The sequence below is a fragment of the Poromitra crassiceps genome (assembly GCF_964638095.1).
Source record: "Poromitra crassiceps genome assembly, chromosome: 2".
NCBI lineage: Eukaryota > Metazoa > Chordata > Actinopteri > Beryciformes > Melamphaidae > Poromitra > Poromitra crassiceps.
The window spans coordinates 109,021,943-109,598,658 of NC_139624.1; the positions used below are offsets into that span (position 1 = coordinate 109,021,943).

At 44.9% G+C, this 576,716-nt stretch overlaps 3 protein-coding genes and 1 pseudogene across 5 annotated transcripts; 1 reads left to right on the forward strand and 3 right to left on the reverse strand.

The window, feature by feature from the left end:
* Positions 1 to 44,210: 44,210 nt before the first annotated feature.
* LOC310795342 (cadherin-6-like) lies at positions 44,211 to 113,463 on the forward strand (the record flags this gene model as incomplete). The annotated part of the gene is made up of 11 exons (XM_083657385.1): positions 44,211 to 44,450; positions 62,000 to 62,294; positions 70,938 to 71,057; positions 76,034 to 76,201; positions 81,529 to 81,716; positions 92,768 to 93,021; positions 106,270 to 106,406; positions 107,065 to 107,186; positions 108,342 to 108,459; positions 109,189 to 109,440; positions 112,958 to 113,463. The coding sequence occupies 11 exons, from the start codon at positions 44,211 to 44,213 to the stop codon at positions 113,461 to 113,463; spliced, it is 2,400 nt and encodes a 799-aa protein (XP_083513511.1).
* A 5,596-nt stretch (positions 113,464 to 119,059) lies between these two features.
* drosha (drosha ribonuclease III) lies at positions 119,060 to 334,096 on the reverse strand. 2 transcript variants are annotated; one of them, XM_083652258.1, is made up of 32 exons: positions 333,963 to 334,096; positions 331,884 to 332,736; positions 331,707 to 331,775; positions 328,764 to 329,067; positions 326,389 to 326,530; positions 316,131 to 316,291; positions 312,581 to 312,661; positions 309,798 to 309,884; positions 308,891 to 308,977; positions 303,482 to 303,553; positions 301,572 to 301,653; positions 297,806 to 297,880; positions 290,913 to 291,082; positions 288,660 to 288,784; positions 279,432 to 279,531; positions 264,417 to 264,524; positions 231,605 to 231,712; positions 215,722 to 215,860; positions 214,848 to 214,908; positions 211,063 to 211,122; positions 197,096 to 197,195; positions 195,197 to 195,299; positions 182,605 to 182,675; positions 171,597 to 171,641; positions 165,089 to 165,246; positions 149,946 to 150,051; positions 147,499 to 147,640; positions 141,657 to 141,739; positions 136,312 to 136,415; positions 132,728 to 132,820; positions 129,377 to 129,423; positions 119,060 to 120,669 (listed from the first exon to the last, which is right to left on the reverse strand). In XM_083652258.1, exons 2-32 carry the CDS (start codon positions 332,732 to 332,734, stop codon positions 120,539 to 120,541), a joined length of 4,065 nt encoding a protein of 1,354 aa, XP_083508384.1. In that variant the 5' UTR covers positions 332,735 to 332,736; positions 333,963 to 334,096; the 3' UTR covers positions 119,060 to 120,538. The 2 variants fall into 2 exon arrangements, with proteins under 2 accessions (XP_083508384.1, XP_083508383.1); XM_083652257.1 differs by having other exon boundaries at positions 316,131 to 316,318.
* LOC310795636 (proteasomal ubiquitin receptor ADRM1 pseudogene) lies at positions 244,296 to 245,528 on the reverse strand (annotated as a pseudogene). Its single transcript has one exon. The product of its transcript is annotated as a proteasomal ubiquitin receptor ADRM1 pseudogene (transcript).
* Positions 334,097 to 460,796: 126,700 nt separating the features above from the next.
* On the reverse strand, positions 460,797 to 461,807 carry mc4r (melanocortin 4 receptor; the record flags this gene model as incomplete). The annotated part of the gene is made up of 1 exon (XM_083631896.1): positions 460,797 to 461,807. The coding sequence occupies exon 1, from the start codon at positions 461,799 to 461,801 to the stop codon at positions 460,797 to 460,799; it is 1,005 nt and encodes a 334-aa protein (XP_083488022.1). The 5' UTR covers positions 461,802 to 461,807.
* Positions 461,808 to 576,716: the final 114,909 nt, after the last annotated feature.

Sequence of the window (576,716 nt, forward strand, 5' to 3'; positions counted from 1 at the left end):
AGTGAAAGAAGAAGTAGCTCAAGAGTCTAATGTATAAATATGCATACTGTGTTAAAGTTGTGTGAACTGTCACCGTTTTTAAAATGAAGTGAAGTTAGTAAACAGCACAGCCGGCTACAGTGAGTGGGACACAAGGCTGGCTCCATAGAGTCCCATTATAAAGTTACCTGTTTCCACCCAGTGACACTGTTTGTTTACCAAAATTCTGATCGGCTGATCTCATATTGATGTGACCGCTGTGCTGCATACTTGCACTAAGTCAAATTCATCGTTTGTAAACTGATTACTGTACATAATGTGGCTATTAAAATTAATCTTGAATTTAATTTAGGCCTATTTTTTTTTACATGGTGCAACTATCCCCAGGGTTGGGGTAATTTGCAACATCTGACTTCTTCCATTCAAATAAATAAAATGTAGCTACAAGGAGTCTCTTGCGCTTCAGCCTCTCCACAGAGGGATGTCGGTGCTCTCAGAACAGGACAGTAGGCTATACCAAAAACAGTAAATGGGTGAACCCAAAGATGATACTGCTACTGGAGCACATGATTCACTGGAAACAATAAGGTGACTTTGACGCACAGCGTCTTCATCGGAGTCAAAACGAAATAAAATGTGTCATAATCATCTTTGGTATATAATTAGCAGACAGATGTAGGTCTATGTTTAAAAAATGGTTGGTCTAGTCTCAATAGTCTGCATGAGAGAAATGCAAAGTTGCAACCGTCCCCAGTCTCCCCTACTTCATACAGAGCGCAACCACAATTTAATTAGATGGTAGGCTATTTTATGATCTATGCTTACAGTGGCCACACCAGAGTTTAGTAATAAATTGAGCATAAATAGGCTACAGGCTTTCACAACAATTGCCAACATCGATTGATTCAAGCCCTCACTCAACCTCCGACTTCAATGTTAATCACGGATTATGAAAGGCGCACAAAACATGCTTATTATACACTTAGTTGAAACGCATGCAGCCCCCCTGGAGCTGTAATCTAACATTTTCCTGTTATTTCTTCTACCGGTCAGGTCGTGTGCGTTTTTGTGTGTCCTCTCTGTCACTGTGGTAACGTTAGTAGGGACCATAGGTAGGGACTTGTGAATTGCAGCCAATGGGAGGGTTGAGTCCCCTCACAGCCTCTCGCAGCCTCCCTGACATCCACAGCGAGGAGTGATGCAGCGCGACTGAGCCACAGCGCAGTGAGGACCGAGAGAGCGACGCACGGGCAGCCAACACAAGCTGCACCCCACACAGGATACACCGCTCCTCCGTGCGCCCTGGGAGATCTCCTCACTGAAGAAACTCCACATTAGCAGGTGAGCAGCGGGAAATCGCTTACTAACTTCCATCCGCGGTGTTTGAAATTGTCTGGTTTATTACGGCATCACCGGTCGAGCGGGATCAGTGACTTATTCCGCAGCCTATCGAGCCGATTTTGAAATGTCCGAGCCGGGTTATCCTGGGTCTGCTCATCCAATTGACCACCGCGGAGCTGTTGTGTCGCTTAAATAAGGGCTTGGTGCCATCTTGTATTCGAGTTAGAATAAATAAATCACTGGGCGCACAATGCTTATCGGTGTTAGACCAACTTCGGGCTTTGAATTTAGCTTGATTGAATTGAAGTTGTGCGTAATTTTTTTACGTTACATCCGCGTATTTATTCGACTTCTATGGGGTGAATGGATGGCCAGCTGTCTCATCAACTTTTGCATTTTGTGTAACAGCTCTGTGCGTAATTCTCATATCTTTGCCTGCAAGTCTATGGAGAAATTAGTCCATCTGGTAGGGAGTTGCTATGCGTCGCGCCCCTACAGTACTACATTTATTGGTGTATTATTGTAGGACGCATGGATGGAACTTCAGGCCTTTTTCCAAAGCCATATGTTTTCACTTGGCAGCTTATTGCCTTTTTGAACCATGTGTTTTTGTGTCCACTGGTGGTCTCGCTGCAGCCAGCAGCAAATCCACGGGATGTGAATCGATGCAGGTGGGACAGTACGCTCTGATAACTGTCTGTCTATCTGGGGCTTCCTGCCTGCCTCAGCGCTGTGATGCTGGGCAGCTTATTTACTGCTGTAGACCACCTGAAAGGCCCCACTGATGAGAAAAAACACTCCTGGAGTTTACCCAAGTTTTCAAACACAGCATGTCCTGGGGCATTATTGACAGCTAGAATGATAGCAGTGATGTGGCTCTGAATATTTAATGGCCCTGTTGAATAATGCATGGATAATGGCTATCAGAGAATTAATTTGGCTCCTTTGCAAACCTAAAGTTATTGTTTGAGAGAGAGAGAGATAGAGATACAGATAGAGATGGGGGCACATACAATGTGATGATTGTATATGGCTATTTAATATGCAGTTTGCTTCATTTTATTTTACTTTGTTTCTAGCTCATGTCTGTGTCTATGCGTTGGCAACATGTGCACATGTAGTTAAAAGCTAATTGAATTGAGAGAGAGAGAGAGAGAGAGAGAGAGAGAGAGAGAGAGAGAGAGAGAGAGAGAGAGAGAGAGAGATGAATCCAGGCAACTGGAATCATGAAAATTGAATGTAGCACTTGGGAAAGTCTCCCTGTCCTTCCTGTAGCCTGTAGATTGCTCCATGTTAGTTATTGCTCTGGCTCAGTGTAAGCCTGAGGTAATCTGCCTGAAGGCGGCCAAGAAGTTGTTTGGGGGAGTTGTCAAACTACCAGGGGAATATTCTGCAATAATCACTCCTCCGCACACACACTTTTCAAATGACAAACAGGGACTTGTGCTGATCTGGGGAGATCATGCGATGATGTTGGCTTTGGAGAAGAAATTACTGGTTTACATTTGTAAAGAGGGGGCTAGGCTTAACGTTACGTTTCATTTTCCTGTCTTTTTTCTGCAAACAACTTACTGCCATGTGTTTGTGTAAGGTAGATAGCGGCTTGGTGAAAGGAGGATTGCCTTGTTGCCGGCGTCAGAGGGGTTTCACACTAGGTTTTTTGTGGCCCGTGGTTTTACATACATTGGTTTGAAGTTCAGAGATGAAAGGGACAGAGTTGAATCTCTGGCTGATCAAAGTCACACAGAAAACACGGCAGGTACTGAATATTTAAAGCCTCTGCAAATAGAGTCCCTCTATGTGTGTGTGTGTGTGTGTGTGTGTGTGTGTGTGTGTGTGTGTGTGTGTGTGTGTGTGTGTGTGTGTGTGTGTGTGTGTGTGTTGTGTGTGTGGGTGGGTGGGTGGACAGGCCCCTGTTTGGAGGGTGCATAGCTGCTTATGAAGATGTTAAAAGCAATATGGTGGAATTGATTTGACAGGCAGGGGAATAGACGGATCACAGCCATCTGCATTTCTCAACGAGAGCTGGAACTACAATAGACAAGCCCACACAACCCGACAATCATCGGGTTGTGTGCAGCATCTTAGGGGATATTCCCAAAAAGCTGGAGTCTCAATCTGCCCAGTTTACCCCACGGCCAGACTGCCCGGTTTACCCCACGGCCAGACTGCCCGGTTTACCCCACGGCCAGACTGCCCGGTTTACCCCACGGCCAGACTGCCCAGTTTACCCCACGGCCAGACTGCGGTGGCCGGTGACCCGAGCTGATTACATTATGTGTGCTCCAGATGGGCAAAATCATTTTGATGTGTCCTGCTCATAATGCACAGCGTTTCTCATCCTCGGCTCTCTCTGCGGCATCTGGACCTAATCAAATCATATTCCGATGGCCGCTGTCTGTACCAAAGCACACTCCAATCCCCTATGGGAATTCCTTATACAAACGGGGGGCCTTCTTCCTTCTGCTGTGTGTGTGTGTGTGTGTGTGTGTGTGTGTGTGTGTGTGTGTGTGTTTGTGTGTGTGTTTGTGTAGAGCTGCAATGATTATGTGTGTGTGTGTAGAGCTGCAATGATTAGTCGATCAACAGAAAATCAATCGCCAACTGTTTTTATAATTGATTAATGGTTTAGACAATTTTTTAGGAAAAATACTAAAATTCTGTCGTTCCAGCTTCTTATGTGAATAGTTTCTGGTTTCTTTAGTCTTCTAGTCTTCGAGAAACGGAAACTCCTGTGTCATAATATCAAACTTCTGTGTAAGGATGTCAAACTCCTGCGTCATGATTCAAACTCCTGCGTCATGATTCAAACTCCTGCGTCATGATGTCAAACTCTGCGTCATGATGTCAAACTGCATCATGATGTCAAAATCCTGCGTCATGATGTCAAACTCCTGCGTCATGATTCAAACTCCTGCGTCATGATTCAAACTCCTGCGTCATGATTCAAACTCCTGCGTCATGATGTCAAACTCTGCGTCATGATGTCAAACTCCTGCGTCATGATGTCAAACTCCTGCGTCATGATGTCAAACTCCTGCGTCATGATGTCAAACTCCTGCGTCATGATGTCAAACTCCTGCGTCATGATGTCAAACTCCTGCGTCATGATGTCAAATTCTGCGTCATGATTCAAACTCCTGCGTCATGATGTGAAATTCTGCGTCATGATGTCAAACTCCTGCGTCATGATGTCAAATTCTGCGTCATGATGTCAAACTCCTGCGTCATGATGTCAAATTCTGCGTCATGATGTCAAATTCTGCGTCATGATGTCAAATTCTGCGTCATGATGTCAAATTCTGCGTCATGATGTCAAATTCTGCGTCATGATGTCAAATTCTGCGTCATGATGTCAAACTCCTGCGTCATGATGTCAAATTCTGCGTCATGATGTCAAACTCCTGCGTCATGATGTCAAATTCTGCGTCATGATGTCAAATTCTGCGTCATGATGTCAAATTCTGCGTCATGATGTCAAATTCTGCGTCATGATGTCAAACTCCTGCGTCATGATGTCAAATTCTGCGTCATGATGTCAAACTCCTGCGTCATGATGTCAAATTCTGCGTCATGATGTCAAACTCCTGCGTCATGATGTCAAATTCTGCGTCATGATGTCAAACTCCTGCGTCATGATGTCAAACTCCTGCGTCATGATGTCAAACTCCTGCGTCATGATGTCAAATTCTGCGTCATGATGTCAAATTCTGCGTCATGATGTCAAATTCTGCGTCATGATGTCAAACTCCTGCGTCATGATGTCAAATTCTGCGTCATGATGTCAAACTCCTGCGTCATGATGTCAAATTCTGCGTCATGATGTCAAATTCTGCGTCATGATGTCAAACTCCTGCGTCATGATGTCAAATTCTGCGTCATGATGTCAAATTCTGCGTCATGATGTCAAACTCCTGCGTCATGATGTCAAATTCTGCGTCATGATGTCAAATTCTGCGTCATGATGTCAAATTCTGCGTCATGATGTCAAATTCTGCGTCATGATGTCAAACTCTGCAGCGACGCAGCTGGAAACATGGAAGGATTCATGGTGGAGAGGAGGAAATGGACCCGAGTGGCTTCATGAAGAAAGATGACTGTAAATGATCATTTTGAGGGTGGAAACACCAGCAATATGTTGAAACATGTTAGTGTGTATCCTTTTCATAAAAGGAGCACTGATTTCAACTTGTTCGCTGAAAACTTGTTTCTCCACACAGAAAATTAATCAGAAATCAATAAGGGGAATCGTTACAGTAATGAATCGGACCAATAAGCAGAATCGTATCAGCTCCCATATATGGCCTGTTTGTCAGGACAAAAAAAGACATGGCCTGTTTGCCAGGACAAAAGAAGACATTTGAGGATGTCAGCTTCGTCAACATTTTTCACAATTTTTGTGTGACCTTTTATACCAAAAGACTAGTCGGTTAGTCAAGAATATAATCACCAGATTCATCGATAATGAAAATAATTGTTAGTTGCAGCCCTATGTGTGTGCTCCCTTGTGCATCGCATAGAATATGCACACCGTGTGGCTCTGTCTGTGTGCGCATGCGTGTGTGTGTGTGTGTGTGCGTGCGTGCGTGCGTGTGTGTGTGTGTGTGTGTGCGTGTGTGTGTGTGTGTGTGTGCGTGCATGCATGTGTGTTTGTGTGTGTGCGTGCGTGCGTGCATGTGTACGTACGTGTGTTTGTTGTACATTGGTGTGTCCACACACACGCTTGTGCCTGTTTGAAGTGAGCAGCAGAGGAGCCTCAGGGCCTTGTATTTCACTAGATGCACCTTGATTGTTTGACTGCATTAGTCACGGTCTGTAAGATGGGATAATAAATGATGACATTGTTTGTATTGAGAGCGCTCGGGGACACGAACACCTTCTTGTGCCAAATATTCTTCTGGAGTTCGGTTTCTCTTTTTTCTTTTCTTCTTCACGCTGTGTTTCTCCCTCCAGAACAGCGCCCCCTGGCACACAGGACAGCAGTGGTTCTCAAAGTGGGGTCCGGGGACCCCCAGGGGTCCTTGAGGGAGTTCCAGGGGGTCCCCAGCAAAAAGGGGAATCATTTATTTTTGCTATAATTCCATCCATAAGTAACACAATGACAGAATGTATGGCTATACTGGTCATGGGTTCCATACACTTTCTGTAATGAAACATCTAAAAGTAAAAATCATATCAGATGGGGACCCTGGGACAACATCTTATCAAATGGGGCTCTGTGGTCTAATTTGTGTCAGTTTAGGGGTCCTTGAGAACCACTGACTTAGCCTACTTCATGAAAGATGGCAGTTTGGACTTTCATCTCACGTCACAATACTGTTTTCCTCAAGTTTCCAGCGACCATTAGTGCCAATTTCATTCAAACACAATGGCAACTTTATAGCCGGGGCTTACTAATGAGACAGATTCCCTTCAGAGTTGCCTACTGTATTTCCAGAGCAGTCAATATGCTAATTGCACAGAATAAAAAATAACAGGAAAGAAACATGCATTTCTCCCCCACACACTGACACACGGAAGCAGGAACGGTGAAGTCTGTTTCTTGTTAATTCAACTATAGGGGGGCAGCGTTACCTACCTACCTTCCCTCTGAAGGTCAACCAGAGTCCCACATCTCATTTGCTATGAGTAAGAAAGACGTTCGAATTAGCCAAGCCGTGGCACGGCTGTTTCTCCATGGCTTTCAGCAAAAGGGATTTGAGAGCTGGATGCTGGCCAGAATCGGCCCACACCGTAGAGACCCCCCCCCCCCCCCGCACACGCACACACACACACACACACACACACACACACACACACACACACACACACACACACACACAAAGGCCTATATTACTCTCTGTATGCTGAGCAGATAAGTACACAGTGGATCAGACAATCTACACCTCACTTAACAATGGATAATTATCTCTCCATGCTTTGTACAGGAGAACGGCAATTACACAGACATATACTCATAAATCTATTTTCAAAGCGTCTGGACACAGATGTGGCATGTGGGTGTTGTGCTGAATGGAGCTGATAGTATACAGTGCGTGGCTTAGGAAGCGCCGATAAGAGAGGAGGCCAGCTTCATACAGTATGGCGCACCACGGGCGACGTGACTATGAAATCACTTAGATTCATGTCTTTGGGGTTGGAGACAGAGTCAATTCGCTGCCAATGTTGAATAATGCAGTCGTGCCAACAGCTTGCTTTTTCTTATCCCCTTCCCTCTTGAACTGTGGCTTGGCTCCACAGCTTTCCTAATTATGCACTGGCTGAGAGATGGCTTCACACCACTCCGATACCGAGCGGAGCTGCTGGCCCAATGAATGGCAATCTAACTGAATGACCCACAAAGGCTCAAAGAGCTGTGTGAGTTTACAAAAACCAACATCCCCGCCTATACCTACCTGCTCACTCCCCAACATGTAGACACAGATGCATGCGTAGACACACACAGACAGACACACACACACGCACACAAACACAGACAGACACACGCACAGACAGAGAAAAACACACGCACACGCACAAACAGACACACACAGGCACACACACACACACACACACACACACACACACACACACACACACACACACACACACACACAGAAAGAGAAAAACACACACACACACACACACACACACACACAGAAACACACACACACACACACACACACACACACACAAGCACAAATACAAGCAAACGGTACAAAGAGGGAAGGTGTACAGTTCTCCGCACGCTTCTCAGCACAATTTAACAAGATATATTAGTCACCCAGGAGGCCAGGCAGCCACAGTGTGCAGCAGACTTCAGGCTGACAGTGGGAGATAGTGATTTACAACAAAGCCCTGTAGACCATGGCACCATTTCAGAGTTGTAGAAATGACACTGGTAAAGCGCGGGCATGGAAGTCGATCATTTCTTACACCATTTGCCCCGGGGAGGGGAGGGTGCTGGGGGGGAAGGGGCAGCGTTGTAGCTATACCACACAATGCAGACTTGAGCCTGGCGCTTGAATTCTTTGGAGATCGAGAAGACACCCAGAGAGTGCAAAGCCCTGCCACCCCGCTGAGCTAATCTCCACTAGCTACACCAGTAGCATCTGGAATCAAATATCTCTGTTTCTTTGTTATGTTCATAGACCGTTACAAATATGGACATAGCCGCTGTGATGTCACCCATTGGTTTGTGGACCACCCATTTTAAAGCCTCCAGCTTGGCATTTTGACCGTCGCCATCTGATTATTTGAAGCCAGAAGCAGTTTCTCACAGAGCCTTTAGGGGGGGCATATGAAACATGTTTTATTTTATTATTATTATTATTATTATTATTATTATTATTATTATTATTATTATTATTATTATTATTATTTTTACAAATTCCGTTTTTGTGAGGTGACGTAAAGGGTCTCATGCAAGACCAACTCACCCCAATCCAAAACGTTATTTCTCTATAGGCCTATCATTTAGTCCAATCATTTAGGTTACTACAAGAATTCCCCCCCCCCAGATTTGTTATCCCATTTTTATCCCCCGTTAGTGCAAACTTTAATTTATTTATCCTGGTTGCTGCTCCACTCCACTCTTCTTTTCACCTGACAGGGGAAGCTTCACCGGTAGGACATAGCACGTGGGAGGATCACGCTATTCCAACGAGTTCCCCTTCCTCCGAACAGGCGCCCCTAACAACCAGAGGAGGCACCACATCAGCAACCAGGATATTGCATGTTTTTGGTGAAGGGGTTCCTATGTGAAGGAAACCCCCAGGGGGCATGGGGAGAACATGCAAACTCCACACAGAAAGGCCCTTTTGACGACCCCACCCGGGCGGCGGGCACTCGAGGACATGCGGACGGGCACGCACTCCTTCAGCGCCCACAGCGTCCCAGGTGGGAATCGAACCCAGGACCTTCTAGCTGTGAGGCGACAGCGCTTACCACTGCACCACCATGCCCCCTCAATAATTTGGTCTTGATAATTAGGATTATACTTTTATCAATTTCAGCCAAATTATAGAAAATTCTGCAATATCCTTTCTTTTACTATCACCTCTGTTACAATTTAACAGTTATTTCCATTGCTAATTTTAAGTTTGTATTTTATTTTATGTAATTTCAGTGTATTGTCTTTCACAGTATTGTCCTTTACTCATGTATATCTGTCCTAATAGGTTTGTTGTGACTGACGGTAACAGTTGTCTTGTTGTATTTGGTAACTAATGTTTAACCTTGATTGTTATTGTATTGATATTTTAAAATGGACCCCAGGAAGACTAGTCTGTCGATTGTGCGTCGACTAATGGGGATCCACAATGAACAATATCCAATGTTTAGTTGATTCCATTTTTTTTATTTCCAAATGTTTTCCGTTTTGCGGAAATCAAATCATATGGCCCTAACAGAGCCACTGCACCTCCTGCTATTGGTCCCTGATCGGCGAGCTGCGTGATCACTGGACAGGCAAGCTTTCAATCACGCCCCAAATCATAGTCTGCTTTATTGTCTATTTTACTCTAAATGGGACCATAATTTACTAAATGAACATCATGCTGTATTGAAGAAGATTTGAAACTAGAGATTGAGACCAACTCATTAGGAAAGTGTTTACTGAGATCATAATTCAAATGAGAAGTCAGTAGGGTCATTTTCCCATTGACTTCCATACAATCAAACTTATTTTTGGAGCCAGCTGAGTTGCCACCTGCAGGCCATTAGAAATAATACAGGTTTAAGGCACTCCTGCATTGGCACCTTCATTTTTTGGTTGCCCCTTGGTTATGCTTAAAAACTATGGTCATTGAATGGTGAAATTCCCAATTGTCGCTTGGCCCAATGGCCATCTGTCCACAAAATTTCATGGAAATTTGTTAATAGGGTTTTGAGATGTCCTGCTGACAGACAGAAAACAGAAGGTCCTTGGTGGAGGTTAAAATGTGTTTACTCATGACTCATCTACATTTTTGACATTCAGTTGACTTGACACTGTCATCCAGCAGCTTACAGTGAGTGAGCAGATGGGACTTCACTGTCTGGATGTTAGGGATCATTCAAAAGTGGTAGACGGTTTAAACCAGTTTTATATCTTGGGAGGGGCCGTATCGTTTTCCAGGATTTTATTGTAAATTATGTGGCATGTTTTATTATGACAGTGGTTCTCAGCATGAGGTCCGGGGACCACCAGGGGTCCACGAAGGCGGTTCCAGGGGGTCACTCACCGCTATTTAATTTATAAAAAGTTCATTAACACAATTAGAGAATGTAGAAGAATGACTGTTTTGATCATACTGTAATTTCACAGTTATACCTACAATACAGATAGTCATGGATTTCTGGACAAAATCATTCATTTAACAATACAAATATTCTCAGATTTGGGTTTGCGCGTCAAAATCTCATCAAATGGGAGTCTGTAGCTCTAATGTGGACTACATTGGGGGGGGGGTCCTTGATATGAAAACGGTTGATAATCACTGTATTATGATTTAAAAAATCAGCTAACAAAGTGGAAAAAGTCATCTTTTATGTCATTGTGGCTGTGAATGACAAACTATTTGACCATCCTGCCACCCCACAACCTTCAAGTCTCACTTTGTTTTACTTCTGGCCATCCGCTCCTTTGCCAGACCGTAAAATCAAATGCAGTAGAGCTGCTGTTTGTGCGGTACAGTCTAGTGTGCGTGCTCCAGCCATGCTTTGAGGTATAGAGAGTGAGTGAGTGCAACGGACAGATCATGTCCACAGGTCCCCCTCCTTCCCCCCATAGTTGGATTCCTGTCTGCAAAGCCCAGAGGCTTAACTCTGGCTGCAGTAAGTGGACTGCGGAACGCTAAACACTGTCTGGGGGGAAGGCTGCTGAACATGACAGCCAGTTAATAAGTGTTGAGAAGACGAACAAGTGCATTGAGGAATGTGGAGGAGGAGGTAGGAGGTGGGGGTAACATTGTCCATCCGACTTTTGAGACTTTTGTTAGAGGAGAGGAGAGGTGAGGGTTGGTTGTGGAAGGGGGTGATATTGGCTGTCGGATGACGAGAGGGTAATAGGGACCAGCCGCGGACAAGGAGCATTAGCGGCTGACTGGCCCACAATGCAGACGGAGCAGGGAGAGGAGGAGAGGGGGCCGGGGCCGATATGGACCAAAAATCATATCTTTGTATTTTTAGGCTGAATGGTGATACACAATATATAGTCATGAGTCACAAGTCAAAGCCACATGTGAGATGTCACAAGCACTTTTATTAAAACAAGGGCTGGGGATATGGATAACATCAATGATCACTTTTTTCTTAAACCAAATAGATGGGGATAGATACTGTGTAATGACTAAGTGGGTAAAGGCAAATAGAAGAGCTAGAACAGTCTGGTAAGTTTAGAAACGTACTGTACATCACTTTACTGTAATGCAGCCTTTAAAACTAGGAAAAGACAACACTTATGCCATAATATTAGTCCGTCCAGGAAATAATAATTATTACTGCAAATTCTACCAATTTCCTGCGGGGGCTTGCGATTTTTCAAAATTCCAGCAATCTCTGCTGAAAAAAACAAAAACAAAAAGAAACTTTCCTCGACTTGTAATTTGTACCAGTTCACAACAAACCCCCCCCCCCCCCCAAATCAAAAACATAAAACTTTGCAAATTGCATTTTCTTTTTTTTTGAAAAGCTGCTGCAAAATCAATCGATTATACTGGTAATATCGTTATAATGCCAAAAGAAGGGAGTACGGAGCCGCGTTCTGCCCGTCGGAGGTAGAGTGAGGTGCAGCACGGGCTGGAAGGCGATAATGATGCCTGCTTTACTCTACTCAGCCTCGGTGAGAGCTGTCAGCTGCTCCGTGGTTGTTTGGATGCCGCGTGGTACTGTACTTTGACCCCTCCTCCTAATACCGGCTGACAGTGTGTGATAGATAGCGTGTGTGTGTGTAGCTACATGTGTGCGAAAGACAGCGAGAAGAGCGTGTGTGTCTTTGTGTGACTTTTAGCACGTCAGTTTTTCTTGGCGGCTGTGATGTCTAGTGTGAGTGATGTGATTTTCGCCCTCTCTAACAGCCTCCAGGAGTAATGATCCAGGTTATTGCGGATGACGTGTAACACTCCGACCCGGCCGCCAAAAGCTGTCCTCATAGGTTAGGCTTCAGGGGGGAGGCTTGTCTTGGTGGCAGCGGCGTAGACACACACACACAATTTCTCCCTCTTGCCAAAGCTGTCACCTTCAGATGGGCCCCTCCCTCTGTGGATAATGGTCTCCCGTCTCCGGTGTGAATGATATCTGGACTCCATTGTGTGGCGCTTTTCTGCGCCATGCCATTGTCCTGCAGAATGCCTTTGTGATTGTCTTTTTCCATATACAGAGGACAATGTGCCACGCTGTATTCTGAGGTGCTGTAAATGAAAAGGGACACACATCAGCTAAGGTCCTATTTACTTTCTGAGATTTCTGCCATTGTTCTCCTAGCTCTCAAAGCATTAGGGTGGCTTATTTTGTGAAAGAGAGAAATGGAAAGACGTACGCACAAGTTACCTGCCGAATCAAAGCCGGCGTATTAGCCAGGGAGCGTATATTCCTTAGAGAGGACACAATGCAGGCTTTCTGCAACATGGGACATGCTAATAACTGTATCAAGCTGAATAATACCCAGGGCGGCTCTCATACCAGCGCACTCGCCAGAATAAAATTGACGGCATTGTATGTACATTCCTTGAATCCACGGAAATGCAATATGAACATTTTTGAACGAAAATACGTTGCATATCACATTCCTAGATATGTGAATATCAACGTGATAGCTACACGTCAAAGAGTCTAATGACATATAATATTCACGTTAATGACGGTCTTAAGTTAAGTACGTTGCGGGCGCCTAATTGATTGGTGTAGCATTACTGGCCTAAACCTAACCAAAGTTGTTTTACTTACATACACCGTTGGAAAGGCATCGAGGTTTTGAAATTAACTAGCATTTTGTTTCAAATTTCAGTTGAGAATGTAGACGTAAAATGTCGACATTCTCGAAACGTATTTTGCAGACGTTTTGTTTTAAACTTATGTTGATATTGTACATAATCCCTGGTTTTGAGACACGTAAAATACAAACGTTTTATTCTGGCGATTGGGTTGCTCTTATGGAGAAGCCTGTCCCCTCCGAGAAAAGGCCTCTGGTCAGGTTGTCTGAGACCCCCAACAGCTTTGACATGAATAGCAGACAAAAGGACGTGTGGAGGGTCTCAAAGGCCGCCAATTACTGTTTGACACTGCTGTCCATCAAAGGTGGTCTGTCCACCTTTACACGAGACGAGTTGCAGCGCTTTCAATAATAATAGAGTATGATCTAATGAAGGGGATGCCAAACCCGGGTTAGCATTTGCCTCGGGACAACGCGCGGTCGAGTTGAATTTCACGCAAGATGCCGAGGGAATTTCTTTGAAATGGAAAAATTGCATTAAACATTCCATTTGTATTAATTATTTTATGCTTCTTATTAACATTGCCGCTCTTAGCAGCAGCAGGTGCCGCTGGTGTTGCCTCTTGCAGCGGCACTCCAAGCAGTAATATGAGAGGCAACCATCCATGCCTCAGGCACATTTGAAGCCGTCTGTGATGTGACTGAATGAATGAATATGGCTTTATTTCGAGGCAGATTGGGAAGCATTGTGTCTAGCCCTTTGGTCCTACGAGACATCAGTCACTCAAGTTACTCACCACTAGATTCAATTAATCCTAGCCTTAATTCAATCAGATGGTCGGGCCTCCCAGCTGTAAGCCTCTAAGTGGGTTTTAAGAGAGAGGCAGTTTGCTGGGTTTTGCGGCGGGAACTGAAGGGCCGTCTGTCTGGCAGAGAGGCAGAGACACTCTAGAGGTCAGAGAGGGCAGACTCACAGAGACAGGTGGAGTGGTTACTCAAGTCTGACCTACACTAGAACACCGCCAAGGCAACCTGCGCACACAAATACATACACACACACACACACCTACACACACACACACCTACACACACACACACACACACACACACACACACACACACACACACACACACTCACACACACGCACTGTCCACTTCCCTTTTGAAGTCTTGAGTTTGGCATTTTGTCCATCACCATCTTGGTTATTTGCAGCCAAAAGCAGCTAGCGTGAGACCAGGGGTTTCCCACAGAAGCGCAGCACCGCCTGCTATTGGCCCGTGACCGACAATCTGTGCCTACAACTGGACAGGTGACCTGCCTACTTTGGGTGACCCCAAAGTATAGGCTGCCTTATCGTGTATTTTCCTTTACATTTGACCATCATTTACTAATGAACATCATGCTGTATTGAAGAAGACTTGAAACTAGCGATTGAGACCATAAACTCATTAGGAAAGTGTTTACTGAGGACTGGGCCCGGGGCCACGAGGGGGCGCCAGGGGGCTTTGCACCCTCAGTTAAATTTTCTGCCCCCCTCACTTTAATTTTTTTTTTTTTTTTTTTTTTTTTTAGAATAGGCTACCGGTAGTTCATCTATAAAGGCCAGTTAGGCAATGTTTGTACCTGACATGTTTCGGCTGCTGTTTCTGCAGTCTTCATCAAATTTGATCAGTTTAAGTTAATGTAGGCTACCCCCTATAAACATAGCTCTGTTGTTTCAGAATTGGCAGGGAAGCGCTATTTGCTGTGCTTTGGTTGTCACAAGGTGTCAGAGATGTAGCTATTTATTAAATTTGAACCTTACTGCATGTTGTAGTGATCATGACGTGATTAAAACACACACACAGAGAGAGAGAGAGAGAGAGAGAGAGAAATCAGCTGCACCCAAGCACACAGCATGCCATGAGCAGAAAGACGGAGACAACGCATCTGATCACTTTATTTCTTTAATTTAATGAACCTGGCACTGACTGGCTATTATTTTGTTTAGTTTTTGTTGATTTTTGCAGCAATTGTTTATTCTATGACTTTTCATAGACATATATTCAGAGTGCTCCAGACAGGTCCCGCATTTGACGTTATGCAAAGCTCAGCTCTATTAATGCCTTAATCTGCTGCTGTGAAATAAATGTTTTATTTGATTTTGAATAGTAGTCTTTATTGTGTTGTTATTGCGCTTTTCAGAGGTTATTATGGTTAAAAAGTCCAGAAATAGGCATAGCGGGTATATAACCTATGTTTTACGATATAAAAATATCAGCCCCCTCCCCAGTTATAACCGCCCCCTAAGTCATTTCATCCTGGCGCCGGCCCTGCTGAGGACATACATCAAGCAGTGTTTCCTCTAGGATTTTTTCCAGCAGCAGCGCTGGGGTCCGGGCAGGATCTGTAATGTTAACATTATTTGTTTTTATTAGTTGTTTTTTCCAGCGAGGCATTGTCTTTATCCTACACTGTGGTGCGCTGCTGCAAAATGGACATAGAGGAAACAGTGCAACAAGTGAGAAGTAGGGTCATTTTCCCATTGACTTCTATACAATCTGACTTCTTTTTGCAGCCATAGACTGTATAAACAAGTGATTTATATAAAAATTCACAGTACAGTTGTCATGAATTTGGAAATTAGCTATAGAGACAAAAACAGTTTTTTGTACCAGGGTGTAAATATTCGGGCTGTCAGCGTTAACGCGTTAATCGCGATGCGTTAAGGGCCGACCATAACGCGTTCTTTTTTTTTAATCGCGTTAATCGCATGCCGCTATTTTGTCCCTACGTCGCACCCGTACTTGTAGTCAAGCCGTTCGGTGTCCTGTCTCCTGCCTGTGTGCAGACATGGAAGAGAACGACAGCAATTACGCTTCTAAATGGCTCGTTTTACTTTAAAAAACTCCCCAAATGGCACAGTGGACAAGTCGAGAGCAGTAGTTTGCGCCTTGTGTAAAACGGAATTAAAATATCACCGAAGTACATCGAGTTTGAGGCGAGCGATCACCTAAAAGTAGCTAGCGGCCAGCTAGCTAGCGCGAGACTCATCACTCATTCTTCCTTCAGAATCTCGGATGCGTGGGTCCTCTAACCACTGGGAGGTCGGCTCCAATGGCTTCACGCGATATACCAACACGTTCTCACTCCGAGCACGTAGCATATTGACGCTTTGTCCCGTCCCTTATGCGCCACTTGTTACTAACATGGTACCCTTGAGCGACCCATGAAACGACTTGGGCTTTCTGACTAAACTCAATGCAAACCCATAGAAGTAATCTTTGATGCTTATGGCAACTGCTCCCCCATTAGCCAACTGCTCCCTCATTAGCGTCTGGGGGGAGGTTAGGTTTAGGCGTGGGGGGTGGGAGAGGTTAGGTTTAGGGTCTGGGGGAGCAGTTAGGCTAATGGGGGAGCAGTTAGGCTAATGGGGGAGCAGTTGCCATAAGCGTCAAAGATTACTTCCATGGGTTTGCATTGAGTTTAGTCGGACAGCCCAAGTCGTTTCATGTGTCGCTCAAGGGTACCATGTTAGTAACAAGCGACGCACAAGGGACGGGACAAAGCGTCAATATGCTACGCGCTCGGAGTGAGAACGGCTTGGATATACACGTTATCAATACACAGTTTTCATACCGAGCCATTATTCACATGGAAGTGCCAAAGTTTTTAGCTCAGACACAGCCTTCTTCGGCTGTGTCATTTCGTGTTTCGTTTCGACTGCTCCACAGCGCCGCCGCCGGAAGTATCGGTTCTAGATATATTTTGTAAACGTGTTACCTCCTGTCTACATTCCACTTCTATTGAATTGAAAATAAATCTAAAATTCAAGATCACAAAGTACATTTATTTGCATTAATTTAATTCCCAATCACGACACACTGGTAAGAATGATTAATATCTAATTAAAAATGCTTTGAAATGCAAAATAATGGCATTTTAAACATGCAATACAAAGATGCGATTAATCGCGATTAACTATAGTTAATCGCAAGATTAATCGCGATTAATAAAATTAATCGTTTGACAGCCCTACTAAATATATTAATTTCTGTTGTAAAGTTGGGCATTTTAACATGGGGGTCTATGGGGATTGACTCGCTTTTGGAGCCAGTCTCAAGTGGCCATTCGAGGAACTACAGCTTTTATCACAAGGAGGTTGCCGCTTGGTACCTGCACATTCAGGCGGCCGGCCAGCCAGCCAGCGAGCCACGCGCGCACGCACACACGCACACACACACACACACACACACACACACACACACACACACACACACCAGCCTCCCATACACACGCACATACCCAAGGAAGCAAGTAAGCAATAGTGTGAGAAAGCAGACACTCCCACTAAGGAAAGAAACAATGAGAGAAGCCGACCTGCGGTAACAGAAGCGGGCACTTGTGAGATGCGGTGTGGATCCCCCACGTCTCATAAATAATGGACGCCGGCGAGGCATCTGTCAACTTTTCTGTCAACCCGCTTCCAGATGGGAGTGAGACAGGCCAGGCCGCGGGGCAGCGTGTTACACACACATCATAACAAAGCACTATCCAGCGTGTCTCGGTGCACCCGCGCCCTGTTTACATCAACATGGGCACATCCTATCCCCTGATTTAGTCGACCACCTCGACCGCCACTCCTTATAATACACACACCCGCTTTTAAAAAGGGCATGGCTGCAACCTCCCCTTGCTTCAATAAATACCAGTAAAAAATACATTCCACTCTCCATCTCCATCTAAACACACATATTCCCCAGCAGCCTCTGCTCCTCGAGTAAACGCATCAGTAGCGCTCCCTCGGTCGGCGGCGGCAAGGGAGCAGCCAGACGGCGATAGTAAACACACGCCTCCAGTGCCCCGCGTGCTTGTTGACTTAAATATGGCTGCAGCTCAGGCACACATTTCACATTAAACACTCACTGTGAATTCCTGCGCGAGCTTCCTCAGCGTATGGCTCAGAGAGAGAGAGAGAGAGACAGAGAGAGAGAGAGAGAGAGAGGGTGTGTTGGCCACGGGCAGCGGGCCAAAAAACAGGCTCAGGAAGCGAGTGAGGATGCAAGGTTTTAGGGGGAGGCTCGTTGTCTCCGCTCTGGCAGCGAGTCGGGCGGGGCACAGGCAGGAAGAGTGGGTTGTGGCGGTTACTGTACGCTTGCTTTATGGACTGCAGCACTGTCTCTCCCGGCCCGGCCGGCCCGCTCGTAATGGAGGATTCAGCTCATAAAGCAGCGTCATGATTTGCAATAAGCAGAGTTAGAGGAGAGTAATGAAGGCGTAAATCAACTCAGCCATTCTCTTTTCTTATTCTTCTTTTAATCTCATGTGGACTCCCCCCTCTCTCTCTCCATCTCTCTCCCCTCTCTCTCTCTCCATCTCTCCCCTTCTCTCCTCTCTCTCCCCCTCTCTCTCTCGCTATCCCCCTCTCTCCCCCCTCTCCCCCTCTCTCTCCCTCCCCCTTCTCTCTCTCTCTGTGTCCACTCGCTCCTCTTCTCCTTCATCCCTCTCTCTCTCTCTCTAATGGAAAGCCTGGCACTCCTTAATAAAGCAAAGTGAACGGCAGTATTAGTAAACAGTCTCTGCAATCACTCAGCCAAGTCCAGCTCCTATGCTGTGTGTGTGTGTGTGTGTGTGTGTGTGTGTGTGTGTGTGTGTGTGTGTGTGTGTGCGTGCGTGTGTGTGTGTACGAGTGTGTGCTTCTCTGTGTGTATGGTATGGTGTTATGGGTGGAGGTGCGGGGGCTAATGAATGAGGATGGAATGAGGAGCATTTAATTCCAGTCCGGCCGGGGGAGAGGGAGAGGCAGGGGGAGAGGCAGAGGGAGAGGCAGAGGCAGAGGCCGGGGGAGAGGCAGAGGGAGAGGCAGAGGCCGGGGGAGAGGGAGAGGCCGGGGGAGAGGGAGAGGCAGAGGGAGAGGCAGAGGGAGAGGCAGAGGCAGAGGCCGGGGGAGAGGGAGAGGCAGAGGCAGAGGCAGAGGCAGAGGGAGAGGCAGAGGGAGAGGCAGAGGCCGGGGGAGAGGGAGAGGCCGGGGGAGAGGGAGAGGCAGAGGCAGAGGGAGAGGCAGAGGGAGAGGCAGAGGGAGAGGCAGAGGCAGAGGGAGAGGCAGAGGGAGAGGCAGAGGCCGGGGGAGAGGGAGAGGCAGAGGGAGAGGCAGAGGCCGGGGGAGAGGCCGGGGGAGAGGGAGAGGCAGAGGGAGAGGCAGAGGCAGAGGCCGGGGGAGAGGCAGAGGGAGAGGCAGAGAGAGAGGCAGAGGCAGAGGCAGGGGGAGTGGGAGAGGCAGAGGGAGAGGGAGAGGCCGGGGGAGAGGGAGAGGCCGGGGGAGAGGGAGAGGCAGAGGGAGAGGCAGAGGCAGGGGGAGTGGGAGAGGCAGAGGCAGAGAGGGAGAGGGTAAGGCAGAGGGAGAGGGAGAGGCAGGGGGAGAGGGAGAGGCCGGGGGAGAGGCAGGGGGAGAGGGAGAGGGAGAGGGAGAGGGAGAGGGAGAGGGAGAGGGAGAGGCTGGGGGAGAGGGAGAGGCTGGGGGAGAGGGAGAGGCCGGGGGAGAGGCTGGGGGAGAGGGAGAGGGAGAGGCAGGGAGAGAGGGAGAGTTTGAGTATTTGTCGGGCCTCATAAGAACGCCTTTGTTTTCATTTTGTCACTGGCAATGTGGGGAATACAGATGCGAATTCACTACCACACAAGCTGGAACATGGAGCACACAGTTGGACCTGCCTCAGCTAAGGCTGGGCGATCAAATATCACAATATGTTGTGTACCTCGAGATTGATATTGTGACAATGGGGTTTGATAATTAATCATCAGTAATTTGGGTAAAGGCAAATAATAGAACAGCTAGAACAGTCTGGTAAGTTCAGAAAATGACATCACTTTAATGCAGCCTTTAAAACCAGGAAAAGAACAGTTACTGTATGCCATATCAGAATATTACCGGTACAACAATATCCAAATCTGAGGAGGTACTACAGGGGGTACTTGAGAGAAAGAGGAAAATTGTAAAATGTAAGAATTAGGGATGGGCATTTGAATAAATTTCCATAATCGAAATTCGGGAAAATTAACGATCAATTATCAATAATATATATATATATATATATATATATATATATATATATATATATATATATATAACAACAAAGTGGTAATTACACCTGGTAATGGTGCTTCGTGAGGGGATGTTATACGCTGGCTCAGGTTTTGAAAACTGTTGCCCTCGACAATACATAGGGCAGCATATCCGTCTTGACGAGGTAACAGATCGCCTGGGTCATCTTTTCTGCGTGCCGGCCATCACATCTCCTCGCTGCTAACACTGAAGTGATGGTAGGCTGAGAGTTAACCAGGCTGCTAACACTGAAGTGATGGTAGGCTGAGAGTTAACCAGGCTCGGATGTACGCTGTTCAAGTGGTGGATCATTACCGCTGTTGTACTTATACACGGCATCGCAGTGCTTGTAGTGAGCAAAGTCATCTTTGGTCCCAAACAAAACTCTGCTTTGCTCTCTTAATTTCCACTTCAGTGGCTGGCTGCTGAGTGCTGATCTATGGTGCTGATTCACCAGCCTCCGCAGGCCCACCGCCATAGCCCCACCCCCGGAAGTGTTGTTTCCTAAAACTAGTTAGATTCTGCCCTCACCTGGCTGCGACCACGTAGTGAAATCCATTCTTTCAGCACATTATCGATTTTCGATTATTGATGCCCATCCCTAGTAAGAATAAATCATGACACAATAAGTTTTTTTTTTATATATTTTTAGGTAATAATAAGATTTAAAACGTGAACTATAAAAAATATTTCACACAGCACACACAGCAGGCATAATGGGAAATGAGGGCTGCTGCATGATCAAGCGCGCATTTGCACCTTGAAGCGAAATTGTAGTCGGGTAAAGGGGCTACTTGGATGCAGAAATCAGGGGAAGGGGGTACTGAAGCCAAACAAGTTTGAGAAGCACTGGTGTAGGGAATACAGAATAGATGCTAACTGGCTACCACACAAGCTTCGCAAAGACCCAAAATGGAGCCTCAGCCTCACTCACTAGACGGCCCTTTCCCTAAATAAAGTATGGAGCCTCAGCCTCACTCACTAGACGGCCCTTTCCCTAAATAAAGTATGGAGCCTCAGCCTCACTCACTAGACGGCCCTTTCCCTAAATAAAGTATGGAGCCGCCCTCAGCCTCACTCACTAGACGGCCCTTTCTCTAAATAAAGTATTGAGCCTCAGCCTCACTCACTAGACGGCCCTTTCCCTAAATAAAGTATGGAGCCTCAGCCTCACTCACTAGACGGCCCTTTCCCTAAATAAAGTATGGAGCCGCCCTCAGCCTCACTCACTAGACGGCCCTTTCTCTAAATAAAGTATTGAGCCTCAGCCTCACTCACTAGACGGCCCTTTCCCTAAATAAAGTATGGAGCCTCAGCCTCACTCACTAGACGGCCCTTTCCCTAAATAAAGTATGGAGCCGCCCTCAGCCTCACTCACTAGACGGCCCTTTCCCTAAATAAAGTATGGAGCCACCCTCAGCCTCACTCACTAGACTGCCCTTTCCCTAAATAAAGTCGTCATCAGAATGTTTGAAATGGAGTAGTAAGTTGCGTGGATTGGAAGCAATCATCAAGAGAGAGGGTCCAATACTCCTCTGAGTTAAAACGCCTGGCTGGGAATCATGTTAAAATCTCCATTCCTCGCTCCACATCGATCGTATGGGTCCCTGCTCTCCAATATCCATGGTCACCTTTGCTATAAAGTAGGGGATTACTTTTTTTAATGCAGTGGGCTTTCATGACGTGACCAGTGAGGAGAGGAAGGAAAATAAATGTATCTGGTGACCTCAAACACAGAGAAATGATGACTGGGGATAATGAAAGAAAAGTGGCCTACATTTCCAATATATATATTATATATATCGGTTTTCTAGTTCATGTGCAAGATTAGTTGCTTGAAGTCCGCCCATGACATTGGCTTGAATTATTTCCCCCGTCTGCCTGTTTAACTCCAGGTAGCCTTGGTGGACAGCGTTAATGCAGTATTGATTGTTGATCTGTAATAACAGCATGCTGTTGCTGCACGCGGGTGGCAGCAGGAGAGGCACCGTCGCGGCAGGAAAGGGTTGCGTCGACGCGCGCGCGCGCGGGGGGGGCGGGTGGTAAGGTGGTGATAGATAACGCATTATAGTCTCCTTTGACTGGTGCCTGGCGATTGCGAATCTGGGGGTAAAACGAGGCGGCTGAACACATCCTATCTGGCAATAGCCCAGGTGTGAAATGGGAAATAGAAACTGGGGCGAGAACGTTCGATAAGGCCCGTCTCCTACGCATCCAAAATAATTCAATCTTCTGCTCGGACCATTCTGGTGACTTTCCCATGCCAACGCCGGCGTCCACCCACTCGCTGCCCCCGGGCCCTGGAGCCCATATGGCCAGCTACAGTGTCTCTCCGTGACCTCTGGTCCGGGCCTGTTGTTCAGCCAACCCCCCCGAGGAGCTTGGTAATTACAAATACGCTGGAAGTCACACCAGCCACGAGGAGAGGTGAGTGTGATTAAAGATGTGTGTACAGGAGAGTTCAAGGGGCGCTCCCCTGGCATGCTGCGTATATTCCTACCAGTAGACTGTGCGCCGCGAGGCACCGCGGGCAGCGCTCAGCAATCAACTGCTAACCTGGATCAATCAGACTGCTTTGTTCATTAAGGTCGCCTTTTCCCAAGAGTGCCAATAAAAAAGCAAGCCATCACAGGCCTCATTTCAGCGATGAGGCCGTGAGCCCTCAGGGATAACTAGCTGAGGTAAATAAACATGAGTCACAGTTAGGGTCAATGGAGATCATGGCAGCCTCCCGTTCATCACAGAGGAAGCCTGAATCCTATTTCGCTTGATTGGATTGGAAGCTGCATGAAAAGACCCTTATTTTGATCAGGCTACGCTCCTGGGTGCATCGAAAACCAGAATGCACGGCATCAAATGGAAAGCCCCACTTTCATTTCTACATTACATTACAAAAGCAATGTGTATTTTTAAACGTCTTCGTTGTCTTATTCCCTGTAGGCTCCTAAGTGGAGCATATAGGGCTGCAACCACACTATGCCAAGACTGCCATTGCTGTAGCAAGTGGGTTTTTACGGAGTGGGGTTGCTACCCCCACGGCCCCCATTAACCCTAACATACATGTCTTGACAGGAGTATTAACCCTAACATACATGTCTTTGATGGTGGGAGGAAACCCACACGAACACGGGGAGAACGTGCAAACTCCACACAGAAAGTGCTGAGACGGAACGGGTTCGAACCCACGACCTTCTTCCTGTGAGGCGACAGTGCTAACCACTGAGCCACCGTGCCGACTGAAAGCTGCATGAAAAGACCCTTATTTTACCAGCTACGCTCCTGCATGCATTGAAAATCAGAATGCACGGCATCAAATGGAAAGCCGGCAAAAATCCCCGCTTTCATTTCGACATTGCATTACAAAAGCAATGTGTATTTAAATATGGGACATTTGAATCCAGATGCCATCACAAATTGTGTGGCCTAGTTTTGAATTGTATTCATACCAATTCGACTTTCATTTGTTTTGACAAAAGAATATAGGCCGCTCTCCTGGCAAAAGTCCTGCCTGTGACAAATGGCTTTCTTAACACTCCAACGCCTCGCTTCGTTTAGTCCGCCGCATTATGAGAAGAGTTTTGTCCAATTTAGAAAGAGTCAAGAGCCGGCACGTCTCGGCTCTGAGTGTGTGTGAGGCCTCGGCCATTAATAATGTAAAAACAGGTGCTCCTAACCATCGCCCTGTTATTTTATGGTGGGCTTCTTGGAAAGGCCATTACTCTTAGTCGAGGGGGAAACACATTTTCTCTGTGCAGCCTTTTATTAGGGCCATATTTTAGAGGTGCGATGTCTTTGTTTTAGCTCCATGTATTATTTAGTGTTTTGTGACAATTGTGTTTGTAGCTGTTCCACTGCTGACCTGCTGTTCCACTCCATATACGCTCGCGCTCATGTAATTGTCGCACAAACGTGGGGACGCGACTCCTTGGCTGATTTTCAATTCAGCGCGCCGAGGCTGACCTTTGTGTAGCCAATCAATGCGTCCGCCTTCGGAGCCACGCTATTCATTTAAAAAGGGCCGATTGCGACGTGATCTAATATCCCGGTGGGGCAACATCATTAAGGGGTAAACAATGTTATCGATGTGAGAAATGACAGCTTTTAATTACAGAAATTTGTGTGCGTTATTCCTGCGCTGGTGCATTTCTGGCCTTTTGCTCCAGACGGTGCAGAGAACAGACTCGTGCGCTTGACTGCCTGTGGCACACACACAGTCGGGACACAAACCCTGCTTTGCATAGAGACGGAGGCTCCCGTAACCGCTGGTGCCGTACCACAAAAGCCACGGTGGGCCAAGCAGGAAGCGAATAAGCCGTTGACCCCTCCCCCCCTGTGCCATTGTGAGTCCCTTAGAGGAGCGCTGTGTTCGACCACACTGCTGCTGGTGACAAAGCCTGCTCTCTGAAGAAACACACAGGCCAGCAAACAACCGAGGATGTCTCATCTCATGAATGCTATTAAGCTCCCATTTCTTTGCTTTTTATTCGCAAAGACATCTTGTGCCCGTTCTGCCCGTCCCATCCTGGGACAATGATGACCGCATCTGTCTGCGGCCGGGGCACTAGACGGCATGAATCTTTTTTGCGAGAGGATGTTTAGCTAAATCAAACTTCCATTTATTAGCCCCTAGCGCAGGATGACATAATGACTTTAAGCTCCTGTTTAGTCAGTTAATTCAGAGAAGTGCAATCAGAAACTGTTTGCTAAGAAAAAGTGCGAGTCTCTCTTGTTTAAGATGACACGGTTAAAAGAATCATATTTCACAGTTATGTCGAGTCAAGTTTGTTTATTTATAAATCACAAGCATGTCTTAGAGGACTTTACATCCACCTTATTTTTGAATCCCCCACTGTAAAATGATTATGGGTGCAAGGTCCGGTCTAGAACGTGAGTGATTGTTGCAGCTGGTTGTTAACGTTACTTGTTGGCAGAGGGTCTGCGACGCTCGTACATAACACATTTCCTCGTCAAACTGAAAAAAAAGTTGCTTGTCACAAAGAAATACTAATTTGACTAATTTGATAATGTTATCTATCACATCCGCTAACCTGTTGCTCTTTGAACAAGTCTGGATATTTATGGGCCAAGCTGGACGTAATTGGCTCCCTTTGCCTGCAGCTTTGAAACATCGTTTACAGACGGGCTATGTTGTGTCCATGTCAGCAATGTAACGGGGGGAGGAGGCTGGGAGGATTACACTGGAAGAAGCTCCCATATGTCACGTAAGGCATCATGGCAGCTAGAAATAAGGTGGATATAAGACAAGCATAGTAAACAACAAGAACAACAACAGGCTAGGCAAGAGCAGATTACAGTAGCTACTCTACAGCCTAGCCCCAACCCACCCCTGCACCCCAGTGGCACAGCCTTAGACCCTAATGCACATGAGCCCCCCCAGCAGTCGTAGTTCAGCATCCAGGTGGGAACAGCAGCAGGTAAGAGCACAGCCAGCACTGGTTGAAAGTCATTATTTGGCAACACCCAAGCTGCACTTAACACATCCACATGGACTTTTGGCGAGCAAGGCCCCTTTAACATGACGACTGGGCGCTCCTCTTCAACCTCCGTGCCACTCAGCGGTAAACACAGGCCCAAGCTCACATCGGCCCCCCACTTTGTTTTTGTAGTGACAACAGGGAGAGAGGAAAGCGAGCAAGTTCAAACAGAGCAGCGTGTGTGGAGACTAGAGAGAGAGAGAGCAGCGTGTGTGGAGACTGGAGAGAGAGAGCAGTGTGTGTGGAGACTGGAGAGAGAGAGCAGCGTGTGTGGAGACTGGAGAGAGAGAGCAGCGTGTGTGGAGACTGGAGAGAGAGAGCAGTGTGTGTGGAGACTGGAGAGAGAGAGCAGTGTGTGTGGAGACTGGAGAGAGAGAGCAGTGTGTGTGGAGACTAGAGAGAGAGAGCAGCGTGTGTGGAGACTGGAGAGAGAGAGCAGTGTGTGTGGAGACTAGAGAGAGAGAGCAGTGTGTGTGTGGAGACTGGAGAGAGAGAGCAGTGTGTGTGTGGAGACTAGAGAGAGATAGAGCAGTGTGTGTGGAGACTGGAGAGAGAGAGCAGTGTGTGTGGAGACTGGAGAGAGAGAGCAGTGTGTGTGGAGACTGGAGAGAGAGAGCAGTGTGTGTGGAGACTGGAGAGAGAGAGCAGTGTGTGTGGAGACTAGAGAGAGAGAGCAGCGTGTGTGGAGACTGGAGAGAGAGAGCAGTGTGTGTGGAGACTAGAGAGAGAGAGCAGTGTGTGTGTGGAGACTGGAGAGAGAGAGCAGTGTGTGTGTGGAGACTAGAGAGAGAGAGAGCAGTGTGTGTGGAGACTGGAGAGAGAGAGCAGTGTGTGTGGAGACTGGAGAGAGAGAGCAGTGTGTGTGGAGACTAGAGAGAGAGAGCAGCGTGTGTGGAGACTGGAGAGAGAGAGCAGTGTGTGTGGAGACTGGAGAGAGAGAGCAGTGTGTGTGGAGACTAGAGAGAGAGCAGCGTGTGTGGAGACTAGAGAGAGAGAGCAGTGTGTGTGGAGACTAGAGAGAGAGAGCAGCGTGTGTGGAGACTAGAGAGAGAGAGCAGCGTGTGTGGAGACTAGAGAGAGAGAGCAGCGTGTGTGGAGACTGGAGAGAGAGAGCAGTGTGTGTGGAGACTAGAGAGAGAGAGCAGCGTGTGTGGAGACTGGAGAGAGAGAGCAGTGTGTGTGGAGACTGGAGAGAGAGAGCAGTGTGTGTGGAGACTGGAGAGAGAGAGCAGTGTGTGTGGAGACTAGAGAGAGAGAGCAGTGTGTGTGGAGACTAGAGAGAGAGAGCAGTGTGTGTGGAGACTAGAGAGAGAGAGCAGTCCAGACTGTGGAGAGACGTATGAAATCAAGTGCACTAAAGGAAGGGTTACCCAGGAGGCCCCTCTGCAGGTTCCAAACTGGGCCACGCCGACGCGGGCCGCCACAGCTCGGACTGAGTGATGGGAGCTCCGCTGGATGACGGCACGGTGGAAATAACTAGAAACAGAGAAAAGGGGGGGGGGTCTCATTGACTTGGCCCAGATTGTATGATTTATACGGGCTATTTGGTATGCATTTGGGCAGCGAGGCAAGGTAATGGTGTTTGCAATAAGCTCTGGAGCGCTACGCTGGGACGGATGCTGTGGACACGCCCCCCACCCGCAGCCCGCCTCTGACAGGGACAGTATGAGCTAATTTGTTTGTATTATCCTTCTTCAGTAAGGGCACAGCAGTCTCTCACACCCGGCAAGCACATGTATGATCGGGAAATTGATTAGCCCATCTGAAGGGTTTCATTCGGGAGCCGTGTGTGAAAAAAGCTGTCGGCTGAAATTCAAGCCTTCATATTTCAAAAGCATTAGCAGTCGACGAAGATCTTAAGATAGTGAGTGAAAATGCGATTCCGTAATGATTCATTTTCCTGTCAGGAGTGATTTGGGCAGAGTAGATGTCACTTGGTTGGCATCATATTTTGGAGTGAAAGCATAGAAATAAATAAAAAACTTTGTGCCATTCCAATGTTGTAGGCAGAATCCTCATTTTGAGGCGAAGACTGTGGTGTTTTGCAGCATGTTGTAATATCCTCCATCTGTCTGAAATCTCCCTTTCCTGATCAATTTGCTTGCCTTAATCTGTGAGGCGTGCACTGGCAAATCAGATTGGAGTGGGGTGAAGTTATTTTCAAGACAATGCGGCAGTGTGTCTAGACGGTGTTTTTCAGCTAAACAAAAGATCAATATATATTGACATGTTTCTGGGCGATTTTTTTTTTTTTTTTTGGTCGCATCTGTATCCAGTTTGCAGGAAGGGCAAAGGGACAAGCAATCTGTAAACAGCTGTTTTTTTCTTTTACTATTACTGTATTCCATTTTACCAGCCGCGACAGCGTTGGCTGGTATTGTTTTCATATTGTGAGTCTGTGTGTGTGTCAGTCATCAATATGTGGTCATCTAGACATCTATTGTCTATACAATCACAAGATGTTACAGCTACTGTATGTAGTTGACATCAAAATGAAGGCCGGGTTATTGGCCCCCCCACTTTACGCCCGTGGCTCATATTGGTTTTAAGTCATGAGCTGGTGTGTAGTTTAAAGAGCCAAAAGTTCATCAAGCTACCCGGCTTTTGGTATATTGCAATTGAGAGAGTGGTTGTGCAGCGTAACCCACATGGACAATAAGAAGGGGAAAAGAGGAGGAGAGAAAAGAAGAAAGAATAAGCTGTAGTTTTGGGTTGACGGCACCATTTCCCAATTCACACATGGGACTTAGTTGTAAATGTAGGCGGTGAGCAGGGTAGCGTGGATAGTCTCTGTCCTTCTAACTAACTGAAAGTGAGTCAGAGACAAGCTGCTGCCGACACCTCACACGTTACATACAGGCTGAAAGGCCTCAGCAAGGAGTGGAACATGACCGTGTACCTGTAGCACCCTCCCTCTCTCTCCCCCCTCTGTGTCTCCCCCCTCTCTCCCCCTCCCTCTCTCTCTCCTTCCCTCCCTCTCTCTCTCTCTCTCTCCCTCTTGTCTTCCCCGCTCGCCCCCTTGGCTGACATTCTCCTCTCTCACTTTTAATTGCACCCGCGGGGCTCTTTCTGGGTTGCTGTGGAAGTCTTGGGCTCAATGGGCTGATAGGGTGCTTTGCCGTGTCGCTCATATCCCTCGTTAGGGGGAATAAAAAAGGGGGGGAGAGGATGAGGGAGAAGAAGGTATGTAAGAAGGACAGAGGAGGTCTGCTGGTAAGAGGTTATTCTGACTGGAGACGGGCCTAAAATGTCACCCGCGCTCACAGTATGTAACGGCACATGTGCACTGGAAAGGCCATTAGCTTGCGAGATCCAATATGTATTGACGAATGCATTTGCGTGACTCGCTGTGTCCCCGTCTCTATCCTTATGGTCCTGCTGCGATCAATAAAGCCAATAGATACATTTAATAGCTAATTGTTCTGATTCAGAATGTTATCCCAGGCAATTCTTTGAGCGTAGACTCACAGGCCATTCGAAAATTGGCAGCAGACACATTAATCTTGCTTACCCGGCGCACCACACAATGCACAGGTCTTATTGCTCTATGGCAACTCAAGACAATCTGTGACAGGCAATTTAAAGCAATTTACTTTTTCATTTTTTCATCAAACGCTTTTTTTTAAATGCAATTAAATGCCACATGATATGAAGCAAAGACAGAGTGTGTGTGTGTGTGTGTGTGTGTGTGTGTGTGTGTGTGTGTGTGTGTGTGTGTGTGTGTGTGTGTGTGTGTGTGTGTGTGTGTGTGTGTGTGTGTGTGTGTGTGTGTGTGTGTGTGAGAGAGAGACACAGAGAGAGAGGGAGGGAGAGCGAGAGTGTAAGGAGGGAGAAATAAAGCTGGCCTTGTGCTTGTTGTAAACACTGCCTCTTAACTGGGAGAATATAATTATGGTATCATGTTCTATTACACACCTTCATTATGACAGTGGTGCTCCCAGAGAGAGCCAACAGACCTGCACCTCCTTTTCAAAGTTCACCTACAGGGAGGTGCGCTGCCTGGTGAAATGGCTGTATAATGTTACATGCTCTCTCTCTCTCTCTCTCTCTCTCTCTCTCTCTCTCTCTCTCTCTCTCTCTCTCTCTCTCTCTCAATCTGTCTCTGTCTGTCTGTCCCTCTCCATCCTCCTGAATATGACTATTTCTCCCTCTGCCTCTCTCTCTCATCTCTCACCCCCATGCTCACTCTCTCTTCCTGTATGTGTGTGTGTGTGTGTGTGTGTGTGTGTGTGTGTGTGTGTGTGTGTGTGTGTGTGTGTGTGTGTGTGTGTGTGTGTGTGTGTGTGTGTGTGTGTGTGTGTGTGTCTCTCTCTCTCTCTCTCTCTCTCCCTACCCCTGTCTGGCTCACTTTCTCTTCCCGTCTGTCTCTCTGCCTCTCTCTGTCTTTGCTCTCTCTCTCACACCATATTTTTTCTCAAAAATCAAATTCTAATTCAAATCAGCTTTATTGGAATGACAGGAAAGAGACCTAGGTTGCCAATGCAATACAATGCTTCCATTGTAACACTATTGCAAACATTAACCATTAACCAATTTCAATACAGAGCCAACTACTCGGTAAAGTGCATACCTCTGCCAACCTTTCTACAATGTTTTGTGGCGGTACGTGAATCCGTTTGGAAGTTAGGCACCTTTTTGTGATTGGGCACGCCCATTGCCACGCCCCCTTTTGGCAAGCGGCTGTGGAAAGTTGATCAGCTCAAAGTTGGCCCATGAACCACTGTTCTACAAAGTTTTGTGCAAATACGTTTGTAACTTTTTGAGATATCCTGCCAACAAACAAACAGACGGGCGGATGGAAAAACGGGGGCGAAAACATGACCTCCTGGCCAACTCTGTTGGCGTTGGCAGAGGTAATAATATATCAATATCAACAACAGTATAATCAAAAGCCATTTCACAGCAGTTCAATTCAATTCAGCCGTTTACACACGGGAACAAAGTCTCACAACAGAGATTCATATCTACAGCAGCTCTTCTCACTCTCTCTCTCTCACACACACACACACACACACACACACACACACACCACCTACCTGCCTACACAAGTCTCCCTATTTTTACCCCTTTTCCTGTTGTGCTACCGATTGGTAATTGATCTCGTTAATTTCATTCAAGCTGCAGCGGGCTCGGTTCTAAAGCGAGAAGTGAAGCTACTAGTATCATTATGAAACAAGCTGCAGCGGGCTCGGTTCTAAAGCGAGAAGTGAAGCTACTAGTATCATTATGAAACAAGCTGCAGCGGGCTCGGTTCTAAAGAGAGAAGTGAAGCTACTAGTATCATTATGAAACAAGCTGCAGCGGGCTCTGTTCTAAAGAGAGAAGTGAAGCTACTAGTATCATTATGAAACAAGCTGCAGTGGGCTCGGTTCTAAAGAGAGAAGTGAAGCTACTAGTATCATTATGAAACAAGCTGCAGCGGGCTCGGTTCTAAAGCGAGAAGTGAAGCTACTAGTATCATTATGAAACAAGCTGCAGTGGGCTCGGTTCTAAAGAGAGAAGTGAAGCTACTAGTATCATTATGAAACAAGCTGCAGTGGGCCCGGTTCTAAAGAGAGAAGTGAAGCTACTAGTAGCATTATGAAACAAGCTGCAGTGGGCTCGGTTCTAAAGCGAGAAGTGAAGCTACTAGTATCATTATGAAACAAGCTGCAGCGGGCTCGGTTCTAAAGAGAGAAGTGAAGCTACTAGTATCATTATGAAACAAGCTGCAGCGGGCTCGGTTCTAAAGAGAGAAGTGAAACTACTAGTATCATTATGAAACAAGCTGCAGTGGGCTCGGTTCTAAAGAGAGAAGTGAAGCTACTAGTATCATTATGAAACAAGCTGCAGTGGGCCCGGTTCTAAAGAGAGAAGTGAAGCTACTAGTATCATTATGAAACAAGCTGCAGTGGGCTCGGTTCTAAAGCGAGAAGTGAAGCTACTAGTATCATTATGAAACAAGCTGCAGCGGGCTCGGTTCTAAAGAGAGAAGTGAAGCTACTAGTATCATTATGAAACAAGCTGCAGTGGGCTCGGTTCTAAAGAGAGAAGTGAAACTACTAGTATCATTATGAAACAAGCTGCAGCGGGCTCGGTTCTAAAGAGAGAAGTGAAGCTACTAGTATCATTATGAAACAAGCTGCAGTGGGCCCGGTTCTAAAGAGAGAAGTGAAGCTACTAGTATCATTATGAAACAAGCTGCAGTGGGCTCGGTTCTAAAGCGAGAAGTGAAGCTACTAGTATCATTATGAAACAAGCTGCAGCGGGCTCGGTTCTAAAGAGAGAAGTGAAGCTACTAGTATCATTATGAAACAAGCTGCAGCGGGCTCGGTTCTAAAGAGAGAAGTGAAACTACTAGTATCATTATGAAACAAGCTGCAGTGGGCTCGGTTCTAAAGCGAGAAGTGAAGCTACTAGTATCATTATGAAACAAGCTGCAGCGGGCTCGGTTCTAAAGAGAGAAGTGAAGCTACTAGTATCATTATGAAACAAGCTGCACCGGGCTCGGTTCTAAAGCGAGAAGTGAAGCTACTAGTATCATTATGAAACAAGCTGCAGTGGGCTCGGTTCTAAAGCGAGAAGTGAAGCTACTAGTATCATTATGAAACAAGCTGCAGTGGGCTCGGTTCTAAAGCGAGAAGTGAAGCTACTAGTATCATTATGAAACAAGCTGCAGTGGGCTCGGTTCTAAAGCGAGAAGTGAAGCTACTAGTATCATTATGAAACAAGCTGCAGCGGGCTCGGTTCTAAAGCGAGAAGTGAAGCTACTAGTATCATTATGAAACAAGCTGCAGCGGGCTCGGTTCTAAAGAGAGAAGTGAAGCTACTAGTATCATTATGAAACAAGCTGCAGCGGGCTCGGTTCTAAAGAGAGAAGTGAAACTACTAGTATCATTATGAAACAAGCTGCAGTGGGCTCGGTTCTAAAGCGAGAAGTGAAGCTACTAGTATCATTATGAAACAAGCTGCAGCGGGCTCGGTTCTAAAGAGAGAAGTGAAGCTACTAGTATCATTATGAAACAAGCTGCACCGGGCCCGGTTCTATAGCGAGAAGTGAAGCTACTACTATCATTATGAAACAAGCTGCAGCGGGCTCGGTTCTATAGCGAGAAGTGAAGCTACTAGTATCATTATGAAACAAGCTGCAGTGGGCTCGGTTCTATAGCGAGAAGTGAAGCTACTAGTATCATTATGAAACAAGCTGCAGTGGGCCCGGTTCTATAGCGAGAAGTGAAGCTACTAGTATCATTATGAAACAAGCTGCAGCGGGCTCGGTTCTAAAGAGAGAAGTGAAGCTACTAGTATCATTATGAAACAAGCTGCAGCGGGCTCGGTTCTAAAGAGAGAAGTGAAGCTACTAGTATCATTATGAAACAAGCTGCAGCGGGCCCGGTTCTATAGAGAGAAGTGAAGCTACTAGTATCATTATGAAACAAGCTGCAGTGGGCCCGGTTCTATAGCGAGAAGTGAAGCTACTAGTATCATTATGAAACAAGCTGCAGCGGGCTCGGTTCTATAGCGAGAAGTGAAGCTACTAGTATCATTATGAAACAAGCTGCAGTGGGCTCGGTTCTAAAGAGAGAAGTGAAGCTACTAGTATCATTATGAAACAAGCTGCAGCGGGCTCGGTTCTAAAGCGAGAAGTGAAGCTACTAGTATCATTATGAAACAAGCTGCAGCAGGCTCTGTTCTAAAGAGAGAAGTGAAGCTACTAGTATCATTATGAAACAAGCTGCAGCGGGCTCGGTTCTAAAGAGAGAAGTGAAGCTACTAGTATCATTATGAAACAAGCTGCAGCGGGCTCGGTTCTAAAGAGAGAAGTGAAGCTACTAGTATCATTATGAAACAAGCTGCAGCGGGCTCGGTTCTAAAGAGAGAAGTGAAGCTACTAGTATCATTATGAAACAAGCTGCAGTGGGCTCGGTTCTATAGCGAGAAGTGAAGCTACTAGTATCATTATGAAACAAGCTGCAGTGGGCTCGGTTCTAAAGCGAGAAGTGAAGCTACTAGTATCATTATGAAACAAGCTGCAGCGGGCTCGGTTCTAAAGCGAGAAGTGAAGCTACTAGTATCATTATGAAACAAGCTGCAGCGGGCTCGGTTCTAAAGCGAGAAGTGAAGCTACTAGTATCATTATAAAACAAGCTGCAGCGGGCTCGGTTCTAAAGAGAGAAGTGAAGCTACTAGTATCATTATGAAACAAGCTGCACCGGGCCCGGTTCTATAGCGAGTAGTGAAGCTACTAGTATCATTATGAAACAAGCTGCAGCGGGCTCGGTTCTATAGCGAGAAGTGAAACTACTAGTATCATTATGAAACAAGCTGCAGCGGGCTCGGTTCTAAAGCGAGAAGTGAAGCTACTAGTATCATTATGAAACAAGCTGCAGCGGGCTCGGTTCTAAAGCGAGAAGTGAAGCTACTAGTATCATTATGAAACAAGCTGCAGCGGGCTCGGTTCTAAAGAGAGAAGTGAAGCTACTAGTAGCATTATGAAACAAGCTGCACCGGGCCCGGTTCTATAGCGAGAAGTGAAGCTACTAGTATCATTATGAAACAAGCTGCAGCGGGCCCGGTTCTATAGCGAGAAGTGAAGCTACTAGTATCATTATGAAACAAGCTGCAGCGGGCCCGGTTCTATAGCGAGAAGTGAAGCTACTAGTATCATTATGAAACAAGCTGCAGCGGTCTCGGTTCTAAAGCGAGAAGTGAAGCTACTAGTATCATTATGAAACAAGCTGCAGCGGGCCCGGTTCTAAAGAGAGAAGTGAAGCTACTAGTATCATTATGAAACAAGCTGCAGTGGGCCCGGTTCTATAGCGAGAAGTGAAGCTACTAGTATCATTATGAAACAAGCTGCAGCGGGCCCGGTTCTATAGCGAGAAGTGAAGCTACTAGTATCATTATGAAACAAGCTGCAGCGGGCCCGGTTCTAAAGCGAGAAGTGAAGCTACTAGTATCATTATGAAACAAGCTGCAGCGGGCTCTGTTCTAAAGAGAGAAGTGAAGCTACTAGTATCATTATGAAACAAGCTGCAGCGGGCTCGGTTCTAAAGAGAGAAGTGAAGCTACTAGTATCATTATGAAACAAGCTGCAGCGGGCTCGGTTCTAAAGCGAGAAGTGAAGCTACTAGTATCATTATGAAACAAGCTGCAGTGGGCCCGCTGCAGCTTGTTTCATAATGATACTAGTAGCTTCACTTCTCTCTTTAGAACCGAGCCCGCTGCAGCTTGTTTCATAATGATACTAGTAGCTTCACTTCTCTCTTTAGAACCGAGCCCGCTGCAGCTTGTTTCATAATGATACTAGTAGCTTCACTTCTCGCTATAGAACCGGGCCCACTGCAGCTTGTTTCATAATGATACTAGTAGCTTCACTTCTCGCTATAGAACCGAGCCCACTGCAGCTTGTTTCATAATGATACTAGTAGCTTCACTTCTCGCTATAGAACCGAGCCCGCTGCAGCTTGTTTCATAATGATAGTAGTAGCTTCACTTCTCGCTATAGAACCGGGCCCGGTGCAGCTTGTTTCATAATGATACTAGTAGCTTCACTTCTCTCTTTAGAACCGAGCCCGCTGCAGCTTGTTTCATAATGATACTAGTAGCTTCACTTCTCGCTTTAGAACCGAGCCCACTGCAGCTTGTTTCATAATGATACTAGTAGTTTCACTTCTCTCTTTAGAACCGAGCCCGCTGCAGCTTGTTTCATAATGATACTAGTAGCTTCACTTCTCTCTTTAGAACCGAGCCCGCTGCAGCTTGTTTCATAATGATACTAGTAGCTTCACTTCTCGCTTTAGAACCGAGCCCGCTGCAGCTTGTTTCATAATGATACTAGTAGCTTCACTTCTCGCTTTAGAACCGAGCCCACTGCAGCTTGTTTCATAATGATACTAGTAGCTTCACTTCTCGCTTTAGAACCGAGCCCACTGCAGCTTGTTTCATAATGATACTAGTAGCTTCACTTCTCGCTTTAGAACCGAGCCCACTGCAGCTTGTTTCATAATGATACTAGTAGCTTCACTTCTCGCTTTAGAACCGAGCCCGGTGCAGCTTGTTTCATAATGATACTAGTAGCTTCACTTCTCTCTTTAGAACCGAGCCCGCTGCAGCTTGTTTCATAATGATACTAGTAGCTTCACTTCTCGCTTTAGAACCGAGCCCACTGCAGCTTGTTTCATAATGATACTAGTAGTTTCACTTCTCTCTTTAGAACCGAGCCCGCTGCAGCTTGTTTCATAATGATACTAGTAGCTTCACTTCTCTCTTTAGAACCGAGCCCGCTGCAGCTTGTTTCATAATGATACTAGTAGCTTCACTTCTCGCTTTAGAACCGAGCCCACTGCAGCTTGTTTCATAATGATACTAGTAGCTTCACTTCTCTCTTTAGAACCGGGCCCACTGCAGCTTGTTTCATAATGATACTAGTAGCTTCACTTCTCTCTTTAGAACCGAGCCCGCTGCAGCTTGTTTCATAATGATACTAGTAGTTTCACTTCTCTCTTTAGAACCGAGCCCACTGCAGCTTGTTTCATAATGATACTAGTAGCTTCACTTCTCTCTTTAGAACCGAGCCCGCTGCAGCTTGTTTCATAATGATACTAGTAGCTTCACTTCTCGCTTTAGAACCGAGCCCACTGCAGCTTGTTTCATAATGATACTAGTAGCTTCACTTCTCTCTTTAGAACCGGGCCCACTGCAGCTTGTTTCATAATGATACTAGTAGCTTCACTTCTCTCTTTAGAACCGAGCCCACTGCACTCGGTTCTAAAGAGAGAAGTGAAGCTACTAGTATCATTATGAAACAAGCTGCAGCGGGCTCGGTTCTAAAGCGAGAAGTGAAGCTACTAGTATCATTATGAAACAAGCTGCAGTGGGCCCGGTTCTAAAGAGAGAAGTGAAGCTACTAGTATCATTATGAAACAAGCTGCAGTGGGCCCGGTTCTAAAGCGAGAAGTGAAGCTACTAGTATCATTATGAAACTAGATGACCCAAGGCAGTGGTTCTCAAATGGGGGTCCGGGGACCCCCAGGGGTCCCTGGCACTTTTCAGGCAAAAAGTTTTCAGGAAAATAAAAAATAAAAATTTTATTTATCAAAAGCTTCATAGTTCAACGAAAATATTTGATGCTTTAAATCTAAAATGGTTCATGGATTACATTCTAATATAACAAACCTATCAATTTAAAAGTCAAGCACGTTACCGTGGAAACAATTAAGCTTAGCCCAAAATCACAAATCTGAATGAGGGGGTCCCCGGTATATTTTCCATCTTGTAAGGGGTCCTTGGCTGAAAAACATTTGAGAACCTCTGACCTAAGGCATCCATTGGCACCAACCATGTCATGCTAGCTTTTCGGGAAGGGGTCTGAATAACTTAAGCTACATTTTGGCCAGGAGAAAACAATATTCAAAGGGGTCCCTTGACCTCACCTCAAGATATCTGACTGAAAATGGGTTATATGAGTAGGGTACCCACGAGACTCCCCTTTACAGGGGTAGTATGAGCATTTTTCCACATGTCAGCATAAATCTATAGAACAATGGATCACATCACTGACAGGTTTTCGACGGACCTGATTCTTGGGGTGGGTGGGGAGGGTGCATTTGCTGATACCTCAGAAAACCTCCCTCTAATTCACAGCCTAATGTTGGAAGGTATCACACACACACACACACACACACACACACACACACACACACACACACACACACAAACACACACACACACACACACACACACACACACGAGCCAAATATAAAGAAGGAGGCGTTTTGTCCCAGCCATAGGGTGACATGTGGCGCTGCAGTATTTGACGAGGCAAAATCAAGCTTCAGATGCAGCCGGCTTACTCCTGCTATTGGTCCCTTGTCAGGAGAATTATCAGGGCGGGGAGCGGTTTCAATATGGCTTCCAGGGTATGACAAATGTGGTCAAGGGGTGAGCGCCCCGGAGGGAGCGTGGGGCCCTCCATACGGCGGGGAGCATTAGCTTTCCACAGTGACATTATGAAGAAATCCATTGAAAAGGCCGGCCTTCCCAGTGCTGGGGGACCGGAGGTAGAAAGCTTCACGAGTCGACCCCAGAGACCGCCTGGTATTTCCAACCATGCTGAAAGCCTACAGCAAATCAATAGCTCAAAGTCCCACACGCTCCTCACCAGTGTCAATTAAGTAAATTCATAAAGTCGAGTGCGCTGGGAGTTGAGGGCGTGGGGGTGCGGCAATGAAAAAGGGAAATACTAGAAAGAGACAGAGAGAAAGTGGTAAGAGAACATGCAGTCATCTAGCAAGAAAATGTGGATTGGAAACAGAGCCAGAGCCGTGAGAGCTGCAGCGGCGTGGAGACACTGCAGATCGAGCGCCGCGGTCCAAGAGGCCATTTCTCCACGGGCGTTATTATGAGTCCTGACAATACGCCTCACTCTCACCTGCCGCCATCAGCACGCGCACTGCCGCCATCAGCATGCGCGCTATTGACCCTCCCCTCCCCGTGCTGAGCCAGACAGAGGACACATGCAAAGTGACCGGCTCTCACAGCGCAAAAGCCCGGCGATAATGCATATCAGCTCCGGCGGCTTTGCAGGCAAAGTACTGCAGCTTTGACATGGAGGGAGGGGAGATGGGGGGGAAGGGGTAGGGGGTACGATAAACTGCAAGGCACGAGGGAAAAAGAAAGAGGGGACCTAACCCCCAGCGTTCCCGCATTTGCAATCTGCCTCATAAGGGGAACGCAGGGCATGCCTTGGCTGCCTCTGGAAGACAGGTAAGCGTAATGGATGGCCCAGACTCCCGCTTTGACTGCTGACGCTGCTCTGACAGGACGTTTCTACCTCTCCTTCACTCCCTCTCTCCATCTCGCTCTCTCCTCCACTCTCTTTGCCCCTATAGTGTTGTCACAAGAACTGCATTTGAAAACCGAAAAGAGATCTACCGAAAAGATTGAATATTGAGTTGTAGAAACGTTTCTATCCTTATGCCGGAATGTGTTCGGCGAGTTAAAGTGATGGTCCACTTAGTTTTAACATGGGGGTTATTCACCACTTGACCTCCATGAAAACCACAATATAAACTACTCATACTCAATGTGATGCAGCTGGAGCTTGAAGTGTTCACATTTTTACTTCCCATTCATTTGAATGAGCCACGAAAATAGACTGAAAACTGACATTTAACACATTAGTGAATAGATTCAACAACAGATCCTGGGTCCATCGTCATCTTTGGTTTAATAAAATTAGTATTTAGAGATAAACGCTGATCCAGTCTCTCAATCTATTTCTCCTAAATGGTCATGGTCACCCAGCTAGTGGGTAGTTACTAATTATTAATAACTCAGTTGGACAATTAACGTTAAATGACAGTGCTTGTTTGAGCAGACGTTAGCTTAGCATTACTGGGCCACAACTTCTTTTTTCCTATTCTTACCAGCGTCATCTGGTCCATTTCAGGAGCCTGCTGCTGAAAAGTTTGGCATAGTGATATTTATAAACCTGTTGATATCCAAGTCTTTCCTAATGGTTAAAAGTAGGCTAGGTTAGGCATGTTTCTCCTTCCGATCAGAAATGCAGGCTTTTCTTTTCGCATGCATCTCTGGCTAGCACACATCAGCTGACCGCAAACAGGCAAGATCTCTATGTGCATTGTGTCGCAAACTGTGGTAAAAACCCTGATTAAGACGCATAGTCCAAAGAATGCTCCTAAAACCCGAATAATATTGACATATCGCACATGTCTTAATCTGTAAATGCTAAATTCGGAAAAAGGCCAAATTCAGAAAATCCAACCGGAATATGCTGTTTACATGACCCATATCAAATTCAGAATATTGTCATTTTTGGAATAATAGTGGAATATTGTGTGCATGTAAACGGAAAACACATTCACTGATGAATATTTTTTCATCACGGTTACACAGTCAAAATTCATTAGTTAAGCCATTATCGTTCATTTTGGAGTTCAGTTGAACTTTCCGTCTGCATGGCGTTCCCGGCCAGCTCTCAAATGCCACACTCACTTCGCACTTCCTGCTGGAAATGACACCTGAGCGCTAGGTAGGCCCGCCCTCAAATCAGGCCCCCAGCCAATCAACACATGATAATGGAGCCTAACCAATTAGAACGTGACAGGATCCTTCCTAGCCTATGTTCTCTTCTATCAGTAAAACTCCTTTTTGTGAAATTATGTTCTAAAACGTTGGACCCATGTCATTTGAAAATATATATTTTTTAGGCCTATTAAATGTGAGTTTTCAGACTGTTTTTGTGGCTTCATTCAAATGTCCCATCTTGGTGAGTGGTTTATATTCTGGTTTTCATGGCAGTGTAGTACTGAATAACCCCCATGTTAAAACTAAGTGGAATATTGCTTTAAATTCCATTTCGGAGTCACCTCCAGAGGGGTAAACATACGGATTTGGATGGTTAAGAGAATTGGAATGGACAGAACCGCAGTCTGGCTCTTGGCAGCGGGCTGCAGCAGAGTCAACCAGCTGAAAACATTCAAACCGTTCGCCGTGTTTTGAAGCGAAGCCTGAACAGGTTGACAAACTGCTGCAGGAGCCAAATATGGAGCTATTTTCACTTCCCGAGCTGACAAAGACGGACACCCGACCGGCATCGAAACCTAAAAACTGCTACCAAGCTCTCTGACTCGGACTTTGCTGAAGCACAGTAGCTCTTTTGTCACACTGTTTGATGCTTTTTCGTATCGCAGCAGCACAAGCTTTCATTTATTAGACCAGTGGTTTTCAAAGTGTGGTCCGGGGACGCCCAGGGGTCCTTGAGGGGTTCCAGTGAGTGCCGAGCAAAAAGGGGAATAATTTCACTGTATCCATAACAACACATCCATAACAATACATAACAAACAATACATCCATAAAAACAGAACAGAATATGACTATTTTGGTGATGAGTTTCTAAAAGCAAAACTAGTCTTATCAAATGGAGATCGTGGTATGGGCTGCTAGTGATTGTTTTCATTGTCGATCAATCTGTCTATTATTTTCTTGATTTAATCGATTAGTTGTTTGGCCTTTATGAAAAATGTTGATCAGTGTTTCCCAAAGCCCAAGACGACGTCCTCAAGTATTTTTTCCCCTTACAACCCAAAAATATTCAGTTGACTGTTATAGAGGAGTAAAGAAACCAGAAAAAGATTCACATTTAAGAAGCTGGAATCAGAGTATCTGGACTATTTCCTAAAAAAAGAAAAGATTAGAGTAGATTGATTGATTAATCGCTGCAGCTCTTTCCATGCTCTAATTTGTGTCAGTTTAGAGGTCCTTGATGTGGAAAGTTTGAGAACCACTGTATTATAGACTAACTATTCATATCCAAGACCAAATCCTGCTATGGTGACGTCACTGTGCTCACCTCGACCTGCCCGTGCCTCCTTCCCGCTCCTAACTACAGTATCTTCACTGGCTCTCTCCTTCTCTCTTGCTCTCTCATTCACTTTCTTGCTCTATTTCTCTCACTCTCACTCTCCCTTCAGTCTGTCTGCCTCCACTCCTGCATGCAGGTCGGGCTACTTAATTCATGTCCATTTCCCAACATACCCGAGGAGGGAAGCCGACCATACATTTGGGGGGGCTAGACTGCACCCCCTCTCCCCCTAACCCCCCAATCTGAGAGACTGAGAGAGCAGACGTTCCCCAGCGGACCCACCTGATAACCCCCCTACCAAACCCCCAGGAACACTGGCGGCCTGGATATCGCCCAGCCGAGAAGGAATAATGAGAACAAAAGCAGAATACATGGCCTTCTTTCCCTCTTTCTACAAGCCCCCCTTCTCCCCCTATGTCTTCTGTTCCTCTTGTTCCGATTTCTCCACAATTTGCCAACAAATTCAACACGGCCCTTTGGAGGATGATGGAGAGAGAGACAGGGGGGCGGCCCAGTTGCCAGAATAAAATATTGGTGTTGTACGTTTCTGGAATCCACAGAAATTCATGGACATTTCTGAATATCTAATATAGTATAACGTTAATATTCACTTTCAAGACTGTCATGTTGAAGTACCTCACGGGCGCCTAGCATCTCCGTCTTACAAGTGAGAGCAAGTTCAATTCCTGAGCGAGGGCAGGACATGTATTTTGTTTCAGTTTGGACCCCACCAAAACCATAACCCTAACTTTAACCAAGTTGTTTTGTTGCCTAAACCTAGCCACGTTGTTTTACTTGCCTAAACATAGTCAAGTCAAGTCAAGTCAAGTTTATTTGTATAGCACATTTCATACACAGAGGCAATTCAAAGTGCTTCACATAAAATGGTTGACAGGAAAATAAAAGAAGAGAAGAGAGTAAAACGGACATTTAAAAGCATCACAACAAAACTTAAAAAAAAGAGTATAAAAAGTGCATTAAGCAACTTCATTAAGCACACAGGAAAATAAACGAAAAGAAGAAATAAAATGGACATTTAAAAGCATCACAACAAAACTTTAAAAAAAAAGAGTATAAAAAGTGCAATAAGCAACATAACCAAAGTTGTTTTATTTGCGTTTAACGTCGGAAAGGCAACAAGGTTTTCAAATTGACCATCAACCGTGTTTTGTTTGTAGATGTAAAATGCACATTTCCATGGATTCCAAAAACATACAATGCCGACATTTTATCCTGGCGATTGGGTTGGGGTGAGAGAGATGATTGAGCCAGGGAGAGCGGAGATATGCCAGTTCCCGCAGCGAGGCTCCTCTCGGTGCTTTTGCAAACAGCCATTTTGCTCGGTATCTTTACATTGATCTGAAGGTAATAAACTGGGGGTTGACATTGCCCAGGGTCTCCATTGGCATTCTGCTGGGTCCGATAACAAAGTGTGCCGAGGCAGATTGTTTCAAAAGATAGAACGGACCGCTCCACACAGAGGCTTGCACTCCATTAGATGTTGATTCAGGAGCTTAATGCTGATAAAGTAGCTCTACACATGCTGTACAAGCTGCAGGTCTGTACATTGATGTGTAAAATGTTCTAATCTGATATTTATCAGGTCGGCAAACATCCACGCTGTCAATCAAATTTCCTCTGGAAGAAGTATGGGAATCACTGATGCAGCTATAGTTATGCTGGATCGCATTCCACCTGTGTGTGTGAATATGAGTGAATGAGTGTATATGAGTATATGGGTGCTTGTGTGGATGTGAAGGCAGAGAGACAGTCAGAGACTGAGCTGCAGCTCATCACTCTGGTCTCGAGACATCTTCTCTAACGTCTTCGACTCGATTAGTGTTTAAATCTTTTTTATTGTCTGAGGAAGCGCTTGTAAAATACAGTCATTATTACAGATTTGCCCTCGCTTTATTGGACTCATCTTGGTCTCGGCCGTTAGTGGACGCGTCGACTCAACTTTTTCACGATTAGTAAAAAATTATATGCCTTGACCACAAAAAGTGTTGCCAAAAATCAGCAAGAAACACCTAAAATGAATCAGGAATAGCTCATTTGAGAGATGAGAAGAAGCTAGGGAATATGAATCCCTTGTCAGTGGGAGAGATGATGCACCCTCCTGGCCTTCATCCAGATTAAAACGTCAATTATGGCCCAAAGGTTGGTTGGTACGGTTATGGTTAGGCAAGTAAAATAACTGTGTTAAGGTCAGTTAGGGTTTGGTCATGGTTAAGGTTAAGGGTTTGGTTAAGGTTAGTTAGGGTTTGGCCATGGTTATCTAAGATTTTTTTTTTTTTTTTTTTAATGTAGCTGGGGAAAATGTAGACCAGGAGGGTGCATCTAGTCTCTCCCATTGTCAGTAAATCTATAACTATTACCATTCCAGAGTAAATAGAGATGGAACAAAGGAAAAATATAATTAAACGTGGTAGTAATCTAAATTTCAAAGCCAATATCACCTTTATCACCAAGATCCTATTGATAATGCAACTGAATGTGTTCTCCTTCTCCTTGACTACAACTGTAACTGTAAATTTGATGAAAATAAGTAAAAAGTAAAAGTACAAGTATAGCTGCTTAGTTGGCTGTTGAAGGCTATCGCACAGAGCTTGTGCAGACAGATTTCCACCTCTTTTGATCTTTAAGAAACTCCTCAATATCTATTTTTAGATTTGGAAAGAAGTGTATACACACCATTGCCTATTTTCTTCCTCTCTTCAGTGTTTTGATCTTATTTTGGATTGACTGGACTCAGGAAGCTGTTTTGGTCAAATTTTGAAATTGACTGGACTCAGGAAGCTGCTGTGACTGCAGCCCCAGTCAGAGGTTAAGAAGCAAGCGCTTGAACAATAACTAATTGCCGCTTGTCCTCCCAGTATTGACAGTTTGTTCTTGTGTGTATGTCCCAGGTGCTGGTGGCCGCCCTATGGGAGTCTGAGGAGCCTTTTCGGTAGATTACAGCATGAGGAGGGATCCGATACTCCGATACTGACCAAAGACCGCTGGACGGACACAGACCGACGGGGGAGAAGACAGAAGGTTGTGGTGGTATCCTGGCCATGGATAGAGGGAAAGCATGCCTATTGCTGGTGCTATGGGCCATGGCCCACCTCAGCTGTCCGGGGGCGGGGCTCAGGGCCCTGAGGAGGACTACAGGGGGGCATCGCGGGTCCACGGGGCTGAGCGGACAGGACGCCAACGGACTGCCGCTCAGGCGCTCCAAACGAGGCTGGATGTGGAACCAGTTCTTTTTGTTGGAGGAATACACCGGGGAAGATGGGGGGCAGTATGTCGGAAAGGTAATGTGTGAACGTTTATTTTAAAGTAATACTCTGCAATGTAAATACATGTCTGTTTTGCTACTCTCTGTGATTTTCAATCTTTTTCATATCAATGTCAGGACCCCTAATTTATTACCCAAGTAGGGTCAGAAACCCCCATTTGGTTTTGATAATTAGTCCTACTTTTATCCATTTCAGATAAATTACAGAAAATTCTGCACTATTCCATGTGTTACAGTTGATTCCATGTTTATTACCAAATTCCATGGTTCCGTCTGTTCTTTCTGCATTGCAGAAATCCTTATGACCCAGCCAGGCAGGCACCGGTCAAAGATAACTCTTTCCCCGAAGTCGAGTGTGTTTTCCCCGTTTTCCCCTGTTTCTCCTTCCCCTGGAGATGTGTGGCTCAGAGAACTAGGAGCGGGCAGCGCTGCATAACGAAGCCGGGATGCGAGCCACACATCTCCAGGGGAAGGAGAAACGGTGGAAACGGGGAAAACACACTTGACTTCGGGGAAAGAGTTCTCTTTGACCCATGCCTGCCTAGCTGTAAAGAGAGGGTTGGGGCGGAGTCGCCACTGCTGTTTACGATAGTTTGTCAGTGGTGGCAGCGGGCAGTGACGGGAATGAGGGGGAATTGGTATGTGTGTCTCCACCTCACTTCGGCGGATGAGTTCGGAGGAGTTACTTGCTTAGCAGAGCAGGAAGAAGCAGTTGCGGCGACCAATCAAATGAGTTCAGGGTGTGGTTTCATCTAAACTGGGTTGGCAAAAGTATACACGCGGCTGGAAGGGCTGCATCCAAAAAGATGCAGGGACTGCAGCCACCACCAGGGGGTGCTGCAGCACCCTCAGCACCTACCTTCCCGTGCCCAGTTAGCATAGGTTATTAGCATAACAACCTGAGAGAGATGCATAACAGTTAGAATATACTGTAGGTTATTAGCATAACATAGCAACTCAGGGCGGGTGGTGCCACACTGAAATTAACCCTTATTCGACCCTGGTCCAGCATGGGTCAGGCAGCCCGGGTTAACCCTTTCATACCCAAAATCAACCTGGGACCACGGCTGAACAGACAGGAAAAATAGCACCACTTACAGAAACTCAAACTTTATCAATAGAAAATCCAAGAAAAGGACACCACAGAGCACACACTGTTTGACTGACAGGTGATGTGTGGGAAGGGAAGTGCAGTGCAGAAACACAGCGGTTAGCACCAAAATCCAAAATCCTAGATCTGTCAGATTGTAACTTCGGTCTCGTAAGCTTAAGCTACTGTCTTAAGCCAGACACTTTCACTATGGGAACATCCAGCAGGGCCTTGGTGCATTAACTCTACAGCTTTTAGTCTCTCGTACTCTCTCTCTCTCTCTCTCTCTCTCTCTCTGTCTGTCTCTCTCTCTCACTCTCTCCCTCAAACTCTATTGTTTGTTTATTCTTCAGGGAAGCATTTATTTATTTATTTATTTTTGCAGTTCTACAGAGTCACATTCTACACAGCAAACTTAAACTTTTTCCATGCCGACATCAGAAAAGTTGCTAAAAGTTGTTGATTTAAAAATATCTCAATGTGTACTATCTTGTCAATACATATTTATGAAGTTAGAATTCTTCCATGTTTTTTTTGTCTTTCTTTCTAAATCCTCCCCATCCGTCAATCAAAATTAATGCAGATTTCACCAGATATCGCTTTATTTGCATATTTCAGTCACAGATAATAATAGTCACAGTTAATAATATGAATTTATAATACAAAAACGGTTTAAGGTTTAGGATTAAAGATTCATTATGATTGGAAGGAAGGAGAAGAGCTTTGCACCTTTGGCACATCTCCTTAACAGCATAATGCATTGCAAGTGATGTAATCTCAACTACATGTTGAAAAATAGCATTGTAGCATTCAATTATGTCTTGGCAATCATCTTATTAACATCCATATATTTTGACATGATCACACTGCGATAGGCTAATGCATATGGTAGTAGACATTTTCCTTTCATCCATGTATCCTCAGGCGTTGTTTGCTGTCGGCTGTCCAATATATTTAATGCATAACGTTACTGTCAGCTGTGGCAGCTTGGACGATGTCCATTCCGCTCACATCAAGGCATCCTAAAGAGGTTGCAGCGCCCTACAGCAAAATACGGTTTCCTCCGAGGCTATTATTTGTGTGACAGCGGTGACCCAGATAACATTGGGGAATGTACGTTGACAACACGGGCCAAATAATGCATGCTTTACATGCAGCGGAGCGGAAGTCAAGATATCAGTCTCCTCTTCCAACCTACTGTAATTGAGGAGATTGTGACGCATCCTGGCAAGGTCAGGACGACTCGGGAGGAAGAAAGGCTGTTTTGTGCGGGGGGTTGAATGGGGGCTGGTGCTTTGCATTCCTACGGTGTGTCCGCAGAGGATAGAGTCATCCAACCAAATGAGATTCTGCAACCAACATACGTCCTTCCCGACTGAGGCTTGACTTTCAGCCCCGGTCTAAAAGGATTACAACACTCGCTACCTTACGAGCGGAGTGAATACAAGAAGAAAAAAGTAGAAAAGAACAAAAAAAAAGAGAGAAGGAGATCAAAAGTAAGCAGCGAGTATGATCAAACCACTTTGTCTTCAGAGACCGTGGATTGATGTGCCACTCGTCCTCTTAGCTTGTAGAAGGACTAATAGCAAGAGAAGAATGGATTATCAGCGTGGTATGCACTTACTGAGAGCTGCCCCTTGAGCCAGGGCCACGGCCTGAGAGCCTTTCTTCTGAAGACTCCATTAAGGCATCAACCTTGGAGCACCACACTTCATCATGACTGTCTTCAGCGGTTGTTGCTTCCCCAAGTAGATGCAGCTGGGCTTTCCTTCATTGTCAGCTCACTAGCCAGTTGTCACATAGGCTTGCGGTACGTAATCTTATCTGATTGCAATTACTGTTTGTTAATTGCTTGATAAAGTACAAGTGATGAACGAGGCCCTGCAGGGACTGAATGGCTTTTGAGTGGAACACATGGCTCAACATAGAGCACCCATCTGCATCTGTATCCTCAGGTGGAGGCCATATTTGTCACACTGCATTGGGTTTGACGAAGAAAAAAAAGTGGAACACCAAAGGGAAGGCTTTTGTCATTGCAAGTGACATCCTGCCAAATAGAGAACACAGCATGGGACAATAAGAAATCTGTTCAGGAAGCAAGAATGAATTGGAAATAACACAATGGCTGCTTATTATAAACAAGGGAGCAGCCCTTGACACACCGTAAAAGATAGAATGATGAAACTGCACTTGAATTACAGCATCCCGTCTCTCCAGTTATTTGGTAAACTCAATCTCCCCTGGTTGCTTTTTTTTACGACAGCTTTAACGAGTTGTGAACAAGCGCTAACAAATGAAATTGCAATTTTTCCTGAACAAGGGAAACAAAAGCAGTTGAAACAGGAAGGCATTAGAGCAGTTGAGAAAAGGAAGTAGGGAGACACTTAGGCCTGGGTATCGTTTAAAAAATGACCATACCAGTACCAATACTGGTACCCTTAAAGTGATACCGATACCAATAGAGCACTCCATTCAATACCATTTTTATGCCTCCGCCGGCGATAGCCAGGCCAGAGGCATTATGGATTCGGGTTGTCAGTCCGTCCGTACGTCCGTCCGATGTTCGTTAACGCGATATCTGAGGAATATGCCTTGACATAATTTCATCAAATTTGCCTCAAACGTCGACTAGGACTCAAGGACGAACTGATTATATTTTGGTGGTAAAAGGTCAAAGTTCAAGGTCACTGTGACCGCACGAATGCCATTCCCAAGTTCGTTAACGTGATATCTCAGGAACGGCTTCATAGAATTTCTTCCAATTTCGCTCAAACATCGACTTGGACGCACGGATGAACCGATTAGATTTTGGTGATCAAAGGTCAAATGTCAAGGTCACTGTGACCTCTCGAATGCCATTTTCAAGCTCATTAACGTGATATCTCAGGAATGCCTTGATGGAATTTCTCTGAATTTGTCTCAAACGTCCACTTGGACTCAAGGATGAACTGATTCGATTTTGGTGCTCAAAGGTCAAAGTTCAAGGTCACTGTGACCTCACGATCGCTCGTTTCATGCTCGTTAACTCGATATCTCAAGAACGCCTTGGCAGAATTTCATCCACTTTTCCTCAAACTTCCACTTGGACTCACGGATGAACTGATTCGTTTTTGGTGGTTAAAGGTCAAAGTTCAAGGTCACTGTGACCTCACGAACCCCATTTCCAAGCTCTTAACGCGATATCTCAGGAACGCCTTCATTTCTTCCAATTTGGCTCAAACGTCGACTTGGACTCAATTATGAACTAATTCGATTTTGGTGGTCAAAGGATAAGGTCACTGTGACCTCACGAACCCCATTTTCAAGCTTGTTAATGTGATATCTCAAGAACGCCTTGATGGAATTTCTTCCAATTTGCCTCAAACGTCCACTTCAAGGATGAACTGATTAGATTTTGGTGGTCAAAGTTCAAGGTTATTGTGACATCACGACCACTCGTTTCATGCTCGTTAACGTGATATCTCAGGAACGCCTTTACGGAATTTCATCTAATTTGCCTCAAACGTCCACTTGGACTCAAGGATGAACTGATTACATTTTGGTGGTCAAAGGTCAAGGTCACTGTGACCTCACAAATGCCATTTTCAAGCTCGGTAATGCCATATCTCAGTAACACCTTGATGACATTTCTTCACATTTGGCTCAAATGTCAAAGTCTGGACAGACATGCATGTCGACTGCTCACTTGTTGGCGGAGGCATATATCCGCGGTGCGGTCGTTCTAGTTCTACTTAATTTATTTCATTCAACCAATCATGAATTTGTTCGTTTGTTCATTCATTCATGTTCTAATTCATTCATTCATCTCTGTCACATACACCACACTCGACTTCACCACCACAGAGCTGTACAGTATGGGTTGTAGCTGCTGCGGTAGTGGCCAGTCACACTTCACATTAAATTGAAGAATGCTTGTGGTGAGCAAAACCATACAAATATATTTCTTTCTCTAGATTTGTGTACAAAAAGGATTGAATGCAAGCATCATTTGATTGGAGACGTTTTGATACTTGATACTGGGTTATTTCGGTCCAAACCTTAGGGGTATTGAGTAAGGTTGTCAAAAGTATCAATAGTATCGATAATTATCAATAGTATCGATATAATACGGATATAATACTCATTTGAAACAGTATCGATACCAGCAGTGCTTTCTCTATATCTCTATAAAAACCATATCAAACATAATACTGATTTTCCCCTCCCTATCATTGGTGGGTATCTGTTGCTTCAAGCTAAAAGTGTTCTGATAGGCTGAAGTGTGAGTGCGTTCAGGATCGATGTGTTGTAACCCCCCCCCCCCCCCCCCCCCCATCGAAAATGGTATCGAGTGACGATATTTTTCTGGGTATCGATAGTAAGAAATTCTAGTCTAGTATTTAGTACCGATAGCCAGTCCCTAGAGACAATAGCAGAGTCTCTTGTTGCCTAGGCACTGGTTGGCTGCTAATCTTGGAGTATTGGCCGTTGATTTTCTATTTTTGATGGTGGAGGAGTGGAATCACACACTGCCTCTCATTAGGAGGCGAGCTGCTGGCAGGCCTCTCAGGGCCCTGGCTGTCACTGGGGAGACGAGGATGTTTGTTTATTTCATTATTTCTCGCTTTACCAAAGGGCACGTTTCCACGGAAAAGCCTTAATGCCCTGTGGTTGAGGAGTGTTTGGGCTGCACTATCATATCTCATAAAGTATTTACAGCCCCTGATAGGCCCCAGTGGTTCTCCTGGGCCCAGTGGGTAGACTCCTCAATGTAGTCCCGGGCAAGTGAGCAGTGTTCTCTACACAGATGTGACCAAACACGCCAACACACACACAAACGCACACACAACACACACACACACACACACACACACACACACACACACACACACACACACACACACACACACACACACACAAGTCCCTCCAGTGATGGGCTGGAAATCAAACAATTGGCAGGGGAAAGCGATTGAATGCAGACATAATATGGTTGCCAGTTATGTATGACTCAGCGATTGAAGCGGAAGCAGAGCGACCTGGGGGAAGGACTCAAACTTCTTACGGCAGGGGAGCGGGGATTTGTGTGTGTGTGTGTGTGTGTGTGTGTGTGTGTGTGTGTGTGTGTGTGTGTGTGTGTGTGTGTGTGTATGTTTTGTGGGGGTGGGGTGGTTTTGGTCTGTTTTCATGCTCCCCATTACCAGCTGCTCACCTTGGCAGAGAGGCAAGGAGTTTGCAATATGGCACCGGGCTGGCTGTACCCACGCCATGGCAACCCCCACGGTCTCCAGCGGCGACCTGGAGCACGCGTTGGCAGTGTTTGTTGATTAGCCGATAAGTCTCCACTTGTGCACCAGGAGGGGGCAACTTCAATTATGTTCTGCTCCTTTGTGGTGTGTGAGTGGAGGAGGAAGGCTGTGATGAGGTCATGTGGTGACAGGGTTGGCAAACAGCTGTCTGACAGCGTTACGGCGGTGGCGAGGAGATGTCTGAATAAGATACGCCAATATCGCCATGACACCTCGCAATCGCAGGCACGCTACCACCTACTACTTTTTAAAAAGACCTGTCGGCTCTGTCTGTGAGTTTAATTGCATTGCTATGATCAAATGTTAATGTCTTTTTTGTTCTTTTTCCCAATCACGAATATTCAAATGAGGGGCAAATAAATTTGACGGCAAAGTGAATACAAAGTGCGGAGAATTGCCTATAATTAAAAGATAACACGCTCAAAATTATGCATGGAATACAAAAAAATAAAAGAAATGCTATGGCAGATGCAAAAAAGAAATGTATGTTCAACTAGAAGTGCACTCGGAGAGCGCAGACCTCCGCCAAGGCCAATAGTCCAGGCTGCTATGATATGCAAATTTTGTGAGTCGGATCGGATCCGCTCCAAAATTTAATTGGTTCTTCCTTGGCCCATGCTACACCCTTCCACCAAGTTTGATGAAAATCAACCCAGTAGTTTTTCCATAATCCTGCTAACATGTAGACAAATGGCACCGAAAATATAACCTCCTTGATGGAGGTAAGTCTCAGAAGCTCTGACCGCATATCTCAAGTTTACACATCAACAGGCATTTGATCGGCTATTTTTGTGCTGTGTCTGAGGCCACCATCTGGCTGTATAAAAGACAGCCAGGTCTTGACAGGCCAGGACACAAGGCCTTAAAGGCTAACTGGCTAATTGCCTTAAGTGGCCCATTTGCCATGCCATCTTTTCAGCCTAACTCAAGTGAAAGCACAAACGAAAGCCGGTCTGCTGTGCCGCACTTGAAACTGATTAAATTCACAAACAAAGACGGCTTGGTCCTAAGTTCTCACGCACGGACGTCTGATGAGACCGCTTGGTCCTAAGTTCTCTGATGAGTCTGATGAGCGCTACTCCACTCCTCAGCCCACTTCAAGCTGTACGATGGAATGAGTGGGTATAAAAATAAATCTCTTCTCCGCCGAAATGGACCGTTTGAGATGTTGTGGTGTCAAACAGTCGGAAAGGTTAATTGAGTGGATGATTCCGAAATGTATTGAATGTCATTGATTATGTGATGCATAATTAAATGGTGTCACATATGATAATTATCTATAAGTACATAATAATAGATTGCAAGACGTGGCAATGGGTGGATGAAGTACCTGAAAGTCACGCTTGCTTACCAGAAAATTAAATTGGTAGAAGTTCAAGTAAAAAAGAGTGAAAGTATCAAAAGTAATTTCCAGATATTAAATGTACTTAATTCAAAGTAAAAGTACAAGTAAATGCTGTTAAAAAGCAAGCATCGTGTTTTTCTTCTTTGAATTTTATAGCAGTTGGCAAATATTATGGTGCACTACTACCACCAACTGGAATGGAGCGTGGATCGTGATTAACATAACTTGCAAGCTACAGTGTAGGGGCACTGATTCACCAAACCTGCTTGTGTGCAGGCTACCAAATTTATTCCAGTTTTATTTTGTAGTAACGAGTAATGAAGATGCTTAGAAGAAAACTATTGGAGTAAAAGTACATTTATTTAGGAAATGTAGTGGAGTAAACGTGAACGTTGACAGAAATATAAAACTCAAGTAAAGTAAATAGGTTTCGTCGATCCCTCCTCTCTTGCCTCTGAAAATTAGTCCCAGTGTTCATATGGCATGGTTCCGGTCTTATGATTTGGTAGCATAGGAGGACAGAGGATGAAAGCCTTATGATTTGGTAGCATAGGACAGAGGAGGAAAGCCTTATGATTTGGTAGCACAGGAGGGCAGAGGATGAAAGCCTTATGATTTGGTAGCATAGGAGGGCAGAGGATGAAAGCCTTATGATTTGGTAGCACAGGAGGGCAGAGGATGAAAGCCTTATGATTTGGTAGCATAGGAGGGCAGAGGATGAAAGCCTTATGATTTGGTAGCACAGGAGGGCAGAGGATGAAAGCCTTATGATTTGGTAGCATAGGAGGACAGAGGAGGAAAGCATTATGATTTGGAAGCATAGGAGGACAGAGGATGAAAGCCTTATGATTTGGTAGCATAGGAAGACAGAGGAGGAAAGCCTTATGATTTGGTAGCACAGGAGGACAGAGGATGAAAGCCTTATGATTTGGTAGCATAGGAGGACAGAGGATGAAAGCCTTATGATTTGGTAGCATAGGAGGGCAGAGGATGAAAGCCTTATGATTTGGTAGCATAGGAGGGCAGAGGATGAAAGCCTTATGATTTGGTAGCATAGGAGGACAGAGGAGGAAAGCCTTATGATTTGGTAGCATAGGAGGGCAGAGGATGAAAGCCTTATGATTTGGTAGCATAGGAGGGCAGAGGATGAAAGCCTTATGATTTGGTAGCATAGGAGGGCAGAGGATGAAAGCCTTATGATTTGGTAGCATAGGAGGGCAGAGGATGAAAGCCTTATGATTTGGTAGCATAGGAGGGCAGAGGATGAAAGCCTTATGATTTGGTAGCATAGGAGGGCAGAGGATGAAAGCCTTATGATTTGGTAGCATAGGAGGGCAGAGGATGAAAGCCTTATGATTTGGTAGCATAGGAGGGCAGAGGATGAAAGCCTTATGATTTGGTAGCATAGGAGGACAGAGGAGGAAAGCCTTATGATTTGGTAGCATAGGAGGACAGAGGAAAGCCTTATGATTTGGTAGCATAGGAGGACAGAGGAGGAAAGCCTTGTGATTTGGTAGCATAGGAGGCAGAGGATGAAAGCCTTATGATTTGGTAGCATAGGAGGGCAGAGGATGAAAGCCTTATGATTTGGTAGCATAGGAGGACAGAGGAGGAAAGCCTTGTGATTTGGTAGCATAGGAGGCAGAGGATGAAAGCCTTATGATTTGGTAGCATAGGAGGGCAGAGGATGAAAGCCTTATGATTTGGTAGCATAGGAGGACAGAGGAGGAAAGCATTATGATTTGGTAGCATAGGAGGACAGAGGAGGAAAGCATTATGATTTGGTAGCATAGGAGGACAGAGGATGAAAGCCTTATGATTTGGTAGCATAGGAGGACAGATGAGGAAAGCATTATGATTTGGTAGCGGACAGAGGAGGAAAACCTTATGATTTGGTAGCATAGGAGGGCAGAGGATGAAAGCCTTATGATTTGGTAGCATATGGGACAGATGAGGAAAGCATTATGATTTGGTAGCGGACAGAGGAGGAAAACCTTATGATTTGGTAGCATACAGAGGAGGAAAGCCTTATGATTTGGTAGCATAGGAGGACAGAGGAGCAAAGCCTTATGATTTGGTAGTGGACAGAGGAGGAAAACCTTATGATTTGGTAGCATAGGAGGGCAGAGGATGAAAGCCTTATGATTTGGTAGCATAGGAGAACAGAGGATGAAAGCCTTATGATTTGGTAGCATAGGAGGGCAGAGGATGAAAGCCTTATGATTTGGTAGCATAGGAAGACAGAGGAGGAAAGCCTTATGATTTGGTAGCATAGGAGGACAGAGGATGAAAGCCTTATGATTTGGTAGCATAGGAGGGCAGAGGATGAAAGCATTATGATTTGGTAGCATAGGAGGGCAGAGGATGAAAGCCTTGTGATTTGGTAGCACAGGAGGGCAGAGGATGAAAGCCTTATGATTTGGTAGCATAGGAGGGCAGAGGAGGAAAGCCTTATGATTTGGTAGCATAGGAAGACAGAGGAGGAAAGCCTTATGATTTGGTAGCACAGGAGGACAGAGGAGGAAAGCCTTATGATTTGGTAGCATAGGAGGGCAGAGGATGAAAGCCTTATGATTTGGTAGCATAGGAAGACAGAGGATGAAAGCCTTATGATTTGGTAGCATAGGAGGGCAGAGGATGAAAGCCTTATGATTTGGTAGCATAGGAGGACAGAGGAGGAAAGCCTTATGATTTGGTAGCACAGGAGGGCAGAGGATGAAAGCCTATTGATGCCGTAAATGCTTCTTGGTGGCCATGCTGAATGCACATGTGGCTGTGACACTTTAATTGTATTTTCGATAAAAATGGATCAGGAGGCCATTGTGAATGCACGTTGGGCTGCCAGATTGATTTCCGGGGGAGAGAGTTTTTTTTCTTCCTAATTTGAGCAGAAGGGCAGCAGTAAATTCTCTTCACCGGCAAGGTGGGCAAACGGAGGGGACAGGTTCACATCCCCGTAGCGGCGACCGGCGGGGACAGGTTTACGGTCCCCGTAGTGGCGAGCGGCGGGGACAGGTTTACGGTCCCCGTAGCGGCGAGCGGCGGCGACAGGTTCACGTCCACGTAGCGGTGAGCGGCGGGGACAGGTTTACGGTCCCCGTAGTGGCGAGTGGCCGGGGTTCGATACTCTGAGCCGCCTTGTCTCTCCTCCAGGGAGAAGAGAGGAAGGACTTCTCAAAACCACAAGATCATTCTGTTTCCATAGAAATGAGAGCCGCCACAGCACATGTCACACAGTCTATCTGGCATCTCAGCCCGAAAGGAGAGGACTCAACAGTTATTAACTGAATTGTAGTGCCAGCAGAGATAGGCAGCTTGATAGACAATCATAGAAAAGGACATTGCGGCTGTAACAGCGGGGGGAAGATAATAATGTTGAAATGGATTGTTTTCAGCACGGTTTGAAAGCACGCACTGTAACAGAAAACAAATACAATTCTGCAGTATACCCTCCTGGCTTGGTTAGACAGAGAAGACAACAGATATTTTGACCAGTATTCAAGCTGCTGAATGATATAGTGTCATAGATCCTAATCAAAAAAATGCTAGAAGGCTGCGGCACACTTGCCTGGAGAAAAGGAAATGAAAACAGTCATTTTTTACCAGTATTCAAACAGTGTTAAAGATGCTAATCCACAAAGATGTTCATTTCGCTTCTGCCAGCGTTGCCCCGATACAACAAAAGCTTCTGAGCACCTGGGCTAAAAAGCGTTTTAATATGAGATGAGGAAGGAGACTTTGCAATGTGCTCCCACGTGTCCCAGCTGCAACCACACAATATCCCCCCTCAGTCTGTCCACCGGCAGAGCCAAGCACGCTCGCAGATACAAACCACTCTCCATCGTCACGCTCGGAGGGAAACGTGCGCACTCAAACGGTCAAAAAGCACACGCAAATTAACGAGGTGTCAATAATTCATCTCATCATTACAGCCGCGCATATTGTCACCTCGTATGTGTACACATGCAGATGCTGTTTGCGTTGGTCGCCGTTTGTCCGTGTCGGCAAACATGTTCTTTGCCTTTGCCCTTTACCCAAAGCGACCCCCCCCCACTGCGAGTATCCCCATGTCCTTAGTTATTATGTAAAGCGGGTTGGAAGCATAGACCCTAAAATAAATATGGACACAGCTACTCTGATGTCACCCATTGGATTATGGATTCCTGTTTTGAAGCCCCAAGCTCGGCATTTGTCGCCATTTTGGTTATTTGAATTAAGTCAGAAGTGACGTGAATTTGGACGAGGAGAGCCGCAGCACCACCTGCTATTGGTCCACGATTGCCAAGCTCCACAATCACTGAACAGGCCACCTGTCAATCCCGCCCCCAAAGCATAGTCTGCTTTATCGTCTATTCCAGTGATTCCCAACCAGGGGTACGTGTACTCCTAGGGGTACTTGAGGAGCTTGCAAGGGGCACTTGGAAAGATTGGGGATTACAATGTATTTCCAAAATGATAAAATCAGTATTCCAAGTAGTATTTCATACTAGCTCCATCTTGATCAAACTGATGACTTTTCCCAATTGAAAACTGTCATTCAAATGATTTCCATTTAATAATCAGATGTGTTAGAGAGGCCTACTAAAAGTTTGATATGAGTTTAATAGAACAAATTTAGGAGAATCGTCGACATGCATGTGTGAGGTCAAGTTTATTTGTATAGCCCTAATTCACAAGCATGTCTCAGAGGGCTTTACAGAGAATATGTCTAGCTAAATCTAGCGGAGCACTAACAACAACAACAACAATAATAATAATAAACATGATTTAACAATCTTATTTTAGAGAGAGAGAGGGGGGAGGGGTGAAGTGGAGAGAGGGGGAGAGGGAGAGAGAGGGAAGAGGGGAGGCAATGGGAGGAGAGAGAGTGCGAGAGGGGAGGGGGGAGAATGGTGGAGGAGGGAGAGAGAGGGGGGAGAGAGAATGCGGGAGGGAGAGAGGGGAGACAATGGGGGAGAGAGAGTGCAAGAGGGGAGAGGATGGGGGAGGAGGGAGAGAGAGGGGGAAGAGGGGAGACAATGGGGGAGAGAGAGTGTGAGAGGGGATGGGGAGAGAATGGAGGAGGAGGGAGAGAGAGGGGAAGAGGGGAGACAATGGGGGAGAGAGAGTGTGAGAGGGGATGGGGAGAGAATGGAGGAGGAGGGAGAGAGAGGGGGAGAGGGGAGACAATGTGGGAGAGAGAGTGCGAGAGGGGGGAGGAGGGAGAGAGAGGGGGAAGAGGGGAGACAATGGGGGAGAGAGAGTGTGAGAGGGGATGGGGAGAGAATGGAGGAGGAGGGAGAGAGAGGGGAGACAATGGGGGAGAGAGAGTGCGAGAGGGGAAGGGGAGAGAATGGAGGAGGAGGGAGAGAGAGGGGGAGAGGGGAGACAATGTGGGGAGAGATTGTGAGAGGAGAGGGGGAGAGAATGGGGGAGGAGGGAGAGAGGGGGAAGAGGGGAGACAATGTGGGGAGAGTGAGTGTGAGAGGAGAGTGGGAGAGAATGGGGGAGGAGGGGCAAGAGCGGGGGGAGAGGGGAGAGTGCAGAACAGAGTATACTGGGGCTGGGCGATACGGTTGAAACCAATATCACGATAGTCACAGGGGTCAGTTTCGAAGCATACCAATGTCTATCACAATATGGTCCGTATGATGGGACCATAATTTACAAAATGAACATCATGCTGTATTGAACAAGACTTGAAACTAGCGACTGAGACCATAAACTCGTTAGGAAAGTGTTTACAAAGTCATTTACAAAGCTAAAAACAAATTACTCCCTAACAATATACAAAAATGGTTCAAAGAAAGAGAAAGTGGTTATAATTTAAGAAGGTGAGGGAATCTCTTGCAATCCAAGGTGCGCACCACACTCAAAAGCATGTGCATATCCGTCAACGGGGTGAGGCTGTGGAACAACTTACCTGAAGTGATCAAAGAAAGTTTACACATCGCTCAATTCAAAAAGCAGTTTAAAATGTTTACCCTAGAGAACTATAAAATATAAGAGGTCGTACTGAATCGTTTTTGCTTGTCTGTCTCATATATCCAGACATATATTTTGCTTCTTTTTTCCCCAGTATTTTCTTGTACTTATTTCTAGAATATTTTGTTTTTTATTTTCCAGAATTACTTCTTCCGATAAACTAAGTTTATTATTTGGAGAAATGACTGTACTTTTGATAAACAAATAGTAACCGTGTCAAAAAAATTAAGATGTATAAAAGGGGTAGGAAACTACAAGCATTAGCTTCTTCCTTCTCCTTTTTTGAACATACATGTAATTTATTTTCTTGGTATAACATGTGAAACCATGTGGAAAATGTTTGATTGTTTGATCTCATGTTCAAAAATAAAAATCTCATTCATTCATTCATTTACTGAGGTCATCAATCAAGTGAGAAGTAGGGTTATTGACTTCCATGCAATCTGACTTCTTTTTGCAGCCAGTGTAGTCGTCCTCTGCAGGCCATTAGATAGAATGCAGGTTTAAGGGATTCGTTTCATTTTGGTAGCCTCTTGGCTCAAACGTGCAACTTAACGAGGTGTCAATAATTCACCTTATTAGAGCCCAGTATAGGCTATTGTCGCATGTATAAACATTCAAACATTCGGATCCTGTTTGTGTCAGTCTGCATTTGATGCGTTTGCCCTTTACTCCCCACCCCCTGCAAGTACTCCCATGTCCTTGGTTTTTAAATGGGGTTGGAAGGGGAAAGCAGCGATGGAGCAGTGGGAGTGGAGAAAGAGAGCGACTGGACAAGCTTTTGATGAGTTCTTGGAGATAAATATGTTTTGGTTTGGGGGATTTGGTTGGTGGAATTAAAATGTCAAAGCTAAGCTGCTGTTTATGTGGGGAAATAAAAATTAAACAGGAGATAGAGAGAGAGAGGGACAGCAAATAATAACGAGAAGCTCGCCAGACAAGTGGGCTCTCCTGGTCCTCTGGCATGCTGGTGAAGTTGCTGATCTATGTGGGCTTCGCAGGCAGTGAAATCTGCATGCACTCAGCGCTGGTACTTCACAGACTTTGACCCACTGGCATTTCTGTTTTACAGCGCTGTGAAAATGCCACATTAGTAGCCCCGCTGTTAAAGCGCATGATAACATTCCCCGTGCAATAATACCAATGAAAGCAATATCTTTAGATGGTCGGTCTGTGTGTTTTGTTCCTGGCAGGATATGGACTTCATAAAAGATGAGGTGGTGCTTTGCTGAGGCTAAGATCACATGCATGGCTTATTATAGCAGAAGCTGTCAGTGTCAATGTTGCTTTGCCGAGGCTTAGATTGGTCAGATCATTGAAATGTGTTGCAGCGGATGGAAACGACTTACTTGTGTGTTCTTGTATTGGTGACATCTTTGATGCTAAGCATTCGCTGCTCTTCAGCACTGCACTTTCCAGATCACCTGTCAATCAAACAATGTGGTTGTATTTTCTGTAGATGCAGTTTGAGTTTCTCTTCTCTCTGTATGTTCATGCTGGCTGTCACTGCTCATGCTGACTACCTGGCTCTTCTTCTGTTTATAGCAAACAAACCTTAGAACAGTCATGTCAAAGCTTTCAGGAAGTGGATCTAGGTTGAATCATTACTGTGTTATATCAATCAGCAATAGAGTGGTGCAGGGACTTTTGTAGGCCAACACTGCCCTGGGTTCAGAAGTGATTCTAGCATCGCGCTGGGTCCAGAAGTGACTGTAGCATCGCCCTGGGTTTAGAAGTGACTGTAGCATCACCCTGGGTTTAGAAGTGACTGTAGCATTGCCCTGAGCATACTGTAGCATTGCCCTGGGTTCAGAAGTGAGCATGCCCTCACTGAGCATGCATCTCACTTCTGGGTCCAGAAGTGACTGTAGCATCGCCCTGGGTTTAGAAGTGACTGTAGCATCACCCTGGGTTTAGAAGTGACTGTAGCATCACCCTGAGTTTAGAAGTGACTGTAGCATCACCCTGGGTTTAGAAGTGACTGTAGCATCACCCTGGGTTTAGAAGTGACTGTAGCATCACCCTGGGTTTAGAAGTGACTGTAGCATCACCCTGGGTTTAGAAGTGACTGTAGCATCACCCGGGGTTTAGAAGTGACTGTAGCATCACCCTGGGTTTAGAAGTGATTGTAGCATCACCCTGGGTTTAGAAGTGACTGTAGCATCACCCTGGGTTCAGAAGTGATTCTAGCATCACCCTGGGTTTAGAAGTGATTCTAGCATCACCCTGGGTTCAGAAGTGACTGTAGCATCACCCTGGGTTTAGAAGTGACTGTAGCATCACCCTGGGTTTAGAAGTGACTGTAGCATCACCCTGGGTTTAGAAGTGACTGTAGCATCACCCTGGGTTTAGAAGTGACTGTAGCATTGCCCTGGGTTTAGAAGTGATTGTAGCATCACCCTTGGTTTAGAAGTGACTGTAGCATCACCCTGGGTTTAGAAGTGACTGTAGCATCACCCTGGGTTTAGAAGTGACTGTAGCACTGTAGTAACAAATGTGGTCATAAACCTTTTATTTTCCTTTTTTATTTTCCCTTTCTTAAAACCTTTTATTTTCCTTTTCTTATGTCCCCTGAATAGGCGGGGTTTTTAAATCCCTAGGTAGGTTCCTGTTTTTAGTATATGAGCTGGTCTCTATCTTATTATTTATTGATTGATGCATTTTTATTAGGTATCTAATTAACCATTCACTTAAGGTTTTAGAATTTTGATTTGAGTGGTAAATGTTATCATCTGTTTGTGTATGTTTTTTGTCCTGCGCACACACGCGCTCATACCTGCATACAGATTCACTCGTCTTGTCCCACACACAAGGACCACAATGGAAACAAGCCCTCGGGCTTTATTATGTTTTATTCCTTTTGAGCAATATGTTGATGTTGTGTTTGTCTTGTACTTACCTGCTATTATTGTTTCAATAAAGTTATCAATCAATCAATCAATCAAAGCATTGCCCTGGGTTCAGAAGTGATTGTAGCATCACCCTGGGTTCAGAAGTGACTGTAGCATCACCCTGGGTTCAGAAGTGACTGTAGCATCACCCTGGGTTTAGAAGTAGGGATGCACGATATATCGGCAATCATATCGGTATCGGCCGATGTTGGTCATTTTTTAACATATCGGTCATATCGGTATCGGTCAGATGTTGCAATGTTAATATCGGTTATCATTATCAGCCAAATTCTTCACATTGATATGAAATAATGCAGTAAATCTATGATTTACGGGCTTTTCCAAAGGCTTTGCAAATAAAGAAATGCATAACTTTTTCAAATTCAGTGTTAACATGTGTTTTTCAGTAAGTACAAAATGTGAAGATCATAAAAATGTGGTTTTATACAGATCATATCGACATCGGTAAATATCGGTTATCGGCCATAACAGCAATGTTAATATCGGTTATCGGCATCGGCCAAAATTTTCATATCGGTGCATCCCTATTTAGAAGTGACTGTAGCATCACCCTGGGTTTAGAAGTGATTGTAGCATCACCCTGGGTTTAGAAGTGACTGTAGCATCACCCTGGGTTTAGAAATGATTGTAGCATCACCCTGGGTTCAGAAGTGACTGTAGCATCGCCCTGGGTTTAGAAGTGACTGTAGCATCACCCTGGGTTTAGAAGTGACTGTAGCATCACCCTGAGTTTAGAAGTGACTGTAGCATCACCCTGGGTTTAGAAGTGATTGTAGCATCACCCTGAGTTTAGAAGTGACTGTAGCATCGCCCTGGGTTCAAAAACCCCATTGACTTCAAGACGAGGGAACCCATGCTAACTCATTTCCGGGTTTTAGGAGGTAAAACGTTACAGATTAGGAGGCTGTTGGTATGAGGTGCTGTTGAGAACAGAATTAGATTGTTTTCCTGGGTCTGTTTCTCACACAGCTTCACTCAGACGGGGACCGAGGCGATGGCAGCGTGCGGTACGTGCTCACCGGGGAGGGAGCGGGGTCCCTCTTCAAGATCGATGAGAACTCGGGGGACATTCACGCCACCAAGAGGCTGGACCGTGAGGAGAAGGCCTACTACATCCTCCGCGCCAAGGCCGTCAACCGCCTCACCAACGTGGCGCTGGAGGGCGATTCGGAGTTCATCATCAAGATCCACGACATCAATGACAACGAGCCTCGATTCACCAAGGACCCTTACATGGCCAGGGTCCCTGAGATGTCCGACATTGGTGTGTACCGCTATAAATACTCTCTCTCTCTCTCTCTCTCTCTCTCTCACACACACACACACACACACACACACACACACACACACACACTCTCTCTCTCTCTCTCTCTCTCTCTCTCTCTCTCATGGTGTTGTGTACCTACTGTGTCTCCATCTCCTACAGTACTCACCCTCATGCCAAATGAAACGCAGGTGAAATGTGTTAACATATAACACACAGGGAGGGTTCCAGCATATGGAGAGATATATGTGTCTTTATTCTGTGACTGAAAGTTTACATCCTGTAACCAAAGAGTGTATCTGTGAGAAAATAAATCCACTTTGTAATCAAAAAATAGATCCGTAAGCAAAAACATAGATTTGAAAACAAAACTATCAACAATCCAATCAAAGAAAAATTAAAAAATTAAATTAAAAAAATGTTTTTAGATTTTTCATTAATGTGAATTAAAAAAAGTTGCATGCAAACACAAACATTTTGTTCTCAACTCCAGACCATTTGTTTGCGAAACCATTACCTTTGCTTACAAAGCTCAACTTTTCTTTTGCGAAATGAAAAGTTTTGTTTGCAAAACCTGAGTTTTGCAAAACTTTTTCTGTTACAATAAGGGCGGGACCTACAGCAGAAAGAAGTAACGCACGTCCCTATTGGCCAGTGTCGATTGGAGTGATAGCTTGGCAACATCCAATCCAGTAAGAGACAAGGCGGAGGGCGGGCACTTGAACGGAAGTATTTCCTGAAGGAATCTCCATGCCATTTCAGCCCCAGTTATAACCACAGATTGAAGAGAGAAGCTGTGAGTATGTTCACACCAATGTTTTTATGTTTGGTCAGGTTACATGCACCGGTCCAAACATAAAAACATTGGTGTGAACATACTCACAGCTTCTCTCTTCAATCTGTGGTTATAACTGGCGCTGAAATGGCATGGAGATTCCTTCAGGAAATACTTCCGTTCAAGTGCCCGCCCTCCGCCTTGTCTCGTACTGGATTGGATGTTGCCAAGCTATCACTCCGATCGACACTGGCCAATAGGGACGTGCGTTACTTCTTTCTGCTGTAGGTCCCGCCCTTATTGTAACAGAAAAAGTTTTGCAAAACTCAGGTTTTGCAAACAAAACTTTTCGTTTCGCAAAAGAAAAGTTGAGCTTTGTAAGCAAACGTAATGGTTTTGCAAACAAATGTTTTGGAGTTGAGAACAAAATGTTTGTGTTTGCATGCAACTTTTTTTTAATTCACATTAATGAAAAATCTAAAAACATTTATTTTATTTTATTTTAAAATTTTTCTTTGATTGGATTGTTGATAGTTTTGTTTTCAAATCTATGTTTTTGCTTACAGATCTATTTTTTGATTACAAAGTGGATTTATTTTCTCACAGATACAGTCTTGGGTTACAGGATGTAAACTTTCAGTCACAGAATAAAGACACATATATCTCTCCATACCAGCACAACTTCATAGCAGCCTTCTCCAAAACAACGGAAGTCAATGGGGACAAAATCACACTGTGAATAGAAAGACCTAATATCCCATTATTTGTTGCAATCAGCATAGGTAAGATTTGCACTAAATGATGGTGCAAATAGAGGTCTTTTTGCAACTCTGAAGAACTGGTCCCTGCTGTCTTCAGTTGTGTTGGAGAAGGCTGCTATGGAGATGTAGGTACTGGCAACCTCCCTGTGTTATATGGACAAACTTCACCTGTGTTTCAGCTGGCATGAAGGTGAGTAGATGATGACAATTTCATTTTTGGGTGAACTATTTCTTTAACACACATTTTTGCAATCTACTATTAGTCTCTTTATTATTATTATTTTTGTTAGCACAAATTGAAAAGCAGCATCTTGTGCAGACATGCTGTTAATTGAAAAAAACAGTCTAAGTCTGTGTGGTATGAATGAGATAAGGGGTAATGTAAGGTAATGACGTAAGGGGTACGGTGGCGCAGTCGGTAGTGCTGTCGCCTCACAGCTAGAAGGTCCTGAGTTTGATTCTCGCCTGGGATGCTGTGGGCGCTGGAGTTGTGACCCCCCCATATCTTCAGTGCCTACTGCCCAGGTGGGCTATCTCGTCGAAAGGGCCTTTCTGTGTGGAGTTTGCATGTTCTCCCCGTACCCCCCAGGGGGTTCCTCTGTACATAACCCCCCACTAAAAACATGCAGAAGATCGTCATCCGACCAGTGACGACAACATCTGAAGTTTGTCACCGGGCGCTGGAAAGAAAAAGCGACCACTGCTCCTGGCCTGGAGGAAAGGACAAGCCTGGATGGGTCAAATGCAGAGGACATATTTCACCGGCCACCGTCAGCATGAGTGTGTGTTGTGGCTGCATGCATGTGTTGTAGTGTTCGTGTGACAATAAAGACGGGCGTGTTTTTTTTTTTTTAAGATAAGCTTACTGTTTTAAAAGCAGAGCATACATCTACATCTTGACAATGCAAAAGCACACCATAACAAATGACCTTTTTTTGTTTGTTTTTGTGTGTGGGCATTTTTGCCTTCATTGAACAGTTCACAGTACAGATATACAGAATTATTTGGGGAGAGAGGGGTATAACAAGTTTATTTTTAATGAGACTAGTTTCTTCTTATGGTAGTAACGAAGCAAAGTAACTAATTAACTAACGCTGACCTAGACACACAAAAACATTCCTCATAATGGCATGTCAAATCTGCCAGCTCATTTTTCATTTCCCCTGGCAGATGCGTCTGGCCCCTCCCATTCAAACAGATTTCCTGAAAACTGCCGGGCCAATCACGGCTTTGTTTAATACTCATCTGATTGGTCAATCACGGCATTCTACATCTGTTATAGAGAACCGCAGGAATGAATCTGGAAGTATACTTCCAGGTTCGTCAGCAAAAAAGTGAATGGGCCTAGAATGGGGATTTCACTTAAAGAGCGTGGTGCAGGTAAAATAAAAATAAAAATACAGTTAGGAGGACTCAAGATTCTAATGAAAATACCCCAAAAAAACAAGTTAAAACATGCCCCCAGGGTAGAAATATGGAGAAAAAGGTGGCATTATAATGCACATGTAAAAAAAAAAATCAATCTGTGGAGATAACACCTGTGATGACACTTGGGCTACTGTACCTACTGTAATAATAATAATATACAGTCAATGTGCACAGCAGAAAACTTTCCAAAACACCAGACGTACGATAATTATTGTATTTGTACGACAATTTACCACCAAAACCAATTGTATTTTGACCCTCTGGTACGATAATTCGACACTGCCCAGAATGCATTTTGGCATTGACGTGAGAAGAAGAAAACTCCGCTCCATTTCCCCCCCAAAGGCAACTGTTTAGTTTTTGTTTAGTTTGGGCTTCATCTATGGTTAATATGGCACTTTATAGTTTCAGTAGTCAAACGTATCTAAGTAGTAAAACTAGTTTACCCCCAATATGCAATCGGTTTTTCAAAATAACGCCTATTTGCAAATATAATTTTGGAGAGCCACTGCAAGGCACAGCGGACCGACCATCTCAGCTCGTGTAAACCGGCTGCACAATGGTATCAGGTGGATAACTTTATCATCGGAGATGGACGCAAGTGGCACTCTGGAGCTCAGGAGGAGAGCAGTTTTAGCTGCAGAGAGGAGGTACAGCTGCCGCGAGCGGCCTCTCGACGGACAAACAGACCGGGACAGACGCTGGGCGTACGGAGGTAATGATCCACATTAATTGTTTATTGAGTATTAAAATCGTCACAGGTGTTATTGCTAGATTTGCGGGTTTTTATGTGCGCGTGCCAAATGCTCCACAAAAACCAGTCTAGATGCAGCTATGTGTGGGGAAAAAACAAAAGACAAAGGAGAATCCTAATTGCTACATAAAAGTCCCACATATTAATGCCAAGTGGTGTCTAACCTGAATCATGCTCTTTAAATGCATAAAATAAGGTCTGTGGTTATCAAAAAATTATGGGAACACGGATTTGGGTTTAGCATGATAATCTTCACAATAGGACTGCTCAATCGTCCCTATTTTCATATTGTCCAATCGTGGCCATTCATCAGATTCAGATCGCCATAATTTATTAATTAGCCGTCATTTTAAGTATTATTATTATTATTTTTGATAAAGAGACCTATTCCTATTTAATGGCATTAATAATTTCGAGGGGAAAAAACAATCGATCATAATTGAATGCAGCATGTAGAAGAAGAAGAAACGTAGATTATGCATTTATATGAGAAAAATGCTTTCTGAAGCCGCCTCCCTCCATTGGCCTCACTCTTGCTGAACTCTGCAGTCTACTTTTCCATGTTAATTTTGCATGATTTAACACCGGCTGTAAGGTCAAGTCACTGTTGACCTAGTCTCGCTGGCCAGCCTCCTCTCCCTTCCGTCCGAGGAGTCTGGCGCCGCAGGTCTCCATAACTGGGATAAACACTCCCCTGCTCTACTCTGCTCTCCCATTGGAGGCGTCGGTTTCAGACGCTGCCGGATTTCCGCTCCCCGCTTAAGAAGCTCTGTCATTGGCTCCGACCATGTCAATCAGAGTGGCTTCCGCTCCCTCCTCCCTGTGTGTTGCTGTAAATAGTCCCTCAGGGAAAACAACAACGCTAACTAGCTAGCAAGCTAACGGCAGAAACCTACACGCTAGCTCGTTGCTACATGCTGAAAACGGCAAGTTGGATTGTTTGAAACAATTTTCCAAGGGCACTGGAGACCTGCGGCGCCAGACTCCTTGGACGGAAGGGAGAGGAGGCTGGCCAGCGAGACTACTGTTGACCTGTTGCACTCTGACTCTTCATCATAGAAAGTAACACAACACGGAGGCTGGAGTAAAGTTGGAACGAGATCGCCATGTTATGGACTGCTGCTGCTAACCTCGCGTCACCCAGAGCATGGCAAATAACACAACCACCGTTTTTAGCCTTAAAAATAAAAGCACACAGTGCAAAATAAACTTAAATAACTCATAGCCTTAACTATGAGGAACCTCCATAAAATAGCTTACACATCAACAATACTGTGTTATGATTAAATAATTATGGAGTGAAACTACTAGTCTAAAGGATTACTCAAAATTTATATTAACGTTAACGTGAAAGCCCGCGGCGGAAGACATACTTTTAACATTCTGTCTGACTTGACGGTGCTGCAAGGAAACTGGAGAGGGAGACGTAGAGAGCAGATGCTTTCCCCCTCACTCGTGCTGATTTTAACAGAGCTCTACCAGAAACATCTCGTGTACAGTAGGGCGCAGCTTCTAGAGATTATCTTTGTAACTCGAGTGCTGTAACGCTAAGGACGGCTTTCCCCCCTCACGCTGATTAACAGAGCTCTGCCAGAAACATAGATTAAGTGTAGCCTACAGTACGGTGCAGCTTCTAGAGATTTTTTTATACGAATAATAAAAACTAGTTCAAATCGCCTTAAATATCGCTGTAGACGACAATTCGCGATCACTCCCTTCAATCGGCAATTTACGATTTGATCGCAAATCGCAGCAGCCCTACTTCACAAACGTGAATAACTTTCATGACTTTTGGCACGTAGATGCTTTTTTTCTAAACGCGATTTTTAGAAAAGGCTTCAAAAGGAATACAAGTTATTCACGTTTGTGAAGAGTATCATGCTGAACCCAAATTCGCGTTCCCATAAACGTTTGTTAACCACCGACCTTATTTTATGCATTTAAGTGTAATCCCCATTCTAATTAAAACCCCATAGACTTTTCCACTGACGAACCAAATTGTGGCGATTTCTGGATAAAGCCTCATCCCTGCGGTACTCTATTTCTGTATAGCAAACCACTGCTACAGTTAGCAGACCGTTGCTAAACGCTGTTCTGACTCTGGAGGACCACATCCAGTCATATCAATCCACAGAAAGTAGTCCGGTAATAATGGTTGCTTCACGTCGGGGTCCTGCATCACCCAGTGATAATGAGCGTCTCGCTGTAACAGCTGATCTCATGGCGTTTTGGCAAAAAGCTGATAAGTAGCATTAGTGTGTTTACATCTTTGAGTCGCTCTGCGCTGCCTCACACCTTTTGTTGCTTGCTGGTTGGTTAAGGCATTTTGGACTGCCCCCCCCTGGAGATAGAAATTGAACGGAGAGATCCCAGACTCATTTGCATAAATTATGAATTGGTCTGGCGATGTGAGGCTAACTGTATGTATGAGCACGTATCTAATGTCATTAACCTGATTGAGTCCCTGTCCATGTATAATGTTGCTGATGATCGGTCCAAAGCCACTAAACCTTTTAACCCCTAACATAACGTTCAACCCGTTTCCCATTGCGTTTCACAAGACCCCAACGTATGATAGTAATCACTGCTGTATCTTGGGCAGCGTGAACATCCGGTCAAGATAATTGTAAGATGTGAGCCCATAAAACCACACTCATCAAGGATTCACATAATGGAAGGTGTGTGTGTATGTCATGACAAACTGGATTAAAGGGCTTATGATTCAAATAGGATAGAGACGTTACAAAATGCCCATCTTACTGGATCAATGGGACTTTATCAATCATAATAATGACCCTAGCTGAACGCGGAGGGCCTGACTAATTAAACAAGAACGACTAGAAGCTGTTTTATGACCGAAAAACAAACAAGGTAAATGGCCTCTATGATGGTTACAGCACTGTGGTGCAGATAATCTTTTAAATACACTGCTGTATCTTATTGAAACAGTATTTAATTTAATTACGAGCATTGTCAGCTCCATCATCACAGTGAATCATTTGTGTCTTCTATTTCTGCCGTGCCAATTTCTGAGACAGCGTCATTTGTTGTTTGTGCATTATCATTTGTTGTTGTCATTCAGCACTAAATTAAAGTTTAATTACCATGCACTTTCGCTCTTCGTCTTAGTCTTAAAGTACATAGGGTCCCCTTGAATATAGATAAACAATATAAATTGGCTACTTGCATGAATGTATGGAGTGCATTGTGGGCTTTGCTGCTGCTGTGCTTGCAGACATCAGACATGTGACAGAGTTGTCACTCGGTTCAGCAACCCCAAGAGAGAGAGGCCGGCACTTATCTAAGGGCAGCACGGGTGCCCATGGCAACAAGCGAGGTGTGATGTCACCGCTTGGCAGAGCATGTGTTCGCGAGTGACTGCGTCTAAACGCTGTCCCTTTAAACGTGACACACACACACACTGACTTTTATTATAGTCTCACAGCGTTGGCATCCTTCTCGACGAGTCTTAGTCGGCGGTGACTTTGATGTGTCCGTCTTTTGACAATTGAATGATTACAGTGGAGGTAATTTACTCCCACCGCACACAAAGAAATTCAGTAATTCCTGTCTTGTTTGTCAGGAAATTCTTTCTCCAAAGCTTAAAGTCAGCAATGAGATGTGGATCAGTGATATTTTCAAAAAGCTGCCATGTCAGAAAAGCCTCTTTGAGTCTAATTCCCTAGTTAAAGGTATTAGTGATCAAGGTTGGCTGAACTTGCTTGGGAATCCTCCCAAACTGTCAATTTGGCACAAAAGTAGACAGCTATGGTCTCTCTCTCCTCACACAGCAGACAGCTATGGTCTCTCTCTCCCCACACTGCAGAGAGCTATGGTCCCTCTCTCCCCACACAGCAGACAGCTATGGTATCTCTCTCCCCACACAGCAGGCAGCTATGGTCTCTCTCTCCCCACACAGCAGACAGCTATGGTATCTCTCTCCCCACACAGCAGGCAGCTATGGTCTCTCTCTCCCCACACAGCAGACAGCTATGGTCTCTCTCCCCCCACACAGCAGGCAGCTATGGTCTCTCTCTCCCCACACAGCAGACAGCTATGGTATCTCTCTCCCCACACAGCAGGCAGCTATGGTCTCTCTCTCCCCACACAGCAGACAGCTATGGTCTCTCTCCCCCCACACAGCAGAGTGCTATGGTCTCTCTCTCCTCACACACAGCTATGGTCTCTCTCTCCCCACACTGTATTCCTCACTCTCTTTTTCTACAACACAATAATCCCTCTTCCTTACAAATGACATTAATTTTTATGGGAAGGGGAACTCTAGTACTCTCACCCTTGCAGAATCTCGACTGACATCAAATTAGGGAAGTTTCATGGGGTCATTATCCCATTGTATTGCACAATTCTATATTTATACCACTTTGCCATTAAATATTTCTACTCAATTAATTTTCTTATGCATGTAATGAGGCAACACTTGGCCCCGCAAGGCACCATTTGGGAGGTAGCACTTGGCTAACCGCTTCCCTTTGTTCTGCTGAAATAGGACTTCAGCGTCCCTGGAAGGGAAAATGGATCACAGTCATTCCGCCTGCTATCAGATATTTGGCTTCTCAGACACTCACAGATCTGTGGATACACTAATAGGCTTCTTGGGGTTTGCAAAGAGCCTGTATCAGCGCCGCTTGTATGCGTAGTGAGATATACTTAGAAAAATGCATTAGGACTTATCGATCATCTGCGAAAAATCAATCAGGTATAAGGCTAAAAGTGGCCAAGGCATAAAGATTGGTTTGGGTAATGCAAGGGGACAGAAATGATCAGTCTCATTCCGCGTGAGCGTGATTAGAAGGGGATCCGACACCTCATCAGAAGGTGCATCGGCTTAACCAATTATCCAGCAGGCAATTTTCTGCGATATTGAAGAGTTGATCTAATTCATTGTCGTGTATCTTCTCCCCCAGGAACATCTGTGATCCAGGTGACAGCCACAGACGCAGACGACGCCACGTACGGCAACAGCGCCAGGGTGGTGTACAGCATCCTGGAGGGGCAGCCCTACTTCTCTGTGGATCCCGAAACGGGTCAGTGGCATTTCCTTGTTTTTTTGGTGGTGTGTTTTATCGCTGCGGATAACGGGCTGAACGTAGACAACATGAGGTCACCTTGAGATGTTTCCAAAAGCTACTATGGAGTTTGATGGCAGAAAATGTTTCAGGATGTAAAACATCAGCGATAAACGTCAGGTTTCGGTGTCAGAATCAAAAAGAGAGGGCTCCTTTCTAGAGCCACCATTTTGCACCGACAGACGTTCAACAATCACACAGGGAGAAATCCATCGTAGAAGAGGAGAGAGAGCAGTTTCTCCACCCACAGGAGCAGGAGAGAGAGCAGTTTCTCCACCCACAGGAGCAGGAGAGAGAGCAGAATACAATTTAGAGAAAAGGGACACAACTCTCACTTTCTGCGACCAGCAGCTCTATAGCTCGGTCTGTCGGTTGGTCCACAACAATTTCCCCATTTGCAATTTCCACTGTTTGCAGTGCCCGTTCACCCTGCTGCACAGAGCGCTCTTTGCAGTGCCTGTTCACCCTGCTCCACAGAGTGCTGTTTGCAGTGCCTGTTCACCCTGCTCCACAGAGTGCTGTTTGCAGTGCCCGTTCACCCTGCTCCACAGAGTGCTGTTTGCAGTGCCTGTTCACCCTGCTCCACAGAGTGCTGTTTGCAGTGCCTGTTCACCCTGCTCCACAGAGTGCTGTTTGCAGTGCCCGTTCACCCTGCTCCACAGAGTGCTGTTTGCAGTGCCTGTTCACCCTGCTACACAGAGTGCTGTTTGCAGTGCCTGTTCACCCTGCTGCACAGAGTGCTGTTTGCAGTGCCTGTTCACCCTGCTACACAGAGTGCTGTTTGCAGTGCCTGTTCACCCTGCTACACAGAGTGCTGTTTGCAGTGCCTGTTCACCCTGCTGCACAGAGTGCTGTTTGCAGTGCCTGTTCACCCTGCTACACAGAGTGCTGTTTGCAGTGCCTGTTCACCCTGCTGCACAGAGTGCTGTTTGCAGTGCCTGTTCACCCTGCTACACAGAGTGCTGTTTGCAGTGCCTGTTCACCCTGCTGCACAGAGTGCTGTTTGCAGTGCCTGTTCACCCTGCTCCACAGAGTGCTGTTTGCAGTGCCTGTTCACCCTGCTCCACAGAGCGCTGTTTGCAGTGCCTGTTCACCCTGCTCCACAGAGCGCTGTTTGCAGTGCCTGTTCACCCTGCTGCACAGAGTGCTGTTTGCAGTGCCTGTTCACCCTGCTACACAGAGTGCTGTTTGCAGTGCCTGTTCACCCTGCTACACAGAGTGCTGTTTGCAGTGCCTGTTCACCCTGCTGCACAGAGTGCTGTTTGCAGTGCCTGTTCACCCTGCTACACAGAGTGCTGTTTGCAGTGCCTGTTCACCCTGCTACACAGAGTGCTGTTTGCAGTGCCTGTTCACCCTGCTGCACAGAGTGCTGTTTGCAGTGCCTGTTCACCCTGCTACACAGAGTGCTGTTTGCAGTGCCTGTTCACCCTGCTGCACAGAGTGCTGTTTGCAGTGCCTGTTCACCCTGCTCCACAGAGTGCTGTTTGCAGTGCCTGTTCACCCTGCTCCACAGAGCGCTGTTTGCAGTGCCTGTTCACCCTGCTCCACAGAGTGCTGTTTGCAGTGCCTGTTCACCCTGCTACACAGAGTGCTGTTTGCAGTGCCTGTTCACCCTGCTGCACAGAGCGCTGTTTGCAGTGCCTGTTCACCCTGCTGCACAGAGCGCTGTTTGCAGTGCCTGTTCACCCTGCTACACAGAGTGCTGTTTGCAGTGCCTGTTCACCCTGCTCCACAGAGCGCTGTTTGCAGTGCCTGTTCACCCTGCTCCACAGAGTGCTGTTTGCAGTGCCTGTTCACCCTGCTGCACAGAGCGCTGTTTGCAGTGCCTGTTCACCCTGCTGCACAGAGCGCTGTTTGCAGTGCCTGTTCACCCTGCTGCACAGAGCGCTGTTTGCAGTGCCTGTTCACCCTGCTGCACAGAGTGCTGTTTGCAGTGCCTGTTCACCCTGCTGCACAGAGCGCTGTTTGCAGTGCCCATTTGAGCATCTGCTCTAGGAGGCTGAATGCCTAACTGGTCGCAGCTATTGCAAATTTTGCGCTTGTTAAAACTCTCTCCCTTTCTCTTACTATGCATTGTGGGAAATGTAGGAGTGACTCCCTTTCTCTTACATTGTGGGAAATGTAGGAGTGAAGTAGATTAGGCAGATTGGGGGAAAGTGGTTCACCAGCAAAACTGTGGAAGAAAAGACAACACATGTATTAACAGCTGAGTCACCTCAGGGAATGTAAGGTTTCATGACCTTCTATGGCAGAGGTCTTGTTGTCACAGTGGCTCCTAGATGTCTCCAAGATGTCCATGGATCTAACTTAAGACATAACATGTGTTGCTGATACTCTACTTTGGTGACCCGTTTTAACGTCAGCACATTCCGTACGTCCTTGGAAGATACATACAGGACTGGTTCAATCTGTTCCTCTTTGAAGAAGCGTACTGTACGTAGCCTCCTGCTGTGCGCATCTCTTCCTTTTGCAAGACTCTCCTTTCTTCAATAATATTCAAGTAAGGCGAACATCTGACTCCAGAACACTGCTTCAAAAACAACACTGTATCACATAATAACTCCTGGAAAGCCTCGAACATCACAGATTGATGATATATTTAACAGTAAACAGACTATCTTATTTAAAATTGTCCCCCATTAAACCCAGCTCAACTCCCTCTCTAGCGCTCTCGGACAGGAGACAAGGATTTGTCGTAGACAGAGCAAATCACTGACCCCACAATGTAGCCGCTCGCTAGTTTTAATCATTAATGTGGCTTTGGAACACATCCCACTTGTGTCTTTTTTATAAAAACAAAAAGGGGAAAAAAAAGCCATTTGCAGATTAGCGCAGGGATTAACGGTAATATGCTTTATCCTACATGTGGTATGTAAGCTGACATCCCCTCTTACACAAAGACATGCCTGGACATCACATTATAAGCAGGATTTGTGGGTGTGCATTGTAGTCATTAAGCAATAACAAAGGTAGACAGAGATATAGAGCAAGCGAGAGTTGCTGCTCTCTAAACCCACTGCCTGGTTGTTTCTGTGGTTTCATGGAACACTGCCTGAGCTGCTCATCGTCTTCTGGTTAGATTGCTTTGGTCTTCCGGTTAGATTGCTTTGTTGAGAGATTTCTTCATGTTGTGTGTCGGAGGGCTTTGTGAACACATGTCACATGGGAGCGTAGGTCATTGTGATCTGAGCCCGAGTGACGCGCCACATCAGTCGCCCTCACTCTCACTGTTTGATACGCAACAAATCATCTCTGCTCAGACTGAGAGCGCTGAACTTTGTCAAAGCAATTGATTTAGGATGAAATTCTTTATTTTATTATTTTATTCGTCTTTATTCTCCTACTCCACTATGTCTGTCAGTCTGTCTCTCTCTCTCTTTTATAAGGCTTCAAATTCAAACGTGTAGCCTACTGCAGTTGCAGGCAGGATTTAAGAGCATCTCTGACGGGAGATGGAGCGCACCTTTTGAATATGCTGCCAATTACCACTTCACTCACTCACATCCCTGTCCTGACTGCAAACCGCAGATCTAACATGTCAAAGCACAGAAATGAGGACACACGAAAGACTGAACAGTATGGAGTCTCGCAATGAATGTTGTTAAGTGCGTTTGGAATCAGATACCACACTATGAAAACTAAAGGAATGCTAAAGTGTTTGGTAGATTGACTCGTTGGTCAAATGATGAGAACATAGACACCTGGCTCCTTTAGCATACCAGCGATTCTAGCCAGCTTTATTTTTGGAACTATTTGAAGCGAGTTACTGTATCACATTCATCCATGCTCCCATTACCAACCACATTAACTTACTATGGAAACAGTTTAAAACAGTTCATTTTTATAACATATTTTGTTATGTATGTAGCCAGGTTTCTTTTTGGAACTACTGTATTTCAGGTGAGCAGCCAGCCAGCCACATACAGTATTCATCCACTTGAACTGCACATAGTCTTCCTTCATTCACTTCATTCGGTCTCCTGTTTCCAGGAGACCGACTTGAACACACAGGATTTAAAGTTATTTACCACTTTGCTTAAAAAATCAAACCTTGAACCTTGAACCTTGAACCTTGCATTAGAGCCGCTACAAGAATTCTCTGTTCTCATTTTCTCACTTTTGAGGCAATGCTAACACAGTGTATGCTAGTTAGCATGGTGTACTGGAGAGACTGACCTACCAAACACTTGGTGCACTCCTAAGTAATGTCTACATTCTCTATCACCAATATACTGCAGAAGTGATTGATGGGGCTGAAAAATCTGGTAACACTTTGTGTGAAGGTCATGTCTATAATGAATTATAATGACATTATAGACATTATAATGCATTTATAAGGCTTTATTACTCAAACTCTGTATTATAATCATGCATGACAACTTATAACAAGGTTGATAAAGTATTATAAGTGGTGGACATAATGTATTATAATGAACATCAACAATAAGCTATAGCAGGCTTTGTGAGCAAAGTGACAGCTCTAGAAGGTTATTAGCAATTGTATGATACTATAACAACACCCTTATGAGGACTTATGAGCAGTATTTGGTGGCTCTAAGTAAAGTGTGAAAATATATAAAGCATATGAATGCTAAACTTATACTACATTATGTCCACCACCACTTTATAATACTTTATAAACCTTGTTATAAGTTGTTATGCATGATTATAAAGAGTTTTATAAAGCCTTATAATGTCTTGTGAATGTGCTGATAATGCATTATAGACACGACCTTCATAGAAAGTGTTACCAAAAATCATTCTGTATGGATTATTCTCTTTGCATCTCATTAAATTGTATTTATTTATGTATTTATTTATGTATTTATGTATGTATTTATTTATTCATTCATTCATTTATTTATTTATTTATTTATTTATTTATTTATTTATTTATATATTTATTTATTTATTTATTTATTTATTCTACTCAGGCTTGATCAAGACAGCTCTGCCCGGCATGGACCGGGAGGTGAAGGAGAACTACCAGGTGGTGATCCAGGCCAAAGACATGGCCGGACAGATGGGCGGCCTTTCAGGAACCACCACGGTCCGCATCACGCTCTCCGACGTCAACGACAACCCTCCGCGCTTTGCCAAGAGTGAGTGTAGCAAAACACATACAAACACACACACAGAAACACACACACACACACACACACACGCATGCACGCACGCACGCACGCACGCTCAGACACACACACACACACACACACACACACACACAGAAACACGTGTGATGACCAATCCTCGGTCCGTTAAAAAACCTCTTGTCGGTGCGAAGCAGGCAGCCCCCATCTGGTGTCAATTTCAAAATGAATGTGGATGATTGCGGGGAGCTGTGGGTATTGTGCGACTCTTAAAGGCAGCGAATAATTAAATATAGAGCCATATGACAGAGCGAAGGGTCCTGCAAAGTGCATCAGATCAGCCCGGTAATCCCTATTAAATGAACAGAGTACATTCTCTGGCTTTTATCTCCACTCTTCCTCTCTCTTTCTATAGCTCCTGCTATTAAGTCTTTCTCCTGCTGTCTTTCACTCTATAAAACCAATGTTCTCAATTTCGTGCTGTAACTGCCCTTGGGTTTTTTTCCGTTTTTTTTTCTTTTCCCAGCCTGGCTCTCACTCATTCCCATTCTTTAATGTGTTTCTATCTCCATCAATCCTTCTTCTCCGTTCCCATCCCCTCCACAGCATACTACGTTCTTTCTTTCAGTCTTCACACATTGTATCGTGTCCCTCTGTCATTCTCGCCCCCCCCCCCCCTCACACCCCCTCCTCTCTCCATCACATCCTGTTATACATCTGGTGAATTGCATAGGCAGCCGGATCAGATTGACAGATCACTGGTGTCATTGTGCTTCCCCTCAATAACAGCCATGTGCGTGCGCACAGTGTGTGCGTGTGCGTGTGTATGTGTGTGTGTGCATACAGTGCGAACACATGTGTTTGCGCTGAACGGATGCGCGCCAAGGCAAACACACGCTCCTCACACGACCGCAACCCCCAACACCCCCCATTTATCACTCCCAGCGGTCGGGGAGACAAACGCCGTCACTTCAGCCCCTCTGCCCATGAACAGAGGGGAGGGAGATGGATCCAGGTGACAGGAGGGGGAGATAGAGAAAGGAAGAGCAAGAGTGAGCAGAAGACAGAAAGACAGCCAGTGAGTAGGGATGCACGGTGATTTCAGCACATCGTCGGCATCAGCCGATAAAGGCTTCAAAAAATATTGGCACCCAAAACGAACATGTCTGCCGACAGACCGATAAAATGACGCTTTGATTATGCCCAAATATGGCATGTTTTACATTAGATTAGATTAGATTAGATTTATTTCGAACATGGTGAAAACAAAAACAAAACAAAAATAAAAATAAAAATAAAAGAAATATAGGCAAGAAGTGCCAAACAATCATAGTCAATTGGAATTCACAGCATACAATAGACAGCAAATTCACAATCAATTTACATTTGTTTATCATGCCCGAAAAGGAGTAGGAAGAAGTTAATACTTATCAAGTCCTACCCCCTGTTTTACTGTATATCTATAGGCTTTACATGACAGTATTATACTGTAATAACATGTTATACTACTGTATTAATATATAAGAGATGTGTACATACTCACATTATATCCATAATAATATCACACATACTATAGAGTTGTTCCTCCTAGTACATTTGTAGCATACCATGTACACATATTAAAACACTTGCGTGCACACACACACACACACACACACACACACACACACACACACACACACACACACACACACACAGATACCCTCGCACGCACTCCCACATACACATTTACAAACATTCACAATTGAATCGTACATAGTTACGTTATAGAATCCATTCTGTATCTATTTAATATCAAGTTTTTAAACCTCCGTTTGAATTGATTAAGTGATCTACATAACATCAATTCCTCACTACAGTTGTTCCACAGATGAACTCCTTTAACGCTGATACAGTGATTTTTTGTATTTGTCCTGACTAGTTGTTTTTTGAACAAACAGGTTCCTCTTAAGTCATGATGACTTTCTCTCATTTGAAACAACTTTTGGATACTGTTAGGAAGTCATTGGTCATCACCTAAGTTGAAGTAGTTTTCTCATTTTGCCAAGTGACTGTGTAGATTTTGAAAAGCATGGTATTCATGTCTGTATCTGCCAGTGGGCCATCAGCATTAAGAGGCATAATAATGTGTCGATTTCACTACAGGAGAGACTTGATGCTCTCTGAAATTAGGCGCATATATATCGCTATCAGCATCAGCCGAAATAGTTGGAAAATATTAGATATCGGCAAAAGAAATCCAATATCATCCATCCCACCTTCTACCAGTGAGGGAGGAAAGGGGGATCAGCGGGTGGGTGACAGAAGAGGTAGATAGACGGAGGGAAAGAAGACAGAGGGAGGGAGGGAGCGAGCGGGTGCATATTGTAATGGGACACCCAGAGGAGGTAGAGTGTCAGGGAGCGATATCATTGTTGTCTGCTGGAGTGATGCCTCTTCTTTTCCGCCCAATGCTAAATACCTGTTAGCCTGGGGAAACCTTCTCATGGCGGGACGCAGGCGCATTGTGTGTGCGTCACTCCTGTGTGTGTGTGTGTGTGTGTGTGTGTGTGTGTGTGTGTGTGTGTGTGTGTGCGTGTGTGTGGGGAGGCAAGTGTCAGCGTCACTGAGGCCTGCCGAGTCAGGCGTTGCCAAAACACTGTCAGCATGTTTTATTAGCGTGTCAGTGGCGTTTGTCTCCGCAGGCTGTGTGTATATCACGCCCAGCCCGCTCCCCCTGCAGGCTGTGTGTATATCACGCCCAGCCCGCTTCCCCTGCAGTCCAGCTATTTATTTAAGCATACGAGATGCAACGGGGCTGCTCCGGCCGACGGGTGGCCATCAATTTATACGCCTCAAACCAGGAAATCATCTCATAAAAAACCAAGGAGCAATTAATTTATGTTGAGCAAACTGCGCGAGAATTTATGCCACATCCCGGAAATGTTGACTAGTGACTCAGCACAGAGAGAGATAGAGAGCCTTTCCCTTTCAGCAACTTCCAGACAGTGTTGCCAGATACAGCTAATGGTTTCCAGCACAAAAACTGTTCAAGAACCGGCAAAAGCACACAAATCAGCCCAAAGAAACACAGGTCTTTGGACACAGCGGCTCTGTAAACCCACCAAAGCCCACTTTTCCCCCACACAATCAGAATCAGAATCACTTTTATTGCCACAGTATGCAAGTTACATACGAGGAATTTGTCTTAGTGTCTGTATGCAGCGTAGCGGTCACAACAATATACAGAGATAAGAAGTAGGAAAGATAACTAAAGACAATCACAAAGTTGCAAGTGCAATCAAATCGAGTAAATATATTATACAAATATGTACATGAGTGGAGAAGTGTTCCGTGGATAATAAATATGAATTTACGTTGAATTTACATGAGATTTACAGACTGAGTTAAATAGGCGTTAAATAGGCAGTGGATTTACATGAATTTACAGTTGGAGTTCAATAAGAGTTTACATTGAATGTACATGAAATTTACAGTCTAAGTTAAATAGGCATTAAATGTGCAGGGAATTTACATGATTTTACAGTCCCAGTTAAACAGGCATTAAATTAGATATGAGTTACAGTTTTATGGGGGGGGGGGGGGGTTCAGCTGAGTTTAGGAGGAGGTAGTGAGTTTGTGTGTGGGGGGGGGGGGGGTTTGTTGGTGAGGTCCTTGGTGGAAGGGGTTTGGGGGCCTTGTTGGTGAGCCTGATGGCAGTTGGGAAGAAGCTGGTCTTGTGGCGAGTGGTTCTGGTCTTGGTAGACCTCAGTCTCTTGCCGTGGGGGAGTGTCTTAAAGAGTTTGTGGCCATGGTTGGAGGGGTCGGCCATGATCTTGCAAGACCGCTTCAGTCTCCTGGCTGCATGCAGGTCCTGGAGGGATGGCAGGTTGCATCCGATTATCTTCTCAGCGCAGCGGATGATGCGCTGAAGTCTGGTAATGTCTTTGAGAGTGGCAGCAGCATACCAGGCGGTGATGGAGGAGGTGAGGATGGACTCAACGATGGAGGTGTAGAAGTGCACCATCGTGGCCTTTGGCACTTTGAATTTCTTCAGCTGCCGCACAAAGTACATCCTCTGCTGTGCCTTCTTGGTGAGAGCTCTGACTGATGATCGTCCCCAGGAAACAGAAGGACTCCACAGTGTTGACTGGGGAGTCACCCAGGGTGATGGGGGAAGGTGGGGCTTTGTTCCTCCTGTAATCCACAATCATCTCCATTGTTTTTTGAGCATTTAACACCAGGTTGTTTTGATGCACTATATATATGCAATGGAACCCAAATCAGCACAATCTGCGGAAAACCACCTAATCTGGCAACACTGCATCCAGGGAAGGCAAAATGTATATTTTGGGTGTGAAGTAGGGGTGTAACGGTACAAAGTCACGGTTGGATTCACACCACACAGTTTGGACATCATGGTTCGGTACAATGGGAAAAAAGCAACAAAAACCCCCAAATGTATAAGGAGGTCTCATTGAACATGCAGATATAGTGCACGCTACAGTTTGTAAACAAAAGGCAATAGGTCACTTTTCTTTTCTTTTCTTTTTTAGCTCCGGTGATTGGCACATCTGGGTGATACCATTGAATATGAACATATATGTGGTTCTGCACACTATCCTACTGTATGACTGTCGAACAACACCGACATGCCATCCACATCTGATCCACTCGCTCTCCATTGCTGTTGTAGTTCACATGGCAAACCAAAATTTTCCCACACAGCTGATTTGAAAGAAGCTGTCAGGTTTTAGAACTAGCTCCTTTGCACTCGCCATAGGTGACTCAGTAGCTTCAGCTAAGGTTAGCATAGCATGTTGCTAACTGTTGTTGTCCTACAGTTACAGCTTATTCCGGGTGGAACTCGTGCTTGTGAAAGTTGGTTCTATACCCATCTATACTGTCACACTAAAATAACCTATTTTCAATACGGAGGAGGAGCCATACTATGGAACAAATATCAACATAGCCAAACACGCATCATCCATCAACTCATATAAATCCAATCTCAGAACCTCTCTGTTGAGTCACACAGTCCTCGCACATTTACACACGACACCTCACATTGCCTTTTAAACATATTGCCATCTTTTATGTATCATTTTGTTTGCTTTTATTTTTGTTTGTTCTTCTCCCTTGTTTTTGTTTATATATTGTATGTTTTGATGTAATTGTTGTTAATATTGGTTACATTTTTTAGGTAAGAGACCTCGCATAAGCCCATTAGGGTTTCTTGTCTGTTTCATCCTTTTGTATCCTTTGATTTGTTCTTGATTTTACTCTGTGCTAAATAAATAAATGAAACTAAACATACTCCTGCTCTCTGACTCACTCTCTTGCACTCGCTCTCTCTCCAGGCCTGTATGACTTCAAGGTGCCTGAGTCCACTGAGCTGGGCTCCGTGGTGGGGGTGATCCGGGCCATGGACGCCGACGTGGGCGAGAACGCGGAGATGGACTACAGGATCATCGGGAGCGACGGACCCGGCATGTTCGACATCTCCACCAATAAGAGCACACAGGACGGCCTCATCGTGCTGAGGAAGGTCAGAAGACCTCCATGCTTTTTGGTTGTAGGGTGTGAAGGTGCTGCACGCGGGCACTGCAGTATAATGTATTTATTATTTTTTTCAGATTTCATGCCAATTTTCTCCCTAATTGTACTTTGCCGATTCCCGGTCATAGCTCCACCCCCTCTGCCGATCTGGGGAGAGTTGTAGACTAGCACATTCCTCCAATACATATGCAGTCGCCAGCCTCTTCTTTTCACCTGACAGTGAGGAGGTTCACCAGCAGGACGAGGCGTTTGGGAGGATCACGCTATTCGCCCCAGTTCCCCTCCCCCCTGAACAGGCACCCCGACCGACCAGAGGAGGCGCTAGTGCAGCGACAAAGACACATACCCTTAATCCGATATCCCATCCGCAGACACGGCCAATTGTGCCTGTATGGATGCCCAACCAAGCCGGAGGCAACACAGGGCACGAACCTGTGACCTTTGTGTTGGCAAGCAGGGAATCTACCGCTGCACTACCCGGCATCACATTATTTATTATGCTAAGGAGTGGCGCTCGGACTTGGCAACCTTCGCCGAAGAGGGGCAAACAAAACGGATTTCATCAGACACAGGGATATTGAAACTTTATTTTCATGCGCCCTGAAAGCCAGAAGATACACCAGCGTTATTAGATTTCAACCTGCACTTGCCCAGACTCCCAGTGCATGTGTCTTGAATGAGATTCATTCTTCCTCACAGCTGAGGCCAAAGCAGAAATATTGATGCTCGCTATAGATCGCCAACATCCACCGTTGTGTGTGTGTGTGTGTGTGTGTGTGTGTGTGTGTGTGTGTGTGTGTGTGCCATGGTGTGTTTCTGATGTATTCAACAGAATCTGACAGTTGCCTTATCAAGCGCCCTCTCCACAGCTTCCGATCGATTCCTTCCATCATGCCGTCATTGAGTGGAAGATGACATAATTGCGTTGTGTAGCTGCGGTGGTGCTGTGTGGTGGATGTTGTGGTTGTGTAGCTGCGGTGGTGCTGTGTAGTGGATGTTGTGGTTGTGTAGCTGTGGTGGTGCTGTGTAGTGGATGCTGTGGTGGTGCTGTGTAGTGGATGTTGTGGTTGTGTAGCTGCGGTGGTGCTGTGTAGTGGATGTTGTGGTTGTGTAGCTGCGGTGGTGCTGTGTAGTGGATGTTGTGGTTGTGTAGCTGCGGTGGTGCTGTGTAGTGGATGTTGTGGTTGTGTAGCTGCGGTGGTGCTGTGTAGTGGATGTTGTGGTTGTGTAGCTGCGGTGGTGCTGTGTAGTGGATGTTGTGGTTGTGTAGCTGCGGTGGTGCTGTGTAGTGGATGTTGTGGTTGTGTAGCTGCGGCAGTGCTGTGTAGTGGATGTTGTGGTTGTGTAGCTGCGGTGGTGCTGTGTAGTGGATGTTGTGGTTGTGTAGCTGCGGTGGTGCTGTGTAGTGGATTTTGTGTAATTCTGAACTTACTAATTAAATGGGCGAGTCGAGTGAGAGCGCGGCCCCGTCTGCGCTCGCGCACATCTCTCAAAGCAACGTATTCTTCTGTTGCCGTGGTGCAATCCTCCCCTCCGCCTTAACACGAAACAGCAAAAATCAATGACTCATATCAAGTTAATATTGATGGCATCAGAAAACGGCTCCTTCCATATCCAAGCAACCTTTCTTGCTTTCAATGGCTGTTTGAACACCGTTCTGTCTATGCCGGCTGTGAAAATGCTTACTCAGATCCAGCTGCTCGTATCAATGCGTGGCACACATTCATTCGAAATGTACCCCTCCCCCATTCGCTTTCATCCGTGGGGGAATGCCTTCAGTGCATGCAACTCAAAAGGAAAATAACTCATTGGCACGTGAAGCCAAAACACAGAATGCATGGCAGAAAACATTATCAATCAGGCAGGAATCAGGCTACTATACATCAATACCACCACATCAATACCGATGTGGTGGCGTCATTCATGATATGCAATTGAGGAGCCATGCATCTAGAACTCCTTCCTCACAAGCAGCAGCCTATGAGAACCTGCTACACCAATAGTGCAACAATAATGCATGACTACTAGGGATGCACCGATCGATCGGCACGTGACCGGAAATGGCCGATTTTCACGTGATCGGCCTCGATCGGTGATCTGTTCCGGTCACTCTAAATAGCCGATTCTGTGAGCCGATTTTCACATGACGTGCGCGCACCCCAAAGCACCGAGACAGGCACCCAGCCACCACACCACACACGCCAGCATACCTTCCTCGTTGTGGATTTTTTTCACCGTCAGTGAAGTAGACAAAGCTCGCAGTTTGTCACACATGCAAGTCGAAAATAAGCCGTGGAGACAGAGATGCGGCCGAGTCCCGCTCGGCTGGAGTCCAGTCAGAGCGGCTCGCTTCACCTCACTGGCCCCTCTCTCTCTGCTCTCTCTCCCCGGGAAGCGGTGCTCCAGCAACCCGCCACCGCGCACAGCCGGCTTGGCGAGGTGAACGCGAGCATTGTGTCCAGTATGATAACCATTCCCCGACCTGCTTTTCCATTCCACATCAGCGCTGCTGCCTCAGCCTGTCAAGTCATGTTGTAACGTGACGTGGATACAGGAGAGACTATTTGTTTCGTAATGCAAATAGAACGACATGAGAACGACGGACATAATAATAAAAATGCATCGGACTCACAAGTGTGCAACGTTTTCTGTGCGTGACGATATTTTTTCGGATGGCAGATAAAAATACGCATACCAAACTTCGGACTGTGTGTAAACTCCGCCTGATATTCAGACTGAAGATCGTTACTGTAACTCATAAACTCATTTCCCCTCTACTCAAGAGGACTGGTCTGGAGCCAGTCTATAAACTCCTTGTCCATGGATCATTTTGATGTTCTGTTGCACCTGTTTTCTTTTGGAAAAGTAAATGCATGATAGCTGTGGGATATAGGCTATTGGATTTAATTGAATTTTTGTATTCATTGTATTTGCACAAAAAAGCTCTGTCCAGTAGCCTAACCTGGAACACTTTTATTTTGAGTGTTTGAGTGAGAAGGTCCTACTTCATGCAAATGATAATAATTGTTTATTTGTTTATTTGGATCCCCATTAGATGTAAGAATTGTTCTATGAATCTTAATTTTTAAACAAAGTTACAAAAACGTTTGTGTAAGCTGTCAATTGTTGTTTTTAGAAAAAAAAATCGGAATCGGCAAAAATCGGTATCGGCAAGTCAGACTATTCAAAAATCGGAAATCGGAATCGGCCAAGAAAATGGCAATCGGTGCATCCCTACTCACTGTGAAAAGCAATGCTTTTCTACCTTTTTCAAGTTTTGGAAACAGGTGAAACATTTGAAAATGTTTATGCAATACCTATACCTGTCAATAATTTCACTCATAAGTCGACCCAACATTATCCATTCTACACCTACTTACTCATCATTTCCATTCTGGATAAATGACAAAAATATAAATGTGAATGTAATTTTAAAACAGAAAACAAAAAAACAAAAACAAAATCCCTTCCATGTTAAGACTGACAAATCAGGATAGCTGTCACTCATAATTAAATTTTTATCTTCTGCTTTTTTTCCAGCACTAATGCAGGTGTGTCCAGACTTTGACTAGTGTAATATGCATCAGTGTATCTATAAGTCCAGCACTAACACAGGTGTGTCCAGACTTTGACTAGTGTAATATGCATCAGTGTATCTATAAGTCCAGCACTAACACAGGTGTGTCCAGACTTTGACTAGTGTAATATGCATCAGTGTATCTATAAGTCCAGCACTAACACAGGTGTGTCCAGACTTTGACTAGTGTAATATGCATCAGTGTATCTATAAGTCCAGCACTAACACAGGTGTGTCCAGTCTTTGACTAGTGTAATATGCATCAGTGTATCTATAAGTCCAGCACTAACACAGGTGTGTCCAGTCTTTGACTAGTGTAATATGCATCAGTGTATCTATAAGTCCAGCACTAACACAGGTGTGTCCAGACTTTGACTAGTGTAATATGCATCAGTGTATCTATAAGTCCAGCACTAACACAGGTGTGTCCAGACTTTGACTAGTGTAATATGCATCAGTGTATCTATAAGTCCAGCACTAACACAGGTGTGCCCAGACTTTGACTAGTGTAATATGCATCAGTGTATCTATAAGTCCAGCACTAACACAGGTGTGTCCAGTCTTTGACTAGTGTAATATGCATCAGTGTATCTATAAGTCCAGCACTAACACAGGTGTGTCCAGTCTTTGACTAGTGTAATATGCATCATTGCATCAGTGTATCTATAAGTCTAGCACTAACACAGGTGTGTCCAGTCTTTGACTAGTGTAATATGCATCAGTGTATCTATAAGTCCAGCACTAACACAGGTGTGTCCAGACTTTGACTAGTGTAATATGCATCAGTGTATCTATAAGTCCAGCACTAACACAGGTGTGTCCAGACTTTGACTGTAGTGTAATATGCATCAGTGTATCTATAAGTCCAGCACTAATGCAGGTGTGTCCAGACTTTGACTAGTGTAATATGCATCAGTGTATCTATAAGTCTAGCACTAACACAGGTGTGTCCAGACTTTGACTAGTGTAATATGCATCAGTGTATCTATAGGTCCAGCACTAACACAGGTGTGTCCAGACTTTGACTAGTGTAATATGCATCAGTGTATCTATAAGTCCAGCACTAATGCAGGTGTGTCCAGACTTTGACTAGTGTAATATGCATCATTGCATCAGTGTATCTATAAGTCCAGCACTAACACAGGTGTGTCCAGACTTTAGATTAGTATAATATGCATCAGTGTATCTATAAGTCTAGCACTAACACAGGTGTGTCCAGACTTTGACTAGTGTAATATGCAACAGTGTATCTATAAGTCCAGCACTAACACAGGTGTGTCCAGACTTTGACTAGTGTAATATGCATCAGTGTATCTATAAGTCCAGCACTAACACAGGTGTGTCCAGACTTTGACTAGTGTAATATGCATCAGTGTATCTATAAGTCCAGCACTAACACAGGTGTGTCCAGACTTTGACTAGTGTAATATGCATCAGTGTATCTATAAGTCCAGCACTAACACAGGTGTGTCCAGACTTTGACTAGTGTAATATGCATCAGTGTATCTATAAGTCCAGCACTAACACAGGTGTGTCCAGACTTTGACTAGTGTAATATGCATCAGTGTATCTATAAGTCTAGCACTAACACAGGTGTGTCCAGACTTTGACTAGTGTAATATGCATCAGTGTATCTATAAGTCCAGCACTAATCCAGCCAAGAATGTTGTAACGTGTGAGGAGCTTCTTCTTCTAAAGTGCCATATAGTTAATCATGCGGCAAATCAGGTTAGAGAGTGTCGCATAACTGAGAGATCATGTGATTTGCTCTGTGCATGTGTGTGTGTGTGTGTGTGTGTGTGTGTGTGTGTGTGTGTGTGTGTGTGTGTGTGTGTGTGTGTGTGTGTGTGTGTGTGTGTGTGTCCATCTACAGCCCTGTGCTTCTATTGTAAGTGTCCTTGAGTGAGACACTGAACCCCCTCCTACACACTCCTTATAAGAAGCTCTGGATGAGATTCTCAACTCAATGACTAAAATCTCAATCCATTTGCCAAAAGAATTGAATAAATATGTGGCAGGAACTGGCCTAGTGTTTTGTAGCCTGATATCAGACAGAGTTGTCACCTCGTTAGACTCATTTTCATCTTCTATTCTGAGATTGCCCTCTGTTTAATTTATTTCTGACAGGATCCCCCCAGGGGAATTCCATTCTCCCTAACCAATCACTACAGACCAATGTATCGTATCGGCCTGAATCTTACGTTAGTCCAGTCGGGAGAACGTAAAAAAAACATCGCCCCTTTGAATAAATGTCTTCCAAGCAGTGTGCTGTTTGGATTTCAAAGTAATTGGTACTTTGAATCAAAAACAGCCTCGATAGCAGGCAGCAGCCATTGTTGTTATAAACGTTACTCCTCGGTGCACTGGACAACCGCTTGATAACGGCTTAGTCCCACCCCATTGGGCTGTTTATTGATGCTGATTAGCCAATCATTAGTCCCCCTCTGTGCTGATTGGCGAATCGCTGGTAAAACCAAAGAAAAGGCATTTGCCTATGATGATGCCAGACCAGAAGCAGCTAAACTCAACTCCGTGGAGTGGTGGAGTCAAAAGTCTGGAGCCAAGCAAGGTGTTTTGGGTAACAAGTAGGCCATGGTCATTTTTCCGTTTTTTACAGATTATGAAAGTGTAAGCATTCAAATGATGTGTCATACATTGAAATCTGGAAGTAGTCGAAGAAGCTGTTTATTTGAATGTTTGTTCTCCTAAAAGCAACATTCAGAGAAAATCGCACTGAAAGCTGGTGAACAAGCTTAGTTTGCTAACATTATTACTATTATTTTGCTTACATTATAAGTATTTGGTGATTTGGTGATAAAACTGTCGTTTGTATCGAGTGTGTTAAATATGAAAGTGAATGAATGAATGAACGAACGAACGAATAAAAAAATAAACAACCTTTTATCTTGATTTGTGCGATTTCACAGTTGCCTACTTGTTACTCCTTTCAGCAGACTGTGTCACATTATGTACCTACTTGCTGGAGCTTCCTATTGCTTGTTTACTGATACAGTAAAGATGCTATCACAGAGATATAAACAGAAGCAATCAGCTGGAAAAGTAAAATGAAGATGCTTCCCCAGAAGTGAACACAGCCAATCAGGCGATGTGTTTGACATAGCCAATCAGGCGATGTGTTTGACCACTTGCAGGCGATCACACACTGTGGGCAAAGAGCTCCACTACAGTATTTCAGACAGCAGGCCTGTGCACACTGCAAAGGAAACAGAGTCACATTTAGCGAGTATTACTGCCAGCTTAAAGTACCCATGAAGGTAACTCCCATTGCTTTTACCCCCTGGAAAATGGTATTCACCTCATGCTGCACTAGTACAGTAGACATAGTACTGTAGTACTGTAGACGTACATATACATTTCTAACCAAAAAAACTAACAATCCCACCACTCCTTACCCCACCCTTTCTCACTCCCAACTCGTCAAATACTGACGTTTGGTCAAGACACCTTGGTGTCACTTTTTAACACACTTTTTCGTCATTCATCATGCAGTGTAGTCCAATCGAATTCTATAGAACTCCCACAACATTTGAAATAGACCCCACATGAGTGTGACAAAGGGCCTTTCTGTATGGAGTTTGCATGTTCTCCCTGTGCCCCCTGGGGGTTTCCTTCATATAGGAACCCCTCACCAAAAACATGCAATATCCTGGTAGCTGAAGTGGTGCCTCCTCTGGCCTGTTCGGAGAGAGGGGAACTCGTTGGAATAGCGTGATCCTCCCACGTGCTATGTCCTACCGGTGAAGCTTCCCCTGTCAGGTGAAAAGAAGCGGCTGGCTACTGCCCATGTCTCGGAGGAAGCATGGAGCCAGTTTCGGCTCTCCCCAGATCGACAGAGGGTGGAGCAGCAACCAGGATAAATACATTTAAAAAATTAGCACTAATGGGGGATAAAAAATACTTACTATTTTCTTTTGACCGAACTACTGTACACCCGCTAGCTGCTAGCTAGTTCGTACACGAGACTGCAAAATAAAATAGTTCCTACATGAAACTGCTCACAACAAAGTCTGTGAATTATCTTGAGTAACCGAGTCATGATACAATGCTGTCGAGTTTTTCAAATGTATTTTCTTCGTGCTTCGAGTAGTACAAGCAGAGTGCCATCCAGTTCCATTGTATCCAAGAGAAGGCAGACATCTCTGCGGCAGATATCTCCAAAACTCAGGCAACTATCCCAAAATGATATAGATGGATAAATAGCACTACTGACAGGTGAGAGGAAAAATATGAGCTGCTCAGTGGCCAACAGATCAGACTCTGGTTGTACTGGTCAGCTTCCAGGTGTGAATGTGTGTGTGAATGTGAACAGGGCGCTCCTGAAAAAGATAGCATTGTTTTCAGTGAGACTCCCCTGAATATTGTACAGTACGTGACAGCACAGTTGAGTTAAAGCACCATGTGTATAGAGTGCATATTGTACAGTATGTGACAGCACAGTTGAGTTAAAGCACCATGTGTGTGGAGTGCATATTGTACAGTACGTGACAGCACAGTTGGTTTAAAGCACCATGTGTGTGGAGTGCATATTGTACAGTACGTGACAGCACAGTTGAGTTAAAGCACCATGTGCATAGAGTGCATATTGTACAGTATGTGACAGCACAGTTGAGTTAAAGCACCATGTGCATACAGTGCATATTGTACAGTACGTGGCAGCACAGTTGAGTTAAAGCACCATGTGTATACAGTGCATATTGTACAGTACATGACAGCACAGTTGAGTTAAAGCACCATGTGTATACAGTGCATATTGTACAGTATGTGACAACACAGTTGAGTTAAAGCACCATGTGTATACAGTGCTTTATTGTACAGTACGTGACAGCACAGTTGAGTTAAAGCGCCATGTGTATTCATAATATTTTGATGATGTCACAAGCCTTTTTCCTACCAATATGGCACTACAATACATTACACACAGCTCATTGGCTGTACGTGTCACTTGATTGTAATCACCTGTTAATTGATCACAATCACCTGTTGTTTTCCTACCAAAATGGCCGTGTGATGATGTAACAGAATACTATCAATAGAGTGCATATTGTACAGTACGTGACAGCACAGTTGAGTTAAAGCACCATGTGTTTAGAGTGCATATTGTACAGTACATGACAGCACAGTTGAGTTAAAGCACCATGTGTATAGAGTGCATATTGTACAGTACATGACAGCACAGTTGAGTTAAAGCACCATGTGTGTGGAGTGCATATTGTACAGTACGTGACAGCACAGTTGAGTTAAAGCACCATGTGTATAGAGTGCATATTGTACAGTACGTGACAGCACAGTTGGGTTAAAGCACCATGTGTATAGAGTGCATATTGTACAGTACGTGACAGCACAGTTGAGTTAAAGCACCATGTGTGTGGAGTGCATATTGTACAGTACATGACAGCACAGTTGAGTTAAAGCACCATGTGTGTGGAGTGCATATTGTACAGTACGTGACAGCACAGTTGAGTTAAAGCACCATGTGTATAGAGTGCATATTGTACAGTACGTGACAGCACAGTTGAGTTAAAGCACCATGTGTGTGGAGTGCATATTGTACAGTACGTGACAGCACAGTTGAGTTAAAGCACCATGTGTGTGGAGTGCATATTGTACAGTACATGACAGCACAGTTGAGTTAAAGCACCATGTGTGTGGAGTGCATATTGTACAGTACGTGACAGCACAGTTGAGTTAAAGCACCATGTGTATAGAGTGCATATTGTACAGTACGTGACAGCACAGTTGAGTTAAAGCACCATGTGTGTGGAGTGCATATTGTACAGTACGTGACAGCACAGTTGAGTTAAAGCACCATGTGTGTGGAGTGCATATTGTACAGTACGTGACAGCACAGTTGAGTTAAAGCACCATGTGTATGGAGTGCATATTGTACAGTACGTGACAGCACAGTTGAGTTAAAGCACCATGTGTGTGGAGTGCATATTGTACAGTACGTGACAGCACAGTTGAGTTAAAGCACCATGTGTGTGGAGTGCATATTGTACAGTACATGACAGCACAGTTGAGTTAAAGCACCATGTGTGTGGAGTGCATATTGTACAGTACGTGACAGCACAGTTGAGTTAAAGCACCATGTGTATAGAGTGCATATTGTACAGTACGTGACAGCACAGTTGAGTTAAAGCACCATGTGTGTGGAGTGCATATTGTACAGTACGTGACAGCACAGTTGAGTTAAAGCACCATGTGTATAGAGTGCATATTGTACAGTACATGACAGCACAGTTGGGTTAAAGCACCATGTGTGTGGAGTGCATATTGTACAGTACGTGACAGCACAGTTGAGTTAAAGCACCATGTGTATAGAGTGCATATTGTACAGTACGTGACAGCACAGTTGAGTTAAAGCACCATGTGTGTGGAGTGCATATTGTACAGTACATGACAGCACAGTTGAGTTAAAGCACCATGTGTGTGGAGTGCATATTGTACAGTACGTGACAGCACAGTTGAGTTAAAGCACCATGTGTGTGGAGTGCATATTGTACAGTACGTGACAGCACAGTTGAGTTAAAGCACCATGTGTGTGGAGTGCATATTGTACAGTACGTGACAGCACAGTTGAGTTAAAGCACCATGTGTATAGAGTGCATATTGTACAGTACATGACAGCACAGTTGAGTTAAAGCACCATGTGTGTGGAGTGCATATTGTACAGTACGTGACAGCACAGTTGAGTTAAAGCACCATGTGTATAGAGTGCATATTGTACAGTACGTGACAGCACAGTTGAGTTAAAGCACCATGTGTGTGGAGTGCATATTGTACAGTACGTGACAGCACAGTTGAGTTAAAGCACCATGTGTATAGAGTGCATATTGTACAGTACGTGACAGCACAGTTGAGTTAAAGCACCATGTGTATAGAGTGCATATTGTACAGTACGTGACAGCACAGTTGAGTTAAAGCACCATGTGTATAGAGTGCATATTGTACAGTACGTGACAGCACAGTTGAGTTAAAGCACCATGTGTGTGGAGTGCATATTGTACAGTACGTGACAGCACAGTTGAGTTAAAGCACCATGTGTATAGAGTGCATATTGTACAGTACGTGACAGCACAGTTGAGTTAAAGCACCATGTGTGTGGAGTGCATATTGTACAGTACGTGACAGCACAGTTGAGTTAAAGCACCATGTGTATAGAGTGCATATTGTACAGTACGTGACAGCACAGTTGAGTTAAAGCACCATGTGTATAGAGTGCATATTGTACAGTACGTGACAGCACAGTTGAGTTAAAGCACCATGTGTATAGAGTGCATATTGTACAGTACGTGACAGCACAGTTGAGTTAAAGCACCATGTGTGTGGAGTGCATATTGTACAGTACGTGACAGCACAGTTGAGTTCAAGCACCATGTGTATACAGTGTGCAGGATAGCCATTAATCCTCATTCCTCTCCATCTCTCTCTCTGTCCTCTAGCCTCTGGACTTTGAGCGGAAGCGGCAGTACAGCCTGCGCGTTCAGGTGGACAACGTTCACGTCAACCCGCGCTTCTTCTCCATGGGTCCCTTCAGGGACGAGGCCACCATCAAGCTGCAGGTGGAGGACGTGGACGAGCCACCGGTGTTCGAGCGCAGCAGCTACATCATGGAGGTGAAAGAGGACGCAGCCAGGAACACGGTGATCGGCTCAGTCAGTGCCTCTGACCCCGATACCACCCGCAGCCCCGTCAGGTACTGAGCCCACGCACGCCGCCCCCCACCCCACAGCCCCATCAGATACTGAGCCCCTGCATGCCCCCCCCCCACAGCCCCATCAGATACTGAGCCCCCGCATGCCCCCCCCCCACAGCCCCAACAGGTACTGAGCCCCTGCATGCCCCCCCCCCCCACAGCCCCATCAGATACTGAGCCCCCGCATGCCCCCCCCCACAGCCCCATCAGATACTGAGCCCACGCACGCCGCCCCCCCCCCCCACAGCCCCAACAGGTACTGAGCCCCCGCACGCCCCCCCCCCACAGCCCCAACAGGTACTGAGCCCCCGCCCGCCCCCCCCCCCACAGCCCCATCAGATACTGAGCCCACGCACGCCGCCCCCCCCCCACAGCCCCAACAGGTACTGAGCCCCCGCACGCCCCCCCCCCCACAGCCCCAACAGGTACTGAGCCCCCGCACGCCCCCCCCCCACAGCCCCAACAGGTACTGAGCCCCCGCACGCCCCCCCCCCACAGCCCCAACAGGTACTGAGCCCCCGCACGCCCCCCCCCACAGCCCCAACAGGTACTGAGCCCCCGCATGCCCCCCACAGCCTCCTAACCCCCCAGCACACACACCCCCACAGCCCTGTTAGATACTGAGCCCCCCCCAGGTAATGAGCCCCTGCACGCCCCCCCACAGACCCCCATGGTACATGAGCCCCCCCGCACGCCGGGACAAGTGGCTGTCATTCTTTTCCGTTTGACCTGTCATAGGGGCCCCCTGCTCCGCAGGAGGCAAGGTGAAATCCTATATGTTTAGATCGTCTACAATGTGGGAACTGTCCGGATCGCTGGAATACATAGGCTCCATTGTAAGGCTGGCTTTACACAATGCAACCTTTGTGCAAAGACACACTTTACTGCTTTCCACATTTTAGAATAAGAGTAAAGGCATCAAAACTATGAAATAACACAAACAGAATTATGCAGTGACCAAAAAAGTGTTCCAAATTCAAACAATCTCATATCAGATTATTTAAAGTAGTCGCCCTTTGCCTTGATGGAAAGCAAAAGGCTTTGGAAATAAATTCATACAAGATCAACTTCACTATTTATATTTGTTTAAGAAAACAATCTTCAAATCTTAAAGCTGAAGCTTTAGATCAAAATTACTTATTCAGGCAGGTGTGTCCAGACTGGTAGTTTAGTTTCATAGGACTGCATTGGGAGAGGGATCCCGTGGGACCCAATGCAAATCTCGTGGGAGCGGGCGCTTTTAACTTTGCTACGGGTGGGAGTGTGCGGTCAAAAAATAAACTGCCAGTCCCGGGATTTCACTCTCTCCTCATTTACTATCAAGTGATTTATCTTCTCGGACATAAACGATCGTTGGGCAGTGTGTGCTCCGCTGTAGGTGGAGTCCAACAGACAGTCACAACAAGAGGAGGAAGAGGAAAAACGACAGCTCAGGGTCACGTTCAGGGTAAACATTCCTATTCACTATTTACATCCGGTCGCCGCGAGATCCCACAAATAGTGGGTGTGAGTGGGCGGTTTTAATGCAGCTGCAGGCAGTCAATAAAACACACATTGCGGGAGCGGGTGTAGGAATCCAGCAGGAGCGTGATTAAGAAAACAGTCCTGCGCAGGGCTCTGCAAATCAGAATCAGAAAAACTTTATTATATAATTGTATTTTGTATAAATGCAACTTTGACTGCTGCTATTAAAAACATTCCAACTGATGATACAAACCTAATTCATGTTTTTCATTGGGTGGTTTCCCCTTCAGAACTAAAGCACAACTAAGTTGACACAGAACTGAAGTTGCACTCATGTTGCACCATGTAAAGCCAGTCATAGAAGATTCAAGATTGATGTTATTTTCCCACAAAGTGGAACATTTGTCATGCGCTTACACCCATGCTGCAGCCATAAAAGACTATTCTGCATATTAAAAAACATACAAAGATGTTTGTTAAAAAAAAAAAAACATACTGCGAGGTTCCTAAAAGCACAAACAAGTGGATCAGTCCAGTGTCCTTCCACGCCTCGTCCTATTCTTATGTGCCGCTATTTAAAAGTTTAATTGCCACAGGAATAAATGAATTTTTAAATCTATTTAATCTGCAGCAAGGGACCCTAAACCTCCTCGAGGGCAGTAGCTGGTACTCAGTGTGTAGAACATGGGATGGCTCAGAAACTATCCTATATTGGCTTGCCTTAGAATAGCCTGTTCATAGATAGACTGCAAGGATGAATGCTGTCTTACCCCTATAATCTTCCATGCAGTCTGCATCAGTCAGACCAGTTGGACTTGAGTTGCATGGAGAGGTTGCTGAACCAAGCTGTGATGCCGTATCTGATAAGGCTCTGTAAGACTGCCTGATAAAAGATTAACATACATTTAGAAGAGCTCAAAGAGTCCTCCTGTGTGCCAGCCTCTAGAGCTGAAGTTTAGATGTAACACTGGCCAGCGGGTAGGGCTGTGCAGTAAGTAACCCTCGCTCACTCATGGCTTTTAGCCTCCTTGCCAGAGTGTCCACCTCCTATGCCGGAGATTCCGAGTTTGATTCCCAGCTGCGGGGAACTACACAACACAGGTTATATAGACAGGATTTCTACTGTGTCACTTACTATAGATAGGAATTCTGGGGTTCAAAGTAAACCAACGTGTTCCCTGTGTTTGGCTCATTTAGGTTATCTGCCCAATTATAAGTGAAGCAGGGCTTGTAATCAAAATCCACATGGATTCACAAGTAGTTTGTTTATAGAACAGTTTGTACGAAAATCAAGATTTGGCAGCGGCCAAAACGCCAAACTAGAGGCTTCAAAACACGAGCCCACAAAGCAATGGGTGACGTCATGGTGACTCCATCCATATGTTTTATATGCTCTATGGAGTGAGCCAAGGAAAAACAGCTTTTTATAAGCATTTTACAAAATGTCTATGGGAAAATAAATGGCGGATGAAAATCTCTGGTACAGTGCTGAAGCAGGAAGTGACGTTCCACTTTGGCTCCCTATAGCAACATGAGTCATGGCTAAAACACATTTGCAGGTGATTGTGTTTTAGCCATGAATGCCAACCGCTACTTAAAACTGAAAAATATGTCAGTACACTTACACAGCATAGTTCATGGAAATACATAATTATGCAAGTATTCAATTAAACTGGCATAATGTGAACTGGAGAGGTGCAAGGTTGTGCCTCTGGTCCGTCTCAAATACTTTTTCATTTTTATGACGCTCTGTGGGAGTTGATTCTCAAGGTTGAAGTCCCACCACTTTATTGCAGGAGTCAAATATGATATCATTCTCTTTTATCACCCATCATCAATGAGGTGCTACCCTGTGGCATTTAGAGAGAGGAGGGCTGCAAGCCTGGGGGCTGCCTGGCTGCTCTGAGGAGCTCCTGCACGCCCATATCTTTATTAGCTCGCATGCACACACACACACACACACACACACACACACACACACACACACACACACACACACACACGCACGCATGCACGTCGCACGCACATGCATGCACGCATGCATGCACACATACACACGCACACGCACACACACGCATGCACACGCACAAGTATTTATTTTTCTGACAACTTTTTACTTTTACTCCCTACAAATATCTGTACTTTCTACTCCTTACCTTTTCAAAACAGGCTAGTTTAGTTTTAATGCATGACAGACACATATGATGTAACGTTGTTTGTCTCTCTCGTCTCACACGCCCCCAGCTTTTACGAATTATGCACACCTTTTTTGTAGAAAAACCATGTCACACAAAATTATTATTCAAAGTATAGTCTTTTTACATCTTAATACATGTTTGGATGGGATCTTTTTAATAGTTTAATAGTCTTTGAATATGACATGAGTTTCTAGTATCTTTGCACAGAAACAGCCGGTAGAAATACTTTTTACTTTTATACTTTTGAGTACATTTCAGAGTCTGAACTTTTTTTACTCTTACTTGAGAAAACAAGCTGAATCAGTACTTCTTTTACACAAGTAACTGTTCTTCTACTAAGTAAAGAATGTGTGTACTTTTCCCATCTCTGACTATGATGATCAATGATCATACCCTCACGATTAAGGCGACAGAATAAATGTGAATTATTGGCCCACACACCCATGATCCACTCCCTGACTTGAGGAAACCTGTTTGGTGGGCTCACACAGATCAATCAGCATCCAGATCTACTGGATCTCAACTGATTTAGTACCTGGAAAGATCTTGTCCAGGTGACATACAGTATCAAAGACTGCAGGATACTTTACTGAAGATTTTCAGGCTCTAAAGTCTGGTAAATAACTTCCTAATTGTGAAGCACAACCTTTTTCAAATCACACGCTCATATTCCTCTCTTATCTCCTTCATGTCAGACCTACTTCAACAGTCACAGATCAAGGTTTAAAGCTACAATATGAAAACACTGCAAGCGGAAGTGGGCTATAGCTCACTCAGATAATAAACCTGTCGATGTGCTAATGTTGTTGGTTCAATGCTTGCCTCCGACAATGGCTTAAGAAGTGTTCAGACTGTAACATAGCAGCAGTCATCCTTCTTTATCATCATCAATAGTTTGAACACATAGAAATAAGCTGATGAAGGAGACTAGTCAGTCCCGGACCCTAGCTCAGTCAGATAAACAGCCGCTCACTGGTTCCCTGTGGTTTTCTCTCTCATAACCCTCTGCTCATATCTCTGCAGAGGTCAGTGGGGAGAACAGCCCCCCCCCCTAGCTCCAGGTAGTGGCAGTGGAGTGGGAATCAAACCATCCAAGCTCTGGCACCCGCATCACTTTGTGGTCGACTATTCCTTCACACCACCAGCTCCCGTTCACACTCACAGCTCTTCTCTGGGCACTTTTGTCTCTTTCCTCTGGCTGTCACTGAAGCCTCAATACTGCTGGGCAGCAAGCCAACTCTCTGTGCCACCTGGTCAGACTTCTTAAGACAGGTTTTCTCAGGGCTTTCCACTCTTCCCTCTGGCTGTCACCATTCAAAACTGACTGAGGCTCAAACCCACAACCTCAAAAGTGACTGAGCCCTCTGGACAGCAAGCCAAATCTCTGTGCCACCAGGTCAGACTTTTTAAGCAGGTTTTCTCAGGGCTTTTCACTCCTTCCTCTGGCTGTTGCCATTCAAAAGTGACTGAGGCTCAAACCCACAAACTGATGAAGAGCAATCCAACTAGCTGAGCCACTGGGCCATACTGCTTAAAACAGGTTTTCTCAGAGCTTTTCAGTTTTTCCTCTGGCTGTTGCTGTTCAAAGTTGACTTAGGCTTGAACCTAGGGGTGGGAATCACAAGTTTTATCACAATGCGATCCGATCTCGATTCATTTGACAACGATGCGATTTTTGCCGATATTACAAAGTCTGCCACGATTCGATTCAGGGGGCTGCGATCGATATTAGACGATATGCCCCACGATATTACAACAATCAGTTTTAAAAAAGCACCTAAAATATCATTTGACAATTTTATTATTGAGCTCTTAGACATTTAAATGAAAAACAATCTATTCATTTTAATAAGAATCAAAATAGACCTACACGGTAAAGTGCCACAATTTTGGTTATAGCTTTAAAATAAAAAATTTCACATCCTATCAAAGAAACGTGAAAGGACTACTTTAAGTTCCTTTTTTAGTGTGCTGCATCACACCTTAGGATATACATTTTTCTTAAACAAATACAAATTTCAGCTGTTGGATTCCAAAATAAAGGCATAATGTTTATTTATTTTATGGCGGGTCATACTGATTAATATCAATGTTTTCAATAGCATTGTAACTCTTTGAGCTACTGGGAAACACCTCTTAAGATAGGTTTTTGTCAGAGCTTTTCACTCTTTCCTCTGGCTGTCGCCATTTGAAACTGACTGTGGCTCGAACCCACAACCTCAAAACTGGCTGAGACTCAAACCTACCAGCTCCAAACTCTCCAATCCAATTCTCTGAGCCACTGGTCACACTTCTTAAGCTTTCTAATAGTTTTTCAGTCTTTCGTGTGGGTGTCCACTTCCAAAATTCTCTGACCGACTGAGGCTCGAGCCCTCAACCTCAAAACTGTCATGCAGCTGTCGAACTCTGTGAGCCACTGACTCTCACAAGGTCAAGTCATTTCTGTCAGAGCTTTTCAGTCTTCACTTGGGAAGTTCCTCAAAGTCCAAGCTTTCACTAAGGCGGCTCAAACCCAAGACCTCCAAACTGTGGTGTGGCCATAGGTGTAATTTACAATGGGGACATGTCCCCTCCCCACCACTTTTCAAGACAAAGTGTACTCAGAGGTCAAATATATGCTCTGAAAAATCTACAGAGAAGTCTGGAAAAGTATGGAATTTTGAAATGGAAAATCTGTAGGACCCCTGTGGCAAGAATAAAACAGGAGGAAGGAGGAAACACTGAATCTTTGCAATTGTGTGGCATTAAAATGAGAGGAAAAAAATATTGGCACAACATGTCTTAAAAGTTATCGGCAGGTTTAATCCAACAAACATTGGTATCAGCCTTCAAAACCCCTACACTGCAAAAAAACAAAAAACAAACATCCATGTGAATGAGTCATTTAGTCTCATATTCAGCCTTCAAATTGTATTAGTCCATACCCGGGGATGTGCATGCCACAACGCAGACTTGCCAAAAATGTTCATAAACAGCTTAAATTTGGGGAAATTAAAAATCAGCTTTGTCAGCCCATGCCCATGCCAATGCCCATGTGCAGTTTCAGATTGATTGGGCAACCCTTTGAGGAGAAAAATGGATGCAGACAGACAGGACAGTTTTCCTCATTTTATACTGTAGTAGGATTCTGCCAGTGACAGAAATAATCGATTGCATTTTTAAAGTGCTTTCCTAAGTACGCAAAGCACTTTGCATGGGGGGGTCAACTCATCCACCACCGATGTGTAGCACCCACCTGGGTGGTGCACAGCAGCCAGTTTGCACCAGAACGCTCACCACACATCAGCTATTATGGTGGAGAGTTGAGAACTGAAAGAGCCAATTAGATATGGAGGAATGATTAGGTGGGCCTGATGGAAGGAAGGCCTGTGTGGGAATTAAGCCAGAGCACCGGGGTCACACCCCCCAGGGCACCACGGTTATACCTACTCTTGCGAATAGTGCCGATGGGATCTTTAGATGACCACAGTCAGGACCTCGGTTTAACGTCTCATCTGAAGGATGGTGCTCATTCACAGGACAGAGTCCTTGGCTCTGACCTGGGGCATTGGGTATGGGGATATTATTCATGAGACCAGATAGAACAGCACCTCCTACTGGTGCGCCAACATCCCAAGGTCTCCCATCCAAGGACTAACCAGTGTCAGCCCTGGTTAGCTTCCTCCAGCAAACCAGCGATGTAACGCAGTACTGCATGGCAGAATTGAGCAGTATGTTGAAACAAATAGGGCAGATACTCCAAAACTATCAAGAAAATTACACTTGATTCTACGAAAGTCTTGAAACAAGTTTGAAAAAAAAATTCACATAAGAAAATGACAAATTTTAGGACTCAATAATAGACTAAATGACTTGTTAACACATTCACTGCCAGCCGTTTTTTTTTTTTTACTGTAGGTAGCTTCTGCCAGAGGGTTTTTTTGAGGATTCTGGCTCATTTTACAAGAGCCGAGGATTATTTTCTGCTTGGACTTTGTGAACACAAAGTTCACAAAAGTACTAATAGAATGTGTGCTTTCTCTGTCTAAAAGAGTTAGTTTGTAGAGTTAGTAGTTATGTAGATATTAGCCGTTGAGTACAGCATGGTTTCAGCGTCTGAGACTGAAAGCTGAGATAATCGCAGTTTTGTGAAATTCAATCAAACAGACAGAACAGTCACTAACCATTTATTTTTGGCATCAGTGAGAGATCAGACATCTAAACAATATAGTTCTGAACGCCCTCTCCTTCAAACTCCTCCCTCCGTGGGCGTGTCTGGTGGCTTTCAGCAGCGTTTGTCACAAGCGAGTTTCTACTGCCTGTCTGAGCAGTGAGCAGCCTCCCTCCCTGGCGGCCCCATCGTCGGCGAGTGTGGATGGGGCTCACTCGTTTCTTGGGTTTGAGAGCTTTGATGAAGCTTTGTGCGATTCTAGGCTTTATGCTGCGTGTTTCAAAGTGTGTTTTCCACCCAGTCTATTTTTGGAACCCCCCACCGTTGTGCGCCCGTGTGCACCAGCGTGAAAGCGTTTTCGCCTACAGTATGAGAATGAGGCTCGTTCGTTTCTGGGTTTTCGGTTGAGCTCAGCTGGAATGAAGCTGCGTGCGATTCTGCGCTTTCTGCTGGTGTTTCAAAGTGTGTTTCACCCATAATCTATTATGCAAATTTGCAATCCCCCACCGCCAGCTCCCAGCGCGATAATGCGCGAAAGCGAAAGCGTTTTCGCCAATCCATTTTACAGTATGAGAGAATGGTTTCCTCGCGCGTTCCCCTGCAGTTTTGGCTCGGCTTTTTCTAGTCTGGAGAGCACTGTCGCCACTTAGTGGGTCGGTGGAATGGGTTGTACACGTTCGGTGGCTCCAATATTTTTATAGGAGACGTGGGGGGCGTTGATCCACGTCCCACCGTCAATTTTTTTTTTTTTTTTAAGACGAGATATCTCGTCATTGGCAGTCAACCGTTGGATTTTGTAAGACGAGATATCTCGTCAATGGCAGTGAACGTGTTAAGATGGAGTTTTTGTGCAATGTAACACACATACACTTGTCCACGACCATCGTCGGTGTGTGATCCCCACAGCTCTTCAGGGAACTGTGAGGCCGGTCAGTTGGCCCTGTAGCTTGTGCAGTGTGGGAGGAGCCAGTTGGCCCTGTAGCTTGTGCAGTGTGGGAGGAGTCAGTTGGCCCTGTAGCTTGTGCAGTGTGGGAGGAGCCAGTTGGCCCTGTAGCTTGTGCAGTGTGGGAGGAGTCAGTTGGCCCTGTAGCTTGTGCAGTGTGGGAGGAGCCAGTTGGCCCTGTAGCTTGTGCAGTGTGGGAGGAGTCAGTTGGCCCTGTAGCTTGTGCAGTGTGGGAGGAGTCAGTTGGCCCTGTAGCTTGTGCAGTGTGGGAGGAGTCAGTTGGCCCTGTAGCTTGTGCAGTGTGGGAGGAGCCAGTTGGCCCTGTAGCTTGTGCAGTGTGGGAGGAGTCAGTTGGCCCTGTAGCTTGTGCAGTGTGGGAGGAGCCAGTTGGCCCTGTAGCTTGTGCAGTGTGGGAGGAGTCAGTTGGCCCTGTAGCTTGTGCAGTGTGGGAGGAGTCAGTTGGCCCTGTAGCTTGTGCAGTGTGGGAGGAGCCAGTTGGCCCTGTAGCTTGTGCAGTGTGGGAGGAGCCAGTTGGCCCTGTAGCTTGTGCAGTGTGGGAGGAGCCAGTTGGCCCTGTAGCTTGTGCAGTGTGGGAGGAGCCAGTTGGCCCTGTAGCTTGTGCAGTGTGGGAGGAGCCAGTTGGCCCTGTAGCTTGTGCAGTGTGGGAGGAGCCAGTTGGCCCTGTAGCTTGTGCAGTGTGGGAGGAGTCAGTTGGCCCTGTAGCTTGTGCAGTGTGGGAGGAGTCAGTTGGCCCTGTAGCTTGTGCAGTGTGGGAGGAGTCAGTTGGCCCTGTAGCTTGTGCAGTGTGGGAGGAGCCAGTTGGCCCTGTAGCTTGTGCAGTGTGGGAGGAGGAACTGTGTCGCTCGCTGCCTGCTGAACGCCAACCTTGCTGCACCCATTCTCACTCTTCTACCGACTCTCCTGGACCCCCTCCCACCAGCTGCCCGCCCTCCTGGACCCCCCTCCCACCAGCTGCCCGCCCTCCTGGCCTCCCCTCCCGCCAGCTGCCCGCCTGCTGAGAGCAGCACTTTGGATGGCCCGGTCAGGACGGGCCCCCGCGTTATCTCCCCGTCATTAATCAGAGGAGGAGCTAGGAGCCAGCCAACTGAATTATTGGGGATATTAGAAAAGCAATTAGCAAACCCGAGGCCCGACACAGGTTTAACGAGTTCAGAGTTACTGTCTGCGTGGCAGCGGTAGGAGGGAGTGTCTAGATCAAGACACTAAAACGGTGGATGCAGTAGAAGCAACAGGGAGGGAGGGGTCGGGGGGGAAGCAGAGAGAGAGGAGGAGTGTGGCGGTGCAGTGAGAGAGAGCCCCGCTTCATAGTCTCCCCCCGGGGGTCTCCTTCCTCGCGCGCTGCCCCTTCTGATGCCTGCTACTCCATTCATCACCCTGATGTATGGCACGAGTCCGGCAAGCAGAGAAAAACAACACCGCTGGATAACCTGTTGGCTTGGGTGTGTGCTTGGTTGTGTGCGTGTGCAAGCATGTGTTTGTGTGTGTGTGTTTTTGCGACTGCAAACAGTTATATGCTTTAAGTCCCTTTTCACCTGAGCGCCAGACTATTCTGGACTGTTGCTGGTGACAGGAATATGAAACTTTGGGAGTCCAAGGTGGACGAGGTCACAGCAAGTCTGTCTGGAGCGGTTCATTCAAACTCTGGATTGTTTCTCAGGGATCCCACACCTTCTTAAACATCAAGTACGACATCAAAGACTTTTTAAGGACTTTCCAGGTGCAATTCCCTCAAATTCAAGGACCCTACATGTAGTTTGAGACATGGATCTAGGTTAATTACAGTTACAACACTGATCATTTTTATAATGACAACTAGCAGGCTGTACAGAAGCTCACAGACAAAAAGATGGTTAAGCAGTGTGTGAAACAAGGACGCACAGATGGTGGGACACATGCAGACCACAGTCTATTTACTAATGTTAACGTAAAGAAAAATCTAAAGAATCAGTTTCTATAATAATTCAGTGGTTTATATTCTTGCACAAAATAATTAATATAAATTCAATCATTTTCAATGACCTATGTTTATTTGTCTATTGTCAAAAACTTCAATTCAAGACCTTGATTTCTTTCAAGGATTTCAAGAACCTGTGGGAACCCTGGTTTTTCCTTTAGTTTGGTTTACTTGGAAGGGTGAGAACAAATGCAATTCATACTCTGATGCCTCTGAGTCGCCTCAAAATGCGGCTCTCAGTCTCCCAAGCCAACTGCTGTTTGTTTGGAGTGACAATGTCATTTGAACCAAATACAGGGGGGAAACCCCAAATGAAAGAAAGGCTTGTTGGCTATAGACTCAGCCCTCAGTCTTAATCCGTTTCACTCCTGTAAGACTGAGAATATTACTATTTAAATCTTTGCATAACGTTAGGTGGTGCTGTTGGAAGCCTTGCATTGGAGAACCAATCATGAGTGTTGTGGGCGGGCCTGCTTTCTGGGGGCAGTGACGCTCATGCAGAACCAGTGTTTCGCAAAACATCGCCGCCTTTGCAGAGAAACATATTAATCACTTAGAAACAAACATAACCTGTTAATAGGATGTGTTTCATCCGGCCCCGGCGGCTAGAGGTCTTTCCCCCAGCGATAAGCCCGACTCCCGAGGCTAACGTTACAGAGCCTGCTGATGACTCACAGTAGCAAGCGGACCACTTCCGGGTAGGAAAAATTATTGTAAAATAAACAACAGGTATAAACTCTCTTTGCAGCACATCGGTGTCTTGCTCTATATTGGAACTATGATAAATGGCATTGCCGCTACCAAATAAAATTCTAATAATAAATGTAGGCGTGTCTGCTGCCGGCCGTTCTCGCCGGGCTCTGACAGACAGTTTCTGACAGTGAAATTCCCAGACGTTTGGTGGCGCAGCTCACCAAACGTCTGGGAGCCGAGACTATGTTGGCTATAATGAGATGGATGATGACATCTGATAGACAGCAGGTACTCATGCTCGCATAACTAGATTAAACTGCAGCCTGGTCTGATAGCCTGGGAACTCAGCCTCGACATGACCTCTATGTGACCTCTATGTACTATCAGTTACTGAAGAAACCTACACTACAGGCATAGTCTGTGACATCACGTTGAAAGCTGGGTTCACCCAGGCTACTGGTCTGATGCTCATATTCAGGTACTTCATGTGTCGTTAACTGCTCTGAGGAAGAACATTGTAGAAAATAGACTAGGCAAATCCATTGTGCTTAGCTCAAGTTTAAAGGGACTGGCATTGGATTTGTTTTGACAACCTCACAGGATATGACATGTTGCAAAAACTGCTTTGCCTGTACTGTAATTGGGCAATATAAATCCATGTGAAGCAAATACAACACAACAAAGATGAAAGAAAACAAACAGTAGGTGTGATCACACTCTACTCTAAATTCCTCACACAGGCTACAACGGCTGGGCGATATGGAGCAAAAATATTATCTCTGTATTTTTAGGCTGATCTGCGATAACATTACACAATATACAGTATCTTGGTATTTTCTATGAAGTGGGCTAAATGTTCAGTTGTAGGTCAAAGCCATGTGAGATGTCACAAGCACTATTATTAAAACGAGACCTTGATCAAAATGAAATGTAAAGACAGGTTTTCCTTTCCTGACTATTGGTGCTGTCGCAAAAATCTTTACACAATGAGATTTTTGATAAATAATCCTCAGTAATGTGGCTATATTGACTAAGTGGGTAAAGGCAAATAACAGTCTGATAAGTTCAGAAAATGACATCACTTTACTGTAATGCAGCCTCCCTTGGCAGTTAACATGTGCAATACAATGCAATTCATGTCCTGTGAATATAACCTGTTAACTCTTATCTGTGTATTTTTTGCTAAAATTGTCAACTCTGGCAACTGTAGTATTGCCAACTTTGTAGTTGTACCTGTCACTTTGCCTTAATGCTAACTTTGTACTCTGCCACACTTGGCTGTAAATACGCCATATCTTGTATACTAGAAATCTCGCGTGCATAGATTCCTAGGCTTGGCCACTGCGCGGCCTCGCTAGCTCGGTCAAGCCACAATGCCTATGACATCATCAGTGATGTCACTCGCTGATGACATCATCCAATGTGGGTCAAAAATTGAAACAAACACACTTACTCCCTTTTATGTATGCATATTTATTGTATTGTTTCTGTATGTATTGTGTTGTTTAAATCTCATGTAATGTGTGCACCTTCTACACCAAGACAATTTCCGTGTATGGGCAAACATACTATAGCCGAATAAAATAATTCTGATTCTGATTAAAACCAGGAAAAGACATGCCATAAATCGCGATATTGTAATATCCAAAATTCAAGAAGATAATCTAGTCTCATATCACGATATCGTTATAATATTGATATATTCCCCAGCCCTACAGGCTACATTAATCACTTAGTGAGCTTGCCAGTAGCACAACAGCTCAGAGACTCCCAGATGGCGGTAATGCACAGCCGAGTAGCCAATCACTCCCTTTGTGTTTTGCAGATACTCCATTGATCGGCGCACAGACATGGACCGAGTGTTCAACATCCATGCAGGCAACGGGTCAGTGTTCATCCTCAGGGAGCTGGACAGAGAGGAGAACGCCTGGCACAACATCTCAATCATCGCTACCGAGTTCAGTGAGTGTTACAAGCGCCGGGGCTTGAAACATTTTCTCGTGGATTCCAAATTCCACCAGCCACTTCCACTGTCTGACAAGCAAAATTTGATTTTTGGAGTTGATACTAACTGCTACAGTAAATGAAGTTTGGTGAATAGGTAGGTGGTGGAGTGGAGTAGGCCTACTTGCACCAGCCACGGTTTAGCTAGTATTTACCAAAATGTACCTATTTTGGCTGGTAGCATGGTTCAATTTTTCACCCTGTGCATAATATGCATACTGTATTTCTGGTTTTGCTACAACAGATCCACAAGATGCAATTTTATTGTCTATTAGTTACTAGACACCTTTCATCACCCATATTAATTTGATTCTCTACTATTGTATTACCCAGGCACCTTCCATCATCCATATTTTTTAACCCTTTTATGAATGGAAAGTTGTTGTAGATCAGGGATTCATTTACACAAAGGTCTTTCAGGAGGGCCCTGGGCCGAGATGAACCATGTCACATGTAAACAAGATTATCATGTCATAGAATCATATGATGAAATGAATCTCATTGTTGTCTTACTCAAGGGTCGTAATGGTCGTGCCCGACACAAAAGTATGAGGAAATTAAATGAAACTTCATTATCATTGTAAATACACCGTGTCAATCTCCATGTGTTTCCTAGACAACCCACGACAGATCAGCCGCGTGCCGGTGTACGTCAGAGTGCTGGACGTCAATGACAACGCTCCGACATTCGCCACCAATTACGAGACGTTTGTCTGTGAGAACGCCAAGGCTAATCAGGTCGGTATGACAACGCAGAGCTGTTGTCATGGTTTCATTTGGACTTCTCTCATTTATCTACAGGTACCTTCATTTCGGAGTGCAATTAGTAGACCTGGGACAGAAAGAATATGGTGGTCTAACATGGTTCTTTTAGCCTGGTAGTGTAGTAGATGGGTGGGTTATTATGCATGATTAGCAGTTGCATCACAAACAAATCTGCCATCAGCTGATGTCATCATGGACGTATATTGAATAACTGGCTGTGAGCAAATAATGACTAAAATATGTAACATCTGTGCTAGGAAAGTGAAAGATTGCTGTGGTGTGGGTGTAGATCCATTCAGTAATGTTCAAAGTAAATGTAGATAATGTGGATTTGTTTTCAGATTCAGCTTGCTGTGACACAGTGAACTGCACTGTCTACCTCTACTCCAAAGCACTGCAAGTTGTAGCTTGACAAGTCAGCTCAGACTAAAGAAACTGTTTTTGGCTTTGCTAAATAGCTAGCTAGCAGGCTGTTATCATGCAAGTACTGTCCAATAATGTCTTACATTAGCTAGTGTGCTGTCTTTACAAGACAGTGATAATTAGTTAACCATGATGGAGTGCTAGCTAATTATTTACATGTAGCCTATACAATGCACAAAATTCATCGGATATCAGTCAGAAGTTTGGACATGCACATTTCTTCCTCCTTTCTTTCTTTACCATTTTCCCCATTTTAGAATACTGTAATAAGTAGAGACATCAAAACTATGAAATAACACACATTATGTAGTGACAAAGTGTTAAACACATCAAAACTTACATTTTAGATTCTTTAAAGGCTTTGGAAAGAAATTCATAGGATCAACTTCACTAACACATTTCAAGCAATTAAGCCTTTAGATCAAAGTCACCGAGAAACATAGAAGCGTACATTCAGGCAGGTGGGTCCAAACCTTTTGACTGGTAGTGAGTGGTGAAATGATCAGTTCTCAGTCAAAAACAGCACCCGGAAGAAGGGACTATTCTGTTGTGTGTTTAGTTCACAATCAACCGTTGCCCAAAAACTGAGGACCTCCAATATGGCCGCCTGAAAGGCCCGCCTACATTGCCATGTGCTTGTTGTTAAGAGGATTGAGACAGTGAGCGCCACAGACCCTGACGAGCCCCATGTGCTTGTTGTTTCAGAGGATTGAGACAGTGAGCGCCACAGACCCTGACGAGCCCGTCGGGGGACAGCGCTTCTTCTTCAGCCTGGCACAGGAGGCGTCTGGGAAGGCCAACTTCTCCGTCCGCGACAACAAAGGTAAACACTCGTCATGGGCATCGATGAAATTACGATCTCCAGTATAAAGTTCCCATAAGCCATATTTACACATAGTTAAACTTGACCACTCCCGGTGATGTGAATTTTATGATTTACTGTATAGATACAGTATTCTGGAGCTTTACATCTCACAGCACTTAAAACACATGCATAAATGTAGTGAAATTTCAAGAAAGATTTGTCCAAGGTTATCAATGACAGTAAACTGCCTCTTAATATGCAGTGAAGCCTATGAGAATACCATGAGAAATTTGTAGATGCTGTGTAGTAGGGATGCCGATATCCGATACTCTTTTGGCCGATTGCCGGTATTTGCGCATATTTCCCCCCACCTAATTTCAGAGAACATCGAGTCTCTCCTGTAGTGGAATGAACACATTATGCCTACTCTTATTGTGATGGCCCACTGGCAGATGCAGATGCTCTATGACTCACTCAACCCAGTTGGTCGGTCGGTTGGTCCACAAAAAGTTCACCACCCTTTAGCAGGCACAGTTTTAGCCCTAGGAGGCTGAGATTTGGCATGGAGGTCAAGTGTGTGTGTGCGTGTGCGTGCGTGTTTGTCGGCCGATACCGATTACAGTGGCGATATCATCGTGCATCCCTACTGTGTACAGTAGTAAACAGTGCTGTGTGTGTGTGTGTGTGTGTGTGTGTGTGTGTGTGTGTGTGTGTGTGTGTGTGTGTGTGTGTGTGTGTGTGGGTCAGACAACACGGCGTGGATCCTGACGCGGAGGAACAGCTACAACAGTCTTGTGAGGAGTGTGTACCAGGTGCCCGTGGTCATCTCAGACGGAGAGTTCCCCATGCGGACCAGCACCAACACGCTGACTGTGAGGGTCTGCACCTGCGACCGCGACGGCAACATGAAGCTGTGCAACGCCGAGGCGCTGACGGGCCGCGCCGGCCTCAGCACCGGAGCCCTGGTCGCCATCTTGCTCTGCGTCATCATCCTGCTCAGTGAGTACTGGCTGCCCAGTGTCCTGCAGTAGCTCATTTCACTTTTCACCATCTTCTTCAGGTTCAAATTGGATGAGTCTTTTAGGCATGTTTGACGTTGTTAAAGGAATACAGTTGTTACGGTACTGCCTTAAAGGTCCCATTCCGTGCAAAAGCTGTTTTTACTTGTAAATGCATATATACTGCTGTCAGCCCTCCCTGTAATGAGTGGTCACACGCTCAGAACTGCCACAGTTGGATTTGTCCCTATCCAGCGTCCCTCTGCAGTCTCCTCCAAGCCACACCCCCAAACGCTTCGTTTGCCCAGAGGGGAATCTGGGGGAATCGGGACGTCACTAGCTTCCTCCTGCATACTGCGCGGGTCTCTCTCACACAAGCTACCTGCACCATTTAGTCTATAGCCACAAAATTAACACTTCTAGCTGGAGCGACGCCAACTGTACGTGATCCAGCAACTGCAGAGGTGCATTCGGTAAGTCTAGGCATTTTGAGATGTCCTCTTTAGCGTAGTACCGTTTAGTTAACGATAACTCGCAACCTAGCGTGCTGGTCCACAGACGCTAATCTGATTGGCCGCTGGGAGCCTGGGGCGGGCTCTCCCTCAGCGGCCAATGGGAACTGTTAGTTCTGAATATATTATAGAAACAGGCCGTTCTTGGGAACCAACCAGATGAGGAAGTGAGAACTCCGTCACAACAAACGGGTTTGCTATATTTTTGACAGATTAATCCAGAATCATGTTTTATGGACCAGAGACACACGTTTTTAAGAGGTTACAGCTGCACGAATTGGGACCTTTAATGCCATGGCAGCAGCGAGGGGGGCTTTTGTAAAGAACAAAGGAAACATTTAAATAAAGCCCCATGCACTTTCAGTGCTGTGGCAGTACCTGGGAAAGCCAGCAGGTGGCAGTACCTGGGAAAGCCAGCGGTGAAGTGGCTGAACCAAATGAGTAACAATGTATTTCACTCAAAAATGGACAATTTTGTCATCATCTGAGAGAGAGAGAGAGAGAGAGAGAGAGAGAGAGAGAGAGAGAGAGAACATGTCCCCATTGACTTCAGTTGTACTGAACTGAAGTCACTGGGGAGTTGTGCTGGATACCTCCCTGTGTGTTATATGGATAAACTTCACCTGTGTTTCAATTGGCCTGAGGGTGAGTATATGATGACACAATTTTCATTTTTGGGTGAATCGTTCCTTTAAAGCTGCACTAGGAAACTTTGCACTTTTCCAACCCTGAGGCGAGATGAAAGTTTCAAGGACTTCATTACCCCAAAATCATGAAACATGAGGTTTGTAACCTACTGGATGCACTCCTCAGACCTACATTTCTTCTTCTCAGTGGCCAGTATGGGAGGAGATGATATATACAGTATATATATATATGTGTGTGTGTGTGTGTGTACGTACGTACGTGTGTGTGTGTGTGTGTGTGTATGTATGTATGTGTATGTGTATGTATATAGTTAGAATTTAATTTGGGCATACCTGTGGAGTAGCTTTGTGATTTAGGCTCACGAGGTGGATTTTTACTTCCAAATCTTGCCTAGTACAGCTGAAGACCTTTCTTTGGTCGATAGAATTTTCCAAGTAAATTCATTGAATTGTCCCAAATGCCCAAACCCCTCCCAAGTGGTAGGACAGGCTTATGCAAAATGGTAAATTTTACGATATTTTATCTTATAATATATGCTATGATTTTATGTTAATTACTATATTTGAATAAACTTTGAGAAATGTGACCTATTCCAATTAGGCTAAAGGGGAGCATATTAAAGATTCAGCTTGATATGTATCACTTAAATGCCATAATAAAAGGACATTAATCTGACAGGATATTAGTGGCATTTCTAGCACAGCAGGTATCTGCGTTTGGCTGTGGTGTCTTCTAAAAGGATTCCTCTGCTGTTCAAAGTGATGGTGATGGAAGTTAGTTAGTAATTTTCTAGATTGGCCTCTCTCCCTGATGAAATTGTTGTTTTTTGTTAATGTTTACATGCCATTATCATACAATTAGCTACAATGAGACTGGGACATCCCATTCAATCCTCAGTGACACATCACACCCTCTCAATACTAAATAATGAGCGGTTACCAGGGGCGTCATGCAAGCCAACAATCTGAGGGGGCAATTGCCCCCTCAGTTACAATGCGCATGACGCTTCTGGCGGTTACCATCAGGATGGAGGTACAGGGTACCGCCCTTGCGGAACTCCCGTGCCCAGAGATCTTTCATATCATCCAGCATAGCTCTGCTAAACAAACTATAAAGATATAATGATAGTAATTTAATAATCTTTCACTAGTGTTGGTGTGAAGTAGCCTGGTAAACCAGCTGGTCACGTGAACTCACGTTTCATTTCGTTCTTCGTTTCCGTCTGGCCTGAAGCTTTCACTCAGTCTTTGCAGTGGGCGGAAGTTGGGCGGGTGTAATTCCCTTGACAGACAACTCCTTCAGCCAATCAGCATTGGATCCGGTCAAACCCAAATCCACTCGGGAGAACGGCAAAAACAAATGTTCTGCACAGAAACTCTGCTGTTGCATACTCCTGTACTTGTTTAATTGTTGTTATTGAGTCTATTTCTGCAATAACTGCACTTTATAGCTGTTTAAACTCGACGAACGTTGACATTACTCCTCGAGGTGGACAGGCAAGGAGGCGGCCATTACTGTTTTGCTAGTGACATTCCTGATTGGCCGGTTACTGGCGGGTCACTGATTGGCTCGTCCGCTTTGCAGTTTCTGCAGAAGCCCTCGCAGAGCTTGAGGCCAGACGGTCTGGTAGAACGAAATGAAATGTGAGTTCACGTGACCGGCTAGTTTGCCAGGCTAGGTGTGAAGCACTTTGGGAGCAAACATTTACAGTATGTCATAACCGTTCGTATTGTATTGTATTATATTGTACTGAACTGTTTTGTATTGTATATATTTTGTCAGACTGCCACAGATGCAAAAAGAATTTCAGAAAGGACAATAAACCAAACTAACTAACTTTATGATATCGCTCATAATTTATGATATAAAATCCAAACGTGATGTAGAGATAGTTCAAGCAACTCAGCAGTGAAAGAGTGTTTATCTTCCTGGAAATAATACATAATGGAATAAGTTAGCTTTATCATTCCACAATATGTCCCACAAATGAGTTGGAGCTGCCAATAACAAGCTAGTTTGGGCTCCACTACGACGCCCTATGCAAAAGTTAGGATAATTATCTAAAAAACAGGACATCTAAAATATGTAGAGAATAAGGCTAACTTCCACCAACACTGGAGGAATCCTTTAAATTGTGTTCCACTGTGATCTTAAGCAGCGCTAGCCCAGCAGATGGGGAAGCACATAGTGTAATGCATCCCTATGGTCAGACAACGTCCCTGAACATCAGTGAGCACTTCTGCACCATCAAAACAAATCCCCGCTGGACACTAAGTGGCCTTCAGAACAAGGAGAGGCAGCAAAGAAACGGCTGCGAAAGTCACCAAACGCTTTATTTTGTTTCTGTTCTCCTTGTAGTGATCGTAGTGCTGTTTGCTGCCCTGAGGAGGCAGAGGAAGAAGGAGCCTCTGATCATCTCCAAAGAGGATGTCAGAGACAACGTCGTCAGCTACAACGATGAAGGGGGCGGAGAGGAGGACACTCAGGCCTTTGATATCGGCACGCTGCGCAACCCGGAGGCCATCGAGGAGAGCAAGCAGCGGAGGGACATCGTCCCCGAGACCTTTTACCCTCCGGTCCGGCGGCCCGCTCTGCCCCCGGCCCGGGACAACAACAACGGGGATGTGAGGGATTTCATCAGCCAGAGGCTCCAGGACAACGACGGCGACCCCACAGCACCCCCTTACGACTCCCTGGCCACCTACGCCTACGAGGGCAACGGCTCGGTGGCGGAATCGCTCAGCTCGCTCGAGTCGGTCACCACCGAAGGCGACCAGGACTACAACTACTTGAGCGAGTGGGGGCCCAGGTTTAAGAAACTGGCGGACATGTACGGGGGTGATGACAGCGACAGGGATTCGTAACGAGAGAACTGACATACAGAAACAAGAAGAAAAAACACACACACACACACAGTACTGTGGACAATTCTGGTGCACGTGTGGCCAAGCGAGAGGACAAGGATGCCGGCACTGTTTGTACAAGTGCTCTTTTACCGCCATCGATCAGCGTTCAGTTGTCCCTCCGGTGACGAGACGTAGGCTTTGTGTGTCCTGTCAGTGTTAGTTGCGTCTCTGCGAGGGCAAAATGAAAAAAGACTTTTGTGTCGAGACGTTTTGTGTATATGGGTGTACGTGAGGCCCGAATATATCTATACCAACTTACCATTCTTTTCTTTTGTTTTTGTTTTCCAAAAGCTGCCTGTGATGGACACGTTCCACAAGCAGTTTTGTAAACCAACAGATATGCCTATGTATTTTTCAGTGTTTCTGGGACAAAAAAATGCTGCATATTGTGAGTTCTATCTTAGCTTGTGTCCGTACGGTAATATGATACAATACGCTGTACAGTCGTTTCGTTTTTCTAGGGATTTCTATCGTCTGGACAATTTCTCCCCCCACACTCCATCACCCCACTTGCCTCTTATCCACAGTTGTGCTCGAGCCATAAGTGCTAGATAAGTGCTAGGTGGAGCTGGTGCTTATAGCTGTTTATTGACATTTTTATCGTCATCGCCGATTAGAACAATTGCAAATACCTTGAGGCACATGGTGCAGTGGTGTGGCCATTCAGCCTTATGGCACTTTAGGCAAGGTGTAACTCAACAACACGGCTGATTGTTTTCAAGGTGGAAAATGTTCCTACCCCTAACCCTACACTAACCCACCCCTCGAATCTCGACTCTCTACATCCTTCCTATCCATAGCTATACTGTAAGCCCTTTTCCCCAGGCCCGCCCCCTTCCATGAACATCCGCCACCACCCACATCTCGCTAGCAACTCCCCCTACCCACCCGTTGAATCCGCGACTCTCTGAGTGACTGAGTGTCCTGACTTTGGGTCGTCTCACCCCGGCGGAAAAATGTGGGCTGGTACCTTGTCATAATTTGATGGGAGGTACGTGATGTCATCGGAAGGTTTGTTTTGGTCAGGGGCACGTGCTGTCGGTAAGCGGCTAATGTTCTTAAAAGCTTATATGAAGCTGTGCTGAAGGACTGCAGGGTTTAATGCCACAACACACACTTTTCGGGCTGTCATTTCTGTATGACAGTATGTCATTTCCATCTCCTCACAACTCCAATGCATTTGCTGTGAGGCGAGCTGAAATACCACAGTTACTTATCGAGCGGAATGTCATCAGAACCAATGCAAAACCAACTTTTTGGCTAGAAAATTAGGTGCAAATGTGTTGTTCTGTTTGCTACATTGATGCTAACCAAACGTGCACCAGGCCCAATTAGAGGGAAATATTGGTGTTGGAATTTCTTTTTTTGCTCATTTTGAGGATTTCTCTGCAACTCCAGAGTCACGTAAACTGCTCACCGTCTACAGCGAGTTGTCAGATACTTGATTCAAAGTCACATTACCGCCCACTGCATCCCAGAGGATGCCATTGAGCTCCAAACTCGATCAAATTAGATTAGATGAAATATCCCGTTGACAGATATCATTATAATTCATCAATACAAGCATAGCAGTGTTTACTTTCTTTATGGAAATGGCTCGCTTTTCCTCATCAGGTAATGAATCGGTGAACTCCCTCGATCGATAGCATTTGAATCAATGGGCTGAGAAAGAACAATATATAATTGCGGTTGAAATTCATGACCGAAAAGTTATTTTCCATGTGTGTATAAACCGGAAACCGCCAAGCTGGAGCACACTTCCTTGGATTTTAGACATCATGTGACAAACTTTCAGAGTATGTGAAAGAGACCTTCCCAAGGCCGGATTAACCATAGGGCAACCGGGGCAGGTGCCCCGGGGCCCTCGGGGTGAAGGGGCCCTCCAAAAAATTTTTTTTTTTTTTTTTTTTGTCTGGCTCATGTTGGGCTCCACAGAACTATGACACAAATCTAAGACCAATCAGGACAAAATAAAATGTGTTTCCAAGAAGATTAAGTCTGATGATTTAGTCTCATTGGATGCCTGTGGGCAAGTGGTGACCAGGGGCGCGGGAAGTGGGGGTGCTTGTGGTGCTGCGGCACCCTCTGCTGTTTTGTATTGGAAATGTAATGTCAATTATTTTTTCATCATTGTAAAGCCACAGCACAGTGAAGAGGATATTAATGTGAAGATTAGCCTCTTCCTTTTGCTCTCAGAGTGCATCAGATTCATGCATTTTACTTTAAAATGTACAAAATTTCTTTGTCCAGGGGGGGGACAGCCCCCCCTAGAAACCCCCCAGTCAGACTAATATCTTTATCCTGCTGGTGCTACCTCTTTGCAAAGCCTAGAATCGCCTATGAGTGAGTGAGAAACCGAATCTCAGAAACGGAGTAATAACATAACAGTATAATACTAATGTTAATTTAAAATGAGATATTCCTCTAAATATGGCGAAGAAAACATCCAAACATCCGGACGATGGGTAGGGGGGCCCCTGGGAGCTTCAGTGCCCCGGGGCCCCTGGGGGTGTTAATCTGGCTCTGGACCTTCCCTTAAATTATAAAACTTAACTAAACAACACACCAAAATGTATGTATACGATCTAGATCAGTGATTCTCAACCTTAACAACGTAAAATAGCAGGTCAGTCGTGAGAATGTGCCAAAAAAGCCAAGCACACCAGTATTTCCCTCTAAATACACACATTGTTGCACCATTCTCTGCCCCTCCTTCTTTACATGTACAGTATGAGTGTTCAACATGCAGCCGGTCCGAGTGTTCAGGCTTAACCCCACAGATTTCCTTTGGGAGGAGCAGGAGTGGAATTGCCTTTTCTATAAATATGCTTTAGTCAGGGGCACACGACCTTTAAGTTGTGTGGAATCCCATAGGTGTGTCCTCAGCTCAGACAGAAGGTCAAGACATTATACTGGAGGAAGAACATACGTCTGGGCGTAATTTTGTTGTTTTTTAATCTGACAAAATCCAGAAAAAAAAATATCCAAATGAATCTCCCAAAACATCAATATTGTCAGATGAGCTCCTGGTATGTAAGTGCGAACAGGCTTTGATATGGCTAAGCTGATAAGAGAGCTGGTTTGATATGGCTAAGCTGATAAGAGGGAGAGGAGGAGAAGGGCAGAAGCACAGCAGCAGAAAAAAAGGCCAGCTAAAACAAGCTGTGCCCTCTCTGCTGCAAAAGGCCAAAGCCCAGAAGAGGCTGACATTTATCAGACATTTGAAACCGTAATAACAAAACACAACGGCATAATTGCCACAGCCATCCCCCCCCCTCCCCTCCCCGTATGTATTAGCCATCCCCCCCCTCCCCTCCCCGTATGTATTACCAATCAGGCTTGACATCAAGGACTACAACGCGGCAGCACATTAGACAATCCAATTGATAACACAATTGTTAAAAAGTAAATTCTTTGCGCTCAGCTATTGTATACATGTTCTGTTTTTACCCCCTGGTTTTCTTTATTGGCTTGTTGCCAGAGCTCCCACTGTGTAAGTGGCTATTTGAGATTGTGGCAATGTTGCTATGATAAGCATTTAATGGGGTTCAAAAACCCTTCACTCTCGGAAAACCGCTTTACCGCCTCAAGGTACAATGTGAGGTCTCCAACAGAAATCAACATGACAGCACTCACCAAAAGCATTTTTTTCATCTAACCTCACTACCGGTATTTTCTCTCTTCATACAGTACAGGGTGTCAGCATATCGCCATTACAAAAATACATGCGTTTTCGTATGGACACTCTTGCCTCCAAGCGCTGGTGCCATGCTCGGCTAAGGATAACAGAAACTGTTTGCACATCAAACGTGTACATCATGATACCACAACGTCAACACTGTCGGGGGGGTTTCTAGTCCAGGCAACTAGATGTCCTCTTTCTCCAGATACAATAGGTCTGGTGTCCTCTTTCTCCAGATTCAATAGGTCTGTGGTTGTTGATGTGTAGACATGGTTAGCCTCGGGGCTTGCCACTACTACAGTATATTATGTTGGTGACAATGTGATTGAGCAGTCAAGTTTTGTCAATGTAGAAACAATATGAGAGGTTGTGGTAGTGTAAGGGGCCCTACGCCATTGGCCATTCATCAATCTGCTTTGTAAAATGTGATATTTTGTACTGAATATTTATATGACACGATTAAACATCTTTAAAATCAGGCTTACTTTAGCTTCTCTGTGTGGTGTTGGGATCTCTTTGAAATATTAAATGTGATGGTAAGAACAAGTGATTTGAGGATTAAATGCACTAGTGTGGGGGGCGTCTGGTATGCAGCAGTAGATGCACTAGTGTGGGGGGTGTCTGGGTAATGCAGCAGTAGATGCACTAGTGTGGGGGGTGTCTGGGTAATGCAGCAGTAGATGCACTAGTGTGGGGGGTGTCTGGGTAATGCAGCAGTAGATGCACTAGTGTGGGGGGTGTCTGGGTAATGCAGCAGTAGATGCACTAGTGTGGGGGGTGTCTGGGTAATGCAGCAGTAGATGCACTAGTGTGGGGGGTGTCTGGGTAATGCAGCAGTAGATGCACTAGTGTGGGGGGTGTCTGGGTAATGCAGCAGTAGATGCACTAGTGTGGGGGGTGTCTGGGTAATGCAGCAGTAGATGCACTAGTGTGGGGGGTGTCTGGGTAATGCAGCAGTAGATGCACTAGTGTGGGGGGGGTCTGGGTAATGCAGCAGTAGATGCACTAGTGTGGGGGGTGTCTGGGTAATGCAGCAGTAGATGCACTAGTGTGGGGGGTGTCTGGGTAATGCAGCAGTAGATGCACTATTGTGGGGGGTGTCTGGGTAATGCAGCAGTAGATTCCCTGCCTCCCAAAACGAGGGTCGTAAGTTCGAGCCCTCATGTTACCTCCGGCTTGGTCGGGCAGCTATACAGGCACAATTGGCCGTGTCTGCAGGTGGGAAGCCGGAATAAGGGTATGATCCTGGTCGCTACACTAGTGCCTCCTCTGGTCGGTTTGGGCACCTGTTTGGGGGGAGAGGAACTGGGGGGAATAGCGTGATCCTCCCATGCGCTACGTCCTGCCGGTGAAACGCCTCGCTGTTAGGTGAAAAGAAGCAGCTGGCGACAGCACATGTGGAGCAACGCCCGGGACAGGGAATTGATCAAGTACAACTGTGGAGAAAATGGGAGGAAATCCAGAGAGAGAAAAAAATTGCACTAGTTTGGTAGCTCTAGTTGACTGCCTCCCTCAAATCTTTTCCATTAGCCTCCTTCCCACCGCCCATTCAAATTCTGGTTGGGGAGGACAATTTAGCAATTTATCTCAACTGGGTAATACTAGCCACAGGGCTAGCAGGCTAGCAAATTGCCATCCTCATAGGTAAGTACATAAATCCCAAGTATAAAAGATTTAACTCTAGATGCAGGGTATTAATTCAAGGGAAGACCATTAAATGGCTGGATCCAGAGGCTATTGAACTGAGGAAATCATTAATTAGACAATCTATAATTAAGATCCGTTTGACAGCCAATCAGATTTAGAGAGGTGTATAAAAAAAAACATTTTATTATTAGAGGATGAGTGGCAGATGTGAGACAGATGGTGACAATCTCGAGATTGAATGTAATTGACTCAACCCCCTTTTTCTCATCCAGGCCTCTTACCACTTACCAGCACATACAGTAAGCAGTGAATCTGATATTCTACCGATTTACTGAATATGAAAATAACTTTATTTGCAGAATGACAACAGCCTTGACGATTCATTTAATATTTGACACTCCATTTAAAAACAATTATTTCGTTTTTCTCATGGGTGTTCTCAATAACATTGCAAACTCTGCTAAAGGTTCGACAGTGATTGAGTCCATTATGAAAATAAGACACAAAGCAGCACAGACAACAAACAAAAATAGGACAAAATGTGACAACTTAAAATACATGACAGTCCTACATCATTAAACAGTGTAGGACACATCAAGACATTGTTTTCTTCTTCCTTTTTTCACATTCATCTTCTTAACTCCATCAGCTTGCCTTCTGTCACATTTACAACAATAAAAACATGTTTGACCCTCAAACATATACTGTACCAATACAGACTGTCCTGTAAAACTGACGTTACAAGCAAACATCCTGGTAACACTATTTGTATTATGTGTTATGTAACGTCTGCCTACAGCGATTCTACAGATTATTTGTAACATTTCAACTTCTTCGCTTATGACATTCAACAATTCAACTGTTTGACTTTGTCTGTAGATTGTTTTAACAGGTTATTAGTTCAGATTCAATAGATTCTATTTGCTTCTCATTCCACACACCTGCACCTAATGTAATATGTAGGTATGTTCATGATCACATACAGTACACTGCATAGATCATCTGTTAAACAGTTGAATGTCAACTAATAAGTTGTTGCAATGTTACAAATATTCTGTAGATTCAGACTATCCAAATAACGTGTTTTCAATATCCTTTCTGACCTAGACTACGCAGGGATTTGTAGGCCAACCCAGAAGTTGGGTTCCCGCATCTAGAAGTCAATATGGTTTTTTGTATGGGGATTTTGGTTAGATGCCTGAAATAAGGTATGTGGTTAACAAAAGCTTAGGAAACTGAGATCTTTGTGTTCAGCAAGATAACCTTTTTATATAAGTACATGTAGATAAATACATGCAAGATAACCTTCATGAATGAACGAAATATGATCACCAAAAATCATTTTTCAGAAAATGCTTTAAAAAAAATCATAAAAGTGGTCCTCATTTGTGAAGATTATCTTGTTGAACACAAATGTTGCTGTTTCATAAACTTGTGTTAACCACAGACCTTATTTCAGGCATCTAACCTCAAATCCTCATACAAAAATTCCATTGACTTCCAGAAGAGGGAACCAGGCGATGCCAACTTCCGGGTTCCAGGAGCCATTCTTGCGGCACTCTGTGATGGCTCCACGGTCAACTAATGCCATCTTGTCTTTCCCTTCTGCTGCTTGGACAGGTGCCATATTTGCAGACAGGTCTTTAATGTGGATGTGGATCCTGATTGGCCAACACCCCCTCCCCCTAAAAAAGGGGGGCACTGTCACTTCCTGCATTCCTCCGGCTCGTCGGGCTCCTTCTCCTGCCGCTCCCGCTCTCGTCTCATCTCCTTCAGCTCCTGTCTGTATTTCCGCTCTATGAAGCGCTTCTGATGAGCCATCTGCGGGAAGTTATCTGGTACAGAGAGAGAGACCAAGGATAACACATAGAGAGAGAGAGAGAGACAGGGAGAGGCACCAAGGAGAACACAGAGAGAGAGAGAGAGACACACAGGGAGAGGCAGAGGGAAGTCGACCAAGGAGAACAGATAGAGAGAGAGACAGGGGTGTGAAGAGACAAGGTCAGTTTCCGACTGGGTGAGGACAGCAATTTAGGTTTCAAATTGCACTGACTAGAGTTTTCATACCATGTGTCATGCTGTCACTTTGGTCAAATGAGCGAAAATGTTGCAGGCAGTATTGCGATCAAATTGCCCTCATGTTGTTATTTTCATTAATAATGATGAAGTAACAAGAAATTAGACAGGCCTTGTTTGGTTGCAGCACAATGACTATGAGATCTGATAACATAATTACAAGAGAACATTTCTAAATGAGATCTGTAATAAGACAGCAAGGGGGGGAAAACAATAAATAGGAGGCAGCAGGACGTAACATATAGTGTAGGTCTCAATTTAAAGCGGCATGCATGAGAGGCGCCCGGTCTTTTGTGACAAATCATTCAAATCACAAATTTGATTGTGCAGATTATCCTGTCAAAGATGAACAAGCACATGGCAAGATGAACAAGTGGTGAGAGTGCCATGTTGTGCCACAGTCCTCAAGCAAATGACAGTCAGGCTTTCAATCCCTTTCCCATGTGTTTTAAAGGCAAGTCTATGATGGAAAACCCAGGGCCACCCAACAATCTTGGCCTCAATAGTGCTATTCATTGTCTAATGTTTCTCATTCCGGCCTTCCTGTCAATGACTATTTCAGACCTGAAACATGGAATTGTTTCTGGAACATAATTGGCCTCAATCTTTGGCAAAAAAAAAAGTCCTTCAATTGATTCTAAGGAGGAATTGGCCATGAACAACAACATGACATAATATAATACCTTGGTTGTTGGAGACATGGTTAAAGAACTGTGAATAGAAAGGAGTCGGTGTGTAAAAAAACCTAAAAACTAGAAATAACTGCCTCGCGGTTTAGGCCTCTGCCAACAAGTCAAGTTGCAGTTTACATCCATGTCTGCTCAGACTCATAAATGAATAGACTTTGTAATCAAAAGTATTTCCAGAAACGCTGTCTTCACTCAGAGACTATTTACAGAGGAGTACAGAGAGCTTTGTCACACGGTGCAATGACAATCACTTGAAGCTCAATATCAGCTAAACCAATGAGCTTGTGGTGGACTACCAGAGGAACAGGAGGCCACGCCTGGTTGTCATCCAGGGAGAGGAAGTGAGGAGGGTGGACTGATACAAGTATGTTGGGGTCCAAATCAATATAATGAATGTGATCATGAGGTCAACTTAAAAACCTTTGGTGTCTGCAAAAGTGACAGCACTTCCACCATGAGCCAAGATCGTTTCCCCAGCTACAGTGGTAAAGCTGTGTTCACACCGAGATATTTATTTTTCTCTCTGTCGCTTGATTCAACCCTTTGGAATCGCTCTGTCGCTCTGTTTAAATCGCTCGTTGTCAACAGGCACAATAATTGACGGACATCTGGGGGCTATAACGTTACGCAATGTCATGATATTTGTCCACTACGAGCCACCGTAGTTGTTTACAAGCTAAGCCTATCAGCGTGCTCCTAATGCGAGCTCTATACCGGTAGGACAGACTTCACTTCATGTCAGCTGTCAGCCTGTCAATGCGGTTTGTTGCCACACAATAAACCAGCGGTTTGTTCCAAGCCAGTGTGATCCTTGACTCACTCTCACATGGCAGCCAATCAGCGTTGAACAGCGAGCGACTGATGGCAGCGTAATTTCGCTCGATTTGGGATATTTCATCTCGGGCGACGAGCAAATTTTCTGTCGCTGTCGCTTTTATGTCTCTGTCGCTCGGACGCCCACCGATTTTTCTCCCGGGCGAATATACGCTCAATCGCTCGTTTGCATTGACTTTGTATGTAAACTCGATGCCAGCGAAAAACTTTAATAGGTCGGTGTGAACGCAGCTTTAGCAAAACATTATAACGCCACAATCACAGTAAAGTTGACCTTTGAAGTTATATATATATAAAATGTCATCACTTCATTTCACAATTCATTTATTAGACATTTGCGTCTAATTTTTTCATAATTAGCGTATTCATTCTTGAATTATCGCCAAAGATGTCTTTTGTGAGGTCACAGTGATCTTGACCTTTGACCACCAAAAGCTAATCAGTTCATCCTCGAGTCCAAATGGATGTTCATGAGAAATTTGAAGAAATTCCCTCAAGGCATTCCTGAGATATCATGTTAACCATAATGGGACGGACGGACATACGGACAACGCGAAAACACAATGCCTACAACCACGGCTGAGGCATAAAAAAAAAAAAAAATCCTGAAAAACACTTCTCTGGCAAATTTGAGGGACTCACGGATGCACGAGCACACACAAAAACACAGTCTATTTCAATATGCCTTCAGTGACTAAGCAGAACTTGGTGAGCCTCGGAGAAAAAACTACTGTATATTGCAGTTAATGGAAATAACCAGCAGTTTTCCCAGCGAGATGACTCGAGAGTAACCCACTCGAGGGGGGGGGGGGGGGGGGGGGGGGTTTTTGGCCATTTACATCGGTTAAGATGCGGCACAAGAGCAGGCATCAAAATAAGGGGGGGGGGGGGTTGCTAAAGAATACACAAGGCTTTTCATTTATTCCAAGTTTCCATTCGGGAAGGAGAACAGAGGAGTCTGTGTTGGGCGCTGCAAAGACATATTGAGAATTCTCCGTCGTCCAGCGTTCTGTAGAAAAAGCACCTTTGAGGAACCCCGCACTGTGCATACTGATTAGCTCTGGTCGAGGAGTTAGCACACTTAGCTCCACTACAGCCTTTTGTTGATCCACAATGCAGTCATTCCTTTGGAGGACCGGGGTCGCGCTCTTGGGATTCTGGGGTGTAGCTGGCTTTGGGGAGAGATGCTGGCCCGGGCACCCATTGGCAACACAAGGCTTGTTGTAGCCCAGGGCAACACAAGGCTTGTTGTAGCCCAGGGCAACACAAGGCTTGTTGTAGCCCAGGGCAACACAAGGCTTGTTGTAGCCCAGGGCAACACAAGGCTTGTTGTAGCCCAGGGCAACACAAGGCTTGTTGTAGCCCAGGGCAACACAAGGCTTGTTGCAGCCCAGGGCAACACAAGGCTTGTTGCAGCCCAGGGCAACACAAGGCTTGTTGCAGCCCAGGGCAACACAAGGCTTGTTGTAGCCCAGGGCAACACAAGGCTTGTTGTAGCCCAGGGCAACACAAGGCTTGTTGTAGCCCAGGGCAACACAAGGCTTGTTGTAGCCCAGGGCAACACAAGGCTTGTTGTAGCCCAGGGCAACACAAGGCTTGTTGTAGCCCAGGGCAACACAAGGCTTGTTGTAGCCCAGGGCAACACAAGGCTTGTTGTAGCCCAGGGCAACACAAGGCTTGTTGTAGCCCAGGGCAACACAAGGCTTGTTGTAGCCCAGGGCAACACAAGGCTTGTTGTAGCCCAGGGCAACACAAGGCTTGTTGTAGCCCAGGGCAACACAAGGCTTGTTGTAGCCCAGGGCAACACAAGGCTTGTTGTAGCCCAGGGCAACACAAGGCTTGTTGTAGCCCAGGGCAACGGAGAAGGGGGAAAATGTGCGCTCACACACGGCAGCTGGATGCAGAATCTGTGATGAGGGATCAGCTCTCCTTTTAAGGGCGTAAGAACATACAGTGTCCTTTCACTTAGGCGCTTACTATTCCTAAGCCCGAGCCCGGGCCGTGAAACATCCCACAATAGACTCCGCTGCTTGAGTCTATCAACCTGGAGTTCACCCACACCTCAGTCAGCAAACAGAGTGTCTCTCTATAGTGCTGTTGATGAAGGGATTTCCTCGCCCTGCCCAGGGGCAAACAAAAGAGCCAAGCCAGTGAATTGAGACCCTCCATACCGTACTTTGCTTTCCTTCTATCCTTCCAATGCTTTTATCCACAGATGAAGAGGTTTAGAGAAAGCTGAGGAGAGAGAATGGAGTCGCCTTCCAGCTACAAGCCAGATCGAGACTCTCTCTACTCCCCCACCTTCATTGTTTGGGAAACAAGCAACCATAAGGAAAGCAGAAAAAACAACCATAACAGACCTGGAGACAGATTGGGGGCGTAGAGACATAGGTGCTATCTGTGGTGTTCTAAAAGGATGACTGGTAAATGGGTTAAGCCTTTTCCATATATATTTGATGTGGCCTAACGGTGCGTGGTGCAGGAGCCTCAGAGCCTTGAGGAACTCTCCTGCAGCACCGACTCTTTCCTCTGCCGATGCCGCTCTCCTACCTGGACTGCTCTGGGCTCGATTTGTTTGCACTCGTGTTTCTCCCAGCCTGGGCCTTGGTTAACATTTAATTCTGCCTGGACAGATACAGGCAGGAGCCTGTCAAAAGCAGGGCCATCAAATAAAGGAAGGGGGATCAGGCGAGCCACCGGCAGGATCCGGCTCCAGACACACAGCAGATATTGGGCCGCTGTCTCTTTAATGAGCCCTGAGCTGTCTGAGCGAACAGAACACGCTCTGCTCTGCCTCTCACCTCTCCAGCACCAGCCGAGCAGCGCTTGCATCCTGTCAGCCAGGAAAGCTGTGCGCCAGAAACACAAAGTTCAACCCTGCTGAAAGCGCCGCCGATACATGAGAAGGCCTTAAATAAAACATGGGAATCAATCCTGACACATCGCAGGGAAGGTGTTTTCACATCCGTGAGTAACACAAGGTAGGGGCTGCTGTAACGAGACGAGTAACGCTGTAGCTGCAGCGAGGGCCAACAAGACAATCAATGAGGAATGACATGACACCAGCGCTAATGTCCTTGATTAGTCTTGCTGTGCGAACAAATGAAGCGAGGACCTTGACATCTCACGGGAGAGAACAGCGCTCCAGCAGGAGTTGGAGGCGGTCTGATTATATGAGCTGGTGGTCAGGACACGTACTGTACATCCTTCAAGGCATGTTTGAACCCTGATGATTGACCTTGCAGAAAACCAGCATTCATCTCCAGAAGAAAACATTCCACACAGGTACGTGTTCTTGTACATGGGGGTCCAGACTCTCTCTATGGGGGGCAAACCCCCACAAGCCCCCCCCCATAACTCGAACCCTGATTCCACAATGGGATCACAGAACATTGGAGCTGCTGTCAGATTAGTAGGGATGGGCTTTTTTGTGTGCAAAAACACTATTCAAAAATCGCTGGGATGATTATTATTCTAAAAAGAATTAAAGAAAAATAGGGAGAGGGGGTGACTTTGGCACTCTAATGACGTTAGGTAGCCAGACTACGTTAACATCGTTAGCATAGCTTCCTGACCATAGCCGAGATGGCCCAGGGAATAGTAGACAAAATCTCCGCTTTTTTTCATGCAGTAACGAGCCTTGAAACCTTGTGGCTTTGCCAAACTCTTAAAGAGAAAGGTGAGGGTAAAATCAAGGGAAAATGTAAAAAAAATAAAAAAGAAGAAGAAGAAAAGACAATTGTCACATAAAGGTATTGGATTTTAACAATATAAATACATTTTAACACATTGACTGCCAGACGTTTTTTTTTGCTGTAGGTAGCTTCTGCCAAGCCGTTTTTTGAGGATTATGGCTCATTTTATAAGAGCCGAGGATTCGTTTCAGCTTGGAGTTTGTGAACATACAATATCTCAAAAGTACTAATAGAATGTGTACTTTCTCTGTCTAAAAGAGTTAGTTTGTAGAGTTAGTAGTTATGTAAGCATTAGCAGTTGAATACAGCATGGTTTTAGCGTGAAAAAGAATATTCAGAGATAAACGGCTTTTTGTGAAATTGGATGGAACGGTCACTTTAACCATTCATTTTTGGCTCTCTCTCTCTCTCTCTCCCTCCCCCTCTCGCTCTCTCTCTCTCTCTCCCTCCCTCTCGCTCTCCCTCCCTCTCTCTCTCTCTCTCTCTCTCTCTCTCTCTCTCCCTCCCTCTCGAGTTGCTTCAACTCCGCCCTCCGTGGGCGGACAAGCTTGTCACCAGTCAGTGCTTTGCTGCTCTCCTGTGCCTGCATGTCTGGGCCGCTGTTTGAGGAAGTCGGGATGGACTCGCTCGTTTGGAGTTTTGGTTGAGAGAAGCTTTTGCGATTCTGGTCATATTTATGCTGCGTGTTTCAAAGTGTGTTCCTCCACCTGTAATCTATCACCCGATCATAGTAGATCGGCTGAATCTATTATGTAAATTTGCAATCCCGCATCGCCAGCAATCAGCGCGAAAAGGAGAATGGCTGGGCTGAGAATGGCTTGACAAGTTAAAAAAATGCTTTCCTTTCTCTAGCCAGGAGAGCACTGTTGCCACTTAGTGGGTCGGTGGAATGGGTTGTAAACGTTCGGTGGCTCCAATAATTATATAAGAGATGTAAAAGGCTTAGATGCACAACCCACCGTCAAAAAAAAAAAATCGATGCCAAAAACGTGTAAACACGTTGTTGGCAGGGAACAGCTGGATTCTGAAAACGTGTTCATACGTTGTTGGCAGTGAATGTGTTAAATAATAAAAACGACTATTCGAATATTCGAAAATCATTGCCCATCCCATAGATATTAGTCATGTCAAAATGATAAATCCAGGCCTGAAGACTACATGGCCAGGGCAGCAAACTAGATTTTTTAGAACAAGATAGGAAATCTTAGGGCTTGGCAATATTGTATAACATTGATATTGCAATAGATTAGATAGTGTCTGGTATAAACAAGCTTTTGCCACAGTATGGGTATTATTTAAAAATGAACGGTCTATTTGAAATTGACTGTCTGGTAATTAATCAAAATAATATAAGCTGGCAGCAAAGCTTGGTACTCGTTGGCTGAAAGGTACTTGAGGGTAAGTGTGGTCCAGAGGTGGGCATGTGTTGGGCGGGTTTAAAATAAGTGATAAGACAAAGTCAAACAAACGCCCTGGAACTGGAAGCATTTTGTGCTGAAGCAAGGGAGACTTTGCAGGAGATGATTTTAAATTAACTGACCTTTTAAAAGGCATCGCTAATCTAGTCACACCAAACAGCAATTTATGAGCGGGGAAATGTTCATTTACTAGCAATGAGCATCTATCAATCATGGTGACAGAGGTGTACACTGGGGATAGAAAATGGAGAGAATTAAGGGAGGGGAGGAAGACACAAGAGAGAGTCTGTGCACTGAACTACGCCCCCTGATAAGGGAGGAGAGAGAGTCAGAGAGACAGAGAGAGAGAAAGAGAGAGGGAGAGAGAGAGAGGGAGGGAGAGAGTCAGACAGAGAGAGAGAAAGAGAGAGGGAGAGAGAGAGTCAGAAACAGAGAGAGAGAGAGAGAGGCTTTAAATAATAACATCCTATCACTAATGTTTCATAAAAAGCTAAAGCTTGGGCAGACAAACAGTATCAATCACAAGTGGCTAGGGGCCTCATTTATGAGCCAAATGAAATCAAAGTTTGACCTGGCTGCTCTTTGGAAGTTCTACACGCCCGTTCCAGCAAAGCCATTTGTGTCCACCTCTGGCTAATTACGAGCTAAAGAACAAATCGCACTATTTGATTTATGCGGTGGTCAGAAGGGTAGCAAGGTGCAGCACAAAAATCACAGCAGAACACATGCACTACTCTCTTATGTGCTCAGTCTAATGGATTATAATATGCATACATGCATATGCATATCAACCAGCAAAACGGAGATGATGGCGACTGCTGGTGGACGTGCTTCTGAGAGCCTGATAATTGTATTTTTGCTTGGCAGTGAATGAGCCATTGTAAATGCCTAAAAACCACTACACATATCACTATATCTATTTTCTTGAAGGGCTGGCTGGCTGATGACAAGAGGGAAAACAGCCAAGGAGTGAAGCGGCACATAGGGGCTGTGTCAGCCGTCTGAAGAGTCCCTCAGAGTGTGAAGCCTCGCTCTCATGCTCCAGAAAAGCGCTTGAAAACAAAACAAACGCCACAAACTTTCTGTGGCTCTCAACACAAACTTTGGCTGGTCCCCCGGGACTACAGTATCGACATGGTCGAGGACGCTTAGCTTTGCCCGCCCTTTCCTTTGTTGTTCTCCAGTGCTGGCTAGACCCCCTGCCTGTGCTCTGGGCTAGCACATCAAACAGCCTAATATCCTATATGCTGCAGCCAACCGGCTGCTCAGGCCACAGCTCTCTGCCAGCCATCTTTTGCATATTGTACAGCCAGGGCTAATATTCAACACTGAGGCAAAGCATGTGACAGGCTTAAAGCCTGAAAGAGTGTGTGTTCAAAGTGCACACATGTGTATGTGTGCGAGAGACTGTCATGTTTGAGTGTGTGTGTGTGTGTGTGTGTGTACTGTATGTGTGTGAGTGACTGTCATGGTGTGTGTGTGTACGAGTGACTGTCATGTTTGAGTGTGTGTGTGACGTGTACGTGTGTGTGTGTGTGTGTGTGTGTGTGAGTGACTGTCATGTTTGAGTGTGTGTGTGACGTGTACGTGTGTGTGTGTGTGTGTGTGTGTGTGTGAGTGACTGTCATGTTTGAGTGTGTGTGTGACGTGTACGTGTGTGTGTGTGTGTGTGAGTGACTGTCATGTTTGAGTGTGTGTGTGTGTGTGTGTGTGACTGTCATGTTTGAGTGTGTGTATGTGTGTGTGTACTGTATGTGTGCGAGTGACTATCGTGTTTGTGTGTCTGTTTTGGGGGGGGGGGGATGGGGTCCATGTCGCCAAGCAACTTACATTTTTCAAGCGCATCCATCGCAGCTCCCATTTCCGCCTGTTGGATGCTGGATTAAAAAGATTGAAAATAGGAGAGACAGAGAGAGGGAGACAGAGAAGAGAGAGCGAGGGAGACAGAGAGGGAGAGGAGAGAGAGACAGAGAGAGGGAGAGAGACAGAGAGGGAGAGGGGAGAGAGAGGGAGAGAGACAGAGAGGGAGACAGAAAGGGAGAGGGGAGAGAGAAAAGGTCTTTAGCATACTGAAAATGTCCCTTTTTGGAAATGCTGTCAAAAACGGGCCCAATATTGAGGGGATTATCCAGAGCATTTTTTCTCTTTATAATTTGTTTTGAAAGAGCCCTTTTCCCCGACAAGCCCAGGTAACACGGCTCAGCCATCTCACAAAGGTAAAGGTAAGCCTATCGGTGGCTCTGTGTTTACGCCTGCATCTCAGCACCCCCTCTGTATACATTATGCATTACATGATCATAGACGAGGGGTGTGTGTGGGGGTGGGGGGGTGGGGCAAGTCAAGTAAATACAAAAACAGTAAGCTGTGAAAGATCCTATGGAAGGGACAAACTTATCGCCAGCTTAGAGCGAGAGGGAGCTCTTTCAAGTAGGGTGGGGGGTGGAGGGGATTTCCAGTTGGGGGGGTGGGGTGTTTGATGGTGTGCTGTCTTTAAATTTAAGTTGACTAACTTAAATAAGTTTTTAGTTATTAAGTTAAGTAAAGTGAGTAATTTGTAGTTCTGGGAAACTCTGACAGAGTGAGAGTTCTTCCGGTTGTGCAATCTTTGGTTTTGGATTCTGCGGCAGAGTGAGAGGTCTGTCGGCTCTCTGCTGCAGTGAGATCTTTGGCTGTTCTCTTCCCTCAGTCTAGTTGATCAGTCAATTAGTAGGCTTCAGCTGAGCAGATAGCAAGAAAGACGGTGCATTCCATGTTTCTACTGAATTTACATTGCTTCTGACACGCTTCTGCCTTGGAGACTATTAGTCTGTAAGTAACATGTGGAATTATTGTCAAAGGCTTGCATTTTAGCTAACAGTTGCAGCAGTAGCTAGCTCGTTAAAGATTGACTGGGGCTGTGTGGTAGCTAAACTGTGTTTTTATACATTACATTGCTGTTTTCTTTGTAGTAATTGTGCATTTATGTGATTGTGTGTACCTCTATACTTACCGTTTGTGTTATTTACATACTGAGTTATTTTCTTCTGTCATGTTTCAGTTTTACAATCAAGCAAAATCCAATTCAAGAGGAAACCAGTAAAATACAAGAAAAGTCTAGCCTTGTGTCTTTATTGTTGGATTTTAATGTAAACTGGCTGTCTAGCTTTGCAAGAGTACATGCTGCAAGGGCAGCACAGATGGATTTAGGTTTCATTTCTCCTTGGCTCAGCTTTGTCGTCACCCCCACCACCCTGAAAGACACACACACACACACACACACACACACACACACACACACACACACACACACACACACACACACACACACACACACACACACACACACACACACACACACACACACACACACACACACACACACACACACACACACACACACACACACACACAAGCCCCTCCCCCCTCCCCTTCAATTAATCCAATCTCAGGTAGAACGAGAACCAGACCAGGGTTCCCACACCTCCAGGGTATATGCAGGAATGCTGAAGTTAAATTGAATCCCTTTTAAGACCTTATTTTTTATAATATTCCCCCCCCCCCCCCCCCCCCCCCCCGGTATCCTGGTTGCTGCTCCACCCTCTGCTGAACTGGGGAGAGCCTCTGGCTCCATGCTTCCTCCGAGACATGGGCAGTAACCAGCCGCTTCTTTTCACCTGACAGGGGAAGCTTCACCGGTAGGACATAGAACGTGGGAGGATCACGCTATTCCAACGAGTCCCCCCCCCCCTCCGAACAAGCGCCCCAAACGACCAGAGGAGGCAGCACTTCAGCGCCCAGGATATTGCATGTTTTGGTGTGGGGTTCCTATATGAAGGAAACGCCCAGGGGGCACGGGAAGAACATGCAAACTCCACACGGAAAGGCCCTTTTGACGACCCCACCCGGGCGGTGGGCACTCGAGGACATGCGGACGGGCACGCACTCCTTCAGCGCTCACAGCATCCCAGGTGGGAATCGAATGCAGGACCTTCTAGCTGTGATGCGACAGCGCTACCACTGCGCCGCCGTGCCCCTAAGACGTTTTCAATGTATTTTAAGACCTCAATGCCATTTTCTATACACAGATTTTGAGAGTGCAAAACTAAACAGTCGTTTGCGATAACTTCTATGGACCACTGCAACAATACAACATAATTCAGATAGCCCAGGAGGGAACCAAAGCTCAGAAGAATAAATTGGTACTAGACCCTTCTTGCAATAGCAGAACCCAGAGAGGTGTAGAGGGAGGGGAGATTGTCCACTAGTTAATCGATCGCGGATGGCGTCGTTCTCTCAGATGGATTAAAATAATAATAATACAAAAGCTAAAATGGGTCACCAAATATACTTTGGCAGTCATTAATATAGCTGGGCGGCCCGCCTAAGTAAAGTCTAGGTACAGTGACTAACCCAAAGGCAAGGTTTATTAAAAGTAATAAAAGTAACACACTAAATAAAGGAAGGGCAAAATAGGGGCAAAAATAAATAAATTCACGCAAACTTTTAGCGAACCAAAATGTAATACTTCATAAAATGGTGATTACGACTTTGCATTTTAAGACCCCGTGGACACGATGACCTTCTTAAGCATCAAATTCAAGCACTTTAAGGACTTTCCAGGCCCAATTCCCTCAAATTCAAGGACCCAACGTGGCATAGTTTGAGACACGGATCAAGGTTAATTACTGTTACGACAGAATTTTTATAATGAGAACTAGCAGGCTTTACAGAAGCTCACAACAATTAAAAAGAGAGAGGCTTGAAAGTGTTTACAATTCTCAACTGTGCTGTTACACGTAAAAAATCAAAATAACTTACATTTCTATTCTTGCACAACACATATACATTCAAGCACTTCCAATGTCTATTTTCAAAAACTTTCAAGTCCTTGCTTTTCTTTTTCTCAAATTCCCAAACTTTCAAGGAGCCGTGAGAACCCTGCCAAATGCACCCCCCTCCCTCCAAACAGCACAGATGCACTCGTCACAGATTCCTCTCCTGTACAAAGTGATGTTTCCACGGCACAATTTACGTCAAATCGATAACGAATCGATTCATTTTCATTCCGCATAATGTCTCTCCCAATAGAATAGGCCAACGGGAGCTTAATTGCTATAATAAACACCATCAATAAAGCGCAGCCATTATTCTGGAGCCCATTAGCGGTGTGTTGAGGAGGAGAGCGCCTGTGGTCTCACTCACCTCGGGCCTTTGCCACAGCCTATCCGCTCCCCTTTGAAATACACAGCGACGGTGTAGGTCCGGGCATGAGACGGCCCCACTGTCTGCAGGGTCCTGCAAATTCAACCAGAGAAAAATATGGGATGAGGAGGAGGCGGAGGAGAGGAGAAAAGAGGTGGGTTGAGCAATGATAATACCCAGGAGAAGGCTCAAGGACACTCGGTGACATTGGCCTTTTGAGAAATAACAAGAGAAAGGAAGGGGGGAAAAAGTTTTCAATTGGAGCAAATAATTGTGGGCTGAGAGGAGGGCAGCAGTGCTTTGATTGACCGGCGTGCTTTGAGAGTATAGAGAAGCCATCTGAGGGACATATAAACAACAGGCAACAAATATGACATGTTGGGAGAGAAATCGAAATAAAAGAATTGACAATCTTCTTGGAGAGACCCCGGCTAGCTTTTGAAGTGCTGGGAGGGTAAACAATCAAGACAAGAGAGAAGGCCAGAGAAAAATAAGAGACAGGTGACAAGTTAATACGACTTTGCCGCTAACTTACACGTTTACTTCATATTAAACATTCAAAAAACCATTTCAAACCACTCATTTTGTTACATTTCAGCAGGGAGACGCATGCACAAGCCAGCAGACAAAACTTGGGCGATGTTTGAAATGTTAACATTAGCATGAACATCTCAGACCCCAGCTGTGTGTCACCTAAATTATTCACAGACAATTTACTTATTTCAGGAGGGCAATCCATTTTTAATGCAATGTGGTCACTTATGACACTTTATCAATAATTCAGCCCCCTTTCTCACTGACAAACGAGGAAGCGTGTGGCATGTGCGGAGGAAACGGAGGCTGTTGTGTGCGTCGCGTCGGCCAAGTCTCAACAGGGAAGGACACGTCACTTGAAATTATCACGCTGCTCAAATACAGAAGTTGTCAACTTCAAGGGGAACTCAAATGCAGATCCAGAGATGTTGTTTCTGCTCTCTCTCTCCCTCTGGCTCTGGTGGCTGTACAGTACATACACAGATGGACGTGTGTGAGGGGGAGAGAGGCAGCACGGTAGGGGGTCCATACTGCTCCCGGTAGCACAGCTCCAGCTGAACACTAAAAGCAACCATTTGCCATTCTCTGCACAATGACCATGTATGAGTGTGTGCGTGTGCATGTGTGCTCCCTGGTGTGTCAAGTGTAACGTGATGGAGGCGGGGTCTGGATCTGTCATCAGCCAGACACTTCCACCAGGAACACACCAACCCAACTTCAAAGAACTAGCGGCAATGAAGGCCGACTGTTGCATGGCCTCACGCCGCCTGTGTCACAGCCAAGAAGTTGCACTTGAACACACCACAAAGACTACAGCCGACGGTCAACTAGTCAAGTTTAGGCAGTGTGTTCGGAGGTACTTCAACAGCACAGCTAATCATTTTCAACATGGAAAATGGTCGTACCCCTAAACAACCCACATCCCCCTAGCCACCCCTCGGACCACGACTCTCTACGACCTTTGTATGCCTAGCTACGGCCCCTTTTCCCTAGCCCCACATTCTTGAGTCCAAGTGGACATTTGAGCCAAATTTGAAGAAATTCCGCCATGGCGTTCCTAAGATATTGCATTAACGAGCATGGAACGGGCGGTTGTGAGGTCACAGTGAACTTGACCTTTGACCAGCAAAACCAAATCAGTTCATCCTTGAGTCCAAGTGGGCGTTTGAGCCAAATTTGAAGAAACAAATTCCTTGTATGTAATCTTGCATATTGTGGCAAGAAAAGTGATTCTGACTCACCTTCTATTCCTGTCTTTTGTACTCTTGTAGACAGATTCAGACGGTAGCAGACAGTCAGAGACACTCTTTCGTAAACATCCAATTCAAGGACTTTTCAAGGATTTTTCAGGCCCAATTTCCTCAAATTCAAGGACCAAACGGTGTAGTTTGAGACATGGATCAAGGTTAATTACTGTAGCAACACCGAGTATTTGTTTAATGAGAACTAGCAGGCTTTACAGAGGCTCACAGACAACAATTAAAAAGAGTTAGGGGGAAACAGCGCGTGAAACAAGGACGCACAGACGGTGGGAGACACATGCAGACAGCAGAACGCAATCTATTTACCAACACCAAGTAATAAAATATATCAAAAGAATTTAGATTTCTATAAGAGTTGTTTCTACAGTATTCTTGCATACATATATATAACATATATATAACATATATATAACATATAAATACAAGCACTTTCAATAACCCACGTATCTGTATTTTCAAAAACGTTCAAGGCGTTGACCCCCTACCCCCTAAAAATCACAAAATGTCAAGGCCATGACCCCCTACCCCCTAAAGATCACAAACTTTCAAGGCCTTGAGACCCTACCCTACCCCCCCAGATTTCAAAGTCTGACATAATTTGAAAGCTGACAATCTGCACTTTCATAATCTGTAAAAAACTGAAAAATGACCTTGTTACTCAAACACCAGTCTCTGTCACATAATGTTCTATATTCTGAAATTTTTTAATTAAAATGTAAAACAAAAAAGAACAATACATTGCTTGCTTGAGTGAGTGAGTGAGTGAGTGAGTGAGTGAGTGAGTGAGTGAGTGTGTGTGTGTGTGTGTGTGTGCGTGCTGAAACGTTGAAATTCAAGTCACTCAAAAGCTCTATTTGTTCGGCGGTCACGTTCCTGTGGGCGATAAGAGTTGGAGGGAAGTGTTGATGGCAATGTCAGAGCCGTGCTGTGTCAAAACACCCGCATCCACCGGGCAGATAGACAGATTAATACATTGACAAAACAACTCTGTAAAGAGATTTGAATAAATACGACAGAGAGAGAGGGATGGAGGCTGGGAGAGACAGAGAGAGAGAAAAAGATAATCAATTAAACTCTGAATTGTACAGTATTGGTATAAAATGTTCCATCTACAAATGCCCTCTTGTGCCTCAACACGACTCCCCCCCCCTTTTCTCAGACACACTTGTTTGTCAGTTTCCATGGTGACAAACACACTGCTTTGAGGCAGCTCTCAAAAGCGTTCTGTCAAATGACACTTGCTCCTTGACCTTTTGTCAAATAAGAGGTCTCCTTGGACATGTTTATCGTAACATCAGAGACCTTTACACAGCCATTCCCAATGTTCAGAGAGCAGCGGCGAGGAGAAAAGCCCCGTCAATGATGTTTGTGCCATTTTTAGTTCTCTAAATGTTTACTGCGCCCGGCGTCATGTCGGCCTGAAGCCGTCTGAATAGAGGAGTTTGGGTCATGGTCATGGTGTACTCTGCAAACCTGTGTGTGTGTATGATCATGTGTTAGGGCTACAAAGACACATCAGGGCTCTATGGCTGCAACTAACCTTTGTTTTCATGTCGAATAATCTGCAGATTATTTTCATTGTCGATTAATCTGTCGATTATTTCTCGATTAAACGATAGTTGTTTGGTCTATAAAATGTCAGAAAATGGTGAAACATTTCAATCAGTGTTTCTCAAAGCCCAATATGACATCCTCAAATGTCTTGTTTTGGCCACAATCCAAATATAGAATTCCAGGTACTGGTAGCAGTTCAAATGTAAACGGTAGCTAACCCTTCAGGGACCTTACTTGTATAGTGGGATGTCAGGCTCCTTGCCCTCAGTTCTCAGGGTCAAACAGCACTGCTGCAGCTGAGACTTGGAGTCATTCCAGTCCTGGTTCAAAATGAACTCCTGCAACACACACACACGCGCGCACACACACACACACACACACACACACACACACACACACACACACAGTTATAAAAAAAATCAGCTGCAGTTACAAATTCTCCCGCTCTCTTATTTCATTCGAGCCATGGAGCACCCCCACACACACACTCCTCCACATGTTCCCGTGCACTCTCCCCTCCACATGTTCCCGTGCACTCTCTCCTCCCCGTGTTCCCGTGCACTCTCCCCTCCACATGTTCCCGTGCATTCTCCCCTCCACATGTTCCCGTGCACTCTCTCCTCCACATGTTCCCGTGCACTCTCCCCTCCACATGTTCCCGTGCACTCTCCCCTCCACATGTTCCCGTGCACACTCCCCTCCACATGTTCCCGTGCACTCTCCCCTCCACATGTTCCCGTGCACTCTCCCCTCCACATGTTCCCGTGCACTCTCCCCTCCACATGTTCCCGTGCACTCTCCCCTCCACATGTTCCCGTGCACTCTCCCCTCCACATGTTCCCGTGCACTCTCCCCTCCACATGTTCCCGTGCACTCTCCCCTCCACATGTTCCCGTGCACTCTCCCCTCCACATGTTCCCGTGCACTCTCCCCTCCACATGTTCCCGTGCACTCTCCCCTCCACATGTTCCCGTGCACTCTCTCCTCCACATGTTCCCGTGCACTCTCCCCTCCACATGTTCCCGTGCACACTCCCCTCCACATGTTCCCGTGCACTCTCCCCTCCACGCTTTCCCGTGCACACTCCCCTCCACATGTTCCCGTGCACTCTCCCCTCCACGCTTTCCCGTGCACTCTCCCCTCCACATGTTCCCGTGCACTCTCTCCTCCCCGTGTTCCCGTGCACTCTCCCCTCCACATGTTCCCGTGCACTCTCTCCTCCACATGTTCCCGTGCACTCTCCCCTCCACATGTTCCCGTGCACTCTCCCCTCCACATGTTCCCGTGCACTCTCTCCTCCACATGTTCCCGTGCACTCTCTCCTCCACATGTTCCCGTGCACTCTCCCCTCCACATGTTCCCGTGCACTCTCCCCTCCACATGTTCCCGTGCACTCTCTCCTCCACATGTTCCCGTGCACTCTCCCCTCCACATGTTCCCGTGCACTCTCCCCTCCACATGTTCCCGTGCACTCTCTCCTCCACATGTTCCCGTGCACTCTCTCCTCCACATGTTCCCGTGCACTCTCCCCTCCACATGTTCCCGTGCACTCTCCCCTCCACATGTTCCCGTGCACTCTCTCCTCCACATGTTCCCGTGCACACTCCCCTCCACTTGTTCCCGTGCACTCTCCCCTCCACATGTTCCCGTGCACACTCCCCTCCACTTGTTCCCGTGCACACTCCCCTCCACATGTTCCCGTGCACACTCCCCTCCACTTGTTCCCGTGCACACTCCCCTCCACATGTTCCCGTGCACTCTCCCCTCCACATGTTCCCGTGCACTCTCCCCTCCACTTGTTCCCGTGCACTCTCCCCTCCACATGTTCCCGTGCACTCTCCCCTCCACATGTTCCCGTGCACTCTCCCCTCCACATGTCCCCGTGCACTCTCCCCTCCACATGTTCCCGTGCACTCTCCCCTCCACATGTCCCCGTGCACTCTCTCCTCCACATGTTCCCGTGCACTCTCCCCTCCACATGTCCCCGTGCACTCTCCCCTCCACATGTTCCCGTGCACTCTCCCCTCCACATGTTCCCGTGCACTCTCCCCTCCACATGTTCCCGTGCACTCTCCCCTCCACTTGTTCCCGTGCACACTCCCCTCCACATGTTCCCGTGCACTCTCCCCTCCACTTGTTCCCGTGCACTCTCCCCTCCACATCTTCCCGTGCACTCTCCCCTCCACTTGTTCCCGTGCACTCTCCCCTCCACATCTTCCCGTGCACTCTCCCCTCCACATGTTCCCGTGCACTCTCCCCTCCACGCTTTCCCGTGCACTCTCCCCTCCACGCTTTCCCGTGCACTCTCCCCTCCACATGTTCCCGTGCACACTCCCCTCCACATGTTCCCGTGCACTCTCCCCTCCACGCTTTCCCGTGCACTCTCCCCTCCACTTGTTCCCGTGCACTCTCCCCTCCACTTGTTCCCGTGCACTCTCCCCTCCACATCTTCCCGTGCACTCTCCCCTCCACTTGTTCCCGTGCACTCTCCCCTCCACATCTTCCCGTGCACTCTCCCCTCCACTTGTTCCCGTGCACTCTCCCCTCCACATGTTCCCGTGCACTCTCCCCTCCACATGTTCCCGTGCACTCTCCCCTCCACATGTTCCCGTGCACTCTCCCCTCCACATGTTCCCGTGCACTCTCCCCTCCACATCTTCCCGTGCACTCTCCCCTCCACTTGTTCCCGTGCACTCTCCCCTCCACATGTTCCCGTGCACTCTCCCCTCCACATGTTCCCGTGCACTCTTCCCCCCACATGTTCCCGTGCACACTCCCCTCCACATGTTCCCGTGCACTCTCCCCTCCACATGTTCCCGTGCACTCTCCCCTCCACATGTTCCCGTGCACTCTCCCCTCCACATGTTCCCGTGCACTCTCCCCTCCACATGTTCCCGTGCACACTCCCCTCCACATGTTCCCGTGCACTCTCCCCTCCACGCTTTCCCGTGCACACTCCCCTCCACATGTTCCCGTGCACTCTCCCCTCCACGCTTTCCCGTGCACACTCCCCTCCACATGTTCCCGTGCACTCTCCCCTCCACGCTTTCCCGTGCACTCTCCCCTCCACATGTTCCCGTGCACTCTCTCCTCCCCGTGTTCCCGTGCACTCTCTCCTCCACATGTTCCCGTGCACACTCCCCTCCACATGTTCCCGTGCACTCTCCCCTCCACGCTTTCCCGTGCACTCTCCCCTCCACATGTTCCCGTGCACTCTCCCCTCCACATGTCCCCGTGCACTCTCCCCTCCACATGTCCCCGTGCACTCTCCCCTCCACATGTTCCCGTGCACTCTCCCCTCCACATGTTCCCGTGCACTCTCCCCTCCACATGTCCCCGTGCACTCTCCCCTCCACATGTTCCCGTGCACTCTCTCCTCCACATGTTCCCGTGCACTCTCCCCTCCACATGTTCCCGTGCACTCTCCCCTCCACATGTTCCCGTGCACTCTCCCCTCCACATGTCCCCGTGCACTCTCCCCTCCACATGTTCCCGTGCACTCTCTCCTCCACATGTTCCCGTGCACACTCCCCTCCACATGTTCCCGTACAGTCTCCCCTCCACGCTTTCCCGTGCACTCTCCCCTCCACATGTTCCCGTGCACTCTCCCCTCCACGTTTTCCCATGCACTCTCCCCTCCACGTTTTCCCGTGCACTCACTTATTTGCACACTCTCTCTGAGTGGCTCTCCATGCGTCTTGGCGGTGGGTACAAATCACAGGCTACTTAAGACAAAAGCCAATCCCGGGCCAGAAATAAAGAGCGTCTGGGAGTCTCCCAGGTGTGCAGTCCTGATACATTTCTCTTATCCAATGGGGACTTCTAAAAGCCCTTCCATTAACAGGGAAGCAGTCTGGTCATAAAAAGGGAGACTTTAAATCCAGAACTGTCTGCTCCTATTAATTTTCTACAAAGAGTGCTTTGCTTCTGTAGCCCACTGTAGCTCTCCTGCTCTCTCCCCCCGATCTCCACTGTTGATGTCTTTGCTTTTATTTTTCTCCATCCCACTTTTCCTCTCTCTGGGGGGCATCTACATTCCGTTAGGATTAAACGGAGAAATGTGGCTGTTTTGAAAGCAGCATATGGTATATTGTATAGCCCTGCCAGGGTTCCTACACATTTTCTATTTCAAAATTCCATACTTCTCAGTAGATTTTTCAGACCACATTTGACATCTCTCACTACATATAGCTAGATGTTTATTATGTAGATAAATCATTAAAATCGACTATCAAGCTCGCTCTGGCCCACCCTCACAGTGGTACATTTTTTTGCTCCAAACACCATGAAAACATTGTATGATTTTTTTTTTTTATTCTTTGAAATCCAGAATTTTATGTTAGAAAACTGAACAGGGGCAATAGTCTGGAAAAAATATTTTACCATACTCTCTTCATTTTTCCATAATTATCCAGACATGCAAATTTAAATTCCACACTTTTCCATACTGCGTACAGTAGGAACCCTTCTCTAGTAAAAGCCACTGCGACTACATAACGAAGATACAGTACACACACGCATAATCACACACGCAGTGCAGCAAAAAATGCGAACACAAGGAACTAGCGTTCATGTCCCTGCTTTTGCCTTTTTATTTCCCTCCAAATTGGATGAAGCAGCAATGTGCAGCGCTGTGGTTTTGCAGAAGGCATGTAAGGAGACGCGCTGGCTGTTTCATGTAAGGAGACGCGCAGGCTGTTTCATGTAAGGAGACGCGCTGGCTGTTTCACTACTTTTCTCTTGGAAGTGGAAATGAGGTGCTCTCTTGCAGCGACCATGACGCAAAGCTCAGCTCCTCCAGAGCTGGGAGTCTCCCCGGAGAGGCGCACCAAGACAGCAATTAGCATGGACATCAGACCACTGCACGGCTTCACAAGGAGACGGTCACGCGCTGCGGGTAACAGTGTGTGTGTGCACATGCCGTGTATGTGTGTGCGCGCGCGCGTACGCCCATTTACGTACAGTATGTGAGATAGTTTGAGTCTTTTTCTACAGCATCTGTGTTAATGGGGAAATAGCAGGCTTACTAAATTGCTGCCCCCTCAAGAGTCCCCTCTCTAATTCTTGTCAATCCAGTGGTGCTTGAGAGCAAAATGTCTCCCCTTCCTCACCTCTAGCCATGGGAGCCTCGAATGAAGCTCACGCCAGTGATCCAACTCCTAGACCACTCTAGAAATGGAGGGCATCTGCAGCACCCAAGCACTTCTTGGATCAATAGTAAAACACAGACAACTGACGCTAACAACCCAATAAACGCGGCCCGACACTGCAGCGATCCCCATTAAAGACGACCACAATAGGGATTCTGAACGATGTTGTGAGAGGCATTCAAAGAGCCAAGCACCACTTCAAGCATTGCGTCAATGCCGGCGCCATTAGGGCATAGCCATTAACTCTACCTCATTATCTCCCCGGCCCCTCCTCTCTGAGGTGCCAGGCACAGCCCCTCCTCTCTGAGGTGCCAGGCACAGCCCCTCCTCTCTGAGGTGCCAGGCACAGCCCCTCCTCTCTGAGGTGCCAGGCACAGCGCCTCATTGATCAGTCAGCGTGAGTGGCGAAGGCCATCAATAGGGGCTCACCTTCAGCCGGGGGAAGAAGCACACGTTCATGAAGGTGTGCACGTACTCCAGATCTTTATCAATGTAGAGGGCTGCGATGAAAGCTGCAGAGAGAAGGGGTGAGAGAAAGAGAGCACTTAAAAACATTGAAGTGGTGAAAAAGGCTGTGCAGTTGATGGGTTGGTCTTTCTTTTCTGCTCGGCGCAAAATGTGGCTTTGTTCACCCCAAAATCAAATGCAGTATACATATTGTCCCTCTATCCCCCCCCCCCCCCCCCCCAGCTAGCTACCGGCTGCTGCTGCTAGCTATATGCTAGCAGGTGTAGTTCGGTCGTAAGACAATAGTTCCAACATGAAACAGCTCACAACAAGGTCTGATCATTATCGTGAGTAGCCGGGTAATGATTTCTGGAAAGACACATTGCGGTTGAGTTTTTCAAATGTATTTTTTGGCGCTTTGAGCACCACAAGCCGAGCGCCATCCAGTTCCATTTAATTGTATTGGAGAGAAGGCAGACATCTCTACGGCCGATATCTCCAAAACTCGGCAACTCACACCAAAATGATCTAGATGGAGAAATATGTATTTTTGATATTGGTGTGCACTGTCTCTTTAAGTACAAATAATACATTAACAAAACCCGAGGATGAGCAGCCCAGGTCTTGGTCCACCCTGCAGTGTGGCTGAAGTGGCCAGATGATATTATAGACAAAGATTTGAATGAATAGTTGCATGGAATATGCATGTGCATCTACTTTTCAGTTTCAAATAATTGTCACATCTGACGGACTAGAATTGAGAGCAACTGCCCGCTTTAACCCTTCAAATGTACAGAAGCAGATTTGAATGTTAAGCGGGAGGTGCTGGGTTCCATCAGTCATCTCTTTGTTTTCCCCCTTCCATTAACTGCCAGTGCATTTCCTCGTCTCCGTGACTAAGAGAGTGGGACGGAATTAGAGAGGTAATGAGAGAGTGGGACGGAATTAGAGAGGTAATGAGAGAGTGGGACGGAATTAGAGAGGTAATGAGAGAGTGGGACGGAAGAGAGAGGTAATGAGAGAGTGGGACGGAATTAGAGAGGTAATGAGAGAGTGGGACGGAATTAGAGAGGTAATGAGAGAGTGGGACGGAAGAGAGAGGTAATGAGAGAGTGGGACGGAATTAGAGAGGTAATGAGAGAGTGGGACGGAATTAGAGAGGTAATGAGAGAGTGGGACGGAATTAGAGAGGTAATGAGAGAGTGGGACGGAATTAGAGAGGTAATGAGAGAGTGGGACGGAAGAGAGAGGTAATGAGAGAGTGGGACGGAATTAGAGAGGTAATGAGAGAGTGGGACGGAATTAGAGAGGTAATGAGAGAGTGGGACGGAAGAGAGAGGTAATGAGAGAGTGGGACGGAATTAGAGAGGTAATGAGAGAGTGGGACGGAATTAGAGAGGTAATGAGAGAGTGGGACGGAATTAGAGAGGTAATGAGAGAGTGGGACGGAATTAGAGAGGTAATGAGAGAGTGGGACGGAATTAGAGAGGTAATGAGAGAGTGGGACGGAATTAGAGAGGTAATGAGAGAGTGGGACGGAATTAGAGAGGTAATGAGAGAGTGGGACGGAATTAGAGAGGTAATGAGAGAGTGGGACGGAATTAGAGAGGTAATGAGAGAGTGGGACGGAAGAGAGAGGTAATGAGAGAGTGGGACGGAATTAGAGAGGTAATGAGAGAGTGGGACGGAATTAGAGAGGTAATGAGAGAGTGGGACGGAATTAGAGAGGTAATGAGAGAGTGGGACGGAATTAGAGAGGTAATGAGAGAGTGGGACGGAATTAGAGAGGTAATGAGAGAGTGGGACGGAATTAGAGAGGTAATGAGAGAGTGGGACGGAATTAGAGAGGTAATGAGAGAGTGGGACGGAAGAGAGAGGTAATGAGAGAGTGGGACGGAATTAGAGAGGTAATGAGAGAGTGGGACGGAATTAGAGAGGTAATGAGAGAGTGGGACGGAATTAGAGAGGTAATGAGAGAGTGGGATGGAATTAGAGAGGTAATGAGAGAGTGGGACGGAATTAGAGAGGTAATGAGAGAGTGGGACGGAATTAGAGAGGTAATGAGAGAGTGGGACGGAATTAGAGAGGTAATGAGAGAGTGGGACGGAATTAGAGAGGTAATGAGAGAGTGGGACGGAAGAGAGAGGCAATAGGTCAAATTTCAGCAGGCCAGGGAGGGCCTGGTGTAGCCCGAGGGCATGGTGTAGCCCGAGGGCATGGTGTAGCCCGAGGGCCTGGTGTAGCCCGAGGGCCTGGTGTAGCCCGAGGGCCTGGTGTAGCCCGAGGGCCTGGTTGTTCATATGCTGAAGAGCGGCACTCATTTCAGCGGTGACCTTCCTTCTCTCTGCGTGTCATCATCTCTGCACTGGCTTGGCCTTTGAAGGATATTTACAAAGGCAAATGATACAGAAGTCTTTTTGTCCTTATCCACGTGTGCGTCTGTGTGGGGGCGGGTGTATGCATGGCTGACTCTGCGTCAAGGCCTGCCTATTGAATACTGCTCTTGAAAGCGTCAGTGCGCTCCTGTACTGGATCTGTGCACGCCTGGCCATGTGTGGTGTGCATGGCCATGTGTGGTGTGCATGGCCATGCATGGAGGAACATCCAGTTGGGAAATATCCTTGTTGAACGGGCTGGCAGTGAGCGATATGGAGAAAATAATCTTATCTCTGTATTTTCTATGAAGTGGGCGAAATGTTCAGTTGTAAGTCAAAGCCACATGTGAGATGTCACAAGCACTCTTATTAAAACAAGACTGTATTTGACAAAATACCTCAATGTCAATATAGGGACAATATTGTAGGGATGACTGTTGACTCATATCACGATACCGATATACTGTAATATCTATTGCCCAGCTCTACTAGTTGCGTTTACTTGAGTTATCACTCCCATGCTGCCTTGGAGTGCATGTTTTGGCACTGGGCTAACCATAGTGACACAGGCTTTGTTCAGACTGCAGGCAAATCTGATTTGTTTTGCAACTGGTAACTCACGGCACGTTTTGTTCAAATATGGAACCAAAAGGAAAAGCTGCAAATGCAGAATGCAGAGATGTATCATGTTTGTCTTCATACCACTGGACTGTCCAGTGGCAGTGCAGCATTCCTCCATCGCAGCAAACATCAGCAACAGAGGAGATTTAGAAATGCACAATGTCTCCTTCTCCATTGTTTTTTGTGCCGTTCTGGATGTGACGCCCGCTATAATGTACATAAGGACAGTTTGAAAAGTGTTTTGTGCCCAGAGCGTCAGACTGATCTGTTCACACCTTGCATTAAAATGCGTCTCGTATCCAGATTGTATCTAGAAATGATTGAACCTGTTTATTACATTTACACCTGGTATTAATATGTCTCCAGTGTCCACATTGAGATCCGATCCAGCTCAAACTACTGAACATCACATCCTCCTCTCATTTGCACGCGTAAAAAAAAAAAAAAAAAAAAAAGGGGGGGGGGGGGGGGGGGGGGGCGATGTGAATATCCATCGCTTTCTTGCTAGTAGCTTAGCTCGCTAACTGGCTAATGGCTGCTACAGTACCTCGCTGGTTTGGAATAGTTGCACGCAATTATGTATTTCTACCCAGCTGGTGTATGTGGTTTGACAATGCATTTGTACTTGTGTTCAATGTGGCCACAATACGTCCCTGACCACCTCCGGAGGTGGTTTGGCTGATCGGATCACAATCCGTCCTCAATGTGTTTTGGGGGCATTTACACCTGTACTTTCATGTGGTCAAGCACTAACCGATTGCAATCTGATCACCCAAAACACATTTTAATGCCAGGGGGCCGCATCTGTAGAAATCCAATCTGAACCGCCTTTCAAACCACATACAAATGTGGCTTAAATCTGATGCAAATATTGGTGTCCATGTGTTTCTTTGCTGTTCAGACATGATAAAATCAATCTGACTCCAAGAACATAAGCCTTAGATTGGGTGATGGCTTTGTTATACTCCCGAGTGGAGGCGGACACAGACAGCTGCAGACACCGGCCAACCGGCCACTCTTAGTTATGGGAAGACCTCAAGCTGACATTTCTTCTGTAAATGCCACATTTTCTACCAGCCACTCAAGTAACCAAGCAACAGTTGGACAAGGCTACTGTTCTAAAAAAATGTTTTTAAGACGACTGAAAAAATGTCCTATATCCCAGGAAGGCACTTTTACCAAGCCAGCATAGAGAGCATCCTTGCCTTTACAGTTACTGCATGGAATGGCAACACTTCAGCACAGGACACAGTTGGATAGGGTGGTGCGTGCTGCATCCATAATCATTGGATGTGAGCTTACACCATTAGCTGAAAGCTACCAAAGCAGACTACAAATGAAGAGCCTTAAGATTCTCAAGGACCTCTCTCACCGGGCCAACCAGCTTTTTAAAATTCCTACTGTACCTTCTTTGAAAAGACTCGGCAGCATTGGGACCAGAACTTGCAGGTTCAGAAATAGCAGTTATCCAGAGGCTGTCCGCCCCCTTAACTTCTACTGAGGCACTACAGACGGTCAGGTCTAAGGAAGTCTGCAATATGACAGCTATAGTGGTTGTTTAATACAGTTTTTATCCTCATGGTACACATTTCTTAGTTTATTTTAGTTGTGGTATTTTATTTCGTTTCATGGCGATTTATTGCTTCTACGTTATGTCTTACATTGTGTTCTACTGTACGTTTTTTATGTCTTATGGTTGATTTTACTCATTCTTTGTTGCTCTCTGTGTATTTTAAAGACCCCATGAAATTACATATTACTTCCTGGATCTGATGCATTCCCTGTTCAAACAGGATGTTGGGGGCAGGACATAACGCGTTGAGGGATCTCTCAATAGAGAGCCCCAGGAATGACGTATTGTTGTAGTCGGAACGCGGAAGTCCCGGACTTCCTGGTTCTTCACTGTTTCTGCTTATGGGATTTTTGAATGAGTTTTTGCCGCGATGCTTCAAATAAGGTCTCTGGGCAACGCAAGCTTAATCAAACGTGAACCAGTGTTCAGCGGGATAATCTTCACACATGAGGACCACTTTCATGAGTTTTGAAGCGTAAATGCGAGCCCTAGAAGTAAAAAGCTTGTGGTAAACTAATCCAGAACTACACACAGTGTCGCATAGGCTTCCACGTCACGTCACTCAACTCAACCTGGACTGTTGGCGAAAACAGTGAAGAACCCGCAAGTGTTAGCATCGATGTTTTCCTGGGGCTCTCTATGGGGATATGAGACAGGGAGGGAAAGGCAGTTTTATTTGATGGGAGGGGTTGTGGAAGGGCAGGGCTGTTAAAAAATCAAGAGGGTTTTAAGGTTAGAAATGTATATTTAGACCTCCTAGTGCCATATAGGTCATCATGAAAGATATTGTGTGCTCGAGGAAGTCAAAGTAAAGGGAGTTAATTTAATGGGGACTTTACGTGAGCTTGTCAAAGCAAATCCCTATCAACCATTGAACTTAGAATAGTGCAATCTGATGCTGAACTGAAGGATATAGTAGCAACTGTGGCTGATGGACATAAATGAAGTTAGTCTGCCCTGGTCTTAGTCCTCTCCTAAGCACAGGGGAAGCTTGTTCCAATGTCGTCAGCACCAAAGTGACTGTGTTTGACATCTAACACAAGGGGAACAGAGAGATCGATAACAGCACTTCATGTTGGCATCTCAAACTGCACTTTCCAGAGGCACATACAAGAAAAGGTTGAGTAGGGGCGCGAGCAAGCAAAAATAATCTATAAAACTCACAGAAATATAAAATGAAATGGGAAAAAAGAGCTTTTTTTCATTTAATTTCATTTAATATTTCTGTGAGCCGATGGAAGAATGGTGAACGTACACTCCAGAAGGTCAGCCAGAGTCTTAGTGCGCAGGGCGACTGGCCTCTTGGTTTTGTCGTTGGTGATGGCAAACTCCTGCATGCCCAGCTCCTCCGCCACTTTGGCCTGCGTGCGGTTGTTCACCAGGGAGCTGCGCAGTAGCTGCGGACACACAAACACACACCAGGGTTCCCACACCTTCTTAAACATCAAATTCAAAGGACGTCTGGGTAGTGTAGCGGTATATTCCCTGCCTACCAACACGAGGGTCGCAGGTTCGCACCCCCGTGTTACCTCCGGGTTGGTCGGACATCCATACAGGCACGATTGGCTGGTATCTGCGGGTGGGAAGCCAGATTGGGGGTATGTGTCCTGGTCGCTGCGCTAGCGCCTCCTCTGGTCGGTCGGGGCGCCTGGTCAGGGTGGAAGGGAACTGGTGGGAATAGCATGATCCTCTCACGTGCTACATCCTACCGGTGAAGCTCCCCTCCGTCAGGTGAAAAGAAGCGGCTGGCAACTGCGCATGTGTCAGAGGAAGCATGGTGCTAGTCTCGGCTCTCCTCAGATCAGCAGAGGGTGGAGCAGCGACCGGGGCAACGGGGAAAACATTGGCCAAGTACATTTGGAGAGAAAATGGGGGGGGAAATCTGAAAAAAATAAATGAATAAATAAATAATCGAGGTTGATTACTGTTACAACACACGTTTTTATAATGAGAACTAGCAGCTTTACAGAAGCTCACAGACAACAATTAAAAAGAGAGAGGCTTGAATGTGTGAACACTTAGTTCTCACCTGTGCTGTGTTAGTGATGCCGGAGTATGGTCTCTTGCATTGCCTTTACAGTTAAGTAAAACAAATAAATCAAAATAACTTAAATTTCTATTCTTGCACAAAATATATAAATTCAAACACTTCTAATGACGCATGTCTATTGAAGTCCATTTTCAAAAACCTTCAAGGCCTTGATTCCCCCCCCTCAAATCCATAAACTTTCAAGGATTTCAAGGACCCGTGGGAACCTCAATACAGACACATTTACGCATCCAGCTGTCAAACACTCACTCAAAGATATAAGTATGCAGCCCCACACACACACACACACACGCACACGCACGCACACACACACGCGCACACACACACACACACACACGCACGCACACACACACACACGGAAACATCAAAAATAAACCTTGCACGGAATAATACATCAAAGACAGAAATGGTAATGTGAAGTAAACGTTTCGGGCAGATTGCACATTGCGCTGTTAAATATTACATTGTGACTCGGAGCTGAGCGGATGACAACATGTTCGACTGGGTAAGGTACACTTACTTCTCCAAGAGGAAAAACACCAACATGTTAAATTTAGCTATGAGACACAGAAAACAGGGAGGATGGAACGAGATACAGCATCCTGTCTTGCCATGTGTCCTCCTTACCACTCCAGTACACACACGCGCACGTTGAATGAGCACTTTTTCAATTTGAAATCCATTTCAGATGTGCCCTGCCTTTACTCCTGGGCACTGGCATCGGTGGGGCTCTCAGTCTCTTAACTACGGTCCGCTGGAAGCTTTTATACCAATGATGTCATATCCTCCATGATGTCATAGCCTCCCATCTATAAAGACTTTTCCACTAAAAAATATCTTCACTGCAGTGGTCTTAGCTTCAATCCACTTGCCTCAAGCAGTCAGTCTTCAGGAGAGAGAGTTTCTGATACTCGAACATCATGTTTTATATATATTTTATATACAGTGTGTATATATATATATATATATATATATATATATATATATATGCCGTTCAGTATCGTCTGACAAAAAAGAAAGAAAAAGGATGAGCATGTTTAAAGTGTAATCATGTTGAGTGTTTTGATTTGTTATGGCACACAAACACACACCCACACAGGTAACTTTCTTTGTCAGACAATCGACCGCTTTAGGAAAATGTGCTGACAAAGACCAGTTATTGAACATTTCCTCTGGTGACAATAGCCATTACCCATCATAAAGAAGTAGAGTAAACAGACAAGGATAAGAAGAGAGGAGGGGGAGGAGGACGAGTGGAGGAACGTTATTCTGTGGAAACAATAGTAATACACAAAATGAAGTGGGCGAATACCTGGCTGGCACTCAGAGATAGAGATAACGATAGGGGGGGGGGGATGACAGAGGGGAAAAAACAACCCAACACCCACACACTTCAACACACACACACACACACACACACACACACACACACACAGTAATTTAATGTCAGGTAAATGCATGTAGGAAGCGAATGGCAGCAGTTTTGAGTCAACTCCAGTTGTCAGACACAAAATAAAAAAAGAGAAAACAGAGCTGCAAAGACAGACAAATCTAGATGTAGGACGAACATGCCGGAGGACAGGGAAAAACAAAGCTCATGAAGAGTGTGTGATGACGGACCCCGGGGGCGCTTTCAGTTGATTTGATTTTACCGTTAAGTGTCCTTCATGGTGGTCGGGGAAGTGGATGAAGAGGTACTCTGTGGCCACGAGCTGCATGATGGAGTCTCCCAGGAACTCCATCCTCTGGTTATGCCCCCTGGAGGAGAGGGAAGGACGGGCAGAGGTAAATAGGGGTTATGGTAGAGAGGGAATGGGGCGAGAAACAAAAAGCACACAGAAGGATCCAGAGGAGATTAATTGGTGGAGAGAGGCCAGGGAGAGGAGAGCCAGAGAGGGAAGAGGTAAAAAGACCAGGGTGGGGGGTAGGGTTTAAAATGGGTTATTCAGGTACACTGCCCCCCCTGGGCACCAGCAGCATCACGCTCTCAGACAGTTGTAGCAGCCTTTTAGTCTTTTTTAAGCGAGTGCGGTGAAGTCGGCTGATGTGCATTTGGTGGGCGGCCTCTGGGAACAGGCTCGCTGACAGGCTGTGTGACAAGCTGCAGGCTGCCTCAGGTAGCAACCCTCGCAAAGAAAAGCATGGGCTTTGATTGCAATTCAAAAGAAAAAAAAGAATCTGCTTAAAAACCCTGATACACCTGCAGGAGTGCCTGTCAAACTCCTAAGCCCATAAAAGCACCCCATTTTCCAAACAAGCTTCAAAAACACGCCTTCAGACAAATCCTATGGAGGCGAATTGCAGCGCACATCATGTTTGTGTGAACAGCTGAAAGGCAGAGAGAGAGAGAGCGGCGTAACTGCCTCCACAGAGCTGGACAGGGCAGAGAGAGAGAGAGAGAGAGCTGCAACAGCCTGCACACAGCTGGAAAGGAGAGAGACAGACAGAGAGAGCTATAACAGCCTGCACAGAGCTGGCCAGGGCAGAGAGAGAGAGAGAGAGAGAGAGAGAGAGAGAGAGAGAGAGAGAGAGAGCTGTAACAGCCTGCACAGAGCTGGCCAGGGCAGAGAGAGAGAGAGAGAGAGAGAGAGAGAGCTGTAACAGCCTGCACAGAGCTGGCCAGGGCAGAGAGAGAGAGAGAGAGAGAGAGAGCTGTAACAGCCTGCACAGAGCTGGACAGGGCAGAGAGAGAGAGAGAGCTGTAACAGCCTGCACAGAGCTGGACAGGGCAGAGAGAGAGAGAGAGAGAGCTGTAACAGCCTGCACAGAGCTGGACAGGGCAGAGAGAGAGAGACAGACAGAGAGACCTATAACAGCCTGCACAGAGCTGGACAGGGCAGAGAGAGAGAGAGAGAGAGCTGTAACAGCCTCCACAGAGCTGGACAGGGCAGAGAGAGAGAGAGAGAGAGCTGCAACAGCCTGCACACAGCTGGAAAGGAGAGAGACAGACAGAGAGAGCTATAACAGCCTGCACAGAGCTGGCCAGGGCAGAGAGAGAGAGAGAGAGAGAGAGAGAGAGAGAGAGAGAGAGAGAGAGAGAGAGAGAGAGAGAGAGAGAGAGAGAGAGAGAGCTGTAACAGCCTGCACAGAGCTGGCCAGGGCAGAGAGAGAGAGAGAGAGAGAGAGAGAGAGAGAGCTGTAACAGCCTGCACAGAGCTGGCCAGGGCAGAGAGAGAGAGAGAGAGAGAGCTGTAACAGCCTGCACAGGACTGGACAGGGCAGGGAGAGAGAGAGAGAGAGCTGTAACAGCCTGCACAGAGCTGGACAGGGCAGAGAGAGAGAGAGAGCTGTAACAGCCTGCACAGAGCTGGACAGGGCAGAGAGAGAGAGAGAGAGAGAGAGAGAGAGCTGTAACAGCCTGCACAGAGCTGGACAGGGCATAGAGAGAGAGAGAGCTGTAACAGCCTGCACAGAGCTGGCCAGGGCAGAGAGAGAGAGAGAGCTGTAACAGCCTGCACAGAGCTGGACAGGGGAGAGACAGAGAGAGAGAGAGAGATGTAACAGCCTGCACAGAGCTGGACAAGGCAGAGACAGAGAGAGAGAGAGAGCTGTAACAGCCTGCACAGAGCTGGACAGGGCAGAGAGAGAGACAGACAGAGAGAGCTCTAACAGCCTGCACAGAGCTGGGCAGGGCAGATAGAGAGAGAGACCTATAACAGCCTGCACAGAGCTGGACAGGGCAGAGAGAGAGAGAGCTGTAACAGCCTGCACAGAGCTGGACAGGGCAGAGAGAGAGAGACAGACAGAGAGAGCTGTAACAGCCTGCACAGAGCTGGACAGGGCAGAGAGAGAGAGAGAGAGAGCTGTAACAGCCTGCACAGAGCTGGACAGGGCAGAGAGAGAGAGACAGACAGAGAGACCTATAACAGCCTGCACAGAGCTGGACAGGGCAGAGAGAGAGAGACAGACAGAGAGAGCTGTAACAGCCTGCACAGAGCTGGACAAGGCAGAGACAGAGAGGGAGAGAGCGAGAGAGAGAGAGCTGTAACAGCCTGCACAGAGCTGGACAGGGCAGAGAGAGAGAGACAGACAGAGAGAGCTGTAACAGCCTGCACAGAGCTGGACAGGGCAGAGAGAGAGACAGACAGAGAGAGCTGTAACAGCCTGCACAGAGCTGGACAGGGCAGAGAGAGAGACAGACAGAGAGAGCTGTAACAGCCTGCACAGAGCTGGACAGGGCAGAGAGAGAGAGACAGACAGAGAGAGCTGTAACAGCCTGCACAGAGCTGGACAGGGCAGAGAGAGAGAGACAGACAGAGAGAGCTGTAACAGCCTGCACAGAGCTGGACAGGACAGTGGGAGGGGATGGGAGGCGTGCAGCTACTGCCGCCCTAATGGCCATTAATTAAACAGAATTATAGATTAGCGTTGCAGATGTGGGCTGGTGCTATGCCAAGCAGGCAGGCAGAGTGAGTGTGTGTGTGTGTGTGTGGTGGGGGTGCAGTTTGAGGCCATGTGAGCGGGAAATGTACTGCAGCAGAGCACAGATCCATCCAGGGTCCCTATACATTTTCAATTAAAAAATCACATACTTTTGTTTTCCACACCTTGGTTTGTTTGGGAGATGTTGTCTGGTGTTCAATATGATTTACGCAGATAGACATCTTGCCCTTGCTAACTAGGTCATATCAAACTGTAGATTAATATTGTTCTTCACACCGACAAATATCAGAATACTGGTATGTGAGATGATTGGCAGGGTTCCTACATGCTTTCCATTTTAAAATTCCATATTTTTCCAGGCATACCCCATGTTGTTAACTGGATTTATTTTGGTGGGTATTTGATGTAATGCATGATGACAGTGGCTGGGTAATAAGAGCATCCATCTATCTGAACATTATCTTCACATCAACAAAAACGGTGGACTCAAAGTGGGTCTACAACAACATAGAAGCTAGAATTATGTGTGTATCGGAGCTGAACCACAACAACCTTTTGCATACAGTTCCAGACATTTGTTCAAATGCCCAAACTATTCAAGACCAGCTGGAAATGATCATATTCATGTGGTTAGGACAGACAGGGTGATGCAGAGGTAGGATCCTGTGGTTAGGACAGACAGAGTGATGCAGAGGTAGGATCATGTGGTTAGGACAGATAGGGTGATGCAGAGGTAGGATCCTGTGGTTAGGACAGACAGGGTGATGCAGAGGTAGGATCCTGTGGTTAGGACAGACAGGGTGATGCAGAGGTAGGATCCTGTGGTTAGGACAGACAGGGTGATGCAGAGGTAGGATCCTGTGGTTAGGACAGACAGGGTGATGCAGAGGTAGGATCCTGTGGTTAGGACAGATAGGGTGATGCAGAGGTAGGATCATGTGGTTAGGACAGATAGGGTGATGCAGAGGTAGGATCCTGTGGTTAGGACAGAGTGATGCAGAGGTAGGATCATGTGGTTAGGACAGACAGGGTGATGCAGAGGTAGGATCCTGTGGTTAGGAGAGACAGAGTGATGCAGAGGTAGGATCATGTGGTTAGGACAGACAGGGTGATGCAGAGGTAGGATCCTGTGGTTAGGACAGACAGGGTGATGCAGAGGTAGGATCATGTGGTTAGGACAGATAGGGTGATGCAGAGGTAGGATCATGTGGTTAGGACAGACAGGGTGATGCAGTGGTAGGATCATGTGGTTAGGACAGATAGGGTGATGCAGAGGTAGGATCATGTGGTTAGGACAGATAGGGTGATGCAGAGGTAGGATCCTGTGGTTAGGACAGACAGAGTGATGCAGAGGTAGGATCATGTGGTTAGGACAGATAGGGTGATGCAGAGGTAGGATCATGTGGTTAGGACAGACAGGGTGATGCAGAGGTAGGATCCTGTGGTTAGGACAGAGTGATGCAGAGGTAGGATCATGTGGTTAGGACAGATAGGGTGATGCAGAGGTAGGATCCTGTGGTTAGGACAGACAGAGTGATGCAGAGGTAGGATCCTGTGGTTAGGACAGACAGGGTGATGCAGAGGTAGGATCCTGTGGTTAGGACAGACAGAGTGATGCAGAGGTAGGATCCTGTGGTTAGGACAGACAGAGTGATGCAGAGGTAGGATCCTGTGGTTAGGACAGACAGGGTGATGCAGAGGTAGGATCCTGTGGTTAGGACAGACAGAGTGATGCAGAGGTAGGATCATGTGGTTAGGACAGATAGGGTGACGCAGAGGTAGGATCATGTGGTTAGGACAGACAGGGTGATGCAGAGGTAGGATCCTGTGGTTAGGACAGAGTGATGCAGAGGTAGGATCATGTGGTTAGGACAGATAGGGTGATGCAGAGGTAGGATCCTGTGGTTAGGACAGACAGAGTGATGCAGAGGTAGGATCCTGTGGTTAGGACAGACAGGGTGATGCAGAGGTAGGATCCTGTGGTTAGGACAGACAGAGTGATGCAGAGGTAGGATCCTGTGGTTAGGACAGACAGAGTGATGCAGAGGTAGGATCCTGTGGTTAGGACAGACAGGGTGATGCAGAGGTAGGATCCTGTGGTTAGGACAGACAGAGTGATGCAGAGGTAGGATCCTGTGGTTAGGACAGACAGAGTGATGCAGAGGTAGGATCCTGTGGTTAGGACAGACAGAGTGATGCAGAGGTAGGATCCTGTGGTTAGGACAGACAGGGTGATGCAGAGGTAGGATCCTGTGGTTAGGACAGACAGGGTGATGCAGAGGTAGGATCCTGTGGTTAGGACAGGTGATGCAGAGGTAGGATCCTGTGGTTAGGACAGACAGAGTGATACAGAGGTAGGATCATGTGGTTAGGACAGATAGGGTGATGCAGAGGTAGGATCCTGTGGTTAGGACAGAGTGATGCAGAGGTAGGATCATGTGGTTAGGACAGACAGGGTGATGCAGAGGTAGGATCCTGTGGTTAGGACAGATAGGGTGATGCAGAGGTAGGATCATGTGGTTAGGACAGATAGGGTGATGCAGAGGTAGGATCCTGTGGTTAGGACAGATAGGGTGATGCAGAGGTAGGATCCTGTGGTTAGGACAGACAGGGTGATGCAGAGGTAGGATCCTGTGGTTAGGACAGACAGGGTGATGCAGAGGTAGGATCCTGTGGTTAGGACAGACAGGGTGATGCAGAGGTAGGATCCTGTGGTTAGGACAGACAGAGTGATGCAGAGGTAGGATCCTGTGGTTAGGACAGGGTGATGCAGAGGTAGGATTTCTTTTTTTTTTACCTTTATTTATACAGGGGGAGTCTCACTGAGAGCAATGCTCTCTTTTTCAGGAGTGCCCTGTTCACATTCTCACACACATTCATACCTGGAAGCTGACCAGTACAACCACAGTCTGACCTGATGGCCACTGATCAGCTCCACTGGAGCAGTTGGGGTTAAGGGCCTTGCTCAAGGGCACCTCAGTGCTGGTAATGAGGGAGGGGCAAGCGCTGCCTTTTCACTTTCCCCACCCAGATTTATCCTGCCGGTCCCGGGGATTGAACTGACGACCTTCCGGTCACAAGCTCGCTTCTCTAACCATTGGGCCACCACTGCCCCAATCATGGATCATGTGGTTAGGACAGACAGGGTGATGCAGAGGTAGGATCCTGTGGTTAGGACAGACAGGGTGATGCAGAGGTAGGATCCTGTGGTTAGGACAGACAGGGTGATGCAGAGGTAGGATCCTGTGGTTAGGACAGACAGAGTGATGCAGAGGTAGGATCCTGTGGTTAGGACAGGGTGATGCAGAGGTAGGATCCTGTGGTTAGGACAGTCAGGGTGATGCAGAGGTAGGAACCTGTGGTTAGGAGCTTGAGGAATGGCTGACATGAAAAGAGTTTATGTGAGTTTATGGTCTAATTTCTTGCCCGCATGGCTTTTATGTTCTGTGGCAATATCCCAGCTGCGGCCCGGTGACGCCGCCTGACGCACACGCACTCGCTCGCACATTAAAAATACTCACAGAGCCGCTTAATGAGAAGGCACTGCAACAACACATGATGACCAACGAAAGAGGTGTGGGGGGAAAGAGGGGGAGAGGGGAGGGGGGTTGAGACGGCTTCCTGCACTTCACTCAAAATGTATCACACATATTACACTATCCCTTTTCTTTCATTTTCATGTTTTAATGAAAACAACAGTAAGACATCAGAACTATGAAATGACACAAAATGAATTATACAGTCATATCTATACAACTTCCTGACATCGGACGTGACTGGTATGTCCTCATCAGATATGACTTAAAATCATGTTTGTAACATTTTGAATATCCAGACAGCAGAAATCCATCATGTTCAAACTTCAAACATGTTTTCTGGTCATATCCAATATCCTGATAGGAGATTACTAGTGGATCTTCTGCAGATATTTCAGCTGTCCATTTGTGACTAGATACTGTATTTTCCAAATATGAGATGGCTTTATTGCATACTATCTGGCATGACATGAACTCTATTCTAGTGATTCTAGTGGTGTAAAGTGATCCCTTTCTGGAGTTGGAATGCTGAAATCTGTGACTCTCACGATCGGAGAGTATCCACCATGTATATCATCATATTTGGATCATATCTTTGAATATTCGGGCAATAATATCTGATTCGTATGGTTTTTGCAGAGTGGACAAAAAAAAGTGTGTAACAAATCCAAACTATCTCATTTTAGATTCTTTAAAGTAGCCGCCCTTTGCCTTGATGGAAAGGCTTTGGAAAGCAATTCATACACAGGATCAACTTCACTATTTAGATTTGTCTCAGAAACACATTTCAAGCTTTTAAACTGAAGCCTTTAGATCAAAATGGCTTTAAGAGACTGAAATGCATTCAATCAGGTGTGGCCAAGCTTATGATTGGTAGTGTATGAGAGTGGAAGAAGGTGCAGATGTTGTGAAAGGGGGGATTTCATGTCCAGGAGAGGCACAGGAGAGAGGAGAGGAGATAGCAGGGGGATGGAGAGATAGAGCTGATCAAACAAGAAAGAGAGAAGAGGAGAGGAGATAGCAGGGGGGGGTGGTAGAGAGATAGAGCTGGTCAAAAAGGAGAGAGAGAGAGAGGAGAAAATATACAGATCCTTTCCAAAAAATTTGAATATCATGGAAATATCATGGCATCGAGGCAGTAATTAAAGCGAAAGGATTCCTGACCAAGTATTGAGTGCAGGCATGAACATAATTTTTCAGAAGATCGACATTTCTGTTTTGAAAATACCAGTTTTTGATTGGTTTTATGTGATATTTAATTTCTTGAAATACTGTTTTGGGGTTTTTTATGAGCTGGAAGCCAGACTTATGCAAAGTTAAACAAATAAATACTTGACTTTACTTTGTGTGTAATGAATCTATAATCTATGAAGGTTTCACTTTTTCAAAGGAACTATGGAAAAAACTAACTTTTCCATGATATTCTAATTTTTTTGAAAGGATCTGTGGCTGCAGGATGGAGAGAGTGGATCAAAAAGGAAAGAGAGGAGGAGAGAAGATAGCGGGGGATGGAGAGATAGAGCTGGTCAAAAAGGAAAGATGAGGAGAGGAGATAGCGGGGGTAGAGAGATAGAGCTGGTCAAAAAGGAAAGAGAGAGGAGGAGAGGAGATAGCGGGGAGGATGGAGAGATAGAGCTGGTCAAAAAGGAAAGAGAGAGGAGGAGAGGAGATAGCAGGGAGGATGGAGAGATGGAGCTAGTCAAAAAGGAAAGAGGAGAGGAGATTGTGGGGGGATGGTAGAGAGGTAGAGCTGGTCAAAAAGGAAAGAGGAGGAGAGGAGATAGCGGGGAGGATGGTAGAGAGGTAGCGCTGGTCAAAAAGGAAAGAGACGAGGAGAGGAGATAGCGGGTAGGATGGTAGAGAGGTAGAGCTGGTAAAAAAGGAAAGAGATGAGGAGAGGAGATAGCGGGTAGGATGGTAGAGAGGTAGAGCTGGTAAAAAAGGAAAGAGACGAGGAGAGGAGATAGCGGGGGGATGGTAGAGAGGTAGAGCTGGTAAAAAAGGAAAGAGATGAGGAGAGGAGACAGCAGGGGGGATGGTAGAGAGGTAGGGCTGGTCAAAAAGGAAAGAGGAGGAGAGGAGATAGCGGGGAGGATGGAGAGATAGAGCTAGGCAAAAAGGAAAGAGAGGAGGAGAGGAGATAGCGGGGAGGATGGTAAAGAGATAGAGCTGGTCAAAAAGGAAAGAGACGAGGAGAGGAGATAGCGGGGGGATGGTAGAGAGGTAGAGCTGGTAAAAAAGGAAAGAGAGGAGGAGAGGAGATAGCGGGGAGGATGGAGAGGTAGTGCTGGTCAAAAAGGAAAGAGGAGGACAGGAGACAGCAGGGGGGATGGTAGAGAGGTAGGGCTGGTCAAAAAGGAAAGCGGATGAGGAGATAGCGGGGAGGGTGGAGAGATAGAGCTGGCAAAAAGGGAAGAGAGGAGGAGAGGAGATAGCAGGGAGGATGGAGAGATAGAGCTAGTCAAAAAGGGAAAGAGAGGTGGAGAGGAGATAGCAGGGAGGATGGAGAGATAGAGCTGGCCAAAAGGGAAAGAGAGAGGAGGAGAGGAGATAGCAGGGAGGATGGAGAGATAGAGCTGGCAAAAAGGGAAAGAGAGAGGAGGAGAGGAGATAGCAGGGAGGATGACGAGATAGAGCTGGCAAAAAAGGAAAGAGAGAGGAGGAGAGGAGATAGCAGGGAGGATGGCGAGATAGAGCTGGCAAAAAGGGAAAGAGAGGTGGAGAGGAGATAGCAGGGAGGATGGAGAGATAGAGCTGGCCAAAAGGGAAAGAGAGAGGAGGAGAGGAGATAGCAGGGAGGATGGAGAGATAGAGCTGGCAAAAAGGGAAAGAGAGAGGAGGAGAGGAGATAGCAGGGAGGATGGAGAGATAGAGCTGGCAAAAAGGAAAGAGAGAGGAGGAGAGGAGATAGCAGGGAGGATGGCGAGATAGAGCTGGCAAAAAGGAAAGAGAGAGGAGGAGAGGAGAGGAAATAGCGGGGGGGGATGGTGGGAGAGAGGAAAGCGTTCCTGTGTGAAGCCGCACAAAGAGCCATCCCTGATTCACTTCAACAGGAGAGGGACAATGCTGCGCTAAGGCGGGGGAAATTGGAGTAAAGTGCGAAGCCGAGGTCTTTATTCGCCTTTGACTTTGATCTAAAATACCTTTAACAGCCCCTCTGAAGAGGTGGCGATGGGCTGCCCCGACAGTTCCAGACAGGGATGCACTGAAAATGTCAAGCCCCTTTTCTTCGCGGTTCCCAAGGACCCTAAAAAGGAAGGATAAGACATCACTCACGTCACAGGCAGTGTTCAAAGTTTGCATTTGGGCCAGACTTTCGGGACCGTTCTATTGAAGTGAATGGTGTGGGCAGGGTAAGCCCCACTATAAACCATCATACAGTATCTGTCCTTTCACCTTGGATTGAAAAATGCTGCCACCAGATTAAAGAAAACACATCACATGATGTTGACTGATGCCCCTTTCGGTCATGTATGATGTAGTTACTGTAGCTAATCTAGCTCTATTTTGACCCAAACAGGGGCTTGAGTTGAGCTATATGCAGCTGCTGCACAGAGCCATGATCTATTTGGAGACCAATAATAAGGAAAACAATGTACGTACAATGTACATTTACATTAAAACAAACATCAGTCAACGTCACATAATGTATTTTTTTTTAATCTGGTGGAAACATTTTTCAATCAAAGGTGAAACATCACAGATATGATGGTATAGTAGGTTATAGTGGGACTTACCCTGCCCGCCCCATTTACGTCAATAGAACTGGCCCCAATGCAAAATTCGAACACTGTGATGTGAGTGATGTCTTATCCTTCTTTTTTAGGGTCCTTGCCGGTTCCGCACCCTGGGAGTTCTGTTTTGTAGGGAAAAAGCGCTGTTTTTTACATGCTTAGTGCGTACGTTTTGCGAGAGGTTAAAATGCATTCTGATCCGCCACTGCTGTGTAGGAAGTGTTACTAGGTGGGGCGAGTGGAGGAGCAGCTTGGTGTTTTTGGAGGCGTGACTAGAATTGGCGATTGCAGCGGAAATTCTGGTTATTTCGGGCATTAAAAAAATCAAACTAGGACAGCACCTTAGAATTTATGATACATGTATCAGAATCAAAATTTTGAGCATTGATGTTTCAAAGGTATCAAAATCCTCCAAAAAGTCGTTATCATAAAATAGCCAAAGGGCATTTCTGTTGAGAAATCGATTGATTGTTTTTTTTTTTACTACAGGTGAAAAATTTTGCATTGCTTCAAAGGGATAGCAAAGAAGAGCATATAAAAATCGTTCCTAACAAGCAACTTAATCTCATGTCTTAAAGTCTTATTTTTTCCTCCTAAAACCATCAAAAACTCAAATTGAGGCAAGACATTTTCACACATTGTAGTGCAAATCAGTTATGTCAGTTATGTTTTTGTTTAAGAAAGCTCCTTAAACAAGTGAAACTGCATTTAAAACAACTGGAATTGTCTCACCTCACTGGCATAGTGTTTTTTTTTTATATTATTTGCAATGAAGGTGTTCATTACTCTGACACTGCCAAATTGTTTTGCTTTCATCTGTCCTGATCGCATGATCTCGTGTGAATCCAGCTGCCTTGCAAGGTTAGGTGTTCATACTAAACGTATAAAAAAAGAAAAAAGAAGTGTCTGCACATTTTTTTTCTGATTCCCCCCCCATTTTCTCCCCAATTATACTTGGCCAAATTTCCCCCTGCTGCCACGGTCGCTGCTGCACCCTCTGCCGATCTGGGGAGAGCCGCAGACTAGCACCATGCTTCCTCCAAAACATGTGCAGTTGCCAGCCGTTTCTTTTCACCTGACAGCGGGGAGCTTCACTGGCAGGACGTAGCACGTGGGAGGATCACGCTATTCCCACCAGTTCCTTTCCACGAACAGCCGCCCCGACCGACCAGAGGAGGCGCTAGTGCAGCGACCAGGACACATACCCCAATCTGGCTTCCCACCCGCAGAGTCTGCAGCGCAGACAGGGCCAATCGTGCCTGTATGGACGCCCGACCAAGCCGGAGGTAACACGGGGCCGCGAACCTGCGACATTCATGGTGGTAGGCAAGGAATCTACCGCTACACTACCCGGACACGCCCGTGTCTGCAATTTTTTGTTTTGTTTGGCTTATTTTTCACTATGTTGTTATTAATAAGCCAAGAATGATTTTTTTTTTAATACTTCAAGAGTTGAGAGCCTCTGATTCATTGAAGACCTCACCTGAGGTCTAAAATCAATTTAGAAAAGCAAATGGCATGACGTAAAAATGTTACAAATCACTGACTCCTCTTGTAATTGTAGAGTCAAATGTGCTTTCATTCAACAAAGAACGGCATCAGAGAAAGCATCATCCTAGAATTGGTATTGAACTGGCTGCATCCTGCTGTGAGCAGAGATAGGAACCCAGAACCTCTGGGGGCAGAACAGAACTCTCCATTTCTTCTCTGTCTGGACTAGGTGGCCCCCGGGTCTCCACCAACTCTCCAAAGGGTCAACTCACATCCTGGCTTCTTGCGCAGTCTCCTTCTAGGTCAGTCCGTCCTCTACTTCCGCATAAAGTGATAGGCCTTGGGCCAGCCAGGGTCCCGTCTCCTCATCTACTACCTAGCTTATTGTTTGACCTTCCTCTTTCTTACCTGACCTGCTTCTTCTCTCCATTATGACAGCACGACCTACTTTGGTGTAACCTTTGGTCCTTATGGGCAATCAGTGCCCAGTTCCTTCCAGCTTTCAAGTCTGTCCGCTCGATTTAGGTCAACCTGCCTTTGGCCGCTAATGAATGACGAACATAAAATGATTCTGAAAATATAAGAAGTATCCCCCCCCCCACGCGAGAAAAAAGAACGATGCAATTCAGTGAAATAAGAAAAAAGATGCATAAGGTTAAAACATCGCCTTGTAGGCTATAACCCGGGTTCAGGGGATGCTACTGGAGTACAGTATGTGATGTTATGTGATGCTGGGAAGTCCGTGAAAATATCATAGAAACCAACCTTGAGGTGGAAAGCCCTCAAAGGAAACCTTGACAAGCTCACTGGGAGACAAACTTCTGGACCACTAATCGACTGCACTGACCATGAGTGGGGAGAGGCTTTGACATTTAAGTGATGGATTAGAACATACACAGCAGTGTGTGTGCATGTGTGTGTGTATATGAGAGACACACACACACACACACACACACACACACACGAGCGTGCGCAAACATACAAGTACAGTTGCATTATGTCCTTGTGGCAAACCTAAGCAAGCAATTACAGAGTGCAGCCTGCCAATAAGATATCAGAGGTGTGCTGCCAAGGCTAATTTGCTTTAGCTGTCAAACTCACTAGTGTGTTGTGTTGTAAAGCTCAGGAGTGAGTTAATAACCCTCTCACAGGCACAATCGGCAACACCTCAAATTTGAGTGCACAGTCTAATTAGTGAACGCATTTTTTTTGAATGAAAATAGTAATCTTTTGAAACTTGCATTCAATCAGTGAACGAACAAGGTTATAGCTACACACATATCGGTGACAAGTTTCTAACAAATAGGCCGAGGCATTCTCTCTCCAATCAATTTTAAGCTGTCTCCGTAGAAGTTGCCCACTTCTCTGGCTATTGAACAAATGTCATAGCAGAGGCAGAGAGAAAAACACTTCCAATGTCAGTCCTAAATCACCACAGCGTCACTGAGAAACTTTGAAACTAACATTGGAGAAAGAAAAAAGAACAACAACAAAAAGGCAAAAGGCAAAAGTACATTCTTAGAGTTACACCTTAACACCTTAAACATAAAATTCAAGGACATTCCAAGGACTTCCCGGGCCCACTTCCCTCAAATTCAAGGCGGCATAGTTTCAGACACGGATCAAGGTTATTTACTGTTACAACACTGAGAATGAGAACTAGCAGCTTTACAGAAGCTCATAGACACTTAAAAAGAGAGGCTTGAATGTGTCAACACTTCTCAACTGTGCTGTTACACGTGAGAAAATAGTTGAAATAACTAAATAGTTTAAATAACTTCAGTGTCTATTCTTGCCAGTGTTGGGCAAGTTACTTTCAAAATGTAATATACTACATATTACTAGTTACTTTCATTTGAAAGTAATAAGTTACTTTACAATATTACTTTCTGTGTAGAGTAACTCGTTACTTATTACACTACTTTTGCATTACTTTTACCAAAACAACAGCAGCAGCAGAATGACATTGCTGCCCCGGAACCATCCTGAAAAATGATTTCAACCGCCTTGAAATCAGTTTAAACCGTCCAAAATTCTAAATGTTACACACCTAATCAAACACACAGTTTGATTAGGAAATGATTGTATCTTTTTTAAATGTGTGCTTTGATTTAATCAAATGTAACTCAATTTGTAACTTGAGTTACTTGACAAAGTAACTGGTATAATATTACTGAAATCATATAAGTAATAAGTTATATTACTGAGTTACTGCTAAAAGTAATATATTACATGTAATATGTTACTTTTGTAATGAGTTACCCCCAACACTGATTCTTGCACACAACAGATAAATTCAAGCACTTTCAATGACCCATCTATTTGTGTCTATTTTCAAAAACGTTCAATGCCTTGATCCCCCCCCCCCTTCAAATTCACAAACTTTCAAGGATTTAAAGGATCCCTGGGAACACTGAAAAATCTCTCAAAAATGATTGAGAAAATGACTTGAAGCTAGAACAAATCTGAATAACAACAAATGAAGTCAAACTTCAGGGATTAACAGGGCGGAGAGAAGAATAACAATGAAGAAATAATAACTGAGTGAGAACATTCTGAGAGATGTGGCTGCAATGAATAAGATAACTGTATGTGAATTGCCTTGGACAACCCAGTGAATCAAAAGCCCATTTCCCAAAGGGGGGAGAGGTTCTGCTGCCCGCCCCCCCCCCCCCCCCTGCAGGGCAGAGGAAGTCTACAGACTGGAGGACCTCCCTCAGGCCTCTCTCTCCCTGCAGGATGTGAAAACCCTCGGATTAGGCAGCGAGCCAAAACAAGTTAAAGAGCCTATCTTTCACCAAGGCCCTTTGAACATGACATCCAAGACATCACATATTCTAAAAGCGCTTGTAGGGACTGAAAGAAAAGTGTGTAAGCTGGGAGCGATGGGGGCAAACACAAGGACGATGTGGGAGGAAAAACACCGCCACAATACAGTGCCGCAGGGACAACGTCCTTTTGTAGGCCAACCAGAAAGTTAATATCGCCCTGGGTCCCCTTGACAAAAAGCCAATGGGATTTTTTCCATTGGATTTTGGATTATTGCAGAATATAAGGTCTGTGGCTAACAAACATTTATGATACTTCCTTTTCCTGAGCAAGATAATCTTCGTGAATGAATACTTTTCTGATTTCTTAAGCAAAACTGTGATCGCCATAAAATCGTGATCACCAGAAAAGACTTCAAAAATCATAAAACTGGTTAATCCGCGATGATTATCTTGCTCAACAAAAGGGAACTAAGTATCATTGACGTTTGTTAATCCACAGACCAGATTTCAGGCATCTAACCAAAAACCCATTCAAAAAAGCCATTGACTTTGAGACAAGGGAACCAGGGCGATGCTAATTTACGGGTGTTAGGACTCATTCCTGTGACAACACTGTTACAACATTTTCAAATGTTGGAGGTATGATTCAAATCCCCGTACCTCAGATCATATCATATATTATAATGCATGATGCCTCATCACCTCACATGGGAACAGCTTGAGAAACTCAGTCTGCCCAGTTTGGCAATATCTCTGCAAATTACATCTGGCGAAGTACTAGCTCGCTTTGCATTTTAATCGCTTGTAACTGTATTATCAACAAAACACGCATACAGAGTAGACACACACACACACACACACACACACCAACTGTACTGACAGTGTGAGGTGGTTGAAGCCCACGGTCCTCAGGGTGAAGGCTCTGGCCAGGAGGCGGACGTGCGTGAACAAAACCCCGATGGCGTCCTCGAAGTCGGTGAGCTTCTGCAGCACTGGGGACGTCTCGATCAGCTGCCTGTCTGTCTGCGGCTCCTGGACCTGCACAAGCAGCAGAAAACAGCACAGAAATGAGGTCTGAAAGACATGACAAAAGATGCAATTGTGAAAATTTGACAGAAAATTGCGATTTAAACTGTGATTCATGTCATAACGAGGTTTTCTTGTCATTAGAGTATGATGAAAGGTTTTGACCAATACTGTACTCGATTGATGGACCAAAGATCACCTGCAGTTCTACAACACCTTGTTCAGACATCCATTTTGGATGTTCCTTGGACACTTAAGAAAGCAGCTTAGGTTCCCAGGTCCTTTCTGTGTGGAGTTTGCATGTTCTCCCTGTGTTTGTGTGGGTTTTCTCTGGGTCTCCGGTTTCCTCCCACCACCAAAAGACATGTATGTTAGGGTTTATACTCCTGTCAGTGCCCCTGACCAAGGCAATGGCAAAAGAACTGGAGTTGGTCCCCGGACGCTGCCCTGCGGCTGCCCACCGCTCCTAGTTCTAGGAAGGTTCCTACTAGAGGATGCGTCAAATGCAGAGGATGAATTCCCCCATGGGGATAAATAAAGGATAACTTTAAAAAAATCTCCAGTTTGGAGATGACAAACCCAGAGCTGCAGGGTGGCCTTGTGGTTTGACAGACATAACTGAAAGCTCACAGGTTTGCAAAGTGCTAAATATCCGTGGTGTGTGTGTGTGTCTATTAACAGCAAATGAAGTATCCTTGAGCCAGACACTGAACCCCCACTTGCTAACTCTCAGTCGCTCTGGATAAGAGTGTCAGCTAAATTCCTTAAATGAGATGAACCTGTATGAGAGTCGCTGGAGGGCCTGTTTAGGATGTGTGTTTTCTCTCTGCCTCTAAAAACAAACTCAGACGAGCTGCAGCAGATGGAACATTTTCACTCATTCAGATTCAAGGCAAACAACTTGCTTCTTTCTATCGCTCTAAAATTAGTGATTACCGTAATATCACTAGTGACTCAGTTGTGTTTCCTCAATAATAATAATTTATTGCATTTATATAGTGCTTTCAAGTACCCAAAATGCTTCACATTGGAGCGTGTGTGTGTGTGTGTGTGTGTGTGTGTGGGGGGGGGGGGGGCGCTCAATTCATCCATCACCAATGTGTAGCACCTAGGTGATGCACGGCAGCCATTTTGCGACAGAGCGCTCACCACACATCAGCTATCACGGTGGAGAGTTGAGGACTGATGAGTGATTAGATGGCCATGATGGAAGGAAGGCCTGTGTGGGAATTTAGCCAGGACACCGGGGTTACACCCCACAGGACACCGGGGTTACACCCCACAGGGCACCAGGGTTACACCCCACAGGACACCGGGGTTACACCCCACAGGGCACCAGGGTTACACCCCACAGGGCACCGGGGTTACACCCCACAGGGCACCAGGGTTACACCCCACAGGGCACCAGGGTTACACCCCACAGGACACCGGGGTTACACCCCACAGGACACCGGGGTTACACCCCACAGGGCACCGGGGTTACACCCCACAGGGCACCGGGGTTACACCCCACAGGGCACCGGGGTTACACCCCACAGGGCACCGGGGTTACACCTCACAGGACACCGGGGTTACACTCCACAGGGCACCGGGGTTACACCCCACAGGGCACCGGGGTTACACCTCACAGGACACCGGGGTTACACTCCACAGGGCACCGGGGTTACACCCCACAGGACACCGGGGTTACACCCCACAGGACACCGGGGTTACACCCCACAGGGCACCGGGGTTACACCTCACAGGACACCGGGGTTACACTCCACAGGGCACCGGGGTTACACCTCACAGGGCACCGGGGTTACACCCCTACTCTTACAAAGAATGCCGATGGGATCTTTGATGACCACAGAGAGTCAGGACTTCAGTTTAACATCTCATCCGAAGGACGGTGCTCACTCACAAGACAGAGTGTCTGTCTCTGCCCTGGGGCATTGGGGAGATTATTTAAGAGACCAGAGGGAAGAGCACCTCCTACACTACTTCCAGGAGAATGGTCTACCAGCCAGACCTGCTTAGCTTCCCCAAGCAAGCCAGCAATGTAATGTGGGAGCCACTCGCCAAACTACACCAGAAACTTAAGGAAGAGTTTTGAGTGTGAAAAATGGCTACAGACTGTGCTTTTAACATTGGCTGTAGGGTTTGGCAAATTCAGAGGTAGGAGGATTCTGCAAAAACAAGTGGCTTGCTTCCAAAGGACAGTATCTGCTCATGCCTAAGCTCATTAGAAAAAGAAATAATATGCACGCTTGTGTGTGTTGAATCAAGAGATATTCTTATGGGTGCATTAATTAGGCTGCTAGAAACATCTAATTGGTCTCTGCGTGCTACAACTGTATGCTTGACCAAGACGTCTTTCCCAAAGAAAACATTCAGCAACATCATTTACTGTGGACATTCAAGGGAAATAAAGTGCCCTCAATTGACCGTGTTAGCTGGCTGCATTTAGCCACATACTGTAAAGCCCCCACAAATAAGGATAAAGAAAACTACAATTAAGAGACTCTCTGTCTCTGTCGGCATTGAATGATGGCCACTATCTTCATTTTCCAGGATCTTCTTTGTCTGTGTTTTCATGAAGAAATGACAAGTAAACAGCTTTCTCAGAGTCTCCCATGTCAAACCACGCCGGTGCGAAGAGCAGAGATATATTTTTAAACTCAGTATTTTAATTGGAGCGCTGCCGGTAATGTCATGGTTGCGTCTTTCAACATGTCCTAAGAAACATTTCATTTCAGGCTTTTCCCCCCTCTCTTAATTAATGAAAGCCGTTTAAAATGTCATGCATCATGACTAATGACATCTGACGAATTCAGCACTCATAGGCGCTAGCTATCCTTCAGGGGGAATGGCCAGCAGTAAGGCTTCAAACAAAGTGAAGAGAGGGGAAAAAAGAACATACAGCAGTTAGGAAAAAATAAAAATATAAAACACTTTTGAAATGGCTTCAAACCATCACTTTCAATCAGCACAGTCCAGACAGAACGCAGAATCAGAGACGTGGTCTTTGAGGTCCAAAAGCTTGACACATCCATCTCCCCTCCAAACCAAAGGGGAAAATTTGAAATTCACACTCAACATAAATGACCCTCTGGTAAATGATTCTGGAGAGCTGGGGGTGATGATGCACTGGTGCGAATCGAGCGAACACGAAAGACATAAAGATGTGCCTGTCAACCAGGAAGCGTTTCCACCGCGCTCCGTAGGGCCGGGATCGACGCTGGCAAGGCTAATGTATGCATGTATGCCAAAGACGGGCGTACGCATAATTACCCATGCCATGGCGGGCTGCCATCGCCATCCGCACAAACCTCATTATGGCGGCTTCCTCTTTCACTCGATTGTTGTCATCGTCTACGCTCTGCCTCGGGCAAAAAAAAGAAGAAAAAAAGTAAAGGAAAAACACCTTGTAACCCTTCAGGCACGATACCGGCTCCCACCTCAAATCCTAGGGCCCTTCATCAATCATTAAAAATAATACCTAATAATTGGGTGGATAACATGATCCTGGGGGGAATAGCGTGATCCTCCCACACGGTATGTCCTGCCAGTGAAACTCCTCCAGGTGAGAAGAAGCGGCTGGCGAATGCACATGTATTGGAGGAAGCATGTGCTAGTCTATGGCTCTCCCCAGATTGGGGGTGGAGCAACGATCGAGACAGCAGGGGGAATAGGGGAGAAAATGGGAGAAAATCTGAAAAAACTTGATAGATAAATAAATAAAGAGAATACCTAATAATAAGAGAAATATGTTTTTGCTTAGATTATATCATCGTAGGCTTAAGGGCCATGATGACGCCATGAAGCCAACGAGAGGCTGGCAGAATTCAACAGGCGTTGCCCCCGCTGGCAAGAGGACCACCCAAAGGAAAGCTCAGTGTGTGGTAATGAGGCTGTGGCTCTGAACCAGCTAATGACTACTTATGCAGCAGACTGCAGAGGTCCCCCACCTCACCACAGAGGGGTTAGCAGGCCTGACCCCGGGCTCCACCCTGACCGCGGTGCCTGCCGCTGGGGCTTCTCCTACGCAGAAGAAGGGAGCGCTGGGTGGATACAATGGGTTTACTCTAAACACCCACACTCAAACGAGAAGCACCCAGGGCGCGCTGCACATCTCTGGCACCCGGGGTGTGCTGCACTGCAGATCTCAGGCATTTGGGGATCAGAAAAAACAAACAAACGGGAACATACATTGGAAGTAAACAAACGCACATAAAACGCACGCATGCATAAGCAGAAACACAAAGTTATTTCGAGCCAAACATGGATATGCAAAAATGTACATATGAGAACACAAGAGACAGACGTGTGAACTAGGGAGATGAAGAGAATAAACTGCTTAAAGACGAGTCTCGGCATATGCACAAAGAGACACTCTCTCCTCACAAACATCAGAGCGAAGCATGCCTGATGGTCCCTGGAGGCCCCCGTGTGATTCGGGGACTGTAATCCTGTTATGGCATCTTTGATCTCTTCTTCCAAATCTTAATTTTCAAACAAACACTGTTGACATGTTCAATGTTTCCGGGCAGATTCATGCAAAAAGGACGACAGAAAAGAGGGAGAGTGAAGAGAGAAAGAGTGCGAAAGCGGAGCGAGAGAAGGGGAGACAACAGCGCGGTGGAGAGAAAGAGTGACAGTGAAGAGTGACAAAGACCAGAGAGAGGAAATGAAAGAGCGGATTACCGTCTCAACCAAAGTGCGGAGCAGTCAGACACGGGAGCAGAACAATGGGGACTAGTGGAGGGCTACTGGGGGCCTTGTGACACACAACCGTAAAGAACCCAGTCAGCCTTGGGCAAAATGACTAATAGCTTGCTCTCCACTGTTAGCAACACACTGGAAAAAACATACATTCAGGTAGGAAAACTGAAAGAGGGGAGGCCAGTTAAAAACATACATTCAGGTAGGAAAATTGAAAGAGGGGAGGCCAGTTAAAAACATACATTCAGGTAGGAAAATTGAAAGAGGGGAAGCCAGTTAAAAACATACATTCAGGTAGGAAAATTGAAAGAGGGGAGGCCAGTTAAAAACATACATTCAGGTAGGAAAATTGAAAGAGGGGAGGCCAGTTAAAAACACATTCAGGTAGGAAAACTGAAAGAGGGGAGGCCAGTTAAAAACACATTTAGGTAGGAAAACTGAAAGAGGGGAGGCCAGTTAAAAACACATTCAGGTAGGAAAACTGAAAGAGGGGAGGCCAGTTAAAAACACATTTAGGTAGGAAAACTGAAAGAGGGGAGGCCAGTTAAAAACACATTCAGGTAGGAAAACTGAAAGAGGGGAGGCCAGTTAAAAACACATTTAGGTAGGAAAACTGAAAGAGGGGAGGTCAGTTAAAAACATACATTCAGGTAGGAAAACTGAAAGAGGGGAGGCCAGTTAAAAACACATTCAGGTAGGAAAACTGAAAGAGGGGAGGCCAGTTAAAAACACATTTAGGTAGGAAAACTGAAAGAGGGGAGGCCAGTTAAAAACACATTCAGGTAGGAAAACTGAAAGAGGGGAGGCCAGTTAAAAACATACATTCAGGTAGGAAAACTGAAAGAGGGGAGGTCAGTTAAAAACATACATTCAGGTAGGACAATTGAAAGAGGGGAGGCCAGTTAAAAACATACATTCAGGTAGGAAAACTGAAAGAGGGGAGGCCAGTTAAAAACATACATTCAGGTAGGAAAACTGAAAGAGGGGAGGCCAGTTAAAAACATACATTCAGGTAGGAAAACTGAAAGAGGGGAGGCCAGTTAAAAACATACATTCAGGTAGGAAAACTGAAAGAGGGGAGGCCAGTTAAAAACATACATTCAGGTAGGAAAACTGAAAGAGGGGAGGCCAGTTAAAAACATACATTCAGGTAGGAAAACTGAAAGAGGGGAGGCCAGTTAAAAACATACATTCAGGTAGGAAAACTGAAAGAGGGGAGGCCAGTTAAAAACACATTCAGCACGTTTCCTCCAATACATGTGCAGTCGCCAGCCACTTATTTTTACCTGCCATCGATGAGTTTCACCTGCAGGATGTAGCGCCTGGGAGGATCACGCTATTCCCCCCGTGTCCCCTCCCCCCAAAGAGGTGTATCGACCGACCAGAGGATGAGGCACTAGAGCAGCTACAGGGACACATGCCCCACCGGCTACCCACCTGCAGACACGGGCAATTGTATCTGCAGGAACGTCTGACTAAAGCCGGAAGTACCACTGCTGGGAATTGAACCCGGGTCTCCACGGTGGTAGGTGAGTGCTTTTACCTCTACACTACCTAGACGCCCCCAAGTGTGAGTGTGTGTTTTGAGGATAAGGTGGGCTTTAATGAGAGACTCCTTGCTAAAATAAACACCAATAATAAAACGTATCTCAACCAACCTGTAGGGGGTGATGGGGGTAGTCGAGCCAGACCTCCTGTAGGTCCTGCGAAGAGAGGAGAGAGAGAGTTTTTTAGAGGGAGGAGATTGAGCATCAGCAGCCCCATTGGGGGACGGTACTGTAAAATGAGCTGGCATCCCATTTGGGGACACAGGTCTGCTTATTGACCATCAGCGATCCAGCAGAGGGGGGTGGGTGGGGGGTTACTGGAGATACAGTGACAGCGCTGCCTCCCCTGCCTGTGGAGAAGAGAAATAACGCGGGAGATCCACATCGGTTTCCTCGAGGATGCCGCTGCTGTGCGTGGCAAAAACCGCACGGCATCGAATGGCAGAGAGATAAACAAACTGACCGACAGGCAGAGAGAGAGAGAGAGAGAGAGAGAGGGAGAGAGAGGGAGAGAGAGTGGAATAGAGAGTTAGAGAGAGAGAGCTGTGGCCAGCAAGTTGTTGCCAGGGACAACGCCGGTCACAGGCAGTTTTGGACCTGCGGTCTAACATGTTGGGTGAGTCATGCCCGTGCCGTGACAGAGACATGGTGAGGCTTCTAAAGTACAGTGGTGTTTAAGGGGTTCAAGCAGATAAACCTTTAAAATGCGGTGCTAGCCCAGGGGGAAGGGGGGGGGGGGGGGGGGGTGTTGTGTGTGTCGGCAGCATCCAGACAGACACCTCGCCTTCTCGCCCACCCCGGCTAGCAACCCTTCGCCTTGAGCAGCCGATGAAAAATTCATGAAAGTGGTCAATATGTTTGAGCAAATGCTTCCTTTTGGTTTTGTGTGTCTGAGCCCGGGAATGGGGGTGAAAAGCACTAAGTACAGAGCGGGTATCGAGTCAACACGGAGCCTTCTGCTGAAGACAACATCGCGCGGGTGGCTGCTCTTCACTGTCGAGGACGCCATTGCTCAAAGGGAAGTCAATAGCACTGACTAATGGATCGCTTGCTGCAACTGAGAGCTTCTGCAGTCACACAAATTGGCCTAAACTAATACTAGACATTGATGCATGTGAAAGGCACACACGCGTGCATACATGCATGTGGAAACAGAGAGAAAGCGAGAGAGAAACAAGAGAGAGACAGACAAGAGCAGTGGAATAGTGAATGAAGTGCACACAACTTTGCCTGTTTCGGATCGAGGCTTATGATTAAAATGTGTCCATGGGGCGCACACGATCCGCCCACATGCTGTATATAGACCCGAACTGCTAATGTTTCAATTACAGCCATTCCGAAGACAAGGCAGACAATGATTAAGCCAGCGTCGAGTGGGGATTTAAGAATAACAACAGGTTTTTTTTTCTCCCTCCTCTCTCTCCCAGCACGAGGAAGGTATAATTACACAGAGCACAAATCATTATGTGCAACAGCTGAATCACAGCCATTTGGAGGATGGGGCTCTTGTGCTACAAACAGAAAAAACAAACATATGCAAACATGTTTATTTGAGTGGCAACGCCTAGGGCTGAACAATGAATTGAAATATTATCGAAATCGCAATGTGGCCAAGTGCAATATCCACTTTTTTGACAAAGGTACAAATCTGTCACAACACAGCATTAAATGAAGCATTGTGGTGCTACAGAGATGCCCCGGCCTACAAATCATCATATATTCCAGACGTAAGGGAACATGCTGGTTTGGTACACCAGCAAGAATCACCTCATCATTTATTTATTTTTATTTATTTATTTATTTAGTGAAAATTAAATGAAAAAATTACTAAGGCTGCAACTAATGATTATTTTCATTATCGATTCATCTGTTTATTATTTTCTTGACTAATCGATTAGTTGTATGGTCTATAACATGTCAAAATGGTGACATCTTTATCACATTTATGAAGCTGGAATGAGATAATTTTAGTATGTTTCTTCGATTTTTTGTTGTTGAAAAAGCTGCAATAATCGATTATTTAAAAAATTGTTGCCGATTAATTTTCTGACGATCGACTAATCGGCTAATCATTGCAACTCAAAAGATGACCATTCCCACTAACCAAGTAACTAAAACTGTGATTCAGATGGCAATCGCAATGATTCTGTCAAAATTGCAATACAATTTCCCCCCCACATATCGTTCAGTGCGAGTTGAAATAAAACGCAAAGTCAAAGGCGAGAGAGTGAAAACAGCCTATGAGCTTAGTTTGGAGGTGGGTTTCAATCAGCGTTGCTCTTTCCCACAGGGATTCAAGACAGACCCAGCTCAGCTCTGAACAGGCAATACCACTATAACCCCCCCCCCCCCCCCCCCCCACACACACACACACACTTCCCCCTCGGGATTGTTGGCCATCCATGATTGGGACATAATGGTGCTCTTCTCTGACAAGGTCCAGCGCTCCCTGACAAATTGGTCTCTAGCTACGGGCTGCCAATCAATCCATCAAACCTAGTAGAGCAGCAGAGAAATCGATAAAAGAGATAGTGCCTCTGATCGATACCAACATAAAAGGTGGCCCCCAAGACCCGAACGGGAGGCTTCTGACAGCGAATGGTCAAGGTGATCTTCCAAATATGGAAAAACCAATGTGGAGTTGTTTGGTGAAGTCTATCATAGGATTTATGGCCGAGTTGAAGAGCACATATTTTACAGGACTTGTGAAAGTGGGCAGAAAGGGTACGTGCGTGGAGAATGGCCTGTCGGTGCGAGCCAGGTTGAGTGTGCGCGCATGCTTTCCTTCTCCGAGCTATTACTAAGCCAAGGACACTGCAAGAAAGAAAGAAAGACACACACACATACGCACACACACAGAGAAGAATTTCAGCCTTAGCTGTTAAGGGACAAAATATACTAACCACACACACACCACGCACAAAGAAGGGGGGGAAATAAAAGCATGTGAAACAGAAAGAGTGTGTGATTGTGGTGCATGTAATAATAATAAAAAATAATAAAAGAACATTCACTGGAAACTAGCCCCTCTCGTGCCACTGAATGTTCTTTCAAAATAAAATACACAAACAGCTGAACAATGTGTGATTATGTAGAGGAGGAGGAGGCGGAGGTGGTGAGTGTATGGAAGGAGTCACCCAGTCTTTCACCTGTGTGAGCATGTAAGCCTAGCACACTCTACTGGTGTACCAAGAGACCGAGGTAATGTCAGAGGAACACGTTAGGGCTGAGCGATGTGGGCAAAAACGCCAATTGCGATTATTTCACAGAATATTGCAGGTTGGGATTTGTTTTGTACGTTTTTAGAACTCCAAAATAATTTAAAGGAAAGACTTGAATAATTGCTCAGCTCTCTAGTCTCTACAGTAACACATGATTATCATCACATACAGCTAAAACACAAACTTTACATACTGAGAATTATAGGAATACCACTTGGCCTTTAGAACACAACAATTGGTGCGGTTAACAATATTGAAAAGAAAAAAAAGACTGTTTTTGTAGGACAACACAGTATTTGAAAGGCTTGGAGCCATCACTGTTTGAAGTCTGGAAGGCAAGCTGCTCTAAGACCTGGTACTTGGCTTTGTGGCTGTGCATCCACAGGGGTGAGATGGAGAGGAGAGGAGAGGAGAGGAGGCAGGCAGGAGAAAGCGCTGAGAGAAGAAGGCTGCCATGCCATACTATCACAAGCGACCAACACAGTGCCATGGCGACCATCTCAGTTGTCACAGCAACCCCCTGTCACGTTTTGGCGTTTGGGTGGGAACGCGCCGTGTGGCGGTGTTAATGAAAGCCAGCAGATTAGCCCATGGGCAGGCAGTGACATCATCATTATGGTGATTCTACTTCCCTCAGGACGACACAGACAGCATCTCTTCTGCTGTACCGTGCACACTGCTCTTCATCCCAGGCTGAGAGTGTTCCAGCAGCTCCCCCTAAAGAAGATGCTTCCTGCCTCTCTGCTGGTGCTTTAATAACCTCCACAGTAATGTCATTAGCAAATTAGCATCTATTGTTTCCTCTTGGCGTCTGTGTGCAATGGGGCTACATTCCATCTGCCGGAAAGAGCGCGGTTGTTTAGGAACCGATGCCGGCAAAGGTGACGCGGTAAAAGCAATACAAGGGGACAGAATGTTGCATTCTGGCCATGCATTACATACCAATTAGATAATCTAAATAAATAAGTTAAATCAAATGAAATAAAAATGCGGCAAATATCTGGGTAAGACTTTATTTGTAACATTTCAACAGCTTATTAAATTCAACTGTTGAACAGATGTTGAGTATGAGTATGAGTATGCACGGCAAGTATGGAACGTCAAGCAAACACAATCTGTTTGTTGAAGCTCAACTAATAAGCTGTTAAAACATCTACAGACAAAGCCAAACAGTTAAATTGTCGAATGTCAACTAATGTCAAACAATAAGCTGTTGAAATGTTACAAATAATCTGTAGACTCTCGGTAGTAGGGATGTAACGATAACAGTGATAAAATTCCTTACGATAACCGTACCGTTTCAAATTGTCATTATCATTAAAACCATGGTACTGTGATTACAGTGTTACCATGGTTACTGTGCTTTGAAAAACATTCTAAATACTGTACATCAACCAAAGTTGGCAACCGTCTCCCATGATGCAAACGCGCAGCCTTGGAGAAATGATTTCAGTGAGTGTATCAATCCTTTTTGGGTCTGTTTTCAATATAAAACTTGGTGAAATAATTTCTGTGAGTGTATTAGTACCTTTTGAACATTTTCAGCACATTTTAACAAACCGTGATAATACTGATGATAATTTTGGTCACTATAATCGTGATATGAAATGTTCATATCGTTCCATCTCTACTCGGTAAGCGCATTATCCAAATAAAGTGTTACCAATATCGGTATGTCTTGATTTGCAGTGAAAGTCAAGTCCCACACAGGATTTTCTCCCTGGTAGTCAATTCTCTATTTTACCTCCAGAAATGTAGAGCTGTTGTTTGTAAGAGGACCGGAGTGAAACTTCTGTGGCAGTAATGACATCCTGGAGTCGCAGAGAGGGGAAGGGAGGGAGGCAGTGGGGAAAAGGAAAGAGAGAGAGAGACAGAGACAGAGACAGAGAGAGGGGGAGAGAGAGAGAGAGAGAGAGAGGAAGATAGAGAGAGACAGAGACAGAGAGAGGGGGAGAGAGAGAGAGAGAGAGAGGAAGATAGAGAGAGACAGAGACAGAGAGAGGGGGAGAGAGAGAGAGAGAGAGAGGAAGATAGAGAGAGACAGAGACAGAGAGAGGGGGAGAGAGAGAGAGAGGAAGATAGAGAGAGACAGAGAGAGGGGGAGAGAGAGAGAGAGGAAGCGAGAGCGGAGGAGAGAGATGCGAGCCAGCATCCTGTGTTGTTACCGAGTGACAGGGAGAGTATGGGGCTGATCAGCCATGTGTGAATGGAACAGCGCACTGACAAATAGGAGCGGCGAAATGTTCCCGGGTGTGATGGAGAAAAATGTAGAGTCCTTGAGTTTTGCACCACATCTCATAACTTTGGTAATGTGGTGTGTAAAGAGCCATTTTGATGTGTTAAGCTAGAAATACCCACGGACTCAGTGCTCCTGCAGACCATAGAAACCCCCCTCTCTCTCTCTCTCTCTCTCACTGTGTGGTCTCTGCCTCTCTCTCTCTCTCTCACTGTCTGGTATCTGCCTCTCACTCTCTCGCTCTCTCTCACTGTGTGGTCTCTGCCTCTCTCTCTCTCTCACTGTGTGGTCTCTGCCTCTGTCTCTCTCTATCTCTCTCACTGTCTGGTCTCTGCCTCTCTCTCTCTCACTGTCTGGTCTCTGCCTCTCTCTTTCTCACTGTCTGGTCTCTGCCTCTCACTCTCTCTCTCTCTCTCTCTATCTCACTGTGTGGTCTCTGCCTCTCTCTCACTCACTGTCTGGTCTCTGCCTCTCTCTCTCTATCTCTCTCACTGTCTGGTCTCTGCCTCTCTCTCACTGTCTGGTCTCTGCCTCTCTCTTTCTCACTGTCTGGTCTCTGCCTCTCACTCTCTCTCTCTCTCTCTCTATCTCACTGTGTGGTCTCTGCCTCTCTCTCACTCACTGTCTGGTCTCTGCCTCTCACTCTCTCTCTCTCTCTCACTGTCTGGTCTCTGCCTCTCTCGGTCTCTGTCCATCGTGCCACCCGGCTGGTGTTTGGCTTGCTAAGCTAGGTTCATCTGTCTCCTCTCAGCTTTGTCATCAGGAGGATTCAGCGGGGGCGTGTCGACCCATACTACTCCAATGCCTGGCCCGCATGTCGGACAACTTTCAAGACTGCCACAGTTGAGAATCGCTCGACTCTGGCTCCTAAAACTTCTCAGACAATCGCAGCCAGAACCATTGTACTCTTCTCTGCATCCATCCATAGCCGAACATACAGTACTATAGGAATGGGATGATGTGCTTAACTGACAAAACAAATTTCTTTCACGATTCAATGAAACAATGATACGACATAAAACGTTCACTCACTGACAATAAAGTCTGACTGTGCAGAATTATGTCTATAATTGCTGAGCTACAAATCTTTCTAGCGACGGCTTTGTCTTGCTAGAATGCAAACAACAATTTAAAGATGTCATTACGAAGTGAAAATAATATGATTTGGATGGAGAGCTTGTGAAATTGTGACGGGCAATCTGTCTCATTTGTGATTACTGATATCATCATTAATATTTCTGCCCCACGTCAAGGATAGTCATATTTTTGTATTGCAATATATTGAATTTCGATATATCGCCTATCCCTACTGGCCCTATGCAGTGAACTGTGGTTTTACTTGACAGTACATGAGCGCATATTGATTGTATGTAATGGTTGGGATTTCCTTATCGATTGCATGACACTAAATGTTTTTATAGGGCAAATAGGATTGCACAGAATATTTGTGCGTACATTGTTTAGTTAACTGAACAAAAATAAACTCAGCACATTCTAGCAAGCAGTGCAGTTTTCCATGGAGACATTTTAATTTAAAATGACAAATAAATGTTTCACTCCCAAGAAAGGAGCCCACTATTTCCACCAATCCAGGGTTATTATTTAGAAGTCAATAATATGTATATATACTACTGTATATTGGTCTACTAACTAACTGTGTCCTACTCTAACTGTGGCAGCTATTTTTTCTCTGCCTGTCACTGTTGCAGGTAGCCAAGTCAGGACCTGGTTCTTTTCTAGTCCATAAAACTGGTAAGAGGTATGGTGGCTGGTGACTTGGTATATCCCACTTGTGAAAGAGGTATGGTGGCTGGTGACTTGGTATATCCCACTTGTGAAAGAGGTATGGTGGCTGGTGACTTGGTATATCCCAATAGTGAAAGAGGTGGCTGGTGAATTGTGGGACTGGGATCCATTATTCACTGTGGTCAGTTAATTAAAAGCGTTCCTCTTTTAGTTCACCTCACGCTGGGCTGGGCTGCTCTTCCGCCTGCTGTCACATACCTTCCACCACATAAGCTGGCATCCGCCCCATGTGCCTCTCCATATCTGCACATACAGACTTCAGTGGAAACCCTCACTTTACATTCACTTTGCATGTGCCTCTCTATATCTGCACATACAGACTTCAGTGGAAACCCTCACTTTACATTCACTTTGCATGTGCCTCTCTATATCTGCACATACAGACTTCAGTGGAAACCCTCACTTTACATTCACTTTGCATGTGCCTCTCTATATCTGCACATACAGACTTCAGTGGAAACCCTCACTTTACATTCACTTTGCATGTGCCTCTCTATATCTGCACATACAGACTTCAGTGGAAACCCTCACTTTACATTCACTTTGCATGTGCCTCTCTATATCTGCACATACAGACTTCAGTGGAAACCCTCACTTTACATTCACTTTGCATGTGCCTCTCTATATCTGCACATACAGACTTCAGTGGAAACCCTCACCTTACATTCACTTTGCATCATGAGGGATATGCATCGCTCCAAGTGCCTCTCCATATCTGCACATGCAGACTTCAGTGGAAACCCTCACTTTACATTCACTTTTCATGAGGAATATGCATCGCCAGCGCAGCATTTGCCACTTTTGATGAATAAGATTGCTAATCATACTCAAGCCAATTTGGTTTGTTAACTCAAGCCAGTATGGCAGATTGAGAATGGCGTTCTGCACTGTGCTTCCAATCAACACTATACGCTATTAAGCACAAGTCCAAAACTACTAACGGTTTATCAACGTACCATGGAAGACTGTCAGTTTTACAGTGTTATAGATGTACAAGAAAACAGATAGTTCGCAATTAGAGGATTGCTCATTTTAAGATGATGTGAGAAACCACAACGCACACCTGTGACCGCATAACTGTTAATTTAAATAATATGCAGTCAATGCAGACCTCTCTCTCTCTTGCCCTAGTGGCAAGAGAGACCATGTGATTAGCAAAATGCCACAGGTTTCAATCTGAACACAGCCACATGCCTTTTCCTCAACAATTTGCCTCAAATGTAAATATACTTTCTGTGGGCTGTGATCAGTGTGTAGGTCAGTGGTGAGCGTACTGTAGGGAACAGCATTCGACATGGTCTGCGATTCCCACTGTACCATCCATGCTAACAATGTATGGACTCACAGTGCAGCCTAGCACACAGCATCAATGTTTTATCAGCTTATGCATGTTCACCTCAGGGTTTCCTAATGTGCATGGGTGATCCTGAGAGAGAGAGAGAGAGCGGTGGAATGAGAAAGATACAGAGACACAGAGAGAGAGGGAGGGGGAGGGAGAGTAGCCTTATTGTAGATAGGCCTAAATAGATCTTGTATGTTGCAGGGTCGGGTGCAGTGCCTGATAAAGCCATCCTCATAACGTGATCTCACATCCTGTTTCGCTCTACGTATCAGTCTGGACTCGTAGCCATCCACATTGATTTTAGTGGGTGGGAGTACTTGCGTTGACAGACAACTCCTTCAGTCAATCAGCATCGCCAAATCCAATCCAAACCCAGGTTGGTAGAACGGTGAAAACTTTCTGAACTCTGCTGGTGCATACTCTGGTTCTTGTTTGATTGTTGTTATAGAGTCTACTTCTGCAATAACTGCACTTATGACTGTGCTTACTAACGTTAAAGACAAGCTGAACCCAAAAATGACTTTTTATTTTATTTTAGTTCAAATACCTGGGTAATCAGTGCATCTATTTAATAATGTATGCAAACAAAATCACAAAAATCAAATGTATTTAGTTTTTCACACTTTTTCACATCAAAAGTTAATTTTTCAAGATTTCATTCATAACAGTAATCTACAGTTTGCTGACGTCACATAGTACTATCAAATGTCTACCGAATTTCAACCAATCATATCACGACATGTCAATCAATCTTCATTTCAGGAGAATTTTCTCCTTGAAATGGAGAAAATGTGCCTGTAACCTGGCAGAATTTCTAGCCCATAAACTAACTAATAACCTGGCCAATTGTATGTAACATACAAAATAAAGCAAACTGTAATGTCTAAGAATGCAAAGACATGTAACTGGCTCGTTAAACTCGCATTCCTGGATAACGTTAACGTATGCGGGTCTTACCCCGGCCACTCGGAGATTCCAGCCTGGCAGGTTGCACTCATGCCTCAGATTCTCCGCTCCAGTCCACACGAAGGCAGCCGGCTGCCTGGTTGTCTGCGGCTCTCACTCGCATAGCGCCACAACACGCTGAATCCCACTCGATTTGGGGGCGGAACACGCCAGGATTAGCCAATGCCAAATCCAGTCCCCAGAATTGTCAAATCAAATCATCGACACGCTATTATGGCCCGCCTCTCAACCCTGTCATCTCAGACAAGATTTGCTTTCAGACTCTGAAACGTATCCGACCCTCGCGCTACTTGGGTTCCGTTGGGTTCAGCCTGTCTTTAATGTTACTGCTCGTTGCTTCAGGAGCCGCCATACTGTTTTGGCAGCGGCGTTCCTGATTGGCCGGTTACATTGTCAAGTTGTCAACTACGAGGCAGGTCCCTGATTGGCCTGTGAACTTTGTGTTTTGGAAATGGCTGTGGGGGGGGTCGAGTACGGTAGAACGAAACAGAAATGTGAGTCCATGTGATCAGGATGGTTTTACCAGGCTATGAACTTTCTGTGTCAGCAATAGAAATAGTACAGCACAGCTTATCCCACAAGTACACAATGTAACGGAGTGGATCCAGTCCCATTGCACATAAAATGCTATCTATTGTATTACATAGCTGCACAGCTTCGTCTCTGAGATACCCCGCAAATCCAGCCTGTGGGAAAGTATCCTGGGAAACCTGGTTATCTACTTAAATGAAGGAATTGCATCAGATTAACAGGTGACTCAATACAACTGAAATGACAAAAAAAGGCAAAATCTCTTAGAAGAGTCGCCATGGTAAACTATAACTTTCTATCTAACTTTCTGGAACTCAGTCCAAATCCTTCTTCACTGTTTGGGTAAAGGTAAAACAGGAGGCATATTTTCTTACAATAGCCATTGGAATGTTTACCGTTATATGCTCAGCTCTGTTGGTTTCATATTTGTAAGTACTCATGTTTTTCTGCGTGTTTCTCTCTGTCCGGCTATACACACATTTCTAAATCAGACAGAATCCTTAACCTAGCATGGCCCGTCTTCCCGCTGCTCCGATGGATGTGGTTTTGCCCATTGTTTGGTGTCTTTTTTGTTTTTTTTTGCTGACATTTTGTCAGCAATATGACTCCATACAACTGTGCCTACAGGCCATTCTTTAATCCGCCTCTGTTCATGTTTCTCTGTTCCACCTGTGGGAAACGTGCACCCTGCCTGGCCCACGGTCACCCATCTTTTTTCCATCTTCTGTAGAGAGACAGCAACAACACTGACATAAGGAACCTCTCGCACCATACAAACACAGACCCCTGCATCACGCTAACTCAATAGTCTGTTGTTTACTTTCATGGCCAGAGGGCAATCATAAAAAAGAACCAAGGACATTTCATCTATCCACACAGAAACAGGCCCTCCATCTCCCTCTCTAACACTGATGTGCACATGCACGAGGGTCCACACACACACACACACACACACAGAGGTGAGGGGCAGAAGAGCATTTTTTACAGTATAATTGGGTTACTATTTTAGTGAGTTACCTCTGTGTTGAAAAGCAGCCTCCCAAAGAGCAGCTTGGCCTCCTGTAAGCCTCCCTCCAAATACACAGCACCTGAGGAGAGAGAGAGAGAGAGAGAGAGAGAGAGAGAGAGAGAGAGAGAGAGAGAGAGAGAGAGAGAGAGAGAAATGATGATGAGAAAGTCAGGATAAAAGTGGACAAGATCGATAAAGCAAAGTTTAATCACAAGTGCTGGTGTAGACTGTGTGCAATATTTGCTGGAAACTGCGCCAGATCCTTTTTTTTTTAAACATGTGAAATGGCAAAACCGCTACCCAACACCCAACCCCCACACATTTGCGAGTGACTGTAAAAAAAGAATACAAAACAAAAAGCACCAAGATCCATCAGTACATTTGCTGCAAATTGCTGGTGTAAAAAATCCCAAGCAATTTTGAGGCAATTCCATACTTCTCTCCTAATGGGAAACTTAAAATGAATTGAACTCGGCAATGAGTTATAATTGCTTTATTAAGAGTAGGAGTGCATTTTTATTGCTTTTCGACGGCAAAATGACCTCAGGGTTTCCGGTGCAGATCCACCTCCCCCCTGTCGGAGGAGGAGTGTGGACGGCTTCATTGTCGCACTGACTATAGATGGAACTGGCCAAGGTCTCATAAACATCACAGCCACAGCCTCTCTCTCACACATGCATACTGTACTGTAGATATGAATCAGTCCACAAACACACATTCATATGCTTAAAGACAGACAAATGCAAGCGCACAAAGGCACAGTCTTAGCCGCTCACCTACACACAGCATATCTGTGCGAATGTGCAGAAAAACCATAGACCCTATAGAGAGCCAAAGTGGATGTAATTTCCTGCCTTTCTCCCTGTACCAGCGTCTGAACAAATATGATTGGTGAACGGAGAGAGAAGTTACTTTACTTTAACTATGCATGTCAAGAAAGTCACAGTTTGTCCTGCAACTGAAACATAAGGTTTAGTTTTGTCAGTCGACTACATCCTCGTATCGCACATTATACGTCACACCATCAACAACATGGACTGGCGGGAGAGACGTCACTTATGCGACTGGTTGTGCGTAGTCTTTCTGATTTAGAACTTATAGTGCCACAGTTTTACCACAAACTGACTTTCTTGACTTGCATACTTATCTTTTAAATTGACAAAATTTACCTTTGCACCCCGTGGCACAATTCAAACGAGATAAAAAAGTAACGTCTCCCTCCGTTCACCACCATTCATATTTTTTGAGATGCTGGTACAGGGAGAAAGGCAGGAAATGACATTCACTTTGGCTCTCTATATGGATGTAGCTACCGTGATTTCACCCAATGGCATGAGAACTCCCGTTTTGAAGCCTCGAGGTTGGCATTTTCACCATCGCCATCTTGGTTATTATTATTATTATTATGGTTATTATGCCTTGGGGCATCAGCCAAAATGATTCCGCGGCTAATTGTACTGTCTTTCAGAGGCTGTAGTCACCCTGGGGCATCACACAGTGTTAATCCGGCCCTGACTGTAGGGTCATTTTCTCCATGCAATCGGACTTCTTTTGGCAGCCAGTGGAGTCGCCCCCTGCAGGCTATTTGAAAGAATGCAGGTTTAAGGCACTTCCGCATTGGCTTCACCTTTCACGAATGGAGCTACCCCCTTGTGGAAAAACACAGCATGCACTGAATTCAATTTCAGTGAGGAAAAAATACACAACACACAGTCACACACACAAGGGACAAGGAAAGAAAATCGATAGAGGATCAGTCCCAAATTGCCACAGCGCACGGGGGACAACACAAGGATTCAAAATTTCACTCTCTATGGGAATGATATCTCTCCATCTCATTCTCTTCTACCTCTTCTCCTGCTAACATCAGTGGAACTATCTGGTGCCTTTAAGTTGCGCACAACTTGGAACCACATCACACTTACGGTGGCTCATTCAATTTAGAAAGCAATAACCACCTGGCAAATTGGGTATACAATTGTGCAATGGTTTTTATTGTGTGCATAAACGAGCCGTTGGAGATGGGGCGCGGCGTGGTTGTGGAGTCTAAACGCTCAGACTGCTTTCATGGACGACATCAAAAACAGATACTGTATGAGGGATTCATCATCGGGGGAAGAAAACTGCTTTCAGATGGCTAACAGGCCATTTGCACACGCACACCAACACACGCACAAACACTGAAGGCCTACATAAACACAACCATAAAGCAATACAAACAATCCAGGCAAACACGTGCGCACAAGACACACCACTCCATCTTCCTCTCACTGCCTTTTGACTTCCACACCGAGCGGGAAATGACTACCAGCCACTAGCCTAATGGTGGTAAAAGTTGATTGAGGCAAGTCTGTCTCCCCCAGCAGCCACTTGGCACATACCCAAGTGTCATTTGGAGGTCTTATTTCACCCTGAAATCCAAGTTACAGTAACTAGTAAAAAATATGCAGGTGGCTTGTGAATTTGGGGACAATAAAGTGAATTTCCTGCACTGCTTACAGTACGACTACCCAATAACAAAATAAGCCTATTAATCTAAATACATGCATCTAAACTGCTCTTTGAGTTCAGAGACACCGCACACCGCAAAAGCCCTTGCAGATGTGTACGGGCGCACGAGGCCTCTGTGATGTTGGCCTGATGGTGTGAGTGCCTGGCTGAGGCAGACCGCAGCGAGGCCCTGGAGAGGGGAGCAGCGGGCCCTGGAGAGGGGAGCGGCTCCTCACAGCACAGCGGGCCCTGGAGAGGGGAGCGGCTCCTCACAGGATGTCTTCCACTAAGCATCGCCCCTGACATTTGTGGTTTCTCCATTAATGTGGACCTCAGTTCTAAGATGCTCCTACACAGCACAGCAGATGTTTCCTCTGGAGACCAGCTGTGGGCGAATAGAACTCCCTCTTTGGACCGAGTTTTGACTGTCTTTCAACTATCAGTCATACCGCATTCATGTGTGTATGAACGCAGGGGAGGTGTGGGTGGGGTGCCCGGAGGCGGCTTTCATCACGTTTCGATGACAGTGCAGATTTGGAAAGTTCCGCCAAAGTGGAGGCCTCAAAGTCATTGAAACTCTGAGGGTTCTGCTTCTTATTGGATTTTCCAAACTTCTTCGAAGAGGAAGGAGAAGGCGACGAGTATGCAGGGAGCGAGGGAGGTGGGGAAGAGGGAGAGCCTCAAGGGAATGAAAAAGGTATTAAAAATCTCAAAGCAACACCTTTGGTGTCAATCAAAGGCCCCGTGGATGAAGAAACCAAGATATGCAGTTAATTCTAGCGAGAACGCTCTGACAAGGAGGCTGTCCGTGCAAAAAGTGTGCCCCAGAGCGCTCCAATCAATCGCACAACATGCCGCAATCATTAAACGGAGATCCAGGCTTTCGCAGTCCACCCCATCAGCTCGCAAAGTTGCAGCGGAGGCCCTGAATACGCAGCCCGCTAAGACGGCCCAGCCAACTCCACTGGCAATTATACGCAAGCATCTCTCTGCAGTTCATCTTGCAGTACCATCATGCCCAGCCAAATCACTCAGCAGTCTCAAAGCCCTGACCCATTCAAGCCACTGAGAAGCAGCCTCTGCCAGAGAGGCCAGCACAGAATGCAGGAGGCCTCCTCGCTCTGCAGTAGACCTGCTTAGAATATGCATATTAAGAATCACTGACACTGCAGCGGTCACGCTTCATTTGCGTTTGCACTGGATATGGCTTTGATACTTATGGGACCGTATAATTGATCCACTTGCTCCTGCCAAATTAAACGAAACTTACAAAATAGGTCTGATCCATTTGAAACTTCAGTCTAATCTAAACAAGTGCAAATTCGTAATAGCTGCGACCACGTATTGACTTACATCCACGCATTCTCTCTCACACACACACCCCACTGCAGGAAAAAACGAAAATATATATATTATAATAAATAAATGAATAAATAAATGCAGGATGGCAGGGCCCACCCTACTCTGCATCTGCCACCCTGTATTTGAACCCCCCCCCCCCTTAGCCGATCTGTGGCCACCAAAGGGTGGTGAACTTTTTGTGGAGCGAGCGAGTGACCTACTGTATAGACCTGCTGGTCGCTGCTAATCAATTGGACGCAGGTGAGAGAGAGCACAGTGAGTGGACAGTGAGTGGACACAGGTGTGAGAGAGCACAGTGAGTGGACACAGGTGTGAGAGCGCACAGTGAGTGGACACAGGTGAGAGAGCACAGTGAGTGGACACAGGTGTGAGAGAGCACAGTGAGTGGACACAGGTGAGAGAGCACAGTGAGTGGACACAGGTGTGAGAGAGCACAGTGAGTGGACACAGGTGAGAGAGCACAGTGAGTGGACACAGATGAGAGAGCACAGTGAGTGGACACAGGTGAGAGAGCACAGTGAGTGGACACAGATGAGAGAGCACAGTGAGTGGACACAGGTGAGAGAGCACAGTGAGTGGACACAGGTGTGAGAGAGCACAGTGAGTGGACACAGGTGTGAGAGAGCACAGTGAGTGGACGCAGGTGTGAGAGAGCACAGTGAGTGGACACAGGTGTGAGAGAGCACAGTGAGTGGACACAGGTGAGAGAGCACAGTGAGTGGACACAGGTGTGAGAGAGCACAGTGAGTGGACACAGGTGAGAGAGCACAGTGAGTGGACACAGGTGTGAGAGAGCACAGTGAGTGGACACAGGTGTGAGAGCACAGTGAGTGGACGAAGCAAAACCAAATGATGCAGCACTGTGCAGAGAAGGGCCGGTGCTGCTAATGAATCTCCACATCTGTCACACGTCACACTCACAGACAGCCAGGCCAACTGTGCACTGTTATGTTTAGGAATAGGATTCCCATATCTGTGGGCTTTCAGTGACCAATAAAAAGCCAGAGTCCAGGGCATATGAAACACCAGCGGCTGACAGTCACATTAATAACCTAGAATGAATTATTCAAAAACGCTCAGGGTCTAATCCATCAAATAATATATTAAGCCGCTCTCTCTCGGCTCGACAGGGGCTGAAGCGGCAGACGGATGCGGAAAGCAACATATTAACCACAAAATACACCAAACCAAAAACATGAAAATAGACATTTTGCTGCAGCGGCAACAAAGGCGGGCTGATTACATTGTGACATCAAACATCTTACTTTTCAAAAACGAAGGCTGGTGGGATGGGGGTGGGGTGTGACAAACAGAAACAAAACAAAAGATGGGCCCAACTCCGCCATTGGTACCGCTGCAGCAATTAACAAAGAGAGCGGCGCTCGCCCGATGAATACGCCGTCGGTATTGTGCGTGAATCTGATATTCAGCAAGTGAGAGATAATCCTTCCTCTCCATTCTTTTAATAGGAAGAGCTTAGAGGAGCGCCCTCACAAAGGTTCACCATCTGTATCCCCCACGGCTGCTGGCAGCGTATAATCCACACATCAACTGTACAAGGAAATTAGGGCCATAAAAACAGAAGTGGGGCCCGCTTTTCTTCTTCCCCTCAATGCCTTTCAAACGCTTCGATAGGAAGAAAGCGAGGTGGCTTATCAGGGAAGAGGACCTGAGACCAGGGAGAAGGGAGGGAAGAGGACCTGAGACCAGGGAGAAGGGAGGGAAGAGGACCTGAGACCAGGGAGAAGGGAGGGCAACAGGCGTGCAAGACTCTGCCGGAATGGGAAGAAGTGCTTTCTAAAAACCAAGAGGTAAAGTGGGTGCGGGGGGGGGGGGGGGGTTTACAGAATGGGAGGCCAAAAGAGCCCAAATGAGAATGGCCCACTCCGGCAGAAGTTAATGACAGCGGATCAGAAAAGCGAGATTTCCATTCAACACTTTGAATTATTCAGGGTTGCAGGGCACCCATTTGCATTGCAGATGCCTTCTCTTTCCATTCCTCCACTGCTCTCCCTCCATTCTTCCTCTCTATCTCTCTCTCTCTCTATCCTGCGCAAGAGAATGGCCCTGCCTCAGGGTTAGGAGATACAGAGACACATTCTCCGCTCCGCCAACAGGAGAGGAGATGCCTGGCCCAATGCAAAGCGGGAGATTATCTGCCATTTCCAACACAGTCCGGGTTCAACGGTCACTGTGGCAGAGAAACAAATAAAACAGAGGTCAGAAAACATGCATAGTAAGCTGTTAAAGCTATCGGCCAGGGCCTTGGAAATATTATGTGCATGTCATATTCCATCTCCACTTTCAAAAGGGGAATGTACAAAAAAAAGACTTTGAATTTGACGCATGTGGCACACTTTGATTCAGTGCTAGCATGTTAAAAAGAAAAAAAGAAAAACTGACGGTGAGTCAGACAACAAGGCAGCGGCACTTCTGCGGCGCCGGCTGCTTTGTGAACGTGTTGGGTTGACGGCTCTGTCAGAAGGAAAGCGTGCCCCCCATCCCCCCCCCCCCCCCACCGCACGTGTTTCAACGCTCCGAGTTTGTCTCATAAGGAGAAAACGCTGTGCACGGTGAGTTAGCGGGGTGGAGGGGGCTGGGAGTGGGGGAGACTGACAGAGTGACAGGATGACTCATCATCTCCATGACACATCTTTCACCTAATAACACCTACACAACAGCGGGGGGGGGAGGGGGGCTGGAGGGAAACAAAGGGACAATAAGACTATGTCACAGGGAGGAGAAAGACAGGCAGTTTTTTAGCCTTTGAGCTAAAAATCTGAAATGAAGATGACAGAGAACATCAAGACAGCAATCTCAACACCAGTGATTTTGCACGTCTTGAGAGAGTGTGCGTGTGCGTGTGTGTGTGTGTGTGTGTGTGTGTGTAGGTCTGCATACGTGTGTATGCATCAAGTGTTTCGCCCATCCTCGTGTGTGGCTGGCGTGGGAGGCTATTTTGAGTTACCGATCCAAAACCCATCACCACAGGATGCTCTCTGACAGCGGTTTTCTCGCAGGTTCTTTTTATACCAGCAGGTCCTGTATATTGGGTTTGGCTCAAATGAAATCTCAGATGGAACGGGACAGAGAGGGGAGAGGGCTGTTGCCTCGCTTCCAAGTACGCTGCAATGAAGCGGCGACAGCCACAGGACCGAATAGATTAGGACTCCGTCTCCAACTCTCCGCTGATAACGAACCCGTAACAAGTGCGGGGCCCCGGGGCCGAGCGGGAGGGAGGGGGTTTGTGCGATGCCAGTCAGCATTTTCCCGCCGCTCTTCACGCACAGCTGTTTTTTGGTGTCGGAGGCGGGGAAGATCTCTTTAAAGCCACCCACTTTCTGTATCTCCCATCGGCCGAGCGGAGGGATGGCTGGACCGGTTCAATCAAGATGGTGATAAGGCGAGGGAAGCTGCCGACTCTGCAGCTCTTCAGGACTGAGGCTTAGCTTAGCGCTGCCCGTGGGGTTAGATAAAGAGAGGGGGGAGAGGGAGATTGCCTCCACCGAGAGATTTGTGCGCCTGTGTGTGTGTTTTGTGTGTGTTTAGGGGCAGGGGGTCCTAATCACTGCACAAACGCCAATGTACTCCAGCAAACTGCTAGCGAGATGAATAGCTAGCTTGTGTGGGTGAGGGAGAACGGCGCTCTAGGGATTGCCTGTCCAGCCAGAGGTCAAACCACATCTCCTGAGATCAATAAAGCTGCATAATGTGTCTGGGCTAGCTACACAGCTAAACACACACACACACACACACACACACACACACACACACACACACACACACATAAAGCTAAATTAAAGCTATTACAATGATATTCAACACATGAATTAGACACATTTATGCATAAATAGTTACTGTACTAATATATATAGAGAGCCGCAGGAATGAGTCCTCTTCAGTTGAAAAGTCTATGGGATTTAACATGGGGGTTTCACTTAATTGCATAAAATAAGGTCTGTGGTTAACAAAAGTGTATGGGAACGCAAATCTGGGTTCTGCATGATAATCTTCACAAACATGAATAACTTTTAGAATGTAAATGCGTTTTTTTAACGTGATTTTTATAAAACGCTTCAAAAGGCATAAAAGTTATTCACATTTGTTAAGAGTATCATGCTGAACCAGAGATGCGCGGGCTGCAGTTATAACCACGCTGACCGCAGATATCCTGCCACGCGGGCGGGGCAGATCATAAAAATAAACATTCTGATTAATTAGCGGTTGGGTTGCGGGCGGGTGAAATGATATATCATTAATGAGGAACATTAATATGAATTACGTTATCTAGTCTATGAACGTATTTTAAGCTTTATTTTTCGTCAGGCATGTTAGCCATCTATATAGTTAGAAAGCAAGTACTCCCGAAGGCCCCAAAGCAGTGTAAACTAGAAAAGTGCACTCGGTGGAGTGCAGATCTCCGCCAGGACCGCGTTCTCCCCCAAGCTGACCCATAGACCATGTGTGACGAGACATCGTCTGAATGCAATGTGTTAGTGAGTGTTGTCATACTGAGATGCTATTGTAAATCATATATTGTTATTGTCTGCTTTTATTTTAGTGTTTTGTTTATGTATTCATGATGGGTTTATTGTATGTGTTGTCACCCACGTATTTATGTGTTTTTGTCAAGTTTTTTATTGAGCGTTTGTGTTAGAATAATTGTCATTTCGTTTTTTTTATTAGGGGATGCGGTTACGTGTAGAAGAGTGGGATTGGGGTCTCTCAAGGGCAGTCTGACTGAGTGTATGCCTGTGTATATGTTTTCATAACACTGGGCCAAATAACCAGTCTGTATTTATGTATTAGTAGTGCAGTGCCCGTTCCCCCCAAAGCACAACCCCGTGGGCACGCCAAGCCCCTGCACACACACTGCACTCCGTCAGGTCCCCCCTAAAGCGCACTCCCCAAGTTTGAAGTCGATCCAACAAACGGTTCTCGGTACGCGAAGGACAGACATAGTGAAAGTGCTGGAATTATTGTATAAAGACGATATATATAGTGCAGTGCCCCTTCCCCCCTTTCAACACCTTGTGGGCGCTGTGGGTGCTCCCCCCCCCCCCCACTGCCCTCCCGTCAGGTCCCCCTGAGTGCATTCCCAAAGTTTGAAGTCGATCCGACAAACGGTTCTCGAGATCCGCGAAGGACAGACATCCAGAAGTCGATCAGGCAGACAGTCCTGGAGGTATGTGAAAGCTGTGATGTTATACGTTGAATTGCACAAAGTTTACCACTGAAATATCTGGGGTTCCCAGTGACGCACCCGCCAAGTTTGAAGTCGATCGGATGAATGGTTCTCGAGATACAGTAAACCGCTTTTCGTGTTGCCAATAGGTGGCACTATGACTATGCATAAGTCCAAATTGCATGAAATGCGGCACCGCACTCCATCCGGGTCCGAGCAGCGCACTCCCCAAGTTTGAAGTCAATCGGACGAACGTTTCTCGAGATAAAGTGCTTTTTGTGTTGACAGTAGGTGGCGCTGTCAAATTGCAAGAAATTCAGTACTGCACTACGTCGAGTTTCCAGCAGCACACTCCTCAAGTTTGAAGTCAATCGGACGAGCAGTTGTCAAAGATAAACCACTTTTTGTGTTTCCAGTAGGTGGCGCTGTGCAGAATTGTACGCAATTCGGCACTGCACTGTGTCGAGTTCCCATCAGCGCACTCCCCAAATTTGAAACGGTTGTTGAGATAAGCATTTTTTGTAGGGATGCACGATAATTATCGGACTGATAAATTATCGGCCGATATGGCCATTTTGCGTTATTATTTAGTATTCCGATAATGGCCTTTTTCCGATAAATTATCAGCCGATAATCATGCTTTGTTTTTGCCTTGGAAGCGGAGCTATTATTGTCGCACGCTCGTGACATCACAGCTGCGATGCAAACATGGCTGCTGCCAGTTACCAGTATGTTTCTGTTTTTCAGTTCCAGATGATCAGAAAGCTACTGCAATTTGCAATCCATGTCCCACACAGGTTCTGAGAGGAGGGGAAACCTCTAAGCTGGCATTACGTTAAACCAAAGCTGGCGATGATGCAGCGGATATGTTTGTTGTTTTTGTTAGCGAGTGTTAGCGTTAGCATTAGCTCGTAGCGCGGCCTACACTTCAGGCTCGTCCGCTTGGCAGACAAACTGCTTGTGACATTTACAGTCTGTGGCTTGTGATAAAACAGCCCCGCAAAAGCACTTCATACTCACAGAGCTGGCGTAAACTTATAGAAACTAATGGAAACCCCTTTACCCGAAATGAAACATCCAGGGATTGTGTATTTAACTCCAAAAAACAACTCGCTAACGTTAAGCTAACCGCGCTAGCCGGGAGTCCCACTATAAGCCAAAGGGACTTTGGAGTTGAGCTGATGTTAGCTGCTGGACAGAGCCATCTAACAGAGCCAATAATAAGGAAAACAAAGGCGCAGTCGCGCACATTAGGCTACATAAAAAGCATCAGTCAACATCACATAGTGTCTTTTCTTTAATCTGGTGGCAGCATTTTTCAGTAAAAAGTGAAACGACACAGATGGTTTATAGTGCCTGCCCCATTCATTGGGCCCAGGATACAATTCACTGAGAACTGGAACCAATGCAAAATTTGAACAGATCAGTAACATGACAATAACAGTCTAAATTACTATGCCTTTTGTCATTGTGTTTTATCTGCAGACTAAGCAGTCATTGGCTTTTCGTTCTATAAAAGCCTTTATTTTTGTATTGACTATAATTGAGTGATACCCTTTATTAAAACAATCATATTATATCAGAAGTTTTCTTTGTTTTGCGTTCACAGTGATGTCAGTTAGATTTGGTTAGGTCAGAGCTATGCTCACTACATCTGCCTTTTTTTTTAACCCCAGGAGTGCATAAAATACAGGTTAAAAACAAAACAAAACAAAAATATATTTTTATTATAATAATTAATTATCGATTATCGTATTGGTTATCAGCCAGGAGAAGCAGATATTTATCGGTTTATCGTATCGGTCGAAAAGAATCCATATCGTGCATCCCAAATTTTTTGTTACCAGTAGGTGGCGCTATGCTGAATTGCCTGGAATTCAGCTCGCTGCACTCCGTTGGGTCCCCCTAAGTGCACTCCCCGAGTTTGAAGTTGATTGGACGAGCGGTTCTCAAGATAAACCACTTTTTGTGTTGCCAGTAGGTGGCGCTATGCCACGAAAACAGGTCACTGCACTCCATCACGTACTCCTTAGCACACTTCCAAAGTTTGAAGTCGATGAGAGTTGCGCGATCTTGACCACAGTCACCCTTTGACATCACCAATGCACGATGTAATCGCCCTCTTAACCCAACCCCCGCCCCCCTTCTTCCCCGTCATTTCAGCCATTGAGTCGGCAATATACGATCCGATCACCAATCGGCACAAGCACAACCCTAAAGTCGATCCGACCAACGGTTCTCGAGATACGCGAAGGCCAAGCTAGAGGAGAGGAGGAACACACAGACAGACGCGGCTGAAAACATGATCTCCTGGCGGAGATAATAAAAAACATGATCTCCTGGCGGAGGTAACAAACAGCCATGTGTCAAGGTTCCATGGGGATATACCTGCTCTTATACCTTATAAAGTAAAGTAAAGTCCCACTGATTGTCACACCTGTGTGCGAAATTTGTTCTCCGCATTTGACCCATCCCCTGGGGGAGCGGTGAGCGGCAGCAGTGCCGCGCTCGGGAATCATATGGTGATCTAACCCCCCAATTCCAACCCTTTGATGCTGAGTGCCAAGCAGGGAGGCAAATGGGTCCCATTTTTATAGTCTTTGGTATGACTCGGCCGGGGATCAAACTCACAACACCAGTCTCAGGACACTCAAACCACAAGGCCACTGAGCTGGTAAATGGTAAATATGGTCAATGATGTCACCAGAACGTCAAACAGGATTCTCCACTGAAGACACGTTGGAAGAGAAGACGTGCTCGTATTATTTTCCCATACAGGTCAATCCGGATTAGGGTGGCATAAAAGCTCATCTGCGCATCTCTATGCTGAACCCAAATTCGCATTCTCATAAACTTTTGTTAACCACAGACCTTATTTTATGCATTTAAAATGAAATTAAAGTGAACCCATTCTAAAACCTCATAGACATTTCCACTGAAGAACCAAATGGCGGCGATTTCTGGATAAAGCCTACAAAAATACATCATCCCTGCGGTACTCTATAAAAACGATGTGCTGTTTTAGAGTTTACATAGTTAACTAGGATAGTGGTTCTCAATTTGGGGTCCGGGGACCCCCAGGGGTCCTTGAGAGGGTTCCAGGGGGTCCCCAGAAAAAGGGGGATCATTTATTTTCACTATAATTCCATCTATAAGTTACACAATGACAGAATGTATGACTATTTTGGTCATGGGTTTCAGACACTTTCTGTAATAAAACATCTAAAAGCAAAAGTTCTTATCAGATGAGGGACCCTGGGACAAAATCTTATCAAATGGGGGTCCGTGGTCTAATTTGTGTCAGTTTAGGGGTCCTTGATGTGAAAAAGTTTCAGAATCACTGATGAAGTATGGTATAACATAAACCAATTTGTGTGCTTTCCTAATGTGAGCCGAGAGAGCGAGAGAGAGAGAGAGAGAGAGAATTTGTGTATTTGTTTTGGGTATATGTAAATCTATTCTTTTGGGAATAGATTTACATATTTAGTTTGCTCAAAATGCGCTCCCTCTTTGTTGCACCGCCATTATCGCCGATTCCATCTCTCATCTCGAGGGAATCTCACCGATGAGCGCCTCAAAGCAGTTGGCCATGGCGTGTCGCAGGTCCGACTCCCGGCACAGATCTGGTCCGTGGGCGTAGAGCATGAAGCGATCCAGCTCCAGTTTCTGCAAAAAAGACAAACACATTCAAATCGGTGCTAGCGCCGCTGTAATAGCCTCTTCAAAAGTAATAGCGTCTTTGTACGTTCCTATTGAAAATGAGCGAAAAGCTGGAAAAGGCCTAAAAACTCAAGGGAAATGAAAAAGATTGCCTGCCCTTGTTGGAAAAAAGGTTCTACTTCATGGCACTCACAGATGTGCCCATGTGTTGTCCATCTGTGGCACGACGCAGTGCAGCCGACACAAGGGGGGAAATGTGCACACGCGCGCAAATACATGCACACACAAAAATTTGCACACACGCGCAAATACAAGCACACACAAAAATAGACTGGCTCTGGCTCACTCACACCAGATAATCCCATGATAAACTGTAAAATATTCCAGCGATGACCTTCATTCTCTCTGAATGTAAAAGTAGTTGGCTGCATCACTGGCAAATAACTTTTCCCACAAAAACTACTAGTGCAAAAATGCCTTCCTTCGAGACCTAGACTGGAGTTCATCAACTATTTGCTGTTAGAGTAGTGTTTGTGACTTAAAACCACCAACCTGTTGGGAAAGGCTGGGGGGGGGGGGTGAATGCCAACGTCTGCCCCCATGCACCCAACAACCACCATCAAGAAACCCTTGAGCAAGGCATTGAACCCCCAACTGGCCCAGCTGCTAATAGGCCAACAGCTAATTTATCTGTTTGTGCTGGCCAGCAGCATGCAGGAGTGAATATATGCAGCTGTTTGAGTGTGAAGCACGACATTGTGGGAAAATGCATGCATTTTCAGTCGACTAATAAAGCTTTAAAAATAAAAACACAAACAGAACAAAACAGAAAAAACACCGTGCACGTGCCTAATCTGTTGCATTTTATGTAAATGAGTGTTCTGATGAGTTCACTGTGGGTCAGTCAAACTTTCTCCTATTGTTTTCCTGAGCCAAGTCAAAAGCAGCCAAACTTGACTTTATTGGCAGCGTACCACAGTAGAGAAACCGGCAAAAACAGTCAGGGAGCTATTTAATTATGGCTGCTAACTGTTGGTGGTATCCTACCCCCCATGCTTGCCCACGCAAATTAAATCACAAATCATAAATACTCCAACTCAGAGGAAACTCGCTCTGACTTTTAAGCCTTCCAAGTGAAGTGGCGGCTTGTGCCGTTGCTCGTGAAGATATTTTTGGAGAGATAATTGTGAGTGTTCTTGAGCAGACGGCTTTAGAGGAGCCTGGTAAACACTGTATCATACTCACTTTAGCGCCAGCGGCAAATTGAAACAAGCCAAACTGCTACACAGCACTAATGCAGATTCAGGCGGCTGCATCTTTGTATTCGGCGGGAAGCAACATGAAAGATTGAAGTTTTTAATTGCTTTCTCCACATCACAGGACGATTATTGTTGTGTTCTTTACAAGCGTGCCAGTGAGGGTGGCTGGGCTCTACACTGCTGCCAGGGAGAGGGGGAAGGGGGAGAGCAAGGGGGCCTGGTGATAAGGGGAACTGGAGGGTGTTTAAGGAAGACCTGTAGGGGCCTATAGGGACCCCAGCCGCTCCGGTGTAGACCTTCAAAACAACAACCTTTTACCTCCAATTACAAACCAGAGGTTTTGGGGGGGCAAAAAAGGAAAGAATCACAGCAACACAAAATGACCCTTTTCCCCAGTGCCCCCTTAGAAAGAAGCAACGTCATAACAGTCAGACAGGAAACAATAAGGCTGTCTCCAGCATGTTCTCCTGTCAGCTCGGAGACCTTTCACTGGTTGGACCTGTGGAGGGAAGACTTGTTAAGAGTTGGAGAAGGCGGGTGTACCTTGGCCAGCATTGCCAGGTGCTGGTTCTGTACAATGGCTGTTCTGTAGGTGGCCAGGCCGCCCTCCTCTAAGCTGGGAAACAGGTAATACAGGTGGACACTGTGGACACAGGGAAACAACACACAGATACCAATGACTCGGGACAAGCCGGTGGATCCAAGATGGCAAGATTCTGACACATCTTCCATTTGAATATTCCACACACTACCAGTCAAAAGTTTGGACACATGCATTTTCATTGTTCCTTCTTTATTTATTTATTTATTTACTATTTTACACATTTTAGAATAATAGTAAAGACATGAAAACTTAAAGCCCCAATCAGTAAGATTTTTGACATTCTTTACTGTAATATAACTGATTTTTAGTCACAGGACATGGTAGATTGACTTTTAATAGGGAGACCCTTGTCTTTATTTATCCCACACCACCCTCCATTGGCCAGCACTGGGACTAAGCAGTTTGTCTGTCACGTCCCGTAGCAAGAAAAAAGAAAAAAAGAAAAGCATGCGCGCATGCGCTGTACAGCGGAAGCGCTGTGTTCATGAAAACGAGGAAGTAACTCGATTCGGATTTGCTACGAAAATGATGTTTCACGGAACTATGGATTATTATTTCATCACGTGGTGAGTACCCGATGTCACAACATGTACATAGAGCTTCTGGCGCTGTGTTTTGTTGACTTTGAACGGCGATATCGTTATCGATACTAATGCACGCAGAGGGCGCAGTGGAAAACTTACTGAATGGGGCTTTAATCTTATATTTTAGATTTGTTAAAGTTTGCCTTATTGGAAATAAATTCATACTATCAACTTCATTTATATTTTTCTAAGAAACTCATTTCAAGCATTAAGCAGAAGCCTTTAGATAAACAATGTAGAACATAGGACATTCAATCAGGTGTGTCCTAACTTTTGACCTTATTTTTTATTTTCTGACTGGATGCAAATATTTGAATGATTCTGCAATATGAGCGATCGTGATAGTAAAATGGATAATCAGATAAGTGTCATTCTTGAACAACAGCTTTCCATTCATACTTCCTCATACTTTTCCAAGACCATCAAATTAATTTCCCGTAGAGCCCCAGCCTTTCCAGGGTTTGCGTTGGATCCCAGAAATAGCCACAGACGCTTCAGTAGGCACACAGCTGGGTTCCAGGCGAGCAGGTTCCATTTTCATTACGGTCCAGCGTCTCCCTAACCGCAGCGTGTCATTTGATTTCATTTGAATTAAAACAGGCCATTTAATTCAGTCATTTCTAATCAATGCAAAGAGAGGAAAGCAGGTGGCGTTCTGTTTTCCAAATTCACCAGAGGTCTATTTGTCTGGGCATTGTGGTCTTACTGCAAAAACAAAGCACTTGGAATTAATAAATACGACTTAGTGTAATGAAAAATAATGAGTGCAGGGAGACTTGGTGTTTTGGGGGAAGCGTCAGTCATGGAGACTGACTGCCTGGGTTGCACAACAACCAAAGCAAACTGTGTTGGGCGTCCCTGTGACCCTCGTGTTGTTGGGTTCCACCCGTCCGTGTTACCTCGGGCTTGGTCAGGTGTACAAACAGGCACAATTGGCTGTGTCTGCGGGTGGGAAGTCGGATTAAGGGTATGTGTCCTGGTCGCTGCACTAGCCCATCCTCTGGTCAGTCAGGGCGTTTGTTCGGAGGGAAGGGGGGGGGGGGGGGAAGGCGTGATCCTCCCATGCACTACGTCCCGCTGTCAGGTGAAAAGAAGTGGCGGGCGACTGCACATGTATCAGAGGAAGCATGTGCTAGTCTACAACTCTCCCCAGATCAGTAGACGGGGAGGAGCAACGACCGGGACACCCTAATAGAGGGAATTGGCCAAGTACAATTAGGAAAGAAATGTTGTCACAAATACTTAAAGGGGGACTTATCCCCCCAGATATGTGACAAAACGGCATGCTGCCTGATTAAAAAACAACGACCGCAGGGAAAGAACGACTGCAACGCGAACTTATGCCTCCGCGATTAGCTCATTCTTGAGTCCAAATCGCCATTTGAGGCAAATTGGAAGAAATTCCGTCAAGGCGCTCCTGAGATGTTGCATTACAGAGCTTGGAAATTGGGTGTGTGAGGTCACAGTGCCCTTGAACTTTGACCACCAAAATGTAATCAGTTCATCCTTGAGTCCAAGTGGACGTTTGAGGCAAATTCGAAGAAATTCCATCAAGACATTCCTGAGATATCGCGTTAAACAAGCTTGAAAATGGCATTCGAGAGGTCACAGTGACCTTGACCTTTGATATCCAAAATGGAATCAGTTCATCCTCGCGACCAAGTCGATGTTTGAGCCGAATCAGAAGAAATTCTAACATTGCGATTACTGATATTGCGTTAACAAACTTGGGAATGGCGTTCGTGAGGTCACAGTGACCTTGAAGTTTGACCACCAAAATGTAATCAGTTCATCCTTGAGGCCAAGTCGACGTTTGAGCCAAATTGGCAGAAATTCCATCAAGTCGTTCTTGAGATATCGCTTTAACGAACTTGGGAATGGCATTCGTGAGGTCACAGTGACCTTGACCTTTGACCACGAAAATCGAATCAGTTCATCCTTGAGTCCAAGTCGATGTTTGAGGCAAATTTGATGAAACTCTGTCAAGGCATTCCTGAGATATCGCGTTGACAAGCTTGAAAATGGCGTTTGAGTGGTCACAGTGACCTTGACCTTTGACCACCAAAATCTAATCAGTTCATGCTTGAGTCCAAGTCGATGTTTGAGGCAAATTTGATGAAATTCCGTCAAGGCATTCCTGATATGTTGCGCTAACAAGCTTGAAAATGGTGTTCGAGAGGTCACAGTGACCTTGGCCTTTGACCTTTGACCACCAAAATCTAATCAGTTCATCCTTGAGTCCAAGTCGATGTTTGAGGCACATTTGATGAAATTCCGTCAAGGCATTCGTGAGATATCGCGTTAACAAGCTGGAAAATGGCGTTTGAGAGGTCACAGTAACCTTGACCTTTGACCACCAAAATCTAATCAGTTCATCCTTGAGTCCAAGTCGATGTTTGAGACAAATTTGATGAAATTCCGTCAAGGCGTTCCTCAGATATCGCTTTAACGAACATCGTACGTACGTACGGACATACGGACGGACGGACAACCTGGATCCATAATGCCTCCGGCCTGGCTATCGCCGGTGGAGGCATAAAAAAAAAGAAAGAAAGAAAAGAAGCAGAAGAGTGTCTCCTCTTGTCTCACTACACTATTTGGCTGTGTTCAGACCACTGATTGGTTCAGACTGGAAAAATAAACCGGAAACGGCTGCCATGACACTTTTCCCCGCATAGAGAAAAATGTTATATCAGAGCGTATCAGAAATAGAGTACGTTATAAATATAGCCACGTTATAAACAACTAACCAACGCTGGTGGTCCGTATGGAAACAAAAGTTACTCGAAATGGTTAAAAGTTATATCAATTTGGTCATTCAGTGGCGTTTTACTGCCATGTAACATAACTAACTAGCCGCTAACATTAGCCACAGTAGCCAATTACCCACAATGCCTTGTGCTGTTAACTCATTCAGTGCCAGCCACTTTTGGAGAACGGATGCTCCCAGTGCCAGAGTTTTCAGAGCGTTTTCAGTGATTTCTCGAGGCCCACAGAATATTGTGTGATATTACTATGTAAACACCGAACACGCACAAGAACGAGCTGGCTCTATTGTATCATCAGCAAAAAAAAGTTTATTGATACCATTTTCCGTTCTTTAGTTATGAGCCGGAGAAGATAGGTTGTTTTCAGCGTTTTCAGGCTTTTCAAATTATTAGCTGAGATAATCCGCCTTTTGTGAAATGCAGCATTTCAAGCACATTCACTGAGTCTGAAGATAATATTTTCTGATGTAGTGACGTAGTTGTTGTGTGATGCCCTGCGTGCACCACCCCCCTCCCCCCCTCCCCCCGTAAACTCCTCCCCACACTGCACACAGCCTCACGCAACCATTATATTTTCGGAGTGCTGCGTTTGTGTGCTGCTGTCGGCTCTCAGCGCCACAGCAGGGAAGAGCCAACCCGGATTGCTGAATGGTTTGGCGTCAGGGGCTGCTTTCCTGGCTGCTAATCGGTTGGAGAAACTATACAGACAGACAGACAGACAGACAGGGACAGAGGGGCTCAGTTGTGAGCGCGGATTGACTCCTGTTCGGAGCCAATGTCAGCTCCCGCGACAGAGCAAATGGCTCTGGGAGCATGCATCGGGTTGTCTTTGATCCACGGCTTTTAGGCTGTTTCTCGGACCTGTCTCTAATCTGGACTGCACCGAGCAAGCACTGTCGCCACCTAATGAGTCCGTAAAATAGGTTATACACCTCCAATAGCTACTATAGTTGTACAGGAGCTGCGGAAGGCTTTGATCGACGTCCCACCGTCAAAAAACGCATTGGACGTCGAAGGACGTCCGTGGCATTCTACGTCACTATTTAATTGGACGTCGAAGGACGTCCATGGCATTCAATGAGTTAAAGGGCTCATGCTAAAAACGGGTCCATTGGAGCGAATGGAGATGTTGCAACTCTATTATGGCTCTGGCGTGAACTACAGTAATGATCACATGAAAAAAAAATCACATGAGTGGGAAAGGGGGAGTACACTGTCCGTGACGTAAAGTTGTACGACATTTTGCGCATTTTGGAGGGCAAAAAAAGCAGGTTTGAACCCATAGAGGGCACTTTGCTGCCTGAGAATGATACACTCTGTACAATTCTAAAAGTTTGGTCTCAAATGTAGTGATTTTGACCAGAATCCTTCACATACCACACCAAAAGCCATGTTGGTTAAAAGCTGAAAAAAGTGTTTTGGGGGTTAGTTACACTTTAAATCCTGGATATGGAAGTTGATATGTGATGCCTGGTCACACTTCGACGGGAACTACTAGTTCCCTTCGAAGTGGACTGCACAGGGTATTGAGCCATATTACTTAACATGGCTGAATACCCTGTGCAGTCTACTTCGAAGGGAAACTACTAGCAAATCGGAATGCAGCCTGTGTTTGTGTTCATACCCTACCAGTCAAAAGTTTGGAGACACCCGATTAAATGACCTACCGTATATGCCTTTACCATTATATTCTAAAATGTGAACAATAGAGTACTGCAAGAATGAGTCCGTAAGTAGCACTTCGGTTCATAAGGGGAAAAGTGAATGGGCTTTTAGTATGGGGATTTCGGTTAAATGCATGAAATAAGGTCTGTGGTTAACAAAAGTTTATGGGTGTGGAAATTTGTGTTCAGCAGGATCATCTTCACAAACGTGGACCCCTTTTATTACTTTTGAAGAGTAAATGCATTTTTTTAAACATGATTTTGAGAAAACATTTAAAAGAGAAAAAATTTAAAAAATCATAAAAGTGGTCGTGGTTTGGTAAGATTATCCTGCTGAACACAAATTTCCACTCCCATAAGCTTGTGTTAACCACAGACCTTATTTCATGCATTTAACCAAAATACCAATTCTAAAATTCCATAGCCTTTCCCCCGTAAGAAGCAACGATTTCTGGTTAAGCCTACAAAAATACATCATCCACTATCACTATCACATCACTATATAGTTCAAATAAAGAAAAATCCATGTGTCCAAACTTTTAAATGGCTACTGTATGTGTCAATGAGCTCATTAAACAGGAGTGGACTGGGACATGCCGTAAAGATGAATGGAATAGAGCAGCATTCTCTTCTGCATAATGTTGTTTGTACAGCAAAGCATCGTCGACTCGTCAACTCGTCTTGTATCACTCCCTCTTGTGCTTTTCCTTTCATGCTCTACAGCTGTGCTTCCCAAACTTGTCGTCTCTCAACTCAAGTCCAAAAAGTAAATGCCTTTTTGGAAATTGGCATAGGTGGGCGGCAGTAGCTCAGGAGGTAGAGCTGCCCCCCTGGGAATAGGAAGGTTCCCGGTTCGAGGCTCGCTCCTCCCGGCAGCGTGTCGAAGTGTTCTCTTTGAGCAGGATACTGGTTAGATAGCTGGTTAGAACCTTGCATGGGTGCGGCTGCCATTGGTGTGTGAATAGATGTTTGTAATTACTACTAAAAGCTGCAGGTCGGGGGGATGGTTCCGTAATACGGATATACTCACAAGAGGGTGAGGTGATGCGTCAGGAGGGACGCATCACGCGTAAGGGGAGCTTACTTGAGCCGTACTCATTTTAAGCAAGGTTTAGAGAAAAAAACGGCCTGTTTGTCGACGGGCAACAGATGGCGCAAGGTACAAGCTGGGGGATGCTTGGCGTCCAAACTGCAGTATAGAGGAAAAGAGGACACCGTACCCAGACCTGAGTTTTATGTGTGTGTAGTCATGTTTATAGTCATGATGTCGGGGGACTCAATATAGATAAATTGATTTATTCTATTATGCAAACCCAATGAGTCCTCTACAAGTTGTTAGCTCTTTTTGCAACTGCTGCGCCTGTTGCTTAACTCATTGAGTGCCAGCCACTTTTGGAAAACGGATGCTCCCAGTGCCAGCCCTTTCAGAGCGTTTTCAGTGATTTCTCGAGGCCCACAGAATATTGTGTGATATTACTATGTAAACACCGAACACGCCCAAAGAACGATGAGACTATCTTGTATCATCAGAAAAAAAAAGTTTATTGATATCATTTCCGTTCTAGTTATCAGCAGTAGAAGATAGGTTGGTTTCAGCAAAAACAGACGTTTCAAACTAGAAGCTGAGATAATGAGCCTTTTGTGAAATGAAGCATTTCAAGCACATCACTGACTCTGAAGCTAATATTTTCTGATGTAGTGACACCTCAAAAATAATTTCCTTCAATAAAAGAGTGAAAACAAAGGAATTTTGATGGCAAAATAATATTTTTTAGGTGCAACCAGCAGCGCTGGCCCCTGCGTGCGCAGACCCTACACTTTCTTGCTGGTCTTGATTTACTGCTGGTGGGCATCAGATATTCTAGCTTGTGTTTGCCAATCTGTCTGTCCATCGAGCCTGCTGTCTGGGTCGGTGTTGTATGGTGCCCTGCATGCCCGACCCCCCTCAACTGCACACTCCTCCTCCGTGGGAGTGTCTCTGGTGGCTCTCTGCTCTGAATTTTCCACTGCACGTTTCAAAGTGCGCTCGCTGCACCCAGCCTATTTTCACAGCACTCCGCCGTTTTTGTCGCCGGCTCCCAGCGCTTCCAGCTGAGAATAATTTATCTTTTCAGAAAGACGCTCGTGTCGGGTGCTCCTTTTCTGGCAACTAATCATGTGGAGGGGCTATCGCAACAGACAGAAAGGCTCAATTGTGGGAGCAGATTGGCTGCTGCACAGGCACAGCTAACATTACAGCATGCATAGGTTTCCGTGTGCCCACGCTTCTTCTCTGTTTTTTTCCTCACCTTTCTCTAATCTGGAGAGCACTGTCGCCACCTAATGGGTCCGTAAAATAGCTTATACACCTTCAAAATCCCCCATACTTTTACAGGAGATGCATCAGGCTTTGATCCACGTCCCACCGTCAAAAAACGCAATTGACGACTTTAGTCGTCATTGGCACTCTACGTTACTATTTGAATTGACGACTTTAGTCGTCATTGGCACTCAATGAGTTAATGCACTTTTTATACAATTTCTTTAAGTTCTGTTGTGATGCTTTTAAATGTCCATTTTATTCTCTTCTTTTATTATTTTATTTTCGTGTCAACCATTTTGTGAAGCACTTTGAATTGCCTCTGTGTATGAAACGTGCTATACAAATAAACTTGACTTGACTTGAATGTGTGTGAATTAGGGCATTCACGACTAGTCAACTAGTAAAACCACTAGTCGACACGATGCATATTAGTCGACTAGTCTCATTCTTGGTTTTCCCTGTTTCCACAGTGCAGTGTTAATAATGAAGTACAGCAGATATGCCACTGGGGGGGGGGGGGCGCTGTGGGCACCTTGCGACCCTTCCAATCAACGAAGAAGAATGAGTGCACCATCCTTCCCTAAATAACAAACATCACATGAATTTCTTTTCGTTTTTATTTTAGAATAGTCAATAGCATAAACCATTACCGGTACTTCATTTTAGTACGGCCAGTTGTTTGTACGGTGTCAGGAAAGTCACTTTTGATGGATACTAGGAAGCATCCTACCGGACTGTAATATGGACAGCAGCCCAGGCTAGGTTGCTAACTTGCTAACTAACATTAACGTTACTTCAGAAAACCCGCTCCTCACACCCCAAAGCAGGACTACACAGCCAGCAGGATAGCAGCATGGCAGACCTTCAAGTGTAAGTGGAGTTCGTTTTAACCATGCTTTATTAAATGATAAGCTGTCATTACTTGTAACGTTACCCATTTGTTTGTGAATAATGCAACGTTTTTTGTTAGTTTGTTTTTTATTTGAAGGCCGAAAAGGGAAATGGTGTGTTAATAGATTGAATCTGTCAATTCTATAATTTCACACGTACCATTTCCCTTTTTCGCCTTAAACCTGTCTGGATTATAAAAGTAAGTATAATGTTAGAGAAAATAGCTATCAGCCATGCCGTTTTATCCTAATTTATTGCCAAATGCTTTGGGAATCAACTTGATCAAGCTTGGTCAGAAAAGGTCGAGCAGCACTTCACGGAGATGATCAGACAAGCTGCTGGGTTTAGTCCAATCAGATCGTGGTTAATTTGTAAACAACCTCTCAGAGCCAATCGAGGGCTCTGCTTTTCACATACCCCTAGGCTGGTCCTGCCTAATACATTAGTTATGCCTGCATTTCAATAGCCCTGCTGCCTGGTTGTATTTGAGACCTTTTGACGTGAGTTGAGCGTTTTTATTGGGGGAAGAAAAAAACTCAGACTAGTCGACTACCTTTAGGGACGACTAGGGTTGTCACGATACCAAAATTATGACTTCGATACCGATACCTGCCTAAATATCGCGATACTCGATACTTAAACGATACCACGGCAAAAAGCTAAAACAACAGGAAAAGTCGTGTAATAATGGACGACAGAAGAACATGGGAGTTAAAATTCATGTTTTGAGTCTTCATCATACTTTATGTGGTGTTCAAAGATAGCTGGGGAAGGCTGCCTCAACTGATTCTGCTGGCATCTCATTTGACTCAATAGAAAATGAGGAAATGTGTTCAGTAGAGCGCAGAATAGAATAATGTCTGTTCAGTCTACTTTAGTGTAATCTGAGTTTGAGCTTCATCATTAAGTGCCAGATTTACAGTTAATCTCATGTATCTTTATTTATTTCCACAATAAAATGTATGTGGTAGCCTATGTGGTGTCAAGTGTTTTCTTGTTTGTTCATACATGTAGGCTAGGTGAGTTTTTGACAATTAGTATAACATTAATCATGGATTATTCTAAATAAATAAATAATTCTCAGTGTTATTAAAGCTTTTACATGGTAATATGCAGTAATCTGATGTTCCTTATACTTAGTGTATGTGATTTATTTGACAGTTAACGTTATACAGTTTGCAACCTCATATCACTCTTAAACACCGTCATATAGCCTACCCCCTTGGCAGAGGTTAGGCGCATTGCCTTTAATTGCCTCGTCAAACGAACTGAAAAACGTTTGCTTGTCACAAAATAAATCACACTCGCTTGACTTGACGTTATCACATTCGCTAAACTGTGACATTTTGTACTAGTCGGATCGTCTGTTGGAGAGATGCATTGGCAAGTCAAGTGGACGTTGCATGTGTAAACATCGTTTTACAGACGGACAGCTTTGATGTCCGTGCATGCTTCGGCATAGCCGTTGTAATCTGACTGTATGGTTGTAATATTAAGTGCTGACTCCGCCCGCAAAATCCGTAGAGATTCAACACATTAACGTTGCTTCCCATGGTCAGAAAAAGTCGCCAGATTTGTCGCTAGTTGCCTTTGAGAAATAAAGTCGCCACGTGGGTCTGAAAAGTAGCTAAATATATCGACAAAGTCGCCAAGTTGGCAACACTGCATGTCCACCCGATCGGCTGAACAGAGGACTGGAGAGTGGAGTGTCAGTGAGACAGGGGAGGGCGGACTTGGCACGCCCACAGGGAGTTGAAACAGACAGAGCAAAGCTGCAGCACACAGACTCCGGTGGAGAAACAGACGGTGGCACATGGATGCAACGCAACTCATGTCATTTTTAAAAGTACCGGTACTAAATTAACGTGGTATAGTATCCTTTTTAACGTCAGGGTATCGCGGTACTGTTGTAGTACCGGTATACCGTGCAACCCTAGGGACGACTAGTCGACTAGTAAAATTCACTAGTCGTGAATGCCCTAGTGTGAATGGATGAAGTGAGTATTCATGGTAAAGCGCTCTGAGTAGTTGATAGGACTAGAAAAGCTCTCTATAAATGCAGTCCATTTTATTTACCATATTTGCAACCCTATTGCAACGGTAAATATGCAGAATGGTTACCTTTAACGCAAACAATATTACTAGTTTCTCTTTTCAGGCATTTTTACTTTAAACTAGGCGATTCCTAGGTGTCGCTACTCGCCCACCCTGCAGCTCGCCAAGCTGGTCCTGCAGCTTGCATACACAGCTCAGCCGATGCGCGGCCTCGCCCACAGCTCGGCTGCTGCGTGGATTCACCTGCCCTATTAGCACATGCGCAATGTGCGCAATGTCTTCCTCTCTCTCTCCCTCAGGCTCTCTCCCCCTCTCTCTCACTCAGTCTCACTTGTGTGTGTGTCAATGATGACATCAGTGATGTCACAATGATGTCACAATGCCTATGTGTGACATCACTGATGACATCATCAGTGATGGTATGACATAATTGATGGCATCACTGATGACATCATCACATCATTAGGTAATTAGGGCAATCACCTAATTAAAAAATCCGGCTCCATCAGGTCACCCACACGGGTGCTCTTTATTTTTACTTTAAATGAACACATATGGACAAAAGAAGAAAAATCACAACGTAAATATTGAAAATGATAATTATGGATTTAGTCTATAATAAAAACCTGTGTTTTACATTGTCTTTTGACCCTGTCCAACAGTAGCTCCCTGGCTTGGGGTTATTGTGTTGGCTAAACAGCAGAGGCAGAGGCAGCCTCTGAGGACAGTCAGTGCTGGAGGTGTGCAGGGCAGTTGGCTCGATTTGCTGTACCCATTTAACTGGACAAGAGGCTGATAAATTATTCAGAGGGCCAGAGCGTGGGTCGAGCATGTACCATCAGACGCTAACAATCAAAGCAGGAACACACGGGAAGAGGGGGAACGAGGGACGGTAAGAGAGGCAACGAAGGATGGGAAGAGGGGGAACGAGGGACGGGAAGAGGGGGAACGAGGGACGAGAAGAGGGGGAACGAGAGGGAACGAGGGATGGGAAGAGAGGGAATGAGTGATGGGAAGAGGCGGGAAGAGGGGGAACGAGGGACGAGAAGAGAGGGAAGAAGGGACGGGAAGAGGGGAAGGAGGAATGAAAAGAGGGGGGAATGAGGGACGAGAAAAGGGGGAACGAGGGATGAGAAGAGAGGGAACGAGGGACGGGAAGAGAGGGAACGAGGGATGAGAAGAGAGGGAACGAGGGACGGGAAGAGAGGGAACGAGGGACGAGAAGAGGGGGAACGAGGGACAGGAAGAGGGGGAATGAGGGATGAGAAGAGGGAACCAGAGGGAACGAGGGACGAGAAGAGGGGGAACGAGGGACGGGAAGAGGGAACGAGGGACGGGAAGAGGGGGAATGAGTGATGGAAGAGGCGGGAAGAGACGGAACGAGGGACAAGAAGAGGGGGAACGAGGGACGGGAAGAAGAGGGAACAAGGGACGAGAATATGGGGAACGAGGGACGGGAAGAGGGGGAATGAGGGACGGGAAGAAGAGGGAACGAGGGACGAGCAGAGGGGGAACGAGGGACGGGAAGAACAAACTGCTCAAACCTATGGACACCACCAGCAACTCCTTCACCACCAGCACCTGCAATTCCTTCCTGTCATTTTTCAAGAAAAAAATCGATGACATCCACTCACTTCTAGCTGCCTCCGCCCCCTCCATTCCCCCCGGATTCCACCCCACCGACCCCCCCCCCAAACCACCCACTGTCTTCATTCAACCCCATCTCCGAATCCGACCTATCCTCCCTTGTCTCCAACATGAAACCCACAACCTGTGCCCTTGACCCCATCCCCTCCTCCCTCGTTAAGGACTGCCTCCCCTCACTTTCCCCACTCATCACCACCATCATCAACTCCTCCCTGTCCACAGGCTTCGTTCCCCCCTCACTCAAGCTTGCTCCCATCACCCCCCTTCTGAAAAAACCTGGCCTTGACCCCAGCATCCCCAACAACTTCCGCCCTATCTCCAACCTCCCCTTTCTATCAAAAATCATTGAACGTGTCACCGCATCCCAGATCAAATCCCACCTTGACATCAACAACCTGTATGAAATCTTCCAGTCCGGCTTCCGCACACAGCACAGCACTGAAACCGCCCTCCTCAAAATCACCAACGACATTCTCCTCTCCGCAGACTCCGGCTCCTTCACCATCCTCATCCTCATCGACCTCACTGCTGCTTTCGACACCATCAATCACTCCATCCTCCTCTCCCGCCTCCAGCACTCCATTGGCATCACGGGCATCGTCCTCTCCTGGCTCACCTCATACCTCTCCGACCGTCACCAATTCATCTCCACCAACAACTGCAAATCCTCCACTGCCCCAGTCACTCACGGTGTCCCTCAAGGTTCAGTACTCGGTCCCCTACTCTTCATCCTCTACATCCTTCCCCTCGGTCAGATCCTCCGCCATCACGGCCTCCGTTTCCATTGCTATGCCGATGACACTCAACTGTACCTCTCCTCCAAAACCATCACCCCAGCCACCCACTCCACCCTCTCTGCCTGCCTCAGTGACATAAAAACCTGGATGCAAAATAACTTTCTCAAACTCAACTGCATATATAAGATAAATGTATTATTATTATTATTATTATTATTATTATTATTATTAAGGGGGGAAATGCCCAGAGAAATGGAAGCTAGCCATTGTTGCACTCTTTCTGCTCCATAAGGACCTGAGGCTGTGTACACCAGTTTCACTTCCAATTCGAGGTCCAATCCCACTCTTCAGAGATTCAGTATTGGGGAGGTGTTGTCATCGAGGGTTAGAAGTGTTAGTTTGTGAAGTGATTGTATGCTAATAGATAGGGCTGTACCAAATAGTTTGAAGCTTCATTCATAATGATGACATTTTAATTTTAAATTAACATTTGAATGCTATAGCCACACTGATCTGATTTCTGTCCCTTGGGGGGTTTTGGAACACTAAAAACAAAAACAAACAGAACTCTGATTTGCGGTGCCGAATCCGTCCGTCCAGAAATGTTTGAATGGGTTAAACATTCTGTTTGTCAAAATAGACAGAAATCGATGACGTCATAAAATATGATGGCAGACATTTTAAGCTTAATTCGAAAATCGCAATAGAAGCATCGAATGTAAAAAGAAAAGAAAAAAGCATTCGATACAGCCCTACTAATAGGTGATACAAGTAATTTGGCATGTGCTTTACATCTGTGTGGCTAGAAAGCAGTCCGCCTTTTATTCCCCTGTTATAATATACACTCATGTGAAGAAGCAGCGGTAGGTAGCTGAGCAGCTAGCTAGGTAGGTAGTGTGTGAGATTAATAATAGCTACATATAATTAGCACTCTGCTTAGGCAAGTGCTGGGCAGCGCGGTCTACACTCACCTGGGAGTCAATAACAGAGTCAGCATTCCAGACAGCTAATTGTGAGTTGACATGGAGAATTTCAAGCCGTTAAAAAAAAGGGGGGGGGGGGATTACATCCTAGTTCCAATTACCAGTAAATCACTGTCTTGAATGGGTGTAAAGTGCGGCGAGGAGGTGGGGTTGTGACAGACATAGATAGACAATGAGAAGGAGAGAGGGAGATAAAGAGTGAGGGAAGAATGGTGTGTTGAAGCCGGCTTCAATTAGCCGTCGCGTCCATCAGAGACGCGAGAGTGCTTTCTCACCTGGTGAGGAACTCCAAGACAGCATCGCCCAGGAACTCCAGCCGCTCATTGTGATTGATCCTAGGGGAGGGGGAGGAGACAGGAAGTGGAGAAGGAGAGAGGAAAAAGGTGATGTGAGAAGAGTTGAGGAGTTAAGAGAAGGAAAGACTCTGAGCCAACACACACACACACCAGACCAATGTCCTGAGAGTAGGGATGCACCATGATAATGAAAGACTCTGAGCCAACACACACACACACACACACACACACACACACACACACACACACACACACCAGACCAATGTCCTGAGAGTATGGATGCACCATGATAATGAAAGACTCTGAGCCAACACACACACACACCAGACCAATGTCCTGAGTATGGATGCACCATGATAATGAAAGACTCATTCAATGAAAGCCAACACACTAGTGATGTGCGGGCCGCAGTTATAACCGCGCTGACCGCGGATATCCTGCCCCGCGGGCGGGCCGGATCATAAAAATAAACAGCGGATGATTAATAGCGGATGGGTTGCGGGCGGTTGAAATGATGTATCATTAATGAGGAAACATAATATGAATTACATTCTCTAGTCTATGAACGTATTTTAAGCTACATTTTTCGTCAGGCACATTCTTAGTCGCCTATTGTAGATCCTCCAAAGGACCCATGGCCGTAAACAAAACAATAGCCATGTGCTAGGTCGCTAGGCTCCACTTTTGGTCCATATAATGATGTCACCCTCAAAAAGGAGTCTCCGCTGAAGACGTGTTTGAAGAGAAGACGCGTTCGTATTTTCCCATACAATGAGCCAATCCAGTAAACTAAACTTAAAGCTATAGCGTTAGCCGAGTAAACTACATGAGGGCAAGTGGTGGACTGGACATAATACAGCATGGAAGTTTATTTGGAGTCTTGGACTGCAGCGATCGCATCAACGGCAGCAGAAACCGTAAGTTCGCTCCTTTTATAGCGTTTTATAGTGTTTATAGCGTCGGGTGCATGACGGCGCGGATCTATAAATAGTATGAAATAATTTGCGTGGATTTATGGCGGGCGGACGGTTCATGCATACACGTGGATTAGGGGGACATTCACACCAAAAGCGTTTTTTCCAGTCAGAACGCTATGAAAATCATGTCGAGAGCACTTCCATTGTGCACAAAACACAGCGCACGGAGCATTTCTTTTGCGCTCCGTTTTGTTTTCCCTTGTAGTCGCGTGCAGTACAGATCAGAACACAACGACCACACGGACGGTAGCCAGCTGGTTTTGTCTGTTTGATGTTGTTCACTGTCAACCTGAAAGCCAGATTATTGCCAATTCTGGCAGCAGCCAAGGTTGAAAATCCCTCGGGAGGAGAAAAGGTAGGAGGAGTGAAAAAGACGATCAGGGCGCCTTTCCTCTAATGTTCAACTTTTTTCAGCTTAAACCGCCCACAGCGCTCCTCCAAAAACAACAGACGCCACCAGCACTGAAACGCCAGGTGCGTTCATTAAAAGAGGAGCACGTCCTTACATAGAGAATGAATTGCAGAAAGACGCTGGCAGCTCCAAAAACGCTTTTGGTCTGAATGTCTCCTAGGATGGCATAAAAGCTCATCCGCTCATCTCTACAACACACACACCAGACCAATGTCCTGAGTATGGATGCACCATGATAATGAAAGACTTTGAGCCAACACACACACACACCAGACCAATGTTCTGAGTATGGATGCACCATGATAATGAAAGACTGAGCCAACACACACACACACCAGACCAATGTTCTGAGAGTATGGATGCACCATGATAACGAAAGACTTATCTCTATATATCGTAAAACTTCTAATAGGGGCCCTCTCCCCAATTGCCGCCGAGTCTCCAATAACCGCAGGGGGTCAAACTCAATTTTGCATATAAGCGCCGGTCTTCCCTTAACAGCCGGGAGCGGTTATTAGAATAAATATGTTTTTTCTCCCCCATTAGGCCTACGGTATGTTTTTGTGTTGGCTGAATTCAGTCACTTACGGTAATGACGTGTGTTTTGGAGGAAGTCAGGTGGAAGTCAGTCATGCTCTTTCTCCCCGTCAGACAGTTTTATATTTTATTCGGACATGTATTGGAAACTTGTCTTGGCGTCTACGTATTTGGTAAGTCTGCTTGTTTGTCTAGTAGTGCTGCAGTGCTGTTTCATTAGCGTTAGTTTGATAGCTAACGTTAGCGTGCGTTCTACAATGACGTTGCTATGACTTTCCAATAAAACACTAGTCTCGCTGGTCAGCGTCCCCTCCCTACTCACGGAAGGGAGAGGAGGCTGGCCATGGGCTGGCCAGCGAGACTAATGAAACAAAAACAACTGAATGTGTCAGCGGTAGGCTAATGTTACTTGTTTAAAATATGGTATGGCTGTTTGGCAGAGGGATTAAGAGGAGAGCAATGAACTGATACTGTAACGTACTGGTAGTTGGATGATGATGATGGTGATGAAGGCAATACTAGGCAGTACAATACTAGGCATGTTCAAAAATCAAAACTGCCTGTACCTACCCTCTTGTGTGTACTAAGTACTATCTCACTGGTTTAAATAAGCAATTTGATACTTTCCGTTTTTGCTGACCAGAAATAATAATCGTCTGGGTCAATTTCGTACAATAAAGAAATTGCCGCCTGGGGTCAGACTCGATTTAGCATAATAAACGCCCGGCCCTTATTGGCAGTTTTACGGTATATATATATATTTTTTTACAGATTTCTTTTATCCCCCATTAGTGCTACTTTTTAAATGTATTTATCCTGGTTGATGCTCCACCCTCTGCCGATCTGGGGAGAGCCGAAAGTGACTCCATCTTCCTCCGACATGGGCAGTAACCAGCCGCTTCTTTTCACCTGACAGGGGAAGCTTCACCAGTAGGACATAGCACGTGGGAGGATCACGCTATTCCAACGAGTTCCCCTCCCTCCGAACAAGCGCCCCTAACGACCAGAGGAGGCACCACTTCAGCGACCAGGATATTGCATGTTTTGGTGTGAGGTTCCTATATGAAGGAAAACCCCAGGGGGCACAGGGAGAACATGCAAATTCCACACAGAAAATAATAAAAAAGATAATACACACACCAGACCAATGTCCTGAGAGTAGGGATGCACCATGATATCAGCACGTCATCGGTATCGGCCGATAAAGGCTTTAAAATGACATTTCGGACTCAGCCCGAAACAAATATTTCTGCCAATATGACAGGCCGGTAAAATGCCGCTTTAATTATGCCCAAATGCTCGATGCTTGACTAAATGCTTGCATCATCCAAGCCTGTTCAAGTGTTACATAAATGGGGAAAAATATGGCATGTTTTTCATAACCTAAGTTGTTGAAGTAGTTTACTTATTTTGCCCATATTTTGTACATTTTAAAAGGCATTGTATTTACAGTATGTCTGCATCTGCCAGTGAGCCATCATGATAAGAGTAGGCATAATAATGTTAACTTAATTGCACTACAGGAGACACTTGATGTTCTCTGAAATTAGGTAGGTAAGAAATGCACGCATATCATTATTGGCAATCAGTCACAAGAGTTGGAAAATATCGGCATATCGGATACCGCAATGTCCTGAGTAACAGCAGCTCACATTCAATAATAAGTAGTCGTTGGCCTTAAAATGAGCTCATTTCATTTCCCCTGAGCTTCCTTTCACAGTTTAAGTTAATTTTCTTGTCAGCGGGCCCGCTGGGCATATTAATCACGACCAGCGTCCCTTTGATTGCGCCTGCGGTCAGTGAGAGCACGAACAGATATGAGCCCACGGGCGGCCTACCTGGAGGGGGAGGGGTCGTCCTGGCCCAGTCGAGACATGATGTTAATCAATGTGTTGATGCCTGGAAAACAGAGGGGGAGAGGTGAGCGGTCAAGATGGAGAGAGTGAGAAAAGAGAAAGAGGCTTCAGACCTGGTAACATGTGTCTGTTCACATCTACCATTAGAATGTGTCTCCACATGCATCTCGAGGGATCAGGGTTATAATAGGAATGACTGAATGATCATATAAACATTAGAATACAATTGAGAAACAAACATTTGTAGCATGGCTTGTCAAGATCTTACCAGGGCAGCCGGCCACAGTAGAATACATAACATAGTACCGTAATAGTATTTTATAGCCCTGTATATCAGCATCTTCTTATTGCCCATTATTACGCAGAGGATGTCAGTTGAGTAGGCTGTCCTTCAATGTTGTTCTTAACCTCATATCGCAGAGGACGTCTCTGCTGTCATACAAACACATTGATGTACAACCAGGTTTTTCCCTTCTACTGTGACAGGTTGCCACCATAAAATTGCGACCCGCCATGCTAAAAATACATTCTATAGTGGTGTATATAGTATTTGTATAGTAGCCTACTCAGTAGTGGCACTGCCACTATTATTATTATTATTATTATTATTATTATTAATTGCAGCCTATTTCTGCATGTAAGTTCAAGTGACACAAATGCTGAGGGCATCATTTGTGTAGGCGGTCCTTCAATTCGTCCCGAGGACAAATTGCATTCACACACAGATAAGAAGGGATCAGATCTCAATGTGTCTTCAATACGTCTTGGGTGCATTCACACCTGTACTTTACTGTCATGGGATGTGGAGAGGGCCAGAGAGAGAGAGACGGAGGGAGAGGAAAGAGTAGCGACCCACCCTTCTTCCTCATGTACATATGGTGCACCTTCCTGTCTCCGTATTTAGGCTGGCGGATGCCGCAGTTGGACAGGGAGTTGCGGGCGTGGTCGGGATTCATGCCGAAGTTGAGGTGGTGGCTGGGGTGAGTCATGGCCAGCTGGAGGACGAAGATGACAAGGAAGTTAGACAAAATAGTCTAGTGGAACAACAAAAACTTGCTTTCTGACTCAGATGCTTCAACAGCACAGTCTCCAGGCCTCGTGAAAACCCTCCACAGAGGCAGATCTCTTCCATTCCCTCTTTTGGCTAAATAACTTACAAATTGTAACACTCGTCCAGCAAAATTTTCTGATAATGTTGGAGCAGCAATAGCCCAAAGGGATAGAGGAGAGTGGGCTGTATAGCAAACCACAGAAAGAGAGAGAGAGAGAGAGACAGACAGAGCAAACCCCCATGCCTCGTTGTCTTTAGGTGTGAAAAGTGGTGGTTGTTTGTATATGAATGGAGTTAACCCATTAATGACTAACAATTATATTTAGTATGTTAAGGAAAAGCCCCACATAATTGTTTTCTGTCGGAGGTTGAAACACATTTGCTGTGGAAATTGTCAAGACGTGGCTATACATGACAGAATCAAAAGTTTTGGTTTCAGATATTTATCATGCCATAATTATTTGGTAGACAAAGTTGATATTATTTGAACTATAACGACCACACCGCGGATATATGCCTCCGCCAACAAGTGAGCACTCGACATGCATGTCTGTCCAGACTTTGACGTTTCAGCCAAATGTGAAGAGATTTCGTCAAGGTGTTACTGAGATATGGCGTTACCGAGCTTGAAAATGGCGTTCGTGAGGTCAGAGTGACCTTGACGTTTGACCACCAAAATGTAATCAGTTCATCCTGGAGTCCAAGTGGACGTTTAAGCCAAATTAGATGAGATTCCGTCAAGGCGTTCCTGAGATATCACATTAACGAGCATGAAACAAGCGGTCGTGATGCCACAGTAACCTTGACCTATGACCACCAAAATCTAATCAGTTCATCCTTGAGTCCAAGTCGACGTTTGAGCCAAATTGGAAGAAATTCCATCAAGGCGTTCCTGAGATATCGTGTAAAAGAGCTTGGAAATGTGGTTTGTGAGGTCACAGTGACCTTGAAGTTTGACCTTTAACTACCAAAATCTAATCAGTTCATCCTTGAGTCCAAGTGGACGTTAGAGGAACATTGGATGAAATTCTGTCAAGGCGTAACGCGCATGAAACGGGCAGTCGTGAGGTCAGTGACCTTGAACTTTGACCTTTGACCACTAAAATCTAATCAGTTCATCCTTGAGTCCAAGTGGATGTTTGGGGCAAATTCGGAGAAAATTCCATGAAGGCATTCCTGAGATATGGCGTTAAAAAATGTTGACATGAAGTTTAACATTCATTCATTACATTCGATCATTACAAATATTGAAATGGAAGTTGTTTTGAATCAATTGGTACAGAGCATTTGATATAACCCCTTGTAGTTTTTTGAGATAGACATTTCTGTATCATACTATAATTAAGCCCAAAAACCCACGAGAGGCCTTTTAGGAGGGCCATTCAAGCCGCAAGTGGAGACTGCAGTGCCACCAAGTACTGGTACTGCATGGTGTCCACTAAGATACCATCACCTCGGAATGAGATGTTTGGAGCGGGGGAGTCTGGTGCAGCGCACATGTCGTAGACCTGGTGAGACGAGGGAGGAACCCGGCCGGGTGGCAACCCACAGAGCCCGGTCCCTCTACGTACCAGAGGCCTCCCCCTCCCCCGGTCCCGGCAGAGTAGTTCCGGAGCATCGGATTGAGTGGCCCTGACCACATGACCACCTTCGACCCTCCCTATAGGGCTGACCGTGGGTAGCTACTGGGACGTAAGTTGGGGCTTGGCCAGCCCCGGCTGGGTCACCTGGGCGAGGGTGTATGATGTTGCGAGACCCGAAACATCCTATGACCCCAGGGTACATCACTGAGGATACGTCCCAGTTATGCATCCATGCGATGTTTTTCTTTCTTTATTAGTCATTAGTATGTATATGTGTATGTGTGTGTGTGTATGTGTGTATATATATATATATATTACTGGGCGCACTCGATTCCTAGCGCCTGCCATGCTGGCCCTGCAGCCCCCACAGCTCGGCCGCTGCGTGGCCTCGCCTGCTCTATTGATGACATCATCAGTGATGTCATCAGTGTGTGTGTCTGTCTCTTGTGTGTATGTCGTGTGTATGTGTGCCTCACTGATGATGTCAGAATGCCTGACATCACTGATGTCACGATTTATGACATCACTGATGATGTCATCAGTGGGACAGACAGAGAAACAAACCGATAAACAGATAGACAGAACCCTAGCTCCCATTTATATACTGATGATGATAGATGATAGATATAGATAGATACACATACAGTACATACAGTACACAGGCATACATACATACATACATACCCCCCCACACACTATTAAATACAGGTTACTATGAACGCCTTCTGACTAACGATTAAAAAGGGGATGTTAAGAAAAACGTGTGCTGTAGCCTCATACTTTGACCAATTTGAAACATTTCAATGGATTTGTGTGCTTGGCTCAGCTAGTACTTTAAGTGCCGTAAAGGAAATGATAAAATGCCACTGTGGACATATCTGAACATGAATGACATGAAACTTTCAAACCTGTAAAGAAGGCAAGTGGCAAAATAAGTAGAGCTTTTGCGGGGAGGGGGGGAAATGCTTTGTTTGAAAAAAAGAAAAACTGCTGTGCCTAGAGAGACTGTCTCTGCTGAACATCTGCAAGTCGCTGAGGGAAGAAAAAGGGAAAAGATAGGGCTCAGCAGGATGTGTCAAGCCTTTATCAATCTTACATTAGGAGAATGTTCATCTCAGCAGTACTGTTCTCCACTGTGCTTGCTTTCAAAATGCTTGTCTCCTTTCAGCCAACTTCAAATCAATTTCAAGCTCCAATGAGATATATGTAATATGTTAACAGAGAGGGTTCAATATTTATAGTCGCTCAAGAGGCCTTCAGCTTTGTCGCCTTGAACAGAGAGGCGACAAATTCAACAGCAATTCTATTTTTTCTGTGGTTAAGAGTTTTTTTAGTGGGCAAAAACTACATATTTGACATGACACAAGCAGAAACCTAGCAATTCTCAGCGCCGTGTTGACAGTTTGATAAAAAACAACAACTTCTACTTCCAATTCCAACTCCCCCATTGTGTTATGTCAGACACAAGTCAATGACTGCCTACTGCCTAGTACACAGCCTGAACTACAGAGCTGGCTATTCGAAAGGAAAGGTATCAAGCAAAATACATCAGTTATTCTGTAAGCGCTGCAGGTCCTACGTACGGTTAAGAACAGCAACCGACAGCAGCATTGGCTTTTAAGCCGAATGGTAGTGGAGGATTGACGTGTGTAACTGTCCTGTCAACATAATGACTGCATAACGTATTGGAAGGATTTGGATTTAGTGATCACTGCAGCTGCTGCTCCACAGCCTCTGGCTAAATGGGAATAAACATGATCGCTCAGAGGAGACTGGTAGACTTGACTGGAGAGCCTTCCTCCAGCAGCCGCGTGCCGTGCAGGGAACCTGACGGCCAAACTGCCTGCGCCCGCTCTCCAGTAATCAACAGTGTCATTACTGTGTACTGCGTCATTTCATATAGTACACATGTAAATCATTACTGTGTACTGCGTCATTTCATATAGTACACAGGTAAATCATTACTGTGTACTGCGTCATTTCATATAGTACACAGTTAAATCATTACTGTGTACTGCATCATTTCATATAGTACACAGTTAAATCATTACTGTGTACTGCATCATTTCATATAGTACACAGGTAAATCATTACTGTGTACTGCGTCATTTCATATAGTACACAGTTAAATCATTACTGTGTACTGCATCATTTCATATAGTACACAGTTAAATCATTACTGTGTACTGCATCATTTCATATAGTACACAGGTAAATCATTACTGTGTACTGTGTAATTTCATATAGTACACAGTTAAATCATTACTGTGTACTGCATCATTTCATATAGTACACAGTTAAATCATTACTGTGTACTGCATCATTTCATATAGTACACAGGTAAGTCATTATTGTACTGCATCATGTCATATAGTACACAGGTAAAACAATGTATCAATATTGGATATTTTTTTATCTCCAATATCGGTATGGGGCCCGAAAATCCAGTATCAGTCGGGCCCTAAACAAAAAAGTAGCCTTGCGCTCTGTACACTGAGTCACAGACAGACACACAGGCGCACAAACAAAAGTATGCGAGATCAGAGCAGCTGACTTGTACAGTTAAATTATTGAGGTCGTCTGTGATGCCTCTCATTCTGCCAGCGTGGGTCAAAAAGTGAAGCATGGGGGGAAGCGGCAGGGGGCGGATGGGATTAGGAGAGGTAATATGTTGGAAGTGGTGATGGTGGAGCATCCTGCCACCAGGAACGCATATATCCCAGAACCACCCCCCCGCCCCGCTTTTAAATCTTTAACAGACAGGCTCTCAGAAGAGGAGCTTCAAAGGGCTAGTGCTCCACCGGAGGCGGGTAGGGGGAAGTGCAGAGACTCTCGCTCTCCGGCTGGCTTTTGTCAGTCACCTCACACCCCAATTGCATTTAATCTAGGGCTGCAGCTATCGATTATTTTAGTAATCAAGTATTCTACCGATTAATTCATCAATTAATCGAGTAATCGGATAAGAACTACTTTTGCATTATTAAAGAGCAACAGTAATTATACAAGGGGAAATAAGCAGTGTTGGGGGTACCTCATTACAAAAGTAACATATTACATGTACCGTAATATATTACTTTTAGCAGTAACTCAGTAATATAACTTATTACTACTAGGATTTCAGTAATATTATACCAGTTACTTTGTCAAGTAACTCAAGTTACAAATTGAGTTACATTTGATTAAATCAAAGCACATACCGTATTTAAAAAGATACAATCATTTCCTAATCAAACTGTGTTTTTATGCAACTAACCACTATAGATGACAATAACAAAGGAAAAGAATAACATTTAGAATTTTGGATTGTTTACACTGATTTCAAGGCGGGTTGAAATTATTTTTCGGGATGGTTCCGGGATGGTTCCAATGTCATTCTGCTGCTCCTGTTGTTTTGGTAAAAAGTAATGCAAAAGTAGTGTAATAAGTAACGAGTTACTCTACACAGAAAGTAATATTGTAAAGTAACTTATTACTTTCAAACGAATGTAACTAGTAATATATGTAGTATATTACATTTTGAAAGTAACTTGCCCAACACTGGAAATAAGACATGTCTCTTAAAATAAACAACTACATTGGTTTCCTTTTTAGAAAAATCATTAGTTTTATTTCTTAAAGTGCATACAACTGTATACAATAATCAAGTGGCATGGTTGTCAGGCTGTTGGACTCAATTTCTGTTCCTCCCCAAGAAAGTCACAGATATCCCCCAGATACGCCTCTCTAGCCACGCTCATCCAAATGTCAATATTGAGTGCCATACTGTCAGTCTTCTTAAGCTTGTTCTTCAACTTGAATTTGATGTCTTCATACTTTTCCTCCGTCATGTTCATCAAGTCTTGATGGAAGCATGTACCTGGGATTGAAACTGGAAATCATTTTCTGGAAGCCTTCATCCTCCACCATGGACAGTGGGAGAATGACTGTAACAATCATGTTCCGAATGCTGTCTGTGAACTCATTGCACATTGCTTCTGCTTAGTTGAACATGATGGAGCTGTCCATACGATGCTGTGATTTACTGAAGAAGAAATAAAATAATGATTATTGATACTTATTACTAGGCCTAAAATCATACTGTAAGTTCATATACAACTGGCTAATGTACATTTATACATCCTAGACTGGCTGACTATTCTCACTGCAATCAAGCTGAAATCAAAATGAATGGATGCTATTACACCAACAACTATTATTTTGCTTTCCTCATCTATTTCTTAATGCATCACTGTGTGTGTGTGTGTGTGTGTGTGTGTGTGTGTGTGTGTGTGTGTGTGTGTGTGTGTGTGTGTGTGTTAACGGATTATACCGCGTCATGTAAAGTTATTGGAAATCATGCCTAGCCTTGCTTGTTGCACTAACATCAGCCGCTAACGTCAGGTGAGGTTGTGCTTTCTATTTCTCCTCACAAAAAGCCATTTAAAAAAAATGCTGCGTGAATGCAGCAACTAGCTGTCATATTGATCAACTAGCCAGCATTACAACTAGCCTTAATGTTGATTATCAATCATATTTGATTTACGTAATGTTAGTTACCTTGTCTCGGGTCCGCTCCAACGGCTCTGGTAGGCAAGTACGACTACGCTCTACAATAGACACACTCCACAGAGTTTTCGTTCTTTTCCAGCCTAAAAAGATCCCAAACCTTAGACAGATTCTGTCGTTTTCTCTGGCCTGTCTGGCCAGTTCCTTCACTATTATCTCTTTCTTTCTCCACTTTAATTGCAGCCATTCTTCCTTGTTGTGCCACACTAATAAGTGTCCATGCGAAACACAGTCTAAATATACAGTCTATGGTCTAAATGTCGTGTCGAGGCGAATATCTTTTGCCTCTGTCATATTTTATATTCCAATTATCTGAGTAACTCGAGGAATCGTTTCAGCCCTGATTTAATCTGGAATGTAATGAACAGTATGTTGCTGCAACCTATCGGACATACAGTATGGAATGAAACTGACGAGGCGTGGTCGGAGATGATACTATTGCAACATAGATTTCCACTGCAACTTTGACTCACTGATTCACTTTACAGAGAGCTAGTTAAAACCAAGCACCCTGCCAAGCAGCTGGCCGATAAATGTCAGACTAATCGTTTGTTGTCTATTCGTAGTGTTGGAGTTGAGACCACCTAACCCGAGACCAAGACCGAGGGGGGGCGAGACCGACACAAGACCAAGACCGAGGGGGGTCGAGACCGACACAAGACCAAGACCGAGGGGGGGTCGAGACCGACACAAGACCAAGACCGAGGGGGGGTCGAGACCGACACAAGACCAAGACTGAGGGGGGGCGAGACCGACACAAGACCAAGACCGAGGGGGGGTCGAGACCGACACAAGACCAAGACTGAGGGGGGGCGAGACCGACACAAGACCAAGACCGAGGGGGGGTCGAGACCGACACAAGACCAAGACCAAGGGGGGGTCGAGACCGACACAAGACCAAGACCAAGGGGGGGTCGAGACCGACACAAGACCAAGACTGAGGGGGGGCGAGACCGACACAAGACCAAGACCGAGGGGGGTCGAGACCGACACAAGACCAAGACCAAGGGGGGGTCGAGACCGACACAAGACCAAGACTGAGGGGGGGCGAGACCGACACAAGACCAAGACCGAGGGGGGGTCGAGACCGACACAAGACCAAGACCAAGGGGGGGTCGAGACCGACACAAGACCAAGACCGAGGGGGGTCGAGACCGACACAAGACCAAGACCGAGGGGGGCGAGACCAACACAAGACCAAGACCAAGGGGGGTCGAGACCGACACAAGACCAAGACCAAGGGGGGTCGAGACTAGGGATGGGGCCGCTCCGATCCAATATCGGTATCGGGTGCCGATATGGCACTAATTCACGGATCGGATCGGATTTTTTTTTTTTTTTTTTTTTTTTTTTTTTTTTTGCAATTCCAGCACACAGCTGGCCGTAATTTGTGTAATAATGTATAATAGTATCCTTCTTTGCCTTGTATATTTTCTTAATTTTGTCTGCTTTTTGCAAGGTATATTTAAAAAAAAAACTTTAATTGGCCAAATCTTTGCCTATACTGTATATTCAAGAAAAATATTGGTATCGGCATAATATCGGTATCGGCAGATATCCAAATTCAGGTATTGGAATCGGATCGGAAGTGAAAAAAGTGGATCGGTGCATCCCTAGTCGAGACCGACACAAGACCAAGACCGAGGGGGGCGAGACCAACACAAGACCAAGACCAAGGGGGGTCGAGACCGACACAAGACCAAGACCAAGGGGGGTCGAGACCGACACAAGACCAAGACCGAGGGGGGTCGAGACCGACACAAGACCAAGACCGAGGGGGGTCGAGACCGACACAAGACCAAGACCGAGGGGGGTCGAGACCGACACAAGACCAAGACCGAGGGGGGGTCGAGACCGACACAAGACCAAGACCGAGGGGGGGTCGAGACCGACACAAGACCAAGACCGAGGGGGGTCGAGACCGACACAAGACCAAGACCGAGGGGGGTCGAGACCGACACAAGACCAAGACCGAGGGGGGTCGAGACCGACACAAGACCAAGACCGAGGGGGGGCGAGACCGACACAAGACCAAGACCGAGGGGGGTCGAGACCGACACAAGACCAAGACCGAGGGGGGGCGAGACCGACACAAGACCAAGACCGAGGGGGGGCGAGACCGACACAAGACCAAGACCGAGGGGGGTCGAGACCGACACAAGACCAAGACAGAGGGGGGTCGAGACCGACACAAGATCAAGACCGAGGGGAGGCGAGACCGACACAAGACCAACACCGAGGGGGGTCGAGACCGACACAAGACCAAGACCGAGGGGGGGCGAGACCGACACAAGACCAACACCGAGGGGGGTCGAGACCGACACAAGACCAAGACCGAGGGGGGGCGAGACCGACACAAGACCAAGACCGAGGGGAGGCGAGACCGACACAAGACCAAGACCGAGGGGGGTCGAGACCGACACAAGACCAAGACCGAGGGGAGGCGAGACCGACACAAGACCAAGACCGAGGGGAGGCGAGACCGACACAAGACCAACACCGAGGGGGGTCGAGACCGACACAAGACCAAGACCGAGGGGAGGCGAGACCGACACAAGACCAACACCGAGGGGGGTCGAGACCGACACAAGACCAAGACCGAGGGGGGTCGAGACCGACACAAGACCAACACCGAGGGGGGTCGAGACCGACACAAGACCAAGACCGAGGGGGGGCGAGACCGACACAAGACCAAGACCGAGGGGGGTCGAGACCGACACAAGACCAAGACCGAGGGGGGTCGAGACCGACACAAGACCAAGACCGAGGGGGGTCGAGACCGACACAAGACCAAGACCGAGGGGGGTCGAGACCGACACAAGACCAAGACCGAGGGGGGTCGAGACCGACACAAGACCAAGACCGAGGGGGGGCGAGACCGACACAAGACCAAGACCGAGGGGAGGCGAGACCGACACAAGACCAAGACCGAGGGGGGTCGAGACCGACACAAGACCAAGACCGAGGGGAGGCGAGACCGACACAAGACCAAGACCGAGGGGGGTCGAGACCGACACAAGACCAAGACCAAGGGGGGTCGAGACCGACACAAGACCAAGACCGAGGGGAGGCGAGACCGACACAAGACCAAGACCGAGGGGGGTCGAGACCGACACAAGACCAAGACCGAGGGGAGGCGAGACCGACACAAGACCAAGACTGAGGGGGGTCGAGACCGACACAAGACCAAGACCAAGGGGGGTCGAGACCGACACAAGACCAAGACCGAGGGGGGGTCGAGACCAAGACCAAGAACAGACAAATGCGAGACCATTTTCAAGACCATTTACATGCGACCATTTAACCTTTAGCTCTGCTAACAATGAAATAAATCATTACATGTATTTAGGAATTCTAGTAAAATATAAATGGCTGTACAGTATAGACGCTTTTAACTTGACAACATAAACATTCTAAAATGCCCCCTAGCTTACTTCCTGTTGCAATGTTTGCTAATACAATAGCTGACAGGAAATAAGCTAGGGTTCAAACTGTTCCCATAGCAACCCAATTCTGTGAAAACCGTCTATATAGCGACAGAATGCAATCCTTTGATCTGAAACACTAATTCTATATCACTGACTTTCAGAAAGGCTCAACACAGTGGACAGAATGAAGCGTAAAAACACCTTACTGCTGCTAAATTATGACTCCTCCCCCCTTTGTGGTTTGTATCACCAAAATCATACGATGATTTGGACGACATCTCTCCAGCCACCTTGTTGACCTGTGTGTTATCTTCCTTTGTGTGTGAACGTGAGGGGAGTGGCTACAGCGTTAGAAACTTTCAAACTGCAAGGTTATTGGTTGCACTTGAAGGAGGGATTTTTACACCCAATCACAGTAAAAAAAATATATATATACACAGGCAAGTAATGATGTCACTGCAGTTGTGGTGGTCTTGAAATAAAATCCAGAGTCCGGCTTTCCCGAGACCGAGACAAGACCATGACCGATGGAGGGTGAGTCCGAGACGAGACCGAGACCATCAAACTGTGGTCTCTTGAGACCGGTCTCGAGTACTCCAACACTACTATTCAGTGGCATACAACAACAATACAATAATAATACAATGTATATCACAACAATATTGTGATATACATTAGTATGTTTCGAATCTGACCCCTGTGACTATTTGTGATATTGATCTAAACCGTATCGCCCAGTCCAAGTATACCCTGTCTGTTCTGCTCTCTCCACCTCCCTTCCCCTGCTCTCTTCCTACCTTTCTCCCCCTCCACCCTTTCCCTGCTCTCTCCTCCCCCAATTTGTCTCCCCTTCCCCCATTTCCCCCTCTCTCTGTCTCTCTCCAACATAAAATTGTTCAACCATGGTATTAATATTATTACTGTTATTGTTGTGTTTAGCTAGATTTAGCTAGACATTCTCTGTGAAGCTCTCAGACATGCTTGTGAATTAGGGCTATACAAATAAACTTGACTTGATTCTGTACAGACCCACAGTACTAGAGCCCGACCGATATGGGATTTTTGAAACCGATACCGATACCGATTTTAGGGAATAAAAAATTACCGATACCGATAATATCGGCCGATATTTTTATTTTATTTTATTTTTGTTTTTATCATCAAATGTTTATCCCCCATTAGTGCTAATCCCCCATTAGTGCTAATTTTTTTATTTATTTATCCTGGTTGCTGCTCCACCCTCTGCCGATCTGGGGAGAGCCGAAAACTGGCTCCATGCTTCCACATGGGCAGTCAGCCAGCCGCTTCTTTTCACCTGACAGGGGAAGCTTCACCGGTAGGACATAGCACGTGGGAGGATCACGATATTCCAACGAGTTCCCCTCCCTCCGAACAGGTGCCCTTAACGACCAGAGGAGGCACCACATCAGCAACCCTCAAATATCAAACACTTGACAAAGATATGATTGAGTTGACATGAATTGAAATATGTGATGTAGGCAGGATATTTTACAGCTTATTAATAAACTCAATGCAATGAAACAGTAAACTTAACTGGGAATTTAATAATTATAAATAACTAGAAATACAAAAACACAATAGAACAAATAGTTAAGAAAAAATATCAAATATACACAACATGCTGTCCATGCTGTCTATAACTTATATATACTGTATATATATTAAAAAAAAAAAAAAAAAAAAAAAAAAAAAAATCGGCCGATTTTTTTTTTTTTTTTTTACCGATACCGATTATATCAAAAATCGCCAATATCGGCCGATAATATCGGCGGGCCGATAATATCGGTCGGGCTCTACACAGTACATTTGTGCCGATGACACATCCACTTAACACATTGAGTGCCAAGGACGTCTGTGGACGTCCTAAAAAAAAGTAACGAGGAGTGCCAAGGACGTCTGTGGACGTCCTAAAATCATAATTCATATTATTCCATAATTCTGCTGTTTAAGGTCGTACCTAGCCAGTGAGCATGAATCCCTTCAAGGGATCACACGGCGCCACCTTAAACATCGTCATGGGAGCTGCTCCACCCACCTCAGATCCTTTACTTTGTACAGGAGACAGCGGAGAAAGCCGTGATCAAAGTGGAAACCGATGCATGCTTCAGCCAGAGCCGTATTGATTGCTCTGTCTACAGCGGAGAGTGGGCTCGGCTGCATCCGCGCTCACAACTGAGCTCTTATGCTTCTATCTATCTCCACACGATTTCCTGTCAGAAAGCCAGCATCCGAAGCCGAACGGCCAAGCCTTTTCGTTCAGTCGCGTTTGCCAGCGCGCATCATTTCCTTGATGGGCGCTGGGATCTGTCCGGGGCAAAAACGGAGTCGAGAAAACAAACTCTGTGCGTGTGGGAGGAGCCCGCAGCTCAGAGGTGGAGAGGGGGGGGGGGGGGGGGGGGGGGGAGGGGTGTGTGGCACACAGGCTGCACAGAAACCACACCACACGCCACCACATCAGAAAACACCAGCCAGAGTCAGTGAATGTGCTCGAAATTAGAGTGCAAAAGGTATTCATAAAAGGGACTATATCTTGGAAAGTAAAAAAAACGACAGAAAACCCTTGAAAGTGCACTTTTTTGAGAGGCTGTCATTTCATAATGGAACTGTCTAGAAACAAAATTTCTTCTTTGGAAGAAGCAGGAGTGTTCAATGTTTCATTAAAGTCCAGCCCCGTTAATATAGCCATAATAGAAAAAATTCTATAGCTGTTTTCAACTGAATGGAAGTGAATCTGGCACAGGCTGCAGACAATTTTACTGAAGCGCTGTGGCACTCAATGTGTTAATTACAATTACAAGCTGATAAGATTATGTTTACTTTGAAAATCCCTGGGGCTGGTTCCGCTACCTCTGCTTCACATTTATCGCATTTCATCCCCAAAGTGTGTAAAAGAAAAAATGAGTGAAGTGTTAACAGTTATCAATTATGTTCATTATTTAGGCTATTTGTTGATTTATTAATGGCTCATTTCCACCACATTTTACTGCCCTGCACAGCTCGTCACCAGTCGGCTCTACTCGTATCGGCCCGATGGACGTTTTGCTTCCACCGCGGATCATCTGCCTCCGCCCACCCCCGCCCACAGCTGGTCGTCATAGCGACCGCATATCTGTCCTTCGCCTAATAGCCGAAGTAGGCTATAACATAACGTTACAATTAAATCCATCCACAGAACTTTTAAACTGTTTATGAAATACTGGTGCCTCTAAATGACCTACAGTGTACATGGGTAAATGTGACAATCGGCCAGGAGAATGGATATCACTTTGTAGTTAGTCAAACTCACAGGCATACGCTGCGCTGCGCGGGGACGGGAGAGGCGCAACAGAGTGAAGCCTGTACCCCGCGGCCTCTCACCAGGCAAGACCGCGGCTTCACCAAAGACCCGCTGTGGCCTAGCGGAGCGCTGCAGCCTGCACTCAGCTACAGAGCTCCCTGAGCAGCGGACTTTTTTCTCTCTCAGACAATTGAACACCCGCCACGATTTTATTTCACCGGAGGCGAAGGCAGCGACACAAAAGACTGATGGAAATATACATAACAGAAGAGAAGGTAAGCCCACTAAACTGGTATGCAGCCGCCAGCATTGCATTGACAGTCAGTAGACAGAGTAAACACGATTGTGCCTGACCAATCAGTCGTCAACAATGTTTTCACGTCACCGTATGGTACCGGGTTCACAGAATAGAACCACGACGAGGCAGGTACGAAAAGTAGCACGACTCGACCCCAATACAACCCGGGCTGGGATAGTTTTTAGTGGTGGAATGAGACCATTTATCGAGTCGAGCGGAGCGGGATCGCGCTACTACCTGCGGTGGAAATGGGCCATTAGTTGCCCTCTCCTTAAATTAACCGCTGCAACCAACATGCTTCAAAACGTGCAACTTTTACTTTGAAGAGGAGCCATCTCTGTAACAGGTTTGTCCAATTTTCATTGTACAAGTTGGATAATGGAACAAGCGGGTGCATTGCACGTCTTCGGACAATGACATGAGGAAATACCCTGAAAATGGGACTTTTCAACTGTACAATATAAACAACTGCCGTTTTTGTGCACCAAACACATTTATTTACAATACTTCCTGGGCAATTCAAGACGATGATCTCAAACTATCTCACCTCAGTGTGCAATTGATTTAATTGAGTATTGCTTTCTCGTTTTCTATTGTATCTCGACATCATTGCAAATGAGGGAAACCTCAATTATTTTTTTAAAGATTCTAAATAAAGGTTTGAATGAATGGACCCGCTTTCTGGAATACCACCCAGAGCCACATCAGCTCTGTGATGCACAAACAACTCTCCAATCAACACATGTCAACTCCCAATACTGTCACAGCAAAAACAAGACTGGGACACTTTATGTGCATATATCATCAGCAGACATTACTTTACCACAAATGAATAGATGGAGAACACAGAAGTACATCACGTACCGTTATCTAAACTCATTTACATACAAGAATAGGATTATAAAACGCAGCTTAGAACATAATGATAGTTAGAGTTGCATTTTTACACGTCTACAACTTTTCCTTCCTTTTATTGCTTACATAATCTTCTATAAGGAACAGACATGATTTGTAGAAAATGTTGTTTTACCAAAGTATATTATCATCAAGATCGATAGCGTTCAGGTATGAACCAGTGTCGTGCATTATTTCGGCACTGGTAAATTAATTTCACAGATTTAAAACAACCCCCTTGTGCTGGAAAATGAATGGACGTTAGACTCGCAGACATCGCAGTGGAGGCTCTGATCGAGGATAAACTCGCACGTTCTCAGATCATCATCATAATTAAACAAGACGGGAAGCGATGATGGATCTGAAATCAGTTCAGACTCGGAGAGTGCTGCAACACTGTCCAAACAGATCCGGGGAGGAAGTGTGTACTGTGCGGACTCTTAACCACTGTCTGTGGGTGTGTAGGAGATGGGGGAAGGAGCTGTAAGCCTAGCAATGACGGCTCCCCACCTGGGCCATTTCAGCTCCTGTGGTGGTGAACTGCTGTCAACCCTGCTCTGTCCAGACACACACAAACGCGTGCGCGCGCGTGTGTGTGTGTGTGTGTACGTACGTACACACACACACACACACACACACACGTCAAGGTATTAACACCTCAGTGGCTGGCACATGATACGAAAAGACAGACAACACACACAGGCACCACAGGGGTCCGCATCTTTGAGCTGTCTAGTGTTATGATCAAACTGATTCTTTTCTATTGTATTCTGCTTTCTTTTTTGGAAGGAGAGAGGGAGGCAGGCAGGGCCAAATCCATCACACTCTTCCCAGGAGCTGTCAGATGGGAGTCACCTCAGTGAAAGGGCCGTCACTTGTCAGCAGCGGGGCGGCCTCACGCCAGGTCAAAGCGTTTCCTTTTTAGTTCTCATAATGACAGCTCGTTACCGCAAAATGGCCAATCCCTGATCGATAGGTGTGGATCCCCACACAGACGCACGCCCGCACGGGCGGACGCGGCGCACAGGCACACACAGCCTTGAGCGAATCTCAATGCATCCCTTCCCCTTTTTAACTATGTATAGCCCTACAACACATTGATTTCTAATGTATCAGGTTATGACAGCTCTTCAATATTGCTGGAGGCGGCCGCGGGGCTTATTCCGGGAGCAGGCGGCTCCAGGCTGCAGACCTGACAGGGGGAGAGCTGGCATTACAGAGAGAGGCTGTTGTTGTCCTGATTACTGTCACGGCAACTCACAGCAGAGCCGGGCAGGCTGCTGCAGAGATATGACTCAGGGCTGGTGCTTTTTGAGTTACCTTAGGTGACTCCTGAGCCCTCCTGTTTCCACCTCAACTATCCACAGAGAGGTAGAACGGGCACAGTAATGAGCCCGACACTCCCCTCCCCGGATCTCTGCGCCAAGCGAGAAGCCCAGAATGCACAAAAATGTTTACTTTTTCATCTGGGGCTATCTGACCGGGTGTAGCCTGTGCGCCCGCCTAAAAGAACCAGAGGGATTTGCCATTCCTTATCCACCCCTGCTCTTGTTATCAACTATGCCAGCCTTTAAATAATGCAGCTTGGGTCGGGGCGTGGAGACACATCGTTCCATAAGAAGCTGTCATGCCCGAGCCTTACCTGAAGGAGGCAGCGCTCCTTGAAGACGTAGCCGATGAGCTTATCCAGGTGCATCAGGCACTGGTGGTAGCGGATGTGGTGGGTGAGGACAGGCAGCATCATGGCATGCTGCGGAGGAAAGAGAGGAGGACAAAAGGGCAGGGTGAGGCAGGGGACACAGTAAGTAAGGAAGTAAATAAGTAAGGAAAGTTGATTTATAAAGCACCTATCTCAGAGGATAGTCTCAAAGTACATCACATGAGTCGAATACCGGTAGTTCAAACTAGAGATCATCTTGCGATGGGAGCATACCAGCTGTGACGCCCGTGACTTAAAACAAACGTGGGCCAGGAGTGTAAAGTGGGGGCGTGGGGGGCAATGTGGGTGTGGGGATGGGGCAATTTTGGGGAGCCTTGCTCGGATCAACTACACACCTGTAAAGTTTTGTGACTGCATCTTGCACGATTTTGATGCGTTCGCAAAATCTGTCCACAGACAGACATATAAAGCCCTGGCAAAGTACTCAAAACCGCTTCTGTGGTAGATCCTGCTACAATACACCTGTCTCCAGGACCACACACACAGAGGCTCACAAGGTGAAAACAATACCAGCCGCGGCTGGTAATAAGACCATCAAATAGTAAGAAACAAAAAATAAAACCAAGAACATAAAAACACACAGACTAGACGGAAGGCCAGTCTGAACAGATGCTGCTTTTGAAAAGTGTCAACAGAGACCACAGATCATTCTGAAGTCCAACTGAATCCTAAATTTGAGGGAAAGCCAATGTAAGGAAGCTAAGATGGGTGTGATGTGACATCTCCTGCTGGACATAGTCAACAGCCTTGCAGCCACGTTCTGGACCATAGAAAGGCAAAAGCCAAAGGGGGAGAAAGAGAGATTGAAAATATATGAGAGAGAGAGAGAGAGAGAGAGAGAGAGAGAGAGAGAGAGAGAGAGAGAGCGAGAGAGCGTGTTTTGCGAGAAAGCGCGATGAAGAGATTGCGAAAGAGAAAGGGAGAGGGGTTGGTAGAGGGAGCAGAGAGGGAAAAATCAATCAGCCAGTCATTATTTATTAAGTGGTGCTCTGCAACAGAGAGATGAAATAATCAAAAAGCCAATCGCCACAGTGAGAGGGAATGGCAGGGACGGGGGAAATTCACATTTGGACACGGACAGTCAAATCAAAGCCCATTTCAACATGTTGACACACATACAGTCCAACAAACACTGACAACCTCCTAGTGTATGTGCCTGGCCCTCACATCTCTACACTGACAACCTCCTACTGTATGTGCCTGGCCTCACATCTCTACACACACTCAAGTTTGAGAAGAAGGAAGCAGAAGAAAAGTAAAAAGAGACGGCGAGAGAGACAGAGTCGGTGGGTGGGTTGGCGAGTGAGTGGGCGTGCGAGCAAGTGAGCGAGCCAGCTAGCATAACAGTGAGTGTGCCTTAGCAAGTGAGCGAGCAAGCTAGCATAACAGTGAGTGTGCCTTAGCAAGTGAGCGAGCAGGCTAGCATAACAGTGAGTGTGCCTCAGCAAGTGAGCGAGCAGGCTAGCATAACAGTGAGTGTGCCTTAGCAAGTGAGCGGCTAGCATAACAGTGAGTGTGCCTTAGCAAGTGAGCGAGCAGGCTAGCATAACAGTGAGTGTGCCTCAGCAAGTGAGCGAGCAGGCTAGCATAACAGTGAGTGTGCCTTAGCAAGTGAGCGAGCAAGCTAGCATAACAGTGAGTGTGCCTTAGCAAGTGAGCAAGCTAGCATAACAGTGAGTGTGCCTTAGCAAGTGAGCGAGCAAGCTAGCATAACAGTGAGTGTGCCTTAGCAAGTGAGCGAGCAAGCTAGCATAACAGTGAGTGTGCCTTAGCAAGTGAGCGAGCAGGCTAGCATAACAGTGAATGTGCCTTAGCAAGTGAGCGAGCAGGCTAGCATAACAGTGAGTCTGCCTTAGCAAGTGAGCGAGCAAGCTAGCATAACAGTGAGTGTGCCTTAGCAAGTGAGCGAGCAGGCTAGCATAACAGTGAGTGTGCCTTAGCAAGTGAGCGAGCAAGCTAGCATAACAGTGAGTGTGCCTCAGCAAGTGAGCGAGCAAGCTAGCATAACAGTGAGTGTGCCTCAGCAAGTGAGCGAGGAGAGAAAGCCCAGGGAGAAAACAGACAGTGGTCAAATGAGTGTGACACTGGGCGAGCCTGTTGCAGAGGCAATCTACTAAGTGATTAGTGGAGGCTTATCATGGCGGCGGCTCGGGCTGCTGTACACACATTAACCCCAGTGCCATGGCATGAGAGAGGAGGGAGCCATGCATGTTTTAATTAGTGCTACTGGGGAGGTTGAGCCGGGGGCCCGCCGGCTACCACTGCTGCTGCCGTGTAGCCCCAGGGCCATCACAGGGGCCGCGCTGACACACTCCCCAGGCCTTGTTAAGGAGCCAATTAACAAAGCCAGGGCCCGCTCGTGTCTACAGCGCCTGACCTGTTCTGATGACTGACTGACTGAATGACTGTGTGTGAGAGTGCATGTGTGTGTGTGTGTGTGCGTGTGTGTGTGTGCGCGCGTGTCTGGCTTATTAAGAGTGATACTCCAGTAATTAAAAGGTGTGAATTTTCTAATTTACTGTCAGGGATGAAGCGTGCGGCTGTTGGACACTGTCCAGGCGGATCGGGAGCCCGGGTTTTTCTTCTACCCTGCCTGATTACAAGCTGCGTTTTTAAATGGGGCTTTAACTCACTGAGTCGTCATTTTGTTAACTCCACAGTAATGACTAGCCCGCCGTGTTTTCCAGGTTTAATCACATCCGTCTATTTCACGCCACGGGATTAAATAATATGAACTACAGCCTGCACATCATGTTTCTTTTAAAAGGTTACTTTAATTTAGTTTACTCTGCGCCCTATGAAATAGAGATGGCATTGTAAGGCTCCCGTAAGGATACATGCTTTAGACTGATTTAGTGCAATCTGTGATAGATACAGTTTATTAGGATGCAACTATTCAGAAAATAGGGCTGCAGCTAACAATTATTTTCATTATTGATTAATCTATTAATCATTTTTTACGATGAGTCAATTAATTGTTTAGTCTATGAAAGGTCAAAAATATTGACAAAAAGTTACCAAAGTGATTCTTAACACGTTCACTGCCGTTGACGAGTCAACTTGTCAAGCAGAAACCAACGGTTGACTGCCAATGACGAGTCAACTCGTCAAAAAAAAAAAGAAATTTGACGGTGGGACGTGGATCAAACCCTTTTACGTCTCCTATAAAAATATGGGAGCCACCGAACGTGTACAACCCATTCCACCGACCCACTAAGTGGCGACAGTGCTCTCCAGAGTAGAGAAAGCGAGCCAAAACTGCAGGGAAAAGCGTGAGGAAACCATTCTCATACTGTAGAATGGTTTGGCGAAAACGCTTTCGCGCTGGCGCACAACGGTGGCGCACAACGGTGGGGGGTTCCAAAAATAGACTGGGTGGAACACACTTTGAAACACGCAGCATAAAGCACAGAATCGCAAAAGCTTCATCAAAGCTCTCAACCGAAACCCCAAGAAACGAGCAAGCCCATCCAGACTCGCCCGACGAGGGGCAGCCAGGCAGCACAGACAGCAGAAACTCGCTTGTGACACGCGCGCTGCAGCCACGGAGGGAGGAGGAGAACACACACGGAGGGAGGAGTTTGAAGGAGAGGGGGGTTTCCTGCTGTTATGGAGGAAATTACTGTTCAAAACTATTGTTTAGATGTCTGACGTCTTACTGATGCCAAAAATAAATGGTTAAAGTGACTGTTCTATCGAATTTCACAAAAAGGCATTTTTCTCACCTTTCATTTTCAGACGCTGAAACCATGCTGTATTCAACTGCTAATGCCTACATAACTACTAACTCTACAAACTAACTCTTTTAGACAGAGAAAGCACACATTCTATTAGTTCTTTTGAGATATTTTGTGTTCACAAAATCCTAACAGAAAAGAATCCTCGGCTCTTGAAAGATGAGCCAGAATCCTCAAAAAAAAAACTTGGCAGAAGCTACCTACAGTAAAAAAAAAAACTGTTGGCAGTGAATGTGTTCAAATCAATTAGTCTGACCAGCAGCCAAAAGAACAGCGAAAAATTTCAGAATATAAAACCAAGAAAAGCAAGGAAAACCACATTTGTGAAGCTGTGACGGGTAACTACTTGATATAAATAATCGATTATCAAAATTATATTGATTGATTTTCTGTTGATCAACTTATCGATTAATCGGCTAATCCTTTCAGCACTATTCCAGGTATTAAAGCAGTTCAAATTTTCAGAAGAAATTACCCATTTCCTTGACTAACAGCAGCATTCAGACAGTTACAGTATCCCTGCATGCCCAACTTTGGCTATAATGATACTTAAGTGTGTGGATCAATGTACAGTAAGTGATGATGAATGAATAAATGCACTGCACAGGCTCTGTGAATAAAGAGCAGGAGCACTTGTGTGTGTGGAGAGATTCCAAGCTGTGACTTTGCCTCCAACTGTTTTTGGCTGGCTGATCGGTCTCTGCAGGGATTTGATCAGGGACACAAAAGGGCAAAGCAAAACAGAAAAACTACTAGAATTTTTAAAGAAACTAAATCCGAATAGATATATATATGGATCAATAGATTGATAGATGAAAAATAAATCACATCCCAGCCTCCAGTGTGTAGCCTGTTCCTCGACAGACTCTTTCGAGTGAAACAACCTTGGTGTGGCAGACGACTGTCAGCAGCACGGAGGTTGATTTTGTTCCGATCGGAGTGCCTGCTTTCAAAATCAAGCCATTGTGGGTCAGTTCCGCCGTTGTCTCTCGTCTGTGTCACATGCGGTTCGAACTGAAACTATTCGCCAACCAATTAAACTGCACCACTCTAGCTCGAGGCAAATATAATTGGGCGGCAATTATGGATCATATCCTTCTTTGCTAGACCTTGCTGTGAGGGAGGTCTGGCTTGCTAGGCTAGCCCTTTCTGTCATTCCTCTCCAAATGTGAGTGTGAGTACCAGCTGCAGGCTCTCCTCACCGCATGGATGACAAAACAGAGGAGTAAGGCGGGGAATGTGTTCAGAGAGAGGTGGATGCTGCTACCAATTACTTTCTTTCTGACTAACAGGCAGACAGCTTTGGAAGAGACTGGGGCTGGGCAGGTAATTCAATATGATCATTTTTATCGTCTTTCAGTGGAATCATATTGTGATGATTTCTGCCCGTCTTTCTGCCTATTGATGATGACAAGCAAATTATCATTATCATCATCATCATCAGTATATAAATGGGAGCTAGGGCTCTGCTTGTTTCGCTGTCTGTCCCACTGTGATGTCATAAATCTCACTGTGACATCATCAGTGATGTCATAAATCCCACTGTGACATCATCAGTGATGTCATAAATCTGACATCATCAGTGATGCTGGTCTCATTGGCCACACAGCAGCCGAGTTGCGGGCAAGGCCGCGCAGCAGCTGAGCTGCGAATGCGAGCTGCAGGGCCAGCTTAGCGAGCTACAGGGCCAGCGTGGCGAGCTGCAGGTAGCTGTGATGGATCAGTGATCAGTGATGTCACAAAAAATAAGTGGGAGTCTGGCTTCAGACCCCCGTCTTCAGCCATGGACAGCTGTATGTTGCCAGCTCCAGGACACGTGATCCAGCATCCCTGAAGTATGCCATCAAGGAGCAGCCAGGGCGAGGCCGCGCTGTGGCTGAGCTGCGTATGCGAGCTGCAGGGCCAGCTGCAGGGCGGGCGAGGCCGCGTAGCGGGCGAGCCTAGGAATCGAGCGCGCGAGATGCCTAGTTACTTCTATGTCCCCAGGAAAGAGCCGTTGGGTCGAAAACAGTGAATAAATAAATCCAGAAGCAGGTGCTATTGCAAATGCCAACTGCCATAAAACACCACAGAAGAAGAAGAAGAAAGTGGCCAGGTTGCCAAAGCATACCTGCCAACACTCCCGATTTACGTGGGAGTCTCCCTATTTTTAACCCTTTCCCCCACTGTCCTCCGGATTGGTAATTTATCCCGCTAATCTCCCGATTTCATAGTGATACAACTCAAATGGTTGTTTCACAGTTTCTGTAATATGTCCAGTAGGGCTGGGTATTGGCAGGACCTCACAATATGATACGATACTGTATGCATCACGATACATGGGTCACGTAAGATTATATCATGATACATTGCGATACCATACAGGTATGCCGATGATGTTATATAGTTCTAGACGGCTCGGCCTGGTACTCCGGTCACTACTTTTTCTTTTTTTATATCTCTGCCACGGAGTTGGTGGGATATTATATTTTCACCCGTTTGTCAACAGAATATCTTAAAAGGTTATGAACAGATTTGCACGAAACTTGGCAGAAAAGCAAGTCATGGGCCAATTAGTGATTAACTTTCCACACTCACTGGCCAAAAGGTGGCATGGCAATGGCCCGTGACCAATGACAAAATTACTGTATGTGCAATACTATGCTACTCTGTAATTAGTGGCCGGGCCAGCGAAGCGGCAGGGCCACATATTGTATTTGCCAATATTCTTCTTCTTCTCCCGGGAAATTGGACTTCCCATGTATGAAAATGAACCAAACTTTGCTCAAAGGTCCAGTCCCATGCCAAACTTTGTCGATGCGAATTTGGCGCCAATAGTCCTGATGGTGGCGCTACAGCGACCATCTAAAGTTTCAAAATTCATAACAAATCAGGCATACGTGCTACGGCTTTGCAACTTTCACCGAAATGTGGGTCCAGGTGAGCAGAAACTTTTGTACACTGCAACCTATGACATATAGGTTGACCTATGATAGGTTGACCTATGAGAAAACACTAATGAGGGTTTCCAAATTCCAATCATGGAAGTTGGAAACCCTCATTAGTGTTTTGCTTGCACCTGTGTTTTACCCTGCCATTTCGACTCAAAATGGCCCCCGTGAAAAGGGTCTATTATGAAGTCCAAAGACTGCAAAACTGCAAAAACTGTAAAACGAATTAAACCCTACTCCTCCCACATTTTTTCTTCAAACGACACCAAACTTCAGCATCTGCATCGTTAGACTGTCCTACACAAAATTTTCAGATAGATTTTTGTTTGATCCAAAGTATTCCCTTTTCACGGGGGCCATTTTGTGTCAAAAAGGCAGGGTAAACACAGGTGCAAGCAAAACAATGAGGGTTTCCAACTTCCTGACCCCACAGTGCATCAAAATGTTTTACTGTAAACAGTACTGTAAACTAGGGATCGACCGATATGGGTTTTTCAGGGCCGATATCGATATCGATTATCGGCAATGAAAGACACCGATAACCGATATTTTGGAACCGATATATGTTTGCAGTAAAAATTTAAATCTTGGTGTCAAAATTTAGAATAACACGACCCGTTGTTGAAATTCATTTTCTTCAGTTTATCCAACTACAATATTATTTGAAAATATTCACTCTATTAATATTGATATGAAGTGTGTGTGTGTGTGTGTTTGTTCAATCTAGGGGAGACTTGGGCACATTGTCAAGATAAAGCTGTGTACTTTAAACAAACTAACAGCACCACAGAAACAAAATAATAAAGAGGGTTTCCCTCAGCTTACACTACTTGACACTAACCTCGCACCAGGCTCTCTCAAAGGAGAACACAAACAGGTTCATGCGGGCATCTGCTGACCAATGTCTCATCCTAGTTTATTCGGTTCCCTTTTTATTGCAAACGAGTCCGCTGACGTACAAATGTCTCATCCTACTTTATTCGGTTCCTTCTTCCTCCTCCACTCTGAAAAGTGGTGACTGGAGCAGCCTGCTTGCGCTGCGTTACACATGCGAGTGGATTGGAGATATATATTTTCGGGACGCTACAGGACTATTGATTAATAAAACAGCTTCGCGCTTGACAACCATGGCCATTTGATTAAAAAAGAGCGACGCTACACCGTGGACGCTATGGAATTAAAATCTTGTGTCCTGCCCCAGTTTACAATCGTATCGGACTTTCTCCAACAAACACGGACAGAGACAGACACGGACGGACTGCTATGGCACACCAAACGAGCATTTGCGAACAATCTGCGTTTGTGTGTGTCTGTCCGTATTTGTTTGGAGAAAGTTTAGGGAAGGAGGTAGTCACACTCGCTCACACAGCCGAGCAGGCAGAGTCCACTCGCTTATCAACAGGCTTTGTGGGGCACAGGCAGCGTCTCAAATTTCATCTCTGAGGAGCCCTCTGATAGGCTGTTGCTCAATATGTAACCAATCAGATAGCGCTGTGGGCGGGACATTGCCACAGGGCAGACAGGGGCTGCAGCAGAGAGAGAGACACACAGGCTTCTGCAGCGCTTCATGGCGAAAGTAAATACTTTTTTAATAAATGTATTATATCGGCAAACAGCCAATGAAAATGCCGATACAGATAATCGGCAAAATGCTGAATATCGGCCATAATAATCGGCCAAACCGATAATCGGTCGACCCCTACTGTAAACAACTACTGCAAATTATCTCTAAATAAAGCTTGAAACTTCACGAAGTTGAACTACAAGGTTTTGCTGTCACAGTAGTTGAAGTGTGTGAAATCTCAGAATTGTATCTCAAAAACTGAATTTTTGACAATATTCTGAAATCTGCCCTAGCCTAAAGAGCATCGATGCCTATGCCACCCTGGGGAACGGTGGGACATGCCCTCGCCATGCTGGGAAAACAGACACACACACACTTATGATGTCATCAGTGATGTCACTTGAGTAATTGTGCATTGTGACATCACTGATGATGTCATCATTGATGTCATCAGTGTTGTGACATCACTGATGATGTCATCAGTACCCAGAGATGGGGACTTGGACTGGAGACTTGGATGTGAGTCTCACTTAAGTCACACACTAGAGCCCGACCGATACTGGATTTTTGAGGCCGATGCCGATACCGATATTAGGGACTAAAAAAATTCCGATAGTAATATATTGGCCGATATTCTTATATTAATTATACACATTATATTACACAATGTTTTTGCAATGATCCCTCAAATATCAAACACTTGACAAAGATAACTTGACATGACTTGAGATATGTAATGTAGGCAGGATATTTTACAGCTTATCAATAAACTTTATTGTCCAAAATGACATCAATGCAATGAAACAGTAAACTTAACTGGGGATTTAATAATTATAAATAACTAGAAATACAAAAACACAAATAGAACAAATATAAAATATAGCTTGAATTAAGGAATCTGGAACCGCTTCAAGGACCTCTTGAACCACTGAAGCCCCCTGGAACCCGCCGAAGGACCGCTGGAACTCCTGAAGCCCGATGGGACCCCCTCAAGGACTTCTGGAACCCCGCCAAGGACCCCTGGACCCCCTTCAAGGACCTCTGGAACCCCCTCAAGGAACTTTGTAACCCCCTCAAGGACCACTGGAACCCCCTCAAGGACCTCTGGAACCCCCTCAAGGACCTATGGAACTCCTGAAACCGATGCGACCCCCTCAAGGACTTCTGGAACCCCTTCAAGGAACTTTGTAACCCCCTCAAGGACCACTGGAACCCCCTCAAGGACCTCTGGAACACCCTCAAGGACCTCTGGAACTCCTGAGACCGATGGGACCCCCTCAATGACTTGTGGAACCCCTTCAAGGACCTCTGGAACCCCCTCAAAGACCCCTGGAACCTCTTCAAGCCTTCCTGGAACCCCTCCAAGGACCTCTGGAACATCATTTGTTGCCAGGTGGGAAATGTTGAATTACCGTACCTGATGGTCAAAATTATCTTTATGGGGGAAATGATCGTTTCCGCCACTTTTATACCTCAGCCAGGAAGGATTTATGACATCATTGATGACATCACAACTGCTCGAGTGACATCACTGATGACATCACAATTGCTCGAGTGACATCAATGATGACATCACAATTGCTCAAGTGACATCACTGATGACATCACAATTCCTGATTTATGACATCACTGATGTCACAAACAGACAGTCCGCAAAATCGTGACTAACCACCGCCCACCCACTTATGAGGCAATTTTCATTATGAGGATGATGATGATTTAAATCTCATTCTTAAAATACTTCCACTGAGGTAAAGGAACAGCAAAATAATGCTACTTGAGTAGGAAATTCTATCTACGTTTTAAACTTTAAAACCGTTTTTTTTTTTTTACGGAAAAAGGTTTTTAGCAACAATAATAATTTTGTTTTTTGCTAAATTCATGGCGGGCCACTTAAAAACGGGCAGCGGGCCGCAGTTGGCCCGCGGGCAGTAGTTTGGCCACCCCTAAGTGGTGTCTGTATGTCTGCACTGCTTACTGCAGCACCTGGGTGTGATTTTCTTTTAATGAATGAAAGAGAAACATTTACACATTTCTGTTCTCTCAGAAACAAGGAGATGCTGTTATCTGCTGAGAAATGTTGAGTGCACTGAAACTATTTTTCATTCACGTGTTTAAAAAAAATCGTTTTTTGATTAAGAAAAAAGATCAAATATACACAACATGTTGTCTATGTCTTAAAAATACAAAATACAAAAATATCGGCATATCGGCCAACATATCGGCCGATACCGATATATCGGTTATCAGCCAATATCGGCCGATAATATCGGTGGACCGATATATCGGTCGGGCTCTATCACACACACAGTGACTTGAGACTTGACTTGAGACTTGTCCTCAAAGACTTGAGATTTGGGACTTGTGAACAATCTTTATTTTTGTGTGTATTAACATTAAGGAAAGGTCTACTAATAATAATGTCAACTAATCAATGCTGATGCTGTATGCTAATAGATAAGAGTGTGGATAATACAGTAGCATACATGCTTTGAATCCCTTAGTTTTAGCTATGGAGTGTTCTAACCATACTGGATGTAGACTCAGCTCTCAGTCTTAATCCGTTTCACTACTGTAAGACTGAGAATATTACTATTTAAATATTTTCATAACGTTAGGTGGTGCTGTTGGAAGCCTTGCATCGGAGAACCAATCATCAGTGTTGTGGGCGGGCCTGCTTTCTGGGAGCAGTGACGCTCATGCAGAACCGGTGCTGTCGCGTTTGCGGAGAAACATATTAATCACTTAGAAACAAACATAACCTGTTAATAGGACGTGTTTCATCCGGCCCCGGCGGCTAGAGGTCTTTCCCCCAGCGATAAGCCCGACTCCCGAGGCTAACGTTACAGAGCCTGCTGATGACTCACAGTAGCAAGCGGACCACTTCCGGGTAGGAAAAATGATTGTAAAATAAACAACAGGTATAAACTCTCTTTGCAGCACATCAGTGTCTTGCTCTATATTGGAACTATGAAACATTGCATTGCCGCTACCAAATAAAATTCTAATAATAAATGTAGGCGTGTCTGCTGCCGGCCGTTCTCGCCGGGCTCTGAACCAGATTTGGAACAGTAAATTCCCAGACGTTTGGTGGTTAGGTGGCGCTGTTGGCGCCGCTCACCAAACGTCTGGAAACCGAGACTAGACTGGATGGCATGCAGCAGATGATAGAACGCTCATCCATGAGACTTGATACTTGACTTGTACTATAGCTAAAATACTTGAGATTTGACTTGGACTCTAGCTCATAGACTTGAGACTTGACTTGGACTTGCAAAAAATTACGTGAGCATCTCTGTCAGTGCCCGGCCACGACCCATTGCTGCGCAGCAGCTATAATTAAATCTGTCATTCATGTGCAATATAAAAAGCTCATTACTGCTGCTACTTATCATGCACCCTGTACATATTTTGTTAAATATGTTTTTAGGCTCCCACACTGGGTTGTTAAGATTGTTTATATCTTTACATGCTGTCAATACTGTTTATATCTGTTAATATCTTTGAATCGTAATTCATCGTGTTAGTTGTGCACCAACCACACCAAGTCAAGTTCCTTGTATGTGAAAACACCTTGGCGGAATAAATAATTCTGATTCTGAAAAAAGGCGCATAAGTTCCAAACAGATTCACGTACCACATAACTTTGCAGAAAGGTTGGTCATGGGCCAAGGACAAACTGATTAACGTCCCCCGCCCACTAGCCAAAAGGGCAGTGGTAATGTCTGTGGCCAATTACAAAAAGGCACTTAAATTCTACACAGATTCACCTAACACCACAAAACTTTATAGAAAAGTAGGTCATGGGCCAACTTAGAACTGATTAACTTTCCACGCCCACTGACCAAAAGGCAATGGGGGTAGCCAATCACAAAAAGGTGCCTCAGTCCCAAACGGATTCATAAAACACCACACCGTGGCAGAGGTATGCACTCTACTGAGTGCCCTCTATTTATTTATTTTCTTAATTGTTCACCAAAGGTTTTTATTCAGATGAAATAATATTAAGATCAATTCACACACAAAAGCAGAAAGTATCATGCTCACTCAGGCTCTCAGACAACTAACTAGGCTGTTTGCTATTGTGGGATAATAAAATAAAAAGAAAGCCAAAACAAAGTTAAAGGCTGAATCAGTCTCAATTCCTAAATGTTCTCTCTCTATCGTTGTCGCTTCTTTTTGTTCCTGTTCTTTTTGTCCCCAAAACTATGGGAAAACGATAGTTTGGAATCTGCTTTGGGGCCGATTGTGTGTGTGTGTGTGTGTGTGTGTGTGTGTTGCCTTTGGTTTGGAAAAAGCAGAAGACGACAGTGAAGAGAGAGACTGAAGGAGAGAAAGGAGAGGAGGATCAGCAGAGAGTTTGCTGAGACTTGGCCGCGGCTCTAGTCCAGAATCCTGTCCTCGTCGTCGTCCTTGTCTTTAGAGTCTCCTCCGTTGCTGTCCTCCATGGCTTTGGCGAACGCCTCCACATCTCCTCTTTCAGCAGCATCCACAGCCTCTGCCGGCAGACGGAACTGGCTCATGAGCGGCCCAAGCTGCCCGGACGCTAAGGCACTGCTGAACATGCTCATGGCCTGTTGGAACTGCGAGGAGGTGAGAGTGTTCCGGATCTCATCTGTGCTCTGTGGTAAGCTCTCTCCGCTGGGCAGGAAGGGCAGCATCCTCTGCTGCACATCAGCGTTGGACAGGATGGGAGCCATCATCTCCGGGGTGCACACACTGGACAAGTCCACTTCTGTTCCTTGAGCAGCAGCCATTGCCGGTACGTTCATGGTGGCCAGGATACTCCGCAGGTCACTGAGCTGGATGGGCTGGTTGGGGGTGGCGCTTCCTACAGAGGCCGGGGCCAGCAGGGTCTGGGCCGAAGCTGGTGTGGAAGGAGCCACTCCTGTAGGGGACACAGCAGAGGCAGCAGGGGTCAGTGGGATGGTGGAAGCTTGGGTGGAGCTCAGTCTTGGGGTACTGGCGGACGAAGAGATGGCTGCTGCTGATTGGCTACGAGAACTGGAGGAAGAGCTGCTGGTGGCTGGGCCTCCGCTGCCCAGCAGACTGGCCAGTCCTGGTCCTGCTAGAGCTCCCAGACCTCCCAGGCCCGCCGATCCGATCAGCTGCATCAGCTGGTTATGGCTCATATTTTCCAGCAGGCTTTGCAGACCCCCCTCTCCTCCCAGGGCAGAGAACTCATTGGTGGTGTTGCTGCCGCTGCTGCCAGGTGCTCCGGGGATGGGAGGGTTGTTCAGGTACTCATTCACCTTACGGCAGTACTCATCGTCCTTGTCCGTCTTGGGCTCCTGCATCCAGAAGAACAGTCTCTTGGATCCAGCCTTGAACTTCAGCACATAGACGCGTCCGGTGGTGCACTGGTTCACCCTCTTAAACTCACAGTCATCAGGGAAGATAATCAGGTCATCGTCCACATTACCGGAGGTCCTGTCCTTCCAGCAGAAGTGGATGAGGGAGTCGTCGGACTGCTGGATGTACACGGTGCCTTTGCGTTTGTCCGGGGAGACCGTGCTGCCCATCAGGCTCATCTTCCCGGCATGGAACTCCACCAGGTATTTATTGGAGGTTCCCTGGGACCCAGACATCGAGAACAGAGCTCTGCCTGAAGACATCCTGAGTCTCTGTGTTGACGGGGTAGACTGGAGTTGTAGTTGACTAGTTATATCACTGATGACGTCATGTCATAAAGTGGGGGGCACTATGTTCACACAATTGTGATGTCATCAGTGATGTCACAATGGCTCTGTGCATAAGTAATTTGTGAAACACTGATGTCAGACATTGTGACATCAGTGATGTCATACAATCACCGATGATGTCACTCAATGCCTATGCATGATGTCATACCTACTGATGTCATAGACATTGTGACATCATCAGTGATGTCATAAATCACTCCCTGCTGACTGAGGTTATAAATTGGTTGACTCTTGCAATGTCATTGTCAATAAAGCCTGAACAAGCTGCATTAACAAAGCCCAAGCCAACAAGTCCAATAACAGCGTGGGTCTTGTTTATTCATACCATGGTGTGGGTGAATACTCTTTTCTGATTGGCCGGCAGGTGTTCGTTAAAACAGTTTACTTGCAAAGGTTTTCAAAGGCGGGGCTCCAAACAGTTTCAGGGGAGGCTCAGTAAATGGAAGTGAAAAAATATTACATAAGCCTAAATACACATACAATAGCCTAAATGTTAGAAACAAGTAAATGCTTTCAGACACACCTTTTCTATGTATTTGGTGTACTCTGAAGTATGTCAAACAGTAATATCAGGATATCTTGGCTCAATTGTTGAATGTCTATGGGGTCAAATAACATATGATGCCATAGGCATCCATGAATTGAGCAAAACGAAGCAAGTAAACTAAAGGGGGGTGAGAGGAGCCTGTTTCCAAGCATTGCCTGAGGGGAGCCCCACAGTCCCAGACTTTGAAAAAACCCTTTCAAACACGTAGTCCGGTTCAAGTCTAATCACATGTATGAATCCGCTACCCAACCTGCACAGCTGTTTAACTAAACAACAGTCCCCCATCCTCTGAACACCACATGATGCTGACGTAGCAACAAACACTGCCCTCGGAACTCGATAGCTACTTATCTATCACATAAGCGATCATCTCACATCCCATAACGTTATTCAACTCACTACTTCAGGCCAACAGAGCCTATCACATCATTCATGATTTTTAGCTGCTAGCAGGTCTATAAGTCACTCTGTTGGTTGGTTGGACTTGGTTGGTTGATCTGTTGGTTGGTCGGTCCACAAAAATTCACCGCGCTTTAGCGGGCACAGTTTTCGCACTAGGAGGCTGAAATTTGGCATGGAGGTCAAGTGTGTGTCTGAAGGTGTGCGTTTGTGTTCCTGCCAATTGGCTAGAAGGGGGGCAAATGTCATTTCCCCCCCATTGCATTAGAAGCCGACAGGATGGTTATGCTTGTTCCAGGTATTAGTCGGTTCCCCAAGTGTTGCTAGGTAAACAGAGTTAGCGAGGGGTTTGACGCGGAAGTAGGCTATATCAAGGCTATATGCCTAGCGAAAAACATAAGATTTTGATCGCTAAACTTGTACCAAAAATTCGCAAATGCTTTTATTTTATATTGTTGGCAAATGACCATGGTGTAAGTGGGATAATCAACTCCTAGGTATGTATTATAAGATTTTAGTCATTGATTATCCCTTACACACACAGTTTAGTAAACATCAATCTCCAGGTGTAGTTGTGTGTGTTTCGATGAACAGAGCATGGCACTAGCACTTTCAGAGTGTGGCTTCCAGTGTCCTTGGGGCCACTCAAATTCAAAAATGCGTCCGTGGAACTGTATGTCATTAGTATGAAAGCAAGAACAAAGAACACAGTTTCCCCCCACTGTGAACTGTACGTTATTAGTATGAAAACAAGAACACAGTTTCCCCCCACTGTGAACTGTATGTTCTTAGTATGAAAACAAGAACACAGTTTCCCTCCACTGTGGAACTGTATGTTCTTAGTATGAAAACAAGAACACAGTTTCCCTCCACTGTGGAACTGTATGTTCTTAGTATGAAAACAAGAACACAGTTTCCCCCCACTGTGGAACTGTATGTTCTTAGTATGAAAACAAGAACAGTTTCCCTCCACTGTGGAACTGTATGTTCTTAGTATGAAAACAAGAACACAGTTTCCCTCCACTGTGGAACTGTATGTTCTTAGTATGAAAACAAGAACACAGTTTCCCCCCACTGTGGAACTGTATGTTCTTAGTATGAAAACAAGAACACAGTTTCCCTCCACTGTGGAACTGTATGTTCTTAGTATGAAAACAAGAAGACAGTTTCCCTCCACTGTGGAACTGTATGTTCTTAGTATGAAAACAAGAACACAGTTTCCCCCCACTGTGGAACTGTATGTTCTTAGTATGAAAACAAGAACACAGTTTCCCTCCACTGTGGAACTGTATGTTCTTAGTATGAAAACAAGAACACAGTTTCCCCCCCACTGTGGAACTGTATGTTCTTAGTATGAAAACAAGAACACAGTTTCCCCCCACTGTGGAACTGTATGTTCTTAGTATGAAAACAAGAACACAGTTTCCCTCCACTGTGGAACTGTATGTTCTTAGTATGAAAACAAGAACACAGTTTCCCCCCACTGTGGAACTGTATGTTCTTAGTATGAAAACAAGAACACAGTTTCCCCCCACTGTGGAACTGTATGTTCTTAGTATGAAAACAAGAACACAGTTTCCCTCCACTGTGGAACTGTATGTTCTTAGTATGAAAACAAGAACACAGTTTCCCTCCACTGTGGAACTGTATGTTCTTAGTATGAAAACAAGAACACAGTTTCCCCCCCACTGTGGAACTGTATGTTCTTAGTATGAAAACAAGAAGACAGTTTCCCCCCACTGTGGAACTGTATGTTCTTAGTATGAAAACAAGAACACAGTTTCCCCCCCACTGTGAACTGTATGTTCTTAGTATGAAAACAAGAACACAGTTTCCCCCCACTGTGGAACTGTATGTTCTTAGTATGAAAACAAGAAGACAGTTTCCCCCCCACTGTGAACTGTACGTTATTAGTATGAAAACAAGAACACAGTTCCCCCCCACTGTGAACTGTACGTTATTAGTATGAAAACAAGAAGGCAGTTTCCCCCCACTGTGGAACTGTATGTTCTTAGTATGAAAACAAAAACACAGTTTCCCTGCACTGTGGAACTGTATGTTCTTAGTATGAAAACAAGAACAGTTTCCCTCCACTGTGGAACTGTATGTTATTAGTATGAAAACAAGAACACAGTTTCCCTGCACTGTGGAACTGTATGTTCTTAGTATGAAAACAAGAACAGTTTCCCTCCACTGTGGAACTGTATGTTATTAGTATGAAAACAAGAACACAGTTTCCCTGCACTGTGGAACTGTATGTTCTTAGTATGAAAACAAGAACAGTTTCCCTCCACTGTGGAACTGTATGTTATTAGTATGAAAACAAGAACACAGTTTCCCTCCACTGTGGAACTGTATGTTATTAGTATGAAAACAAGAACACAGTTTCCCCTCACTGTGAACTGTATGTTGTTAGTATGAAAACAAGAACACAGTTCCCCCCCACTGTGAACTGTACGTTATTAGTATGAAAACAAGAAGGCAGTTTCCCCCCACTGTGGAACTGTATGTTATTAGTATGAAAACAAGAACACAGTTTCCCTCCACTGTGGAACTGTATGTTATTAGTATGAAAACAAGAACACAGTTTCCCCCCACTGTGGAACTGTATGTTGTTAGTATGAAAACAAGAACACAGTTCCCCCCCACTGTGAACTGTACGTTATTAGTATGAAAACAAGAAGGCAGTTTCCCCCCACTGTGGAACTGTATGTTCTTAGTATGAAAACAAGAACACAGTTTCCCTCCACTGTGGAACTGTATGTTCTTAGTATGAAAACAAGAACACAGTTTCCCTCCACTGTGGAACTGTATGTTATTAGTATGAAAACAAGAAGGCAGTTTCCCCCCACTGTGAACTGTACGTTATTAGTATGAAAACAAGAAGACAGTTTCCCTCCACTGTGGAACTGTATGTTATTAGTATGAAAACAAGAACACAGTTTCCCTCCACTGTGGAACTGTATGTTATTAGTATGAAAACAAGAACACAGTTTCCCTCCACTGTGGAACTGTATGTTCTTAGTATGAAAACAAGAACACAGTTTCCCTCCACTGTGGAACTGTATGTTATTAGTATGAAAACAAGAACACAGTTTCCCTCCACTGTGGAACTGTATGTTCTTAGTATGAAAACAAGAACACAGTTTCCCCCCACTGTGGAACTGTATGTTATTAGTATGAAAACAAGAACACAGTTTCCCCCCCACTGTGGAAATGTATGTTCTTAGTATGAAAACAAGAACACAGTTTCCCCCCACTGTGGAACTGTATGTTCTTAGTATGAAAACAATAACACAGTTTCCCCCCACTGTGGAACTGTATGTTCTTAGTATGAAAACAAGAACACAGTTTCCCCCCCACTGTGGAACTGTATGTTCTTAGTATGAAAACAAGAACACAGTTTCCCTCCACTGTGGAACTGTACGTTCTTAGTATGAAAACAAGAACACAGTTTCCCCCCACTGTGGAACTGTACGTTCTTAGTATGAAAACAAGAACACAGTTTCCCCCCACTGTGGAACTGTATGTTCTTAGTATGAAAACAAGAAGACAGTTTCCCCCCACTGTGGAACTGTATGTTCTTAGTATGAAAACAAGAAGACAGTTTCCCCCCCACTGTGGAACTGTATGTTCTTAGTATGAAAACAAGAACACAGTTTCCCCCCACTGTGGAACTGTATGTTCTTAGTATGAAAACAAGAACACAGTTTCCCCCCACTGTGGAACTGTATGTTCTTAGTATGAAAACAAGAACACAGTTTCCCCCCACTGTGGAACTGTATGTTCTTAGTATGAAAACAAGAAGACAGTTTCCCCCCACTGTGGAACTGTATGTTCTTAGTATGAAAACAAGAAGACAGTTTCCCCCCCACTGTGGAACTGTATGTTCTTAGTATGAAAACAAGAAGACAGTTTCCCCCCACTGTGGAACTGTATGTTCTTAGTATGAAAACAAGAACACAGTTTCCCCCCCACTGTGAACTGTACGTTATTAGTATGAAAACAAGAACACAGTTTCCCCCCCACTGTGAACTGTACGTTATTAGTATGAAAACAAGAAGGCAGTTTCCCCCCACTGTGGAACTGTATGTTCTTAGTATGAAAACAAGAAGACAGTTTCCCCCCACTGTGGAACTGTATGTTCTTAGTATGAAAACAAGAACACAGTTTCCCTCCACTGTGGAACTGTATGTTATTAGTATGAAAACAAGAACACAGTTTCCCCCCCACTGTGGAACTGTATGTTCTTAGTATGAAAACAAGAAGACAGTTTCCCCCCACTGTGGAACTGTATGTTCTTAGTATGAAAACAAGAACACAGTTTCCCCCCACTGTGGAACTGTATGTTCTTAGTATGAAAACAAGAACACAGTTTCCCCCCACTGTGGAACTGTATGTTATTAGCTCATTCATGGCCAGTTTAGGACTGCCAATATTTAGCACAGGCCAAAGATTTTCATAATTGTTGGTCATCTTTCAAGACCCACAGTAAATTATCTATTAGCACCAAAGTGATTTGCAATACCTCAAAATGAAGATGTACGTCTCTGGGTTCACCAGGAAAAAAAAGTGAGCTTTTAGCATGTTCTGTACTCTACTTATAGCCATTTATATACACCCTATTTTCACCCAAAAGGTCTCCCTGAGAAAATAAACAGGAGAAAAGGCATTTTTTGTAAAAGGGCACAATCTCAGGCAGAACTCACTCTCAATTCTTTTATTTTGAACTGTATTGACATCAGACATGTAAATATTATTCGTTAGGACACAAATGACAAAAAAAAAAAAATATATATATATATATATATATACACATGAAGTGCTTTTTTTTTTACATTCAACAATACAGTTTACTCGGTGTGAGTGAGTGTGCAGACAGACACACAGACAGACAGACAGACAGACAGACAGACAGACAGACAGACAGACACACACACACACACACGATCCCCCTTTTAGATTTCTAACCCCACATAGGATAAGCAATAACCACGCCCTGTGGCGCTGGGATTGGCCAGGAGCAACACTGGAGGGCACGCAGCCCAGCGATTTCATGAACCAACTGAATAGCTCTTGAGAACAGACAGCGGGCTGCTGTGACTGCCGCTTCTGCCTTGTTAGCTGTTTGTGTGTTTATTTTGTTTTGTTCTGGTCCACCCGTCCTCGTCCATGTCTCCCTGTCATATCCTCCCTGCTATTTGATCGTTCCCGTTTTCCCCTCGGCTATTCAACACGTCCTCACCGCCCTCGCAAACTGATCGATCATTTCCTCATTCCTCCGATGATCAAACACATCTCTTGATTACTTTCTCCCGTTTTCTCCCGGCTGGCACAGAGGAAGGCGACTCCAGCTCGTGCAGGGCGCCGAGCGGCGTTTCAATGGCGTTTCTCCTGTCTGCACAAAGAAGCGTTTATCCATTTTCTGCTTTTCCTCTTGCTCAATTTCAAAACAACAGCTGCGGTATGTGTTTGTTCACGTGTTGTCTTAGATGCTAGGGACCTGATACTATGTCAGAGGCTGGGGAAGTGTTTGAACTAAGCGCTGCAGTAATAAAAACAAAAACACGTCAAACACGTCATTGGCGGGGAGGGCTATTTCTGATAACACGTCAAAGACGTCTTTGGCGGTGAATGAGTTAGTATGAAAACAAGAAGAACACAGTTTCCCCCCACTGTGGAACTGTATGTTCTTAGTATGAAAACAAGAACACAGTTTCCCCCCACTGTGGAACTGTATGTTCTTAGTATGAAAACAAAAACACAGTTTCCCTCCACTGTGGAACTGTATGTTCTTAGTATGAAAACAAGAACACAGTTTCCCTCCACTGTGGAACTGTATGTTCTTAGTATGAAAACAAGAAGAACACAGTTTCCCTCCACTGTGGAACTGTATGTTATTAGTATGAAAACAAGAACACAGTTTCCCCCCACTGTGGAACTGTATGTTCTTAGTATGAAAACAAGAAGAACACAGTTTCCCTCCACTGTGGAACTGTATGTTCTTAGTATGAAAACAAGAACACAGTTTCCCCCCACTGTGGAACTGTATGTTCTTAGTATGAAAACAAGAAGAACACAGTTTCCCTCCACTGTGGAACTGTATGTTCTTAGTATGAAAACAAGAACACAGTTTCCCCCCCACTGTGGAACTGTATGTTCTTAGTATGAAAACAAGAACACAGTTTCCCTCCACTGTGGAACTGTATGTTCTTAGTATGAAAACAAGAAAAACACAGTTTCCCTCCACTGTGGAACTGTATGTTCTTAGTATGAAAACAAGAACACAGTTTCCCTCCACTGTGGAACTGTATGTTCTTAGTATGAAAACAAGAAGAACACAGTTTCCCTCCACTGTGGAACTGTATGTTCTTAGTATGAAAACAAGAACACAGTTTCCCCCCACTGTGGAACTGTATGTTCTTAGTATGAAAACAAGAACACAGTTTCCCTCCACTGTGGAACTGTATGTTCTTAGTATGAAAACAAGAAGAACACAGTTTCCCTCCACTGTGGAACTGTATGTTATTAGTATGAAAACAAGAACACAGTTTCCCCCCACTGTGGAACTGTATGTTCTTAGTATGAAAACAAGAAGAACACAGTTTCCCTCCACTGTGGAACTGTATGTTCTTAGTATGAAAACAAGAACACAGTTTCCCCCCACTGTGGAACTGTATGTTCTTAGTATGAAAACAAGAAGAACACAGTTTCCCTCCACTGTGGAACTGTATGTTCTTAGTAGGAAAACAAGAACACAGTTTCCCCCCACTGTGGAACTGTATGTTCTTAGTATGAAAACAAGAACACAGTTTCCCCCCCACTGTGGAACTGTATGTTCTTAGTATGAAAACAAGAAGACAGTTTCCCTCCACTGTGGAACTGTATGTTCTTAGTATGAAAACAAGAACACAGTTTCCCTCCACTGTGGAACTGTATGTTCTTAGTATGAAAACAAGAACACAGTTTCCCCCCCACTGTGGAACTGTATGTTCTTAGTATGAAAACAAGAACACAGTTTCCCTCCACTGTGGAACTGTATGTTCTTAGTATGAAAACAAGGAGACAGTTTCCCTGCACTGTGGAACTGTATGTTCTTAGTATGAAAACAAGAACACAGTTTCCCTCCACTGTGGAACTGTATGTTCTTAGTATGAAAACAAGAAGACAGTTTCCCTCCACTGTGGAACTGTATGTTCTTAGTATGAAAACAAGAAGAACACAGTTTCCCTCCACTGTGGAACTGTATGTTATTAGTATGAAAACAAGAACACAGTTTCCCCCCACTGTGGAACTGTATGTTCTTAGTATGAAAACAAGAAGAACACAGTTTCCCTCCACTGTGGAACTGTATGTTCTTAGTATGAAAACAAGAACACAGTTTCCCCCCACTGTGGAACTGTATGTTCTTAGTATGAAAACAAGAAGAACACAGTTTCCCTCCACTGTGGAACTGTATGTTCTTAGTATGAAAACAAGAACACAGTTTCCCCCCCACTGTGGAACTGTATGTTCTTAGTATGAAAACAAGAACACAGTTTCCCTCCACTGTGGAACTGTATGTTCTTAGTATGAAAACAAGAAAAACACAGTTTCCCTCCACTGTGGAACTGTATGTTCTTAGTATGAAAACAAGAACACAGTTTCCCTCCACTGTGGAACTGTATGTTCTTAGTATGAAAACAAGAAGAACACAGTTTCCCTCCACTGTGGAACTGTATGTTCTTAGTATGAAAACAAGAACACAGTTTCCCCCCACTGTGGAACTGTATGTTCTTAGTATGAAAACAAGAACACAGTTTCCCTCCACTGTGGAACTGTATGTTCTTAGTATGAAAACAAGAAGAACACAGTTTCCCTCCACTGTGGAACTGTATGTTATTAGTATGAAAACAAGAACACAGTTTCCCCCCACTGTGGAACTGTATGTTCTTAGTATGAAAACAAGAAGAACACAGTTTCCCTCCACTGTGGAACTGTATGTTCTTAGTATGAAAACAAGAACACAGTTTCCCCCCACTGTGGAACTGTATGTTCTTAGTATGAAAACAAGAAGAACACAGTTTCCCTCCACTGTGGAACTGTATGTTCTTAGTAGGAAAACAAGAACACAGTTTCCCCCCACTGTGGAACTGTATGTTCTTAGTATGAAAACAAGAACACAGTTTCCCCCCCACTGTGGAACTGTATGTTCTTAGTATGAAAACAAGAAGACAGTTTCCCTCCACTGTGGAACTGTATGTTCTTAGTATGAAAACAAGAACACAGTTTCCCTCCACTGTGGAACTGTATGTTCTTAGTATGAAAACAAGAACACAGTTTCCCCCCCACTGTGGAACTGTATGTTCTTAGTATGAAAACAAGAACACAGTTTCCCTCCACTGTGGAACTGTATGTTCTTAGTATGAAAACAAGGAGACAGTTTCCCTGCACTGTGGAACTGTATGTTCTTAGTATGAAAACAAGAACACAGTTTCCCTCCACTGTGGAACTGTATGTTCTTAGTATGAAAACAAGAAGACAGTTTCCCTCCACTGTGGAACTGTATGTTCTTAGTATGAAAACAAGAACACAGTTTCCCTCCACTGTGGAACTGTATGTTATTAGTATGAAAACAAGAAGAACACAGTTTCCCCCCACTGTGGAACTGTATGTTCTTAGTATGAAAACAAGAAGACAGTTTCCCTGCACTGTGGAACTGTATGTTCTTAGTATGAAAACAAGAACACAGTTTCCCTCCACTGTGGAACTGTATGTTCTTAGTATGAAAACAAGAAGACAGTTTCCCCCCCACTGTGGAACTGTATGTTTTTAGTATGAAAACAAGAAAAACACAGTTCCCCCCCCACTGTGGAACTGTATGTTCTTAGTATGAAAACAAGAAGAACACAGTTTCCCCCCACTGTGGAACTGTATGTTATTAGTATGAAAACAAGAACACAGTTTCCCTCCACTGTGGAACTGTATGTTCTTAGTATGAAAACAAGAACACAGTTTCCCTCCACTGTGGAACTGTATGTTCTTAGTATGAAAACAAGAAGAACACAGTTTCCCCCCACTGTGGAACTGTATGTTCTTAGTATGAAAACAAGAAGAACACAGTTTCCCCCCACTGTGGAACTGTATGTTCTTAGTATGAAAACAAGAACACAGTTTCCCTCCACTGTGGAACTGTATGTTATTAGTATGAAAACAAGAAGACAGTTTCCCTCCACTGTGGAACTGTATGTTCTTAGTATGAAAACAAGAACACAGTTTCCCCCCACTGTGGAACTGTATGTTCTTAGTATGAAAACAAGAACACAGTTTCCCTCCACTGTGGAACTGTATGTTATTAGTATGAAAAGAAGAAGACAGTTTCCCTCCACTGTGGAACTGTATGTTCTTAGTATGAAAACAAGAACACAGTTTCCCTCCACTGTGGAACTGTATGTTCTTAGTATGAAAACAAGAACACAGTTTCCCCCCACTGTGGAACTGTATGTTCTTAGTATGAAAACAAGAACACAGTTTCCCTCCACTGTGGAACTGTATGTTCTTAGTATGAAAACAAGAAGACAGTTTCCCTCCACTGTGGAACTGTATGTTCTTAGTATGAAAACAAGAACACAGTTTCCCCCCACTGTGGAACTGTATGTTCTTAGTATGAAAACAAGAACACAGTTTCCCTCCACTGTGGAACTGTATGTTCTTAGTATGAAAACAAGAAGACAGTTTCCCCCCACTGTGGAACTGTATGTTATTAGTATGAAAACAAGAACACAGTTTCCCCCCACTGTGGAACTGTATGTTCTTAGTATGAAAACAAGAACACAGTTTCCCCCCACTGTGGAACTGTATGTTCTTAGTATGAAAACAAGAACACAGTTTCCCTCCACTGTGGAACTGTATGTTCTTAGTATGAAAACAAGAAGAACACAGTTTCCCCCCACTGTGGAACTGTATGTTATTAGTATGAAAACAAGAACACAGTTTCCCTCCACTGTGGAACTGTATGTTCTTAGTATGAAAACAAGAACACAGTTTCCCCCCCACTGTGAACTGTATGTTATTAGTATGAAAACAAGAACACAGTTTCCCTCCACTGTGGAACTGTATGTTCTTAGTATGAAAACAAGAACACAGTTTCCCCCCCACTGTGGAACTGTATGTTCTTAGTATGAAAACAAGAACACAGTTTCCCTCCACTGTGGAACTGTATGTTCTTAGTATGAAAACAAGAAAAACACAGTTTCCCTCCACTGTGGAACTGTATGTTCTTAGTATGAAAACAAGAACACAGTTTCCCTCCACTGTGGAACTGTATGTTCTTAGTATGAAAACAAGAAGAACACAGTTTCCCTCCACTGTGGAACTGTATGTTCTTAGTATGAAAACAAGAACACAGTTTCCCCCCACTGTGGAACTGTATGTTCTTAGTATGAAAACAAGAACACAGTTTCCCTCCACTGTGGAACTGTATGTTCTTAGTATGAAAACAAGAAGAACACAGTTTCCCTCCACTGTGGAACTGTATGTTATTAGTATGAAAACAAGAACACAGTTTCCCCCCACTGTGGAACTGTATGTTCTTAGTATGAAAACAAGAAGAACACAGTTTCCCTCCACTGTGGAACTGTATGTTCTTAGTATGAAAACAAGAACACAGTTTCCCCCCCACTGTGGAACTGTATGTTCTTAGTATGAAAACAAGAAGAACACAGTTTCCCTCCACTGTGGAACTGTATGTTCTTAGTATGAAAACAAGAAGAACACAGTTTCCCCCCACTGTGGAACTGTATGTTATTAGTATGAAAACAAGAACACAGTTTCCCTCCACTGTGGAACTGTATGTTCTTAGTATGAAAACAAGAACACAGTTTCCCCCCCACTGTGAACTGTATGTTATTAGTATGAAAACAAGAACACAGTTTCCCTCCACTGTGGAACTGTATGTTCTTAGTATGAAAACAAGAACACAGTTTCCCCCCCACTGTGGAACTGTATGTTCTTAGTATGAAAACAAGAACACAGTTTCCCTCCACTGTGGAACTGTATGTTCTTAGTATGAAAACAAGAAAAACACAGTTTCCCTCCACTGTGGAACTGTATGTTCTTAGTATGAAAACAAGAACACAGTTTCCCTCCACTGTGGAACTGTATGTTCTTAGTATGAAAACAAGAAGAACACAGTTTCCCTCCACTGTGGAACTGTATGTTCTTAGTATGAAAACAAGAACACAGTTTCCCCCCACTGTGGAACTGTATGTTCTTAGTATGAAAACAAGAACACAGTTTCCCTCCACTGTGGAACTGTATGTTCTTAGTATGAAAACAAGAAGAACACAGTTTCCCTCCACTGTGGAACTGTATGTTATTAGTATGAAAACAAGAACACAGTTTCCCCCCACTGTGGAACTGTATGTTCTTAGTATGAAAACAAGAAAAACACAGTTTCCCTCCACTGTGGAACTGTATGTTCTTAGTATGAAAACAAGAACACAGTTTCCCCCCACTGTGGAACTGTATGTTCTTAGTATGAAAACAAGAACACAGTTTCCCTCCACTGTGGAACTGTATGTTCTTAGTATGAAAACAAGAAGAACACAGTTTCCCTCCACTGTGGAACTGTATGTTATTAGTATGAAAACAAGAAGACAGTTTCCCTCCACTGTGGAACTGTATGTTCTTAGTATGAAAACAAGAACACAGTTTCCCCCCACTGTGGAACTGTATGTTCTTAGTATGAAAACAAGAACACAGTTTCCCCCCCACTGTGGAACTGTATGTTCTTAGTATGAAAACAAGAAGACAGTTTCCCTCCACTGTGGAACTGTATGTTCTTAGTATGAAAACAAGAACACAGTTTCCCTCCACTGTGGAACTGTATGTTCTTAGTATGAAAACAAGAACACAGTTTCCCCCCCACTGTGGAACTGTATGTTCTTAGTATGAAAACAAGAACATAGTTTCCCTCCACTGTGGAACTGTATGTTCTTAGTATGAAAACAAGGAGACAGTTTCCCTGCACTGTGGAACTGTATGTTCTTAGTATGAAAACAAGAACACAGTTTCCCTCCACTGTGGAACTGTATGTTCTTAGTATGAAAACAAGAAGACAGTTTCCCTCCACTGTGGAACTGTATGTTCTTAGTATGAAAACAAGAACACAGTTTCCCTCCACTGTGGAACTGTATGTTATTAGTATGAAAACAAGAAGAACACAGTTTCCCCCCACTGTGGAACTGTATGTTCTTAGTATGAAAACAAGAAGACAGTTTCCCTGCACTGTGGAACTGTATGTTCTTAGTATGAAAACAAGAACACAGTTTCCCTCCACTGTGGAACTGTATGTTCTTAGTATGAAAACAAGAAGACAGTTTCCCCCCCACTGTGGAACTGTATGTTTTTAGTATGAAAACAAGAAAAACACAGTTCCCCTCCACTGTGGAACTGTATGTTCTTAGTATGAAAACAAGAACACAGTTTCCCTCCACTGTGGAACTGTATGTTCTTAGTATGAAAACAAGAAGAACACAGTTTCCCCCCACTGTGGAACTGTATGTTATTAGTATGAAAACAAGAACACAGTTTCCCTCCACTGTGGAACTGTATGTTCTTAGTATGAAAACAAGAACACAGTTTCCCTCCACTGTGGAACTGTATGTTCTTAGTATGAAAACAAGAAGAACACAGTTTCCCCCCACTGTGGAACTGTATGTTCTTAGTATGAAAACAAGAAGAACACAGTTTCCCCCCACTGTGGAACTGTATGTTCTTAGTATGAAAACAAGAACACAGTTTCCCTCCACTGTGGAACTGTATGTTATTAGTATGAAAACAAGAAGACAGTTTCCCTCCACTGTGGAACTGTATGTTCTTAGTATGAAAACAAGAACACAGTTTCCCCCCACTGTGGAACTGTATGTTCTTAGTATGAAAACAAGAACACAGTTTCCCTCCACTGTGGAACTGTATGTTATTAGTATGAAAACAAGAAGACAGTTTCCCTCCACTGTGGAACTGTATGTTCTTAGTATGAAAACAAGAACACAGTTTCCCTCCACTGTGGAACTGTATGTTCTTAGTATGAAAACAAGAACACAGTTTCCCCCCACTGTGGAACTGTATGTTCTTAGTATGAAAACAAGAACACAGTTTCCCCCCACTGTGGAACTGTATGTTCTTAGTATGAAAACAAGAACACAGTTTCCCTCCACTGTGGAACTGTATGTTCTTAGTATGAAAACAAGAAGAACACAGTTTCCCCCCACTGTGGAACTGTATGTTATTAGTATGAAAACAAGAACACAGTTTCCCTCCACTGTGGAACTGTATGTTCTTAGTATGAAAACAAGAACACAGTTTCCCTCCACTGTGGAACTGTATGTTATTAGTATGAAAACAAGAAGACAGTTTCCCTCCACTGTGGAACTGTATGTTCTTAGTATGAAAACAAGAACACAGTTTCCCCCCACTGTGGAACTGTATGTTCTTAGTATGAAAACAAGAACACAGTTTCCCCCCACTGTGGAACTGTATGTTCTTAGTATGAAAACAAGAACACAGTTTCCCCCCACTGTGAACTGTATGTTCTTAGTATGAAAACAAGAAGACAGTTTCCCCCCACTGTGGAACTTTATGTTATTAGTATGAAAACAAGAACACAGTTTCCCCCCACTGTGAACTGTATGTTCTTAGTATGAAAACAAGAAGACAGTTTCCCCCCACTGTGGAACTGTATGTTCTTAGTATGAAAACAAGAACACAGTTTCCCTCCACTGTGGAACTGTATGTTCTTAGTATGAAAACAAGAAGACAGTTTCCCTCCACTGTGGAACTGTATGTTATTAGTATGAAAACAAGAACACAGTTTCCCCCCACTGTGGAACTGTATGTTCTTAGTATGAAAACAAGAACACAGTTTCCCCCCACTGTGGAACTGTATGTTCTTAGTATGAAAACAAGAACACAGTTTCCCCCCACTGTGGAACTGTATGTTCTTAGTATGAAAACAAGAACACAGTTTCCCCCCACTGTGGAACTGTATGTTCTTAGTATGAAAACAAGAACACAGTTTCCCCCCACTGTGGAACTGTATGTTATTAGTATGAAAACAAGAACACAGTTTCCCCCCACTGTGGAACTGTATGTTCTTAGTATGAAAACAAGAACACAGTTTCCCCCCACTGTGGAACTGTATGTTCTTAGTATGAAAACAAGAACACAGTTTCCCCCCACTGTGGAACTGTATGTTCTTAGTATGAAAACAAGAACACAGTTTCCCCCCACTGTGGAACTGTATGTTCTTAGTATGAAAACAAGAACACAGTTTCCCCCCACTGTGGAACTGTATGTTATTAGTATGAAAACAAGAACACAGTTTCCCTCCACTGTGGAACTGTATGTTCTTAGTATGAAAACAAGAAGAACACAGTTTCCCTCCACTGTGGAACTGTATGTTCTTAGTATGAAAACAAGAACACAGTTTCCCCCCACTGTGGAACTGTATGTTCTTAGTATGAAAACAAGAACACAGTTTCCCCCCACTGTGGAACTGTATGTTATTAGTATGAAAACAAGAACACAGTTTCCCCCCACTGTGGAACTGTATGTTATTAGTATGAAAACAAGAACACAGTTTCCCTCCACTGTGGAACTGTATGTTCTTAGTATGAAAACAAGAACACAGTTTCCCTCCACTGTGGAACTGTATGTTCTTAGTATGAAAACAAGAACACAGTTTCCCTCCACTGTGGAACTGTATGTTCTTAGTATGAAAACAAGAACACAGTTTCCCCCCACTGTGGAACTGTATGTTCTTAGTATGAAAACAAGAACACAGTTTCCCCCCCACTGTGAACTGTATGTTCTTAGTATGAAAACAAGAACACAGTTTCCCCCCACTGTGGAACTGTATGTTCTTAGTATGAAAACAAGAAGACAGTTTCCCTCCACTGTGGAACTGTATGTTCTTAGTATGAAAACAAGAAGACAGTTTCCCTCCACTGTGGAACTGTATGTTCTTAGTATGAAAACAAGAACACAGTTTCCCCCCACTGTGGAACTGTATGTTCTTAGTATGAAAACAAGAAGACAGTTTCCCTCCACTGTGGAACTGTATGTTCTTAGTATGAAAACAAGAACACAGTTTCCCTCCACTGTGGAACTGTACGTTCTTAGTATGAAAACAAGAAGACAGTTTCCCTCCACTGTGGAACTGTATGTTCTTAGTATGAAAACAAGAACACAGTTTCCCCCCACTGTGGAACTGTATGTTCTTAGTATGAAAACAAGAAGACAGTTTCCCTCCACTGTGGAACTGTATGTTCTTAGTATGAAAACAAGAACACAGTTTCCCTCCACTGTGGAACTGTACGTTCTTAGTATGAAAACAAGAAGACAGTTTCCCTCCACTGTGGAACTGTATGTTCTTAGTATGAAAACAAGAACACAGTTTCCCCCCACTGTGGAACTGTATGTTCTTAGTATGAAAACAAGAACACAGTTTCCCCCCACTGTGGAACTGTATGTTCTTAGTATGAAAACAAAAACACAGTTTTCCCTCACTGCGAAAATCCCACTTCCATGTCAGTATGCCAATCCTCCAGTTCAACATGACATCTCGTCGATGTTGAGATATATTTTCCCCCTGGTTTACCGTAAACCCAATGCCTACAGACGCGTGAAGGGGTATGTGGTGCATCTGTACTTATACTGAGCGGTGGTGAAGTTGTAGAGATAACTTAGCGGGTCTTTGACATTATTTATTGGGGTACGGGTAACTCCTGCGCTTTGGGAAATCATTTTCACAACATAGATTCTGATACTAGTGAATGCAAAGTGTGGAAAGATCAAAAGCCAAGTTTCTGTCTGTGAAACTGGAGTGTGTATATACAGCTGTGTGTAAGAGAGAGATATGGCTCATTTCCACCACGTATAACAGCACAGTACAGCTCTACTCGATCTGGTCTTACTCGGCTCTACTTGATATAGACTCTGTTTCCATAGCAAGTTTACTCGCCTCCGCCCACACCTGGTCGTCATAGCGACCGCATATCTGCCCTCCGCCCATAGCTGAAGTAGGCTATAACGTATAACGTTAAAATTAAATCCATACATTAGGCATGGGTCGATTTCCGGTTTTACCGGTTCGGTTCGGTGTACGAGCCCAAACCGGTTTGATCACATGCGAACCGAAAAAACCTAAAAAAAAAAAAAAAAAATTGCCAGTCCATTCTGATTGCACTATTGTTCGTATTAGCCTCTTCTCAAGTTGCACTAGTATGCAAAAGTATTATTTTGTTTATTATGTTGATGTTTGAAGAAAAGTTAAGCTGAATAGTTATGAGAAATAAATACAGGGTGTGTTTGTTACACAGGTGTCCTGCTTCTTTTTATTCAGTATCATTGCTGGTTGACAATACCAGCTTAGAGGTGTATTATCGCTATCAGGTGGACTGAAGCTGCACTACAGACAGTTATGGGCCACACTCGGGAGCCCTGCTTAAAAAGAAAGAAAAAAAAATTAATTACAAAAAAAAGCGGTATACCGGTTCGATCCGGTTTAGACGGCAATATCAAACCGGTTTTAAAATTTTCAAACCGACCCAGCCCTACCATACACAGAACTTTTAAACTGTTTATGAAATACTGGTGCCTCTAAATGACCTACAGTGTACATGGGCAAATGTGACAATCGGCTAGGAGAATGGCTATCACTTTGTTACTCAAACTCACATGCATGCGCTGCGCGGGGGACGGGAGAGGCGCTACAGGGAGAACCCCAGCGGCAACTCACCAGGCAAGACCTTTGCTAAACCCCCGCCTGCGGCCTAGCGGTGCCAACTACAAAGGGCTTCCCGAGGAGCGGACTTTTTCTCTCTCAAAACAATTGAAAACCACCGTCATGTTAAAGCTGAGCAAGGAGATCGATTTTATTTCACCAGAGCCAAAGGCAGCAACACAAAATAAATAACTTCTGGAAATAACAGAAGAGAAGGTAAGCCCCACTTAACTGGTATCCAGCATTGACAGTAGATGCCTACAGTAAACACGATTCTGCCTGACCAATCAGTCGTCTGCAGTGTTTTCACATCACCGTATGGTACCAGGTCCATAGCCCTGGAACCTCAACAGAGCAGGGACCAAAAGCAGCACGACTCAACCCCGACTCAACCCGGGCTGTCCACGTTTTTGATCGGTGGAATGAGACAAAAAAGCGAGACGAGCTGTGCGGGGCCGCGTTGATACCAGCGGTGGAAATGGGCCAATAGTGTGTGTGTGTGTGTGTGTGTGTGTGCCTGTGCGTATGTGTGCGTGTCTCTGTCCCTGTCTGCCTGAGTTTATGTACACCCATCCATAAGTGCATTTGTGTGTTGTGAGCTGGGTGATACTGACACCAAATATCACAATATTATAATACATTATCATAAGATTGAATTCCTCAATATCGATAATGTGGTGATAATTTGAAGATCAGTAGATATTTACACAAAATCTAAAAAATGAGTAATGACCATTAGTGATCAGTAATGTGGATGAGAAGAGATGAGCAGCTAAATCTAATCATTTGTCATTTCAGGCTACTAAGTTCATGAAATGGTATCACTTTACTGCAATGCAGCCTTTAAGAAGATGAAGAAGTAACTTATTTCACAACACTACGATAACCAAAATCCCAGACAATATCTAGTCTCATATCACAACATCGTTATTGTACGATATATTGCCGTGCCCTAGTTGCGTGTGTCGTATGCATGTATCTAAGCCTGTATCGATGCTTAATCGATGTGCATGTACAGTACATACCGTATATACATATCATTGTGTGTTTGTGTGTGTGTGTGTGTGTGTGTACAGTTGACGGCTGTTACCTGACAGACGTCGGAGCGGATGCCAGTCTTCCAGAAGGCCTGGCTGCTGAGCTCCACCGTCACCTCACGGCGCATGGTGTTCTTCTGACGGATCTTCTGAAGAGCTTCCTGCCAAACAAGCAAACAGTCAGTTATTGATGGGCTGTAGCACAGCCTACGGGGACAGCTCCCATCATTACAACCCCGCCCCTTCCTCTCTTCTCTCCCCCTCCCTCCAGCTAGCATGTGCCACAAACTGACACACAAAAACACACAACAGCAGCAGCAGCAGAGGGGCATCCGGTTACCAACATGAGGGACACAGGTTCGAGCCCCTGTGTTGCCGCCGGTTTGGTCGGGCGTCCATACAGGCACAATTGGCCGTGTCTGCGGGTGGGGAGCCGGATTAAGGGTATGTGTCCTGGTCGCTGCACCAGCACCTCCTCTGGTCGCCCAGGAGCATCTATTTGGAGGGAGGGGAACTGGGGGGAATAGCATGATCCTCTCCCGTGCTATGTCCTGTTAACCTGATGTTGCCAGATGGTTTGTTTTCACATAACAAAAAAATATATATAAAAAAAGTTTGAGTAACCAGCCAACTCAAAAATTCAAAATAATTCTTCTGTTGGCTAAGTTCCTTATGTATAGTGTCCTTCAATTAAAAAAAAAGTTGCAACTTCTATGTTTCAGAAAGCTATTTACATGCACAATGTTGTTAATGTCCTCAGTGGAAAATTACAACTAAAGGAACGGAATGGGCAGTTATGGGCAAGCCTGTAACATGTTTATTAATTATAGTGTTGCTTGTAACACGTCACGTACATTATATGCTTGCCTATTAATCAGCAGGGATGCAAACTCATGCAGAGTACAAAAGGTGACAGATACCAGGGCAGAGGCAGACACAAAAAACCACTCAGAAATCATTCACCTATGTGCCCTATTTTTGGATCAAACGGTGACTGTCACCTACAGTAAAGGTAACTAGAAGATCTACATTTCCTACCGAAAATGTAATTGTGCTTGCTGTCCTCGCCATGCACCGCCTGCCTTGCAATGTCCCTGCGCATGCAGCTAGGGGGACTAAGTAGTTAGTAGGGCGGGCCTATGTGAGTAGAAGCGGGAGGAGCCAAGGAATCCAGGGGCGGAATTTCGATTGTAGACGCTACAGTTCAAAAGTTATGGACCAAAAGGTGAAGAGGGCTGTTATAACGCCACCATCAGGTCAATAGGAGTATTTTTCTAGATCAGAGCAATGAGTAAACATGGGGCGAGCCAAGGAAACCTGTGAAAAAATAATTTTGATTGTAGAAGCTACGGTTCTAAAGTTATGGACCAAAATGTGAAGATGGCTGTTATAGCGCCACCGTCAGGTCAATCGGTGTAATTCTTTAGGCCAGAGTAGGACAGTACTCTATGAACATATAGACCCAATTTGGGAACAGTCGCTCTTATGGCGTGTGAGCTACAGGTACTTGATGTTGCTACAGCGCACTCTATAGGCGAAATGACACAATATTTTTCCTATCAGCTCAGAGTACATCCCTGCACACCTGTACCAAGGTTGGTTAGGATCAGATGATGCATTCCGGAGTTATGGCGATTTTTGTTAAATAGGCCCCACCCACAGAAGTTTGGAAGTGGATTATATCGCAACGGTGTAGTCTTTTCGAAAACTGCGAAATCAGTGTTGTGCAGGACAGTCCCCACATGATGGGTGCTTTGGTTTGGTGAAGATTTGACAAAGTTTCAAGGAGGAATTGCAAAAAAACAGTTTTGGACCAAATTCAAAATGGCGGAAAATCTAGTCAGACGGAAATGGGCGTGGCCTATATGAGTATGCGGAACGACCCAAGGAATCCAGGGAAGAAAGAAGTTTGGTTGTGGATGTTACGGTTCAAAAGTTATGGACCAAAATGTAAAGAGGGCTGTTATAGCGCCACCATCAGGTCAATTGGTGTAATTCTTTCTTGGATAGTAAAAGGCTCCTCTGGGAACCTCCCTACAAGGGTTGGTCGCTCGAGGCCATATGGTTTCTGAGATGCAGCTAATTTAATGCAAGCTTTTGCCAGATTTATCGAAACCCCATTCAAGTCAATCGGAAAAAAACTCAGGCTTAATCGCGAACAGCGCCCAAACCGCTTCACCCCACCCCTTAGAAAAGTCATAGCAACTCTTTCCTCAATGAGCCGCACGTTTTGAGTTCTGGCATGTCTATGTGGTGTGAAAACTGTGGGAGTTATTACGTCCCAAAAATTTGGCAGATCAAAACTAGGAAGATCAAAGATTGTGCCTTGCTTTCAGCAAGCACAATAACTAGTTTGCATCCCTGAATAAGGTAAAAAAAAAAAAAAAAAGTATCCTGCAAATGGCGAATAAAAATAAATAGACTAAGCCGAGCAGTTTGGCCGATCAGATCGCAATCCGTCCTCAAAGTGTGTTGGGGGCATTTGCACCTGTACTTTCAAGTAGTCAAGCACTATCTGATTGCAATCTGATGACAGAAAACGCATGTTAGTGCCAGGGGGGTGTAAATGGCCTCTGTATTGCCCAGCCCTAACCACCGCACAAGACACACACACACACACACACACACACACACACACACACACACACACACACGTCAGCCCTACAGAAAATAGCTGCCAATTCACCGGGGGGTGTAGGGGGGAGCTGAGACAAGCCTTACAAATAACAACCTAGATGGAAGATATATTGACAGATTGCTCTTTCTAAGTGTGTGTGTGTGTGTTACGCGCATGTGTTTCATTCAACCGAGGCACTATCGACTGCGTCTGAGTTAGCCGTGATCTGCCTAAAATGGAACGCCAGGAATGTTTGACTCACTGAGGAAATAAGAACAACAAAGGCATGAATAAATAATGCCATCCTACTGTGAAGTGCGCATCAAAGTGAACACACACACACGCACCCCCGCCGCACGCACGCACGCACGCACACACGCACACACACACACCAAATAATTGCATGGACAGCCAGCCACTGTGTATGGAAAGCAGCAATCATAGAAGAGTGTGAATGATATGTAAATACCATACAAAGCAGGGCTTTCTACAAGGACATGCAGTGGACAAAAGTGGAAAAGGCAACCAATTAATTAGGGCTGTCCCAAATACCACTTTTTTGGCTCCAGAGCTTCAATAGTAACCAACTCAAACCTTCAGCCAGGGGTGGGGGGTGATTGCTTAAACGGGGCTTGCGTTCCACTGACTGCTCTGCTCCATCAAATCACTCTGCTCAGTACATAAAGATATTTATTTGTTCTACCCAAGTAAAATCATTCCATAGTCGTTTTGGCCCATGAAGGCCATAAGTCATATTCTTTACAATCTGATGAAGGCCTTTTGTGGGCTGGACCCTCAGTGGAATGATTTTAATATTGCAGGACAAACATATATTTAATGTAGAGCAGGAATGACACCTCTTCACTTGATCAGTGCAGCTTTGTTTTGGCCTGCATTTTCAGTCCGCTGTGTGATCAACTTGGACTGAACCTGTGGCCACTCTGAGTAGGGATGGGTATCCTTTCCTATTTTTCCGATACCGGTAATAAAACGATACTTTTAAAACAGTGCAGTGCCTAAACGGTGCCTGGACCTGAACAGATACTTTTTGAAATTTTAAACGGATATAAAGTGGATTTTTTTTATTTAAAGAGGATTTCAAGCGGCGCGCTCCAAACAATGTTAATGAAGGTGCATGCGGCACTGGGTACGGAGCAACGGAGGGCAGATATTTCACTCAGCATCTCGGGCATGGCACCTAAATCAGGCACCTAATTCTGCGTTGCAATTCGATACCGGTAGTACCGGTTGGAAAAGATACTACCCAACTTTAACTCTGAGTGAGGGCGGACTGAGTTTAAGTGGATTCAGGTTGCCGTAGACTGCTATCTCCGCGCTATGACAGTTTCTCAGTGTATATACGCGGTGATAAGCTAGGCTGCTAACTGAAAGAGCCACAACACCGCCAGCTGGCTGTGTTGAACCACCCATTACCCGTGTATGGATAGCCAAGCAGTTTCAAGTGAAGGTACGTGACTCTTAACACCCGTGGCAGCATGTTGACACACAGCTTAAAATCATACCCCCCTCCCCCGGCCCAAAATTTTAATTTTAATCTGAATCCCAAAATTGAAAATCGAATACCAGTGTTTCCCATACATAGGGGAATTTATGGCGCACCTCCACAATGGGATTTTGACCGCCACAACAAGATGTTGACAGTTTTTTTTTACCCCCTCTCAAAACTCCACATTGGCCCGCTGTCTGTCTGTCTGTCTCTCTCTCTCTCTTTCACAAACATACAGGACAGCAGAGTGATGATTGAGTGATATCAGGGCCAATCAGAGGCAGAGTAGAATGGGTTAGATGTCCTTTTCAAGACACGTGATGGATTAAATGCATCGTGATTCGTTGAGATGCACGTGAGGGAGGCGGCCGCCTCTCCTCGGAAAGTCCACAGCCAGGAAAATCACACATCCCAGCGAGAAGCGTTGGTACATCTGCTTCAAAAACACCTTGGCGCGTCGGCAGCGGTCGTCAGACTGCTTGGACAAAACAGCTTGGGAGTGTGTGAAGCACTGGGGAGCAGGGCTGCGTGTGTAACCAGGTTAATGACCGCTAATATCAGCCAGCCACCGTTCACTAACGTTACACATCAAAGGGCATCAAAACAAGTCCACCTTTTGCTTGACTGCCTGGAACTCTGACTTAACCATAGCTCAAAATAAACGGTTTATGTTATTTTGTTCATTTAATTAAATTTATTTTAAAGGAGAATTGCACACTTTCTTTTACCTCATTTTCTATGGTTTTTGTATTATTTATTTCTGTCCATCAAACTTGGGGGGGAATGAAAGTAACTGCTTTCAACTGCTACACTTGTTGCCCAGTCTGTTTATATAGTGTTGAGTTTATGTTTTGTTTTTATTTAATTTCATTAACCCTTGTACCCCCCTTATATTTTTTTGTCTGTCGCACTTCACTAGGTCCAGCAGCTGGATATTGATATTAATATTTATTTTTGATATTCATATATATATATTTTTTTTAATTATTGATTCTTATCCATTGGTAACTTCATCCTTCATACCTCATATCAACATTTCATGCTTACTCTGAATTGTAACCCCTCGAATGCCAGTTTACTGTACTTACTGTACAATAAAATGTACAGTAGAAAACACAAAATATGATTTTTTTCGCTTCCCATAAATGCCACCTGGATCTTCCCCGGTGGGATTATCATAGCCTTGGATTTGTCACATTTTTTTGCCTGTCGCACTTCAGAGGGTCCAGCAGCCGACAATGATCGATAAAAGAGAAACGCGTTGGATCCTTGACACGGAAGTCCACATAAGTACGCGCATCTGGGCACTACCCGGATGCAGATCATGACCGTGCTTTGACATCCGGGTGAAGACGCCCATTTCCATCTACCTACATTTTCCGGCATTTAGAATTTTGTCCAAAAGCGTTTTTTCGCTATTTCTCCTTCACATTTTGTCAAATCTTCACCAAACCACATCACACAGCTTGTGTGGACACAAAACCTGTTTTGCCCTTTTTTTAAGATGTAATCGACTTGCAAAGTGTTGTGGGTGGGCCCTTTTTCACAGAAATCGCTATTTCGCCTTCTAATTTTGTTCAATCTTCACCAAACCACAGCACACAGCATGTGTGGACTTCTGCTGCTCGTGGTTTTTTGAAAGCCTGCACTGCACCGTAGGCTATTTCATCATGAACTTGTGATTTTGGGATACTGCTAACTGGGAGAGATGTAATTAGAACAATAGAAGTTGAAAAGGCACCATGAGGCTATACAGAGGGGTGGGGTCCTTTTAATGCCACAGATACACATCTTTTAGAATTAAATGCAAGTACATAATTAAATATTTATTTTCTAGGGCTTTCTTACCATACTGATTTCCCATGATATCTTTCATACTTTTGCCTCCACAGCCCTCCACACAAACCCAATACTCACCATCACTGCAATATTCTCAGCAAGCATGACATCCTTAGCTGGGATAATTTAATTAAGTACACAGACACTTGTCTAATATTTAAGATCTTAAATGGCAAGGCTCCTCCACCACTCAGTAACTTCATTCACATCATCAGATCATCATAGATCATCCACAAGATCCTCCTTGAGAGGTTACTGTATTGTCCCTTTCAGGTCCAGCTCCTTCAGCCAGTCATGTTTCTCTGTAAGAGCTTCCCATATGTGGAACTCCCTACCAGCTGAAATAAGAAGCTGCACCAGTTACCAAAAATTCACAAAAAGTCTCAAAGCCTGGCTTCTAAAAAGTCAGACGTGTGAGCATTTTTAATCTTATTGTTAATCTCATTATTATTCATTGCATTACTCACTAATCCTGTTGCCAACTTGCCCCACTATGTCCCTTGAACGTTGCCAGCTCTGCATGACTTAGGTATGTATAGTTTATCTACTAGTATTTTAATAAGAATCTGGTAACGTATTCTTTCTTTCTTTTTTAAGGTCAACCGAGCGCCTTTTGTATTTTATCAGTTTATTGCTGCTCTGAATAGCTGCATGCATGCATGCATGGTTATGGTCATTATTGCTTGCCTGTGTGTTGTTTTATGTTGATTGCATGGCTATACTGTATGTGTGGTATGGGTGTTTGCAGGTGGCATGTTTTTATGTATTGATCTGTTGTCTCTTGGTACTGTGCATTGCTTTTTATAGTAATTATGCTCAACTGTTTCCTGTTGCTCTGCATGGCCTGCAATTTGGTTTTGTGAATTATTGTTCTGTTGCTGTTGGTTTCTTTATGGCGTCTTACTGTCTTGACTGTACATCTTATTGATTTTGTAGGTTTTATTGATTTGTAGGTTTCTTTTACATCTTGCCACAAGGACTACAGTTGAAAATTAGCCAGCTGCCTAACACTGGCACATTTACAGAAATGTTGATTAATGTGTAACATAAACATAAACATAAACAAACACATTAACAATGTTTCGTTTCCTGCTACAACCAACACGCTCGTCAACGCTTTTTTGCGCTGGCCATATGCTAGGTTTCGACCTAGCCTTGTTTTTTCTTTTTCCCTGTGTCTGAGGCTGTTTGTCTTGTTTGTATGTTCTATAAAAATGGGGGGGGGGGGGGGGGGGGGGGGGGGCGACAACAACTTGTGAATCTGTAATAGACTTGTGATTAGCATGACGAAAGATAGAGCTTTATTGTCATTGTTCTCTAGACAATGAAATTACAGAAGCCTCCTAGTGCACAGCACATATTGGATGAAACAATAAAAAAAACACTGACATTGTCAATTAAAGCAATGTCGTCAATTAGTAGATACAAACATAATAGCAGCATGGTCAATCCGCATGGTCAAGTACATATAGTGCAAAAAATAGTATAAAAACTATATAAAAAGTACTGGGCTTGTGCTCCAGTTATTGCACACTGGGGGATGAGGGGATAGGGGTGAAGGCAGCATTAAGTTGTACCACAGCCTTGGGAAAGAAGATGTTCTTCTTCCTTCAAGTCCAAGCTGCAATTGTCCTGTATCTCCTTCCAGACGGAAAGAGGTTGAACAGGTGTTGGCCGGGGTGCGATGGCTCTTTTATGATGTTGTGAGCCCGCCGCAGGCATCTTGAGGTGTAGATTGAGTCCATGTCTGCTAGATGGTCCCGAAGATGTCCTGTGCTGTGTTCACTATCCGCTGGAGAGCTTTTCAGTCGGCCTGGTTGCAGTTGCATACCAGAGGCAGAAAGACGACACGTTATCACTGCAGCCATGGGGCAAGGACAGGGAAACTTGTACAGATAGACGGAATAATAAATGGGAGCAAAATAAAGGAAATGTCTTGCATGAGAGAGCCACCAATGTTAGACTGGACTGATTCCAATCAGCACTGTAATGTGAAAGTCCTTGGGCCAAAGTCCAAACTTGAATGCAATTGAAAATCTGTGGAGTAACTTGAAGATAGCCGACTCTGGGGGTTGAATACTTATTCAAATGAGAGAAGCAAGATCGAATAAAGAGCTATTAGATATTTCTAAATTGCATTTTCAAAATTTGCAAAAACTTCTCTAACATGTTTTGTTAACTTGATAACTAACTTTGTTATTATGGGGTACTTTGTGGAGATTGTTGATTAATAGAACCATCCGCTTAATTCATTTTGAATTCAGGGCACAACATTAAAACCCTTAGTGTTACATTCATTAAACTGTGACATGTATTTTTAATTACAACATCAACCTGCCAAGGGTCAACCAATGAAAATTAGCCTGGTGGTTAAATCTGGCATATTTACATTTGCCTTTAAGCGCTCATTAATATGCACTCTCCATATTAAATAAATAAATCTTAAACAAAAGGCAGAAATAAAATGAGGGGAGTTGAAGACTTTCTGAAGGTAGTTTACAGTACAGTATACTGTATGTCTGTAGGTCTGTATTTTCAAAGCGGTTGGTAGAGGTACATGGCCTTTCCACATTAGTTCGTTCAGTTTAGTTCAACCATCCCTGTTTGTTTTGTTTGTTTGTTTGTTTTCCTCCCCCTCTCTCCCCTATCTGTATCCCACTCTTGTGAAGCGACCTTGGGTTTTATGAAAGGCGCTATATAAATTAAAGTTATTATTATTATTATTATTATTAGAGGGATGCAGAGAAAGTCCATCTGGGCAGCACAGACCCATCAGCAGCACACCATCCCCGCACACAAACAGGGTCTTCCTTGCTCTCAGCAGGAGGTCTGAAAGCGGGTGCAAAATTCGATACAGAATGACAGCCTATAGCACATATTCGATATGATTCAATTAATCTCTGATTTAATTATAACCCTTTATTTAGTCATCTGTTTGCCTAACAATATGTCCATACTATCCACATTTAAAAACTTTTTTTTTAATATCTATAAAATGGCTTTTTAATGTAACTTGGTCCATTTGTATTTACAGCCTATTTTAATTATTCTGTGCTTGTTGCTTGTTTATCATTGTTTTATGCGTATTAGGTATAATGCTTATGTTTGTGCTGTTATATGTGTTTCTGTTATGTTTCAAATTCCCTGAGGGGCAATAAAGGTTTCCTTCATTCATTCATTCATTTGTTTTCCCTTATACTTACTGTCCAATTGGTCTTTGGTGTGCTTATTCTGTTGTGTGTATTGCATTATGTTGTTTTAATGCTTTAACTATTAACTATTTGTATTGTATTTTTTACTTGAACAAGCACCTTGTTACCTTGTTAAGAAAGACAAATAGTTTATTGTTATTATCACAATGCTGATGTGGTGGAAAGTGACATATTGCAGTGTGACATAACAGTGGGCAGACAGTGTCCAGGTGTTTGCCCTGCCACTAACGTTAGATACTGGGTGTTGAATGTGCAGCTAATGTTAGTTGCTATTAGTTTGATCATAAAGGATGCAAAGACTGTTGAAAACCATAGCCGTGTAATGTTATTCACATAGCAGCTGATGGTCTATCAAACAGACATTTACTGTCTATTGTGGTAAGAAGTTTCATTTACCCTTAAATAAGTCCAATATACTAGCGTTAAAGTTGTAACAAAGATTTATTTACAGAAAACAAAAGTCTATAACGGATCCGGACCACTGCAGCTATCACCCCTAGACCATTGAGCTTGCAAATGACCCCGAGCTTGGACAGAGGAAAGCCTTTATCACCCCTGACCTAGAGGTCATCCAAGGACACTGTACCTGCAGTGTACAGCGCCCCCTAACTCTTGGAGGAATAATAACAGGCTTTAAGCTTATTTTTTCCACACTATGGAACAGACAGCATAATGTTCCAGATTGTCAACAGTCTTTTTGAAGATAAGGTTAGCAAGCGGCATGCTAGCTAATGCTAACAGATGCTAACTAGCGATGTCATTCATGCCAGCCAACGCTAGCCATAACTATAGTCTACTGCAGGTGTAGCTGTATCTCCCGTCCCGTGTACAAATCCATCCTTCTGACACATTTGAATTCCATCTGTTTATGTGACTCCTGTCTTGCAAGCCTAACATGGCTAATGCAAACGATACAGGATGAGTGGATCACATGCTTTTTTCAATGGACACCATTGGTTCAGTGCAGTGCTGCGTTCAAGTCAACTCGGCCACAGCCTTTCAACAACCACAGCATTAAAATATGTACATAAAAAATGTATTGAACGGTCGAATTCGGTACATGCACATGTGCTTTGAATTGCATTTTACAATTCGCTCTGTTCTATTTTTAGTAGCAAATCCAAGTGATTTGCACTGTCTAGCCCTGTCACCAGGGTGCACACCTCTGCTCTCCCTGGAGCCTCCTCGCAGGGTGCACACCTCTGCTCTCCGTGGAGCTAGCCTCCTCAACAGGGTGCACACCTCTGCTCTCCCTGGAGCCTCCTCACCAGGGTGCACACCTCTGCTCTCCCTGGAGCTAGCCTCCTCACCAGGGTGCACACCTCTGCATTCCCTGGAGCTAGCCTCCTCACCAGGGTGCACCTCTGCTCTCCCTGGAGCCTCCTCGCAGGGTGCACACCTCTGCTCTCCGTGGAGCTAGCCTCCTCAACAGGGTGCACACCTCTGCTCTCCCTGGAGCCTCCTCACCAGGGTGCACACCTCTGCTCTCCCTGGAGCTAGCCTCCTCACCAGGGTGCACACCTTTGCATTCCCTGGAGCTAGCCTCCTCACCAGGGTGCACCTCTGCTCTCCCTGGAGCCTCCTCACCAGGGTGCACACCTCTGCTCTCCCTGGAGCTAGACTCCTCACCAGGGTGCACATCTCTGCTCTCCCTGGAGCTCCTCACCAGGGTGCACACCTCTGCTCTCCCTGGAGCTAGACTCCTCACCAGGGTGCACATCTCTGCTCTCCCTGGAGCTCCTCACCAGGGTGCACACCTCTGCTCTCCCTGGAGCTAGACTCCTCAACAGGGTGCACACATCTGCTCTCCCTGGAGCTAGCCTCCTCACCAGGGTGCACACATCTGCTCTCCCTGGAGCTAGCCTCCTCACCAGGGTGCACCTCTGCTCTCCCTGGAGCCTCCTCACCAGGGTGCACACCTCTGCTCTCCCTGGAGCCTCCTCACCAGGGTGCACCTCTGCTCTCCCTGGAGCCTCCTCACCAGGGTGCACACCTCTGCTCTCCCTGGAGCTAGACTCCTCACCAGGGTGCACATCTCTGCTCTCCCTGGAGCTAGACTCCTCAACAGGGTGCACACCTCTGCTCTCCCTGGAGCTAGACTCCTCACCAGGGTGCACACCTCTGCTCTCCCTGGAGCTAGACTCCTCACCAGGGTGCACATCTCTGCTCTCCCTGGAGCTAGACTCCTCAACAGGGTGCACATCTCTGCTCTCCCTGGAGCTAGACTCCTCAACAGGGTGCACACATCTGCTCTCCCTGGAGCTAGCCTCCTCACCAGGGTGCACACATCTGCTCTCCCTGGAGCTAGCCTCCTCACCAGGGTGCACATCTCTGCTCTCCCTGGAGCTAGACTCCTCACCAGGGTGCACATCTCTGCTCTCCCTGGAGCTAGACTCCTCAACAGGGTGCACACCTCTGCTCTCCCTGGAGCTAGCCTCCTCAACAGGGTGCACACATCTGCTCTCCCTGGAGCTAGCCTCCTCACCAGGGTGCACACATCTGCTCTCCCTGGAGCTAGCCTCCTCACCAGGGTGCACACCTCTGCTCTCCCTGGAGCTCCTCACCAGGGTGCACACCTCTGCTCTCCCTGGAGCTAGCCTCCTCAACAGGGTGCACACATCTGCTCTCCCTGGAGCTCCTCACCAGGGTGCACACCTCTGCTCTCCCTGGAGCTAGCCTCCTCACCAGGGTGCACCTCTGCTCTCCCTGGAGCCTCCTCACCAGGGTGCACACCTCTGCTCTCCCTGGAGCTAGACTCCTCACCAGGGTGCACATCTCTGCTCTCCCTGGAGCTCCTCACCAGGGTGCACACCTCTGCTCTCCCTGGAGCTAGCCTCCTCAACAGGGTGCACACATCTGCTCTCCCTGGAGCTCCTCCCCAGGGTGCACACCTCTGCTCTCCCTGGAGCTCCTCACCAAGGTGCACACCTCTGCTCTCCCTGGAGCTCCTCACCAGGGTGCACACCTCTGCTCTCCCTGGAGCTCCTCACCAAGGTGCACACCTCTGCTCTCCCTGGAGCTCCTCACCAGGGTGCACACCTCTGCTCTCCCTGGAGCTCCTCACCAAGGTGCACACCTCTGCTCTCCCTGGAGCCGCTTGGACTCCGGACTAAACACACAAATGAAAGAGCCAGTTTAGAGACCGAGAGCGCTGCCATCAACCCATCTAACACAGCACTTCTTTACTGATAGCAAAGGCCTCGCTAATCAAAGGGAAAAGAGTCATTTATGCATTCACTGAAAGACTCAGACCGCTTAGACAGGAAGCTTAGTGCCGTTCCATCGGGCATTAATGGCTATGTAGCGACACAGCACTGCCACCGCTGTGAGGAGACACTCACATACTGTAGCTGTGAGGAGACACTCACATAGCTTGGCGGTGGAGCGCGGTGGAGCACGGTGGACCCAGTGTATGGGTGCGTGTGTGTGGGTTCTCTAATTGCTCCAGTGCAAGTTGACAGTGGGGTTGTCAGGGCCTGTTAGCCCGAGAGCCTCACCATGCTACCTGGGAACAACGTAATTGAGCTCAAAGTTCTGACTCATTATTGGTTCTGAGAGTATCGAAAGGACCAACAGAGAAAGTGATATCTCCAGCAGCACACCGAGAGCCACAGAGACAGAATCCAGCGCTGAATCTACTGTAGAGGAGTTGCAGCAATTGCTACAGGAGAGATATGGCGGGGGGAGGGGGTGGGTTGAAGCACAGGTCTGCGCTCGGCGACTGCAGGCCGCATCCCATCACTCCACCAGACTGCAGGCCGCATACCAAGGCTTTCTATTCCCATCACTCCACCAGACCTAAACTCCTCTCCCTTTGGGCTCCCCAGTGTGGTGGAATCACCTTCAAACTCCAGTCGGGACATCAGAGTCACTCCCTTTCTTTTGCTGTGAGCTATAAATACACTCTCCTTACGAAATAATTATTTTCCCCTGACCCCAACATGTTACCAAAGCAATTATATATGAAGTAAAGAGGGTGGGGGAGATAAAGAAAGACATACTTCTGGGCTTAAAGCTCTCTAGAAGTTGAAGAAAATATAAGGGCTGCTGGAGGAGAGGATCTGAGGAGTGAGAGAAGGAAATCAAAATACTATTGGGCGGTGCAATCTGGGTGAGGCAGAGGCCGTCTAGGACTCAAGGCTCGAGCCCATTTTCCATTTCAAAATTTTTACATTTAGACATTAATTTCGGACCCTTCATTTCTTGAGTGAATTTAAAGATTTCAGGTTTGTCAATTATGATGATTGGTGAACGCTGACAAGAGGATGCATACTAATATTGGCTGGACAATGGGAATGTTAGGTCAAAGTAAACAATTAAGTTATGTACAACAAATATTATACAAAATGATGTCTTCTTGTCTTATCTGGTTCAGGACTAAATGGTTTTCTCACATTTCCAGACCCAGGTAAGAACACTGCAGCCCAAATTTATGTCACCCTCTGTTGCAATGAAACGACAGTTGCAGAGATGTTAGGCTGCAGTTTCAACAAATGTCAACAAAACTGGAAAACATGCGTTTTGTTTTTGTGAGCTTTGGCTGTGTCAATTCTCTTTAGTGAAACAGCTTCCTTGTTATTCCCAGGCAAAAACTTTGTCAAGCAACAAGCTCCCAGATAAACAGCATTTGATTCAATGTGCACAGCAGGAATAATAGTAAAGGTAATCGTTTTGTTTTGCCATTAATAGATGTTTGTGTGCCAGTGCTTCCATGTTTCAGCGCGACTTATCGCGTCAGCAGGAAATTACCTTTCAAAATATTCAAACTGAAGGCACACTGCACAAAATCATGCCAACAATGCCAGGTGATGGGAAATAGCCTATGGACAATGTTCAATATTTACATGTGATGTATGAGGAAATGAGTCAAAACAAGAACGAACATCACTGTTGTTGGGCGGTGTGTGCGCATGCGCCACGGCGGACTGTCATCTCCACTCGTCCATACAATTTGCATGCCCGACTTGGGGACCACCTGCATGCCGAATCTGGTCTGGTCGTCCCACTGGTCACCGCTGTACGGCGCTGTACTCCGCTTTCAAGTTGTTGCCACGGTAAGTGTATGCCACTAGTGCATTAATGGCCGTGTGTCCACTGAGTGTGTCCACTGAGCTTCTTTTCCTCAGCTCCAGCTTCTTCAGTTTCCCAGTTGTTTCCATGACGACAGAGCGTGTATAGAGAAAGTTGGGATCGTTAGAGAAAGTTGTGCACTTGTGCGCCAAGGCAGCGCTGGCATCCCACAGCTGAGCTAACGTTGTTTTCAATCTGCTTAATTCATTGCATATTGCGGGCGGACCAGCGTGTTAACTTGTTAGCTGGTAGCTATCAAGCTAGCTCCAGCTGCTGAGCTAACGTTGTTTTCAATCTGCTTAATTACATGTTGCGGGCGGACCAGCGTTCTTCCAGCATTTACTTTCTGTCTGCTCCTTGCGCCCGGCTAGCAGGGTAAGTCCAACGTGCGAGAAAACCACAAAATAAACAATGATGCTGATGATAATAAAATTATATTAGGGATATATGATTCAGTTTCAGTTGTTCTAGCCTCATAGTCTCGTAGCCTATGGCGATTGAAGTTTATTTATCCACCTTTTTTCATATAACTGCACGATGTGAGAAAACTGCCTCAGAAATTAGTTTATCCACTTTTTTGACCAGTGACCACTACAGCACTGCTCCACAGAAAATAAAGAGCTGCATGACGTTTAGAATTGCCAAACAGTAGGTTCATTTAACACAAGCCAAGTAATGTTAAACTTCCTTTCTTTAGGCTACATTTTCCCCTCCAGATAACATCCCATTCTGCAATCATCCTATGAGAAACATGATATGTGCACGCTTTACCACACCGGCCATATGCTAGGTTTCGACCTAGCCTTGTTTTCCTTTGACCCACCTCCCTCTGTGTCAGCTTCTGCTTGTCGATCTGCTTGACCTTGGGGCTGTTGGCCAGGAGGTGGCGTAGTTTCACATAGCTCTTCCACAGCTTCTGGTACCTGCCAACAGTAGATAAGGAGGCGTCAGGTGGACGGGAGCCTATCTTCCTCGCTCTCTCTCTCTCTCCCTCTTTGCAACAACACATCAATATTTAATCTGCGGCTCGCCCAATATTAAACAACATCATTTAACAGTGGCCTGCGGCCGTCATTCCATTAGCTGCTTCTGTGTGAGGGCAGCAAAGGGAGAAGATCTCCCGCGTTTCAGATGTTGACCTGGAGGGGAGCAAGAGTTCACGCACATACTGACTGGCAAGTAGGGCTGGATCTCCTTTAAAAATGTACAATACCAGTACCCTTAACCCATTAATACCTGATGCAGCATTTGTGTGTGTATCCCTATAAGACAGCGAACCGCGTCACGCGGTTTGCGGTCTTAAAGGGATACACACACAAATGAGGGGTATACACGCAAATGCTGCATCAGGTATCAATGAGTTAAAGTGACACAGACAATATCGACACCAATAGAGCACCAACTTTTTTTTCCTTTCCAATATTTTGGTGGCATCTCCAGCACGCTGAACTGCCAACTGTGTCACATACACCGTGCTCCACTTCACCACCACAGACCGTATGGGTTGTAGCTGCTGCGGTAGTGGACCTATCACACATCACATTAAATCAAAGAACAATTGCAGTGATTGGCTATGAGCAAAACCATACAAATAGTAATTTTGTTTCTAGATCTATGTACAAAAAGGATCTAATGCAGGTATCGTTTGACTGGAGAAGTGTCGATACTACTTGGCAATCGGTTATTTTGGCCGATACCTTAAAGGTATTGAAGTACCGATACCCAGCCCTACTGACTGGCAAGTGCGCTTCACTGTGGGGTTTTCCCTGTATGAGCTGCAGTCATGCTACATCTGACACGTGGCAGGAGAGCCATCTCACAACGCGCTTCCCTCTTCTTCTCCTTTTCTATGAGCCCATTGTCTTTTGTCTCATTTGCATTTGAAAAGAGCGAGGGAGTTATCGGCAAGGTGACATGTAGCCACCATTCGAACCACCTCCCCTTTCCCCCCCGTCTCTCTCTCTCTCTCTTCAATCACACCTCCTGATTGATGGACTGAGGGCCGAGTGTGACCGTTCTGCTCCCATTCAGGAGACTTTCTCCTCATTTACCAAGAGTTATTCAATTATGATTGGTGGTGGTGGTTTGGGAGAGGTGGTGCGTAGGGTGGTGCACAGACTGAGAGAGGGAGACAGAGAGAAGGAAGGAAGGAAGAGGAAGGAGGGGGTATGGCAGAATGTAGAATTATAGAGCTTTAATAGTGGGGACTTCATTAGAGACTGAGACGGGGGAATGAGACGGCTTTACCACCCCGATTATCGGCTCACCACCACCTCCGTACCGACGCAGCCCAAGCAGATGAGAGAGAGAGAGACAAAGAGAGAGAGAGTTAGTATATGCAGCCTGGGAGGGCCCCTCGTCCCCAATCCGCTTCGATGACCTTTCCACAGATCCGCTGTGTGCTCTCGGGGTAGCACGGCTCCCGCCACTCCCTGCACATGCTTTCATTAGCATATGCTGCTTCTTTCTTTCTGTTCCCTCTCTCTCTCTCTCTCTCACTTCTCCTGTCTCCTTCCATCTGTGCCTCCTACTCTCTCTCTCACTCCTCTTGTCTCCTTCCATCTCTGCCTCCTACTCTCTCTCTCACTCCTCTTGTCTCGTTCCATCTATCCCTCCTACTCTCTCTCTCACTCCTCTTGTCTCGTTCCATCTCTGCCTCCTACTCTCTCTCTCACTCCTCTTGTCTCGTTCCATCTGTGCCTCCTACTCTCTCTCACTCCTCTTGTCTCGTTCCATCTCTGCCTCCTACTCTCTCTCTCACTCCTCTTGTCTCCTTCCATCTCTGCCTCCTACTCTCTCTCTCACTCCTCTTGTCTCGTTCCATCTGTGCCTCCTACTCTCTCTCACTCCTCTTGTCTCCTTCCATCTCTGCCTCCTACTCTCTCTCTCACTCCTCTTGTCTCCTTCCATCTCTGCCTCCTACTCTCTCTCACTCCTCTTGTCTCCTTCCATCTCTGCCTCCTACTCTCTCTCTCACTCCTCTTGTCTCCTTCCATCTCTGCCTCCTACTCTCTCTCACTCCTCTTGTCTCCTTCCATCTCTGCCTCCTACTCTCTCTCTCACTCCTCTTGTCTCCTTCCATCTCTGCCTCCTACTCTCTCTCTCACTCCTCTTGTCTCGTTCCATCTGTGCCTCCTACTCTCTCACTCCTCTTGTCTCGTTCCATCGCTGCCTCCTACTCTCTCTCACTCCTCTTGTCTCCTTCCATCTCTGCCTCCTACTCTCTCTCTCACTCCTCTTGTCTCGTTCCATCTCTGCCTCCTACTCTCTCTCACTCCTCTTGTCTCCTTCCATCTCTGCCTCCTACTCTCTCTCACTCCTCTTGTCTCGTTCCATCTCTGCCTCCTACTCTCTCTCACTCCTCTTGTCTCCTTCCATCTCTGCCTCCTACTCTCTCTCACTCCTCTTGTCTCGTTCCATCTCTGCCTCCTACTCTCTCTCACTCCTCTTGTCTCCTTCCATCTCTGCCTCCTACTCTCTCTCACTCCTCTTGTCTCGTTCCATCTCTGCCTCCTACTCTCTCTCTCACTCCTCTTGTCTCCTTCCATCTCTGCCTCCTACTCTCTCTCACTCCTCTTGTCTCCTTCCATCTGTGCCTCCTACTCTCTCTCTCACTCCTCTTGTCTCCTTCCATCTCTGCCTCCTACTCTCTCTCTCACTCCTCTTGTCTCGTTCCATCTATCCCTCCTACTCTCTCTCTCACTCCTCTTGTCTCGTTCCATCTCTGCCTCCTACTCTCTCTCTCACTCCTCTTGTCTCGTTCCATCTGTGCCTCCTACTCTCTCTCACTCCTCTTGTCTCGTTCCATCTCTGCCTCCTACTCTCTCTCTCACTCCTCTTGTCTCCTTCCATCTCTGCCTCCTACTCTCTCTCTCACTCCTCTTGTCTCGTTCCATCTGTGCCTCCTACTCTCTCTCACTCCTCTTGTCTCCTTCCATCTCTGCCTCCTACTCTCTCTCTCACTCCTCTTGTCTCCTTCCATCTCTGCCTCCTACTCTCTCTCACTCCTCTTGTCTCCTTCCATCTCTGCCTCCTACTCTCTCTCTCACTCCTCTTGTCTCCTTCCATCTCTGCCTCCTACTCTCTCTCACTCCTCTTGTCTCCTTCCATCTCTGCCTCCTACTCTCTCTCTCACTCCTCTTGTCTCCTTCCATCTCTGCCTCCTACTCTCTCTCTCACTCCTCTTGTCTCGTTCCATCTGTGCCTCCTACTCTCTCACTCCTCTTGTCTCGTTCCATCGCTGCCTCCTACTCTCTCTCACTCCTCTTGTCTCCTTCCATCTCTGCCTCCTACTCTCTCTCTCACTCCTCTTGTCTCGTTCCATCTCTGCCTCCTACTCTCTCTCACTCCTCTTGTCTCCTTCCATCTCTGCCTCCTACTCTCTCTCACTCCTCTTGTCTCGTTCCATCTCTGCCTCCTACTCTCTCTCACTCCTCTTGTCTCCTTCCATCTCTGCCTCCTACTCTCTCTCACTCCTCTTGTCTCGTTCCATCTCTGCCTCCTACTCTCTCTCACTCCTCTTGTCTCCTTCCATCTCTGCCTCCTACTCTCTCTCACTCCTCTTGTCTCGTTCCATCTCTGCCTCCTACTCTCTCTCTCACTCCTCTTGTCTCCTTCCATCTCTGCCTCCTACTCTCTCTCACTCCTCTTGTCTCCTTCCATCTCTGCCTCCTACTCTCTCTCTCACTCCTCTTGTCTCCTTCCATCTCTGCCTCCTACTCTCTCTCTCACTCCTCTTGTCTCGTTCCATCTGTGCCTCCTACTCTCTCACTCCTCTTGTCTCGTTCCATCTCTGCCTCCTACTCTCTCTCACTCCTCTTGTCTCCTTCCATCTCTGCCTCCTACTCTCTCTCTCACTCCTCTTGTCTCGTTCCATCTCTGCCTCCTACTCTCTCTCAATCCTCTTGTCTCCTTCCATCTCTGCCTCCTACTCTCACTCCTCTTGTCTCCTTCCATCTCTGCCTCCTACTCTCTCTCACTCCTCGTCTCCTTCCATCTCTGCCTCCTACTCTCTCTCACTCCTCTTGTCTCGTTCCATCTCTGCCTCCTACTCTCTCTCACTCCTCTTGTCTCCTTCCATCTCTGCCTCCTACTCTCTCTCACTCCTCTTGTCTCCTTCCATCTCTGCCTCCTACTCTCTCTCACTCCTCTTGTCTCCTTCCATCTCTGCCTCCTACTCTCTCTCTCACTTCTCTTGTCTCCTTCCATCTCTGCCTCCTACTCTCTCTCACTCCTCTCATCTCCTTCCATCTCTGCCTCCTACTCTCTCTCTCACTCCTCTTGTCTCCTTCCATCTCTGCCTCCTACTCTCTCTCTCACTCCTCTTGTCTCCTTCCATCTCTGCCTCCTACTCTCTCACTCCTCGTCTTCTTCCATCTCTGCCTCCTACTCTCTCTCACTCCTCGTCTCCTTCCATCTCTGCCTCCTACTCTCTCTTTCTCACTCCTCGTCTCCTTCCATCTCTGCCTCCTACTCTCTCTCTCACTCCTCTTGTCTCCTTCCATCTCTGCCTCCTACTCTCTCTCTCCTCTTGTCTCCTTCCATCTCTGCCTCCTACTCTCTCTCTCACTCCTCGTCTCCTTCCATCTCTGCCTCCTACTCTCTCTCTCACTCCTCTTGTCTCCTTCCATCTCTGCCTCCTACTCTCTCTCTCACTCCTCTTGTCTCCTTCCATCTCTGCCTCCTACTCTCTCTCACTCCTCTTGTCTCCTTCCATCTCTGCCTCCTACTCTCTCTCTCACTCCTCTTGTCTCCTTCCATCTCTGCCTCCTACTCTCTCTCTCCTCTTGTCTCCTTCCATCTCTGCCTCCTACTCTCTCTCTCACTCCTCTTGTCTCCTTCCATCTCTGCCTCCTACTCTCTCTCTCCTCTTGTCTCCTTCCATCTCTGCCTCCTACTCTCTCTCTCACTCCTCGTCTCCTTCCATCTCTGCCTCCTACTCTCTCTCTCACTCCTCTTGTCTCCTTCCATCTCTGCCTCCTACTCTCTCACTCCTCTTGTCTCCTTCCATCTCTGCCTCCTACTCTCTCTCTCTCACTCCTCTTGTCTCCTTCCATCTCTGCCTCCTAATCTCTCTCTCACTCCTCTGGTCTCCTTCCATCTCTGCCTCCTACTCTCTCTCTCACTCCTCTGGTCTCGTTCCATCTCTGCCTCCTACTCTCTCTCTCACTCCTCTTGTCTCCTTCCATCTCTGCCTCCTACTCTCTCTCTCACTCCTCTTGTCTCCTTCCATCTCTGCCTCCTACTCTCTCTCACTCCTCTTGTCTCCTTCCATCTCTGCCTCCTACTTTCGCTCACTCCTCTTGTCTCCTTCCATCTCTGCTCCTACTCTCTCTCTCACTCCTCTTGTCTCCTTCCATCTCTGCTCCTACTCTCTCTCTCACTCCTCTTGTCTCCTTCCATCTCTGCCTCCTACTCTCTCTCTCACTCCTCTTGTCTCCTTCCATCTCTGCCTCCTACTCTCTCTCACTCCTCTTGTCTCCTTCCATCTCTGCTCCTACTCTCTCTCACTCTTCTTGTCTCCTTCCATCTCTGCCTCCTACTCTCACTCTTCTTGTCTCCTTCCATCTCTGCTCCTACTCTCTCTCACTCCTCTTGTCTCCTTCCATCTCTGCCTCCTACTCTCTCTCTCACTCCTCCTGTCTCCTTCCATCTCTGCCTCCTACTCTCTCTCACTCCTCTTGTCTCCTTCCATCTCTGCCTCCTACTCTCTCTCTCACTCCTCTTGTCTCCTTCCATCTCTGCCTCCTACTCTCACTCCTCTTGTCTCCTTCCATCTCTGCTCCTACTCTCTCTCACTCCTCTTGTCTCCTTCCATCTCTGCCTCCTACTCTCTCTCTCACTCCTCTTGTCTCCTTCCATCTCTGCCTCCTACTCTCACTCCTCTTGTCTCCTTCCATCTCTGCTCCTACTCTCTCTCACTCCTCTTGTCTCCTTCCATCTCTGCCTCCTACTCTCACTCCTCTTGTCTCCTTCCATCTCTGCCTCCTACTCTCACTCCTCTTGTCTCCTTCCATCTCTGCCTCCTACTCTCTCTCACTCCTCTTGTCTCCTTCCATCTCTGCTCCTACTCTCTCACTCCTCTTGTCTCCTTCCATCTCTGCCTCCTACTCTCACTCCTCTTGTCTCCTTCCATCTCTGCCTCCTACTCTCTCTCTCACTCCTCCTGTCTCCTTCCATCTCTGCCTCCTACTCTCTCTCACTCCTCTTGTCTCCTTCCATCTCTGCTCCTACTCTCTCTCACTCTTCTTGTCTCCTTCCATCTCTGCCTCCTACTCTCTCTCACTCCTCTTGTCTCCTTCCATCTCTGCTCCTACTCTCTCTCACTCCTGTCTCCTTCCATCTCTGCCTCCTACTCTCTGTTTATCTCATCCATGTCTCCTTCCATCTCTGCCTCCTACTCTCACTCCTCTTGTCTCCTTCCATCTCTGCCTCCTACTCTCTCTCTCACTCCTCTTGTCTCCTTCCATCTCTGCCTCCTACTCTCTCACTCCTCTTGTCTCCTTCCATCTCTGCCTCCTACTCTCTCTCACTCTTGTCTCCTTCCATCTCTGCCTCCTACTCTCTCTCAATCCTCTTGTCTCCTTCCATCTCTGCCTCCTACTCTCTCTCACTCTTGTCTCCTTCCATCTCTGCCTCCTACTCTCTCTCAATCCTCTTGTCTCCTTCCATCTCTGCCTCCTACTCTCTCTCACTCTTGTCTCCTTCCATCTCTGCCTCCTACTCTCTCTCACTCTTGTCTCCTTCCATCTCTGCCTCCTACTCTCTCTCAATCCTCTTGTCTCCTTCCATCTCTGCCTCCTACTCTCTCTCACTCCTCTTGTCTCCTTCCATCTCTGCCTCCTACTCTCTCTCACTCCTCTTGTCTCCTTCCATCTCTGCCTCCTACTCTCTCTCACTCCTCTTGTCTCCTTCCATCTCTGCCTCCTACTCTCTCTCACTCCTCTTGTCTCCTTCCATCTCTGCCTCCTACTCTCTCTCACTCCTCTTGTCTCCTTCCATCTCTGCCTCCTACTCTCTCTCACTCCTCTTGTCTCCTTCCATCTCTGCCTCCTACTCTCTCTCACTCCTCTTGTCTCCTTCCATCTCTGCCTCCTACTCTCTCTCACTCCTCTTGTCTCCTTCCATCTCTGCCTCCTACTCTCTCTCACTCCTCTTGTCTCCTTCCATCTCTGCCTCCTACTCTCTCTCTCACTCCTCTTGTCTCGTTCCATCTCTGCCTCCTACTCTCTCTCACTCCTCTTGTCTCCTTCCATCTCTGCCTCCTACTCTCTCTCACTCCTCTTGTCTCCTTCCATCTCTGCCTCCTACTCTCTCTCTCACTCCTCTTGTCTCCTTCCATCTCTGCCTCCTACTCTCACTCCTCTTGTCTCCTTCCATCTCTGCCTCCTACTCTCTCTCACTCCTCTTGTCTCCTTCCATCTCTGCTCCTACTCTCTCTCACTCCTCTTGTCTCCTTCCATCTCTGCCTCCTACTCTCACTCCTCTTGTCTCCTTCCATCTCTGCCTCCTACTCTCTCTCACTCCTCTTGTCTCCTTCCATCTCTGCCTCCTACTCTATCTGTTTCTCTCCTCCATGTCTCTTTTTTCTCCGTGCCAAGTCACTTCCCACCTTCCTCGCAGTCATCCCTTGTGATGGTCTAACCTTCTGTCCTTCTCTTGCCTTCTTTCTCCCTCGTCTATCCTTCCACCGCATCTGTCGTTCCATCCCCCTCTCCCTGTCGTTTTCTGTCAGCGTCTATCCTTCATCCCTGCTCTCTTTCAATCTTGACCTCCCACACGTCCTCATTCTTGCCTCAGTGGGTCCTGATAGCGACAGAGATGCTGGAGTGGCAGTCCTGATAGAGACAGAGAGGCTGGAGTGGTGCCGTGGCCCCCGAACACAAATATGTCCAGTGGGTTGCCGGCGGGGAGGAGGAAGACGGTACACAGCCTCCTCAGCGTTCTGCACTAATATAATATATGCAGCTGCTGTGTCCGAGGCTGCCTCTCTGTGGCATTACCGCCGCCATCGATGGCGAATTGTGCCCTCGCTACACGCATCATTAGCAATGGCAAGGAAATCCTTTCCGCTGGTCTCTTTACTATTCGTTTCTGCATCGGCTAATGATGTCCCCGTCTGTCCATAAATTTGTCGTCAGCTGCTTTGAGAGGTTTGACACGGCGGTGGGGACACGCGGACGCGGCCGGCTAAAATGTAGCAACAGGGGAGAGAGAGAGGACATTAGTTGGAGGACATAAGCAAGCCAGTGCTGCCCAAATGGATTTTATAATGATCACTGTCTCGTTTGCATCTTCATCACCATCGCTTTCCTCCTCCGCCTCCTCTTGATTGTCCTAATCCAAGACTCTATCTTTGAATTTGAATGAAGCCAGTGGCTTTAAATGTAGAATGTGCAGACACAAAGTACCGGGACCGTACAAGCCACAGACTTTTGATTGGCACTTGCTAGGCATGTTGTTGTTGATGCATCTCCGAACACCTCGGAGGAGACTACAGTTGAGATGATCTAATATACTGCTTTTGTTAATTATGCGGCAGCACAGTACAGTATTCCCTATTGAAGCCCTGTGGCGTGTGTGTCTGGCATTACTATTCACAAGACATAAACCGTAGCTCGGGCGGGGAAGGCGCCCAGCCAAGGCCCGGGACCCGTGACGACGCATGTGAAAATGTCACGCCACTCGTTTCCTCATCCTTCTATCACCCTTTCTGTTTTTCTCTCCGCCCCACTCCTTGACACACACCATTCTCACTCTCCTCGACCGCGTCCTGGGAGAGCGGCAGTGAAGAAGGAGAAGGGGGACCGAGGGAGCCGTGTATGCGTGTGTATGTCTGCGTCTAAGTGTATGATCTTTGAGTGTGAAATCTTACTCAGGGCCATGTACACGTGTGTATGTCTATGTGTATGATCTGATCTCTGTGTGTGTATTCTTACTGAGACCGAGGGAGCCGTTTACATGTGTGTATGTCTGCGTGTAAGTGTATGCCTCTGTGTACGTCTGTGTGTACGTGTATGTTCTCTGTGTGTGTGTGTGTGTGTAATCTTACTGAGGGTCTCCGGCGTAGCTGAGCTGAGCGGGCCGGATCCCAAAGTGAACAATGATGGGGAAGGTGATGACGTCTGGGTTGAACTGCTCCCTGTCCAGCTGGTCGATACGCACCGAGCTCGGCTTCTGAAAAATTAATACATAAATAAATACACACCACAATGTGGGTTCCCAGTTCCCACACATTTTCATGGATACAATTTCAAAACTTTTCCATGACTTTTCAAGGATCCATAACAGAATTTCCATGTAATGCGAGGCGGTGCCTCGGAATCAATACCATAAATTATTACTACACTGAACAAATAGGACACACGTCTTTATATTGGATTGTAGTGCTTTACAATCACTGCATCACATGACATGGAAGCTAATGAAATAAAACAGGAATTTTCCATAAAAATACAAGAAGTGCTAAAAATCCAATATAAAGTGGTGTCTTATTTGTCCAGTGTAGTAATACATTAATTACACACACACACACACACACACACACACACACACACACACACACACACACACACACACACACAATTTTGAAATGCCACAACTTTTCCAGGTGGGAACCCTGAAAGCTGTGGCTTAACTCATGCTATAGGATCAACACATTCCTAGCTACAAAGGAGCAATCATTCAAATTGTATCTACTAGCAATATGTGCAATGTGCAACAAATAACCCATGCCATAAGGGTTGTCTGTCACAGCAATGTAACCAGATTCTGTGCACAACAAATGATAAAGTGATGTCAGGATTGGAACAGTGAGCTAACTTCGAACGCCCTTATCAGGGAGGAGATTGACAGAAGCAACATGTCCTCAGTCGACTCTCAAATCACCGTTGTCGTGTCGGGCGTTTTGTGAGATCAGAGGAAGGGGCTGTAGCATAAGGTGTGATGAGCTAAACAGCAGATGGCTCGGGGCTCGCGCTCACCTTCACATTAGCCACGCTCGCTCTCCATGGGTCGCAAACAAACTTTGATTTGGGAGCGAGAGGTCACAAGCCAACTTTGATTTTCCCTTTAAAACCACATTATAATCAGGTTTGATTGGCTTGCTGATTGGCCTGTTGACACGACTGACGTGAAAACACTGAATGCCAAATTAGATTGCAGCTTAGCTTAGCGTTCACTGATTCTTTACCTATGCTTTAATGTGACAGTTGATTGAAGGTTGATGTTGCTTCTCGACAACTGTGCAAGTAATTTGAGTGCTCAAAGTTTGATTGCCATCAACCTTTGAAATACAGTCATACCTAACCTTGACATGGCACAATAGGTGACACATTTTGTTGACTTTTATGGCTCAAGTCGCCAACAAGTTCTGAATACTCGTTTGAGATATTACATGGAAGAAACACATTTTCAATTTCAAAATCATCCATAGTTTCTCCAGATTTAAATGTATTGGCTGGTCAACATGTCAACTAAGCTATCATGTGGCATGACAGTAGCTAGGTACAAATTTTTTTTTATTGATACTGTAGGTGTATCCGGATCCGGACTGGCTTTTTCATCTGGAGAAAACATCTGGAGAAATCAAATGTTATGCTCCAGTAGTTTTCCAAGCTTTCCAGACCTGCGTAGGAACCCTGGATTCAGGTTCAAATAACTATTTTAGTTATTAATGCCTCACAACCCCCCAACTCATCATAAAAGGCTTCAGCATGACAAGGCAGATGACAGGAAGGCTGACCTTTCTCTTTTCAGCAGATAGGGCGAGACTCTATGCATGCCCCTTCTAATAGACTCTGTTTGACTGGCAGGCCAATCTCTGACTTGGGGCTAGCGATGGTATGCTATTACAGCCCCATATATCTGGAAAACCAAAATGTAACAATTCAGTCCTGCCAAAAAGAGGGCTTGACTCAATAACTCACCCACACCAAGGGTCAAGCAATCATGTCCATTGTTCATATGCAACCTTTTAGCTAGCATGTCATCTTCACCCCTTCCCCAGATACAATTACATCCTCTAAAAATATAGGACAGGCAAAAAGGTTAACCAGCTTCATCTTGACATGAAAGCTTCGGCACGAATAGCGCTGAAGACAACAAATGCCCTTGGAGATAATAGGCGAGGCTTGCTCGTGTCATAGGCTAACAAGAGCAGCCTCGGTCTCTCGCCGCGCCGGGGTGTGGGGTGTGGGGGGCGGGGGGGGGGGTGGGGGGTGGGGGGTGTTGGGGCGACAAACGCCCTTGAAGCCGGCAGACGAGGCCGGCCTCCTGTCATATAACCGACACGCCGGGGCCTCACCATGCCAGGGTTGGTAACGATCATGCCCTTGCACTCCTCTGCATATTTCTGCCACTCCAGCTCCTCCCACTGCAGCATGTCTGCGATCTCCTCCTCGGGGACCAGGGGCTTGCTGCTGCGCAGGAGGTACAGCAGCACCTGATGCATGGACAGCACCTCCTTCCCGCCATCTAACAGATGAAGGCAAGGCAGACGCACGTCAATGACCGCATGCATGGACAGAGGCAGAAAAGCACCAACCACAATGGCTGCACGATTAACTCATTCAGTGCCAGCCACTTTTGGAGAACGGATGCTCCCAGTGCCAGAGTTTTCAGAGCGTTTTCAGTGATTTCTCGAGGCCCACAGAATATTGTGTGATATTACTATGTAAACACCGAACACGCACAAGAACGAGCTGGCTCTATTGTATCATCAGCAAAAAAAAGTTTATTGATACCATTTTCCGTTCTTTAGTTATGAGCCGGAGAAGATAGGTTGTTTTCAGCGTTTTCAGGCTTTTCAAATTATTAGCTGAGATAATCCGCCTTTTGTGAAATGCAGCATTTCAAGCACATTCACTGAGTCTGAAGATAATATTTTCTGATGTAGTGACGTAGTTGTTGTGTGATGCCCTGCGTGCACCACCCCCCTCCCCCCCTCCCCCCGTAAACTCCTCCCCACACTGCACACAGCCTCACGCAACCATTATATTTTCGGAGTGCTGCGTTTGTGTGCTGCTGTCGGCTCTCAGCGCCACAGCAGGGAAGAGCCAACCCGGATTGCTGAATGGTTTGGCGTCAGGGGCTGCTTTCCTGGCTGCTAATCGGTTGGAGAAACTATACAGACAGACAGACAGACAGACAGGGACAGAGGGGCTCAGTTGTGAGCGCGGATTGACTCCTGTTCGGAGCCAATGTCAGCTCCCGCGACAGAGCAAATGGCTCTGGGAGCATGCATCGGGTTGTCTTTGATCCACGGCTTTTAGGCTGTTTCTCGGACCTGTCTCTAATCTGGACTGCACCGAGCAAGCACTGTCGCCACCTAATGAGTCCGTAAAATAGGTTATACACCTCCAATAGCTACTATAGTTGTACAGGAGCTGCGGAAGGCTTTGATCGACGTCCCACCGTCAAAAAACGCATTGGACGTCGAAGGACGTCCGTGGCATTCTACGTCACTATTTAATTGGACGTCGAAGGACGTCCATGGCATTCAATGAGTTAATAGGGAAAGAAATAGGCATGTACATTAGGGGTGCAATCGGAACAAAATGCATGGTTCGGTTTGGTTCCATACGACACGACACAGTGGTGTCTAGGTTAGGTACGTCTTCACTACAGCAACAAAGTAGAAACGCCAGAGAAATGTCCTTGATTAAAAAATATATATATTTATATTTATTTATTTGACTTCTTTATTGTATTATTTTCAGTCTAGTTTCAAATTTTATTTCAATTGACAATGTTTTTAACAGCTTTTGTCTTTTTCGTCTCAGTTTTAGTTTACCATGACATCCTCGTTGAAGACTTGAACTATTCAGCAGTGAAACATTAATTCGGTTTGCAATGCGTATTGAACCTAAAGCGTCATGCCTAAATGGTTCGGTATGAATACACATATTGTTACACCCCTAATGTATATAATATACTGTAAGTAGAAATTGCATTCTTGACAGCTGCAATTTGTGAACTACAAAGAGCCAATGATTGTTTTGTGCAGGGAAAATGTTTCAGAAAGCTACAGTAAACCATTTATTCTTTGGCTGTGCAGAATTCCTGGCCCACAAGCCAAAGTTCATGTTGGAGAAAACCTTTTAATTCTAGTATCTGGCATAGGTGCGAGTGTACGCACACACACACGTACACACGTACACAGAGAGAGAGTGATGGGCAGGCACATGCACGCAAATACAGTAAACCCTGATACATCAACAAGGTCAAATGGGACTCATGCAATTGATTGACCTCCATTTTAAGTGTTGTTCACATAAGCCCCGTTCACACATGAGACCCAAGTGGCAGATTGAGTGTGTGTGGTAATGGTAGAAGTTTGTGTTGTTCATGCAAGACATGCCGTTCCGCCAGATCTAACATAACACTGCAGTTCACACAGCATCTGAAAGGGGCCTTTGTAACATAACACTGCAGTTCAAACAGCACCTGCAATGGGCCTTTGTAATGTAACACTGCAGTTCACACAGCATCTGCAAGGGGCCTTTGTAATGTAACGCTGCAGTTCAAACAGCACCTGCAATGGGCCTTTGTAATGTAACGCTGCAGTTCAAACAGCACCTGCAATGGGCCTTTGTAATGTAACACTGCAGTTCAAACAGCACCTGCAATGGGCCTTTGTAATGTAACGCTGCAGTTCAAACAGCACCTGCAATGGGCCTTTGTAATGTAACACTGCAGTTCAAACAGCACCTGCAATGGGCCTTTGTAATGTAACGCTGCAGTTCAAACAGCACCTGCAATGGGCCTTTGTAACGTAACGCTGCAGTTCAAACAGCACCTGCAATGGGCCTTTGTAATGTAACGCTGCAGTTTACACAGCACCTGCAATGGGCCTTTGTAATGTAACACTGCAGTTCACACAGCACCTGCAATGGGCCTTTGTAATGTAACGCTGCAGTTCAAACAGCACCTGCAATGGGCCTTTGTAATGTAACACTGCAGTTCAAACAGCACCTGCAATGGGCCTTTGTAATGTAACGCTGCAGTTCAAACAGCACCTGCAATGGGCCTTTGTAATGTAACGCTGCAGTTCAAACAGCACCTGCAATGGGCCTTTGTAATGTAACGCTGCAGTTCAAACAGCACCTGAAAGGGGCCTTTGTAATGTAACGCTGCAGTTCACACAGCACCTGCAATGGGCCTTTGTAATGTAACACTGCAGTTCACACAGCACCTGCAATGGGCCTTTGTAATGTAACGCTGCAGTTTACACAGCACCTGCAATGGGCCTTTGTAATGTAACGCTGCAGTTTACACAGCACCTGCAATGGGCCTTTGTAATGTAACGCTGCAGTTCACACAGCACCTGCAATGAGCCTTTGTAATGTAACGCTGCAGTTCACACAGCACCTGCAATGGGCCTTTGTAATGTAACGCTGCAGTTCAAACAGCACCTGCAATGGGCCTTTGTAATGTAACGCTGCAGTTCACACAGCACCTGCAATGGGCCTTTGTAATGTAACGCTGCAGTTCACACAGCACCTGCAATGGGCCTTTGTAACGTAACGCTGCAGTTCAAACAGCACCTGCAATGGGCCTTTGTAATGTAACGCTGCAGTTCAAACAGCACCTGCAATGGGCCTTTGTAATGTAACACTGCAGTTCACACAGCACCTGCAATGGGCCTTTGTAATGTAACGCTGCAGTTCAAACAGCACCTGCAATGGGCCTTTGTAATGTAACGCTGCAGTTCAAACAGCACCTGCAATGGGCCTTTGTAATGTAACGCTGCAGTTCAAACAGCACCTGAAAGGGGCCTTTGTAATGTAACACTGCAGTTCACACAGCACCTGCAATGGGCCTTTGTAATGTAACGCTGCAGTTCACACAGCACCTGCAATGGGCCTTTGTAATGTAACACTGCAGTTCACACAGCACCTGAAAGGGGCCTTTGTAATGTAACACTGCAGTTCACACAGCACCTGAAAGGGGCCTTTGTAATGTAACGCTGCAGTTCACACAGCACCTGAAAGGGGCCTTTGTAATGTAACGCTGCAGTTCACACAGCACCTGAAAGGGGCCTTTGTAATGTAACACTGCAGTTCAAACAGCACCTGCAATGGGCCTTTGTAATGTAACACTGCAGTTCACACAGCACCTGCAATGGGCCTTTGTAATGTAACACTGCAGTTCACACAGCACCTGCAATGGGCCTTTGTAATGTAACGCTGCAGTTCACACAGCACCTGCAATGGGCCTTTGTAATGTAACACTGCAGTTCAAACAGCTATGTTCCACCACACATTCTGGGCCAAGTAGTCAAATCTCTAATCCTAAACCACCTGGACTATTGCTCACCTGTATGGTCATCTGCATCAAAGAGCACACTGAGGAAACTACAGATTGTCCAGAACAAAGCTGCCAGACTTGTTTTACATTGCCCCATAAGAACAAACACATACAGCATGCACTGTAAACTCTCATGGTTAGCAGTTGAGAAAAGGCTTGCCTTAAGCACAGTCACATTCTTTAGCAACAGTATTTACACCACCAAACCCCAATTCATTCACAGTCAAATTGTCAAATGCAGGAACATCCATAGTCACTTCAGCAGAACAGCAGTTGACGACCAAATCATATTACCTCGCCCTAAATCAAACGCCTTGAAAAAAACAGTCATTAGAACAGCTGCCCCCATCACATACGTCAATCAAACAATAAATCCTCTTTCAAATTCCATTTAAGAACACATTACTTAACAGGTGATCAATAGTCCAGCTGGTCACGAGCAACTCCATTTGTCTTCTCCCAAATGTATGTACAATGCAACTTGTAACTAACAATGTAAGAATCAACCCAAAATGCAAATGTGTTATATTACACATATCTGATATATATTATGTATTATGATACTTGTAAACATCACACAAATGTGATCGTATATACTGTATGTATATAAGACTTGTATTGTATTGCATTATTGTATTGTATTTGGACCCCAGGAAGATTAGCTGGTGCCACAAGCATCAGCTAATGGGGATCCTTTTTAAATAAATAAATAAATAAATAAATAAATAAATAAATAAATAAATAAATAAATAAATAAATAAATAGCAGTTCACACAGGACCTGAAAGGGACTATTGACAGAGGCTCACACAAACAGCCCCTGGAAATCTGTTGGCCTCTCACTCCTGGAAATGCATTAAGACTAGGGCTGGGTAAAATATATATATATATATATCGATATCAAATCGATATCCATTTGAAGGAGCTGATATCGATTAATAAACCCCAATATCAATTTTTTAATATAATGCCTTTTCCCGTGGATGCTTGATGCTTTAACCCCGGCAGACTTGCGTGGTTTGGTTCTTAGCGCAACGAGATCTTGAAACAATTAATATTTTTTAATAATGCACCAAGTTAGAGGGTTCCTTGTACAACTTACAGCATTAGTTATTTAATAATCTCTTTCATATACAAGCAAAATTGGTATTGTAACTGAAATATTGATATTGAATTGTATCGTATCGGGACATTGTGTACCGGAACCATATCAAATCGGGAAATCAGTGACAATACCCAGCCCTAATTAAGACAACAATAACTACCGTAATCATAACAAATGCATACCCACACACTCTCTCTATCACTCTCTCGAATAAAACAAAACAATGCTCACTTTATCTCATATCACATTAACCCCACACCCCCTCTGTCCAGATCACATCAAAAACATTGGACTGGACTTTTCATAAATGCAGGCCATTTTCTTCTCTTTTTTGCTTTTGTAAAAGAGGTGTTTGCACTAGACTAAATTGGTAGAGCGCTAAGAGAGAAATTGTCTTTTGATGGAAAGAATGTAGGTGGTACAGCTGTCATAACAAAACACTGTGGCAATAGCACAGTGCACCAGCACCATCATGTGTATCAAAGATGAATATCATGCAGCTGCACGGGAGGTCGGTCTGTCACATGTCAGATGTGTCACATCAATGGCGACATAAGAACACACCACACCACACATGAATGGCTACATAAGAACACACCACACACATCAATGGTGACATAAGAACACACCACACCACACATGAATGGCTACATAGGAACACACCACACACATGAATGGCTACATAAGAACTCACCACACACATCAATGGTGACATAAGAACACACCACACCACACATGAATGGCTACATAGGAACACACCACACACATCAATGGCTACATAAGAACACACCACCACACACATGAATGGCTACATAAGAACTCACCACACACATCAATGGCTACATAAGAACTCACCACACACATGAATGGCTACATAAGAACTCACCACACACATGAATGGCTACATAAGAACTCACCACACACATGAATGGCTACATAAGAACTCACCACACACATCAATGGCTACATAAGAACTCACCACACACATCAATGGCTACATAAGAACTCACCACACACATCAATGGCTACATAAGAACACACCACACACATCAATGGCTACATAAGAACACACCACACACATCAATGGCTACATTAAGCAGAACATCTTGGGAGTAAACATCACTCGTGTTTAGACCACAACGCTCTCGCATAAACGGCAAACTGTCGTTGCGTTCTGGCCTTTGGTTCTGTGTTTATACACAGCGTTTGTGATCAGGATTCACGTGCAGTGACCGGAGCTGCAAATGTCATCACCACTAACTCCGAGTAGCATCAAGCCAGCCAGAATAAGACTAACCCTAACAATTCCATTTAAGAAGCTTCACAATAATGGCAATTAAATAAAGTAATGGCCTTATTGATGCATGTTTTTTGAGTGATCTGAAATACACAGAATACATAGAACACAGACAAATTGGAGAAATATATGCTGCCTTTGAAAATTCTATTTTGACCGTTCTGTTTTTTAAATTTACCCAGTAATAAAGTATGCTTTTATTTTGAAGGTAAAAGCACCTAGCTTCCGTTTTTCGGTCTATTTCTAGCGGGATTGATGCAGCTTCACAATATTAAACTTTAAATCAATTATCCACATCATAGATGACACAGAAGTCAGCTGCAGATTGGTTGCATTACAGAATGAGAAAACCCAGTAAAGGCCTACAAAAAAACCTGTTATTTATGCAGGGAGCGTTGTTGTGTAAACTAGGCCTAAATTGGAGAAGCATGCACTGCCACAGCTGACCACAAGAGCGAGACAAGCAGCAAAGTTGTTTTGAGTCTCACCAGGTAAGAATCGCACAAAGCGGGGCATGAAATGGAAGCGCTGGCATCCGGCGCCCTCGTTGTCAAAGTCTGGACCTGGGGAAGGAAGCAGGCACAACCTGAGGATCAAGTCTGAGACACGCTTCATACAGGTTTAATGTCTTTACAATAGGCTAGCAGCTTGTCCTCTCTCCTTGTGACTACAGAGCTAAATAAAGAGTCAAGTTAATAACATGACCGTTTGGAGTTCAAGACACTGGATAAATCACACCCTTTTTCAAAGGATTATGAAACAAAACAGGATGGAGTTAGTTACGGTACGTTATGTGGAGTTTATGGACTAACTTATCTGAATCATGAATAGATGACTGGATATGGATGTAACTGGATGTAAGTTACGTTAAAGTTAACACGTTCGTTGTGTTGTTCATTCAGAGTTGGCAAAGTCCACATAATATTCTGTCGGAAAACAAGTCAGGTTCAACAAAAGCATTGTGACGTTTGTTGCAACGTGAGGCAGAGTTTGGCAGTCGCTCGGTAATATCTTTCAGACTCTGTGTGATTCAACACAACAGCGTTGTGCCTGCTGTCATGAAACTACGGTAGTTTTCTTCCAAATATATACTACCGATATCTTTTGAAACTGTCACAACCGTAGTAACGGGACAGGAGTGTAAACACACAACGTGCCTCTTCGCCATCGTTATGGAGCGGTAAAAGAAAAAAAAAGAAAAAATACCGATAGCAGCACCGAAGGTCCAGGACCTTATTGATACTCCTGGTACCGACCAAGCCGGAACTGGTACCAATTAATACCGGTGCTCGGTACCCATCCCTACCTACAGTAGAAATGTATTACACTAGCAGGTTTTACATGTTCAAGAGGGACATTTTAAATGTGAAATCTAATAACATCTGAGAGTTTTTACATTTTCAATTGCAACAATTTCTTATTTTCTCTAAATAAGTTCAACTTTTTAGTGAGCAGTTCTGCTGCCCTTTGGGTCTATTTATTCCTGAAAAATGCCTTGCAGGTGGAGGAAGGCCGACGCTCCAGGCAGCTCCGTCCTGAGAGCCAGAGAATAGTTTACATTTTACCACAGTTTCCCATTCTCAGCACTGGAGAGACAATGTTCCCCCCCACATTACTGTCATGTTACTTTGCTGTATGAATATGATGAGGGCATCAGCTGTCCCACAGAGCAGTAGGTGTATTTTCACACTTCAGCTCTCATAAGGCTCAGGATCTTCTGGGTCACCTCACCAATCTCTTCTCACAAAAACACATCACGGGGAGCGTTATCAAGTTTTACAGATACGAAAATTGTTGGCCGTTTACCGATTGTTTATATATATTTTTTAAACTGCCGATACCGGTACCGGTATTTGGCCATTTATGCCAAATTTATGTTTCTCAATTTCAAATACTCAACAAGCAAGTGATGTTGTGGCGTCTAATATTTATTTTCATCCGGCACTGTTCCATATACAGTAAATGCCTGACTTATGATTGTGCATTCTGGCTATGAAAAATCAATGTTTCAGTAAGAAAGATGTGGAAAACAAAAATACATACACCAATGTTCTGTGTGTTAAAATATCTGATATAGACAACTCAAAATAACCGCCTCGCGGTTGTATGCCTCCGCCAACAAATAAAGTTGCAGTTGACATCCATGTCTCTCCTGACTCATAAAATATACAGTCAGGTCCATATATATTTGGACATTGGACACAATCTTCATCAGTTTGGCTCTGTAGACCACCACAATGGATTTGAAATTAAATAATCAAGACGTGCTTTCATTGCAGAATTCCATCTTTAATTTGAGGGTATTTAGATCTAAATCATGTGAACAGTGTAGGAATTACGTCACATGTTATGGGACCAAAATTACATTTTAAGGGACCAAAAGTAATTGGACAAACTAACATAATCAGCCAATTGTCCAATGAGTTCTGAAGCATTTGGTTGAATATGAGCAGATAATATTGCCAATATTGCCAGGAACATGTCAGAATTCATTCTGCTGCTGTTGTCAGTAGCCACATCATCAATAAATGCAAGGGAATCAGTTCTATGAACAGTCATACATGCCCACGCGTGGACATGTATGACTGTCAGTTCCATTTCCATTGACAGCCATACCCACGCGTGGGCATGTATAGCTGTCAATGGGACTGGTTCCCTTGTATTTATTGATGATGCAACTGCTGACAACAGCAGCAGAATAAATTCTCAAGTGTTTCGGACAATATTATCCGCTCATATTCAGCCAAATGCTTCAGAACCCATTGGACGATTGGATGATTATGTTAGTTTGTCCAATTACTTTTGGTCCCTTCAAAAGGAAGGGGGGGGGGGAGGGGGGGCACATGTAGAAACTGTTGTAATTCATACACTGTTCCCCTGATTTGGATGTAGATACCCTCAAATTAAAGCTGAAAACAGGAGGCCACGCCCCCTGTCCTGGTTGTCTTGTCATGCAGAGGAAGTGAAGAGGGTGGACTCAAAGTAGATTTTTTTAATCTCAGTTACTGAATGATAAACGGCAGAACGTGCTCATGTATATTGTATAAAAAACAATCAACATCACTGTTTACCAGGTAACCTAGCGAAACACTGTCTATTTCATATGACTCGATCCGATTGGTTTAGAACAGGGGTGGGCAACTGGCGGCCCGCGACGCATGGGGCCCCCGACCTCACTCAGTGTGGCCCCTGGGTCAATTTCCATACTTTTTTTTTTTACAAGGCGGACGTTTTTGGTTAAGTTAGGTCAGACCACCAAAATCTGTGTTTTTATTTTACTGTACAACCCAGAACATGGCGCTAATGGCGTTAGCATTGCCCATCCACATACTGTTTAACGTTAGCATTTGAGCTAACTCTATTGTAACAAACTATATCCAGGATGCACATTGTACATGCAACATTACTAATCTGATTAATATCACATATTTGGGTGATGTACCCCATCAAATTGCTGTAGCGGGCTGTTTTAAAGCTAGAGCAAAGTTTCTGGTGTCATCTGAATGGAATTACTAAATTTGAATATGAAAAATATAAATGTTGGTATAATAAACTTTGATTACCAGTCCTTTTCATCAAATTAGTAGCTATAATTGGGAGTGATGGTGTTACAGTAGGCTACTGGTGGAAGTGCACGGTCACAATCTGGCCCTCTGGTAGCGAGGAATTCTTTGTGTGGCCCTCTCTATCATCAAAGTTGCCCATCCCTGGCTTAGAACATGTAAATAATGCAGGGCAGCAAAACGCTGCGAGTGAAATCTGTCTCAGGGAGGATCACACTGATTGATCACACTGAGAGAAATGTCTGGCTTGTGAGGCAGCCGGGGAAACAATCTGTCATTTTCTTTCATTCTCAAATATTTTTATTGATTTTTCACCAGTGTTGTCGACAACAAACAGTGACATATCCAACATGTCTGAGTGAACTGGTTTGTGATTTGACAAAATGTAACTTACTGTCATTTGTAACCACCAGGCGGTGACAGATTGTTAGAATGTTCCGGCTGATAACCTACAGTAGGCCGATTGATCAGTGCATCCCTAAGTGGCATATGTCTAATTTAGCAGTAGACAATAACCTTTTCAGAAAACATCTTACATCACTGTATGTTTGCCAATAAACAAGGCAACATCAGCGTGCCAAGACTCACAGTGGACTTGGATGTGATGTTTTCTGTGAGAGGTTGGCATGTATGAGGCAGAGAGGGACCTGAACAGATGCAGAGTGGCAGCCAGCCTGGGCTGGAGTCCTACCTGTCAGGTTCCAGTCATACAGCTCCAGAATGTCCTGGAACAGGTAGGAGGCAAACAGCTCGAGGCCTTGGACACAGTAGTTCTGGACACAGCAGAGGACAGGCAGGGTTTACATAACACAGACATACACTAACAGACAGTATGCATTCTTCTTTATTTTGACTATTTTACACATTTCAGAATAACATAAAGACATTAAAACTATGAAACACAAATGTAATTATTCAGTGACCAAAAAGTAAAAAAATATATATCAAAACTAAGGATTATTTACAGCCTTGAAGAAAAGGTAAAGACTTTGGAAATAAATTCATACATGATAGGCAATGGCATCCACTTCACAATCTATACGCCAAGTTAAGCTAAGTTATCCTCTATTTATCCCCATGGGGAAATTCATCCTCTGCATTTGACCCATCCTCTACCAGGAACCTTCCTAGAACTAGGAGCAGTGGGAAGCCACAGTGCAGCGCCCGGGGACCAACTCCAGTTCTTTTGACAGTGCCTTGGTCAGGGGCACTGACAGGAGTATGAACCCTAACATACATGTCTTTGATGGTGGGAGGTATATCAAAAAAGCTTTAAAAGCATGAAAAATATACACAGTAGTATTATACAGTACATTCAATCAGGTGTGTCCAAACTGCTGACTGATATTGTGCATGCTCATACTGCCACAAAGAGTACCTCAAAGCAGCACAGCCATAACCCGCGATAAGCAAATCCAGTTCTCTAACTTTATCATATAAGCAAGCAGCCCCCTTATCAATGTCATCAACCGTTGCTGGTTAAACAGAGCCCCCCTTCTCAAGGGATTTAGCACCTTCACCCGCCCAGGCATGGAGGTGTTAGCACCTTCACACGCCCAGGCATGGAGGTGTTAGCACCTTCACCCGCCCAGGCATGGAGGTGTTAGCACCTTCACACGCCCAGGCATGGAGGTGTTAGCACCTTCACCCGCCCAGGCATGGAGGTGTTAGCACCTTCACACGCCCAGGCATGGAGGTGCACCTTCACACGCCCAGGCATGGAGGTGTTAGCACCTTCACCCGCCCAGGCATGGAGGTGTTAGCACCTTCACCCGCCCAGGCATGGAGGTGTTAGCACCTTCACCCGCCCAGGCATGGAGGTGTTAGCACCTTCACACGCCCAGGCATGGAGGTGTTAGCACCTTCACCCGCCCAGGCATGGAGGTGTTAGCACCTTCACCCGCCCAGGCATGGAGGTGTTAGCACCTTCACCCGCCCAGGCATGGAGGTGTTAGCACCTTCACCCGCCCAGGCATGGAGGTGTTAGCACCTTCACACGCCCAGGCATGGAGGTGTTAGCACCTTCACACGCCCAGGCATGGAGGTGTTAGCACCTTCACCCGCCCAGGCATGGAGGTGTTAGCACCTTCACCCGCCCAGGCATGGAGGTGTTAGCACCTTCACCCGCCCAGGCATGGAGGTGTTAGCACCTTCACACGCCCAGGCATGGAGGTGTTAGCACCTTCACACGCCCAGGCATGGAGGTGTTAGCACCTTCACACGCCCAGGCATGGAGGTGTTAGCACCTTCACCCGCCCAGGCATGGAGGTGTTAGCACCTTCACCCGCCCAGGCATGGAGGTGTTAGCACCTTCACACGCCCAGGCATGGAGGTGTTAGCACCTTCACCCGCCCAGGCATGGAGGTGTTAGCACCTTCACCCGCCCAGGCATGGAGGTGTTAGCACCTTCACCCGCCCAGGCATGGAGGTGTTAGCACCTTCACACGCCCAGGCATGGAGGTGCACCTTCACCCGCCCAGGCATGGCGGCGCGAGGGTTACGTGGGGCTCAGCTACGTTCAGAACCAGCCGCTTGAGATCAAAACAAAGAGGTGAGAAAGGCGAGAGAAAGAGCTGGGAGATAGAGTGGGGTTTTACTGACCTCTGGTGTCATCTCCTCTATGAAGTGAATGGTGTAATCTATGTTGAAGCGGATCACACGGCACAATGGAATCTGTGATGATGAAAGGGACGGAGGAAGAGAAGAAAGAAGCGGAGGATGACTCATTACCATGGCGTTTGGCAGAGGTTACAGCTTTTCAAGGAAACTCATTAAAAAGCTCATCGCCGCCGTGAGGCCAGCGCCGAATGGCACGCGTGCACGGCTACGCGCATGCGGTCACTCTTATTTCTGCTTTGAATAACACCAAGCACACAGGAAGACATGCATATACACAAAGCACGACACATTAGGGCTGGGTAGCAGTACTCAATACCTTTAAGGTTTGGACCGAAATAACCCAGTACCAAGTAGTATCAAAACTTCTCCGGTCAAACAATACCTGCATTCGATCCTTTCTCAGATCATTTCACAGATCTAGAACACAATTAACTATTTGCATGGTTTTGCTCACAGCCAATAATCCCAAGCGTTCTTGGATTTAATGCGACATGCGATTGGCCCACTACCACAGCAGCTACAACCCATACACTCTGTGGTCGTGAAGTCGAGCGCGGTATGTGACTGTGACAGCTGGCACCGTTTCTTTTATTGTATTATTGTATTTGTGGATAGTTTTGCTAATCTAAACTAATTGTCGCCATTTTGGCCAATGCACCTCGGTATTGAGTGAACTATTGCTCTTTGACTGTTTCCATTGACAGAGTCATCTCCTGTGTGGATTGCTCGGCTTGGGGAAGATTGATGCTACGTGGCTGTCGCTCATTGGCTGCTGTGGCGACAGGCCCCTTCATATACTGCAGTTTCAAAATGGCAAATGACAGTTGTGGTGGCTAGTTAGCTTGCTGCTCTGTCACCCGGTCACTCCTCTCAACACGCGTGTCCTGTTAGCAAACTCTATTTATCTACTTGTTAGTTCTCTGGTATATTGCTATTGTGGTGCTGGACTGGACTGAAAGAAGGCATCGTTACCACCAGCTAATAGATACTGTAGAGTCCACTGGACTCTATGTATTAGCTACTGGTAACGATGCCTTCTTCGGCTGCTATTCTTTGACTCTAATCGGCTTCGGCCTAGGCTTTAGGTTAGCTTGTTGTTGTTAGCTTGTTAGCGTAGCGAGTTCAGTATCACTGTTGTCACGTTTTTTATTGTGTGAAAATAAATTCACACTACCGTAAATTCCGTACTATAAGCCGCACCGGAGTATAAGCCGCACCTGCAAAGTTGACTGTTTTTTACATATATAAGCCGCACCGGACTATAAGCCGCGGGTGTTTTAATGGTATTTTTATTTTTATTTTTTATTTTTTTTATTGTGTTTTAATGTTTAATTACCATATGTAAGGGTTCATGCACAGAGGGGATTGTCGGGAAAGAGATGGCTGTTTGAGGAAGCTCCCATTTATTAACATTTCAACAAAACAACATAACACAACACCACCTGTGTTGTTTTTTACAGTGCACACAGTGTCCGCGGTGTGGTGAAAAGAGGGCAAGAGAGGAAATTAAAACAGAAGTGGATTTATAGTTAGAAAGAGTGCTAAAAAAAGAGAGATTTTTTTTTTTTTTTTTTTTTTTAATCCATAGATAAGCCGCACCGTTATATAAGCCGCAGGGGCCAAAAAAGCCCAAAAAACGGGAAAAAAGCCGCGGCTTATAGTCCGGAATTTACGGTACTTTTTCATGGTCACACTTTATGTTGCGATCTAACCCCTAGACTGGGTCGTAACAGTGACAGAGTTGGCAGTTCCGCAAGGAGAAGAAAAAACATATTGAATAGTACTCTATTTGTATCGCCATGGCTTTGGGGTATTGGTACTGGTATGGTAGTTTTTTTTTACGATACCCAGCCCTAAGACATAGGCACAAGAGGCACACACACACAGGCACACACACACAGACACACACACATGTACACTCACTCCCACACATCACACACAGCCCTAAGACACAGGCACATGAGGCACACACACACACACACACACACAAACATGTACACTCACTCCCACACAGCCCTAACATATCCTCAGTGCCTACTGCCCAGGTGGGGTATCTCGTCGTAAGGGCCTTTCTGTCTGTGTGGAGTTTGCATGTTCTCCCCGTGCTCCCCCAGGGGGTTCCTCCGTATATAACCCCCCCACTAAAAACATGCAGAAGATCAGATTGTCATCGTCATCCGACCAGTGACGACAACACCCGAAGTTGGTCCCCGGGCGCTGTACGAGAAAGCGACCACTGCTCCTGGCCTGCCCCCCAGAGGAAAGGACAAGCCAGGATGGGTTAAATGCAGAGGACAAATTTCACCGGCCACCGTCAGCATGAGTGTGTTTGTGGCCATGCATGTGTTGATGTGTGATCGTGTGACAATAAAAGACGGGCTTGTCCGTCTGAAATCGTTTAAAAGAAATCGTCTAAGACACAGGCACAAGAGGCACACACACACACACACACACACGTACACTCACTCCCACACATCCCTAAGACACAGGCACATGAGGCACACACACACACACATGTACACTCACTCCCACACATCACACACAGCCCTAAGACACACACACCCAGACATGTACACCCACTCCCACACATCACACACAGTCAGGGGCCCTGCACACATCTACCTTGAAAATTAAATAATTTGAATCTCGCTAAAGAGATAAGCCCGCTCTTCTGTGTTTAATCTCCCTAGTCACATGCTCTTTGTTGTCTGAGCGCTGGGGTCCATTTTAAGAGATTAACCTGGCAGCCACGTTCGCTCTTGCCCATCCCGGCGGCTAACTAGCACGGAGGCTAATATCAGCATGCTCCGAGGGTCTTAATCCCCACACCGCCGCAAAGCATTTACACCAGCTTTTAACAAAGGTCTGTTTAAATGATCCAGTTCAAATCATTTACACCAGCTTTTAACAAAGGTCTGTTTAAATGATCCAGTTCAAATCATTTACACCAGCTTTTAACAAAGGTCTGTTTAAATGATCCAGTTCAAATCATTTACACCAGCTTTTAACAAAGGTCTGTTTAAATGATCCAGTTCAAATCATTTACACCAGCTTTTAACAAAGGTCTGTTTAAATGATCCAGTTCAAATCAGGCATAATCCCCAGGAGGTCTTTTCAAGCTGGATGGATATTGACAACATACGTTAACACAGTAGTTTATTATTCCGACACACAGGAAAGTACACAGAAGCATGCACATGCACATGCACGCAAACACACCCTTCCAACAAATGTCCCCCTCTTTGGACCAACCGGGCTTTGTCCACTATTGATTTCCTCCTTGGGATTGGAGGCAGGCGCCTCAGCAGCTACAGAGGGAAAATGTCCTTTTAACTGCGGACCTCTGTAATGTGTGACAGTCACTGTCACTGATGGGCCTTCAAAAGCCAGGGAGAGGACTTTGCAACAAGGTCAGCACAGTGAGAGAAAACAACTTTGTCTCGGCAACAAAGCAGCTGACCCGACGGCAGAAAGCGATTTGAAATCGGCTGTTATTTTTGGGGAGAGCTGGGGATTTTTCACTCAAACGCTGACCTGAATTATTTATGTTATCTTAACAGACGTGTGTGCAGGGAGGATGGGATCCATAGGCAGCCCACTCGGAGCTGACTGAGCTGAGTTTGGCCCCGTGGAGAATATACTGTACATGCAGGCTGGCCCACACACAGAGAGAGCAGAGGACGGGACTCAAACAGGCGGGCCCACACATACAGAGAAGGCGGGGCCACACATACAGAGAGAGCAGAGGACGGGACTCAAACAGGCGGGGCCACACATACAGAGAGAGCAGAGGATGGGACTCAAACACATGGACCCACACATACAGAGAGAGCAGAGGATGGGACTCAAACAGGCGGGGCCACACATACAGAGAGAGCAGAGGATGGGACTCAAACAGGCGGGCCCACACATACAGAGAGAGCAGAGGATGGGACTCAAACAGGTGGACTCACACATACAGAGAGAGCAGAGGATGGGACTCAAACAGGCGGGGCCACACATACAGAGAGAGCAGAGGATGGGACTCAAACACATGGACCCACACATACAGAGAGAGCAGAGGACGGGACTCAAACAGGCGGGGCCACACATACAGAGAGAGCAGAGGATGGGACTCAAACAGGTGGACTCACACATACAGAGAGAGCAGAGGATGGGACTCAAACAGGTGGACTCACACATACAGAGAGAGCAGAGGATGGGACTCAAACAGGCGGGGCCACACATACAGAGAGAGCAGAGGATGGGACTCAAACAGGCGGGGCCACACATACAGAGAGAGCAGAGGATGGGACTCAAACAGGCGGGGCCACACATACAGAGAGAGCAGAGGATGGGACTCAAACAGGCGGGGCCACACATACAGAGAGAGCAGAGGATGGGACTCAAACAGGCGGGGCCACACATACAGAGAGAGCAGAGGATGGGACTCAAACAGGTGGACTCACACATACAGAGAGAGCAGAGGATGGGACTCAAACACATGGACCCACACATACAGAGAGAGCAGAGGATGGGACTCAAACAGGTGGACTCACACATACAGAGAGAGCAGAGGATGGGACTCAAACAGGTGGACTCACACATACAGAGAGAGCAGAGGATGGGACTCAAACAGGCGGGGCCACACATACAGAGAGAGCAGAGGATGGGACTCAAACAGGCGGGGCCACACATACAGAGAGAGCAGAGGATGGGACTCAAACAGGCGGGGCCACACATACAGAGAGAGCAGAGGATGGGACTCAAACAGGCGGGGCCACACATACAGAGAGAGCAGAGGATGGGACTCAAACAGGCGGGGCCACACATACAGAGAGAGCAGAGGATGGGACTCAAACAGGCGGGCCCACACATACAGAGAGAGCAGAGGATGGGACTCAAACAGGTGGACTCACACATACAGAGAGAGCAGAGGATGGGACTCAAACAGGTGGACTCACACATACAGAGAGAGCAGAGGATGGGACTCAAACAGGTGGACTCACACATACAGAGAGAGCAGAGGATGGGACTCAAACAGGCGGGGCCACACATACAGAGAGAGCAGAGGATGGGACTCAAACAGGTGGACTCACACATACAGAGAGAGCAGAGGATGGGACTCAAACAGGTGGACTCACACATACAGAGAGAGCAGAGGATGGGACTCAAACAGGCGGGGCCACACATACAGAGAGAGCAGAGGATGGGACTCAAACAGGCGGGGCCACACATACAGAGAGAGCAGAGGATGGGACTCAAACAGGCGGGGCCACACATACAGAGAGAGCAGAGGATGGGACTCAAACAGGCGGGCCCACACATACAGAGAGAGCAGAGGATGGGACTCAAAAAGGCGGGCCCACATACAGAGAGAGCAGAGGATGGGACTCAAACAGGCGGGCTTACGCTAGTGAGAGGAGTGTGGGAGAAAAGGGAGAAGCCTTCAAACAGGTACTCATGGTCGTCGTACTCGATCACTGTGGGCCTGTCAGTCTGACGAGCACAGAAGAGACCACACAAACACAAGTTACAAAACACTGCAGTTTAAAAAATATTACATAAGTGTTTCATGCAATGGAATAATACTGCTGCCAAGATGTCAACATTTTACCATATAACACGATTGGCAAAATTCAATAGATTGTAATACAAAAATGTGACAATACGCATCATGGGGCTGAAAAATGTATCACAATAGTAATCACAAATGAGACACTTCACCATCCCAATTTCACAAACTCTCCATCTAAATTCTTTGATTATTATGGCTTATTATTATTATTATTATTATCATTTTGTACATACTAGCAAGCAAACACCATCGCTAGAATGATTTGTGGCTCCGAAATAAACAATTCTGCACAGTCAGGCTTTGTTGATATATTGAACTTTTATTTATTACATCCTACTGTGCTTGTAATGAATTGTGAACCACATATCACTTAATAAGAGATAATAAGCATATCGTCCCATTCCTAAATAATCCAATACCAAGTAGTAGAAGCAGCCAAAGGCTACAGAAAAATAGTTCAACTACTGAACGATTGGGCTCCTACACAGAGCACAAAGTCAAAACGATTGGGCTCCTACACAGAGCACAAAGTCAAAACGATTGGGCTCCTACACAGAGCACAAAGTCAAAAAAGTTAGCCAGCACTTGTATGTTTTCCCGTTATTCTCTTAGTTAGTCTTCCAAATGTCTTTTTCATCATGACTGGCACTAACATTACTGATATATTCCTAGATGGGTCAGCATTTTTGTCAATGGCATTGCTCTTAGTTTAGGGTCTTGTGGAAAGAGACAAATTCATACCAGGAAGTTAGTGGGAGGAGACACCGTGATCCTGTAGTGGAACAGCTTTCCTGAATTGTTGTTCATTGAACGACATGTCTTCACAGGCTGAAAAACACACAGTGATACTTTAGGGTTAGCTTTTTGTCCACAGGCCACAGTGGCTGATACATACTCAAAATTCAGCAGCCACTTTCTCCATTTTACCAGAATAGAATAAGACCTGCAAATAGCCTCATACCTGGGTGTCTGGGTAAGTGTAGAGTAGAATAAGACCTGCAAATAGCCTCACACCTGGGTGCCTGGGTAAGTGTAGAGTAGAATAAGACCTGCAAATAGCCTCATACCTGGGTGCCTGGGTAAGTGTAGAGTAGAATAAGACCTGCAAATAGCCTCATACCTGGGTGCCTGGGTAAGTGTAGAGTAGAATAAGACCTGCAAATAGCCTCATACCTGGGTGCCTGGGTAAGTGTAGAGTAGAATAAGACCTGCAAATAGCCTCATACCTGGGTGCCTGGGTAAGTGTAGAATAGAATAAGACCTGCAAATAGCCTCATACCTGGGTGTCTGGGTAAGTGTAGAGTAGAATAAGACCTGCAAATAGCCTCATACCTGGGTGCCTGGGTAAGTGTAGAGTAGAATAAGACCTGCAAATAGCCTCATACCTGGGTGCCTGGGTAAGTGTAGAGTAGAATAAGACCTGCAAATAGACTCATACCTGGGTAAGTGTCGAGTAGAATAAGACCTGCAAATAGCCTCATACCTGGGTGCCTGGGTAAGTGTAGAGTAGAATAAGACCTGCAAATAGCCTCATACCTGGGTGCCTGGGTAAGTGTAGAGTAGAATAAGACCTGCAAATAGCCTCATACCTGGGTGCCTGGGTAAGTGTAGAGTAGAATAAGACCTGCAAATAGCCTCATACCTGGGTGCCTGGGTAAGTGTAGAGTAGAAAGCTGCCACCGCCAAAATGTGACTGGTGTTCATTTCCACCCCGTTTACAAAGCATTTGTTAATGGCATGCCCCAGTTAAAGGGCTATTAAGTAATCTGTGGGCGTCCCGGTGGCTCACCTGGTAGAGTGCATACCACTAAGGCTAAAGGCCTAAACAGACTCGTCTGTCAGAGCCTCGCCCCGCCCTCCCCGTATGACGGCGGGTGGAGTGCCGTCATACGGGGAGGGGGCGCCGTCGGCTGACGGGGGCTGCTCGAAAATGTGACTCAGCGGCGACGATACGTGCGTGACGTCAGCTGCAGGAGAGTTGTGATTGGCCGTTGTCTTGGGCCTGTAACAGAGATCTCCGAGGTAGTCAGCGGAGACCTGATGTGATCGAGTCCCTACCGTCCTCATCGTCGTAAAGTCGGCTTCGAAGTATGATGTTAGATTATAACAAACTAGTTGTGTGGCTTAGCCTTCCCAAATGTTGAGGGTCGTTTTTTAGAATTTAATACATAGAATTGGGAACGTTACATTAAATTTTATTCAGACTGCCTGGCACACAATCGCCGCCATTTTCCCACGGAGCTTCCACAGGAGGAGGGAGGGAGGGCGTAGTGGCGTCCTAGCATGTAGGGCTCACTGGCGCCAGCAGACGGTGAGACGGCTGCAATTCGAGGCGGACGGACGAGTCTGTTTAGGCCTTAAGTCCTTCACGCGGCCGACCCAGGTTCAAATCCGACCCGTGGTGGTCGGATTGCCGCATGTCATCCCCTCTCTCTCTCTCTCTCTCTCTCCCCACCTTTCATGTCTGCCTACTGGCCTATCAAATAAAGGCAAAATGCCCCAAAAGAATCTTTAAAAAAAGGGAGGTTGGAGGGGTATTAAGTAATAATCTAGACCTGAGGTTTTTAAAGTGAGGGGGCTCCAAACAGTTTCAGGGGAGGCTCAGTGAATAAGTGAAAAAACATTATATTAGTTATCAAAAGGAGATCACATAGAACCTAAAAGTAACGCTATAGAATAGTCTACATGTGGGATTTGGTTAGAGATGGTTCAGAGATTCAGTAGTTTTGGGGAATTTTGCCATTTTTTTCCACGTTCCAAAAGTCAGAAATAAATAAATGCCTTCAGACAGACCTATGTATTTGATGTACCGGTAGTCTAAAATGTGCCAAACAGCAATATCAGGCTATCTTGGCTCAATTACAGTAATTGTCAAATGCGTGTAGGCGGGATGTCTTTCCAAGCTTTGTCTGAGGGGAGGCCCATAGTCTCAGACTTTGAAACCCCCTGATCTAGACCTTAATATTTTTTTAACTGGGCACTAAGGGCAAAAAACAGGAATTACAATACTGATACATAAATGTCCTACACAAGTATCCTATACAAGTGCCCTACACAAGTTTCCACAAGCCCTTATGGTGGCCGGCAATGAACAAAAGCAATAAATTCAAAGTTTATAATAGAAGAGTAAGCTAGCTAATTAGAGCAGAGATCCAACAAAAACATCTAGTGAGCAGTGCATATGACAATGCAAATTATTGTAATCACAATAATGCTTTGTCATTTGTTTGTGTTTGTTGTTATTGTTACAAAACAGAGTAGGGGCAGGAAAGAGTTCTGAAAGGCAGAATCAGCAGTTGGCAAAGTAATTGTTGAGTCATTGGTATTGATCAACAGCCCTATCAAACCCCTGCAGATGTACCGCACTGTGGGACACTAAAAATCTTGCTTATTGCCTCTTTAACACAATGGAATATGGCCATTATGAAGCCAGGTGGCGCCATGGAGCGTATACAGAATACATATAGGCTGAGTGGAATAATGTGGCAGGACTTCAAGGTTATGAAAGGCTGATTTATTCATACCTCCTCCCCCGGGTAGATGCTGTGGCGGATCCCCGTGCGTCTGGCCTTGGCACTGCACTTACACAAGGGACCGTCATTCATCTGGACAAACACAAGGGACCGTCATTCATATGGACAAACACAAGGGACCGTCATTCATCTGGACAAACGGCAAATACATAAATCAGACACAATTGCCTTTACTTGCCAAGTTCAATACACAGTTCCTAAACATTTAACATAAAAAAAAACTCTTCCCAAACTATTTCTTGACTGGATTTGCAAATTTTGGTCAGTTTAGGATGTATGCTGATAGTGGCTACACAATACAAATGTCAACTAGGTGAAGTGGTTCTCAATGTGGGGTGCGGGGCCCACCAGGGGTGTTTGACAGGGTTCCAAGGGGGTCCCCAGCAAATTGACAAATTGTTAAACTTCACAATTATTTCATTTATAAGTGAACACCAGTCATGGGATTCTGGACAAAATCATATCTAGCATTGAAAACATACTATTTGGGTACGAGACCAAATCTCATCAAATATGTGAGATAAATGAAATGAAATAGAGGTCTGTGGCCCTAATGTGAACTAAATGATTGGTAAGGTTGAAAGTCACTGAACTAGGTGATCAAACTCTATACTCTCTTCACAAAAACATACTGTAGTATATCATACAACATGAAAAGATAAACAGCCTAGAACTACATAAATGTGTAGAGATGTAGAGAGGTGCATATCCGGACTAGGGTTGTGCGATGTCATCAAAATACCCACACCATACAGTGAAACATCGTTTTGGACGATGGCATCGTCATTGACGGGTGGGGGTTGGGGGAATAATTAATTATTTATTAGGTCGCTGCGTTGCTGTAATGCCATTTGGCTAGCCGCTGCAATGCGTTCACGTTACCAACAGGACAGGTGAGCCTGAGCTCTACATGATACCAGCGGGCTTGAATAGGCTATTAGCCTCTGCTCTGTGCTACAGCACAGAGCCAGGCGACTGAAGTGGGAGGATGTGTGGCACACATCTGTGCCACTGTCACTACCAGCAATTTGAACGGCGCAAAACAAATAACGTTAACGTTACAGATCCTCACCAACAACGTGTGTGTTGAATTTAACTAGCTGGCAGAAAACTGACTGAATTACTGGCTGATATAACGTTAGATTTGCGTGGGCTTTTGAACCCAACCTAATGTAATGAGAGTTTAGGAGAAATGGCAAGAGAAACGCAGTTGCTGTATCTATGGAGTGACTCCAACTTTCACTTTGGAAACAGGCGAGTTCAATTCACAGTTGAAGACTTGTACTCACTTTGGGTTGAAAACAGGAAAGAACGTGAAGTTTCTTCTTTGTCTTAAAAAGTTTTCACAACACAGCCGACTTCTCACGCGCGGGGGACACCCCGGCGACATTAAACAAGCGCACCCAGTTCAGAGAAGCAGTGGAGCGGAGGAGGGGGAGGAGGAGGGGAGGCTTCCCTGAACTGAACTGGGTGCGCTTGTTTAATGCCGCCAGCGCGTCCCCCGCTATTAAAACGGCACAATTTTAATTCAAACAGATAATTAATAACGATGATCCGATGTAGAAGGCTCAGAGGTCGATGGGGGGTCGGCCCATCATGATGGTCAATGCCATCGTCCATCGTGCCAACCCTAATCCGGAATGAACAGTTCTTCCACATTTGTCCAATATTTGTTTATGCAATTCCCAAACATTTCAAAACAAAAATCAATTCTTGAATACTCTTACATCGTTAGATATCATGTGTTTGTGAATCTCAATGGATTCTGTGAGCTTTTCTGTGATGAAGTGTTGCAATTTACTTTTTTGGTGTACCGACTGTCCCTCAACCTGCCTCGCCTGCTTTAGTTAGTGATTTCCTACATCACATTTCCCAGAATGACTTTCAGCAACCCCCAGAGAAGAGGCCTGAACTTGTTGCTTTCAGTCAAAGGTGATCATATGGGCAGATATATCGCCGGAGTGTGTCATCATTCAGCTGTGGGTTACACGTGTATGGTGGTTGCATCTTACTCAGAACACATGCCTTATAGCTGCATTGAATTCTGGTCTATTGAGGGTACTGTCCGTGGACAGATTGGTCTCTCTGCCTCATCTGTGATTGTTCAATGTTGTTGCAAAATGTCGTTGCTCTTTTGATTCTGACAAGCTGATACAAAAACCTTGACATTTACCATGTATTCTCCACTATCAAACTGCACTGTGGCTGCGCTGGAAATGTGTGACATCTCAGTGTGACATCACATTGTCTATTTTTTGTCCATTTATTTGCAGGAATAAGAAAAATTAATCACCTACAGTAACAACAAAAAGGACCCAGAAATGCGAGGAACATCGCAAAATAATAGGTTTTATATTGATGTTTTCCTCCGTTTTGGACTTGTGAATGTAGGAGGAATTTGTCTTGGAGAAATTCGTGCAGGGAACCGTCAATATACATAATGTTATATACAGCATACCTGTACTTAAATGTACTGTACATTCAGTTCAATGGGACAGTGGAGCACATGCAGAGTTGCAGACAGACTATTTGCAATGTGTCTACATACATTGAGCATTCAGTCACTATATGCATTCAGGCTACCATTTGAGCAAAGTGGCTTTGATAATAACAATTGCTGCTGAAAGCAGCTACCGGAGCAAGAGAGCATGGAGGGTTTTTATACATGACATGACAATAGAAGCCCTCTAGTGGCCGGTCTATGCCACAGCTCTTACTCTGCTTGGGCACTGCATACTTACACTGAGGTGAATCCAGATAAAAAATATTACCCTTATTAAATCTACACCACCAATCACAAAGGAGGAGATGTAAATAAAAAGAAGCAGATGAGCTAGAGAAGGATAATTCAGATTTGAGACATCTGAGATCATGTGGATTGTGCAAAAGGGGCTGCAACTCCAAAATGTCTCACATATTTTGTACTTTCAGTGTAGTTCAATTATGTAAACAAAGAGAATGTCGTATCTCAATTTTTTTTAAGTCTGTTTAAAAAAAATACGCCAATTTACAAAAGTCAACATTGATCCCTACAAACTAAGATTTGAATATAGGATATAAAATGTCGTCTTTCAACACAAAGTACGAATGGATTCACTAATGCAACATTATGATGCACCTGTGTGTTAGTGTTTCATCATTCTGTCCTACGATTGATTGTTGATCAGTTAAAGGGATAGTTCTGATTTTTGGAACCCCAGACCTATTTGCTACTTACCAATGGGGCTCACTGAAATTGACTGTGGAGGGATTTTCAGTGAGCCTCAGTCAGCTTGCACAGACAGGAGCGTGACCCCATTGACCTTGTATTGGTTTGTGGCTAACTATCTGGAACTAGTATAAGGGACAGCTTGGTTTGTGCTGAGAAAGGAATCTACCAATCAACATAATCATTGGTAAGTAGCAAATTGGGCTAGGGTTCCAAAAATCAGAACTGCCCCATTAATTCTAATAGGGCCAATCTCCGTACTGTCATTTGAGAAATGGTTGTGATAAAGGGCTGTATAAATGAATGAAGTTTAACTTGATAAGGGTGACCGACCTGTCCTGGGTCGTTGTACCACAGCTCCTCGTGCAGGCGGTCTGGGTGGGCTTTCTTCCGCTTGATCTCCGCGATGACGTCGAACACATCGGAGTCGGAGCTGCTGGAGCACGAGCTTCCCTCGCCGTCAGACTCGCAGTCCGACTCGCTACTGCTGTCGCCTGGCATTCCACCAACAGCACAGACCACTTCCATCATTAGAGCGTTCAAGAAAGGTTAAAGGAACATAAATTCATGATAAATAACAGCAATGTCTCTTTCCAGAAATTATGACCCCATCACTCAAGATAATCCACAGACCTTGTTATGAGCAGTTTCATGGAGGAACTATTTTCTTTTGACCGAACTACACGCGCTAGCTGCAAGCTAGTTCCTACCAGTGTTGTGCATGAATGCCTAAGTGCATGAATGCCTAAACCCCTAACTAAGTGCGCCGCTCACTGAGCAAGCTCATTATTTTCATGAGCGGTGAGCTGAGCGCACCTTTTTGCAAATCCATGAGCATACAGTGAGCTACGCTCACACCTGGGGGGTGAACGGCCCTATTATCGTTCTTTGTCTCGCTCTCTTACCTCGATAATTGCCCATTGTGTACGGTACATGCGTGTGGTAATTTACATAGGAATAAAACCGGGTTTCTTTTCGCCAGGCTGCTGCTGCTCTCTTCCCTCCCCCCCTACAAATTCAGGCTGCACATAGCTAGTTCTAACTAGCCTAGCGCCCTCTCTCAATCAATCACCTGATTCTCTGCGTCTTATACATAAAAGAGGAGGGTGTTTCATTCTGGAGTATAGAGTGAGTGAGCAGTGTTTCCCATACATAAAGGAATTTGTGGCGGGCCGCCACAATAATATTTTGACCGCCACAATAAGATGTTGACCAAAAAAAAACAATGCACCTGAACGCAACATGCAAGATATCCGCTGAATAAGTGTCCAATAAATGTTCATGTCATTCTGGCCAACACTTCTGTTATAGCATTTCAGTCTGGAATATGGAATATCTTTCAATAATCTATGATTTAGCTGCTAAATTGTCAAATACCGCCATCTGCTCACTACCCAGGCACTTATGTATGTACTTAACCTAACTAACTTAACCTAACTAACTATCCGGTGTGCAGAACACTGTCAGCCTAAACTCCGGCTGACACCCCAAAAACCTACAATCCGCTACAGAAAAATGTATATTGTTTGTTTATTAACTGGCCCCTCGCCTTCTATCATTTCACGAAAGTGGCAAAGCAAGTTGAGTATCCCTGACCTATAGGGAGAAATTTAGTTTGTCATTGTAAACCCACAGCACAGTAATGACATGTTCTTCATAGATCTAGCCTTTTAATTTTGCTCTTAAGCTTTCTCAAAGTACACCAAATTCATGCATTTTACTTTAAAATGTTTAAAAAAATCTTGCGGGGGGGGCATGCCCCCGCACCCCCCTAGGGGGTCTGCGGTCCCCCACCACAAATACTCAAAATCCTGTGGGAAACACTGGTGAGGCAATCGGTTGAATTGTACAGCAGCCTCCACGCGAGACTCAGCCTTCAGTCTTCATTCTGAGTCTCGACTTGCAACCCCTCATTCCACTGCAGGCTCGGCTTAGTCGGCTAAAATGACAATAAAACTGTACCCACCTCCGACGCAATGTTGGTATCCAAGATTTGGGTCCCATGGTATTCCCAAATATTGCGTAGTTTCCAAGAGCCCTTATTCACATGCCAGAGCCAAAACTCAAAATGTAAACAGTGCAGTAGGCTACTACACCCTCCCGACCACTGAGCACCCAACCGATTCACTTGATCCCATTCCCAACAGTTGCATGTTATACAGTGGAATCCGCTTAAAGTGATGATTATACTAAAACGATCTATATTATAGATGTATAATAGCCTATAGAATAATAATATAATTAATTACAGCATACAATATAAGATATAGCCTACCATAAGTACCAAATCAATATAAGATACAATACAAGAATTAGGCATATAGATCTATAGCAGGGGTGGGCAGTTATTTTTTATGGGGGGCCACATGAGAAACCCAGATTGTTGCCGCGGGCCGAACAAATATTGTCATGCCGTAACCCAGGAACTTTGATGATAGAGGACCACAAAAAAATGTCCTCGCTACCAGAGGGCCAGATTTTGCTGAGGGCTGGGGGCCAAACGGCGCCGGCGCAAAAAAATGTGGGGCATTTGAAGTCATGTTTAGATGAATAACTAATTTTAAATTAACAGTTGTGATCTCATTATTCAGTCTTAAACACCAATATTTGATCCTTTTCTCACTCACTCCTATGTCACCACTTACTCTCCCTGCAGGGCTTGAAATTAACTTTTTTGACCACCTGCCAATATGGCTGCTAGATTTTAAAGTTACCAGCCAATTAGAATTTCCACTAGCCAAAATGTTTTTCTTTAAATAAACCAGAATATGAGTGGGTTAATTTAAGCATAAGTATCAGTAAGTGGCCCGGGATTCTCAAAGCCTGTGTTGAGGGTCACACGAATGCACTCTTGAAGCTAAATAAATCCCCCAAAAAGTTGATTATTTACATTTTTAGTATCAATGTAGAACAGTCATTTCTTACACATGAGATTAATTTGAGCCTTTTAGTCATAAAGATTATTGAAAGATATTCCCTATTCCAGACTGAAATGTTATAACAGAAGTGGAGTATTGGCCAGAATGACATGAACATTTGGACACTTATTCAGCGGGTATCTTGCATGTTGCGTTCAGGTGCACTGTAATTTTTTTTTTTTTTGCAATTCCAACACGGGCCCGCATGCGGCCCGCGGGCCGCCAGTTGCCCAGGTCTGATCTATAGAGAGCTCCAGGGATGACGTATTTTTGTAGGCTGAATGCGGAAGTCCCGAAGTTCCTGGTTCTTCACTGTTTCTCTCTATGGGATTTTTGAATGGGTTTTTGGCGCGATGCTTCAAATAATGTCTGTGGGCAACGCAAGTTTAATCAAACGCGAACCAAGGTTCAGCGGGATAATCTTCACACATGAGGACCACTTTCATGAGTTTTGAAGCGTAACTGCGAGCCCTAGAGGTAAAAAGCTTGTGCTAAGCTAATCCAGAACTACACACAGTGTCGCATAGGCGTCCACGCATTGATTGCGAGAGAAAGAATTTCCGCGCTCACTCGTGATGACGTATAATATCCACGTCGACATTGTAGTCTCATTTAGCCATTTGCTAGCTAGCCACCCTTTTAACGGCACATAAAAGCTTCAAAACTCATAAAAGTGGTCTTCATGTGTGAAGATGATGTTACTAAACACTGGTTCGCGTTTGATTAAGCCAGCGTTGCCCAGAGAGATTATTAGAAGCATCGCGCCAAAAACCCATTCAAAACTCCCATAGGCGAAAACTGTGAAGAACCAGGGCTGTTAGCATCGATGATTTCCAGACTCGTTCCTGGAGCTCTCTTTAGGATATATAATTTAGAACAGCTGTCTGTGAATAACTGGACTGGGGGGGGGGGGGGGGGGGGGTGAATAGCTATATAGGCTACTGTATTGTATTTTTAATTGTATATTTTTTTTACTTAGAGCAAGATAAAATATGTCTGCTCTTGTCGAAGCTTGGGCTAAAAGCTCCTGAATTTTAAATAAAGATGTGTTTAAAAAGCTATTGCATGTTAAAAGCTATTGTGTGTTACATTTTCAATGCTGTGCATTTTCTCTGGGGAAACACGAAGTGAGCTTGAAATGAACTGAGCTGCTCATTTTTTGGGACTGTGAGCTATAGCTCAAAGTTCAAAATATGAGCTATGAACGTGAACTAGTTCATTTTAATCTGCATGAGCTGAACTTTGAACTAGCTCTTGTGAAGTGAGAGCTTGCACAACACTGGTTTCTACATGAGACTAAAAAGAAAATAGTTCCTACATGAAACTGCTCACAACAAAGTCTGTGCATTATCTTGAGTAACCGGGTCATGACTTCTGGAAAGAGACAATGCTGTTGAGTTTTTCAAATGTATTTTGTTGGTGCTTCGAGCACTACAAGCCGAGTGCCATCCAGTTCCATTGTATTGGAGAGAAGGCAGAAACTCTACGGCCGATATCTCCAAAACTTAGGCAACTAACACAAAACGATATAGATGGATAAATAGCACTACAGGCGAGAGGAAATATATGTATTTTTGATTTTAGGGTGAGCTGTCCCTTTAACGTGCATATTATGGTTACACACTGTATTATTAATATTAGTGTATTGACTCATTGATTACTTACGATATACTACCAGTCAAAAGTTTAGACACACACATTTTTCTTTATTTTTACCATTTTCCACATTTTAGAATAACAGTAAAGACATCACAACTATGACATAACACAGATGGAATTATGCAGTAACCAAAAATTGTTAAACAAGTCAAAACTAGATTATATTTGAGATTATTTAAAGTAGTCGCCCTTTGCCTTGATGGAAAGGCAAAGGCTTTGGAAAGAAATGCATATTTATATTTGACTAAGAAAGAAACACATTTCAAGCATTTAAGCAGAAGACTTTAGATCAAAATGGCTTTAAGAGAATGAAAATCAGGTGTGTCTAAACTTTTGACTCGTACACAAGAGCCTTGCTGAAAGGCCTAACAACGGCACTCCAACTGCCGCAAGTCTAAAGAAATTGTAATTTCATTTCATTTTATTACAGACATTACATATTACATGTAGACATCACATTGATGTCAAAATGTGTTGTTAATCATTTAAATATTTTAGAAATAAAATGTGCCTGTTCTTAGTCATGTAGAGTCATAGGGACATACTGTATCTTAACACCAACATTAGCTTGATGCAGTCGGATTTGCGTTGATTTGAGCAAGCAGAGAGAGAAAGAGAGATGCGAGCAGCTGTTTCTACGTGCCTAGGCCACCCTGCTGATTGAGTAATTTTTGCGAGTGCTGTTAATAAATATTTGTATTATTGTGCTTGCTGAAAGCAAGGAACAATCTATAAAATCCACCATACTTATTATTGTGCTTGCTGAAAGCAAGGCACAATCTATAAAGTCCCCCATACTTATTATTATATCTGCCAGTTTTTTGGCGCGTAATAACTCCCACAGTTTTCACACCACATAGACATGCCAGAACTCAAAACGTGCAGGTCATTGTCGACAGGGGTGCTAAGACTTTGCTAAGGGTTTCGTCAAGCGGTTTGGGACAAGTTTTTTCCCCATTCACTTGAATGGGGTTTCGAAAAATCTTGCATTAAATTAGCTGTATCTCAGAAACCATATGAGGTACAGCTACAAAACTTGGTAGGGAAGTTCACACAGGGGCCTTTTACTATCCACGAAAGAATTACACCAATTGACCAGATAGTGGCGCTATAGCAGCCTTCTTTACGTTTTGGTCCATAACTTTTGAACCGTAGGTTCCACAATCAAACTTCTTTTTTCCCTGAATTCCTTGGGTCGTTCCGCATCATACTCGTATAGGCCACGCCCATTTCCGTCTGACTAGATTTTCCGCCATTTTGAATGCTGTCCAAAACATCTTTTTTTGCGATTACATCCAAGAAGCAGAGGCTACTCGGTGGCCTCATGTGTTGTTTATTTCAGCGTCCCGTGATAACGTCTGTGTTCGTGTGTGTGTGCGTGTGTGTGTGTGTGTGTTGTGGTAATTGTCATCTTGCACAACCCGCAGTGCAACACGCTGCTCAATGCTCACACTCTGTGCTTTTTGGAGGCGTTGAAATATAAATAAGTTCATTGCTGCCGTCTTTAGTAGCCAGCAGTAGTCACAGCCTCCAGAGAGACTTTACAGCGGGGAGAAGGGACGAGAGAGAGCCGCGAGCCGAGGGAGAGCCATCCTGCCGTAATGTAATTACCCTAGTTAAAGTATAAATCGATTTTACGATTTTCATTTTTTTAACATCGTCCTAACTAATTAATTTGATTACGATTCAAAATCGATTTATCGAGCAGCCCTAACACACACACACACACACACACACACACACTTTCTTTTCTTTCTGGATTTGATCTTTACAATTTTCACTGAAGGCACAGGAAGCAGTCTGGGGAGAAATAAATTGTTATTTTATTTTGAAGGGCGGGAGGAAGTGCTGATTCATTGTAATTATGTCCAGCCTTACTTCTTGTATTGACAATTGACACTTGCTGAAAGCAAGGCACAATCTATGAAGTCCCCCATACTTATTATTATTATATATCTGCCAGTTTTTTGGCACGTAATAACTCCCACAGTTGTCACACCACATAGACATGCCAGAACTCAAAACGTGCGGCTCATTGACGACAGGGGTGCTATGACTTTGCTAACTGTTTCGTCAAGCGGTTTGGTCGCTATTCGCGATTAAGCGCATGTTTTCTTCCCATTCACTTGAATGAGGCTTCGAAAAAATTTGCATTAAATTAGCTGTATCTCAGAAACCATATGAGGTACAGCTACGAAACTTGGTAGGGAGGTTCACACAGGGGCCTTTTACTATCCACGAAAGAATGACACCAATTGACCAGATAGTGGCGCTATAACAGCGTTCTTTACGTTTTGGTCCATAACTTTTGAACCGTAGATTCCACAATCAAACTTCGTTCCGCATCTACTAGGGGTGTCACGATACACTAATTTCACGATACGATACGATACACGATATTGGGTTCACGATAACGATACGATATTTTAACAATATTTTTTTAACAAAAGTAAATAATTTTTATGTATTTATTTATCATTTATTTAACCATGTGAGTCCCATTGAAATCGAAACCTCTTTTCAAGGGAGCCCTGGGAAAATACTGGAAAAATAGTCTTTCATTTGAAATACACAAAATACAAAACAAATGCTGTTTTTGGAAATTGTTATTATAATAACTAGAAAACAACATGGAAGATAATGCTTCTCTTGCAATAGAATGTGTCACACTGTCACAAACTAAATGTTTGTTGCATGGTGAAAGAAAAATAAAGTAGCCTATACAATCTATTTCTTAAATAACTCATGCTCAATGGTCCCTAAACTTATGTAATCTTATGTACCCCTTGAGCCGTTTTGCCATGCCAGTAGTAGTCTACCCCCTCACTCATGCGTGTTGATTCTGCTAAATTTGTTCTATTATTATTCAGGAGCAAAAAAATTATTATTATTTTTTTTACGATATAATTTTTTTCTGACGATACGCATATCGTGACGTTTCGATATCGCGATATATCGTGCGACGAAATATCGTAAGACCCCTAGCATCTACTCATATAGGCCAGGCCCATTTCCGTCTGACTAGATTTTCCGCCATTTTGAATTTTGTCCAAAACAGTTTTTTGCGATTCCTCCTTAAAATGTTGTCCAATCTTCACCAAACCAAAGCACACATCATGTGTGGACTGTCCTGCACAACGCTGATTTCGCGTTTTTTGAAAAAAAACGCACTGTTGAGATATAATCGACTTCCACATTTCTGTGGGTGGAGCCTATTTCACAAAAATCGCCATAACTCCGGAACACATCCGATGCTAACCAAACTTGGTACAGGTGTGGACGGATGTACTCTGAAAAAATATACGAAATATACAAAAAAGAATGTGTCATTTTGCCTATAGGGGGCGCTGTAGCAACATGAAGTACCTGTAGCTCACAAGCCATGAGAGCAACTGTTCCCAAATTGGGTCTATGGCCCCTATCGTTGCATCAGCCTATGAACTGCGCTGAGCGCCCAGCGCAGCGCAGATCAGTGGGCATGGACCAGCCCACTCGATATCTTGGTGTCGGCGCTACACGCAGCCTTAAGCATTACAACAACGCCTTTTAAGCATAAAATTATGCACAGTCTGCTCATTGGGGAAGTTCAGTAAACGAGTCACAAGCTTGCCTTTAAAGCTCCAATTCCACGGAGCAATCCAGTAAAACCAGACAAGCCAACCGCTCTGCTCACTCCCTTCCCTTCATCCCGTCTGTCTGTCTCCATATATAGGCTATTATTCCATATTATTATGCTTCTCAAACCAATCTAACTGCAGTTTAAATACTGCAAGCAAGTAAATACGCTACACTATAGCAAGATCAAAGTGAAAAGAATGTTCTAAACGCATTGGCTAGAAAAAATGATGAGATTAGATTGGTGAAAGTTTGTCCAGAATGATATCGTTTTCTCTCCCCTGCTGCAGGTAGGATGATGCACATAAATATAGCCTACATTATGTAAAGTCATTGCAGAAATGTGTTTTTATTGTAAAACTAAATGTGAAGTAGGGCCAATTTATTGGAGCAGACATCACAGTAGGACATGACAGTAGAACCGCGTTACGCTGTCACTTATCTAAATCACGTTAAATCTGCAAGGGATATATATAGGCCCAAGATGACATATGTTTCACATAGGGTTGTGTTTTGATTTCGATGTTTTATTTGGTCCAATATTGAAATGTTCTACAATTGCAGGTTGTGTTAACATTACACATTATTTAGATCTACCTTTCTATCTATTTCGGCTCATTTGGTTGCTATTTATTATCGAAATGGATTAGCCCAATGCATGCTGGGAGATTTCACATTTGTGAAAGCCAGGCAGTGAACATTTGTTTGGGCAGAATGATCTCGTTTTCTCTCGCCTTTTCTTCTTCCCCACTGCACAGGTAGGATGATGCAACAGCTTCTGAATGTCACGGGCTCAAAACTGTCATGTTATAAAAAACTGTCATGTTGTTATACTATGTACGGTATAACGAGAGGAGGACAAACTGAGATCAGCAGAGCAGAAGCTGTGCTTGGAATATCCGCGGCGCACTGAATAAGGCCTGGTTTTCAAAAGCGCAAAGCGCTAAATTAACGCCAGGGGGAAGATATCGTTAGGCCAGTATTTAAGGCCGAAACGCCCATTCTGGCCTATTCTGGCACTGCGCCACGCCTGTTTGGCCTACAGCGCATTTCGTGGGCTAAAACCATGTTGCTATCTTCCCGAGGCAGGCGCAAGGTGCGTTTTTTTGCATTTAAGGCCAGTTTCTGCGCCTAAGGCCTGTGGGAAAATAGAGCCCTATATGTTCATAGAGTACTCTTCTACTCTGGCCTAAAAAATTACACCGATTGACCTAACGGTGGCGCTATAACAGCCATCTTTACGTTTTGGTCCATAACTTTAGAACCGTAGCTTCTACAATCAAAATAAATTTTTCACAGGTTTCCTTGGCTCGCCCCATGTTTACTCATTGCTCTGATCTAAAGAAAATACTCCTATTGACCTGATGGTGGCGCTATAACAGCCCTCTTCACACTTTGGTCCATAACTTTTGAACTGTAGCATCTACAATTGAAATTCCGCTGCTGGATCCTCCCGCTTCTACTCACATAGGCCCGCCCTTAAGTATTTAGTCCCTCTAGCTGCATGGGCAGGGACCTTGCAAGGCAGGCGGTGCATGGAGAGGACAGCAAGCACAATTAAATTTTCAGTAGGAAATTTAGATATTCTAGTTTGATTTTGAAACAGTAGCCTTACGTTGTTGTTTAGCCTTTCTCATGCTATTGCATGGTCATTAAATCAGTTGCATTAACAAATGTCTCTGCAGTGGGAAGTGGTACTTTGAAAATGTGTTTTGATCCATCATTTGGGAACCTCTGTTGTAGTAGATTGCAAATTCTATTTTGTTAGCTGACAACTGTAGACTTAAATATATCTATGAGAATGAAGGAGCAGGGTTTCCAATGGTGACAGGTGCGCACGCCATCCAGTTGAATAACCATTGATGGTGAGATAAACAATGCCTTAAATTCATATTCGCCTTTAACGCAAGTACATGATTGTGAAGCCAGCGCCCTCAGCAGCATATTTATCAAATGAGATCACCCTGAGCAAGATTGATATTAGTGCTGTGCTGAAAGAGACGAGAAAGTTGGCAGCCAGATAATATGGCAAACAGTCGAACACTGAACTTAATCTGTGCCTCGGCTTAACACTACTGATGGAGCTGGCAGGGCTTTTAGCATAGCAATGACAATACATTGCCAACAAATGTATTCAACATTTGCATTTTGGTGATTTAGCTGATGTTCTGATCCAGAACGACTTACAAGTGAGCAGGTAGGTTTCACTCACTGGCTGCTGCAGGCATCAAACATGTAACCAATGACATCATCTTATATCAACATCCTCAACACTTTCAACTACATTCTAAATTAAATTAAATATTGCAACTATGCCAGTGATCTATAATTAGCACTTGTGGAGACTAAAACTGTGATACATGCTGTTTATAGATAAATATTTTTGCATTACTACCAACCTGGATCCTCATCTAGTTTGGTCTTGGGCGGTTCCCATTTGGGTCTAGCCTCCTTGGCTCGCTCCTGTCTCTTCACCAGCTCTTCCTCGAAGCGCTCGTACAGGCCGCGCAGTTTACTGGTCCCCACAACTGTAGAGTCTCCCTGGAGTAAACACAGTTTCCATTCAGCTCAAAAACAAAAGACGTGGCGAAAACATTTCAAGTATTTATCAAACTTGAAATGTTAAATAGAAGAATAGCAGATATTATTTTAGTGCAATGGTGTTTTTTTACACTGCAAACTGGTTTGTCTGCATGCTGTGTACTGTAGAGGTACTCTACTGTATGTTTACTTTTTTAACCATATCGCCCAGCCACTGAATTGTTAACTCGTACACTCATTTCCATCTTCTAGTCTGAGACTGCACTCTGTTTGAGTTATTTCTATGATGGGATCCCCCCAGTGGAATTCCAACCAATCACTAGAGACCAAGTCCAACGAATGTACGAATGTACGGATGTGCGAATGTACAAAAAATCTCCCTTTTGAAAAAATGCCTCCAAGCAGAGTGTTGTTCGGATTTCTAAATAATTGCTACTTGTAATCAATTTAAAACAGCCTCGACAGCAGGCAACAGCCGCGGCCATTGTTGTTTACTCCTCAGGGCAGTCTTGACAACCGCACTTGACAAAGGCTGGTCCCGCCCGTTGGGTTGTTTATTGACACTGATTGGCCAATCATTAGTCCTAGGGCTGGGTTAAAAAAAACGATTCTCCGATTTTTAATCGATTTTTATTTTAATCCTTTGATATCAATTCATATGTCCAGAGAGCGATTTTTTTTTATTAACTCATTGAGTGCCATGGACGAGTATGTTCGTCAATTGCGTTTTTTGACGGTGGGACGTGGATCAAAGCCTCAGGCATCTCCTGTACAAATATGGGAGCTATTGAAGGTGTATAACCTATTTTACGGACTCATTAGGTGGCGACAGTGCTCTCCAGATTACAGAAAGGTCCGGAAAACAGGAGGAAAAAGCCGTGATCAAAGAGAAACCGATGCATGCTGCAGCCAGAGCCATATAGATTGCTCTGTCTGCAGCTGACGTTGTCTGCGAACCGCAGTCAATCCGCGCCCACAACTGAGCTCCTCTGCCTCTGTCTGTCTGTCTGCATATAGTTTCTCCACACGATTAGCCGCCAGAAAGGCAGCACCCGACGCCGAAGGGCCAAACCTTTCCCTGTCCCTGCAGTCCGGTTTGGCATTTCCGCGTCGCGCTGGGAGCCGCCCGGCGCACAAAAACGAAGCGCTCCGAAAATAGACTGGGTGCGTGTAGGCTGTGTGTTAGTGTGGGGAGGAGTTTGCAGCTGAGGGGGGGAGAGGGGGGTGGGGCACGCAGGCACCACACAACTACACCACGTCACTACATCAGAAAATATTAGCTAGAGTCAGTGAATGTGCTTGAAATGCTTCATTTCACAAAAGGCTGAATATCTCAGCTTATAATTTGAAACCTGTCTTTTTGCTCAAAACAGCCTATCTTCTCTGGCTCATAACTAAAGAACGGAAAATGGTATCAATAAACTTTTTTTTGCAGATGATAGAAGAGAGTCTCATCGTTCTTTGTGCGTGTTCGGTGTTTACATAGTAATATCACACAATATTCTGTGGGCCTCGAGAAATCACTGAAAACGCTCTGAAACTCTGGCACTGCGTCCGTTCTCCAAAAGTGGCTGGCACTCAATGAGTTAAAAAAATAAATAAAAAAATGAAAAAAATAATAAACATAGGCTATAATATTATAGGCTGTGTGGTAGTTGAAACATAGTTTCAAGTTGACGTTTATTTATGTTTGTAGTTGAAAAAAACAAATACTGTAGGCTACATAAATGGAAATGTTTGATCATTAATATCTACTTTTAGAAATTATATAGGCTGAAATCAAATCACTGTGCATAATTGTGAAAGTGTCTTTATTGACAGATGAAATGGCTGTTATTTACCATTTGTCACCACCTGGTGAGTAAATATATGTGTAACTAAAACCATTAAAATTGACAACCGGTCACGCAAAAAAGGTTGGGAACCCCTGTGTTACATAACTGGACAATCATGTAATTCAGGTTACAGCTCAAAAAACATGTTTTAGTATCACTAACCAAATCGATATTGAAATTAATCGAATCGGAATCGAATCAAATTCTTGAAATTTGAACCAATCCATATTTCTGGCCTGGGGGCCGGGTGTATTTCCATACTAATCATCTGCCCAAAATGTAAATTCATTAAAAATGCAACATGCACCATACTCTTTAAGCAGTACATAAACAGACAAACTAGCAACTGAATTTAGCATTTAAATAGTAAAAAAAAACAAAAGAAAAAAAAACAGTACCACTTGGTCCATGGGGTCATTGGAGTAGTAGTTCTCAGCGTGGGTACAGCGGATCCAGGCTGGTTTCAGCAGCTCCTCCTTCTCTTTCTCATCATCTCCTTTCTCCTTCTCTCTCTCCTTCTCCCTCTCTCTCTCCCTCTCTCTCTCCCGCTCTCGGTCTCTGTCTCTGTCGGTGAGCGGCTCCTCCGGCTCTCTGCTCCTGAGCGAGGTGTAGCTGCGCTCCCTGCTCGTCCCCGAGCCCTCTGACCTCCGCTCCCTCTCCTCTTCCCAGCGTCCGCGTTTCCGCTCTCGGCTCGTCGACCGACTGCAAGGCACAAATAACAGACATGAAGTGATCATACTCTATAATAGTGATTCCTAACAGAATATAGAGCTGTTTTATACCCATTTTAACACAAAAACATCACTTACAGCACCTTTAACAGCTGGGCAAATGTATTGTGAAATATTTTTTTATAATTGATTAATCATTTAACACGTTGACTGCCACTGACGTATTTTCGTATCGATTTTTTTTTTTTGACGGTGCTACGTGGATCAATGCCCCCCGCGTCTCCTATGGAGATATTGGAAGTATTGAATGTGTATAATCTATTTTACCGACCAGCTAGGTGGCGACGGTCCTCTCCTGACAGAGATAAAGTCAACCAAAAGCAGCCGCCTCCCGCGGCTGCTTCCTCCATTCTCAAGGAAATGGCTTGGCGATTTTACAGTCAGAAACGAACGAGCCTCATTCTCATACTGTAGGCGGGGACGCTTTCGCGCTGCTGCGGTGGGGGGTTCCAGAAATGGACTGGGTGAGCAGCATAAAGCCTAGAGTCGCACGGGGCTTCATCGGGGCTCTCAAACCCAAGAGACGAGTGAGACCTATCCACACTCGCTGCCAGGGAGGGAGGCTGCTCAAACTCGCTGCCAGGGAGGGAGGCTGCTCAAACTCCTAGCAGCAGAGCACTCGCTTGTGACAAACGCAGGCTGAAAGCCACTAGACACGCCCACGGAGGGAGGAGTTGAAGGAGAGGGCGTTCGGAACTATATTGTTTGGATGTCTGATCTCTCACTGATGCCAAAAATAAATGGTTAAAGTGACTGTTCTGCCTGTTTGATTGAATTTCACAAAACTGCGATTATCTCAGCTTTCACTCTCAGACGCTAAAACCATGCTGTACTCAACGGCTAATATCTACATAACTACTAACTCTACAAACTAACTCTTTTAGACAGAGAAAGCACACATTCTATTAGTACTTTTGTGAACTTTGTGTTGACAAACTCCAAGCAGAAAAGAATCCTCGGCTCTTGTAAAATGAGGCAGAATCCTCAAAAAAACGGCTTGGCAAAAGCTACCTACAGCAAAAAAAAAACGGCTGGCAGTCAATGTGTTAAGGACCAATTTTAAGAAAAGTATACAAGAAGGAAAACTCCACACATCTCCTTTCCGGGTCAGGTATGTAGGACAATAATAAAGCGTTCAGAAATGTTAAAGGAGAGTCTTGAACACTGTCCAAACTTGCAATAAAATTTAATGGGACGTTTCGGCCTCTGACCTTTATCAAACAAAATGTTGCATTTTGTTTGATAAAGGTCAGAGGCCGAAACGTCCCATTTCACCGAAACATCACATATTACATTTTATTGACAGTTTGGACAGTGTGCGGGACTCTCCTTTACAATTTCTGAAGAAAAATATACTAAAATTCTCCCACTCCTTAAACGTGAATATTTTCTGCTTTCTTTAGTCTTCTATGACAGTAAACTGATTATCTTCAGGAAAAAGAAGACATTAGGATGTCATCTTGTTCTTTAGGGAAAAAGTGATGGAGAAACGTTCACCATTTTGTGACATTTTATAGACCAAATGACTAAATGATTAGCGAAGAAAATCGTTTTTTGGGGGGGGTTCTGCTACACGACTGCTCCTGGACACAGTCCACATTCAGTTATAGTAGATGTTGCAGTTGAAAAATGACTCCTATTTGGATTTTCACAATATGATATACGCCGGACAACTATGCTGCAACTACAATTAATTTGTCTGGAGTAGAGCTGCAATTATTAATCGGTTAGTTGTTGCCAACTATTTTGATAATCAATTAATCGCTTGAGTACGTTTTCACGGGGGGAAAAGTCTAAATTATCTGACTATCTTCTTAAATGTGAATATTTTCTGGTTTCTCTACTCCTCTATGACAGCTAACTGAACATCTTTAGGTTGTGGACAAAACAAGACATTTGAGGACATCATCATCGGCTTTGGAAAACACTGATGTCATTTTTCACCATTTTTAGACATTTTATAGACCAAACAATTGATTGATTGAGAAAATGATTGACAGATTAATCAACAATGAAAATAACCGTTAGTTGCAGGCAGCCCTACTAGGGCTGGTCTAGGTTAGACTAGGCTAGTTGGGAGGGCGAGGGCCTGTGCAGTAAATAATAAAGTGGTCTGAGGATTTGTGTTTGGCAGTGATAATAAGACACTCAATCAATCTGGAAACCCATCGGTTAAACAAAAAAATATTTTTTTTCTCTAACCTCTGGGGCCAGCCCCGTTTCAATGTGGTGCAACAAGAACTCAAGAGGCACGGTGGGCAGAGGAAGAAAATCCCTTTCCGCTCCCGGCAAACTCTGCCATTGGCTCCAACCGACCGACCGGCTCTGCCCATTAATGGATTTCTTTTCCGCTCCTTGAGTGTTGCTCTCAAATCCGCCCGTCGCTATGAAACAACAATAACAACTCTAGCTCGTTGCTAGTAGCAAGTAGCAACTTGCTATACGCTGAAAATGGTCAATTTTGACTACACACCGGTCACGTCCACTTCATTTTGATTGGGTAAAGCGCAGCATACGTGCCCCTTTTGACAGAGCCTGCTGACAGATTTTCGATGCAAGTCGAAATTCTGTCTCAAGAGATTATAAGACACTAGATGGGAATAAAAGTACCTTCGAGGCCTCTTCCTGTGCCTGTCAGGAGACTGAGATCTCCGACTTTCTCTGTGACGATGCCTCTCCCTGTGAACACACACAGTTCTGACATTAATCTACATTCACACAAATCCATATCAATCCAGACTGTCACCGTCTTTCAGAACATGCATGCACACTCTTCTCTCCTCGTACCTGCTGCGGTCCCTGCTCCTGTGTCTGGGTGGCGTCCGACCTCTGTCGTACTCAGACCGGTACCGACCTGCCTCCGGCTTGCCACGCCTGTCTGGACTGCGGCCGCGGTCCTTCCTCTCTCCGGAGAACTCCATTTTGTGCCTGCTGTCGCCGTGGCCGCCATAGCCGTAGCCCTTCTGCCTGTGCTCATCGTGGCGATGCCCTCTCTCCGGGGACCGCCTGTTGTCCGAGGGCTTCTCATACTTGTACTGCCCCCCGTGCCTGAAGCCGTGCTCAGGCTTGAACGAGGCGGCGCTCTGGGTGTAGCCTGGGCTGAAGGTGGGAGGGGGGAAAGGCGGGTGGGGGTAGTTCATGGAGTAAGGGGGGTGGTAGCTCATAGACGGGGGGGTCATGGACGGAGGCATGGGCGGGTGTGGTAGCGGTGGAGGGGGCATCATGTAGTGGTGGTAAGCATTCTGAGCAGATGCCTGCGACCCTGCCGCGGGGCTGCCACCTGAGGGTCCGGGGAGCGGGGGAGGAGGAAAGTTGGGCGGAGCTTCAGGAAAGCCCTGGCGGACGGGAGGCTTGGGGAAAGGCGGGCGCACAGGGCACTGGTTCAGAGCATTGGGAGTCTGGGAAGGCGCCGGAGGAGGGTAAGGCATAAAGTCGGCGTGCGGAGGAGGCATGTATCCACTGTTTCCATGGTAGCAGGAGCCCGGAGGGGTCTGATTCTGAGGCTCATAGTGGTACGGGGGCACGGGGGGCTGGGGAGGGGGCGGCCGCAGGTTGGTGGGTCGGTAGTTTTGAGGAGACCCATGCTGGCCGGGAGGCATTCCCCCTCTGGAGCCCCCACGACCCTGATGGAAAGACATGGCTGCAGATATGACACAACAGAGAAATTTAGTATTGATATACTCTTGCATTTCACACTACAGAAACATACATTAACCTGGAATTTGACTTACCCCTCATACTGAGCATTAGCACCCGGCGAACGTCAACGCATTTCCCATCAAACAATTGTGCCGCTCTCACATCTAGGTATAAAAACCAACCCTTACCTGAGCCAAAAACGTGAAGTGAAGACGCTATCTGATGGCCAACATCCTCTTCTTTTAAATACATATAGGTGCCTCTTCCAAATTGTTGCATAAAATCCACTTTTCTGTCTTTGAAAAACCGAAAATGTAGGTGAAATACCATTCCGGAAGTGTGGGGGGCATTAGTGAGTAAACAGTGAGTCGTTGTTCCGGGTTGCTCCAGATGAATGATTTTCGGTTTTTCAAAGACAGAAAAGTGGATTTTATGCAACAGTTTGGAAGAGGCACATACATGTATTTAAAAGAAGAGGATGTTGGGCATCGGATAGCGTCTTCACTTCACGTGTTTGGCTCAGGTAAGGGTTGTTTTTTATACCTAGACGTGAGTGGCACGATTGTTTGATGGGAAATGCGTTGACGTTCGCCGGGCGCTAATGCTCAGTATGAGCGAGAAGCTAACGGGGTAAGAATTTGACTAAAGCCTCACTGTTTCCCAAAGACTGGGTCGGGACCCACAGGTGGGGTAGCAGGAGATTTTATTTGGTTCGCCAAATACATTTGCAGAATTCTTCATTATATTAGTTTTGAATAAACATAACTACAACAGTTAACTATCTCACACAATGATGACATAACTTACGGCTTTCAAACCAAAGGTGTACGCTTAGCAAATGCCAAAATGTGTACATTAACATAGAGCCATGTCATGTTTTATAACGTTCTAGTGATAATAGTTTAACAATAACATATAAACAAACACCAGTCTCTGGGCCATTGTTCGGCGAACCTGCGCATATTAACGTGAGCTCCATCAGCTACAATGGCTGATCGACACTATTTGACAAACAAGAAACACACAGCAGGGCAGATGACTGTGTGAAAACTCCAGCTAGGCAACATAAGAAACGAAGAAGACAGGCACCCTGGTTCAATATAGATGTCTGTAACGTTCCAGTGGCTAACGTTAGCTAACAGCAGAGGCTGCTACGGATGGATCATGGTACTAGCGGGCTGGCTAGCACATCCTCGCCAGAATTAATAACGCTATGCTAGCTCTTACCTTTCGAAAACAGCACGCACTAGAAACAGAGGTACATTAGCCTGGTACAGCCCACTGAGCTATATTAAATAGGTACAGCCTGGTAGCCTTATGATATCGTACTGTCTCAAAGATTATCATAGACCTTTACACGCTTTGACTGACGGTGTGTGCGACTGCGACGCCTGTTTCTAGTCGGAATACTGATGGAGAGGAACGCGGCTTGACCAATCAGATTCCGATTTCTTCTTCTTCTTCTTCTTCTTCTTCTTCTTCTTCTTCTTCTTCTTCTTCTTCTTCTTCTTCTTCTTCTTCTTCTTCTTCTTCTTCTTCTTCTTCTTCTTCTTCTTCTTCTTCTTCTTCTTCTTCTTCTTCTTCGAATAGAAAAACTATTCCAATATTTTTGCAGTTAGCCAATGAAATGGCGTTCTGATTTGAAAGCTTTCACAGAGGGGCTTTCCTACTGGACTCGAAACTTGTTTTTATGAAATATCATGTGATCCTTGTGAGAAACCAGAGATCTGCACAGCCATCATTAGACTAATAGTGCTCTTGCCGATGCCATGGCACTGATTGCTGTGTTGTGCTTATCTGTTAGTGGTGCCCGTGCCCATGTCTCAATCTTATGTCTCTCCACTGTGTAGGCTATTCGTTATTGTAATTCAAATATTGTCCCAGAATTTCAGAATTATTTCTTGTGGAACGTGATATTTGCCTAATCTCACTATTATGAGAATGTACTTTTTTTATGCAACTTTTTAAGAAACCACTGCTATGGAAATGTACTTATTTCTATTAAGTAGCCTAAAGGCTCATTTATACTCCATTTTAATCCGAAAATAAATGTGTCCGTTTCAAACGGTGTAATCGTCACTGCCCACATGGAAATGCGTCTTTCACGTTGGTATCATGTTAAGCAATACATCCACCCGTGGGCAGTAGAGAGTCAAATGTATGAGTGTGTGGGGGGTTTTGCTCCGTTTCATGCGTATCCGTAAGCTTTCAGATGACGGACAGAAAATGCACAAAATGAACGCAGAGTACGGACAGAAGGCTCTGTCCGTCTCCGTCTCCGTCTTTAACATAGAGTATAATTGGGCCTTAAGTGATGTGGTTTGTATTGATTTTAAGGAAGTAGCCTACCTCCCCCTACACAGGTGGGGATCTTTTTGGCCGGTGTGAGTGTGCACATGCGCCACGGCGGCCTGTCATCTCCACTCGTCCAGACAATTTGCGTGCCCGACCTGGGGGCCGACCTGTTTGGTCGTCCCACTGGTCACCGCTGTATGGCGCTGTACTCCGCTTTCAAAAAGACATACAGGGGAGGAGTGACCAGGGCCGTAGCCAGGGATTTCGGGCCCCATGAAAGGATATCACATCGGGCCCACGGATGCCGCCGGCATAACATTTTGGCCATTTGAAGCCCAATTTAGAGGAATATCTCATTTTAAATCAGAGAGTTCCCCAAACTTTTGAGTAGCCAGTCAGATTGAAAAAGTAGCCGGATCATGTTCGCGGCATTTGTTCCAGTGGTCCTTTTCCCAATTAATAAACAAACCTCAAATATGTATCGATGAGTGTGACAATCTCCCTGCAGGGCTTGACATTTGCTTTTTTGGCCACCTGCCAATATGGCTGCTAGAAGTTACCAGCCAATTAGAATTTCAACTAGCCAAAATGTTTTTCTTGAAATAAACCAGAATATGAGTGTGTTAATTTAAGCATAAGTATCAGTAAGTGGCCCGGGATTCTCAAAGCCTGTGTTGAGGGTCACATGAACAAAAATGCACTCTTGAAGCTAAATAATTCCAAAACCAACAAGTTAATTATTTACATTTTTTACTTCAATGTAGAACAGTCATTTCTTACACATGAGATTACTTTTAGCCTTTTAGTCATAAAGATTATTGAAAGATATTCCATATTCCAGACTGAAATGTTATAACAGAAGTAGAGTATTGGACAGAATGACATGAACATTTGGACACTTATTCAGCGGGTATCTTGGCTGTCAGTCAAGGGCCCTTGGAATCGTCCACACTTTCCCCCGCCTGGCTACGGCCCTGGGAGTGACTATTCTGTGAAAACCGTCTATGAGGGTTTTACAGCAGAGCCATTCTGCTCTACAGCCATTAAGGGTTAATATGTCACTTTTATAAGTTTAGAAAAAATGTAGATGGTCAAAGTAACCATGTAGATTACCCTTGTGTGCTCAGTTTAGCAAAATAACGGCTATTTATTTTTGTTGGGATAACGTAATGCATTATAGGTAGTTGGCTACTGTGGCTACTATGCTAGCGGCTAACGTTAGTTACTTTACATGGCAGTAAAATGCCACTGAATGACCAAATTGATTTAACTTTTAAAGTTTTAACCATTTCGAGTAACACTGTTTCCATACGGACCCCCAGCTTTGGTTAGTTGTTTATAACGTGACTATATTTATAACGTGCTCCGGTTTCCGGTTTATAATTCGAGTATAACGAACGGAAGTGCTGAGGGGTTTTAGCTATTGCGCAACACACAGGTGAAAACCGTCTATAGAGAAAGTTGTGAGCATTAGAGAAAGTTGTGCACTTGTGCGCCAAGGCAGCGCTGGCGTCCCACAGCTGTTGAGCTAATGTTGTTGTTTTCAATCTGCTTGCATATTGCGGCCGGACCAGCATGTTAACTTGTTAGCTGGTAGCTATCAAGCTAGCTCCAGCTGCTGAGCTAACGTTGTTTTCAATCTGCTTAATTGCATATTGCGGGCGGACCGGCGTTCTTCCAGCGTTTACTTTCTGTCTGCTCCTTGTGTTTGAAGCGTAGCCACAATGATGATTATGATACTGATAACAATAAAATTTGATTAGGGATATATGATTCAGTTTCAGTTGTTCTAGCCTCATAGTCTCGTAGCCTATATGGGCGACTGAAGTTTATTTATCCACCTTTTCTTTAGATAACAGCACGATGTGAGAAAACTGCCTCAGAAATTAGTTTATCCAAGTTTTTTGACCAGTGACCACTACAGCACTGCTCCACAGAAAATAAAGAGCTGCATGACGTTTAGAATTGACGAACGGTAGGTTCATTTAACACAAGCCAAGTAATGTTAAACTTCCTTTTTTTAGGCTACATTTTCCCCTCCAGATAACATCCCATTCCGCAATCATCCTATGAGAAACATGATATGTGCACGCTTTACCACACCGGCCGGCCATACTGTATGCTAGGTTTCGACCTAGCCTTGTTTTACTTGCATTATAAAAAGAGGTTGATACAATCATTGTGTATGATGCTCTGATGAAGGCACATGTTCAAACGTGTTAGCCTGGAATGATTTTTGTTTTGTTTTGTTTGTTTAATCTGAGCAAAGTCTTGCATTTAAAATTGGAGTGCTTCCATTTCCACTCATGGAGTGATTTTCTTCTACAAGTATCTTCTGTAGCTGAGCACCCACAGCCAAGGAGGCAATTGAGGAAGCAAGCGACCTGCTCTGCATCTCATCTAGACCAGCAAAAAACTTGAATTGGACTGAAGAGAATTATTTCATTTTGATATTTATTAGCTGCCCTTTCAATACAAGGACTGCTGAGTATTATATAACATATAAACATGCATTTTGTAAAAGAGATAATTAAAGTCTAATTTTATATAGGCTATAAGCTATAGCTCAATGTCATTCAATAAGTTCAATGTACTATGTGAATATACCCAATATTTAGATGGGCAATCAAATTGCTGATTTTATTGTCCATACATTATACAATTGGGTATGTGGACTTTGTCTGTTTGTTTGTTCGACCACAGCTATGCCGTTTTACGTGCGATCCGGCTGAAATCTTCAGGGTGTGTAAAGGCCAGGGCACCCGTGCCTTTATAGGACAGTCTAACAATGCAGATGCTGAAGTTTGGTGTCGTTTGAAGAAAAAATGTGTGAGGAGTAAGGTTTAATTAGTTTTACAGTTTTGCAGTCTTTGGACTTCATAATTCGCCATAGGTTGCAGTGTACAAACGTTTCTCCTCACTAGTTGGGCCCACATTTCAGTGAAAGTTGCAAAGCCGTAGCACGTATGCCTGAATTGTTATGAATTTTCAAATTTTGAAACTTTAGATGGTCGCTGTAGCACCACTATCAGGTCCTATTGGCACCAAATTCGCCTCAACTAAGTTTGGCATGGGACTGGACTTTTGTGCAAAGTTTGGTTTATTTTCATGCATGGGAAGTCCAACTTCCCGGAATAATAATAATAATGGCAAATACAAACAGTGGCCCTGCCGCTTCGCTGGCCCGGCCACTAACACATGGCTAATGAAATGATGATAGTCTGTGCGCTGAATAACCACTAGAGAGCAGCACAGGTTTACGGAAGCTGAATGGTAATCCACTGCACTGATGCCTCATCACCATGGAGACACATCAGCACACAGCACTGCCACAATGAAGGGGTGGGGGTGGGGTGGTGGCTTATTGGCCTCAATTAACTTAAAATGAACTTTTCTGTATTATAATGAAATAACTCAGAAAAGTTTCTTAACCTCAATTCTGCATTAGCCTATGTGGACACTCATAATATAGAAAAGTTTAGATGTTTCTGACCCCAACTCACTCGAAGCAGAAAACGAATAGAACTAATCAGCGTGACATCACAACAAAAAAGCACTTCTGGGTGCCACTGCTAGTATGAAATAAAGCTGAAAAGCTGTGCCAAACAAATGTTAATATCTCAAAAACTATACATCACATCGTTTATATTTTATTTATTAACCTTTATTTATACAGGGGAGCTTCACTGAGAGCAATATTCACTTTTTCAGGAGTACCGTGTTCATACATTAAAGTACATAGTATACATTTACTAGGTAACATTACGATACACAGCAGCATTGCATATCTTCTAGACTGTGGAAAAATGGGGAGAACATGCGAAAGGACCGGGGTGCAGATTCGAACCCACAACCTTCTTGCTGTGAGGCGACCAGTGCTAACCACTGAGCCACCGTGCCGCCCACTGACTTTATGAGTGTTAGCAGAAGTAGTTCAAGGGCCTGATGTATAATATACGTAGTGTTAAACAATGTTGGACAAGTTACTTTCAAAATGTAATATACATATTACTAGTTACTTTCATTTGAAAGTAATAAGTTGCTTTACAATATTACTGTCTGTGTAGAGTAACTAGTTACTTATTACACTACTTTTGCATTACTTTCAGCAAAATAACAGCAGTAGCAGAATGACATCGCCGCCCCAGAACCATCCCGAAAAAATTATTTCAACCCCCTTAAAGTCAGTGTAAACTGTCCAAAATTCTAAATGTTATCCTTTTCCTTTGTTATTGTCATCTATAGTGGTTATTTGCATAAAAACATACAATTTGATTAGGAAATGATTGTATCTTTATATAAGTGTATGTGCTTTTATTTATTAAAAAAAAAGTAAAGTAACTAAATTTGTAACTTGTGTTACTTGACAAAGTAACTAGTATAATATTACTGAAATCCTTGGTAATAAGTTATATTACTGAGTTACTGCTAAAAGTAATACATGTAAGATGTTACTTTTGTAATGAGTTACCCTAAACACTGGTGTTAAAGTTGTGTGAACTGTCGCAGTTTTAAAATGTGTTGATTTAGTAATCAAGTAGGCTACCCCTTAAATGCTAATTTAAGGCCGGGCGCAACGCTATTAGTGGGCGTGGTCAGGCGCATTCCCTAATTTCCCCTCCGCGGTAAAGCCGGCGCTAACCATTTAACCACGCCTTTTAAGCGTAGAATTATTCACAACTGTGCCCATTGGCGATCTGCAGTAAACGAATCACACTGTTCCCTTTCAAGCTCCGATTCCACAGAGCGATCCAGTCCGGTCAGAAAAGCCCGACCAAAGTGCTCTGAGCTCCCCCCCTCCCTCTTTCATCTCCATCTGTCTCCATAATGCTCCTCAAACAAATCTCACGGCAGTTTAAATACAGCAAGCATGTAAATACGCTACACTAGCAAGAGCAAACTGAGAACAATGTTCTAAACGCATCTCGCTGCCTTTTTCTTCTCCCCCTCTGCACGGCAGACAGGTATGAGGTAGAATGATGCAACAGCCTCTGAATGACAGGGGCTCAAAACTACGGTATAACAACTTTTTTTTTCATCGGTCATTGTGCCTACTACTGTACATATAAATTAGTACTGTGGACTTTCCCCCAAAATAGTGATGGTTCTGTCATTCTGTGGTGTAGCCTACATTTCAAATCTGATGCTTGCAGTGCGCTATAGGGGCAGAAATGTACGTGCGAGAGAGAGAGGGAGTGAGAGAGAGAGGGGGAGGGAGAGTGAGATAGCGGCAGAAAGAGTGATTGAATAATGCCGCGGGTGCATCCCCGGGGCCGGCACACTGAATAAGGCCTGGTTTTGAAAAGCGCTGACCACAAAATGAACGCCAGTTGGGAAGATCGCTTTAGGCTGGTATTTAAGGGCGAAACGCCCATTCTGGCCTATTCTGGCACTGCGCCACGCCTCTTCAGTGTAAACCGCATTTCGGGGCCTAAAAACATGATGCTCTCTTCCCGAGTCACGGGTAGGTAGGCGCAAAGCATGTTTTTTTGTTGCATTTAACGCCAGTTTAGTGCCTAAGTCCAGGGGGGAAGCCCCAGATGTGTTATGGCTGCATTGCTGATCCGGCAAAACTGCCGGATCGACTCTCGGCCATGTTAATAGATGGGCGATACATGGGGTATGGAAAAATTACGCACCTGTTCTATTTTTGTCAGATCCCGCATACGTCTGACAAATTACATGAGTGTGGGTCTGTTCGCAGCCATACCGGAGCCGTACCGCATCTGTTCCGGAGGCGGTGTACATTAGCCCTGAGACACACTCAAGGCTGGCTCCATAGGGTCCCATTATAAAGTCTGCAAAACAACAACAAAACAAACACGATTTCAGACGGACAAGCCTGTCTTTTATTATCACACGAACACTTCAACACATGCATGCGGCCACAAACACCTGACGGTGGCCGGTGAAATTTGTCCTTGACCCATCCAGGCTTGTCCTTTCCTCCAGGGGGCAGGCCAGGATCAGTGGTCGCTTTTTCTTTCCAGCGCCCGGGGACCAACTTCGGATGTTGTCGTCACTGGTCGGATGACGATCTTCTGCATGTTTTTAGTGGGGGGTTTTAAACATGTACGGAAGAACCCCCTGGGGAGCACGGGGAGAACATGCAAACTCCACACAGAAAGGCCCTTTCGACGAGATAGCCCACCTGGGCAGTAGGCACTGAAGATATTGGGGGGTCACAACTCCAGCGCCCACAGCGTCCCAGGCGAGAATCGAACTCAGGACCTTCTAGCTGTGAAGCGACAGCGCTACCGACTGCGCCACCGTACCCCCATAAAACATAAACTGCGATTTCTCAGACACAAAGTATCAAGATGGCAGCACGCGCTTCTACAAGTCCTCAGACACAAAGTATCAAGATGGCAACACGCACTTCTACAAGTCCTCAGACACAAAGTATCAAGATGGCAACACGCACTTCTACAAGTCCTCAGACACAAAGTATCAAGATGGCAACACGCACTTCTACAAGTCCTCAGACACAAAGTATCAAGATGGCAACACGCACTTCTACAAGTCCTCAGACACAAAGTATCAAGATGGCAACACGCACTTCTACAAGTCCTCAGACACAAAGTATCAAGATGGCAACACGCACTTCTACAAGTCCTCAGACACAAAGTATCAAGATGGCAGCACGCACTTCTACAAGTCATCAGACACAAAGTATCAAGATGGCAACACGCACTTCTACAAGTCCTCAGACACAAAGTATCAAGATGGCAACACGCACTTCTACAAGTCCTCAGACACAAAGTATCAAGATGGCAACACGCACTTCTACAAGACCTCAGACACAAAGTATCAAGATGGCAACACGCACTTCTACAAGTCCTCAGACACAAAGTATCAAGATGGCAACACGCACTTCTACAAGTCCTCAGACACAAAGTATCAAGATGGCAACACGCACTTCTACAAGACCTCAGACACAAAGTATCAAGATGGCAACAGTAGCATACAAAAGATAAGGTAAAGCTGAATTAACTTGATAGAATCCTAAAAGTGGTAACTCATTTAAAGTTTAAATAAAGTATGGAGTAGTTACAGTTCAAAGAGGGCATGGTTTCACATTGAACTGCTGTTTAAAATGAATGTCAGATGCCCCCAGAAGCTGTTGAAGCCATTTGTTTACCAATATCCTGATCCCTCATTCCCCAATAGTTGATCTGACCCAGACTCAGGAGACGTTTGTGTGTTGCTGTGAATACAAGGCTTACAGCCCACACAGCCAGAGCGGCTGTGTGCTAGTGCTGTGAGCCATGTTAATCAAGGCACATAGCTGCTGAATAGAAATCAATATAGAAGTGCAGTCGCCCACGCTTCGCCCCGAGGCCCCACCTACGTTTTGGTCTCAGCCCCGAAGCTTCCGAAGACCTTCTGAATTCCTGTGCTATGTTGTTTGAGACATAAACAGACTGAGGGGACTCTCATTGAAAGGTGCCCTGTTACAGGATTTAAAAAATGTATATTAATTATCAAAGATGTAGTCCATGGAAACCAAAACTAAATATGTTTTGGGTTTGTCACACCACAGACGTATGTGTTATTATGTGTTACAAATTTGTAAGATTAAAAATGCAGCCCAACTGGTATATAAAAGTAGGTTTGAAAATCATGAAAAAAGAAGCACTTTAGGACTCACTCTGGTTGACGCATCACAAGTGAGCTTAGTCTTGATTAGTCTCTTAAAACAGACTGTCTCATCTACATCCGGCGAATGCAGCTATACAGTCTGTACGTTACACCCCCAGAACATGCACAAGGAAGTTGGGAAAAAAACCTTCAGACTGGAAGGAAGTTCGATGGAATCCGACCAATCACGACACGTGTGTCCACGGGAAAAAATTCTGATTGGACTAATGAGCAGAAGACCCGCCTTAAAAAAATTCTGATTGGACTAATGAGCGGAAGACCCGCCTTTCTGCTTCCCATTCCGGTTGGTGCATGATTCTCCCCCACGAAGTACAGATGGTATGGCGGAAGCATTTGAAAATTGCGGAAGCCAACTCGTCTGTTCGGGAGCGTGCCTATGTTCCCACAGCCCTATGTTCCCACAGCCCTAACCCTAACCCAACCCTAACCCTAAACCTAACCTCTCCCACCCCCCACGCCTAAACCTAATGTCGGCATTGCGGGTGGTCGGCATAGCTGGTGGACCCCAGCTCTGCATCGTTAGGTTAGTAAGGGATGCATGGGTACGTGATTAGGTCTTATACCTTAACGTTATAGCATTAGCTAGATAACGTTAGCAAACATAAGCTACAAGTAACGTTAATCAGAACGTTAATCAGAAATTTGCAGAGTGACAAGTTTTCTATCAGATTAGCATTAGCTAGTGACATAAGTAAGGTTTCATTATGCTTGTTCGGGACATCTACGTTAACGGTTAATGTAGATGTCCCGGACAAGCATAATGTAACGTCATAGCTAGCTAGCTAACGTTAGCAAGTATCAGAAATTTGCACAGTGATAGATTAGCCATTAGCGTCAGCTAGTGACATAACACAAGTAACGTTTCATTATGCTTATTTGGGACAAATACATATCCGACGTAGTCACAGATGTATGAGGAAGGCTTAAAACTCATACAGTATATCACCGCCGCCAATTCAATGTTTACAGCGAGCCCAGCTAGGCAGCAGACGCTGAGAGTATAGTATTCCGGTTTGGTCACGTGACCTTCAGCATAAGGCCTTCCTGTATTAGCACTGCCATATTTATTTAGCATCCGTTCTGAAGGGCGGAGGATCACATCGAGATTCACGAGCTAACACAATCCGCAAAGACAGTTTCCACTCACCCCAACATGAGTCTGCCAGTGAGAGACCTTGATTCCTTCATTATAATTTTTTTTGAATGTGGTGTCTATTAATTTTTCATGGCATTCATCCAACAGGCTCATATCCGCACGCATAAAAGAGAGATTGCATTTTTCTCTGTCAAACCGACAAGGACATCTAGTTTGGAAATATGCTTTCATACTTTACTTGACCTCTATTCATGTTGGCCGAGACTAAGGGACCGTTCGTTATTTAGAAGAGTGGGGGGGTTTGAAGCGCTCTGAAATAAAAGCTATGACCCTTCTCTAACCAAAATATATTTTTCCTTGACCCTCCAATGATTGGAAAAATATTATTGACTCTCCCCGAACAAATGTTATACTATTTTCACTTGTGAAACAATGTTCAGTGTCAATAAAATCATAGGCAGCGTGGGGGAATCACGTACAGGACAAAATTTGGGAAAACACATAAACAGCTCGACTTGCATTATGAGATAAGAAAGGCCACATCTGAACATGAAATTAAATATTAAATTAGGATGCATATTAAGCCCAAAATTATAACAATTATTGCAGATATGGCCAAATTGAGATAGCGCAGTAGAATACAATTTTCCATTCCTTCTTCACACAGAAGCAATTCTGTGTGAAGTCTATTTCGGTCAAGGCAGCCATGCAGTGCAGCTCTCCATGTATAGTCCAGGCATTTTACGCAAATATGTGGGTCAACCTCACACTAATTGCAACAAAACCAAACTCAACTGATTTTGTATCCTCAATATGTCCTCAATGAAGGAAAAAAAGTGTTAAGGAAATGTATGAAGGGAAAGTTTTGAAAATGACCTAAATATGATGGTAGCCTATGGAAGCCTTTTTTTTTTTTTTTTATGTGCCATAAATCTCATCACTTATATCCTGTATGTGTTTTTTGCTTCAAGGAGAAAATAAAAAAATAAATAAAAATAAATGTTAAAAAATAAATAAAGAAACGTTTTTGGTAGCATCATATAGGTCATTTTCAAAAATTTCCCTTCATACATTTCCTTAACACTTTTTTTCCTTCATTGAGACATATTGAGGATACAAAATCAGTTGAGTTTGGTTTTGTTGCAATTAGTGTGAGGTCAAGTGACATTTTTACTGGACTAGTAGGCATGCACTGCTCATCCACAACAAAACAACCAGATTTTTCATTTGTTTTGTTTTCTCCACTAGATAGTCCCATAGATTCTGGTTTACAACACACTTTCTCTAACTTGGCCCAGTAGTGGCTGGGGGATTCTTATACAGATACGTTCCATCCATAACATACAGAATAGGCTACTGTCTTATTGTGAAGTTGCCAAGGTGAATGTATTCTAACACACTGTTGATGAGCGTTAAAGCAATATAGCCTACAAGTTCATATTCTCGGCTTGTAGCGTGTGATTCGGGGGCTGTAACAGAGATCAAAGCTGCAGGGGAAAAGTGGAGGAGTGCAGAAAAGCCTGTTGGATGAGTGGTGGACGGCGACAGTATCAAATAATTTGGCAACTTTGATGATATTTCATCTGTGCATTGAAGCGGGTCTCCTCCTGCGCATAATTACGCTGCAGTTCAGCAGCTCACCTAAGGTACATAGTCATAGATAGAGGTTCTTGGTGTTGTGTACAGCAGCACCTCAGGCCCAACAGACCCAGCCCACCAGTTTGAAACATCTCTGTGGCAGGGGCGTAGGCAGAAATTCAATTATGGGTGGGCCTGGATAAAATTGGGTGGGCCTGGATAAAATTGGTGGGGCAATTGCATGACGAAATTTTGCACGCAATGCGCGCAAAATTCCTAGATGTCATGAAGTTGTCATGCATTAGACTCTGGAGATGATGTGCCCTGCGTTTTTAAGCTACAAAACCATTAGCTAGCAAGGCAGCAGCAAGTTTGCCTCTAGAAAACAACCAATTAACTCATTGAATGCCAATGACGACAGCTGTCGTCAATTCAAATACTGACGTAGAGTGCCAATGACGACGGTTGTCGTCAATTGCGTTTTTTGACGGTGGGACGTGGATCAATCCCTGATACATCTCTGGTACAACTATTGTAGCTATTGGAGGTCTATAACCTATTTTACAGAACCCTTAGGTGGCGACAGTGCTCTCCACATAACAGAAAGGCAAGGAAAAAACAAAGAAGAAGTCGTTATGGAAACGGAAATCGCATCGCATCCGTATGCATCGATATGCTGAAGCACGTTACTGCAGCTGTGCCTGCAGCAGCCAATCTGCTCCCACAATTGAGCCGCTCTGTGTCGGTTGCGACAGCACATCCGCACATCCACACCGTGGAGTTATTATTCTCAACTGGAAGCATCGTTGCCGGTGACAAACACACGCGGAACGCTGTAAAAAAGCTGCACCCTTCACTGTGCGCACAGCAAACTCAGCAGAGAGCCACCACAGACAGGAGGAGGAGTGTGCAGTTGAGGCGAGGCGGGGCGGGGCGGGGCGGGGCGGGGGGGGGGGGGGGGGGGGGCACGCAGAGCAGCACGCAACACCCAGACAGACCCAGGCAGCAGGACAGGATTGACAAACGCAAGCCAGAATATCCGATGCCCACCAGCAGCAAATCAAGACCAGCAAGAAGCTGCAACCAGCAGCGCACGCAGGGGCCAGCGCTGCTGGTTGTAGCTAAAAATATTATTCTGCCAAACAAAATTCCCTGGCCTAAACTGTTTTATTGAAGGAAATTATTTTTGAGGTGTGACTACATTAGAAAAGATTAGCTTCAGAGTCAGTGTGTGCTTGAAATGTTTAATTTCACAAAAGGCCAATTATCTCAGCTTCTAGAAAAAAATTGCTCTTTTTGGATGAATCAAGCTATCTTCTCCGGCTCATAACTAAAGAACGGAAAATGGGATCAATAAACTTTTTTTTGCAGATGATAGAATAGAGTCTCATCGTTCTTTGTGCGTGTTCAGTGTTTACATAGTAATATCACACAATATTCTGTGGGCCTCGAGAAATCACTGAAAACGCTCTGAAACTCTGGCACTGGGAGCGTCCGTTCTCCAAAAGTGGCTGGCACTCAATGAGTTAAAAAAAAAAAATTTTTTTTTTTTTTTTGGGTGGGCCAGGGCAAGAAGTGGGTGTGCCTACCCAGGCCCACCCGTAGATACGCCCCTGCTCTGTGGATCTCTGCATTTGCACTTTTCAAGCTCATAAATAAACAAAAAGAAAACAACAGATGCCGTTTGCAAAAATCTACAAAGATTTCCTAATTTTTCATCAAGATCAATCGAATCTATAACAAATAAATAATTAGGTATCCATGAAATCATATCTGAAGCTGCTGTGTTGTGGATGTCCTTGCATCTGATTTGAATTCTGTTTCAATTGCTCCCAGCAAGAAAAGTTATGTTATGATGACGTTGTGATGACGTCTTTCAGTGACGTCCAGGACTAGGCCAAATCAGCTGATATGATTTAGACAGGTGTCTTTTCCAAGTAGTTGAAATATGACGTTACCACGAATCGGCATATTCAGTTATTCTGCTATGTAGCCTACTACACAGTATTCAGCAGCTTTATACATATATGTCCAGATTAACAATGTACAGTAGCCTATGCTACACATTTTAAAAATAAAATAGTGACCCAAATGGATTTTGAACCTGGGTCTCCCATATTCGCTGCTCACTACTCTACCCACGGTGCTATCTGATTGCTGAGACAAACATGGCACCTTGAACTGATATACCGTATACAAGACATGGATGGTGTGTGTGTGTGTGTGTGTGTGTGTGTGTGTGTGTGTGTGTGTGTGTGTGTGTGTGTGTGTGTGTGTGTGTGTGTGTGTGTGTGTGTGTGTGTGTGTGTGTGTGTGTGTGTGTGTGTGTGTGTGTGTGCGTGCGTGCGTGCGTGCGTGCGTGCACTTGTGTACACTTATAAACAAAGGTGCAGACTTGAAGTGTGTTGATGTCATGTATGGGGAGTATTTTGAGTTGTAGACAATGAGCCAACCTAACATTTAAACACTGGCCGTATTTAGTATGCTGGGAAGCAAGAAGTGCAGCCAGCAGCAGATGACAGAATAGCTTAATTATTACTTCTCCAATGGCAAGCAACTTTTAGAAAACTCTCTCGATTTTGTCATTAGGGAAATTTGTGATCATGTCTCTCCCTGCACACACGCCAACCTGCGTTTAATGGAAATGCACCTGATTTAACATTATTGACTTTTTAAAAGGTCACTTTTTGTACAAAACATGAATGGGAACATGAATAATGCTTGCCACACACTGATCAGGCACATCCGCAGTAACTCTGGAGTGGCTGAAAACAAGCTACAGATTGGCTGATGCGCTCCACATTTGGCATGAGGACAAAATAATAACAATTTACACTTCCACCACGCATCCACAATTAATTTTTTTCTTCAATTTTCAGATCAAATGAAAGCTTGAGGTTACACAGGACACAACAGGGGTTTGAAGTCTGAAGGAGCGATGGAGAGAACAGAGTCTGACATCCATCTATCTTCAGTGGACTTCAGTGGATCTTACAGATCTTACACGTTTACAGTGTGAGTACCAAAGTTATTTTTCAGTGCGTTCACTTTTTGGTTCACTAAAGTGAGTTGTGTTTGTTTGAAAATGTGAAAACATCAGAATAAGGCCATAGACTGTATAAAAACAATATGGAAGTAGCCACCGTGATGTCACCCATGGGTTTGGGGACTCCCGTTTTGAAGTCGTGTTTAGCATTTTGTCCGTCGCCATCTTGTTTTTTGTTGTTTTTGCAGGCAGAAACATGCAGCGAGCATGAGACCAGATCAAGCCAATGCGGAAGTACCTTAAACCTGCATTAGTTCTGCTGCAGAGGTTGCCCCTTGATTAAATTTAGCACCCAGGTGTCTGTAACCAACAATGCTATTTGCACCCAGGGTGAATATAGTCAATATGGCTATAGTCTATTTTACCCAGAGTAGAATAGCCTATGTGGCTATATGCACGCAGGGTGGCCCATTTGACTATTTTACATTTTTATTTGATTATTATTTGTATTATTAACATAACACAACATTATATTTGTTTTGTTGTGTTTGTTGTACAAAACCTGTGTTGTGATTCTTGCAATGACAGCATCAGATAGCTGTCTCTTCATTTGCCTCCTTGTAATTAATAGGGTGTAAATAGTCAAATAGCTGCAACGTGGCTATTCTCACCCGGGTGCAAATAGACACTGTTAAATTTAGGACCTATACTCCTGACTTAATTTAAAGCTACACTAAGCAATTTTCTGACCACTACAGTATGCGTGATTTCTATTCGCACATAGGATAAGCAATAACCACGCCCTGTGGGCCGGGATTGGCCAGGAGCAACACTGGAGGGCACGCAGCCCAGCGATTTCATGAACCAACTGAATAGCTCTTGAGAACGGACAGCGATTTCGAGAGCGGACATTGAAATGAATTATGGTCACCTACCTTCCTTAGCATAGTAATAATAATAATAAGCATAATAATTGTAATCTACACAATGTACACAATCTACAAAAACATGCAATAATATAAACGGTGTTGTGTTCACGTTCATAGCTCATATAATATAATGTATCATATCGTTAATTTCAAGCTCAATTCTTACCCAGAGAAAAGGTACAGCACTGAAAATGTAACAAGCAATAGTTTTTTAAACATCTTTATTTTAAAAGATGAAAAACCCCAGGTGCTTTAGTCCCAAGCTTCAATGCTCCTGGCCAATCCCGGCGCCACAGGGCGTGGTTATTGCTTATCCTATGTGCGAATAGAAATCACGCCTACAGTATAGACCTTATTCGCTAAACCTGGACGGCACCATATTGTTGACATACCGTCCTGCGCTCACACAGCGCTGCAGCTGACAACTAGTAACAGCCTTAAGGTGCTCTTATACTCGAGCAAAGCTCCGTGGGGTGGGGCCCCGCGAGTCTCCGTGCAGACCTCGCGCTGGGGCAGATGCCATTATACTCAGAAAGTGATCAGCATGTATTGTACAATGGTGAGAACAGCCCGTGAAAAGTCGCAATGAAACGCTGTGCAGTACTGAGTGCGCTTTCACTCTCAAACGACCGCACATCAGCACATGAAGGAATCAAATCACCAAACTTGTTTTTACTGAAAGCCGTTTTACTTCTCAGCCTTGATAGCCTACTCTGTGCTGCTTTTAATCTCTCTCAATAATGCTCTCAACACAACACATTTACTTGGTGAAATTACTAAAAACGAACAGTTGCAAATCAAAGTTTATAGCCTACCACATGGGTCAAGAAATGTGGCGAAAACACAGCTCAGTGTTCAGGGTTCAGTGGCTTGAAAGCGGACATGTTTGGAGAGAAGCTCGCGCTGTTAGAAAAAAAATCAGGCACAAGGCGAGCGCCAGACGGAGCTAGCGAATAACCACGCCCAACAAATTTACGTCATTTGACGCGCCCGGCCCTCGCTCCACCCCCGCGCCCTTCACGGCAGGGTGAGCATAATTCAGCCTTTATTGTCGTTTCTGTTCCATTACAAAATAGCGATGCTAATGACACCAATAAAAACCCCACAGTTGTTATTTGTATGCTGCCGACGGCAGCCGTTAATGCCTGTAATAAATAAACAAAAAAACGAGGTGAACAGACTTTGCTGTGAGGAGCTGTCAGAAAGTTTCACCTGTCTCAACTAACTATCCACACACCTCTCCTGTGCTGCTAACGTATCCTCCGTCTCGCTCCCTTCACGTCTGTGGACGGTAGAGATAGAAACAAACCACGGGGACTTTATTGCTGTCATTACTACAGCCATGCCTAACGCAGGTCACCATCCGAACACAATTGGAACGATACAGGTAACGCTAACAGCGGCTAGCTTCCTATAAACGCTGCTCCACATAGGCTGTCACTTGAGAGCTGTTGCGTTATGTCAACAATATGGTGGCGGTGGGCGTGCCAGTACGTGAGTGATGTCAATCGAATAAGGTCTATAGGGTGACATGAAACCGCAACACATTCTGTAAACACACACAGCAAAACTACTAGACTATGGGGGGGAAACCGTTGATTCACTACCAAGGACCACACAAACGGGAACATTTAACAATTTATTTAAGTTTGATCGACAACGATCCATGATGATTCCGTCGGCGGTGAATCCGTCTGCTGCGGTGTGGGGAGGTTTCCGAGGAGACCGGCCGAGACGCCCGGCTCCGACAGACCCCTTACTTCTAGTTACCTGTGCAGGAAGACAGAACGAGGAGGAGACAGAGAACGAGAGGAGAGAGAAGAACACGAGAGGGTGGGGGGAGGGGTGCGGAATGCGAGAGCCAAGAGGGGCGAGCGGGGTAGGTGAGGTTATTTGAGGTTAAACTCGCTTTTCAAGTTTCCATAAAGGCTAATGGCTAAAATAAACATACCGCTGGTTACCAGTCTCACTGCCAGATTCTTCTCCCGCTGAAGGTTACATGTCCCACAATGACAAGCGAAGAGGTGTAGCAAGTTTGCTAAGTTTACTAGTTGAATATGTTTACTCGCTTGCTTCATGGATTCCACCATTACCTGATTTTCTTTCACGAATGGGGTAAAGTGTTGCTTCCAAACAGCGAGGGAGGATTTCTATTTTTATTTTTGTATGTTTTGTTGTTTTGTTTTTAGGAAAATCTACTGAATGGGTGGGGAAGAGCTACAGTACATTACATTACATTACAGTAGCCTGTGACTCAGGCTGAACCTGACCACAAGCTTTAGAAACAAGGTGAAAACAACAACACAGCTGGCTGCTGTGTGGCTGTTTGTTTATATCGTTACAGAAATCTCCATGTAGCACACGTTAGTTTCAGGATCGGTTACAGGGTCTGAAATCGCGTATACAGTATCTTATCGTTTAAGATCATCTTATCGTTTAAGATGTGTCCGTAGTATTTTATCTTCCACCAATGAAAGATATACAGTAGGTTGCAATGGCATCTACATGTCAGCACTAAAAAATGTTGAACTAATTTGGATAAAAGCCTCTAGCTATAAGCATACATGAGAGCCCAATAAATGAATCACCTCAGCTAATGGAAATGCATGGGGAGTTGTTTGTTGTCTAGGCTACTGTCTCCTCCCCACAGCAGCAGCAGACAGGGCCAAATGTCTCAGGTGATCCCTACTAGTGCAATAAAGCAGATAATGTTAATGGCTTCACTGAAAATACCAATGTAAACAAAAACACGTTTCTTTTTGCACATGGTAAATTGTGCTGGATTAAGTGACTCTGAACGTAACATCGATCCAAGGTAATAATTCATCCTTTCTTATCCCAGGTTGTAAATAAGAAGGACTGAACAAAGGAATGACTGTCGACAGATTTTGTCAACGCCATAGCATCACAACCGTGCAAGATGCAGTCATGAAACTTTACAGGTGTAACCTTGCATCACCTCTCCACCATTCTGGGAACCCAACAGTAAGAAAGAAAGTATATGTTTTTCCCTAACCTCTGGGGGCAGGCTCGTTTGAATGCCTGAATAAGCAGAACTCAAGGGGCTCCGCCAGAGATTTCCGTTCTGTCGGCAGCAGAAGAAAATCCCTTTCAGCTCCCTGCAAGATCTGCCATTGGCTGCAACCTAGTCTGACGTGGTCAGACTGACCGGCTCTGACCGTGTCCAATCTGTCAATCTCAAATGCCTCTGCCGCTGTGAAACAACAACAACAATGCTAGCGCATTGCTACATGCTGAAAATGGCAAAATCTTACTACACACTGACTGTGGGTCAAGTCCACTCCATTTTGATAGGGTAAAGCACAGCATGCGAGCCTGCCCCCTATGAGCGCTGTTATTCAGCTTTTCACAGAGTTTGCCGACAGATTTTCGATGCAAGTTGAAAGTCTGTCTGGAGAGATGACCTCTAGCCTGGTGAGATCCACTCACATGTTTTCGGTTTATGCTGCAGTGTTATCGCTTGTTTTAAAATCTAAATGGTTTTAGTTCTTTTTATTTTTGGTGATTTGCTACATAGCTAGTAACTCGCACCATATTTATTTACCCACGTGTTTGTACCACGTGTGAGGACTGAATTAGGAAGGACTGCCTTTTCCTCTTACACCCCGGATAAATGGAACTCGCTCCAGAACACTTTAAAACTGGACCAATTAGTCCCCCTTAGAGTCTTTTAGAGTACTCCTTGAGGATACCCTGCAAAATGAATGCTCTTGTTTTGGTTGATGTACTTTTTACCTTATCCTGTTTATTTTACCTGTAACATGTAACTACTGTACTGTAATTGTTCTTATTGTAACAGGGCTCCCTTGAAAATGAGAGCTTGCTCTCAAGGGCGTCCCCTGTATAAATAAAGGTTAAAGAAAAAAAAAAAAGTTTATGGGAGAGTTTTCAGAGGTTTTTTTTTGTTTGTTTGTTTGTTTTTTGAGCAGATTGGTTCCATATACGCTCTATATCGGATGCACAAATGCTCGGCGAATGGCCCCAGACTAGCAGGTGTATAGTTGAGATCAAAATGAGACCCAAGTTTGAAAATGGGTGTGGTCCAAGGAAGGAAGCCGGCCCCCCACACTAAAACAGCTATTCAGGGCAATTTCATACATGGCACAGCTTTTATGTCATGTAGGCCATCTCATGCATCCAAAGCCATGAAGCAGAATACATTGTACAGTAAAGACTTTCATTCCAAAATGAGATAGCCACTACTTAAACTGACTGCTGGTGCAAAAAGAACGAGAGGCTAGACTAGAGGCTATTGTCATTTGAGTCTTTCTGACAGCTCAAGGCTATGTTTTCTGTTTTAATTCACATAGGAGTTCATAGACAATTTGCCCATGTCCGAAAGAGTCTTTTCTCTCACTCCTCATTCACCTCCATACATTTTGAGAGCTTTGTGTAAAACCCACACTTGTAACCACACACAGACCACCACAGTGTATCCACTGGTGATAGAGACCGTTTCCATAGTGAATCTACTCTGTGTTCTCCCAGCGTAATCAAGCAACCCCTATGGTAAAGGCCCCTATGATCGAGGCAATTAGCTTAAAAAACACAATTCCAGGCTCGAAGAAATATTGTGAATTACTGTGCACTGCTTTCAAATAGGCTACAGGACAGTGAATCAGCAAAGCACAACAAGAGAATGCAAGTCATGATTTCCAATAATTAATTCATGGTTACTCGATGGTGCTCGCGCTGTTTAAAAATGACTGTGACCCAGAACTAGAATTATTTTAAATCTTAGCGAGATTATCAGAAGAACAACAAGGCCAACAAGTGAGCACAGATTCTTTACTTACTTGAGTCCTGTGAGGAACATGGTGTCAGACCTAAGCTGTCCACATCACCACACTCCTCTAAGAATATGGTGTCAGACCTAAACTGTCCACATCACCACACTTCTCTCAGCCTCAGGCAAGCCTGGATTAGCAACTATATGGACAGGGTGAGTGCCCTGGCATCAGCTGCCTTGGGGCATCAGCCAAAATGATTCCATGGCTAATTTTACTGTCTTTCAGAGGCTGTAATGGGCTCATTTTTAATGCTAGAGCGAAGCTACTGATAGCATATGAACCTAGAAGACCTAAGGCATCCATTGATACCAACCATTACATGCTAGCTTGTCAGGAAGGGGGCTAACTAAATACCGCTCCAACATTTAGCAAAATTTTGGAAAAACGGGCAAACGGGCATGGCCATATTTAAAGTGGTCCCTTGACCTGTCACCTCAAGATATCTGAATAATAATGGGTTCTATGGGTACCCACAAGGAAAGCTGAGACTCTTGTAAATTCAATTAGCCCAATTCTATTCATGTGTGATGATGTTAGTCCCCATCATCTACATTGTGTCTTGTGTCTGGTATGTCTGTGTTGAGGCTCTACTTTAGCAATACAGTCATGTAAATATGTGGTATTTATTGCCAAAGTAAATTTCACTTTTATGTGTGTGTGTGTGTGTGTGTGTGTGTGTGTGTGTGTGTGTGTGTGTGTGGGAAGGGGTTGGGGGGCACTTCAAGTCTGGGTCACACTGTGTTAATCTGGCCCTGGCCTCAAGGTATAAGGAAGGTCACCTGCTGGAAAGTCATGAATTATCTGGCTCAAGATTTGGAGGAGAATGGGCGAATGGAGATTAGCCTGCAGACAATGACTGGCTGCCTGCCAAGAAATAAAAACAAAAACACGAAAGATTTTCCAGCATTTGGCTGTTATCTGGTGAATATGAGGTACAATAAAACATAATTACCTTTCTGGCTGCACATTGCAATTTGTGAGGTGATCAAGCAAGTTTATCTTTATCAGTTTAGGGGGAAAATAGCTTTACAAAATCCATATTTATCCCACTCGGTGCTACATCAACAGAATGATATGATATGATATGATATGATATATGATTTGTGTTGCAGCCATTATATGTATGGATATTGATCTGTGGGTTATTTGTTGCAGTATTTTTTGTTGAACACTGGGTGGCAATGACTGGTTGTATGTGAGTGGTCATTTAGGTGAGCTCACCAGGCAGGTATTTAATAGCAAACACACTAATGAGGGGTTCAAACTTCCATGGCCCTTTCTCAATACCAAGAATGCATTCTTGTTATTGTGTTCTTGAGGAGAACATTCTTGCTAGTCGTTCCTGAAAGAATGAACTCGCTAGGTCACAAGCACACATAACGCTGTTGGCAGTTTGGATGCGTTCTTGAAGGTATTGTGCAATATCAGCTCAGAGGCCGCCTGTAGTACTACACAAATAAAAAGCTCAGCTGATGTAGATGCAGCCAATTGTGCTCTGGACATTTTTGTTGCTCCATTTTTCGCCATAAATGTTTGTAAAGTGGCAACTATTGAAAAATACTACCCTGCTTGTAGGCATCAAAAGTAATCAGAAATTAATTTAGTGATGAAATTCAACTTTAAATTGTAAAGAACTTCCCGGAGCTTATGGCATCTTCTCTGCTGCGTTCTGCCTCCGCTTATGCCAAAATGAATGCTGGGATATGTGCCTTCTGCCAAGTTGACACAAGTCACCAACCAGAGGATTCTCGGTAAAGTGGGCATGTCGAGAACATATCCAGGAATTTTAAGCATTCTTGGCGAAATGTTAACTTTGCATTGGAACAGTACTTGGGCTGCGACTGATGACGTTTCACAGGGACACAAGAACATACAAGAACCCTTATTGAGAAAGGGCCCATGATTGGAATTTGGAAACCCTTATTAGTGTTTTGCTTGCACCTATGTTTATTCTGCCTTTTCGACCCAAAATGGCCCCCGTGAAAAGGGTCTATTTGTCTTGTTGTATCCACATATGGCAGAATAAATGTTTTTTACAAGCAAGAAGATCTTTTATGTTGGAGCACGCGTCCAAACATTTAGCTTTACCTAGTCTAATCACCGGTAGCTGATCAGCAATCGTCACCACAATATGATATATGCTATGATAAAGATGGGCTTGAGATTGGCAGTAAGTTTATCGTTAATATTTATATATTTATACTTTACAATGATATGATGATATGATACTGTATAATGATATATGATACAAACATATGATATGATATGATGATATGATACATGTATTTGAACATGGTGTTGAGATTGGCAGTGAAGCATATCAACATGATACCTTGGTTCTTCCATGTGAGGAGAGGATCATTCTATGGACTGAAAGGGCTTTCAGAATCAGCATCCATTCACAGTCCACTCATGGCACTGATTGAAAAGCTTCCTTACATCCTGACAGCTGATGGATTGCTCTCCATCCATGACAATGAATGTTCCACATACTGTAGGCTTCAAAGTAAGGCAGTGTGCAATATGACAGCAGTGTGCAATATGACAGCTGTCGTTGCTAGGGGGAAAAGCAGGAGTGAAGGCCCAAGTCATGGATTTCCTCCTACTTCTATTCCTCCTCCCCCATACTAACCCACAGAATAGCCAATAGATTTTCCTCCAGCCTCCTTTTTCTATATTCCATACTCTTACTGTCCATATTGCCCATCCTACTGGCTCTGGAATTGCTCTCAATATTCCAATACATACACACACACACACACACACACACACACACACACACACACGCACACACACACACACGTGTGCGCAAACACATATTTCTCAGTTTATTTTAGTTGTGGTCTTTTATTTTGAGGGTGGATGGCCGACCAGCTTTGAACATCTGCATGCACATCGGCTAAGTTTCAGCTCTGCGACACAATGCACAATGCTTTTACAGTTACATCAATATTTCTATTTTCTACCAGAACAGTGTTGCAGTGTTGTACCTGCTGAACTGTTGATCGCGTCGAGATTTCTGAATCTAGAGTTGGGAACAAAACACGTATTATTACACTAGTCCTTACCCGTGGATGTGCGTGCTACAACTTGCAACAACTTGCCAAAGATAAAGTTGGAAAAATGGAAATGTCCGCTTATTCAGTCCCTGCCTTTGCCAACGCTCAATGCCCATGTGCAGTTTCAGATTGATTGGCCAACCCGTTGGGGAGATAAGTGGATTATTTATGAAGGAGTTACGGACATAGTTTTTCTCATTCTATAGTACTAGGATTGTGTCATTTAGCAGACACTTTGTCAAAAGAGACATGCAAGTACATTTGATGTGCTGTTCTCACATTCAGGTGATTATCGTTACTATTAGTCACTGGATATCTCTAAATTAACTTCTGATGGATTAATTTAAATATTGCTTTTCATGCAGAGAGTAAATTGTTTCTCCAAGAGGCACTGTGCTTTTCAACAGAAATTAGTTGATGTTGAAAGAGAGGTGGATGCACAGGTGGATGTCCTTGATATGAATCAAAGATATGGATTCTGGGATCGTCTGGGTAGTGTAGAAGGTAAAAGCACTCGCACTGCACCACGGAGACCCAGGTTCAGCGGTATACTTCCGGCTTGGTCAGATGTTCCTACAAACACAATTGGCCATGTCTGCAGGTGGAAAGCCGGTGGGGTGAGTCCTGGTCACTTCACTAGTGTCGCCTCTGGTTGGTTGGGGCATCTGTTTGGGGGGGAGGGGAACTGCAGGGAATAGCATGATCCTCGCACATCTTGCCGGGGGAAACTCCTTGCTGTCAGGTGAAAAGAAGCAGCTTGTATCGGAGGAAGCATGCGCTACGTCACAGGAAGAACTCAAGTATGTGATGTGGAAGGGGTCAGATCAGAACCTTTGGATATTGTATGTGGGGTGCCGAAAGGATAGCAAGGCTTAGCAAGGAATTGCAACGTGCCAGAGAGTGGCTCAAAGACAACAAGCTCTCAATATATCTGTTTAAAACAGAGTCAATTCTTTTCAGAACAAAAAGAAAGTTGTCTAAAGTAAATAGTCTGAAAGTATCCTGTAATGGAGCTGAAATTGTATCTCAGACAAGTGTCTCATATTTAGGAGTAATACTGGAACAGGCACTCTCCTGTGAACCGATTGCTGCTAAATGTTCTCCAAGTGTGCCGGTAAACTTAAGTTCCTGTATCGTAGGACAAGGATTTTTGATTTCTCTGTTAAGAAACCTTTGGTTTCATCCTTGGTTCAGCGTCATTTTGATTATGCGTGTTGTGCTTGGTATAGTAGCTTGACGGCAACCCTCAGAAACAAACTGCAGGGGATGCAAAATAACATAATTAGTCACTTATTAGATGCACCTCCTGTCATGTAGGGAGTAACGAATTCAAGAACACACGATTTCAGACGGACAAGCCCGGACAAGCCCGTCTTTATTGTCACACGATTACACATCAACACATGCACGGATGGCCACAAACACACACATGCTGACGGTGGCCGGTGAAATTTGTCCTGTGCATTTAACCCATCCTGGCTTGTCCTTTCCTCCGGGGGGCAGGCCAGGAGCAGTGGTCGCTTTTCTTGTACAGCGCCCGGGGACCAACTTCGGATGTTGTTGTCACTGGTCGGATGACGATGACGATCTGATCTTCTGCATGTTTTTAATGGGGGGGGTTATATACGGAGGAACCCCCCTGGGGGAGCACGGGGAGAACATGCAAACTCCACACAGACAGAAAGGCCCTTACGATGAAATACCCCACCTGGGCAGTGGGCACTGAAGATATGGGGGGGAACACAACCACAGCGCTCACAGTGTCCCAGGCGAGAATCGAACTCAGGACCTTCTGACTGCGAGGCGACAGCTCTACCACTGAGCCACCGTGCCCTCGAAGGTGGGCCTGCTGCCAGTGCACCTCAGGATAGAACAGTAGTTGAAACTCAACCATATAAGATCATAAAACTGCTCCATACTACCTGGGCTTAGACTTAGACTTATTTTTATTTGTCCCGGAAGGGAAATTCATTTTCACTGTCCTGTACATTATAAGGAAAAAATTCTTACGCCAGTGTGCAGAGAGGACATAACAAAAACAGCAACATACATGACATCAACAGAGACAATAACAATGTGGCAAGACAGACAACACATCAGCGGGGCCTGCTGTTCAGAGCAGCTATGGCTGCCGGGATCAGGGCTGTAGTGGTGGCTAAACGCACGTAAACGGCGTTTACGTACCTTTTTCAGTGCTCTGCAGCGTTTAGGCACCTTTTAATATCATTTACTCACATGTGTAAATCGTTTATGCACACTTATTATTGCACGAGTTTTAACACGTTCGCGTAAACTCCGTTGATGCGGAGAGCACGCCAAGCACGTCACACACCAAAAGAAAAGAAAAAAGATTACACATGGGCATGGCACTGACCAGGATCTCCGCGAACCGTAGCCTATTTTTGTGGAGCGCTCCGCGGGAAAGGTACACGGCCCCGGTCACGTTGGTGCCTTTATCGAGCTGTGCTTGCCTGCCCTTCAAACAACTTAACGGTGCCATTGTGCCAGCGATGCGCAATGCGCATTTGGAGACGTGCATTTGGAGACCAGCTCATGGTGAGCTGAACATAGATAAGGTTGGTTAAAAATGTGTGTCCGGAGTGGGGAAAATCATATAGGCTCACCGTTTTACAACTGAAGAGTGAATCACTGGTGTAAGAAACATGATTAATTTCCCTCTGATCAAGTAAAGTTTGTAACATTAGGTGCGTGCGAGTCGACTTGAATAGTCCAGGTGCTACTGTATAAAGCCAATATAATACGACCATGTTGAAAACTATCTAGAAACATACTGGTGTTTGTTGTGCCGAGATCTGTATAAATAAATATTGGCTCACTAAAATTTAGTGGCCAGAGTGGCAGAACCACTTTTATTTCCATGTACAGTATGTTGTCTACCTATCCTTGCCCAATGTGTTTGTGGACAGTTTGAATTATATATTGGTATTCAAGAATCACAGATTCAATCTGTCTACATACTTTTAGCTATAAAGCTGAAGCTGACAATCACAGGTACAGTGTGTGTGAGAGAGAGAACTATATTACTCTTCAAACTGTATATACTGGGTTCATACAAGGTCCTTTAAACTAGGCTACCTACTGTATAATTTAACTTTTCATACCTGGAGAAATTCAACAAATGTTCAATAAATACATTTTATATTGATTGTTTAGGCCTAATTATTTGTAAAGTCACAACACATTAGAGATGTGTGTGTAGTTCATTTTGCTCTCAAATGCACCAGGTTGATGAATTTTACTTTAAAATGTAAAAAAAAAATCTTCCGTGGGGAGAATCCCCCCGGACCCCCCTTGAGGGGCAAGGCCCATCCCATAGCCAGCTACTTTTTCTATCTGGCTGGCTACTCAGAAATGTGGGGGAACCCCCTGATATACCTTATAGGGCTATATGATTCAGATTAAGTTGTTCTATATACTCTCATATTTTGTCTTGTATATCGGTCACGGAAGCTTATTTATCCGCCGTTATAACACTGCCGGTGCCGCGTGAGAAAGCTGCCTCGAGTCAAAAGTATAGTTTACCCACTTTTTTTTTTACCACTACAGCACTGGCCGGGATCAGGCTTTTTCCGAGGCAAGCTCTTCTAAATTTGATTGTCCTGTACCTGCGCCCTGAGGGCAGTGGGATGAGGTGTTGGTTGAGTGGGTGTGTGATGTCCTGTTCTATTGAGTGTGCGAAGCGTGTGATGGACCGGTTATTTAACTCTGTGAGGTTGGGTGTGGGGAGACCAATGATCTTGGAAGCTGTGTTTGTGATGCGTGTTAGTTTGGTCCGGTTGGTGACAGAAAGCATGGTGTAGAAACATGTGGAACAGTACAGAATGATTGGTTGGATGATGCTCTGATAGAGTAACAGCAGGAGATGGGGTGCAACATATAGTCCTTTGAGTTTCCGGATGGCTGACCGGATTGCAGATAGTCATGGTCCATAGAGGTCTTCACGGGTCCAAAATGACGGACCCGGATCCTAATGGACCCGGGAAATTTGTGCCCGGACCTGGATTGGACCCGTCTATTATTAGAAAGCTGAGACCCGGACCAGTCAGAACCGATAAATGTCAGACCCAGACCCGTACAGAACTGAGAAATACCGAGGCAGAGACTAGCGGTGCCGACGTCAAAGTTGCTTGCTAATTGCTATTACAAGTTGTATAAATGAAACTTTGTGTATCTTTCTTACCTAATGTTATAGCATTTTCCACTCTTCTTTGGCACACGCACCTGAAGCGACCACATACAGCCTGAAGCATTGCTCCCATCTGTGCAAATCCGGCTTGAACTTTGCATGTTTACGTTAGCTTGCAATGCTAATCTTGAGCTAGCTTGTCACGTTGCTTTGCCTGGAGCGCTCCGTAACTCCGCTCTTCTGACACCATGTTGTGGTTTTGTACTTTTCTAGTATAAATATGACTGCGAGTGTGGGTGGTCCCTTAACTCAATATGACAATATAATAATAATGTCACGGAGGCAAGGCTTGACGTACAACTGTGGCTTTACTGAGGCAGGCATGAGTAATCGAATCCTGAGCATTATTCCAACACTCTGACATAACAGAGCACTGAGCGCTCGATCACATCCACCACAGCTAGTTCTCGCTATGGATTTACCTGCAGTTTGTAAACAAGCACATGCTGTCTTCATGCGTTTCTCTAATGATCAGCGCTGATCACGGGTCTTCTCGGATCCACTCGGGTATTACACAGAATGATAAACAGACCCGGGACCCGTCGTGATAGAATAGGACCCGACCCAGAGCCAAGTGGCCATCATAAAATGTGGACCCAGCCCCGTGCGGGTCTCGGGTCAGGACCCGGGTCCTCGGGTACGAGTAGACCCGTACAGACCTCTAGTCCATCCATACACAGCATGGACACTACACCAGGGCCAGTGTGCACTCATGTAAGATACCATGAGTAAACGCCGTAGCTTGGAGATCCTTTTTTTACACAGGGACCTTACTGTGGAACAGCCTTCCATAGGCAGCAAACTGTCAGAGTCTAGGGGGTGTTTAGAGGTCGGGTCCACGCTCATCTCTAGAGCTAGTTTAGTAAGCCTAATTGGCTGGTCCTGTGATGTTTGTAGTTTGTAATTTGAGTGGGACTAAAAATAGATGATTTTAGGACAGGTTTTTGAAGTACCATATTTTATTGGTGTGGTCTAATGTATATTATAAAACGGCTCTCTCAAATCAAGCAATCTGATTGGTTCACAGCCATTGTATAAATCCTCATCGGCAGACCACACGGTAACAGACCCTGGAATGGAAACGACTACGAGTCAGATGATCAGCACGGTAACTGACGGAGGAACAGCACTGGCAGGACACAAGCTACGAAGCTGCATCTGTGGCTGGGAAAAGATAACATCAGAGAAGGGTCTCAAGATCCATCAGGGCAGGAAAAAGTGCCTGAGAGAGCTTAGCGAGGGGCCTCGCATTGACCACTACTTCCTTAGAGGTAGAGCAAATCAGTCGAGTGAAGCCCAGTGGCAGGATATTCACCACAGCCCACAGGGTATCAGAACCCCAGACGAAGCTCAACCAAGTACAGTTCCACCAACGGACACGAGTCCAGAGCCCATCCAGCCACAGCCAGCGGCAGAGAGGAAGATGGAGGGTCGAAAGCCTCAGATCTTGTGGCCCAAATCCTGCCAGAAAAACGAGTGGGAAAACATCAACACAGACCTCGTCCATCTTCTAGAAGGTCTGAAAGGAGGTGTTGAAAGAAAGCTGGAGAAGGTTGGAGAGATCATCTACAGTTATGAAGCAGAGAGGTTTGGAGTAAAAAGCAACAACCACCGCGGGTACAGCAGGAACCATCAGCCCATCCCAAGTCCAGGAGACAGCAAGATATTGAGAGACTTGTGAAAGAAAGAAGATGTCTGAGAAAACAGTGGAAGAAGGCCACAGAAGTGGAAAGGAAAGGACTTGAGGTACTGCAGAGTGACATCAAACAACGCCTTGCAACACTGCGAAGAGCAGAATCCTTGAGAAAGCAACATAAGAAGAAAGAGCGAACGAGGACTGCCTTCTACAGAGATCCCTACAAGTTCGTCAAAAACCTCTTTGTCAAGGAAAAAAACGGGACCCTTAGTGTACCTGTAAGGGAACCTATTCAGACAAACAGAGGCATGTGCCAGCTACCATCCCAGAAGACATGCCACCAATCCAACCAGCTGAGCACCAGATGGACACAAGGCCCCCTACATGGAGCGAAGTTGAGAACGGGCAAGAACAGCATCAGCCCCTGGGCCCAACGGCGTTCCATACAGGCTCTATAAGAACGCCCCAGGTGTCCTGAAATACCTCTGGAAGCTAATGAAGGTGGCATGGAATGAAGAAATCATACCAAGGGCATGGCGAAGGGCAGGAGGGATCTTGATTCCCAAAGAGAAGAACTCCTCAACTATCACACAGTTCCGCCAAATAAGTCTTCTGAATGTGGAAGGGAAAATTTTCTTCAGTGTTGTGGCCCAGAGGCTCTCGGTATTCTTGCAGAGGAACAACTTTGTTGACACCTCTGTGCAGAAGGCAGGGATAAGTGGCTTCTCAGGATGTCTGGAGCATGCAAACATCATCTGGCACCAGATACAAACAGCCAAGATGGAAAAGAAAGACCTGCATGTGGTTTTCCTAGACCTTGCAAATGCCTTCGGGTCAGTGCCTCATGAGCTACTGTGGACCGCCTATTTCCAGGACCTTCAGTTCTGCGTGACAACACAGGCTGGTACAACTGCCTGGCAGCACCTGGAGGTAGGCATAATGGCGGGCTGTACCATCTCTCCACTGGCGTTCACCATGGCAATGGAGCTTATTATTCGAGCATCCCGATGGGTGGTTGGTGGGGAACGTTTGAAGAGCGGCCTGCGGCTCCCCCCAATCAGAGCGTACATGGACGACATGACAACGATAACAACAACAAACGCATGTACCAAACGCTTGCTCGATAAACTCCAAGGAAACATCGAATGGGCACGAATGGAGATTAAGCCCACCAAATCCCGCAGCATCTCCATTGTCAATGGCCAGCTCGCCAATGAGAGGTTTCACATCAACGGCGAACCAATACCAACAATCTTGGAGAAACCCATCAAAAGTCTTGGTCGCTGGTACAGCGCAGACCTGAAGGACTCCAAACAGGTGGAGCAACTGAGGCAGGATACAATCAGTGGCCTCAAGCAAATTAACAACACTGCTCTCCCAGGGAAGCTGAAGCTCTGGTGCTTCCAGTTTGGACTGCTGCCCCGTCTCATGTGGCCAATTTCCATCTACGAGGTCACTCTATCCCATGCCACTCGGCTGGAGAGATTGGTGAGCGCGCAAGTAAGGAAGTGGCTTGGACTACCGAGGTGCCTCACCACCATAGGCCTGTATGGGAACGGAGCCCTCTCTCTGCCAATCTCGAGCCTGGTGGAGGAGTACAAATGTACCAAAGCAAGGCTGGAAATGACCCTCACAGAATCCCGGGATCCATTCATACGAGGTGCTGCCCCCACCCTAGCAACAGGAAGGAAGTGGAAACCAGCTGCAGCAGTTGCGGAAGCAAAGACTGCCCTCAGACACCGGGACATAGTGGGGCATGTACAGCACGGCAGAGGGGGCCTTGGGTTGGGAACAACACCACCCACATGGAAAAAGGCTGCTCCATCTGAACGCCGGCACCTGGTGGTGGAGGAGGTGCGGCATCAGGAGGAAGCAGCCAGATGTGCCAAAGCAGTCTCCCAAGCTCAGCAAGGTCGCTGGATGAGGTGGGATGGCGTGGAAAAGAGGAAAATCACATGGGGCGAGCTATGGAACATGGAGTCTAACAGGCTAAGTTTCATCATAAGAGCCACATAAGACATCCTACCCTCTCCAACCAACCTACATCTCTGGTTTGGAGAAGATCCAGCCTGCCTCCAGTGTGCAGCCCCGGCAAACCTCAAACACATCCTGGTGGGTTGTAAGGCCAGCTTAACTCAAGGAAGATACACCTGGCGCCATAACCAAGTGCTGAAGTGCTTGGCCGCTGAACTTGAGCAGAAGAGGGTAACCACCAATGCCATGCCCCTAAATGCTCAGGCTACTTTCCCACAGCTAACAGCCTCCTTCATCCGAGAAGGGGGAAAACAACGGAACAACCGCACACCTCCAGACTCATGCCCACTGAATGCAGCCAGGGATTGGGAAATGCGAGTGGATCTAAGCCAGCGGCTCACTTTCCCACCTGAAATTGCAGTGACCAACCTGCGCCCAGATCTGGTCCTCTGGTCCAACTCCTGCCGGCGTGTCTTCATCGTTGAGCTGACGGTCCCTTGGGAGGATGCCATCGATGAGGCATACGAAAGGAAAAGCCTGCGCTATGCGAACTTAGCAGCTGAAGCAGAGGAGCGAGGCTGGAGTGTGAGGCTGCGTCCAGTGGAGGTGGGCTGCAGAGGCTTTGTAGCCAGTTCCACCACAAGGCTCCTGAAGGAAGTAGGGATCAGAGGGCAGGCCCAACGGAAGGTCATAAAAGAACTTGCCACTGTTGCCGAAAGGAGCAGTCACTGGCTGTGGCTGAAACGAAAGGACACAGCATGGGCTGCAAAATGACCACAAGGAGCAACCATGCAACACAGACCCAGGCCTGATCAGCCTGTGGTGGGCCAGCCTCGGACGAGGGTGTATTGTGATAAAAGGCCGAAACACCCAGTGAGTCTGGGGTACACAACTGACGATGTGTTGTGCTGGTGGCTCCTGGTGGTCATCGCCAGTTCCAACCCCACCAAAGAGAACATCTCCAACCCTACTCAAGAAGAGATCTCTCAAGTGTTGTGCTGATTTCATCAGGGATTGTAACATCTAGTCCTATTAAGCATTCCAATAACCCACTCTAATAACCCATGGCCATGGGTTATTGGTTGCCATGGCAACTCTCTTACTAAAAGCCTTTGGTTACCTCAAAAAAAACTAATGGCGGAGACAGCTGTCAGATCCTTGTGAATCGATCTTCGCTTATAACTTTACTAATATATGCGGGAATAGATGCGGGCTAATGTCTTCTTTGCAAAAAAAAAGGCTGTTAACCCCGCATTTAACCCCGTAACGTTAGTTGGTGTCGGGCTTTGCAGAAAGCACTCAGCTTCTCAGCAAGCGCTGAGAATGCAGCGCTGCGCTCGAGCTGCCTGTCGGGGTTTCCAGAAAGCTCTCAGCTTCTCAGCAAGCGCCAGGATTGGCCAATGTCAACTTCAGTCTCCAGAACGATCCAATCAAATCACCCGCACGTCTATCTTCTTGCTAGAGATCCCGCCTTACAGTAGTGTTTCAACTGACTCTATCAGAATACCATGCCAGTCGGACTTATAGTATTATTATTATATTTATATTATCATACTTGGAAACCGTTTTATAAAAGCAATATAGCACTCGAGCAGCGTGTGTTGTGGCATATATCCCGCTGCTCAGTTGTTATCCCACGAGGCCGCAGGGATGTATTTGCACACTAGCACTCATGCTATATTGCTTAATTATACAACATGTAGTTCCGACCAAGCAATCTGATTGGTCAAGGACCGTTTTTAAATGAGCATAACAGCACACCTAGCCATTCTTAAATCATTCATTTAAGAACGCCCTCATCACTAAAATATCACTCCACCGGCCGGTCTGTTCAGCAGCGGCCAAAATTCTGCAGGCAACAGCCTATTGTAGCGTTCCAGGTAATCCAGGTATTACCTGTAATGTGATGTGCAATAGAAGTGTCTAGATTGCACCTAGGAACTAATGTGTGTGGGTGTGTTCCTAGGGGAAACGGGGTATATAGGACCAGCGGCCGTGGGCCGGATGTCAGTCTAGCTATGGAGCGAGCTGAGACGGTTGCTGTGTGTGGAGCTAGCTGTGTGAGCTAGCTGCTAGGAGCTGAATGAGCCTGTGAATAAAGACCCTGTACCAACTACAACTCTCCGTTCCTTGGCGTATCAGCGATACGTTACATTGGTGTCAGCAAGTGAAGCGGTAGCGCCTCTGATTCGGTCGAGAGGGGAGAGAGTGAGGAGGAACGGCGGAGAAAAGTTGGAGATCAAAGGCTCGAGCGACCTAGCGGTAGCAAGCTAGCTGTGTGAGCTAGCTGCTACGAGCGCCACGTGTGATGGTGCGCTTAGAAGAATGCCTGTCGGCGAACGGGAGAAAAGAAGAGCTGACGACGGGGATCAGCTCGGTGCTGGCGGGCATGGAAGCCCGCTTGATGCAGGAGATCAGACGGCTGTTGGAGGCGACACCAGCCTGGGCAGAGGGGCTTATGGAGCTGCTACGAGAGGTCGCGCAGCACGGAGAGAAGCGGACGGAGGAGCCGCAAAGACTGTGTTGGACCTGTGGAGAACCGGGCCACGTGGCGAGGTGGTGCCGAGATGGTTCGGGGAGACGGACCGGGCATGCGGAGCAAAGGTACTGGGGACAGCAGGGAGCCTGCTGGGCATGCGGTGGATCGGGACACATAGCCAGAGAGTGTCAAGAAGCTGTCGGGGACTGGAGAACAGCGGGAGAGGAGAGACGTGCAGGCGGTGGACAGGTGAGACTTTGTTGGACGTGCAGTTCGCCTCAGCATTTGGCCAGAGACTGCACTAAGAGTGTGAACGCTGGAGGAGACACACAGCCGGGGGAGCAGCCGGAGCAACAGGCAGAGGAGCAGCGGAGTAGCGGAGCAGTGGAGCAGCCGGAGCTACAAGCAGCGGAGCAACGGGGCAGTACAGAGCCGATTGTTCTGGGCAGGAGGGTGACTGTTGAGCCGGCCCAGGCTAGCTGCTCTGCATACCAGCCGGTAGAGGGGGACATCATCATCAGCGACGAGACCATCAGGAGAGCAGGGATCGTTTTGAACAGCCAGAGGGAAGTGAGCGACATCATCTGCAGAGCTGTTACAGTCGGGGGAGCGGCACTCGTGTCCCCGGGGGAGCGAGAGGGGTCAAGGCCGGAGGAGACGGCCCAACCAAGCCGCTACACAGCCCCCACGGCTGCACTGCAGAAAGTCGAGGTGGAGATCGACGCCGATGGTGTCCGCCCTGCTGTCCTGAACACGCCGCCCCCTGGGGGAGCGGGACGGGAGGACAAGCGAGTGCAAGCGGTGGAGCCGACAGACGAGGACAGGCACATCACGCATGTCAACGGGGGTGAGTGGAGACGCAGACAGATAGAGGATGCGGATATCGGGTCCGGTGTATGCGTGGGTAGCGGCCGGACGCCGGCCCCCTGTGGGGGAGATTCACACATGTTCCGGGGCCACGAGGGGACTGTGGAACATGTTTTCGGACCTGCATCTGGGTGGAGATGGGGTTTTGGAGAGAAAGGGGCACGGGAAAAGCGGGACCCAGTGGGTTGTACCCGGTTGCCTGCGAGAATTGGCACTGGCCCATACGGTGATCGTGGGCCCGAAGAGACACTCAGCCTCCTCCGTAGACATTTCTACTGGGGCAAACAAAAGGAGGACGTGCGGAGATACTGCAGTGCATGTGTTGACTGTGGAACACGGGGGGGGGGGGACCGAGGAGAGTCACCCTGCGGAGGGCTAACCCCACTGGGGGTTGAGCAGGACTGATGTGCTTCGGGTGGGACAGAAGCTGTAAAAGGGGGGATGGAAATAGTGGTTGAAGTGAAGTGGGATAATGTGAGTAAGAAAAAAAGGTTTAAATGAAGGTAATGGAAAAAGAATGATGTCAATGTGATGGGTTTGAGTTAAATTGAAATGTGTGTAAAGAGAAAAGAGGGAATGTAAATGTTGGGGCTTGTGTTAAGTGAAAATGTTGGGGAAAAGGGTGCTAATGGGAAGTAACTAAATGATGGTGGGAGTGAATGCAAAATTAAGTGGTGTTAAAGAGAAGGGCTATTGGAATGGGAATGTGAACGGAAATGTGGGTTGAATTTAAAGGAATGGGAAAAGAGGGAAGAAATGAAAAGAAATGCAAATGGTGGTGGTGGAACGAAAATTAAGAAGTGTGCTGAAAAATAAGAGACTAGGTGGGGAAATTGATGTGGTAATGGAAAATGTTGTGGGGTGTTGTGTTTTGGTACAGGGGGATATGTGTGGGTTGTGGGTGTCAACGTGGGCGTTGACTAATGTTGGGTGAGGAGTATGTAGCGTTCCAGGTAATCCAGGTATTACCTGTAATGTGATGTGCAATAGAAGTGTCTAGATTGCACCTAGGAACTAATGTGTGTGGGTGTGTTCCTAGGGGAAACGGGGTATATAGGACCAGCGGCCGTGGGCCGGATGTCAGTCTAGCTATGGAGCGAGCTGAGACGGTTGCTGTGTGTGGAGCTAGCTGTGTGAGCTAGCTGCTAGGAGCTGAATGAGCCTGTGAATAAAGACCCTGTACCAACTACAACTCTCCGTTCCTTGGCGTATCAGCGATACGTTACACTATATTGCCTGTAACCCCACAGAATTTCTAGCCCATAAACTAACTAATATCTTGGCTAATAAGTATGTAACATACAAAATAAAACAAACAGTAATGTCTTAATTTGATGTAGAATGCATAGGACATGTAACTGGTTCATTAAGAACTTATTATATTAGAGGCTTGTTGCCTCTTGTTTTTATTTTTTTATTTTTATTTTTTGTTGTAACGGAGTCTACAGCACAATAATTTCACACGTGGTACTTGTACTACGGAGTGACAATAAAAATCTTGAATCTTAAACTCGCATTCCAGGAATATTGTATTTACCGCAATGCTCCTAAAGTTAACATAACTGGCGCGTGCCAGAGAGCCTGGTTGTCCAAGAACCCACTCACTTTAATGCCAGAACACACTCGATTTGGGGGCGGAACACGCCAGGATTGGCCAACGCTATGGCCCACCTCTCAACCCTCTTTCATCTCAGACAGGCAGTATTATTTTCAGTCTGATACGTCCTAACCATCGACTTATAAAGATGGACGCCATTCCATGGTTCCATTAGTGAAGCCGCTGCATGTTAGATCGCCGCCCTGACGGCTGAATCCAGTATTAGGTCACAAGGCCCGCCTCCCCATGTTAGTGGATGGGAAAATTACAACCGAAATAATCACAGTATACGTCAGATAATTTTTTTCCAAAGGTGGTTTGTATCATTTTAGATAGTCATTATCATGCTAATGCCTGTGCAAGTGGTCATTTTTCTGATCAGTTTGTTTTTAAGTAGTTATTTGACATATAAAAAGGGATAAAAATGGATGATTGACAGCTGTGGCAGCCAGTCTCAAGCCGTCATTGGCTGGACAGGCTCTTCACAGTATAGAACTAGCGTTGGTTTGACATAGACAGGACACAGTGCTGCTTTGTGCTTTCATCATGTAACGTTGCCTGGAGGTCTGGGTGGCTCTGTGTGGACCCGGGGCGGACCCGGGGCAGAGGCTCTTAACACGGGTAGTGGCTCCCTGGAGGTCGGGGTGGCTGTGCTGGCTACCAGACATATCAATGGACCGCAATAAAAAGAACATTGTTTTGAGAAAGGCACGCGAGGAATTAACGTTGGTTGGGGACTGAAGTAAGTTCAGAAAATGTGTTTTAGTAGTTACTCCAGCTACGTTAGCCACTTTCGCTAGTCGGCTGTTTTTCATTATTTATCGGCTTAATATTACTATAACTTAACAACCGATAACGATAGCTGGAATAACACAATAATATACACATATTTTCAGAACTTGCCAGGTTGTCAAACTGCCAGGAAATGTGTTTTATAAGATGGGGCCTAGTACGCAAGCACCAGCCATGAGCTAATCGCTAACCCGTTAGCGTCACATAAACAGAGGTTTTATTTCTGGTATTAAAGCAACAAACATTTTTATATGGATATCTCAGAGAAATGCTTTGACTGTGGGGCTGTTCCTTCTTCACAAGCTCCTTTCTTAGCTGTTGTAAGGATATACGGTAGTTAACAGAGACGAGACTAGGCAGCTAGGCTAACGTTACCACTGAGCTATATTAAATGGAACATTACAGCAGGCTGCCCTACCCACACTATACCAGTAAACAACGTAGTGTAAAGCGTCAAGGTTAGATTTGTAAAACCAACATTTACTCCAAAAGGAATTAAATCATAAAGTTAATCAAAATGCCACGGAAACATTGGCTAGCTTAATCAACACAGCAGTGGATCGGATAATTTCCCCAGTGAGGCCGAGAGCAGCCTCCACTTCCGGTCCGGGCTGAGAGCACAGCAGCCCGGAGGAGAAATCTCCGACAACCAAAATCAGATTTGCGTACAGGCGTCATTTTGATAAACTGATCTCATAGTGGGACTCTTCCTGGTTACTTTTGGCGAGACAAAAAATATTACAACTTAAAGTGTTATATTTACAGAGCTAGACTGTGTATAAATACACAACGCACTGTGCGCATTCTAGAAACAGCATCTCTACATAAGAAAGTTCAGAGGGGCGGGGAGCCCACAGAGGTTCTAAATCAACGGAGCTACTGCGCAGACTCTGGTTCACTGATTTTCACAGGATTTTGGCTTCAATAGAGCATACAGGGAGGAGATAGGGACACTCTCTCCATTCATATATCTCAGTGGTCCTAACCTGACGCTGCCAGCACCCTGTACTACGAAGCTATCTTAACAGACCTGCGATCTGTCACTTTGATCTGGTTTGACTGAACAGGATCAAAGCTATCTAGTTTAAGGATACTACGGTTTTCTACTCGATAACTGAAGCTGGGATCTGCCTGTGCGTGCACGTTTTTCGCTCGTGCACAGCCGCGCGTCCACGCGAAAGAGGTGCGCTAGCCAATCACATTATGAACAGCTGAGTTGATCCACGCCCACACCCATTTCCACACCCATTTCCTCGTTCAATGAAAGAGCAGTGTGATCAGAGTTTTAGCGGATATTTAATGTATCCGCGATTTAATGTCAGAATGAAAATCCGCGTTGGATATAGTCTGCTGAAGGGCTGTCTAAAGCAGCAGCTTGTATTCACATCAGTCATTTGATTTACTTTGATCAGCGATTTCTGTCTCCTACAGCAGCAACAAATGTAAATGTGTAATCTCAGTCTATAAATTTCCACAATCTGTAAGCCTATTTAGAACATAGATTTAGAAACGCATGCTCAATGAATAATGATCTCTATCACTCATTATGTGTGTGGTTGCACTGATCGAATAATTCATATATAAAATAGCCTAGTATAAAGCCTAATAGCCTAATATAAAAGAGAAAACTGCTGAACTGAATTGAGACGATGCGGGCATAGTTTTCATTGATAAAACTAGGCTATTTTTGCTCATATATTGGCATACAGCCTACAGGACACAGTTCCAGCTGAAACATGCAAGAGTAGCCTGCATATTTAGTATTGGGGCTATCCCATATTTATCCCATATCTATATTATATGTATAGGCTTTTCTGGCATGTAGGAGAATATCACCCTCACTCCATTTGAGGCTCCATTCATGATATGCGCTGCGGTGATTAATAGTGATCATATTTCTCCACGCATCGTTCAGCTGTTAAGACATAAAGTGGTAAGTAGGCTTAATTTAATTATGTAGCCTACAGAGCCACGAATGTTTTTCTTGTTCTATTCTCAGTTGACTGCAATCTATTTTTCATATGGCGATCTTATATGAATGGTGAGTGACTCCAGAGAGCCGATTATTCACCTTATTCACCACGCCCACTTTTTCTCTCTTCCGCGTTCAACGCAAACGTATTTGTTCTTCCGGTTCAGCGCAGTTGCCTTCTGTGGCTTCTGTGGTTAGCCACTAGTTAGTTATGTTATATGGCAGTAAAATGCCACTGAATGACCAAATTGATAATAACTTTTAACCATTTTGAGTAACACTGTTTCCATACGGATCACCAGCGTTAGTTTGTTGTTTATAACGTGGCTATATTCATAACGTTTCTATCTCGGATGCGTTATTTCGAATCGCACATAGGTTACGCTAGTGGGTTTCAGGACGCAACAGCCTCGACTCCACTAATGTCATCTTAACACATTCAGTGCCAAGGACGTCTGTGCACGTCCTAAAAAAAAGTAACGTTCAGTGCCAAGGACGTCTGTGGACGTCCTAAAATCATAATTCATATTATTCCATAATTCTGCTGTTTAAGGTCGTACCCAGCCAGTGAGCATGAATCCCTTCAAGGGATCACACGGCGCCACCTTAAACATCGTCACAGGAGCTGCTCCACCCACCTCAGATCCTTTACTTTGTACAGGAGACAGCGGAGAAAGCCGTGGAAACCGATGCATGCTTTCTGCCAGAGCCGTATATATTGCTCCGTCTACAGCGAGAGTGGGCTCGGCTGCATCCGCGCTCACAACTGAGCTCTTATGCTTCTATCTATCTCCACACGATTTCCGATGCCGAACGGGCCAAGCCTTTTCGTTCAGTCGCGTTTGCCAGCGCGCATCATTTCCTTGATGCCCATCAAGGAAATGATGCGCGCAGCAAAGCTGGGATCTGTCCGGGGCAAAAACGGAGTCGAGAAAGCAAACTCTGTGCGTGTGGGAGGAGCCCGCAGCTCAGAGGTGGAGAGGGGGGGGGGGGGGGGGGGAGAGGGGTGTGTGGCTGCACAGAAACCACACCACACGCCACCACATCAGAAAACACCAGCCAGAGTCAGTGAATGTGCTCGAAATTAGAGTGCAAAAGGTATTCATAAAAGGGGCTATATCTTGGAAAGAAAAAAAAAACGACAGAAAACCCTTGAAAGTGCACTTTTTTGAGAGGCTGTAATTTCATAATGGAACTGTCTAGAAACAAAATTTCTTCTTTGGAAGAAGCAGGAGTGTTCAATCTTTCATTAAAGTCCAGCCCCGTTAATATAGCCATAATAGAAAAAATTCTATAGCTGTTTTCAACTGAATGGAAGTGAATCTGGCACAGGCTCCAGACAATTTTACTGAAGCGCTGTGGCACTGAATGTGTTAAGAGCACAATATTCCTGGAATGCAAGTTTAACTAAACAGTTACATATCCTCTGCATTCTACATAAAATTAAGATATTACGGGTTGTTTTATTTTGTATGTTACATACGTATTGGCCAAGATATGTTAGTTTATGGCGGAGTAATTCTGACAGTTTAGATGCGGAGTGTGCGCAGCCATCTTGCCTGCGGAGTTTCTGGCAAGTCAAAATGGAAATACTATTACAAAATGACGTAATGCGGAAGCGTCCATGTGTGGGCAAAGAATAAGGTGAATATGGGTCTGTCATGGATTTTGATCTTATCCTCTGAAGCAAGCGTGATTTGCCATGGTGATTAGAAGTTAACTTGCTTTGTAGTACGGCTAAACCAGGTTCAAACTCAAACTTACTCGGATAAGGCATTAATCTAGCTACGTAGTACAGGCCCCAAACCAGCAGCTTTGTTTGTTTATCTCTTCTTCCAACCATTCGTCAACAGTAAGTTCGCCAAATAAATTAAAATGAACAACAAAACAATCAATTTTGCATCAACACTGCACAGGTGTTTGTTACAGTTAATTAATGTGATGAGCATATCGGCTGGCTGACGTCTGGCTGACTCAACGGGGACTATTTATTGTCTCGGACTAACACACTCTGCAAAAACGTTGTTATTTTGAGAGCAAATGGCCCCAAAATATTAACACCTTTTGTTTATAGCTTGTATTTTGTTGGTAACTGTTGTATAATTGCAAATTACACTTCAGTGACCTCAGCTGGCGCCTCGGTCCTGCCGCATCACCGTTAATAACCACGGTAAAGTACACCCTCTCGTGTAATATTGCTTAAGTATGTTTGTGATGGGGTTTTTCACTACATTTTTTAGATGACTATATGTTTTTTGTCTGTCCTGTTTTTAAAAGCATCGGGGACCATGTTGGAAATAAGTGTTTACACTTTTACATGCATCTGGGATCTTTTATTGTCTCTATATCCATTAATAAAGTTAATCAATCAATCAATCAATCAATCAATCAATCAATCAATCAATCAATCAATACATACATACCACTCTCCCCAGATTGGCAGAGATGGTGGAGCAACAGGGGGAATTGGCCAATTAGGCTACAATTGGAGGGAAAATTGGAGAAAACCAGAAAAAAATGTCATAAGAAAGATGGATTCTGGAGAAACCGGCTCCTTATTAACAGCTAGCATTAGTCACACTGTGCGGTGCCGCACCATCCATGGAAAAACAAGATGACCAGAAGTAGGGAGGACAAACCCGTTTGTGTGTTTTTCTGAAAAACATATTTGTAACAGTTTATGATGCACCTATCTTATTATATTTACTAGTATGTGGCCAATAAACAACAAATCAAAAGTGTCCTGGCCAAAATCGTGCATTTTTTTGTTTTAAATCAAATTTTAAGGGGAAATTAGGATTCATCACTCATTACATTGCCAAACGCCTGAAAAAGTGGGCCTCACGTCAAATGTAATTCATGCCTGGAAGGTCTTGGAAAACCCCTCACGCCCACACCCCAGCTCCGATTGGGCTGAAAATTTGCATGGCTGTTGGTTATTATCTGGGCAAGGTTATGGTCAGGTTGTTCAGTACTTGAACCACCTGGAAAATCCTGGAAACCACCTGGAAAGTCCTGGAAACCACCTGGAAACCACTTCATGCCCACACCCCAGGTCGGATTGGGCTAAAAATGTGCATAGCAGTGGGTTATTATCTGGGGAGGCCATAGCAGGTTGCAGTCCCTGAACCACCACACCCCCAAACACACACAGATTGAGCATAGCGCCACCTATTGGCAAACACAAAAAGCTGTTTATCTCGAGAACCGCTTGTCCGATTGACTTCAAACTCAAGGAGTGCACTTAAGGGGGCCCGATGGAGTGCACTGCTGAATTTCGTGCAAGTCGGCATAGCGCCACCTACTGGCAAACACAAATAGTGGTTCATCTCAAGAACCATTTGGCAGGCTTCAAGCAGGAAAACACAAAAGCAGACTGACAACCAGGTAAGTGTAAAAAAATCAACAGTGGTTTTATTAATTGATCCAGGTAAGTGTAAAAAATCTAGTTTTTTTTTTTATTAACCCATCCACCACCCCCCCACTTTGGAGGACATACTTTGTTTTTACATTACATTATTATATTACATTTTGATTTGACAAATAAGTACATACAAGTGTAAAAAATCAACAGTGGTTTTATTAATTGATCGTGGTGGGGCACTCCGTGCGCTCAGTGGGGGAACAGGCGGGCAGGCAGAGGATCCTGGGAACACACAGGGAAAAATGGATCAGGTTGGCAGGCAAAACAGGCAGTCAGGAATATTCACAAAAAGGTGCTACTGAGTTTAGATAAATTCTTTACGATGCTCAACTGGCTGGGTTACAAACCTGTGAATGGCAAAATGTTCCAGCAAGGACTGACAGGCCGAGGCAGTATTTGTAGGCCAGTGGTGATTGGTGGAGATGAGTAGCAGGTGGTTGAACGCTGATGCTGGCCAGGTGTGTGGAGCCTGTGGAGTCTAAAAAGTGGAAAAACGAGCACACTCGGAAAGTGAAACGGGTCCGGTGCAAGGCACAAGCACACAATCAATACGAAGAACAAGCCAGCACACAAGATGTATTTTTTCTCATTTAATTTACCTCAGTCCGGGGTACAGCACAAACAAGTTTCGGCGCTAGGCCTTCATCAGTGTAGTGTCTGTACCCCGGACTGAGGTAAATTAAATGAGAAAAAGGACATCTTGTGTGCTGGCTTGTTCTTCGTATTGAGCCTTTGGAGTCACAAGTGGAGTTGGGACACCATTTGTTGGATCGACTTCAAACCAGTGTCGAATGTTGTGCCATTCGGCATAGCGCCACCTACTGGAAAACAAGGGAAAACACAAGTATATGGCTAATCAACAACAAATCAATGGGTTATTATCTGGGCAAGGTCATGGGAAGGTTGTACACTCCCGGAACCACCTGGGAAGGCTTTCCCTGAAAATAGATGCAAGGCCATAACTGTAGTGGCTATTCGTCCTCAATCAATAAAAAATAAAAAAGATAAATCAAAGGCCACTGTATGCCTTGAGACTGGCAAAAAAAAAAAACAATACAAACATACACAGACAGAAAAACATCTTTGAACATCTGGGATCTCTGGATCAACCTGGAAAATAGAAAAAACGTCAGAATCAAAGCTCTGAAAGAACATTTTGGGGAACTTTTTTTTTTTTTTTTTTTTTTTTTTTTTAAACAAACTATATACAGTTATATACAGACTGTTGACCACAGCAGAGGTGGAACTAAGTTTGGCAGCTAAGTCTAAGTCCTAGAATTAGCCTAGCCATCGCAGGTCGGTTCCATATGACATTCTTAATAACTACACCACCAGTACCATACGGCAATACCCAATGACTAAGGCTGTGACTAGCCCCACTGGCACCGTTAAGGGTATTCTCAGTGCCATCGGTTCCGTATGGTATTCTTAAAAATACCACCAATACCATATAGACCCTCCTCGATGACTCTATAGACAACAATAAAATTAGGTCAATTCACTATTCACTAACCACAGTCTATGTTTTACAAGATCATCAGAGTGCATCTGATACTGCTGGCTTGAAATGGCCCGCTCAGCAGTTCATACATCTACTACACCAACACTGGAGATCTATACTATGAATCTAAGTTTATGACAAACGTAGTCATCTAAGAGGGGGCATTCATAAAGACGTCCTCCTTCCTCAAATGTATATTCAATTAAGAGCGAATTACCTGTGACATCAGCAACTACAATACCTTCCTCCCATTGCTCTTTCCCTTGCTCATCTATGAGCATGTGCTTTACACGCCTACCTACCATGTCTGCAGCACTGACACAGACTATCACTACATTCCCCTCCTGGAAATCTCTCCATACATCCCACTGTCTGATCTGCTCATCCTCATCATATTGCATGGTAAATAACTGACTATCATTCAGTTCTATGCTGTCTATCACTGTGGCCCTATACCACGCTGTGGTGCCATCTTCTACAACTTTGTGTCTGACTAACTTTCCCACAAGCTGCTCTGCTGCACTGATTTTTGGGACCGCAACCTGTGGAAGCCCTCCTCTTTTCCTTCCTACATCCCGAACCCGCTCCTGCTGCTTCTCTGCCAGGTGAAGAAACCCTTCCTTAGCCTGAGTAACTACATCTGAGGGAGCACAACCATATTCTCTCTCTTCTTCACTGTCTTCTTCTACTGGTGTCTCCTCATGCAATACACTCTTCAGATTACTGACCAGAGTGTCCAAGGGTAATGGCTTCCTGTCCTTAGTCACATTTAAAATTCCATTCACATTCTTCACTCCCAGGACAACACGCCTGAATCTCAACTGAGCTGATACAGCTTGCAGTTGCATCCTCTCATCAAAAGCCTGCAGCTGGTCATCTACCTCTTCAACTGTTGTCCACAAGCCCCCATATTTACACATCTCAACTGTGAGTTTTTGCTTCTCTACAACACCCTTAACATCTCTCTCTAGCCGTTTCTTCCTAGTCTCTAGCAGCACCCTAACTCTCTCTTCTCTGATAGCCTGGGCTCTCTCAGAAAATGTGGCTCTTTGCTCTTTCACAGATCGTCTGGCTACAGACATTACCTGTGCTTTCCTATCACTATCTAAATGTGACAACCAATCCCAGGACCTGTTCTGCTTAAAAAGCATAATTCCCTCCAATGTAATTGTATCTGCCCTAGTCTTCTCCCTAAGCAGCCTATCAAGCATGCCAAAATCACGCTCTGAGCTGGCATTCGTTTTTGGTGCACCTGCTACCTGTGCCTGGAGATCCTGGGTTACAGAAGAGTAACGGCCGTGCTGCAGATGGTCAGCTAACATGCACCTGCATACCCTGACAAGGCTGGCAAGAAGGATCTCTACTGCTTGCACAGTTAGAGCATCAAACTCTGCAGTGGTGTTCTGTACTAAACACTGAAGCACAGCGCTATCTGATACATCTATATCCTCAAACAGCTTCACCTCCCCTGTCACAAATGAGTGGCCATCTGCCTGCCACTCCTCAAGCTTCTTAACTAACTCCTGATACCTGTCATTCATGGCGAGTACATTCTCTCTCTCAGAAAGAGCAACCCACAGAGGATGGATTACCAATTTGTCAATCAGACCTAATGCCCTACAACCTGCAAGAAACTGAGGAACACCAAGGTCCTCATTCACAGCATGAACAAGCCTGTTCTCTGCCCTGTTGGCAGCTGTGAATGCACTAAGGTCATTACTGATGTAGTATAAACCAGCAGCATTGTGGAATGTGACATTTGCCCTATTGCCCTTCATCGTGGCAAGGGGAACACTGTCAGATCCATTCTTCTCCCTAAGAAATGTTCTGAAGTGAACCGGCTTGCCACTCTTTTCACATCCACGTTCCTGCACAAGTTTACACACAGTTCTGAGTAGTCTAAGAGTACCGCTCTGATGTCTAACCACATGTTCACTATCGTCTTCATCCTCGCCCTCATCTCCACCCACATTACTGGCTGTCTGTGTGCCCTGCTTGCTGCAGCTACCTACCTTATCAGTGCCAAACACAAGATTTTCCCATTTACACAGAGTGTTGTTTGCCTGATGTGCTAAATTGTCAATAAGATGCAAGCCACAAAATAATTCATTAACTACACAGAGACTTGCCCTCTGTTCCTCACTACACTCATCAAAACCATCTATGATATCTGGCAGAATATTGGCTCTATAGTCTTTCAGAATTTCATTAAACTTCTTCTGTGTGTTGGCTCTATCACTCATTAAATTCTTGATCTTGGAGAAGACTTGTTTCTCACAGTACTCAACATTCACCTGTCCCCCACCACTGCTGACAATATCCTGAATCATCTCCCTTACTGTTTCAAATGTGCACTGGGCAGTGCCGGATGCCTGCTCTCTTACGCCTAAATGTAGCCTACTGCCATCCGGCAAAAATACGCCTGCAGTGCCATATTTATGCCCGTGTTTAGTCGTGGCATCAGTACACAGTGTCAGTGTCATGTTATTTTCTCTAAGAATGGTCTCCTGCACATGTTGCATTGCCACCTGTCTTGCCTCCGTGATCATATATTTACAAAAGGTGGTACCTGGCAACTTCCCTACCTCGATACCAGCCAGCTTCTCTAGTACGATTCTGACCACCTCTGTGGCTTTATTGGCACTTACCCCTTCACTTGTCACTAAATCCATGTACACTTCCCTAACGGCATCAGTGTACTTACCATGTTCGAAGGTGCTGATACGACTCTGGGCTACAAGCCTGTCTAATTCTTCACTTGCAGCAAGATGCTCACCCTTCCAAAAGTCTACCTCCTTGTTTAAAACTTGTACCTGCTCCAGTAAATCAGTAACTGTATGACGGCTCTGTTCTGCCTTCCTTTTATAGTAACCACAACTGAGAGACTCCTTTCTCTTCTCTGCTTTCATTTTTTCCATATCCTCACGAAGGTCTTGAATCCTGCTTGCTGCCTGCACTATTGCATTTACTATGCCTTTTTCCCTCCGTCTCAGTTCTTCTTTGTCTCGCTGCACTTTCTGCAACTTATTCTCCTTCCGCTTCAGCTTCTTATAAAAGTTCCTTGGCTGCTGCTGAGAGAGTCTCTCACTACACTTAGCCAACTTGGACTGTAGGCTTCTAATTTTAATTTCAGCCTCATACAGTTTTGAGTTTGTGGCTTTCTTTTCTCTATCTAACCTGTCCTTCTTAATACAAATAAGATCAAACTCTATCTGGAGCCTGTTTGTATCTGCTATCTCTCTATTCAGATCTCCTACAATCTCAGTGACATCCCTAACACAATGAGCAGCATCATCAGTGCTGGTACTGTCTGTACTTATCTGGCGAGATGGTGGGTCTGATGACATGAGACTACTTACCTGGACAGACGCTGCGTCTGATGGTGTGAGACTAGTACTTACCTGGGGAGATGGGCCTGATGATGTAACACTAGTACCTGACTGACCTGCTACACCGTGTGCTTTTGGAAGCTTAAATACTGCCCTGCCAAACATCTCCCTGTCACTACCATGCATCTTCTTGTGGTCCTTGTGAGCCCGATGCAAATATGTCCTAATATTCCTTTCAAGTAGGCTACGATAACCCTCACCATGTCCCTGAGTGTCAAAGCTGAAGTTGTATAGCAGAATGTTAACTAAGCTATACTTATTGTTTGGCACAACCATCACTTTTACAGACTTCTCTATCTCAAACATTACATTGTTGGTTAACAAGTTATGATCCAACTTCTCTGCTCTGTCAACAGTGCACTCAAAGCCTACACCCAGCTTGTCACATTCCCTGAACTCCATACTACCACCCGTTTTTCCAAGTTTGCTGCAGCTCATCTTGTCGGCCTGTTCTCCTTGGGTCTCTAATAGAAATAGGAAATACAAAATTAAATAAATACAATAATAAAGAAACAATAAAATATAATAAGGTTGAATATATTTTGAGATTTTGTCTCTCAGATGAAAAATCTGAGAATATTTTTATTGATACAATTTTGTTCAGAATTCCATCTATATTTGGCTGAGAGAGAATCCTGGAAACATCTCAAGGACCACTGTTGGTCCCCGGACCTCACGTTGAGAAACACTGCAAATTACAATCGTGGACGTGCAGAGAGAGAGAGAGAGAGAGAGAGGGAGGGAGGAGAGGACGTTGTTTGCACCGCAGCCTACAGCAGCTAAGCTGCTAGCGCGTGAGCTAATTACCAAGACAAAGCAGAAAAACAGGGGGTGGTTTTTACACGGCGCACTGCACATTTTGACACGAATAACAAAAAACCCCTAAACGAAAAACGAAAACTGACTCCACAGCGTTCAAGAGAACAAGTTGGCGGACAATTTCATGTCTTTACCTCTCTGGTTCCTCAAATTTGAAGTTAGTGGCGAGGCGAATGAAGGGAAATGACGCGATTTTCGTTGGTATAACCTAAACAAATCAAAAGGAATCATTCACCATGACGTGTACACAGGGGTTGGCTATAATTTAAGTGACAGACCAAAGGACAAATCAAAAAATCCAGTGTGGAATCCACTCTTAAAGGCAAGGAGTGACGATTTTTTGTTGGGCCGTTTTTATTCCAGCGGGCTGAAACGCTGCATTTGCACCTCTAAACAGAGCTTGATTTAATTTATTATTTCGGCCTTTTTCAAAATTATTTTTTCATTTTGTAGTAGTGATGGTGCATATATATCGATACAAGCCGTGTTTTTATTTAAACATGACCCGAAAGTATGTTTAATACTAGATTGAAATGAGCCCAGAATGCAGAAATCTCCCATAGTGATTACATTACAGCGTGGTTAGAGCGGTGGGTTTGTCCTGCCTACCAGAAGTAACATGCTGAGATCAGAAAACATTTATCATCTGGCAGACGGTCATTCATTCATTCAAGTGCTGGGAAGAGAAAATTAATTTCATAGAAAAATAAAGGTCAGAGAGTAGCCTATCTCTTTAATCCACCCAGTTGAGATGGCTGTTGCTGTTGTCATTATGTATGATTACCTCAGGAGCAGAAAGCATCTAGGCAGAGAGGCATGACGCATTAGTGGAATGTATTTAAGAGTTCGTTTCCATGAAGTTATATTATTACCTCCGCCAACGGAGGTCATTTTGTGGAGGTCATTGTTTGTCTGTCTGTCCCAGGGATGGCGGAACCGCCCGGGCCACACGGGCCCGGGCCCGGGTACATTTCAGTACCCCCCCCCCCCCCCCCCCCCCATTTTTTTTTTTTTTTTTTTTTTTAGATTTTTTTTTAGATTTTTTTTTTACAATTAAACCTCATTTACTTATTACACTCGACTGGTTGTTTTTCAGATGTGATGTGAATCTAAAGTGAACTAAACAAGTCAGATCCACTATAAATGTTTTTCAGTAGATGCTGTGATGTAGCCACAAGAAAGGTGCAATATTAATGTTTTTCAGGAGATGGCGATGTTGCTAGCTATAGGTTCTAAACAAGAAATATGGTTCAAATGTTTACAGTAGTTTTCCTTTCTTGCTGCACTACAATGTTACAATGCTGTGAGACAGGCCCGGCGTTGGAGGGGGGCCTGACCGTGCCGGGCCCCCCCATTCCCTAAACTGGCCCCCCCATTCAATTTTTTTTTTTTTTTTTTTTGTGTGTGCTAAAAAACGTTTTTCCGTTTTTCTGTTTTAAAGTTTAAAACGGAATCTGGCTGTCATTAGGCATTGATTAACTGAATGCTATTGCTAACTGTTACTTTGAACCTCCATTTGCAATGATTCTGGCTGGATATTAACTATTGTAAATTTGTCACAATGAATGCAATTTGTGCACAATGTGTAAATACATTTAATATTAATTGTTTAGGCCTAATTATTTGTAAAGTCACAACACATTAGAGATGTGTGTAGTTCTTCATAGATTTAGCCTCTTCATTTTGCTCTCAAATGCACCAGGTTGACGAATTTTACTTTAAAATGTACAAAATCTTCTTCCGGGGGAGAATCCCCCCGGACCCCCCTTGGGTAGCTTGGCCCCCCCAAGCTAGGGGCAGGCCCCCTCTGTAATTTGGTTCTGGAGCCGGGCCTGCCGTGAGACGGAGCTAAACACAAAAGATGCAATATTAATAGTTTTTCATGAGATACTCAGTATTTAATACTAATACTAATAATAGAAAAGGAGAAGATACTGAATAATGACATCACAACAGTATAATCCTAATGTTAATTTAAAATCAAATATTCTTCTAAATATGGATAAAAGTCCAAAAAACATAACATTTTCTTTGACGCTGCCGAGATTCCATTCCTTACAGCACCCCCTACTTAATAATAGTTCCAGCGCGGCTGCGAAAATATGGTGGCGCATTGTGTCAAGTGTACTGGCTCGGGGAACGGTCCGGCCCCCGGTCCCTTAGGTTTCTGACAATGTGGCCCCCTGAACAATTTAGTTGAATAGCCCTGCTGTAAAACCCAGTCGCACTCATATTCTGGTTTATTTCAAGAAAAACATTTTGGCTAGTTGAGCCCCCGCCCCCCGACACGCCCCCCCGACACGCCCCCTGGCCCCCCCCAGTTCAGATGCGTTCCGCTATCCCTGGTCTGTCCGCAAGATATCTCAAAAACAGAAAGTTATGAACAGATTTGCACAAACTTAGTAGTTCATGGACCTACTTAGAACTGATTAACTTCCGCTGGCCAAAAGGGGGCGTGGCAATGGGCATGGCTAATCACAAAAAGACACACTTCCAAACAGATTCATGTACACCACAAAGCTTTGTAGAAAGGTTGGTCTTGGGCCAAGGAAGAACTGATCAACTTTCCACATCCATTGGCTTAAAGTGGGCGTGTCAAACTCCCATTAAAATGAATGAGTGGCTTGGAAATATGCACTCTACCAAGTGCCCTCTAGTTACATAAGCAAAATCATCACCCTGCACAATGTGGTGAAAAAGTCATATTGCGATTATTCAAGGTTCAAGGTTCAAGTTTTTTAGTTGTCCCAAAAGGGCAATTTGTGTTGCAGCAAGCATAAAACCACATAATATCACACATAAAAACATAAAAAACAATACAAGTAAACATGGGCAGCAGTTTACAGTTCAAGTAGGCTAAGTGAACACCGTAACCCCTCAGCACCACGGCATTTCAAGCTAATCGATGCTACAATAGTGCTATTGTATCTCAATACTGCAAATAATGACTTTAATAAAGGTTGCAGACATTGTTATACCTCACAATCCCTGCTATAAAAATACATACCTCTAAGAAAAACATTCAGAAGCATTGGGCCAGTCATAAACAACGGCAACAACAACATAAATACATAACTTCCTCCTCTCGACAGCATTCAAAGCTCTAATGGAGACTTGGACAAAATAGTTTTTGTACCTGTTTTCTGTGGGCAAGGGGACACATATGGCGAAGGCCAGATGGAAGCAGCTTGTACTCTGAGCTAAGAGGATGGATATCATCTGAGCGGATGGACATAGCTTTTTTAGCACCTGCTTATTAAAAATGTGACCCAAACTACTGAATTGAACTCCAGCTATCTTAGAAGCCACCCTCACAATCTTCCCGAGGGAGTCCTTGTCTTTGAGCTGTTTACGGTAGTTTGTCAGTGTGGTGGCCTGGCGGGGACACTGGCGCTATGTATGACTGGGAAGCGTGTGTGTATGGGTTCAGTGCGCGCCCCGACCGGCCGGCTACGGCGATTTCAGCAGCTGTGCTGTAGTCTATCATTCTGATTACTTGTTACTAGTGTAGTAGTGTGGCTACGCTATTTTATGGAGGTTCCTCTCGTGGCTTAGGCTGATCGAGTGATTGATGCTTGGTGCTCACGGGTAAACTCAAATTGACAGTAGCCTAAGGCTGGGTTCACACCGACGACCCAAGCCTTGCCTATGCCTTGCCTTTACCCACGCTTTTTAATAGGCGTCCGTTTTAGTCAACGAGGCTGTGTACACCGGCCGCCTGAGCGTGAACCCTGCGTGTACCCACGCCTTGCCTGTGCCTTGCCGATTTTATCGAATAGGCGTGAGTTCTATTTTGAAGCCGACAAGGCGCGTGCAGGCAGACTTCTTCTGTCAAGCCATGAAAGAAAAACGCACAATATCCGTCGGAAATGGCAAAATCAACTGAATTTCAAAATAAAATTGAGTTACTACAACATGTTGAGCAGAGAGACAGAGAGATTGACGGGTGGCTATCACGTGGGGCTTTCTCCCCGTCGGCAAACAAATCTTCATGAGAGAGAATAGCGACCGAAGAAGCAAGATGGACAATGTTGTTGTGCCAGCACATATTCTTGCAAGATCACCTCTCTAAAATGTCCGACTATAGTCAGACCTGGTTATACATATCCAGCATCAATAGAACATTAAATATATCCGATTTATTTTACCTAGAGGCTACCCATGACAATTCTGGACAACACGTGAAAAAATACAGTCGGGAGAGAGGAGAGCCGCTTGTGACTCGGCTCCAGGTTCGGCATGCAAAAGGCGTGCGGTGTGATCACAAAAGCGTGTAACAGGTTCACTCCCAGCTCGGCGTAGGCGTGGGTTGAGGCAAGGCAAGGCGTAGGTTGTCTGTGTGAACGAAGCATAAAAGAGGCTTGCCCATGGGTTTACCCAATCTGGCATCCGCTGCATGTATCTTTGGGACTTGCCCCTGGTAATCCGAAATAGGCTAAAAGCGCACTGAGTGAGGGTGCTATTACTGGGCCACTGTCAAGGTAGCCACGAGAAAACATATTGTTTCCGGCCAAGACTTTCAGAATAAAAGTCGAAATTCATGTTGTAACCAGCTACGCAGTACTGAGCTCTGCATGCTTTTATTTTTGATGGCAGGCTGAGGCAACGGAAGTAATTGTTTGTGTGCCATGTCTTTCTTGACACTTATTCTCGTGGTCGAGAGCAACTAGCTGGTTTGCACAACAACAACGTGGTGGTCGTTTTGCCCCAAATATCAACAGCAGCCTCCGTGTTCTTATTCTACGAAGAGTACAAACTGCAAAGCCTAAAGAGTCGGTCACAGTGGTGGTGGCAGTGTCAAATGGATACCAATCGCAAGAGGAACGAGCGGGTTTGTTAGAGTTTCAGGTAGCTAGCCGTAGCAATTTAGCTTTAGCAATTTAGCTAGCTTGTGGCTTAGCTAGCTTGTTTGTTGTGTGTGCGTGCATGGTGGAGACCTGTCGCTACAGTCACGTTGGTTCGGGAAGTGAAGAGCAACACAAGTGAAAAAGGACGAGAGCTGGAAGTTGGAGGTGGACCCGCTGCAGAGATCGAGCAACGCGGGCCGTGGGGAGGAGAGGGGAGAGGCCAGACTGTTTCCCCCCAGCTGATACAGACAAGGGGCACTGGAGAGCGAGTCCTTGCTCCAGGGCAGAATTTGGGGACATGTTCACAAACTTGATAAATGAATGTGCTTTTATAACTCCAATGATGGTCTTCACTGATTACCTATATATTTTGAATTGTTCTCATGACTGGAATGCATGCAATTGTGTTGCTATACTGTATAAAAGTGATTTCATGATCAGCATCCATCTACATTAGCTAATGATTTGTGAGGATATCATTATGTCGTGACTTTACAATATGTGGCACAAAACTATTAATTAATACATAAGTATGTCGTGCCTTTACTATCTGTGGCACATAACAATTAATTAATACATAAGTATTTTTCGTAACGGGACAAGCCCCGTCTTTTATTGTCACACGAACACCACAACACATGCATGCGGCCACAACACACTCATGCTGACGGTGGCCGGTGAAAAGTGTCCTCTGCATTTAACCCATCCAGGCATGTCCTTTCCTCCGGGGGGCAGGCCAGGAGCAGTGGCCGCTTTCTCGTACAGCGCCCGGGGACCCACTTCGGATGTTGTCGTCACTGGTCGGATGATGATGATGATCTGATCTTCTGCATGTTTTTAGTGGGGGGGTTATATGCGGAGGAACCCCCTGGGGGAGCACGGGGAGAACATGCAAACTCCACACAGAGAGAAAGGCCCTTACGACGAGATACCCCACCTGGGCAGTAGGCACTGAAGATATGGGGGGGAACACAACCACAGCGCCCGCAGTGTCCCAGGCGAGAATCGAACTCAGGACCTTCTGACTGTGAGGCGACAGCTCTACCACTGAGCCACCGTGCCCCCAAGTATATGTCGTGACTTTACTATCTGTGGCACATAACTATTAATTCATACATAATGATATAGGCACTTGTGAGGCACAACACTTAACTCATACATATATATGTGGTTCTTGGCATATAGAGCCTACAAGACATACATCCAGTGTTTGATGTCTGTTGGAGATGCACAGTGGATACAACGTCAGAGAATGTGTTGGAGTTGGTCTGGTTCGGGGCTAGTAGGAGCTACCAAGGTGGGCTACTACACGCATAGCCTATATCAGAGCAGCAACATCGGAATGATAGCTACAGCTGCTGAAATAGCCGTACCCGGCTAAGAGGTTCTGAAGGGGTCTCGGCCGGAGGTGTGGGACCCAGGCAAGGTGAGGGGCAGGGCGGGTAGGGGTTGGGTGGTGGTAGCCTGGGTAAACCCAGCCCCCAGTGACCTGCTCTCAGACAGACCCTGCTCACTAGTCAACAGGTCTGAGAGCAGGTCACATGGGGGCTGGGTTTACCCAGGCTAGGGTGGTGGTAGGGGGGCTGCCCTGGGTGTCGGGCCGGGAGAGAGGCTCTTAGCCTGGGTAGTGGTAGGGGGTGGCTGGCCTGCTGGGTCGTGCATTTAGACACCCGGTAAGATAGGCACAAAACACCGGCCACATGTTCTGTGTCCCTGCAGTGGACCAAGCTTCGAAGAGGAAGGAATGCCCATGATGAACGAGGTAATGGCTGGGAGAGGTTAGATCCAGCCGGTCCCTGACACGCTGCACACCGCCTCACTCAGCTGGTTCTGATTGTGGGCTATCGGCATTGCGGTCTGGTAACGCTAAAGTTCCGGTTGCAGGGAGCTGGATGTCGATAGTGGTAATTAACACATGAATTACGGTATTATTGAACACAGTGTGTTGATGTATGTGTTGATGAGGAATTAACTATGATGATATAGGCATAGCCTACTTAATTAATAGTAATTCATATATGACTCGGTGTGTTCATCAAACATACCTTTCATTAGTTGATGATGCGGTAAGCATCAATTAATGGCTTAATTCATCATGAGTTAAGCATGCATACATGCACATGTTTGCACCAGTATTGTAAAGCGTTACCGAGTTGTCAGCATACTTAACAATGAATCTGTTGGCATGACGGGTCGGCTACGACAGTCATTAGTGTATATATAAAATGTACAAAAAAGCAGACAAAACACAACCCTGAGGCAAGCCAGTGGAAGATGTTAATACTGGACAGTATCCCATTGACTACCTGTTGAGATATCTTAGTGAGAAAAGCAGCTGAGTCAATTTTATCCTTTTTTCCGGCCCTGATTTCGCACTTAATCTCTTTATGAAGGTTATGCAAATCTAAGTTGTTCCCTTCTCTAAAAGCTTTTTTCTTCTTGTAAAGAATAGTTTTGAGGGACTTACATACCCACGGCTTGCTGTTAGGATAAACTTTAATAATTTTATCCGGAATAACAATGCTCTCACAGTAGGAAGTCAATGTGGGAAGTTGCAAACAACGTCAGTCAGTTCTCAATGTCACATGAGGATTCTATAAACATTTTCCAGTCGATGGATTCGATACAATCCTGGAGAGTCAGGCAGGCATCATCATTCCAGTCTTTGACACAGATGTTCTGCACCTTGCCCCGTTTCAGTGCAGTGTGGTAGACAGGGATGAGATGCACACAGTTGTGGTCAGACGAACCCAGGGGCGGGAGATAGATTTATATACACCTTTAACAGTACCATAATATAATTTTATTGTGCCTGGTTGGGCATGTAACATACTGGTGTAAGTCTCTCAGTGTTTTTCTCAGTGTACAGTGGTTCATATCTAGCCTGGTAAAGCAGCCCGTCACGTGAACTCATATTTCAGGTTTGGCCCCAAAGCCAGTGGGGGGGTTTAGCAGAAGCTGCAGAGCGGAAGAGCCAATCAGCGACTGCGCTGTGACTGACAGCGCAAGTTGGCCAATCAGGAACGCTACTAGCACTGCACTAACAAAACAATAATGGCCGCCTCCTTGCCTGATCGTCTCAAGGAGTAATGTCAGCGTTTGTCTAGTTTAAACAGCCATAAAGTGCAGTTATTGCAGAAATAGACTCAATAACAACAATTAAACAAGTACAGGAGTAGCGCCGCAATCGTGGAGCTTCTCGGCTTTTGTTTTTGCCATTCTCCCGAGTCTCTCCCGGACGATAACAGATTTACACCAGCGTTCGTTAACATATAAACATACCCCCACGCTGGTTGACTTGCCCGTGGTTGCAGTGTCTCTATTCAGCCGGATAGGCACCCTGAATCCTTCCACCTCCAGGTCCTTGTCTACAGTGTTGGGCAGTAACGCGTTACTACGCATTATTGTAATTAGTTACTTTTTCAGTAACGAAGTAATATAAGGCGTTTCCAAAACAGTAATTATATTACAGTTACTAATCCAAGTAACGCTGCATTACTGCGTTAGATCATTGCCCACCAGAACACAGTGTTTTCTTTCTTTTTTTTTCACTCAAATTTTTATTCGTTTTTCACATAGATATGAACAAAACAATATAGCAGCCATGCATCGGCCTCAATACAAAACAAAACAAACAAACCTTCAAACAAAACTGACACATATAACCAAAAGAAAATCACATTAAGTGTCCAGATATATTCTTTCATTCGTACATTCGTTCAGTTACTTTGATTATGCATTAATTTAGTCGGTGTCTTGTCTCACATAAATGTTCCATTTTATCCACTTCTTTTCAAAAACATCCTCTTTGATTCTCAAAAAATATGTAAGTTTCTCCATAGAAAAGATCTCTCGAACAATTTCCAACCACTGCCCCTGTTTTGGGGTGTCTGCGTTTAGCCAGTTTCTTGTAATAGCCTTCTTACTAGCTGCGAGTAAGACTTTGGTCAAGTAGAGGTCCTCCCTCATCACAACATGTTCAATGTTACCAAGATACATCACAGTACATGTATTTGGGATGGCATAACCCAAAATATGTTTAATCACAACATTGACATTTCCCCAATACCGCTTTATCTTTGTACAGTTCCAGAAAATGTGTGAGTGATCGGCCTCCTCATTCCCACACAGCCTCCAACATTGTTGAGGTGCGGCGAGTTGCCTACTTTTTATTTTGGGTGTTATAAAAAAGCGAGTTAAGTTTTTCCAACAAAATTCTCTCCATATAAGTGAGTTTGTGGATGTGCATTGCACCTCACACATTATATACCATTCCTCTTCTGTTATTTGAATCTGTAGCTCTTTTTCCCACTTCTCTTTTATGTAGAGGGTTGTGTCACCCCTACTCCCCCCCAAAGCTTGGTAGAAAGCAGAGATGACGCGGGTCCCCTTTCTTTTATACGCATCCACAATTACTCCAATCACCCTTGGAACTTCATCTGGTTCCGACCTTATTTCTTTTATAAAGTAATCCCTCAGTTGTAAATACTTGAAGAAGTCTTTGTTCACAAGTTCACATTTTCCCTTCAAGTCCTCAAAACTCATGAATTCACCATTTTCTGAAACTGTACAAATTGCAGTGATGCCCCTTTGTGCCCATGTTTTGAACGTTGAGTCATGCAACCCTGGCTTGAACCTTGAATCGTATGCAAACCACCTCAGTAAGCGGACCCCTTTCTGTAGTTTGTATTTTCTTACTACCTCCTTCCATATCTGTAATGTGTAAGCTACTATTGGATCCATAGCTATTCCCCGAACCCCTGTCGAAAGTGTATCTCCCACCAGAATCTGAGTCTTGTAGCCCTGTGTCTCCTCTTCCATTTCCTTCCATCTGGATTCATAGTCAGGTCTACACCAACATGCCAGGGGTCTGAGCTGTGCTGCATAGAAGTATTCCCTGAAGTTTGGCAAAGCCATTCCCCCCTTTTTTTTAGGCAATTGGAGTGTTTTCAATTTTATTCTTGGCTTTTTATTGTTCCAAATGAATCTAGATACCATCTTGTCCCAAGCTGTGAACTTGTTTCGAGGAACCTCAATTGGAAGGGATTGAAATAAATACAGCAGCCTAGGGAGTATATTTACTTTGACAGTTTGTATTCTAGCACTGAAGTCTAGAGGAAGGGTAGACCATCTTTCTATGTCCTTTTTGATATTCTCATCTATTTTATTATAATTAGTTTCAAACATGTCGGAAAGGGATTTGGTTATAGTTACACCAAGATATTTCATTGTTTTAGAATTCCATTTCAAATTGTACGCATCTCTGATTTGTTGGGATGGGGAATAATTAAATGAAAGTATTTGAGTCTTAGCTACATTCAGCTTGTACCCTGAGTAATATCCATATGCCTCCAGTAGGTCCATTAGGTTTGGGAACCCAGTTTCTGGCTGTTCCAGAAAAATAATAACATCATCAGCGAACAGTCCAATGATATGTTCTTTCCCTTTTATTCTAACGCCTTGCAGGCCTTCACACTGCCTTATTGCTTGCGCTAACGGTTCGGCGAATAAAGCGAAGAGCGTCGGCGAAAGACAACAGCCTTGTCTCGAACCCCTCTCTAACCAAATCCTGTTGGACAGGCTCCCATTTACTTTAATCCTAGCTGTAGGCTCATGATAAATTGTTTGAATACACCGAATTGCATCTTCATTGAGGCCAAATCTCTTTAATACTTCATATAAGAATACCCAACTAACACTATCGAATGCTTTTTCTGCGTCTAAACTAACCATGACCATACTTGTGTTTTTCTTATTAGCATTATCTATAATATGGAGAGTTCTCCGAATATTGTCCTGTGTTTGGCGCCCCCTAATAAAGCCCGTTTGGTCGTTGTCAATCAGGTCTGGTATAAAAGTCTCAAATCTTTTGCAAATAATTGAGGTGAATAGCTTGTAATCTACATTTAAAAGTGAGATTGGCCTAAAGTTTTTACACTGTTCCTTATCTTTGCCTTCCTTAGGTAGAATAGTAATAATCGCCTCCTTCCATGATGGGGGAGCTCTGCCCTCTTTAAGGGTCCAGTTAAAGCAGGTTAATAGCAGAGGTATTAGCTCCTTCTTAAAGGCCCTGTACCATTCTGATGGAAACCCATCGCTGCCCGGTGATTTACTGGCCTTCAGCCTGCTGATCGCAGCTTCCAACTCCTCCACTGTAATATCTGATGTAAGGGTGTTATTCTGATTCTCGCCTATAGATGGCAGGTCAAGCGTGTTAAGAAAACTTTTTATTGTTTCTTCATCAGCTGATGGTGGTTTAGAATAGAGTTTCTTATAGTATTCTTCAAATATTCTTTCTATCTCCTCTGGTTCATATACTAATTGGTTCGTTTGAGGGTCCCGTATTTTAGGAATTGTGTTCGAGGCTTGCTGTTTCCGCAGGCGTCTGGCCAGAAGTCTCGTTGCCTTTGGCCCTGCTTCATAATAAGTCTGTTTCACATATCTTGCCCTTTTTTCTATTTCTCCCCTAAGTATCTCATCTATCTCCCCCCTGGTTTCCTTAATTTGTCGTAGTAGTGACTGTTCCCCTGTGGTTTTATGCTTTTTCTCCAGTTCTCCCAGTTTTTCTATTTTATATTTGTATGTGGCTAGTCTAGTCTTTTTTTGCAGTGCTGTCAGGGCGATCAGCTTCCCACGGATGACTGCCTTCATAGCATCCCACAATATTACAGGGTCCACATTCCCTTTATCATTCTCTTCTATATACCTTTCTATCTCTCCCCTTATATGTTCCACATTTGCCTTACTATTCAGAATACCCACATTGAGCCTCCATACAGTGTTTATTCTTCTAGTGTTCAAGTGTATTGTCAAACTAATCGCACTGTGATCTGATACATCTGCAACCCCAATTTTACAATCAATGACCCTGTGGCTTTCACCTGTACTCATTAAAAAATAGTCAATTCTCGAGTAAACAGAATGAGGTACAGAATAGTGCGTGTAGTCCCTGTCCAAAGGGTGGAAATCCCTCCAAATATCTGTTAGTCCCATGTCTTTCACTGTTGTGTTAATAAATTTGGTCAAATGTAATTTGCTTTTCTTGAGGCTTGTTGTGTCTAAATTATGATTCATGACAATGTTAAAATCCCCTCCACATAACAAAATACCTTCAGTCTCTAGGGCAATGATGTCAAACAGATCTTTGTAAAAACATTTGGTGCTCTCTGGGGGGGCATACACGTTAATCAATGTCACCATTATGTTTTCTAGCTTTCCTTTAACTATTACATACCTTCCCTCTTTGTCCCTGATTTCTTTATGACATTCAAATTGAGTTATATTTGAGACAAGAATAGCTACTCCTCGTTTCTGACTATGTCTGTAGGAACTATAAAATGTTTTTCTAAAGCCAAATCGTCTTAATTTCTCATGTTCTTGCTGCTGCAGATGAGTCTCCTGAATAAACAGCACTTGAGCCTTTTCTTTTTTCAGTTTAGCCATAACCTTGCTCCTTTTAACTGGATTATTCATCCCATTTACATTGAGTGACACCAACTTTATGTTACTGTACGGCATTTAAATTGCACATTTCTACCTTGTACTCTGAAATCTCCAGACAACTTAAAACTACACTGTCCTGAACATATGGACAACATGTGTTAAAGAAAGAAAACAAATAAACAGTTGGTTTCCAAGTTAGGGTGATTCCTCGCCACCCTGAGTCCCCGTTGGTAGGCTGAGGGGGAAGCCTCTTCCCAGAGGGCCCCTCACTAGAGGTGAAACACGCCATTCCACACATCCTAGTAGTCCAACGTAGCCCGATAGCACTTAGTTGTAATCCAAACGGAGTTTTCATCAGTGATCAAAAAAGAAGAAAAACGATTGTCCCAATGTAGGCTACCAGCATTAAAAAATAATACGACCAATATAGAATGGGGAAAGTCACATTCCTGCCACTTCAATTACAGAATAGGCCCGATCAATAAGTGTCTTTGAATGTCGAAATAAGAAAAGTGCAGCATAGCCTCATCCTCCTCTATTATTTATATGCATGGGGAATATAGTCTCCAAGGCGATAGCGTGCAGATATTTAATGAACGAAAAAGGTCCAAGATTGACTGTCATTTAACTCGCTGGTCCTACAAAGGGATTATCAAAGTTCCACATACCATGACAAAATCGGTTAATTCCTTGCATTCCGTTCAAACTCCTGTAATCTTTCCCTGGCTCGGAGTGCGGTCTCGCTCCTGTCCTCTGTCTTCTCCCCGACGCGCTGCCACGATCCCGCCCGGGCAAGACGCTCCATCTCCGAGTCCGGCTCCCCCTCGCTCCGACTTGGCATCTCCACATCGTGGCCTCTCCTTCTCAGCTCCTGGGCCGCTTCGTGTGCGCTATCGTAGGTGCGTACTCCCGAGTCCCAATGAATGCGCATCTTGTCCAGCGGCGTCTGGAAACGGACGCCTTTTTCTTTCAGCACCCTCTTTATTCCCGTGTAGGCCTTACGCTTCTGAACAACCTCCGTTGCATAATCGTGATCAAAGTATAAGCGTCGCCCCTCGATTGTTATCTTCTTCCCCCAGGCCTTTCTCAACACCGCTTCTTTGATAGTAAACTCCAGAAAGTTTACCACGATGGACCTGGGTGGTGCATTCTTTTCAGGTTTGCGGGCCAGGGCTCTATGTGCGCGCTGGATGTGCAGGTTAGTGTCCGCTGGTAATACGAGTTCGGTTTTCAAAAGTTGTTCCACAAACTCAGACATGGAGTTGCCTTCTTTCTCCTCGGGTACGCCATAAATGCGGATATTATTTCTTCTGGAGCGTCCTTCCAGGTCCGTCAACTTCTCCTGCATGTCTTTCTGCCTCTTCATTGATTTAATCAGCGCGTCCTTCATGGCCATGTTGTTCGTCTCCGCCTCATCTATTCTTCCTTCTGCTTCGTTCAGTCTCTTTTCATGGGCATCGACTCGTGTGGCGGTAGCCGAAAGCTGTTTGTCAATCTCCTGCTTCATGCTTTTGAGTTCGGCTTTCATGTCTTCTTTGAATTCTTCTTTAAGCCTGTGCAAATCCACTTTATGCTCAGCCCTGAATTCGCGTATCTCCTGGCCGATATCTTTAAGCACTGACCGCATGGTTTCTGCCGAGTCGTCGTTTGACTTTTCCTCGCCCATCTTCGCTGTATTCTGTTTTCGTTGGTTTTTAACTTTCCTTTTACTCCTAGTTTTTGGTCCGCCACTCATTCCACTAAAGATTTCCACAAGTTGTGTGGTAAATATTGAATTAAGGCGGTTATTTTCGTTTTGCTATCAGGACCTCAAATTTAAGCAGCCATCTTGCTCGTCACTCACCGGAAGCCCAGAACACAGTGTTTTCTATGTAAAAAAGAGAAGAAAAGAAAAAGGAAACCTCACGGACTCAGGTAGACCTGTCGTGCCGCACATACGTCATGACGTATCGGCGTGGGTCAGAGTGTGGTTACTTCAAAACAAAGCATGATGGAGGCTGAAGCCAGGAGAAGAGAAATACATGTTCAAAGCTGGAGGTAGCCTATTCATGCCATTATTTTGAGTTTGTCTCGGTCAAAGAGGCAAAGAACATTATTGTCCTTTGTAAACTATGTGCGAGCAGCTTGGCAGATGCTATTTGCACTGTTGACTCGCCCTCATATCGATGCATCATAGAGAAAATAGCCACGAAGAACAATGTCAAGCTGCCACAGAGAAAGACGTTTGCTGGCTACCTCGAGAGAGAATATGCGGGGATGGAGGCTAAATTGAAGGCGACGCTGGGTGAGGTAGACTTGGGTGTAACAGTTCACTGGATTAACAGATACACTTTGGGTAAGTGTTGTACACTTTGTTACTTTCCAACCTTCTGGTCAAAGCCTTCCGACGGTAGTCAGACGGCCCAGGGAATGTTGACAGATCATCATCACTTTTCTTACAGCAACGAAACTTGAAACGTTTGCATTGAGGCTGTGTTGTTTTCTTACCACTCCGACAGTAACAGCATCTTTGTTTACACTCATGTTATCTGTCTGACTCTCTCATTTCACGTCGTTTCCCGTGTGAAGCTAGCCAGTCTTAACACACCACTTCCTGTTCTTTCTAACCGAATTTCAAAGTAAAATGCCTTTGGCGTTTCTTTTAACACATTGACTGCCAGCCGTTTTTTTCTTGCTGTAGGTAGCTTCTGCCAAGCCGTTTTTTGAGGATTGTGGCTCATTTTACAAGCGCCGAGGATTATTTTCTGCTTGGAGTTTGTGAACATACAATATCTCAAAAGTACTAATAGAATGTGTACTTTCTCTGTCTAAAAGAGTTAGTTTGTAGAGTTAGTAGTTATGTAAGCATTAGCAGTTGAATACAGCATGGTTTTAGCATTAGAAAAAATATTCAGAGATAAACGGCTTTTTGTGAAATTCGATAGAGCTGTCACTTTAACCATTCATTTTTGGCTCTCTCTCTCTCTCTCTCTCCCTCCCCCTCTCGCTCTCTCTCTCTCTCTCTCTCTCCCTTCCCCTCGCTCTCCCTCCCTCTCTCTCTCTCTCTCTCTCTCTCTCCCTCCCTCTCGCTCTCCCTCCCTCTCTCTCTCTCTCCCTCCCTCTCGGGAGGGAGACGCACTAGGTTTAATCCTAGTGAGAGGGGGAGAGGGAGAGAGAGAGAGAGAGAGAGAGAGGGAGGGAGGGAGAGAGAGAGAGCGAGAGAGAGAGAGAGAGAGAGAGGGAGAGAGCGAGAGGCAGAGTTGCTTCAACTCCTCCCTCTTCTTGGCTGGAGCGGCCGTCACAGTCTCAGTGCTTTTGCTGCTCCTGTGCCTGTCTGCAGGCTGCTGTTTGAGGAAGTCGGCATGGACTCGCTCGCTTCTTGGGAGTTTTGGTTGAGAGAAGCTTTTGCGATTCTGGTCATATTTATGCTGCGTGTTTCAAAGTGTGTTCCACCTGTAATGTATTATGTAAATTTGCAATCCCGCATCGCCAGCAATCAGCGCGAAAACGAGAGCGTTTTCCCCCAACCATTTTCATGAGAATGTAATACTGTAAAATCGCCTCGCCATTTCCTTGAATGGCTTGCTCCCTTTTTCTTTGATTTCGCTCGTCTGGGGGAGCACTGTCAACACTTAGTGGGTCGGTAAAATAGATTATACACATTCAATACCTCCAATAATTGTATAGGAGACGTAAAAGGGATTGATCAACGCCCCACCGTCAAAAAAAAAAAAACGATTTTTTTGACGTATCCATACGTCGCTGGCAGTCAAGCGCTGGATTTTTTTTGACGTATGCATACGTCGCTGGCAGTTAACGTGTTAACATATAATACCAAAGCGAAAATAATTAATACAGTGACATGCTAGACATGTAACAACTTAAGTGTAAGGTATTTGGGGTAAAAAAAAAAGAAGTAACTAGTAACGTAACTAGTAACGTAACTTTTTTTTTTTTGAAAAAGTAATAAGTAAAGTAACTTTTATTACTTTTTTAAGGAGTAATCAGTAATCACTAACTAATTACTTTTCCAGAGTAACTTGCCCAACACTGCTTGTCTAAGTCCCTGTCAGACAACCAAGTCTCAGTGAAGGCTAAAATACAGGCGTCTCTAATATCATGGCTGTAGCGGGCCTGTGCTTGTAATTCGTCAATTTTGTTCTGGAGGGACTGAACGTTAGAGAGGATGATAGATGGTAGCGGGATACGAGAGAGGGGCTGTTTTTTCAGCCTCAGGTGAGCGGCACCTCTTTTCCCCCGCTTCCTAATCCTGCGATGTTGTCCCCTGGCGAGGTAAAATTAAAACTGAAAAACTAAACAAAAAACATTGCTGCCCGCTTGACAACTTGTAGCCTGCACAAGGCCAGTTAGCGAGACACTTATCACTTGAACACAGACTGCCAACATTAAAACGACGAAAACTTCAGACAAACGTACACCATCTACACCTGCTGCTGGTCACTGCACGAGCATGCGCCTGGGAGGATATTGTGGACAATATTGCGATTGCGATATAATAAACAAATGATATCATCATCTATCACAAAAACTTAAAAAAATTGTACAATACTGTTTTCAGTGGCAGTAAAAAGTTTGAATTTTTTAAATTAAATTGCAGCCTTATGCAAATACAGTATATATTTGCACATGCAGGCTGCCATTGCAATGCGATTAAAGTAGTGAAGCATAACTGCAGCCATTTTAAATCCTATTTCCCTCTCTTTCCATCCTACTTATCAATTCTGACCAAAATATAGAGGTACTTGTGTCTAGTCCTGTAGGGCTAATGGACACTCCACAAATCAATTTGTACTGTAGATGCTTGTCTTTAAAGTTCTTCGTCCACTTAATGATTTCAATGAGCAGCAGAATTCACTAAAACTGTATGAGGCCATTTACACCTAGCACTAACATGCGTTTTCTGTGATCAGATTGTAATTGGATAGTGCTTGACCACATTAACCTGATTGCATTTAGGCTACACCTTTAATATGTGTCTCCAGTGTCCACATTGAGATCACATTGAGGGGGGGAGCTCGTTCCACCATTGAGGAGCCAGGGAGGAAAAGAGTCGTGAGTGGGCTAAGCGGCCCCCAGGGTCACGTAGTGATGGAGGGGCAAGGCGAGCTGTGCAGGTGGAGGAGCGGAGGGGACGGTTGGTTGTTTGAAAACTGACCAAAGATTGCAGATAGGTAGGGGCTGACCGGTGAACTGCCCGGTAGGCCAGTACAAGGGTCTTGAATTTAATGCGGGCTATAATTGGGAGCCAGTGGAGGTCGCGGAGAAGGGGAGTGACGTGAGAGAATTTAGGTAGATTGAACACCAGTCGGGCAGCTGCGTTCTGGATGAGCTGGAGGGATTGGAAGGCCGAGGCAGGTAGCCCCGCCATGAGAACATTGCAGTAATCAAGGCGGGAAAGAACAAGTGCCTGTACCAGTAGTTGAGTTGCCTCCCTAGTGAGAAATTTTCTGATTTTTCTGATGTTGTACAGTTGGAACCTACATGAGCGGGCGGTTGCAGAGATGAAAGATGAGGTTGAAAGCTGATTATCTATAATTACACCTAGGTTTTTGACAGTTTTTGATGGCCGTACAGTGGTATTGTCTATGGTGATGGAAAGGTCTGTGAGAGGGCAGTTTTTACCGGGGATGAAAAGAAGTTCTGTTTTGTCGAGATTGAGTTTTAGATGATGGGCGGTCATCCAGGTTACAATGTCTTTGAGACACGCGGCTAGGCGTGCCTCAATTTGGGTATCGTCAGGGGGAAAAGAAAGAAAGAGTTGAGTGTCGTCGGCATAGCTGTGATAGGAAAACCCGTGAGAGGAGATTATGTGACCAAGGGACCTAACATACAGAAGAAATAGGAAGGGGCCGAGGACAGATCCCTGGGGGACACCCGTGTTCAGAGTGCATGATTTAGAGAGGGACCCACACCAGAGAACCTGAAGGGAGCGGTTGGAAAGGTAAGAGGTGAACCATGAGAGTGCAGTGCCAGAAATACCAAGATCAGTGAGAGTGGAGAGGAGGATGTGATGATTCACCGTGTCAAATGCAGCTGATAGATCCAGGAGTACTAAAACAGAGGAGAGGGAGGAGGCTTTGGCTGTGTGAAGGGCATGAGTGACAGAGAGGAGAGCTGTTTCAGTGGAGTGAGCGGGTTTAAAACCAGATTGTAGGGGGTCCAGAAGGTTATTGCGAGAGAGATGGAGAGAAAGCTGTTCCGATACTGCGCGTTCAAGGGTTTTTGAAATGAATGGAAGGAGAGAAACTGGGCGGTAATTTTGTATGACAGTATGGTCCAGGGAGGGTTTTTTGAGGAGTGGCTTGATTCTAGCTGTTTTAAGGGGAGCCGGGACTATACCAGAGGACAGGGAGGAGTTGATGAGGGAAGTGAGGAAAGGAGATAGATCGGAGGATATGGTTTGGAGAAGAGGGGAGGGGATAGGATCCAGGGGGCAGGTGGTGGCAGGATGGGACAAGAGGAGTTTCAGGACGGCATCGGGAGAGAGGGGAGAAAAGGAAGACAGACTAGTGACAGGGGCCGAAGAGTCAGGTTTGATGTCAGAGCTGTTTTTAGTGGCTGGAGGGGGGAAGGAAGAGGTGATGTCATCAATTTTTTGGGGAAAAGAAGGTCAAGAAGTCATCAGCAGATAGGGAAGAGGGGGGAGGAGGGGGGGGGGTTGAGGAGAGAGGAGAAGGTGGAGAACAATTTTCTAGGATTGGAGGCAGAGGAATGAATTTGGGAAATGAAAAAGGAGGATTTAGCAGTGGTGACGGCAGTGGTGAAGTTTGTTAAGATGAGGTGATAAGTTGAGAGATCAGATGGGTCGTGGGATTTTTGCCATTTTCTTTCGGCTGCCCGAAGCTCCGTTCGATGAGTCCGCAGAGCCTCGGACAGCCATGGTGCAGGGGGACAGGATCTAGCTGGTTTGGAGATGAGGGGACAGAGTGAGTCAAGGGCTGAGGTGAGAGAGGAAAGGAGACTAGTGGCAGCATCGTCAGTGGATAGGAGAGAGAAGTTATCGACTGGGGGGAGGAGAGAGAGGACAGCAGAGGAGAGGGCCGAGGGTGTGAGGGTTTTTATGTTGCGACGGGTGGTAGTTATATGAGTGGGGGGTGGGGAGGGTTTGGGGAGGGAGATGGGAAGGGAGAAGGTTATGAAGTCATGGTCGGAGACAGGGAGAGGAGTAACCGTGAGATTGGAGGTGGTGCAGGAGCGGGTAAACACAAGGTCGAGGAGGTTCCCGGCCTTATGTATGGGCGGAGAAGAAGAGAGAGAGAGGTCAAAAGAAGAGAAAAAGTTGAGAAAGAGGGGAGAAAGAAGTGATGTTGCCGGGATATTGAAGTCCCCGAGGAGGACTAGAGGAGTGCCATCCTCAGGGAAGAGAGAGAGGAGAGCATCCAGCTCGTCTAGGAATGATCCAAGGGGAGTAGGTGGGCGGTAGATGACTATAATACTAAGCTTAATGGGGAGAGATACAGAAACAGCGTGAAATTCAAAGGAGGAAATAGAGAGGTGAGAAAAAGAAGAGACAGAGAATATCCATTTAGGAGAAATTAGAAGCCCAGTGCCTCCCCCACGACCAGAGGCTCTGGGAGTGTGGGAGAAGGTGAAGGCGTCTGAGAGGGCCGCTGGAGTTGCCGTATTCTCTGGAATTATCCAGGTCTCTGTTAGGGTGAGGAACAGTAGGGATTGTGAGATGGCATGGGCTGAAATGATGTCGGTTTTCTTGACGGCAGATTGACAGTTCCAGAGTCCAGCATTGATAGTGAAGGGTGAGTTGGAAGGTTGTGGGAGTGAAAAATTGTCAGGGTTGCTACTGGTCAGGTTTATTTTTCTATTTTTAGGAATGCTTTTTGCTGAATAGGGGTGAAGATTTCTATTGTTTATACATACAGGGATATTGGAAATGGAAGTATCTGATTTGATTAAAACTGTTTTGGTAACAACTGAGGGGGTGTGTGTTTTAACAACTGCTGGTGGTGTAAAAGGGATTTGCCCTCCCGGTCGGTAGGGGGCGCTAACGGAGTGGGGAGATGCCACTGGAGGTGTTTCAATGGTGGAGATGTGTTTTAACTGTATAGGGCGGAGTTGTCCTCCCGGTCGGTAGAGGGCGCTAGCGGAGTGAGGAGATGATAGAGGAGTTTCACAGGGGGAAAGCGGAGAAGAAGAACTGGGAGGTAACGAACGGACTAGTGGTCATTTTGGTAGCGACTGGACAGCGTGCTGGATATTAGCAGCTAGCATGTGAGTCCCTGTTATGTTTGGATGGAGTCCATCACGTGCAAACAAAGAGGAGCGGGTCCAGAACAGATCAAAGTTGTGGATGAAGTTGAGATGACGGATATTGCATTCCGACTGAAGCCAGGTGTGGAGACTGAGAATACGGGTAAACCTCATTGCTGACCGGCCCAACGTGGGGATTGGACCGGAAAGAAAGATGGACTTCCCGCTCTCGTTTAGTACGGTGAAAAGGCGGATGAAATCGGTCTGCATTTGTGTGGATTGCTGGCGGGTGGTATCGTTTGTTCCGATATGGACGATGATTTTCTGGATGGACAGCGGAAGAGAGGCCAAGAGAGCAGGGAGTTTTTCGAGGAGGAGGGGGACGGTGGCGCCGGGGAAGCAGCGGGTTATGACATTAGCAAAGCGGATTCTTTTTATGATTGAGTCGCCGACTATCAGTACAGAGGGGGGGATGAGGGGGGGCGGCCTGGCTAGCGTGGGGGGCTTTCGTGCTGGAGAAGTGTTGGAGGGGACAGTGGGCTGTTTAGAGGTGGACCGAGAGAGAGGGACGTGACTTTGGGATGTTACGTTAACTGAAAGCTGGACCGGTGGTTTATTCGGACAGGGGGTGAACTGGGGACGGCCAATGCGACGAGAAGACGCAGAAGAGACAGTGGGAGGTTTGGCCAGAGGGGTGTGATGGTCAGGGAGGGGAGGAAAATCATGCATGTTGAGAACAGAGTATTTATTGTTTGTGGGCAGTTGGAGAGTATTAGGTGATCCGATTGCGATCTGTTCAGGCAAGCTCCATAGAGTAGAGCAGTGGTGCCCAAAGTGGGCGTCGGGATCCCCAGGGGGGTCGCGGGACACCACTGGGTGGGTCGCTAGATGATTTCCAGAATTTCCAGATTTCCAGAATGCAGCTCGGCTGCTGCGTGGCCTCGCCTGCTCTATTTCATACCCAGCGCACAATTGCTCAACCTCGCATCACTGATGTATACAAAATGCGCACTAACATTTGTATCAACCACCTCCGGGGATAGTGGGGGTCGTGAGCCTCTGGCACCATTATTTTGGGGGTCGGGTGCTGAAAAATTTGCGAACCCCCATGGAGTAGAGCGCCAGAAAAACAGCGGTGACTGTTATTGTATGTGGTTTGAGAGGACGCATTGCATTTACACTTGTGTTCAATGTGGTCACAATGCGTCCCTGACCACCTGGTGGTTTGGCCGATCAGATCGCAATCTGTCCTCAATGTGTCTTGGGGGCGTTTACACCTGTACTTTCAAATGGTCAAGCACTATCCCATTGCAATCTGATGACAGAAAATGTATCATTCCATTCCGAAAAAATATTTTTCGCTCAATCAGCTTTCTCAGTGAGAGCCGCACATTCATTCAAGAACACTCTCGTCATAGATTTAACCATTTATTGCATAAATGGAAATACAGTTATGTTTGGCGTTGAAGGCTCCGGTCTTTACAGAAGATGCTCCTCCCTGAACCGGCCCAGCAGCATGCTACCCCGAGCAGGAAGGGCCGCAAAAATCCCCCATGGAGATACAAGATTCCAGATAAATTTAAAGGCATAGTGAGTAACAGAGAGGGGAAGCAAGACATGGAAAACATGTGCTAGAATACATGATTAGCCTTTGAGCCAAGCAGACTGAGCTAGAAAGGTGGAGGCTGGGGTGGGTGGAGGCAAAGCATTGCCAGCAGCAGCAGCAGTGTGAGGCAGCATGGGTGGAGCTGATTGAGTGAGAGAGGAGGCCATATTTGAACGGACCGCCTTATTGTGAGAATGGCTGTGGTTGTTGAATGAATGATCCTATCAGTGGCTGACAGGTGGATACAGCTGGGGCTTCCGCTTCCCTATGACTTCCATGTCTCGAATGAACTAACGCAAAGCTTCATTCTTTGGAAAACCCTCCCACACATACACTATAGTAAAACAAACATTTAAATACAGTCTAAATACAGTTCTAATTTCTAATAAAGTTTGTCAACATCAATCCTAATGCTAATTTGTTGTCTTGTTTGTATTTATTAATATCTTTATTTCATTATTTAGTCAATTATTTTTGTCAGACTGCCTATTTGTTCTGTGTCTATCTGCACTGTAGAGATGATTGCCATAGACTGATTATGACATGACGGGCCCCTGGGCCTGGAAGCATAAAAGCCCCCAAACTCCCCACCCCCCAGCGCACATAAAGCCAGAATAATAGCTAAGACATACATGTACATTCACCTACATCTCAACAGCTTTACAGCACAGCCACCTGGACACTCAAAGCCAACAGCACAATAACAAGAAATAAATTCAGCTGTATCTTAATAACAGGATTTACAGCACAGCTACACTCACTTAAAGCCAAAAGCACAATAACCCTCTCAATGTCCATAAACACATGGAACATTTTGTCAAAAAGAAAGGGTTGGGGCCTTAAGGGATCATTTCATCCCAGGCCCAGCCAAGATACATGGTGGCCCTGCCAAGAGGCTCTGGGTTATGGGCCCCCTGAGCTCTTGGGCCCCTGGGCCTGGTAGGCCTGTTCGGTAATACAGTACATCCTTGATCATGTTGTGTTTTCATGTTTTTATGCAGTTTCTGGCCAGTAACATCTAGCCAGAGGGACTACCAATAAAAAGACTGGATTCGACCTCATAGGATTCAAAGGCATTGTGTAGATTCTGTGAAATACGTGCGCATCATGCAGGTCTTGTTCAACATGCCGGCACTGACTGAGGACATTGGATTCACAGTCTCAAAGCAAACGAGAAGTGAGCTGAAGGTAGCAATCTACATACATGTAGCCTGTCACACATCCGTTAGTTGTGTTGACCATCTCAATCTACATAGCCTGTCACACATCCATTTATTTAGTTGTGTTGACCATCGCGGAAAATTGATTGACTCTACTTGTCAAATCAAATCTCACTTTTTTTCAAAACACAAACACATTAATATTTTAGCTTCTGTGCTCCAAATAAGTGGAACGATCTACAACACATCCTAAAATAATACTCTTGTAAACTTTGGTCGTTTCACAAACATGACCTCAAACACCCCCCTCCCGCAGGTGCTTTTTGGTTTGGATTTGTTTTGTTTTATCCTTGTAATTTCTACATCACTGTAAATGAGGGCCACGCCCATTGATCTATTTAAGAAATAAAGGAAGGTGGAAATGAAATGAAAAGGATATTCTCATTTTGCCTTGTGCGCAGCAGTACAAACCAATCTGCATGGTCGGGCTTGCCTCGGCTTTGCTCCGCTCCCCACAGCTGCTGACCATAGCAGCCAGGAGTTGTGCCACATTGATATATGCAGCTATCATGCTATTACAAGAATCAATGGATGAATAAATATGAGAAAAAGTGAGGATTCTGCTCCAAAGATTACATTTGCTCTTTAGGGCTTTCACTGCCCACTGAATAGAATAAACAAAGATGTTCTTTATTATCTCAGCGGCATTGTAAGAGAAGAAGTAAGACGTCACTCACCCAGGAGTATGAATGGTTTCATTCACTTGCAGTAATTATGTCCGGCTCACACTCTTCTATTGAGTGTGACTACAGCCTGCTGGCAATAGGATATGTGAATGATGAAATCATGTTTTTGGTCAGTGATCCTGGAAAGTGAATCAGTTCTTCCCATCAGCAGGATACCCCGGGGGTTTTACAGAGGAAGCTGCGGAAGTCATCCTGAAAGCTGTAGTAAGCTGTACTTGAGGCAGGACCCGGAAGTGAAGTCAAGACGTCACTTGGAGCAAAAAAACAAAAAATAAAGATGAGGGGAGGATTGAAAATTCGGTCATTCAAACCCCCCCCCCCCCTTTTTTTGTTCCAAGTGAAATGTTTTATGGTCACTCACGATTCAGTACGCCGCTGGATGGCTTGGTTCCAGCCTTACAACTTACTATTAGGATTTTTCGAAATGTCTATGGAGAATTCTCTTCTGGACCAGGAGACATCACGGAACGTCACATGACGTGACTGTTGAGCTCTATACACTAACGTCCTTCAACTCCCTATTTTATTCGTGTTTTATGGCTAGCGTATCTTGTTGTGAACCTACTGTCAATTATATTAACTGTCAACCGTACGCAACATTATTGCCCACTTGCTAGCATAAGTTAGCTTTCTGGCTCATAGCTGAGCCAAAGGGTTGCTGAGTGGGTTAGATTACCTCCTGTTGCCAACTCGTATCCAAGGTTTGTCCTATTTACATACTGGAGCAGTGAACAACATTTCCATTGCATGAGAAGCTGACGGGATGGTCATGAATGTTTCCAGGTATTAGTCAGTTTCCCAAGTGTTGCTAGGGAAACTGAGTTGTGGCTTGCGAAAAACTTTAGATTTTGATTGCAAAAATCTCGTGCGCTATGCGCGGTCGATTCCTGGGTGAGCCCACGCTGCAGCTCACTGAGCTGGCCCTGCAGCTCACTGAGCTGGCCCTGCAGCTCGCATTCACAGCTCGGCCGCTACGCGGCCTTGCCCGCAGTTCAGCTGCTGTGTGGCCTTGCCTGCCGTATTGGCGCGTGCACAATGTCTCCCTCTCTCTCTCCCTCAGTCTCTCCCTCTCTCTCCCTTTCCCTCAGTCTCTCTCCCTCAGTCTCTCTCTCCCTCAGTCTCTCTCCCCCTCTCTCTTCCTCTCCTCTCTCTCCCTCTCCCTCTCCCTCAGTCTCTCTCATGAGCCTCCTCAGTCTCTCTTGTGAGCCTCAGATTGATGATATAACTGATGACATCATCACTGGGATTTTGTGTGTGTGTGTGTGTGTGTGTGTGTGTGTGTGTGTGTGTGTGTGTGTGTGTGTGTGTGTGTGTGTGTGTGTGAGAGAGAGAGAGAGTGAATTTATGACATCACTGATGTCATCAGTGGGACAGACAGAGAAACAGACAGACAGACAGAGCCCTAGCTCCCATTTATATACTGATAGATATTGTTGGCAAGTGACCATGGTATAAGTGGGATAATCAACTCCTAGGTGTGCGCAGCGTTGCCAGGTGTACGATAATTATCGTATTTGTACGATAATTTCGCCCTCTGTACGATCAATAATGCCAACATTTCCATAATGTACGATAATTTGATCATTTTGTGACACTAGTTGTTGTAATCAATATACTATGGATCCTATGTCTGTTTATACATGTCTGCTCACATCTTTGCAGCCATTAATGCATTCATGTCCCTGTCCCTAGGACAAAGTAATTTTAGTTCCTACTACTACTAGGCTACCAGTGGTAGATAGAGTGCTGGAATTTCCTAGAAGTATTCCGTATTTTGCTGTTCATTTACCTCAGTGGAAGTAGCCTACTTACTGATTGATTGATTGATTGATTTTATTCAATGTTTGGATGAATACATGCAGCCATCAACATCAAGGATAAAAACACAATAAAGTCCGAGGACTTGTTTTCATTGTGGTCCTAGGTCTCAGACATACAGTTCAAACAACATAAAAACAGACATTTATACATAAAAATACATACCGTCCTTTATGAAAAAATTTACCTACTTAAAAACTAAAAACAGATTTATCAAAAGCAATATAAAATTAAATAAAAGAACCAATCCTAAAAATAACACGTAATTAAAGAACTTAAAACCATCAGACTGTCTAAAATAAATTAAGAATACATTTTTATTTACCCTGATGTGCAATTGGCCAGTTTTTTAGGGTGAACTTAAAAGTGCTCAAGGAGTTTGTCAGCTTCAGGCTATCGGGTAGGCCGTTCCACAGCAGAGCTGCTGAGTATAGAAAGGAGTTTTTAACCATGCAGCTCTTGAATTTGACGGGGACAATGTTGTGGGAGCTTCCTCTGGTGGAGTAGCTGTGAACATCACTGACCTTGGTGAAGTATTTTTGGAGGTATTTAGGGACCGCATTGTGCATGATTTTGTGGACCCTGAAGATCATCAGGTCCCTGAAGATCATCAAAGACACAAACCATCCCCACAACAGCCTGTTCTCCCTGCTACCCTCAGGGAGGAGATACAGGGTTCCAAAAGCACGCACAAATCGCTTGAGGAACAGTTTCTTCCCGCAGGCCACGAGACTCCTTAACATACACAAATAGTGTAGTAGCCGTACCGTACCGTACTGCAGCTGCTACCATTATGTATGCCTAATGTTTAATTGTATGTCTAACAAGGTACATGCTATTTGCACCTGTATGTCAATTACGTTGAATTTAAAATGTCTGAACACGTCTAACGTATGCACAATGCCTATGTTTAATTGTATGTTTAATAAGGTACATGCTATTTGCACTGTATGTCAAATACGTTGAATTAAAATGTCCGAACACGTCTAACGTATGCACATGACATGTGCACCTATGTGCAATGAATATGCCACTGACTTGTCTTATCGCTATTCTGCCTCATTGCCTATTGCTGCTTAGTATTGCTTATTGATGCCTATTTCTTATTGCCTATTGCTCATTGCTTGTTGCCTATTTGTACTATGTCGTAAACGGAGTCCACAGCACAAGAATTTCACACGTGATACTTGTACCATGGAGTGACAATAAAAATCTTGAATCTTGAATCTTGAATCTTGGACCAAGCACAACTTTATCTGTCTTACTCTCTCCTCCACTCTGAGCCACTTGAGGCTGGAGAAGTGTTCCGGGAGAAGGTGAGTCCTGGGGTGGAGAGAGAGTAGCAGCCTTGTTAGTTTATTTTGGGATGTCTGAAGTTTATTTTTGAGGGCCTTAGTAATGCCAGTGTACCAGGAGGTACAAGCATAATCAAAGTGGCATTGGATAAGAGCGCCCGCCAGTATTAGTAGTGTGCTATTGTCTAGAAAAAAGGAAAGCCTAGCCAGAAATTTCATTTTTTGGTTTACTTTGGAGATGGTTTTTGAAGCCATACTCTCACCGGATATTTTATTATCCAGGATGCATCCGAGATAAGTTACTTCCTCTTTGTTTTCAACAGAGATGTTGCCGACTACGATGTTGAAACCGGGGGATTTTTTGAGTTTGGCATTTGAACCAAACAGAATTGATTCAGGTTTCCCGAGGTGAAGTGATAGCTTGTTGTCTGCCAGCCATGTGCTGACGTTCTGGAGTTCATTGCTGAGGATTTGTTCTACCTGCGCTTTCTTTTTGTGGGAGACCAGGAGGGCCGAGTCGTCCGCAAATAGAAACAGGTTACAGTCACATGCTGACTTCATATCATTTACATAGATTAAAAAGAAAAGTGGTCCTAATATGCTTCCTTGGGGCACCTCGCAGCATAGGGGGAGAGGGGAGGACAGGGTGCCGTTCACCTCAGTAACCTGCTCTCTGCCCCTCAGGTAGGACCCCACCCATTTCAGGGAGGTGCTGCTGAAATAGCCTGGGTAAACCCAGCCGCCACGTGACCTGCTCTCAGACCTGCTCTCAGTCACTACCGTTTGGCGGACGAGCCATTCAAACCGATTTCTGGGACGAGGCACAGACCCTCGCAGACCCGCAGCCAATGAGTGACGGCGTGACTGCCAACATCAGTCCTGCCGTGATCGGCCAATCAGAGAGTGCGTCTTTGTCAATGACGTATAACAGCTGCAGCGGCTTCAGCACTGCTAGCCATTAGCATTTGGCCTTTCCAAAGCATAGCTCCCGAGCTAGCTACTAGCTATGGCTATGAACAGCTATGTTGAGGAAAATCAAGTGAGAACAGCGATCAGTTCAGTTATAGCAGAAATAGACTCAGTCACTGCAATTAAACCAGAACAAGAGCGTGCACTAGTGGCGTTTCTCGGGGGGAAAGATGTGTTCGCCGTTCTCCCGACTGGGTTTGGGAAAAGTTTGATCTATCAACTGGCTCCGTTGGTGATGAAGATGATTTTTCCCACGAAGAACCCAATTGTTATAGTTGTGTCGCCGTTAAATGCGCTAATGGAGGACCAGATACGCGAGGCTTCTAATCTGGGAATCAAGGCGTTGCAGATCGGTGGGGTGAATGATAAAGATGAGGACTTAATACATGGACGCTGCGAGCTTGTGTATGCAAGTCCAGAGGCCTTGATGAAGAAAAAGTGGCGAAATATGCTGGCATCGGCTACACGAAAATTAACGTTATTAAATGCTGTAACGTTAACGGTAATTCTCATGTGTATGGTTTATTTAGCCTACTCAATCTCTCCTGAGATTATAACGTTAACCTGTTAGGACGCTGTGAGCTTGTGTATATAAGTCCAGAGAACTTGATGAAAACAAAGTGACAAAATATCCTGGCATCGGGTACACGAAAATTAACGTTATTAAATGCTGTAACGTTAATGGTAATTCTCATGTGTATTGTTTATTTAGCCTACTCAATCTCTCAGGCCATTTTGATGCTGAACCAAATGACCAGTCCGGCTGCAATGATTGATTTGTGAGGTTAATGGCAGCCAACAGAACTTCATATTGTTTCCATACTGTACTGTTGTACTGTTCGTACTCAAATTGTACTTTTTTGAATGGAACCGAATAAAAATGTTTTTGTTTGATACTCTATTCTGTTGTATTGTCATGTGAGAATGAAAACAGCTATATTAATAGTACTTCAAAACAGTGGTTCTCAAAATGTTTCCACAAATTGAAACCAATTTTAAAACAATACCACGGCCAATATTACTGTCTTTAAAAGGCTGTGGTCAGGGCCGATTTTACCAACGGGCTTACCGGGGCTGAAGCCCCGGGGCCCGGGACATCAAGGGGCCCAAAAAAAAAAAATTTTTTTTTTTTTTTTTTGGGACAAGAAAGGCTCACCCACTTGACATTGATGTCATTGGAAAGTGACATTGTTAGAACATTGGACTTCACCACTCTAGTCAAACGCTTTGCCACGGCAAAAGTCAGGAAGAAGACATTTCAGGTACGAACAGACTTGAATACTGCTTGATTGATTTGTGCAATAATTGAATAACCATGTGTGTGTGCACTGTAATAATAACAGCAATAATAAATACTAAATAATAATAATAAAAGTGCTTGTTGTGACATCTCAGTGGCAATGTTTTCTTTCCAATCAGGCTGTTTATGAAAGAACATGATGGCTAAACCTACAGTTTGTGTTTGTAAGTTAGAATGCTGACAGGAGAGCAGGTGGTGACATGAAAGTTAGTGAGAAAAGGAGAAGATACTGAATAATGACATCACAACAGTATAATCCTAATGTTGATTTAAAATGAGATATTCCTTTAAATACGGCTAAAAAAGGTTAAAAAAAAACACTCAAAACTCCCTTCCGCTTGAGGGGGGGCCCTGCAGAGATGAATAGCCCCAGGGCCCATGAAGTGTAAAATCGGCCCTGGCTGTGGTGGGCTATTTTTTAAAGTTAGCTTGATTCGACATTTGCCATATGAAATTTGAAGTCCTACTTTAGATGGAGTCTATAAAATCATAGAATGTAATTCCACATAACATCAATCGCCCTCATTGCTGCACAATGCACATTGATATGATGAATATCATACCAATGTTAAAACAATTCTAAAGCTAAATATCATGGCCAATATTCGTCTTTACAAGGCTGTGATGGGCTACTTTTTAAAGCTAGCATGTAATGTAAAAAGCAAGAATGTAAATAGTCTATACAATAATATTCCACATAACATTTAGTGTTATTAATGGTGCAAAACCATCGCCAGGAGCCGTTCACTTGGCGGTGGGGCAAAACACATCTACTTGTGGATAAAATCACAGCACATCTAGATATAAAAGTAATGACAAATAAAGTATGACAAATGTCTACAAGATAAAAAAAAAAAAGAGGTAGCTGTCCAGTGTGGTTGCAGGAAGTTCCCCAGGTGTTGAAAGCAGCAGAAGAAGACTTCCGAGGCACTCTGAATTATATTAAAAATCCTTTTTCTTGAGGGGAAAGGGTGGGCATTTGACCTTTGTAGACCATATTACAGTAGCTATCATTTAGCACAATTTTATCTGTAGCTGATATCCATCCATACCTTAATTACCTGGAGAGTTTGGTCTTCACCTGCTTTATTTGTAAAGGGTCTTAAGTGTATGATTTGGTGCTGTATAAATACAATTGCCTGACCTATATTTTTTAATTCAGCAAATCAATAATCTAGCTGTGTTCAAAATCAAATTTAGTATCTATTTTGTCTGTGTTTAAACAATTGACACATATTCAAATAGTATTTGTAATTTACTTTGAACAAACATATATAATACATGTGGCAATGCATATTTTGAACAAGCATACATGCGGCAATAATACATATTAGGAAATGTAAACCTTTTAAATAAAAATAAATAAAAAAAGACCAAACTGTCTTGTCTTATCCCAACTCTGCATCATCTATTCAAATTGCTCCTGCCAGAACTGCCTTTTGTATAATAATCAATTGACCGATGACCAAAAGGGTGGATAGGGTGGAGTGACCTGACACGGCCTAGAGTGTGTTCTATTGAGTGTGATCAATAGAACACATGAGAACAAATAGATTAACAGAACCTTTAAAGGAACACTGCAAAGGATGAAGGTGGGGCATAGATTGAGGTGGGGTAATTAAATCCTGATTGTGGGTACTAATGATGTGTGTAACTGGCAATGGTGAGAGGTGATGTGAAGGATTCTCTGAGATTGAGTCCAGGACGTTTAGCTTGGGTTTTTGAACAGCTGCCCCTTCAAATGGTACATTTATTTGAAACAGATACACAAATCACAAGCTGGTCTAGTTAAGTGTCAGTTGATGTATGTTTTATGGTCACTCACGATTCAGTACGCCGCTGGATGGCTTGGTTCCAGCCTTACAACTTACTATTAGGATTTTTCGAAATGTCTATGGAGAATTCTCTTCTGGACCAGGAGACATCACGGAACGTCACATGACGTGACTGTTGAGCTCTATACACTAACGTCCTTCAACTCCCTATTTTATTCGTGTTTTATGGCTAGCGTATCTTGTTGTGAACCTACTGTCAATTATATTAACTGTCAACCGTACGCAACATTATTGCCCACTTGCTAGCATAAGTTAGCTTTCTGGCTCATAGCTGAGCCAAAGGGTTGCTGAGTGGGTTAGATTACCTCCTGTTGCCAACTCGTATCCAAGGTTTGTCCTATTTACATACTGGAGCAGTGAACAACATTTCCATTGCATGAGAAGCTGACGGGATGGTCATGAATGTTTCCAGGTATTAGTCAGTTTCCCAAGTGTTGCTAGGGAAACTGAGTTGTGGCTTGCGAAAAACTTTAGATTTTGATTGCAAAAATCTCGTGCGCTATGCGCGGTCGATTCCTGGGTGAGCCCACGCTGCAGCTCACTGAGCTGGCCCTGCAGCTCACTGAGCTGGCCCTGCAGCTCGCATTCACAGCTCGGCCGCTACGCGGCCTTGCCCGCAGTTCAGCTGCTGTGTGGCCTTGCCTGCCGTATTGGCGCGTGCACAATGTCTCCCTCTCTCTCTCCCTCAGTCTCTCCCTCTCTCTCCCTTTCCCTCAGTCTCTCTCTCCCTCAGTCTCTCTCCCCCTCTCTCTTCCTCTCCTCTCTCTCCCTCTCCCTCTCCCTCAGTCTCTCTCATGAGCCTCCTCAGTCTCTCTTGTGAGCCTCAGATTGATGATATAACTGATGACATCATCACTGGGATTTTGTGTGTGTGTGTGTGTGTGTGTGTGTGTGTGTGTGTGTGTGTGTGTGTGTGTGTGTGTGAGAGAGAGAGAGAGAGAGTGAATTTATGACATCACTGATGTCATCAGTGGGACAGACAGAGAAACAGACAGACAGACAGAGCCCTAGCTCCCATTTATATACTGATAGATATTGTTGGCAAGTGACCATGGTATAAGTGGGATAATCAACTCCTAGGTGTGCGCAGCGTTGCCAGGTGTACGATAATTATCGTATTTGTACGATAATTTCGCCCTCTGTACGATCAATAATGCCAACATTTCCATAATGTACGATAATTTGATCATTTTGTGACACTAGTTGTTGTAATCAATATACTATGGATCCTATGTCTGTTTATACATGTCTGCTCACATCTTTGCAGCCATTAATGCATTCATGTCCCTGTCCCTAGGACAAAGTAATTTTAGTTCCTACTACTACTAGGCTACCAGTGGTAGATAGAGTGCTGGAATTTCCTAGAAGTATTCCGTATTTTGCTGTTCATTTACCTCAGTGGAAGTAGCCTACTTACTGATTGATTGATTGATTGATTTTATTCAATGTTTGGATGAATACATGCAGCCATCAACATCAAGGATAAAAACACAATAAAGTCCGAGGACTTGTTTTCATTGTGGTCCTAGGTCTCAGACATACAGTTCAAACAACATAAAAACAGACATTTATACATAAAAATACATACCGTCCTTTATGAAAAAATTTACCTACTTAAAAACTAAAAACAGATTTATCAAAAGCAATATAAAATTAAATAAAAGAACCAATCCTAAAAATAACACGTAATTAAAGAACTTAAAACCATCAGACTGTCTAAAATAAATTAAGAATACATTTTTATTTACCCTGATGTGCAATTGGCCAGTTTTTTAGGGTGAACTTAAAAGTGCTCAAGGAGTTTGTCAGCTTCAGGCTATCGGGTAGGCCGTTCCACAGCAGAGCTGCTGAGTATAGAAAGGAGTTTTTAACCATGCAGCTCTTGAATTTGACGGGGACAATGTTGTGGGAGCTTCCTCTGGTGGAGTAGCTGTGAACATCACTGACCTTGGTGAAGTATTTTTGGAGGTATTTAGGGACCGCATTGTGCATGATTTTGTGGACCCTGAAGATCATCAGGTCCCTGAAGATCATCAAAGACACAAACCATCCCCACAACAGCCTGTTCTCCCTGCTACCCTCAGGGAGGAGATACAGGGTTCCAAAAGCACGCACAAATCGCTTGAGGAACAGTTTCTTCCCGCAGGCCACGAGACTCCTTAACATACACAAATAGTGTAGTAGCCGTACCGTACCGTACTGCAGCTGCTACCATTATGTATGCCTAATGTTTAATTGTATGTCTAACAAGGTACATGCTATTTGCACCTGTATGTCAATTACGTTGAATTTAAAATGTCTGAACACGTCTAACGTATGCACAATGCCTATGTTTAATTGTATGTTTAATAAGGTACATGCTATTTGCACTGTATGTCAAATACGTTGAATTAAAATGTCCGAACACGTCTAACGTATGCACATGACATGTGCACCTATGTGCAATGAATATGCCACTGACTTGTCTTATCGCTATTCTGCCTCATTGCCTATTGCTGCTTAGTATTGCTTATTGATGCCTATTTCTTATTGCCTATTGCTCATTGCTTGTTGCCTATTTGTACTATGTCGTAAACGGAGTCCACAGCACAAGAATTTCACACGTGATACTTGTACCATGGAGTGACAATAAAAATCTTGAATCTTGAATCTTGAATCTTGGACCAAGCACAACTTTATCTGTCTTACTCTCTCCTCCACTCTGAGCCACTTGAGGCTGGAGAAGTGTTCCGGGAGAAGGTGAGTCCTGGGGTGGAGAGAGAGTAGCAGCCTTGTTAGTTTATTTTGGGATGTCTGAAGTTTATTTTTGAGGGCCTTAGTAATGCCAGTGTACCAGGAGGTACAAGCATAATCAAAGTGGCATTGGATAAGAGCGCCCGCCAGTATTAGTAGTGTGCTATTGTCTAGAAAAAAGGAAAGCCTAGCCAGAAATTTCATTTTTTGGTTTACTTTGGAGATGGTTTTTGAAGCCATACTCTCACCGGATATTTTATTATCCAGGATGCATCCGAGATAAGTTACTTCCTCTTTGTTTTCAACAGAGATGTTGCCGACTACGATGTTGAAACCGGGGGATTTTTTGAGTTTGGCATTTGAACCAAACAGAATTGATTCAGGTTTCCCGAGGTGAAGTGATAGCTTGTTGTCTGCCAGCCATGTGCTGACGTTCTGGAGTTCATTGCTGAGGATTTGTTCTACCTGCGCTTTCTTTTTGTGGGAGACCAGGAGGGCCGAGTCGTCCGCAAATAGAAACAGGTTACAGTCACATGCTGACTTCATATCATTTACATAGATTAAAAAGAAAAGTGGTCCTAATATGCTTCCTTGGGGCACCTCGCAGCATAGGGGGAGAGGGGAGGACAGGGTGCCGTTCACCTCAGTAACCTGCTCTCTGCCCCTCAGGTAGGACCCCACCCATTTCAGGGAGGTGCTGCTGAAATAGCCTGGGTAAACCCAGCCGCCACGTGACCTGCTCTCAGACCTGCTCTCAGTCACTACCGTTTGGCGGACGAGCCATTCAAACCGATTTCTGGGACGAGGCACAGACCCTCGCAGACCCGCAGCCAATGAGTGACGGCGTGACTGCCAACATCAGTCCTGCCGTGATCGGCCAATCAGAGAGTGCGTCTTTGTCAATGACGTATAACAGCTGCAGCGGCTTCAGCACTGCTAGCCATTAGCATTTGGCCTTTCCAAAGCATAGCTCCCGAGCTAGCTACTAGCTATGGCTATGAACAGCTATGTTGAGGAAAATCAAGTGAGAACAGCGATCAGTTCAGTTATAGCAGAAATAGACTCAGTCACTGCAATTAAACCAGAACAAGAGCGTGCACTAGTGGCGTTTCTCGGGGGGAAAGATGTGTTCGCCGTTCTCCCGACTGGGTTTGGGAAAAGTTTGATCTATCAACTGGCTCCGTTGGTGATGAAGATGATTTTTCCCACGAAGAACCCAATTGTTATAGTTGTGTCGCCGTTAAATGCGCTAATGGAGGACCAGATACGCGAGGCTTCTAATCTGGGAATCAAGGCGTTGCAGATCGGTGGGGTGAATGATAAAGATGAGGACTTAATACATGGACGCTGCGAGCTTGTGTATGCAAGTCCAGAGGCCTTGATGAAGAAAAAGTGGCGAAATATGCTGGCATCGGCTACACGAAAATTAACGTTATTAAATGCTGTAACGTTAACGGTAATTCTCATGTGTATGGTTTATTTAGCCTACTCAATCTCTCCTGAGATTATAACGTTAACCTGTTAGGACGCTGTGAGCTTGTGTATATAAGTCCAGAGAACTTGATGAAAACAAAGTGACAAAATATCCTGGCATCGGGTACACGAAAATTAACGTTATTAAATGCTGTAACGTTAATGGTAATTCTCATGTGTATTGTTTATTTAGCCTACTCAATCTCTCAGGCCATTTTGATGCTGAACCAAATGACCAGTCCGGCTGCAATGATTGATTTGTGAGGTTAATGGCAGCCAACAGAACTTCATATTGTTTCCATACTGTACTGTTGTACTGTTCGTACTCAAATTGTACTTTTTTGAATGGAACCGAATAAAAATGTTTTTGTTTGATACTCTATTCTGTTGTATTGTCATGTGAGAATGAAAACAGCTATATTAATAGTACTTCAAAACAGTGGTTCTCAAAATGTTTCCACAAATTGAAACCAATTTTAAAACAATACCACGGCCAATATTACTGTCTTTAAAAGGCTGTGGTCAGGGCCGATTTTACCAACGGGCTTACCGGGGCTGAAGCCCCGGGGCCCGGGACATCAAGGGGCCCAAAAAAAAAAAAATTTTTTTTTTTTTTTTTGGGACAAGAAAGGCTCACCCACTTGACATTGATGTCATTGGAAAGTGACATTGTTAGAACATTGGACTTCACCACTCTAGTCAAACGCTTTGCCACGGCAAAAGTCAGGAAGAAGACATTTCAGGTACGAACAGACTTGAATACTGCTTGATTGATTTGTGCAATAATTGAATAACCATGTGTGTGTGCACTGTAATAATAACAGCAATAATAAATACTAAATAATAATAATAAAAGTGCTTGTTGTGACATCTCAGTGGCAATGTTTTCTTTCCAATCAGGCTGTTTATGAAAGAACATGATGGCTAAACCTACAGTTTGTGTTTGTAAGTTAGAATGCTGACAGGAGAGCAGGTGGTGACATGAAAGTTAGTGAGAAAAGGAGAAGATACTGAATAATGACATCACAACAGTATAATCCTAATGTTGATTTAAAATGAGATATTCCTTTAAATACGGCTAAAAAAGGTTAAAAAAAAACACTCAAAACTCCCTTCCGCTTGAGGGGGGGCCCTGCAGAGATGAATAGCCCCAGGGCCCATGAAGTGTAAAATCGGCCCTGGCTGTGGTGGGCTATTTTTTAAAGTTAGCTTGATTCGACATTTGCCATATGAAATTTGAAGTCCTACTTTAGATGGAGTCTATAAAATCATAGAATGTAATTCCACATAACATCAATCGCCCTCATTGCTGCACAATGCACATTGATATGATGAATATCATACCAATGTTAAAACAATTCTAAAGCTAAATATCATGGCCAATATTCGTCTTTACAAGGCTGTGATGGGCTACTTTTTAAAGCTAGCATGTAATGTAAAAAGCAAGAATGTAAATAGTCTATACAATAATATTCCACATAACATTTAGTGTTATTAATGGTGCAAAACCATCGCCAGGAGCCGTTCACTTGGCGGTGGGGCAAAACACATCTACTTGTGGATAAAATCACAGCACATCTAGATATAAAAGTAATGACAAATAAAGTATGACAAATGTCTACAAGATAAAAAAAAAAAAGAGGTAGCTGTCCAGTGTGGTTGCAGGAAGTTCCCCAGGTGTTGAAAGCAGCAGAAGAAGACTTCCGAGGCACTCTGAATTATATTAAAAATCCTTTTTCTTGAGGGGAAAGGGTGGGCATTTGACCTTTGTAGACCATATTACAGTAGCTATCATTTAGCACAATTTTATCTGTAGCTGATATCCATCCATACCTTAATTACCTGGAGAGTTTGGTCTTCACCTGCTTTATTTGTAAAGGGTCTTAAGTGTATGATTTGGTGCTGTATAAATACAATTGCCTGACCTATATTTTTTAATTCAGCAAATCAATAATCTAGCTGTGTTCAAAATCAAATTTAGTATCTATTTTGTCTGTGTTTAAACAATTGACACATATTCAAATAGTATTTGTAATTTACTTTGAACAAACATATATAATACATGTGGCAATGCATATTTTGAACAAGCATACATGCGGCAATAATACATATTAGGAAATGTAAACCTTTTAAATAAAAATAAATAAAAAAAGACCAAACTGTCTTGTCTTATCCCAACTCTGCATCATCTATTCAAATTGCTCCTGCCAGAACTGCCTTTTGTATAATAATCAATTGACCGATGACCAAAAGGGTGGATAGGGTGGAGTGACCTGACACGGCCTAGAGTGTGTTCTATTGAGTGTGATCAATAGAACACATGAGAACAAATAGATTAACAGAACCTTTAAAGGAACACTGCAAAGGATGAAGGTGGGGCATAGATTGAGGTGGGGTAATTAAATCCTGATTGTGGGTACTAATGATGTGTGTAACTGGCAATGGTGAGAGGTGATGTGAAGGATTCTCTGAGATTGAGTCCAGGACGTTTAGCTTGGGTTTTTGAACAGCTGCCCCTTCAAATGGTACATTTATTTGAAACAGATACACAAATCACAAGCTGGTCTAGTTAAGTGTCAGTTGATGTATAGTTCAAATTAAGTAGTCGCCCCATGGAGGAAGTGAGCAGGTGATGTGGCCTGGGCAGCGACGAACAGGCACAACAGGTGTAGAGGGTGTCCAGTAGGGCTGGGACGGATCACGGATAATCCCGATAAGACCCGTACGGATCAGCCCCCACGGTTCGGCACACGGTTCGGAACGTCGTGGTCCGCCCGCGGACACCCCCCCCCCCCCCCCCCCCCGTTTGTTTCATTTAACGTTTAACGTTAGTGTATGAGAACGCCTGCAGCGCAGCCAGACACAGACAGGCATCATCATGGCATGCACAAGTGAGCTTCCTCAACCCTTCGCTGTAAAGTATATCTGAAGGCTGTGGCTAGTGGCTACTAAAGACAGCGTCACACAAACTTATTTCAACACCTCTGAAAAAGCACAGGAATGCGAGCAGCATGTTGCGCGCTGCACAAGATAGCCAGAGCCACAACACGCACACACACACACACGCGCACACGTTTCACGAACACATCACCGGACGGTGAAATGTTGCCTTGGACACATAACAACAAAACAACACGTGGGGACACCGAGTAGCTTAACGTAGCATCAACGTTATGTTTCCAGACTCACCCGGTCTGGTCTGTACCCGTGTCATGTGACTACGTTAGCACGTAACAGCCAGGAAGTTAGGCGCAGTGCCACCTAAAACAGGAAGTTGGGTTGTTTTGCCTTCAGAGTAAAAGCATAAATTGTGTCATGAGAAAAAAATATTTTTTGAGCTGTGCAGGGCAACAAATGGTTAGAGAAGTATAATAGTATTAAAAATTCAAATCGAAAATCTAATTTTGAGAGAAAAAATCTGATATAGCCTATTTTTTTTTTTTTGCTGATCCGAAAAATCCGTGATCCGTGGCTCAAAATCCGTCACGCGATCCGATCCGTGGGTTTTCTGATCCGTCCCAGCCCTAGTGTCCAGGAGGCTGGGCCGAAGGGTGGAGCAACCCTGGACGATGGCCCGGACACCAACGACACAGGCGGAACTTTTCAGGAGACTGGGCCTGACACTGGTGATGAAGACTGTGGCTGGGCCGTGCAGAAGACTATGGGCAAAAACAAAAGGGGTCAGAGGTCACAGACCTAAAAGAGGCCTCTATTGTCATGCCTGGCCTAATGTCAAATTCAAAGCAACAATGGAAAGCTATACACTAAATTACATAACATCCAGTGTGACAGTCAGGCAGACAGTCAGTGGCAGACAGACATCAGTCAGTGAGGTAGACAGGCGAAACACACAGTCAGTCAGAGAGACGCTGACTGACAGTCAGGTAGACAGACAGACAGTCAGGTAGACAGTGAGGCAGACAGTCGTGCACAGTCAGAAAGTCAGTTAAGTCACTGACTGATGTAGGCTACTGACTGTCTCACTGTCTGTCTATCTGCTGACTGACAGTCAGGTAGACAGACAGTGAGACAGATTGACAGACAAAGAGACATGGGTCAGACAGACAAGCTAGTCAGTCGCTACGTTATACTGTACAACACCACAACATGAGCGGCAGGTTTGCCTCAAATATAACAGCTGAAAGCTAACGTTAGCTTGCAAGCTAATGTAATGTAACGTTACCTAAACATCTGTTTTAGCTGATATAAGTTTGAAAGCATGGCCACATGGAGAGGACAACATAAAAACGACAAACAACATAAAAAATAACGAAATAACGTTACTAACCTGAGCAGCGCGGAGCACCAGAAAGCTGCAGCGCGGCACTGATCTCGGAGTATGTTTGTCCACTGTCAAACAGTTCGTGGATCAAGTTATGATAAGGTTCAAGTGCGGCCATAACTGCAATAAGTTGTCAAAACGTAACAAGCAAACTTCAGACCAGACAACTCCTCTCTTCCTGTTTTCTGAGACTGAATCCTCCGCGGAAATGTCTCCTCGTTTTCCCAGCATTCACGGGGGTTTCCAAAAATATCCAAATATCAGAGAAACAAAACAACAAAACAAATCTTGATTTTCCCCTTTTCCCGTTTAGTTTTAAAACAGAAAAACCTCCTGTTTTTTCGTTTTTTGATTGTCCGTTTTTCCGTTTTGGTTTTAAAACGAAAAAAGAAAAAAACGAAACCGTTATTTGGTTTTTCCGATTTGGTTTTGAAACGGAAAAACGAAAGAACAACATACACGGATTCTACCAGCGTTGGTTGTTCTGAGCTTGATTCTTCGCTCCGTTTCCATTTCTGGAGAGTACTCAATGTTTCGAAAATATTAAGGCTCTCAGGTCTAAACTCACGTATAAGTCCACCTTAAAACAGTGGCTACAGAGCGGCCCCTAAGGTTGGCCCTTTCTGCAGTAATTGGATTCGAAATGATTATTGCAGAATTGTAAAATGTTGTGCTGTTTTACATGTATATTTGTATGTGCATTTAGGTACGTGTATATGGGTGGACGTGTGTACACGTGTAATTATATGCATATAGATGGTTTTTTATCTATTTTTATGTGTAACGCATGTAATGTCTTTTGTGTTCAATGTCCCTCGCGCACACACGCGCTCATACATGCACACATACACTCACTCCACTTGCCTCACTTCAAGGACCACAATGGAAATAAGCCCTCGGGCTTTGTTGTGTTTTACTCCTTTTGTTTCAATGAACTGGTCTTACGCTGTATTTCTCGTGCCATTGCTTCAATAAAGTATTCAATCAATCAATCAAATCCTCTGCTCTTGTAATGAAATTGGAACACGTTTGGCAAATCCGACATGATTTGCTATCCTGTTGGTGTAGTTTTACACCAACCCTCTCCAGGTGTAGAAATACCCCCTTCTCGAGTGGTTTGCAGCTGCCCAACTTGCCTTTAGAACGAAGGTTTCTCTTACACAACCTGGGCGGGATGTTATCAAGAGCTGTTGCTTTAGATGGGTTCAGGGCCTTGAGTTTCAGCAGCACCTCCGCTTCAGACACCTCTGCAAAAGAAAATGCATCAGACTCGACACCCATCCTATTGTAAAAGGACTTCACATGGCTTTCACCAAAGGCCCCTGTAAAAGTGGGCAGTTTGCTTACCAGGGTGTCGGCTATGGTGGTGAAAAACCTGTTGAAGCAGTTTGCAACTTTGAGTTTATCCGACGTGACTGTGCCCCCTATATTCATGGTCTTATTTATGGTTTTTGTCCTAAGTCTGTTATTTTACCCTAGGTGTTTTAAGGATTTCCATAGTTTTGAGGGGTTATTTTTGTTTTCTGCTATTGCTTCCTTGAAGTAGTTTACTTTTGCTTTCCTAACAAGCCGATTGGCCTTGTTTCTCAGTTTTTTTATACTTGCAGTAAGCGGTGGGGTCCCTGCTTTTTCTAAAAAAATTAAAGTTGTAATTTCTTGCCTTAATGGACCCAATGATGTCGGTGTTGACCCAGGGTTCTGTACTGGTGTAAAGTGTACTTTAAAAGTAAAAAGCACCTAATTTAAAATGGAAAGTTGAACATTGTGTTGTGATTTTAAAAATGTGATTTAAATCATCATCATGATCATGGGTGGGTGGTGTTAGAGGGCTGTGTCTGTTGATGTAATGATTTGTGACATCATCATCACTCATCAGTGTCACTGATGTCATAAATCAGTGCATTGTGATGTCACTTGAACAATCGTGATGTCATCAGTGATGTAATTCGAGCAAGTGTGACGTCATAAATCCTTCGTGGCTGAAGCTATATAAGTGGTGGAAGCACTGTGGCTGCTCGCATACGATGATTCCCTCTCTCATTATGGTAACACTGGGTGTGCGATAAACAATTTTAATGCACATCGCGTTGGGGGGTCTTCGCCTCCACGTCATGCATTAAAATCGCTTAATGCACACCTATAGTTACTTACTTGGTTTGTTGGCTTACTCATCTCTCTGTACCCTTGCAGTTCTGCCTGACTTCCCCTCTTGTCTCAGCTCCTGTCTCAGCTTCTGCCTCCAGTCCTCTCACTTCATCTGACTTCCACACTGGTTCAGCGCCTCTCCCCGCTCTGGGAACCTGCTCAGCCAGGCTTTCCTCCGCCCTCGTCCTGCCTGACCCTGCTTTAAGCCAAAGCCTCAGCTCCTGGTTCTCTGCTGCCTGCTGCTCTCACACCCACTCCCTCCTCTAGATCAATTATCATTAACTTTACTATTGCCGCCTGTGTTTGTGTTCTGCACACAGGTTCACCTGCTTAGCCATAACACCTTTTTGGGATTGGTCATGCCCTTTTGGCCAGTGGGCATGGAAAGTTATCACTTCTAAGTTGGCCCATGACCTAATTTTCTGTAGTTTTGTGCAAATCTGCTCATAACTTTTTGAGATATCCTGCCAACAAACACGCCAGACAAACGAGGGCGAAAACATGACCTCCCGGCCAACTCAGTTGGCAGAGGTAATGAAATGGCAGATGCATCGTCAATCTTTAATAAAACACATTAAATCCAGGCTATGAACAACATGACTTGTTTTTCATTAGGCTGTTTGGTGGATTTGTTTACTTAGGTCTTATTTACTTGGGCCTGATATTATTTGGGATTTTTGCCTAATTTGCCTGGACTATTCCTCGATGCAGAATAGGACACTTCATAATTGAATCCTAGCTGCAGGGTACAGTGTTAAAACCACTGCACATTTCATTGTCCTATATTCATATACTATGTGTAAACCTTGTAGATATCCCTTAAACTCTCTCCTCTATTTGTTTGTGTGTCTGTATGTTCAATTATTGCAGTGGAGCTCCATTATATTCACTATGCCCATCGCACTACTCGACAGTGTGTATTAAAATACCAACGAAAACTAAAAAAAAAAAAAAAAATCATACACAATGAAGAGAATATACATGCTGGTCCCTATCGTTGAATCGGCGCTGTTTCTAGGCCGAGCGCCTGGCGCAGCTCAAATCAGTGGGCGTGGACCAGCGCATTTGATATCTTGGTCTTGGCGCTAGACGCAGCCTCAACCATTACAACCACGCCTTTTAAGCGTGAAATTATGCACCGTCAGTTCATTGGATAAGTGCAATAAACGAATCGCATGCTTGCCTTTTAACACATTGAGTGCCAGCCATTTTTTCAATCCTGTAGGTAAGTTGTGCCAGGTTTTTTTTTGAGGATTCTGGCTCATTTTACAAGAGCCGAGGATTATTTTCTGTTAAGAATTCGTGAACACCAATCATCTAAAAATAACTAATAGAATGTGTGCTTTCTCTGTCTAAAAGAGTTAGTTTGCAGAGTTAGTAGTTATGTAGATATTAGCCGTTGAGTACAGCATGGTTTCAGAGATTTTCAGAGAGTTTGGAGATAAATGGATTTTTAGAACCACCTCACGTGCCTGTGATTATGGGTGCCCTTGTCTCCCACTCTGTGCGCTCTCTCTCTCTCTCTCTCTCTCTCTCTCTCTCTCTCTCTCTCTCTCTCTCTCTCTCTCTCTCTCTCTCTCTCTCTCTCTCTCTCTCTCTCTCTCTCTCGAGAGAGAGAGAGAGAGAGAGAGAGAGAGAGAGAGAGAGAGAGTGTGTGTGTGTCTCCAAACTCCTCCCTCCGTCTGTGCTGCGGAGTGCTCTGCTGCTGGGAGTTTGAGCAGCGAGTTTGAGCAGCCTCTCTCCCTGGCAGCGAGTGTGGATAGGTCTCACTGTCTCTTGGGTTTGAGAGCCCCGATGAAGCCCCGTGCGACTCTAGGCTTTATGCTGCTCACCCAGTCCATTTCTGGAACCCCCCACCGCAGCAGCGCGAAGCGTCCCCGCCTACAGTATGAGAATGAGGCTCGTTCGTTTCTGACTGTAAAATCGCCAAGCCATTTCCGCGGGAGGCGGCTGCTTTTGGTCCACGGGTCCCGTGGCTGTGGCTTTCTCTCTGTCTCTGTCTGGAGAGAACTGTCGCCACTTAGTGGTCGGTAAAATAGATTATACACATTCTCTTCCTCCAATAGTGATATAGAAGACGTAAAAGGGGTTGATTGATGTCCCACCGTCAAAAAAAAAAAATGTTTATGTAAGACGAGATAGCTCGTCTATGGCACTTAACCGTTGGATTATGTAAGACGAGATATCTCGGCTATGGCACTCAACGTGTTAACTCATTGAGTGCCATGGACGAACATGTTCGTCATTTCAAATAGTAACGTAGAGTGCCAAGGACGGACATGTTCGTCAATTGCGTTTTTTGACGGTGGGGCGTCGATCAAAGCCTTCTGCCTCTCCTGTACAAATATTATAGCTATTGGAGGTCTATAACCTATTTTACAGAACCCTTAGGTGGCGACAGTGCTCTCCAGGTTAACAGAAAGGCAGAGAAAAACAGAGAATAAGTCGTTGGGGAAACGGAAATCGCATCGCATCCGTATGCATCGATATGCATGAAGCGTTTTAACGTTAGATGTGCCTGCAGCAGGCAGCAGCCGATCTGCTCCCACAATTGAGCTCCTCCATGTCCGCTGCGCCAGCCCATTCGCATGATCAGCCGTTATTATTCTCAACTGGAAGCATACAGTAGTAGCCGGTGACAAACACGCGGAAAAAGCTGGATGTCGCGCACCCTTCACAGTGCAGAGCAAACTTAGCAGAGAGCCACCTCCCATACAGGAGGAGTGTGCAGTTGAGGCGGGGCGGGGCGGGGGGGGGGGGGGCACGCAGAGCAGCACACAACACTGACCCAGACAGACCCAGGCAGCAGGACAGGGTTGGCAAACGCAAGCCAGAATATCCGATGCCCACCAGCAGCAAATCAAGATCAGCAAGAAGCTGCAACCAGCAGCGCACGCAGGGGCCAGCGCTGCTGGTTGCAGCTAAAAATATTATTCTGCCAAACAAAATTCCCTGGCCTTCACTGTTTTATTGAAGGAAATTATTTTTGAGGTGTGACTACATCAGAAAATTAGCTTCAGAGTCAGTGATGTGTTTGAAATGTTTAATTTCACAAAAGGGCCATTATCTCAGCTTCTAGAAAAAAACTGCTCTTTTTTGTTAAATCAAGCTATCTTCTCCGGCTGATAACTAAAGAACGGAAAATGATATCAATAAACCTGTTTTTGCTGATGATAGAAAAGAGTCTCATCGTTCTTTTTGCGTGTTCATTGTTTACATAGTAATATCACACAATATTCTGTGGGCCTCGAGAAATCACTGAAAAAAGCTCTGAAACTCTGGCACTGGGAGCGTCCGTTCTCCAAAAGTGGCTGGCACTCAATGAGTTAAGCTCCATTCCAGTGGTCCAGCAAAACCAGACGAAACCCAAGCCTCTGATCCCCCCCCCCCCCACCTCCCTTCATCCCGTCTGTCTCCATATATCGGCTATTATTCCATATTATGATGCTTCTCAAACCAATATAACTGCAGTTTAAATACTGCAAGCATGTAAAAACGCTACACTATAGCAAGATCAAAGTGAAAATAATGTTCTAAATGCATCAGCTAGAAAAATATAGCCTATTAGATTGGTGAAAGTTTGTCCAGAAATATATCATTTTCTCTCGCCTGCTGCAGGAAGGATGATGCACATAAATATAGCCTACATTATGTAAAGTCATTGCATAAATGTGTTTTTATTGTAAAACTAAATGTGGAGTAGGGCCAAGTTATTGGAGCGGACATCACAGTATAGCAGATGACAGTAGAAGCTTCCGAAGCGCGTTCCGCTGTCACTTCTCTAAATCACGTTAAATCGACAAGGGATATTTATAGCCCCAGTAGGACATATATGTTTCACATAGGGTGGTGTTTTCATTTCGATGTTTTATTTGGTCCAATATTGAAATGTTGTACAATTGGAGGTTGTCTTACCATTACACATTATTTAGATCCTCCCTTAATATAGGTTTTCGGCTCATTTGGTTGCTATTTAGTAGCGAAATGGACAAGCACAATGCATGTTGGGACATTCACATTGCAGTGAAGTTACAGCTTATTTTTTCTATGGGACTCTGAGCGAGGGAGTCAGAGACAGTCGGTATTGTGCCTGTCAGACTGAGGAGAGAGGGAGAGAGGTGACACAGAGAAGGGTGAAAGAGGAGAGAGCCAGATGGGAGCGCTCCGCGCAACTGGCCCACTGAATAGGCCTGCTTTTCAAAGGCGCAAGGCGCTAAATTAACGCCAGGTCGGAAGATAGCAGTACGCCGGTATTTAGCGCCGACACGCCCACTTTGGCCCATTCTGGGACTGCGCCACGCCCATTCGGCCTAAAGCGCATTTGGCAGCCTAAAGCCATATTGATATCGTCCCAAAACAGGCGCAAGGCACGTTTTTTTGCGTTTAAGGCCCGTTTTAGCGCCGAAGGCTTGTGGGAGAATAGGGCCGCTATGTTTTCTCTTGGACACAGACATTAAATACTTTCAAGCATGAATGCCACAAAGTCAGAGCACTGAATGTGACTCAAATATTCACACAGTTTCCCATAGAAAACAATGATGTGGAAAACAACTGGGAAAACAAGGCATAGATGAAAATATGTGTAATTATCCTTCAAGGTGATGAAAATCAAGGCCACATTCACATCCTGACAGACATCCATCCATTTGTACGCTCCTTGTGTTACAGCCTGAAACACTCCATTACTCTCCTGATGTAAACAAGACATTTTCATACTATTAAGCGCCGGAGATATTGAACAGAACATGAACTGTGCCTTTATATGAATTGTGCATTTGTGGAGTCACAAAAGCTTGATTGGCTTCCCACAAGGAAGCAATCAATATACTGTACATCCTGCCGTTTATGTGCTCAAGTTTTTAAGCGATCATCCCAGGAAATGGCTCTTCTCAGGATGTATTGGAAATCATTCAAATTCATATTCAATCATGGACTGGACGCAATGAGTGCTTGGAGTCTGATGAATTCAGAGTGTAATTAGAATAGGCTTTTCATGATCTCACAGCTGGAAACTCTTTGTTACAGCCTGCTGATTACTGAGATTGGAGAACTGTAGTCTCACGTAGTCAGACCCACCGTCGACATCATCAAGCTACCAGCTATGGAGGTATCATCTACGGCTGGCACTGCGAGACTAAACTGGTGAAACCACGTTCTCACCTCACCTGTTTGCCTTTTCATTACCATTTTTACCCAATGATCACTTTGGAGCTTTTCTAATTTCCTAACCTGAACCTCAAAGCCATTGCACCAACTCTGTTGACACTTTACTTGAGTATTTCAAGTTTGTGACACTTTCTACTTTTCCTCGACTACATTTCATAGGGAAATCTTGTTATTTTCCCTCCTCATGTATCTGCCGACTGGAGTTACTAGTTAATTGAAGAATAATGTTTTACATGCAAAACATACAGTAGGCTAATAAAATATGTTGCATTGTTAGTTTAAACTCTCCAACAACAGTACAGTATATGGAGCAGTTAGACCAAAAACATTAAAATACTTACAGGTTAATGATAATTTAACTGTGAAATAATGAGTATTTTGATACTTACATACATTTGGATAATGCCTCTACTTTCACTTGCATATTTAAGGGTTAGATAAAAGTAGCAGTATCATAATGGGGGGGGGGAGGGGGGGGGGGGTCAAGTGCTTGTCATTTATTTTTGCCTTAATATACCACCATCCTTATATGGGTGCATGCATTCCAAGTCCAACTGACTTCTCATACAAGTAGTGGAAAAAGTACCCACATCATTTACTTAAGATATTGCTATAGCTGCTAAACACATAAAGATTTACATTTTTATTTATGAAGGCAGCAGTCAGACCGCAGGTTCAGCCAAAGGCCCTCAGGAAGCAAGTCAGCCGAGACCTTTGCAGTGCTGGGAGCTGGTAATGGATCACAGAACCATATGACAGCCAGATAAACTCCTTCCTGTCCCCAACAGAGAAAAGTAAGCAACACTGGTCAGTCTGCAGTTGGTAGTTAGCTGACAGTTCAAAGCCTGGATCAACGGATCAAAACTGCTGATGTGCTTTCGAGCAAAGCATTTTCTCAGAGGCCAAACAGACACTGGTTGTGCTGGCCTGGCCTGCTCCCAGAGGGAAATATGTTTGAGTGTTGCTGAACAGTCACCTTTCCTTAGAAAAGCAAAGGTTTTCTAAATTGTGAGGTCACAGTGAACTCAAATTTCAGTCAAACTACATATTATGTACCTTGGTGAGGGTGCAGGTCACTCATACTGCCTGCTTGATTTATAGGAAATTGAGGTTGTTCTATTGTTAAATAACCTGACGTGCCAGATGCCAAATCCCAATCGTAAATTGCAGCACTGCAATGAATTACTAAATATGGTAGGCTACCTAAAGATGACACTTCAGAACACGAGGAGGCTGATTTATATTTAATCAGAAATAGCTGGTTGTGTAAAACCTAGATGTATATATGAACATATTTTTTCCTGCAGATATTCCTAAAAAATATAAATGAAAAAAACGTTTTTTTTAATGCTCACATTCAGATTTCTTACCTACACATTTCACTTTTTAAAAAAACAAAGGTTTTGCACAGATATGTTGTGTTGTGTGTGGTTGTTCTGGATTGCCACAGGGCTGTGTCCGGTCAGCTATTTAAAATAGCCTATTTTGTACATATTGTACACAAATGACTATCTGACATCCTGGTATATAGGCACATTCTGAAGTTCGCAGATGATTCGGTCATCGTGAGCTTGTTACAGGAGAGCAATTCCACTCTTGGGAGAAGCTCTGCAGAAACTAATTTTAAAAGTTCAGAAAGAAAAAAAGCTTTTGCACACCTAGGCTCACCGGGGCTTATTGAGTGCCGTTTCATAAGCCTTTTTAATCCATTCAATGGGGTATCCGTGTTGGACAAACATATAAAACGAGCAGCTTTTGTCATCCTCACTCCAACAAAAAGTTTCCGATCAAAAGTGTCATTACTTGAACTTCCCCCCACTTATAAACACTCTCAAACTAGATCTGGAACGTTGGAACTTATTGTCATTTTCATTAGGAGGTAGAATCAACACCATTAAAATGAACGTATTGCCTAGGTTTTTATACCTGTTTCAATGTATACCAATTTTTTTGACAAAATCTTTTTTTCTGATTTTAGATAAGTTGATTTCTTCATTTATTTGGAATAAGAAGAATCCACGAATACGTAAGAGCATTTTACAGCGACATCGTGTAGATGGAGGATTATCGTTACCCAACTTTCAATATTACTATTGGGCAGCCAATATACGCGCTATGGCTTATTGGCTTAAACCATCACAGGTGAGCAGTCCCAAATGGTTGCAACTGGAATACATGTCATGTGGGCCCGCCTCTTTACATGCTTTACTTTGTTCCAAATTCCCATTGCCTGAACCTATATCCAGTTACTCTGTGAACCCAGTAGTCAAACACTCTATGAAAGTCTGGGCACAGTTTAGACGAGCTTTTTCACTTAATAATTTATCAAGAAATATCAAGAAAATGGACGCTTCAAGCATTTCAAATGTATAGATTTACCCCCCCCCCCCCCTCTCTCATACTTATTTTCATGAATCTGTTTTTGTTGTTTTGTTTTTTGTTTTTGTTTTTTCTTCTGTGTGTCTTTGTGTATTGATATACTGTGATGTATGACATGATGTATGTGGTGTAATAAGCTAGGGGTTCTCGTGGGATGGTTTTTTGTTTAAAAGTGTCAAGTGTATTTAAATCTGTATTTGTATTTTGTATGATATACAGAAAACGAATAAAAAAACTTTGAAAAAAAAAAAGGTAAATGGCCTGCATTTATATAGCGCTTTTATCCAAAGCGCTTTACAATCAGTAGATAGTCTTCACCCATTCATACACCGATGGCGGCAGGCTGCCACGCAGGGTGCCTGCACACCATCGGGAGCAAGGAGGGTTAAGTGCTTGCCCAAGGACACAGCGACGGCAGCTGGGAGGGAGCGGGGATCGAGCCGCCAACCCTTGCGTCATTGGCCGACCCGCTCTACCTCCTGAGCTAAAGCCGCCCCCTAACACCTAAAGGTGTCATTACTTGTGCTTCCACCTTTGTCATATACCTGCTACGTTGTCCCTGTGGTGTGGTTTATATAGGTAAAACCACCAGGAAATTAAAACAGCCTATAAGTAAACATAAAAGCTCTATACGCAAGAACGACCGGGACTATCCCGTAGCTGTGCATTTTAACGATGCCAAACATGACGTTTCAGCTTTACGCTTCTGTGGAATCGAACATGTCAGCCTACCGCTTCGAGGGGGCGACCATGATGCTCTTTTAAAGAGACGAGAAGCTTTTTGGATTTTCACCTTACAGACATTGTCACCTAAGAAGGGCTTGAATGATGAGTTCCTCCTCCAAGTGATGCTATAATGATTTTGTTGTATGTGTTTTAAAACTTTCTTGTAGCAACCATTTTGATCATGGTACATTTTTGCTACCGTAATAGCCTACTTTTTAAATACTGTTTCCTCTCTTCTCTTGTAGGGACAGATTCTAGGAGGATTTTTCCCTATACGCCCACCAGAATCCTATTTATCCTGTGAAATTCTGTTGGTCATTCTCCTATGTCTTTTTCATGTGTAAACCTGGCTTGTGTGATCCTTATTCTGATGTTATGTTATCCTTCCTATATTGTGCATAACATTTGTTATCACCTACTGTATGTATATTGTATATGAAGGGTGTATGTTTATTACTGTTTTGGGTATTGATATGCACTATCAGTCCTCTGACCCATACCTGCCATTCTCTATCTAGGTAATTGTGTTCAATTATGATGTCAGGGTGCATTGCGACCCGATTGGTCCACGTAGGTTTGCCAGCCTATTTAACTGGGTCCCTCCTCCTCTTCTGTAAGAGAATCTGATGAAGGTCTCACGACCTAAACGTTATTCTTATTAACACGTTAATTGCCAAGAACGAGTTGAGTCGTCAAACACAATCCAGCTGTTCACTGCCAACGACGAGTTGAGTCGTCAAAAAAATGTTTTTTTTTTTTTTGACCGTGGGATGTGCATCTAACCCTTTTACATCTCTTATATAATTATTGGAGCCACCGAACGTTTACAACCCATTCCACCGACCCACTAAGTGGCAACAGTGCTCTCCTGACTAGAGGAAGGCAAGCATTTTTTTAACTTGTCACGCCATTCTCACCCCAGCCATTCTAATGAAAATGGCTGGGGGAAAACGCTGTCGTTTTCGCGCTGATTGCTGGCGATGCGGGATTGCAAATTTACATAAGAGATTACAGGTGGAACACACTTTGAAACACGCAGCATAAATATGACCAGAATCGCAAAAGCTTCTCTCAACCAAAACTCCAAGAAGCGAGCGAGTCCATGCCGACTTCCTCAAACAGCGGCCGCGCAGCCACAGGCACAGGACAGCAGCAAAGCACTGTCAGACTGGTGACAAGCTTGTGACGGCCGCTGCAGCCAAGAAGAACGCCCACGGAGGGAGGAGTTGAAGCAACTCTCCCTCTCGCTCTCTCCCTCTCTCTCTCTCTCTCTCTCTCTCGCTCTCTCTCTCTCCCTCCCTCCCTCTCTCTCTCTCTCTCTCTCTCTCCCTCTCCCCCTCTCACTAGGATTAAACCTAGTGCGTCTCCCTCCCGAGAGGGAGGGAGAGAGAGAGAGAGGGAGGGAGAGCGAGAGGGAGGGAGAGAGAGAGAGAGAGAGAGAGGGAGGGAGAGCGAGAGGAAGGGAGAGAGAGAGAGAGAGAGAGATCGAGAGGGGGAGGGAGAGAGAGAGAGAGAGAGCCAAAAATGTATGGTTAAAGTGACTGTTCTATCGAATTTCACAAAAAGCCGTTTATCTCTGAATATTTTTTCTGACGCTAAAACCATGCTGTATTCAACTGCTAATGCTTACATAACTACTAACTCTACAAACTAACTCTTTTAGACAGAGAAAGTACACATTCTATTAGTACTTTTGAGATATTGTATGTTCACAAACTCCAAGCAGAAAAGAATCCTCGGCTCTTGTAAAATGAGCCACAATCCTCAAAAAACGGCTTGGCAGAAGCTACCTACAGCAAGAAAAAAACGGCTGGCAGTCAATGTGTTAAACATTTGATTGCATGTGGAGACAGTGTGCGGGAGTTTATTCTTGTAGCCTAAAAGCTCAGAAAGAAAATGTGTTTCTGGTGAACAAATTTCCACTTTAAAGAGCATGCACTCTTTACATTCAGTCACCCCCGGCCCCGTCCATGGAGTGTGTTGCTTCTTTCATCTCTCCCACCTGGCTGTGGCTGTCCTGACGAGTGACTCGCTGATCATGAGGTTGCTGTTTAATTCATTGATATGCTGAACAATTAATTAATATACGTGAACGTTAATACCAGGCACTTGTCACCCAATAGCCTAATGCGCAGTATCATCTCCTTGTTAAATTTTCAAACTGGCAGATGGAAGAAAATAAACGATTACACTTTTAGGCTACTTGTTTACTCACCAATTTGGCTCTCTTCCAAATAATCCAGCCACGTAACTACGTCCGCCCCTTCACGGCGCCGGAGCATAAGCTGCTAAACCTGACCTGCTAAACTAGAGCTGCAGTAACAGCGATGCAGAGGTTGGACTAGGGCCTGGGTGGTATGTGCTCCGCAGTTGCGGGAATGCACTCAAAATGGATAATTGGTTCTAAATATGCAGCCCATTTGACTAGGCTTGGTTAAGAGCAGGAGTTCACTGCATGTTTAGAAACAGCTTTCTATAGCTCCATGGTTGAGTCAGTGACCACCTTTTCCATTATTACTTGGTTTGGTAACCTCTCAGCAGGAGACAAGAACAGGCTGCAACATAGTTAAAGTAGCCAGTAAGATCATTAGTGTTCAACTGCCTGAGCTGTCTCACATATTCTGCGAGAGAGCAATTTCTAAGGCTCAAGCTATCTCAAAGTGTCCCTTTCACCCTCTGTAAGGTGAATCCGAGCTCCTGCCCTCCGGATGGAGATTTATGGCTCATTTCCACCACATATAACAGCACAGTACAACTCTACTCGACCTGGTCTTACTCGTCTCTACTTGATATAGACTCTGTTTCCATAGCAAGTTTACTCGCCTCCGCCCACACCTGGTCGTCATAGCGACCGCATATCTGCCCTCCGCCCATAGCCGAAGTAGGCTATAACGTTAAAATTAAATCCATACACAGAACTTTTAAACTGTTTATGAAATACTGGTGCCTCTAAATGACCTACAGTGCACATGGGCAAATGTGACAATCGGCCAGGAGAATGGATATCACTTTGTTGTTACTCAAACTCACATGCATGCACTGCGCGGGGACGGGAGTTGCGCTACGGGGAGAAGGGAAGCCTCTACCCCGGCGGCAACTCACCAGGCAAGACCGCGGCTTCACTAAACCCCCGCCTCCGGCCTAGCGGAGCCGACGCAGCACACAATTACAAAGGGCTTCCCGAGGAGCAGACTTTCTCTCTCAAAACAATTGAAAACCACCGCCATGTTAAAGCTGAGCAAGGAGATCGATTTTATTTCACCAGAGCCGAAGGCAGCAACACAAAAGACTGATGGAAATAACACTACAGAAGAGAAGGTAAGCCCCACTAAACTGGTATCCAGCATTGACAGTCAGTAGATACAGTAAACACGATTCTGCCTGACCAATCAGTCGTCTGCAGTGTTTTCACGTCACGGTATGGTACCGGGTTCACAGCGCTGGGACCTCAACAAAGCAGGGACCAAAACTAGCACGACTCAACCCTGACTCAACCCGCCTGTCCACGTTTTTGATCGGTGGAACGAGACAAAAAAGCGAGATGAGCTGGACGGGGCCACGCTGATACCAGTGGTGGAAATGGGCCATTAGACTACCAAGGGCCAAGTCTAACAGGCTGAAAAATGCTTCTCATCAAATGGGGGTCCTGATCTCATGTGTACAGTGTACTAAATTAGCGGTCCTTGATACGAGAAAGGTTGAGAATCACTGAGTTAGAGGGTCTTGAGTAGCCTACTTAACACGCATCAATTTAGCACTCATCCATTACATTAGGGCCTTTGCATAATGAGGTGTCTGGGTGTCCAGATAATGGATCAGAAGGGGAACAGAGGCGTCTGGGACCGGTAATTATTGCAAAAAAATATATATATATATATCACTAGCCTACAGTTTTAAATGCATACGAAAACGGATTTTGTTTTCAGAGTAATATGTCCCACTGTGGGCAATTAGGTGTAAATGGGCTATAAGAGCGACTAAAAGGCTTTATCATATTTATCACCATAAAGCCAACTCTCTGTGGTATGTGAAGCATTATTTTTCTCTAGTAGAATGAGTGATTAAACAGCTGAAGAAGAAAAAAACACCTAGGGAGACCATTGTCCATTTCTTTCCTTGCTTAGCTCCATGCACGTCTTTTCAGTTTTATGACATGGTGTTTTTTTCTTTTTGCCATTTTGCTTTTGCCCTTAGGACAGTACACATTAGAGAGACAGGGAAAGAGAGAGAAGAGTGACATGACAAAGGCCCCAGTAAATGTTAAAAAAAATGATTATGCTAAATGATTGGGGAGATGTACTCTAGATGTATGACGTTGGTATTCTCCTGTAATAAAGACTGTCTGGAGATGTCTGCTCTTAGTCAAATGCTGCTGTGGCACAGTGATCTGGACCACATGGAAAGGAAAGATGGTGAGAATACCAGATTTCCCAAGAGCAGCTGAGCTTGATGTCATTTGTTTTGGCAGTGCAGGTTTGTGTTTCAGCCCTGTGCTAAACTACCCTGCATACTGTACAAAACCTGTTTCAGCCCTGTGCTAAACTACCCTGCATACTGTACAAAACCTGTTTCAGCCCTGTGCTAAACTACCCTGCATACTGTACAAAACCTGTTTCAGCCCTGTGCTAAACTACCCTGCATACTGTACAAAACCTGTTTCAGCCCTGTGCTAAACTACCCTGCATACTGTACAAAACCTGTTTCAGCCCTGTGCTAAACTACCCTGCATACTGTACAAAACCTGTTTCAGCCCTGTGCTAAACTACCCTGAATACTGTACAAAACCTGTTTCAGCCCTGTGCTAAACTACCCTGCATACTGTACAAAACCTGTTTCAGCCCTGTGCTAAACTACCCTGCATACTGTACAAAACCTGTTTCAGCCCTGTGCTAAACTACCCTGCATACTGTACAAAACCTGTTTCAGCCCTGTGCTAAACTACCCTGAATACTGTACAAAACCTGTTTCAGCACTGTGCTAAACTACCCTGCATACTGTACAAAACCTGTTTCAGCCCTGTGCTAAACTACCCTGCATACTGTACAAAACCTGTTTCAGCCCTGTGCTAAACTACCCTGCATACTGTACAAAACCTGTTTCAGCCCTGTGCTAAACTACGCTGCATACTGTACAAAACCTGTTTCAGCACTGTGCTAAACTACCCTGAATACTGTACAAAACCTGTTTCAGCACTGTGCTAAACTACCCTGAATACTGTACAAAACCTGTTTCAGCCCTGTGCTAAACTACCCTGCATACTGTACAAAACCTGTTTCAGCCCTGTGCTAAACTGCCCTGCATACTGTACAAAACCTGTTTCAGCCCTGTGCTAAACTACCCTGCATACTGTACAAAACCTGTTTCAGCCCTGTGCTAAACTACCCTATACTGTACAAAACCTGTTTCAGCCCTGTGCTAAACTACCCTGCATACTGTACAAAACCTGTTTCAGCCCTGTGCTAAACTACCCTATACTGTACAAAACCTGTTTCAGCACTGTGCTAAACTACCCTGCATACTGTACAAAACCTGTTTCAGCCCTGTGCTAAACTACCCTGCATACTGTACAAAACCTGTTTCAGCCCTGTGCTAAACTACCCTATACTGTATAAAACCTGTTTCAGCACTGTGCTAAACTACCCTGCATACTGTACAAAACCTGTTTCAGCCCTGTGCTAAACTACCCGGCATACTGTACAAAACCTGTTTCAGCCCTGTGCTAAACTACCCTGCATACTGTACAAAACCTGTTTCAGCCCTGTGCTAAACTACCCTGCATACTGTACAAAACCTGTTTCAGCCCTGTGCTAAACTACCCTGCATACTGTACAAAACCTGTTTCAGCCCTGTGCTAAACTACCCTGCATACTGTACAAAACCTGTTTCAGCCCTGTGCTAAACTACCCTATACTGTACAAAACCTGTTTCAGCCCTGTGCTAAACTACCCTATACTATACAAAACCTGTTTCAGCACTGTGCTAAACTACCCTGCATACTGTACAAAACCTGTTTCAGCCCTGTGCTAAACTACCCTGCATACTGTACAAAACCTGTTTCAGCACTGTGCTAAACTACCCTGCATACTGTACAAAACCTGTTTCAGCCCTGTGCTAAACTACCCTGCATACTGTACAAAACCTGACACATTTTGTTTATTGACTCTTGTCATGGCTTGTTGTTAGCAGACCAGAGGTGAGACCAAGTCATTGTTTTACAAGTCAGAAATACGTCTCAAGTCTTTGCACTCAAGTCCCCTAGTCAAGTCATGACAGGCAAGTCCCGAGTCACCCAAGAACCAGACTAACAATCTAACGATCTAAAAAGGGCTGATTGAAACTCTTAATGAGACACACACACACACGCACACAAGGTGAAAACAATACCAGCCCCGCTGTCGCGGCTGGTAGTGACTGCTGCCTTATTTATGTTTCTGCATGTGATATAGTTGGGCTATATTAGCCCTAAGAGGGCAGAATGTTACCTACCCTAAACGCTGTGCACTTTGTAATATGTCTGTTTCTGCATGTGATGTAGTTTGGCTATATTAGCCCTAAGAGGGCAGAATGTTACCTACCCTAAACGCTGTGCACTTTGTAATATGTCTGTTTCTGCATGTGATGTAGTTTGGCTATATTAGCCCTAAGAGGGCAGAATGTTACCTACCCTAAACGCTGTGCACTTTGTAATATGTCTGTTTCTGCATGTGATGTAGTTTGGCTATATTAGCCCTAAGAGGGCAGAATGTTACCTACCCTAAACGCTGTGTACTTTGTAATATGTCTGTTTCTGCATGTGATGTAGTTTGGCTATATTAGCCCTAAGAGGGCAGAATGTTACCTACCCTAAACGCTGTGCACTTTGTAATATGTCTGTTTCTGCATGTGATGTAGTTTGGCTATATTAGCCCTAAGAGGGCAGAATGTTACCTACCCTAAACGCTGTGTACTTTGTAATATGTCTGTTTCTGCATGTGATGTAGTTTGGCTATATTAGCCCTAAGAGGGCAGAATGTTACCTACCCTAAACGCTGTGCACTTTGTAATATGTCTGTTTCTGCATGTGATGTAGTTTGGCTATATTAGGCCTAAGAGGGCAGAATGTTACCTACCCTAAACGCTGTGCACTTTTTAATATGTCTGTTTCTGCATGTGATGTAGTTTGGCTATATTAGGCCTAAGAGGGCAGAATGTTACCTACCCTAAACGCTGTGTACTTTGTAATATGTCTGTTTCTGCATGTGATGTAGTTTGACTATATTAGGCCTAAGAGGGCAGAATGTTACCTACCCTAAACGCTGTGTACTTTGTAATATGTCTGTTTCTGCATGTGATGTAGTTTGGCTATATTAGCCCTAAGAGGGCAGAATGTTACCTACCCTAAACGCTGTGCACTTTGTAATATGTCTGTTTCTGCATGTGATGTAGTTTGGCTATATTGGCCCTATAAGAGGGCAGATGTTACGTACCCTAAACACTGTGCACTTTGTAATATGCAGCCATCACACTTGTAGGGCCCTATCTTCGTACGGCGCTATCGTTTGCGCTGCCGTTTGCGCACCTCTTATTGCTATCTTCCCTGCGTCTTAAGCTATCGTCTGCCTCCACCATCCAGTTTTGCGCTGGGATCTAAGCACAGAGACAGGTGTAGGCTTGGCCCAGGCGTGTCCGTGGGCCTCTAGCCTATCATCTCCCTCCCGCAAGTGTCATTTTGCGCTCTGGTGAAGATACCGTCGGTTTGTTTTCCGAGCGTAAAGGTTTTGGCGTTCCCCGTTCCAAAATAGGCGTTCCAGCACAATGTGTTAGAAAAAAAGGCCTTGGGTGCCATCAATTTTAACGCCACCAAATAGCTGGTCTTAGAGCAAAAAAAAAACCTCTACGCCAGGCGTACGCCTGAGCGCAGACAGTATTCTCCGCGCAGTGCAGGAAATCCTCGCTTGGATAGGCCTACATTATGCACGGCTCCCGCGCGGACACACTTCCCTTCTCAGAATGCCACGTTGATTTTCAACTAACCTACACTGGAGAAAAAAACACACCTTGATTTTAAAATGAGAATTCGTTTGTCATGGTTTTTTACCAAAAAAGTGATTTGCGTTTTGAATTGGTGTCTCCGTGAATATGATCATACGAGTTATATCCACTTTGACAAGGATCTTACAAATTCATTCTCAGTCCCCTCATTTCTGCTGTTTTTTGTTTGTTTGCTTTTTGTTCTTTACAATAAATCCGACTGGTTTAGTTCAATAATTCATTTGAGAAACTGTTCAGTCTATATTTCTGTTAGTTGTTGTCTACTTTGTAATTTGTTGTGTTTTATGGTCCATAGATACAGTGGGAACGCCCACAAAACGTTACCTCCGGTATCGTTGTGTTAGCAAGACAAATAGTAGCACGGTGGGGGGAAAAACCCCATATATCTCAATGGGCTGACTCACCAGCGGAAGGTGCTGCGGCTCTACACTACAGGATTGCAGATTCAAGAGCAGGTACATAGATGTCTGTTCAGATGTGCGTTTACTGCAGGGGTTGACTCCCCAATCCTGTCTGCCTGGGCTGGGCTAGCAGCTAAATGCTAACTATGCTGAATGGGGAAAACTGCAGGATTTCCCCCATGCTGATCCATTGACCACGCGTCTATGACGAGACACTGCCTGAATGTATCGGCTAATAAGCAATCTATTCTGGCATTGTGTGTGTGGTGCAAGTTGCAACATAGCTGGGAATTGACAGGGATATCTATATTTTCTTCTGGAGCCCCCCAAGTATACAACTCAAACTCCGGCCATCCACTTGACAAGGGTTTGGTTAGTGGCCGTTCTCGCCGAGGTTCAAGTGACTATTTTTTAAGTTCCCATAAGATTGGTATGCGGAGATCGCCAATTGTCTAGACTAGACAAACTCAGCTGCTTGCTGCCAGTCAGTCACTCACTCACTCAGTCAGTCAATACACCATCACTGAATGACTTTTGAAGAGAGGAGGGCAAGAACGCAGACTGCAGCAAGTGAGAGTAAGGACAGAGGGAGTGCTTCTTGATCCGGCTGGATCTCTATATGGAACAATCTATGCTTGAATTATCACAGGAAAATAACAGCCTGAAAAACGCAGAATTAAATTATAATGAGATTTCTCAGCTTCACTCTAAAGCTTAATTTATACTTATTAGAAAGTGTCACTCAGCACATAGTTGCAGACGAAAAGGAAAGTGTCAGTCATGGTGTTGTATTTATACTTCAGTGAACGTTCGCCTCAACGGTCACGTGACACTCGAACGCTATAAGTGCCAAGAGAAGAGAGGGAATGCACAGTGAAACCAGATGTAACGTACTTGGCTGCAGCCGCATATAACGACACACAACCACACAACTCATCTCCTCTCTCTCTCTCTGGGAAATTGGTCACGACTCACAATGTTCTTTGTGATTTTCATGAAGTCATACATCAAGGACAGGCTGATAAAAATAGCGGGGACATGTTCGATCATTTATTTAGCTAAATAACAAGAAAGCGGATGGGCCAGACCACCTTAGCCCTGCTGTTCTCAGTCACTGTGCTGCACAGTTGGCCCCAGTGTTCACATCCCTCTGCCAATCTAAAGTCCCACGGTGCTTCAAATCATCCATCATCATCCCTGTGCCCAAGTCCTCCAAGGCACTCACTTCAGTAGCCAATAGCCATGAAGGCCTTTGAGCATCTGGTTCTGGCATATCTCAAATCCCACACTGCACCTATCAAGGACCCTTTCCAGTTTGCATACAGTACTAACCGGTCTGTTGAAGATGCCATCAACCTAGCACTTCACCATACTCTACACCAGTGATACTCAACTTGCGGCCCGCGGGCGCCCCCTGTGTGGCCCGCGATGGAATTTCAAAAAAGTGCACCTGAACGCAACATGCAAGATACCTGCTAAATAAGTGTCCAAATGTTCATGTCATTCTGGCCAATACTCCACTTCTGTTATAGCATTTCAGTCTGGAATATGGAATATCTTTCAATAATCTATGATTTAGCTGCTAACTTGTCAAATACCGCCGTCTGCTCGCTACCCAGGCACTTATGTATGTACTTAACCTAACAAACTTAACCTAACATTGTCAGACTAAACTCCGGCTGACACCCCAAAAACCTACAATCCGCTACAGAAAAATGTATATTGTTTGTTTATTAACTGGCCCCTGGCCTTCTATCATTTCACGAAAGTGGCCCCCGGGCAAAGCAAGTTGAGTATCCCTGCTCTACACCATCTGGATTCATCTAATACATACAGTATGTACATATCCTATTTATTGACTTCAGTTCAGCCTTCAACACCATTCACCCACTCAAACTTTACAATACATTATTAGGTATGATGAACATACACCCAGCCATGTGCCAATGGAATCTACACTTTCTGCTTAACAAAAAGTTAAAGTCGGTCAAAAAATATCCAGCCCTTTGTTTCTCAACACAGGGGTCCCTCAAGGGTATGTACTTTCACCACAATACTTCGGCCTGTATACAAACGACCTCACTTCCCACTGCAGCTCAGTCGAGGTGTTCAAATACACTGACGACACTACAATAATTGGCCTCATCTCACACAATAACGAACATCATTACCATCAAACAGTGGACAACGCAGTCAAATGGTGTGCAGACAACAACCTTCAACTGAATACAGCAAAAACCATGGAAATAATCATTGACTTCAGATGCAAACAAAATCTCAAATCCCCGTTCTATATCAACTCCCAGCCAATAACTTCAACGGACTCCTTCAAGTTCCTAGGCACCCACATCTGCAATAACTTAAAATGGCACACCAATACAGACCAGATCATCAAAAAAGGACATCAGAGATTGTACTTCCTCAGACAAATAAAAACGTTTTCATCAATCATTGAGTTTTCAGCAATCATTAAAAGCATCATCACCTCTTCAATCACAGTCTGGTATGGAAACACTGACAGTCACTCACAGAGGAAATTACAGCGCATCGTGTCTAAGGCCTCCAAGATCACCGGTTCTGCCCTCCCCTCAATCGAATCCATTTACCACCAGCTTGTCTCAAAACGGGCAAAAAAGATCATCTCTGACCTCTCCCATCCTGCTAACCACCTATTCCAGACCCTCCCCTCTGGGAGGCGTCTCAGGTCACTTGCCACAAAATCCACCCGCTTTAAAAACAGATTTCTTTCCCACAGCAATAAGAACTACTCAACTCCCTCCGTTAACCACAAGGACTTTCTGCACTGTGTATACTGTATGTGGCTCTATGTGTGTCTCGTCAATGGTTTTGTTAATTGGTTATTGTTTGCTGTAATTGCACTGTCATTGGTTTTGTCTGGTTGCACTTTATTGTGATGCACTTATGTGATGTAACTTTGATGCAGTGTCTATTTTTACATCCTATGTACCGAAAACAAATACCACCGGCCCTGGTCGTGTGGCAATTAAAGTTCTATTCTATTCTATTCTATTCTATTTCATTTCAATCGAGCGAAAACCAAAACAAGGAAGTCATGCACGCAAAATTTCACTACGTAGCAGACACTGCTCGTCAACACTTGAAAGTGTCGACTCAAGTCCTCATTTCTGTCGGCGATGGTTTCAAAAGTGTTGCTAGACCAAGCATAAATTGGGCTTAAGTCACTGATAGTGACAATGATATTAAGTATGAGGCGAACATGCACGGGATTGCTAGTTCTTAATTCCATGTACTGTAAGATGCAGAGGAGACACAAACGGGAGAGACCAAAAATGTAAGCGATCCAGTATGCCCCCCGCCTTCCTCCCCCCGGCCCCCAGGGCCCACACTCATTTTAAGTCGTGGCCGTCTCACCTAGTGTGATCCCATGCAAGATAGTCTCTATGGTACAGTAGGTGTTTGTGGGAGCTTTCCATGTTCTTGTTGAAGATCTGAAATTGGGGGGTGTCAGGTGTACATTCATTGCTTCAAAATGTGGGTGCCAGAATCCTTTTGAAACTGCAGCTGTGCATGAAGGCTATAAATGAACTCATGATTCACACAGGTGGAATATACTGTATCACCATGATGTTCACAGTTATATAACCGTATGTTATAAATCTATTTCAGGGATAATATTTCATGCAAAGATTGTGGGTCCTTATGAAAAGATTTTACCAGCCAAAGATTATTATGAGTATCATCAGGGGTGTAGTGGAGGGTAAATGCAGTTTACCCACCTCTTTGAAATGAGGCAGAGTTGCACCTATTTTCAGATTAACTGTATCAATCAATGAGGGGAAACAAGGGGGACAAACTACTCACCTTGCATAGTTTACCCACCTCTGTATTTACCACTACACCCCTGAATATGATGCAGTGAACCAGCTCAGTGGCCTTGTGGTCTGAGTGTCTGCCCTGAGACTGGGAGGTCGTGAGTTCGATCCCCGGCCGAGTCATACCAAAGACTGTAAAAATGGGACCCATTGCCTCCCTGCTTGGCACTCAGCATCAAAGGGTTGGAATTGGGGGGTTAAATCACCATGTGATTCCCGAGCGCGGCGCACGCTGCCGCTCACCGCTCCCCCAGGGGATGGGTCAAATGCGGAGAACAAATTTCACACATTGTGTGACAATCAGTGGGACTTTACCTTTACCTTTACCTTATGATGCAGGGAAAGGTAAAGGCTACTGTAAATCGTAAATGGACTGCATTTATATAGCGCTTTTATCCAAAGCGCTTTACAATGTGCCTACATTCACCCATTCACACACCAAGGGCGACCAGCTGCCACGCAGGGTGCTGGCACAGCCATCGGGAGCAATTTGGGGTTCAGTGTCTTGCCCAAGGACACTTCGACATGTGGACTGGAGGAGCTGTGAATCGAGCCACTGACCTTCTGGTTAGTGGACGACGCGCTCTACCTCCTGAGCCACAGCCGCCCCTCAACTACTGTATGTCAGGACGGTTATGTCTTATGGCTTCAAAAGCCTGATTTGTAAGGATTTGATTTATTTGGATTGGGTGCCAATCAAAAACCAGCTATGATGTGTCAAGCTGGGCTAATCAGGAACCTTTTACAGTGTTATCATCAAATGGTCTTGATGAAATCCATTCAAACATTGGAAATATTAATTCCACCATTTTGAATCAAGCACAATTATTTTAACCTTCTTGCGGTTTGGCACGTTAATGTCAAAGCACTTCAGCGTGTTAATTGGCTGCGTCAGAGAGAGCCTGACTTGGGCAGAAATTCCACCATTACTCACCATGGCAGGAGTAGAGTCAATATGGTCTAGAGTCTAGACTCTAATCTCATGCAAGCTGTTGTGCATCACAAATCCTCAGTAAGGAGAGAGGTAGCTGGCAGCACCCTGCGTGGCAGCTGGCCATCCTTGGTGTGTGAATGGGTGAATGTAGACACATTGTAAAGCGCTTTGGATAAAAGCGCTACATAAATGCAGTCCATTTACCATTTACACCCAGACGTGCGTGCGCACACACACACACACACACACACACACACACACACACACACACACACACACACACACACACACACACACTTAGTTCACAAATGCATGGCCAAAAGTCATATATTTTCTGTTTGCAGATCAAAATGTTATTAGGCAAGACACTGAACCCCAAGCTGGTAGCTTGCCGTCATTGGTGTGTAAGGCCATGTCTACATTTATGGGGCAGCGTAAGGGACAAATTTAAGACTACTGAGAAGCCGTCAGAGGCTATATCTTTGCCGAAGCCAGCTATGGATCTGGCCAATGATCTGCCAGCACCGGCAACTGAGAGACCGTCAGTGAGAAATGAGAAGCCGACTATTGATTTGTCTTACCTAGCAGTCCACTGGATCATCTATTGACTAGGCTGGTCATTAGCTTGTCTAAGCTGGCTACTAGCTTGGAGAGGCTAGCAACCTACTGGATCATCTATTGGCTAGGCTGGCCATTAGCTTGTCTAAGCTGGCTACTAGCTTGGAGAGGCTAGCAACCCACTGGATCATCTATTGGCTAGGCTGGTCATTAGCTTGTCTAAGCTGGCTACTAGCTTGGAGAGGCTAGCAACCCACTGGATTAGTTATTGGATGGGCTGGTCATTCATTGGCTTTCCTAGCTAACATTATATTAGCTTCTTCTACTTCTCTCATGTTTATTAGCAAACATGCTGAGGTGGACAGTTGGATTTTCCTTTTCCTTTCCTAGATTTCGTCTTCTATAGATGTGACCACTATGCTGCATACTCAGACAAAGTCAATTTCTTATGTAATCGATTACCTACTGTGTAACTGTCAGTAGATGTCACCAACAAATAGCAGTACAGCTGCTGAGCTGAGAATTTAGTTTTTATTCGAATTTCCTCATTTCACAGGGCTGATTTAAACTCGTGTTTTATTCTGATTTACAATTAGTCATATTCCACCCATACATGTATTACATGGTCAATAAATACATATGAACTATTGTTGGCTCTGTATTTTCCTTGTATTTCTGTATTTCCAATAGATGATCCAGTGGGTTGCTAGCCTCTCCAATTTAGTAGCCAGCTAAGACAAGCTAATGACCAGCCTAGCCAATAGATGATCCAGTGGGTTGCTAGCCTCTCCAAGCTAGTAGCCAGCTAAGACAAGCTAATGACCAGCCTAGCCAATAGATGATCCAGTGGGTTGCTAGCCTCTCCAATCTAGTAGCCAGCTTAGACAAGCTAATGACCAGCCTAGTCAATAGATGATCCAGTGGACTGCTAGGTAAGACAAATCAATAGCCAGCCTAGACAAGCTAATGACCAGCCAATGACCAGCCAAGCCAATAGATGATCCAGTGGACTGCTAGGTAAGACAAATCAGTAGCCAGCCTAGACAAGCTAATGACCAGCCAATGACCAGCCAAGCCAATAGATGATCCAGTGGACTGCTAGGTAAGACAAATCAATAGCCAGCCTAGACAAGCTAATGACCAGCCAATGACCAGCCAAGCCAATAGATGATCCAGTGGACTGCTAGGTAAGACAAATCAGTAGTCGGCTTCTCATTTCTCACTGACGGTCTCTCAGTTGCCGGTGCTGACAGATCATTGGCCAGATCCATAGCTGGCTTCGGCAAAGATATAGCCTCCGACGGCTTCTCAGTAGTCTTAAATTTGTCCCTTACGCTGCCCCATATACATTAGGCCGTATTGCACTTCGTTTGCACCTATTGTCCACACTACCTCTATTGTTTGGAGTGTTAAAGCCAGAGACTCCGGTCTCCGGCGGCTGAGCCCGTCTTCGTCATCAGTCTCCGTCTTTGAATGCTACTGTAAACGTGGAATGTTGAAACGATGCAACTAACATACTTGTACAGCAGATGGCGGTAAGCAGCTTGAAGCTGTCAGCGACCCGCCTACAAACAACAGAAGAAGAATCAATCAATCAATCAATCAGTTTAAGAAAGTGTGTGGACGGAATGCACTGACGCCATCTTGTCTGCTAGTCTTCTTGCCCTACAGGTAGCTGTTACACTAGCTACTGCCCGCAAAACAGAACGACCGGGTAACTTTTTAGCATAAAGAAAAAGCGAGTAGTTTGTGGATATTATCTCCAGACCTCGCGTCACCAGCCTGCCCCAGCCGACTGCGGCTTGACGTTACCTTCCACAAAATTGAGGTAATCTTTAGCTAACGTAATTGCAAGCATCATTTAACATGTCCATTTGTCAAATATTACATGAGGACTAACATTATAGAGTAGCAGAAGTTACGTGTTAATGTTTTAAAAACGTTATTGCATGCTGCACAGCATAGTGTTGGGTAAACAAACGCCCATGTTATGACTAAACGTTAACGTACAGTGATTAATAACACGTGTCGTTCGTTTCTTCAAGTGAATGGGATGATGACCGTCGATTGATGGGGACAAACAACAAAGTATTTGTGGAAAATTAAAATGAATTATTAAATGCTGTAACGTTAACGGTAATTCTCATGTGTATGGCTTATTTAGCCTATACTCAAGCTGAGTATAGGCTGAGATTATAATGTTAACCTGTATTAGGCTACTGTGCAGGTTAATATTGCTGATGATCAGTTGTTTCAACATAAGATATAACACAAGTCAAATGCCAACAGTTTTGAGACTTTGAGAGATTTGTTTTGAACTATTTGTACGCATCTATCTGCCAGTGACCGGAGAATTATATTGTTATTTGCTTGTTTTAATGCTTTTGTCAATAAACATTGCCAACAAATAGCCTTGTTGTTATTGTGCTATGTACTTCGTTAAATCATAGGCTACCTGAATGTATCAATGATCACAATATGATCGCAGAAGGAGCCCATTAGTTGTCTGGTCAGAGGCAGGTTGGATAAAATGATTAGATGTGATGTATAATAAAGATTGTTGATGTCGAGTGAACACGAACTATGACACGAACCGAAGATTGGACCAGATCGAGGACACGACACCAACCGAAGATTGGACCAGACATGACGACGGAGAAACAACCGATGACCAGCAGCCTGCTTCAAATCAATGCTTTATATTTATTTCAATGAAATATGGTGATATCTGTAACAATTCGGCATACATTATGCAACATATATAATTCAAACAACGGTTCCTTTCCCATACCATGGTGGGCTGGACTGTACAGTATTGCTGTGAAAAAGTGACTACACATTTGATTGTGTCAAGTGTTACACAACATACGTGATCGTATAAACAGCTGAGAAAAGCCCTGTGCACAGCAGTGCTCTGCTCCTGGGTGCTGGCTGGTGCAGGGTGAATCACAAAAGTAAAAAAGAAGTTATCCAGCGCACACCAGGGTAGGAAAATAGACACTTTATTAGGCTACATTAAAAACAAGAGATAAGGCGAACAACGCGTTTCACAAGGTGCTTCATCAGGTTCGCTATCATAGCATAGGATAGCAGATCGCTGTCATAGGATAGCGAACCTGATGAAGCACCTTGTGAAACGCGTTGTTCGCCTTATCTCTTGTTTTTAATGTAGCCTAATAAAGTGTCTATTTTCCTACCCTGGTGTGCGCTGGATAACTTCTTTTTTACATACGTGATCGTATGTTGAGCTCTATCGATAAATGATGTTTTCCAATTACACATTAGCTTGCCATATTTTTAACTGAGCTTGGTGGAATTACCTCAAGACAAGTGTGTATCAGCTTTAAATGTCCAATACAGAAGAGCATTAAACAAACACATCGGCAAAAACTATATTTATTGAAATGTGATCGTCACGTTACATAACGTTATAGAGCCCAATTAAATGGTTTGCCCATAGCGTCACTTTACATGAAGGCTATAAGAAATTATTTGCATCTGTTAAACCAACATTTATCTTCCATAATGAATTTAATCATAATGCTACAATTGACATGAGCTAATCACCACAGAACTGCACAGACCATTTCGCCCAGTATCACGGACGTAAATGTCTCCAGGGCACTGAGATAAATATGAATCTTTATTATGTCGATGGTCCAAGCGAGCAGCTCTGAGCTTCCATCAGCTAGCATGGTCGATGTGCTGGCTGGATCCCTGCCCTCAAAAGTCAGATTTCGAAATAGGCGTTATTTTTGATAAACTGGCCTCATAACGGGGATCTATAGCCTACAGTTATGTGTCTACTAACATTATTAAAAGATCATAAAGGTAATGCTGTTTTCTGATAGTTTGCTTTGCTTCTTCTTCTTCTTTGCCTTGACCGTAGGCGTAGTTGCTGCCCTCTCGTTGTGGACTCCAGTACTAAACATAGAGGCATGCGCATGCCCAGTGTATGTGAAGCATTGTATTGCGGGCGTCTCGCATGAGCTAATATGGACGGAGACTGCTCGGAGCCTGCTCTAATGTAGACTGGGAAGGCTTCAACTACGGGGTCTTTGAAAACGGCTTAGTGAAGACATAGCCTAAATGTAGGCATTGTAATGCGCTTGAAGGATTTTCGAAACGTCTATGGAAAAATGAATGGGGAATGAAATCCCTTAGGTCCAGAACCCGGAAGAGGGCGTGACTTTGGCACTCATATAATCAATTGCAGTCGCTGGGAAGCAGTTGACTGGTCTGCTGTCCGGAATAAACAATCTGTTGATGTACGGGAGCAGGCGTTGCGGATACGGTATGCCTACTGTAGCTCCCTTTAAGATTATTAAGTTTAAGCGGAAATCTAGTCCGTATAGTTTAACAATAAAGTGCTACAGTCTGTTGAGCAGCAGAGACACAAAGCATAAGTTTGGAACACATAAGAAATGAAACTCAGTGGAGGAGATTGCTTTATGGATTAAATGACAACAACAGTTTATGGATGTTAAGTGACAAGAACAATCAGATAAAGGTGTGGAGACTACAGTATATTACAGGGTTTGGGATGTGGTTCAAATATTGAAAAAGCCAAGTACTGACTCCTATTTCCTCCTCTCTCTTTATCGCTTGTAGTGATATTTGGAAATGGTCTTTGATGTAGTGTTACTGAATAAAAGGAAAAATCTAATTGGAATTGGGGACTCCCCTAATGGTGCCTTAGTGACCACATGTTACAAGCAAATACTGGCCCAGATATGTAAAATGTATTTGATAAAGTCTAGGGTGGTTAATAAATCTAAAACCATCTTCATCTTGGCTACTGCATGGGGTTTGTGGTTGAATGTGAAATGTTGATATGTTTGGCATTGACTTGACCTCTACTATAAGGGCAACATTTTGTCATTGTTTTGTTGTCAACATTTTAATGTTGAATAGACAATATGATGGCTTAAACCAACAGTGTTGTCCACCTGTGGCCTTGACATTGCTTGTTGGGTAAACCATGCAATCAATATACAAGTAGTGTAGCAGTCTGGGTGTATGAAAGGGTACTTGTTGACTTGTTTTAGTATAGGCTACAGTATTTCCTGTATGACCCTTAATTAGCTCTGGGAGGAGCAACCATGGACCATATAATAAATATGAAAGAGTTGGCTACTTGTTGAAAGTCTTACATACAATATTTCCTGTATGGTCCTTAGCTCTGTTGAGGTTAAGCTAACCAGCTAATGTCCACATGTTTGATGTCCACTTTAGTCTCAGTTCTGTCTATTCTGCACAGTAAAATACATGCAGCATTTATAGATAAAAACTGCACACTTTGGGGTATTTTTCATTATCATGACATCAAACAATATGGGTTAATATGGGTGATTGTGACCGGGGTGGTTACTGGTACACAGTTCTACTGGGGAGCACTCTGTCCAATCAACACACAGCTTGGGAGTGTTTACAAAAATAATTTATTAAAAACAATGAATAAAAAAAGGTTACAAGTCCAGGCCTAGTCATTAAAATCCATCCAAGCACGAGGTGGAAGTCCTGGTCTTTAAAAAAGCCTCTGCTTGTGATGATCAACCCAGCTCCACCATTGGGGGGGTCCATAGAGCCTGCATGTGCAAAAATGTCAAGTTAGGGAACCTCAATGCAGTCTCAGGTGGCTTTCCCTGCTCCACATAATCAGCCAGCACATTCTGGAATTACATTTGAGGAGAGGTACTTATCTGAAAGAGGGGTGAGTCGCAACTTCACCCCTCTTTCCAACAGCGCTTCCCTCTCTCTCTTCCAAGGCCTGGAGAAGAACGGCACATTGGCGAGACCGGGGAGCCTCACCCTGCCTGTGGTTCTCGGTAGCCTTGGTGGGGCAACATTAGGGCCTTCCCCCTCTCTCCCGTCCCCCGTCAGTCATCTACGGTGCGCCCATAGGTACGCTGGGAGAGAGAGGGGCCCGAAGCCGCAACGGCTCAGTTGCCCACACCTTACCTTCACCCACAGGCAGAGCCATCAGCTGCTCCCCTCTCCGTCGCTTCTCCTCCGTGTGCCCTCTGCCATCCTCTGGCCTTTTTCCTCCGCTTTTCCTGTGCTCCACAGGTTTTTAAAGTCACCCTCCTCCACATGCAGCCTTTCTGATTGGCTCCTCCAGCAGCTCCCTGACAGCTCCATGACTGAATCTGGTTAATTGCTTACTCAAGCAGGAGTGACATGGCAGAAAAAGACATAAAACTACAAAATCCAAACAGCTCAAAACCAATAAAGACAAAATCCAACATGCACGAAGACAATTCAAATAAATCAAAACACATCGAATCATTAAACATGCAGAAAACAACCAAATCAAGCTTAATTAAAGCAAACGTATCAAATCAAAGAAATCAGATTTCTGCCCCATGTGACATGATCACTTATTGAATTTGATACACAGTATGATATACAGTATCATATCGGAATCATCTGAAAAACGTGATTCCGAGAGGGAAAATTCACATGGACAGCTGCTCAAGTCGGAACAACAAGTCGGAACAAGCAACTCTGAGAATTTTGGTACACGAGTTCCCGACTTGATGTCATATATGCAGAAAACATGGCGGAGGGGGGCACGGTGGCGCAGTGATAAGTGCTGTCGGCTCACAGCTAGAAGGTCCTGGGATCGATTCCCACCTGGGACGCTGTGAGCGCTGAAGGAGTGCGTGCCCATCCGCATGTCCTCAAGTGCCCACCGCCCAGGTGGGGTCGTCAAAAGGGCCTTTCTGTGTGGTTTGCATGTTCTCCCCGTGCCCCATGGAGGTTTCCTTCATATAGGAACCCCTCACCAAAAACATGCAATATCCTGGTCGCTGAAGTGGTGCCTCCTCTGGTCGTTCGGGGCGCCTGTTCGGAGGGAGGGGAACTCGTTGGAATAGCGTGATCCTCCCACGTGCTATGTCCTACCGGTGAAGCTTCCCCTGTCAGGTGAAAAGAAGCAGCTGGCTACTGCCCATGTCTCGGAGGAAGCATGGAGCCAGTTTCGGCTCTCCCCGAAATGTCTCCCCGGCAGAGGGTGGAGCAGCAACCAGGATTAAAACAATAAAAAAATAAAAGCACTAATGGTGCGCCTCCACCAATAACATTACATTCCCAAAGATATTGCTTGCAGACTATACAACCAGTCTAGTTCAAAATCACTAATATAAAGTTGGTTCCATATTGTTTCTGCCTACGTGGATAGCAACATGACTCTGCACTGGGATGCTACTCTCAGCCAACCCATCACCTGGTTGCTATGGTTTCCATATTCCCAATCATTTCGACACTACAAGCAAGCACATCGGAAGAACGACTGGCCAACTCGGCCATCTGATGAGCACATGAAGGCACGATGACATTATCAGTCATCTCATAAGATGATTTTGCTCTTTTGACATCATGATGACATCATCAGTCTTATGACATCCCTGACGGCATCATCAGTGATGTCACAATGCCTATGACATCATCAGTGGGACACAAATTGAAACAGAGAGCCCACTTGCTCCCTTAAAAATCTTATGAGTGACTAGTGCAATACCCGTTGTGCCCGTTCCCTCCCCCCCTTTCTCCCCATTCACCCCCCCCATGGGTACATCTACCCAGCTGAAGATTCTGCACCCCCCCCCCCCCCCCATGGGTACATCTACCTGTTCCCTTGCCCCGTTCATACATTATGCTCTCCTCATTCACCCACTGTCCTGGAATATGGCACATTATAACACACAGACACTTGCACAGACACTGCTGGAATTATAGTATGGATGGATGCAAGCATAGAAGAGAAACCAAGGTATGAATGGAAGTAAGCAATGTGCCATCAACACGTCTTCTTTGTCTTTGCTGACTCAATATGGGAAGACCTAATCTTTCTATGTTTCTAAGTTGCTTATTGTTTAAAGTGCCGCTGTAACTCAACATCGACCGACCATGCGTACAAAGACGTATATGTCTGTGATATGCTTTTCATAACTGACTGGAACAGCATCATGTGTCCAATGTGCTTGCGACGTTTCAGTTAACAGTGTGTATTTATATAGCATTTCCTCACACAGCACAGGACTTCACAGAGAGCGAACAAACAGATCCAGATCCAACTCAATAATCAGTGCAAAACAAGATTATGAAACAAAGTGCACTGTACATGTACAATAAAATAGAACAAAATGAAAAATAGCATGTTTGAAAGACAGAACAGGTCAGTGAAGGAAAACCTTATAAATAATAAAACCCCAAGAAAAACCTTATAAGAAAAGACAAAGAAACATTTAGCGGCCAATTCATTCTGGAGGCATCCTCCACAACTATCTTTGCACATTGACTGCTTTTTTATTACTGCTTGCTACTGATGGACATTGCACACTTGTACTTGCAATTTGAACACTGAAGTGTAGCTCTATCTCCATCATCTGCTTCACTTTGCACATTGAGCCGCAACTCTACTGTTTACATGTTGCCAATCTTTCTGCTACTATTATTGTATTGTTGTATTTTTGAGGGGCGTAGAGAGGTAGAGCGGGTTGTCCACTAATCAGAAGGTCGGTGGTACGATCCCCGGCTCCTCAAGTCTGCATGTCGAAGTGTCCTTTGGCATGATACTGAACCCCAAATTGCTCCCAATGGTGGTGCTAGGTTGACATGCTTGGTCCCAATCGATTCCTTGTTTCTTCTACTCTCATATGGTATAAAGATCATCACTCTAGCTTTAAAAATTAGCTTGCTGTCAGCCGTAGATGTACCGGCCAAATTCTGTTTAAAAATGTGGGAGTTTAAGGTCGCCGTTTTTATTTGCAAAATGGCAGTCCATGTAGCATGAAACATATTAATACAGAAAAAAAATAGCGCTGCTTGGTGGACCATTTGCACGCCAAATTTACTAGAAGGCCCGGATAACTTGAACTTAATTGACTTACTTGCACAATAAATCCATGCTGTCTGTAACCGCGTGCAGCCGAGACGTTCCGGCGTATCCCAGTGTTTGCGGAGACTGAAATCTGCCGGCGGCCACATACCGCGGCCGCCCGCTCTAAAGCTGTGTTCACACCGAGATATTTATTTTTCGCTCTGTCGCTTGATTCAACCCTTTGGAATCGCTCTGTCGCTCTGTTTAAATCGCTCATCAACAGGCACACGAATTGACGGACATGTGGGGGCTATAACGTTACGCAATGTCATGATGTTTGTCCACTACGAGCCACCGTCGTTGTTTACAAGCTAAGCCTATCAGCGTGCTCCTAACGCGAGGTCCATACCGGTAGTACAGACTTCACTTCATGTCAGCTGTCAGCCTGTCAATGCAGTTTGTTGCCACACAATAAACCAGCGGTTTGTTCCAAGCCAGCGTGATCCTTGACTCGCTCTCACACGGCAGCCAATCAGCGTTGAACAGCGAGCGACTGATGCCAGCGTATTTTCGCTCGAGTTGGGATATTTCATCTTGGGCGACGAGCGTATTTTCTCCCTATCGCTCTGTCTCTGTCGCTTGGACGCCCAGCGATTTTTCTCCCGGGCGAATATACGCTCAATCGCTCGTTTGCATTGACTTTGTATGTAAACTCGATGCCAGCGAAAAACTTTAATAGGTCGGTGTGAACGCAGCTTAACTCGTGTTGGCTCGCGTAATACAATGCAGCGTACTGCCTGGCTTGTGAGCTAACTTAATGCTTGATAAAAGAAAAAGAAAATGAAGGAGGGGCATATAATATGCTGTTACTGTCTTGTAAATATATCTATTACTGTCAGGTCATCACAGCAAAGTGGAATTTTGATGTCCTCATTCACTTCCTATAGTGGAGCTGGATTCAGCATTGAGAGTCTGACTTTATCATTGGACAATACAATGTAAATCTTACTGATCTATCCAATCAACAACCAATTTGGTTGAATAAATTAATTGATTGGTATTGATTGGTAAGGGCGGTTTAGGCTTCAGCTAAATATGATTGGTTGAAAAACACATCATTTCACTGTTCCCTGTGAATTGCAAGTGTTTTTCAACCAATCATATATTTGCATTAGATAAATTACCAAAGAAATAAACGCCCTCAGGGGTAATGTTTTTGTACCGTACACCTGAGGGCCGGGCCAGACTCCTGTCTGCATAGCGCTCTCATTTCCATCAGTGCCCTACAGGTGTCACTGTTGTTGAAGCATTTTAAGAATATAATGAATGAAAAAAGGATCGTCCGCACATCAGAAAAAACACATTTGATTGATATTTTCTTTTAAAAAAAATCATTATATAAAATCCCCAATCTCTTCTAAAAAATGGAGGACCATCCTCCTCTCCCTCACTAGAAAAACCTCCTGTGCATAGGTCTGCTAATTAAAAAAAAAAAAGAAAAGAAAAAAGCAGAATTTATTTAACAATAATCAAAAAGTTTGAAAATGTGCAACAAAAACAACATTGGGATGTGTCAGTTAGTAGCCTAATCAGTAGTGTAAGTAAGTGCCTGTATGAAGAATGTAATGGCTGGAGTGTTGTAAGGTGTGAAAAACAACAAAAACGGCCACTCCAATCAAAAACAGGACTGCTGTGATGCAGGGGGAGCCTCCACTTAACTCATTGAGTGCCAATGACGACGATTGTCGTCAATTGCGTTTTTTGACGGTGGGACGTGGATCAATGCCTAATACATCTCCTGTAAAATTTTGGGGCATGTTGAATGTGTATAACCTATTTTACCGACCCATTAGGTGGCGACAGTGCTCTCCAGATTAGAGAAAGTTGAGTAAAAACAGCAGAAAAAGCCGTGATGAAACCATTCTCATGAGAATGGTTTTGCTTTTCGCTGTCGCGCTGGGAGCCGGCGCACAACGGTGGGGGGCTCCGAAAATAGACTCTGGGTGCAGCACACTTTGAAACGCGCAGCAGAAAGCCCAGAATCGGACGCAGCTTCATCCCAGCTCACAACCGAAACCCCAGAAACGACCGAGCCCGATCCAGACTCCCCCGACGAGCGGCGGCCATCCGAACGTGGATCCGCAAGCAGCAGAGACTCGCCTGACAAGCAGCAGAGCGAGCAAAGCCACCAGAGACACACCCACGGAGGAGGAGTTTGCAGTAGAGGGGGGTGGGGGTGCTGTTATATTGAAGGAAATTACTGTTCAGATGTTTCAGGTCAGAAAATATTAGTTTCAGAGTCAGTGATTTGCTTGAAATGCTTAATTTCACAAAAGGCTCAATATCTCAGCTTCTAGATGGAAACGCATGTTTTTGCTGTTTTTGACCTATCTTCTCCGGCTGATAACTCAAGAACGGAAAATGATATCAATAAACTTTTTTTTGTTACTGATACAATAGAGTCTCATCGTTCTTTGTGCGTGTTCGGTGTTTACATAGTAATATCACACAATATTCTGTGGGCCTCGAGAAATCACTGAAAACGCTCTGAAACTCTGGCACTGGGAGCGTCCGTTCTCCAAAAGTGGCTGGCACTCAATGAGTTAATGAAGGGCATTCTGCTGCTAAGAAGCCTCTGGGGCACTAGTGTGCTCCCAGTTGGCCTGATTGGGAAATGCTCCTCCTGCTTGGACCTGAGGGAAGACACACAGGGGGAAACATACAAACATACAAGACAGGCCCGGATAGCAAGAGGGCCGTCACAGCTTCAGAACTGATTTCATACATTTCATCATCATAAAAGTGAAGATTGCAGCAGTCCATTCTTGCTGTCTTCCTCACTGTATGGGATTTTTCATGCAGTTTTGATTATTGTTGACAGGTAAGTCAGCAGGAATTCTACCCAGAATCAATATCCAATGGTACAATGACCCAATGCACTGGTAGACATTCACCATCCCTCGTTTCAGCTAACTATATATCCCTGAATGCTGCCTGACTATTCATACTTTGCTGAATGAACCGTATATTTGCAAAATTCCTATTATTGAGTTGCAGCCACATTTTGCACAAGCCACATCTCAATTGTCTCAACGCTGAATTAACCATCTCCCTCTCTTTGATACATGTCCTTCTTTGCCATTGGTATAGATTTAAGATGGGAAATCAATAGGGGATAATGGTTTTCACCTGGATCAATGGACTTCATGAAATGCCCCTATAATATTTTGTGTTGTTTGCTGTCTAATGTACTGTATGTGTTTGCCTCACATTGCTGTGTGACTATATTACTGGTATGTCTTTGCACAAGTGTCACAGAGAGAAAAGTAAATAATATAAGTTATAATAAATAAATAAATAATAAAAGTTACACTTTTAAATTAAGTGTGAATTAAATTTAACTATAATTACATTCTAAATTAATTAGCATTCATTCATTACACTGATGCTCCTAGACAGAAATTGATATTGTTTTTCTTGCTGCTTGAGGCTACTGATCCATACAGACGTTATTTAACACATTATAAATGTGTTGCTGACAGCAGTAAAAATTACTCATTGTATCTTAACCTCATGGGTGTTTTACTAATCTAATGTGATTCAAATGTCTACATGAATATATGAATGAATGATGTTTAAAAAATCAACAACTATGTAGGATTTGTGTAAAGGTCATAGTCTGTACTTGAGGGAAAAGACTGACAGAATTGTTGCTGAGGTGAAATGATTTTATTTGAGTTTCTTTGCAGCGGTGATTCATAGAGGATACAGTGGTCAAACAAACACCTTCATATGGACACATGAATCCAGACTAGGTAAAACTATTAACAGAAGAGTGGAGTTTTCTGAAGTATACTGGCTTATGAATGCACTTCAGGTTTAAAAGGCCATGAATGAATAAGGCATTATTGAAAATAGCGTAACCACATTGACTCATATAAAGACATTCGTTTTAAAATGTTAAAATACAGAACACAGAAAATATAATTGCTTTTTACATCACAGTGCAACTTATTTAAGGCTAGGACAACAAGCAACGACTTATAGCCTAGAACATATAATACATAAAATGCAGTCAAAAGATTTCATCCTGTTACATAAATACAAAAGAAAAAATATATATACATATATTGTCACGTGTACACGGAATGCACAAAGAATGATCTGAACACTTTACTGAGAATGATTAAGAGCAGGCCTGTATGTGCCATTTCCACATAACATATCCACACAATACACAAGTTCACATGGGCATAGGTAGCTCTGCATGGATGATGCTGACAGATATTTTCACACAGGGCTGAAGCCTGGGAACACTAGTTGGGTTCCAACTACTGTATACTACAATACCATCCAAAGGTATCACAAATTTTAATTGAAATTTCAGAAAGTCGGCAAAAGAAAATGTGAAATAATGCGCGTTTCCATCCGCTGCTATTATGCAAATTATAGAGCTGTCAATCACCTTATATTTGAGGCTGTCTGAGCTGCTGATCAGCAACGACCAAGCTCTATTAAACACATCTAACGCTATTCATTTAAAGTTTCTTGATGATCTAAAAGTAGACAAAGGTACCATAAAATGCAATTTCTGGATTACCAGGTGCCACTCTTCAACTCCGCAAGCATAACGTTATAATCCACGGAGCAGATAGTAAGTGAATACAATTTCATTCAATTCTAGAATTTAGTCGCCTTAAAGTTAACCAGTCTTCTTTTGTTTACCACGGCGGGTATTGTCTAGTCTACAAGGCATGTCATGTACAGTGATCAAGGCAAACTGCGTGTTTTTTGAATGGAGAGACAACGGAATATCGCTTAATCTGTTTCCACTGCACTTATCGCATTTTCCTTTTATTGATACACCAGACTTTTCCACCTCCCTCAAGGGTGAAAACTTTTTTGCGATATTTGGAGGTTTTTGCTAATTTTGCAGTTTCCACTGTTTTTTTATGTGCAAATTGAAATTTTGCATACAAACAGGTGGATGGAAAGTTGAAACCCGACTACAGACTCAAACTCTCTGGTTCTCAAACTTTCTCACGTCAAGAATCCCTAAACTGACACAAATTAGACCACCAACAGACAACCTGAATCATGCCTGAATTGTGTCACCCTTTACATGTGCAACTAAGCTAAACCTAAATCTACTGTACCATATCTATTGTATGCAGCGTGTCTGCCTGAGATATAATGCTAAATAGTATGTTAGGGATATATCTTTGCTTGCAGTTTGCAAAATGCTCTGCTCTCCTCTGATAGCTTTTGTGAGGATGAATGTATTGTACCTCAAAACTGTTTTGCATTCATCTTGGAGGTAGTATCCGTAATATACTCTATTCAACTCTTTGTAAGAAATCCACAATGTACAGTAATATGAAAGCAACAAGGCCATTTAAAAACAAACATCGGCCATATTCAAGTGCCACAATCCATATAAATAAAGATTTTGATGGCATTTCTGATTTGTTTGACATTTGTTTTGTGTCATACATTGAAATCTGAAAATAGTTGAAGAAGATAATGCTTATTTGAATGTTTGTAATCCTAAAAGCAACATTCAGAGAAAATTGCGCTGAAAATTGGTGAACAAGCTTGGTTTACCTGAACACGCTAGGTTTACTAACAAATCACAAGTATTTAATGATCTTCAAAAACTGTTGTTCATTATATTTAGGGCATTCTTCAACATCAAACTTGCATAATATGAAAATAAATAAATAAAACATATTGATTTGTGCGATTCCATGGTTGCCTACGTGTTAGGGCCTGTGTACATTTAGCGTTTTTTCCTGGCATTTAAACTTTGGCAACAGGCTGGGCAGCGCTGATCCCAGCGCACTTAAGTAGCAGATTGATGGAAAAAAGGAGTGCTCGACACAAGCGCATTTCTGAAAAGTTCAGATAAGGCAAAAAAGGCAGAGCGCTCTGAAAAAATACCCTGGGTGTGGCGCACTTTCGGACGCAGACGCTCGGATACGCTCTCACCTCATTGGAAACAACTGAAAAAAGATGCTGAAGCTCAGCTAAAGACGCTATATGGACACACAGCCTTACTCCTTTCACCTGATGTGTCACATTTGACAAGGTACTGGAAACCTATAGTAACCCAACTCATTAACCAGATCTGTCAATCATTTACCTGTCCGCCGAAGAACAGAACAAAACTTGTTTACAGCTGAGGACGTCAAAGTCCTCGTTCACAAAGTTCCACTCCAGGGCAGATTGTGCTCCCAGAGGGTCGAGGCTCCGCCAACACTAAACAGACAGCTCGCACACAAACGGGTTGGACAGGCCATAGCAGCAGCAGAAAATCTCTTTGAAGGTCTTCCTCATCTCTTGGCTGCGGAAGGCGTAGATGATGGGGTCGATTACGGAGTTGCACATGATGAGGATGAGGTACATGTTGAAGTGGGACATGAAGCAGATGCAGTAGGGGTTCTTGGGGCAGCTGATCATGAGGATGAGGTGGAGGAAGAAGGGCGCCCAGCACACCACGAACACCCCCAGCAGGATGGTGAGTGTGATGGCGCCCTTCATGTTGGCCCGCTGGTGGATGGGCGCGTTGCCTGGCAGCGCAGCGATCCGCTTCATGTGCAAGCGTGCCAACATGAACATGTGGACGTACAGCGAAGCCATGAGCACCAGCATTGTGAAGAACATGGTGATGAGGCAGATGAGCACCGTGGTGCTCTCCGAGTAGATGATGAAGAGGACGCCGGATGCAGTGCAGCAGCTCCAGATGCAGGTGATGACGGCCATCGCTCGCCGCAGGGTGACGATGTTGTGGTAGCGCAGGGCGTAGAAGATGGTGATGTAGCGGTCGACAGCGATGGCTAGGAGGCTGCAGATGGAGGCTAGCAGAGAGCTGCAGATCATCGAATCAAACACGTTGTCCATGTTCTTGATCACCGTCACAGGGATCGCCAGGTTGCCTCCATTGATGAGCGCAATGACGATTGTCTCTGTGGCATTGGAGACGCTGACCAGCATGTCGGCCACGGCGAGGCTGCAGATGAAGAAGTACATGGGCGAGTGGAGGTTCTTGTTCTTGATGATGGCGGCCACGACCAGGATGTTCTCAAGCAGGCTGACGATGCCCAGTGTGAGGAACACCTCGGTGGAGATGAGCAGCTGCTCGGCGCATCCTGTAGACGAGTCCTTCTCGTCGGCTGACAAGTCTTCGTTAATAGGCAAAGCGCCCAAGCTTTGGCTCCTGTTCTGGTAGCCTTGGATCAGTCCATGGTGCTCGCTGGCATTCATGATTTGTCCCTTTTAAATTCCGTCTCACAAGTCTTTGTTTCTGTTGTTAGTCCCTCTGTTTTGGCAACTCAGTGAGCGCAACTCTCAATCATCCTCATTCAGGCAGTGAAATGGGGAAAAAAAAAAATCTGATTCTTTACCAGTGTTCACGCTTCTCCTTTGTACTCTCCAGGTTTCCCAAGGAAGGTAATTGACTTCAAACAGATGCCAGTGTTAGTCTCAGCCCAGGATAATCCCTCTGGCCCGCTCCCATCTCTCTGCTGTGGAGGAAATACAGAGGGGAAGAGGGGGTGGAAGTCAAATGAATGAGCAGGGATAAAATAATGAATCTCGTCTGCCTCAGACGTGACAAAGATGAGAAGGTGAGAAAAACTGAAAGGAGAGAGAGTGCATGGAGGAAAGAATGAGATGGGGAGAGAGAGACAAGCGAGCGAGAAGATGAGTTGTGGAGAGAGCAAAGCACACACGCTGTGCGTATGCAGGCGGATCATCACTTAGCAAGCTGTGGTTTTCTCTCCCTCTGCTATTATACCTTCCAGCGCGCACGCGCACACACACACACACACACACACACACACACACACACACAGTCCTAGACCCTCCTGCTTGCATTCTCTCTTATATCTGGCCGATGAGGTGGGAGGAGGAGGAGGAGCGAAGTTGCTGAAAGTCAGTCAGATTTAAAGGCACTATGTGCGACTTTTGTTGTCCACTAGATGTCACCATTTCAAACCAAAACAAAGGGGTGTTACCCAAACAATCTTGACCCCCACCCACCAGAGCGGAGCACTCCCTGCTGCGTTATTTCGAATCCCACATAGGTTACGCTAAAACCACGCCCTGTGCCCGCCTACGCAGTAGCCAAGAGCCGGGATTGGCCAGGCACCCATGCTCATGTTGGGCTCCGACAGGGACAAGCAACAACACCAACAACTACAGCGAGGCTGCAATGAGGATATTGAAAGACAAAATCCTACATTGCACCAAAGCATACAATGTACCGTGGTTATTTGACTTTCTGACCACCCACCTCAGTGCTTATTATGAAGCCAGAATAACAGATGCTGCCCTTGGCCATTGGGAAGGCTAACCCTTTACTTTTGGTTGTATTGATTGTGTATGATTCAACTTTTTATCTCAGATTTTATATTATTGCATGTTTTTGTAGATTGTTGGGACTTCACTGGCCTGGAACAAACGGCTGGACTGGGGGGAATGAATAGCTGTGCCAAAAAAATAAGAAGCTAGGCCTATGTGCTGTAGCCTATTGTATTTTTAATTTTATATTTTTTATATTTTTCATTTGCAAGTTAAACTGTCAGCTGTTATTGAAGCTTTGGCTAAAAATTGATTGTGTGTTAAAAGCTTGTGTTACGTTTTCATTAGCATTAATATATTGCAGTAATTTATTTTTAATGTCCGCTATCAAGAGCAATTTGGTTAATAAAATTGCTGGGCTGGGCGCAGTGTTTGTGGTGTGGGAAATGTGTTAAAAGCTTGTATTACGTTTTCATTAGCGTTAATACACTAAGGAAGGTATGTGACCATAATTCATTTCAATATCCGCTCTCAAGAGCAAATCAGTTGGTTCATGAAATCGCTGGGCTGCGTGCCATGCAGTGTCTGTGGTGTGGGAGATCTGGGGGGGAGAGGGGTCCTACATTAAGGGGGGACGGCTGGGGGGAGGGGGCAGCGGGGAGGATAGGTTTTGTAAGTGAAGTACTGTTTACGCCCCTGCTACTACAGTGAAAACTGGAAGATTGCCTGGATAGTCAATCAGATGGAGGACTACTGATGTGTGCAGTAAGCCCAGACTGCAGGAGGCTTGTGCCCTTCCTGTTAGGGTGAAGGTTGTCAGCCTTATAGAGATCACTCTTTGTCCAGAAGGTGTCAAAGTGACTGATGAAGTTGAAGCCAGTAGCAACACAGAAATTCTGCAGCCACTGGTTAATGCCATAGAGGCGACTGAACCTCTCACACCCTTTCCTCAGTGTGGGGAATGGACCGGAGAAAATGCACTGCTTTCAATGGTATATGCAAGAGACTCTAAATCCATCTGGAGTTTTACTGACTGTCTAAGAATAGTGTCATTTGTGCCTACATGCACAATGACAGTGTGGACAGTGGGGTGACGCTCCAAGATCGGCAAGATGTTTTCCGTGATGTCCGAGGTTTTAGCACCAGAGAAGCAATATGTGATACCCCTCGGTAACTTGACGAACCTGATAATCGAGTCCCCGATTAGGAGGAACTTGGGGTCACTGCAGTTGTCGTTGTACACGGCGAGATTAGACGGTGCACCACTGAGGGACGGGTCACGTGGGGCAGTGCCCTGGTCAGAGCGGTCAACCAGAGTGGCTCCTCTCACCCAGAGCGTAGATTGTACTACTTGTTGCTGTGATGGTGCATGGCTATGGCTGTCAACTGCATATGCTTCGGTGGAAATGCTCATACAAGCTCGTTTCGGTGCAAAGTCGACCGGGTCAGCAGGGTTATCCGAGATGTTTGGAGGACTACATCTCGAGGCTAGACGTTTCGTCCCCCGACGTGGAACTAGCATAGGCCTGGACAGTCGCGGGGGAAAGGGGGAGGACCCGCAGCTGTTGGCTCACCCAGCTAACGATTCAAATGAGTTCACTAGTGAGATATCATCGACAAAGTGGGGGAGGGAGAGGTTTTTCTTTTTATTTGTGTGTTTCCTGCCTTGGACTACCATGGACCAGGACGTGGATGGACAATTGTTCAACTTGGTAAAGACCTCTGGATCACCAGATGCCCCAGGATCAACAGGCATTAATGCCTCCAACCTGGAACTAAGTTGAGTTTGCCGTTGAAGGAGTTAACTCATTCATGGCCAGTTTAGGACTGCCAATATTTAGCACAGGCCAAAGATTTTCATAATTGTTGGTCATCTTTCAAGACCCACAGTAAATTATCTATTAGCACCAGAGTGATTTGCAATACCTCAAAATGAAGATGTATGTCTCTGGGTTCACCAGGAAAAAAAAAGTGAGCTTTTAGCATGTTCTGTACTCTACTTATATCCATTTATATACACCCTGTTTTAGCCCAAAAGGTCTCTCTGAGATGACAAACAGGAGAAAAGGCAATTTCTGTAAAATACACATTCTCAAGCAGAACTCGCTCTCAATTCTTTTATTTTGAACTGTATTGACATCAGACATGTAAATACTATTCGTTATGACACAAATGAAAAAAAAAATATATATATATATATATATATACACATGAAGTGCTTTTTTTTTTACATTCAACAATACAGCAGTGTGAGTGAGTGTGCAGACAGACACACAGACAGACAGACAGACAGACAGACACACCGACAGACAGACAGACAGACAGACACACACACACACACACACACACACACACGATCCCCCTTCGTTGCGTGATTTCTAACCCCACATAGGATAAGCAATAACCACGCCCTGTGGCGCCGGGATTGGCCAGGAGCAACACTGGAGGGCACGCAGCCCAGCGAGTTCATGAACCAACTGAATAGCTCTTGAGAAGGACAGCGGGCTGCTGTGACTGCCGCTTCTGGCTTGTCTTCTTGCCTCCCTGTCCTATACTCCCTGCTGTTTGATCGTTCCCGTTTTCCCCTCGGCTATTCAACACTTCCTCACCGCCCTCTGGATTACCCGTCAAACTGATCGATCATTTCCTCATTCCTCCGATGATCAAACGCATCTCTGGAACTTTCTCCCGTTTTCTCCGGCTGGCACACAGGAAAGCGACCAGCTCCTGCAGCGCGCGAGGGGCGTTTCAATGGCGTTTCTCCTGTCTGCACAAGGCAAGCTCCTTATCCGTTTTCTGCTTTTCCTCTTGCTCAATTTCAAAACAACAGCTGCGGTATGTGTTTGTTCACGTGTTGTCTTAGATGCTAGGGACCTGATACTATGTCACAGGCTGAGGAAGTGTTTGAACTACGCCCTGCAGTAATAAAAACAAAAACACGTCAAACACGTCTTTGGCGTGGATGGCTATTTCTGATAACACGTCAAAGACGTCTTTGGCGGTGAATGAGTTAATTGATAAGGCTTTCAATGTTGTTTATGGTTAGCTGCAACTAAAACAACTTGGTTAAGGTTAGATAAATTATTTGGTTATGGTTAGCTGCAACTAAAACAACTTGGTTAAGGTTAGAGAAATGATTTAGTTATGGTTAGCTGCAACTAAAACAACTTGGTTAAGGTTAGAGAAATGATTTGGTTATGGTTAGCTGCAACTAAAACAACTTGGTTAAGGTTAGATAAATGATTTAGTTATGGTTAGCTGCAACTAAAACAACTTGGTTAAGGTTAGATAAATGATTTGGTTATGGTTAGCTGCAACTTAAACAACTTGGTTAAGGTTAGAGAAATGATTTGGTTATGGTTAGCTGCAACTTAAACAACTTGGTTAAGGTTAGAGAAATTATTTAGTTATGGTTAGCTGCAACTACAACAACTTGGTTAAGGTTAGAGAAATGATTTAGTTATGGTTAGCTGCAACTACAACAAATTGGTTGAGGTTAGAGAAATGTGACCTACTCTATCAAAATCAGTCACATTGACCCCATAACACATTTTGAGTTTTATACACTGTTGGTAAGCTTTCTGCTGATATCAAAATTATCTTTGTACTCCAAAGATTGAGTGAAATACACTTTATGTCATGACTGTTTGAAAAAGGCAGGTCTGCCCACCCCTCACCTCTCCATCTTCTACAGGGGCACAGTCGAGAGCATCCTGAGCTACGGCCTCACCTCTTGGTTCGGCAGCTGTAAGGCGCTGGAGAAACATCAGCTCAACAGGATCGTGAAGACAGCCAGAGCCAGTAAGATCATTGGCGCCCCCGTCCCCTTCTTGCTGGAGATCTACAACCAGCGCTGCACGCGCAGAGCCACCAGCATTATACCAGCTATTATATATAGCATTATACCCTCACCACCCTTCCCATGGACTGTTTTCCCTCCTGCCGTCAGGGAAGAGGTACAGGAGCATCCGTGCTATATCCAGCTATATCTTTCCATGCCCTTTCCTCCCCCACATCCCACCGCCCCCCCCTCCCTTCTCCTGCTCTCTCCTCCTTCTCCCCCCCTCTGCTCCTTTCTCCTCTTCTCTCCTATTTTCCTGAATCCCTGCCACTTCCTGCTCTCCCCTCTCTCACATTCCCCCTGCTCTCCTTCCCCTGCACCCTCCCACCTGCACCCTCATCTCTCCTCCTCTGTTCTCTCCTCCTCCACATTCCTTTTTTCTCCACACCTCCCCCCTCTCCTCCCTCACATCCCCCCGCTCTCCCTCCCTCCTCCACTCTCCTGCTTTCTCCTCTTCCCGGTGTTCTTCCTCTTCCCCCTTTCTCCCACTACTCTAAAGCGTAGTACACATTTTACTCCAAAGCATGGCACCCACTCTATCCCCTCCAATATTCCGCCACTATTTAAAGCATGGCATAGCATGGCAATATTCCGCCACTATTTAAAGCATGGCACCCATGCTCTTAGTATTTCGCCACTATTCAAAGCATGGCACCCACTCTTCCCTAAAGCAAGGCACCCATAAGCTCTATATGTGAACATGTGCTTATTTGGCAAAAGGACTCACTACTAAAGGCTTGCAGCCAATTAAATTAGGCATAGTTTGGTTGCTTAGAAATTGACATATGTCCGTTTGCAAGATGTGCGTCTATATTTCTCATTCTCTCCCCACCTCCTCCCTCCCCCTGCTCCCCTCTCCCCCACACCCCTCCCCCTTCCCCTCTCCTGCTCTCTCCTCTTGCTCCTTCCCCACCTCCTATACCCTCCAACATCTCCCATTCCCTCCCCACTCTATCACTCTCTCACATTCCCCCTGCTCTTCCCCCATCCCCTGCTCTCTCCTCTGCTCTCTCTTCATTTCTATATTTTCTATATTATCAATTGTTCAAATGTTATCTTTATTCTGTATATTCTTGTTACTGTTGTGATAGCTAGAATCAGCTAGACATACTTTCTGTGAAGCCCTCTGAGACATGCTTGTGAATTAGGGCTATATAAATAAACTTGACTTGACTTGACTTGACTTGACTTGACTTGACTTGATGCTGAATAGTTTCTTTCCTCAGGCAGTCAGGATGGCAAATGGACTGTGCCCTCTCCCCATGCCACGCCCAGCCCCCCCCCCCTTCCCCAACAAACACACACATGCACACACACTGATTTAACCCCCCCCCCACTCCCCCTAAAGTGACTGACAGGCTGTCTGTCCTATGTGGAGAATTGCCATATACTTGAATTGCACTTTAACGGACTGAACGCACTTTAACATTCTGTGCTGCTGCACATGCTGCTAAAATGGACTTGAACGCAGTTTAACATTCTGTGCACTAAACTAGGCTTTAACACTTTCATTAGCACTTTAACATACTGTGCTGCTAGCTACCGGATGTGACCTTACTTTAACAAGCATCTTAATATGCTGGCTGCTGTCCGTCTTGTGTATTGTAGAGGGCTGAGAGTTGGGTTTGAGTTGTGCCTGTGTATTGTAGAGGTCTGAGAGTTGGGTTTGAGTAGTGCCTGTGTATTGTAGAGGGCTGAGAGTTGGGTTTGAGTAGTGCCTGTGTGTTGTAGAGGGCTGAGAGTTGGGTTTGAGTTGTGCCTGTGTGTTGTAGAGGGCTGAGAGTTGGGTTTGAGTAGTGCCTGTGTATTGTAGAGGGCTGAGAGTTGGGTTTGAGTAGTGCCTGTGTATTGTAGAGGTCTGAGAGTTGGGTTTGAGTAGTGCCTGTGTATTGTAGAGGTCTGAGAGTTGGGTTTGAGTAGTGCCTGTGAATTGTAGAGGTCTGAGAGTTGGGTTTGAGTAGTGCCTGTGTATTGTAGAGGTCTGAGAGTTGGGTTTGAGTTGTGCCTGTGTGTTGTAGAGGGCTGAGAGTTGGGTTTGAGTTGTGCCTGTGTGTTGTAGAGGGCTGAGAGTTGGGTTTGAGTAGTGCCTGTGTATTGTAGAGGGCTGAGAGTTGGGTTTGAGTAGTGCCTGTGTATTGTAGAGGTCTGAGAGTTGGGTTTGAATACAGTAGCGGCTGGTGCATTTTTGTCTAGGGAGGGCTATACCAAATATAGGCCTGGACAATGGGGTTGAAATCAATATATCAATATCATATGTTTCACGTATGCAAAATCAGTGTTCATCTGATTGAACTGAATGGTGATGTCAAACAAACCTTATTTTCAAATAATATTCCTGCCATACCTCATTTGATCAGTTTTTAAGTAACATTTGCTTGTCATCATCAATTTAGACAGGAAAAATGTCACTATTAAAATAACTTAATATCATCACGATGATTCCACTGAAAGACAACAATAATAGGCTATTGAATTATCGTCCACTCCAGCCCTAAATCAAGCAAGTAGTAACGGACGTTACTAGCTACTAGAAATGTCTGAAAAAGACCCGAGTGTATTTTCTTCCTCTGTCTGTAGCCTGTTGTTTAATGGCGAGCTCAGGGTGATCTGGTCCAAGCTCTTTCACTCGACGTCTTTTGTGTTTTATGGCAGTTGAAAACAAACTTCTTTGCTTCGCGCGCGTGCTGCAGGGAGACAACAAAGCCGTCGGCGTGGGACTGCTACTAGTGTTTATATATACTGCGTCGCTACCCATCCACATAGCCTAGCCTACGTCGCGACACTCACTCTACCTGACCCCTCCACTTGGTCGCTAGATACGTGCTCCCAGAGCCCTCCCAAATCCCTTTGTTTTTGAGAGTGAACAGCGCATGTGCAACTACACAGATCCTGATACTCTAATGATCTGCACTGGTGGAAACCGGAAGTAAACCGGAAGTCCCCGGACGGCGTCCGTGGCAATTCGGTGCAAGAAAATATTGACCCAAAAACAGTACACATGTAGATAATTATGAATCTCCATATTTATTGGAGATTATATACTCACTATCTAATATTCACCTCGCTCATAAAAAAAAATATATATATATATATATATATTCATGTGGATACAGTAGGTGGGGCGGCGCCCTGGCGCCCTCTAGTGGCCGGCCGCCACTGGTTAGGTGCAACTAAAACAACTTGGTTAAGGTTTTGTACATGCTGGGAAGTGAAGCCCCGGTCTCCGGTGTGGAATGCAAAGCCTTCCTTATGCCACCCTGACCACCACTTCATTAGAGTGTGTCACTCCTGTGGCGTCGATTTCAGATGTGAGAGTTCTATGGTCTATTGGACCCTGTGTGAAAAAGGGACTGAACAGTATGAGTCAGTATTTGATGAGTTCACTTGGGAGTGAGAATGGGTTGTCCTCACTCATTGTTATTCTGGGCACAGGGGAATTGTTAGTAATTGCTGTCAGGACACTCTGACCCTGTCCTGCTCCCTACTATCCTTACACTCCATGCTCATTCTACACACAGTGTCATATAAATCCATAAGTAGACTCTAGGACCTGGATATGGATTGATGGTTGATTGGGGGGTGTCAGGGCGCTGTGACCTGGATTTACATTAACATAGACTGTTATTGAAAGGTGAGCAGTACATTTCACATTTGTCCTGTAAAATAAAGTCTGTCACCAACAACAACTACATTTCCCCCTGCATCCTTGCATCCAACAGCTACGCCCTTATTAGACTCTGGGCCCTATCTTCACAAAAGCGGTAATTTAGTGTTTGCGCTTGCTCAACGCTTTGCGCAATGCAAATTGGGGGCGTGCACAAGCGCATGCCTGTTATAATTGTACTGGACATAGGCGTGCCACATGCCAAACTAGGCATTTCGGCGCAAAGATGTGGGGATAGATGGCATTATCCTATCGTAAGCAGCACACAATTACTTTCCGCTACACAATTACTTTGCGCTAAGAGCTTTTAAAAGCACCTCTTACGTGCTAAATACCCCGCTGCGCTTGAGCGATTGAGCGCACCATAATCTCCGTGCTGCGTAGCGCAGTGCAGAGAAAAAAATTCCTTTTGGATATGTCATTACGCACAGCCTTGCCATGCCAGGACATCAAATTCTGCTGCTAAAATTGGGTATTAGCAGATAATTCAGTGAGGCAATCAACTATAACTCACTGAGAAACTTTTATCACATCGCAAAGAGGGAAATGAGTTGAGAAAACTTGAGTGAGTCAGAATCAGAATCAGAATCAGAAAGACTTTACTGATCCCCGGGGGGAAATTGGGACAAGTTGCAGTTGCTCGCACTCAGTCATGAAATATCCACATAACACGACATAGCATAACACAGTATCACACAGTATCTCCCTAAACGTAAAAACCAGTCAATACAATGAAATGCAATAAAATGCAATAAAATAGAATAAAATAGAATAAAATAGAATAAAATAGAATAAAATAGAATAAAATAGAATAAAATAGGGCAATGGGATAGTAAAAGTAAGTAGAATTTTAGAATAGCATTCAATAAGTAGTTACAGTTACAATCTATGTACAGTACGTGTCCACTCTATTACGCATGGAGAGAATTACAGCATATTGCATGCCTCGCGCACACACAGCGATTGCAAGACGGGAATCTGATTGGTTTGTTTGATGTAATGCCCAGGCATTGCCTGGCCACACCTGTGAATAATTCTGGTGCTTAAGACTGCCCAAATCCCGTTTGCGCTGGCATTTTTGGGGCGCAGATGATTTGGGACGGCTCTAATTTGCGCCTGCGGCAGGTGCCGTGAAGGTTTTCGCATCCCCGCTGAGTAGGCCTATCAATCATTACAATATCCCGCCGTCCATTCAGAAAATCATTGTTCATGTCGGTACAAACGACACTTCACTCCAAAAATCCATCATCACGCAGTCTGACTTTATCCGTCTTTTTGCCCTACTGAGCAGTTGTGGAAAGTCTATCTTTATATCCGGTCCGATCCCCACGCTTGGCCGCTCTGCTGCGAGGTTCAGTCGCATTCTCAGTCTGCACACCTGGCTTCAATCCAAGTGCAATAGCCTTCACATCAACTTCATCCATAACTTCAATTTATTTTGGGAACGCCCCTCCCTGTTCTCTGATGATGGTCTGCATCCAAACTCTATAGGCTCTTACATGCTTGCGGCTAACATTCGCCATTCTGTCCTGTCGGCTTCTCTCAGATGACCACTACTGTCCCTGCCCTCCCCCCGCTCTTCTTCGCTCCCTCTCTTGCCCACTAGTACACCTTCAATTACATCTCCCCATCCCTTGAGCTCCCCCTATCGACCGGGAGTGGAACTTCTCTCCATCCTTCCCGAAGCTTATATTTCAGATCATTTACCTACCACTATTCACACAGCCTCTAGCAATACAATTTTCTGCAAATCTGTTAACCGCAATTCCAATATCCCTATCCTCATTAATCATAGACCTCATCACCCCTCTTCTTCACGTATAAATTACAATGCCAAAATCATCAACTCTCTCAGTAGAAACCCAGTCAATTACTCATTCCCCCAACCTTCCATGTCACCTCTCTCTGTCACTGCTGGTCTCTGGAACTGCCAATCTGCTATTAAGAAAACTGACTTCATCACAGCCCTCGCCACTTCACAGTCACTCCTCTTCCTCGCCCTTACAGAAACATGGATCATCCCTGAAAACACTTCAACCCCCGCAGCCCTCTCTGATGCCTTTTCCTTCTCTCACACTCCCAGAGCCTCTGGCCGTGGTGGTGGCACTGGTATCCTAATTTCACCCAAATGGTCTTTCACGGTTTCTCCTCTTCCTCACCTTCCTCTATCCTCTTTTGAATTTCACTCTGTCTCTGTTTCTTTCCCAGTTAAACTCAACATTATCATCATTTATCGTCCCCCCGGTCCACTTGGAGCTCTCTATGATGAGCTGGATTCACTCCTCTCCCTCTTCCCTCCGGATGGCACGTCCCTCGTCCTGCTGGGAGACTTCAATCTCCCGTCTGCCTCTGTTCACTCCCCTCTCTTTCTAAACTTCCTCTCTTCTTTTGACCTCTCCCTCTCTCCTTCTCCGCCCACTCACAAAGCGGGGAACCTCCTCGACCTCGTTTTCACCCGTGCTTGCACCTCTTCCAACCTCACAGTCACTCCCCTCCCTGTCTCCGATCACCACTTCATAACCTTCTCCCTTCCCATTCCCCTCCCTATACTCCCCCCTCCCCCCACTCACATCATCACCACCCGTCGCAATATAAAAACCCTCTCACCCTCTGCCCTCTCCTCTGCTGTCCTCTCTCTCCTCCCTTCTGCTGAACATTTCTCTTCTCTTTCCACTGACGATGCTGCCACCAGTCTCCTCTCATCTCTCTCCTCTGCTCTTGATTCCCTCTGTCCACTCACCTCCAAACCTGCTCGACCCTGTCCCCCTGCACCTTGGCTGTCCGAGGCTCTGCGAGCTCGCCGGACAGAGCTTCGGGCAGCCGAAAGAAAATGGATCAAGTCTCACAACCCCTCTGACCTCTCCGCCTATCACCTCATTCTATCCAACTTCACCACTACTGTCTCCTCCGCTAAGTCTGCCTTTTTCATTTCCCAAATTCAGTCCTCTGCCTCCAACCCCAGTAAACTCTTCTCTACTTTTTCCTCTCTCCTTAATCCTCCCGCCCCTCCTCCTCCCTCCTCCCTTTCTGCTGATGACTTCATGTCCTTCTTCATCAAAAAAATCCATGACATCAGTTCTTCATTCCCTCCCCCAGCAACCAACAACAGCACTTCCAATCTCTACCCTGGTTCCCCATCCCCCACTACAACTCTTTCCTCTTTCTCACCCCTTTCCTCCGATGCTATCCTTAAACTTCTCTCATCTAATCGTGCAACCTCCTGTCCCCTGGATCCCATCCCCTCTTCTCTTCTTCAAACCATTTCCCCTGACCTATCCCCCTTCCTCACTTCATTTATCAATTCCTCACTGTCCTCCGGCACCGTCCCTCCTCCTCTTAAAACTGCCATAGTCAAACCTCTCCTCAAAAAACCCTCCCTTGACCACTCCTCCGTCCAAAACTACCGTCCAGTATCTCTCCTTTCATTTATTTCCAAAACCCTTGAACGTACAGTTTCTGAACAACTCTCCCTCCATCTCTCTCAAAATAACCTCCTGGATCCCCTTCAATCTGGCTTTAAACCAGCCCACTCCACTGAGACCGCCCTCCTCTCCGTCACACATGCCCTTCACTCTGCTCAAGCTGCTTCCCTCTCCTCTGTTCTTGTCCTCCTTGATCTATCTGCTGCCTTTGATACTGTAAACCACCACATCCTTCTCTCCACTCTCTCTGATCTGGGTATTTCTGGTGCTGCACTCTCCTGGTTCACCTCTTATCTCTCCAATCGCACATTTCAAGTTCTTTGGCGGGGTTCCCTTTCTAAATCTTGCACTATGAACACGGGTGTCCCCCAGGGTTCAGTCCTCGGTCCCCTTCTTTTTCTGCTCTATATTAGGTCCCTGGGTCACGTAATCTCTTCTCACGGGTTCTCTTATCACTGCTACGCTGACGACACTCAGCTTTTTCTCTCTTTTCCCCCTTCCGACACACAGATTGAAACATGTCTTGCCGCTTGCCTCAAAGACATCCTCTCCTGGATGACAGACCATCATCTCAAACTGAACCTCAGCAAAACTGAATTACTTTTCATCCCCGGAAAAAACTGCCCCCTCACTGACCTCTCCATCACCATCGACAATACCACAGTTCTTCCCTCTCAATTCGTTAAAAACCTTGGTGTACTTATTGACAACCAGCTATCTAACTCACCCTCAATTACAGCCATCGCCCGCTCCTGTAGATTCTCTTTATACAACATCAGAAAAATCCGTAAGTTCCTCACCACCGAGGCAACACAACTCTTGGTCCAGGCTCTTGTCCTCCCCCGCCTGGACTATTGTAATGTCCTCCTGGCGGGGTTACCCGCATCTGCCATCCAGCCCCTCCAATTCATCCAAAACTCTGCTGCCCGTCTGATCTTCAACCTCCCTAAATTCTCCCATGTCACTCCTCTTTTCCGTCAACTTCATTGGCTCCCTGTCCTTGCACGCATCAAATTCAAAACCTTGGTTTTGGCCTTCAGGGCAGTCCACCGATCAGCCCCCCTTTATTTACAATCCCTCGTCACCTTCCAAACACCTCACCGCTCCCTCCGCTCCTTCACCTCCACCGCTCGCCTCGCCCCTCCATCACTTCTGACGCCTGGTAGTCGTCTGTCCCGTTCCCGCCTGTTCTCCGCTCTGGCTCCACAATGGTGGAATGAGCTTCCCCCTTCGGTAGTGCTGGCCGAAACACTTCCTATTTTCCGCCGGAGGCTAAAAACCCACCTCTTTGGACTACACCTGGGTCCTCCTTAAGGGTTAATGCTATTGTTACATTTCACATTTCACTGCTTCATTTGTTGTTTTTAACTTATCTTAATGTTTACATTTGACTCTTACCTATGTTTCTCTTTTTAATTTGTTCTCATCTGATATGTTTATAAATTGTAATTGTGTAACTTGTAAGTCGCTTTGGATAAAAGCGTCTGCTAAATGAAATAAAGTAAAGTAAAGTAAGTAAGTAAATTGCATCTCCACCATATTTCGGGGCAGTTTTAACTTAGGAAACAGGGAGGTCACATCTACCCAGACAATTATATCACTTTTAAACAGTTACATTTCTGTAGGCCTATCAATCATTACAATATGCTCCTGTGAGGTGGGGATGCATTTAGCTGCTGCCGGGCGGGGGTGCAAAACTCAGCATAACACCTGGACACATGCGCATGGTGGTCTGCTATGCTATCATTAAGGCACGCAAACAGGTGCGCAAGCGCAAATAGGGTACCTGTACCAAGATAGGGCCCTCTATCTCTTGTTTTTTGTTAAATGGACCCATGACATTTTGGAAATTAACTTTTCAAATATAGTTCTGCAATCACAATCAGGGCATTAGGGGTTTGTGAGAACACAAATGATGTCCAGCACACTGGTCATCTGTGCACTCAGGGAGATATGATGTCCAGCACACTGGTCATCTGTGCACTCAGGGAGATAATTACGTGTTTTTCTTTCAAGCCATATACAGTAAAGAATCTAATCAACCAAATGCATCAGTTAGGTGGTTGCTATAATTCTAAAACCGCCAAGAGGAAGCCAGAGTCAAGGCCTTTTCTTCCCCGTGAAAAACCTTTTATTAGTTGTTACCATGGTAAACGGCACAGGTATACAACAAGTAAGCAGATGAAATAACATATTTATCTGTATATCTGGGATAGAAAACAATACCTTTTTCTACTACGTTGTGCTTACCTCTTTACTTAGCACTGCCATATAAGACAGTTGAAGAAAGTCTTACTAGAAATGTTTGTTACAGGGGACCATCTGGCAGTATAGTCACTCATTGAGTCAATCATTCAACATTGCATCTTGGTACAACTTCCTCACAGAGAAAAGCAAGAAAAAACTTACAAGAATCATCAAACAAGCAACCAAAGCCACTACTCAAACCCAACTCTCAGCCCTCTACAATACACAGGCACTACTCAAACCCAACTCTCAGCCCTCTACAATACACAGGCACTACTCAAACCCAACTCTCAGCCCTCTACAATACACAGGCACTACTCAAACCCAACTCTCAGCCCTCTACAATACACAGGCACTACTCAAACCCAACTCTCAGACCTCTACAATACACATGGACTACTCAAACCCAAGTCTCAGACCTGTACAATACACAGGGACTACTCAAACCCAACTCTCAGCCCTCTACAATACACAGGCACTACTCAAACCCAACTCTCAGACCTCTACAATACACATGGACTACTCAAACCCAAGTCTCAGACCTGTACAATACACAGGCACTACTCAAACCCAACTCTCAGCCCTCTACAATACACAGGCACTACTCAAACCCAACTCTCAGACCTCTACAATACACATGGACTACTCAAACCCAACTCTCAGACCTCTACAATACACAGGGACTACTCAAACCCAACTATCTGACCTCTACACAGGCACTACTCAAACCCAACTCTCAGCCCTCTACAATACACAGGCACTACTCAAACCCAACTCTCAGCCCTCTACAATACACAGGCACTACTCAAACCCAACTCTCAGCCCTCTACAATACACAGGCACTACTCAAACCCAACTCTCAGCCCTCTACAATACACAGGCACTACTCAAACCCAACTCTCAGACCTCTACAATACACAGGCACTACTCAAACCCAAGTCTCAGACCTGTACAATACACAGGCACTACTCAAACCCAACGCTCAGCCCTCTACAATACACAGGCACTACTCAAACCCAACTCTCAGACCTCTACAATACACAGGCACTACTCAAACCCAAGTCTCAGACCTGTACAATACACAGGCACTACTCAAACCCAACTCTCAGACCTCTACAATACAGACACTACTCAAACCCAACTCTCAGACCCCTAAAATACACAGGCACTACTCAAACCCAACTCTCAGACCTCTAAAATACACAGTCACTATACTCAAACCCAACTCTCAGACCTCTACAATACAGACACTACTCAAACCCAACTCTCAGACCTCTAAAATACACAGGCACTACTCAAACCCAACTCTCAGACCTCTAAAATACACAGGCACTATACTCAAACCCAACTCTCAGACCTCTACAATACAGACACTACTCAAACCCAACTCTCAGACCTCTAAAATACACAGGCACTACTGAAACCCAACTCTCAGACCTCTAAAATACACAGGCACTATACTCAAACACAACTCTCAGCCCTCTACAATACACAGGCACTACTCAAACCCAACTCTCAGACCTCTACAATACACAGGCACCACTCAAACCCAACTCTCAGACCTCTACAATACACAGGCACTACTCAAACCCAACTCTCAGACCTCTACAATACACAGGCACTACTCAAACGTACGTTTCAGCCAACAGGTCTTCTTCAACGCTGAAGAAGGCCTGTTGGCTGAAACGTTTGTTGTTGCTGCTGCTGCCCAGATGATCATTAAACTTGTGACATTTAGCGTGCTGGCTTGTTCTCCTTTTTGTGTTTTCTTAACTCATTGAGTGCCAATGACGACTATAGTCGTCAATTCAAATAGTAACGTTGAGTGCCAATGACGACTAAAGTCGTCAATTGCGTTTTTTGACGGTGGGACGTGGATCAAAGCCTGATACATCTCCTGTAAAAATTTGGGGCATGTTGAATGTGTATAACCTATTTTACGGACCCATTAGGTGGCGACAGTGCTCTCCAGATTAGAGAAAGGTGAGGAAAAACAGCAGAAGAAGCCCCGTGATGAAACGGAAACCGCATCGGTATGCATCGATATGCATGAAGCATAACGTTAGCTGTGCCTGCAGCAGCCAATCTGCTCCCACAATTGAGCCCCTCCGTGTCCGCTGCGATAGCCCCATCCACATGATTAGTTGTGGAGTTGTTATTATTCTCAACTGGAAGCGCTGGGAGCCGGTGACAAATACACGTGGAACGCTGTGAAAAAGCTGGGTTTTCAGTGCAGAGCAAACTCAGCAGAGAGCCACCAGAGCCACCAGAGACACACCCACGGAGGAGGGGTTTGCAGTAGAGGGGGGTGGGGCACGCAGGGCAGCATACAACACCGACCCAGACAGACCCAGACAGCAGGCTCGATGGACAGATTGGCAAGCTAGAATATCTGATGCCCACCAGCAGTAAATCAAGACCAGCAAGAAAGTGTAGGGTCTGCGCACGCAGGGGCCAGCGCTGCTGGTTGCAGCTAAAAAATATTATTTTACCAAACAAAATTCCTTTGTTTTCACTGTTTTATTGAAGGAAATTATTTTTGAGGTGTCAGAAAATATTAGCTTCAGAGTCAGTGATGTGCTTGAAATGCTTCATTTCACAAAAGGCTGATTATCTCAGCTTCTAATTTGAAACGTCTGTTTTTGCTGAAAACAACCTATCTTCTCCGGCTGATAACTAACGAACGGAAAATGATATCAATAAACTTTTTTTTGCTGATGATACAATAGAGTATCATCGTTCTTTGGGCGTGTTCGGTGTTTACATAGTAATATCACACAATATTCTGTGGGCCTCGAGAAATCACTGAAAACGCTCTGAAAGGGCTGGCACTGGGAGCATCCGTCTTCCAAAAGTGGCTGGCACTCAATGAGTTAATGTAACCTTATGTTCTTTATGGATGTTTGTTTTTCTGTTTTGAGCCCCTAAAACCAAAGAATCATCTGATAGACAATAACGTTTTTTTAATTGGATTTAACTAGAAATTGAGCGTGCTCCTTTGGTTAGTTTGAGGTCGGTGCCAATTTTTATCCAATCAGAGAAAAGTTGACATTTTCTGGGAAACGGAAGGTCAGATCGCGATGCCTATTAAGGACTATGGTTGTGTCTGTAATGCAAGGAAGCTTAATATCATCTAGCTACCTAACTAGCTAATTGTTTAGTTAGGTATCTCATTTTAATATAGTTGATTAAAAAATTACTTGTTTCAGACGTCCTCATTCTTGAAGGTACTGTAGCATCACACGCGACAGGTCACACTAGTACTGTTTCCATTGAATAGACAGACCTTTTCTGACCAAGCTTGATGAAGTTGATTGCCAAAGCATTTGGCAATACATTTACATTACTGATGGCTGTTTTCTTGAACGTTATTATAATCCAAATAGGTCGAGGCTTCACAGGCTAACGTTTCGTTGTTTTTACACTTTTAATTTGAAGGCGAAAAAGGGAAATGTACATGTGAAATGATAGAATTGACAAACCAGTGTCAATTCAATCTACTATCACACCATCTCCCTTTTCGGCATTCAAATTAAAAGCGTGAAACCAAGCTAACAAGAACGTTGCATTTCACAAACAAATGGGTAACGTTACTTAAGTAATGACTTATCTACATAAAAAAAGTTGTCTGTCCCTCTGCGTGTCTGTTGTCTATACACGTCCACACCACCGGTCCGATTGGGTTCAAAATTCGCATGGAGGTGGGTTCTCATCCGGGGAAAGGACATGGGCAGGTTGGAAAGTTCTGGAACCACCGGGAAAGTCCTGGAAACTATATTTAATGCCAAAACTTTCAAAACTATGCCATGACGCTGTAACCTGACGCTGCCAGATGGACGGTATAGCTCCACATAGGTTTCACTAAACCAGTCGATCTGGGAATGAAGTAACCAGACCCGCTGACGGAGGCGGGCACTTTTTCCAAGCTACTTGGCAGGTGATTGGATGACCCATCTGTCTATCACCGCTGGTGGGTGTTAACTTCAACCAATCAGATCGCCGAAGGTGCCTGTGGATGATCTCCGTGGTATTCATTGATTGAGTCCTCACGGTCGTAAAGTCACCTTCGAAGCATTTAGTTAGATTATAACGAACTAGTTGTGTGGCTTAGCCTTCCCAAATGTTGAGGGTCGTTTTTTAGAATTTAATACATAGAATTGGGAACATTCAATTTCATTCAGACTGCCTGTCACTTCCGCGGCGGCAGCCATGTTGACGAGTGAAAAGAACTACAAAGACCATGTACCCACCGCCTGAGCCCGCCTACGGCTGCCGCTGATTCGTCGGCCCGGCATGGCTCGACCAATCATCTTAACTGCATGTGCGGGTCCAGACCGCCACGGAGAACCAAATGAAATGTGAGTTCACGTGACGGGCGGTTTACCAGGCTAATGACGCTGCCCCTTTAAGAGAATTCTTCTTCTGCGCTTTACCCCCTTCTTCTACGACTTTCCCGACTCCAGTAATATACCTCAGTGATTGCAGTCCATGCCAGCTAACGTTATGTGTTCCACCCGACCGGACCAGACCACAACACATCTCATTACATCTCATTACACCACAATGGTATTGGTGAATTTCAAAACATTACATTGTGGAACCGTTAGCCTCAGGGCTAACGTTATGGCTAGCGTTCTTTATGACTAACGTAATGTTATGTGTTCAGTCCGGACCACAACACATGTCATCTTATTACACCACACTTTACGCCCTTCTTCTACGGCTTTCCCGACTCCATGCATTGCAGTGCATGGTAGCTAACGTTAAATGTGTTCCACCACCCGACCGGACCAGACCACAACAGATCTCATTACATCTCATCAAGAGGTAAATATAATTTGAAACAGCCGTGTGCTCGCACTACTCTTAAGAGCATGTGTATTACAGTCTATGGGGTGACTCTTTGGAACAGACTGGATGACAGGATCAAAGAAAGCTCTAGTATCTCTATTTTCAAATCTAATTTAAAAAAATATTTAATCAAGAAATACATTGAATCTTGAGTTACTAGGATTCTTACTGTTTTTTGGCAATGTCCTTTTTTCTTCCTGGTAGAGAATTACTGTGTTATTGGTGGGTGTATGTACCTGGTCTGATGTGTATTCTGTACATTAATATACAGTACATATATGTATGATATACATATATGTATAAAAATTATTGTATGTGTAATGAGGTTATTATGCATATAATGTATAATATATGGTGTACATGATGTAAATTATATTGTAATATACATTATGTAAAGAATTGTTCTATACATTGGATGGATTCTTGGATGCATTGGTTCAACACAGGTTGATATCAAAACATTGGGTTTTTGGGGTAATGTTGGATTGTATTTTTGGGAATGGGTATTGATAGGGATTTGTAGGTGGATTTATGATGTATGTCTATGGGTAAGTTTGTGTACGTTTGTGTATATACATGCATACTGTATGTATGTATGTGTATGCATGAGCATGTGGGGAGGAGCGTGAGAGTTGGGATATGCATATAATATAGGGATGTATGATTTTGTTTATGAATGATTGGGGGGCAGGACTCGATAAGCCTAGGCTTCTTCCTGCCCCTTTTCAAACAGTTCACCTTTTTTATGTTTGCGTTTACGTATTTTCCTTTTGATGAAGTCCATTAGACTGTCATGTTTACTGTTTTTTTTCACTTTATGTATTGTTTTAACTGTTTGAAATAAATCGTTTCATTCAATCAATCAATCTCATTACACCACAATGGTATTGTTGAGTTTCAAAACATTACATTGTGGCACCGTTAGCCTCAGGGCTAACGTTATGGCTACCCTTCTTTATGGCTAACGTAATGTTATGTGTTTAGTCCGGACCACAACACATCATATTATTACACCGGTGCCGCGTTTATGTGCCGACAGCCCGCAGTGCCGACAGCCCGCAATGCCGATAGCCCACAAGCAGAACCAGCTGAGCGAAGCGGTGTCGGTGGACCGGCTGGAGCTAACCTCTCCCAGCCCCCACACCTAAACCTAACCTCCCCCATACCCTAACCCTAACCTCTCACACCCCTCACGCCTAAACCTAACCTCCCCCAGATCCTAACCATAACCTCTTCCAACCCCCATGCCTAAACCTAACATCGGACCCTTGACGAGTGGAGAGTGAGAAATGTGTTGGACTGTCGGCATTGTGGGCTGTCGGCACTGCGGGTGGTCGGCATAGCACCACAACGGTATTCGTGAGTTTCAAAACATTCATTGTGGAACCGTTTGCCTCGCGTTAACGAAAAAACAGATACAGCCACATTACAATACATTACGTCATTTAGCCGACGCTTTAATCCAAAGCCATTCTGTCAACAGAGAAATCAACTATGCAACAACATTTCATACCCAGTCATCACCATGTCTTGAGATGTCTTAAGACACGTCTTAAGACATCACCACGTCTTCACAACTACACCTATACAGGTAGGCAAACTGAGTGGAAAAACATTGTTATAGCCCTGCTGGATATCACAGCAACGTTTACACAGATACTGTATGACACCAGTCTGGACAAATACAGTTAGAGCCCTGCTGTAGAGATTATATTACCCCACGTCAGATTGGGTTGCAATTTTGCATGGCGGGGAGGTTCTGATCCGTGGAAGCTCATGAGCACGTCATCAAGTCGGGGCTGAGCTGCGCAAGCTGCAGGGCCAGCTTGGCGAGCTGCAGGGCGGGCGAGTGAGCCTAGGAATCGAGCACGATGCCTAGTATCATGCAATATGGAAAGAACTTCTGCTTTCATCTCACACAATTATTTCAGCTGTCACAAAATCTTATGCAAATTTGATGTATCTTATGTATCTTATCTTCTGCACCTGGAAAGCCCTTGAACATCAAAGGATTCAAGAATGTCAGAAGCTGTTGTTTAAGATTCAATAGACGCTAACGCCTGCCAGGCCGATGAAAACTAATGGCGCAGCCTGAAGGCTTTTCTCTGTTAGATACTGCACTCTATTTGACTGGGCAACTAACTGTCAAAACACTGGGATTTGCATTATTATTATCGTGACAGGGTTGGGTTCAGGGAGTTCAGGCTGAGCAGGCTGAGATGCTGGACCTTGGCTCAGTTTTGTAGCTCTTGGTTAAATGTGTTGCATTCATAGCATATTTATGACTAGTAAGTATCAGAGGTTCCCGAATGTTATGAGTGAATCAAAGCGGGCATAGTGGAAGGTAAACGCAAGTATTACAGTTTACGATCCTCTTTGAAATGAGGCAGAGTTTACTTACCTATTTTCAGATCAACTGTATCAGTCAATGAGGGGAAACAAGGTGGGTAAACTACTCCGCTTGGATAGGTTACCCACCTCTATATTTACCACTACACCACACCCCTGGGCATGGTGTATATTATGCACTGCAGAGATTTCTGTGCACAGAAGCTGAGGCTGGCGTGTTTTTGTTGTTTGACAGCCCTCCTACCACACCAAGTTTTGATCAAAAATCTGCCAATTTAGTTTTGCCTTGACAAAACAAAAACAGACTGTTGTGGAATGAAACTTTACCATCCCTCATCCGCTATATAATATTTATAACAGCTTATATAAACCAAATTGAATGAAGCCAAGAGCCGGGAGTTGTCTTATAAAAGTGTATTAGGCCATAACAAACTTCTCTAAACATCATTAGAGAAGGACTGATTCATCTCAATGTATACATGATAATGCAATACAGAGTTTACAGAATGCAGTGAAGATGTCACAAAATGCATATGGTTTTATACAGTAGGCAGAGAGAGGAGAGAACAGAGAGAGGAGGGGTGAATCTGACTTGGAGCACACAGGCCTGCCTGTCTGTATCAGCAAGGTCAACCTCATGCAGTGGGTGAAAGTTGGTTTTAACCTACCTGTGCTGGAAAAGAAAAAAAACGATGTGTGCTGTGGAGCAGAGGGTGAGATCTGCTCAATGCCACGAGACGCTGTCTGTAGATAGTGTCTCTTGCGTCTGTCCATATGACGTGCATCTAACTCATACCAATTAATTATGTGTGTATGCAATTTATCTTATTGAATATGAAATATAATTTTATTCTATAACACAGACTTTACTGCTAATCTGTAGGGTGTTCTGGTACTAAATTTGGCATAATCGTCTAAACTACTTGAATTTTAACGGCCCATTTATGAAATGATGTCTTGGACAATTTTCAATAATGAAGACTACTTAGCAGCTAACGCCCAGTTCAGGTCATATCACAGTGCATGCCCCCTTTCTTTGAGGTTGTATAACCCATTAATTGTTAGGCTCGCCCCCTTTCTCTGATGCTGTCTCCTCACCCATTCACAGTTTACCACACATGTGGCAATATAATCAGCCCAAGCTATTCCTTTCCAGCTGATCCCAATCAACTAATCAGCGTAGTATATCAGGGTCCATGTTTTACTCTGTTTGCTATGTGCTGTGTATGTGCCATGTGTCATTCTCAGTTGCTGATCATCATCACTGAAGCAGTTGTTTTTGCCCCACCTCCTCCCCTGACCACCACCATCGTCATGACTCCTGATTGAAGAATTCCCTATGGGGGATTTCCTATCCTATTCTTCACTGACGACGCCCTCTCATCATCTCAGGAGAGCGTCATCATATCATGGACTCATACGCCAAAATTAATTTGTTGTATCATTAAAGCTTGTTAAACTTTCTACTAGTCTCTCATTATTGAAGTAGTGTTACTGTTACTTCACACACAAAATAGTGACTCCTACCTTCGATATGTATCAACAAAGTGGAATCGTGGTAATGATGTTGGGATCCTCACATCAAGCATCCATCAAACTAAAAATACAGCGTCAACTATAACAAATTAAACAAAGTTAATTGTTGTTGATTGTGTAACAACAGTATCTACCAGTATGCCACGATGATGGTCTTGCTCTATGGAGGTGTCTCTTACAGTAGGCCTATGTACAAGCTGTATTTTTCTCTCTTTTCCCCGGCTGTTCTGTTCAGCTGTAAAGGCTTGTTTAGGCCTACAGTATATTGGCTCTACCATGCCGTGCAGCAGGGCTTCATTTGTGCTTCACCTCCCAGATTGGAACCGGCACCTATTTGATTGGATCCAGGATCTGTGTCTTGCGATGTTGTACTGAAGAGCAGTGGAGATCGGTAGACAACATAAGTTATATATCTGTGGGTGCGGGATCATGTCTATGTTCCCCGGGTTCTATGTTCCCCGGGTTCTATATTCCCCGTTTTTCACTAACCCTAAACCTAACCTCCCCCAGACCCTAACCCAAAACCTAACCTCTCCCACCCCCCACGCCTAAACCTAACCTCCCCCAGACCCTAACCCAAAACCTAACCTCTCCCAGGGAACATAGCGCGGTTCTATGTTCCCCGGTCCCACAAAAACGGGGAACATAGGACCCGGGGAACATAGGACCCGGGGAACATAGGGATGACCCCGTGGGTGCTACAGTGCTGGGTAGAGTAAACAAAAGTAAAAGAACAGTTGCTTTACTTAGGTAGAAGTAAAAAACCCATAAAAAAATTACTTGAGTAAGAGAAGCATCTCTTTAAAAAAATACTCAAGTAGTGAGTAACTTCATGAGTAATTAGATGCAATTCATTACTGTAACATTATATGACGGACCGTTGTCGTCCCTTTCTTAACCCTGCATTCATGATGGACTTCTGACCACCATTTGATGCCCGTGGGCCGAATCCAGCCCGGCACCTCATATGTGGCCCATGAGAGCTATCAAAGAATGAAGTTTGCACAATACACTTATATGGCTGCCGCCAGCTAAAAATAGCTATTGTTGAATGTTTAACTATAACTTTTGAACCGCTAATCCTATCAATATGATTTAAACCTCCCGTAAAGCAGAAATTCTCCACTTTCGAGTGGTAGGCTACTTCACATATCTCGTTTGGACATTTAGATGTGTCATAGTGAACGTGATTATTCCAACATGTTATGCACATTGATTCATCAAGGAAACCTGTCATTCTTCGTCCGAGCCAACGGGGGTGGTCGACCGGGGGCTTTTTTTTTTAAACATTTCCCCTCATAACCCACATATACCTTCAAATACAGCAGTTGTCAAGCATGCCACCTCGTCCACATCATGTCTAAGTACCAAGAACCAGAACCTTTTTTGGATCTTTTGGATTTTCTTATATATATTAAAATACCAATAGCTGAGGTGGATGATGTAATAAGGTGGAGGTGTTGGAGTCTGTGAATGGCTTTGAAGACAAACCCCTTACTGGCTCTTCTCCAACATGCAGGTTAGATAAAAACCAGTAAAAAAAAGTACCTGTATCGTCTATGTTCCTGTAGTATATAATATAAATATGTGTATCTTAACTGGTGACTAATTATCATGTATATAAAAAATAGACCAAGTAAAAAACAAAAACAAAAAAAACTTGCCATTGAAAACGGCAATGCAGCTATACTGTATTGTAACGTTCCTGGTAACTCATGAGGCAGAGGCTTCTTGTTGGTACAAGGTTCTTTATTCTCAGTTAGTTATATTACAACTCTCAGCGGTTGTCACGCTCATAGCTAGCAGCCTTCCCTTCTAGCAGTGTGTGGAGACTGACGCGCATGCTCAGTCCTCCCCGGAAGTATCCCCACAGCATAGTGTTCCCCAATACAACACTCCCACACATCAGTTCCTATCTGTAGTTGAGACACTACCAATGCTCACCCCTGTATGTGTAATGCTGATTCGCTACATACTCCCCGCCCAACAATAAGGTCAACGCCCACGTTGATACCACATCACACATCCCCTTGTACCAAAACACACCCAGCATCTTTTTTTAACAGCTTCTTTGTTTTTTCAACCACATTTTATGTTTCAATCTCAGACTTTCCCACATCTCCTCCCCCACAATATCTCATGTCATGCACATCCTTTACTTTCTGTTACAACATTTCAACATTTCCAACCACCATCTCCTCTCTTTTTTTTTTTTTTTTTTAATACAACTCAAAGTTGTTAAAGCGTCCTGGAGCCCTTGGCTCTCTCCGTGGCCGTGTTAGTCTCTGTGAATCTGCCTGCGGGGCTGATCCCACCTGCAGTGTCTCTGGGCCTTCAAGTCCCTGAGTGGGGGCCGCCCGGTCATGGCCAGACGCCCCTCTCTGTGGAAACAGAGTCCTTCTTTCAGCCTGTCTAGGTGAAACCGCCGGGCGGCCGAGATCTGGGGGAAAGGTGCACCCCCCCCGGTATGGGGCCAACCTGTCTCGGTGGAGTACCTTCTTGCCACCAAGTGGCATCTGCACTCGGTACACCACCTCCCCCATTCTCTCCATGACCCTGCATGGGCCTGTCCAGTGACAGTCCAGTTTAGGGCTACGCCCTTTTTTTCTCCGGGGTGTGTACACCCAGACCAACTCCCCCCCCTGGAAATGGTTTCCCTTTGCCCTCACATCATAGTTCCTTTTTTGTTTCATGCCTGCTTTCTCTAGCTGGTCCCGAGCAAAGTTGTGAGCGGACTCTAAGCGATCTTGTAGCATCCTGGCGTACTCTCGCCCCGGGGGAGCGTCCAGTGCATCTGGTGGCTTGCCGAACGCCATTTCTGCTGGTGTCCGCAGTTCTCGACCTAACATGAGCAGAGCTGGTGTGCAGGAGGTGGACTCTTGTGTGGCAGATCTGTAGGCCATGAGGATGAGAGGCAGGTGCGTGTCCCAGTCCTTCTGGTGCTCCTCCGTGAGGATGGCCAACTGCTTTTTCAGCGTTCGATTGAATCTTTCTACAAGGCCATCGCTCTGGGGGTGCAATGCTGTGGTCCGTGTCTTTTTAATGTTCAGTTTCTCGCACATGGTGGCGAACACTCGTGACTCAAAGTTTCTCCCTTGGTCACTGTGTAGGGTCTCTGGTGCTCCGAACCTACTGAACATGCCGGTTACTAGTGCGTCGACCACTGTCCCCGCCTCCTGGTCGGGCAGTGCGTACGCCTCTGGCCATTTTGTGAAATAGTCCATGGCGACCAGGACGTATCGATTTCCACTGTCTGAGCGTGGGAAAGGTCCCATCACGTCTACTGCTACCCTCTCCATGGGGGCTCCTGCTGCTAGCTGTTGGAGCGGGGTGCGAGACTGGTCTAACGGGCCTTTGTACGCTGCGCAGAGGTCGCAGCGTCGACAGAAGTCCTGTGCGTCTCTCCCCATCCTCCCCCAATAAAAGCCTTGTCTGATGCGACGGAGGGTTTTGCTCACCCCAAAGTGCCCAGCCCCTACAGTTCCATGGCAGCTCCTGCACACCTCCTCCCTCAGCGTCGTCGGCACTACTTTCCGCCACTTATGTTCTCCTGTCGCTGGCTCCTTCCAGGACTTCATCAGCACTCCGCTACTCAATCTCAGGGTGTCGAACCCTGCCCACAGCCCTTTGGTTGTGTCGGTGGCCCCTGCCACCTCTTCCCAGGGCGGCTTCTGGCCCTCTTCTACCCATTGCAGTACTGGCGACAGCTCCCTGTCGTTTTCTTGGTGGCCCCTCCAATCTGCTGCCTCTGCCATCCGCAGCGTCTTGCACACTGGTCCATCCCCCATGTGGTTAGGGCAGATCCTAGCTTCCTCTTGGAGCTCTCTCTCTCTTCCTTCTCTCTTTTCGCAGTACGTACACCCTCTCTCTGCGCAGGGTCGTCGTGACAGGGCGTCTGCGTTGACGTGGCGCGCCCCTGCCCTGTGTTCTATCGTGAAGTTGTAGTCTGCCATTTTCTCTAACCAGCGGCACACTTGCCCCTCCGGCTCTCGGAAGGACCACAGCCACTGCAGCGCCGAGTGGTCGGTCCGTATGGTGAACCGCAGCTGTCCCAGGAGGTAATATCTAAAGTGTCGTAGTGCTTCTACTACGGCGAGGAGCTCCCGGCGGGTGACGCAGTAGTTACGTTCTGCTTTATCGAAAGTCTTGCTGTAGTACGCCACCACCCGCTCCCCGTCCGGCCCCGCCTGGGACAGCACGGCCCCCATACCCCCGTTGCTGGCATCAGTGTCTAGTAGGAACGGCAGGGCGGGGTCTGGTGCTCTAAGCACCGGAGATTTGGTCAGCGCTTTCTTGAGGGCTTTAAAGGCTAGGTGGCATTCTGTCGTCCAGTGGAAGTCTGCGTTCTTCTCTTTTAGCCTGAACAGTGGTTCCGCTATTTTAGAAAACCTGTTTACGAATTTCCTGTAGTATGCGGCTAGCCCTACGAAGCTCTCGAGTTCGCCTTTGTTTCTGGGGGTGGGCCACTCCATGACCGCCTGAGTCTTCTCTTCCAGGGTGCGAATGCCCCCCATGCCGATGCCATGCCCTAAGAACTCCACCCTCCTCTTCAGAAAGTGGCACTTGTCTGGGTGTAACTTTAGACCCGCCTCTGCTATCTTCTGCAGGACTTTTCGTAACGCCCCCACTGCTGCCTGGAACGTGCCCCCGTGTGTCAAGATGTCATCTAAATACACGACGCATTCGGATCGGGGAATGTCTCCCAGCAGCTTCTCCATTAACCTCTCGAACGTTGCTGGTGCGTTGCACAGCCCGAAACTGAGTACTCGAAACTGCCACAGCCCCTTCTCTGTGCGGAAGGCGGTCTTTTGTTTGGCATCGTCGCGGAGGGGCACCTGCCAGTACCCGCTACGGAGGTCTAGGGATGAGAACCAGGATGACTCTCCCGCGGCGTCTAACAGTTCCTCGATGATGGGCATCGGGTATGCGTCTTTTTTTGTCACTTTGTTCAGCCCCCTATAGTCTACACAAAATCGCATTTTGGGGCTATTTTTCTTTCTCACCAGCACTACCCCTGATGCCCACGGGCTGTCTGATGGCTCAATGATCCCCGCCCGCAGCATGTTCTCTACAGCTTCGTTCGCTATCTCTCTCCTCGCTGCTGGGACCCGACGGGGATATGACCTGACGGGTCGCGCCCCCTCAGTGTCTATTTCGTGTTCCACCAGGTGGGTACAGCCTAGCTCATCATCCGACATGGCGAAAATGTCTTTATATTCCTCTAGTACCCTCCACAGTTCATCGCTCTGCTGGGGTTCTAACCCTTCGCTCTGGCGTTGGTGCAATCCCCTGAGCATCTCTAACCTCTCTCTCTCCCCCTCTGCCTGTTGCGCTGGCTGAGGGCAAGTGTTTGGAGGTGGGCTAGGGGCGGGGCTTTGTGGAGGGGCTTGGTCTGCTGGGTGGGGCTCATGCTCTACGGTGACGCGATATACAGTGATGTTATTTACATTAGCTCTCTCCTCTGGAACGGTGGGAGGGTGGCCCATCTGGACTACTGGCCCCCCTGCAAATGTCAATGTGCTTTTTCCTAGGTCTACTGTGCATTTGTTTAGCGTTAAGTAGTCTTCCCCCAGGATGCAGGGCCCCGTCATTTCTACCACCCACACCGGAAAGTCCACTGTCTGTCCCCCCACTGTTATCATTTCGTGTCCCCTCCCCCTCATTGGCATCAACTCACCGGATACTGTTCTTAGCAGTTGTGCTGCTGGCTGCTCCAGGTGCGTCCCCTCGGGCATCATGTTGACGTTCACCAGCGTTGCCGTACACCCCGTGTCCACCAGGGCGGCGCAGTATCTCCCCTGTAGGTAGACTGGAACATGGCAGCCGTTCATCGCGCGCGGCCCGCTCTGCATGTTGACAGCTCCGGCGATGTCGTCTACTTCGGGGCCCGGCGGAGCCCCACCTCCCCGTTGCTGTCGGTGGGCTCCTTCCTGCGATGACGTGGCTACGGGGACTGTGGCATCGTAGACCCGTCTCGTCCCATCTGGACGGGCCCTGTGCCGTTTCCCTGGTTCCACGCTCTCCGGCGGCAGTCTGCTTCCCGATGCCCGGGGCGTCCACATCCCCAGCAGATCATGCTCCCTCTGGCCCCGCTGTTGTTCCGCTGGGTGGGCTGCCGGGCTGCAGGGTCGCTCTGCGGAGCAGTTGTTCTGTCAGCTGTTGTACTGACTCGGACAGTTCTTTCACCCTGTTGCCTTGCTCTGTCAACGCCGTCTTCCACGCTGGCTCTTCTTGTATCGGGCTTTCTGCTGCCATTCTCGCCACGGGCACAGCTCTCCCCTCTTCGCTGTTCATGGCCCAGCCCTCTACTGTCTCTCTTTCAAACGCCAGCTCCAGCGCCACTTCTAGTGTCTTTGGCCGTTGCAACATTACTTGCTCTCTTACCCCTCGCGGCGCGATAGCCTGGATGAAGTAATTTCGTCCTAGCTCGTCTAGTGCTTCTGGCGGCAACCGGCTGTACACACGCCGGCTGAGGATCTCAATGTCTGTAGCCAGCGCTCGCAGCGACTACCCTGGTCGCCTGCGCCTGTTACACAGTTTGCACTGTCCAAACCGCCTCCTCAGGGCCGCCATCACAATGTCTAAGTCTTTTGTGTCTGCCATTGCTGCCACACATGTTATAGCTTCGCCCTCGAGCGACATCACCAAGTGACTGGCTCTCTCTTCCCTCGACCAGCCATTCATGTCCGCTGCTACGTTAAACATTGTGCAATATGGCTCCCACTCGCCTTTACCGTTGAATTTTGGCGGGGTGATTTCCTTTCTTCCTCGCCGCCCGCTGTCCTTTGTCGCCTCGACCCGTGTCCCATCTTTGTCCTCGGCCCGCAGGCTAGCTCCGCTGGGCTGTGGCACAGCCTCCATGGCTACAGCGGCAATGTCAACCCGCTCGATCTTCACCCTCACCGGCCCCGGTTCCTCCGCTCCTTCTCCCGCCTCGCTAGCTTGCCTGCTAGCTCCCTTGAGCCGCGGGATAGCTTCCGTGGCTACGGTGATAGCGCTGTCTAGTCCGGATTTTATCTTCACCAACCCCAGGCTTTCTGCTGTTTTTCCCGCTTGGCTCTCTGTGGTAGCGGCTGCGTCTACCCAGACATCTTCCTCCTCGGACGCCTGGTAGTCTGCCCCGGCTCTTGCCTTTCCCGCCTCTCGATTGAGTCGTTTGCGCTCTTTCTTCAGGAACTTGTTAACCATTTCGCCGAATCTGGAGGCAATATTCACCGTTTAAACTTCTGACGCCAGTGTAACGTTCCTGGTAACTCATGAGGCAGAGGCTTCTTGTTGGTACAAGGTTCTTTATTCTCAGTTAGTTATATTACAACTCTCAGCGGTTGTCACGCTCATAGCTAGCAGCCTTCCCTTCTAGCAGTGTGTGGAGACTGACGCGCATGCTCAGTCCTCCCCGGAAGTATCCCCACAGCATAGTGTTCCCCAATACAACACTCCCACACATCAGTTCCTATCTGTAGTTGAGACACTACCAATGCTCACCCCTGTATGTGTAATGCTGATTCGCTACAGTATTATATTCAAGATGCCAATTGTGACTGAAGCAAGCAGATAGCTAGATAGCAAAAAGATGTGCGCCCGAGGTCGGCTGACAACATTACGCCAACGGAAGTGAAAACAGTGGGCTACGTACCATTGTGCCAACGTGTCATTGTTATCTGGGTAGCTAGCGGTTAGCTAGCTGTCGTATAGTGATGATGTCAATAGCAGGAGATGACAGTAAACACTACTGCAAGGCACTCTGGGTATTATGAATGCTTTTTTTGAGAGAGCCGTTTTATAATTCATATTAGGTTTAGTTTATTTTATATTCTAGTTCTGTGCTTATACTTTTCCCAGCAGTTACCTCTGCCACTGCAATTTCCCCATGGTGATCAACAATTTCATCTTATCACAGGCTGCTCGGGATCTGTCCCATGTTGCGTGGCTATTGGTGCAAACCCCACCCCTTTCATCTGCCGATTGACACTTTGCTTGCAGTTTAAGTCCTACTTTATTCTTAATTGTTTTATCCTCATAGCTTTTGATATATTTACAGTATAAAATATAAACAGTCTGTGCATAAAATGCTGAAACCATTGAAATCTTATGCTTACTCTATAATTACTTATTACTCAAACACATGACCACAAAATAAATATCCATAACTGAATCCGTAAGTAATTATAGAATCACTATCAGGTTAATTCCAGCTCACAGGGTGCCTCGTTGAGAAGGGCAACCCATTACAGAAAACTAATGGCTGAGTGACTCCACCTGGTCTGGCACCACAGCCAAATTCTTTAGCCACTTATCTCATTTTTGCAGTGGCAGGCACTGTCATGGTTGACAAAATGTAAGCAGAAGTTCTCTAATAGTTTCGGAGGAATGGCAAATATGAAGCATTATCGCAACCCTACAATGAGAATTCTCTCGTAGCAGTACATCTGTCTTTAGTGCAACAGCAATGATTCTTGAATTACAGTCAGTCTGATTTAATTTGCATTGTATCCTATCTGGATATTTTTTTACCTTTATTTATCCACATCCATATGCTACACATTTTCAGTCTGGCTACTGATTGGCTCCAGCAGAGCCACAGGATGACTAAGTGCCATGCTGGTCCGCAGTGCAAAAACCCCCATCAACCGTAACGTTTAATCTCATATTCAGCCTTCACATCATATTTTAAAGCGGTGTAGCCACTTCTATACGTGACATGTGTGTCCGTTTGTAGCACCAGGTGTCCGTTTGTAGCACCAGGTGTCCATTTGTAGCAGGATGTCCATGCCTACTGTCCGTGTACAGTGTATGGAGACATTTTCTCAGCTCCTAAACCTGTACCGATTACTTCAGCAGCTGGGTGTGATTTTTCTTAAACCAAAAGAAACATTCTGCAGTGAGGTGAAATAAGTAATTTTGTCCACATCGTGAAACAAGTCAGAATAAGGCAAAATCACAGCATTACGATCAACATGACACGTGATTCTGCAAAATTCTTAAAAACAATTTGATTTGCAAAACAAAACACATTCTTTCACTTATTTAAAGACAATTCCAATTTTAGGACTCAATAATACAGTAGTATTATTGGGGGGCACGGTGGCTCAGTGGTAGAGCTGTCGCCTCACAGTCAGAAGGTCCTGAGTTCGATTCTCGCCTGGGACACTGTGAGCGCTGTGGTTGTGTTCCCCCCCCATATCCTCAGTGCCCACTGCCCAGGTGGGGTATCTCGTCGTAAGGGCCTTTCTCTCTGTGTGGAGTTTGCATGTTCTCCCCGTGCTCCCCCAGGGGGTTCCTCCGTATATAACCCCCCACTAAAAACATGCAGAAGATCAGATCGTCATCGTCATCCGACCAGTGACGACAACATCCGAAGTTGGTCCCCGGGCGCTGTACGAGAAAGCGACCACTGCTCCTGGCCTGCCCCCCGGAGGAAAGGACATGCCTGGATGGGTTAAATGAAGAGGACACTTTTCACCGGCCACCGTCAGCATGAGTGTGTTGTGGCCGCATGCATGTGTTGTGGTGTTCGTGTGACAATAAAAGACGGGGCTTGTCCCGTTACGAGTTTAGTAGACTAAATCTAGGAATGCAGAGTATATCAGTCTGACGACTAATACTCCGAGACACATGGCCAATATTTTGGGGTTTCCGATAGAGCAGATATCCACGCCAAGACTTCCGCTTCTGTTGTTGTTTACAATCTGACAACGTCTCATACTGTATGGCCCATGGAACAAAAGTGCGATCTTTCTTGCAGCCAAGAGAGATCAGCTTGCCACTGAAGGTGCTTCTTTGGCTGACCAGAGTGCTGTCGAGGGGGTGGGAAGGGTTATCCATTATGGAAAGCAGCTTGGCTAAGGGCCGTGTGTTTTGGTCGTAGAGTGACAAGACAAATACCATTTGAATCTGGATTCTCAGCTTTCTTTTGCCATCTTGTTGGATTCTTACTGGTGCAAACAAACAAGAAAAAAAGCCAACCATTACCACAACCACTGTGGCAGTACTTTTGCAGTAACATCTGTATTACATAATACGTTTCGTTGTATGTTCCTTAATTAAGGATAATATATTGCTATTATATTTTTTTATGCTGCTGAATTTTGCATGCATGTTTGTGAGCCTACGGGCTTATTCAATGCCTCTCTGAAATGTAAATCCATGAATTCATGGGAAAATCAGTCTTGATTTGTAAAGCTTTCGAAGGCTCTTGGGGCCTCTCTACATACAAAGCAAAGAGAAAAGGGTGGTGAAATCAAGCAGAAAGATGGATCTACAAATAATCTGACATGAAGGGAATCATTTGTCAGGCTAGGATGTTTTAATTGTGCAAATAAACTAATGAGATGCACTCCACCAACATGCTCCAGTTAATGGCATTCGTAGCCATTTTCCATACTTACCATTCATTCGCCTGACCTGCATGCTTTGTCCTCTGGGAGGAAACCCATGTGGAGAACATGAAGATGCCACACACCGGAGGTGAGACCTTCTTGGTGTGAAGTGCAGCGTCTTTATTTCAGATCCCCATTTTATTTTATTTTATTTTATTTTTATTTGTTTTTATGTGTGTGTAAGTTTTAGTTTGAATGAATCAAGGGGCTAGCTCGTAGCTCTGTTTGTGAAGCCAATGCAGAAGTAACTTAAACCTGCATTCTTTCTAATGGTCTTCAGGGAGCGACTCCACTGGCTGCAAAAATAAGTCTAATTAGATGTTCACTAACAAAGACCACACCAAGTATGAGGGAAAGGTAAGTTTATTGTGGGTGAAATTGTGAACGGGGTTGACGTGGCGTCTGGGAACCCGAGGGTAAGACTCTGAGTGGGGGTAGCATCTTGGGTAAAGCGCAGCTTCATCGGATGAAGTCACGGCTTCATCGTGCCCCCCAGGTTCCTGTGCAGGAGGAGAGAAGAAATTATTATGCACCAACCCTAACATGCATGTCTTTCGTAGTGGGAGGAAACCGGAGTGCGAGACAGGGGACGGCAGTGGCGGCTGCGGGTCCGTGTCGAGGCATGTGTGTGAGTTGGCGAGTTGACAGGGGACGGCAGTGGCAACTGCGGGTCCATGTCGAGGCATGTGCGTGAGTCGGCGAGTTGACAGGGGACGGCAGTGGCAGCTGCGGGTCCATGTCGAGGCATGTGCGTGAGTTGGCGAGTTGACGGGACGGCAGCGGCTGCGGGTCCGTGTCGAGGGCATGGCGGTGCCTGCGTGGAGTGGCGAGTTGACAGGGGACGGCAGCTGTAGACAGCTGTAGAGGAAGCGCCGCGGCGGCGGACGTGGAAGAAAGAGGATGGAGAGGGAGGGGGGGACGAGGGGAAGCATGTGCATGGGGATCGAGTGTGATCTGCCTACGCAGGGTGGAAAACAGGTTAAACAACATGCCAGGAACATCGGGAGATAATAACGGGAGTGGGTACAACCTGTCCACTGACGAGTGTGGCGGCGGCTGGGTCCAGGGCGGCGGGAGGCTGCGGGGTGACGTCACTGGCACGCTGCGCGGACGTGACGTTGGGCCTCGCCCCCGGATGCGGGCCGCTGGAAACGACTGGCGCCGTTAAGAGCTGGAACAGCGTGGCCTTGTTGTCTGTCCGCTGGAAGGGGATCCGCCTATCCCGGAGGGCTTGCTGTAGACGGGCGACGGTCCACCCCGTGATGGTGGGGGGGTGGGAGGGAGCCAGAGCCGTGCGTGGCGAGACGAGCTGGGAGGCGGGGCTGGTGGGCTCGGCGCGTCTGGAAGCCTGGCCGTTGGGGTAGGCATGCTTATGTAGGCTGGACAGTGTGATTGAGCGCAGGTGGTTGAGTTGGAGAGACACAGGTGATTGTGATCGGGGAAATTGGTTGTTATGGTCTAGTTCCTGAACTTCAGTTATCACTCCATGAAGTGAATGGGAAAATGACCGTACAAGGGATTTGGACGAGTTCAAAGCAATTACACTTACCACTCCTACACTGAATGCAGGTTGATTGATTTGATTGATTTAATTTATTATGGATAAAAAAGACAACAAATCCAAGGGATGATCAAGCAAAAGTGTGGACACTTATTTCCAGCCTGGTCCCTAGTCTTAAATGGCCTACAGGACATACAGTTACACATGACATAGAATGAACAACAGATCAATCAAGAGTATAGAAAAACAAGAGAATACAAGCAATAACATTTCAGAAACAAATTACACAAAAGGCTCTGCCCACTACTCTAACTTACTAAGGAGGATTTTTTTTCAGAAGGTTCTTAAAACCGCTCAAAGAATTCATTCTTAATTTCGTTCGGGATCTTGTTCCATTCCTCTCCCCCGGTGTAGAGGAATGTACTTCTCACCTTGCTTTTTAGATTAGGAAGTTTGAAGTCCGCAACACTAGCTCTCGTGTTCCAGCCATGGGCGTCCCGAATAAACGGAAAATACTTATTAAAGTAATTTGGGCATAGGTCATGCAGGATTTAATAGACCATGACGAGTTTTAACTGTTGAACTCTACATTCAACGGGGAGCCAATTCAATTCTTTAAAATTGATTGGGCCAATGTGCGTTCTAGGGCTGAGGTTAAGAATAACCCTGATTAATTTGTTTTGTTTTTAACTCATTCTCTGCCAGGGTCATTTCGGTCTGTGTGCTCCCAGTGCCAGGATTTTGAGCATTCCTGATCTTCCAGGACCCACAGAATATTCTATGCTAGGAATAAAATTACACAACATATCTCACAATAAAGCAGAGACTCTCTTCTTACCCCTTGTAAAAAACTGAAACTCTACCATGTTTCCTTGTTTAGTTACAAGCAGTGGAAGTTAGCTTGTTTTCACTAAAAATGCCCTCCTTGGAAGAGAAATAGGAGAAAAAGAGGTTTTTAGTGAAGGACACCGTTTCAAGCAGAACTCTCTTTTGAGCCTTTTATTTTTTGCCTCAGTGACACATCAGACATATACAGTATTTGTTTTCCCCAAAAAATTAATAAAAAATAAAAAATAAAAAAAAGTTTTTACTGACTTTTACTTCCTGGAACTTATTTACCAGATAGTCCAAGACTGGACGGACCTTGAACAATCTGTCACCTGGGTTTGCTACAGTATTGTCAGTAAAATGGAAGAACCTCAGAATAAGTTGGAACCTATTTCGAGACATGGTCTTTCCGAAATAGGGGGAGCCACGTCCCTTTCCATGTGGGTGACCTGTAAATTATAGAATAGAAATACATAATTACCATAAAATACATATCATAAAAAATACATATATATTACAATACATGTATTTACAATACAATAACGTCTTTTTTTGTATGTGGTAAGTGTGATGAGAAACTTTTTGTCCTTACCCACAGGACTGGGACTGGACTCCATCGACTCAGAGTCTGAAAACACAAAATATCAAAGTATGATAAATATGTGCACAAAATCAAATAATTTACTTTTACAGTTGCCATGTGGATTTTTAGCTTAGCTTGATAAAAGCATAAACAAATGGAACCAAATGTCTCTCTCTCTCTCTCTCTCTCTCTCTCTCTCTCTCTCTCTCTCTCTCTCTCTCTCTCTCTCTCTCTCTCTCTCTCTCTCTCTCTCTCTCTCACACACACACTCTCTCTCTCTCACACACACACTCTCTCACACACACACACAGGAATCACACAGGCAGCTGCAGGCAGCCAAATGGCCGCACATGATCGTCACTAACGTATCGATCACAATAAAACAGTATACCTTCTGCACAACGTTGCACAACACAGAGCTAGTCGAGTCGCTAAGTTTACACAGACGGCTGTGTGTGATCATTTCATCTCAAACGCGATACAAAAAATAGGCTACTTCTTACCATCGTCATCGCTCTCTCGAAGTGGCACCCATTCCTCCTCCGATTCATCTGTGTCAGACGGATCAGAACGCTGTGAAGGGGAGCCTTCGTCACCCTGGCGCTCCGTCGTGGAGCAACAACAAAAGAAACACCCGCATCTTCCTCGCCATCGTCGCCATCCGAGAACTCTGGGTCGGACTCTGTTTCGACCACAGGCTCCATCTGGACCCTGGGCAGGGTCAGCAGCCCCATGGTCTCTTCGATTGTCCGCTGGCGTGGACCGGGGTGCGTGCTGGAACTGGGCCCAGGCAGGGAATCAAAGTGTTGAGGACGCCCAACAGCGCTGCGGCTGCGGCCACGCCGGCCACCGCCTCTCTTCATCTGCTACTGCTAAATAGATTACTGCTAAATGGGTGACTATACAACACGTTCTCACTCCGAGCACGTAGCATATTGACGCTTTGTCCCGTCCCTTATGCGCCACTTGTTACTAACATGGTACCCTTGAGCGACCCATGAAACGACTTGGGCTTTCCGACTAAACTCAATGCAAACCCATAGAAGTCAACTTTGACGCTTATGGCAACTGCGCCCCCATTAGCCTAACTGCTCACCCATTAGTCAACTGCTCCCCATTAGGGTCTGGGGGGAGGTTAGGTTTAGGCGTGGGAGGTGGGAGAGGTTAGGTTTAGGGTCTGGGGGAGGTTAGGTTTAGGCATGGGGTGGGAGAGGTTAGGGTTAGGGTTAGGGTCTGGGAGAGGTTAGGTTTAGGCATGGGGTGGGAGAGGTTAGGGTTAGGGTCTGGGAGAGGTTAGCTCCTCCAGACCCTAATAGGTCTGCAGTTAGGCTAATGGGTGAGCAGTTAGGCTAATGGGGGAGCAGTTGCCATAAGCGTCAAAGATTACTTCCATGGGTTTGCATTGAGTTTAGTCGGAAAGCCCAAGTCGTTTCATGTGTCGCTCAAGGGTACCATGTTAGTAACAAGCGACGCACAAGGGACGGGACAAAGCGTCAATATGCTACGCGCTCGCAGTGAGAACGGGTTGGACTATACTATAAATACTAAACGTGATTTAGCGGGTTCCTTTTATCAGTTTGACTTGAAACAATGTCACAGGCTGGGAAAGGGTCTGATCTAATGTAAACAACCAAAACATGAAAGTACGTCCGAGTACGTCCTTGGCACAGAACGCCATTGTTAAAAGTACGTCCGGGTACGTCCTTGGCAGAGAATGAGTTAATATAAATATATATATTTTTTTTATATATTTTTTTTCCCGATTTTTTATCCCATTTTTATCCCCCATTAGTGCTAATTTACTTTTATTTATCCTGGTTGCTACTCCACCCTCTGCTGATCTGGGGAGAGCCGCAACTGGCTCCATGCTTCCTCTGAGACATGGGCAGTTAGCCAGCCGCTTCTTTTCAGCTTTCAAGCTTCACCGGTAGGACATAGCACGTGGGAGGTTCACACTATTCCAACCGGTTCCCCTCCCTCCGAACAGGCGCCCTTAACGACCAGAGGAGGAACCACATTAGCAACCAGGATATTGCATGTTTTGGTGAAGGGGGTTCCTATATGAAGGAAACCCCCGGGAGGCACGGGGAGAACGTGCAAACTCCACACAGAAAGGCCCTTTTGACGACCCCACCCGAGGACATGCGGATGGGCACGCATTCCTTCAGCGTTCACAGCGTCCCAGGTGAGAATCGAACCCAGGACCTTCGAGCTGTGAGGCGACAGCTCTTACCACTGCACCACCGTACCCCCGTTTTTAATATTTTTTATCCCATTTTTATCCCCCATTAGTGGACGTGGGAGGATCACGCTATTCCAACGAGTTCCCCTCCCTCCAAACAGGCGCCTGTAACGACCAGGATATTGCATGTTTTTGGTGTGGGGTTCCTATATGAAGGAAACCCCCAAGGGGCACGGGGAGAACATGCAAACTCCACACAGAAAGGTCCTTTTGACGACCCCCGGGCGGTGGGCACTCGAGGACATGCGAACGGGCACGCACTCCTTCATCGCTCACAGCATCCCAGGTGGGAATCGAATGCAGGACCTTCTAGCTGTGAGGCAACATCGCTTACCACTGCGCCACCGTGCCCCTAAAAAATAAAAAATAAAATTGTTTGTTTTGAGCTTTTTGAAGCCGTCTTTTGATCTTTTAGTTAAACCACTGTACCAGGATATACAGTAGTCATAGTAGTAGTCTCAACCCCAGACCCATGAGAGTTCTTAGGCTGATACACTACGTTACTGCATGCTGCAGAGCTCTCTCTGGGTCTGGGACACTTTCCCTCAGCCGGCTGGTTATGGGAGGGAACCGTTCACTTGGCCAGTCATATGCCAGTGATGGCTTCAGTCCTCTCCAATCAGTAATGACTTTGCGATCAGACGACATGGGAGGCGCAGCCCATTTTTCGAACCGCTCTCTCATCGGTGCTACGACCTGTCACTCATTCAATTTCAACCCGCCTTCAAAAACCAGCAGTGCCTGTGAAGTGGCACAGACTCACTTATAAGGTATGCGGAGCACAGCAATTCATGTTTCTAACCTAAACAGCCATAATAATAATAATAATGAATGCAAATAAATTCATACAATATCATTAAGGTAATGCCAGCTTTCTTCGGTGGTTTCACTCTGGTGACATGCATTGACGATAAAGTCCGCTTAACCTTTCCGGACCGGACCGAAGCCCTCAACGAGGTATCTACGTATTTATATCTATGTTACAGACAGCCACACATACAAACACAGCTCTATGCTCTCTTTTTTCCAGGGGCGGATCCACATGTGTCTGACAAGATTACATGAGTGTGGGTCTGTTCAGGCAACCGCACGGAGCCGTAGCTCAGCTGGTGGACATACTGAAGGGCAGGGCATAAAACAACTTTGTGTATCGCCCCACCTGCCCTTGTGAGTTTTTATGCCTCCACTGGCGATAGCCATGCTGGAGGAATTATGGTTTCGGGTTGTCTGTACGTCTGTATGTACGTCCGTCTGATGGTCATTAAAGGCACTATGTGTAGGATTCTGCACTATTAAATATCACCAAACCATTACCTTATATATGTTGAGGACTTACAGTGATTCATTTCTGTGTTTACAACTAAGCCACGCCCCCTCCCTGTGTTGTGATAGCCACCAATCCTTTCTCCCAGGATCCCGAATGGGCGTGATCTGTTTACATAGAAATCCCTCCCTGGAGAGGCCGACCTAGTGAGCCCCTCCCAGCCCACAGCCCAAAACAGAATTTTGTAGACAAAGATGGCGGACCCCTGATGCGGGCATTCCAGGGACTCTGATCGATCTTAGAAACCGCATACTTTAGCCAAATTGCCGCCAAAAAGAAAGATCTCAGACCAGAGTCAACCTTGCTGGTCTGGCTTTCACTAGATGGAGAGCCCTATGAGCAGCTATATCTGGCCTGCAAAGTGACTCGGAGCTTTGGCTCAAACGTCCACTTGGACTCAAGAATGAACTGATTAGATTTTGGTGGTCAAAGTTCAAGGTCACTGTGACCTCACAACCGCTTGTTTCATGCTCGTTAACGCAATATCTCAGGAACGGTCTGGCGTCGAGACTACAATTAAGGTAAAGAAGAGGTAGAGAGACAGGTTTATGACAGTTAAAATCCTAGTCCCTGCAAGGAGGTATTGGATTTGAGTTAGGCAGTAATGAAGAGATCTGTAGTACTCCAGGCAAAGAGGAATGACTGAATTAATTTCTCTAGATTGCGGAATCATAAATTTAAGGCAGATGCTATTTGTACCCGGGTGTAAATATACAACGTGACTATTTGTACCCGGGTGTAACTATACAATGTGACTATTTGTACCCGGGTGTAAATATACAATGTGACTATTTACACCTGGGTGTAAATATCCCATGTGGCTATTTGTACCCGTGTGTAAATAGCTCATGTCACTATTTACATCCCAATTCACTAAAATTTATTTTGCAAATTGATTCCCCCCCCCGGGAATCCCCCCGGTTCCCCCTTATTTGTTTCACATGGGGGGTTAGTCTTTGGGGAGAGAGGATGAGGGGGTTCGCGGTGTCTTGTCCTTGTCTTGTCAGTGTGCAGGCAATAAACAATTTAATTTGAAATATCAAAGTTATTGGAGTACTGTCTTGGAGTCTTTCTGTGACATTTTTTGGAGGATTCAGCACCCACAGAGGGTTGAGGGCGTTTTTCTGCTATTTTGATTTGTCTTTCTCAGTAAAAATATATAATTTGGTGCACATATAATTATGTTTCTCATAGGATGATTGCGGAATTGGATGTTATCTGGAGGGGAAAATGTAAAAAAAAAATCCCGTACTATTCGTAGACACTCCGTAAATTTAATTAGGAGATGGCTCTTGTGAAGATCAAAGGTAAAGTCAACAAGACATGGTTCCTGCTTATCTGGAAGCTGCCTCTATATTAACTGATAGAAAATTCCTTTGGAATGGAATTCATGGTGTTATGTTTATGATTTGTCTTCATTAAATTGTCAAGCTGAAGAACAGACACCCCCCGCCCGGCTTGCTTGAGGTGTTGCAGCTGGAGCAGGGTTGCAAATTCAGATTCAGATTCAGATTCATTTATTAAGGACTGCACCACCAAGTCGGCAGAATTTGCTTTTGGTACAGCAATTGTTATAGCACATGAATATTGTGTCAGCATAAGACATTACAGTACATAGACAGACATATGGCAACATAAATACAGAACATTCAACATACATTGCTGGAGAGGTATACAGTGAGGTTTCAGAGGTGAGTGGAGTTCAGAAACCTGATGGCAGTGGGGGAAAAAAGTGTTTTTGAATCGGGTTGTTTTGGTGGAAATGGATCTGTAGCGCCGTCCAGAGGGCAACAGTTGGAACAGGTGATTGGCTGGGTGAGATGGGTCAGAAACTATTTTTTGTGCTCTTGTGATTGTCCGTTTATGGTAGAGAGTGTCTAGTGATGGAAGTGGGGTACCTATGATTTTTGAAGCTTTTTTTATTATTCGTTGGATTTTGTTGCGTGAGTGACTGTCCAGATTGCCGTACCAGATGTTATGGATGAACTGGAGGAGCAGATTGCATTTTACTTTGAATTTTTTGAGCTGCTGGAGGTGAAATAGTCTTTGATTGGCCTTTTTGATTATGTGAGCGGTGTTATTGTCCCATTTGAGTGTGTTGCTGATGTGGGTGCCCAGGAATTTGTAAGTGACTGTGGTGGTTATGGGTTGTCCGGAGATGTGGAGGGGTGTCTTGGGGGGTGGATTCCGTCGGAAGTCTGTGATGAGTTCTTTGGTTTTGGAAGTGTTGAGTTGTAAGTTATTGTCCTGGCACCGCTTGGGCCACTTGTTTACGGTAGTGATCTTCGTTATTGTTGGTGATGAGTCCAGTTATGGTGGTGTCGTCTGCATATTTGAAAAATGGTGGTGGGATGTAAGGAGGTTGGTGTAGATGGAGAAGAGCCAGGGGGAGAAGACGCAGCCCTGGGGGCACCAGTACTGAGGGTCAGAGGGCAGGACAGGAGGCTGCCTGTTCTGACCCTCTGACGCCTCCGCCACAGAAAGCTTCTGATCAGATAGCAGAGGGAGAGGGGAATGTTCATGTCTGTCATTTTTTTGAAAAGTCTGACCGGGTCTATGGTGTTGAAAGCGGAACTGAAATCTATGAAAAGGGTGCGGATGTAGGTGTTGGGTGAGTCCAGGTGTTGTAGTGAACTGTGCAGGGCTAGGTTGACAGCATCTTCAACTGATCTGTTGGGGCGGTATGCAAATTGATGAGTGTCCAGCAGGGGGGAGGTGTGTAGTGTATTGCCTACATGCTATTGTTTCTAATTGAGAGATGAGATCTGGAGCAAACAGTCAATTTTAGCTAATTTAATAGGTGCAACAAATAATGACTAACGTTTCGACACTAAACGTGTCTTCCTCAGAGTCAAACAGAGACATGGGAAGGATGACAGGTATAAATACTTCCCCTGCAGGTAAATCAGGACTTCTCATAGGCAGGGCATGATTACTGCATCATCACTTCCCAGCCAATGAAAAGTTACCACATACATACATACATCTAGTGCAGGGACAGGTGCAAAGCACCAGTCAGATTAAAAGGTAAATACAATATAAGTTGATACAATGAGAAAATCAACCAACAATACATAGAAATATCACAGGAAACAAGATAGGCTATTGTCCTCATTTAGACCAAAGGGCTCCATGGTGTTGAGAGTATACAGTATATCCAGAAAGCTTCTCTGCGGAGGAGTTTGTTGATAATATCACCCCCTCTTGGTAGTGGGGGGATTTTTTCTATTCCCCAGAATTTTAGAGAAGCCACAGAGCCATGTTTGGCCTGATCATAATGTCGTGCCATTGCATAATCCAGATTCTTATTGCGAATGGCAGTCTTATGCTCAGCGATCCTGACTTTAAGAGCATGCTTGGTTTGCCCCACATAAACTAGGCCGCACGGACATTTAAGTATGTATACCACATGGGTAGTACTGCAGTTTATGAAAGAGTTAATTTTGAACTTTTTGCCCGTGCGTGGGTGTGGGAATTCTTTTATGTCCGAGGAGTTGGAGCAGTGGGTGCAATGACCGCATCGGTAGAAGCCGATGGGCTGAGCCGGAAGCCAGGAAGAAGGTGATTTTGTGTGGGTATCAGAGTGCACGATCCGATCTTTGATGTTCCGTGCGCGTCTGAAAGTGATCAAAGGGGGTTCTGCTGCAATCTCTTTGAGAGCTGGATCACTCCTGAGGACATCCCAGTGTTTGAGTACAGTTTGTTTTATTCTGGTGGCCATGGCATTATATTCTGTGGAGAAACAGATACGAGGAGAGGTGCGGGGTTTTTGTTTTTTGGTTAAGAGGGTGTGTCTTTCAGAGCGCACCGCTCTCTGATAGGCTGAGTGCACTCCACAGTATAGCCTCTGCCTTGGAAACGCTCTTTCATCCGGGTGGCTTTAGCGTGGAAATCACTGTCAGAGCTACAATTTCTGCGCAGTCTTAGAAATTGTCCAATTGGGATGTTATTGATGAGCTGTTTGGAATGATTACTGTCGGCTCTTAGGAGTGTGTTCCTGCTGAGCGGTTTTCGGAAGATGGTGGTTTGTAGCCTACCATTATCACCTTTGCTGATGGTCAGGTCTAGAAAGTTTATCTCCGTGAGGTTGTGTTCTTTGGTGAAAGACAGAAAGCCAGTCGTGGTGTTCAAATATTGAAAGAAGTCCTCTAGGTCATTAGTGTCCCTTTTCCAGATGACAAAAATATCATCTACGTATCTTTTGAAGAGAGCAATTTTGGATAAAAAGGGGTTGGAGGGGTTGAAGATGAATTTCTCCTCCCACAGTCCCATAACCAGGCCTGCATAAGATGGAGCAAAGGCGCTTCCCATAGATGTGCCTCGGGATTGGAGGTAATATTTACCTGAATATTTGAAAAAGTTCATGGATAGAATCATTTCTGACAGTGTCAGTAGTGTCAGTGTCAGTTTTTTTTTTTTTTTTTTTATGCTATTGTTTCTGTTTACAAGTGAATGACGTCATCTTCATGCGTCTGTAATGCGACTCTTCAAACTACTCAAGTAAAGACGATAAAACGTGTCTGCCGACTTTGTTATTTTGTGTTAAATAATAAGACGAAAACACAACAGTGGCGACGAGGATCAACTAAAAATAAAAAGGAACGACGTGCGACAACGTTTACCGGATAAGCTGCACGGGAACGAACTCTGTGGATGTAACGAATTGCCGCGGATCTGAAGGGAGATACACGCAGGGCTTTCGCAGCACATGGCCGAGCGTCTGGAAGGGGACGTATCGGTATTGAGTGACGAGTCTACCGTGTCAGAGAGTGAACCGGAGAAAATGGCTGGTTATATTGGGAAAATAGACATTTTTGACAGCACTACAGATGATTGGAATATCTACTGTGAGAGGCTGGAGCAGTATTTTGAGGCCAATGACATCAAGGATGTAAAGTTTGTGCCAGTGCTGCTATGGGAGGAAAAGCCTACAGTTTGTTAAGGAGTCTGACTGCCCCACTTAAGCCAGCCGAGTTGGATTATGCGGCTCTGGTAAGAACAATGAGAGATCATTTGACACCTAAACCGCTGGTGATTGCAGAACGTTTTCGATTTTACAAACGCAACCAGCATGAGGGAGAGTCCATTGGAGCATATGTTGCAGATTTGATGAGACTGTCTGAACATTGCGAGTTTGGACAGGGACTGAACGATGCTTTGAGAGACCGTCTGGTATGCGGACTACTGAATGGAGGGATTCAGAAGAAATTGTTAACAGAAGAGAGACTTGAGTTTAAACGAGCTTTTGACGTCGCCGTCTCCATGGAAACAGCCGCAAAGGATGCTGTAGAGCTACAGTCAGGAGTGAAAACGACTGTAAATGTGAACAAAATGACAGTTGTGAACAAACAGAAAGGGAAAAGCCAGACTGAGCTCTGTTATCGATGAGGAAGAGGATCACACACACCATCTGAATGCAGATTCAAGAATGAAAAGTGCAATAAATGCAACCGAAAATAGAGGATATATTTGCTAATCTAGCTGGTGGGCAGAAGTTCAGCAAAGTGGATCTGGCTGAAGCATATATGCAGATGGAGATGGAGGAGGACTCCAAGGTGTTTTTGACAATAAATACACATAAAGGGCTCTATCGCTACAACAGGTTAGTCTATGGAGTTGCTTCAGCACCAGCCATATGGCAGAGAGCCATGGATCAGGTGCTACAGGGCTGCCCAGGCACTCAATGTTATTTGGATGACATCATCATCACGGGATCCAATGACACTGAGCACCTAGAGAACCTACAGAGGGTCTTAAAGAGACTGGAGGACTATGGGCTTCGGGCACGACGTGAAAAATGTGAGTTCTTTAAAATGAGCATCGCATACTGTGGTCACATCATCGATGCAGACGGACTGCATAAGTGTGATAAGAAGATACAGGCTGTTGTCAATGCCCCACAGCCAGAGGACGTGTCACAACTGCGCTCTTTTCTAGGTTTTGTGAATTACTACAATATGTTTTTGCCAAACCTAGCAATGGTGCTCCACCCCCTGAACCAGCTGCTACAGGCAGGGAAAAAGTGATGTCACATGTTATGGATGATGGAAGTGAACGCCCAGTAGCCTTCGCGTCACGCTCCCTTACACCTGCTGGAAGAAATTATGCTCAGATTGATCGGGAGGCATTGAGTCTAGTTTGGGGAGTGAAACGCTTCAATCAATATGTCTATGGCAATGAGTTCACCCTCATCACAGACCATCAACCATTGGTTTCTATCTTCCATCCACAAAAAGGAATTCCACTCACAGCAGCTGCGCGAATGCAGAGATGGGCTTTGTTCCTTGGAGGACACAAGTACAAGATCGAGTTCCGACGGACGCACAAGCATGCTAATGCGGATGGACTATCACGTTTGCCTCTTTCAACAAATGTGAAGTCAACAAAGGAAGACACGCCACTTGACGTGTTTACTCTTTCTCAGATTGAGAATCTACCAGTTACAGCAAAGATGATACAGCGAGAGACAAGATAAGATCCTACTCTGTCTCAGGTGTACAGGGCAACACAGAATGGCTGGACTATTCAACAGAAAAGTCAGCTTCCTCACTTCTACCAACGACGTGATGAGCTCACACTGGATAATGGATGTATCATGTGGGGCCTTAGAGTCATCATACCTTCCAAGCTGAGAGCAAGAGTTTTGGAGGAGCTTCATGTTGGTCATTTAGGCGTTGCAAAGATGAAGGCACCGGCAAGAGGTTTCTTATGGTGGCCAGGCCTAGACCAGCAGATTGAGGAGCTCGCCATGCGTTGCCCAGGTTGTCAACATGTGCAAAAGATGCCAAAAGCTGCCCCTCTCCATCCCTGGGAATGGCCAGCAAAGCCATGGCAGAGGATTCATGTTGATTTTGCAGGACCTTTCATGAACACAACCTTCCTGGTGGTGGTGGATGCATGTTCAAAATGGCCAGAGGTATTCACAATGAGCTCCACCACATCAGCTCACATCATTCAGGTACTGAGAGAACTGTTTTCCAGAACTGGGGTCCCAGAGCAGCTAGTCAGCGCAATGGGCCACAGTTTACTTCGGAGGAGTTTGGAACATTTCTAAAGTACAACGGGATCAGACACATCACCTCTGCTCCATTCCACCCTTCTACAAACGGCTTTGCTGAGAGGTTCGTGCAGAGCTTGAAAAATGCACTACGAGCAATGGTTAATGACCACACCACACTGCAGCAGAAGCTCGCCAACGTCTTGTTTGCATACCGCAATGCAACTCACTCCACAACAAACCAGACCCCTGCTATGCTGTTTCTGGGACGTTCCTTGTGTTCTCTACTGGATTTGTTGAGACCAAACCTTCGTAGGAGTGTACAGGAGAAACAGATGCAGCAATGTCAGGATCAAGGGATGCCTCGGGAACTGGAGGCAGGAGAGACTGTGCTCGCCAGAGATTACAGAGGGCAGCGCAAATGGATAACTGCCAAAGTTAAAGAGCGGACTGGACCTCTCTCCTATACAGTAGAGACTACTCCTGGAGTCATCTGGAGACGTCATATTGACCAGTTGAGAAGATCTGGAGCTGCACCTCAGAAGGAGTTGCCAGATGTTGGTACAGCACCTGCCGTGCCATCTGAACCTCCATCGGCTGCAGAAAATGTGACTGAGGAACCAGAGGTTGCATCTCCACCTGTACTGCAACCCTCACCTGTTCAGGCAGTTCCGCCTGATAAAGAAAGACGTTACCCTACTCGAGCACATAAGCCACCACAGCGCCTTGATTTGTAAAGAAAACATAATTGGCAAATAATAGTAATAATAGCTGTGTGGCCTGTATATAGTTCACGTAAGAGTAAAAAAAAGCAGAGACTGGAATAACAGGCGTACATACTGTTTATTTGTTTTTTGATTAGTACTTTCTGTCTAAGCGGGGAGGAGATGTAGTGTATTGCCTACATGCTATTGTTTCTGTTTACAAGTGAATGACGTCATCTTCATGCGTCTGTAATGCGACTCTTCAAACTACTCAAGTAAAGACGATAAAACGTGTCTGCCGACTCTTTGTTATTTTGTGTTAAATAATAAGACGAAAACACAGAGCAAAGCAAATAATTGCTTTGTTCACTGGATTATAACTGGAAAGATGTTTAATCCTGTTACAAATACAAACATTTTAACATGGGGAGATCTGCCTACTGCCCCCGAGCCCAAGTAGCCATTTGAGGAATGACCGCTTACTTCCTGCTTCAGCACTGTACCAGAGATTTTCATCTGCCATTTATTTTCCCATGGACATTTCGTAAAATGCTTATAAAAATAGTTTTACTTCGTCAAACCAAACGGTTCAGCTATATTTAGAATTGGGAGAGACGATAGAACATTTCACTTGGACCAAAACAAAAAACAACAAGACCGAAAAAATATTTAAATCCGCGATTTTTTTACGTTTTGGTCGGAGTGAAATGTTATGCGGTCTCTCCTGTTTCTAAATATATCTGAACCGTTTGGTTTGATCAAGTAAAACTATTTTTTATAGACTAAGCATTTTACGAAATGGCTATGGTGTGGTGACCACAACATAGTCTGCTAGTGATCTAGCAGGCTTGGGACAGAAACCTCAAGTGCAGTCATGTGACTCTGGTGGATTGAGCAGCTGGGGCTATTTAAGCTAATCAATGTCTCTTGTTCTTGACGTCTCCTAGCACAGGAGGCAACTAGACCACTCCACACAGCCTGCAGCTATTAGCTAGATTATCACTCTGTTAGCTAGAGCTACCAACGTGCTGTAACATGTATGTACATAGTTAGGAATCTGGAATAAATGATGCCAGCGACATGCTGGATCAACTTTTACCTTCCTCATTTGTCATTCCCTACAATGGGAAAATAAATGGCGGATGAAAATCTCTGGTACAGTGCTGAAGCAGGAAGTGACGTTCAACTTTGGCTCTCCATAGAGTACCGTATGGGATGACGTATTTTATATTGACGTATTATATATTGTAGTCGGAACGCTGAAGTCCCGGACTTCCCGGGTTCTTCACTGTTTCTGCCTATGGGTTTTTGGCGCTGAGAGTTTTGAAGCGTAAATGCGAGCCCTAGAAGTAAAAAGCTCATGCTAAGCTATTCCAGAACTACACACAGTTTCGCATAGATAGGCTTCCACGTCACGTCACCACTCAACAGTGTAGTCTCATTTAGCCGTTTGCTAGCTAGCCGCCCTTTTAACGGCACGTAAAAGCTTCAAAACTCATAAAAGTGGTCCTCTTTTAACGGCACGTAAAAGCTTCAAAACTCATAAAAGTGGTCCTCATGTGTGAATATTATCCTGCTGAACACATTTGAATAAGCTTGCGTTAACCACAGACCTCATTTGAAGCATCACGCCAAAAACCCATTCAAAAATCCCATAGGCAGAAACAGTGAAGAACCCGGAAGTGTAGCATCGATGTTGTCCGGACTCATTCCTGCGGCTCTCTATTACAGCTTAAACAAAGACTTCCGCATTTTCCTGGGAAAGGGGGTGGGCTTGCCCACTGGTTTAAACCAATCACCTCCTCCTCCTGGGCTCATAGACCAGAACTGCACTGCGTCTTCAAGTGTCCAGCGCCAAGGCCGCGCCCCTTTTTAGGGGAAACCCACCATAGTAAAAGATGGTGCAAGAAGCCGAAACCACTTCAAACTATTTAAAACGGTTTAATTTGATAGAGATATGCAGAAGAGTTGCTGTGTTGTTATAGTTTCACTAACAATAATAAAATAAAAAAAAGTCTGCGATAGATATGTTTTAATAGAGTAGGGGTGACACCGTCAATGTGGACGATGCATGTAACCGGGTGGAAACTGGATACAGTGTTCATATAAGGCAAGTACCCCGTGTCGATGTATCTTGCGCATTCAAGTTGAAATATATTGACATGTAATGGTGTCTTTGGGTCATTTATAAACGAAATTAATTCAGTTATTTTTCTATAGATTTCTTTGGTACTGCTATTTTACATTGAAGTCAACGCGAGTGGCTTGTGTTGTCCCCTAAAAAGGGCAGCGGCCTTCATGTTTTGCAAATTACCCAGATGTGCTGGTCTGGTCTATTCCCTTCCACCCAGCTGCTCCCCAATGCTAATGTGTGTGTGTGTGCGCGTGCGTGCGTGCGTGTGTGTGTGAGAGTTTGTTTGTAGCCTTTGTCGAGTCATTGGCCTTGGCTAATGTGATTTCATTTTTGTATCTTGTAAATCTGTTTTTGTGTTCAGTGAGAACATCAGTAAACCATTTTTGTTCGTCTGAATCCTACCTGCACCTCGTGTCTGCACTTTTGGGTCCACACTACCTCAACCCATGAGACAATCTCCTTCTCACAAGAGGCATCACTATGCAAAGAACAGATGGTCCTCTCCTGTATGTTTTCACATTCAAATATTTTTTTTCCATCACAAAAACTATCTGCCAGACTTCAGCAAAGGCTGAACATAAAGCTATTAGCCTACTAGGGGCAACAAAAACATTCTGATAACAAAACAATCTGCACTCTCAAGACTTCAAGGTAGGCAGACAGTCTGACATTTAACAAGCGCAGATCGTGCCGCTCATGTAGGCAACCAACTGCAATCAAAATAAATTGCTACCCAAGCATCATTCAACTCGCCCAAATAAATTAAACAATGTCAAATGCGGTTCTGTTTTGTTTGAGCACACACACATGTTGTCTGCAACTGAGTTCATTAAATTTGTCAACAGAAACCCGCTGATTCAAACCAAACATTTTAGATTTTGAATGCCAGGTAAGTAAGTGCCTGTCAGCCTTTGCCACAGCTCAATCTCTATCAAACCTTCCGGCTGCGTTGTCATGGAAACATGATGTGAGAATTAGTCAAGGTACATGATTATCAGGATAATGGCATGTTACTCTTGCCCCAAAATACCCATTCGGCAAATCTCCCCCCCATATCGGATGTGTCCTGGAACTGGACTGAACAGAATGTACATCAGCGAGCACTGTGACTCACTCAGAGGCATGTTTGTATCTTGAGGTGGCTCGAGGTCAATTGGCTGAGCTGAATGATAGAAAGGAAATGACTAGTTTTTAATATAATCTCAGCATAATTAGATCCCCCCCCAAAGATCCACCATTTGAAAAATGTTAAATGTGACAAACACATATTTTTGAAAATGGTCAGCAAACTGTAAACTGGATTCTTGACCAAAAAGGGTTAGTTCTATATTTGAGACATTTCATTGATCAATTTAATATCTGTCCATTTTCTTCTTTACAACAAAGCTGTTTGGGTACGTTAGTTTGTGTGTTCATAATGGAATAACGTTTTTCAGCAGCTGCAGCAGCATTTCAATGATGTGATGGTGCAGATAACCTGAAAATTATGCATAAAACAAACAAACAAAAATAATAAATAAATAAATAAAACATCTAGTTAAATTAAACTAGGCCAGTTTCATTTGTAGGTTTGGATGTGGTTTAAACCAGAGTGAAGGTTAACGGTATCAGTGCATTTTCTGGCAGGAAGGCTGTGAGCTTATTGAAGCTGAAAACCTATCAAACAGCAACATCTGCTGGTTCAGTTGAGTCATTCTCACAGCATCCTCCCTGCAAAGCAATGATACTTATATAGGGCTTATTTCACACAATACATAATTTGAACATACCAGATCTTATTATGGATGTTGTTATTCATCTTACAATCATGACAAAATGTTCAACAAACCCATAGAGGGACAGTGAGTATGAAGTACTTATTATTATTATTATTATTATTATTATTACTGATTATCACTGTTGGGAGGGTCATATTAAAACATATTCCACTACAGATTACTGAATACATGCCCTAAAATGTCATTTGTAACATTAAATTAACTAAGCATACGAAATACTGTGGATTACTTCAAAATCATCTCGCTGAGCCAATTTGTCTTGGTCACTATACATAGGCCTAGTTCACGTGTATTCATGCAGTAGCCTGTACTACGAAGCTAGTTTAATGCCTTATCCGAGTAAGTTTGAGTTGAAACCTGGTTTAGCCATACTACAAAGCAAGTTAACTTTCAATCACCATGGCAACTGACGCTGCAAAGCTAACCTGGTCGCGACCAGGTTAACTTCAGAGGATAAGATCAAAATCCATGAGAGACCCATATAATATCGGCTCTCTGGAGTCACTCACCATTCATAAGATCGCCATATGAAAAATAGATTGCAGTCAACTGAGAATAGAACAAGCAAAACATTCGTGGCTCTGTAGGCTACATAATTAAATTAAGCCTACTTACCACTTTATGTCTTAACAGCTCAACAATGCGTGGAGAAATATGATCACTATTAATCACCGCGGCGCATATCATGAACGGACCCTCAAATGGAGTGAGGGTGATATTCTCCTACATGCCAGAAAAGCCTATACATATAATATAGATGGATAAATATGGGATAGCCCCAATACTAAATATGCAGGCTATTCTTGCATCTTTCAGCTGGAACTGTGTCCTGTAGGCTGTATGCCAATATATGAGCAAAAATAGGCTAGTTTTTATCAATGATAACTATGCCCGCATCGTCTCAATTCAGTTCAGCAGTTTTCTCTTTTATAGTAGGCTATTAGGCTTTATACTAGGCTATTTTATATATGAATTATTCGATCAGTGCAACCACACACATGAGTGATAGAGATCATTATTCATTGAGCATGCGTTTCTAAATCTATGGTCTAAATAGGCTTACAGATTGTGGAAATGTATAGACTGAGATTACACTTTTACATTTGTTGCTGCTGCCTGTATCAATGCAGCTGTATCAGACAGAAATCGCTGATCAAAGTAAATCAAATGACTGATGTGAATACAAGCTGCTGCTTTAGACAGCCCTTCAGCAGACTATCCAACGCGGATTTTCATTCTGACATTAAATCGCGGATACATTAAATATCCGCAAAAATCTCTGATCACACTGTGGCTGCGCTGAATGAGGAAATGGGTGTGGAAATGGGTGTGGGCGTGGATCAACTCAGCTGTTCATAATGTGATTGGCTAGCGCACCTCTTTCGCGTGGACGCGCGCCTGTGCACGAGCGAAAAACGTGCGCGTGCACAGGCAGATCCCAGGTCCACTTACCTAGTAGAAAACCAGCGTCGTAGTATCAGTTAACTAGATAGCTTTGATCCTGTTCAGTCAAACCAGATCAAAGGGACTTATCGCGGATCTGTTAAACTAGCTTCGTAGTACAGGGTACTGGTTATGCAAGTATGTAAACACAATGTGTGTTTTGCAACTGACTCCCACCAGAGATCATTATTGAGATAGGCACCGCAGGCTCCGCCAATTGTAAGAAATGGCAGGATATGGATCTTTTACTGACTGGACCTAATGCACCTTACTGTTTATTATTATTATTATTATTATCATTCACACTGCTGTATATAAGATATTATAAAACGGCTCTCTCAAATCAAGCAATCTGATTGGTTCACAGCCATTGTATAAATCCAATAACCCACTCCAATAACCCATGGCCATGGGTTATTGGTTGCCATGGCAACTCTCTTACTAAAAGCCTTTGGTTACCTCAAAAAAAACAAATGGCGGAGACAGCTGTCAGATCCTTGTGAATCGATCTTCGCTTATAACTTTACTAATACTTCGCAGAAAATTATGTTTTGTACAAGAATAGATGCGGGCTAATGTCTTCTTTGCAAAAAAAAGGCTGTTAACCCCGCATTTAACCCCGTAACGTTAGTTTGTGTCGGGCTTTGCAGAAAGCACTCAGCTTCTCAGCAAGCGCTGAGAATGCAGCGCTGCGCGAGCTGCCTGTCGGGCTTTTCAGAAAGCTCTCAGCTTCTCAGCAAGCGCCAGGATTGGCCAATGTCAACTTCAGTCTCCAGAACGATCCAATCAAATCACCCGCACGTCTATCTTCTTGCTAGAGGTCCCGCCTTACAGTAGTGTTTCAACTGACTCTATCAGAATACCATGCCAGTCGGACTTATAGTATTATTATTATATTTATATTATCATACTTGGAAATCGTTTTATAAAAGCAATATAGCACTCGAGCAGCGTGTGTTGTGGCATATATCCCGCTGATCAGTTGTTATCCCACGAGGCCGACAACTGATCAGCGGGATATATTTGCCACAACACACTAGCTCTCATGCTATATTGCTTAAATATTATGTAGGCTACCTCGCATATTCACTTTTTATTCAATGGTACTTGACAAGGATTGCAGAAGGCACATTTGTGACACTTTATTGTCGATTCCTAGGCTTGCCCGCTGTGCGGCCTCGCCTGTCCTGCAGCTCGCCCAGCTGGCCCTGCAGCTTGCATTCGCAGCTCGGCTGCTGTGTGGCCTTGCCTGCCCTGCTCCCTCTCCTCTCTCTGAGTCTCTCTCGTGACTTTGTGTGTGTGTGTGTGAATTTATGACATCACTGATGATGTCATCAGTGGGATTTATGACATCACTGATGATGTCATCAGTGGGACAGAGACAGAGCCCCAGCTCCCATTTATATACTGATGATATAGGCTACCTAACTTCTCTTATTGTTTTGTATGGTCTATTCCTATGCTTTATATGTCTATGTTTATATTCTAACCTACTTGAGTGTGACTAACTGTAGCAGGGCTCAATTTCCCCTTGGGATCAATACAGTTATTCTGATTCTGTTTAAAGAAAAATGGCATCCACCAGAGAACAAAGTCTTCAAAACAAAGTTCAGTCTTCAATGGGGAATATTATCATTAGAAACAGAATCCAATATTACAATAGAATATTGTCAATGTACAACTCAAGCATTAGTCTGTGTCTCAGGGGCAGCATTATGGCCCAACTTTGCTGCAATATCAGTTACTCTACAGTCCAATAAAGGTGGTTGTAACAGCACAGCTGTTCAGTGTTCAACAGTTATGCGGTTACGATGTGGGGTGAAAATAAACCCTCTGACTAAATTTTTTTTAGAAACAATAGATTGGATAGGCTTTCAATGACTCCAAAGTGTTGTTGAGAATCCTGGATGTACTTCTACCTCCTCCGCAGCAATGCTTCAGGCTCACTTCTCTCACTGGCATTCACACTGGTCCTCACACCATTATATCAGAAGACTCGGTGACGGCCTCTAGAAGGGTTAGTTAGGGTTTTTTGGATGATTATCTGGTCTTTCTGTTCTTCAGGAGCAAACCACCACAGGTGAACTTTTGCAAGGGTAGATGCTACCATCCATGCCTCATGTGAAGCCAATACCTCGATCCCCACACTGAGAGCGGGCTTTTCCCTTCAGGCTGAGAATTGTGGGTATCAAGTAGCCAAGGAAACAGTTCTCTTCCCCTGGAGAAGGTTGATTGAGTATTAAAGTGAATGGTTTCATTACTGCAGTGTACTCCTTCACAAACACAATCTCTTGAGGGGGTAGATTGGCCACATTTAGACGGTGACAGACTTCAATCAGCTGGGCTTCGTGAGATTCATTACCTCTTTGATGGCTTGATACACCACCTGGTCACGGAGGGGACCAGCAGTGGAAAGAGGACGCAAACTGAAAGAAACAAATCTATTCATTAGTGAGCACTATACTGATGCTGTGCGCCAGAAGAGGAAACAACTGATCCCGGCCATGAAAGCTGAAAGAGGTAAAGGGAACATTGCATACAACAGTATATAAGATATGACGGAGGAGAGAAGAAAAAAACCAGCCCAAGGTGGACTAAACACTGTACCCCACCCACACCCACGTCACGGGCAATGCCCACCTTGGTTAAAGACACTTGAGTAAAAATACTCTTTGATCCCCCAAATGGCACACACACACACAACAGGCCGGAGTCAGGTATTTATAAAAAGATATATACTTTATTACAAAAATGAACAATTAGAAACAGCATGATAAATAATACATTCTTATACAGTTTGCCTCCCAAAGAACCCACTGATCAGACACTAGAGTGGTAGCCCCCGCCACCAGGGCACTGTAGTTCAGGTGAGAGTTAACCCCTCCCTCTCCCTATGGCCAAGAGTATTAATGGTGAAAGGCAATCACTGCAAAGGGTCACGGGGTGACAGCACACGGCACACTTGTGAAAAACTCACAGCAAGGTCTGCAAAGACCAAAATGTACTCACAGCAAATCTAAGAAAACCACTACAGGGTGGGTAAGGATTTCACACAATACAACTAAGGAAATCACTACGGGAATGTTTCTTCCAAAACACACTGGGACTCTATTAGCCTCTATGGATTAAAGGGGAAAACTGCTAATAAAACTGAGCGAGTGCTACTGGCCGGCTGCAATACACATAGAGCTTCACAGTGGTCAAATGGTAGTTGGACTGTACAAGATTAAAGATTTGAGGTCCGCTCTCGGTCGGAGGCGTCCGGCCGAGAGAATTAAAAACGGTTTGTCCACCTCACCCCTTCCCAATGGGCACAGTCTGATACAAGCGTTCAGTCCAGCAAAAGCGTCCTTGGTGACGTGAGGCGGGTCCACTGGTCACGGGGGAAGACACTTGGCCTGCGCAGTCCGTCCGATCCGGCTCAGGCACTGACGGGACACAGCAAAGCTTGAATCAATAAAAATGCGCTTTTCAACAGGGGGAACACAAGTAGGCTACTATAGACCAAATCAGCGGGATGTTTACATTTACTTCCGGGTACCCCTGGGTCCACACATTATAATGGCGGTGAACGGCACAAACTGACGTGTTGAAGACAAAAACAGACAAAGAAGACAAAAATGGTTCGTCCGTGTTGTGTTGTTGTTTAATATCATTCATAACAACACTTTCACTAACGTTAGTGGAGACCAGACTAGCTTATTTACCTGTTGGACCAGACCAGAGTAGACTTGACGCTAAATTAAATTAACGTGGCGTCGGTAGCTCTGTCTGTAACGTTAACGAGTCTGCTCTCGCCGAGAAGAGCCTGGTGACGCGAGGTTACGAGTCTGCAAAAAAACAGTGAGTTTGACAGACAAACAAACATTATTAGCTAGCTAACACTACATAAAACAAACACAGAAGAAAGGCTAGATACGTCGGACAAGCATGTTTACCAACCGTTTAACCATTTAAATTGAAAGTAGTCGGCCGAAAACAACGAGAGGGTTTGACAGCATTTATTTGACAACACGCACATTTAAACCTGCCGCCTTCCCCAAGTGGTACCCGGAAGTAAATTTGTTTACATGGTGACGTCACGGTGATTTGGTCTATAGGCAGACGGCCATTCAACTTTCCTTTTCACAGGAAATAGCGAGCGTTGTATGTAGGCTATGTTGGTGGGTCCGATGATCCACAGGTCCGAGTCTGCGGGCTCTCTTGACTCCCAATCAGGCGACGATGACGGGTCCGGGGGCAGCGCGGGTCCAGCTGACGAAACAACACACAGGTATCAGTGGCTGATTACAATAAGGTAGCAGACTCACTCACACAGCGATGGCAGGCGTCCTACTTTCCTTTATCAGGAAATTAGCAGGCGTTGTATGTTGTGCTCTCGCGGTTCAGCTTCTCTCCACTGGCCGGTCAGGTGTCGATCGGGCCCTCGCCTCGTCCATCTGCCAGAGGTCTGCTCTCTCCCGTCCGTCCAGTGCCTTTCTGCTGGGCCTCTCCAAACACCAGGTTTAAATCCTGCCGTGTCGCCGCCGCCAGCCAATCAGCTGGCCAGCTCAGCACACAGCGGGTGTGCCCACTGCAATCAGCTGATGTGCGGCACCTTGCCCACTGCAATCAGCTGACGCGCTGCACCTGGGAACAATCTTGTGACACTCTTTTCCTCCCCCCCCCCCAGTCCATCCAAACCCAGCCCATGTAAACTCAAGTCACTGCCCACATTACAGGTAAACAATCCCACAGTCAATTCACATCATAAATCAGAATGATAACACAGAAGCAGGAGCCCTATTGGCGACACACACACACACACACACACACACACACACACACACACACACACACACACACACACACACACACACACAGCCTGTTGATTGTTTATTTAACAGCACTTATAAATAACATGTGTGTGTCTAAGAAACTTCTAAAAAAGGGCTAAAAATAGCTCATATTAACATATGTAGCCTTTGAAATAAGGTCCAGGATATTCATAACCTGTTATCAGATGACATCCATATTTTGGCCATCTCTGAGACTCATTTAGATGAATCATTTGAAGAAACTGCAGTCGCTATACAAGGATACAACATATATAGGAGGGACAGAGATGCAAATGGGGGAGGAGTAGCGGTATACATGAAGAGTCATATTCCTGTTAAAGTAAGAATGGATTTAATGACAAGCAATGTTGAGGCACAGTGGGTGCAGGCTCACCTGCCGCATTTGAAGCCTTTACTGGTAGGATGTTGTTATAGGCCAATAAAAGAGGAGAGCCGGCACTCATGGTAGGCTAATTTGAACAAAGCCTTTTATTGGGCAGAGAAAAATAGGACGTTGCGGCGTAAAGCCTTTGTCAACAATGAGAAAGAGACACTTTCAGAAATATATACAAACACACATCAAGGATGGCACCAATCATTACGCAGGGCAGTAATGGGAGAATGCAAGGCACCTGGCTGTAGTGAACCCAAGGGTCCCCGTCAGGGCCGTGTGCAAAGAGAACTTGTGCAATCCTAGAACTAGGAAGTGATTGAAGACAGACAGGCAAATCTACCAGGAGTCAAGAGCCAAATACATCACCCCACAATCACAGTAGTCTAGTCAACAAAAAGAAAAAACATAATCAACAATAAACAAATAAAAATAACAATAATAATAACAACAATAATCATAGTAGTAGAGAAAAGGCAAGTCTGTCAACAGATTCGTATCAAGAAAATAATGTTGGAAAACAAGCAGGTTATAATAAAGAAGAATTTTTAGAGAAAACAACTTAGAATAAGTTCGTCATTAAGGCCTTTAGGGCTCTCGGTTTGCAATGTATGTATCCATCTGGCTTCTGTTTGCAATAATGATTTATCTCTGTTTCCTCCTCGCCTAGGTGGGGGGACTACTTCAATACCCTGGAATTTCAGGGAGCAAACGTTGTGTCCTGCGGAATTAAAGTGTCTAGCCACAGGCGATTTGATATCTTTATTTCTAATGCAGCTTTTGTGCTCAGAGATTCTATAGTTCTTAGTTCCCTGGTAGTTTTCCCAACATAAGATAAGCCACAGGGACATTTCAAAAGATAGACTACAAATTTGGTCCTGCATGAAATTCTGTCTTTAATAAAGATAGATTTACCCGTATGAGGGTGATGAAATGTGTCTCCTTTGATCATTGCATTGCACTGAGCACAACCTGCGCAAGGAAAATTCCCACCTGGTAGAGTAGAGAGAAAGTTAATGGGAGGGGTATAGCAGTCTGCTCTGACTAGGATGATTCTGAGGTTGTCAGACCACTCCCATTTGTCATATATTCAATCTGACTCTTATGAGTAATGTCTGTCCACAGTCCTGGAAAGAAGCAAAGTCATTTCAATACCCAAAAATGCTAGGGCTGCCTTTAGTGCCGAGAACAGCCGACCAATCAGTCTTCTGCCTGTGCTAAGCAAACAGAAAACATTGTCTTTGACCAAATACAATGTTATTTCTCTGTTAATAATTTGACAAGTGATTACCAACATGCTTATAGAAAAAGTCACTCAACATGTACAGCACTCACACAAATGACAGAAGATTGGATGAATGAAATTGATCAAAAGAACATTGTAGGAGCAGTACTGTTAGACTTCAGTGCTGCCTTCGATGTAATTGATCATTCCATCCTACTGGAAAAACTAAGCCACTACGGTTTTGCTCAATCTGCCACTCTATGGATAAAAAGCTATCTGTCTAACAGAACACAAAAAGTATTTTTTAATGGAAGTTACTCAAACGCGCAGCTCATAGAATCTGGAATTCCACAGGGGAGTTCGCTTGGTCCATTGCTGTACTCAATATTCACTAATGATCTCCCACTTGCTTTTAGCAAAGCTTGTGTCTCTATGTATGCGGACGACACGACAATATACACCGCGGCACCCACAGTTAATTAAATCAATGTAACTCTTCACGATGTTCACCGTTTCCGGTGGGACAGGATTTTTCTCATTAGTGACGTTAACCTCGCTTGGTCTTACTTTTATGATAGTTTTATTTATTTTATTGACAAGCATGCCCCTTTTTGCCGCTCCAGGGTAAAGGGTCGAAACAGCCTGTGGTTCACTAATGAACTATCTTCCCTTCTTCTTAAAATAAATCAGTCCTGAGCCACTGCCAGGATGTCTGGCTCAGAGGCAGACTGGCTCTCTTTCCGCCAGTTACGAAACCGCTTCACTGCCTCTGTCAAAAAAGCTAAAAGTGATTACTACCTGTCACAGACTACTACAAGCTTAAACGACCCCAGGAAATTCTGGAAAACAGTAAACTCCCTCTCTGCCGACTCTGGCTCTGCTGAACTGCCTCCCAACATTAGTGTTGATTTTTATTGGCTGACATAACACTGATTAAAGTGTCAGTTGATTAGATTTAGGCCCCTAAACCTGCCATTAGGCTAATCTGTGATATGCCTACTGATAATATCACTTCAAATTTCGATTAATTTCTTCAAACTTAAATTAAAATTTTCTATAGCCTAAATGAAGTGTTGCTGTTGTATGAAGTGTTGCTGTTGTTTTCGCGTCTGAGAGCAATTCAGTCAGTCAGTCAGTCAGGCATTGTGTGTGTGTGTGTGTGTGTGTGTGTGTGTGTGTGTGTGTGTGTGTGTGTGTGTGTGTGTGTGTGTGTGTGTGTGTGACCTCAGTCTGACTTCAGATGTAGTAAAAAAAACTTTCCTCATCAAGGTTTCAGTCGCTTATTGGAAATGCTGTCCAGGTTAAGTTACACATGGAGCCTAGTGGGATTGTCTCATTGGCCGACTGGTTAGCGTGTTCGACTTTGGATTTTGAGGCATATGAGACCCGGGTTCGATTCCCCCTACACACAAAAAAAAATAAGTATGTCCCAAGATGGGGAGGTAGCCTACCACCAGGCCTACCTCAACCCGGGTTAAGTAAGGAGTGCACGCTGGCCCTTGGCCAATGGGATTGTCCCTTTAAAAAAAAAAATATATATATATAGCCTATAGCCTATATATATTATAGACGGTTTTCACGGAATGGTCAGTCCTGCACTTTAATGTTTTTTTTCTTTTATGTCCATAGCAAACACTGCAACAGGAAGTGAGCGGGGGTTCATTTAGAATGTTTTTGTTGTCAAGTTAAAACCGTCTATAGCCTAGGTCTAATTGGCCTCTCTTTTTTCGTTTCGTTTTTTTTTGGGGGGGGGGGGGGGGGGGGGGTCTAATGACTGTCTGTTTCGGTGTGTGCGTGGGTAGGCTACATCATTTCGTCTGACTGATTCATTCCCTTCTCTTCGGCAATGACTTCAGTCGTTGAGTTATGTTTCTGGGAGAAAGGTGACTTTTCTGTGCTTGTGCAGCGATCACACCGAGGGAAGGAGAGAAGGGATGAAAACAGAGGAGAGCCAGTCTGCCTGTCTGCAGCAGCCTCCATCCTCCACGCCTTTCGGTGAGTGGCAGCTGACCGCTTCTCATATAGCTAGCCTATCACCACACACGGCCATATTGGTAGGACTAGGACAAAACAGGTGACTGCAATCAATTAACTGGTGATTACAATCAAATGACGACAAAGCTGTGTGTATTGTGAAGCGCCATGTTGGTGTGCATGTGATATCATGGGAAATAGGCCTACTATTAACAGAAACAGTTCCTTTTAGTTTATAATGGTTTTAGGCTACACGTGTTGCAGAGGCCTAAAGTCGGAAAATAGGTCTAACTGATGGCTACACTTACTACATTTTTTGCAAACATCACAGCATCAGTAGGAATAGCCTATTATATTATAACGTCACGAAAGGAGACAAAATATAGCCTACCATACTGGGAACTTGATCAACTTGAGACCCATAGATACCCAATTAAATCCCTATAGGACTAGAGATATTAGAGATGCCTTTTGTATTTTGAAATACCACACTATAAGGTCACTAAGCTATAAAAACTCACTTGAAGCGCAGACACAATAGGTTCCTATAGGAATGCTATTGCAGGAGATTGAGACTGAAAAAAATCACACACATAAACTCACAATTGGGTATCATAGACATGTTAAAAGTCACAATAGTTGTTTTCTACTATAGGAATATTATATTATAGTGACATCATAGGAGGGGGAAAATGGCTATCATAGGCTATTGTAAGGTCACTATAACTGACTATTAATTTCTGCAGAGGTAGCATTCTACTACCCTAGGAATGTTGTTATAGGCTATAGATAAAACAAATTCACCATAAACTACCACAGGCATGCAAATATTATTCAAATAGCTATTATAATGGTATCAGTAACACTTTAACAATAAGGGTACATTAATTAATGGTTAATTAATGCTAAGCATTACGTAACCTTTGGTTAATGCTTATTAAGGGTTAGTTAACCCTAACCATTAACTCATTGAGTGCCAATGACGACTTTAGTCGTCAATTGCTTTAGTAACGTTGAGTGCCAAAGACGACTAAAGTCGTCAATTGCGTTTTTTGACGGTGGGACGTGTATCAAAGCCAGATCCATCTCCTGTGAAAGTATGGTGGCTGTCAAATGTGTAAAAGCTATTTTAGGGACCCATTACGTGGCGACAGTGCTCTCCAGATTAGAGAACGGCCAGGAGAAAAGAGAGAAGAAGTCATGAGGAAACGGAAATCGCATCGATATGCATGAAGCATAACGTTAGCTGTGCCTGTGAACAGCAGTCAATCTGCTGACACCACAATTGAGCTCCTCCGTCCCTGCTGCAATAGCCCTTCCATATGATTTAGTTGCCGACACCAGCCTCTTTCTGAAAAGTTACATTATTCTCAGCTGGGAGCCGGGACAGGTTGTGAAAAAGCGGGGGGATGCAGCGCACTTTTCAGTGCAGACGGAGCAAAAGCAGAGCGAGAGCAAACGCAGCGACACTCAGAGTCGCGCAGAGACACTCCCACGAAGGAGGAGGAGGAGGGGGGTGGGGCACGCAGGGCAGCGTACAACACACAACACCCACACAGCAGGCTCGATTGACAGAGACAGGCAAACAAGCTATCTGATGCCCACCAGCAGTAAATCAAGACCAGCAAGAAGGTGTAGGGTCTGCGCACGCAGGGGCCAGCGCTGCTGGTTGCAGCTAAAAAATATTATTTTGCCAGACAAAATTCCTTTGTTTTCACTGTTTTATTGAAGTAAATTATTTTTGAGGTGTCACATCAGAAAATATTACCTTCAGAGTCAATCATGTGCTTGAAATGCTATATTTCACAAAAGGCTCAATATCTCAGCTTCTAGATGGAAACGCCAATTTTTTCTGTTTTTGACCTATCTTCTCCGGCTGATAACTAAAGAACGGAAAATGATATCAATAAACTTTTTTTTGCTGCTGATACAATAGAGTCTCATCGTTCTTTGTGCGTGTTCGGTGTTTACATAGTAATATCACACAATATTCTGTGGGCCTCGAGAAATCACTGAAAACGCTCTGAAACTCTGGCACTGGGAGCGTCCGTTCTCCAAAAGTGGCTGGCACTCAATGAGTTAACTAACCCTAACCCCAACTAAGCCTAAACTATTAAATAATGTATGAATCAATACTTAGTTAACATGAACACCATTAGTAAATGATTGCTAGACACATCAGTTAACTGTTAATTAATGGTTCATTATTATTAAGCATGAACTAACCCCTAATCAATGTAGGCTACCTTTATTCTAAAGTGTTACCCTGATATCATAAGGGGACCATACAAAAAGTAGGCCACTAAACTCCCTATGGAACACCATGGATACACTGTAAGTCCCTGTAGGAGTATTAGGCTATAGTGATTTTGCGATGTGGTCATATTCTGACCTGTTGTTATTGTTGTTGTTGTTTTGATGTGCAGAGTACGGGGCAGGGGGCGAGCTGTGCGCGGGCTGCGAGTTGCCCATCGCCGACCGCTTCCTGCTGCGCGTGAACGAGCGCTCCTGGCATGAGAGCTGCGTCAAGTGTGCCGTGTGTCTGAGCGCGCTCACCTAAGCCACTTTCACACATGAACTCCGGATCAGGTCAGGGTTGCCCCCCACTGAGCCTGCCCCGGATGATAGGTGAAGTGTACCCTTTCACACATGAGGCATGTTGCATTCACACATGAGTAGCACCTCCGCAGAGTTTGTAAAGTAGAGAGGGGGCGGGCGGCGGGGGTGGGGGAATTTGGGCATGACCACACAGTTGTGAAAACTAAAAATACATAATGGGCGATTGAACTGCCTAACGTTCACGGCATAAAATCGTTTGCGCATAACGTTAGTAAGTAATTAATTAAACAACCCTACAACTCACGCCCAGATGCATCGATTTCCTCGAGTCGCAAGCAGTACAAACAAAACAGGTCTTTGCTATGTTGTCCTAAAATACCTCAAACCTACTAGAATTATACAGAATACAGGAAGCTAGACGTTTTTACCTTCAAAATAAAATAAATGTTGTATTACTTAGTAACAAAAAATCAGAATGTCGACTCACTACGGGTTAAAATTGACTTTTCGAAGGGAGCAGATATTCTTCCAGTTTATCTCCGTTCTGTATCTTTCGAAACACACACAAAAAAACATTACACGTGCATTTACTTTATTTAATTGCCATTATTGCGAAGGTTATACCCGGAAGTTTTCGTTTTATACTGCCTGACTTGACGCTACTTGGAATTTGCGCGAACGCTGTGTAAACGTTAAATCAAAGACATGAACGCAACCAGATCCAGATACCCTACCTAGCGATGTCCAATACTGGGAAGCGGGACGACCCTCGCGTCCAAAAATGCTTATTAAATGTGTGTGCTGTGCGAAGCAGACATGAAATCAGATCAGAGCCATGAGCCTTTCAATCCAGCAATCCGCAACATGTTGGCTGTCGCACACGGAGCAGTTTTGAGCTTCATTTGGAAACCAAATGGCATGTGTTTTTTGCTCGCTCATGTTCGACTATTTATATAATAATAATCTGTCACGATCGTCTCTGTCCTCATGCACTCACGAGCTGACGGAGCTCTGGAGGGGGGGGGGGGGGACAATACGCTTCTGCGACTACGGCTGGGGGTACACTTCCCTCCGGATAGGACGAGGATCCGCGGGAGCGCGCATGAGCCACATGCACACATTCACACATGACAGCCAGCCGGATAGCCTCTAGATAACTCCTGAATTCCAGACATGTGTGAAAGCAGCTCTAGTCTCTTAAAACAGACTGTCTCATCTACATCCGGCGAATGCAGCTATACAGTCTGTACGTTACACCCCCAGAACACGCACAAGGAAGTTGGGAAAAAAACCTTCAGACTGGAAGGAAGTTCTATGGAATCCGACCAATCACGACACGCGAATGCGGCATATTGGATTCTGATTGGACTAATGAGCGGAAGACCCGCCTTTCTGCCGGCATATTGGATTCTGATTGGACTAATGAGCGGAAGACCCGCCTTTCTGCTTCCCATTCCGGTTGGTGCATGATTCTCCCCCACGAAGTACAGACGGTATGGCGGAAGCATTAGAAAACTGCGGAAGCCAACTCGTCTGTTCTAAGAGACTAGCGCTCACCGGGACCTGCTACTGCCGGGACCGCCTACTCTACTGCAAGCACGACTATGAGAAGTAAGACACACACACACACACACACACACACACACACACAGACAGTCACACACCAACATACACATGCACGCCTGTATAATAAATCTGATATGTTAAACTGTTTTAACAAGCACTTCATAAAATCTGGTTCACTGTTTGACTCCGTAACTGGATGCAAACCGCCCCCTCCTCCCCCTCCTGGAATCACCTCTAGTAGTCACTCCGGTACTCAGTCCTTCTCCTTCTCTCCCTTCCTCACTAGTGATGTCTGTAAGGCCTTAAAGGTGCTGGACCCCAGGAAATCGGCAGGCCCTGATAACCTCCCACCCTTCTTTCTGCGTCTAGCTGCATCTATTATCGCCGAACCACTATCCCATGTTTTTAACTTTTATTCTATTTTGAACAACGTTGTTCCTGATGTCTGGAAAACTGCCTTTGTGTTGCCTCTTTTGAAAGGTGGAGACCCTAAGTGTCTAAATAATTACAGACCCATCTCCAAGCTCTCGGTCCTAGCCAAACAAAAAGCTAGTAAATTACCAGATTAAGGATTTCCTGTGTCTAAATGACATTTTATCCCCAATCCAATCTGGTTTTAGAAAGCAGCACAGTACGGTGACCGCTGCTACCAAGGTCGTTAATGACATTGTGGAGGCTTTGGACAGGAAAAACTTCTGTGCTGCACTTTTTATTGACTTGTCCAAAGCTTTTGACACTGTCGACCATTCCATTTTATGCCAGCGTTTGTCAGACATTGGTCTATCAGCCCATGCTGTCGGATGTTTCTCTAACTATCTGTCAAACCGCAAACAGTGTGTACAGTTCGGTGAGCTGTTATCCAACAATCTCACGGTCTCTAATGGTGTGCCCCAAGATTCGGTCCTTGCTCCGACTCTCTTCACTATTTATTCTTTTTCAGGAATACATCCTGTTTTTCCTTCAACGCAAGGAAACGTATTGTTGCAGCCACCTTTTTGCCGGTCCTTGACTACGGTGATGTGCTGTATATGAACGCTTCCGAAAACTGTCTCCATCTGCTGGACGCTGTCTATCATGGCGCGTTGAGATTCATAACCGGTTATAAACCTCTCACTCATCATTGTCATCTATACACCCTAGTCAACTGGTCATCTCTCACTATGCACTGAACCCTGCACTGGTATATTTTCATCTATAAATCCATCACCAGTCTGCTACCCACTTACATTTCCTCCTACTTATCTCACAAGCACTACTGCTGATAACTAAAGAACGGAAAATGATATCAATAAACTTTTTTTTGCTGATGATACAAGAGAGTCTCATCGTTCGTTGGGCGTGTTCGGTGTTTACATAGTAATATCACACAATATTCTGTGGGTCTTGAGAAATCACTGAAAACGCTCTGAAAGGGCTGGCACTGGGAGCATCCGTTTTCCAGAAGTGGCTGGCAGCCAATGAGTTAACATCCCCCCTTTTTTTTCTTTTTTTTTCTCCTAATGTGTCTCTGTTAGGCATTTGGTTATTTTATTTATTGTCTGTACTGGTACTGTATACTGTTGTCATACTGTCTGTCAACTTTTGTTACTGTAACTTTCTGTCTGGATGCTGCTTGAACAGGTCGCACTTGAAAATGAGATCCAGGTCTCAAGGTGATTCACCTGTATAAATAAAGGTTAAAGGAGAATTTTGGGTTTTTTGAACCTGGAGCCCTCTCCTCACATTCATTATTATCTGACGACTCACTGCAGACAGCACTGCATGGGTAACAAGCAACAAACTAGTCTTAAATATTTCAAAGCATTTTATTTGGTTCAAATCATTCATTAAGAGCTGCACCTCAGGTGAATCTGATGTTGAACAATGTGGCTGTTGAGCAGGTGGTGGAGGCAAAACTTCTTGGTGTCATTTTAGACTGTAAACTGTCGTGGACAAAGCATATAGACTATTGTTGGTAAAATGGGTAGGAATATAGCTGTTATTAAGAGATGCTCTGCTTTTATATCACCTCATTTGACCAAACAAGTACTACAGACTGTAGTTTTATCACATCTAGACTATTGTCCCATGATATGGTCAAGTGCAGCTAAGAAAGATCTAGGAAAATTACAGCTTGTTCAGAATAAAGCAGCTCGGCTGGCCCTAAGATGTAATGTGAGATCCAATATAAATAAAATGCATGTCAAGCTATCCTGGTTAAAAGTAGAGGAGAGGCTGACAGCATCACTCCTCTGCCTACTCAGAAATATCAATGCATCAAAAATACCTAATTATTTGTATCGTAGACTAAGATTTAGCTCAAATACACATGCCTACTCAACTAGACATGCCAGCAGAGGTCTATACACTGCTCGTAAATGCAGAACGCAGATAGGGCAGCATTCAGCCCTGAATCGAGCCATGAAGGCATGGAATTCACTCCCAGACAGAATTACTCGAGCAGCTCAAAGCAGGTCAAGCTTTACAAAACAGATGAAACAACATTTAATGGAGATACGGGTGTAATGATGTTGTGTATGGATCTCTGGTGTCATACTCAATGTATGTGTGTTCGTATGTTACTGTACGTATGTCACTGCATATCTAATGTACTAGTACATCCTACTAGTAGGCTTGCCGCGATATTACAGTAGGTGTTACCGGTGTTACACGGTGGTGAGGCATACACCGATTACATAACATGCCCACCGGTAACACCTTCAACTCCACCCACTCGTGACAGTTTCAACATGCGCTCAGCTGCGCTGGTGTATATTACATGCGCTCCCTCTATCCTGGCTGTCTGAGTGCATCATATCTCTGGTTAGACAGACCAGCAACTGAGCAAGTAACGTTAGTTGTACATGTTGTGAACACAATCCCCCCTCATACACATGTGGTAAGACCCTTATCTAAGCCTGTGTGTATTCTCTTGCCACTGCCATCTCTGGAAATGTGGTTTTAACAGAGCTAAATCTCCGCTAGCATTGATGCTAATATGTTAGCTAAACCTCCGCTAGTAGAAGATAAAGAATTCCCGCACACCATCCAGTAATTGGCAAACTTTAATTAAACAAAGTTTCGGTCGATCAGACCTTCATCAGGTAAAATGGAGTACAGGCAAAAAGAGGCAGGTATTTATAGTCACACCTCGCAGGATGCGCCCAATCAGAGACCGTGAGCTGGCTGGCAATCACTGCCACAGATTGTATGTGGTTAGCCAATCACAGAAGGCTCTTACACCATACAGGGGAAAATTGAAAATGGCAACTCAAGTAAAATACATTCAAATGCTAGTAAAACACTAGAAAATATTATAGAAAAATAGAAAAATATTGTGGAAACATATTTAATAAAGGATTATCATAGAAAAATATGGTAGAAAAGTTTTAAAAACTAGAGCAATCCATTTAAATTGAATAATATGTTAAGTATTTAGGTTTTCTCCACAGTAAATATGACAAATGCATACAGGACGATCCAAAAACAAGCGGGAATTCTTTATCTTCTACTTATGGACCCTATCCTCCGACGCACCTATCCTTAAGACTGTGAGGGTGTGCATCGGCTCTTCTTTCAAGTTTTGAGCTAAACCTCTGCTAACATTGATGGTAATAGTTAGCATTGATGATTTAGCTGTGATAAAAGCACATGCTAATGCTACTCGGCTATCGTCATTGCCTGGCTTACTGCTGCTTGCTGGTCACGTTAATCCCATGGCCAGAAAATATCCCCAGATTTGTGGCTAATGACGTTAGTTTCTTTTCTCCAGGAGGAGAGTCTGTCCCATTGACAGTAAATATATGGACCACCTTAGCTAATTGTTTTTGACACGGCAAAATGAAGCTCACTTCCCGATATTGTTTGATTTCGTTTGATTGGATGAATGAATTTTCCTGGTGCATTGTGGGAAATCTGTTCAAATCTGGAGCCGGGAAAACAGGAAGGGGCGTGAGCGTGGACGGGACTCGGGGGAGGGTCCGAATTGCTCTCTGAAAAATTTCCTCCTAGCCACAACAGTCATCTTGGTTGTTTTCCCCGTTAGCTGTTAGCTTGGCTAATGAATGTTGCTAACGTTAGTTGCTATTGCTAGCCTTGCTCCATTGCTCTCACAGTGAGTAGCCCGAAGAAAAACCACAGAGTATTATTTCCTCCAGACCTCGCGTCACCAGCCTGCCGCTTGCATCTTCCTATCTTCCACAAAATCGAGGTAATCTTATTTTCTAACGTAATTGCATAGCATGACATTAACGCTAGCTACATGTCCATTTGTCATTACAGGAGGACTGTTAGACTAGAGTAGCAGAAGTTAACGTTATACAACGTTAAACAGTATTGCATGCTGCACAGATTCGGACGTAGACAGAAAACAAACGCAGTTCTGTTTACCTACCTCTTTGAGATGAGGCAGACTCAGAGCATATACTCATCTACCAGCTATAGCGTTATATATCTGCTAACATTAGATCAACTATCAATCAATGAGGGGGAACAAGGGGGTTAAACTCCTCTGGATAGTTTATCCACCTCAGCATTTACAGTATTTACTAATCGCACGTAGTGTTGGGTAAGCAAACGTTAACGTTATACAGTGATTAACAGTGTCTAATTTGTTTCTTCCAGGGGTATAGCCGCCGTCCAGTACCAGTGATGGGATACACAACAGAGGATCATGATTTGTGAAGATCAAAGCTATAATATTCTGTTCTCCTGAGATTAACGCTAAACTACATGTCACTGATGATCAGTTGTTTCAACATAGGATATTACAATAACACACAAGCCAAATGCTGACATGAGAGATTTTCTTTGAACAAGTTGTAGCTAGTATCTGCCAGTGACCGGAGAATATTGTTATATTTGCTTGTTTTAATGCTTTTGTCAATAAACATTGTCAACAATGATAGCTGCCTTTAGCTTGTGGTATTATGGTACAGTAATATTGTATAGCTGGCTAGACAGACCAGTTTATCTGGAATCAGTGTGATAAGATCCCTGCTGCTAGCTTGTCTGCCTTTCTGTATCACAGAGTATCTAGCTACAGTATCTTAACAGACTGCATTACATGCTACACCATGCAAATATATTTCGATATAATTCAAACAATTAGCCCACCATACCACTGGACTGTACAGTATTAGCCTGGGTAAACCCAGCCCCCATGTGACCTGCTCTCAGACCTGTTCTCAGTCACTAGTGAGCAGGGTCTGTCTGAGAGCAGGTCACTGGGGGCTGGGTTTACCCAGGCTAGTACAGTATTGCTGTGAAAAAGTTGCATTTGATTGTGTCAAGGCTTACACGTTATATTTTTAACTGAGCTTTGCGGAATTACCTTAACACAATTGTGTATCAGCTTTAAATGTCCAATATATACAGCATTAAACAAATGACCAGCAGCATTCAAATGTGCAAAAACGTTATATTTATTGTGGTGATCATGTTACATTACATAACGTTATGCCTAAATGGTCTACTGCCCACTTTACATGTTTGGTAGGGAATTATTTTCATTATGTTAAACCAGCATTTATCTTCCATAATGCATTAAATCATAATCACAATGCTATGAAGACATTAGCTGATCACCACAGAGCTGCACAGACCAGTTTATCAGATAATTCGCCGTAAAATGTATCCAGGTGATCAGCTCTGAAGCCCCAGCTTGTACGGTTGCTGCCCGTCCGCTAAAATCCGATTTCGATATAGCATTAGGTGGTATTTTGATCAACATACCTCATAACGGGAATCTATAGGCTACTGTTACGTGTGTCTACTAACATCATTAAAAGATCATAAAGGTATCGCTGTTTCTGGTAGTTTACTTTTAATCTATGGCTACGTTGCTAGCTAGCTAGCCTGCGTTGGCAACTGGTTGTGCTGTGGTTGGGTAGCCTGGGTAAACCCATCCCCCACGTGACCTGCTCTCAGACCTGTTCTCAGTCACTATGGTCTGGATTCCCACCATTGTTAAACGATTTCCTGCGGTTGTTGCCCCCCCCCCGATAGACCGCTCCATTACGCAACCGTCATCCAACCAGCTTTGTGCACAGAGCACATGCGCAGTGCAGCAGATGGCGTCATCGCTCTGCGACCTTTGTTGTTAGCAAGCGAGCTAACACTTTTCATTTCAGTACTGCTAGCACGCAAATGGTTACAACCAGCTACAAGAAGAGAGAACATCGCGTGACGGTGGTCAGGGAATGAAAGAGGAACTGTCTACACGGACCCAAACCTCGATCCCTGCTGCAGATGGCCGCAGACCTGGAGAGATATTTGTGGCTGTGAAGAACAGTCATCATCTATACAGCTGCTGCCAACCTGATGAGGAAACAGGCGTGCTTGTTATGCTGGACACTGAATGCCAGACTGCAGACTTCATCCTCCAGTGCTGTTCGCCTCAGGACTTGAAGGCCTAACGTTGTACCATGGACTGTATACATTCTGTGCTAATAATGCTAGCATGCTAACATCCTTTTCACACACACACACTGAATATACCGAAATGCTAGATTTGATCATGGACTTAACGCAAATGTTATTCAAAAACGGCCGCAGTCATAACGGTAAGGTGTGTTTGACCTAATTGAAATATTAACGTTAATGCCCTCACATTTCAGCGTGGTTACAGATAAACCTATTTAACGCTAGCTAGCTACAGTAGATTTTTGGAGGCGTTAATGTGAATGTCATGACGTAGTGAGCGTAGTATTATACTGTATATTATACATAATCCAGATGTAACCTAGCTATAGCTAGACGTTAAGAGGTTAGCGTGAATGCGACTGAGACCTGACATTACTGGCTTGATATCATATTCCAGATGCAACCTAGCTAGATAAGCTCCACACGGCTGTATGAGTAGCTACAATCAAATGTATCAAGCCTTGATATCATATTCCAGATCCAACCTAGCTAGCTAGATGTTAAGAGGTAGGAATATACCGAAATGCTAGACTTGATCGTGGACTTAATGTGAATCCAAAACGGCCACACTCATAACGTTAAGGTGTGTTTGACCTAGCTAGAAATATTAACGTTAATGCCCTCACATTTCAGCGTGGTTACAGATAAACCTATTTAACGCTAGCTAGCTACATTACTGGCTTGATATCATATTCCAGATGCAACCTAGCTAGATAAGCTCCACACGGCTGTATGAGTAGCTACAATCAAATGTATCAAGCCGATATCATATTCCAGATCCAACCTAGCTAGCTAGATGTTAAGAGGTAGGAATATACCGAAATGCTAGACTTGATCGTGGACTTAATGTTAATCCAAAACGGCCACACTCATAACGTTAAGGTGTGTTTGACCTAGCTAGAAATATTAACGTTAATGCCCTCACATTTCAGCGTGGTTACAGATAAACCTATTTAACGCTAGCTAGCTACATTACTGGCTTGATATCATATTCCAGATGCAACCTAGCTAGATAAGCTCCACACGGCTGTATGAGTAGCTACAATCAAATGTATCAAGCCGATATCATATTCCAGATCCAACCTAGCTAGCTAGATGTTAAGAGGTAGGAATATACCGAAATGCTAGACTTGATCGTGGACTTAATGTTCATCCAAAACGGCCACACTCATAACGTTAAGGTGTGTTTGACCTAGCTAGAAATATTAACGTTAATGCCCTCACATTTCAGCGTGGTTACAGATAAACCTATTTAACGCTAGCTAGCTACATTACTGGCTTGATATCATATTCCAGATGCAACCTAGCTAGATAAGCTCCACACGGCTGTATGAGTAGCTACAATCAAATGTATCAAGCCGATATCATATTCCAGATCCAACCTAGCTAGCTAGATGTTAAGAGGTAGGAATATACCGAAATGCTAGACTTGATCGTGGACTTAATGTTAATCCAAAACGGCCACACTCATAACGTTAAGGTGTGTTTGACCTAGCTAGAAATATTAACGTTAATGCCCTCACATTTCAGCGTGGTTACAGATAAACCTATTTAACGCTAGCTAGCTACATTACTGGCTTGATATCATATTCCAGATGCAACCTAGCTAGATAAGCTCCACACGGCTGTATGAGTAGCTACAATCAAATGTATCAAGCCGATATCATATTCCAGATCCAACCTAGCTAGCTAGATGTTAAGAGGTAGGAATATACCGAAATGCTAGACTTGATCGTGGACTTAATGTTAATCCAAAACGGCCACACTCATAACGTTAAGGTGTGTTTGACCTAGCTAGAAGTTAAGAGGTTAGCGTGAATGCGACTGAGACCTGACATTACTGAAGTGAATACAAGTGACCTATATTTTTCAATCCTGTCTTTGAATAAAAGTTGTACATTGTGTTATGCTTGAAAACCATGTCTTTGCTCCCTTATGTGTTCACAATTACAACAAATCTGTATGGTTTATCTGTTGGCATTAAACCGTGGTATTTCCTTGGGTGATATTCCATATTTGTCATTAAACCTAGCTGTTCACATAAATTTGCAATGATGATCGACCACGTGAGATATCACAAGTAGCCTACTTTTATTAAAAAATAAAATGCAAAGAGAGGTTTCCTTCTCTAACTATTGGTGCGTTCACAAAATATTTACACGAGATTTTTTTTATAAATAATAATCAATAACGTGGATAATGATGACATCTGCAGCTGCTGGACGAGAGACAGAAGAAACTACGAACGAAGATTGGAGCAGAGGAGGACATGACTACAGAGAAACTTAACCGACCAGCACTCTGCTTCAATCAATGAATGCTTATAAAGCCTAATGTTACTGTAGCCTGGATGACGTCAGCTAATGCTACCCAGCCTTCCAGCGTTTATCTTCCATAATGCATTAAATCATAATCACAATGCGAAGACATTAGCTGATCACCACAGAGCTGCACAGACAAGTTTATCAGATAATTTCGCCGTAAAATGTGTCCAGGTGATCAGCTCTGAAGCCCCCCCGGCTTGTATGGTCCGCTAAAATCCGATTTCGATATAGGTGTTATTTTGATCAATATTGTATAGCTGGCTAGACAGAGGAGTTTATCTGGAATCAGTGTGACAAGATCCCTGCTGCTAGCTTGTCTGCCTTTCTGTGTCAGAGTATCTAGCTACATTATCTGCATTACATGCTACACCATGCAAATATATTTCGATATAATTCAAACAATTAGCCCACTGTACTACTGGACTGTGTATTGCTGTGAATAAGTTAGATTTGATTGTGTAAAGTGTATCAGCTTTAAATATCCAATATATACAGCATTAAACAAACGACCAGCAGCATTCAAATGTGCAAAAACGTTATATTTATTGAAATGTGGTGATCTCATGTCACATTACATAATGTTATGCCCAAATGGTCTACTGCCCAGAAGCGTCACTTTACATGTTTGGTAGGGAATTATTTTAATTATGTTAAACCAGCGTTTATCTTCCATAATGCATTAAATCATAATCACAATGCTATGAAGACATTAGCTGATCACCACAGAGCAGTACAGACAAGTTTATCAGATAATTTCGCCATAAAATGTGTCCAGGTGATCAGCTCTGAAGCCCTGGCTTGTATGGTCCGCTAAAATCCGATTTCGATAACGCTAGGTGTTATTTTGATCAACAGACCTCAACCTCAACAGCTGTTTTCACTTGAATTTCCTCACGTAGTTGCATAGCCATATAGCTAGCCAGCTAGTAGCTAGCTCGGGAGCTATGCTTTAGAGAGGCCAAATGCTAACGGCTAGGTAGTGCTAAGCCGCTGCAGCTGTTACACGTCATTGACAAAGACGCACTCTCTGATTGGCCGATCACGGCAGGACTGATGTTGGCAGTCACGCCGTCACTCATTGGCTGCGGGGTGGCTGCGGGTCTGCGCGGGTCTTTCAATCGCCCCAGAAATCGTTGTGAATGGCCCGGAGTCTAGACGCTAGTGACTGGGAACTGAGAGAGCAGGTCACGTGGTGGCTGGGTTTACCTAGGCTAGTGGTTGGGATCATCTGGTTTCCTGTGTCTGGTGTCAATCAAGGGAAATCCCGCCCCAAAAGTTTGTATTTTTTATCGCCTCTTACTCGAAATGGGACCGTCATTTAGGAGCCCATGAGAGCATGAAAAAGACTTGAAATTGTTTATTCAGACCATAAACTCATTTGGAAAATGTTTATTTAATATACAGACCGAGAGAGAAGTCGGCTCATTTTTCATTTGAAGCCAATGTACGCGACGTCACTTCCGGACCTGACGTGCGCCCCCCTACGGCCTTTCGAGTGAATGGAATTCCAGGACGGGCTTCAGAAATTCCACCATTCTGTTGGCCACTGGTCTGTCCCCAGTGTTTAACGTTATGTGAGGCTGACAGACAGCGCTCACAACAGTGTGCGGCAGCAGGGATGGGAGGGGCTGACTGACTGGGGGAGAAAGTGCAAAGTAGCCTAATTTATAGACCGACAAACGTAACCACTCCAAACTATTCACCGTGGTTAACCTGACATCCCTACCATGCTTGCATTGGTGACTATCTTGACGGGTGTGTCGGACTGAGAGCAGTTACATTAAAAATCCGGACTGTGAGGACTGCTGAGGAGCTGGATTTTTTTTTTTACGGTGGGAAAATGTCCACACCGTGGCATCCCTACCTACTAGTATATTTAACTGAAAATTAGTAGCTTTTTTCCCCTTTTTGCTAACTACAACTCCTTTCTTGTCAGGTTGGTCATTCATGTAAATCAGATTGAGATATTACTCCTTAACTGCAGACCAGTAGCTTCTTTTTGGTTGGTCATTCATGTAAATCAGACTGAAATGTTACTCCTTAACTAGTCTCTGAGTCTCCTCAGACTCAAATATTACGTTGAATCGCTGCGCTCCGCATAGCCTACTACATAAATTAGTCTGTACCACTTCACAGCCACTGCTGGGGTTTGAGGGCGCGTCTAGGGGGGTGAAATTTAATGAGTGACAGGTCATAGCACCAATGAGAGAGTGGTTCGAAAAATGGGCTGCGCCTCCCGTGTTGTCTGATCGCAAAGTCGTTACTGATTGGGCAGGACTGTATCCATCACTGGCATATGACTGGCCAAGTGAACGGTTCCCTCCCATTACCAGCCGGCTGGGGGGAAGCGTCCCAGACCCATAGAGAGCTCTGCATCATGCAGTAACGTAGTGTATGAGCGTAAGAACTCTCATGGGTCTGGCGTATGCTGGTCACACCAGCATACCAGCAGATGCTGGTGTGACCAGCATAGGTGTACTGGTGTATCCTGGTCACAGCAGCATCTGCTGGTATGACCCAGCCTACAGTGAGCAAATGCAGATGATAGAGATAATTTACTTCTTTATGGAAGATAAGGACTGGGGGCAGTCAAACCTTCCTCGGCAGTGACTAGAAATGTGCTAACGCTACTATACAACTTGTGTTGTTGTTGTTTTCAGGCTCTAGCTAACGTAACCTCGCCGCGTCAAGCTAACGGCAACAAAGACGTTTTTTGGGGCACTTATTTCCGGTGTTGTTTCCTGTTTCCTTGGTTTACGCCCCCATGACAAAAAGCGGGGTGGAAGGTGCCCAGACTAATGTCGCCACCATCCCCAGAATATCGGCCCGCCCTCAAGACTCAGGATTGGTTCTGCTATGCAATGTTTTTTCTAACTCTGAAATTGTATCCACCCACTTTTAACGACTAGAGGTGGGGGGAGGTTCTCAGTCTCTACTGAGTGAAGCGGATAGAGACTGAGAACTGAATCTAGGGGCAGTCTAAACGCTTGGCTAGAGTACTAAAGGAGTATGAAGAGGAGGACCCAGAGCTTTTTGCTATATGCATGGCTATCCGTGCCCAGAGAACAGTGGAGAAACAGGCCACACTAGTTGAAACACAATGTGAACTAATGGAGCAGCTCCAGAATGAGGCAGTGATGCTAACAGAGATAGCCACACTAGAGCAAAAATAAGGAAGAGCTCATTGAGGAGTTAGAGTCTCTGCATGGGCTGTGTGATTGTGATGGTGACCCTGGGACAACTGTTGAGGGGTCTGTGGTCTAATTTGTGTCAGTTTAGGAGTCCTTGACATAAGAGTTTGAGAACCACTTATAAGGTAGTCTCTCCCCAGACTCAAATATTACGAATCGCTCCGCTCCGCATTACTACATAAATTAGTCTGTACCACTTCACAGCCACTGCTGGTTTTTGAAGGCGGGTTGAAATGGAATGAGTGACAGGTCATAGCACCAATGAGAGAGCGGTTTGAAAAATGGTCTGTGTCTCCCGTGTCGTCTGATCGCAAAGTCGTTACTGATTGGGGAGGACTGAATCCATCACTGGCATGCCAATTGAACGGTTCCCTCCCATAATCAGCCGGCTGAGGGAAAGTGTCCCAGACCCAGAGAGAGCTCTGCAGCATGCAGTAACGTAGTGTATCAGCGTAAGAATTCTCATGGGTCTGGCGTTGAGACTACTTATAAGGTGACCAGACTTTCCCGATTTCCGGGGACAGTCCACGTTTTTGGTGACCTGTCCCCGAAAATGCCCCTGATTTTCTATTCCTCATCCACGGTGGACATTACTGTCTTTCAAAAGTTTTTGATATCAAATCACAGCATGAATGTTCCTCAAGGTCTTGGGGTCTTAATGTGGTATTTTGGAGGGATATCAGTTTATTGCAGGACCATGGTCAAAAGACATTAAAGCGGAATTGTCCCCCTTTTTCATTTCATAGATAATAATATTGGATATTTTAATGATATATTGACTGCAGAAGTGGAAATGTCCTTGATTTTCATTTCAGAAATCCAGTCACTTTACTGTACTATAAGGATTAACTCAGACAGAGTGTCTTCTTTGTTTGACCAGTCTGTTGTGAGAAGTTGTGCAGCCAGTGTCTCTGTTCAACAGATGTTTCAACAGTGATTAGCAGTGTTGTGTGAACAGGCAGCCGGGCAGAACATCTCCGGCTCACCGCACACTTTACTGCTGTCATAAAGTTAATGATGGCTAAGGGGGGAAATTTGTTATTTATCTTGCACAAAAAGAAAAACATACTCAGCAACCAAACCAACTGTGCTTTATTCAGAGACAGAATCATTTGCACCTTTTATAAGCCTAAGGCTATAAGAAAAATAAAGATGTGATTATATTGTGAGCAAAGCGCCTCCATGTGTGTGTGTGTGTTTGGATAATTTGTTTATATGAGACAGGTATAGCATATAAATATAAATACATATAAATACTGTGTGTGTGTGTGTGTGTGTGTGTGTGTGTGTGTGTGTGTGTGTGTGTGTGTGTGTGTATATATATGTATATTTAAGCAATATAGCATGAGAGCCAGTGTGTTGTGGCAAATATATCCCGCTGATCAGCTGTTATCCCACGAGGCCGCAGGCCGAGTGGGATAACTGCTGAGCAGCGGGATATATGCCACAACACACGCAGCTCGAGTGCTTTTATAAAACGTTTCCAAGTATGATAATATAATAATAATAATAATACTATAAGTCCGACTGGCATGGTATTCTGATAGAGTCAGTTGAAACACTACTGTAAGGCGGGACCTCTAGCAAGAAGATAGACGTGCGGGTGATTTGATTGGATCGTTCTGGAGACTGAAGTTGACATTGGCCAATCCTGGCGCTTGCTGAGAAGCTGAGAGCTTTCTGCAAAGCCCGACACGCAGCTCGAGCGCAGCGCTGCATTCTCAGCGCTTGCTGAGAAGCTGAGAGCTTTCTGCAAAGCCCGACACCAACTAACGTTATGGGGTTAAATGCGGGGTTAAATGCGGGGTTAACAGCCTTTTTTTTGCAAAGAAGACATTAGCCCGTGTCTATTCTTGTACAAAACATAATTTTCTGCGAAGTATTAGTAAAGTTATAAGCGAAGATCGATTCACAAGGATCTGACAGCTGTCTCCGCCATTTTGTTTTTTCTACATTGTCATTTGAGGTAACCAAAGGCTTTTAGTAAGAGAGTTGCCATGGCAACTCATAACCCATGGCCATGGGTTATGGGTTGTGGGTTACGATATTTATACAATGGCTGTGAACCAATCAGATTGCTTGATTTGAGAGAGCCGTTTTATAAATATATATATATGATACATCTTAATCTGGAAGTAGCCTACCCTGATGGGAAGAGGGACAACGTTTTACCATATTTTAGTTTTAGTTTCATATATATATATATATATATATATATATATATATATATATATATCCGATCCAGGAGAAAGCGAATCCAGTCCGGTTGCGGCTGCATGCTGTCATCTCTTCATGCCAATTTGGATATCTCAGCGCATCACAGATCATAGCCTGAATAAAACGATTCAACCTACAGGCAAATACAGATCTGTTCGGCAGGGCTGATGGTCTCCCTGTAAAATATAGAATGTTGACTATCGGTGACATTACCGATACTATCCACTTCCATGATCTTTATATGTTGTAAACACGTAACTTTCACAATAGTGAACAAGCACCCCCACTCGGCTCATTCAGGGCAGGCTTAGTTTTATAACTTGTAGGCTACCTGCTGCTCCTGCACATCACAGCACAGGCTAAATGATGCGACATAAATATAGCCTAAATAGAGAGCCGCAAGGATGACGTATTTTTGTAGTCGGAACGCGGAAGTCTCGGACTTCATGGTTCTTCACTGTTTCTGGGATTTTTGAATGGGTTTTTTGCGCGATGCTTCAAATAAGGTCTCTGGGCAACGCCAGCTTAATCAAACGCGAACCAGTGTTCAGCGGGATAATCTTCACACATGAGGAAAACTTTCATGAGTTTTGAAGCGTAAATGCGAGCCCGAGAAGTAAAAAGCTCGTGCTAAGCTAATCCAGAACTACACACAGTGGGCTCTATCGTTGCAACGGCCTTAAAACAGCGCTTAGCGCCAGGCGCAGCGCATATTAGTGGGCGTGGACCAGCGCACTCGATATTTTGGTGTCGGCGCTACCCGCGGCCTTAAGCATTATAACCACGCCTTTTAAGTGTCAAATTATGCACAACCTGCTCATTGGTGAACTGCAGTTACTCAATGACATTCTTCCTTTCGAAGCTCCGATCCACTCGATCCATGTCCGGGTTTTGGCTGCATGCTGTCATCTCTTCATGCCAATTTGGATATCTCAGCACATCACAGATCATAGTCTGAATAAAACAATTCAACCTACAGCCAGGCAAATACAGATCTGTTCAGCACGGCTGATGCGGTCTCCCTGTAGCCTACAATATAGAACGTTAACTATCGGTGACATTCCTGATAGCATCCAATTCCATGATCTTTATGTTGTAAACATAACTTTCACAATAGTGAAGCACCCCCACTCAGCTCATTCAGGGCAGGTATAACTTGTAGATGACCTGCTGCACAGGCTAAATGATGCACATAAATATAGCCTACATTATGTAAAGTCATTGCATAAATGTGTTTTTATTGTAAAAGTACATAAGTAAGTCAAGTCTTATTGGAGCGGACATCACAGTAGAACCATGTTACGGCTATCACTCATCTATATCACGTTAACTTTGCGAGGGATATATATACCACCTGGATTACATATATGTTTCACATAGGGTTATGTTTTCATTTTTATGTTTTATTTTGTCCAATATTGAAATGTTCCAGAATTACATCTTGTGTTAACATACAGTACATATTATTTATATCTACCACTTAGCCTATTTAGGCTGATTTGGTTGCTATTTCTTCTCAAAATGTATTAGCCTCAATGCATGCTGGGAGATTTCACATGTGTGGCTTTGGTACAGTAGGGGAGCGCACAGGTAGGATGATGCAACAGGCTCTGAATGACAGGGGCTCAAAACTACGGTATAACAACTTTTTTTTCTTTGTGCCTGTCTGATGCGCGAGAGAGAGGGAGTGAGAGAGAGAGAGAGGGGGAGAGAGTGTGAGATCGGCAGAGGAGAGCTGTGCGTAAATACGCACAGTAATATCCGCGGCGCACTGAATAAGGCCTGGTTTTGAAAGGCGCTAAGCGCTAAATTAACGCCAGGGGGGAAGATATCGTTAGGCCGGTATTTAAGGCCGAAACGCCCATTCTGGCACTGCGCCACGCCTCTTCGGCGTAAAGCGCATTTCGGGCCCTAAAACCATGATGCTATCTTCCCGAGGCAGGCGCAAGGCGCATTTTTTTGCGTTTAACGCCAGTTTTAGCGCCTAAGGCCAGTGGGAAGATAGGGGGCAGCGTTGCATATGCTTCCACGTCACATCACCACTCAACCTGGAGTGTTGTTGATGTGTGCGCTGCTGTGCACTGATTACCCCGGGCTGAACCAGGTGAGGGAAAGCGAATTTCCGTGTTCGTCCTTTGAAGTGATGACATTATTGATGTATAATATCCCCGTCGACTCAACAGTGTAGTCTCATTTAGACGTTTGCTAGCTAGCCGCCCTTTTAACGGCACGTAAAAGCATAAAAACTCATAAAAGTGGCCCTCATGTGTGAAGATTATCCTGCTGAACACTGGTTCACGTTTGAATAAGCTTGCGTTAACCACAGACCTTATTTGAAGCATCATGCCAAAAACCCATTCAGCCTACCTAGGCTGATTTGGTTGCTTTTTCTTGTCAAAATGTATTAAGCCTCAATGCATGCTGGGAGAGATGCACATGTGTGTGTGTGTGGCGTTTGGTAGGGGAGCCGGCATACTAAATAAGGCCTGGTTTTGAAAAGCGCTAACCGCAAAATTAACACCAGTTGGGAAGATCGCTTTAGGCTGGTATTTAAAGCCGAAACGCCCATTCTGGCCTATTCTGGCACTGTGCCACGCCTCTTCAGCATAAAGCACATTTCTGGGCGTAGAAACATGACACTATCTTCCAGAGTCACGGGTAGGCAAGTGCAAAGTGTGTTTTTTTGCATTTAACGCCAGTTTAGCACCTAAGGCCAGGGGGAGAATAGAGCCCGGAGTGCCTGGATGATCAGTCATGATCAGTCAATCAATCATTCAGTGATTGAAGTGAATTAACAAATAAATCTCTGAGCTAAGTTTCATAATCAACTGCAATAAGTTGAGCTGACTTGACTCTCCATCGTTACTCCAAAGTGTGAAGCCTCTGGACAAGTTTTTTTGCAGTTTCCATGGCAACAGAGCGACAACTGTTCTGTATATAGGATATAGGATAACTTCAGTCACATCTCTGCTTCAGCTAAAACTGTACCATTGAAGTGGAGAGAGATGAATCACTTCAGTCCTCGTCCTTCACTACTGTATAGAGACAGTCCGCATGTCTGGGAACGGCCACAAAATGTTAAACGCCTGGCGTGCGAGTGGGGTAAAACCGGCCATATATCTCATGGGCTGACTCACCAAAAGACGGTGCTGCGGCTCTAAACTACAGGTTTGGGGGTTTTAGAGCAGAACACAAGACGTCTGCTCAGATGTGCGTTTACTGCGGTGGTTAAATCCCTGATCGTGTCTGCCTGGGCTGGGCTATCAGCTAAATTCTAACTTTGCTGAATGGATAGAACAGGGGTTTTTACCCCACCCTGACCCCGCCCCCAGCCAGGCTGAGCCAGCTAAACCAGCGTCTATGACCAGACGTGGCCTCAACCTATTGCTTTATTCCTAACTGTAGCTTCCACAAGATGGCAGTCACAGCACACATCAATGATTTGCTTTCTCGAGTCTTTCCTCACACAGGGGAACAGATAACAGAAACACCTAAATACATAGGAATATGAATAAGGTGCAGGGGATCTTAGAGCTCTTTTAAAGTGCGTTCAAAGTGTGTCTGCGAGCAGGTTTTTGGCAGGTGTGTGCGCATGCGCCACGACGGCCTGTCATCTCCACGGGATCATGTCTATGTTCCCCGGGTTCTATGTTCCCCGGGTTCTATATTCCCCGTTTTTCACTAACCTCTCCCAGCCCCCACGCCAAACCTAACCTTCCCCCATGCCTAAACCTAACCTCCCCCAGACCCTAACCCAAAACCTAACCTCTCCCACCCCCCACACCTAAACCTAAGGTCGGCATTGCGGGTGGTTGGCGTAGCGGGTGGACGCCACATTTTCCCCTCCAGATAACATCCAATTCCGCAATCATCAGAGGTGTAGTGCTATCTGGAGAAGTGGGGGAACACACCTACAGTATATGGGGAACACCCGCACAGATCCCAACAACCCCCCCCCCCCCCCCGCACGCACGCACACACACTAACACACACGACTTAGCTTATTGTGTCCTCTATAAACACTGCAGAAGAAGCCCATGACATTTCCAGCTCTGAAACTAAAAAATATGTATAAAGGCACAGCAGAGCAGACTCAGCAGAGTCAGTTATCAACACAAACAGCTAAACAATCTCTCAACGAGTCTCAAGCATCACATAAGTTGCACAAGGCATTGATCATCATTTGGCACGACATTTTTAGTAACTACCATTTTGTGGCGAATTCTGGCGATGCAAATTGCAATGGGGTGATTAACGCTAACTTTTGATGCAACCGTGTTGAAAAGAAACACGCTTTTAACATTGTTTCTTCATGATTGTAATTGTAAACGTACCTTTTTAGCAGCTGGTCCGAAAAATGAAAGGATTTTTGGCTGCTTTTTCATCTTTACTTGTTATAGTTAGTGAGGTACTGGGAGAAAAAAACATATTTGGATGCTGAAAAAGCCAGCTAGTTAAGGTGGAATGTTTCCTTCTTCCTTCAAGCCACGAGTTGATGCGGTGTGAAGCATTCAGCCCACCTTAAATATAGTTAAGGTGGAATGTATCCTTCTTCCTTCAAGCCGCGAGTTGATGCTGTGTGAATCATTCAGCCCACCTTAAATATAGGATGAATGACAACTTTGCCCAGTTTCACTCTATTGGCTCCACATGCACACACACAGTGACACACACAAAATACCCCTTGGAGAAGCATGGGAAGGCCGTTCCCCCGCGTTCTACGGGCACTACACCTATGGCAATCACTATGAGAAACATGATATGTGCACGCTTTACCACACCAGCCATATGCTAGGTTTCGACCTAGCCTTGTTTAAAGATTGTTGACACATTAATCAGCTTTTCAGTTTTTGCAAGCAGTAGGCCTACAATTTGTGCCTCGACAATTTGGGCTCTTTGGAACTCTATTAGTTTCCTTAAATTAAAAAACACAAAAAGTGGTGACCTACAGTAAAACATACTGATACTTGGCATTCAGCAGCTTAATTGTATCGGAATTCATTACTTTGAAGTCCTTTTATGTATGATATTTTCACAATTTTGTCGACTATCTATCTATCTATCTATCTATCTATCTATCTATCTATCTATCTATCTATCTATCTATCTATCTATCTATCTATCTGTCTGTCTGTCTGTCTGTCTGTGTGTCTGAGGCAGACCCCCACCTGCCATGATGAAAGGAGATTGACATCACAGAAGATCACAGGAAAAGGCTTCCACCAACTCGTTGTGAATCCCAGATCAGATTGTGTGAAGTCTGCGTCTCTATTCATTTTTCACAATCTACATGGTTAAAGCACTCTTGAAGGATGCTGCTTGACTTCTTCTGGGATAAGCACTCTCATGTAGGATTTATGCTTCCTCCATCTAGACATGGGAAATGAATCACCTCCTCTTGTTGTTCCTTGTCTTGTCAACATCAGGATATGCATTTTTAATGTTGAAGCCCAGACAATATTGCACAAGCAGCAGTCAGAGATCATCTCTAAAGCAGTTATGAAAATGGCAAGCCAGCGAACAAGGCGAAAGCCTTGTTTCCCAAGGGAGAGAATATGGCAGAAAGAGGAAAATCTATACAGAAATAAGAGGCAGAGAATTACAGTAGGTTGTCATCCTTTTACCACAGATGAACAGCAGAGGGCAGGGTAGCATGCTTCCCCCCCTTCTACTTGTCTGCATGTGTTGTTTATTATACTGTACAGCAGTACATGGCCTGTAAGGAAACAATTACACATCAGCAATGACTTTAAACTAATGTTGAGCAGGCTTTACAGATGGAAAATTAGGTTTTGCAAATGTCACAATGTTCCTCTCCCAATTAAGTAAATCAACTCCACTTCCTCATCAACTACACTGTATGAAGAAACTAAATATAGGGTATTTAAATGAAAATTTCTGTATTTTTCAACCTGGACCCTATTTTCCAACATTTTTGTAACTCATCAGGACATACATTTCTGAATTTGGTCCATTATTGACGGGGATCGTGGCAGGCGGGGGCATACACACACCGTGCATGTAGGTCCACTAAATAACGTTGTTTTTGCTCAGATTGTCATAAGAGTGAGATAGAAAATTAACAATTGTATTTACCTTCCACTTGATCGAAGTCTTGCTCAAGTCTTGTGAGAGTTGCGTTTTTGCAGGAAGTCAGCTGTGGAAGCGTGATGTGACTAATCGCTGAAGCTGATTTCGAGAATATGGATGAGGGCTTTGAATTAAATGGTCGCCCACACTTATTTGAGCCAAGTATATGGATGAAGAGGTCCTACAAATTGAAGAGAGAGAGAGAGAGAGACAGATGAGCAAACAACAGGCAGAGAGTGAACAAGTTGCTGCAAGGCCTGCAAGGTAAATACAAGGGTTCATATCTCTTCATCTCTCTCTCTCTCTCTCTCTCTCTCTCTCTCTCTCAATACTGGACCAAATTCAGAAATTGATGCCCTGATGTGTCACTTAAGACAGAGGTTCTCAAATGTTCTTCAGCCAAGGACCCCTTATAAGACAGAAAATACCGGAGACCCCTCATTCTGATTTGTGATTTTGGGCTAAGTTTAATTGTTTCCATGGTAACGTGTTTGACTTTTAAATTGATAGGTTTGTTAGATTAGAATGTAATCCGAACCATTTTAGATTTAAAGCATAAAATGTTATGGTAAATAATTATGAAGCTTTTGCAAAAGAAAAAAAAATCCTGAAAACTTTTCATGGACACCCTGGCAAAGTGCCACGGACCCCTGGGGGTCCCCGGGCGCCCATTTGAGAACCACTGACTTAAAGCAGCTACGAGCAAGATTTTCGATCTAAATTTGATATCGATGCATCACATCTTACCTCTAATAGTAGACGAGACCAACGCAGAGTAGTCTCGCTTGAACCCCGAGTGAATCGGCCAGTGTTGTTGTTTTTTCTGTTTTTTTTCTATTCTGTGAATATTCTTTTCTTTCTGATCGAAATAAACTAAACTAAACTAAACTAATCGGCCAGTGTTGTCTTGACGATTAGTCTGTCTGCGGCCGGGGCAGATCAGGAAGTGAAATGAAACGGTTTGCGGCAGCCACTTCGGCCATAACCACAAAATAACAAAATAACTTCCAAACAAACTGTTAGAATATAACGAGAGATGTTCGCGAGAGTAGCAAGCCCCTGCATGGCATTCTCCGTGTTTATGGTCTGTTGCTAGGCAGAGCGAAACGGTTGAAGGCAGACAGCTGCCGTAAACCGTTTCGTTTCACTTCCGGGTTTATCCGGCCCGCCGGTAGACAGACAGAGACTCTATAATCATCAAGAGAGCAATCTCCGATTCACACGGCTTTGGTCTCAGCTACTATTATAGGTAAGATGTGATGCATCAATATTATAATTATACTGTTTAATAACAATCGAAAATCTTGCTCATAGCTGCTTTAAGACACACAGTTAGGAAAATAGGGTCCAGGTTGAAAAATACAGAAATTCTCCTTTAAGATTGTCAAGCTGTACAAAATGCAACATTATTGAATCATCACAAAATTTCGAGAACATGTTCGGATATCATCAATGACCATGCATGCTGAATCTTGTGCCTTTTTAGACCAAAAAAGGGCACCGCAGAGGTTTTGCAAGTCACAGGGTTAATATCGCAATGTGAGTCAAAATCAGTTTTAAATTAGAATTTCGGTATTTTTCAACCCGGACCCTATTTTCATATTTGTCTATGTATAAATAAGTCATGTCAGCAGACATTTTTGAAATTGGTGCAGTATTGACTTAGATCGCTTCAGTCGCTTTGCCCACATGCCCCTCCTGCCGCGGCAGCCTGCATGTACATACACTAAAAAAGCTTGTTTTTGCAACAGACACAGACACAGGCTCAGATTGTTATTGCAAAAGAGAAAGAAAATGAACGTGAGTATCTTGCAGCAGCGAGTTCACCCTCTATCTGCTCTCCGTCACATTGGTAGAGATAGAAGCTCCCGTTGCCTCCGTTCTTCAGTTTGTAATCCATATGACGTTAGTCCGGCTCTAATAAATACAGGCGGCCATCAAATTCAGATGTCTTGTCCATATTCTCGAAATCAAATATTCAGCCATAACTAACAAAATCATTCAGCTACGGCTATCTGTTACCCCAACAAAAATGGCAGCTCCCAGTCCCAGCTTTCCGGCCCACCACAGCTGACTTCCGGCAAAGGGACATGACCTCAATACCCAGAGTGCCTTGCGGCCCGAAAAAAGCCAAGCTCCCGTTGGAAATGATATCTCTATAATAATATCATGATGAAATAATCTGATCCTGTCAGTGGTAAAAAAAAACAAAAAAAAAACAAGCTTGCTTAGGGCATGAGGGAAAAGCGACTGCCAACTGAAGCGATCTAGCTCAATACTGCACCAATTTCGCACAGCGGGCGAGCCTAGGAATCGAGCGCGCGAAATGTCTAGTAAAAATTTGGTAATGTGGGCTCTGTTCTCTGTTTGTCTGTTTCAATTTTTGTCCCACTGATGATGTTATCAGTGAGGTCATAAATCACTGATTATGTCATAAGTGATGTCATCAGTAATGTCACTTGAGCAATTGTGCATTGACATCAGCATTGTGACATCACTGATGATGTCATCAGTGATGTCATAAGACTGATGGATGTAAACTTAAGGGGCACACACACACACACACACACGTGAACTTACGGGCAATACAATTTTGTGAGCAACACACACAACACACACTCTGCCAATAGAGCAGACGAGGCCATGCAACAGCCGAGTAGTGGGCAAAGCCGAGCTGCGTATGAGAGCTGCAGGGCCAGCTTGGCGAGCTGCAGGGCAGGCAAGGCCGCACAGCATGCCGAGCCTAGGAATCGAGCGATCCATAAATTAGGAGCTCTTAGTGATGTAAAGTGAAACGTGACTCCAACAGGCTGTTTTCTGCTGCTTCATGGTAGAGACATTGTTCTGCTAACATTGATGGGCATTTGATTGATTGCAGTATCTTAAAGCAGCTACGAGCAAGATTTTCGATTGTTATTAACAGTATAATTACAATATTGATGCATCACATGTTACCTATAATAGTAGCTGAGACCAAAGCCGTGTGAATCGGAGATTGCTCTCTTGATGATTATAGAGTCTGTGTCTGTCTAACCTCGCATCACCAGGGGGCTCTCTCTCTATCTGTCTACCAGCGGGCCGGATAAACCCCGAAGTGAAACGAAACGGTTCACGGCAGCTGCCTGCCTTCTGCCATTTCGCTCTGCCTAGCAACAGACCATAAACAAGGAGAACGCCATGCAGGGGCTTGCTACTCTCGCGAACATCTCTCGTTATATTCTAACAGGTTTTTTGGAAGTTATTTTGTGGTTATGGCCGAAGTGGCTGCTGCAAACCGTTTCATTTCACTTCCTGATCTGCCCTGGCCACAGACAGACTAACACTGGCCGATTCACTCGGGGTTCAAGCGAGACTACTCTGCGTTGGTCTCGTCTACTATTAGAGGTAAGATGTGATACATCGATATTAAATTTAGACTGTTTAATAACAATCGAAAATCTTGCTCGTAGCTGCTTTAACAAAGTGTTTATTCAATATTTCTGTTGTTCATGGGGGGAGGGGAGGGCAATCAACTCCACTGGCCAGTAGCCATTCATTACTATTCATTACTCTCAACGCTGGGCTACACTCAGCCTTGCCTGTCTTGTTTCCTTCCATCTTGTGTGGCATGTATCCATGTGTAACCATTTGTGCAATCTGTCTATCTCATGTCCTTCACTCAAGATGACAGGATGTCAGGATCGCAGAGAAGCGGCTCTCACAGAGCCTCATTCCCATCAAAACACACATATACTGTAACTGAACTGCACCGCGGAAGAATCATTACAACACAACTTGGACACAATGAAATGAAAAATGACTTTCTCGCCTTTTTAGCTCGTTCCAACTATCTACCGTTCATCAATTTGAAACTTTATGACAAAAATGACAAGACATCTATTTGATTGTTTTATCAAAATCTCATTAGGTACTTACTTACAGGAAAATGTAGTGGTGACTTCATTGGGTACCAGGAGGCATAAACAGATTTATTAACTCTGTTTTACCCATCAGATAAAACTGCCTTTCTCTCCCTAACTGATCTCCCATTGGATTACACACTTGAATGATCCCTCTCCAAGTGATGTCCTGCTCCAACGTCCTGTTTCAACAGGAGATCACATTAAGACTATATAGCTGACCTTTTATATTTTTATGAACCTAACCGCGAGCTTAGATCCGCCACTCAAGTCCTCCTCATCATGCCCAGAGCTAATCTCGCAACTAAAGGAGACAGGGCTTTTGGGGTCCGGGCCCCAAAGCTTTGGAATGCGCTTCCGGTGGACATCCGTCTTTCAAAATCGGTGTCTATTTAAAAAAAACAGTTGAGAAATCATCTCTATAGACTGGCATTCCTGTAATCTGCACATTTATATTTATATTTGTTTATTGTTTTATGGTTCAGTCTTTTAATTGTGCGTATACTTGCTTTAATTGGGTCTGCTTTTACTGTTTTAACTGTTTTGAACGGCCCACCATTGCTATCCCTTCACCTGCATTACTGTACTTCTATGTATTTTTATTGCCTGTTAAGCACTTTGTAACATTTGTTTTGAAAAGTGCTATATAAATAAAGTTTATTATTATTATTATTATTATTATTATTATTATTATTATTATTATTATTATTATTATTATTATTATTATTATTATTATTATATTATAAGTGATGTCCTGTTCCAACATCCTGTTTCAACAGGAGATCACATTAAGTGATGTCCTGTTCCAACATCCTGTTTCAACAGGAGATCACATTAAGGAAGCAAGACGCTAAATGTGACTTCTTTGGCTCAATCTCAATTTCTGCACTTGCAGGCACAGACCTTGAGGCGTGTTCCCGATAAGTCTGTGAGCGTTTAGGGTGGCCCCAGTGAAAATGCGGCCTCTCCACAAGTCTACATGCCAGCGGACTTTCCTGATGAACTCAACCACAATTCATAGCATTTGTGACGTTAATATCGATGTGTGGAGTGTGCAAGGACGAGATGGTAGCTCAATCCGACGGGATTTTATTTCTTCTCACTCCAACTATTTACATTACATTTTCATGTGGCCAACATGTTTGCCCATTGCTAGCTATCACAGGTCTGATCTACCGAAAACGGCAACCTAATAAGTCCAACAGGCCCTGTCTTAAAGGGACCGCAAAACAAGGTGAATGTCTCATAACAGTCTGTGGTGGTACGCCGCAGATGTATCAATGTATTATACATCTCATTCGGAACAGTTCAGAATAATAATGCCGTTTAGAAAAAAACACAAGTGAAGAGTAAATAGCAAAGTGATTAACGGAGATAATGTCTGTATTCGTCAAAGCAACACGTGATGCCACGACTTCTCACACTCGGGCACTACAACTGTGCACACATGTGACATCAATGAAGTCTGTGAGGGCTCAGTCCTTATAGTCCATAGGGTGGATTGGAGGGCTCAGTCCTTATAGTCCATAGGGTGGATTGGAGGGCTCAGTCCTTATAGTCCATAGGGTGGATTGGAGGGCTCAGTCCTTATAGTCCATAGGGTGGATTGGGACAATGGGATTTGGCCACATTGGTCATGTAACATGTCGGTGGCTTCAAATGGCTGTGAGAGGTTTAAAACATTTAAATTTCAATAGAATGAAACCCTGTAACTGGATTTCAGTAAACGTCTCACAGCTCGTTCATGTTTACCAACCAGCCACTCAGTGATGCTTTATGCTAACGAATACAACGAAAACAGACGAGAGAGAACAACCTACAGTAACGCTGGTGAGTCCCAACGTATTCTCATAAACGGATCATAGATCTTACGAAAAGTAGTTTTCTTTCGTTTTCGTGCATAATCCTACGAATGTCCAACAATCACATGCCACACAACCAATTTGAAAACATTGAATTACATCCCAACGAGTGGTTGTTATGTTATGTTATGTTATGTTACTGTATGTTATGTTATGGTCATATCTCACGGGTAGGGTCCAAGTGGTGTCAGTAGGGGTCACACTATTCGAGCCCAAGGATCTTACAGGAAGCGGAAATGGGAAGGTCTTGCACCAAGAGAATTGAAATTTGGCAGCGCATATCTCTTCCTCTTGGGACGTGTTTCATGCGGTCATCCACCAAGAGCTTGAGGAGTGCAATGACGAAGTTACGCACCGCACTGCCTCTGGGTTGGGTTGCCAGGTACCACGACACATATCCTACATCGGGAGATTAGCGGGAGAAATTACCAATCGGGAGCACAGCGGGAGAAAGGGTTTAAAATCGGGGGACTCTCGTAAATCAGAAGTGTTGGCAGGTACAGTATGCCAGAGTTCGTTCATGACCACCCTTTCTTGGCGATCTCGGCTCGCTTGTTTTGTCCCACATCCGAGTGCGATTGCTGTGTTCACACGTGCCCAAACGAACTGCACCAAGGGGGAAAACGCTCCCTTTTTCAAAACAAATGGTGTGAATACCTCCTTAGATTAATCACCTCCAGTGGGTGGTAATTATACTGGTGTCTTCCATACAAGAATTTAATTTCGGGCAAATAGAGCAAATGTATAAGGTCTCAATTAGGGAGGATGGGACACTCTCACTTGTACTCTACACTCACGTCCATATTGTATCACCACTTTGTGATTTAGGCTAAACAATTGGACCCACCTGCCTCTCATCTTTTCTCAATTTTGCAGACTTTTTCCATATTTGTTTGGGGCCTCTTATTGTCTGATCTTATTGCCATGTGGGTTGAAGCGCCAAAGGTTTTGTATGCATTTTGAAAGCTTATTGGATAGATAGATGGACAGAGCAGCCAGAATTGAAGGGAGGAAGTAGAGGAGAGGCGGGCGGCGAGGGATAGCTGCTGTGTGTGAAGGTGACCTGGGATTATTCTGGTCCCATTCCACAATCTCATCCTGGTATCTGAAACTCATCGCCACGCTGAATGAGCTCAGCTTGTCCCCATCCCTAAGTACATCTTCGGCTGAACCCCCAATTCTGCCCAGAGCAAGAATGTACTGTAAGCTAGAATAGAGGATATTCATTTTTTCCACAGACAATGCTATTGAATGTTAGTCTGCGGGAGATTTGGACGATGAGCTGTATGACATTCAGTCGGAGGAAGCTGGGAGAGATTCCCGGCACGTATAATGACGGCCAGGGATGATCTCCTTCCCGTTGCTGATGTGGGAAAATCCATTTGGTGCCGGAGTCGACATTGCGGAATGATGGGTGTGGGAAAAACTTTATTTCAGATTAAGCTGATGTTGATAAGCACATGCAAGGTACTTCAGTAGAACATGCTATTCTTGTGTTTTTTATGTGATTATGTGCATTTATAATGGAAGGTATCGTCCCAGCAACAACTGCAGCTGTAATAAAGTGGAGTGAGTGAGGCTGTCATAGAAAATCATATGCGTTCAAAGTATTGTCAATTCACTGCCACTGGTGGTAACTAGTGTCTATTTCAGTACTGTTCAGACTATTGAGATGGTTGCATTTTTGGCATAAATTCCCAATGTCATTCTCCTAATTCTGGCCTCATAGCGTCACAAGCCAATGAACAGATCAACTTATGAGACTCGTCTGCAAGTCATTTAATCTTCCAAAGCCAAACTAACTTGTTTCTTTAAGGTACCCACAAACCCCAGAAGTATCCAGCAAATTGTTGACATAGCGCTGCAGCTGTCAAACAGTGACAGCCTATTTGCTGTCACCTATTGGGCTGTCACTAGTTGACACCTGCAGCACTATGTCAACAACAATATGGCCACGGTGACTGTGATGACACTGATCGAATATATGGTGTAAAACAGGATCCTCCTTGCCTCTGTGATTCTAAAGGAGTTGGATATAGCACTGTTATCCAAAGCGCTTCACAATGAGTAGGTAGATTCACACAGACGTCGGTGCTGGCACAGCCATCGGGAGCAATTTGGGGTTCGCTCATTGTCATTTTAGTAAGAAATAATGGACTACACACCTGTGTTTCCTGCAGGTCTCTCAGGTTGACTGGCCTAAAGCTGATGATTTAATGGCTCTCTTACACACCTGTGTTTCCTACAGAGGCAGCTGGCTGCCTGGTACTCGGCGGATCCCACTCGCGTAGCACGACAACATGCTGAATCCCACTCAATTTGGGGGTGGAACACGCCAGGATTGGCCAATGCCAAAGCCAGTTCCCAGAATTGTCAAATCAAATCATCGACACCCCAATATGGTCCGCCTCTCAACCCTGTCATCTCAGACAAGATTTGTTTCGTCTCCGACGCTCGCGCTAGTGCATTCCGTTCCGGTTCACTTCGAATTTAATGGTAAAAGACACAGCGATGATTCCTTTCTTGACATGGTCTGCAGACACTGTTTTTGACCTCTTGATTTTTGCTGTTTATTCAAAACCTGATATAAAGTGAACCAATAATTTCAGCAAACTGTTAAATCCCAACTCCAGGGTATATTTCAAAACCCTGATTAAAACAAAAATGTTTTCTGTTTGCTTCATTTAATTGGTAAGTGGTTGTGGTAATGCTCGGCTCTCTCACTCTTGTGTTGAGAGTTTCTCACCTTAAGCTAAGAAACATTAATTTTCGACACTCTTAACTATGCAAAAAAAGACTCTAAAAATAAAAGTTACCACATGATAGAAAGTTTATTTATCATTTTGGTAATTAAAGTGTAGTGTTTACTTGATGTAATTGTGATCCTTGGCAGTTAATTTCAGTGCACAACTGCACACGCGCGCGCGCGCGCGCAAACACACACACACACACACACACACACACACACACACACACACACACACACACACACACACACACACACACACTCACCTAAAGGCCCCAAAGAGCATTCTTAGTAGCCTAATTGCAATTACATTTGTTTTTACAGTACAGTTACACTAATGAGATCTCGCCCACAGTTTTTCAAATTAAGCAGCAGCTTTGGAGTATCATCTAGATATATTTATCAGAGCAAGATAGATTTATTGAGGTTCCACATTGTGATCAGACTCTCTGGCCAGTCTGCATCCATCGGCTTTATATTTGGACTATAGACTCACTACAGTATATAGGTACTGTATATTTTAACTAAAGAAGCAAGAGATAGACAGGCCAGGTAGCTGCAAACAGTCTGAGTGAATGGAGAAAGAAAAATAAACTACTGGACCATCTTGTGAAGGGATCACCGGCCATGATGCTCGCAACTTAAACAAATGTTGACCAGGGGCGTAAAGTGTGTTGGGGAGAACATGCAAACTCCACACAGAAACGTCCTTTTTTGACAGCGGTGGGCACTAAGGACATGGAGATGGGGACACACCTTCAGCGCCCCAGGTGGGAATCGAACCTTCTTGCTGAGGCGACAGTGCTACCACTCCGCCACCGTGCCCCCTCATGTTGCACAGTTTTGAAGCTTTTGTGTTTGCAAAATCTGTCCACAGACATAATCACACACACACACACACACACACACACACACACACACACACACACACACACACACACACACACACAACACACACACACACACACACACACACACACACACACACACACACACACACACACACACACACACACACACACACACACACACACACACACACAGAGAGAGAGAGCAAAGAGAGAGAGAGACAGAGGAAGAGAGGGAGATGAGTGAAAGAGAGATACAGATGAAGGAGTGAGAGCAAAGAGAGAGACATAGAGGAAGAGAGGGAGATGAGTGAAAGAGAGAGACAGATGAAGGAGTGAGAGCAAAGAGAGAGAGAGACAGAGGAAGAGAGGGAGATGAGTGAAAGAGAGAGACAGATGAAGGAGTGAGAGCAAAGAGAGAGAGAGACATAGAGTAAGAGAGGGAGATGAGTGAAAGAGAGACAGATGAAGGAGTGAGAGCAAAGAGAGAGAGAGACAGAGGAAGAGAGGGAGATGAGTGAAAGAGAGAGAGATGAAGGAGTGAGAGCAAAGAGAGAGAGAGACAGAGGAAAAGAGGGAGATGAGTGAAAGAGAGAGAGAGATGAAGGAGTGAGAGCAAAGAGAGAGAGAGAGACATAAAGGAAGAGAGGGAGATGAGTGAAAGAGAGAGATGAAGGAGTGAGAGCAAGGAGAGAGAGAGACATAGAGGAAGAGAGGGAGATGAGTGAAAGAGAGAGAGAGATGAAGGAGTGAGAGCAAGGAGAGAGAGAGACAGAGGAAGAGAGGGAGATGAGTGAAAGAGAGAGAGAGATGAAGGAGTGAGAGCAAGGAGAGAGAGAGACAGAGGAAGAGAGGGAGATGAGTGAAAGAGAGAGAGATGAAGGAGTGAGAGCAAGGAGAGAGAGACATAGAGGAAGAGAGGGAGATGAGTGAAAGAGAGAGACAGATGGAGTGAGAGCAAAGAGACAGAGACATAGAGGAAGAGAGGGAGATGAGTGAAAGAGAGAGAGAGATGAAGGAGTGAGAGCAAGGAGAGAGAGAGACATAGAGGAAGAGAGGGAGATGAGTGAAAGAGAGAGAGAGATGAAGGAGTGAGAGCAAGGAGAGAGAGAGACATAGAGGAAGAGAGGGAGATGAGTGAAAGAGAGAGACAGATGGAGTGAGAGCAAAGAGAGAGAGACAGAGGAAGAGAGGGAGATGAGTGAAAGAGAGAGAGAGAGATGAAGGAGTGAGAGCAAGGAGAGAGAGAGAGACAGAGGAAGAGAGGGAGATGAGTGAAAGAGAGAGAGAGAGATGAAGGAGTGAGAGCAAGGAGAGAGAGAGACATAGAGGAAGAGAGGGCGATGAGTGAAAGAGAGAGACAGATGAAGGAGTGAGAGCAAAGAGGGAGAGAGACATAGAGGAAGAGAGGGCGATGAGTGAAAGAGAGAGAGAGATGAAGGAGTGAGAGCAAAGAGAGAGAGAGTCCAGGAGAGTGGGAGAGACATAAGCCACTTTCACACAGAGATCGCGCAATATTGTCATTCAGAAGGCCCACAACGGTGGCAGCCTTGCCACAGAAATTGTGTTCACACAAAACCCAGCAGCCCCACCATATTTTCATGTGTAGGTTATAGTGTAGGCTACAAATTCATTCAACAACCAAACATCGCCGATGTACGCCAGCAGCTCTCAACGTGCAGCTGGTCATTAAGAACAAAGGAGAAAAGACGAGATGAGAGCTAGCTGCATTCTAACGTCTATAACGTTACTCGTCGTCGGGGGAATAGTAGGCTATAAATGCACATGAATAGCCTACTATAACGTTAGTTGTTTTTCGCAAGGGAACCCACAACAGGTTAGACAGATTGCAGTTCTGGAGCTGGTTTTGCCAAACATTGGGATTGTTTTGAGCAGAGACTGAAGAACAGAGGGAATAATATCCTCAGACCGACTCGCCACAGACAGATGCACGCAATAATAAGCTTCCTCTGAAGCTTATTATTATATCCGTTAATTTTGCCTACTAATGTCAACATCGAGCATAAATAGCCTCCTACTTAACTGTAGGCACGGAGCATTCCTCCTGGCGCCCATGTTGCAGTCATGATTGTATAGGCTACTTTTTTACCTTCACTTATGCCTTTCTTGCTGTGTGAGGTGGTTTCCCCTGTAATTTCTTTTATGAATGAGCTGACCATTCTGTTCCGTGTCGCCGCTCCTACGCTTTCAGGTGGAGGCGGGGTGAAGGCTGATCCGGCGCTATGACTACCTCCACTGGCAGAACGAAAGGCGTAACACAATTATCCACGACTCCGCTTTCATCACTTTCACATCGGAGACGTGGATTACATATTCCGTAACATTTACCGATTTCAAGGCCGGTGTGAATGACGCTATAGAGGAAGAGAGGGAGATGAGTGAAAAGAGAGAGAGAGTCCAGGAGAGGGAGAGAGACATAGAGGAAGAGATGGAGATGAGTGAAAGACCGAGACAGATGAAGGAGTGAGAGGAAAGAGATAGGGAGAGACTCCAGCTCGGTCATGTGACACTGTTCTCTGGTTGAAAACTGCACGGCATTTCTTCATTATGTTTAGGCAACTGAAACAACTTGGTTAAGGTTATGGTTTGAGTCAGGGTTAAAAATGGGACGAGGAAGTTGCAAGCGAGTACGCTGCTGCAGGCCCACCCATCCAACCCCTACTGCATTAACTTGTCAGTGACCTATTTGAATGTCACACACACACGTTGAAATACGTGGTCTCTAAAAAATGAACATGTGTCCATGTACACGAACCAAATTGATTAACACAACATGCCAACACGAACCTCCATGAGAACGGAGGGGGACGTGATAGAGACGAACAAAGAGAGAGAGACACGGAGGAGGAGAGGGAGATGCCGAATAGATGAGCGACAGAAAGAGAGAGGGAGAGAGAGGAGGGTGGGGGTGAAAAAGGCATTGACATGGTACAGTAGGAGCTGGGGAGAGCGGGAGGGATTTACATTTCATTTGAATGGGATGCAGCGATTCCCTCGGCTGGCGCTGCGTTCAACACAAACACCTCGCACGCAGTAAGTGAAGGGGACACGCCAATCACGGGCAGGCCTTTCACTCCACTCTGTCTCTGAAGCTATAATTGCTTTGCTTATGTGCCGGCACACGGGTGATATATAGCGTCTGCCTGTGCGCCAAAACATGCTCGCAGCAGCACCAGGGGAAGGGCTGTTTGTACGTGTGTGTGTGTGTGTGTGTGTGTGTGTGTGTGTGTGTGTGACACTGTGTGTTTGCACGTAAAAGCTTAAGGGGAAGTTTAATTAAAAAAACAAGTTCTTATTGTAATAGCTTTCTTGTTGTAAGCTCCCGCCTTCTCCTGGTTGAGTCTTGATTAATGCGATTGTCATGTGGTCAAACCCCTTGCTGCTGCCGCTCCGCTCCCAAAACCAAGCCGCTGAATAAACCACACAGCTGTGAAGAGGAAAACAAAGCCTTTGGACACAACGCAACTCTGCATCAAAAGGATTGAGAGGAGAGAAGATAAGTGAGCAGGCCTTAACAATGTTCAACAATCCAAATCAGCCATATAACAGTCTTGTATAATGCTTTTGCGATTTTTTTCCTGTGCTGTCCTGAAACAGTGATTTCTCAAAATGCAGGTAAGACATTTTTATCTGGGATTTGAAGGCCACCCTCTGCTGTCCCTAGCTGTTCTCAGGTGTGTAAAGAACCTGTCGATCTGCAGATATCACATGTGACACTTGCCCCAGACAACTGGGAATAACAGTTGAAAGAGGCAAACCGTACTGGACGTGCGTTTATTACTGTAGCTACCTCATGTCTCATTTCATTCACATTTCTCCTGCAAGATCATCTGCAGTTTACACAATATGAGTGATTCCTCTCAAGGGCGGGCAGTGTTTTCCAGCACATATAAAAATCAACTTCATCTCCACTTATTGGTTTCTCTGGACCGATGTTCATTTGCAGATCTTCCTGGACCAAATTATGTCACTTGGTGCAGTTCTGTGATTGATACTAGAGACAGCAATAGTGACAACATGGCAAAACTGCTCCAAATTACATCATTTTGACCAGGAAGTAGTGTGAATGAACTGATTTTGATACAAAGCTGCTTGAAAATTGGCAAACTGGCCCTTTAGGGGTAAAGTCAAGGTGAAAGTGGCTACATGTAAACACTTGAGAAGGCAATACAATTTACTTCACTTGGAGGTGGACTAGGTGAGGGTCTAGAAATATGAGATGGAGCTGAACAATGTGCTCGAATCTGAGCGTTACAGGCAGTGTACACCAGATGCGTTACGGCTGTGACTTGTCCATGTTAATTGATGGGCGAAACATGCGGTATGGAAAAATTACGCACCTATTCTATTTTTGTCGGATCCCGCATACGTCTGACAGATTACATGAGTGTGGGTCTGTTCGCAGCCGTAGCGGAGACATACCGCATCTGTTCCGGAGGCGGTGTTCATTAGCCCATAGGCTGGCTTTACACAGTGAAACTTTTGTTTAGACCTTGCAAATAATTTGCAAATTAGTTTCACCTCAGTTTCAACCAACTACAGTTGATTGAAAGTTTCACCGTAAAGCCAGCCTTACATTTGATCAGTTGCCAGATATGACACAACAAACAAGGGGAGGCATCATCATTAAGTTGCTACACTGCAGTATGCAGCATTACCTGGCATAAAACAACATGGCAAACGCAAACATTAATGCTCATTGCCCATCATTTGAACCACCACACAGTAGACACAGCTGCCTGTAACCCAAAAAGCAGGTCGTATGGGGCTGTTCACATTGTAGGCCGGGAGCCAGACCCACTCCTCAGAATGTTTTCTGCTACCTTTTTTTCACTATGATGTCCTGTTATCTTATACCTTGGGCCATCTCAAGGTATAGGGACCACGTTCAACTCGGGGCCGTTTTTGGGACAAAAATCATGTAAATGAAAATAATAAGATAATGCAATGCCATAAATAGTCATGCAAGCATGCAATTTTGCAGGACATATGCTGGAGCATAGGGGGAAGTAACAAAATAAGATTCTGGGGCTTGCTGCAATTCTATTTTAAAATTTCACCCACAAAACCCACAAAAATACTGTCCGTTTTACAAATTCTCCTCAAAAATGATTATTTTCCAGCACTTTATGCTGAATCTCATCATTTGTATTTAGAAAACTGCCAAAGTTCATAAGCTTCAATTTAACCTCCTACCTCAAAAATGACACTTGCTGTGGCCGAAAATCTGCACTATACCTCAAATCAGAGAAAACTGATTTTTCAGTCACTGGTCGTCCACGTGATGTGAAAATGATGTCATAAAAGCATGAAACTTGGTGTACTTGTACTCAGAAAGGGAGCCATGTGGCCAATGCCTTGTGGTGGCAATGGCAGCCATTTTACTTTCCGCCCTAACTGAATTATGCTTTTGCATCATATCTCCTGAACCACACATGATAACACAGAAAAGGTGATGTCTAGCCCTATGTTTTGATGGTCAAAGATTACAATGAAACTATATAACATCATAAACTATTCAGGTAAATAGTTAATGGTGAATTAAATTACATTGTGGGAAGGAAACCACATAGTATCTGAGTATAGTCTATTGGCCAGCCTATATAGAGCCCTATTGTGAACCTGGAAATGTTGAGTAGCCCCAATGTTTATGTTAGAAATATACAGTATGGGTCCCCCAGCATTTAGAAACTGTTGGATGCTAACTTGCATATGTTGGGCGATTTGCATAATTAGCATAATTATCATTAACATACTCACTGACACACACTACCACTAACATACTTTGTAAAACGGACAACTGCAAGCTACTTTATGATTGGATCCGCCAAGTGACGTCAATGGGCAGTCGGTTTTGGAGCTGTACGCACCGACCACTTCAAACCCTGCATCAGCAAACAATGAGAACAGGGAAATGTCGATATTTAGGATTTGGGTTGAAACTAATGTCTCCTACTTTTTTAGGCTTACAATTAGTCAGATAAGACCCTAAGTTACATAGTTAGAAGGTTTTTGTGGATTTTGGTTTCCAGGGTCTTTAATTTGCGTCATTTATTTGGTATAGTTGCACATACCGAGACTCCGCTCAGCCAGAAACAAACATAAACTTTTTTACTTTTTCATTTTGATTTCGTTGACTATAGACCCCTTATATGTTTGTAAACCGTGATTACGTATTTTGTGGGAGGAGCCGAACTGGTTGCAGAAAGTGACAGCTAGCGGTTCAGCTGTCATAGAAAATATGGAAGTTCCGGATGCCTTCTCCACATATTTTAAAGCTTTGCAAGCAACAGACAGGTTACCTTACACAAATAAGCTAACTCTTTCATTGGGGTGAGGTTTCACCCGTATTCACTGTCAGGATGGGTCTAGGATCCAACTACATCGCCAAAGTTGTAGTGCCGGACATCGTCATATTCCTAGTGGGAAAGTCCAACGTCTATAGTTTCGACTTCACTGGTTTCATCAGAGTTTCTGCTACCGCGATACGTGCACAACTGCAGTGACGTAACCCTGTGACGTCCACTCCAAATTGGTCTATTTTAGGAGGACACCAAAGAGAGGCAAATTAAGTATTTTAAATTATTTGTTGTGACACCATGACATTCAGCCATGTAGAAACTTTCTAGTATCACTTTTAATGAAGACAATGAAAGCCTGTCGTACATGGGCGTCATTACGCCTGGGCATTGGGGGCTATAAACTCGAATCTACAGTAGTCTGAATAGCCCTGGATCTAAAATAATAATAAAAATATCCCCGGCCCCCAGATCTATTCATCTGTCATTCATGCTTTAAAGCCCTCAAAATAACATGATATAGTTGATCAGAAAAAGCTAAGCCCCCAATGTCTAGAAAAATGCCCCTGTTGTCATACAAGGTATTTTCATTCATTACTGCTTTAATTAAGCTCTCTCGATATCTGACAGATGAAATTAGAAACTGTAAGGATTAAGTTAAGGCATGATTGTTTTTGAAAGAGGGTTCTGTCTGTAGCAAACTTCCCTCATGCTAAGCCACATAAATTCATTAGATCAATGACCAGTCTTGGAGGGGGGGGGGGGGGGGGGGTGAATTGGCGGGATACAACGAAAAATGTCTTTGCACAAATGAGTTTATTGAAATGCAGCTGGTTGTCTTTTTTTCTTTCCCTCTCGCATTTTAGTTAGTCACTTAATTATGCCCATAGGACGAAGTCCATTCAAATTCAAATTTCTCCCTTTCTTCTTCTTCTAATATACTCCAACCTCTGGGCAATGAAAGCCACGCTCCCCATGAAAGGGCCGCACACCGGGGCGGTTAGCACTGTGAAATATACAATATCTTAGCTTCTTCGCATCTCTCTCTCTCGCCCCATCAAGGCTTTGTTAGATTGCCTCAAGACCTGCTCCAATTCCTCCACTTCGACCTCCAGCAGACATTTTAAAATGATATGCTTACCAGCCGCTTTCATTTTCAAGGCTAGCTTATGTGCTGTTTCTATGAAGCAGGAAGAACAACAAAACAACCCTAACATCCAAATGAAAATGTGAGAATAGCAATGAGGAGTAATAACCCAGTTATTAGTGAATAGTATCACTGTGGGGAAATTCATGCTCTACTAGGACCTTCCTAGAATAAGGAGCAGTGGGCATCCACAGTGCAGCGTCCGGGGACCAAATCCAGTTTGATTGCCAGTGCCTTGGTCAGGAGCACTGACAGGAGTATTAACCCTAACAGACATGTCTTTGATGGTGAGAGGAAACCCACACAAACACGGGGAGAAGATGCAAACTCCACACAGGAAGGTCTTGGGACAGATCGGGGTTCAAACCCGATACCTTCTTGCTGTGAGGCTAACCACAGCAAGCAGGATAACCACTGTGCAGTCATTACATGCAGGCAGCATGAAAAGTCACATCATGACCAGAGCACGGCATTTGCTGGTAAACATTCAAGATGTGTGGGTGATTTTTGCCGTGTGAGTGGGCTGTATGTGTGAGGAACACTGTACCAGCACGTCACAGCGTGGCATCTGAAACTCACACTAAACAACAATTTATCGGCCTAATCAAAACAGTTTTATTGCAGATTACCATGGTTGGATCCAGCGGGGGATTCATTTGTTTACCGCCAGCTTCTCTCATTAAAATCACATCCAGACGGTAAGGTTACCAGCTGACCAGGACTGCAGACTTCCCCGCAGTGAATGGCGCTATTTCCATCAATTAGAGGCTTTTGTAACATCCAATTTGTCAATCAATCTGTGTTCCTATAGAGCTGGAGTGGCAAAAATCTCCATCTTAACTCTTACTTCTCCCCCAGAGTTTTAAAATAAAAGTAGCCAGCCACCGCTTTTGATCATTTTCACAAATCTTTCAAGACCCCCAGAATATGTTGTTCTATGAATATGTAAACCGTGAATATATCAAAGGAAAGAACCGAGCCTCTATTTTTATACAATATATATATATATATATATATATATATATATATATATATATATATATATATATATATATATATATATATATATTTATCAACACCTTGGTTGGTCGTTCAATGAAAGGGGGGGGGGGCATCTTGGACAAAAAGCTGAGAGAACTGCATTTTTGTAAACAACAGTAATTTTCAAGCATCCTAAATCCAATGTCTCTGAGGGCAGATGCTGTCCAGTGTTACATGAACATGTGCATCAGCGCCCCTCTGCGGTCACACATGTCGGTGGTCACAGATTTCAGTGTAACACGGTGTTAACAGGGGACACGGTCTTACTAACATGGCCTCTAGGACAGATCCAGCGTAACACGGTGTTACTAACATGGCCTCTAGGACAGATCCAGTGCGTAACGTGGTGTTACTAACATGGCCTCTAGGACAGATCCAGCATAACACGGTGTTACTAACATGGCGTCTAGGACAGATCCAGCATAACACGGTGTTACTAACATGGCGTCTATATAGGACAGATCCAGCATAACATGGTGTTACTAACATGGCATCTAGGACAGATCCAGTGCGTAACGTGGTGTTACTAACATGGCCTCTAGGACAGATCCAGCATAACACGGTGTTACTAACATGGCGTCTAGGACAGATCCAGCATAACATGGTGTTACTAACATGGCATCTAGGACAGATCCAGTGCGTAACGTGGTGTTACTAACATGGCCTCTAGGACAGATCCAGCATAACACGGTGTTACTAACATGGCGTCTAGGACAGATCCAGCATAACATGGTGTTACTAACATGGCATCTAGGACAGATCCAGCGTAACACGGTGTTACTAACATAGCGTCTAGGACAGATCCAGCCCACAGATTTCATTGTAACGCGGTGTTATTAACATGGCATCTATAGGACAGAATGATCCAGCCCGTCCCCGGAGATGAGAGGTGACCTCTTGTCGACCTGGGCAGGCGACTGGTTCCTCTATTGCTTCACGAAGGATCTGCCGCCTGGAGCTCATCCACCAGCCAAAATGGTTGAGAGGCCGCTCTGCCGTCATAGAGTCCAAGCTCTTCTGGACATCAGCACGATCTGTTTAAACCTTGCCAATTAGCAGCCATTTGATCAGCAAGCCTATCCTATGCAATCCTATGGGGGAAATCCTCTATCCCCTCCTTTCGGTTTCTGGCAGAGCTTCTTTTTCGCTTGTTTATGGATCTGGACGTGCTGGACTATTTCACAAGGTGCATAACAGCCCCCTCTACTGTATAACAATGAAAATTCTGTGAATGGCAGGGAAATGTCTTCTTGTTAATGGCGGGGAAAGAGTTAACACGTAAAATATCAGCCATTGGAGTGAGATGATGAAATTGCATTGAAACAAGTTATCGCAACCAAGATAAATAACATTTGAAAACTTAGAATAGAATAGCATAGAGCATAGCATAGAAAATGAAATTACTTGTTGAAAAGGACATTTTGTTGTAGCGTAATCTGGCGAGGACCACAGTCTTTACACTCTTACACTCTTAAGCCTCGGCATTAAGGCTCTCCTCCTTGCCAACACTATCTGACATTTATTTTTCTAAGGCCGGTTTGTGTGTTTGGAATTTTCCTGCTTTTGTTATCCTTTTGTCAAGTTGGAGTCGAAGTTAACCAAAAGGAAACTGTAGGGAAATGTCGAGAGGTGAGAGGCTCAACCTTTAGACATTTGCAGAGGTAATCAATCAGGTTGACAGCTGTGCCAAGAACACTGGTCAGGTTGCCTGACGCTTGTAAAGCAAGGCAGCGCCGTGCCGTGTGAGGAAACATGACCTCTCATAAAGTAATTAATTTCAAAACATCATCGTAGAAAAGACCAATTAAGGATCTGGAGATAAGGGTCACAGCATGCAGGTCAGCATTTGTCCTTACTGCTTGATTATGGGCTTCTGGAACAATACTGCAGCCACATTTGTGTTGTATTACTTTAGTTCAGTTGGTCACAATGGAGACAAACCCACCCCAGTCTCCAGATTGAAATGTTGGCATTTTACATTTTTACAATCCAAAGAAATGTAACATGGACATTTCTAAAAAAAAAAACGTCGCATTTTTTACATTTCTAGATACGTAATTAGCATTATACATGGCGACCCACAGACTCTATGATGTAAAGAAAGAAAAAACATCGCATGGATGCATAACTGGGACATATCCTCAGTGATGTACCCTGGGGTCATAGGATGTTTCGGGTCTCGCAACATCATACACCCTCGCCCAGGTGACCCAGCCGGGGCTGGCCAAGCCCCAACTTACGTCCCAGTAGCTACCCACGGTCAGCCCTATAGGGAGGGTCGAAGGTGGTCATGCGGTCAGGGCCACTCAAACCGCTACTCCGGAACTACTCTGCCGGGACTGGGGGAGGGAGAGGGCTCTGGTACGTAGAAGGACCGGGCTCTGTGGGTTGCCACCCGGCCGGGTTCCTCCCTCGTCTCACCAGGTCTACGACCTGTGCGCTGCACCAGACTCCCCCGCTCCAAACATCTCATTCCGAGGTGATGGTATCTTAGTGGACACCATGCAGTACCAGTACTTGGTGGCACTGCAGTCTCCACTTGCGGCCTGAATAGCCCTCCTAAAAGGCCTCTTGTGGGTTTTTGGGCTTCTTCCTCACGGAAGACGCAGGCTGGGGAGCTAACCCATACTGCTACCCGGGTGCCGTCCCTGTTCCGGCTGTCAACTGACTCTCCAGTAGTCACCAGTCTTTCCTGGTTGTCACATAGTCTATTCCTATGAGTCACTGGCTAGGCCAGGCTAACTAATAAAGAAAGAAAAAACATTGCATGGATGCATAACTGGGACATATCCTCAGTGATGTACCCTGGGGTCATAGGATGTTTCGGGTCTCGCAACATCATACACCCTCGCCCAGGTGACCCAGCCGGGGCTGGCCAAGCCCCAACTTACGTCCCAGTAGCTACCCATGGTCAGCCCTATAGGGAGGGTCGAAGGTGGTCATGCGGTCAGGGCCACTCAAACCGCTACTCCGGAACTACTCTGCCGGGACCGGGGGAGGGAGAGGGCTCTGGTACGTAGAGGGACCGGGCTCTGTGGGTTGCCACCCGGCCGGGTTCCTCCCTCGTCTCCCCAGGTCTACGACCTGTGCGCTGCACCAGACTCCCCCGCTCCAAACATCTCATTCCGAGGTGATGGTATCTTAGTGGACACCATGCAGTACCAGTACTTGGTGGCACTGCAGTCTCCACTTGCGGCCTGAATGACATGTAATGACAGTCTGAGGTTTAAGTAGGTCAAAGCCGCAGTAGGTAAGGGTTGGGATTGGTGGACCTGCAGCATTCCTGACCTGCAACTTTCTTGTCATGAGATAGCTGGTTAGAATCCTGACCCTAACCCCAACCATGTTGCTTTTGTTGCCTAAACCCAACCATTGTTTTACTTGCCTGAACCCAGCCAAGATGTTTTATTTGCCTAAACTTAATCGTCAATTTGAGCTGTGGCTCCCACGACATGTTACCAGGCCGAACCAGGTCGGTACCGCAACTCACGGCTCCTGCAACTCGCTATTGGGCCGAGGCCATAACCAGGAAGTAACGGTGGCTCTTCTGAGGCGGGGGCAAGGGAGGTGGTTACGTAGCCATAGATCTTCTATTACTATGTAGATGGGTCACCGCAGGCTCCGCCAATTCTAACAATGGTTGCAGCAAGTCTCCCAAACGGTCACGTGGTCACTTCTTCCCTGAAGTGTTGTGAGAGGACTGTGACTGGTGACGCGGGGTTAGTGCTGACCTAGCAAGCTAACTTGAAATAGAGATTGTGAGTTCCCAAACTCCACACAAACCACATAATAAACACAAAGCTGCCTGTTGTTAGCTCAATACAGTTGAAACTAAGATATTCCATTAAAAAAATATTTTTTCTAGCCACAGATTTAGCTACTACATTAACTCATTCTCCGCCAGAGGTTTTCAGAATAAGTCACTAGCCACCGCCAGGGTTTTTGATAATTTTCATTAATTTTCCAAGACCCACAGAATACTTTCTTCTATGACTACGTAAAGACTGAATATCCCAAAAGAAAGAAGAGAGCCTCGACGTTTGATTCTACCTTCATCCATTCTTTAGTTATCGACACCTGAATGTAGGTCGTTTTCACCAAAAACAGCAGTCTGACCAGAAAGCGGAGGAAAAGGCATTTTTGTAAATGAAGACATCTTCACGGCTCCTGACCCAAATAAATGCCTTTGATGGCGGATACTGCGGTGTTACACTCAACTAATGAACCCCATAATGATTTTGTTTCCCCTTCCGGTCAAACTCGCCTGCTATTCTCTCCCGGGCTATTTCCAGCGGTAGTTACAGGCATCCCATTTCCTCCTGTCGGGTCAGTGAGACCAACTCTTGTCATGTCAGTCCACAGGCCAGCGGCAGGAAAGTCTCGCGGGACTTGACGAGAGTTGGTCTCACTGATCCGACAGGAGGAAATGGGATGCCTGTAAATACCGCTGTAAAGAGCCCGGGGGAGAATAGCAGTCTGATGGTTCTTTAGGGATCAGATTATGACGATATGGGTCGAAAACGGAAATAAAACTGTCTATTTACATGGAGGAAAAGCACGCTGCCACGTGGCTCCCACGGAGCTCCATTCTAGGACTTGCTTGCACACTATTGATCTCAAAACAACGCCTAAGACGGACAAAAACGCTGCGGAGAACACTGGGTGAGTCGTCAGATAATAATTAATGTGAGGAGAGGGCTCCAGGTTAAAAAAAAAACGAAATTCTCCTTTAAAGGACGTCGGTAGACGCAATGGCGGGGAATGAGTTAACGAACTTCAGCTTTAGCTTTAGCTAATCGCTCCCTGCTAACATGAGTTCCTGCTGCCAAATCTCGCAAGAGTTTGTTGCTGAGATAGAGACAGGTCTTGAACAAGTTTAATTTTCTCCTGATCTGTCTGTCTGAAAAATGTCATTTTAGTGTCAGAATATTCTGAAGATATGTGGCTTCAGAGAATGGGTCGACTATTTACTTTAATGAATATGGGGCGAATGGATCTGTCATAATCTGAGATCACGTTGACTTTTTCCATTGACTCCAATAGACTCAGACCTGCCAAAAACCTTTCTTTGACGTAGCCAAGCATCAGGGAAGTAACCAGGAAGAGCCGGTGTCAATGCTGGAGGACCAAAATGTCCATATTGAACATTTTCGTGGAAGGAAGTGCACGAACATTTCTGTGGATTATATAAATGTACAATGCAGACACTTTAGCCTAGCGATTGGGTTGGACAAACCATGTTTTAAATGTTTCATGGTATTGCTATGGTATGAATGTAGGCTAGCAGTAGTTACACACAGGCTCAGAAACACTTGCAACTAAAACACAAATGCAAACATTGGCATCTTCTCTCATTGACTAATTCTGAGATTGTGGCTTATGATATTGTGGACGTTAAATAAAGTGATGTGTAGTGTTCCCACCTGACACCAAAGAATGATAAGGCTTTAGGATGTGCCCCAAATGCCCAAACTTATTAAATAGGGAAATACACAGCCACTGTCTTCCTGGACTCATGAGCAGGAGTCTGTCAAAACTGTCACCCACAACTCAGAGATGTTTTCCATTACATTTGCCTTCCAGCAGGAGGCTGATTGGGAGTCCATTGATTGACATGAATTATAATAGTGCTCCCCCCCAAACCTTGGTGAACCTGATACACCACAGGTTCTGCAAATTATTTGTGGAAGCAATCAACTGCACCTTCACCTTTCATGCATTTTGGGCTAAAATGTTACCAGGTGTACATAATATTTCAAAACCAGTGATGATGACATTGACTGCAATTCAACTATTTTGTAAGCGATAGCTACAATAGCTAATAACTTTCTTGCCAGCAGTCATTTTTGTTTTAATAGGCCTAAAAAAGAATAATAATATGGAAAGGTGATTTTGGAGTGACATTCTTATATGGCAGGTGTCCTCCAAGGAGGCTTTTAGCACATGACTGTATAGCACAATTGAAACCAAACAGGTGATTGGATCAATCTGACCATTTCCTGGAGAGCAAGTACAAGCAGAGAAGCAGATATGTTCAGGCTCACACTCCTTAACAAGTAGCCTAAGCTCTCTGGAAACAAGAGACAAATCTGCCAGCTGTTCAGTTGAAGTTAACACTGTTGTCAAAAATCAATTACACTGAAACAAGAACAACTTTCTCACTGAGAAATATGGTTCAGTGTGATCATTGGGAAATTCACTCTGATTATGTCAAAGAAAAGTACTACTGTACCTTCAATTTCCCCCACCCACCCCTCCATTCAGACTCTACTAGCTACAGCAAATCTAGCACCGCCCCATTCCTTGACCCGAATCGGATCAGATCCGTGCCAAAATTTAACTTTCATGAAAATCAGCCCAGTAGTTTTTCAGTACCCCTGCTAACAGACAAACAAACAAACAAACAAACAAAGACAAATGGCACCGAAAACATAACCTCCTTGGCGGAGGTAATAAGAATTGTCCCTTCCGTTATAGATTTTGTATTACTTATTGCATTACATTACATTACGTCATTTAGCAGACGGTTTTATCCAATAGTCAACATTAGTGAAATCAACTGTGCATCACAGTCTTCATCAGCTTAAGACCTTTAGAAAAAAGCATTTGTTGAAATGTGTTACATAGTATTTTTTAGAGAGAGAAGAACAGTTATTCAGGTCCAGGTGTAGCCCGAAGAGGTGTGTTTTTAGCCTCCACCAAAAGATGGCCAGTGATTTGGCTGTTCTGAAGGAGGGGAGCTCGTTCTACCATTGTGGTGCCAAGGATGAGAAGAGTCGCGACCGGGATGAGCGACTTCTGGTGTACTGCCCTGTAGGCGAATAGCAGTTTCTTGAATTTGATGAATGCCAAGATGGGAGTGACTTGAGAGAACCTGCCATCCCTTCAGTACCTGCACACCGCCAGGACACTGAAGCGGTCTCGTATAATCATGGCTGACCCCTCCCACCCCAGTTACAAACTCTTCAAAACACTTCCCCTCTGCAGGAGACTGAGGTCTGTCAAGACGAGAACCTCTCGCCACAAGAACAGCTTCTTTCTGACATCGGCTTCATCAACGAGCCCCGAAAGCCCCCTCTACCAAGGACTCTACTCTACCCCTGACATGAAATGAACACCCCCCCAATCAATGTTACTTTACAGCAACAGCAGCTGGACTACACTTGTTACATTAAAGCATTATAACTGCTACTTCTAGCAGAACTCTCTACTCCATTAGATTACTCTCGTTAACTACTTTGTGTACTGTTGCACTGTAAATTCCTAATTAATGGCTGTTTGACTTGGACTGTAAATTCATATTTAATGCCTATACTTAACACTCCTCCTATTCATGTATATATTGTATCTATTGGACTGCACTTGCAATGTTGTGATTTTGTCTTTGGTTTGTCATTACCATGGTACCTTGAATCCATTATTTCAGTAGCAGGGACCATAGCAGTGCGGTGTGTGGAGGCTTCAGAGGAGTCCGCCGAGATGCCCGGATCCGACAGACCCCCTTCTTTTATTGACCTACAGTATGTAAGAGATAGATGATGAGCTGTGGAGAGAAGAGGGTGGGGGGGAGGGGTGCAGGATTCAAGAGCCAAGAAGAGAGGGAGGGTTAGGTGGGGTTATATACTGTAGCGGAAATGTACAGTACACCTGAAGAGGCGTGGCTGTGAGAGCCTGGTTGAGGTGTGGTCCTGCTCCTGAAACCCACTTGATAAGTTTTGATTTCCTAAAGTTCAAGCAGCTGTACTTTGTGTGTAGGTTTGTATGTATATCTGTCTATATGTTTTTGTCGTTGGTTTATATGTATTTGCAGGTAATGGATGTGTGTGTGTGTGTGTGTGTGTGTGTGTGTGTGTGTGTGTGTGTGTGTGTGTGTGTGTGTGTATGCGTGCATGCGTGCGTGTGTGTAGGTCGGTCGGTATGGAGCCTATGTATGTGTGTATATATTGTCGATTCACGTTGTCTTTGTAAATGCCTACATCCCTCACTTTGAAGATAACATAGTCTTTTGAAGAGAGTAATGATTTTCAAAATAATTCTCAGCTGCAAAAAGCACTACTGCACAGCCATGTCAAAAGTCAAATTGGAAGCACAGACCAAATCTAGTTTCTAACGGCTTTCATATTTGGAGGTATATTTATCAGTTTATTCAAAGAGTAAGGGCAACCAAATTAACAATTTTTGCTTTGTTGAAGTCACAGTAAGTTGAAAGATACTGGACATCAAACTCATGTGTAAAAGGAACTCAAGTTACATTGTTTTTATGCATGATCATCGCTAGCTAGGAAGCGCCAATAGGCTACTATTTACTCTCACATGGTCAGACCAGCCATCTTACATCATCAATTCCAGCAAAGGAGGGTCTGAATCACAACTCACAAGTCAGTATTTCCGGGTTTTCCCGCACGAAAAGTGGCGGCAAGGGCAAGCCTCTGATTGGCTGGGCTGTAATGGTAGTCCAGTGGTCTGCGTGCATATAATGTAGCCTATGCCCCATGAGTTGCATCATACAAATAAGGCAGTCCGTGGTTGGTCAATTCATGTCTGTCACTGTCATTTGTTTTTTTTTTTTTTTTTGGGGGGGGGGGGGGATTACTTTTGAAGAGTTTTGCCCCAGACAGATATTTATCTACGGCTGGCTATTGCGAGACTAGCTACCATTAATAGAAAATAAACAGATATAAATCAACAAAATGACTTACCCCACCACCGACCCCATTGGATTTTTTAATCTTTCAAATAAAAGTTGCAGAGAACTGGGAAGCTTTGAATGAATCAACTCCTTGTCCAGTTTGCACCTGGTGGAACTATTGGTCCTGAGACAAATGACATCGATAGGAAAATAAAGAAACATAAAAGTTCAGCTGTGGGCAACATTTCTCAACCGACAAGCTTGTTGAATGTCCACACACACACACACACACTGAATTTCTGTGGTCGCTCTGTAGGAAATTAATGAACTCCCAGTGACTTGTGAACGCACAGTATTGTAAGACAGATTGGCTCCAAATGGATGAATGCTGCACAGTTGTCCAGGGTAACAGATAGGTCACGGATGTGGGGTGAAATATACCTTAAATCTTCTGTTTTTTATTATTATAGAATGACACTCACATGTAGTAGCTCGAGTTTAATGGTAGTGTTTCCATTGTCTTTTCAGCCAGATGCTCTGTGTGTGCAAGTGTGTGTATGCAGGCGTGTGTGTGTCGTGTGTGTGTGTGTGTGTGTGTGTGTGTGTGTGAGAGAGAGAGAGAGAGAGAGATTTGGCAGTTTAAAACGAGAGCTCTGACAAAAGAACAGCCTTGGAGGTTGTGAAGGACATCTGGTTATGACCTCAGACCACACCAGCTGCAGCCACCCCTCTTCCAAGGCTTCTGCCAAGCCTGAGGCTCTTGGCATTGCATGGGGGGAAAAGAAGAAGAAGAAAAACTACTACACTTCAGCATTGCCAGTTTCCCACTTTCCGTTATCAAGGAATAGTTCACCCCCCCCCCAAAATAAATAAATAAATACATAAATACATAAATAAATACATAAATAAAATAAAATAAAATAATAAAATAAAAATAAAAATCTGTCATGTTCTCTCAAACCCCATTGATGTCAGTCAAAAATTGTCAACATCAAAATTCTCAAAACATCTGGACTCATGGTGCAAACACTTGGATATGATGCCATTTGATTATGGTTTTACATGTATGCCACTTTTGTAACTCTAAACAATAAGACCCAATTCAATTGTTTGGGAAAATGCTGGAATGGAACTGCAGGGACTCTAGAATACCACTGTCATTTAGAGCACACATATGCAGAATTTTTTTACAATTACATTTACTAAAATACTGACTTTATGGTGTCAAATCTAGCTTGACATTAACAGTTGTCCTGCCTAACAAAGATGTCACAAATGAGAAGACCATATGTTTGTAAGAAAACATATTTCTGAGGGATTTCTCCCTATGGTGTTTCATTGACAGGAAGCAGAGCATAACATAATGAACGTGCTGATATGAAAACACTCGATTCAGGGCACAATGAAAGCAGTGGTGTAATGTAACAATAATACTTTGTTACGGTACATACATTATCTGTACTGTACCTTACTTGAATATTTATATTATCCTACTTTATAGTACTTTTGATGGGCCTTTATTATAGCTCCTTTCTGTACTTTTACTCAAGTGTGGCTTTTAAGTACTTCATCTTCATCCATCACGGACATAAGAGTGAAACTCAAACACGGACAAAAACGAGGAGACAGGAGACACTAAAGCAATGAGTTCAAATGTGGGCGCACTGCTGGTCAGATGTAAAGAACATCAAAGTAGCCTAAATCTCACCAAACCAACATGTCACAAGGTCTCCACTCTGATGTCTCTGAAGGAAGTACTTACAGTAAGACATGCCCATACTCTTCTTCCCCTCTCGCCCGGTAGCGTTTTTCCCAGAAGAATCTCATCTCTCTCTCTCTCTCTCTCTCTCTCTCTCTCACACACACACACACACACACATACACACACACACACACACACACTAATTCGTCTTCTCACCTACAAATCAGCTTCATGTGAAGCGATCATGAAAGACAGGAAAGCCACATGTCCAACTTAAGCCGACAACAGTAAACACAAATTATTTTAAGGACATGAAGCCAACATGTAATCTCACACATTATAAGCTATTAGGATGAATTATTGATGTGGGCTCTTATTTATGCAGGTACGACGGCTATGTTCATCTTTTTATTTATGCAAGACGCTGGGCCCTATTCTCCCACAGGCCTTCGGCGCTAAAACGGGCCTTAAACGCAAAAAAACGTGCCTTGCGCCTGCCTCGGGAAGATATCAATATGACTTTACGCTGCCAAATGCGCTTTAGGCCGAATGGGCGTGGCGCAGTCCCAGAATGGGCAAGAATGGGCGTGTCTGCCTTAAATATCGGCCTAATGATATCTTCCCACCTGGCGTAAATTTAGCGCTTAGCGCTTTTGAAAACCAGGCCTATTCAGTGCGCCAGTTGCGCGGAGCGCTCCCCTCTGGCACCCTTCTCTGTGTCACTCTCTCCCTCTCTCCTCAGTCTAACAGGCACAATACGACTGTCTCTCTCTGACTCCCTCGCTCAGACAGACACAACACACGTCCCATAGGAAAAAGCAGTTGTAAGTTCACTGCCTGTGAATGTCCCAGCATGCAATGGGCTTCTCCATTTCGCTACTAAATAGCAACCAAATGAGCCGAAATAGATATAAAGGTCGATTTAAATAATGTTTAATGGTAACACAACCTGCAATTGTAGAACATTTCAATATTGGACCAAATAAAACATTGAAATGAAAACACCACCCTATGTGAAACCTATATGTCATCCTGGGCCTATATATGTCCCTTGTCGATTTAACGTGATTTAGATAAGTGACAGCGTACGCGCTTCTGTCATGG

Bases quoted from the DNA above. Each gene is read 5' to 3' on its own strand.
- drosha (XM_083652257.1), bottom strand. From the start codon at position 332,734: ATGTCTTTCCATCAGGGTCGTGGGGGCTCCAGAGGGGGAATGCCTCCC. The intron at 331,776-331,883 runs GTACGAGGAGAG...GTGTGTTCACAG, and splicing joins AGGAGCAGGGACCGCAGCAG to GGAGAGGCATCGTCACAGAG. The intron at 120,670-129,376 runs GTAAGTTGCTTG...TCTCTGTACCAG, and splicing joins GATGGATGCGCTTGAAAAAT to ATAACTTCCCGCAGATGGCT.